This window comes from Sarcophilus harrisii, chromosome 2 (genome assembly GCF_902635505.1).
Source record: "Sarcophilus harrisii chromosome 2, mSarHar1.11, whole genome shotgun sequence".
Taxonomy (NCBI): domain Eukaryota; kingdom Metazoa; phylum Chordata; class Mammalia; order Dasyuromorphia; family Dasyuridae; genus Sarcophilus; species Sarcophilus harrisii.
The window spans coordinates 75,090,583-75,543,682 of NC_045427.1; the positions used below are offsets into that span (position 1 = coordinate 75,090,583).

Genomic DNA, 453,100 nt, shown 5'->3' on the forward strand with positions numbered 1-453,100 from the left:
TTGAAAACTGTATCTGTCTAGGATTTATAGTATAAAAAGGCAAGTACTGTCTCTCACAATATCATGATTTTTCAGCCAAAGGAAATACTGATGTCATGCCCAGGATTTCTTAAAAAGATCCCCATAATCTACCAGAGACAATGGGAGGAAAGTGTAGGGACTACAGAGCAGTCACAGCTATGGGGAGGAGAGCTCTCTAGCCTTACCTGGATTTTGGAAACTGGGTCAGAAAGTACTGGAGAAATAGGGCCAACAACCGGAAAGAGAAACTAAAAGGGAGGCCTGATTTGGAGTTCTATGAGAAAGGGAACACGTGTGTTTGTGAAGTTGTGTGAAAGACCCTCATTTTCTGAATCAGAGTTGGGGACATAGCTGTTATTGATCTCGGGACAGAATCACCATTTCTTTGTATCCAAGTCTCAAAGCTTGCAGTCCAGCTATGTTAAGCCAGAAAAGAGTGAGCAGGTTGGCAAGGGAATTAGAAACTGTTGATACTGAGATGAGATGAGGAAACTGGTAATATTCAGCCTGCCCTTGAGAATATGAGAGGATGCCATGTAGAAGTAAAAATAAGCTTGTTCTAGGTGGGCTCAGAAAATACAATGGGGAGGTAGATCCAGCTCTATGTAAAGAAAACTTCCCCAAAATGAACTGTCCAACCATTGAATTGTCTGTCTTGGGTTTTAATGGGTTCCCCATGATCAGAGGTCTTTGAACCAATACCAGGAAACCAGTTGTTGGAGACTGAACTACATGGCCTCCAAAGCTCCTTCCAGCCCTGAGATTCTGGGATTCTGTGGTTCTATACAAGACGTTCCCTAAGGAATGAATGCTGAAAAAACATTTACTAGAAAGCACTGGGGATATAAATAGAAAAATCAAAACTGTCCCTGCTATCAAGTTCACATTCCCACTGGGGGACAGAACAAATAAAAAGAAGAGCTTCAGTACAGATGGAAAATCCCAGAAGTCCTAACGGTCTTTGGCAAGATGTATATGAAGGGCTAGTTTTCCTTAGGTTACATCAGTGGATCAGATGCCAGGGTTTGCGAGATATAAATAAGTGTAGAGTAGATGGTAAAACCTGGAGACCCAGAGGAGTCATGGAAAGCGGGGTCGATGCCCCTGATGGTCTTCCATCTATCTCATGGGAAAGAATCTATCTCATCCAGGTGATGTGAGCAGGTGACACAAATGGAATCTGGGCAGGAAAAGGCAGAGGATAAGGGTTAGGCAAGTTAGGAGGGAGAGAGAGAGAGAAAGAGAAAGAGAGAGAGACAGAGAGAGAGACAGAGAGAGAGAGAGAGAGATAAGGGTATACATGGAAGGGTCTTCCCTTGCCCTTCTGCCATCTTGAATAGGATTGGGGAAACCAAGGGAGAGAGGGAGTTAGAAGGGGGTAGAAATGTTCTCCTGGTGTGGTGGGTCTTGCCACTTCCCAGGGGTCTCAGATTGATTTTGGGGACATTTGTAATACAAGGGATTTTGACAGACACAGCCCAGCAAATGGCCAGATTTACCAGGGCTGCATATCTGTCAAGACAAGATCCCTTGCCCTTATTCCTTAGAACTTATCCTTCTCTACAGCTACAACTTCATAGCCCTGAGCTACCTACGGGCTGCTTCAGGGCAGGAGGAAGCTTTTACCTTCAGATCATGGGTAGAAGCTGCTGCCTTCCTAAACCTACTGCATAAAGCAGAAGGTCGGCTGCAGTGAGAATAATTTTTGCAGTTATAGAAAGGTGAAAAAGGACCGTATGAAGATCAAACTCAACCATAGACTCATTAACCCCATGCTCCACTTACAACATCTAATCAACCTACAGGAAAGTTCTCATGGTGATGGGTGGGTGGAGATTCGTACTCCAGCCTCAAAGGTTTGCCACTCAACACTTTGGCTAGCAATGCTTGTTTCCTGTGGAAAAACACCTGGATTTAACCCGTTGTGATGTTGTGAGGTGACTTATGAGCAGAGCAGAGGCAGCCCCGATAGCAGAGGTGACAAAAACTAGAGTTCTGGGCCCCAAGCAGCAGAAATGAGGCTGGGCTTGACACCTTGGCGGTCTCCATCCCCCGTCTCTCTCCTCCATCCTATCAGCAGTCTGCCATCTTTCAGAGTTTCTGTCTTAGTCAGCCTGCTTTGACCACCACTTCCTTTAGCCCAAAGTGAGGGGGATGTCACTGGCTGCAGTGGTTTCTGAGCCTTTTTTTCAGAAGTTTCAGGAAAACCCCTAACCATAACCCAACTCTTCTAAGCAAACTTTAGATGTAACTCCCCTGACATAGAGAAATTCAATGGAGGAATCAGATGAGGTCTGAGTCTTCTATTCTTTTATTTTTTTTTAATGGGAGTTAATGGCTTGCCCAGGGAAGAATATAGGGAAGAATTATAAGTAGCATTAATATATCAAACAGGCAAAAGGCATTGAGGGAAATAAAGTTTATAGCAATTTTGGGGAGAGATTAAAATAAAACATCTTCAGAAGAATACTCAATAATACAACTGAATAGACAACTGAAGTAATAATAATAATAAATCCATGGAGAGTTCTATGCAAAACTTTCTCCTCTATCAATTATGGTAGAATTACCACATTTGGATTCTAACCTCACAGTCCTAATACTCATGAGAAAAATAGAAAAATAATTTTAAAAACTATTTATCTATCCGCATATGAGTCAATTAGCACTGATTAAGCATTTACTAAGTGTTTGACATTGTAAAAGCATCCAGCACAATGGCAGTATGGACTGTTTTCTTATGAGGAACTGAATTAGAACAACATGGCTGGACCACAAAGTGAGTAGAAGGGATGTAATATGTAATAAGACTAGAAATAAGATAACAAGGGATCAGGCTGAAAAAAAAGCTTTAAATGATAAATAAGAGTGTATATTTTATCCTAGTGATCATGGGGACATATGAGAGTTAATGGGGATGAGGATAATCTGATCAAATTTATACTTTAGGAAATCTCTTTGGCAGTTGCGTGGAGGATGGTTTGGAATGGGGAAAGAATTGAGGCAGAGACTAATGGAGAGGTTATTGCATAAGGGAGCAGGTAGGTGATACAATGGATAGAATTCTGGGTCTCCAGCCAAGAAGACTTATCTTTCTGAGTTAAAACTTGGCCTCAGACATTTACATCTGTGTGACCCTGGACAAGTTACTTCACCCAGTTTACTTCAGTTTCCTCATCTGTAAAATGATCTGGAGAAAGAAATGGAAAACTACTCTAGTGTCTTTGCCAAGAAAATCCCAAAGAGTCAGACATAATTTTAAAATGACTGAAATTCAATTAGAAACAAAGATGGTCTGAATTAGGGTGTTAATTTTGTGAATAAAGGAGTAGTATCTGAAAGACATGGAAAAAGAAATGACTAGATCTAGCGACTCAATGGATATGTAGGGTGAATATGGGGAATCTAAGATGGCTCAGAGGTTGTGAAACTCAGGAACTAGAATGTTGGTGGGTTTTTTTTTTTTTTTAACAATAATTGAGAGGTTCTGAAGATGGGTATACTTGATGGGAAAGAAAGCAAATTCTTTTTGGATATCTTGAGATTTGAATAGTATTTCAGGATCAAAATAGTCGTTGCTACAGGAATCAAACTCTGGAGAGAGATCAGGATTATATACATAGATCTGGAAGTCATCTGCATGGAGATAATCACTGAACCCATGAGAGCTGAGGAGATCTTTATCAGTCCACATTCCTTCTTTTTTAATCACTATGAAATCCTCATGAAAAAAATCTTCACACACACAAATGAATAGAGGGAATCCTTAATGAGTGCATGAAAAGAGAACAGGCAAGCTTTTGAATGATGTTTCCTGTAAGAGACCACTCCTTATAATTTTATAATTGAGCATAAGATGCAAAGAATATATTTTTAAAGAAAATAATTTGATTTATTAGAGAAAAAAATGTCATCACAAAGAATTTCCTCCAACTAGATGCCTCTCTTTCATATGTTAAAACTATCCCAGATTCTTTGAGAGATATAACATTGTCCCATGATTCTTTATTAGTTCCATATGACATTCTATTACTCCAGTTCCATGATTTCATCTTGGCTGTCCCCCAACCCTGGATAGCTTTGTTGCCTTTAAATTAATGTCATTATTTTGGACTTTACCCCTACTCCTTTCCATTTCACTCTGCATCAGTTCAAACAAATCTCAGAGTTCTTTTCTCATTTTTTTTTTTTACTGTGCAATGATATCCAATTATATTCATATATTATTGGGGGGTGGGCATTGTGGACTAGTGCTGGTCTCCATGGGAAAGAGACTGAGGAGCTGGCTTCTAGAAAGGCATGATGGCGTGTAATAGAAGTATCTTGCTTCCCAATCTAGAACATATTCAGATGTTTGGTAGTTGGTTCTGGTCTGCTAACCACATGATGAGGAAACACATTGCTGATTGACTCCATAACCAGAACTGAGCTATATTTTAAAGGCACTCGGCTCTAACTTTTTCTTGTCTGATATGTTGTGTGTAGCCCTTGTCTGTGAGGAAACAAGGGCTAAGATTTTTGGGATGAAAGGCAAGAGATTTTATGTCCCCAGGAGAGTTTCCATGATGTGACCCATGAGCACATGGCTCTGATACTTTTATAATTTTGTCTATTCTTTCTTCTTTTAGGTGGAGGATGTTATAGATGGCTATGACACTGTAAGCTTTAAAAGGTCAGGATTACAAGTTAACAAGATCTAGATTTGCCAGAGACCTGACAGTGAGAAGAAGTCCTTGCTTGATCCAGACCTGTGTTAACTGAAACAAAGACTCAGCCAGTAGCATGCTGCATTTGAAAGTTTACTTGTTTGAATCAAGGCGATGTATAAAAGGTATTAGGTTTGAACTTATTTTCTCCATATGCCATGGTTATATAGGAGATAAAGTGCTCCAAAGTGCTGAGGGAAATTTTTCTTCTTGCTATATCTTCTCAATAAATATCTTTTAAAAAACTAATTAATGTTAATTGTTTAAATAAGTGGTATTACTTACTAGCTGCTCACAGTGAGGAGAAACACAATTCAATAAGACCTCAAGCCAAAAACATGAGAAAAAAATTATAATTCCACAAGTATACCTCTATCCCTAAGGAGAAAAAGTACCTGACTTGCCTGTGAAAGCATAAATGCAGCCATTAGTATACTGTAATATGTTTAGCCATTCATTCTATGTTATAAGAAGTTCTGCTATAAAAAAGATTTTTTACATATTGGGTCCTTTCTTTTACTTCACAGAAGCATAATTCCTATTAGTAGTTTTGTTTAAAAAATCAAAAGATAGACATAGAGATTTTTTTTGATATAGATAGAAATTGCTTTAAAAAAATGACTGTACCAATTCATGTTTTCCTTCCTCCAGCCTCCAATAATTGTCATTTTTCCTTTTTCTTCATTTTTGCTAACCTGATGGATGTGTGATGGAATCTCAAATTTGTTCTAATTTATTATTATTATTACCGATTTAGTGTGGTTTATTTACATGTTGATAGTTTACTTTTCTTCTTTTTTTAGACCATTTATTGGGAATGGCTCTTGTTCTTACATATTTGAATCTTATACATCTTCTGTGTCAGAATTTTGTCAGATGAATTTACATTAATTTTTCCCCAAGGTTAGCTATTTCATATTTAACTATTAATTTTGCATGTACAAAAGTTTTTAAATTTTATATGATTCAATTATACATTTTATTTTCTATGATTCTTTCTGTCACTCAATTGATCAATAACTTTCTTAATCCATGGTTATGAAAAGTATCTCTTTTCTGTTTTTTTTTTTGGTTTGTTTGTGATGCTATCTTTTTGTATCTAGGCCACATTCAAATGAAGCCTGTTGTGGCATATGGCTTGAGATGTTAGTTTAAACCTAATTTCTGTCAGACTGTTTTCCAGTTTTACCAAAAGTTTTTGATGAAAAGTGAAGTCCTTATCCTAGTAGCTGGCATTTTGGGTTTATTGAAAATTATTACACTATATTCATTTACTTCTGGATTTTGTGTTCCTAAGCTAGCCAGCTTTTCTATTTTTTTAATCAGTTACCAAATAATTTTGATAATTACTATATATATATATGTATACATACATACATGTACATATGCACACACACATATATCCATTCATACCTACACACCTATATGTATATCAATATACACATATACATAGACCTACATGCATACCTACTCACATATACTTGTATATCATATGCATTTACCCATATGGAAAAATGCATCTAAAATAATATGAATGTGGATGACATATAATAATAGAGATTTTTCTCTTGATTGAATCTTTAAGTTTGACTTTGTCTAAGATCAATGATTACTAGCCTGACTTTTTTTTTAAATTCTACTCCTGATCCTTGTTGCAGTGTTTGTAGATATCTCTTATTTTCTATCTCTGCTGACTCATTGCTTTAATTCTGCTCCTTAACTTGCCTTACTTAACCTTCTCCCCCCACCCACCCACCCCATGGAATCCTCCTTTATCTTTTCCCCCACTCTTTCCTTTCCTTTTTTTCTTATTCCATATACCTTATCTCACTCCTACTAAACATGCCCTCTCTTTATCCTATATTATCCTTTTCCTCCCTCTAGATCCCTTTCCCATTTCTACATACTTTGACCCACTACTATTATTCTACACACCCTTCTATATGTCTTATCTTTTATCTCCAGCCCATTAATTTACACACCTTGTCCCACTGCCATAAAACTACACATCCTTCTATACTCTACCTTATTCTATTCCTTCCCCCCTTATATTTCTTTATAGATTTGAAGGTATGAATATATCCTTCGTGGTATATTGTAGTGTTGCTTATTTAACTCATTCCTGATGTGAGTAGGTTTTTGAAAGAGTTTTGCTTTTTAGAGTCAGATCACATTCAACTCTGCCCCAATCTTTCTTTTGAGCTACCCAATTACTGATATAAATATATGGTATACAGTTCCATGTAAAAAACAAAACAATTTGTCCATATTAACTTCCTTGAAATAAGTCTTTGATATTGACTCTCATATGTTAAATTTTCTATTAAGTTGGTTGAGAGAAAAGCCTAAAAATCTGCAAGTTTGGTGAAGGTCCATTTTTCTTTTTCACTCAGTATTATGGATAATTTTTCTGGTTATATTTTTGGCCATAAATCTAGTTCTTTTACTTGCTGGTATATATGATTCCAGGACCTGAAGTCTTTTATTGTGACTGCTGATACATCTTGTACAGTTCTAATTATAGCTCCAGAATATTTGAATTGTTTTCTTCTTGTTTCTTGCAAAATTTTTTCTTTGATCTGGGGGTTGTGAAATTTGGTGATAATCTTCCTATGTGTTTCCACAAAAGATCTCTTTAAAGTAATGATGGGTGGGTTTTCTTTTCTTATTTCTCCTTTCCCTTCATGTTCTATCACTCCAGAACAATTTTCTTGGATTATTTCTTGCATTATGGTATCAAGAGTCTAATTTTGGTCACAGCTTTCAGGTAGTACAGTTATTTTTATATATTCTTTTCTTGATCTGTTCTCCATATCTGTTGTTTTTCTTAAAAGATGTTTAACATTCTGTTCTATTTTTTCATTCCTTATAATCTGTTTTATTATTTCTTGGTCTCTTATAGCTTCAGTGACCTCCCCTTGCCCAATTCTAATTTTCAAGTCAAAAGACTCTGTATCTCATTTTCTAGCTGGTTAACTGTTTTTCATAATCTTGTTTTTCTAGGGTGGCCTTTCTTTCTTTATTTATTTATTTTAGTTTTTACTCAATGTCTTTCATTAGATTTTTTTTTTTGAGTTTTTCTATAAATTCTTTCTGGGCAGGGAGCCATTTAACATCATTCTTTGTAAGTTTTTATGGTTGGGTTCTTTTTCGTTCATTTTTTTCAAAAATAACAGGTATTAGTGTAAGCTCCTCTAATGGGGGGGGGAGAAGATAGTGCCTCTGGCTTGACTTCAGCTCTCCCCTTTAACTTGGAACCCCAAACTAAGAGCTCTCCCCTCCTGCAAGTGCCAGCAGCCAGCAGCATCCCTACCCCACTGTTATGCACTCACCTGGTGCTGGTTCCCTCTTGCCCAGACTGCATTTCTGCAGCACAGCTGGGCCAGGGGTCTTAATCAATCAAGGTTTTTTCTGTCTTTCCAAACTCAGACTCCTGACTGCCCACACACTCCAGGAAGTGAAAGTGGCTGAGGCTCCAGCCACATCCAGTTCGCCCCAAGGGGTCCCCACTTGATGTTTCTGTGGAGCTAGCCTACAGGTATCCGCACTTCAGACAGCTTAATCCGTGGCCTGGGTTTTTATTCAGGTCTTCTTGGGTTGTACTTCTTGTCCTACTTAAAGTTTTTTTGACTTTTCACCAGTCAATGCCCTCCCTGAGGTGTAAATTTGTTCTGTTTGTGGGGAAAATCTGAATGTACTGACCTGCTCCATCATCCCTAGAATCCTCCTGGCTATATATTTTACACAGATACTTGTATTCTGTGCTTTTTATTGCTTTTAACAGTAAAAAAGTTGCATTTTATCAAATGTCTTGACATCTCCTGATATATTTTTTGTTTTGTTGTTAATAAATTGGGTTTATATTTTTTCATAATTTGGAACCAACTATGTATTCAATCCAACTTTGTCATACCACATAGTCTTTCTAACATATTACTGTAGTTTCTTTGATGTTATTTTATTCATTATGATTGTACTTATATTAATTAGAAATGCATGAGTCTCATCTCATAAGATAATTAATGTGAAACATATTAAGAAGAGAAAATATGAAAATAGACTAACTGAAAGTTACTATCAAAAGAAAACCTTGATGCAATAATATAAGAATTAGTTAAAGAAAATTATCCTGCAGTGCTAGAATAAGGGGGGAAAATAGAAACACCACCTAAAAGAAATCCTACAAGGAAAAACTAAAAGAACAACATAGCCCAATTCCAAATGCCCCAAATTGAAGAGAAAATATTATGAGCAACAAGAAAAAAAAAACAATTCAAATATGATGAAGCCTTATTTAGAGTGCAAGACCTCACAGCAGGCACATTAAAAGACCACAGATCTTGGAATACTATATATCAAATATGAAAAGAACTGGGGGTGTGGTCAAAAATATCATACCCAGCAAAGTTAAGCAAAATTCTGAATGAAAAAAGGACATTCAATGAATTGTCAGACTTTCAGGATGTTGTTGTAATAAAAACCTGATCTTAGTAGAAAATTTGACAAGATGCAAGATAAATAAAAGGTAAATTACATCAAAGACGAATTACAAGAGACTCAATAAGGGGGGAATTATGTTTTATGTGTGAAAATGAAAACTGTATTCTAAGGTTCTTATTACTAATTGGGTAGTTCGAAAGAAAGATTATGGTAAAACTGAATTTGATGTAATTTTAAAAAGCAATGTGTATATATATATATATATATATATATATATATATATATATATATATGAAATACAGAGGAATTAGGGGAGAAGAGCTGGTAGTTTTTGAAACCTATTCTCATTAGGAATGGATTAAAGAGGGAAAAATAAATATATAACTAGAAGGATATAAAGGTTTTCTTAATTCAGAAAGAGAATAAATTATATTTAGAAGAGAATAAAAAATTAACTTTATAAAGAAATAAGAGAATGAGGTAATAGGATAAAGTGGGATCCATAGAACAGTGTGCAAATTAACAGGAATGAAATAGGGGTGAAGGAGAGGATAGGGGAAGAATTCTTGGAGAAGGTAAGTTAAATAACAGGAGGGCAAGGTGGTGGGCAAATGTAAAGCAGAAGAATCAGGAATGATAGGAAATGAGAGATATTAAAACAATAATATAAATTTAATAATAAATATAAAAAACAATAATAAGCTCAAAAGTACAATTTATTAGGTTAAAAAAATCAGGGGTAGTGATCATAATTTCAGAAAAAAGTTAAAATAGATTTAATCAAAAGGGAAAAAATAGAGAAACTACAGCATATGTCAATTGTATTCATCAATCTTGTTTTAACAAAATACAGAAAAATTTGGACTTATAAGGAAAGATGTTATCCGCCTTCAGAGAAATAGAGAACAAACATAGTAAAGTCTTACATAGATGTCTATGAATACACATGCATGTATATATGTATGATTATAGATATTCATGCATATGGATATAAAGATATTGATATATATGTATATACACATCCATATGTACATCCATATAAATATATACATATATGTGTGTATATACATACATATTGATAAGTATGTACATATGTTTGTACATAATCTCCACAATTAATTGTAGCCTTCTAGAGGAAAGGGGAAGAGAATAAACTAAAACATGCACAGCAGAAGACAAAAGAAAATCTACAAGGAAGCAAAGAAAAGATGGATAGTTCTGAATAAAATGTGTAACATTTATTATATAGGCTTTCTTGAAATGAAAATTTTTTGCTTTCTATTTTGAATCCTTTCATGCTCTGTTTTAAACATAACAATTTTTTTCTTTTTCTATTTTGCATTTAAATTTTAAATTAAATAAATAAAACCTTACATTAATGTTTTTTTAATTTAAAAAAAATTTACAGTTTTTTTACTACATTATGTGCCATTCCGATCTCTAGGGAATACTTTATATTGATAATGTATCATAAAAAGTATTTGTTTAGATCCCTTCCTCTTTTTTTTAAACAGTCTTTATAATATTGGAACTCATTTTTCTTTGAATAATTAACAGAATTTACTTATACATCCATCTGTTCCTGGTTTCACACATCACACACACACACACATACACACACACATACACACACACACACGCACTTTGTGAATACACTTATAACTTGTTCACCTTCTTTTTCTGAAATTGGATTATTTAAATTTTCCATTTTTTTATTTTATAAATCTGTACATTTCATAATTTTGTAAACACCTATTTTATTTTTTAAAATTTCATCAGCACGTAATTGGAAAAATAGTTTCTAATAATTTATTTCCTCTTCATTTGTTGTAATTTTTTTTTACTTGGATAAAACCCATTTTATAATACCATTGTGCTTACTGTGATATTTTATAACTATAAAGTATTGACTATCACAGTCAATCAATATATCAGCAATATTTTACTAAGCCTAGATGATGTTATAGGCACTGTGCTATGTACTAGGGAAACAAAGAAAAAACAAAAGAAGCTCTTATTCTTAAGCTTAAATTCTAGTTAGGAGAGTCATCATGCACAATTTTATATATGTTCAAGAAAAATACAAGGTCCATATAAAGTGCCCTTGGAGAGGAGATCTGTTTTCTTTCACAATATGATTTTTATGGAAATGTTTTGCATAATATCACATGTGCTTTTCAATGGATGGGTAGGGGAGAGAGGGAGGGAAAGAATCTGAAACTCAACGTTTTAAAATCAAATGTTAAAAATTATTTTACATGTAACTGGGGGGGGAGTAAAAATATTAAATAAAAAAACAAAGCAAGAACAACAACAAAGTCCCCTTAGAGAGGAAAAAAAGTAGCTGCTGATGGAACCCAGAAAGGCCTCCTATCAAAGGGTGGCTGAGTCTAGAGGAAAAGAAGGAGTTCTAAGAGGAGGAAGAAGATTTCAGGAAAGAGGAACAAACAGTGCCAAAGCACAAAGACAGAAGATGGATTGTCGTCTGCAATTAATCATCAGGTTTGTTGAATACAGTTAAAGATTAAAACTTCATGTCACTCACAGTACAAAGAGCGGCATATCATACGTGCAATTAGTCTCTAGCATATTATCATCCAAGACTCATCTAGAGAAAACATCCTAAAGAATATTAATAGAGAAATATGGCTATTAAAGGAGGTAGGCCAGTCATGTAATGAGAATGGATGCCTGTCCACTGGCTCTACACAGTGTCAACAGATATAGACAAAGGTACCTGTCTTATTAAGTAGATCTATGTGTAAAGTTTCTAGAAGGATCCAGAAGAGGGTTGTGGAAGATAAGAAAACATAAACCAGTTGACATTTGTATCATTTAAAGGAGCCCTTTGTCAACTAGCTAGATGGCACAGTGAATAGAGCACAAAGCTTAGAGGGAGGAAGACCCTCGTTCCTGACTTCAAATATAGACTTAGATACTCATTAGCTGGGTAATCCTGGGCAAGTTACTTAACTCTTTTTTGCCTCAGTTTCCTCATTGGTAAAATGAACTAGAGGAGGAAATGGCACCATTCTAGTATTTTTGCTAAGAAAACCCTAAATAGGATTATGAAGAGTTGGATACAACTGAAGTGATTGAAAAACAACAACAATAAGCAATCCTAATATGGAGATTATCAGAGCATAAACAAAGCATAGGATCTTGAGACTGATAAAGTTGATAACTTTCCTTCCCTTACCTTTTTTAATAGTTTCCTCTTCTACAAAATGAGAGTTTTTGGCTGGTGAAAGGAATGTTGGAGAGGTTATAGAAAGATAGTCACACTAATATTTCATTGGTGGAATGGTAAATTAGTCCAATTTGGAAATATATTAAATGTTTAAAATGTTCATATCTGTTAACTCATTGCAAGGCATAAACCCCAAGGATGTCATAGGTAGAAAGAAAGGTCTTATATATATCAAAATATCTATAGCAGTAATTTTGTGGTAACAAAGTACAGAAAATGAAGTAGATCCCCATTGTAAGGGACTAATTCATAATAAATGCTAAACATGTAGAAGAATGAGAAGACTTATGTGAAATGAATAGAACTATGGGGAAATTATACATAATGGCTACAATAATGTAAATGAAAAAAATGAAATTGAATACTGTTTAGTCATAATGACTGAATATGGCTCCATAGAAAGAATAAAATGCATCTTTTTTCACTTTTTTGTCAAGATAGGATATGATCAACCTTGGCTGATGTGTGGATTATTTTTACTGAAATAAATTCCTCCCCTTACTGATTATGTTTCTATTCTTCATTAGATATGGGAAAGGGAAAGAAATAAAGTACTATAATAGCTGAAGTGTGTAGTATATTTTACTATGTACCAGACACTATACTAAGTACAATTTATACTAAGTACTATATATACTAAAAAGTACAGGATTGGATTAGATGATTTAAGACTTATTATAGTTCTAAAGTTCCTTGGTTTCTGGGGATGAGACTACTTCACCTCCGGGTTGTTCTTCCCAATTTATTCTGTTTACTTTGGCCCATCTCCTTCTGTTTACCATGGTATTTCTAAAAGAACATTTTCTTCTCTGTTTGCTGAAGTTGTGGACTTTATGAATCACCTTGACTCTACCCCAACCTAGCTCCAGTTTAATCTTTCTCTTTTGAAAATTTCACAGCTTGAAAATCAGAATAATTTGACTGTTTTTCTTGGCTTAACTTTCCATTTTTCCTGGGCAGAAACTTGACAGACATTCTGCTAGTCATTCTTGTGGCCTTGCTAGGTCCCTGAAAAGAGATCATATTCCAGTCTTGGATACAATTTGGATGTGACATTTATATCAAAGACTACTTACCTTGTTTTAGAATAATGTCCTGATGTACCTGAGACACTTTTGGCCCATTGTAACTTAGATGTTCATCCTGATCCATGGACTTGGTAATAGCCCCAGTGTCCAGCTATAGTTTTTAAGAGTCATTGCAAATGACAGCCCTGTTCAGAAGTCACCCTCCACATATTGAGACCATATTGATGATGGTTTTGCAGATCCTTCCCCCAATAGCACAACGCACAGCTAGCACAGTGAGGGACTTTGCCTGAATCAAGGGTTATCAGGACTTCATCCAGACAAAAGCCATGGAATCCCAAATATGGGAAGGGACCCCTCTTAAAAGGGAATGTTCCATTAGTAATGACAACCACTCTGTTGTTGGACAGCTATAATTGGCCAAAAGCCCTTCCTTATGATGAATTTGTTCATACTTTTTCCTATCCTCTTATCCAGATAATTCTGATTGCTCCACACCCCACTTCTCTGTATTAGCAAGAACTGGGGGCAAAGGAGGGGCAGGACACACATAGATACACACATATATGCACAGGTGTACAAGCTTGCTGTTATCAGTGCCTCCCCTCCAAAATTACCCTGCATAATTTGTAAATACTTTTATCTGTGTATATTCTCTCACCAGATAGAGTACAAGCTCTTAGAGGACAGGAACCATTTCACTTCTGTATTTGTATTCCCAGTATCTAAGAGAAGTAGTGAGTTGGGAGATAGGAGAGATAGGAGAGACAGAGAGAGAGAGAGAGAGAGAGAGAGAGAGAGAGAGAGAGAGAGAGAGAGAGAGAGAGAGAGGGAGAGAACGCAGGGGGTTTAGAAGAGAAGGAAAAGAGTGGATAGAGAAATAGGCACGGAGACACACAGAGAGAAAATACTTCAAAACTGGGAATAATAGACTTCAAGTTCAAATAGATCCCAGCTTTGTGACTCTAGGCTAGTCAATCTCTCAGTAGCTTGTCCACTACTAATTCCAGAACGAAAGTTGGTAAGGCACTTCCCCATGCTCAAAGCTGCCTCAGTGTTTGGCTCATAAGAGGTGCATAATAAATGTTTGTTGATTGATTAATGATAATCACTACTGGAATCATCATGCTCTGCTGGAAAATTGATTCCTTATGTTAATGAGCTTATTTAATCATTCTGAAGGTGCATAATAAATGTGTCATTTAGATTAATGATTGATTACTGCCTAGGAATATCAGCTAAGACTAGGGAATAAATATGAGATTCCTAGTTCAATCAATGATGATTAACATTTGAATCATTCAACATCTAATAGGTTCTAAGCCATACAAATCAAGTCATTTAGATTATGTTTCCTATGGCCTCAAAGGAGTTTATATATCTAAGACTGGAGGAATGAAACACATTAAAAAATAGCTCAAAAGGTTGAAGGGATTAGACTATGACATCTATCAAAATCTAAGTTAAGAATAAAATCTAAATTATAGTTCCTGTCCTCATGGAGTTTATATTCGATGAGAAGATAACATTAAAATAGCTCAAAAGTTGAAGGTAGATGAAACAGATAGTGAATGTTAATGGTTGGGTACCTCAAATGAAGGTTCTGGAAGATGCATAGATGCAAGATAATGCCCAAAGGCATTGTCAGGGTGAGAAGGCCACTGGCACAGAATTGAAATAAATTATCTGAGGTATCTTGGGCTAAAGAGGCATTTCCATAACATCAGCAAGTGGCCATCCAAAATCTGTAGAGAGGACATGGATCCCTTCAGAGACAACCCATCCCATTTTTGTCAAGCTAAAATTGTGAGGAAATTTCTCTTGCTTTCCCTCTAACGTTGAGCTAAAATTTTCCTTTAAGAATTTTCTTCCAATTATTCTTGGTTTTACCCTGTGGTGAAACAAGGCAAACCAAATCTAAATCTTCCTTACAATAAAACTTCAAATATTTGAAGACAACTATTCTATTTACACAATCAATTCTCCTCTGAAAAGCAAAATAAAACAAAACAAACAAATAATTTGTTCAGCTTCCTTCAGGAGTTCATTTGTTCTTCTTGTAGTCTTGGGAAAGATTCCTGGTAGTAAATTTAATTTATTTTGGTACTTTTAAATTAAATGTTGTCATAGCCAGAAAAGTTACCTGATAATAATTAATAGCTCCAAAATGGAGTGCATTGTTGGCCACATTTACTAAATCATAATATTCACTTTGCAGTTCCAAATTAAGAAAAGTTTTTGTTGAAATTAGGTTAACAAATTTCTATTATAAATTAGTATTATAATTTATTATTATAAATTTCTATTTTCTGATATTGGCAATTTATTTCAATGAACTAACCATTTTGCTGCATTTTTTATTTTATTTTATATGTTTCTAATGAATGGGTTCAAAAGTCACTGAAACTCTTCACTTGCAGGAATTTAAAACAGGTTTCAAAATTCTGGTCCAAGTTTTTTTTCTTTTTAAGTGTGCAAATATGAATCTTTACAGATGATACACTAACTTGTTTTTGGCAATAAAATCATATCATGATGGAAACATTTTCAAACATCTGTTTTTAAAATACTCCCTATATAGTATATTTCTTTCCAAATGAAGTTACTTACTCATTTTGCAAATGTCATCTTTTTCTAGCAGTCAAGATAATTTTTGAATTAATATGAATATATAACAACAAACTACTTCCCAAAAGATGTAGTCAAAGATTATTTCTTAAAAGAATTGCAAATTATTAATAAGCATATGACATAAGAGAAATGTAAATAAAAACAACTCCAAGGTTTCAATTTACATCCTTTAAATTGGAAAATATGGCAAAAGATGAAGATGGTCAATATAAAAGGCATCATGGAAAAACAAAGTACACATTAGTGCATTGGTAGAGTTATGTATGAGATAGTATAAGAAATTTGGGAAAGAAAGAAAAAAAGGAAGGAAGGAAAGAAAAGAAAGGAAAGGAAAGAAAGAAAGGAAGAAAGGAAAGGAAGGAAGGAAAGGAGGGAAGGAAAGGAAGGAAGGAAGGAAAGAAGGAAGGAAGAAAGGAAGGAAGGAAGGAAGGAAAGAAAAAAGGAAAAAGAAAGAAAGAGAAAGAGGAAGGGAGGGAGGGAAGAAGAAAGGAACAAAGAAAGGAAGAAGGAAGGAAAGAAGGAAGGAAGGAAGGAAGGTAGGAAGGAAGGAAGGAAGGAAGGAAGGAAGGAAGGAAGGAAGAAAGAAAGAAAGAAAGAAAGAAAGAAAGAAAGGAAGGAAGGGAAAGAAACAAAGAAATTCTGAGACAGAGGTTGTTTGTCCTTCCTTGGAAGGAGACTAATGTATTACAGGGTGATATCTTGTGAATTAGAATAAGTGAGTCAGAGTTGCACAAAGTGGTCACCCTCACTTCATCTTCCAGTTATCCAAGTCCAGTGGCAGAACAAAAGTCAAGACGACTGTCAATGGCCTGAGATGCAGTGGATGACCCTGGAATCTTTAATTCTACTTACATCTTTAACTTCTTATTTATTATGTTGTTTGATTTATCTAGTTCTGAGAGTGCAAGGTTGAGATCTCCCACTATTATAGTTTTGCTGTTTATTTCTTCTTGCAGCTCTTTTAACTTCTCCTTTAGGAATTTAGATGCTACACCACTTGGTGCATATATGTTTAATACTGATATTGCTTCATTGTCTATGCTACCCTTTACCACGATATAGTTTCCTTCCTCATCTCTTTTAATTAGATCAATTTTTGCTTCTGCTTGATTAGAGATAAGGATGGCTACCCTTGATTTTTTTTATTTACCTGAAGCATAATAGATTCTGCTCCAGTCTTTTACCTTTACTCTGTGTTTATGAGCCTGCTTTAAATGTGTTTCCTGTCAACAACTATTGTAAGGTCCTGGCTTTTAATCCAATCTGCTATTCACTTCCACTTTAGGGGAGAGTTCACCCCATTCACATTTATAGTTAAAATTACTAATTCTGTATTTCCTGACATATTATTCCCAGATTATACTTTTCTCTTTCCTTTCCCCTTTACCCCTCTCCCCAATATTTCACTTATGGGCACCATTTGCCTCAAGCAGCCCTCCCTCTTTAGAATCCCTCTCTCCCCCTTAGAGTGCCTTCCCCTTTCTTAAATGTTTCCCCTACTATTTCTGTTTTCCCTTCTATTTAGCCTAACCTTTCCCTTTTCTCCTTTCCTCTCCCAGTTTTCAATAAGGTGATAGAAACAAATTAGTTTCTTTGTAATCCAAATATGTCTAATATTTTCTCTTTGAGACAAATCTGATGAGAGTAAGATTCACACAATGTTCATCTCCCTCCTTTTTTTCCCTCAGATACAATAGGTTTCTTTTGCCTCTTCATGAAATGTATTTTCCCTCTTTTTACCTCCACTTTTCCCTTTTTCTAATACAGTAAAATCAAATTATAAATGCACTCTCTATGTATACTCATAACAGAAATACAATTCTCAAGAGTTCTTTTTACTTTTTTTTTATGCTTCTCTTGAGTCCTATATTTGGAGGTCAAACTTTTTGTTTAGTTCTGGTTTTTTCATCAAAAATAAATGGATTTCACCTGTTTCATTGAATGCCCCCATCTTCTTCCCTGGAAGAAAATGCTCAGTTAGCAGGGTAGTTTATTCTTGGCTGCATACCAAGTTCCCTTGCCTTTCGGAATATCAAATTCCAGGCTCTTCAATCCTTTAATGTGGAAGCTGTTAGATTCTGAGTAATCCTTATTGTGGTTCCTTGGTATTTGAATTGTTTTTTTTCTGGCTGCTTGTAATATTTTTTCCTTGGTCTGATAGTTCTGGAATTTAGCTACAATTTTCCTTAGTTTTAATTTTTGGGATCTCTTTTAGGAGGTGTTTGGGGAATTCTTTCAATGGCTATTTTACCTTCTGATTCTATGACATCTGGGTAATTCTCTTTGATTTCCTGAAAAATAGTGTCTAGGTTCTTTTTTTTTCATCAAGATTTTCAGGGAGTCCAATAATCCTTAGATTATGTCACCTAGATCTATTTTCCAGGTCTGTTGTTTTCCCAAGCAGGTATTTAATGTTTTTTTTCCTATTTTTTTCTTTTTTTTTTTTGGTTTTATTTGACTGATTCTTGATGTCTCATTGAATCATTCATTTCCATTTGTTCAGTTCTGATTTTTAATGAATTATTTTCTTTATTTTTTTTTAACTTCTTTTTGTATTTGTTCAATTGAGTTTTTAAATGAGTTGTTTTGTTCTACGGAATTTTTTTTCCATTTCACAAAAAAATCAAGAAATTATTTACATTTTCCAATTTACAAATTCTGTTTTCCTGGGAGTTTTTTTATCTTTTTCATTTCACAAATTATGTTTTTCAGGGAGTTGTTTTCTTTTTCCACTTTATCAAATCTATCTTTTAATGAGTTATATACCTTTTCCAGACCCTCTTGTGAGTTTTCCTTTCCTTTCCCCATTTTTCTTCTAGCTCTCTTTTAAGATTCTTTTTAATTTCTTCTAGAAGAGCCTTGTGTGATGGGGAGCAGTTATACAACCTTTTGGTACTTCATCTGGCCACAATCTGCCTTTAGTCTCCTCAGGGTTTGAAATCTGTTCTCTTTAACATAGAAGCTGCCTATAGTTAGAGTTTGCTTTGCTTTTTATTCATTTTTTTTAAAATTTGGATCTGCTTTTAGGTCAAGGAGGATCCAAGCTTCCTCTACAACAGGAAGTGGCAATGGCTGTGCTGGGATCATGCTAAGTTGCCCCTGGTGCTGGGTGGGCGTGACCAGGTCCCGTGAGACTCTGGTACTTTGGGGTTCACACATTACCTTTTGTGTTTGAGTTGGATGATTTATACCTTCTCTACTGATCTACTGGCTTGCAACCAGGGCAGAGTAGAGCCCTGTGGTAGAGTCCTCAATGTAGATTCTCTGCTCCATGGAGACCACACCCTGCCCTTGGTCTGCTCAGCATTCACTGGCCTCCATGCTTTGCCTCTGTGTCTGTGCCTGGCCTCCTCCTGTGCCTGTGCCCAACTAAAACAGACCTTTTTTGGCAATCTTCGAAATTATCTTCTACTGATAATTTTCTGCACTCCCAATATTCATGGATTCTGGTCATCCAGCACTATTTCAGAGGCTGAATTTTGTAATTGGTATGAGGGTAGAAGGAGAGCTCAGAAAGAAGGCATATATTTTTTAATATATTCCATGAAGTAATTAATTTTTCTTGAGTATGCATATTTGTAATTAAGGTTTTCTTTTTCTTATTTTTTTCTTTCCTGTTAGTCTTTTTTTTTTCTTTTGGTTAAATTAAGGGCTGAGAAACAGGAGGGAAAGAACATAAAGAATTGTTCATTGGAAAAAAATTAAATTACATTAAAATATGAATAGAAGATCTTAGGACATTTTGTAAATCACATTTAAATATTATGGATGCAATTGCAAATAATGTGAAGAACAAAGTTATTTTTAAAATTAGTTCTGCAGAATTATGTGGATCAATGTTATTTTTTGATGTTTATAAACAGCAATGTTTCTGTGTTAGTATTCTAGTTTCAGTAAAGTTTATTTGTTGATTTCTTAAGAATATTTTGGGGTTTATATTTTTGCATTTGTAATAGGAAGATTTATCATGTGCTAACCAGAAAGTATAGCAAGTTTCTGGTGTAAAATTCTGGCTACCAGATCAGGTCCCTCTAGATAAAAAATGTTGCAACCTTCAGAGAAATGGGACATGGTTTCTACAATTCCCCTAGATGATTTATATCAGTTAATAGTCTGGCTATGTTAGCTGAGTTTAACTCCTTTGTTATTTTTGGTAGCAGTGGCTTGGTGTTACATCATTATCATGAACCTCTGTAAATAAATTGGCATGATTCAACAATTTGTTCAGTGTTGGTTCTTCAATATTCTGTTAAGTTGATGTGTTGGCTTTAGGGAGATTTTTTTTTTATTCTCAGCTGTTTCATAAGCTACTCAAAAGTAAACTATATTGATTACATTTGATAAACCCAGTGGCAAATGCCAGTTGACAGTTTTTACTCTTGTTGTATAATGGATTATTTATACAAGAAGTATTTTTGTATTTTTTTTATGTTTATCATGTTATTTGAAAATTTTTATCAGTCTTCTTCCTCTTTTTTTGGTTAAGTGGCAATCTTTCTATGGCTGCTTAGGCTGAATGGGCCATTTGCTTTATTATGATTATTTTATTTTCATTGTAGTGATGAGTCATGTTTTATCATCATCATCATCAATAATAGGGGCAGTCAGATGACACAGTGGATAGAGCATGAGACTTAGAATTCAAATCCAGCCTCAGTAACTTATTAGCTGTGTGACTTTGGACAAAGTCACTTAACCCTGTTTGCCTCAGTTTCCTCTTTTGTAAAATGTGCTGTGCAAGGAAACCACTCTACTATCTTTTCCAAGAAAATCCCAAATGGAAACACAAAGAGTCTGACAACTGAAATTAATGAACAACAATGACAACATCAATAATATTTATATGAAGCCTTAAGGTTTGAAAAGCACTTTATAAATATTATTTGATCCTCACTATAATGTTGGTAAGTAGTGCTATTATTATCTCCATTTTACAAATAAGGAAACCGAGGCAAACTGAGATTACAGTATTTTTCCAGAGACACTCAACTGGTAAAAAGCTGAGGTCAATTTTGAACTCAAGTCTTCTCTTCCTAATTCCAATTTTAGGACTCTATGCACTAAGCCACCTAGCTACCTCAATTAATAAATAATAATAAAATTAAATTAAAATAATATTTAAAATAAAATAAAATAAATAATAAAAGGTTTTTGTTGGACTATTTTGTAAATCCTTGGTTATTCATTTCAGTGCTCTAAGAGTGCCCAGCAGGAGTGGCATTGTGGAGGCTTTCACTGCTCTGGATACACTGAGTACTCATTGAATGCTTACAGAGTACAGCATCTTCTCAGAAGAGGGCACACCATGCTGGGTGGTCCTACGCCAGGATCCTGTCATGCAATCAGTGCTAAAGTTCTTAAGAGCACAATGCATAAAATACTATGCAAATTTCGGTTTATTATTACTATTAAAGCTTTTAGCACAGTGCCCAGGACATGGTAGGCAGTAAATAAATATTTGTTCTCTTCTCTAGTTAGGCGTTGTGGGGACCATACTCTATTAGTCCAAGGAGCACTCCTGCTCAGGAAATAACAGATTTGTAAAGTAAGGAGAAAGGAGATGCTTCATTATTTCCTAACTCATATTAGGGGCATCTGTATATGTTCTAATATATAAATCCCTCATGGGCAGAGTCAACTTGTTTTTTTCCTTTCTATGTTCTTTGCTCTAGCTTATCTCCTCCCTAAAATCAACTCCCCCCTACCCCCCCACTGGAATCTCAGTTTACAATAAGAAAAGTGTGATCATGTACAAAAATGTTTATGTTAGTCCTTTTTGTAGTGGCAAAAAACTGGAAACTGAGTGGATGCTCAATAGTTGGAGAATGGCTGAATAAATTGTGATATATGAATGTTATGGAATATTATTGTTCTGTAAGGAAGATTTTAGAGAGAACTGAAGAGACTTACATGAACATATGCTGAGTGAAATGAGCACGGCAACAAGAAGATTATATGATGATCAATTCTGATGCATGTGACTCTTTTCAACAATGAGATTATTCAGACCAGTTCCAATTGTTCAGTGATGAAAAGAGCCATCTACACCCAGAGAGAACCATGGGAACTGAGTATGGACCACAACATAACATCTTCATTCTTTTTGTTCTTGTTCACTTGCATTTTGTTTTTTTTCCCATTTTTGTCTTGTTTGATCTGATTTTTCTTGTGCAGCAAGACAATTATATAAATATGTTTACATATATTGGATTTAACATAAAAAAGAAAGGTGTGATCTCTTTGTCTCTCTGTCTCTCCATCTCTATCTCTGTCTCTCTGTGCCTCTCTCACTCTGCCTCTCCGTCTGTCTTTCTCTGTCTCTCTTTGTCTCTGTCCCTCTGTCTCTGCCTCTGTCTCTCTCCATCTCTCTATTTCTTTCTCTCTCTCTCTCTCTCTCTCTCTCTCTCTCTCTCTCTCTGTCTTTCTCTGTCTCTGTTTGTCTCTGTCCCTCTGTCTCTTTTCTCCCTCTTTGTGTCTCTCTCTCTCTCTCTCTCTCTCTCTCTCTGTCTCTCTCTCCTCTCTCTCTCTCTCTCTCTCTCTCTCTCTCTCTCTCTCTGTCTTTCTCTGTCTCTGTTTGTCTCTGTCCCTCTGTCTCTTTTCTCCCTCTTAGTCTCTCTCTCTCTCTCTCTCTCTCTCTCTCTCTCTCTCTCTCTCTGTCCTCTCTCCTCTCTCTCTATCTCTCTCTCTCTCTCTCTCTCTCTCTCTCTCTCTCTGTCTCTCACACACACATACACACTTTAGGATCCCCATGTTTTGGGCAGCTTGAGTTGGTCATTTTACCAGTCACCATTCATGAACTCCATCTTCTGCCTCCTGTTGTCACAGGCTTGGGGTCCCAGGGTAACAGCCAGGACTCCTGAATGATTAGCACCATATACCCCCATATCTAACAGGTGCTGAAGTGGAGTATAACTCTTGCAAAAGGGAAAGTGTGTTCCCAAGGAATAAACCCCATGAACCTTGACCATATTGCAACCACAAACCATTTTTAGTGCTTGTTAATCCCAGAGGCTATTGAATTACCTTGTGAAATTCTCCCCATGGATCACCATCTGGCGGTCTGCTCCAGGACTGTACAAATTAGGCAGGGCTTTGGGGCACTTCTCAATTTACAGCAGCCTGGCTGTCGGATCCAAAGGGACAGTCATTGAGATTCACCCCAGCCTCGTGGCTGTCTTCTCCCGGTACCTGCTCATCAGTTTTCTGTTGCATTGAAATATTAAGCCCATGTGGCTTATTCCTGATAAGGGTTCCCACATTCTTCTGTCTCTGGTGGCTGCCTCTGGGGACTTAGATGGAACCCTCCAGTCCCATGTTATCTGGCATTTGAATAATTATCTGAGCACAGAACTCAGGAAGAATCTTTCAGAAACCATCCAGTTCACCTCCAATTCTCTTGTTTTGCATTGCTGAAAGTGGAGGCTCTGAAAGATATGACTAGGTTATAGGGGTAGGAAGTAGCAGAACCATACTTTGCATCCAGACCTGAATCCAGAGGGTTATGTTTTTTGTTTGTGTTTTTTTTCCTGCTTTATTACTGGTCCCAAAGCTCATGTTCTTCATGGGCCGCTGGAACACTGGTAGACAAACAGGTTGGACCTCAGATTGAAACCTTAGTTTCAGGAAAGGATAAATAAGTATGATGAGGATTTCTTATCCAGAGTTGCATCTGGAATTTTAATGTGAGAGTGGGATAGAAACTCTTGGTGGTGGGAAACTGAAATCTTGGGAAATCATATGGTTGCTGCTCAGGAAATGGCCTCCCCTTCAACCCTGCTCCCATCTGGTGGCCTTCTATTTTAAGTAACTATTCTTGATAATCAGATACAATTGCTTATTCAGTAAACTCTGCTGCCTTCCTATTACCTGTAGGGACAAATGTAAAATTCACCATTTTTTAAAATTCACCATTCTTTTAAAGACTTTTCTACCTTTTCAGAATCCTTATATCTTATTACTCTCTTTGGATTCTGTGACCCAAGGACACTGGTCTTGGTATTTTTTCAAATGTGTTACCTCATCTCCCAATTCAGAACATTTTCATCGGATGTCCCCCTGAATATTCTCTCCTTTCATCTCTGTCTTCTGGCTTCTCTGGCTCCAATTAAATTGCCACTTTCTATAAGAAGTCTTCCTCAGTCTTCTTCAATTTTCTTTCCAGGGACAATTTCCAATTTACCCCATATATATTTTGCTTGTACATTGCTGTATGTTTCTCCTTCATCACCTCCTTAAGAAAAAAGACTAATTTTTCCTTTCCTTGTATCTCCATCACATACCAGAGTGCCTGGAACATAGTACATCCTTAATAAATGCTTATTGATTTAACTTGACTTCACACTTGGAGTCTAAGAAGCCTGATTACTTACCAGTTTAGTTAGATTAGATGCTTTGGGGAACAGGGCTGATAGAAAACCTAATTACAATTTCCTCCAAATGCTTCATTTGACCTTAGGTCTTTTTCCAGAAATATTTTTCAACTAATGAACATTTATTTTTTTCTCCCTTTCACTCTACTCATTAAAGAAAACAAACAAAATCCTTGTGACAAAATACAAGTTCATTGTGTCTTAAAGTATATGTCTCTTTCTGAGTTATCACCTTCTACTAGATGGGTAAAATACAAATAGCTACCATCTTTTATTTGGCTTATTATAAGCCCTTCTGAGTACTTTCTCTGCCTTAAATCTCATCCCACTCTACTCTGATTCTGCCATCCTTATTACCTCCAAGATCAAGCATAACATCATCTGGTTGGCTTTTAAAGCCCTTCACACCTGATATCTTAACTTTTCAGTTTTTTTTCCTTTACTCTGCAATTCGCTGATTCTGGCCTCCTTACTGTTTCTCAGATATAAAATTCTATCTCTTTACTCTAAATTTTTCTAATTTAGAATTGTCCCCTTTCCCTCCTCCACTTTCTGGCTTCTCATGCTTCCTTCAAGACTTTGCTCAAATCCCACCTACTACAGGAAGTTTTTTCTCATTTCCCTCCATTGTTTGTGCCTTCCCTCTGACATTCCCCTCCACTTACACTGTATATATAAAATAAATAAATATATACATATATGTCCTTAGGTATATAGTAATAGCTTCACATTTATATAGCACCTACTATGTGCCAGGCCCTGTGTGATCCTCACAACTCTGGGAGGGGGATGTTCTTATTATCACCTTTTTTACTTAGTGACTTTTTACTTACTTGTGATTTATTCAGGGTCAGTGCTAGTAGGTGTCTGGGAGAAAATTCTTTAATAAAGGTCTCCGCATTAGTGAATTTCTCCTGAGATCTCCATTTTATGGAAGGGACTCTGATGTCCTGCCTTCATTCTTGTCCCAGTCCAGTTCCAGAATTTTTAGATTTCAAAACCAATTATCTTCTTCCCTTCACATTCACTGTTTGCTAGTTCCTGTACTAGTTTAGCCCTATTAAAATGTAAGCTCATTGAGGGTAGGAATTGTCTACTTTTTTGCTCATATCTGTATTATTCCCAGTGCTTAGCACAGTATCTGGCACATAGTTTCCTTCCTAAGGAGACCCTTTCTACTTTTGGACAATTTTAATGTTGAATAAAAACAACAATAATTATAATAATAACTAGCATTTCTATAGCAATTTAAGGTTAATAAGACACTTTACAAATAATAATAATGAAAATAATAACTAGTATTTATATATCACTTTAAGGCTTACAAAATATTTTACAAATAATAATAATAGTAATAATAATAGCTGTCATTTATATATCACTTGATATGTATTAGTTTTGATCTTCATGAAAACCCTGGGAAGTAGGTGCTATTATTATTTTCATTTTTACAGGGGAGAAATTGAAGCAGGTATAATTTAAGTGATTTGTCTTGAGTCACACATTTAATAATGTCTGAGGACAATTTGAAGTCAGGTCTTCTTGACTTCAGGCTCAGTATTCTATTTTATCTGAGCTGCCTGAAGATTTTCCTTAACAATTAAAAAAGGGGGTTAATGACAAATTGTGGAAGATCATAAATGTCAGACTAAGGAGTTTATATTTTATTGACTATAGGAATCTACTATAATTATCTGAGTAGGAGTATGATATAGTCAGAATGGTGCATTAGGAGAGGTATTCTGGATTGGGTTTGATATGTAAACTAGAGAACAAAGAAATTATAGGCAAAAAGGTCAGTGTAGAAGATATGAAACTTTGTAGTCTTCCCCATCATTCTATATTCAATCAATTGCTAAGCTCTATCAATTCTGCCTCCAATGGACTGCTATTTCCCCAAATTTCTGTATTTTGCCATTTCAATGCATTTATATGATTCATTCCACTTATGGGAAATACATTCCCACTTTAGCAGTACCTGCTGAAATCCTTCTCTTCTAAGGATTAAGTTTTTCCTTATTCCCTCTCCCACTAATCAGTCAACTAGAAGCAACATTTCCCTCTCAGAGTCTTGTGTCACTCTAGACTTCTTTTGTGACTTATCACAAAACTTGTATTAGATTTAATTCTGTATTTTTTCTCTTTCTTCTAATAGGACAGAAGCTCCCTGAGAAGAAAGGAAATTTATACCTTTTTTCACTTCTTTAACAATATGAAATCTTTATTTCCCCAAGCTCTAACCACAGTGTCTCCTACATAATAGTCAATAAATAAATGCTGATTGAACTGAGTCAATAGAAAAGAGAATGCAACAATAAGAGAAGAGAATTTCAGGCTTTTGAATTTTTGCCACTGAGCAATTTTATTTGAAGTGAGTTCTAAGGTGTAAGTTTGGGGCAGTATAGTAGAAGCAGAGTAAGAATAAGGTTATAGGGGTTGAGGAATTCAAAAATTGAAAGTAAACATGTCAGAAGGATAACCATGATTGAAATAGTGGAATTTTGGGCCACTTAGGAGTACAGTTCTATCTAGCTCATCCAACACCCTCCTTTTACGATTGGGAAAACAGACTCAATTCATCCAAGTTAAGACAGCTTGTAAGGACTGGACCCAGAATTCAACTTGCATCCTTTGGCCATAAATGAAGTGTTCTTTCCTACTACATCATAGTGCCTTTTGTTTATGTTGAAATAAACAAGGATGATATCAAATAGTATAATGGATAAGAAGATTATAAGTCAAATGGTGAGATGTTCTGAGAGGCAGATGTCACTCATAAGGATTGGAGGTGATTACTTGAAATAAAAAAAAAAAGAGATCTATTTCATACATATTTATTCCATCTATACTTAATTATGTGGGAAAGTGATCAGTGATCTCATAATTATAGAATCATCTAAAGGTCTTTTATTTTTAAAATATTTTAAATTAAATTTTACTACCACTTAGTAAAAAATCTTCTTTCTCTCCTTCCCACTACACCCCTTCTTCCTCCCACCAATTGAAGATGAAAAAAAATCCTGTTACAAATATGTAAAATCAAGCAAAAAAAATCTCTGTGTTGACAATGTCCAAAAGGATAATTTATATCCATGTAGGAAAATATACACACAAATATACATGTGCATATATACACTCATACTATACACACATACATACTTACACCTATATGTCTCATAATGCAACCTGAGCCTTTCACTTCGCTATGTGCGGGTAACATGTTTCATCATTACTCTTTTGGAATCAGAGTTCCTAATTTTTTGAAAGTTGTTTGTCTTTCCTATATTATATAACTTGATCTCCTGGGTTCTGCTTGCTTCATTCTGTATTAGTTCTTGGAAATCTTTCTATGTTTCTCTGAAAAAATCTCCATCATTTTCACAGCACAATAGTATTCCACCACTTCTGTGTGCCATAACTTGTTCAGTCATTCCCCAGTTGTTGGATACTGCCTCAGATTCCCATCCCTTCACCACCTCAAAAAGATATAAATATGTTTGTACCTCTGTTTTGTTTAGGACTAATTCCTCCTTTAATCTACCCTCTAATTCTCTCTTCTCTCCTTCCTTCTATTTCCCTGTTAAATAAAATATATTTCTGTATCTACTGTATTTGTATTTATATTCCTTTCTCTTTTAACCAGTTAGGATGAAACTGAAATGTCATCTTCTCCCCCATCCCTTCCTCCTTATTTGTATAAACATCTACTTGATACAACAAAAATTTTTCCTAATTTTCCTTTCCTACCTTTCTACCCAATGTTTTTCTCTTCCCTTCCTTTTCCATTTTCTTTAAAAATTATTAAAATATAAGTGTTGTTTTCCCATATTAGAATACAAGCAGTTGTGTTTATGTTTTTAATGTTTCTAATTAATTCCTGTGTTTGAACCTCAGTGTTTATTTATCTCTGATCATTTCAATAGGAATGTTTGGAAGTTCTATATTTCATTAAAGGTCTATTTCCCCCTCACCCCCTCCAGAGCTTTAGACTCAGTTTTGCTGGGTAAGTTATTCTTGGTTTTAAATTTTTTTTTATCTTCTGAAACATCACATTGCAATCTCTCCAATATTTTGCAGTAATCCTGACTTTCGTGCTTTTTTGTAGTAGTACATTTTAAAATTAATTTTATTTTTTCAATCAGCAAAAATCCATCTTCTCACTTCCTCCTCCATCCAGAAAATGAAAATAATACAAAAAAATCTATGTTACAAGCATGTATGTTCAAGCAAAACAAAAGTCCACTTTGGCTATACACACATACATATATGTATGGAAATATATATATTTTCATAGACACATGTTTTATGTCACACAAATACATATATATGCCACATATCCATACATGTATACACTTGTGTGTATGATGTTTGATCATTTCACCCAATCTGACTTGAGCCTAGGCTAGGACTGCAAGATTCCATTGATCTTAAAGTGATTTCATCCAGGGCAAAGTCTGATTACTGCTTTCATTGTCTGAGCTCAGTCTGTCCTTTCAGAGCGACAGAACTGCAGGTACCCTTTGCTCTGAGATTCATGTCCTGATTATTTCTCTGCAGAAAACAACAGACTGGACTAGAAGTTGGAACTGAGACTCTGTTCTGTCCTTACGGTTCAAGGCTGCCATTTGATTCTGAACTGGCTTCCCTCTCAGTTCACCACCAAAGTCTGTTGATACATGCATGCAGACCCTAACATACATCGCTTTTTTAAAATATCTAATTATTTTCCTATTCGTTATAATCATCCTTGTCTCCACAAACAACCTATTCCAACTTTTCATCGGATGAGAAGGTGGATTGTTCTTTACCCTGGAGAGTCTCCAGATCTCCAGGTGTCTATCGGACATTTCAAACTCAGTATTTCATTTCATATTCAACATTTCTCAAGGATAACTCTTTGACTTTTTTTTTGGACTTGTATGATCTGATGAAGAGTGATGTAAGGAGAATTAGAACAAAGTTATATATTAATAACATCACCATAAAGGCAAACAACTTTGAAAGACTTAAGGATTCTAATCAACACAATGACTAATGCATATACATACATATAGATGTAGCTATCTATAAAAAGATAGATATCTATATACGTATGTATAGATACACACCTATTTTTATATGTTGACATACATTCATAGTGTATATATGTAAATATAGATTAGATTGATTTGTATTCATGTATGTGTGTATATATATACACACACAAATATACACATGTATGTATATTGGGCTAATGTGGGATTTTATTTTTCTTGATTAGGTATATTTGTTATAAGGGTTTTTCTTTCTTTTTAAACAATGGGCAAAAGAGGAAATAGGTATAATTCATTGACTTTTTCCTAAGACTAACCTTTCTTCTAAAATCTCTTACATTTTTAGAGTTCCCCTCCATCCTTGCAGCTACTCATTTCCCAATATCAGATTTAACTCCCTAACTCCTCGTTCTGCATCATACCATTTGTTTCTCATTGCTATTTTTACATCTCTTGCATCCCATTAGTCCTTTTTAGCTCGGTCCACAAAACAATCATCGAGTTCATCCTTCATCACTTTCATTACTTCTTACCTGGATTGTGACAATGGTCTCAAAGTTGCTCCCGCCTTTTTCAAATCTTCCCATCCCAAACCACCAGCAACCAAAGGGATTTTCCTAAAGTAGAGGTCTGGTCATTCTCCCCCCACTCTTTATTTTTGGAAAGAAAAGAAAATTTGTGAAAAACTCTGAGAGGAAAGGGATGATCAATTGGACAAGAATTGTGGGTAGCTGCGGTCCAGTGGAAGGGTAGGTACATAGCACCAGAAAAACCCGTATAGATTGTTGTATTCCTGACGTGGAAAGTGATATTACTGGGAGTAAATGGCGTGCTCGCTTTTAAGCCTTTCCACTACAATATGCTATTTGAACAACTGCTTGATTTCGGAAAAAGTTTCCCAAAGGAAACGATGGTCTTTTATTTTGCTCTGCATCCCCTTATTTTGTACCCCAGTATCTTGGAATGAATGAGTATGAGCTGAGCACATTGGAGTTTCCTAAGGACAGGCTGTGCCTTAAGTAAAGGAATCAGGATGGCGTCCGGGTAGAAGGGAGAACTTCTAGGAAGAAATCATCCAGTCAATAAGCATTTATTAAGCACCTATTACATGCCAAGAACCTATTACAAGCACTAGGGCCACAGAAAAATGAGAAGGATAGTCCTAGTGCTAGAAGAGTTCCCAATAATGGGGAAGACAACATGCAAATCGATATGTGCAGAATAAATTAAAAATAATCAACAGAGGAAAGGCCCTGGAATTAATGTGAATCAGGAAAGGCTTTTCTGTAGAAGGTGGGATTTTGGGTTGGTATTTGAGGGGATTCAGGGAAGCTAGAAGGTGGAATAGAGGAATAAGTATTCTAAGTAGGGAACAAGGAGGGGGGCAACAGATAGTTGGGTGAACATGCCTGGAGTAGAGAGAGGGAAGGTTTGTCTGAGGAACTGTAAGGAGGCTAATGTAAGGGCGTTGAAGTGTACTTTTGCATGAGGGTTGGGATTTGATTCTGGAGGTGACATAGGACCACTGGGATTTATGGAGTAGGGGCAGTGGAAGGGGATTGTGTGACATGGTCAGAACTTTACATTTTTTGGTGGCTGAATGGAGGACGGACAAGTACAATGGGCTTCTATCAGGCAGACGAATGAGCAGGTTTATATCACAGGATAGAAGGGGGGTTTATTCAAGAAATGTTGTAAAGGTAAATTGGCAACAGATTGGGGGGGGGCAGTTAGATATGAGAGACACCAGAGTTGAAGATTATTTTTAGAAAGAGGGTATGTATAATTGTATATACATTTACATATATTCACAATATGTTGCAAAGGTGAATTGGCAACAGACTGGGGGACAGTTACATAGGAAGACACTGGAATTGAAGATTATTCTCAGGAAGAGTATATATGTATATGTATATATATATATATACATATATATGTGATTATTCTCAGGAAAAGTATATATATATATATATATATATATATATATATATATATATATATATACTTGTATGCATATATTCCTTGATTTAGTATTTATATTGGAGTTGAAGATTATTCTCGGGAAGAGCATATATATAATATAATATATATATATATATATATTTGTATATGTGTATGTGTGTATATTCCTTGGTCTAGTATCTATATTTCAACCCTTAGCATGGGAATGGAGAAAGAAGTTTGCCTCTCATCCCTAGTTGGGGACCCACCCAGGCAACCAAGGTAACTGAGTTTCATGGGTAACAGGTGATTGGGATAACTCTAAAGACAGTAGGAGGTCCCCACATGCCCTCAGGGGGCCAGGGCAGAGCCCAGAATCCCCAGCCCCAAGCACCCTCTAATCCCAGGCGAGAGGAGGTGGGAGAGGGAATAAGAGCAGACATCTCAAATTACAGAGAGCCGGGAGACCACAACAGCTGCTGCTGAGTTTGAGCACAGCCTTTTTTAAAGTTAGAAGGAATCACCTTTTCTAGACCTGCCTGCCCCATTCCAGTATCACAGACTGGAACCCGAGCCCAAGAGGAGAGGAAGGAAGGAACTCTCCTTTTCTGTTGTTAACAATCTGATGACACCCCACAGAGACCAACAGCAAGGAAGTTTTGACCTTTTTATTCAAAGCAGCTTCTCACAATGTATAAATACTGCATATTAACACACATGAAAAATACAACTTCTAAGGCACCCAGAAATGTGTCCATACACTAGTTACAGGACCATTCACAAAGAGAATTTGATCTAGACAATCAATATTTGTTATAGCAGAAGATACAAGTCCCTCAGGACTGCGCCCATTCTCGGGAAATATTTACAGCAGGAAGAGAAAGGGCTCTGCACCTGGGATTGTGGGATATTGAATATTCATAATGACAAATATCAGAAACTAGTTGAAGTCTCTCCTATGATCATCTGGCAAAATAAGTTAAACGCCTCAATTTGCAAAGTTGTTCATTTGATTTTGGTGTGTGTACATGAGATACACAGGGAGCCACAAACCCCCCAAAGGGTTGGGTGAATAATGGTGGCCTGCTCCATCCCAGAGCGCTGGCAGCAAACCTTCCTACTAGACAGCTTGGTGTAGCTTCACTGCCCATGCTGCTCAATGGGTCGGTGGGTGGGGGTTTCTGTACTGTTTTCAGGACGTGGGAACGGACCTGTTGTTTGCCACGGGATGGGAATGAAGACCGTGCTCCCTCCAAATGTCCTGTGGTTGTTCTAAGTGGGTCTACATAAGACAAAGTGAGGGGGAAATCTGGTCATCCTTGGGCTGACTCAGACAGCAGAGATGGAGCAACAAATCTACATCGGAGACTGCTTTTGCAGTTCAGAAATGGCCGATTGAATTAGCCTGGGGATCACCAGAACTCTGCTTACTGGGGGAGGCTGGTTTCCATCGCAGGGACAGCTTCGTCCTATCCCAGCCAAAGTGAGTGTGGGGCCACTTCTGTACAAATTGGAATATCGGTGGGACTGAGCAGATGTCATTGAGCTGTGGTCTCATCTGTCTGTCTCGGATACTCACAGCCGTGATCTCTATGTAACTAATGGTTTGAGGGGGAGAAATGTAATTCTTTGGTCCTTGGTTTCTAAGAAAGGCAAATTTTTCACAATCCTGTGAACATGGAGATAAGTTGGTGGATGACAATAAGACTGGGTCTAAATAGATAGAGAGCGAATCAGACACAGCGCCATAAATTCTAGCCCCTCCTCTCTTCCTAGGGCCATCTTGAGGGTGCCCATGCAAGCATTTTCATCTCACTGGATTTGGTCATGTCTGTGTATACATTTTAGCCAGAATCAGCTAGGGCAAAAACGTCAGTGAAATAGCCTACTACAACATCTGTTCTTGTTAGTCAAAAGGATGAGGTCACCACAAAAGATGAAATCATTTATCCACATTTTGAACGTTCGCTGGATATTAATTTATCTGGAGTTAACTATCCCATAGACTCAATCTATTAAATCTTGGGCTAACCAGATAGAACCAAACTATTGGTTCCATCCAGTTTTCTTGGCCATCCCGTGGGGGGTAAATTACAGAGTGAGCCCAGGCTTACAAATCTCACACCAAAGTTTGCCACTAAGATGACCCTGGATGACTGGCACAGCCTTACGGTAAGTATTGTGTCTAATTCGCCCATGCCCTACAGACCCAGGCTTAATATGGCTTAACATACATAGTTAATTGGATTGACACAGAGAACACAGCCAGGATGCTGATTGCTTAGCTGAAAGATAATTAAGATTGTCTACACAGTAAGTCTCTTACATAAACATCGTTAATGTTTTCTAAGGAACGCTGGTCTTGGCTAGACTGGACTTCGCAGACAGCCGCCCCGAGTCGATGATGGCCAGGAGCAGGATGCAGGTACAGTTTACTCAAACAAAACCCAGCCTGATAGTATTCACGTCGGCTGCATTGGTTAAAACAACCAGACGGCGACCCCTTGACTCGGTTCTTTTGCAGGCCAGATAGAATGGCCACAGGTAATTCTCATCCACCTGGTCAACCAGCACAGGATGGACTGTGAACCCGACCCACAACATCAGACCCTCCGTCACACTGTTTTGTCACAACCCGTGTTAATTGGTTTAAACAACCCGTATTCACATTTTTGCAACAAACTTAAGGCTCGGTTTTCAGCCACCATCAATCGCATTTCTTCAGGGAAGTTTTTTTTTTAGCACTACATATGTAGTTACAAAGGTTGAAACATGGAACCCAATGGTAAGACCTCTTCAAGAATTGATACTTTTTCAAATTCTACTTCAAGCTTAATTATTTCAAGAGAAAGAAAAAAGAGAGAGAGAGAAACGTGTCCTCTAACATTTAAGAGCATTAGATTCTAATGCAGAACTATTGGCACCAAACCAGTATGCTATTGGTTGAAAGAACAGTTACTAATTGTGTAAAAGATTGCCTAAAACGCATATATCCAGCTCTAACACAGAAATAGAAAATTTTAGAATTTCAAAATATATACTGTATTCAAGTCTGAAAGCATTTAACCCAAGATCTGTCAAAGAGACCAAGCAACACTTATCTACAACAAAAATATACATGCAAGATGACCCTCCCCTCCCCAACCCTCCCCCAACTGTTTCCCTTAAATATTGACAAAGGCAAAGTGGAGAATTTGGAAGGTTCTATAAAACAAAATACAGAGAATAAAATAAAATACTGAAAAAGAAAATTCCATTTGTAATCTCAAATACTGTAAATCTTTGTGATGATATTCAGACTGATAGGTACAACAAGAATGTCACCCTGAACACCAAATGGATACAGGAATTCAGGTGAGAGTAAACTCTGGGTCTCCTATGGGCAATCCAGAGAAAGATTGGAAAAAAGTTGCCATTTATTTTCTTTAAAAAAAAAAAAAAACTTTCACAGAAACAAGGTTGTAAAATTGCATGAACATCAATCAGATGCTTTTGTTTTTAAAAACTGGAAGAACTTGTGTATGTGTGTCTGTGTCTTTGTGTGTGCATGTTTTTACTAAAAAATCAATTATGAAAAATGGAATTCTATTTTTCCTTTGTAAAAGGATAGGGTTTTTTTTTTAAAATCTAAATGTTTAGGACTATGGTAGCAAGATTATGAGATCAGATATGCTATTTCTTTTTTCCACTCTAGATCTTCTATGGATAAAACACAGCTTCATATTAGTGTCTTAGATCAATCAGCAAGAACAAGCATGTACTTTAAATCAGTGTCCTAGCACCTTATATTGTTTTAGTGTTATACACAGAGTGTGTGACTTTGCTAGAATCTATGTAAAGGTATCCTTCCCTTGCTGGGAGGACAGACTGGCTCGCCTTGGGGTGGAAACTGCAGTCATTTCTTAGTGGTCAACCTGCCTCTTTGAAACTCCTTTGTATCAGGAGTTTTATGTTTAGCCAGAAATGGTTTCTAGCTTCAACAGAGCATCCTTCAAAGATGACTGAAGATTCACTCTTTTGTGGGCAACTATTCATTGGTCATGGTGTTTAGGCCTGGCTGAGAAGCCATGGCAGAGAAGACCATGATTTTTTGGGGGGGTCAGAGGATTGAGGAAGCTGAGGGACAGAGACCACTGGACAAAGAGGGTCTCAAATGGTAATAACTGCAGAACTTTTTAAAAGGTCCTATTCTCAAAGGGACAGTTTCCTACATGAGAAGTTCTTTGACCAAGAATTTCTGAAGGTTTATACAGAGTATAGATATAGAGCTTAAGGAACTTCAGAAGGCCACTTCATCTAACCATATCTTTTTACAGGTGAAGAGACTGAAACCTAGGAAGTTTTAGAGCTGGCAAAATTTGAACTCAGGCACTCTTGCCACTGTAGCACAAAAGACTCAGTCACTTCATGTCCAAAGCAGAGACCTATAGCCCCATTCTAAAATTATCCAATGAGAAACTTCAGGGAGCTGGCCATTGCTCCTGACTGGCACATATCCTCCTGTATCCAGAGGCATGGATCTTATTGGATAATAACACAGACCCTAGGGAGGAACAGGAGGAAAGAGACAATAAAACAGGGAGGCATGGAATAGGTATATATATGCTAACCTGTAAGGTAAGAATATCTTTGTATACTTGTAAGAAAATTATTGTTAATACAGCCCCAGAACACTCAGAGTTCTCAATCTCAGTTAATTTCTCCAGTAGTTCTACAGGTTGTGGTTATATGACACTAAACACTAAAATATAATTTAAAAAATAAAAAATTCGGTTTGTCGCTTAATAGTACCTGACACCTAACTGATTTGATTAACTTTCATCAAATTAACTGCATTGATGGTGTTTTTTCCTGAAATTATTTTATGTAAATTATAGTCACAGACAGCACCTATTTTTTAAATTGGTTTATCAACATGACTCTTCTAAAATACCCAGAGAATGAATGAAGTCATTCTCACCTTGAACAAATATAAGATATTACAGATGTTATTTCAGATTGTGTTGAATGAATACTTAGGGATTCCCATACTGAGGGGCTGGATGGACTCTATGACCTCAAAGGCTACTGACAAAATGATAATCTTTTAAGCATAGAACCCATATGTTTCTTTTAGTACTATCAGTTTTGGAATACTTATTTCTATTTGATAAAATGAACCCCTTTCCACCCTGTTTTTGTAAACAGTAGATTTTCTTCTCTCTAGGAAAATGTCACAGAGAACCCAATGGATGTTCTGGGTGTTCACAAAGAAGAGGTATTAGTTCTTGGGCCATCTGTTCCACAATAAGAAGGTACTTGAGCCAAGATGGATAAAATTCATTTGTTGGTCCTTCCAAAAGAAGCACTTTTTGCAAAGCTGAGTCTGCAACAAGGACTCAATGGGTCAATATTTCCTTATGTTGTGACGGGCAGGAGGAAGGCAAAATTTTCTTTGCTATATCCTTTCTATTCTCTAGACTATATGGAGCTCCTATGAATCCCTCAATCATGTTTTTCCTGTTCTGCCATCGGTTTTCTGGCTTTGGATATCTGATGGTACTGCTTCTAAGGAAGCATGGCCCAATAATGACTAAGATCATGACTAAGAAAATGGGTATGAGGGCCTTCCCTTGAGCTCAGGGGAAGCCCAGGTCTTAGCAGGCACATGGGTCACCAATGTTTGGTCAAGAAGCCGGAGGCTAGGTTTTATGAGAAGTCCTCTCTTTTCGAATCAAGCTGAGCAATCTTCTAGAAAATCACACTATGGAAAGAATTATAGCAATAATTGTAGCTGGGGCTCTTTGCAAACAGCCCTTCTTGGACATGCCCAGTTTTGATTGGTCTTTTTTTCCTGCAGGCTATAAAAAACTGTATGCTGATGGAGGAGGGAGGAATGTGAATAGGTCTGAGAAGTTAGAAGAAAGCAAGTCAGACAAGTGGAGAAATAGGGAAGAGGGCCCTCATTCGCTTTCTTAGAGTGAGTGTCTGCCTACTTTTTGCACTAATTTCTATATGGATTTTTCACCTTTGTGAGCTCTTCTTGATTTTCCCCTTACAAATGAGGAAAAATCTCTTCTGGTGGCTAATTCTAGATTTTTTTAAAGGTCAATCCAAAGCTGGCATCTTAGAACTCAAACAGATTTAATAGTAGGATAAGTATTTATTGCTCCCTTCTTTAACTCTAGGACTCTGGAAAAAAAGTTTCTAGAGGACCAACTTTTATTTTTTATTTTATTGTATTTATTAATACCTTCAGGGACTCTTCTACCCATATAACCCATCAAAGCTGAGACTTTCCCTATGGTTCTCAAAGGCCCAATGGACAGTATGTTGTAGGAGATTCAGCAAGAGCTGTTAGGAAGACTAGGGACTGAATTCTGCCTCAGATACTTATTAGTTGCCTCAGTAAATCACTTAACCTCTCTAGGACTCAGTTTATTTATCTGTAAAATGAGAGAGTTAGATTCAATAACCACAAAGGTCCCTTTCAGCTCTATATCTCTACTCCTTTGCTTTCCCAAGACGTTCAAGAGACATATGGAACAAACACTCATTCATCCCACGCTAATGTGTTCTAGGCCGGAGAAGAGATATTTCACAAAATGGTGCTGCCTCCACCTGGTGCTCAGTCAGGTTACTGTGAACTGAGGATGCTTAGACAAGATATTGGCTGGAAAGCACAATTCTCCCCAAAAAGACAATCAGCAAAGAGAAACATTTCCCACCATCATTCTTTTTGATGAGTCTACAGTAAAAAAGCAAACAGATAACAGCTTGAAACAGTTTCCTATTGAGGAGCAGTTCAGAAGGATTCATTTGTTATCTGGAAAAATTCTATGTTGCTTTTCTATTAGAATTTTCTCTCATTGTGGCTTATTACTAAGATGCGCTGCCTAGCACAAGCCTTGAATTTGGTCCAGGGCAGTATGAAAATAACATCTTTGTGAATAACAGACAGTTGAATATAAACACAAATAAATAAGTTAAATAAGTTTAATTAAAGGGAAAAAAAACATTTTTCCTGGTAGTTTTTGCCAAAAAACAAAAAAACAAAAAAAACACAACCCAACTAATTTTACATATAATACACATAAATTATTAGAATCACCACTTACAGTGTTGAAAAATATATATTTAACAAAACGTTTCTAAATTTATAATATCTGGGTTTGTAAATGACTTCTGTTAAGATTTTCAGACTAAGCCCTAGAGGTCACACAGATCCTTGTGGCAACAGGAAGGAAACTGAGGCAGGGTCTATGTGATTGACTGGGCTGGTCTTGCCTGAGGATGACAGACTGGAATCAATCATGCTGGATCTAGTCCTTGGATTGGCATTCGAGCATAGTAACAGCTGGTCAAAAGCTGGTGCTCTCCAAAGAGCGGTCCCCTCATTGACACAGCCTGAGTCAAAAAGACAGAGAAAACTGGAAGAAACGGGGCTGCCTCACTGGATCGTGGCCACGCCATCCAGAACCAAGGTCGCTGCCTGCTGAGAGCTCCCTCCGGGAAGAGGCAGCCCCTTGGGGGAACCCTTGAGCAAGGTGGGCCGGCTGAGACCGCCGAGCCCCACAGTGACACACAAAATCAAACCAACGCAGAAAAAACCCAGTAACATCCCAGAATGATCACGAGGAAAACTGACACGGGCCTAGGTATGGAGAGACATTCACAAGCTCCTTTCCAGAACACTGGGCTCCAATGTTTCGAACACAGGGAAGAGCCACAAGTCAGGATCATTACTCTGGGCACAGAGTGGGGGTGCAAAAACCAGAGCAGAGCCTTTCAGACTTCATAAATTTTTTCTTGCAGGTAGCTGAATAATGAATCCAAGCCTTTGGAAGAACTCCATAGCTGCCTTAGCATCTGGCATTCTTTCTCATTCACGTCCTCAAGGACTGATTTCAGGAAGCTCCGAACGAGACATTTAGATTCTTCTAACACCTGAGGAGGAAAAAGAACCCAATCAGACCAGCTGGCCAGTCCCCAAGTACGCTCCGCCAGGGGCATGTTCTTGGGCCATCCAGCAGGAAGACAGGTGACAATGGATGGCAAAATGTCAGGTTTCTGCTGACCGTGTCTTCCCCTGGCTACCTCCTGAATAGTCTTGCTTAGCCTGCTGTCGGGACAGGTTCCTTGTCATGTCCTTTCCAAGCTCTTTCCAACAGAGGAAAGCAGATCAAAGAAGCAAAGGCTCAACTGTCAGGGCCAAAAAGTACATTGTATACGTGTGTGATGGATTCCTTTGGGAATTGGTAAAAAGCCCATGGACCCTTTTCTTCAGAATAATGCCTCATATTCATAGAATAAAATATATAGGATTACCAAAAAACCAGAAGCAATCATGTTGAAAGAGCTATTCATATATATTGAAATATAAAATATACTGAATATATCCATATGTCATATATTCAAATATTTTAGTATTCAATATATCAGTTTTAATTATCTTAATTAAAATTTTATTTATTTATTTGTTATTATTTTACTAATTTTCTCATTTTTATTATTATATATTATGTAATTATATTATAATAAATATAATTCTAATGTTGTTATATTAATTATAATTCTTGATTATAAAATTTAAATATTCAAAATACATTTTTTAAAAAGTTCTCACACCCCAGGTTTAGAATTCCTGATCTAGACTAACCTTTTTATTTAGAGAAGATGAAACTGAGCCCCAGAGAAATTAAGGAATATACAGTTACTATCAGAATTGTGATTCAAAATCAGATCCTCTAACTCCAAATGAGTATTATTATTATTTTTTAATGTCTCCTGTTTAAGTAAAGTATGGATGGGCTTACAACCTCATTCCTTTATTTTGGACCAAGTATGAATTCCAGGAAAGGGAAATAATGTGCTCTCCTGGGCCACTGTACACTTAGATCATTCAACAATTTAATAAACCTTGTGCCAGCCCTCTGGTTCCAAGCATGAAGCCTTAGATATAATCAACATTTAATGAATGTTTCCCAAGTTGTTATGGCCTCGAAGGCTTTTGTGGAAGAGTGGCTATCTTCTTTTTCCCCTAAGAAGCACCTCTGAGATCAACCCATTGCTTTATGATAACTTTTTTGGGTGCCTATTAATATAAGTGATATGTTATCTTGAGGCTACCAGATTCCTTCATTCTGACCTCAGACTGCAAAGGTCTGCCCACTTATTGCCGCACTTTCCCAATCCCTCCCTTTTTCCAACAGCAAGTCTCATAATATCCACAGGATTTAGAACTACAAGAGACTTGAGAGTTCATCTAGTTCAGAGTTTCTTATCTTCAAGTCTGTGAACTTAAAAATAATGAAAACTGTATTTCAGTATACTGGCTTTCTTTGTAGTTCCCGTGCATTTAATTTCTTGCCTTAAAATGTGATTCTGAGAAGAGATTCATACATAGTCTTTCTGAGACTAATGGTCCAAGTTGTCCAGGATGCACAAAAAAGCGAAATCTTACAGACTAAAAAGAACAATGGTTTTGAAGTTAATGAAAACCCAGTTTTATATCTATCCTTTGACCTTGGATGAGTAAATCATTTCAACCTCCATGAGCCTCAGCTAGAGCTGACTTCTTTTTCTCTGCATTTTCCAGCACCTAGCATAGTTTCTAGTACTTAGGGAAAGACTGTTAAATGCAGATAATATCTATTATAGGAATCAGGGGAAATGATTCGTGTTTGTCAGCCCTGAAGCACTATATAAATATCAATGACCATTATTATTTTACAATTCAAGACATGACAGAAAGAATGCTAGGTCTAGAAATGTTCCTTCCTTTCTCCTCTCCTTTTCTCCCCTCTGCCTTTCCTCTCTCCATCCCTCCCTTCTTTCTTTCCTTCCTCTTTTTTTCCTTTCTTCTCCCTTGCTTTCTTTTCTTCTTCCATCCCTTCCTTCATTCCTTCCTTCTTCACTGTCTTCCCTCTTTTCTTTACTTCCTTTCTTCCTTCCTTCCATTCCTCCCTCCCTTTCTTCCTTCCTCTCTCTTTTCTTCCTTCCTTTTTCTCTCCTTTTCTTTCTTCCTTCCTTCTTTCCGCTCTCTTTTCTTTCTTCCTTCCTTCTTCTCTCCCTTCCTTTCTTCATTCTTCCCTTCCAGTGCTTCCAGTGAAGCAATGGACCCCCTGAGGGATGAAGCACTTGCTAGTCAAGAACCCCATTCTTCCTCCCTAGGAAAGTCTGGGGCAGTCAGGCAGTACAGCAGATAAAGTACTGGGATTAGAATCAGGAAACTCATTTTGGTGAGTTTAATTCTGACTTACTAGCTGTGTGAATCTTGGCAAGTCACTTAATCCTGTTTGTCTCAGTTTCCTCATCTGTAAAATGAGCTGAAGAAAAAAAGTGCATTGTCCAGAAAATCCCAAATGAGGTCATGGAGAGTCAGACAAAAATAAAATGACTGAACAATCATGGATAGGACAGAGACCAGAAGGCTGATCTTCCAATTTCATTTCTTAGGCTCTGATGCATCTCGGTGGCTACATGACTGACTTTTTTTCCTTACTGCTTAAACAGGATATTACTTTCTGGGCTTGGAGTGACTTCTAGGAGATACAATCTACACTTAATTACAAGCTGGTACTTGGACTGAATCTCTCCAGAACAAAGCTTAGGAGTCAAATGGGGATGTTAGGCTGGGCCAAGAACCCACACACCAGGATGAGGTGGATACAAGTCAACGCTCTCAGAGGAAAGAGCTGCCAACTCCTGCCTGGCTTCCTCCTAAGTCCCACTGTTAAAGCTTGATGTGTACTTGGCGTGGTCATTAGTACATTCAGTTTCTCTTAGTGTGACCCATAGCTACATTAACCAAAGCAGAGAGCCCAGAAAAAGGCCATATGTTGGCCCCATCATCCCTTGACCCAGACAGGCCATAACTGGAAAGCTGTAGCGTGTTATTTTTAGAAATACATTAATTAATTGGAGAGTATCCAGACAAGGGTAAACAATATTGGGAAAGGACTGGAGACTGGGCCATAAAGAGGATTCATCAAAGGAATTGAAGACATTAATTTAGAGAAGAAAAGACTCAAAAAGTCCTTGCTATCAGTCTTCCACTGGAAGAAGGATTAAATATGTTCTCCTAGGCTCCCAAGGACAAATCTAGGATTGAAGGATCAAGGTTATAGCATCCATAAACTTCCTCTATAAAGAGAAAGAGCAGATTGGGCGTCAAAGGAAGGAAACCCTTTCTAATGCTTAAAGCAATTCTAAAGTAGAATGGTGCCTTGGTGAGTTAGTGAATAAATCTATCACTAGATGTCTTTAAACAGAGGTTGGATGACCACCTATTGGAGAGATTATATTAAATCTGAATAACTTGAGCAATGAAGTGTTGGTTTGAGTTTGGGTTGAGTATAGAAGTTGTATTAGGTTACCCCCCCCAAAAAAAAAATCCAAAATTTCAACTGAATGGAATCAATTAGGTTCTTTCCATTTCCAAGTAAATGACAAATTTAAAGAGGAAATGAGTTTTTGAGGAAAAAAAAACTAAATAAACCAAAAACAACAAAACGTTGGACTTGCAATCAGAAGACCTAAGATCTAGTCTTGATTTTGTTTGAAATGTCGCTCTATGAGTTGGCCATGACATCACTGGGGCTTAATTCTCCTCTCTGTAAAGTGATGGGGTTAGATTAAGTGAACTTTAACATCCACTGCATTTCTAGAATTCTATTTATGCCACTCCTATTCTAGATATAGCATTTGGGGATCTATATATTGTAGATACTCTGAATTTTAACATTTTATGGATTGTACTCTAAAATTCTTCCCAGCTCTGATTATTTTCTAAGATATTTTTCTACATTCTAAGGCCCCATTATCACTTTTACAATAAATATTTCAATAGCCATGCCAGCTCTAAAATTCTATTATTTATCCTCTACTCAGCTCTCCTGTGTTCTAAAAGTCTTTCTAGCTTTAGGTTTCCAAGAAAGACATGCAACTTTCCATCCGTTTTTCCTACGCTAATCTGATGGCCTTTACTCTTTATTCCTTTCAAAATCATATACATATCTTGAAACAAATCTTTGAAATCCTACTTGTACAGAAAGTCTGATTTTCTTCTGATCTTTGATCTGATGAGCAGGGGGGAGAAAGTTACTCTTTTTAAAAAGAAGTGTGGGGGGGGAGCATCACCATGTTCCAAAGGCAGAGGGGCAGAATGTCTCTGGATCCTGGAGATTTCTCCTGCAGAAGGAAGGTCCAGTACTTACTACGGCACTGCAGGCAGCCATCTCTTTGACACGCAACATGACTTCTTGGCTGAAGGTGGTTGGCCAGAAGACTTGGGACACGAGCCCTCGGCTGCAAGCTTCCTGAGCTGTGAGTTTTCTTCCACAGAATAGCATTTCATTGGCCTGCAAAGGACAAATACAAGAACATACTGAGCAATCAAGACATCTCAAAGCTGGAAGAGACCTCGGAGAGAAGAGAGCCTCATCCATTCCTGATCCTGCAGGATTCCCTCTGCAACAGCCCCAACAAATCATACACACAGAGTAAATAACTATTAAGATTCAAACCCGAGGCCTTTGACTTCCAGCTATCTCACTTTCTGAAGTGATTCCGACATGAGGCAACTCCTCTATCCCAATTATTGGCACTAAATATAGCATTTGCCTGAATATACCTCTTAGAGACAGGTAGAGAATAGGAAAGTGGGTCATAGATTGTTAAATCTTAAAGGGACTTAAAGAATGGCAAACTGAAAGGAATGCTGGTTTTGTATCTAGAAGTGGAGATCTCGGGCTCAGACCTTGGCTATGCTGCTTAAAAGATGATTCAATTTATTTAACAAACATTTGTTAAGCATCTAATCTGGACAAGACATTGAGCGAGGTGTCAGGGATACAACAACAAAAAGAACACAATCCTAGCCTGCAAGCAACTTACATTATACTAGACAGAAACAACACCTTGACAGAAACTAAATACAAAATGGATATAAATGAATTTCAGGTTTTCAAGGAAATGAGGGAATCTGAGAGGCAGAAATGAGTGAGAAGCACAAGAAATAGACTATGAAAGGCTCATTAGTGGGGAATGGAATGGAATGAATGGAGATCAGCAAATCAGTCAGCTGGGCTGGTATCAAGAGTGGATGAAGGGGGTCATGTGCAATAAGCCTGTAGAGGTAAACTGAAGGGTTTTAATGATGAAAGTATTGTGTGTTTTATCATAAAAGTAACAAGAAGCCACTAGAGCTTCTTGGTCTAATGTGTACTTTAGGAACTTCATTTGTCAGCTAATTAGAGGAGGCAAACCTAGATGGAGGAATGGAAGCCAATCACAAGCCTAACCTCAGTAACCTAGGCAATAGGCACTGGTTGCATGGACTAAAGTGGGGTCCAGAAGTGGACTGTGGCAAGCTCATATCAGCTCTGGAGAAGCAATTGTTAAATTGTTAGAGAGAGAATTTATACCTCAGAAAATCTCCAAGTACCACAAATCAAGGCTTGATTTATTATTTTGTTGATTGCCTAGACTTAAGAAAGTGATGGAGAACATGTTAATAATACTGAATAAAATTAAAAGCATGGCAGGAGAACATTTTTCAGATTTCCCCTGGAAAACCAGACTTACTTACAAGCACACTCCATGTGAATGGAAAGAAGGGAATGAATAACAAAAATATTTTTGGAAATAGAATAGACAAGACTCAACAAATGATTAGATATCAAGAGAGGGAGAGAGGGAAACAGTGAAGAATCAAAGATAAATGACTCCAATGTTGTAAACTTGGGTGAGTGAAAGGATAGCTATAACCTCATCAGAAATAAGAAAGTCCATAAAGGGTGGGGTGGAGAGGTGGAAATGGGATAGGAAATTAGCTCTGTTTTGGACATGTAGAACTTGAGGAGCATATGGGGCATCCAGATGGAAATATTCAGCAATAATTGGTGATCTGGGATTAGAACAAAAGAAAGATGAGATCTGTCCTTAGAGATTTGGAAGTCACCCCCAGAATTGACAATTAAGCCCATGGGAACTGATGAGGTCAACAAGAGAGCACATACAGAGACAAGAGTAGAGTGCCCAGGCCAGAGCCATGAGCTACATGCATCTATGCAAGAGACTGAGAAGGAGCAGTTAAATGGGAAGGAAGAGAACCAAGAGTACCACAGAATCATGAGGAAGTGAAAGTATCCAGCAGGAGGAAGGGTTGGTCAATAATCTCAACAATGCAGAGAGATCAAGAAGGACCAAAAGATGACGAGATCACAGAATCACAGACTGAGAAATGGATGGGACCTCTGCCTTAGTAAAGTCTGACCACATTGTGCCAGACCAGGGAGGTGAGATCAAGAAGACATAGCTAGATATAGATATAGATATGAATATAAATGTAGATATAGATGTAGATGATACAGAAATAGATACAGAAACATATATTTATAATAAATACATATAGACATAGCCACATACACATACATATTAAGCAATGACATAAATGTGTGCATATACATACATATAACATATATAGATCAGTATCTATACATAAGATCAAGAAGTCATAGAGATAGATATAGAGATAGACACATCCATATATCTATATACATAGCCATACACATATATGCATATTAAGTTATAGTATATATATGTATGTATAAACACAGATGTGTACATATATATATATATATACACACAGGGATATACATGTACAATACACACATACACACACACAAATATATAACATAAATAGATCAGTATTAATACATATGAGATTCTAGATATAGAGATAGAGGGATAAACTTATATACAAGTTTATCTATGTATATCTATATACATATACATATCCATACACACATATATGGACATATTAAGCTGTAATATGTATGTGTATACACACACATACATACATACATATATATATATATATATATAATATATATAAAATATAGAGAACAGTAGCTATACATATGAGATCAAGAAGTCATAGCTAGCTATCTAGATGTAAATATACATACACATATACACAGCCAGTAGCACATACACATTAAGTTATGACATGTGTATATATTTATCATATTTATGATTATACATACATATATACAAAATAATAAATACAGGTGAATCTCTCTATATATGTAATCAATGTAAGTCACAAATGTGTTTTTTTCTATGTATCTACTTATACCTATATAAATAGCCATAGTCTATAGCACATGTGTGTGTATATCTATATATCTACATCCATGAGATCAAAAAGTCATAGATCAATATATGTGTGTGTGTGTGTGTACAATGTTATACACATTATATGCTTCCTAAGCCCCACTTGGTCATTTTAAGCCCTGCCTGGCTCAGAGTAAATGTAAATAGCAATTGTTTTTTGTTTGTTTTAGCCAGAAACCCTGAGGGTTCTCCCCTCCCAGATTGACCTTTTTTTTTCCTGGACAGGTAAAAGAAGCCATTCTCTCCTTCATTTTTTACCTAGCCTGAATCACTTGTAAAAGACCCCCTCAGCTTAAAGAAGCCAAGGTCTCCCATTGCATCCAGGGCCATCTTCAGTCATCCTGGCCTATATCGGGCCACTGGACCCTGAGGGCTTAGGAGGAAGTCAGGCTGGTGACCTTGCCCAGCCCTCTGTCATTTAAATTCAGTTCACCTGCATATCATGGCATCACCTTTCTCATGTCATGGTCCTCTTCAAGAATGAAGGACAAAGAGCAACTACAAAAACTATCTACACATATTATATATTTTTAAAGTAAATGCTCACAATCTTGCTGTTTACATTTTTAAAGTCTAGATGGTCACTTTAAGGCCATTATTGCAATCTATGCAAATTCTATTAATGGTGAAAGCAATTAACTAAACACATCATTTCTGCTGGAGTGCAGGCCAGATCATTATGTTGGTAGAAATTACCTAATGTTTCTTTATATGGGACAGGTTCTCAACTGCAATCAATGAACTCTGTTAAGGACAAAATAAGGGGATCATCCATTCCTTTTTCTGTGGCTGTAGACTTTGGTCAAGAGGCTTTGAAATACATTCTCGAATAAAATCAGATCTCCTTGGGGTAAGGAACTGAGAGATGATGGGAAAGTGAGGAAGTGGAGGCAATGAATGCAGATGACTTTCTCCAGGAGTTTGGCTGTGAAATGAAGAAGAGATTTGGAACAATTGCCTAAGGGGATGACAGTTCCAAGTGAAAGGTTTTTTGTTTTTTGTGTTTGTTTTTTTTTTAAGGATGAGGGAGATCTGGGTACATTTGTAGGTAAGCAAGAAAAGAAACCAACAGGAAAAAAAAAGTCATCCTGAATTTGAGTAAGATGATTGAAAAGATAACTTACAATAAGAGGTGGAAGGGGATGGGATGGAACAAAAATAAGGGTTTGTCTTAAGTAACGAGAAAATTCTTAGGGACTAGAACAATAAAGAAGAGAATGGAGGATGATATATTTAATAAATTCGTTTTTTGTGGTCAAGATTACTAGCAAGGTAGACCAATTTAACATGTATTGGACTACCTGCCATCTGGGGGAGAGGGTGTGGGAAAGGAGGGGAAAATTTGGGACAGAAGGTTTTGCAATATTGAAAAATTACCCATGCATATGTTTTGTAAATAAAAAGCTTTAATAAAATTTTAAAAAAGATAGACCAGAGAAACATTGAAGCTCCATTTCAACTAGATTTAAGTGAAGTATTTGATAACATATCTCAAGTTATTCTTATGGAAAACATGAGCAACTGGGTAATTAGGAGGATCTATTATTAATTCAATGACTGGATGCAAGGGTCAGTATCAACATTCTGCTAGTTCTTACCTCTTTCAAATTACCTTTAAATAGTGTGTGTGTGTGTGTGTGTGTGTGTGTGTGTGTGTGTGTAAATCTTCCTTTATAGGATATTAATTCCTTGAGGAAGAGAAGCATAAAGCTGGAGAGAAGACAGAGTTTTAAAATAGATAGATAGATAGATACATAGATAGCTGGATGCATGGATAGAAAATGTTCTCATTTTCTCTGTCTTCTCCTGAAAGGGAGAGGGGAAGTATCATAAAGAAGGAAGGGGAAATTGAGGAAAAGTTTGTGGGACGTTAAAAAGACAGCCCATTACACATAAGTAGAATTGTTATGCAGCAGTGAGGGCTCAGGTGAGATTATATAACACAAATTCATAGTCAGAATTTATGTTATATAACATATTATATATTGTGTAAATTCTGTGATAATCAACAGTACAGAAGCACAGAAAAGGCAGGTTTTAAAAAGATGAATAGTCTTAAAGGACAGGGGAGTCTAGGGCAGGGTTTAAGATTGAATTCTAGAGATAGACAACTCTAGGGTCAAGATTGGAAAAGGAGGAAAGAGAGACCAGATCGGAAGATTAAGAAAGAAAAATAAGAGGTTATGTTATAAGAGGAATTTCAGAGTTTAATTTCATGGAAGTCCCTCAATCCTATTCTGGCTTCATAACTTTCCAGTAGAATCCACTCTGCTTGAATGTCATTCCCCTTCAAAACAGAGGACTCAAAAACAGTCCACAAACTGTGGGCTAGTGAACTTGACTTGGTTGCTAGATTCTAAAATCTATTGTTAAACATCTCCCTTTCTCAAGTCTCTCCCTTCTATAATCTACTATCTACCAGTTATTTTTCTAAAAAAATCATGTCACCATATTATACTCTTACTCAATATACTCCAAGGGTTCCCATTTGCCTCTAGAATGAAATATAAAGCATTACTTTTATTATTTTTATGCTTGACATTTAAAGCTCTTCATAATTTAACTCCACCTTCTTTAAGTAACATTATTACATGTGACTCCCATCCAAGCACTCTGAAGTCCACACAAACTGGTCTTCCTCCATGACTTTTCAACTCTGGTCTTTGGGCCTTTAAAAAAAAACGTGGCTCAAAACTGGAGGATGTTCCTTCCTCACCTCTGCCTCTCACATTTTCTGGTTTCCTTTTTCTATTCAAGTATCATCTTCCCCTGTTGAAGGAACTTTATATGTACTTTTTAATGTATTATTTTATATTTTTGCTATTAAAATGAATACTAATTATTACATTTTATTCTTTAAATATAAAACTATTATTATTATTAAAATATATTTGTATTTTATATGTACTATTTACTTTTACATGTAATATGTCATCTCGCCTGATAGGATGTTAACTCCTTGAGGAAAGGGACATTTTGGTTGTTGCATCTCCATGCAAACTGTGGGTACACTTTGGGGTCAAGATAACTAAATTACTAGGCCAGAGAAATAGTGAAGCTCCATTTCACTTAGATTTAAGTGAAGCATATGATAAAAATATATCAAGTTATCCTCATAGAAAACATGACACTCAGTAGCTCTATCATTGGTGGATTCACAACTAGCTTAATTTTAAGGCTGGACCTAGGGGTCATCTCTTGTGCAGTACCCAAAGATCCATCTTGGTAATTTTTCACATTTTTATCAATGACATAGATAAAGGCCCAGATGGAAGAGTTTTCAAATCTGTAGAGGATAAAAGGATTGTGAACACCCTCAATGACCGATCTGGGATTGAGAAAAGCTCTTGACAGTTAGTTAGCATATCAGGATGAAGCAAATGAGAGAAAATTGATTGAAAACAATGGATTAAAGACATTAATTTCACAAATACAAAACTAGAGAATACATAAGGGAGGACAGTAATTTCTTAGTCTACAGTGACCTGCCCCCCAACTTGGTTGCAGTGGATGAGATTCAAAAGAGAGTAGAAGGCTGATTATTTGGACCATATTTGCTGGGGGATTGCTCATTTTCTAGATGGAAAAACAGAGGCCCAGAGAACTCAAGTGCCTTTACTTAAGTTTTTCAAGAGGACCAAAATGACATGGCTGAGCCAGGATCAAGGTACAGTGTGTTTGACTGTGACTGATCAGATTAAAATGAGCTTGGAAGGCTCCTCCACACATTGGGCACAAGTAATCCAAGTGAACATTTATAGTGGAAATGTCTCATATTTCCTTTGAGCTCCTGCAATTATTAAATTTCCTAAGGTTATGCAACAAGTAGGAGAGTCAGGAATCGAGGGGTCCTCTGCCCCCCAATTCAGTGCTCTTTCCCAGTGTGTATTCCCTAGGCTCAACAACGTTAAGTATTCCTCCTACTACTCTGTGTAAGCCACAGAAAAATTATATTTCTATAAAAATGTCAAAGAAGAGAGTTCTTTCTAACAAATAACAGCCCAGCACATGGAAGGGTCCACTTCAATATATCAGGGCACGGCATAATGCAGGTAGTCCTGAGTGATGGACAGGAGGGCCTGACTGCCCATCAAGCAGCTGAACATTCTCAGAAAATGTCAGTTTTACTTCCCTTGCGCAGGCTCTCTTTTAGTATACAGAACTTAAACTGAGGGAGCTGCAGACTTCAGACAGAATGGAGAAACTCGCTCTTTGTCCACCCTAGCCTGAGTTGAAATAAGGCTATCATAAAGCATGCTAAAGCACCATAGGGGAGAGGGTCCAGATTTGTTACATCTGGGTCCCATCTCTAGAATGGGGTTACAAGACTCCTACAGTACTTTCCTGAGTGCCATCTACAAGACATATTTATTAGGGAATCACAAGACGGTCCCCAATAATAAGGCATGCAGTGAGCCTGGGTACCCCATCTCAAAGAGAGGTTTGAAGAGGTCCAAACCCCTGAAAGGGGTCTGGAGGAAGGCTCAGAACAGGACGGCTAACTGAGGGTTGGCTGCCAATCGGAGAAGGTGGAGAAGTGCTGGAAGGATTGTGGGGGGACAGCTTAGCCCAGGGACCAGCTCCAGCAGAGTAGGAGACAAGTAAAGGAGCTGTGTGGGCTGGGAGAGTCAGGAGATTATTTGGGTATCTGTAAGCATTAAACCCTATGTCTTGGATGATAGGTTCTTCTGGCAAACCATGGGAAGACCAAAAAGGGTCTTTTTTCAATATAACTTTATAGCCAAAAGAAATAGAGTAGTGGGTCAACGGAATAGGTTAGATTCATAAGACACAATAATCAATGACTAGAGTAATTGAACGTTTGATAAACCAAAGATTCCAGTTTCTTGGATAAGAATTCACCATTTGGGGGCAGCTAGGTGGTGCAGTGAATAGAGCGCTAGCCCTGAAGTCAGGAGGACCTGAGTTCAAATATGGCTTTAGACTCTTAATACTTCCTAGCTGTGTGGCCCTGGCAAATCACTTAACTCTAATTGTCTCAGGGGAAAAAAGAATTCACCATTTAATAAAAATCTCTGAGAAAACTGAAAAAAATAGGCATTGATCAACATCTAATATCTTCTACCAAGATAAGTTTGAAATGGATTCATGATTTAGATATAAAGAATGATACTATAAGCAAATTAGGAGAACAAGGAATAGTCTACCTTTCAGATCTGTAAAGAAGGGAGGAATTTATGGCCAAGGAAAACTAGAGGACATTATGAAATTCAGAGTAGATAATTCTGATTCTAAATTAAATTAAAGTTTCAGACAAACAAAACTAATGCAGCCAAAATTAGAAGAAAAGCAGAAAACTGTGATACAATTTTTACAGTCATTGTTTCTGATAAAGGCCTCGTTTCTAAAATACATAGAGAATTGAATCAAATTTATAAGAATACAAGGCATTTCCAACTGATAAATGACTAAAGAATATGAACAATTTTCAGACAAAGAAAGTCGTTTCTAGTCACATGAAAAAATTCTTTAAATCATTATTGATTAGAGATATGCAAATTAAGACAACTCTGAGGTACCATCTTTCAGATGGCTAAGATGGCAACAAAAGATAACAACAAATGTTGGAGGGGATGTGGGAAAACTGGGACACTGATACATTGCTGGTGGAGTTGTGAACTGATCCAACCATTCTGGAGTACAATGTGGAACTACACCCAAAGGGCTATCACATTGCGCATACCCTTTGACCCAGCAGTGTTTCTACTGAGCCTGTATCCCAAAGAGATCTTAAAAAAGGGAAAAGGACCCACATGTGCAAAAATGTTTGTGGCAGACCTTTTTATAGTGGCAAGGAACTGGAAACTAATGAGCATGTGGATGCTCAATAGTTGGAGAATGACTGAATAAGTTATGGTATATGAATGTTATGGAATATTATTATTCTATAAGAAATGATGACTAGGCTGATTTCAGAAAAGCCTGAAAAGACTCACATTAACTGATGATAAGTGAAGTGAGTAGAACCATGTGAAAATTGTACACAGCAACAAGATTATGTGATGATCAACTGTGATGGACTTGGCTCTTTTCAACAATGAGTTGAGTCAAGGCAATTCCAACAGACTTGTGATGGAAAGAGCTATCCACATCTACAGAAAAAACTATGGAGACTGAATGTAGATCAAAGCACAACTTTTCACCCTTTGTTGTTTGTTTGCTTTTTTTTCTTTCTTGTTTTTTTTTTCCCTTTTAATCTGATTTTTTTTTTTGCATAGTATGATAAATATGGAAATATGCTTAGAATTACACGGTTAACCTATATCATGTTGCTTGTTGTCCTGGGCAGATAAGAGAGGGAGAGAGAGGGAGAAAATTTTGGAACACAAGGTTTTGCAAAGGTGAATGTTGAAAACTATCTTTGCATGTATTTGGAAAATAAAATACTATCAAACATTAAAAAGATTAATTTAAAGGAAAAAAAAAACTTCATAGCCAAGAACAATGTAGTCAGAGGCTTATTTGAACCCTGAATAAGAAAAATTTGAATATGGTGGAGAATATAGTTGACTTCAGATCAGGTGTCCTAGATCTGTGTGATACAGGGTCAGCACAAAGAGGTCATTCTGTCCTCTCTCAACTTTGGCTGACTAGACTGTAAAATTAGGTTAGCATTACTCAAACTACCTACCTGCCACAATCATGGGCATTCTCAGAATTCTGAGCATTCTCTGAGCTCAGCCATTCTCTGTAAAATTATAAAATGTTATAGAATATTTAGAAGAATTGCATACATTTAACCTGTATTGGACTATTTGCTGTCTGGTGGGGGGAGAGGAGGGAGAAAAACTTGGAACATAAGGTTTTGCAAGGATGAATGTTGAAAACTATCTTTGCATATATTTTGAAAAACAAAAAGCTATTAGTATAAAAATATATTATGAAAATAGGAGTTTTATCTATCATTTCAACATCTGCAAAACACTTTACACATGTCTCATGTGAGTTTCTCACAACAATGCTGGGATGTAGGTACTGTTTTTTTATTCCCATTTTACAGGTGGAGAAACTGAGGCTGAGAGATGCTAAGGGACCTGCCCACTGTCACATATCTATTCAGTGTCTGCAGGAGGATCTGAATTCAGTCCTTCCTGATGCCATGTCTAACAGTTGACCAATATCAATCAATCAATAATGAACAGGGATTTTTAAAAAACAATCAGGGAAGTCAAAGATCATGAAAACAATTTAAAAAAACCCAAAACAACAAGTATTCTTACCAGAGCAACACCGAGGATTTGTGGGAATGTATATGAGGAGCATCCGGCAGGGGTGAGACGTATGGTTGCATACGGTGTTTGAAACCAGGCCTTCTCACTGGCCCAAACGATGTCGCAGAGCGGCAGGATGGATGCGCCCAGCCCCAGGGCAGGCCCATTAATAGCAACCACAATTGGCTTCTTAAACTGGATAAAAGCTCTCACAAAATCCCTAAAATAAAAAAAAAATTTTTAAAAGATGATAATCTTAGAGAGATGAAATTTGACTGTGACCTACTTCTACCTGTGGTAGGTACCCCTGCCACCTATAATTAAACGAGAATACTGCAGGATCCTCGGCTTTCTCTAGGACTCCTGAGGGGATGGAAGCCCTCAGGAGAGAGAGAATGAAAGATCTGGGGCTTTTACTGAGCTATGAACTATCTGTACCCCTTTTCAGCAGCATTAACAGAACCAGAGTGAGGGAAGCAACAGTCCCACTGTCCTCCGCTCTGTCTGAAGTCAGACACTGATGAGCCAGAACAGGCCCACAGGACAGTTGGGGTAGGGAAGGAACTCAAACTATGCTATAAAAAGACTGGCGAATGATCTGAGATATGTGACTTAGAAGAAAAGACCTTGGGGGGACGTAATAGTTGTTTTTGACTTGTTCTGCTTGGCCTCAGAGGGCAGAACTCTGGAAAGGAGTCACAGAAACGCACATTCTCCTTCAAAAATTTCTTAACAGTTAAGACACTTAACTTTATAATTTTCTTAATTGTGGGTGGGGACAAAGGAGAGAATCTAGAACTCAAAATTTTAAAAATAAATGTAAATTTTTTGTTTTGTTTTGAAGGTAACAGGAAAATTATTAAATAAATAAAGTTAAGACACTCAAGGTCAATAGTTCCTTCTTTCTATCTTCAAACACAGCATAATACCTTGTACATAATTTGCTGCTATTTAGTAATTTTTTTGGCTCTAAAAATGTGGATTTTTTTCTCTGCTATTTAGTTGTTTTGGTCTGGGGTTTTCTTGGCAAAAACACTAGAGTTGATTATCATTTCCTTCTCCAGCTCATTTTATAGATGAGGATACTGAGGCAAGTAGGGCTAAGTGACTTGCCCAGGGTCACACAGCTAGCATCTAAAGTCACATTTAAATTGGATCTTCTTGATTCCAGACCCAGCACTTTATTTACTTATCTCCTAGCTGCCTTCAGCACATAACAGATGCTTAATATATGCTTGTGGACTGGTCCATCTATCAGTTGACTGATGTGCCCTAGACCAAAATGAGCTTCTTTAATATGTAAGTAGCATCCAATTAGTTGAAGAATTTGAGCAGAGGCTAGATGACTTTGTTAGAGAGATCTATGAATTGGACAGAAGCCTAGGCTAAATGACCTCCAAAAATCCTTCCAATGATAAAATTCTTTGATGACTTAATTTCCAAAGGGATGTTTATTTGATTTCCCAGTTCATAGTGTCATTAAAAAGCAATTTGTAGAAACACTTTTTTAGTGAGCAAGTGATTATCATTATGTAAATGTCTCAGAAGGAAAAAAAAAACAAGCATTCACTATTCCTCAGTCATGCTGTGTTTGATTCCATATTTTTGTGTATTAAGCAGAGAATCATGGTGCACCAGAATCAGAAGAAACCTTAGAGATTATTCCTAATCTCCACTCCTATACCAGGATCTCCTATACCAATTATATGCCAAATCAGCTAATCTTTACTTGATAATTTTAATTAGGCTTGCCTGGCATTGTATTCCATTGCTAGCTCAGTCAAATCTTGAGAAAATTCTTCCTTGCATTGAGTCAAACTCCTCATTTTGGCAATTTCTATTTATTACTGTAGCCCCATTCCCTGAGGTCAAGCAGAATGGAGTTAATCTCTCTTACATAAACTAGCTCTTCATCTATTTAAAAATCCTAAAAAGTTATTTTTTAGGTCAAGCATCCCCAGTCTCTTCAATTCCTATACTGCCAGGGTCTCTAACTCATTCACCAGCCTCTCCAGTTTAATAATGTATTTCCTAAAATGAGTTGCAAACAACTATATTTTATGACATGGACCACAATCTGGGGCCTGTACCTAGTATCTGTAGGTATGTATACACCGAGAGAACTTTGGATATGTTAGCACCCATATGGTCACACTGGCTAGATTTTTTTGTGTACATGATTTGGGGAATGATAAAGAAATCAAGGGAATAAATTTTTGAGTGAGATTCTGTCAATAAAACTGTTTAGTGTCTAAGATTCCTAGAATAGGGGTTAAAAGTAAATAATAGCAGATACACTAAGACACTAAAAAGAGAAAACTAGTTAAAAGAGTGGAAATCAATGAAAATGATGGAACCCACTGGGCTGATAAATAGTGTAGAGTAGCCACTGAGTAGTTTAAGGACACAGAAAATCACAAAGCTCAACATTTTGCTTAACAATACTGTCTTCCCCCCCTTCCCCGGTTGAGAAAATGGCTCTGCCCTGGGCCAAAGACCTCTGTCTCTGAGTGTAACACACACACATACACAGAGCACATGGCGTCATTTTAAAGAATGGGGATGACACTAAATAGGGTGCAGACTATAGCCACAAAGATGGGTACACTCCATCATATCTAGGGGCTTTTGACCAATTCTCATAGGTCCTTCAGTTATATACAAATAAGTGTTATTAAAATTGTTAGCAGGCTGTTAATAAAAGTCTATTTCTTTTCAGTAATATTTCCAACCATTTCAATTCCATTCAACAATATAGAAACCAACCTGTGGTTTGGACCACTACCACTCGATGCACCATTCACTTGTGTGCAGAACATCCCATTTTCTTCTTTCATTGCAAGCAGCAGATTAAAGCACACACACATATATAGATATATAAAAAATTAGGCTGCTGAGAATATAAAAGATAAAGGAAAAAAGTCACAATACTGCATTAGGAAAAAAAAAATCACTGCGGCTACATTGATGGCCAGGTGGGCCAGGATGTTCTGTGACACACTTGGCTTGTATTCTATACATACAAAGAGTAATCCTCACCCTGACATTAACTATGGCCCACATTGTCACAGACCTGCCTGATGCCACAGGATTAATCTTTGACACCATCAAGCACACCTTTTTTCTATTTAGCCTTTGTTTTGGGTTCTATCCAGGTAGAATTCTGAGGAAGGCTGACCTGCCTGGAAAGAGAACTCTTTGGACCAGGTTTTTAGAGCTTGGAAGGAAAGTTTCAAAAGCGTAAGGAAGTATTATTTTTGAATGAGGCAGGTCTCTGAACCTCAGCTCGTAGACAGAGGACTCCTGTTTGGACATAGCACTGGCTCTAGGAAGGGACTCAGTTCTGATTTAACACCTGGCACATATTCTTGCCTTTCCCTCTAACACTATAGACCTGACATTAGGAAATGCCTCCTGGGTGGAGCACATTCTAAAAGCCTGATGGTTAAACCCTAAAAATAAGGCTTTTCTACTGATAGACATGCTTCTGAAGCTGGTTGCTTCAAAAATCCAGATGTAGTTGATGTGGAAAATATCTCCACCAATGCAAATCACTCCTCCTCCTTTACCTAATAATGTTCACTAGGAATTGTGACCAAAAATTTAATCCTCTGGGAGATAACCATGTGGCAAGGAGCCTCTCCATATTTAGCTAAGCTGTTCTTCCAACAGCCGACACATAATCCATCACTGGACTGCACTTGAAGCACGTCCAGCTTAACAAGGTCTGCCAGAGCTCAAGTTCTGCTGGCAAAGAGTCTGAGAACCCAAGGTTACCTTCACACCATGATAAGGCATCAAAGAAAGACTGTAACATTGTAAAAGGCCACATTGAATCAAGACCATTAAAAAAGGCTAGGCCTTGGATCAAGGACTCATAGAACGTCAAAGTTGGAAGAGAATGGAAAGAGTTCATTTGGTCCAATGTCTGCTGCTGTCTCTTCCCCATAATGTGCTGTCTCTCTTCTCGCCATAACCCCTATCTTCCTCTAGTCAGAATGTTATACTCTGTTCATGAAATGCCGGGCTCTGTTAAGTGACTTTTTCCCTTTTTCTGACCAAAATTAAATCTCCATACATTTCATGGCCATCTCCATTCTAAATTGTTATTTATATTTCCTCCCCTTCCAACTGTCTTTCCTTCCTAAGTATGTAAATTCCTTGAAGGCAGGGGTTGTCCTGATTGTTTGAATTTGTTTTTTCAGCTATTAGCATATTGCCTGGCACACAATATTCAACAAGCACCTGTCTATGTATCTATGTATGTGTCTGTCTGTCTGTCTATCTATCTATCTATCTATCTATCCATTCATCCACTCATCCATCCATCCAAAAACCTGTGGTTTTTATTTCAAATGAATCAGAATCTCCAATTTTCTGAGAAGTATGATAATCTAAGAATCTGGAATTATGCTCAAAGAGGCATCCATCCATCTATCTATCTCATCTATCTGTCTGTCTGTTTGTCTATCTATGTAATTATTTATTCCATCCATTCATCTACCTATCATCTGTCTATCTACCTACCTATCACTGTCTATCTATCCATCCATCTACCTTTCTGTGTGCTTCTTTTCATATCCCTTCCTTTCCTCACTCTTAAATCATGTGCTCATAAATCATGGAAATCCTAAACTTCCAGACACGTCTCTCTATTTCCTGGTCTTAAAAGACCAGTTTTTAATACTCAGCTTTCCCAAAGCAAGCAGAATATGTCATCTATAAACCTCAGCATGTCACAATTGGATGACTTTTTTTTTTCACCAACTCTTCTTCATTGCCCAAACCCTAAGTCACCCACATGTTTTCCTCTTGATATACCAGAATGAAATCAAGGTTCCTTTTTGGCAATGAAAATCTCACATTCCAGAAACAAGCTGGACCGTGGGAAGTCTTAGCCCGAAAGGGAGACATAGAGAGAGGACTAAATCCAGGTAGAAGCACTTGGTTATGTGGGGAAACTTTCTACAACTTGGCTATTTTGGGGCCTATTATGCCATGAGCACCAACAGCACTAACCTGGGAATGATAAAAGGAAGCTGCATGCTCATAAGGAAGTGGCCTGAGGAATTATTCAAAAAGAGAAAAAAATCAAAGCCAACTCAACATTTTGCTCTAATATGGACTACTAGGCTCTGACCTATTGGTCCCAAAGCAAGTGATGGAGCCAGAGCAACTCAATCTTTCGGTAAGGCCCATTATAAATGATGAACTGATGCTAAGTGAAGTGAGTGGAACCAAGATAACACTGTACACAGCCTCAGCAAGATTACATGATGATCAACGGTTATGGACGTGACTTTTTTCAATAATGAGGTGATTTTAAGGCAATTCCAATAGACTTGTTATGGGGTGAGCCATCTGCGTCCAGACAAAGGACTACAGGGACTGAATATGGATCTAAGAATAGTGTTTTAACCTTTATTATTGTTGTTGTTTGTTTGCTTGTTTTTTCCCCTCATTTTTCCCCTTTTGACTTGTGCAACATGATAAATGTGGAATATTTTTAGAAGAATTGCACATGTTTAATCTATATTGGATTACTTGCTGTCTAGGGGAGAGAGGGAGGGAGAAAAAATTTTGAACACAAGATTTTACAAGAGTAAATGTTGAAAACTTTCCTTGTACATGTTTTGAAAATAAAAAGCTATAATTATTTTTTAAATGTAGACTAGCTAATCCAACAAATATTAACAGCTGGCTTTTATATAGTTCTTCTGAGATTTGCAAAGGTCTCATTTGATCTTCACTGTAACTCTAGGAAGTCAATTATTCCCAATTTACAGTTGAAGAAAATGTGGTAGATGAGGGTTGAGTAATTTGCCTAGAGTCTCATAGCTAGTAAGTTTCTGAGACCAAGGCTAATGTGGGGTATCTTTGAAATCAGCAAGGGTGGTCCTCAGCTCAGAAAAACACAGTCTTTCACCAGGCTCATCTTTAAAGCCTTTCTAACTTAACTGGACCTTCCAAAAATTGAACCTTCTGAAATAAACTTTGAGAACCCAAAGTCTCTGTACCATAGTAAGGCAACAAAGTAGAACTTAGAGAAAATAAATACCTGTGGTTTTTGTTTCAAATGAATCAGAATCCCCAATTTTCTGAGAAGTATGATAATCTAACAATCTGGAATTATGCCCAAAGAGTCATAAAACTTTGTATATACCCTTAGATCTAGCAGTACTGTTATTAGATATGTTTCCCAAGATGACCAGGGAAAAAGGAAATGAACCTATATACTCTAAAATATTTATGGTAAAGAATAGGAAATTGAGAGGATGCCCATAAAATAGGGAATGGCTAAACAAGTTGTAATATAAGATTGTGATGGAATACTACTGTGCTATAAGAAATGATGAACTAATTGGTTTTAGAAAAACATGAAGAGATTTGAATGAAATCATGAATAGTGAAATGACCAGAACCAAGAGAACATTGTATACAAAAACAGCAATGTTGTTTGAAGAATAATTGTGAATGAACAAGTTATTATAGCATTATAAATACTCAAATCAAGTACAAAAGATCTATGAAAGAAGATAACATCCACCTTCAGAGAAAGAACTGATAAAGAAAAGTATGCATAATATAGTTTTACATATATTTATAAATCTGTGTCAAATGGTGGCTTTCTAAATGCGAGGTAGGGAGAGATGAAGGGAGACAGTCCATACCCTAAAATGTAACCAAGAATAAGTTAAATTTAAAAAAGAAATTAGTTTCATCATAAGTGACCATAGATGCACTACTTTTGGACTCTTAACACTTCTGACTCTGGTATAGAAAAGATATTGAAAAGATTACGAAGATTAGAACAGCTGGGACACATAAAGTAAACACTGAAGAAATCCATGCTATAAACAATATAATTTTGAAAGCTTTGCAAGATAGATGTTCAAGATATTTGAAAGAAGGGAAGATATTTAATGACTAAAGAAAATCCTAATTTACTACTTAAAAAATAATGACCAAAGGAACACTAATAACATATTTACTTTGTCACCTCTAAAAGTTTGATGAGAATGAGCTATCCAAGTATTGAGGTTATATTCAATGACAACATGAGAAGGGAAATCTTTTATCTTCCTGGTTGTACAATCGGCTACAATGTGTAGAAAATATACGATTCCTACTGTTTATTTTTGTTGATAATATAAAAATGATATCATATAGAAACATATATATATTTACAGTTGCAATTGGGAAAGGGTATGGGTTGGTGCAATAATGACAACAAGAAGTAACAGATCAATAGTCCAAGAGTCATTCTTATAGTAATGGAATATATTAGGAAAATACATGGAGTTGTGTTGAATAGATCATCTATGGAAGATTTATGTTGCTAAAGCAACATCTTACTAAAGGTTCTTCTATAAAACTGTGTTTCCCATAAACATATATGCTATGATAATACAAGATTTCTTGGTAGATGCAACCATATTGCTATTTGTTCCTCTGATTATCAACATTAAACAAAACATAAAATAGAGAAAATTGTACTTGACAAAGAAGTGACACAACACTCACTGAGGAAATGAGAGATAAAATTTACCATAGATGATAGTAAGTTGCTTCAGATACTTCTATTTATAAAAAATATTGTATAAATAATATTCTTATACACATTCTTTGTGAGTTCTACAATCTCTCAATGCACATGGGGAAAAAAAAATTAGTGAAGAATGCCTACTGTCCAGGCTGTGTCATAACGTTGGAAGGGTACTCCATTGAACTAGTCCATCTATACATATGAATTAGATAAGCAAATAGACAATAACTTAAGCTCAAAAGAAAGTAGATTAGAATGTATTTGGAAAATCACATTACATGATCCTTCACTAAAGCAAAAACATATTTTTTTTTTATTATCAATCATGTTCTGTTAATTTTCTGTATCTATGAGCCATGGAACATTCACTCTGAAGAATAAAAATTATAGATGGTACAAAGAGCAATGGATAGACATTTGGCAGATTTAAGTAGATTGTATTATATTATTATGTGAATGCAAGTCATGATATAAAAGATATCATATAGAAATATATATATTTATATATATATTTCCAGTTGCAATCGGGAAAAGGTACGGGCTGGTACAATAATGACAACAAGAAGTAACAGATCAATAGCCCAAGAGACATTCTTATAGTAATGGAATATATTAGAAAAATAGATGGAGGCTTCCATTGTGTTGAATAGATCATCTATGGAAGATTTATGAAAAGACATGGGGTGAAATGTAGAGGATGAGAAAACAAAAATTGATTGCAACCTGCACCAATGGAGAAAGTGTATACATCAGTGCATTTAACCTTATACCACATTCTTCTCTTCTGTTCCTTCTATGCTCTATCCCAATTGGCCAATTTTGTGTTCTGTGAACTCATTGTTTTATATGCACTCCTTCCTTAACACTTCCTCTTGAAATCTTTTTGTTTCTTCACGGTTAACTCAGTACTATCTCCCATGAGTAGCCTTTCCAATTAGTACTTTCTCTCCAAATCATCATGCACTTAACTATCTGCGACTATATTAGAAGGGAGCTTCTTGAGGGCAGGGGCTAGGTGTGAATTTCATTTTTGTCCTCCCGGTGCTTTATATATGGTAGGCAATTAGTGAATGTCAGTATAAATTGTGGATTCATTGAATTATACATATTATTCTGTCTTTATACCTGATTTGTTCAATATCTACTGTTCAATATCAATATATCAATCAATATAATAGTAATGTGATCAATAGAGAAAATGATCACAATGTTACCTGTAGTTTGTTGTGCTGATTAGGTCACTTTCTAAGGATAGTTTACAAAAGAGTACCCTAAGGTAAAGGAGATCTCAAAAAACTAAATATACCTGGCTATTTCTCTTCAGGTGTCAAGAACATTTGGTTAAAAGAATAACACTTTTCTGAATAGGGTCTTATCTCAGCTATTCCACAAATAAAATCTTATTTCAACTTTCCTAGTGAGAGAATCCTGATATCCACACACCTAAAAAGAAATCTGACCTACATTTTATGCTAACAGAACTCTATTCTATACACTTTACCTATAAAGCCCTATACTGTCCCCTTACTAACAAAGCCCTTTCTTACCCGTCCTGATAAAGCCTCCTCCTACCTATCCAATTAACAAAGTGCTAGCCCATCCCTCCTAACAGAGCCCTATCCTATCCATATTACTAATAAAGTCTTATTCTACCCATCCTACTAACAAAGTCCTAGTGTAGTCATCCTACTAAAAGAAAATTACCTACTTACTCTATTACTAAAATCCAATTCTGTATACAATTGTGACATCTAATGTTGTGATTAAACTAATTTAAATCCTGGATGACAAGGATGGCAGGGAGATTGAAGAACATGCAACTATTTGAATAACTGAAAAAACTGAAGATATTTATCCTTGATAAGAAGATACTTAGTAAAAACATAACAGATGTTTTTTAAGTGTTTGAAATATCATCATGTGGAAGAGAAATTATCATTTTTCTGCTTGGACCTAGAAAGGGAGAATTATGAGAAATGAGTGGAAGTTGTAAAGTTGTAGCTTTAGTTCATTATAAGAAAAAATATCTTAGCAATTAGGGCTATCTGACTTCTGTATGGCTTCTAGTAAGATGATTCATTCTAAGCTTAGTTACCTTCCATCACCTCAAAATAGCAAAAAACTTTGCCCAACTAAAGTAAACTAATTTCAACAAACAACAAAAGATCAGGGGAAAAAGAACATAAGAGAAAACTGCCTAGAAAAATAAACAAATAGACTAAAAAAAAACAAAGAACTAAGGAGAAGATGCAATAAAATTAGGAAATAATATAGAGTAAAAGGAAATGATGCCAAAATCCCAAAAGACAGGGAAAATAAAGTCACAAGAAAGGGCTTCAAGAGCTTATATAGAATGATTTAGAACATGAAAGAAGAGATAAGGATGAAAATTGGCTCTTTTGAAGAAAAAATATCAAAAGGACAAACAAAAACTAGGAAATTTAGAATAAATAATAAAGAAATGCTCAAACTGAATCTCTTGAAAAAAAATTTTGAGTTCTTGATTGGAATTCAAAAATGCAGATATGAAAGAAAATACAAGAAAACAAATAGGAAAGAAAATAAAATTGGAATTGCTTCAGATTTCTTTAAGCTAAAGTAGTTCATCTTTAAGACAGAATCCAGCAAAATAATCCAAAATTTATTAGTTCCCTAGAAAAATTTAATGAAATTAAAAAGTCAAATAACATATTTTAGTAAATCATACTAGATAACTGCCAAGAAGCACTAGAGGAGAGAATAAAGTATAAACATGAATAATCCTACATCTCTGTCATAGAAACCCCAAATTCATAGAACTGCATAAATTCAGAGATCATTTCTCAATCTTCTCATTTTACAGATGAAGATCAAGGATTAATAAGGTTGAAGTTGCTTAAGGTCACATAGGAATAAATGACTCACCTAGAAATATTGTAGTGAAGCTCTAGAACCTCAACATTACATCAATTGCAGAAAGCCAAAAGGGCTATCATCCTCTGAATTAAAAAAAAGAACAGTCTGAGAAATGCAAGATTATTTCCAGTCCACAGAAAATAAAAGGAAAGGTTGAAATGATATTTCAAAAATCAAAGGAATTGCCCCTTTGTTTAATAACCTGTCTTTTAAATAATCTTTACACTATAAAATATCCTGCAAATTTAAGTTAATTCATCAGGTAAAGAAGATTTATTTCAGCAAAAGGAATTAATATGAATCATTTCTACTGAAAAGAGGCAGAGGTGACATGCAAATTCATAAAAAATAAATTTAAGAAAAGTAAACAAATATGCAAAGCATAAAAAGATTAAAGATATGAATTGGTGTTAACACATTTCAAGAACAAGACTAATATTTATTTTTTTTTTAACTCTCACTTTGAGGAATATTTTGGAAACAAAGAGAAAGTATGTGTAGATGGATAAATCACAAAAATTAAGGACAAGAAAGAGGGGATAAGAAAGTGAAAGGGAGAACTGAAAATATTTCCTAGAATAGAACATCACAGACAAAGGTTATTTAAATAAGTGGTGAAATTGTGGGAACAAGATAGGGAGGAATTCCGAAGTATACTATATCCTCATGAACAAAGGAAAAGACAAACAATTTCTAATTAGAAATCTCATTTTATTTAGATATTCAAAACAAAACAGAATGGAAATAACCTAGGAAGCTAAAAGTTGAATGGAGTGGAGAATAGAAGTTAAAAGATTCATGTACATATTAAAGAAGGCCCCTTGGAGATTTTCTGCTAAAGCTTTTTAATAATACTTTTTGGATAGGGGAGGGAGTTTCATAGGGGGATAGTGTTTCATGGGGATAGAATGGCAGGGAGTGGAGACGATTGAGTGGCAAAATCTAGACTCCATTTGGATCCTAACTACAAATCCTGTGTCTATTCTATCATACCACATTCTACTCTCCCCACTCCTCTTTTTGAATAAGTATTCTAGAAATGAATCTAAAGAGACAATTTTTTTTCAAAGAGATAGGGAAGGGACTTGGGGAGTCTGAGGTGGGAATCACACTTCTTCTAGACTGGGAAAGGAGACAGCAAGCTCCAGCCTTCTAAAAGTCTCACCTTGTGAAAAAGTATTTATATGCAAAGCTCATGAATAGGTGATTGAAATCTAGTGTTATAGAAGGGCAAGGAGTACAGAAGAGTACAAATCTGAATTAGTACTTCTTGAAAGGGGAAATAACAAATGAATGTCATTCAGATTAAGAGACAGGGTGATGTTGTGGGGGAAAAACAGGAAGCAGAACCCAGATATTGGGGATCAAATGTATTATGTCGCCGATGATTTCAGAAAAGCAGAAGTTTTAATCATAGTTTGAGATAAGGTAATAGCAGGGAAATTATCTTATGCTTAAAGGCACCACAGATAAATAAACAACATGAATATGTAAGGGAACAATCATTACTAAATAGATATATATATATAATAATTAAAATGAAAGATTAACTCAAATACAAAAATACCTTGATAGAAGCTAATTGTGGGTGACTTTAGTTTTCTTCTTTAAAAGTTCAATAAATCTAATATAGAAAGGTATATAAGAAGGAAAGAAGGAACATTTAAAAATTAGATTTGAGGGACCCATTATAATTTCTGAATAAGATTATTTGAAAGTATTCTTATTTTTCAGCATTGATATCACTGTCAAAAACAAAACAAAACAAAACAAAAACTAACGGTAACTAAGAAATCCCAAATAAATGCATAAAGAGAAAAATACTGAATCCTCTGAAGACCACAATAGAGTAAAAATAGTCTACATTTTCCACAAAGGGAAAATGAACAAAAGGCATAAAACTTAATGAAGAATAAGTAATAACATCCAAAATAATGAGTGGGTCAGAGAACAAGTCACGGAACAAATAATTATTTTTAAAAGAATGATAGCAGTGGGACAACATACCAAAATATATGGGATGCAGCTAAAGTGTCTTAGAGGAAAATTAATCTCTCTGAAAAGATAGTTTAACAAAAGAGAAGATTAATAAATTGCTTGTGTGAGTTAAAAACTAGAAAGTACCAAATTAACTTTAAAACAAGGACAAAAAAAAGAAAATTTGAAAATCAAACTTAAAACAAAATTTTTGAATTAGGAAATAAAACTGAACTGTTTTTAACAGTATCAAAATTGATAAACCATTAGTTAATTTGAAAAATGAATGTAATAAGTCCAAACAGACTAGAGAAAAGAGAAAGTTATTAAACGTTATTATACTTAATTATATGTCAGCAAAATTGAAGACTTAGGGGAAATGGATGACTAGCTTCAAAATATATAATATCCAAATTAAGAAAACATTAGAGAGATATTCTAAACAACTCAAACTTACAAGAGGAAATTCATAAAGAAAAGAACCACCAAATGAACCACCAAAAAGGAAAATATTCCTGGTTCAAACAGATCCATAGGTGAGTTCCATTAATCATATAAAGAGCATTTAATCCCTATGATACATAAATTGTTCTGAATAACAGAAAAAGAAGGCATTCTACCACCCTCCTCTGATGAGACAAATGTAGTTCAGGTACCCAAATCAGGGAGCTATAAAGTGGAAAAGAAAATAATGGACTGATTTCACTAATGAATATGTATTCAGAACTTTTGAATAAAATTTTAGTAAAGATACTCTGGGAATAAATCTAAAAATAATTAATTATGAACAATTTAGATTCATATGAAGAATGCAGCAATTGTTCACCAGGAGGAAGAAAACTAGAGTTATCATAAAAATAACAAAAAACAGCAAAAAAAGACAAGATTTTATCAATGAAAGAAGAAAAAACTTTTGATAAAATACAATACCCATTTATATGAAGAATTATAAAAAGCATAGATGTGATAGGACAAGGATTCTTAGTATGATACAAAGCAATTACCTAAAACTTAAAAGCATTAGTATTTGAAATAAAGCAAAACTGGAAGCTCTTCCAATATTCTCAAAGTGAAGCAGTAATAGTCACTATTATTTGGCATAGGACTAGAAATATTAGCTATAATAGTAGAGAAGTTAAAGAACAAACGTTGGCAAAGAGGAGGAAAAGTTATTTAAACTCTAGAGAATCAATCAAGAAAACAATTTGAGATTATTAATAGCATGAATAAAGTAATGGGATACAAAATAAATCCATCAAAATCATCACATTTCTGTACATAACAAGAAAATAAACAAAAACCCAGAAGAAAAAATTGTCTAGTATCTCCCTTGGGATGACTTTCCCAACTCCCATTCTTTGACGTTATGTTCCCCAGGGGGAAGACTGTCTGCTTTCAGCAAGCATCCCAAGAGGTTCCTAGTGCTATCATTCATGAGCCCCAACTGATGTGATTCCCATCCATGAATGGAATAGACTGGTTTTTTGTTTTGCTTGTTTTGTTTATTTTTTGTTTTGTTTTTAGTTTGTGTTTGTGATTTTGTTTTTTAGCAAAGGGCATTTACCAAGATGACAATTAGAACTTAGAATTTACAAACATCCTTTTAAAAATACTATTATACATATGTAAATGGGAGAGTAGTCTCTAATTATAGAGAATATATGTAGGTCAAAAGATAAATTCTCAATTCCTTGTTCAAAGAAATCCATTTTTGGATTCAAAGCTGGGATTCCTCTCTTGTTTGAGGGGTTATGTCCCTTAAAATACCTTCCCCATTGGGGTGTCTATATTTCTGTATTCATTTGTATCTCTCTTTTTCCTCAGTGTGTCTTAATCTGCTCCCTGCTGGATCTACTGTCTACTACTGGTCTAATTTCTTGAATAACATGGTCCCCATAGAGGGAATGAAGCAGTCCCTCTCAGCTCACTTCCCACATCTCTCCCATCTCTGTTCTCCACTTTTCTGCTTTTTGTTGTCCCTTGCTACAGATGCAAATCTCTGTCTCCTTAAGAGCCTGTTTCGCTGCTGGAGGAAGAAACTGCTGAAATTCCTTGATATTTGGTGAGCTTAATCATGTTTCTTGCCTTCGCTAAAAATTTGACCCGATGTTCATGCCTCATAAAGGGATCATTCATATATTTAAAACTTTACCAAGTTTATCAATTTGTATAATTATAATGACAACAAATGAAGATATAGAACTCCATATCTTATAAGAGGAAGAGAATTTCTAATGAAAATAACTATAAAATAAATTATCCACAATTTAACTTACCAAGCTGGTCACAAATTACAAAATATACAACTACCAAAATGTCTTCATCCTCATCTGTAAAATGGGAATAAAAAATAGTACCTACCAGGATTATTGGGAAGATCAAATAAAATAATATTTGTGCAGTGTCTAGCATATAATAGGTGCTATACAAATGTTACCTATTATGATTATTATTATTACTATTGTTATTATACTAAGGAAGACACAAATATTGATGACTGGTTCACCAATATGATTTTAAAATGATAGCTTTATAATTCAGGCATAGATTTGTCTTTATAATAATCAAACTTTCAAAAGAATAGTCTATAGAATTAGATAAAAATTTTTAAAATTCATTAGAAAAGTTTTCAAAAAGGTCAAAGATTTCTTGTAAAATCATAAAAATTCAGAATGAAGAGTCTTTACATTATCAGAATTCAAATTATATTATAAAATAGTAACTATAAAAATATTTTGTTTGAAAAAATATAAAAGTAGGTCAATGGAAGCAAGGCCCAGAAACAAATACAATTGCCCAGTGTTCAATAAACTCGATAGGAAATACTAGATAAGTAAATTTCTATTTGAGAAGAACTACTAAAAAACTGGAAAGCAGTCTGGAAGAAAATAAGGCTCACCCATTGAGAATAAATTCCCAATGGATAAATGACATAAAGAGTCATGTTAATTTTTTTTTTAAATAATGAGAGGCAGAATGGAATAATGGATAGAGTGCTGAATTTTAAAATCAGGAAAGCCTGGCTACCAATTTCTCCTCTGCAACTTAATAATGTGTTCCCTTGCCAAGGCATTTCATCTCTTTCTACATGCCTCAAGTGAATTCCTAGGACTTACCTATTAAGTCAATGATAATATGAATTTATAGGGGCTTCTACACCATAAATTCCCCTTGTTAACAAGATTATAACTCCTTTGTGTATTCATATGTTTCAAAAATAAACAATAAGAAAAGGTTATAGCTTTCATAACTATCATTAGATAAAAACAAATAGAGAAGGGATTTTAAAAATTATAAATGACAAAATAGATAATTTAGATTATGGTAATTTTAGATTATGAAAAAGGTTTTGTGTGAAGAAAATGCATCTAGATTAAAAAAGAAATTACAGTTGGAGCAATATCTTTTTATCAAACATCTCTGATGAAAAGTCTGACATCCAAATATATGTGTGTATAAAATATATAATAATAATAATAATAATAATAGCAGGACCTATGTGGAATACTTCACAAATATCTCATTTGATTCTCACAACAACCCTAAGAGGCAGGTGCTATTTTTATACCCATTGTGTAGCTAAGGAAACTGTCACAAACAAATTAAGTGACTTATGCAGGAACACACAGCTAGTGTTTGAATCTAGATCTCAACTCATGTTTTCCTTATGTACACAGAATTGTCACAAATTGATGAGAATTCACCAGTAGTTAAGAGATATGAATAAATAATTAAGGGAAATACTCAAATGGACCTGTTATCTCATTGATTTGAACATACCCTTCAATAATTCTTACAGCAACTTACCCATAACTTTCCACCCCATGTAAATTGTACATTTCTTGACATAAGTTCACCACATGAGATCCACTCCATATGGTAGGTGGATTTTTAATTTCTCCTCACAGCACAAGGATATCAATATAGGATGAGAATTTTCCACTTATTATCTCTCATTCTTTTCCCTTAATTAACACATCTTTTTATTCCTTACAATTCAAATGACAGTAAACAGGAATAATAATAGCACCCCCCAGCATTGTGAGGATAAAACATTTGTAAAGCTTTGCCAACCTGAAGGTAAACACTAACTTTTATTATTATCTATCAACAACTCTACTGGGCTTATATACAAAAAATATGAAGAAAAAGGAACAAATAAATAAATGTATTCTACATTTATTAAAAAATATTCATAGCAGATCTTATAAAGGCAAAGGACTGGAAACTAATGAGATGCCCATCAATTGGGAATGACTGAAATAATTATGGCATATTAGAATACTATGGTACTATAAACAATGACGAATGGACTGTTAACAAAGAAATCAGAGAAGATTCTTGCAAAGAGTGTAGTGATTCTTTGCTTGTGATATCTTTTCTTTGGCTGTAACTTCCTTATTCTTTTGGATTCACTTACAATGATGACGTAAAGATTGATGTGATTCTGTTCTTCCATTTATCTGCACAATTGTTGGTCATTGAACACATTTAGAGTAATAATAGTCAAAGTGAAGTTTGGAGGAAGTATACAAATGGTGATTCTTAGCACTTTCAACCCCATTTTAGGTCACCCTGTCACTGGAGAATCAGAATGGGGCACATAGCTGAGAGTCATTTTGTATTTTTTTGTTTCACAAGCTGCTGTGGCAGCACCAAGTGACCACTCTGCTGCTGAAAAGAAGCTCTGTACTTAACCTAGGCTCAATATTATTAAGATAACTCATTTGAAGAGATAAATAAATTATTAATAATTATATGAAAAAATGCTCAAAACACTCATAATTAGAGAAATTAAAATTGAAACAACTTTGGGATATCACTTTATAGTATCAAATTTGGCAAAAATGACAAAAGATGGAAATTCCCAATTATGGAGGGAATTTGAGACTATAGAGATATTAATTCAACCATTCTGGAAAAGAATGTATACAATGCCATGTAATAAAAGTTACTAATCTATAAATACATTTGGACATGTCTCCTCCATCTTTTGATCCATATCAGCTATTAACCTACATCTCTCTTCCTTTTCATAATTACACTCCTTAAGAAAGCCATCAACTGACAACATTTCCTTTCTTTACACTATTATCTGAATCCTATGAGATCTAATTTCTGACCTCATCCTTCAACTGAAACTGCCTCACTCTAAAGGTACCAAAGATCTCTTGCCAAAAGTACTGGCTTTTTCTCATTCCTCATCTTTCTTTCTTTAGCATTTTTCATCATCCTCTTTAAGATACTCTCTGTTCCCAAGGTTTTCATGACATTTCTCTCTTCTAGGTCCCCTCCCATGTGCCTGATTATTACTTCTCATAATTATAGTCAAGAAACGTGTTTTGAGTGCCTGCAACGTACTAGACACTGCAAAGCATCAGTAATACAAACAAGAAAAAGAAAGATAATCCCTACCCTCAAGAAGCTTTCAATCCCACAGGAAAAACAGAGCTTAAAAGGAAGAGGGATGGGAAGTGGCCCAGCTACCAGAGAGTACCAGATGATATTTGCCGAGCAAAGCAATTGGTGGAAAGTAAAGAGTTTAGCTGGAAAGTTCTGAGCCCTCTATAATGGAAGGCTTTGCTCTCCAGCCCTGACATCAGAGGAGAGAAGCGGCTGAGAGGGCCAAAAAAAAAAAGGTGTCTCATATCAAATTGGAGCAATCTCAATTTCTTCTTGAGTCCAAGTCACACCCTACCCCAAGCATTAGTGCAGGGAACTCTCCTCTCCCTTTATATGAGAGTGTTGAAATCCTTACAAACTGTTAAGTCATTAGAGTTGATAGAGACAATAATTATCTAATTTAGCACGGTTCAGTATGATTGATCTGATCCTACAAAGAGATGTTATGGGCCAGAACTTGAACAAGGTACTAAGTGGAATTGTGTGCTTAGGTTGGCACCTTTAAGAGTTTGCACATTAGAGCTCACACATTGGAGTTCACAAGTACAGGAGATACACGAAGTTAACTTTGTACCTTTGGGAATTCACACCTCCCATAATCCCACTCTCAGAGAAGGAGTCAACCTTTTACACCGAGCATAAAAAGAGCTTCAGTCAGTCAGTCAGAGTCAGTTCAGAAGAAGCCACATGTCAGAGTTGAGCTAGAGCCAGAATCACTTTGGAAGACTGACAGAGTGAGTGGGGAGATTGAGAAGCTAATCTGCAGTTTGAGAACCAAGATTCAGAGAGAGGCTGAAGCTAGCAACAAGAGCTCTTGGAACCAAGAAAACTAACTGGGCTATTTTGGAAGAAACAATAAAGAACTACTTTAACAGCTGGCTACGTTCGAAGTGATTATTACTTTAAATTGAAACTAAGGCTGCCTCCAGAAACCTCCCCAAGAAACCTGCTTCCCAGAGAGAACGATCATATATTTTAGAAAAGAACAGAACACTACATGAGAGTCTCTTCACTTTCTGAGGATTCATTTATCATAACCATGTACATACTTTTCAGAACTCATTTATCTGGCCCTAACTTTTCTCCTGACCTCCCAGTCTCAACCAACTGCCTATTCAACATCTCAAAGTGGATGTCTTGTAGACATCTCAAACTATGCATGTCTAAAACAGAACTCATTATTCCCTAAAAATCTTCTTTTCCTAATTTCTCTATCACCATTAAAGGCACCAAAATCCTCCCCAGTCACCCAGGCTTACAACTTGAGTTTCATTCTTGGCGGTTTTTTTGACTTTACCTTATATAATACTCTTATTAATCTTAAGATCTCCTAAATACATCTACTTTTCCCCACTTATAGTCACCACTTTGGTTTAAGTCCTCACTACCTGACACCTGGACTCCAGGTCTAAGGGGCTAAATATTGTGCCCAGGGTTACATGGGAAGTAAGTCAGAGAATAGGATTTAAACCAAAGTGACCTTTACTTAAATCTGTTATTACTCAATATACCAAATTATAAGAGGGTCATTGACAACCTAGAGTCTATGTCATACAAAGACTAAGAAACTAAGGATGTTTAGTCTGAGAAAGAAAAAAAAAAAAAAAAAGGAGCACATGATAGTTATCAATCAATCAGCAAAAATTTTTAACTAGGGGCTAGGAAATAAAAAATAAAAAATTTGATGACTCTCATGTATTACCAAGAATTGATTTGTTTTGTTCACTTCTTTGGATGAACTATGAATAGAAATTACAGAAAGATTCATATTAAGGGATAATCTTCTAGAAATAGACAGAAATGGACTCTAGGGGTTAGATAACAAAATGTCCAGGTTTCAGGATGGGCTTGGTTTAGATACCAGATTATTAAAGTGTGTTTTTTTATTGCATATGGAATATTGTAACTGTATGTGGGAATCACAAAATTATGATTTATTATTAGTATTTGATTTGTATACCTATTTTATATATCTATATATCCCGGAGTCACAAAAAACTTCTCAGGGAAAAAGGGGTCACAAATGGAAAAAGTTTAAGAAGCACTGGTCTAGATAATCATTAAGATATTTTGCAACTTGAAGTTTACAAATCATTTCTTCCTTCCCATCATCATCTCTTTTCGCCTAGTTGAAGAAACAAAAAAGTTTCCATTTTATCCTCTTTTAGCTCTATGGAAATTCCCTCCAGTAGAAGGTTAGAATGGGTATAGTGAGAATATGTCAGGTGAGAATATTTCAGAATCACTTCTCTAAAACAGGTAATGGATTTTCAGTTATTGGACATGGAGATCCAACCTTCAAAGGCAGGAAACACTGGGGGAATCTCACAATCACCAGAATTTCCCTGTCTCTCCTGAGTTTTACAGAGAACCTGATGCTCTCCCTCCCCTAACTGTGGGGGAAAACCGGTGGACTTGCCTATACAATGTGTACAGGACTGACCTTGACCAAACAGTCTTTATTTAGCATATCACATCATAATTTCACTGATGATTCAGAGACCATAAGTTGGCGCTGATAGTACTGAACTGTTTTATAATGCAGATGTAGATATAATTCTTAGCTCCCAGTTAGGATAAACAGCTTCCCATTGTCTTTCTGTACACACAGCAACTGGCCCCTACTCATAACTCACTCATTCTGGTTTCACTGGAGGCAGAAAGGACTGTTCTATGAGCAGTAGAACAGGTTCTTCCAGGTCCCTGCCCTTCCCAGGGCCAAGCAGACTATGAATCAGAACTCCCAAATCTTTTGGGCATCTCCAATTAACAAAACACACAAGGGAAGTTCAATGAGGTCCCTCAGGGAATAAAAGTCACCATCAACTTGAGAATCTAATTAATTAATTAAAAGCATAGGCTTTTTATTTTCATCTGAAAATGAAGAATTGTAAATGGATGAGCAGAGGGACTGGAATAGATACACAAATGAGCATTTCACTCTGGGAATGAACTGGTATTTATACAGGGAAAACAAAAAACAAAAGCAAGTCACCAAGCCCCCCTCCTATGGCATCCCCTTAAACCATCACCTGAATGCATTGTTCAGGTGCCCCCGAGCCCCGGTCCTCAGGCCCAGGGCAGACAGAGCGCAGGGTCAGTGTGGGTCACCTTATAGCTTCTGCAATCCTGGTACTCTCCTTTCTTCTGTCGGTGGACAACCTGCCAAGTAAGTAGGAATAATCTAAGCCGCTACAGAACACACTTCCGACCGCGCTGAGAAGCAAGAGTTTGCTGTCGTCCGTGGACGCGTTGCACAACGCTCTCCGCACTTCCTTCATAATCTGTGTACAGAGAAGAGTAAACAATGGGACATGCTTAGCACGGCTGCAACCCATCTCACAAAGGGAGGAATTAGGCCTGGTGCTTTATGATTGATTCTCTGCCCTGCTGGTCAAGACCTTTGGGCCTTTAGGGACTGCTCTGCATTTGTTTCAACAATTAATTTAATTCCATTTAATTCGACAGGCATGGATTAGTCATCTCCTCTGTGCCAGGTACTGTGCTTTGGGTCTGGGGATCCAAAAGCAAAAACTAAACTGTTCCTGCCCTCCGGGAGCTTACATTCTACTCATGGAAACACCGCCTATGTAGACCATTAAATACGAAGTATGTACAAATTAAACAGAGTTACTTTGGATGCGTGAGAAGACTCAGGACTGGGGGAAGGGCGGGGAAATCTCTTGAAGAGGTTGGCACTTGAGTTCAAATTTCAAGTTTCAAGAAGTGAAGGTAAGACGGAGAGTATGGAAGGCAATGTGTGCAAAGGCATGGAAATGGGATGCGGGGAAATAACATGTAATCAATAAACCTAGAAGTATGGACCGGGGACATATGTCTGAAAGGCTTTAAATATCAGAAAAAAGTCAGTCTTGTAGGCCACAGACTACCAATATAGGGTATTTGAAGGTAACTAACCGGGGACAGGAAAGGTATATGTAGCAGAATGGCCATATATTGAGTCAAGCTGCCCTGTGTTCCTCAGGTCTTCCATGTTCTGAGCTGTATTATCTCATTGGAAGTCATCCATAGATCAAAGGTCTCTTCCTCAGTATAAACTCTCTAGTGAGACAAAGATTGCCTTGTAGGAGAATTTATCATTCAGGGGAATACAACTAAGTGAATTTATAAACATCGTCAAAGTGGTCGTTAATTGATAAGTTCATTTACTTATTGAACTAGGTGTAATGAAAGGGATAGAAAAATGTACCTACATAAAAACAATTCATGATTGGCTCAAATTATTGTAGCTAATATTCAAAATCCACACAAATATTAATTGATTACTTGTTATGTACAGGATTCCTAGCTATAAGACATTTAAATTATAATAATTAAAATTGTGCAAAGTAGGGTTGAGTATCTCTAGAAATAGAAAGTTTTCCATCATTCCATCCAATAAGGGCTGGATGAACACACATTGGGGAGACCTGACTTACTATAGAATGATCCTTACTCAACACATTGTGGGTAAAGGGGAGAAAACAACCATCTAAATCAAAAGTTCTCTCCTGGATTAGAACTTCTCATTTAGGTGAAGAAGAGGACTACTGATCTGCAGCTTCCTTTTCAAACTTCCAAAGCTATGGGGAGGAGAGAGACAAGAGGGAAGAGAATTAGAATGACAGTTTTTTTGGTTTTGTTTTTCTGAACCCTGGCATTATTTAGCCATTCTGCCATGGAAAATTGGAATTTCAGGCATGTGCCAGTGATTTTCACTAGGCCAGGATGACAAATCTATGAAATTCTCTCTCCTCAAAGATTATGCATAGGACTATGAATATACATTATTCCATTTTTCCTTAGATCAAATGGGAAGTCTTTACATAATTGAAATCTTCACGTGGAATGGGATAGCTGACTTTTCTGTTTGTAGACATCCATCCTGAAGTCAGATGAGATGAAGTCTTTGCTCAAACCTTCTACACAGGGCTCAGAGGAGTCTAGAGGCAAATGAGAAAGCCCCAAGACTCTACCAGTATGAGGAGAGAAGAGAACTTTGGGGTAGGAAACTCACATTCACCCTCTCTTCTGACAAAAGTGAGAGATTAAGAGTTAGTTGCTTTTTTTTGGTTTATTTTTTTTAATCAATCTAGCAAGAAGTTTGAATTGTGAAGAAACAAATTACATATACCATACCTATCTCATTGACCTTACTGGCAGAGAATACCTACCTAAGGAGAAAGGAAAGGAGGAATTTCTTTTCTCATCTTGGGCCAAGAAAAACTTGCTTTTTGTACCGTCATGAACTTAAACAAGAAAACCAGACTCATTCATGACCACTTTTTTTTTTTTTTAACTGACTTCCATGGAATTCTGAGCTGGCTGCAAACCAGAGCTTGCAAACCATAGAGTCAGTGTATGAACTCAAAGTTGTGCTGCTGTTATCATTCAGCCATGCTGTAACCGGCCAGTGATTCAAGCTAACGAAAATATGGCCCATAAAAAGTTTGGGGGAAACGTGACATGATTTTTTTTGAACATTTCCATGTGGTTAATATGCTTCTGAAAGAGAGTCAGGAAGGGATGAGCCCTAATGAATATAGACGAAAAAAAGATTCTGCCTCCCCAGCGCTGCACCATCTGCTCCACAGTCTGCCTAGAAATTGCTTGCTGGATGGTGGGGACAGGAGGCTGGCCAGCTTCACAAATCTGGGCTATGGGAAGCCAGTGTCCTGCTAAGGGGCCCGGGGGGCAGGCCAGGGTCTACAGCTAAGGAAAACACATCCTGAGGCCAGCTGGCCCAGTTCCAGCAACTGAAGATTTCCTTGAGCTATCCTTCCACACACGATTTCAGTTTCCAGTTGGAGGGAATTTCAGACAGGAAGGGAGACGAAACCCTCTGAGTGTGAAAGTCCTCCTTCTTTGCTAATGTCTCATCGTCCCTTATCTTTTGACCCATCCTCCATGGATGGCTACAGCAAACACAGCCATAAGTATGTCAACACCAGGTCTAGGCAGGGTGCTTGGAAAGTCTTAAAGTAATTTTAGGTTATTAAAACTTAATAAAGCTCTTAAAGACTTTCTGGATACTATGTTTTACTGAAAGAAAATGATTCCTTTGTGTCGCCAGTTCTGAGAACAGGGTTAGCATATGGCATGTTTTTAATAAATTTCTGTTGAATTCAAGGCAACTGAATAATTCCACAGACCACTTAGCTTTCGATGGGTTCATACTGTTTCCTGGGGAAGGTGAAAATAAACAAATATTGTACTTTACAAGTGAGAAAACTCACACTTGGCACTTTTTTAGCCATGCTGGCTTCATTTCTCAGCTGAAACATTTTCCATGACTTCCTACCGCCTCCCAAATAGTCCAAACTTCTTTTACCTGGCATCCAAGTCACTCCACAATCTGGCATCAGAGGCCTTTCAGCACTGGTATCATCATATTAGCTCCCCCACATCCAGCAAGGTGATAGAGTAGATGGAGCACTAGGTCTGGAGCCAGGAAAACCTGAGTTCAAATCTGGCTTCAGACACTTACTAGCTGTGTGCCGGACAAGTCAATTTAACTTCTGCTTGCCTCAGTTTCTTCAAGTGTAAAAACAATGGGGATAAAGGCACCACTTACCTCATAGGGTAAATGAGGAACAAACGAGATAAAAGTACTCAGCCCAGTGGTGGGCCCAAAGCAGGGACTGTCTGAATGCTGAGGCCCTCCCCCCTTCTCTTTAGACAAACTGAATAAATCTCGGCCCTTTAATACCCACTGTGAGCTCTCCTTCCACCATCTCCTTCAAGAAGCCTTCCTTGATGGTGCTTTCCCCTGCACACTCCATATCTTCCTTTGTTTGGCCACTCTTTCTTTAACCGCGGGAGGTGAGGCTGTTTGCTCCTCTGTAAGAGACTTGCCCTAGCAATAAGCAATAATAATAGTGCACACGCTGGAAGGTTGTGCTTTGGATGTACTGGTTCATTCGGTCTTCTCCATAAGCTTGTGAAGGAAGTGCTTATTTTGTAAATGAGGAGGAACTGAGGCAAACAGAGGTAACTGCCTTGCTCAGGATCACCCAGTTAGTAAGTGTCTGAGGCTGGATTTGGGCCCAAGAGTTTCTGATTCCTAAATCCAGTGGTTTACTCACGTACCCCTCTACCTGGTAGCAAATAGCAGAACTTCCAGTTATCTGACCCCCCTCTCCCCAAAACAAAGTCTTTCCATTCCACTAAGGCTATCTCTTATTGAACTGAGCCAAACTGAACTGAATTGCTGATTAAGATCCAGAATGTCAGCACTGGAAGGTACCTGGAAAACATGTAGCTCATTGTTCTTGTTTGACTAATGAGATAATAACAAGAAGTGAAGCAATTTTCTAAGGTCATAGAGCCTCCCTATCATCCCAACAAACACCTAAGGCGGGGCTACACTAAATGGGTGGTACTCAAGTAAGAGACTCATTGGTCATGAAGGGAAAACAGGTGTATAGGCAAAATTCCTTTAGGTCTTAAAGGCCATTAGTCACTTAAGCTGGGAAAAATGAGATGGATTGGTCCTTTAAATAAACTCCATTGATGCAACCTTATTCACCTGTGGGCGACTGAGTGAACTGGAGCGCCAACAAATTTCTCCTGAGACCCTCAGGCCACCTGGCTAACTGGGTATCAAGAGCTGTAGGTGAGTGGAGAGCATTGGAAGCAGGGGACTGAGCTGAGAGAGAAGCACAATTCTGATTCGTTCAAAATTATGTATTCTCCCCAAAAACCTTACTTTGGCTGGAAGGCAAAAATTTGTTAGATCCATTCCACAAAGGTAACCAGACACCTAGCTACAACAAATGCAACCTTAAAATAGCTTAGCGTCTTTAATTAGTGAATCTAAAAATGGAAGCCAAGAGAGCCTGGAATGTGCTGTGGAGGAGGGGTGAAGAAGGCACAGGGATGCACTTTGGGATGAGGGCGACAATTGTCAGGAACTGGATTAAATTAATAAATCTATAGTTTTATGAAGAACAACACAGAGAAGCTCTGCCAAATGTTGCGGACTCTAATACTGAGTTCCATGTTCCATCTGCTGGAAGCGAGGCACCATAGTGGCTGGCCTAAAGGGAGAAGCTCTCTTGGCCTGGGAGGTCTTGATTAGGCATTGGAATGTCAGAGGAATAAGAGAGGTTCCAGGTGATCCCTCCCCCCACATTTTATCTTTCCAACATAACAAAGAAACAGTTCTGTGGAAAATCAAGGTCACCCATTCCAAGAGCAGAACTGAGCCAAGAGATGGAGGAGTTCTCTCTTTTAATCTTTTCTTAAAAACAAAAAAAACAAAAAACAAAAATCAAAAACAGAAAAATTGATTCAGGCTGTAAGATTGATTACAGGGAAAATTGGTAAGGGTCACAAAGTCAAAGAGAGCTTCATATTGGTACTATTATAAACTAGTATCACTCCTAAGAGAATTTAAAGAAGAGTTAAACAAAACAAACCTCAGCTTTGGTGGGAAGATCTTTTATAATAGAAACAGAATTATGGAATGTTAAAACTGGAAGGAAATTGAGAAACTACCCATTCTAACCTTTTTTTTTTTTTTTAAATTGAGGAGAGAACTGAAGATTGGGAAATGGAAATAACACCATTTCTGGTTTCTTTCTGCTATTTGAAGTTTCTTCTCTATTAAACTGTGCTTCCAGGATGGGGTATTGAAAAATACTTGAGGTCTTCACTTGCCCACAGGAAAGGATGAATCTCAGCTCTTTAAAGAGGCATATCCTGGGATGCAGTAGGAGTTGGCCTGAGTGAAATCATTGCCAAATAAATCCCTGGAGTATTTTTCAGTAGCAATCAAGCCAGAAGACCCTGAGAAATTTTCCCTTTCTCCCCCCACCACTTTAGAGAGGGAATATTTGGAAGAAGGGATATCAAAAGGTAGATTTTCTCCCTGTACATAGAAGAGAAAAGAATCCAAAAGGAAATTGGGATCAGGGACTTAGAAAACATAGAAACTTGTCAATGTTAATGAAGAGGGAAGGAAGGAGGTCTCTGTAGATCTCGACAGGCTCACCTTTGCCATGTTCAAAAAATAATTTTGATGAAGGCATGTTTGTCAAATTTACAGATGGCAGGAAACTTGGAGGGATAGCTAAGGATACTGGATGATGGAGCAGGATCCAAAAAGATTTTGACAATCTAGAGTGTCAGACCAAATCTAATAAGATTACTGATCATATTAACTAGGACAAATGTAAAGTAATAGAAAGTCCTAAATGAGTATAAAATATAATTGCACATGTCCAAGAAGGCGGGGGAAAGGGAGATGGCCAGACAAAGTATGTAACTTCCAGCTCAATGAGAGTCAACAGGTAATGAGAGGTTGCTAGAAGGCTGAGGGGGTCTCAGATTTCATTTGGAGATGTATTGTGTTCAGAATGAACTAAGCAGTACCAAATTCAGTTCAGCCACATCTTCTTTTCAGAAGACTTTCAGCTGGAGGAAAAATGAAGACAATCTATAGAAGGAAAATCAGGATTGGGAAAGACCTTAGTCATGACACGTAAGAATCATCTGAAGGAACAGTTTGAACCTTGGGACTATGAAATGTGTCTTCAAGATACTTAATGGATGTCAATGGAAGAAAGACCTAGTCTGTCCACAGAGGTGCTAGCATCAGGAAATAAAAGGTAAGTTTTGGTTTGATGTAAGGAAAAACTTCTTAACAATCAGAGCCACCCAGAAGTGGAATGTACCACCTCAGAAGGTAATGGGTTTGCCATTTCTAGAGGTCTTCAAAAGCTGGATGTCTCCTAGTTGTTTATTCCAATTTATCCTGTACACATGCTATATGTATATAGCTATTTACATGTGTCTCCACCATTAGACAAAGCTTCTTGGGAACTGGGAGTATTGCTTGCTTTTATTTTATTCCTTAAACTCACCATCATGCCTGTCATATAAATAGGCACTTAATAAATGCCAGGGTGGAGAGAGACTGGAGATCACTTTCAAGTAAGAATCAATTTGAAGAAACTGGGGATGGTCAGCCTTAAGAGAGAAGGATTTAGGGAGGAATGCGATTGCCATTTTCAAGTACTTTAAGAGCTGTCATAGGGAAGACAGAATAGATTAATTTTACTTGGCTCTAGGAGAGGAATGTGAGGATAATGGGTAAAAGAGGCCAAGAGACTATGAGCTTCTGGAGAAGAGAAATGAGCACTTTATTTGTTTTACTTTGTATCCCCAACATTTAGCATAGTTCCTGGCACATAGTAGGTGCTTAAATGCTTCTAGATTTGACTTGTGAGGGAGATTTAGGCTTCATATAAGGGGAACAGATGGAGACAAACTTCTTAGTAGAACCATTAAAGAAAGACAATGGTGAATTCCTCCTCACTGGAGTCTTCACAGGAAGGCTGGATGATCACTTGTTGGAAATGTTACAGAAGGATTTCCTAATCAGTTTTGGGTTTGTCTAGACCTCCGAGGTCCCATTTCAGCTCTAATTTTGTGGGAAGAAACAAAACAAAACACAATCTTTTCATAGTTTTGATTTTTTTTTCCCCACTAGTCAATTGTCTTACCCTTATGAAAACTACTCTTTGTGTAGCTAAGAAAAAAATAATTATATTAAATATCTTGATCGAAGTGTCAAGGCCACCAAGCCTAGTCCATAACCCCTTGGAGCTTTCTCTCTTACCTCGGGTGTCAGGGCATTATTGTCAGAAGTCTGGCTGGACAGCAGAATGTGTGTGAATCCTTCTTCCTTCCGCACCACAATGTCTCGAAACCGACAGTTGCTCTCATTTTGACGGACGCTATATCTGAGTCTCTTATCAAAGACGTAATCTTTGTCCCCTTCAATTTTCCTCTTCACAGGATTATGCAAGTGTAGACCTCCGTTGGTCAGAGTAGAACCTTTCAAATTTAAAACAAAATATGATATGGAAATACAGAACAGCCAGTGTTTAAGAGCAGGCTTTCTTAACCTCCATGAACTTTTTTTAAAGTATGACCATACAGATAACTGTATTGTAATATAATTGGACTCCTACACATTTCATTTTATGCATTTAAAACCAACATTCTAAGAAGGGGATCACAGACTTCATTAGACCACTTAAGGGATTTACAAATATATAAAAAAGATAGCATTCTGGTCTACAGACAAGAAACCTAGCTAATTGTTATTTCTATTAGTTATTAGATGTTACTTTAATCCTTTTCTAGGATTAGATATACCTATGCATTAGCTCTAAACTACAGGTGGAATCTCTATCTTTATACTATTGGTGCAGGGTCCCCTGAGGTCAATACAACCAGGGGCTTTTTAGATATAAAGTCTCAGGAGTGGAAAAAGTGTATCCTGGTGCACTAAAGAAAATACTATTATGATGTTTCCCCCCATGACATTTGTGCTCCTCTCTGAACTTTTGTGTGACTCCCTAAATTCAGATTCTTCACCTAAGAAGGGACAGTTATGAAAACTTCCCTCAAGAATGTTCTCTGAAATCCAGAGAGCCCTATTCTCCTTCTCCAGAGTGTAGAAAGCCACAGCCCTGCTCCCCTCTCAACTCTGTTCAGGTTGTAGATGAGGATGATCCACATGGTACCTCCAACTTCTGACAATGGAAGGGAGCAGGTATCACTACAGCAAGGTTCCAGCCAATTTATACAGACCTGCATCCATGCATCTGAGCATGGTGATATTTAATTACCCTCACTGGGGAAGGCAATGGACTTCTGCTCCTGGGTATGCATCCTGTATATGAGGAGGTAAGGAGAGTGCCAGGGATAGAATAGCTGGTGAGAATCATCCAATTGCTGATGTTTACTGAAGCCCTGGTTGGTCTCAGAGACAGAAAAAACAACTTCTCTGGCTGGCTCACATCTTTGAGAAGATATGCAGGTAAAAATTGTTTACTTGCCCAAAAAATTGTCTACATTCATAAGGGAAAAGTAGTGGTGGAAATCTACAAAAGGAGTGGAAAGTGGAGATGGAATCTTAAATTGTGATTCCTGTTAGGCACTTACTTATTGATCTTATCTAACTCCTTCATTGTTCAAAGGGACAAACTGAGTCCAGAGTGAGGGAAAAAAAACCTTCACCTCAGAAGAGAAAAATACCAACCAGGCAGAACAAAGATGGGAGAGAATTCCAAATAGGCTGAGCTGTTTTTTCACATTAAAATATAAATAAATATAGATATGTAGATAAAATATTGAAATATAGAAAAAAATAAAGCAAGAAAGGCACTTCTGTATTTAGAATTCATGTTGAGTGTTACTTTGATCTGATAAATACTCAGGTGTCTCTATCCTAAGTAGTATTATCACTTCTGCTCAAATCAGATGGGACTGAAGTTTTGGTATGAGTCATCTAGGATACTACCCTGAAGTCTCCTTAAGACTCTGCTTCTGCCAACTGCAGATGGTGATTGCCAGGTGGGGAGAGGAGAAAGGGAATAGGGAACCAGCAGTCTATACTGAGAACAGAACAATTGCATCCAATGGGAACCATCCCCATGGGAAATTGATACTTCCTTCATTTCTTATTAAAGGGATTATCTTTTTTAAAATTAAGGGCTGGATGCAAAGAGGTAATTGGTAAATGGTAGTGGTGGTAGAAGAAGAAGTAGAAACAATAATAATAATAATGAAAAAAAAAAAGTAGATCAGCAATTTGGATTTCTACAACACTTAAAGGTTTGCAAACTGCTTTCCTAATAACAATTCTAGCAGTAAGTAGTGCAAACATCACCTCCTTTCTACATATAAAGTAAGTGAGACTCAGAAAAGATTAAATGGCCTGTCCAGGTTAAAGAGATAAATGGTAAAAACAGATTACAATTTTTCTGTAAAAAAAAGAAACAAAGAAACAAAAAGCAAATATCTCTTAAAACTTGGCCAATTCCGCTAGAAGTCAATGCAAAAAAATCTGTAACACTTACTTTGCCAAAGGTAACATTGTCTGTGTTTAGGCAATAGAGCAAAGAAAACAGCAGAAAACTCCCCCCAGCTGCACAGAAGGTAAATAGATATATCATCCAATTTTTACCTTCTTCCTTATCCTTCTAAATTAATCATTCTCTACCTGTAAAATTTTCACAACTGGTTTGGAATATGATAGAAGTCTAAAGCAACTTTTTTCACTCAAGACCCCCTTTTACCTGAGAATTTTTTACATTATCCCAGGTATATAAAATAAGTTTACAAATCAAATATTTACTGTAAATAAATCATAAAAATTATTTAAAAACAACTCTTTGGTATACAAAAAATTTACCATTTATTAAAGATGAAAGCAAATTTGCATACTAATGGGATGGATAGGCTTATTTATTTTTATATAAAGAAATATATCTTGGTAGAATATTTGACACTGTAGGATGTAGAACTTTTAGAAACCCTTTATTGTTGCCAAGGGTTGTGACCCACAGTTTTAGAAGCTTTAATCTATAGGACCCTCAGAGTGAAGTTGGTCCATTTTTAGAACTCGTTTAGACAATAAGCCTTTATGAACCTTTCCCTGAAGGAATAAACTAGATTCTTTGCAGAACATTTTGTATTAATCATCTTTACCAGGTAGTAGTAGTCACTGCCTTCTCGGGACTCAACCTGTCAATTCAAGCAGAAGTTTGGGAATACTATTATTGTTTTTTTTTTTTTTCCTTCTTTTTATTTATATTAATTAAAAAAAACTGGGGCAATTTATTTTTTGTCTAATGTGATTTTAATTTTTGATTTCTTGAAATGTAGCTCAGAAAAAACAAGTTTTTAAAAACTCATTGTGTTTTAAATGGAGCTACTTGACTCCACCTTAAAATCCAAATTAATCTAGTCTTCATTGGTGAATAAAAGCCCCAACTCAAGCTTTAGTAACTCATTGTTTAGCTTTGATGGCTTAGAAAGAATATAAATAGCAATTATTTTCTGTTCTAGCCAGAAATTTTAGATGGTCTTCCACTCCCATACAGTTATCTTTGTGATTATAAATTGAAGCATCTTTTATCTCAATTCTTTCCCCATCCCTTAGTCATTGTATTGATGAGACCTCAGATAAACTGAGATCTGGGAAAGATCTTAATTTAGCCCACTGCATCCTGAGCCATTACCAGTCATCTTGATCTTTGTCTTGCCTCTGGAGAACTCTGGAGGAAAGAGTGAAGCTGATGACTTTGTGTAACTCTGACCCACTCTTCTCCAATTTATAAGCAAGTCAAGACATCACCCTCAACATGTAATTAGCCTTCTTCAAGAAGGAAGGATGAGCAACAACAATAATTGATGGGGTGGAACAATTCCTAGTTTGAAATATGAGGCACAAGGCATCAGCTACTTGTGAAGAATTCATAATGCGTTCTCTTTGCCATTTGCCTTTATTTACAAGAAGAGATTATGGACAAAATGAACAGGTAAAAGAGACACCAGGAATGGTAAATATGAAATAGATTCAGGAGAACAATAGAAAGAATATTATAGTTAGCAAGAAAAGGGGTTTAACAATTAACAGTAGAAAAGACAAGTTCCCTAGTGGAATTCAGTTATCCAGGAGAAAGGCAGTAAATGGTAACAATGCCATTGACTGGCAGGGTAAATCCATCCAGTTTACCAGACTGTTCCCAAAAGGGATAGCAAGGGAAGGGGATCACACCATTGACTAATAGGCTAATTGTAAAAGGGATTCAGCATCCTACGAGAATTACTTAAGCTATAACAAGGAAAAAGACAAAAAGACACCATAAAGCAGGACTCCTTGGTGCACTAAAAAGTTATTTTAGCAAAGATAGTGTAGATTGTAGGCATATTTATAAGGGAAATTTAACCTGGGAGGTTTGACATCATAACTTGGTTTTCTGATTGGATAGAATAAGGTAGAATATCCAAAGACCTTTACTTTTGAAATTCCACTTGAACAAAGGTCCTATTGAAAAGCAAAAGGCTTACTTAAGGCTGAGATGATCCTATCAAAGCCCTTCCCTGCTTGTTTATGGGAGTATTATAATCTTATCAATGCTTCAGGATTTCTCTGCCAATGCCCACCTTGATACCCAGGACTTTATCACCAACAACAATTCTTCCCAGACTTTTCAGTGCATAGTGATCTGCCTCTTCACTGAGAATTTAAGAGTTAGGATCACATAGTTTGAGTCTCTATTGTTTTTCTGTGAATCCTATCTTCTTTCTTAAACTCTGAGATCCTTAAAGGCAGGCACACTTCTTTTTATCCCCATTGGCATCCAAAACAGGATTACTCATAATTTAACAAATTGTATTTGCTTAGATCTACATTAAGTTCTTTGTTTTCAAGGACTTTCCCTAGGTGCTCCTGATACAAAGATAAAAGGAGTTTACATTTTACTGAAGGATGGGACCTGGAGACAGATATATCATACACCAGATAAATAGGAAATATAAGGTAAGTAGTTATGAGACAAAACAGTGACACTGCCCTATGGTGTCATTCATCTCAACATGTACATTTATGTAGTGGGGGGAAAAGGTGGTGGTGGTATAGTGAGTAAGGGCTGAGGGTGGTATTGATCAGGGGATCCCTGATTAATTGATTTCATCCAGCCCATCTGGTGAAATAAGAAGATGTTAGGGACAGATAACAGAGACAATGAGATGTGAGATGTTGTAATTTTAAAAGAGTTATAATGATGTTTATACTTTTATTTTTACCCCTTTAGGATGTATGAAAGATTTCTTCAATTAAACTAGATGGAATTATATGGTAAGTAACCATTGTTTTGCAAAAGGATCACCCAAGTTAACCCTTTAAAAGCAAAATATACTCTCTAGGGAGTCTGTTGAGGAAGGAGATGGCTTTGGGAAGAAAAAATTCTCATTCTCAAAATGAAATTATTCATTATTTCTCAGAAAGTAGAAAAAATTACTTTTTGTCTCTCCCCCACATTGGGTATGGTATCTTGTGGGAGGCCAGCACTGAGCTAGGGACAAAGGTCACATTCTCACCCAGGGCAAACCAGCCTGTTGGGCACCACATAAACTTCATCCTGGAACAATTTATGTCACAAAGACATTCTACGGCTAAACGGCTTCGTTCTACTCCTCTCCATATGTACCCGCACACATCCGCCACTTCCTTACAACCTACTACAAATACTTGTCTTTTACCCATAATAAACGAGACTTGATCAGAAAGCCTGTCTTGTCTGCATTCTTTGCATCTCTTGTCCCCTGTTCCCTCTTCTTTTCTTTCAGGATCCGCGCTCTTGTCCCACGGATCGGGACAACATCTTACAGTGGAGCTACTCACCTGGGAAGAGATGCTATAGTAAGCAGAAAATGGGTCCAAGGATTGGCAAGCCAAACAGTGATGTGCCATTAGGAAATAGCATAAAGATATCACGAGAGGAGAAAGGACATTCATCAAGGTATTAGAATATCCACACATGTTCCCTAAATGCATGTCTCTCTGCTAGTATACTCTACATGAGTATTTACTCTTTCCCCTGATTCTAGATGTGTTTATGGGAAAGTATATCAAGTTTAAAGGGATAGAGATGTTTTTAGCTACTCCTATTATCTCATTAATGTCTATTTTGAACTAACTATGGCAACTGGTTGGCTGTTAAAGATAAATACAATGGAAGAGGGTTTAGGAGAATAAATATCCCAAGGTACACTTGAACCTGTCCCTTAAAGGCACTCAATCCACGTGTATGAGTTGTGAAGCACCTCAGGAGCACTACATCTGTTAGCAGACCAAAATGACCCACTCAAAAATAAAATTCTTAGGGGTTTGATACTCCATTCCCAAGTGGGCCACTGCCTTGCCCTGATTTCTGTGGAACGACTAAGCTTCTGAATTAGAAGGCTAAAGTCAGGGGATGGAAAATATTCACCAAGAGGTCCTCTTTTATGTAGGTTCTGCCAGAGAGATGAAACCTACAACCCAAAGAATGACAGAGCTAAAAGGATACCTATGTCTCATATTCCAGCCTTCTCCCTTTACAAATAGGGAAAACTGAGGTTCAAAGAGATGTGACGTGTCCAAGTTCACACTAAGTCCAGCAGGCCCCAGTGACCAAAAAGAGGACGTTCATTTCTTCCAAAGGGAACATAAGGTACATCCTCATTCACTTGCCTCATTGGTCAATCTCCCAGTTTCACAGACCCATTATCACTTTAACGACAGTAAATATTGATGTAACTCATCGGAAATAAACGACTCTCCTAAAATTATGTAAAATAATCCAGCTCTTTCCAAGTTACGACCACAAATAACTTGGGGAAGAAGCAAAGCATGGTGGGGGGAAGGCATCCTTTGGGAGTCCGGAAGCCTTGGATTGAGGTCCTACTTCAGACACATACTGAGTTATCCAGAGGTTGAATGATTTGCTCATTGTCAAACAGCTAGCAAGCTTCAAAGACAGAATTTGAATTGGAGTCTTTATGAATTCACATCTAACATTTAGAGGTAGAATCTGAACCCAGGTTTTCCCAATGCCAAGTCTAGCATGCTATCTTTTGCATCAGGCTGCCTCTCTAAAGGAAACACAATTGTTTAATTAAAAGGCTTTGAGTGATTGCAGTCAATTCATTACGGTTAACCTCCAGCTTCAGCCTGGGAGAAGAGATTCCTAATGTGAGTCTCATTCGCCTGCACATTCTGTCTGGATTTTATGTTCTTGCTTGTATACAGCTCATCAAATTAGGAGATTAGCTCTCAAATGACTACTTTCTCTGAGAGAAAGGCAGACAGGGAGAGCCTAGGAGCATTAACTCCTTCAGAGCACCACACAGCAGTTCCAGGCCATATTCCTAGGGCTTAAAAGAGCTAAGATGCCTCCCTAAGTATCTAATTTGATTACTGGCTATTGGAATCAGAATTCTCTGAATCATTCTGGACAGTGACAATCGTTACAGACCTACATAGTATTGGTGGGGTGGGCTAGAGCCCCTTGGGGGCTCCCATTAGCCTTTGCCCTTTTCCCTTTGGTTATTGCAAATGTACCCCACTCCTGACACTCTGTACAGGCTTCTGATCCCTCCCTGCCCTCTCCTTGATATTCTTTTCCTTTAACTTCTATGACTGTTCTTTGTCCACTGGTGGAATTCCTGCCAAGGCTTCCTTTTGGGAGTGAAGAGGGAGCGTGCCAAACAACCTTGTTTCTTCTCTTGGATCTACTTCTGACCACCCAGAGTTCAACACCACACCTTAGCTACTGTCCCATTCTGGACACTCAAGCCCTTCTCATGCTGCAACATTCACCTTTACCTTTAGTCTTAACTCACTAGAACATCCTTCTGCCATACCATCCTTCTTCTCCCATTGGTGAATCATATTCTAAGGCCACTATTTTGGGGAGGGCTCCAATTCAATCAACCTTGATTGCCCTCCTGTCCTGCTTCTTGAATTCATCACCCTAGCACCTTCCTACAGTTTTTTATCTTTCTTTTGTGTATTATCTTCCCTCATCAGAAGATAAGCTCCTCCAGCAGAGGAACCCTCTTTCTTTTGGTTCCAATTTGGATCCCTGATGCCTGACACATAATAACTCTTAATAAATGCTTCTTGCCTTGCTTTCATGGCATCCTGTAATGTCTTTAGATGATTTTACTCAATCTCAGAGTTGGAAACAAGCTCTGAGACTATCTCGTCCAAGCCATCATGGTCAAGACCATTCTCAACATCTCCCAAAAGGGGTCATACATTGCTGCTGTTCCTTCTTTCAACATCTCCTTAAGTGTGGGTTTCCCTTTGGGGTCCCTTCTCTTATTTTTCTAGATTCTACTCTTTGTGATCTTATTTAAGGAGACCAGGGAAAATCAATCTTCTTTGTCTTATTTTATATTAGTCAGTTAACAAGCATTTATTAATCACTAGCCATATCCAGGAACTGTAATAAGTGCTGATCGTGCAAAGAAAGGCAAGTAAGCACATGATCTGTGCTCACAAATATAACTCTTTTGTACCTTATAGCATGCAGAGTGCCGCCAAACTGGAGCCTTTACTTTCTTTGTTGTCATACCTCCTGATATTCACACAAGTTATCTTTCATAACTAGAATAGATTTTTCATCCATTCCCTCTCTTTTGTTCAAGAGGTACCTCCTCCAGAAGTCTTCCCTGATCTCCCATCCCTCAAGGCTGGGCACTAAAGCACTGGGCCTAGAGTCAAGCCTTGGATCAAAGTCAATCTTAGACCCTTACTAGCTGTGTGACTCTGGGTAAGAGTTTTAATTACTATCTTTTCTCAGTTTCCTCAACTATAAAAGGACATAAAATATAGATAATTTTCAACTGTGCTGAGGCAAGGAAGAATACTGGACTTGAGGACAGAGTTGAGTTCACATTCTGGCTCCACCACTTAGTACATATACAACATTAGGAAAGTCACTCCATTTCTCTGATCTCCTATTCCTTATCTGTGAAACCAGAAGGATGGTCCCTTAAAGTCCCTTCCAGCTCTTAACTTAAAATTTTATAAAAACCTTCAAATTGCACATGACCTGGTGACTAATAAATGCTTGCTGAACTAAATGAAATAGAACTGGGAAGAATCTGGTGAAATTAGTGCTGTGATATAATGAAACAGTAACAGTTCACACTTCTCTCTAGTTCTTTAACTTTCAAAAATAATTTCATCATAGTAACTGGGTATATAGGGGTATATAGAAAAAGGATTTTGTTTCCTTTTTATTTTTGATTTTGATCTTTGATATTCATCACTGTGAGAATCTTCAAGTGTGGAAATTCCTTTCACCAATAACAAAAACCAACTTCCTTCTACTGTATAATAATCCTAGAGAGTTGCCCAGGGCACTAAGGAGTTAAATGATCTGCTTAAAATAATCTAGTAGATGCATGCCAGAAACAAGGTTTCAACTCCAAGGGCAACCCTTTCTATTCATTATAGCCCACTGCCTAAAAGAGTAGGTTCCTATTTTATACTGGAGGGAACTAAAACTCAAGATAGAGGAAGGGATTAAAATTCAGGTCTCCTTGATAGCAGGAGTGCTGCCAAACTGGAGCCTTTACTTTCTTTGATATCATATCTCCTATATTCTCACAAGTTACCATTCATAGATAGAATAGAATTTTTCATCCATTTCCTCCCTTTTGTTCAAGAGGTACCTCATCAAGAAGCCTTCCCTACATCTCTCACTCCTTGATAGATAATTCTACCACACTGCCTTTCAGAGATAGTTCAGCTTAAAAAATATAAACAGGCTTGATCCTATTTTAGACAAATCCATGGATGACAGATGCCTTACAGCTGATTAATGAGAGAATGTGTGAGGGCTGAGTCTTACAAGAATGTGTGAGGTTTCTTCTATTCAGAGATAGGCAGACCAGCTCTCAAGAGCCAATAGTTAAATTTTCAAGGTAAGAATTTAGGCCTTGGAAATCAATCAGGGTTTGATTTATTGTTTTGTTGTTTGGCTAAAATTGAATAAAATGTCAATAATGTACATTAACTTAAAGTTATGTCATGTATATTTTTTCCTCCTTGGAAAGTTGGTTGTAAATATTTACTAACATACCACTGTTTTAATTCCATTACCACAGACCTACTTTCATCAAACAACAACTCAATTTCAATTCAATAAATATCTATTAAGTAAGAATTATGTGCCAGGCACTCACTGTACAAATGTCCAATCTTTCACACAATTCACTATCAGAGAATCTCTCTATAGATGACCCTGCTCACCTCCCTCCAAAATAACAAAATTTAAAAAAAACCCAAAACTTTAATTTACCACAGAAGAATGTCCAACTTAAAATGCTATAGTTCTTTTCACTGTGCTATCTTGGGGTTAGCTGGAGATGTTTTTTAAGATCTTTTTAAATCTTGGGAGTTCAGATGAGATGAAAGTTCCTGAGGAACAAAACATTAATGATACTTTCCAAAGCCATCTCTTTCCCTAAAAGACAGAAGAATTCAACCTTGTTGATTAGTCAAGCACTACCTAGAAGGGTAACATGAGGATGGATAGAGCACTGAATGAGAGTCAGCTCTGGCTTCAAACCTCCCACTTAGCTCTATGGTCCAGAGATAGCAACTGTGATAAGATGTGGGGAAGTCAGGAAGACCTGAGTTCAAAACTACATTTAGGCATTAATTAGCTATGTGATGCTAAGAAGTTCAGCTCTGTCTGCCTCAGCTTCCCCTAATGTAAAACGGAGATAATAAATAATACCTACTTGCCAAGTTTCTTTTAAGACTCAAATGAGATAATATTTGTAAAGCACCTGGCACATAATAAGCATTTAATAAATATTTGTTTCTTTCCCTGGGCAGGTCACTTAATTTGTATGAGTTCCATTTAATTTTCTGTAAAATAGATGCAGTAACAGAACCTTCTTTGCATGTTTATTGTATGCTCAAATGCTTATTAGGGGCTTATTGTTTGTAGCAGCCACTGGACATCCCTGGCTAAAAATGAGCTAAATTCAGATTCTCTCTAGACCTGAGCCCTCGGTAGAGGAAAATATGAGTGACACAGATGATTATCAGAGAGAAGGCTTCAAGATTGGACCCAGTCCTCTGGGTGAGCACTACACCAGAGGAGGGATGAAATGCCAAACCAGAGAAGAACAGATGGAAGGCACAACTTGCTTCACAAAGTCCTATCAAAAAGACAACTTAAAAGGAATTTATTTTTTCAGTGTCGTCAACCAACTTGACAAAACAATCCCTCTCAATTACAATATCACCCAGAAAGCAGACAGTAACAGCCTGAGTGCTGAAAATAAGAAAGAACAGAAGTCCTGTGCATTTTCTGTGTATGAAGCCTTAGCAGATGTTGAGAAAATTTACAGACAGGATAAGGGAGAGGGAGACATTGTAGGTATGACCAAGCGGGCAGGTCACCTGTGAAATGAATGCAGGCATACAACAGGACTACTTAGGATGTTTTCGTACATGACAAAGGGGGAAAAAAATGAGGGCAAAGCTGGAACATATCTAGCATTTCCTGTTAGTAATTCGGAGTGGTTTTTCTTCAGAAGGAGGCTAGCATCTTGGCCGTGGTATTTGTTTCTGGGAGGCTGGGCTAGGGCGGAAAGGAATCACAGCAACTTGGTGAAAAAAAGGGAGCTCAGAAGGTATCAATCTCCCCTCCAATGGTCAGAGATCTTGTCCACAGTATCCCAAACAACTTAAAACATTAGGGCTAGAACTTTAAGATCAATAGCCTGGCTGAATCATTTTACAAGGAAATAAACTGAGGTCCAGAAAGTGGCCCAACATTAGAGAAGTTAATGGCAGAGTAAAGTCTATTTGCCCAATGTCTGCATGAATATTTCTACTGATTGATGTTGAATGAGTAGCTTACTGCTTTCCAGAGCAGTCCATTTGCCAGTAGTCAAACTCTGATTAAAAAGATTATCTTTAAAACCTCTTACAGCTCTATGATTTTATAATCCCTGATCTGGCCTAATTTCTCTTCCTTCACAATTAGCCAGTTAGCTCTACAATGCACTGGCTTCCACTCCTGATTTCCTTGCTCCTTATTCTATCACTATTTAAGCCAATAGTCTTCAGCACTGGGTCACCCCCACCATCTGCTTCTCTCCTACTTCCAAGTGCTTGAACACTATAAAAGAAAATCAGGAAAGCATGTTGACTAGGTCCCCTATAATATTCTATAAATTAAAACAGGTACATTATCATCAAGAAAATTACAGATTGCAGACTTAAAATCAAAAAGATTCAAGTCATACTCCTCAGAAGAAGGGTTCTGGGTTTTGTCTTCTCCCAAATTCCACCCCTACTTTCACCCATCTCTATAAGTGACTCTGACTCCTGTCTTACTAAGAAAATTGAAGCAATCCCTCCCAGGTTCCCTTCTCTCCTCTCCTCTCCACACTGCAAAACATTTTTACTCATTTTCTACATCTTTGTTCCAACCTCCTAGGATTAGGTAGCCTTGCTCCTCATTATAGTTAACTTCTCTATTTGGGCTCTTACCTCCATTCCCCTTGCATATACTCTGGGACCCTGATACCCAATATCACTAACTCTCTAATGCCTAGAAACATCTTTAAGTTCTCTCGTGCTTAAAAAACAAAACAAAGCAAAACAACAACAACAAAAAAATGTTGATATTGCCATTCCCTTAAGTTACTGCCTAATTCTTCCTGTCATTTAAATGATAGCCAAACTCTCAGTATAAGTAGTTTACTGTTAACTGCTTCTAATTCAGCAGAGGTTCACTTATTCAGAGGGTAAATATTGCCCTCTTAAATCTGGCTTCTGACCCTGTTGCTTAACAAAAACTGCTCTCCAAATCACTAATGATCTCTCTCTCTCTCTCTCTCTCTCTCTCTCTCTCTCTCTCTCTCTCTCTCTCTCTTTCTACACATACATATACATACACACACAAACACACACATATTTTTCCTCAAATACATGTAAATAATTTTTTTTTAACTTTTACTTTTCAAATTCTGAGTTCCATTTTTTCCCTACCCTCTCTCCCCTCTTCTTGAGAAAGCAAGCAATTTGATATAGATTAAACATGTGCAGTCATGCAAAACATTTCCAAATTAGACATGTTGCAAAAGAAAATGTAGACCAAAAAAAAAAAAAAAACCCAAGAATTATAAAGTTTAAAAGGTATGCTTCAATCTGAATTCAGTCTCCATCAGTTACTTCTCTGGAGGTAGATAGTGTTTTCATTGTAAATCCTTTGGGAACACTAATGACCACTTAATTGCTAAATTTTAATTCTCATCCACCTTTACCTTTCTGTAATATTTGACATGGATAACCATCCCTTCCTTCTGAATACGTTCCCCTCCCTCAGTTTTTTTTTTTTTGTATTTATGAAAACGTGTTCTTTTATTCCACTTGTGTCTTTATCTCATCTCCTCCCATATTCTCCAAAATTTTTAACTTTTTCCTATCTACCAGTTCCTTTCCTATTGCCTTTAAACACACCCAATCTTCTCCATACTTAAAGAACCTTCACAAGACTCCACTTGGATTAGTATCCTCTCTAACCTCCTTACCTTCTCAGCTAAATTCCTAGAAAAAGAACCTACCCTCTCTCTCTTCACTTCTTTCCTTCTGGAATTCCTCCTTGTCATTCAACAGAAACTGCTCTCTCCCATGTTATCAATGACATTTTAATGGAAAAATCTGATGGTCTTTTCCCCAGTTCTCATACTTTCTCCTCCTATATGCAGCGTTCAGCCTGACTAGTTAGCCTTTTCCTCCTAGATATTCTCTCATCTCTGGGTTTTTGTAACATTACTGTCTCCTGCTTCTCCTTCTACCTGTTTCACAGCTCTCTCTTCACCTCCTTTGCTTGAATCATTGTATATAAACACACACACAGAGATACTCACACATGTGTATTTTTATGTATATATACACATATGTATATATGTATATCTGCAAAAATATACACATACATCTCTCTCTTTCTTTCTCTTCCTCTTTCTCTCTGCCTCTCTCTGTCTCTCTGTCACTGTCCCTATCTCTGTCTGTTCCTCTTTCTTTCCCTCCTGTCTCTTTCTGTCTCTGTCTCTCTCTCTTTCTGTCGTTCCTCCTCTCAATCTCTCTAAACATGTTCCCTAAATAGGAGTATATTCCAAGGTCCTCTAAGCTCTCTTGTCTCTCTACAGTCTCTTTCTTGGTAACTGCGTCAGCTCCAGAGGATTTACCAATCAATCATCTCTAAGCAGATGATTCAAATCTATATAGTTCATAGATCTACATGTCTCCTCTGAGCTTTAATCCAATTTCTATTAGACATTGTAAATTGGATGTCCCAGAGACATCTCAAAATCACCATATCCAAAAGAGAAGCACTGAATTCTCCCCAAATCCTCCCCTCTTCCAGATTTCCCTCTTTCTGTTTGAAAGCACTGACATCCTTCTAATTTCTCAGCTTCCTAAACAAGTCATGTGTCCCATGAAAATGCAAGCTTCTTGCATTTTACTAATTATAAATGGCCAAGTCATTCCCCTACCTCAATCAACTCCTCTGCCTCCCTACTGCCTCTAGGATAAAATATAAACCACCCTGTTGTTAGACTTTAAAATTCTTTACAACCTGAGTGCAGCCTATCTTTGTGGCTTTATTATTGCCTTTTCCCAACTCTGAAATCCAGGTAAACTGCTTTCCCCTCTGATCCTTATATACAATACTCTAAATCCTTTGCAGTGGCCATCTTACAAGTCTACAATATCCTCCTGCCTTATCTCCACAAGACAGCATCCTTTCTCTTCTTTCAAGATACAGTTTCAAGCACCATCTTGAATACAAATCATTGCCTGATTCCCTGCAAGTGCACATGCCCTTTCTCCAAAACTACCTTGTATTTACATAACTGGTATTTATTAATTTTATATTTATTCTATGTATACTCATTCATGTACTTATGAATTCCCTCATTATAGCATACATGTCTTGTGAGTAGGGATTGATTCTTTCCTTGTATCTGTATCCCTAATTCCTAGCACACAGTAGGTATGTTATTATTGCTTGATGACTAATTGACCAATAATCTGTTCCTTTTCTATGTATTTGTAGGATCACAGAGACACAAATATGGAGCTGGAAGGGAGTTTAGAAGCCATCTAATTATACTCCTTCATTGTATAAATGTAGAAATCAATAACCAGAGAAATTGTCATCTGCCCAAAGTCAACCAGGTAATGTCAGTGGCAGAATTTGAATCCATGTCCTCTGACTCCAGACTAGTGCCCTTGTGTCTACCTGATGCCTGATTCATCCATCTGGGCAGGGACCATCTTTAGCTTCTTTTTTCATTTCCCATACTCAGTACAGTACATGCCATATGATAGATATTTAACAAATATCTGCTGATTACTGATTATCTGTCTATCTCCCATGTGTGAATATTCTTTCCTCAAGACTATCTTAGGCACAGTTCTCATACTATACCCAGTCTAGTTGCCAATTTCTATTTATCTATATTATTATTAAGTGAAAATCAAACAAACTACTCCAAGTGATGTCAGGGAAGATCAGAGCACAGGTCATTAATTCAAGAATTCATTAAAAAGCCCCCCATCCCTCTTCCTGGCTTCCAAATTACTATCACAGGTTCCACCTTCTTCCCAGTACCCACTTCCATGTCACTCTACCTCTCAAGCTCACTTGCCTCACATATCTATTGTCAAATTCTTTGAAATGTCTCTCACATGCATCTTTTCTCTATCCACAGTTACCATGTTAGCTCAGTCAGTAACGCTTCCCCCCAGAATATCGCAACAGCCAGTATTTGTCTGATGTCTCTCCTTGTTCTAATCACAGCCACCAAAGTGCAGGTTTATAGCTCAAGAAGAGCCAGTGGTTCCCTTTTACTTCCAAAATCCCCATAAGTTGTCTTCTGTTTGGCATTTAGAGTCCCTCTCTACCTGTTTCCTTCTAATTTTCCAATCTTTTTACACCCTTCACACATACCAGTTACACTAACTTATTCTTCCAATATGGCGATCCATTTTCCATCTCTATGCTCTTGTACAAGCTGCCTCCCTTGCCAGGTTTTCTTTGAGACTCAGCTCCAGTTTCAATATATAGATGAAGCCTTTCCCAGTCCCCCCACCTATTAGAGCCTTCTCTTTTTAAAGTTAGCCTGTACATATTCTTCAGCCCAGGGTCTCAGTGGACAGAGTCCTAGCCATAGAGTAAAGAAGATTAGAGCTCTAATCCAGCCTCAGACACTTACTGGCTATATAACCTTTGCAAGTCATTTAACTTTTATGTGCCTCAGTTTCTTTATCTGAAAAATGGGTATAATGATAGCCCCTATTTCCTAGCATTATTGTGAGGATAAAATGAGATGTTATTTTAAAGTTCTCTGCAAACCTTAAAGTATAGAAATGCTAGCTATTATTCCATATTTATGCATCTTTTATATACCTATTACTGTATATGTTCTGTATCTCTTTTAGGCTGTAAGCACTTTGAGGACAGGAACTAGTTTCATTTTTTATTTATATCACCAGAAGTTAGCATACTGCCTAGGACTGAGGCAGTAAATATTAAATAAATGCTTAATAATTGTTTAATGACTGATTAATTGAACATTGGGTCTGGAGCCAAATGATCTGCATTTAAATCCCACCTCTGATGCTGACCATCTGTGTGACTCTGTACAAGTCACTTAATAAAATCACCATCTATAAGATGAAAGGATTGAGAGCTAGATGGCTACTGAAGTTGCTTCTAACTCTAGTTATGAAAGCAGCTAGATGGCATTATGGATAGATAATTGGACCTAGCATCAAGATTCCACCTCAGCCACTGGCTGTATGGCTGCATTTAATCATTATTTACCTCAGTTTCTTCAACTGTAAAATGGAGGTAATGATAGCACCTAACCCAGAGAGTTGTTAAAAGAATCAACTGAGATAATAACTGTAATGTGCATAATACAGTACCTGGTATGCAGCAGGTACTTAATGAATGCTTCCCCCCCCTTCCTTCTTCCCTAGATCTATGATTATTCATGTTATCATAAGTATAACTTCTCTACTTTTAATTATTTCATTTTACTTCTGGCCCCTCTATCCATCAGTGCCTTCCTGAAGCCATCAATCCTGCTCTAATCTCATTTTCCCCTCTTTCCAATCTTGACCAATTCATGGTAGATTCTTTGTCTTCTTGAATCCCTTACCCCTCAACCTACTGTTGATCACACTTTGTCAGAACCCAACTATAAATGCTGTCATTCACTTCTCCCACATCTAATCACATCCTACTGAATGGCACTAGAGAAAGTCACACAACAGCTGCCTCAGTCCACTACTAATGTATCTAATTTTATTTAATGGCATCTGGGTCTTTCATTCTAGCAAGGCTATAACTGAAAATGATCTAAGTACTTTTTAATATATGACACATCCATAGAATATGCATTTTCTTGCAGTGTGGATAAGTATTTTTATCTTGTATAGATTGTTTTATATATGTGTTTATAAGTTTACACACATATATGAACATCATATATGTGTATACGTGTATGTATATACATATTCATATCTATGCACAAAAACCACACACACTTTTGTGTCTAAACATATATATGAACATATATATATATATATGAATAAATGATCATTTCACTAGTAACTGATTTACAGTTTTGCTATCTCAAATGAATGAAAATTCCCAAATGGATGAAACATTCTCAAACTTGTCTTCTTGGTTTCTTTCTGACTCATACAGACAGAAGTGTTCAGGGGGAAATAAATTATTTTAAAACACACATACACACATATACTTGCCAAAGTGACTGCCCTATAATGCAAGTTTATCCACATCACTCCCCTTCTCAAGAAGTTCCATCGACTCCCATTTGCCTCTAGGATAAAATACAGATTCCTCTGTTTGGCACTTAAGAGATCTTTATGACAAGTCCAGATTGGTCTAAAAATCTGTTCCAGATTTAAATACATACTTCCCTTCTAGGGAAGGTTCTAGTCAAACAGGCCTACCTTCCATTTCTTATACATAACACGACATCTCCTTTCTCTACAACCTTGGCCAGGTCATCCACCATGCTTGGAATATACTCTTTCCTCGCTTCCTCATTTCTACCACTTAAAATCTTTCAAAGTTTACCTCTATCATGAAGACTTTGCTGAATCCCCTCTCACTAGATACTAGTGTGCCCCAAAATTATTTATTAAGCTCCACCAAGAAGCATTTATCAGGTACTTAATGTATATGTAAGGCAGTATGTTATACAATGGCGGTACAAAGAAAGGCAAATGGTCTTTAAGGAGCTTACATACCAAATGAAGAAATAAATGGATACAAGATACAGAAAGAGGAGACAGGAGATAAACTTCATGGAGTATCCTAGAGCTGGGGAGACCTACAGAAGGGCTCCTGCACAATGTGGCAGTAGACTTGAGTCTGGCAGCAAATCAGAATTTAAGTCAAGTTAAAGAGGAAGAGCATCCCAGACAGGGGACAGCCAGTGGAAGGAGTAAGGAGCAACAAACAGATCACTATGGCTGGATCAGTGAGCTGTTTCAGGGGAGTAACGTCTGAATTAGAGCTCAGGTGATGTATTTGAGAAGAAGGGGCCATATGCAAAAACCTGTCTGTGAAGGCAGAAATTTGACAAAAAATTGGACTATGGAGATGATGACGATAAGGATCAGGAACAACTTCCAAGCCTGGGTGACTGGCAGGGATGGTGATGCTCTCAAAGGGAAGGGAAGTTTAGAAGCGGGGAGGACTTTGGAGGAAAGATGAGGCTTTCTCTTTTGGATATGCCTGTGGGATATGTGATTCAAGAAGCATCGGTGATGCAAGAATGGTCTTATTTTTTTAAGTCACTTTAGTTGATTTATATTTCAGAACTTTTCTTTGATGTGGTTAAAGTGATGTGTAGAGCATTTATTTATACATTATTAAAGATAAGTTCACCACAATTTTGTGCAATTTAACATTTTACAATTTGTAATGCTCCTATTGAATGAAGTCAGATTTTCAGAAAATTATTCAGAGAAAAATCTGCATGGAGCAGCAGATGGTACAATAGATAGAGGACTTGGTCTGAAGTAATGAAAACGCAAGTTCAAATCTGACCTTGGATAATAACTGTGTGACCCTGAGGCAAATCACTTATCCTGCCTGCAGCCTCAGTTTTCTCACTTGTAAAATGAGGATAATAATAGCATGGTCTTCCCAGAATGTTGTGAGGATCCAAAAAGACTATATTTATAAAGTGCTCCATATAATTCCTGATACATAGTAAGCACTATATAAATGCTAGCTAATCTTCTAGAGATGATCACTAAATTAGAAGAACTGGGGAAAATCACTAATAAATTTGCAAAGAGGCAAAAGAAGAAAGGGCCTAGAGCATAGCCTTGGGGGACACCCATAATTAGTGGGCATGATATGAATATACAGTAAATAAAACTAAGAAGGCACAATCAGATGATCATTAGGAGAACTAGGAAAGGCACTATCATAAAGACTGAGAGAAGAGAAATTATTGAAGAGAAGAAGGTGATGGGCAGTGTCAAAGCCTGCAGAAAGATTGAGAAGAATGAGAATTGATAAAAGGTCATTGGATTTGAAATTATCGAAGGTGAGGGACAATGTCAAGGCCTGCAGAAAGACTGAGAAAAATAAGAAATAAGAAAATGTCATTGGATTTGAAGGTGAAGAGATCACTGATAACCTTGTAGAGAGCAGATTCAGTTGAATGGTGGCATTGGAAACCAGTCTACAGAATGTTTAGAAGAGAGGGAGAGGAAAGGAAGCTGAAATGAGGATTGTAGAAAGTTTTTTGGGGTGGTCAAACATGAAAGGGAAGAGAGACATTGGATGATTGTTGGGAGGGATGATCAGATGAAGAGATTTTTAAGGATGGAGTGGAAATAATCAAGGGCACATAAACTGTGCCATAGTGATCAGAACACTGGGCTTGGAATGAGCCATCATCATGAATTCAAGTTTGGATTCAGATGCTTACTAGCAGCATGATCTTGGGGCAAGTCACTTAACCCTATTTGTCTCTGTTTTCTCATCTGTAAAATGTAAAATGAGAATGAATGGTAAACAACTCCAAGAAAACTCCAGTCAGACAAAACTGAAAAACCAACCAAGAGAGATGAGCCTGCTTGTAGAAGGCAGGGAAGCAGCCAGTAAGTAGACAGTAGAAAAAGACTAGAGAGAATGATAAGAATTTTAGTGGGGACATTCTAATATGGTAAGAAGGGCTCCAATCAAGGGAATGTGTAGAGGGATTAACTCTGAAAAGGAAAGGAGCCACATCTTCATTAGGTACCAGAGTGAAAGAGAAGATGATGGTGAAAACAGATGTCTAAGCAAAATGAGACAAGAAGGGAAGAAGATCTTGGCTTATGGCCTGCATTTTTTCTACACTTATGAGGAATTGAGAGGATGAAAGGAGGAGGACACTGTGGGAGGTTTGAGAAGAGCTGAGAAGGTTTATGCAACCACTGTGGAGAGGAATAAGGAAAAGGATTTCCTTGCTACAAGGGCCATGCTGAGAACAGATAACATAAATCTGTAGTTCCATCTATCAAGTTATCTCCTACAATCTTAGTATATGCATAGGAGGCACCTCCTAAGGCTACTTTTAAGGGGTACTGGATGCAGCACAGGCCCAAAGTCCAGAAAGCTCTTCTTCCTGAGTTCAATTCTGGCCTCAGACACTTATTAGCAATGTGACTCCTGTTTGCTCCAGTATTCTATCTCTAAAATGAACTGGAGAAGAAAATGACAAACGATTGTAGTATTTTGCCAATAAAACCCCAAATAGGGTCACAAAGAGTGAAACACGATTGAAGTGACTGAACAACAAAGGCTGCTTTGTTACACTAGGATAAAAGCTAATTTATAATCAACAGATAATACATATAGTAAGATCTTGGAGTCTTTAAATATCTCTGACAACTGGGACTATAAAATAATATATGAAACTCTTCTCATGTTTTCTTTAAGAATAAATCACATGTTTAACTGTGATAGACATGGCTCTATTCAACAATGTGGTGATTCAAGCCAATTCCAATAGACTTGTGATGGAGAAAGCCGTCTGAATCCAAAGAGAGGACTATGGAGACTGAATGTGGATCACAACATAATAATTTCATCTTTTGTTGTTGTTTGCTTGCTTGTTTTTTCTTTCTCATTTTCCCCTTTTGATCTGATTTTTCTTGTGCAGCATGAGAAATGTGGAAATATGTTTAGAATAACTGCACATGTTTAGTCTCTATTGGATTACTTGCTGTCTAGGGAAGGAAGGAGGAAGAAAGAGGGAGGAAGGGAGTAAAATATGGAACACAAGGTTTTGCAGGGGTAAATACTGAAAACTATCTTTACATGCATTCAGAAAAATAAAAATCTATTATAAAAGAAGAATAAATCACAAAGATTTTATATAAATGAAAAAAAAAACCCTGTTTTGATAATTATTGTTAGTTTTCAGGTAGACTTTTTTTTTTAAGTAGGAAAAGGGTGAATAATAATAATACCCACTCACTCATCTCCATTATTTTATAATTTGTCCCTCTTTGATATAAATTCAAAATAGTAATTCAGGAATTCCTTTAAAATTATGTTACTTCTAACATGTATTTCTGATCCAACTACTCTTTTCTGACTTCATCTTCTTAAGCATTATTTCCATTTGTTGAGCTGTTAGGATTCCACTGTCAGTGATGGTAAGAATATATCATCTTAGAAACAATGACAGATGTATTCTATTGCACATCTATTAGTTGTCTTTCTTCCCATTTCATCTGTAAATGGTATAGGGATGATTTCATTTAACAAGGTTTCATATCAACTTTCTACAATATCATTTCCCTCACCATTTTTTCACAGTTTTATAAGGCAACACTTTATAGTCTTCCATCCTCCTCTTCTATGTCACTGGAACATACAAATTTGTAAATAAGCTTACATTTCAAAGTGATACTGTTTTTGGACATCACAGCTCTTACTTGACAAGAATCATTTTTTGGCTAGTTGATGCAATTACTAAGTGAAACTTTAGTTAAACTTCTTTATAATGAGAGGCAGGAGGAAGACCTGAATTCAAATCTGACTTCACACATTTACTAGCTGGGTGATCCTGGGCAAGTTATTTTGCCAATGGTCTTCATAAAAGAAAGAAGAAAAGAAAAGAAATGAAGATGACGGGAGCCCATATCATTACTTTTATCATATTTTTATCATCAATTGCTTGCATGAGTATTAGGTTGGAGTTGTAATTGCACACAGTGCCCTCTTATCTTTGTTACTTTCTTCTAATTTGATATTAATGTTGACCTTTTTTCCAACCAGCTGATAATCTAGCTGCATACAAATGAATGATTCTGAAATGACTCATGCCAATAGCTAGCTGCTTCCTGTCTGATAATTATTAGTAATGTCATTTTTATGGCATTATTCATTGCTTGGGAGATCCAGAACTCTCCTAGAAGAAAATATTAATGATGCACAGGTGTGAAAAGTTTCTGAGTAGGCAACAAGCCTTGCATTTCTTTAATTTCTTGAATCAGAACCATATCTCCCAACAAATTGTTGTCATCCTCTTCCCATGCAAATTTTCTCATTGAAGTCATATTATATCAAGGTGTTGACTTTGACAAGTTCCTCCTAGAATTTCTTTCTCTCGTTTGGCAATTGTTAATGCTGTAAAGTTACCCATGCATATAACCTGTAAATAAAAGGCTATTAAATAAAAAAAAAAAAAAAAAGAATTTCTTTCTCTCTTCTTCATCTCTTCAGCAACAAATGCTTACACATAAGCTCTAATTATCTTTGTGGTGGTCTTTGGTTATGTTATAGCCTCCAGTGAGGTACCTGACTTGAAAGACAGAAAATTGTGTGGGAAAAGAGAAAGGAAAATTCATAAAAAGGGACAGTCATAAATAGACACAATCTAGTGGAGTCAGGGCATTCTCCTGATCCTATTCATCAGTGGAGAAAGTTGTGTTTTAGGGAGTCAATTCTGAGTGTGTGAAGAGAAAAGTCATCAAATTCTGGTATAAGAATAAGAGATAATGATTGGAGATGTAAGCTTCTCCAATAGGATGTAAATTCCTTGAAGGAAAAATGAAGAACAGCTTTTACTTTGGGTTTTTTTTTTTGCATCCTTAACCATAAAAGTTCTTGTGGAATGAAATGGAATTGAAAGATAAGGAAGAAGCGTAGAGAGTAAAGAGCCAGTTTGAATAACTGGGGAGTCTGGAGCAAGGTTTTTGAGATTAGGATGCCCTGAAAATTTAAGATTACATTTCAGGTAGGAGATTCCTTATTTGTGTATAATTTATCTCAGATATGTCTAACCAGAGTTGAATAAATCTTGAATAAAGAGTGAAATTTAGGTCACTATAAGGCAGCAAGTGTCCTCAGCCTATAAACCTGAGATCCACATCAATAATGAAGAGTTACACACAATGGAGGAACTGGTTTAAGAGTACAGAAGCTAAGAGCTTGGGTCAGGAAGTTTTTGCAACTTGTTGGGGCATCTTATACAGAAGAACATTTGTCCAGGGCAGATTGTATAAAAAAATCTCCCCCACTGGTAAACTGGGAGAAAGGCAAGGCTTGATGTCACTGGGAGCCACATGACAACGACTGGCATCTTAGGTCTGGCACTAAGGAACCTAAGATGGAGCATCTAGTTCATTTAGTGCTTTGGGGGCTGGACTCCACCTTAGTACATGATCCTGATCCCCATGGAGTTATTTCAGATCTTGGGAGTAACAGAAAAGCCCTGGTAGCAATGAGATATATGAACAGAATGGCCAGGAATCTCCATCTGAGGAAAGACCACCTAGATGGGAGCAAAGCATTGTGAGGATGCAGCAGATTCAGAGCCAGAGCATCATGGTGTGAAAAGGTTTGCGACAACTTCAGCACTGCGATGCAAACAGACTATATGTCTCAAAAAATGTCTCTTCTTGTCTTCTGGCAAACAATGAAATCAACTTAACAAATGCTTTTATTTGTCTCTCCTAGAAGAACCTCTGAGACAGGTTTTTTTCCATTTTCTTGCAATTTATTTATGTATTCCAGTTTCATTTTTAGCAAGGATGTGAATATGGATGAGATTCAAGTCTTCCAGTAGTGTAATCTCTTGTTGAATCATCAGACAAAGGCCACATATTCAAAATACCAACAGTTGAGTTATTATTTATCTGGGGCAGGGATTCCTAACCTTGTTTGTATTATGGCCTCCTTTAGCAATCTAGTGAAGCTCTTGTGAGTGCCTCCTTTAGCAATCTAGTGAAGCTCTTGTGAGCTCTTCCAGAAATAAGATTTTAAATAATTAAAAGAAATGCTAAATTTCAGTTAGAGGCTGATAAAAATAAAGATGTATTTTTTCACTCAAATTCACATATTCTACCCTCCTCAATCCACCAAGGGTCCACAGATCCCTGGTCAAGAGCTATGGAGATGATCTGTGATCTTAAGAATTGGCTAATCCCCTATCTTTGTCAAGAAACCTGGCTTTTTCTTTCTAAAAATAAATAAAATATGAATGATCCCATAATACTCTTTACATAGTAAAAGTAATAAACATGATGATAGTTTCTTTAAACTGCAATTCTGGTATAAGAATAAGAGATAGTGACTGGAAATGTAAGCTTCTCCAATAGGATGTAAATTCCTTGAAGGAAAAAAGAACAGCTTTTACTTTGTTTCTTTGCATCCTTAACCATAAAAGTTCTTGTGGAATGGAATTGTTTCCTTTCCTCCACTCTCAATTATCATCATGAAATTAAAAGAGAACATGAAAAATTGAAAGCTATCTTATATTTTTGTCTGTTTAATTGGTAACCTAACTTCTTCAATACATGGCAAATATTTCTCCATATTGAACTGACATATTATTCACTAGATAATAGTTTTTAAGGAAAAACTAATAAAGGTTATTACTCTCTATGAGATAAATTCCTTAAGGCTTTCTTCAGGGAATTAGATAGGAATATTTAGAAGCTGAAAGTCTTTAGCATGGGTTATAACTAAGAGGAAGCCAGCAAACAGCTGAAGAATCTCCATAGATGGTAGGAAGAATGTCACATGATACCCTGCTGCCCAAAAATGGCCAATAAGGGGGCCAGTGATTATCCCATTAACACAGCTTCACCAATGCATTCCCCCAGCCCTTTGAGAGCATCAGGAAGAGCAAAGGCCACAATGAGTGTCATAAAGACATACTGCCCTTATATATCACCTTCTGGCAATGGAGGCTGGTATGTTTTAGATCTAATTCTATTCAGTAAACATGTGAAGGAAAAACATTATTTATCTATGCCTCAATGGAAGAGCTGGTAATCTCTCCCTTCATCCCTATCAGGGGAGAAGTTAGGTGGTTGCAGTGGAACAAGTCGGGAAGAGTTGAGGTCATAAGTGGCTTCAGACACTTACTAGATGCATGACTAGATGCAAGTTCCTTCACTTCTGTAAAATGAGCTGGAGAAGGAAATGACAAACTACTCCAATGTCTTTTTCAAGAAAATCCCAAATTGATCACAAAGAGTTAAAATGACTGAAAAACAAAAGTTACTTTTAGGAGAAAATATTTGTAAATTATAAAAGTTTATTTAAATCATAAATTGCAAAGAACCATTGGAGCAATAACTATTGTCATGTTTATTACTTTTACTATGTGAAGAGTATTATGGAGTCATTCATATTTTATTTATTTTTAGAAAGAAAAAACCAGGGACCTTGAGAAAGTTAGGAGCTTAGCCAAAAAAGGGAGATAGGAAGCAAATTTTAAGCTCAGTTCTGATTCCAATCTCATCTTCTTTTCACTATGGCATATAGAGCATAAGAGGAGAATAACTGAAATGCGTAATTTTCTAAGATGATCAGCAATCAGCATAAAAGTAATTAACATTTGCATAGCACTTTAATGTTTCTGAGGCACAATCTTGTGCTGACCTTGTAATATTAGCCCAAAGTGGGCTGGGGCAAATGTGGCAGGAGATTTAATGGATATGCCTTGCCCAGGACCACCATGACACTTTGGTATAGAGCAGGGGGAAAGAATGCTAGCTAATGCCATTAAAAAAATAACATCTAAAACTTTAGAGAAACAATTTGAATGGAAGAGTCACTTCCCTGGGACTCCATATAAATTGCCTCTTGACAGGTTAAAGACTTACTAGTTAAGTCTCTCTATTCCTACAAGTGGTTATCCTATTTGGCTCAGGCCTTAGATTTCAGGGTTTCAGTCCTGACTCTGCCTAGATGTGACACTCGGATGCCAAACATGGCATCAGAAAAGAAAGATGATGGGAGAATAAGTGATGTATCTCCTTCCACAACATTTAATCTGTCCCTTCCCATGTTATGACTTGGATCTGATTGCCATTATTCTCAGTACTGATTAGTAATTGTTCAATTCTTATTGCACACATTTTATAGAAGAGGAAATTTCCTTGTGATTGGACTACTAGTGAGTGAGATGTAGTTTGTGAAAAAAATCACTACTCTGGGAACCAAGAGAACAGGGTTCTGGTCCATTGCCTACCACTGATGGATGCCTTTTCTGAATCATGGGAAGCTGGTGACCACGCCGCTGCTTCCTAGAGGCTATTTCTTTCTTGGGGATTTGGGATATTGCTGTCTTCTGGCTCTCCTTCTGCCAGAGTGTTTCTTCTCATGTTCTTGTTGCAGAATCATCGTTCCTGTGCCATCCCATGTCTGTGAATATACTTCAGATCTTGTCCCATGCCTTCTCTTTTTTCTCCACCAGGAAACCCAACAGCTCTGATGAATTCAATTATCCTACCTATGCAGATGACTCCCAAGTCTACCAATCTAACTCCTTTATCACTCTAAGCTCTGTACTGCCATCTCTAAGACCCTGATGGGTGTCTCTAGGGTATTTCAAGCTTCTCCAAACTTCCCCGTTTCTGATGAGGGTAGCACTAGCCTTCCATTTATGCAGGCTTGTAACATCAGACTCATTCTTGAGTCTTGATTAGTCTTCATTCAGTCAGCTGCTAAACCTTGTTAGTTCTACTTCATCAATACCTCCTGCATCCATTCCCTTCTCTCTACTTACACGACTTTTACTCCAGTATAAGCCTTTATCATCTATACTACTGAAGCAGCACATAATTGGGATCCCCAACACCAGGACTTTCCTCTCTCTATAGATGCCAAACTGAAATTCCTAAAATTTAGCTTAATCATATTCCCCTACTCAGGAAGCTTCAGATTCCCCCTATTGTCTCCAGGGAAATCTGCAAATTCCTATATTTGTTCTCTAAAACCCTTCATAATCTGTCTTCAACCCATCCAATATGATTCATATCACTGCATTTTGTGCTTTTATGTCCCAGTCAAACTAGCCTAGTTGTAATTTTCATTTATGACATCCCTTTGGCTCCATCTTCCCTGTTTCAGGAGAATGCTACCCTCCTGAAAGTCACCTCCTGGAATCTGTAATTTCTTCCAAGACTCAGCTCAGGTGACATCTAATTTATGAGGTCTTTTCTTATCCTCCCATTGTTAATGCCTCCCTAACAATTATTTTGCATTCTCTCTTTCTCTCTCTTGATTATATATATATATATATATATACATATATATATATGTATATATATACACACATATATGTATATATATATATACTATTTACATATAACAAATGCAAAATAATTGTTATTTTAAAGTTGATTATTTTGCACTTACTATTTATTTACTCAAATACCCATACACATACATATGTATATTTATTATATACATCTATACATACATATATTCATACATATATATTCCTACAATTGGTAATCCTATTTGGCTCAGGCCCCAGATTTCAGGGTTTCAGTACTGATTCTGCCTAGATGTGATACCTGGGTGCCAAACATGGCACCAGAAAAATATACAAATTTTATATAAAAACTTTAAAATAAGAATTATTTTGCATTTGTTATATATAAATAACAATTATTTTGTTATTTTTCATTTAGATATATAAATAACATTATATATAATTTTGCATTTATTACATATTATTTCATATAATGTACTATATAATATATAATATAGTTATATATTTGTTATATATAAATAATTTTTGCATTTGTTATTTATACATCTATAACATATGTATATAACCTATTTATACATATATAACAAAATAATTGACATTTTAAAATTTATTATGTCCTATGTACATGGTAAATACAAAATAGTTTTTGATATAAATATATCAGATATAAGTGCATAATATACAGCATACATATTTCCCAATAACAGTAATGATATAATAACATTAACTAACATTCAGTAGAATCTGTACCCAGGTACTGTGCTAAGAGCTTTTTAATTATCTCATTTGATACTCACAACAACCCTGAAAGGCAGATGTTGCTATTATCCCTAGATGAGGGAACTAAAGCAGACAGAAGCCTAGTGACTTGCCTAACTTGCCTAGGGTCACAAAACTAGCAAAAGTCTGAAAATGCATATAAATTCAGGTCTTCCTGACTCTAGATCCACTGTGCTATCTAATTGCCTCAATGAGTAAGCCTCTTGAAAGCAGAGACTGTTTAGTTTTTGTTTTTATTTCTGCAAAACCTAAGATAACACCTGCCACACATATTTAATCAATGTTTACTGAATTGAAATGAATTGAGTTTTATCAGAAGTTGCCATCACAGCAGAGAAGCAGAAAAATCATTATTACAAAAAACCAAAGGGCTTAACATCTCAGCTGGAGAATAAATCATTTGCCCCCAGGATGCATCCAGAGTCATTTTGCTAGTCCATTCCCACCTGGGATATCCATCCCCTGTTCAATGATGGATTCCACTCCTCCCCTTTCCACCTAGACCTCCAGATCACAGAACAGGAGCAGGTAAAAGGTAGTCCGTCTCAAGGGTGGGGATCTGGTTCATTGGGGGACAGTCAGATTTTCTTTCCTGTTCCCGCAGAGCTGAAGTTATTACTAAGTCAGTGCAGACTTCCAAAGCTTCATGATCTCCTCTGCAGGTGATGATTCCTCCACCAACACTGATCCTGAGCCACTCCACACTTCAGCAGACAATACAAATGACTTTCTAGAGCAGAACCAATCCCTCTCCTGGTGCTTAACCTCCAGAAGGCAGCTCTGGGCCAGGTTGGACTCTGGGTGACAGATATTGCTGGGTTTGTCAGAGAGCATGATGCCTTAGGATGGCGACTAGACTAGAAATCAAAACACCTGGAATCAATTTCTCTCTCCCTTCCTGAGACAAATTGATTAACTACTGTGGACCTCAGATTCCTCATATGTAAAAAGACAGGGACTACATGATCCATGAGGTCCACTCCAGCTCCAAATCAAAAACCCTGTTTTAAGGATCTCTACCCTCCTAGTAACAGGACAACCTCAACTCACAAATACAAGCCAAGCGCAAACTCTCCTTTCTATATATTAATAATTCAAGACTGGATGTAGAAATTTTAAATAACAACAATAATAAAAATAATTAAATTAAAACTTCCTGAAAGTGAGCAGTTGTGAAGCAGTAATAGACGCTTATTGAGGTTTACTGTTTAGAAAAATCTTGTGCTTCGACAAGCATGTATGAAATGTCTCCTCTCTTCCAGATACTCCTCATAGGGTTGAGTGTGCAGATACCACTCCCAAGGGCCCACCTGCCGGGACTTGGACCCCTCTGGCACAGAACCTACAACCCCTAGCATGGTAGTAAGTCATGGAGGTCCCAGCAGAGAAGGACATCAGCAGAGGGAGCCCCATGGATCCTTGTGGGCCGAACCATCAGAATCCTACCCAGACATAGTAGCAGCTTAGCATTTGTTCTCACAATATGGCTCAGGGGAGTCCGCCTCAATGAGTAAGATGTGTTATGTAAGCCGCTTTTCAGTAGGCTCTGCATTTATCAAAGAGAACCTAAAATAATACAGAAAAGCAACAGCCCACCTCCAAAACACATGCTCCCTTAGAGCAGCCTGGCATTTCCTAAATCCCCCGATCATCATTCTGGGTACTGGAAAAGAGAAAGAAGCATCTTCCTTCTTTCTCCCTCCCTCCCTTTCTTCTTCTTTCCTTCCTTCCTCCCTTCCTCCTTTCCTTCCTTCTTGTTTTGCTCTCTTCCCTCCCTTTCTTTCCTTCCATCTTTCCTACTTTTCTACCTTTCTTCCTTCTTTTCTCTCCTTTTCTTCTCTCTTCTTCCTTTCTTTTTTCTTTCCTTCTTTTCCCTCTTCCTTCCTTCCCTTTCTGTCTCCCTATTTTTCTTTCTCTATTTATTTCTTCCTTCTTTCCTTCTTTTCTTCTTTCTTTTTTCTCTTTCTTTCTTTCTTTTCTTCCTTCCTTCCTTCCTTTCATGTTTTTTAATAGAAAGTAAATAGAAACTATTAGCAGAAATCTTCCCAAAGGCCCCCATTCCTTAAAAAAAATTTTTACTCCCACTGGACAAAAGCACACATTTCAAGCAGTTTCATGGGATATGTATGAGTTTCCTTTTGCTTTTGAGACTAGGAGGAAAGTCTTAGCTATTTAACCTCCTAGCACTAGTAAAACAAATATATATATATATATATATATATATATATATATTTGTTTATGTATATAATATATTATATGTGTAATATAATATATTATGTATATATTATATAATAACCACCTTATAACAACCATATATGGATGGATGGTATTTGATAGCTTACAAAGCAGTTTCAATTCAGTAAGACCAACTGATATATATATCAGTTAACATGTTAAGCATATATATATCAGATAACATGTTAAGCAAAAAGGCTTGGGTTCAAATCCAGCTCGGGTATTTACTAGATAGGTTAATCTGAGCAAGTCACCTAACTTTTTCTCTGTACCCCTGTTTCTTCATCTGTAAACTTTAGAAGTTTGGTCTGACTGCCTCTGAGTTTCTAATCCATGACCCTATCAAAGACAATAATGAAATGTCCCTATTTTTCTTATTTCCCTAGATTTTCAAAATCTAGATAGGAGTTGGTATTTTTATTTCCATTTTATGGAAGTAGAAAAAAGACTAAATGATTTTTCCAAGGGTCACACAGGAATTTCCTGGCCAACTAAAACCTGAATCCAGGCTCTCGTTATTCTTGATCCAATCTACTTTAAATCCTTTTAGTCACAACAATATTGTGCGGTAGAAAGACTGTTGGATTCATAGTTGGGGAACTGAGTTCAAATCAAATCTTTCTCCTTAATTATGTTAGTTTAGGCAAGTCACTTAATTTCTCTAACCCTCATCAGCTTCTTCTACAAAATAAGGAAATGATCTTTCAAGTCACTTTCTCTAACCATGATTGGCTCTTTCTCCTATAAAATAAGGAGATGACTGCATGCATTCTCTCCAATTCTGAATCCACCTTTGAGGGGGAAGAGGATAACTATATATGCCAGGTAGGATACTAAGTGATTCTTGTAAGTAAAATCTCATCTAAGGATTACAATAATCCCATGAGGTAGGTGTTTTTATTATCTTCATTTTATGGTTGAGGAAACTAAGGCATAAAGAAGTGAAGGGAATTCCGAGGATCCCATAGCTAGTAAGTAAGGTAAAATTTGAACTCAGGTCTTCCTGACCTGGCATCTTATCCACTTCATCACCTAGCTGCCTAAAACAATTATTAAGCATCTGCTGTGGGCCAGATACTGTACTAAGTGATGGGAAAATATAGCTTAGAACTCCCACCCATCTGATCTTCAGTAGGTAAACAAGGAAGAGGACAAAGATCTTGTTGGGTCCTAACTTACTGGGACTCCTTTTCTGGTTTCCCTGCATACAAAGAGAGAGAGCAAGATTTCCATAGGGATCATCAGCTGTTGGGAAAAGGCATCATTAAAACTGGCCCCTGCTACATACAGGTCCACATGGCAATCATACCAGCTTCCCTTCCCAAGAACAAAGCTAATGATTCTTTTAAACAAGCAGATCTTACATATGTTAGTCAGTCTCAGTTAACCCATCCTGTGTTTCTCTGGCAGAAGGTACAGGGTTCTTTCTTGAAATAGAAACACCAATGAAGCTAGGATGCTTGCATGTGGGAATCACTAAAATAATACCCACTTTTACTTCAATACATCAAAAGGCCAGGGTTTTAATCACAGAGAATCCCTCTCTGCCTTATGAAACAGTCACAAACTCTTAGTCCTAGAAGGAGCCTTAGAAATCATCCAGTTGTGGGACCAAAGGTTTTTGGATTTGGTGCTGGAGGGGAAATTGGAAGCCAATTAGTCCAACCTCATTTTAAGACAACTGTGACTTAGTAGAGCTGGGATTTGAATTCATGTCATCTACATCTGTGCCTAAAGACCCTTTTCCACTAATTCAAATTAGCTTTCCCAGACCATCATCATGATGGTTTGTGAACAACAAAAGAATTCACCCACCTGAAGGTAAATTGTTGATGATTTGATCCTGGGAACTTAGTCCTTGAAACTATAGGCAAAGACTTTCAAGTTTGAGAGAATTTCCAGAACTTAGGTTCCACTCTCCTAGCTCTCAAGCGTTCAGGGTCCCCTCTGTGCTATGATTAATTGTCTTTATGAAGACTCAAGTCTAAAAATAGTTCTCCTCAGGTAGATCTTTTATAAAGAAAGAGAGAGAATCCCTGACCTCAGAGAGCTAACTTCCAGTTTAATGGGAAAGATAAATCCCCTCTTGAGAAAATTCCTATTCTGAAATGGAGAATTGCCTCTAAATATTCACTGAAATATTATGGAGGAAAATGAAGGTTAATATGTGGTTGGGAACAAGAGCTAAAGCCTTTGATCCCCTAGAAACTCAGAATAGTTTCTAGGTGACCTCCATTGACTGGAGGAGGCTCAGGATTCAACAGTAGCCAGAATGTAATTTTGGTAGGGGAAATATTGTTTGAATAAACAGGATCTTCAGTCTGGAAAAGAAAAAGCTTCAAGGTCTTCAAATATTTAAAGAGTTGTCAATCAGAAGAACTCATGTCTTCTTGGCCCAAGGTCTGATGTGCCTTACATTGCTCCACTTGGCTGCTTAGATGGCCACTAATATGGCCTCCATTTCTGAGATGCAAAGTTTCACTAATCATCTACCAGACAAAGAGAAATCTGAATACGGGGCTAATTCTTGGAACCTCCAGTGAGAGTTTCCTTAATGCTCAAGGATGTTCGGTAGGATGATAGTCTCACTGGTCTTTTTGATGTTCCTCCAACAAAGAACTTCATCTCTTGCTCTGGCCATCTCTCTAACTGGCTACTCTGCCTTATCTCCACCCACTTATTGGCTCTGACTTCTTTCACATCCAGCTAAAATCCTGCCTTAATAGAATTCCTTTCCAATCCATTTTAATTCTAGCGCCTTCCTTCCATTAATTGTTTCATATTCATCCTGATTTTACTCTGGTTAGACACAGGTGTTTGCTTATCGTCTCCCCTATTAGACTGTCAGCTCCTTGAGAGCAGGTACCTTCTTGATTTTTGGTATCCCCAGTGCTGGCCACAGTGCCCGGCATGAACAGTGCTTACCAAATGCTTATGGACTTCCCTAACATTGACTTTATCTGGAGATGTCCCCCTCCCTTCCTGCCACCCCTTCTAGCCCAGCCTCATCCTTCATGATGCCCTGACTCACCCTGCCCTGACCCACCTCCTCCTCACCTGCCTTCCCACTTAGGGCATCTCGATTGCACAGTTCTGCTCTATATGGACCATTCCGTCCCACAGAGGGCTTTCCTGACTGCCTAATATTTAAAAATCTGGCAATGAAACCTAAAACTCTCTCAATGCAGGCAGAAGCAATCCCACAGAAATGAAGGAGGAAGGAAGGGACTAAGTATTTATAGAGCACCCACTATTTGCCAAGCACTTTAAAATTTTTTTTTTGGGGGGGGGAGGGAGGCAATGGGGTTAAGTGACTTTCCCAGAGTCACACAGCCAGGAAGTGTTAAGTGTCTGAGGCCAAATTTGAACTCAGGTCTTCCTGACTTCAAGGCTGGGGAAAGCACTTTTTTTACAAATATTTCATCTTTACAACACTGAGGATGAAGAGGCCATCATTATCCCCATCTTATAGTGGTGGCAAACCTAGGTAGGGTAAATGACTTGCCCAGAGTCACACAGCTTGTGGTGGAGGCCGGGTTTGAGCTTCAGGTCTTCCTGACCCCAGGCCCAGCACTTTACCAACAGCATCACCAGCTAAGTGTGCAGGACCTGAGGCAAGGATTGCAGGCCTGCGACCCTGCAGAGGATACAAAGGGGCTGCTGCGGCCGGAGCTGGTTCAGACCTGCACTCTCTAGCCTCTCTGTACCCTCAGAGCAGTCGTCGTGGGAATTCAGGCATCCCTACCAAGGAGCCAGCTGTCTGAAACCCAAGGGAGATGTGAGCCGGCTGGAGAAGCATTCCACAAAGTAGGCCTTAGCACCCCCTCCACCAAAGTATTCTAGGAAAGGCCAGGGAGAAGACAAATGATCCTGTATATGAGGGTAGCTCTGAAAAATACACAGAAATCCTGGAGAAGAATGAGTCTAAATTCCCATAGACCTAGTTATAGATCCATATATAGAGTTATATATAACATATGCATATATATTATATATATATAAGAGAGAGAGAGAGAGAGAGATAAGTACACACAGGTGTGTACACACATACACACATTTGCACAGTTTCCATGGAGCCATAGACACCAGGGAAATGATGAGAAGAGGGGTAGGGACTTCAAGTTGAATATTTTCCAAGGAGAACTCCTTCTTGTCATGGTACATACAAGCCCCTTGCGGCCATTGTGAATGAGGGGCTTTGGAAAAGACCCCACAAAACATTACTATGAAGGTGTTACCATGGCCTTGGCTCCCTTGAAGTGCAGTCAGGAATTTCAGTTTCATTGTACATTGTGGCTGGTGACCAGACATGTGCTTCAAAGGTTTGACCTCCCCACATGCATACATGTCTATAACTATTGTGGGCCCATGACCAAGTCCATATGACCCTGGGTGAGAAAGATGAAGGGAGAATTACCAGATGTCCGCCCCCATCTAAAGGCTTTGCTTTTTCCCCCACCAGGCTACAGAGGCAGCAGGACAATAATGGCTCCCCAGTGAATGGCACTCTGTCTGCCGTGGGCACAAGAAAACCCAAGAGAAGGTATTTAAGCAGTTAATTCACATACCGATTCCATTCGCAACCACTGAGTCGTGGCTAACTGGACATTCGTTAGCCATATCGGGCTCTCCCTCGGGCTCATTCAAATCCAAGCCGGGCGGGTGGGAGCCATCCCCAAAGTGTCCCACGTCCTTTTCGTGACTGGCATCTCCATTCACTATCCCACTGGGTGCCTTTTTTAATGGCATGATTTGCAAGCCACTGGGTGTAGTTCGGTAAGAAACAGTCTTGGCAGCCCTGTCCCCTCCTGACTGGGGTTTTGAGGTATACCCCTTTTTTGGTTTTTGGAGGGAAGGGTTCATCCGCTTTCGTTTGTGAGAACTCCCTTTGCTCTTCCCTGATTCAGGTCTATGAGACAGTTTCTCGATAGGAGCTCCTCGGCTTTCTCTTAGGAACTTGGGGGTGTTGGTTTGCTTCCCAGACTTAATCTTCTTCTCTCTTGACACATGGAGCCCATTAAACTCATCAATAAACTCCTCGCAGTGCAGTAAATGATGCTCCGGTTCCCATGTGTCCTCATTGCTGCCATAACCTTTCCATCGGATGAGATATTCCCATTTTCCTTTCTTGTTCTTCCTTTTGTCTACGATCCTCTCAACCTGAGATGGAAAGAGACAGAAAATCAGAGTATAAAATCAATGTCCAAAAAAACTCCTCCAAAAAGTAAGTCATTGACAGAAAAGGCAAGTGCCCTTAATGAAAATGAACCTATTTACTTCATTCTAGGTGGGGACATCTAATCTTCAAAGTAGGAACTATCAGTAGTATTCAAGAAGGAAGATTTTATTTTAGGTCATTATTTAACTGAACAAAATCCCACTGTTTTTTACCTTTGGGAGCCTGAAGATCTTGCCAAGCTTGTCCCTATCATCCTCACTGGGAAAGTGATGAAATTAAACTAAGTCAGTCCTGAAGAAATTATCCAGCCCTGGCTTTCCATGAGCTAAGAAGACATTTACCAATTTTGAACCATCTTCCCCAAAGCCAAAGTACTCAAAGATGCTGTCTCTATCTACAGCTTTCATGAAATAGATGCTTTGTGTTTTAAGTCACAGTTCCTTTAAAAAAAAGTAATTGGGTTTTAACCTGGATGTACAATTGTTACCAACTAGAAAGATAAGTGAATAAATGGATGCTGCCCACTGCCCAATTCTTGACAGATAGGTAATGGACTCAAGGTCTAGAATGAGACACACGTTTTTGGACATAGTCAATGTAAGAATTGTCTTATTTTATGATGTACATTTCTTATTTTTAAATTTTTTAATAATAGCTTTTTATTTTCAAAATACATTCAAAGATCGTTTTCAAATTGATGCCTGCAAAACTTTGTGTGCCAAATTTTTCTCCTTCCCTCCCCCCCACTCCCCTAGACAACAAGTAATCCAATATAGGTTATACATGTGCAATTCTTCTAAAAAAATTTCCACATTTATCATAATGCACAAGAAAAATCGGATAAAGGGGGGAGGAATAAGAAAAAAAGCAAGCAAACAACAATAGAAAAAGTTAAAATACTATATTGTGCTCTACATTCAGTCCCCATAGTCCTCTCTTTAGATGCAGAAGATTCTCTCCATCATGTCTATTGAAATTGTCCTAAATCACCTTACTGTTGAAAAGAGACAAGTCCATCACAGTTGATCATCACATAATCTTGTTGTTGCTGTATACAATGTTCTCTTGGTTCTACTTGCTTCAGTTAGTATCAGTTTGTATTAAGTCTCTTCTGGCCTCTCTGAAAATCATCTTGCTGATTGTTCCCACAACATTCATATACCATATTCAGCCATTCTCCAAATGATGGGCATCCTCTCAGTTTCCAATTCCTTGCCACTAAAAAAGTTTTTGCCACAAACATTCTTGTATAAGTGGGTCCTTTTCCCTTTTTAAATGATCTCTTTAGGAGACAAACCCAATGGAGACACTGCTGGATCAAAGGGTATGCACAGTTTGATAGCCCTTTTGGCATATTTCCAAATGATGCATATTTCTTACAAAGACTTCATTTATTTTCTTTTTTTTTTCTGCTAGTGAGGGGATAAAGGGAAGGTAAGGGGAAAAAAAAAGAAAAGAGAAAAGGAAAAAAGGGGACATGCCGAGAAGAAAAAAGGAGATCCAGAAAGAACTACAGATAAGCAGGGCAGTTTTGAAAGTTCCATGTTGGTCTGATATTTTTAAACAGAAAAGTCAGCTGTACTTACTAGAGGTCTGTTGTTTTCCCATCTTACTATGTATATGGAGATGTCTATTTTAATTTGGCATTTGTTAAGAAAAGAATAAAAATAAGTTGTAAAAAATAAAAATTAGATGGATGCTGAGACACAATTTGGTATTTATAAACCCAAAGGTTTCTTTACCCACCTTTCCCTCTCTGGCTACCAACTGGGAAATGGGTAGAAATGCATATAATTTAGAGAAAGAAATAAAAATCAAAAGATGGCAGGATCTCTATGCATTTCATAATGCATCATATAAAATTACAAAAACTCCAGCCTTGCCTCTATTCATTTTTCCTTCCCTTCTCATGGTTAGAATGGGCCCAAATGAAATCTATCTCTATCTGGTGTCCAGCTAATAAAAATACATGGTGTTTATTATATATTGCTTACTGTTAAGTGCTTCATAATTATTATCACATTTAATGATAATAATAATGGGTTATTCAGTTATTCCAAGCATATCTAACTCTTAGTATGTACTCAGTAGTGCTTAGTATATACCAGGAATTGTGTTAAACACTTTACAATTATTATCACATTTAATAACAATAATAATGGGCTATTCAGTTATTCCAAGCATGTCTAACTCTCTGTGGTTCTATTTAAGATTTGTTGGAGGGATTTGTCCTTTCCTTCTTCACCTCATTTTACAGATAAGGAAACTGAGGCAAACATGATTAAGTGACTTGCCCAGAGACACAAAGCTAATAAGTGGCTGAGGCTATATTTGAACTCTTCCTGATTCCAGGGTAGGAATTCTAAAGAAGCTATGTTCTCCTTCTCAAAAACCATGTTTGTAAAGGTATACAATAAAATGTATAGGCTTACTGAGGGAACCCCATTTATACTAAAAAAAAGTGAGGGATTTTTGAGCCTTGTTGCTCAGTGTTTTCTCCCCAAAAAACAAAAATGACAGGAATTCTCCCCAGACCTGGTTATCTTAGCTGCCCAGATATCTAATGATTTTTCTTCTCCCTTTGAAGCCCAAAAGGCTCATCAATGTGACTTTCTGCAGAGAGAAAAAAGAGATGGATTTCTTTCTTCCTCCTTCCTCCCTCTCTCTCCATCCTCTGTTCAAGCTACATTCATAGTGGACTGAAATGCAGCTGGTCCTAGTGTCACCTGCAGCATCTTGTGTTACCTTACTATTTAACCTGCCCAGCTGAAAAGGAACTGGAGAGTCATATAAGGGGGTCAGGACTCTAGCAACCCAAATCCCCTGACCAGAAATATAGAGCCACTTCACCATACCAAGAAAATAGTCATTCTCTTCCTTAGGATATAAAATAAATTCCTGAAATTTGTTACTTGAAATACATTAGAAATGTAATAGCAATTAAAAAAAATTCCAACTAACACAGGTATAATGGGAAAAGGACTGATCAAAAGAGCAAAGTTTCATTTTCAGTTAGGACATTTATTCTACTTATATGACCATGCACAAGTCATAAATTCTCCTAAGCCTAAATTTCCCCATAGTAAAATGAGAAGGTTGGGCACTTTCAGGTCAAGAGGACAAGATGAAAGACCTTGGGAGAGCCCAATTCTCCCATAAACACCCCAACAAAGATATATAAAGGAGCCAAATAAAGTCAACAATCATTTATTAAATGCTTGCTGTAAGGCAGGCACTGTGCTAAGCAATGGAAATTTTTTTAAAAGGCAAGAACCAGCCCTTATTCTCAAGGAGTTCCAGGGAAACAGGTTATTTGTACAGAAGATAAAAACGGGATAAACTGGAGATAATCTCTGAAGGAAGGTGCTAACACTAAGCAGGACTAGAAAAGGCTTCCTGCAGAAGGACTATAGCAAAGACCCTTAGAAAGCCAAGAGGCAGAGAGAATAAAGGAAAGCATTACATAATCTGGAAACAGTCAGTAAACATCTGCTTGGGAGAGGAAGTATTGGGAAAAAGCAACAAGAAAACTAATGTCACTGGAGGACAAAGGATGAGAAGGGGGTGAGGTATGAGAAAGATTGGAAAAGTAGGAAGGGGCCGGCTTGTGGATGGTTTTATAAGGGAACCACTCAAGTCTATTAGAGGGATCTATCAATAGATAGAGTGCTGTGCCTGAAGTCAGGAAGAACTGAGTTCAGAGGGTCTTGGACACTTATTATCTCTATGACCTTGGGCAACCTTGACTTGATCCACTGGAAAAAGAAATGGAAAACCACTCTAGTACTTTTGCCATGGAGAGGGTCACAAAGAATAAGATTCAATGGAACAATTGAACAACAATGAAGCTTATTAAGTAGAGAGGGAAAGGTTGATGTGTTCAGATTTGAGCACTAGAGAAATCACCTTGACAGGTGAGTGGGAGAAGTACTGGAGAAAGGAGATCTGCAGAGGGTACACCAGAAGGTTAATCCAATGATCCAGGGAGAGGTGATAGGGATGTGCACCAGGTGGTGAGTTCAGTTTTGGACATGTAGAGTTTAAGGTATCCATGTGACATTCAGTTGGATATGTACAATGGACAGTTGGGAATGCAAAATTCAAAGACATAAAAGAAGGATTTGATTAATAGATCGAGAATCCTCTAAAAAGAGATCTATGTCCTGTTCAAACTGTAATCAAGGAGAATAATGAGCCAGCCTTGGACTGCATAAGAAAGTGGCCAGAAGTCTATGCATCTTCACAGAGGCCCTATGCCAAGGGAAGTGGAAGCCAAATCAAACTGTAATAAATCTTACTGGGATCTTGGGTATAGGCTGTTAGAGCAGGTAAGAAGGAGCAGAGCCAGCTCCTAATAGATTCAGGGATTGCTCAGGGCATCCAAAGCCATAGCAAGAGAATCACAGTGAGTGCAGCATGAGGCTGCCCTTTAAGGGAAAGAAACCAGTGTTCTTGGATCTTTCTAAAGACTATGAAGTAACTGTTGCTTTTTTTTGTTTTGGTTATTATTTTATGTCACTTGAAAGAGACAGGTCAAATTACGTTTTGGTGGCAAAGCCATGCCAGGAGCCCTGCAGGGGAGCTCAGACCAGCATATCATCCATATCCAGTCCACCCTCATCCTTACAGCTACAGCAGAAGCAAGGACCAACACTTACCCTGGAAATAACAAATAAAAGAAAGTCAAATTTAAGTTTCAGATTGTGTCCCACAAAGATTTTATTCAAGGTAGAAAAAGAAAGTAAAAAATCTATGAGGAGGATCTGGACTAGGTAAAGTCAAGGCAAGAAAACAGAATTAGAACATTTTCATTTTAGATAACTAATGTAAAAGAGATTTTTTTTTTATCCACTCACTTAATTGTAGATTCTTTCTCCATTTAACTTATTTGTAAATAAGGAGAAAGAAAAAAAGGGGGGAAATATAAGAAATTATGATGGAGGGAAATATACAAAATTAACTGAACTGTTATGAATTGCAACAATTAAACATGAATGGTGTAAACACACTCATAAAATGGAAATGAATAGTAGAATATATCAGAAAGCAGAATCCAAAAATATGCTGTTTATAAGAAATACACCTGAAACATTCATAACCATTTGTAGTAAAAATGAGGGGATACAAATGAAGGGATGCCCACCAATTGGAGAATGGATGAATAAATTGTGGTATGTGAATGTTATGGAATATTATTCTTCTGTAAGAAATGACCAGCAGGATGAATACAGAGAGGCTTGGAGAGACATACATGAACCGAGGCTGAATAAAATGAGCAGAACTAGGAGATCATTGTACACTTCAACAACAATACTACATGATGACCAATTCTGATGGACGTGGGTCTCTTCAACAATGAGAGGATTCAAATCAGTTGCAACTGATCTGTAATGAAGAGAACCAGCTACACCGAGTGAAAGAACACCGGGAAATGAGTGTGGACCACAACATAGCATTGCCATTCTTTCTGTTGTTGTTTGCTTACATTTTTGTTTTTTTCTTCTTAGCTTTGCTTTTTTACCTTCCTTCTAAATCCAATCTTTCCTGTACAATAAGATAACTGTATAAATATGTATACATATATTGTATTTAACATATATTTTATTTTAACATATTTAACATGTATGGGACTACCTACTATCTAGGGGAGGGGGTTGGGGGAAGGAGGGGAAAAGTTGGAACAGAAGTTTTTGCAAGGGTCAATGCTGAAAAATTACCTATGCATATGTTTTGTATATAAAAAGATATAATAAAAAATAAAATTAAAAAAATGAGGGGGTAAAGCATAATTTATCATGCTTTAGATGAATTCAGTCAAGCCATGATCACAAAGTTATTGTAAAAACAAATATGGCAAAAAAGAAATGTGTAGGGTACCTGTTTAAAGATAGTATAGAAAAAAATCATATCTATATCTATGTATATATCTATATCTATCTATATATATCTATATCTCTGCACCAAATGTATATGCACAATATCCCAGTACATCTCCGTATTCAAAGGAAAAGCAAACTGAACTAAAGAGATTCAGCAAAACTAAATATTAGAAAATATTTTAAGTGTTAGAATATTAGAAATATTCAACAAATATTATAATAACAAACAAGGCCTGAATAGAATTTCAGAAAAATTGAATGTGAGAGATCTCTGGCAGCCACTGAATGAGAATTTATAAATATTTCTCAGTTATTTCTGGTACTTTTTAAAAAATTGGCCATATGCTAGGGCATAAATAGTTCATAACCAAATGTGGGAAAGCAGAAATATTAAACATATCATTTACTAACCACAAGGCAATAAAAATTATGATCAATAAAGGGCATTTGAATAAAGAATTCAAACTTAAATGGATAATAAATAATATAATTCTAAAGACTATGTGGGTCAAAGAAAAATTATAAAAACATTAAATAATTTCATAATGAGACAAGCCATCACATTTGAGATGCAGCCAAAGCAAATTATTAGAGGGAAATGCATTTTCATCAACAAAAAATAGAACAAATCAATGAATTGGGCATACAACCAAAAAAAAAAAAAAAGGCAGAAAATCTATACTTATTTTAGTTTTTTTTCAAACGGATAGGCCATTTTTTTAATGCTTCAATCTGTATTCAGATACAATCTGTTCTTTCTCTGGATATGGATAGTATTTTTTTTTCATCATAAGTCCTTCAGAGTAGTCCTGAATCATTGTATTGTTAAGAATAGCAAACTTATTCATAATTGATCATCCCAGAACATTGCTATTACTTTGTACACAGTACATTTCACTTTGCTTGAGTTTACTGAGGACTTTCCAGGTTTTTCAGAGAGTATCCTGTTCATCATTTTCTACAGAAAAATAATATTCCATTATAACCACATACTACAATTTATTCAGCCATTCCCCTATTGATGGGTTTCTCTCCTCTCACTTTCTAGTCTTTTGTCCTGAGAAGGGAATTGCTATAAATATTTTTGTACATGTAAGTTCTTTTCATTTTTTAAAAAAAATTCTCTTTTGGGATTCACACCTAGTAGTGGTATGGTTAAGTCAAAGGATATGCATGATATAGCCCCATGGTCGTTATTTGTACCTTTTGATCATTTATCATTATACCTTTGTGAGCCTTGTTCATATTTGTAGAGAGCCGCAAATAGTGGGGGAACTCTGGGTAAGGCATAAGACCCTTCAGCCTAGAGGGAACCTGCTGACAAAGTCTTGTTCAGCTCCTCATCTCCCCTAAGGGCTCTCAGCTTTCCTGAGAAGTCAAGGATGGCGTGACCACCTGTGTCCTACTTGAATCAAGGAATACTTACAGTAAAGAGGCACTTACATATCAATAGCAGGATACTTATAGTTAGCACTTGCTCAATATGATGTAATGATGTAATGGTTCTCTAGTTAGCACATGCTTAGTGTGTTGTAATGATAAAATCATACTAAGGTATTTAAGGGCTGAGAGGACTTGAAATAAAAGACCTGTGTGAGGCAAGTGGTGCCCATAAGTTTAATACTGGGGAGAGGGGTAAGGGGGAAAAGAAAGAGAAAATATAATCTGGGGATGATAAGATGGCAGGAAATATAGAATTAGTAGTTTTAATCATAAATGTGAATGGGATGAACTCTCCCATACAGCAGAGGCAGATTCCAGATTGGATCAAAAGCCAGAATTCTATAATATATTGTTTGCAGGAAACACATTTAAAGCAGGGCAATACATATAGAGTAAAGGTAAAGGCTAGAGCAGAATTTATTATGCATCAGGTGAAGTAAAAAAAAAAAAAAAAAGCAGGGGTAGACATCCTTATCTCAGATCAAGCAAAAGCAAAAATTGATCTAATTAAAAGAGATAAGGAAGGAAACTATATCTTGCTAAAGGTTACCAAGGATAATGAAGCAGTATCAATACTAAACATATATTTACCAAGTGGTATAGCATCTAAATTCCTAAAGGAGAAGTTAAAAGAACTGCAAGAAGAAATAGACAACAAAACCATAATACTGGGAGATCTCAACCTTGCACTCTCAGAATTAGATAAATCAAACCATAAAACAAAACAAATAAAAAGGTAAATAGAATATTAAAAAAGGTAGATTTTTGGAGAAAACTGAATGGATACAGAAAGGAGTATACTTTCTTCTCAGCAGTTCATGGAACCTATACAAAAATTGACCATATAGTAGGGCATAAAGACCTCAAAATTAAATACAGTAAGGCAGAAATAGTAAATGCAGTCTTTTTAGATCACGATGCAATAAAAACTACATTCAACAAAAAGCTGGGGGTAAATAGACCAAAAAGTATTGGAAACTAAATAATCTCATCCTAAAGAATGAATGGGTGAAACAGAAAATCATAGACACAATTAATAATTTCACTCAAGAGAATGACAACATGAGACAACATACCAAAATTTGTGGGATGCAGCCAAATTTTCCCATAAAGGGAAATTGTATATCTCTGGAGAGTTATTTGAATAAAATAGAGAAAGAGAAGATCAATGAACTGGGCTTGCAACTTAAAAAGCTAAAGAGTAAATTAACCCCCCCACCCCATCAAATACCAAACTTGAAATTCTAAAATTAAAAGGAGAAATTAATAAAATTGAAAGTAAAAAAAAATCTATTGAATTAATAACTAAAACTAAGAGTTGGTTTTAAAAACAACAAAATAGATAAACCTTTGGTAAATTTGATTAGAAAAAGGAAAGTGGAAAATCAAATTGTTAGTCTTAAAAATGAAAAGGAAGAACTTTCCACCAATGAACAGGAAATTATAGCAATAATTAGGAGTTAATTTGCCCAACTTTATGCCAATAAATTTGATAATCTAAGTGAAATGGATGACTACCTTCAAAAATATAGCTTGCCCAGATTAACAGAGAAAGAAATAAATTGCTTAAATAGTCACATTTTAGAAAAAAGAAATATAACAAGCTATTAATCAACTCCCTAAGAAAAAATCCCCAGGATCAGATGGATTTACATGTGAATTCTATCAAACATTTAAAAGACAATTAACTCCAATGTTATATAAACTATTTGAAAAAATAGGGAATGAAGGACTCCTACCAAATTCCTTTTATGACACAGACATGGTACTGATGCCTAAACCAGGTAGGTTGAAAACAGAGAAAGAAAATTATAGACCAATCTCCCTTATGAATATTGATGCTAAAATCTTAAATAAAATATTAGCAAAAAGACTACAGAAAATCATCCCCAGGATAATACACCATGATGTGTGTATTATGGTGTGATGTGGTGTATGACCAAGTATGATTTATACCAGAAATACAGGGCTGGTTTACTATTATGAAAACTATTAGCATAATTGACTATATCAATAACCAAATTAACAAAAACTATATGATCATCTCAATGATGCAGAAAAAGCATTTGATAAAATCCAACACCCATTCCTATTAAATACATTTGAGAGTATAGGAATAAATGAGCTTTTCCTTACAATAGCCAGGAGCATCTCTTTAAAACCATCAGTAAGCATCATATGTAATGGGAATAAACTGGAACCATTCTCAACAAGATCAGGAATGAAACAAGGTTGCCCACTATCACCATTACTATTTAATATTGTATTAGAAATGCTAGCTTCGGCAATAAAGGTTGAGAAAGAGATGAAAGGAATTAGAGTAGTTAATGAGGAAACCAAATTATCACTCTTTGCAGATGATATGATGGTATACTTAGAGAACCCAAGAGATTCTTTTTTTTTTTTAATTATACCTTTTTATTTACAAGATGTATGCATGGGTAATTTTTCAGCATTGACAATTGCAAAACCTTTTGTTCCAACTTTTCCCCTCCTTCCCTCCATCCCTTCCCCCAGATGGCAGGTTGACCAATATATGTTAAATATGTTAAAGTATAAATTAAATACAATATATGTATACATGTCCAAACAGTTATTTTGCTGTACAAAAAGAATCGGACTTTGAAATATTGTACAATTAGCCTGTGAAGAAAATCAAAAATGCAGGTGGGCAAAAATAGAGGGATTGGGAATTCTATGTAGTGGTTCATAGTCATCTTCCAGAGTTCTTTCGCTGGGTATAGTTGGTTCAATTCATTACTGCTCTATTGGAACTGATTTGGTTAATCTCTTTGTTGAAGATGGCCATGTCCATCAGAATTGATCATCATATGGTATTGTTGTTGAAGTATATAATGATCTCCTGGTCCTGCTCATTTCACTCAGCATCAGTTCATGTAAGTCTCTCCAGGCATTTCTGAAATCATCCTGCTGGTCATTTCTTACAGAACAATAATATTCCATAATATTCATATATCACAATATTCAGCCATTCTCCAATTGATGGGCATCCACCCAGTTTCCAGTTTCTGGCCACTACAAAAAGGGCTGCCACAAACATTCTTACAGGTCCCTTTCCCTTCTTTAAAATCTCTTTGGAACCCAAGAGATTCTACTAAAAAGCTATTAGAAATAATCCACAACTAGCAAAATTGCAGGATACAAAATAAATCCACATAAATCACCAGCTTTCTTATATATCACTAACAAGAGCTATAGATAAAGAGACATTCCATTTTAAATAACTGTCAATAGCATAAAATATTTGGGAATCTATCTGCCAAGGGAAAGTCAGGAAGTATATGAGCAAAACTACAAAACACTTTCCACATAAATAAAGTCTGATCTAAGTAATTGGAAAAATATTAAGTTCTCTTGGATAGGTCGAGCAAATGACAATACTACCTAATCTATTTATTTAGTGCTATACCAATCAGACTCCCAAAAACTGTTTTAATGACCTAGAAAAAATAACAACAAAATTCATCTGGAAGAACAAAAGAGAACTAATGAAAAAAAAAAATCAAATGAAGATGGTCTAATTGTACCAGATCTAAAACTATATTATAAAGCAGTGATCACCAAAAACATTTGGTATTGGCTAAGAAATAGAGTGGTTGATCAGTGGAATAGGTTAGGTTCACAGGACAAAATCGTCAATAACTATAATAATCTAGTGTTTGACAAACCCAAAGACCCCAACTTTTGGGATAAGAATTCACTGTTTGATAAAAACTGCTGGGAAAATTGGAAATTAGTATGGCAGAAACTAAGCATTGACACCATATACCAAGATAAGGTCAAAATGGGTTCATGATCTAGGCACAAAGAATGAGATTATAAATAAATTAGAAGAACATAGGATAGTTTACCTCTCAGACCTGTAGAGGAGGAAGAAATTTGTGACCAAAGAAGAATTAGAGATTATTATCGATCACAAAATTGAAATTTTTGATTATATCAAGTTAAAAAATGTTTGTAGAAACAAAACTAATGCAGACAAGATTAGAAGGGAAGCAAGAAACTGAGAAAATGTTTTTACAGTCAAAGGTTCTGATAAAATCCTCATTTTCAAAATATATAGAGAATTGACTCTAATTTGTAGCAAATCAAGCTATTCTCCAATTGATAAATGGTCAAAGGATATGAATAGACAATTTTCTGATGAAGAAATGGAAATTATTTCTAGTCACATGAAAAGATGCTCCAAATCATTATTGATCAGAGAAATGTAAATTAAGACAACACTGAGATACTACTACATATCTCTTAGATTGGCTAGGATGACAGTAAAAGATAATGATGAATGTTGGAGGGGATGTGGGAAAACTGGAACACTGAAACATTGTTGGTGGAATTGTGAATGCATCCAACCATTCTTGAGAGCAATTTGGAACTATGCTCAAAAAATTATCAAACTGTGCATATCCTTTGATCCATCAGTGTTATTACTGGGCTTATATCCCAAAGAGATCTGAAAGAAGAGAAAGGGACTCGTATGTGCAAAAATATTTGTGGTAGTCCTTTTTGCAGTGGCTAGAAACTGGAAATTGAATGGATATCCATTAATTGGAGAATGACTGAATAATGTGGTATATGAATATTATGGAATATTATTGTTCGGTAAGAAATGATCAGCAGGATGATTTCAGAAAGGTCTGGAGAGACTTACATAAACTGATGCTGAGTGAAATGAGCAGAAGCAGGAGATCATTGTACATTTCAACAACAATATTATATGATGATCAAATCTGATGGAAGTTGCTCTCTTCAACAATGAGATGACCCAAATCAGTTCTAACTGTTTAATAATGAAGAAAACCAGCTACACCCAGCGAAACAACTATGAAAAATAAGTGTGGACCACAACATAGCATTTCTACTCCTTCTGTTTTTGTCCGCTTGCATTTTTGCTTTCTTTTTCAGGTTATTTTTATCTTATTTCTAAATCCGATTTTTCTTGTGCAGCAAAATAACTATGGACATGTATACATATATTGTGTTTAACATGTACTTTAACATATTTAACATGTATTGCTCTACCTGCCATCTATGGGAGGGGGTGGGGGGAAAAGAGAGGGAAAAATTGGAACAGAAGGTTTTGCAAGAGTCAACGCTGAAAAATTACCCATGCATATATGTTATAAATAAAAAACTATAATAAAAAATAAATAATTTTTTTAAAAAAGAAAACATGAAGGATTTATCATCATGCCCTAGAAAGCATCTTCATTTTTTTCCCATCAGAACCTTGGACTCTTTCCTCTCAGATCCTAGACCCTAAGAGGTGTTTATATCTCATCTTATTCTGGAAGCAGGCCTCTAAAAAACTCTGGCCATCTCTAAGCCTCTTCTCCCATTCCCTCATATTTTTTACCTTTCCTTTATGTGCTGTCCTTCCCCATCCCAACCATTTCCCCCCTTCAGAATGTAATTTTCTTTATAGCATGAATTGTCTTATTTTCAGCCTTTGAAAAAAATCACCATTTAATATGGTACTAGGTAAAATCTTACTACATGCTTTCCATTTATTAATCCATCCATCTGTCCATCTATCTACCTATCTATCCATCTTTTTCTCCTTTTCTATCTACCTTTTTATCTACCAATCTCTCTCATTTTCTATCTGTCCATCTATCTATATACCTACCTTTCTGCCTATCCATCTCTTTTTCTTTCTATTTACCTTTTTATCTACCAACCTCTCTCCTTATCTATCTGTGAGAAAGAACGTTAGACAAAGTAGAATTCTTATCTGAATGATCTCTTAACTCCCTTATCTTTGGTTAATTGTCCTCCAAGAAAAAGCTATTACTACAAATTTCTAAGAGGTAATAATAGCAATTTCTCATGTTCTTTATGGTATTCAAAGAACTTTATATACTTTATCTCACGTGATTGTTAAGGGGACAAAAGTCAATGATGTTATTATCCAAACTTTTACTGATATGGAAACTGAGGTTCAGCGCTTAAGTAAAAAAGTATCATACTGATTTTCTAAGCAGTATTAACTGTAATAGCAATAGTACATATTCATACAGTGCTAAGGCTGTCAAAGTATTTTATAAACATTATCTCATTATTTCACAACAACCTTGGTTGGTAGGTGCTTTTATTATCCCTCTTTTACAGATGAGGAAATTGAGGCAGCCAAAGGTTAAACCTAAAGTCACATAGCTGCCGAGTGTCCAAGGCCAGAAATACTCAGGTCTTCTTGACTCCAGGAATAGTAATTTAGCCATTGTACCATCTAACTGCCTTTAAGCAGGTGCTAGAGCTACAGGTGAGCACCTGTGGTCAGTTACATGCCCATTCATTTGCTTCTATCCCCATCTACAGTTTTTCAACAGACTTCTACCTCTCCCTCCTGAACGCCACATTCTGGACTGCAACGTCAGGGTGGCAAGTCCCTTTAATGTTTACTGATATCTCACAATTAACAAGTTGACCCTCAGCACTGAGTATTTGGAGTTGTATGGTTGCATTAGCACAGGGGACTCATGTCTTAGAGGAGCAGTCCACAATGATTTATTATTAAAGAACTTTTGAGCTATTAAAGCCCTTTCATAGTCCTAATAGTAGGTAAAAACTGACAATTAAAGGTAGGGTCTTCCTAACTCATCTTTAAGGACAATTTGGATTATTAGAAACTTATGTTTGCATACAATCATCTGCCAGTCTGCTGCCTTCATAAACAATCTCAGGAATTTTTTCTCCAAGATCTAGCTCTATCTGGCATTCTACCTTCCAGAAAAGATTAATTTTAACTACTGCAAACTAGTAAGTTTTGCTGGGCATTCACTTTCTAGATCATTTGTAAAAAAAATGATATTCTAGAGATACAAAACAATTTGAAAAAGTCAAACTTGGAAAGGCTAGGTTCAGTCATTGATGTTCAGTCATCCTATGACCCCATATGGCTTTTTTTCAGCAAAGATAATAGAGCAGTTTTCCATACCCTTATCCAGTAGATTAAGGGAAACAGAGGCAAAATGACTTGCTTGGGAATATACAGCTATTGATCATTTAAGCCAAATTTGAACACAGATCTTCCTGACTCCAGGATTAGTAGTACTCTATCCATGGAGCCACCTAGCAGCCTCCATAGAAAGATAGGCAGATTGATACACTGTTGGTGAAACCATAAATTGATCTGACTATTCTAGAAAGTAATTGGAATTTAAAGAGGTAAAATAAGAAGTATAAATAAAATAAGACTTAAAATGTAAGATAATATTAGTCCTTGAGTCTATTATTTATATTTCTACATCTAGAGAGGTCTTCCTGATCTATATTTTGCTATTTGACCCAGATGGCTCGGGAAAGAAAAGTGAGACAGGTAACCTCTCAGAGCCTTCCCTCATTTCAATCCAATTCACTTGCATGTGAATCACCTCCCTGATATCATGGTCCACATAGAAAACAAAGAATTACATCCAGAAAGGCCATTATTTATCCCCACTTTATTTTCCCACCATCACAATAATAAAGTACTTAAAAACATGAAAAGTGTTTTTATTTTTATTTTTATTTTATGAAGTAGAGAAGGCAAATATTATTTCCATTTTACAGATAAGGAAACTTAGAGAAAGTAATACATTAAATTATGATCACACAACTTGTAAGTGACAGAGGTTCCTTTAATTTCATGCAATTTCATTTTTTTAAACAACCTTTGATAAGGAAATATCATTTTAAAATCTAAATAAATCAAAATAAATAATTCCATTTTATAGATATTGTCAGTTAATTTTCTCAAAGAATCCTGGTGAGCTTATGAATCACTATTTATTCCTACTTTTTCCTCATTCCCAACATTCTTTAAAGAAATTGCCAACTTGCTCATAATCATGTCTACCATGGAAGTGAGTTTCATGGTTCCCTCTAGAGTTGCTTTCATGCATGGAAGTCAAGGTAGCCATATGCCAGGCCCCCATCTGGGAACTTCAGGGTTTGCTCATATATTCAGACTAATTTCCACAGTACCATCATTGATTCTTTCTATAACCAAATGCCCAAAGATTCAAGTTTCACATTTCCGCAGACCAGGCTCAATCCTAGAAATTACCCTAAAAAAATCATAATAAGAGGTTTTCTCCCCTTATTATGATCCTAATAGGTTTACTCTAGAAAAAATTTCAAAATAAAATTGACGTCTAGGTTTGCACACATAAAAGTAATGAGATTCCCAGGGCACGTGTAAGCACTGAAGGAAACAATACTTTAATTGGATACAGACCAGTCTTTATTCTATTCCACAGAAAATACAAAAAGTTCAGAGAAAGAAGCACATAAATAAATGCATAAAACACAGGAAGGATTCACAATAGCCTATAAACAATTAAAACAATGCTCTTCCCTCTTTTCTGAGTCCTATTTTTTCATCTAAATTCCTGCATTTCCTGGAAAGGAAGTAAATTTGAGGTTATTACATATTCAGTACACAGGCATCCCAAGGAGTCTCTTTCACCCCACAAATACCCCAACAGTATCTATCATATTACTCTGAGGGTTCCTGGACTCATAGAAGGAAAGTGTATTTGGGATTCTTAAGTATTTTCCCATTTCCTTCTCTTTTCGAGAGACACACTGCTTAAACCTTCTTTTTCTTGACATGTCTCCAACATGGGGTGACATATAGTAACTTTTGTGGCAGAAGTTACTCAGAAATTCCCCTTTTCTGCTAGAATGCCAGATTCTAGAACTGTTCCACCTAGGAAACTCCTCCACCAGGATTAAAAAAAAAACAACAACAAAAAAAACAAAAACTTGTCCTAAAACCTTCAAACTTGGAGATGCTAGAAAAGCAGCCCTCAAGAGCTCTCTCAATTAAGTGATGTGGTTCTTTCTCCATATCTGCCAAGTAGTTAAGAGTTTACACCATTGCTTCTCCAATCCAGGAACTTGCTAGAAACTTTCCTCTTGGCCCACAGGATCAAGCATATGCAACTCCCTATGGGTTTTTGCCTTTCAGCAATCACAAAATGCTCTTGGGAATGGGGGAGTTCCTACCAGAGATGTACTCTGCTGCGGATCATTCCAAAAGAGAGATAAAGAAGGCAAAAAGGAAGGTCAAAAAAGTTGTTAAGTTTCCTTTCAAAGGAAGTGCCTTGGGAAGCTTCCCAGGACAATGGAAGTCAACCAATTCTTCCCCATCTGAGAAGCCCATCCTCCTCAAGATAATTAGGGATATAGCCATACATTCCATACAGAAATGAAATTCTTGGGCTTGTACTATAGACTAGATGATCTCTAAGGGGTATCTGTAAAAAGCTCTGAATCCTCAAGGTAAGAACTCAGACCTAGGGCACAGAGAAGGACTTGATCCTCCCCATATGAGAGCATACCTTCACTCATACCATTTGCTCTACAAAAGGAATTACATCAAGAAATCTGTGCATTAAAATATCAATTATTATTTCTCAGGTGACCCAACAATATCATTTCCTGACCCAAGGTGATGGGATCTTAAATTCTAAAGGAAGCATATTCATGGGGATGTTTAAATCTCACAGCCCCCAAGTACCACATGACAGTATAAAAAAGATTTAAAATGAAAGAATTCTATGGCCTTCCTCCTCTTGAAGGAGGCTGGGCTAAATGAGATCCTAGTTTCAGGTTAAAATTTTTTGATCCTTCTGGCAATCTATCGACCGTGTAATTTTCATTTATTGCCAAGTATAGTAATGTGATTTTTTTAGGAGGATATTACAGACTTATGACTTCACTGGCATGGAGAGCTCCTATTGTCAAATTTCTTTCCATAACCACAGACTGACAATATATCTCAACTTGGAGGTTAAAAGACTTACCCACAGTAACACAGATAATATGTGTCTGAGGCAGGATGTGTTTACCATACCATGCTGCCCCATGGTAATATGGTCATATATGAACAAATCACTCATTCAAGGTCCATTGGCTTTCACTTGTTTCAGATTTAAAAAACAAAGCACTATCAAAGTTTTGAAAAATATTGATTTCTGGTTTTGCTTTTAAAATTGAAATAACTTTCGCAGTATATCATGCAAACTAGTAACATGAGTTATTTCAGGATGAGAAGGAAGCACATAATTTGATATTTTAGCTCAATGAAAAATGCATATTTTTCTAACAGCACACATCTAGATACTAACCAACAGCCGGCTTCCAACAGATTCTTGAGCCAAATGTACAGAGTTGGAAGCAACCCTATAAATAAGGAAGCAATAATGATTTTACTAAGTGCCTCCCAATTTCTGATGTTTTGCTAAACCTGTGATTTCATCAATGTGGACATTTTTTTCCACCAGTGCAGATTGAAACCCCACCACACTTTCTATTCACATGTAATTCTTATCCACATCCTTCCATAGATCATTTATTAATTTCTAAAGGCTCTATTGTTTTTTAAGCTTTTTTTTTTTTTTTTTTTTACTTTCTATTAGTACTAGTGATACACTTGGGTTGTTCATCTTTAATTATTTTTCCTGATTACATCTTGCCAATCATACATTTCTTGTATAATGTCTTTTATATCAGTTCTTTAGCAGAAAGCTTCCCTATTAATATGCTGTGTTCTATTGACACCCACTCTGTGCCTTGCCACTGACATTTGGATCACTAGCATGCAATATACAACTCACATATCTATAGAAACTTTAAAAATGAGGGTTTTAATTCATTCTCAAGGAAGTCAAAAATGTTTTCCAGTCTCATAAACAAAGAAATGAACAGGCTCTTGACAAGTAGTCTTATTACTATGAAGTCAACTTATTTTAAACACACTCGCAATTGGACAACTAAGAGGCAGATGTGAGAGCTGAATTCAGCATAAAGGAAAGGTTTTGTTAAAAAAAAAAAAATTAGTTACAGGAGGCAGCTAGTTGGTGCAGTGGATAGAGCACCAGTCTTGAAGTAAGAAGGACCTGAGTTCAAATCTTGCCTCAGACACTTAATACTTCCTGGATGTGTGACCCTAGGCAAGTCACTTAAACTCAATTTCCTCAGCAAAAATAAATAAATAAATAAAAATTTAGGATTACAATTTGCAACCCTATGCCATGTCTATATTTTTCAGATAGTCATTCCAGTCCTATTTAACTCGAACAATCTCTAAGTTCTGACTTCATTTGTAAAAGTTTTCCCCTTCTGGCACGTCACTTTTACTATACAGAAACACAACTATAAAAACGATGACATTTAAATATAGCATCCATTAGGGCTCTCTCCTTATTACTCCTAAACACTGATGTTGCTATGTGGAATTAGTCTGAGTTACATACAATCTCAGGATTAAAGACAAAAGCAGTATGGCAGAGCCTTTACCTTACTACGTATACAGATTGCCCTCCTGACAATGTAATTTTCTTATGAATAGATATTGTTTCATCCTCTGTACTATCTTCCTCAGAGCAGGACATGATACCTTACATACAGTAGATAAATACTTATTAACTAATTGATTCCTATTTTTTCATGCTCCCATAATTCAGGATCACATAAGCCAGTGGAATTCCAACATATGCTCAATCTCTTATACCCACATAACTGCCAAGGCTGCCCACCTGGATACCTCCTCTTCATATATCCTAATTCACTTTCTGAAACTATTATCTCTCTCCCTTGGAATCAATCCACTAATCTCTGTATCAGTTACATTATAACCACTATCCTAAGTCTCCATTCACATTTCATTCTCTTCACATTCCCTGTTTTATATTTTGGGGTCATATCTAGTGTTTCATAAAACAAATCACTGAAACTAAGAGGGAGGTGCTTTGATTTCTCTTTGTAACACAAAAAGATTGCAGATTCATCCTACAGATCCCCTAGCTAGTCAAGCAAGGATGGGTTGTTCAGAGCAGCTCTCCAGAAGAAAGACCACAAATACACACACTCACACACGCGGAAAAATAATCTAAAAGGTGCCCAAGACACAAACCCAAAGAAAAAGAATAATTCCAAAACACCTACAAAGACTTTTTCTTCTCCCCCCCCACCACAAAAAAATAAATTTTCTTACAGCATTAAATTAGAATTCCTAGAAAACTGACATGAGTTAAAAAGTGAGTTTTAAAGGATAGTATTATAAGTGAAAGGGGCAAAAGAAGAAATAACTGTTAAAGATATGAAAATGTGGAAAAAGAATTAGAAATTAATAACTTATAACAAGAGATTTAGAATTTTATACAAGATTTAGAATTTAATACTCTCCTTGAAAACTAAGAAGAACTAAACAGAATTTAATGACTGCTTTTAAAATCCAAGTTGAAAAAGTAAAATATAAGGCATCTTAAGCCAAACAATTGACCTAGAAAACAGATCAAGAAAAGGTAATTTAGAATTACTGGACTACTTGAAATCATAGCTGCCCCCTCAAAAAATAGCAAAAAACAAATACCCATAAATAATAAAAATAAATAGAATTTTTAAAACCCTCAGTTTATAATTCTTTAGAGAAGGCAAAGTGAAAACATAAAAAATCCACCTGTCACCCCCCAAAAAATGCCAAAATGCAAATTATCAGGAATTCAATGTACAAATTTTGGAGTTTTAAGATCAAAGAAAATATCTACAAACATCCAGAAAGAAAAATTAAAGTACTGAGATGCCAAATTCAGAATCATACAAGATTTATCAGCTAAGATTGTGAAGAAATGGAGAAGTGAAATACCATATGTCAAAAGACAAAATATTTATAAAGGTAAGAAGGCTTATAGAAATATATTTTCAAACTTATCCAGCAAAAGCAATATAATTACACAGATGTGAAAAGGGATTTTTAATAACTCAGTGATTTACAATTATTTCTGATTAAAAGAATAAAGATGAATAATAACTTGGAAATATAAATACAAAAATAAAAAGAAACATAAAAAGGTAAATGTAAATAAGCAATCAGAACAGATTTTATATGGATGGAGTATTTGAATTCTAAAGGAGAGAGAGGAGATGTTATAAATGTATAAGAGCAATGATGTCAATAGGAATCAGAGAAGTAGTCAAATAAGATAGAAAGCCTGGGGGTAATTTTTATGTTTTCATGATAGTAAAAGAAAGGAAAGATAGAGGATTAAGTAACAAAAGTTAAGAAATAGTGGGAGAATTTAGCTCACATCTCACATGAGGGGGTGAGCAGCACATGTTGAAAGCTATACAAATGTGATGAAATAAGTAGAACCTGAAAGATAATTTAAACTAAAACAGCAACATTACAAAAATGAAAAAAAACCTGAAAGACTTAAATATGAAAAATTCAATGACAAACAATAATTCTAGGGGACTGATCCTTTAGAATTCTGATCCTACTTTCTGACAGAAAGGTAATAGACTAGATATGCAGAGTGAGGCATGCATTTTTGGACATGGATATAAGAATATGTTTTGCTTGACAGTATTTTTTGCTAGAGGTTTTGTTTTTCATATTCTGGGAGTTTTTTGTTGTTAGTGCTGCTATTGCTGTTTGAAGGTGGGTGGAGAGGAGAGGCAGAAGGGACAAAGCACTGATGGTTGTTAATTGGAAAAAATAAAATTTTAAATTAAAAATTATAAGAAAAAACATATAAAAGAAAATAATGGTAAAACAATATAACCAAATTTCTAGGATGCAACTAAAGTGGTCCTGAGGGAGGAAACTAATTTCCAAAATATACTACAGCAAAATTAGAAAATAAGAGTATTAATATGTATTTTTAATTAGAAACCCAACGAAGAAACACAAAAGAGGAGATATTAAAAATTAGAGGAGAAATAGATTAATTAGAAACAAAGAAACTAGAGAAATTAAAAGCTGACTGAAAAGATTACCATAATTGTTGAAACTTTAGTAATCTCATTACTAGAAAGAGGGCAGAGAATCCAATAAATAGAATAGAAAATAAACAAGGCAAAAATCACAACAAAACCAGAAGAAACAAAATGATTTATCAGAAATTACTATATAGAATTAGGCATGTACACTTAAGTAATCCTAGGGAAAGAAACTGCAAAGATATTAATTGAGACAATTCCACAAAGTTTCAGGCAAAAGAATAAATAAAAAAATAACAGTATTTCTATATAACAATTTTTGAAATCCAACAGGCAACAGTAGAAGGAAAAATAACATTCAAAATAATACAAATTACATCAAATATTTTAGAGTCAATGGACTAAGACACATTCAACATTTATATAGATTTTGGAATGTTCCTTTAAAAATAAAGAACAAAAGCTAGAGCTAGAAGAATAGATCCAGGAATAGCTAGAGGAATAATGTGTTCTTGACTAAGACATTCCAATATAAGAAAAATGATAATATTAGTGACTTTAATTTATAATTTAAATGCCATACCAATCAAACTATTGATGCAGTATTTTACGAAACTCAATAAAACTGTAAAAATATTCATTTGGATGAAGAAATAACCTGAAATATTAAGAGAAATAATGGGAAAAAAGTTAGGCATGAAGAGGGAAATAGCACTTCCAGATATCAATAAAGACATCAAATTGATTTTATATATATTTAAAATTGAGAAGTAGATTGATCAATGGATAAGACTAGACAAGAAATAATCAGAAATAATAGAACTCTGTAACTTGGTGTTTGATAAACCCCAAAACATAAATTACTCAGGAAAGAACTTCTTATATGATAAGGACTTCTGGGAAAACTGGAATGCAGTCTGGCACAAATTAGGCTTAGAACAGCTCATATTTTACCACAAATTCACTCAAGATATGTGTCCTGAATATTAATGTCAAACCATAAAAATATTAGAAGAGATGCAGAGACCCATCAGTTTTACATTGGATATGTGTTCACTGAATAATAAGAATCTGAAGGCTTGCAAAGCATTTTACAGGTATTATTTCACTTTATCCTAAAACAACCCTGAGAACTAGGTGCTGTTATGATCTCAATGTGCTGATGAGGAAACTGAGGTCAAATGACTTTCAGCGTCACACAGTTGTTATATGAGGCTGGATATGGACATGGATCCTTTGGACTCCAAGTCCAGTACTCTATCCAGTGCATCATCTAGTTTCCTCTAACATACCAGCGTTAGAGGCAATTGCAAATGATTAAATAAGTAATTTCAAACACAAGAAATTGATTTTTTTTGCAAAAGCAAATGTAAGATAAGAATGGAAGTTTTCAGCGGGGGGGGGGGGCAGAATTTTTATCAAATTTCTCAGAGAAGAGTTTAATATCCAAGATATGTAGACAACAAACATTGTATTAGACCAAAAGTAATTGCTCAATAGATAAGTAGCTTATTGAAAGAATTGTAAACTATTGAAATCATGTGTAAAGGACTCCAAATTACCAATAATAAAAAGAAACATACATCAAAACATCACTATTATTCCACCTCACACTTGGCAAATTGGATAAGAGACAAGGAAGAAAAACTAGTATGAAACGAATTAGTTTTTAAGATAATAGGCACATACGCATTGTTGTGGACACTTAAAATTAGTCCAACAATTTGGAAAGTGAGTTGGAATTTATGCAAATAAAGTGACTAAAGCATCCATGCCTTCTGACCTAGAGATTGCACTACTAGGTATATACACAAAGGAGGCAATTGATTTAAAAAAAAAAAAAAGTCCCCATCTACACTTAAATATCTGTAGCAGACCTTTTCTGTATCAGAGAGCTGGAAGAAAATTGGATGTTCATCAATTAGGGAATGTCTAAGCAAATTGTGATATATAAGTGTAAAGGAATATTATCATGCTTCAAAAAAATTCAAATATCATGAGTACAGAAAAGCAGGGAAACATATGAACTAATAGAGAGTGAAATGATTAAAGCCAAGAAAATGAAATAAATAATAACTACAACAATATAAATAAAAAGGACCACCACAAAACAATCCAGAGTAAACACTGCAAAATTACAAGGAAAAGTCATAGACCCTAACAATAAATATGAAAAGACACCTTCCCTGACACCTTTACAGAGGTGCAAATACACAGGGATAGAATGTTGTTTGTATTTCTTATTTTTGCAATTTATTTATCACTTCTGCTTATTTTTTCCCTTCTTCTTTTCACTTTTTTTGCTTTTGGAAAAATCTTTGAAAATAAAATGTGAGCTGGTTCTAGGAATCTAGGGAAAGGCAGTGGATAGAGTACTTGGCCTGGAGTCAGAGAGATCTGAGTTAAAATTCAGACTCACATACATTTAACCATGAGATCCTGACTAAGTCACAAATTCTGAGTGTTTCCTCAACTATAAGTATGGATGATAACAGCACCTACTTCCTTGGATGGTATGAATGAAGTGAAATAATTCAATGAAATTAAATTTAAATCAAATAATCTTTGTAAAGGTTCTTGTTTTCTTCCTTCCACTAACATCTTATTCTGACACTTCCTTATGGTATAGAGGTGAAGTAGATTATTAAAGACCAGGCCAGTGGAGTATAAGCTTTAGTAGAATCCTACCAAGGAGGAAAAATTACAGTACAGTCTTGGAAATATCTGTTTTCCAAAGACTAATCTAGCTAAGTCTCAGCCTGAGAGACTTTCAAAGACTACCTGCTAAGACAGAGAGAGGTCACAGTCTGTGCCACTGCTAAGATAGAGAGAGGTCACAGTCTGTGCCAGGGGATGAAGTACTTTGACCAAACCATTATTTCACTTTTTTTTTCTTTCAGGCTGTAAATGGACAGCAGGATTTTCTAATGTGTTTTCTTTTCAGGTCAGAGCAGCTACTATAAATAACCAGTACATGATCATTGGTAAAATGCATTGAAGTGTTTTGTTTATTAACACTATTGAATTGCTGGGGTAGAGTATGACTGCAAATTAAGCTTAGAAGCTACCTTGGCTATTCAGGTGCTCAGTTTGGTTTTCTTTTAGGGGAATTGATTCTCTTAGGGATTTATGTGAATTGTATGAAAGAGCGATACATTCTAGGATTCCCAAAAAGGCAACTGCTAATGTTACCATTTGGGAGTTATTTAGAAAATCCCTTTACAATGAGGATGACCAGGAATTAATGAGAATGTCTGCAGCTTTCCTATGGAAAGGAATGATGGAAGACAAAGGGAAAAGTGTGCTAGAAGGCAAATTAATGTATGAAGCAACTCACATAACATTTCAATAGATCATGTACAGTGATGCCAGCAATTTCAGATGTATACAGGATAGAGAACAGAATACAAACTTTTATCCTAATTTTCAATTTTCCATCAGCAACTACTTGGTTTCTATTCCAAAGAATACCATTATTTTGTTCAAACTGATAAATTGATCTCATCATTATCATGACTGATTTAGCTTTTTATTTTAAACACCTTCTCAATTTTCCTTCTCTGATTGAAGGATTGAGGATAGAAAAATAAATTCCTCCCCAAACTTTCCATCATTAGAGGGCTGTGATCTTAACTTTCCAGGTAACTCCATTTTTCAACAAGATCTCTCCTTCTACTTCATGGAGCATCATGATCCCATCAAGTAATTCTCCTCTCACCCCCATCACCTTTTCAGCTTCTTTTTGTATGTTGTCTTCCCTCATTAGATTTTTAAGTTCCTTGAGGGAAGGGACTTTTTTTTCTCATTTGCATCCTTAGCACTTAGTACAATAGCTGTCACATTGTGGATACTTAACAAATGTTTACTAAATTAACTGAATTGAATCATATTAAACTATGATAATTATTATTATTAATTCCAATAATAGCAACTAACACTGATAGAGCATTTTTAAATTTGCAAAATGATAATATAGTATTTCTATATATACATATGTGGATACATAATATATACACACATATATAATGTAGTAAATGTGGTAATATGTGTATATACATATATGTACATGTATATATGTGAATATATACACAGATGTGATACAGGAAGCTGAGGTAGAGAAATGTAGATCATTATTACACATTATAATGTACATTCATTTAAAATGCAAAGATCCTCTCTAATTATGCAATACTTGAATGCCTGAGTTTGATATGGCAAGTTTTGCCAATACAGAGGGTGTTGATGATAATTATATGAACCTTCTAAGTTACTTCCAGCAGGGATCATGACTAATGATTACTTCTACCTGGTATGTACAAGCAAATCCAACCAGTAACTATACAGATACTATAGTTGATAAGGTATCATGGGAGCAGCATTTCTTTGTGTATGACTTCCATTCTTGGATCCATTCTGGCCATAAAAGAAAGTTGTAAAGTGCAAGGGTAAGGAATTGATTAAATTAATCAATCAAGCCACCACACTCCATTAAAAATAAGTGATAAAATATTATGTCCTGGTACTTTAACCAGCTGGGAACCAAAGACATTCCAACTAACTGTGAAAAGGCCTTGATCAATTAGATATTTGATGAGTTAGATAAACTAGAAATGATGTCAGAAAGTAAGGGGGTTCATATTGATTGGTAAAGCTTTAGTAATGCCTTGGGAGACTTGTAAAAAAAAAAAAAAAAAGCAGGGGGCTGGAGGGAAGGAGAGCTGAGCTAGTTCCAAATACAAGAAAGTTGGATTCCAGTAAGCAGCAAAAGAGGAGAAAGGATACACTTAAATCCCTTGGGAAAGCAGAATTTCTCCTCCTCCAGCTCATAACCTTCGGCTGTTGGATGTTTTGTAAGTTTTAAAGAGCCCTAGATTTTTCACCTTCCCATCAGCATCCTAGAACCCTTACTGCCTTTCTACTCCCTCCATCAGGCCAGTAAAACTTACTAGGTGCCAGGAATAGGGGACACAAGTAGAAAGAATGAAATAATTCTTATTCACAAAGTATTCACATCCTAACTGGAGAGACAAGCACTTATATAAATATACATGGAACAAATATAAATATGGCTACATCTAAAATAGGAAAAGACAAGTTAATTTGTTAGGGAGGGCCTTTGTAGCTGGGAGCATCAGCAAAGGTTTCAAATTGGTGGTGGTTGAACAGTGTCTTGAAGGAAAATAAGGAATCTATGAGGTGGAAATGAGGAGGGAATGATTCTAAATATGGTGAATGGCTCATGTAAAGGCAGGGAGATAGAGATAAGAGTCTTGTGTATGAGAAACAGATCAGTTTGGTTAAATCAAAGAGATTGGGAAAAGTAATAATGTCCAATGATTTTTAAATCATGTTGTAGACATGATTTGTAGACAAAATGCACACTATCTGTGCCTTCATTCAAGTCATCAACAAAATTTTAAATACCAAAACAAAACAAGGATTCTTTGGTCAGGAGACTATGAGAAAAATCAGAAGAGCCTAATGTCACAAAAACACTAAAAAGATAATATCTAAGATACTTTTCCTTCTGGTAGATATTGTCTTCCCCATTAGATTTTAAGTTCTTTGAGGGCAGGGACTGATTTTGTCTTCATTTCCTCTTAGCCCAGTGACTGGTACATAGTAGGAACTCAATAAATTCTTGTTAATTTGACTTTCTTTCTTCAGGATTACTCTCAAAGCTTCCTCCAACTCAAACAGAAGGAAAAAGTAAACCCAAAAAGATATAATCTATTTGCCACTCAGAACAAAATCTATAAAAATGAAAAAAAAAAAAGATAGAAGTGGAAGGAAATGTTTGTTCCAATCATAAGAAAATACTGAGATTAAAGGCAGAAGGCAGATATTATCACTGGAAAGCAGAATAATTAAATGAAAAGATTTAAAAAATTAGCCCCAAATTCAAACTCATACAAGTACAACTATCCTTCATTTCTGATTAGTGATCATTGGAAAAGAATGCCAAAAAAAAAAAAATGTTGCCCCAGAATATCTCATCCAATCTGGTCAATCTTATGTAAAATCATAGACTACAGAAAGGAAGAAACAACCAGATAAAACAACCATATAAAATATAAAAATTCCAAAAGTTAATAATATTGAAAACACACCTGCCTAAATCCATTCATCATATTTAATGTTCTCAAATAGTTCAAACAACCAATCAATATGCATAACACCTATGAGGACAAACTGCATTTCTGTCACAAACTCAGAACTGTGTCGATGGATCTCATCCAAGAAATTCCAGATTTACAATCTCAGATGGAAGGTTTCCCAGGACTAAGGATCTAATCCTCAAAGGAAACAGGACTAAGAAACAGAAATTCATAGCTTTTTCAAGGAAAGGGAAAATTACTATGTGGATAAACTTAGTCAAGAATATAATGTCAATAGATCTAGAATACTAAACGTAACTTTCCTCTGGTCTTTAAAATAAGCCTTTATTCTTTAATGACACAAATGACCAAGTAAATGAATCAAATGGGGCAACAGGTCCATGGCCACAGGTAAATCCTTAATCCTTGGCTCAAAATGTTAGAGGCCACAGGGCATGAATTATGGTAAAATATGAAAAGCATAAGTGGTATGCACTTTACGCCCCACTCCAAATGACTCCTGCTTTTCAATATGTTACCAAGAACGACATAAAACATCATTTAAGATGCATGCTCATGGCACACTTCAGGGTAATCGTTACCTAGTTTCTTCTGGAAGTTTTGCTTTTATTAATGAAATTTAAAATCAGAGAGAAAGAATAGGGATTTGTTTGTTCATTAAAAATTAAAATGCTTAAATTAAAAGTTATTACTTTTTTTAAAAAAGGAAAATTGCCCCACTGTTCCTCTTTAGAATCACATTGTGGTTATATTTTCACATTACTATTAGGCTCATTTCTCTTGTGGGATTTTAGATCATGGAATCCTAATTATTCTTTCTTTGACTTTTTTCTAATGTACTCTTCAAAAAAAATAAAAAAAAAATCTAAGCTATGTATCCGATTATATTCATTTTTCCCTTCTTTAGAAGTGTCGATCTCTAAGATGAAATGGTCAGTTTCTCCCAAAATTCTCAGAATTTCTATGTATATAATTAGTCCCTCTTTGCTGATCAGAATTGGTTCCAGAAAGGCAATTTCCCCCGTCACTTGCTCCACATTTGGAGAATGAAATTATCTTAAAGGCAAGTCAAGAGTTTATTAGCAGTTCTGCTTTTGGCAGAAATAGGATTCCAGAAAACATTCAAGTAATTAGTTTTCCCCATCACTACTCTATCAGTCCTCAGTGCCAGGTTTCTGATCTGTTTTCCAAATTCATAATCTGTTTTCTCCTTTCCAAGTGGTGTGTAGCATACAACAATATTGCTTCTGTTTTGCTTCCCAGAGTTCCTCACCCAAATGTCCTCCACCAGCCTTCCCTCATTCAGTTTTTGGAATTGTTTTAGTTTATCTTCTGAATGCATAGATATATCCCTCTGCCCTTTTTAATCCCATGTTTGCTTATCATGCTCTTTCATTTAAATAATATGTGACAACCCTATTCATTCATATTTAACTTCAGCAAGGATTTGAGCAGTTTTATGGGCAAAGTCATTGGAATCAAAAATAAAAATTGAAATAATGTCTGTCCTCAAGAAGCTTACATTCCATTAGAGGATACAACATGTACACAGAAGATACAGCATATACACAGACAACATCATTGAGCATCAAGTATGATGGGATTAAAGGAGAGAGTCAGATTTCAAAAAATAATAATAAACTAGAAAATGTGAGAAGAGAGAGAACACTTTAAACAGGATGAATCAAGAAGGCCTTACAGAAGAAATGACATCAGAACTGAGCCTGTAAGAAAGGAGATTTCTAAAAGGGAGAGAGAAATAAGAAGTACAGAGTAATCTAAGCATGGAATGATGATACATACAAATCCATTGGGGCAAGAAATGACATTTCAAGTGAGAATAACAGTTGGAAGTATAGTTTGTTAGAATTTTAAAAATATCATAAGAGGCTGAAAAAATCGGGGTTCATCCAGACTGTGGGGAGTTACATAAGGCATTTTTTTTATTTTAGTAAATAGTCACTGATGGTTTTTGATCAGGGGAATGTCATGGCCAGACCTGTGCATTATAGAGATAATTTTGGTTATTGTGTGAAAAATGGATTGAAAGAGAAAATACTGGAGGCAAAGAGATCACTATAGGATCCCCACAATCTCAAAGATGATTCATCTAGGCTATTCTCTAATCCTCAATCACCCTGTTGCTGCTTTCTCTTCATCTCTTCCTCTGGAGAGTTTTCAAATTGATACTGTCATTACTGATGGAAAGAATGAACTGTTTGATTATGGTTCCTCCCAGTATGTCTGAAACTTTCCATTCCAAAACATCCGTGTCCAGCTATCTCATCCCTATATGTGTCTTGTCTCTCATAGGAATATGTATGTTTTATTTGATGGGCAGGAACTGTCTCTTGTGCCCCCAGAGCTCAGCACAGTGCCTGAAACAAAGTGAGTAAAGTCTTGAGAAATATTTTACATTTCATATTACATTCATCTAGGCAGAAATAATGAAAGTCAGAAAGGCCTGGAGAGACTTACACAAACTGATGCTGAGTGAAATGAGCAGGACCAGGAGATCATTATATACTTCAACAACAATACTATATGATGACCAGTTCTGATGGACCTGGCCATCCTCAGCAACAAGATCAACCAAATCATTTCCAATAGAGCAGTAATGAACTGAACCAGCTATGCCCAGAGAAAGAACTCTGGGAGATGACTAAAAACCATTACATTGAATTCCCAATCCCTATATTTATGCCCACCTGCATTTTTTATTTCCTTCACAAGCTAATTGTACAATATTTCAGAGTCTGATTCTTTTTGTACAGCAAAATAACATTTTGGTCATATAAAACAAAAACAAAAACAAACAAACAAAAAAAAGAAATAATGAAAGCCTGATCTAAGGAGATGGTTCTGTAATCAAAGTGAGGTGATGTTTGGCAAAGAACTGAAAAATAAGCAGATGCCCATCAATTGGGGAATGACTGAACAAGTTATGGTACATGAATGTAATGCAATATTACTGTTCTAAAAAAAATTATGAACAAGCTGATTATAAAAAGGCCTGGAAAGATTTACATGAACTGATACTGAGCAAAACAGGCAGAATCAGAAATATATTATACACAGCAAAAATGTGAAAGACTTGGTTCTTCTCAGTAGTTCAATGATCCAAAGCAATCCCAATAGACTTTGGACAGCAAATGCCATCTGCATCCAGAAAAAAATGTAAGAGACTGAATGTAAATCAACACATGCTATGTTCATTTCTTTTTTCTGTTTGTCTCTCCCATGCTTTTCCCTTTTGCTCTGATTTTTTCTCTCCCAACATGATTCATAAAGCAATGTGTGTTAAAAATAAAATTAAAAAAAATTAAAAAAAAAGAAGTAATGTTTGGCCTCCCATACGGAGGGAGAGATTCAGGAGATATTATAGTGATAGAACCAGTAGGATTTGAGAAGTAGTTGACTTTAGAAGGGTAAGGATAGGAGAAGGATCACAGACTGACTATAAGGTTTTGAGTCTCAGTGACTCTCAGACATGTAGTGTCATCAATAGAAATAGAGGAAGCAATTATGGAGAAAACAGTGAATTCTGTTTTGGACATGATGACTTTGAAGTACCTGAGTGACATTCTGGTAGAAATGTTTAGCAGACAATTGGAAGTGTGACATGGGCCTTCAGGAACTTCAGTGAAGAGATTATGGCTGATTTAATACAAATATTGGACAATAATATCTATAGAGATGATCACTGAACCCACCAAGCAAAGAAGATTACCAAGGAAGAAAAAGTAGAGAAGAGGTCTTAGGTAGATCCTTGGGGATCTCTATTAGAAGAAAAAAATTAGTCTGTCAGCAAAGGAGAAGGAAAAGTCAGAGGTAGAGATCCAGGAGAAACTGGTGTCAAAGAAGCTGAGAAAAAAACCTTCAAGTGGAGGAATATACATAAATATATGTGTGTGTGTATATACATTTATTTTATATATATATGTATATATGTAGCATATACATTTACATACATCTATACATGCATATCTACATATAAAATCCACACATATACATACACATATGACATTTTCTTTTATATATTTACAGACACAATATGCAGGTATATATATATATATATATATATATATATATATATATATATATGTATATACACTATCCACATATATGTGTGTATATATCTTATGCATATCTATATCTGTATATACATGTATTCAATATACACATATGTATGTTGCATGTGGTATGTGTGGCATATGTATAGCATATATGTGATATACATTGTATATGCATGTGTTTTTTCTTCAATTCCATTTCTCTTTCCAAGAAAACTCCCTCTTGACCAAATTTTAAGTCTTCTTCATTAGGTATACTCCCATTGGTCCCAATAGGCCAAAAGCCCATATTTTAAGCTTTTATCATTCCCAGATCTCTACCAGGAATTCCTAACCAGGAATTCAGTCACTTCTCAAATCTAATTTTTTCTTCTACATTGCTTACCAATCTTTAGTTGAGAACAGTAATAAAGTATAGAAGTCTATGTATTTTCTAACTTCAGTTTCTTGTTCTGGTTTTCATAATCCTTAGTAATGCTTTCTAGATCCTTTCTGACTATGGCATCGGGTCTGATAATTCTTAAGAAACCCACCATCACATTCTGGATAAATGCTATCATTTCTTGAAACATGAGAAGCTATTACTTCCTTAAGAGTTTTCGTTCCCCTTTCTATAGATATAATACCTATCATTTATATAGTGCTTTAAGATCTGCAAGAACTATCAAACCTGATGACCACTTATCTATTTCCTATGTTTTAAGAAATGATGAAGATCTACAGTTTCCACCAAAAGAGAGGTCATCTATTACTGGTCAGAGGAAATTGCTAACAGTGGTTGGAGACTCCCTGAGGAGAGGTACTTAGCCATATGTCAACTTATACTGAGAATAAAAATATTTGCTTCTTGTAGTATTTATCTGTGATGATCAGCTTCCTGAGAATTACCACCAATTAACAAGGTGTCTATGAGGGAAGAAGGGGAGACAAGGTAGAAATAGCACTAGACAAAAGCACTGGGCCTAGAGGCAGAAAGACCCCTCTTCCTGAGTCCAAACTGGTCTCACATACTTACTAGCTATGTGACCCTGAACAAGTCATTTAATCCTATTTGCCTCTGTTTCCTTATCAGTACAATGATTTGGAAAAGGAAATGGAATATCACTGAAGTATCTTTGCCAAGAAAACTCCAAATGCAATCATAAAGAGTTGAAAACAACTAAAAAACAAAATAATAATTATATATATATGTAGTTACAGACACATGTGTATATATGTATTATAATGAAAATAATATAAATGGAAATGAAAGTTAATTTAAACATAAATAGAAGAACATAAATAAATATGTGGTGTACATTGTATATGCATGTGTATTTTCTTTCATTATATTTCTATTTCTTAGAAAACTCCCTCTTGACCAAATTTTAAGTCTTCTTCTTCATGAGGTACACTCCCATTGATCCCAGTGAGCCAAAAGCCCATATTTTAAGTCTTAATCATTCCCAGATCCCTATCAAAGTTCCTAACCAGGAATTCAGTCATTTCTCAAATCTATTTTTCTACATCTCTTACCAATCTTTTGTCCTTTTTAAAAGTGTTTGTTTATATTTATGAGTGTTCAGTTCAGGGTAGATGGAAAGATCAAGAAATCCTAAAGCTTCAAGTTGGCAGTGCCCTGAAGTCCACAGAGCATAGTACAAAGGCACATAGTAGCCCTGGAAAGTTTCTATCTTATCAATAAATTTGAAGTTGGTGAATCTCAGCTCATCTATTTCATATGAACAGTATGTCCACTCTAAAGAATAGGGAATAGGGAAGGGGGATTAAAGGGATCCTGCCCATAAACACCAGGAAGGAAGAAGTGAGCCAAAGGATCAGAGTGGAAAGGAGATTATGAGTGTATTCCTGCAGGAGTGGGCAATATGAGAGTCAAGTGTCTGTCAAGAAAAAGGAAAGGGGAATTGGATATTGGTCAGAAAGTTAGAAAAGGGCACTGTTTGCTCCACAAGATTCTTCATTACCTAAAGGGTAAATGTGCAGCCTGAAGAAGAGGATCACAGAACCACTTCTGGGGGGTAGGAAGAGAATCTCTTCTACCATATTCCTGGCAAGTATGCATCCAGTCTCCTATTCAAAGACCTCAAGTGATAGGTAATTTAGAGTCTCTTGAGATGGATAGTTTTAATTTTCAACAGTTCCAAATATTAAGATATACTAACTTCTATAAACTTTAGTCTATATTATTTCAACTTTTACATGAGAGATATACTTAAATGATAATGGATTTAGAGGTGAAAGATGTAAGGATCAAATGAGATATTGATAAAGTACTTTGCAAAGTGCCAGCATAGAGTAAATAATTTAAATTCTTGATTTGTTCCTTCCTTCCTTCTTTCCTTCCTCTCTTCCTCCGTCCTTCCCTCCCTCCCTCCCTTCCTTCTTATAGGGTATTGAGTTTAGAGATGGAAGTTACCTTACGGACATTTAATGAATCTCATTTTTCATACAAGAAAACAGCTCCCACATAAATTAGCTGACTCTATAAGGACACAGAGGTATAAAAAACTTGCTTTTTAAAAGTATCATCCACAAACTATAAAAAAATGGGAACTTGTATTCTCTGTCCTAGAGATGATAAAAATGCAATCCACAAAACCCTCAAAACATTAAAATGTAATTGGGAAATATTTGACAAAATAAAGAAAAATAGAATAGAATATAGACAATGTTAATATGTGGTTTTCTAAGTCAATATGTGGCTCACAGAAATCCTTATATATAGGTTAGTGACCTTCACTTTATTTTGAGTTTGACACCACTGCTTTAGACCACTCAATCAACTATTCAACTGTAAAAACCATAAATCAATAAAATTCACAGATATACATGGGGAAGAACCGTATACTTCAAACTCTAAGACATTAAATGCTACATTTAACAATTTCAATTATGTATAACTTTATAAGCAGTCAAGAGAAAAACGTTCAGATAAAAAAAGAAATATAACTTGAATAATGCGAGATCATACCATAGCCATGAGGAAATGGAATAGAATGCCTCAAAACACAAATATGCTCCAAAATGACATAGCCTAGAAATCTTAGCCTTATTATCAACAACTGAAAGAAAAGGGAAGGGACATACAATGACAGGCATTTTGAATTATTTCAGGGTGGAAAAGAAGAAAACAGATTATTTGATATTTTCACCATCATCATTATGACAAACATGTATATGTTATCTATATGGCCCAGGCACTATTCTAAGTACTTTATAAATATTATATTGCTTGACCCTCACAACCACCCTCGGATATGACTCGGATATCTGCCTTTTACAGTTGAAGAAATTGAACAAGAAGAGACTGTCCAAGATCGTACGGCTGGTGAGGATTTGGGGGCAGATTTTAACTCATATTCTCCTGGCTCCAGACCCAGCTCTTTATACACTGCACAGCCTACCTATCTCACAAATAACTAAAACAATTTGCAAACAATTCAAAGAACAACATTACAAAAATGAAGAGTATTATCAAGGAGAAATTACATAATGGAATTATTTCATGTTTGTATATCATTGTTTTTAAAGGATGTAAAGATTGATATAGAAAGTTTTAAAAGAACAAAGAGATAAAGGATATATAAGGAGCTAACTAAGAGAAAATCTAAAGAATCAGAATAAATAGAGATCAAAGAGAGGATAGAGAATAAATTCACAACTCATGTCTTCTGTTTGAGTAAACAGGAGACTTGGAAGGTTCCTACATGAGGGAAAAGATTGGGGGGAAAGCACAAGGGGAAAAAACCCCTCCCAAGTTCATGGATAAACAATGTAGAATGGTTAATCTTATATGGAATGCGACAGGGGTAGCATTAGTAAGGAACTGATATTGGACAAGGAGCTCATGGAGAGCATTCCCATGGAAACAGAGGAATGAATCTGCAGGGTTTTATGACGGGTTTTGGCTGGGATCAGTTTGTACATTTGGAGGTTACTTCCTCTGAGACAATACTGTACCTCTGTGGGCAGCATGTTATTCCTGGGAAAGGAATGCATGAGTTATTAGAAGCAGCTAGCACCAAATGGAGTTGAGAAAGGGGTAAGTGAGGACAGACTCAGTGATCAATGACATGGACTTTGAAATGAAAACTGATCATGGTGAGATTAGGAGGACAGAATAATACATCATGTTTGTAGACAGAGATAATTCCTAACATGTGGAATAGCTTCTGTATGAAATTATTCCCTCAGAAACAGATAATTCTTAAAAAAAAAAAAAATTAGGCATGGCTGGGAAAAGAAAGGAGGTTGAGGAAAATTTTCAATAGCAATACTGTAGAAATTGGAGACTGGGTTCATGAAGAACACAGAAAGAGTAAAAAAGGGGGGGGGAACAAGGGGAAAAAGAGATAGAGACAAAGGTAAAACTATAGTTACAGTTAGAACATTATGTTCGGAATAGACTGGAAGAGAAAAGAGAAAATGAAAAGGACAAAGAAGAGGAAATCTACTTGGAAAAGTAATTTAGTTACCAAAAAAAAAAAAAAAATCTGAAAAACAACTGACAAAATTAATTAAATTAAAAACATGTCTCAAATGATTAATAAAGTACAATGCATCCTGATACTTAAAAGAAAAAACAACTACAAAATATAGGCCCAGGAGGAATATAGCATATTTTTAATATGCTATAAATATAGATATGTGTCTATATATGTGTGGAAAAAAAAAGAGGGGAAAAGGGAAGAAAGATTTTGCACTCCACAAAGTGACAAAAGAGGACTAAAATGCATAAATAAAAGAAAAATTAGAAATTTACATCAACTCAAAGGATTAGGTAGCAGCAGGAGACTGGGGAAGGAAAATGACCACAGACCAGAATTATTAATGACTAACTCTATGGACAATGTACTGACTTGAAGGAGGAAGAGGACAGAAAGTTCTATTTAAAAAATAGAAGAAAACATGAGTCTAACAATCATAAATTTAAGTGAAAAGAGATTAAAAAAATTGATCATGTAACATAATAACAAGAACATAAAAACAAAATCTAACAATTTGTTGTACACAAGAAAAACATCTGAAAAGTACAGATAAACAGAAGGAAAGCAAAATGCTAGCACCAAATTTACTATACATCAAGTAAATACAAAAAATCAAAAGTTGCAATCATCTCCACATGAAGAAAAAAGAAATGTTTACAAAATTAATATGAAGAGAAAAACTATATTATGGTTGAAGGAACCATGCAAAATAAAAACCAACATCAGAATTAAACATACAAAATATACACGTCATAGCACTTAAATTCAAAGGAAAAGTTAAATTAATTGCAAAGGACAGGTAGTAACCCAATAATTGTAGAAGACTTTGATGTTCCTTTCAGACCTAGACAAATCTTACCAAAAATGTAAACAAAAAAGAAATAAGGCAGAGAGCAAATGTTTTAATGATTACTTTCTTTTAAAAAAAAAAAAAAACTAATAAAAATGATATATCTTAACCTGATCAATAAGAGTAAGAAAAATCAAATTACCCAAATAAAAAAATTTGAGCATAGTGAGATCACAACAAAAAGAAGAAATAAAATAAATAATCAGAATAGATTGTGAGAATTACATGTAAGCAAAACTAGAAATTAAAAGAAATGGGAGGTTATTTAAGAATTATATACTAAAATGCTTAAATTAGAAGAATATGAAATATAGATCTTAAATCAATGTCACAAAGAAATTTTTTAACTAAATTAAAGAAACTACCCATTTTTTTTAAAGTCCTGGACTAGAGGAATTTAGAATTAAACCTGATGTAATCTTACAAAAATAAATAAATAATGCCTACAATCTTAGTTTTTAAATTAAACAGGAAATATTATGATAAACTTCTTTTATGAGACAAATGTCACCAATATTGAGATATATTTATTAAAGAAAATAGCAAATACACAAATTTTAACAATATAGCAATATATGCTAATAATCATTTAAAATTATAAATAATATAACACCATATACAAATAGTCTATAATAAAGTTGCTTTTATAGTAGGTATACAAATAAGGTTCAACATTTGAAAAACAACTGACAAAATTAATTAAATTAAAAACATGTCTCAAATGATTAACAAAGTGCAATGCATCCTGATACTTAAGAAAAACCTACAAAATATAGGCTCAGGAGGAATATAGCATATTTTTAATATGCCATAAATATAGATGTGTGTCTATATGTGGGTATGCATGTATAGATGTACATATAATGCATATGTATACAAATCCATAAAGTAACATTGTGTGCCTTGAGAACACAGTAGATGTTTGCTCAACAAATATAAGAAAAAAGTAATGAATTATTATCTTTCTACACTATGTGAGAGATAGCAATAAAATAGAAAAAAAGAAATTGAAGGCATAAACATGGCCAGAAAGAAAACAAAGCTCTCTCCCTTTGCTTATAATATAATGCTTTCTTCAGAAAACTCTGGAAAATCAGAAAAGAAGGCAATTAACACAATAGTTTCAGTGAAGTAATAGGATGCAAAATAAATCCACAAAAAGGCAATAGCATAGCAAAAATCAAGAAGAAATAATATAAAGTTTCCTTTCAAAATAGATATAAAATGTATAAAATACCCGGGAGCCAATCTAATTATGTTTACTAAAAATATAACCCAGCTCCATCTCTAGGGTTACTTCCCCAACTCCCACTCCAGTTAGAGGGCTAGATTCCCAGAAGGCATCTACCTGGGATTTTGGAGATAACTCTAAAGGGATGTGTAGATATCTAGTGCTGTCATTCATGACCATTGTGCTCCCCTACTGATTATCTGCCAGAGTTAATTAGCTGAATATTAAATGATACAGTAGAAAACATTAAAAGGGAAAAAGATCAGATAACTTACCCAGTTGTATTTAGAAGGGAATATTATTAATAAAAAAAAAAAGCAGTCACCAAAGATAAAATAGATAACTTTGATCAAGAAATTAAAAACCTTTTTGCTGAACAAAGCTCAATGCAACTCAAATGAGAGGGAAGTTTTTCACTGGGAACAAACCTTTCCATCAAATATCTCTGATAAGGGTCTCATCTCCAATATATATAGAGAGAAATAATACAAATATCTAAAGCCAAAAACCATGTCCCAGTGACTCAGTGGTAAAATATGAACAAATAGTTGTCAAAAGAATTGTGTCCTACTAATAATCATACTTTAGGTTGTTCTAAGTCATCAAAAAACAAAATAAATGAAAACCAAAGAAACCGCTAAGTTTTTAACCTCACATCAAGAAAATTGGTAAAAATCACAAAAGATGAAAATGGACAATATTGGAGGGGGTCATGAAAAGATGGGCATACAAAATTACCAAAACAAAACAAAATGACAAAGGGGAAAACTCATAATGAAACCAGAGAAAATAAGGAAAATTTTCAGGCACTATAATACCCAATTGTACACCCATCACATTAAAAACAGAAATGAATTGTGATATAAAATATAAATAAACCAGAATACAGAACAGGAAAGAGACCAGATAAATAGCTTCACCATGGAAAGATAAATTGAACATATCATAAATGAATGCCAAAAGGAAAAAAAGCCTAAGTGGATTTGGACTATTTAAATGACAATCTGTGGTAAAGAATCTGTTTGAAAAAACAAAGGAATATTCCTTGTGAACTCTATGTTTGAGATAAATATGATGGTCTTGATATGTAAAAAACAGAGAGATAAAGGGGAGAAAAAAGAACATCGACAAGTACCACTAATGAATAGTTCTATGCATTTGTGGACACTAATTCAAAATACTGAATGAAACATAGAGAGTCTACTATATCCAAAAAATATTTCTTAAGAGCAATCTTGATATATAAAAAGATGATTCAGCACCAGGAAAACTACAAACTTAATAAAATGAATTAATAACAAAAGTAATAAAAATTTGTATTAACAACAAAAGTAGAAAAAGTCCCTGACAAAATATAACATTACTTTGTTTTAGAAATGCTTTAAAAAAAAAAAAAAAAAAGAATAAAAGGCCCTTTCCTTAATATGATCAAATCTAAATGCTAGCATTTTTTGCAAAAAGCATTTCCAGGCACTTTCCTAGAAAGATCAGGGATAAAGCAAAGATATTCACTACTTCCACCACTGTTTAAAAAAAAAAAATTATAGAAGGAAAAATTATAAAAATGAGATAAGAAAAGATATTATAGATATATTTTCTATAGCAATATTTTCTATATGCAGATGATAGAATGGTTTGCTTAGAAACATCCTTATATTCAACAAAATACTTAAATAAAACAAATTATATAATAATTTCAGAAAATCAGTAGGATACAAAATAGATCTACAAAATAATCAGCGTTTTAATAAAACCTAGCACAAAGATATTTTTAAAATAACATTCAAAATATACATAGAATTATTTGGGAGGTCATAAGCCAAGATATACCCAGTCTTACATAAATATTTACCAAATTAATGAATACAGACAAGTAAAGATAAAATTGTTAATGCTAGAGTCATACAAATATAATAAATGACAATGTACTTATATCAATGTATAGATTTAATGATATAGCAATCAAATTACCAAGATGTTATTTTACATATCAAGCTAAATAACAAAATTGATTTGGATGAACAAAATATCAAAAATCTTGAGTTATAATAAATAAGAAAAAGTAGGAATGAGAAAATCCTAATATTAGACAAATTTTAAACTGTATTACAAAGCAATAATCATTAAAAATATCTGGTTCTGGTTAAGAAATAGCAAAGAAGATCAGTAGAATAATGTAGATGAGCAAGATCCAGATGCAAAAGAGTTGATCAATTCATCAAAAACTACTTATTAAGTCCCAGTTAATGTGTATCTGACCCTTAATCTAGTGTTAGAAAAACCCAAGATGGAAATTACTTAGGAACGATTCCTTATTCAGTAAGAAATGGTCAAAAAACTGGAAAGCAGTTGAGCAAAAATATGATTTGGATCAATACAACATAATATAATTATCTTCATACAGATGCATTAATTAAATATTAACTGATACATAATTCAAAGGAACTAGCAGAGAATGGAAGAAAGTACAGAGATCTACATTTGTGGGGAGACAGAAGTCATAAATAATGAGGAATAGAGAAAAATCACAAAAGACAAAGTTATATAAAATCAGAAATATTTCACACAAAATTGAAATTACAAGTCATTGGGAAAACTTTATATCAAAAAATTTTAATATATGTCTGATATCCAATCTACTTAGAAAATTGATATAAGTATATGACAAAAATGATTCTCAAAAAGATGTGATTGAAATATAAGTAGTTTTTAGGACCAGAAATGCAAATCATTAACCATATGTAAAGAAAATCAAGATTTGGTGGGAGGGGCAGAGAAAGTAAAGATACAAGAAATGAAGATAGGGGATTTTGCTGTTATCAGCTGGTTGACCAAAGGTTAGAGCAGTAGGTCTGAAATAAGGAATATTTGAGGCCATATTCTGAAACTCATTAGCTCTGTGATCTTGAACAAGTCAGCTAAGCTCAACTGTAAAATGGGGATAATGATAGCACCTACCTCTCAAATGAGATCAAATGAGATAATATATTTATAAAAAATTCCTAGCATTGTGTCTGGTAAGGATGGCTGTCAAGGTCTCAGAGTCCTTAGGTTATCTCTGTAGATTATATGAAAGTGCCAGATTGTGCTGGAGGCAGCTTTAAATAGCTTTAAATAACTTAAATTTTCAGTGTAAACTTTTGCACCTCAGAAAACTGGCAAATATTAGAAACCAGGACTTGACTTATTGTTTTGTGGATTTCTGGACTCAAGAAAGTAAAGAAAATGTTAATGACAAATTATTAAAAGTGTTTATGCATTTTTTCCTTGGAGATCTGGTTGTTAAACATTTATTCACATACCAGAAGTGTCAGGAAAATAGAAGGTATGAAGGTAGAGGAGACAGTTTTCTATCTAATAAGAAGGAAGGCCTGAACAAATTTTGGTATATGATTATAATGCAATGTTAGATGCAATGTTACTGTAAGAAATGATGAGCTCAATGATTTTAGGAAAACATGGAAAGACTTGCATGAAATAATGAAGAGTAAAATAAGCAGAGCCAAGAGAACACTGTATACAGTAACAGCAATGTGGCTTTAAGAATAATTTTTTAGTGAATAAGTCATTTTGACTATAATAAATACACAAAATAACTATTAAGGATATATGAAGAAAAAACTATCTATATCCAGAGAAAGAAATGATAAATAGAAGCATGGATAGAATATTGCATACATACATGTGTATATACATATAGACATGCATATACATATATATACACATATATGCATACATACATTTATGTGTGTGTATCTAATGGCAGCTTATTTTAGGTCAGGGGAGAAGAAAAGGAATTTACATGATAACTTTGTTGTATATTTAATTCGGATGCATTCTGAAAAGCACCTGCCAGGGTTGAAGGAAGGCAACAGAGGAGGATACTCTAAGTAATGGAATGTTTTTTCGACTACTTGACCACATTGAATGCATTTTGGGACAACTAGGGATTAAGGGAGAAAAGGGAAGAAAAACGGATAAGGATGTCCTTTTTGTTGGCATCTATTTGTTATGACTTAAATGCATTTTCATAAATTGTATAGGATTTTGTGAATTTCTCATCCTAAGTCACAAAATTGTTTGGAAAAAAAAAAAAAGATTAGGGAAAGAATAGAGTATCAGGAATAGAGCACACAGGATTATTAGCACAAGGAATAAAGATTAAAAAGAAAAGATTTAATTCTGTCTTGAAGGCATTCTACCTGGGCAAGGCCCCTTCTTCTTAGTTTTATATACTATTTGTCATTTTGATAAAAGGGCTGTTTATTCTTGTTTTATTTTCTTCTTACCTTTTTAACAGAGATGGATATTTCATTTTGTCAAAGAACTTCTGAATCTATTAATATAATGATGATTTTCATTAATTTTGTCATTAGTGTAGTTAAGATTATAGTTTTTCTTATATTAAACCAATCCTGAACTTTTGGTATATAGATGGGCAAAATATTTTGCTCATTTTTATGACTTTTACTTTTTCTCTTTTCATTTTCAATAATTCAGCTTTTTTTCTTTTTAATCAAAATAGCTGACATTTATTAGATTTTTAAAAACAATTGTTAGTTTTATTTTTTTTTCAAATTTTAAAATATTTTCTTTGACTTCCAGGATTTCTAACTTGGTATTTTATATATATATATATAAAATTTTGAAAGTTCTTAATGTTTAGTTGTCTTCCCAATTCATAGATATTTTTCTTTTTGAAAGTGATTAGATACTCTGGATACATACAAAAAATTTTTGTATGTTGTCTTATTGTTATTGTTTTTTATGAAAATATTTATTGTTTCTATGATTTTTTCTTTGTTCCATCAATTCTTTAGGGTTATTTCATGTTCAGTTGATTTTAAATGATTTTTTCAGTAGTAATTTATTTTTATATAAAATAATATGTATATAAATAATATAAAACATTAGTTTTTTAAAATTGTAATCACTAAAGAATATGCATAATGTTCCTACTTTTTAGTATTAGTTTGTGAAGTACATATGTCCTAGAAATTTTAATAAAGGTTCTAGACAAAGTTGAAATATGCATATATTATTTTTTATTTCCCTTCAATAATTATCAGAGGTACATCTAAATTTTCAAAAATTCTTTTCATATCCTAACTTCTTTATTGCTTTTTTTTTTTTTGGTTAGCTTTATCTAAAGTTAATAGTAAATTAAGATTCTCAACTACTTTGATTTTGTTATCTATTTTTTCCTATCATTGATCTGGATTTTCCTTAAAATATTTTGAAACTATGCCATTCAATGCATATATATTTAGTACCAAAATCAATTAATTCTGTTACATTTCAGTAAAATATAGTTTCATTTATTAAATGCTCTTTTAAAGATGTACCGTTGTCTTATCTGAAATTATAATTGCTGCTCTTAACTTTTTGTGTATAATAGAGATATATAATAGATTTTGCTCCAACCTCTTATTTTAAATTCTGTGTGAAATTTTCTGTTCCAAATGCATCTCTTACAAATAACACAATGCTGAATTTTCTTCTGGTAACTTCTTTAATTTCATGGATAAATTAATCCCATTTACATTCCCAGTTATGATAATTAATTGTTTGTTTTCTTCCATCCTATTCTGTTATACTTTTTTCTCCCTATACTCTTTCATCTCTGTTTATTTCAAGTTGTCACCCTTGTCCTTTTTTTGTCCTTTTAACTTTCTCTTCACTATCATCTTTCTAAACTTAAGGTTTCGTTTACTTATGAGTGATCTTCAAGAATCTACCCTTCTTCTTTCCAAATGAAATCTCATAATTATTATAATATGCACTTCCCTTGTTACTAATTAAAACAATTACAAAGGTATTGACTTTGCAAAAATCCTCTCCCCATCCTGTTTTATGCATAGAATCCAAAGAAAAGTCCAAATTTCTCTCTGGGTCTGCATATACTCCTAATGACAGTTTATGAATCACCTACCAATGTGTTTACTTTTAGTAGTCAATTGGAGACATAAAGAAAAGGTTTTTAACTGTAATCAGTAAAGGCGGTACATAATGTTCCTGCTTTTTAGTATTTGTTTATGTGGTACATTCCTTCTAAGACAGGATGAATTTTAATAAAGGCTTGAGGCAAAGTTGAAATACATGTATATTATTTTTTATTTCCTGTTGAGTTGAAGGTCTTCCAAAACAAACTCTATGTTGTGTCTTGCCTGCTTTTGATCAGTTTAGAAAAAGATTTCAAGCAATATTTGTTGCCACCACTCTTTCATGTTTATTATATTTATATTTTCTATTGAATGTAAACAAGTTTCCCATTTTTCCTCTCATTTTCGTCTAATGTATCCTTTTCCCCATATTTCTTCCCCCTTATAAGATCCATACATAGCAAAACTATTTATAAGTCTCCTGTCTCAAATGACTATTTTTTTGATTCCTAGTGATATTAAGATTTTGAAAAAAATCCTTAACAATTCTCCTCCATTAGAATGTAAATAGTTCATCTTTATAAAGCCTCTTCTGATTATTTCTTCATGCTTACATTCTTATTTTTCTCTTGATTTCTGATTCATATTTCAAAGTTGCTTTTTAGCTTCAGGTTTTTTTCCCCAATAAGAATGTTTAACAGATCTCTATTTCACTGAGGATCCATTTCTTCCCCTTAGAGGATTATACTCAACTTTGATAAGTTATTCTTGGTCATTTATCTTTATTGTTTTCCTTTTGGAATATCTCATTCCATCCTCTCCACTTCTTTGAAGTGATAGCTGCTAAGTCATATATAGTCATTACTGTAGTTCCTCTATGGTTGAATATTTTTATTTCTGACTAATTGTCCTATTTTTTTTTTTCTTTAGTCTGGAAACTTGAGATTTTGTCAATAGCATTCTTAAGAATTTTCATTTTAGGGTTTCTTTCAGTGCATTGCTGGTAGATTCTTTTCATTTTCAAAGTACCCTGTTATAAAATGTTTGAAAATTTTTCTTTAGTGATTTCTTGACATATGATAACCAGGTTTTTGTTTCTTAGAAGGTTTGGCTATGAATTTCAGGTAATTCAATGATTTTTAAGTAACTTCTCCTTAATTTGTTTTTCAGGTCCAGTGGGGTTTTTGGTTTTGTTTTTTTAATATGAGCTATCTTATATTTTCCTCTATTTTCTCTTTTTTTGTTTTGTTTTAAGAATTCTTGTCTTTGGGAGAAACTGATATCTATTTGATCCATTTTGATCTTCTTCTGTTAGGATATTGCCCCTTTTTTCCCCAAACCTTTTCTTTGTGTCCTCTAACTGACTACTAAAAGTAGACCATAAATAGGGGGTTCATAATCTATCATTATACTCTTTGGGTATCTTGAATTTGAACCTTTTTTTTTTTGCATCCAGTACACAAAACAGGGTAGGGAGAGGATATAATCAAAGTTTTTAACTACTCCAAATTAGTAACAAAGAAGTTCATACAACAATTATGAGATTTCACTTCATACTCATCAATTGTCAAAGACAACACAATACAGAAAGTCAATGTTGGAGGAGTTACGGGAAGATCCCCACTCTAATAGTGCCTTGTGGTTTATATGGCATATGTTTGTTGAATGATTTATTGATTAATATGACATTGATGTAGCTGTGAATTTATCCAAATATTCTGAGAAATGATTTGGGATTCTCCTAGAAAAATGAGCAACTATTCATGGCTTTTGACATTGTACTATTGGGCATTCTATCCCAATGAGGTCAGAGAGCTAGGGAAAGATTGTGTATATACCGAAACCTTTGTAGCAAATTATTTCATAGCAGCAAAGAAATAGAAACAAATTGGTTGTCCTTAATTAGGGTCTATGAAAATGCAATATAATATTATTACCCTGTTAGAGATAGCAACTATGAAGAATTCAGAGAAATTCTGAATTACATGAACAAATGCAAATAAACCAAAGATAACAGCATACAAAAACAATAATGACATAAAGGTAAATAATACTAAAAGACATCAGAAAGGAAATCCATGTACTAATTAACTTGGTTCAAGAAAACTGATGAGGGAAAAATAGAGGATAGAGAGGTGGTTAGACTAAAAGTACTGGAAAAGGCATACACTGCTAGACATGGTCAATGTTATTTGTTTTGTTTAACTACTTCCTCTTTACCAGAAAAAGTTCTATTGGGAAGGATGGGTAAAAAAGAGAATTAATAACAACATAATAAAAAACTTTAAATTAAAAGTGTCAATAACACATTTGAATTAAATTTTATCTTTTTCAATGAACAAAAACCTATCTTTTTTCTTTCTCATCTCCAACCTCCAAAGAATAAAGAAAGGAAAATAAAACTTTTGAAAATTTGTCACTGACCATATCAAAAAAAATCTTAATTTGTATTCTGAGTCCATCATTCCTCTGTCAGGAGATTGGTAGAATAATTATTTTTGGTCACTTTAAAGAAACCATTTTCCTTAAAAAGAAAAATATCTCCATGATTTTATCTGTTATGAAATCTAACAAATTCATTAGGAGACAACCTTAATGGAGAAAACCTTTAAGAGTTCATTAATCCAATCTACTTACTCAATTCTTGTCTTTTCTTTATATGATAAATTTTATATAATATATAATATATGTGACATATATATCATATATAATATATAATATATAGTAAGTAAATAGTAAACATAGAAAGATAGTGAATTTTCTATACCTCTCAGTCAGTTGTATGAATAAAAAAATTGCATACAATTCCCTTCTCAGATTTACTTCAAAGATGCATTCAGTGTATGCATAGGTAGGTCATTGTCAAAGATTTTGTAGAAATGAGAAAATAGACATAAGGGATGGTATTTCTCTGTCAATTTTTTGGAGGCAATATCATCATATATAACCTTTTCTAACCTTTTATATTCTTCTCTTCTTTGACATATCTTGAAGATAAATCCTTGAACGGCTTCAAGATTTCATCTTATTGAATACCACTTCCTAACAAAGATCAGATACTAAGAGCAGAGAATTCAAATTTTGTAGCTCCATGAACACCATTGATAAATAAAATGCCCTTATAAAAATACATTTATATCCTACTATGTTTTTGCTATTTTAATTGAATTGAATAAACCTTCATTAAATATCTATGACTAAGGATTCTGAGTACACAAAAGATTTTAAAAAAAGATATATTTCATCATCTCATACTTATCCTTCAGTGGACTTACGTTATCATTAGTGTGAAAACCCTGCTCATGGGTGTCATGGGAGGCTTGATGAAAGAAGAGAAGCTAAAGAACACCTAATGTGATAAGAGAGATGGAGGATCAATTAGGAAGGAATAAAATTAATTGTTTTGCTGCAGTAAGAGCTCAGTTAGGATAACATAACAGGAAGTTGTATTGGATCCAATCAGTAGCTCTGGAGTACATGTTCCAGCTCTGGTTAGCTGAAAAGGGTGGGATTAGCAAGTTGAGTGATGTGAAATGAGACTGAACAATTCAAAGTAAAGATTTGAACTGGTTCACAAAGGGCTCAAGATTGGGAATGGAGAATTGATAATTAATATAGAGGTGATGGTCTGGAAAAGTAATAAGGATTTGAGCTATAATATTGCTGAGATTTTTCATTTGGAGATTTCTTTCAGGTTTTGATTACTGGTTTCTTTCAATTTCTACTTTGCCCACAGATTCTAAAATCTGAGAAGTTTTGTTTATAATTTCTTGAAATATGATATCTAGCCTCTTTTTTGTTTATGATTTCCAGGGAGTTCAATAACTATTAAATTAATCTCTCCTTGATCAATTTTCCAGGTCAGTAGGTTTTATTTATGAGATATTTCACCTTTTATTTTTTTTCTAACTGTTGACTTTGTTTTGTTGTTTTTTGATGTCTTGAAAGAAATTTAACTTCCATTTAGCCAATTTTAGTTTTTAAGAAGTTTATTTTAATCTCTGACATTGTGAATCTCTATTACCACTTGGCCAACTCTGATTTTTAAAAGTTATTTAATTTCAGTATTTTTGTGCCTCTTTTACCAAGCTGTCATTTTCCTAATTTTTTTCTTGCATAGCTCTGAATTTTTCCTCTACTGCTCTTATTTTTTTAGTCACTTTTTGCTATTTTGTTTTTACAAAATCTTTTATTAACTCTTCTGAGAATTCTTGTTAATCTTGTGTCCAATATATATATATATATTTTTCCTTTGAGGTTTTGCTTGTAGCTTTTTTCAAGGCACTATCTTCTTCTGTGTTTGTGTTTTGAGCTTCCCTATTAGTATAATTGCTTTTTTCCCCCTCTTTTTAGGTCAGGTTCTTTTTTTGTGGTTTGCTAATTATTTCAGCCTATTTTTTTTTTTTTACTTTGGACTTCATGTTAGTGTTGGGCTCTGCTTGTTTCTGGTGAGGATGTCTGGCCTGATTTTTCTTTTTTTTCTTTTCCCTTCCTTTTTCCTCTCCTTACTCCTCTCTTCTCCTCTCCTCTACTTTCCCTTCCTTTTTACCTTTCTTTTCCTTTCCTCTTCTTTCTTTTTTTTTCCTGAGGCAATCAGGATTAAGTGACTTGCCCAGGGTCACACAACTAGAAAGTGTTAAGTGACTGAGGATAGATTTGAACTCAGGTCCTCCTGACTTCAGGATTGGTGCTCTATCCATTGCATCACCAAGCTGCCCCTCTTTCTTTTTTTTTTTTTTATTAAAGTTTTTTTTATTTTCAAAACATATGCAAAGATAAATTTTTCAACATTGACCCTTGAAAAATCTTGTGTTTCAATTCTCCCCTCACCCCCTCCTCTAGATGGTATGTAATTCAACATATGTTAAATATGGTAAAAATAAATGTTAAATCCAATATAGACATGCATATTTACACATTATCTTGCTGCACAAGAAAAATCAGATCAAAAAGGAAAAAAATGAGAAAGGAAGTAAAAATTCAAGCAAACCACAATAAAAAGAGGGAAAATGCTATGTTGTGATCCACCCTCTGTTCCCACAGTCCTTCTTTAGATGTAGAGATGCTGGCCTGATTTTTTTTAATGTCCTTCTGTTTTCACATCTCTGTCTGTGGAGGCAGGCTTTTCTGACTCTTCCCAAGTGGTATGATCCAGAAAATGAGCAGTTCCCCATACTCCTGGTTTGAAGTTCTGCAAATTTCTGAGCTTGCTGAGTCTGTTGGCTTGAATGTGATTGAGTTGCAGTACATTATTGTTAGCCCTGTGCAAGGTTTCACAGATCCAGAGTGACTGAACTTTTGGATCCTCCTTGGCTTTGGTCTCCATTACTGGTTTGTTCCATTGCTGAATAAAGAGTAGAATTCAATCCCCATTCTGTTCTTGGGCTCAGAGCCATAAAGCTATGGTTCTGAGACTTACACAGATAGAGCTCCTTATTCCTCATATATCATGACTGCAACCTTGACTATTTCTCTTCACCTGGGGATAGTGACCTAGAACTGCAAAATGGTCAAGAGACCTGCCCAATGGCACTCATTTCTGCTCCCAGTACTAGCACAAGGGTCCTTTGAGTTCTCTCATTTTGATGGTTCGTAGCCAGAAACGTATATACAGGACAGACTTCACCAAAGCAATGAAGGCAACAACTATTGTGGAAGAGTTTATCTTTCTCCCATTGGCATCAAGTTATGAAACCACAGGCAAAATGGGAACTCAGGTCAAACCCTTCTCTCCACTATACTAAAAGAGGAACAATGGTAATGAAGTTCTTAAAGAACTTCCTTCATTTATTATCTTCTTCATGCATTTCCTTCGTGAGGTGTTATAGACACCCTTGGATCTGACAGAAGAAAGTATTCTATTTCCACCCCAGATCCTCAGTCATCTTGCCCACTCTCCACTCCAAATTTCACTAAAATAATAAAAGACCTCAGCTCACATCCAATGAAGAGTGTGAAAATTAGTTTCAATTTATTATGACAACCAAGTTGGTCCTTAAGGTTTCCTCTCTAAATGTTCTCAAAATGATTTAGTTTGGCCAGTTTTCACAGCAAACATTCTAATAGTTCTTTCTCCTTTTATGAGTCCAAGTCCTTTGTAATCTTCCCCTTGTAGTAAAAACATTAAATTAATGAATATGTGATGACTTGGAATATCACATCTGAAAGGCTTTTGATACTTGGCACTGGTGACCGACTGGCATCACCACCATTTATAAAGACTGGGATCTTGATTCTTTTGCTCCATTTTAGCTTTAGGGAACACAGAAACACACTTGGTGACATTTTCTCCACATGCCACATTATACTAATGTGAGTCTTTAATCTTTCCAAAGTGAAGTGACAATTACTCACTCTTATTTGCTCCTAAAAATTCCAATAGCTAAATGTCCCTTAGATTTTATCTAATCTTCTTCCATTATGTTTGGATGAGTCACTGAATAGCAGAGACACTAATTCTAAGTAAAGGAATCATTCAGTAAGCACTTAACAACATTTTAAACCAATGATGCACAATGACCTGTCTTGTTTTGAAAGCATGGGCTATACGCATTGACAGTTTTGTGGAATGAAAGAGTAATACTGACAAACTGAAGAATTTATAGAGGAGGATAACAAGTATGATGAGCATCTTAGAATTCACATGATATGACTAACGGCTAAAAGAACAGAAATATTTAGCTCAGATGAGAGGAATCTCAGTGGAGACCTAAACTAATAATTATGCCTAGCATTTATATAGCACTTTAAAATTCACAGAGTTTCACAGATGGTAAATCATTTCTTCCTTATGATGACCCTATGAGGTAAATGCTATAGTTATCCCCATTTTACAAATGAGCAAACTGAACCAAACAGAAGGTACATGAGTAGTCCAATATCACACAGCTAATAACTGTCTAAAGTTAGCTGCCTATGTGATATGATCACTGTCTTCCAAAATTTGAAAGACCATTATGTGAAAGAGCCGTTGTTTTGCCTGGCTCCACAAAAAACAGCAGAACTCATGAAAACAGGTGAGAGAAAAGCAGTCATCAGATCTTTATCAAGTACAACTTTCTTACTATTAGTCTGAGCTGTCACTTTTGATACTTAGATATTCAAGGGAAGGCTGGATGGCCATTTGCTAGTAATGCTATAAAGGTACATTTGAAATGGCATTGATCTGGGAATCAGGAGCCTTGGGTTTTAGTTCTATTTTGTAATTTTCCATGTGATCTTAAGTAAATTTTATATTTAAAATAATTCTATATGTATAATCTGTATCAAGTTGTTTTCTGTCTTGGGGAGAGGCAAGGGAAGTCAGGAAGAGAAAAAAATTTGGAATGCGAAACCTTATGGAAATGAATACTTAAAAACTATCTTTACATATAATTAGAAAAAAATATTATTAAGCTGACCTTAAATAAATTAAGGTCTTGGTATATTTTTTTCATTTAAACAATTAAACATCTATGTTTTCTTTCTTCTGGAACATCCTATGATTTTGTGAATTACATTTTTAAAATCCTCCAAATGTTTTTGTTTATTTTTAACCATTTTTTGTGTCATGGACTTCTTTGGCAGCCTAGTCAAGAACCCTTTTTTTTAGAATAATGGTTTTATGTATAAAATGAAATTCAGAGGACTATGACAAACCATTTATATTGAAATACAATTATCATTTTTAAAAAACAAGATCATGGATCCCAAGTGAAAAATCCCTGCTGTGGACCTATTTTGATATGTAAAAATCTCTCTCATTGGTTCAAAGTTGAAAGGGACAGAGAAAAGAAGTTATGTCAAGGCTGAATATCAGCCATAGGATTCTGTATTCTATGATTATGAAGTATCTGTTTGTTAGAATAACAACAACCAAAGAAAAATAATTGATAATTGTTTTATATTTATTACTCAAGTGGATGTCACATCTTAATCTTCAAAGGCATTAATACTGAGGGTGACTACCATGTGTGCCTGCAATTGTGATTGAAAAAGCAAGAACCTTCTCAGAGAAATGTATTCTTGAAATAGTATCTTTTCCAAGGGACAAGTGCTAGTCAGTCAATTGATAAACATTTGTTATGTACCTACTATGTGCCAGATACTATGCTAAGCACTGAGGATATAAAAAGAGGCAAATATCTGTTTCTGCTCACAAATAGCTCTCTCTGCAAATAGCTCACAATCTAATAGGGTGGTACTTGAAAGGTGTTTCTAAAATTGCACTTTCTAATAGGGCACATTCATGAAAAGGTATTTTTTGGAACGAAATAACTGCTACCAAACTTCAAACTTCTTGGCTTCCAAAAAAATACATAATTTTTGATACTCAGGCAGGTCTGGGGGATGAGGGAAGATCTTAGTGGATTCTGAAAGTACTTGCTCTGCTCTCACCAAGTCAACTGCTAGCTCACTCCAACTCACTATATTAACAGCTACTTCTTAACATACACATAATCCAGTTAAATAATATTACAATGAGTACTGCTTCAAGGCTGGTAGAACTATTGTTAAGTGGAGCTCATGCAGGAAGAATAATAGGCTTTTCACATAAACCCAAATTGTACTAGGCTGTCCATGCTAAAAATTAAAGATGAGGCTGAAAAGTTTTTAAATAAAAACCTGGAGGAAAACTGATAGAAACATAAAATTCAGACCAAGAACCTGCTGCTATGGTTAAGGACTAAAGAAGAAAGTCAGTGGTAACAACCATTGATTTGATTTCTTGACAACAAGGGAGACTAGCATTCAATTCAATTCAATTACCACCTACTGTAAAAGCCAAAAAGACTCATACAGTACAAAGAAAATATAGTAAGCATTTTCCATGAGGAAGTCATGGAGGATAACATACACTGTCCACCTGGTCTCAAAGAGCTTACAATCTAGCCACCACTGAAGGAGCCCTTCTTCCCTAATGCTCTCCCCTTAGCTCCAGGGAGTCTCAGGGCCTCTTGGGCCTCCTTAAGAGATCACACAGATTGGACAAGTCAAGCTTTATTATTTCTGTGAGAAGGAAAATCACTAAATCTTCATTTGTACTAACTACATTCTGTCACCCGATTTAATTATGTAGTCTGAGGACCCTGCACCTTGCCATTTTCCTTAGGAGTTCTAAGCCTTCCTAATTTTCTTTTATTTATTTTCTTTTATGTATAATATCTAATTTTCTTTCTTATTTGTAACTTCCAAGTTAGAAAGTGGGTTTCATGAATTGGAGCTGCCTTACTTTTTTAAATTTGTATTCATAGCCCATACTCACCATAGTAAATAATTTTTTTCATTCATTTCATTCCATTCATTCATTTCATAAGATGAAAAAATATATGCAAAATTACAATATAAAAATAAATGAAATTCTTCCCAAAAAAGACAGACAAAAGACTATGAGAAATCTGAGAAGGAAAAGCTTGTTATAAATTAAAGATTTGGGAAAGAGGAAGGAGATATCTTCAGGGCCCTGGGTCTGGAAGGGTATTTCATGGCAGATACTTCACAGGCAGGGCTGGGAAGAAAGAATGAGTATTCCAGGAATGGGAAAATAGGTGAATAAAGACACAAAGACAACAAAAATAAGTCAAGAATGAAGGATATGTGGGTATCCAGAAGCATGGGCAAGCACAGAGCATCACTTTGGGGTGCCCAGGAAAGCCGGAATAACTTGGAATAAGCATTGCCATTGGTTCTTTCTCTTAACCTCAAGGGAAATGTCTCAGGTAATGCTCCCCTCCAGAATGTACCCCCAAACCAGGCTCAATCTATGTACACTCACTTTTTCTTGAGCCTAGCACTGGAGAATTTAGAGTCGATCCAGAGACTTTGTGTAAGGAGGATGACCAAAATGGAATTATGGATATGAGGCTATCTCAACTCTACAGGATAGATAGGCCTGATGGACGTGAGGGGTAGCATTTTGAGGGAGTCACAAACATCAAACACTGACAGTATAACAATCTTACTAGAGAACCTGAGTGTAATTCTACACTTAATAAAAATTCAGTAGCATGGGCCCACTCTATTCTAGCTGACTGAGATAATGAAGCTGAGCTGGTAATGTTAAGTGAGATTAAGAAAGCTACAAAATTAGGCCAGGGAGTAATAATGGTGAACTTCAATTAACCAAATATAGATAGGAAGACTGCCCCACTGGGACAAAATGTGGTAATAAAGATTTTTGTATGGGATATTCATTGATGCACACAACAAATGAGGGAATATAGTGACAAAGAGAGTAGAGTGAAAAGAGCATTGAGTTTACAGGCAACTAATCTGGTTCTGAGCAGAGAGGTGGGCTTGGAATCAGGAAAACTCATCCTCCTGAGCTCAAATCTGGCCCCAGATACTTACTAGCTGTGTGGCTCTGTTTGTCTCAGTTTTCTTTTCTGTATAACAAACTAAAGAAGGAAATAGCACACCACTCTAGTATCTTTGACAAGAAATCCCTAAGTGAGATCAAAAGAATCAGATCCCATTGAAAAATGACTGGAAAAAAGAAAAAACTAGGTTCAATTCTCAGCTTCATCACTTATTAGACACTGCCTACACAAGTTGCTTGAGCTTAAAATTGCTCTTCTGTAAAATGGGGATAATGGCCCCTGTGGTACCTACTACCAAGGGTTATTGTGAAAATCTGTGGAAGGAATTGGTATTAACTTAGAGACAAGGAAATTTGGAGCTTCAAGCTAGCTCTCTTTTGAGTATTTAAATAACAGTCATGTGCAAGAGGGTTTGGGAACTGTTCCTACTTGATGTCCTAGATTGAAGAGCTGGAATAAGTGGGTAACAATGGTGAAGAAGCAAACTGAGGCTTCCAATGACCAATATAGGGTTATACCACTGGAAAAATTCAATTATACCATCATTGAAGTTCTCACAACTGATAAAGTCAGAACATAGAATACCAATTGGAGTCACCCCAGATTATAAGAATCTACTCTTCAATTATATCCAACACATGGTCCCCTAGCCTTCATTTGAAGATATCTAGTGGAAAAAAGACCACACTGTCAGAGGTAATTAGGCACAGTTGATCGATCCACTGCTGGGACTAGAATTAGGAAGAACCTGAGTCCAAATCCAGCGTCAGACACTTACCAGCTGTATAATCCTAGGCAAGGCACTCGACCTCTGTCTGCCTCAACGGGGATATTAATAGCACTTATCTCTTAAAATTGTTGGGAGGAACAAATGAGATACATATAGTAGGTGTTATGTAAATGCTTATTCCCATTAACTTTTGTATTACTCTAAATATGAATATGTTTCCTTTCTAACTAAAGGCACAACAAAATTGCAACTAAACAGAAATATGAATCTCAGATTCTCCTCAAAGAAGTAAACAAAAGAGTCAAAGAAGTTGATTTGATCAAGCAAAATCAAATACCACATCACAAGCCATGCAGTATCTCACATTGCAGGATTCACAACAAGCATAAACAAATAGAACTTTCAGCTTGTGCACCATATCTCTTGCAGGGCATAAAGTACAAAAATTCTAGGAAGAACTTAACAAGATCCTCCTAAGTCAATATGTCCTTTGAAAATAATATCTGGTTTTACATACATTATTTCTCTTAGGCCTCACACCAATACTGCAAAATAAGCACTCTAGGTATTAGTATCCCCAATTTACAGATGATAAAACTGAGGCTTAGAAATGTTAAGTGTCTTGCCCATAGTCACACAGATAGCATGAGTTGTTTTCAGAACTATACTCATTATACATACACACTACTTTCCTAATACTTGGTAAAATCAGAAATGGACAGAAGGGATAATGGTGAAAAAATGTGCTAGGATTTGGAAGAATCTTAATATGCTCTTTTCAGACACAGATAAATGACTTGTTAGATAAATCAAACTAAAAAATAAGCAATGAAAAAAATCAAGGACCTAAAACCACAATTTAGAAAATTTACACACACACACACACACACACACACACACACACACACACACGAGTCAATATATGCACTGAATGTACATACAATGTACTGAATGAGAATTGAAAAAAGTATACATAATTTTCATATGTTCATGGGAGCTTTACAAAAATTGATTAGGTTCTGAAGCATACAAACTCTTTAAACAAATACAGAAAAGCATAAATACTAAACATAAACTTCACTGACCCTCACATAAGAAAAAACATAGTCAATAAAAAGTATCTGAAGAAAAGGATTCTAGCCTAAATGGAAGCAAACTAATATACTTCCAAAGGCTATGTGAGTGAAAGAACCCATAGAAATAAGAGATAATTGTATCAAAGGAAAATACAACAATAAGACAACATACCCAAAATTTGGGAATACACCCAAAGTTTTCATTAGGGGACAATTTATATATTGAAACTCTTTCATAAAGAGAGAAAGAACAGAACAACAAACTGAGTATGCAACTAAGAAAATGGATTGACAGCCATTAAAATAAAAAATTAAACATAAAATGGAATGTCTGAAAAAATCAAAGAAGAGATATACAAAATAGAAAAACCACAGAAGTAATTTAAAAAGTAGAATCTGTCTCAAAAAATAAAACAAACTATCAAATAACTTTCTTTTTTGTTGTTTTAGAAAATGGGGATCCCAGAGAACAAATGTCTCATCCCTCACTGCAGTGAGGTGAGAGACTACTGAGATAGAATGTTGTGCACACTGTCAGATGCAATTGGATGTTTTTTGCATAACTGTGTTTCTTTGTCACAAATAAAGGTTCAGTCTGGAAAAATGTGCTGAAATATTTGTATGTAAAGAAAGTAGACATCAATAAAATATATTTAATACAATGAATATGGGGTCAATTCTGTGTCACAATGATCATTGTTAACATATGTACAAATCAAATGTGTACAAATGGCAATGTATATTTTTAAAAAGAGATATTGTGTAGCTTTTTAAAAAGTAGATATGTTTATGAATTATTTAGAAGCCTTTAAGAAAAAGGTCAGAAAGTGCTAAATATAATGAGATATGAACAGCAAGTCTCCCTATTCCAGTGCATACTCCATTCATTCATTAAGGTGATTTTCCTAAAGCACAGGTTTGACCATGTCACCCTCCTATTCCAGGAGATGCCTATTACTTCCAGGGTCAAATACAGAATGCTCCATTTGGCATTATGGCTCCATTCAGTACATATATTGACTCCTGTATGTATATACATAATACATAATTACATACATAATAATAAATACTACTACTAATAATAAATAAATACATAATACATAATTTGTATGTATATACATAATAATATATACATATTTGGCAAAACCCTGTACAAATCTAGACCCCCGCTTACCTTTTCAGTCTCCTTACACTTTACCCCGTGACATGTACTCTGATCCAGTAACAATGGCCTCTTGGCTACTCCACAAACAAGACTCTACATTTCTCAGCTCTGAGCATTTTCTCTGGCTATCTCCTATACCTGAAATGTTTTTTTCCCCTTTCCTCTCCTCCTCCTGACCTCCCTTTAATTTTCCTTTAAATTTTCTTTAAACTCTAATCAACATTCCTTCTTTTACTGCAAGACTTTCCAATCTGTTAATTCTAATGTTTTCTATTTATCCTGTACATAGTTTGTTTTACATATATTTGTTTGCATGTATTTCCCCCATTAAATGATAAGTTTTTTTAAGGAAAGACCATCTTTTATCTCTTAGTACTGCTTAGTACAGCATAGATTGATTACTGAATGTATGTTTATTGATTGACCACAAAATAAAAAATAAAACTTTCTTAAGAAGTAGGAAACAATGGTTTCCAATGTAGGAGTCATTTCTGAATCTTCTTTCTGTAAGCGGTGATATTATGAATTAGCTCATCCATAAACATTTCTTAAGAAGTTATGAATAACATCCAGCCATTCTGGAGAGTAATTTGGAACTATGCTCAAAAAGTTATCAAACTGTGCATACCCTTCGATCCAGCAGTGTTACTACTGGGCTTATACCCCAAAGAGATTTTGAAGAAGGGAAAGGGACCCACATGTGCAGGAATGTTTGTAGCAGCCTTCTTTGTAGTGGCCAGAAACTGGAAACTGAGTGGATGCCCGTCAATTGGAGCATAGCTGAATAAATTGTGTTATATGAATGTTATGGAATATTATTCTATAAGAAGTGATCAGCAGGGTGATTTCAGAAAGGCCTGGACTGAGGCTGAGTGAAATGAGCAGGAGCAGGGGATCATTATATACTTCAACAACAATACTATATGATGATCAATTCTGCTGGACGTGGCCCTCTTCAACAATGAGATGAACCAAATCAACTACAATAGAGCAGTAATGAATTGAACCAGCTACACTCAGGGAAAGAACTTTGGAAGATGACTATGAACCACTACATACAATTCCTAATCCCTCTACCCTTGTCTGCCTGCATGTTTGATTTCCTTCACAAGCTAACAGCACACTATTCCAAAGTCCGATTCTTTTTGAACAGCAAAATAACTGTTAGGACATGTATACTAATATTGTATTTAATTTATACTTAAACATATTTAACATGTATTGGTCAGCCTGCTATCTGGGGGAGGGGAGAGGGAGAAGGAGGGGGAAAAATTGGAACAAAAGGTTTGGCAATTGTCAATGCTGTAAAATTACCCATGCATATAACTTATAAATAAAAAGCTATAATAAATAAAAAAGAAGTTATGTATAAGATATTGTTCTAGGTATTGGAAATATTTTTTTCAAGTTGAAAGAGTCCCTGCCCTCAACGAGTCTATATTCTACCAACTGCTTAAAGGAAAAATCAGTATCTACTAGTTAGACAAAAGGATAATTGTGTGATATTCAATATAATTCCTTAACTTTTAAAAGTTTCTCAACTTTTTAAAACATACTTTACACTCCAAAAAATGAGAAGTAAACAAATGTAAAATCACTGCTTTTATCATTTCTTAGAGCCATTCAACTGATATAAATAGTGGGCAATATCAAAATATACAAGAAAACAACCCATGTTCAAATGCTTAATCACACTATATATGGTATAAGTTCTACTGCAAATTATTGTGAAATATAGCAGCAGATTTTGTTCAGTATTAACATCACAATGCAGAATATCAGGCTGAAAAAAAAATGAGCCATCAGAGAGGTTCATGTGAGAGCTAGCTAAGCGAGATCACTTAAGCACATGGTAAATGTAACTGCTAATATATACAAGAGATGTGCTGGCATTTCTCTGACAATTTATTACCATTATTGATGACACTGAAACTGTCATATTTAGGCTTTTACTCTACAAGATCCAATGTCTGTATATGAAAATAGCAGTGATAACCAAATAGGCAAAGAAGAAAATTTGGCTGCAATTTCTGTAGTTTTAAAGGAATTTGGAGATTTCTCCTCCCCCCACCGCGATAATTCAAAAAGGAAAGGATTCCAAAAAGTTGAGATTAGAAATTATCATGAATTACCTTCAAAAACTGACCAAGAAAGGCATTAGAACCTAACAAGCAGTATATCTGCTTTCTTGGCTCCATAAAATCTCTATGATAATGGTCTTTACATACATATAGGGCATCTTTGGTGAAAATATAAGGAAGGAATGGAAAAATCTTCACAGGTGATTTTTTTCTACAATTGTTTTTATCTTTTCAGTCAAAAAATGCAGAAGCATGAAAAATAGAAGATTTCAAAGTACCTACTGCTTATTCATTACAAAATGAATGATTAGTTAAACAAGAGACAGACTTAAAGGCTCCCTTAAAAAAGAAAAACAAAGAGCCTTATAACATCTGTTAAGATCATGCAAAATTCCATGATTGTTGTAATCAGAGATAATTTCATTCAGTGATCTACTAATTATCCACATCAAATGCTGCATCTAAGAGAAGGATATGCTACTGATAAGTGTCATGGAAGATGTCCTATGTATTTTTAAAAGAATTTAATTGAACCAATATTTATAAACTGCCTACTATGTATTAAGTGAAGATGAGAATATCTGTACATGTAATTTTCTATCCAACATTGTTGGGAAGTTTAAAAGTATATATGCACATATACTTTATATATCATAATATAGACTATATATTTTCTATCTTTAATAATATAGACTACATACTATCATTATATATTATACATATAAATATATAATATATATATTATTAATGTATATATCCAGATAATATATACTAGATAATTACATATTAGATAATTAAAATAAAAAAGAGTGAAATCACAGATAAAAATCCTATCAATTATAAGAAGTCCTTTCTCAAATGCTCTTAATTCTTAATTTTCTCTGTTGATTCCTTCTTATATATCCTTCACTAAACTTGTTTATACATAGTTATTTGCATTACTGCATAATGAATATATACATTTTATATAATGCAATATATACATAACACATAATGCATACTGAAAAATAAATGTATGTATAATCCAATTAATTATGAGATTCTCAAAAGCAGGGATTGTCTTTTCCATTCTTTGTATTCCTAGCATTTAGCATGTTGTTGTTGCTGCCATTATTATTATTTAGCCGTATTTTACTCTTTGTGATATGACAAAACTTTCCACTGGGTTTTCCTGGTAAAGATAAGGGAATGGTTTGCCATTTCCTTCTCCAGCAGACCAAGGCAAAGTTTAAGTGACTTGCCCAAAGTCATACACTAGTACATAAAGCTGAATTTGAACTCATGAAGATGAACCTTCCCAAACCCAGAGCTCCATCCACTTCACCCCTAACTGCCCCATTTAGAACATAGTAATTAGTTAATGCTTACTGACTTAGTGTGTAATAAAGGAAACCAGGGGAAACAGGAGAAGGAGCTTTTACAGAGGAGAGCACCTGTGCGGAGCCTTGAGGGATTCTGAAAGGTAAAGCTGAGAACACCACACAGACTTGGCAAAGTCTGCACAAAGCCCCTGAAAGCAAGAGTTTAGGGAACAAGAAAGAGTTCTGTTTAATAGAAGAAAAAAATGAGGTAGATGTTAGCCAAACTATGGAAAGCTTAACATTTCAAGATAAAGCATGGGTACTTTAATCCTCACTGCAATCACAAGTCTCTGAAGGAAGATTAGCAAGAGAGAGAGAGAGATGGTCAGGATCTCAGGATGGACCTGAGAAATATAGCTTCAGCAGTAATGGGAAGGATGTCTCAGAAAGAGACTGGGGTAGGTACATATCATACCAAGGTATTACAAGAGTCCAAGGGAAACATATTTAGGAGCCCAAATTCAGATGACAGTTGTGTGATTGAAGAGGAGGGGGGATTCTATGGAAATAGAATAATCAAGACTGGATAACTTAATAAATGTTGAATAAAATGTTGAATAAATAAATTAAAAATAATAAAATAAATGCTAAATTAAAAAAAAAAAACTTAATAATTGTCTGTTAAAAAAGCATTTGCTAAGCTCCTATATGTGCCAGGCACTGTGCTACATGCTTGGGATGCAAAGGCAAAAGATCTGATTAGTTATGTTGTGGTTGAAGAACCAGGAAAAGTCAAGGATGATTTGGAGGTAGCAAACATGGGTGACTAGGAAGGTGGTGGTTCTTTATCAGAAACAGGAGTGTGGAGGAAGGAAGAGGAGCTTTGTGGAGAAGATGACTTTGGTTTAGGACATGGTGACCTTGAGGTGCTAATGGGACCTTCTGGGTTAAGCAGTTCCATAAGCAGTTATACATATAGAATAGTGTCAAAAACTGGAGAGAGGTCTAGGAGACTGAAAAAAAAAAAAAAAAAACAATTTGTTTTAGAAATTGAGAAATTATTTGGCAACCTTTGAGAAAGCAGTTCCATTACAGTAGGAGGATAATAAGAATAAAAGCAGCTAAAATTTACATAGTGCCACCTATGTGCCAAGCACTGTGTTATGCATTTTACAACTATTATCTCATTTTATAAGAAACAATTACAAGAATATGAAAGACAAGTACAGGCTTAAACAGAAACAACTCATGTAGATGACTCTAAGGTATTTAGTAATGAAAAGCAGGAGAGATATAGGATGATAGCTTGAGGGGATGGTCATATCAAGTGAAGGGTTTTGTTTTATTTTGTGTTGTTTTTTTAAAAATTATTATACCTTTTTATTTAGAAGTTATATGCATGGGTAATTTTACAGCATGACAATTGCCAAACCTTTTGTTCCAATTTTCCCCCTCCTACCCTCCTATCCTCCCCCAGATGGCAGGTTGACCAATACATGTTAAATATGTTAAAATATGAATTAAATGCAATATAAGTATACATGTCCTAAAAGTTATTTTGCTGTACAAAAAGAATCAGACTTTGAAATAGTGTACAATTAGCCTGTGAAGGAAATCAAAAATGCAGGCAGACAAAAAGAGAGGGATTGGGAATTCTATGTAATAGTTCATAGTCATCTCCCAGAATTCTTTCCCTGGGTGTAGCTGGTTCAGTTCATTACTGCTCCACTGGAACTGATTTGGTTGATCTCATTGCTGAGGATTGCCAGGTCCATCAGAATTGATCATCATATAAAGGCCTCATTTCCAAAATATATAGAGAATTAACTCTAATTTATAAAAAAATCAAGCCATTCTCCAATTGAAAAATGGTCAAAGGATATGAACAGACAATTCTCAGATGAAGAAATTGAAACTATTTCTAGTCATATGAAAAGATGCTCCAAGTCATTATTAATCAGAGAAATGCAAATTAAGACAACTCTAAGATACCACTACACACCTGTCAGATTGGCTAAGATGACAGGAAAAAATAATGATGATTGTTGGAGGGGATGCGGGAAAACTGGGACATTGATGCATTGTTGGTGGAGTTGTGAACGAATCCAACCATTTTGGAGAGTAGTTTGGAACTATGCTCAAAAAGTTATCAAACTGTGCATACCCTTTGATCCAGCAGTGTTACTACTGGGATTATATCCCAAAGAGATTATAAAGAAGGGAAAGGGACCTGTATGTGCACGAATGTTTGTGGCAGCCCTTTTTGTAGTGGCTAGAAACTGGAAACTGAATGGATGTCCATCAGTTGGAGAATGGCTGAATAAATTGTGGTATATGAATATTATGGAATATTACTGTTCTGTAAGAAATGACCAACAGGATGATTTCAGAAAGGCCTGGAGAGACTTACACGAACTGATGCTGAGTGAAATGAGCAGGACCAGGAGATCATTATATACTTCAACAACAATACTAGATGATGACCAGTTCTGATGGATCAGGCCATCCTCAGCAACGAGATCAACCAAATCATTTCTAATGGAGCAGTACTGAATTGAACTAGCTATGCCCAGAAAAAGAACTCTGGGAGATGACTAAAAACCATTACATTGAATTTCCAATCCCTATATTTATGCACACTTGCATTTTTGATTTCCTTCACAAGCTAATTGTACAATATTTCAGAGTCTGATTCTTTTTGTACAGCAAAATAACATTTTGGTCATGTATACTTATTGTGTATATAATTTATATTTTAATATATTTAACATCTACTGGTCATCCTGCCATCTGGGGGAGGGGTGGGGGGGGGGTAAGAGGTGAAAAATTGGAACAAGAGGTTTGGCAACTGTTAATGCTGTAAAGTTACCCATGCATATATCCTGTAAATAAAAGGCTATTAAATTAAAAAAAAAAAAAAAGAATTGATCATCATATAGTATTGTTGTTGAAGTATATAATGATCTCCTGGTCCTGCTCATTTCACTCAGCATCAGTTCATGTCTCTCCAGGCCCTTCTGAAATCATCCTGCTGGTTATTTCTTACAGAACAATAATATTCCATGACATTCATATACCACAATTTATTCAGCCATTCTCCAACTGATGGGCATCCACTCAGTTTCCAGTTTCTAGGCACTACAAAAAGGGCTGCCACAAACATTCTTGTACATACAGGTCCCTTTCCCTTCTTTAAGATGTTTTTGGGAAATAATTGTGTTGTTTTTTTAAGAACTGAGAATTTCATTCAATTGTGGACTGCAAGGAAAAGACTGCTAGATGAAAGATATTGAAAATTAAGAAAGGATAAGGTGCCTTACTGGGACAAAAACCCTTGAAGGAATGAAGCTCAATGTCATCAAAGGCACAAGTTACAAGGTCCCAAGGCTAACAATTGTAACCTCATTTTCTGGGATTGTCACAGAACCAAAGAAAACCGGCAATAGTGCACAGAAGTTTTAAGGCATTATTTTTAAAAAGGAAAGCAAAGGCACTCATAACAGACAACCTCAATTTTCTCAGCAAAGAAGTTATGTGCTAAAAAAAAAGGGAATGAAAACAATATCAGGGATTTAAGGAAATAGTTTTCAAAATCTGTTGCAAGGATTGTGACATAATAAATATGGAAGAATAAAAGGATTGTTATGAAGGTCCAATTAAAACTCCTTGGCATTAATTTGTAACAGACTAATCAGGCATAGGGGCATACATCTGTCATCCTATTACAGGGAAGAATGAGTCTCATGGCTTACCTTTGTTGGGGAATTTTGAAGTGACTGAATATCCATGGTAATTTTAATAAAAGTAAAGAAAAAAGGAAAGTAAAAGAAAGGAAGAAAATAAAAGAAAGGAAGAAAATAAAGAAGGAAGGAAGGAAGGAAGGAAGGAAGGAAGGAAGGAAGGAAGGAAGGAAGGAAGGAAGGAAAAGAAAATAGAAATATACCCAATCAACATTGTTTGAAGACTTTTTCCAGAAGCATTCAGCATCTAGAAATCAAAAGCAGGGGGATAAGAGTGATCCACTTTGGGGAAACAAAAAAAAAAAATGTGAAGAGTAATAACACGAAGAAACAAGGACTGATAACTGTATAAATTAGTCAATTTATTAGTCAATAAATTAGCCAATGAGAGATTCAGAACTATGAAGGGAAAAGTGAAGCAAGAAAAGATGTGATGGATTAAAAGAAAAGAGAAGTGCAAAGGGATTAGAGATTGAGGTAAAAATACAGAATATGTTTTTCGGAAGGATAGTGGAAGAAATTAAAAGATAGCAAACTAGTGTGCAAAGGGAATTTCTGCCTTCAAAATCATGGAGCTGGCATAATCTGGGTGACAGTGAAGAGATTCAATTACTTCTGTGCAGAGTGATGATATAAATAATGAGAGCTGATGAATAGGCAAATTATCTGACGGGACATCACTGTGAATACTGAAGTCCACAATGATTAGGGCAGGATTCGGGATTGAAAGAACTAATACAGTTAGGTCTTAACATGAGAAACAAGTTAAAATGCATTGAAGGCCAATGAAACTCAACCAGGAGACAGATACAGATAAAGTGAATTCTCAACTGAAGAAGTTGCAGAGTAATGAAGGGATGCATTCCTCCATTTAACCATGCACATGTCTTTCATGTCCTTGTAATAATTTCTTATAAAATGAGGTAATAATTGTAAATAGCTTAGCACAGTGTTTGGCAGATAATAGGCCCTATATGAATGTTAGCTGCTATTATTATTATTATTATTATTGCAGTAAATAGCTTAGCACAGTGTTTGGCAGATAGTAGGTCCTATATGAATGTTAGCTCCTTTTATTATTATTATTATAAAATGAGATAATGAGTTTAAGTAGCTTAGTACACTGCTTGGCAGATAGTAGGACCTATATGAATGTTAGCTACTTTTATTATTATTATTATTATTATTGTAAATTGCTTAACACAGTGCTTGGCAGATAGAAGGCTCTATATGAAAGTTAACTGCTATTATTATTATTATTATTATAAATAGTTTAGTTTAGCACAGTGCTTGGCAGATAGTAGGTCCTATATGAATTTTAGCTGCTTTTGTTGTTGTTATTCCACCATTATAATGAAACTTTTGCTTTCTCAAAGGTTACCTTATCCTTTGGATTCAAGGAGTATTTCTCCTGGCTTAATGTGTCAAGATACATGAGTGACAAAGCAATCAGAAATGAAGAGGATGGCAAAGGATGTAGTTTCTCCTAGCATGAGGAAAATTTTTATGAGAATGAGAAGATAGACAGAAAGTCACAGGAAATAATCTAGAATAAGAGGTATCTTCCATTTGGGAAGATAGAAAAGTAGGTCAGAAAATTTTCAGCTCTCCAAATTTTCTCAAAAAAAAAAAAAAAGAAAAGAAAAGAAAAGAAAAGAAAAAGAAAGACAGAACATTACCTCAGAGGGAAGGCAGAGTGGCAGAAATAGCCAAAAGTCAGTTTTCCTCCCAAAAGGACTTCAGAAGACACCAGAAAGATCCTACTTTCAGGGGCAGAGGTTCAGCCTGAGTGAAGCACAAATGTCCTAGTCTGGGACCACTGGAGTGTGAGGCAGCCCCAGCTTCAGAAACTTTCACCTCATACTGTGTAGTGATCAGATTGCTAAACAGGAGATGGAAGGCCCTTCCAATGACAAGGGACACCAGGCCCAGCTGTGCTGACAAGTCCTGGGCTGCAGGGAGAAGGAGTTTGTAATTGTAGAAGCAACTGGAAGGGCCATAAAATGTTTTGGGAGACCTTAACTGTGCCTTAGGAATGGAGAAGTGAGCTCATGCTTGAACCCTGGGACGGACTTTAGAAAATAATAGTAAAGACCGGAGGTCCCACACCTAAGGTCTAGAACTTGATTATATTAATAGAAAAAAAATAAAACAAAATAAAAATAAAAATGAGTAGGGGAAGAAGAAATAAATCAATCACTATGGAAATAGTGAATCCTGATTCATGTTTGGAGAAAGAAATTGGGTCTATAAAACTGACACTTTTTTCAATAAGAAATGTTGGATGGTCCCAAGTATGAAAAGAACTTTTGGAGGAATTTAAAAATAAGTTGAAAAATAAAATAAGAAAGATTGAGGGAAAATAAGGGGGAAAGAATATGAGCTATCCAAGAAAATTATGAACAGAAAAGCAACCAACTTGAAATAAAGAGTCAAAAACTTAAGGATGAAAATGATTACTTGAGAACCAGAATTGAGCAAGGGGAAGCTAAGGACATTACAAGACAGCAAGAAATTATAAAATGTTATCAAATGAGTGAAAAAATAGAGAATGTGAAACATGTCATCAGAAAAACAACTAATCTAGAACAGGCTTTCTTAAATGTTTTCCACTTAGGACCCCTTTTGACAAAGAACTTTTTATGTAACTCCATCTTGAATCTGAGCTGAGGTGCTTCTGACAGCATCCATGCATATATGGTGCAAAGTGCACATGTTGTGTGTTCAGAACCATGGCTGCAGTGTAGTCACATAATGTACCATGGGCAAGCACTTCCAGAAACACCTCCTGTGATGCTTTGAATTAATTTTTTTTTGTTATTGAGTTCAGAAATCTTTTACTGTTACCAATTTTTCCCTAATCCCCATATTTAGTAAGGCAACTCCCTATGGGGTCATAACCCACAGTTTAAAAAAGTTTAATCTAGAGAACAGATTGAGGAGAAATAATTTTAAAATAGTAGGACTACCTGAAAAAATACAATTAAAAAAAAGAATATTGATGTAACGTTACAAGAAATTATCAAGGAAAATTGCCTTAAATTCCTAGAATAAAAAGGCAAAGAAGAAATAGGGAAAAATAATCCACCAATCACCAACTGAAAGAGATCTAAGAAAGAAGTATAGAAATACCACAATCAAATCTCAAAGCTGCCAAATTAAGGAGAAAACATTGAAGGCAACAAGAAAAAAATAACAATATTACAGATACAATAAGAATTACACAAGTCCCAGAAGCTAATACATTGAAGGACCACATGTCTTGGAATACTATATTTCACAGATCAAAAGATATGGTAGAAAATGGCTATTTAATGTATTAAAAGACTTTCAGGTATTTGTGACAAAAACCATATAAATATGAAGATCAACTATAAGTGATTCATCAAGGTGAAATTGTTTACTTCTTATACGGGAAAATGTTATCAGCACTCATGATCATCATCATTATTTGGATACTTTAAAAGAAAGACTTGGGCTACGCTGTACATGATGGAGTGATTTTATATAAAAAATATATACTGAATAGGAAGAGATACAAAAAAGGAATTATCTCATACAAATGAAGCATGAAATGAAGAATTAATTCACAAGAAGGAAGTGGTTAGAGGGAGCTGATAATGCTGGAACCTGACTCTCTTTAGGAATGAGTCAAAGAAGAATAACATATATATCTAAATTAAAATATAAATAAGAGGATAGGTTGGGAAGAGAGGATAAATGAAGGACTTTTAGAGGGCTGGGTAGGATAAGGAAAAAGAGAATAAGGCAAATGGTAGAAGTAGATGAGTGAGGAGAAACAGGATAAATAGAATGAGAATTATTGTGAGGAAAATAGGAAGGATGGAAATATACAAGTACATATAGCTTAGAATGTGAATGGGATGAATTTACCCATAAAATGAAACTGGATAACAGATTAAAAATTTCAATCTGACAATTTGTTGCTTTCAGGGAACAAAAATGAGAAAGACACATAAAGATAAAACAAAGGGATGGAGTAGAATTTATCATGTAAAAAAAGAGGATGGTAATCATAATCTCAGAAAAAATTAAAGCTGAAATCAAAAGAAAAATAAGGAAACTATACTATGTTAACAACATTATTTAATATTGTTTTAGACCATTTAAAATAACAAAGCAGTATAAAATACCTGAGAGTACACCTGCCAAAGCAAACACAAAAACTATATGAACATAAAAATAAAACACTTTTTATACAAATACAGTCAAATTTAAATAATCTGAGTAATATTTATTGTTCCTGGACAAGTAAAGCCAATGTAATAAAACCATAAAATGAAAATGGAAATTTTTACCTAAATAATCTATTTATTTGATGTCATTCCAATGACTAAATTGGTAAAAATTATAAGTTCATTTGGAAGAACAAAAGTTCAGGAATTTCAAAGAAACCAGGGGAAAAAACAAAAAAGGAAAAAGATTCATCAGTATAAGACCTCAAATTATATTATAAGGTAAGAGCATTGTTGAAGCATAAAATGGGTAATTTTCAATTATTTTAAATTAAAATTTCTTGCATAAATAAAACCAATGTAGTCAAGAGCAGATGGAATGCAGAAAATTATGGGAAAACTTTCATGGACAATATTTCAGATAGGATATAATTGTGGTGGAATACAGCTGTGATGCTGAGTTGGTTGATTAAGAAAAAACATATAAATACTTGGAAAGAAAATGCTATTTACTTTCAGAGAAAGAGACAAGTGGAAATATGCATAGTTATGGTCTTACATATAACTGTATGTATATGTTTACATATACATATGTATATGTATGTTTACATATACATATGTATGTAAGTTACAGTCTTTTGCTGGGGGAGGTGGGAGGGAAGGAAAGAAATAAACTAAAAAGTGCCCACAACACTGAACAGAAGAAAACCTATAAGGAAGGAAAGAAAAGTTTGGTAGCTCTGTAAACAATGTATAATGTTTATTATGTCAATTTTCTTGATATGGAAATCTTTTGTTTTATATTGAATCCTCTCTTGAATACCTTCTAAACAGAGTACTCAATAAGAATAAAGATTAGCAAGAAAAATAATAACAGCATTGTCAACTGTAAAAGTTATATACTAAAGACCACTAATTCCTAGGCAGTACACATGATGAGTCATTTGATTCTTTTATTCCTTCCATTCATCAATGAAAAATAGATATTCTCTATCAACAATGAAGATTTTCCAGATGCTCCCTTTTTAAGCTAACATTGTGCTGATTGCATCAAATCCTGGGATATGACAGGGTGATCTCAAAAAAATGTCAAGAACGAATTGAAAGTGATTGGAAGTGACACACAAAAATCCAAAAGCCAAAAGTATGCATTTTCCAGATTACCACAAGCATTTAGATAATTCTAAAGTACATGTATCTTGGATATGCATAACAAATGGAAAATTATCTGGGCCCAGAGGAAGGAAAAAAGAAGAAACTGGTTTGGACAACTCTTGGGAAATTGCAGAGTATTTTCAATGATTCTGAGTTATGCTTTGCCTCAAAGGCTGTTCTAAAACTACTATTTTTTCCAAGGATGATCCATGTAAAGGCACAATATCAGAAACATAACTGCATGTCACACAAAGAATAAAGGGAAAATGCATGGTAGGGGGAAACTAACTTCATATGGTATAAACCCTAAGACTTTCTTCTTCTTATATGTCTGCCTCTGGGCATCTCAGCTTAGCAATTCCTTCCTAAAATGTGGCACTCAAATCTGCATGTGATACTTATGGTCTGACTAGGGCAGGCAGAGGGTGGAAGGAGGATTACCTGCCCAAGCCTGAATGCTATATTTCTTTTCACATCAGTCTTCAGCTTCCATGATATCCCTCCCCCCCTTCTGATTATTCCCTGAGAAGTGGTGAGACACCATAGTGCAGAGAACGCTACATACTTTGAACTGGAAAGACCTGAATTCAATTTATGTCTCTATCTAAGCTCCTCCAAACTTCCCTCAAACCAAAAGCAGATTAAGCCTCTGAAATGGTTTTGGAGTGACAGAACCCACAAATACTGGGAGTACAACAAAATTCCAGAAGAAGATACTGTGGAAAAACTTCAGAAAAGGTCTGTTTCAATCAGGCAGGAGAGAGGCTACCACGCCCACATCACAGCATAGGGAGCCTGGGGTAAGGAGCTGGTTGAGAATCTACTGCAAAGCTCTTCGTTGCAAGCTGGTGGTTCAGCAGATTTGCTGTAAGACACCCAAAAGCAAATACAAAAGGCAAATTATGAGTCTCTGAGCCCCAGATGAATGAGGGAACTGGCCATGCTTACCCAGCCCCGGAAGTCAGTTACCAAAACTGCTTCAGGGTAAACTAAAGTGGTTGTAGCCCCTTTGCCTTAAGAGCACACATCTACCTTTTAAAAAATGAGCAAAAAAAGCAAAAAGAACTCTGACCATAGAGAGCTTTTATGGAGAAAGAGAAGAACTGGCCTCAAACTCTGAGGACCCTAAAGGCAAATTAACTTCAGATGAAGCTCCAAAGGGTGACATGAGTTAGTCCCCATTTCACAAGGCTCTATTTCAAGAATTCAAAAAGTATTTTAAAAAGAGTTAAAGGAAAAATTGAGAGAGGAAATGAGATCTTTGCAAAAGGGTATGAAAAAGGAAAATCAGAAATTATATGAAGAAAACCCCTTAAAAATAGACTTGATGAAATGGAAAAGGCATATAATTCCTTACAAAATACATGTGAAAAAAGAAATCAATTGATTGAAAAATCTATGAAAAGGAAAAAAAATGCAATGAACAAAACACTTTATATAAAAGTTCAATTGGCCAAATGTAAAAGGAGACTGGCAACCCAGAAGTCAGGAGGACCTAAGTTCAAATCTGGTCTCAGACACTGAACACTTCCTAGCTGTGTGATCCTGGGCAAGTCACTTAACCCCAATTCCCTCCACAAATGAAAAGGAAGATTAAAAAAAAAAAATTAAGTAAAGAAAATAATTCACTAAAAATTAGAATTGAACAAATGGAAGTAAAGACTGACTCAACGAGACTTCAAAAATCAGTCATAAAAAAAAAAATGAAAAAATTGAAGAAAATGAAAACTGCCTCATTGCAAAATAAACTAAACTGGAAAACAGATCTAGGAAAGACAATCTAAGAATTATTGGACTTCTGGAAAACCATGTTGAAAAAAAGAGCCTAGATATCATCTTTCAGGAAATCAAGGAAAACAGCCCAGATGTCCTAGAGCCAGAAGATAAAGTAACTATGGAAAGAATTCACCAAACACCTCCTGAAAGAGACCCCAAAATGAAAACTCCAATGAAAATTGTAGATAAATTTCAGAATTATCAAATCAAGGAGAAAATATTGCAAGCAGCCAGAAGGAAACAATTCAAATACTGAGGACCTACACTCAGGATTACCCAAGACCTGGCAGCTTCCACTTTAAAAGATCACAGGGTATGGCATATGATATTTGCAAAAGGCAAAGAAACTTAGATTACAGCCAAGAATCAATTATCCAGCAAAATTGAGCATCATCTTGCAGGGGAAAAGATGGACAGTCAATGAAACAGGTGAATTTCATCTATTTCTGATGAAAAGGCCTGCACCAAATAGAAAATATAATCTTCAAATACAGAACTCAGGAGAAGAATAAAAAGTTAAAAAGGAAAGAAAAAATAACTTTCTTTTAAAACTTAAAAAGATTATATCCCTATAGGGAAAGGTGATATGTTTAACTCTTGAGATCTGTATCTCTGTTATGGGTATACTTGGAGGATGCAGGTATAATTTAATTTTATTGTGATGATTTCAAAAAAAAAGAAACTAGAGGGAAAAAGCTGATTCTTTGGGAAGAAGAGGAAAATGGAATTAAAATGGGATAAATTACATCTCATGAAAAGAAAAAAATACCTATTAAAATTGAGGGAAAAAACAGAGGAGGATGAGCATTGTATGATTCTTATTCTCATCAGATTTAGCTCAAAGAGAAAATTTCTGACATATTTAAATTCACAGAGAAACTTGTTTCATCCTATAGAGAAGTAGGAGGGGAAGGGAAAAGGAAAGAAAAAGCTAATAGAAGGGAAAAAAGAAGTTGAAGGGAAAAGATGTAAAAAATGGTGAGAGTTGTAAAAGGGGAAGGATATTTGAGGGAGGGGGTGGTGAGAAGGAAAATACTGGGAAGGAGAGAAAGGGGAAAGGAAAAATAAAAGTATAACTTGGGTAAAACAACATAGTGAGAAATACATAGTGAGTAATTTTAACTGAATGTGAATGGTATGAACTCTCCCATAAAATGGAAGCAGATAGCATATTGGATTAAAAACCAGACTCCTGGAGGCAGGAGGTGGCACAATAGATAGAGCACCAGCCCTGAAGTCAGGAGGACCTAAGTTCAAATCTGGTCTCAGACACTTAATACTTCCTCGCTGTGTGATGCTGGGCAAGTCACTTAACCCCAATTACCTCAGCAAAAAAAGCCAGAATCCAACATTTGTTGTTTACAAGAAGCACATTTAAAGCAGAGTTATACATTCAGGGTAAAGGTAAAAGGCTGGAGCAGAATTAATTATGCTTCAAGTGAGGTTAAAAAAAAAAAAAAAAAAAAAAAAAAAAAAAGCAGGGGTAGCCATCCTGATCTCAGATCAAGCAAAAGCAAAATAGATCTAAATAATAGACATAAGAAAGGAAACTACATCCTACTTAAAGATACCATAGATAATGAAGCAATATCAATATAAACATATGTGCATCAAGTGTTATAGCATCCAAATTACTAGAGGAGAAGTTAAGAGAAATGCAAGAAGAAATAGACAGCAAAACTATACTACTAGCAGATCTCAACCTTGCTCTCTCAAAACAACATAAATGAAACCACAAAATAAATAAGATATAAGGGGGTAAACGGAATCCTAGAAAATTTAGGCATGTCAGATCTTTGGAGAAAACTGAATAAGGAAAGGAGTATACTTTTTTTTTTCGGCAACCTCAAACCTCAAAATCAAATACAGAAAGGCAGAAATAGTAAATGCATCTTTCTCAGATCATGATGCAATAAGAATTATATGTAATAAAGGGAAAGGAAAAATAGACCAAAAATGAATTGGAAATTAAATAATCTAATCCTAAAGAAAGAATTATAGATGCAATCAATAATTTTATCCAAGAAAATGACAAAAATAAGACCAAATACCAAAATTTGTGGGATGCAGCCAAAACATTTATTAGGGATAATTTTATATCTCTAGATGCTTACTTGCATAAAATAGAAAAAGAGAAGATCAATGAATTTTGTTTGCAATTTAAAAAGCTGGAAAAAGAACAAATTTTAAAACCTCAATTAAATACCAAATTTGAAATTCTGAAAACAAAAGGGAAGATTAATAAAACTGAAAGCAAGAAAATTATTGAATTAATAAATAAAACTAAGAGTTGGTTTTATGAAAAAATAATAAAATAGAAAAACTTTTAGTTAATTTGATTAGAAAAAGGAAAGAAGAAAATTAAATTGTTAGTCTCAAAAATGAAAAGGGAGAATTCTCCACTAATGAAGAGGAAATTAAAGCAATTATTAGGAGGTATTTTACCCAAGTATATGTCAATAAATCTGATAACATAAATGAAATGGAGGAATAAGTACAAAAATATACATTACCCAGATTAACAGAAGAGGAAATAAATTACTTAAGTAGTCCCATTTTAGAAAAATAAATAAAACAAGCTATTAATCAACTACCTAAGAAAAAATCTCCAGGGCCAGAGAGATTTACATGTGAATTCTACCAAACATTTAAAGAATAATTAATTCTAATATTATGCAAACTATTTGAAAAAAATAGGGAAAGAAGGACTCCTACCAAATTTCTTTTATGGCACAGATATGGTGCTGATACCAAAACCAGGATCAAAACAGAGAAAGAAAATTATAGACCAATTTCATTAATGAATACTGATGCAAAAATCTTAAATAAAATATTAGCAAAAAGATTACATCAAGTCATCCCCAGGATAATACACTATGACCAAGTAGGATTTCTATCAGGAATGTGTGCACTGGTTCAATATTAGGAAAATTATTAGCATAATTGACTACCAATAACAAAACTAATAAAAATCACATGATCATCTCAATAGATGCAGAAAAAGCACTGAATAAAATCTAACACCCATTCCTTTTTAAAAGCACTAGACAGTATAGGAATAAATGGAGTTTTCCTAAACTGCAAACATTCCTAATAAGATCAGGAGTAAAACAAGGTTGCCCACTATCAACTGTTACTATTCAACATTGTATTAGAAATGTTAGCTTTGGCAATAAGAGTTGAGAAAGAGATTAAAGGAATTAGAGTAGGCAATGAGGAAACCAAATTATCACTCTTTGCTGATGATATGATGGTATACTTAGAGAACCCCAGAGATTCTACTAAAAAGTTATTAGAAATAATCCACAACTTTAGCAAAGTTGCAGGATACAAAATAAACCCACATAAATGATCAGCATTCTTATATATCACTAACAAAATCCAGCAGAGTTACAAAGAGAAATTCCATTTAAAGTAACTACTGATAGTATAAATGGTCAAAGGATATGAACAGACAATACTCAGATGAAGAAATTGAAACTATTTCTAACCATATGAAAAGATGTTCCAAGACATTATTAATCAGAGAAATGCAAATTAAGACAACTCTGAGATACCACTACACACTTGTCAGACTGGCTAGAATGGCAGGGAAAGATAATGCGGAATGTTGGAGGGGATGTGGGAAAACAGGGACACCAATACATTGTTGGTAGAATTGTGAATACATGCAACCATTCTGGAGAGCAATTTGGAACTATGCTCAAAAAGTTATCAAACTGTACATACCCTTTGATCCAGCAGTGTTACTACTGGGCTTATATCCCAAAGAGATCATAAAGAAGGCAAAGGGATCTGTATGTGCACGAATGTTTGTGGCAGCCCCCTTTGTAGTGGCCAGAAACTGGAAACTTAGTAGATGCCCATCAATTGGAGAATGGCTGAATAAATTGTGGTATACGAGTACTATGGAATATTATTATTCGGTAAGAAATGACCAACAGATGATTTCAGAAAGGCCTGGAGAGACTTACACGAACTGATGCTGAGTGAAATGAGCAGGGCCAGGAGATCATTATATACTTCAACAACAATACTATACGATGATCAATTCTGATGAATGTGGCCATCTTCAGCAATGAGATGAACCAAATCAGTTCCAATGGAGCAGTAATGAACTGAACCAGGTATACCCAGCGAAAGAACTCTGGGAGATGACTAAGACCATTATATTGAATTCCCAGTCCCTATATTTTTGCCCACCTGCATTGTGGATTTCCTTCACAGGCTAATTGTACAATATTTCAGAGTCTGATTCTTTTTGTACAGCAAAATAATGGTTTGGTCATGTATACTTATTGTGTATCTAATTTATACTTTAATATATTTAACATCTACTGGTCATCCTGCCATCTAGGGTAGGGGGTTGGGGGAAGGAGGGGAAAAATTTGAACAAAAGGTCTGGCAATTGTCAATGCTGTAAAATTACCCATACATATAACTTGTAAATAAAAATCTATTAAAATAAATAAATAAATAAAAGTTTGTTGAAAATACCAACAACAACAACAAAAAAATAAAATAAAATAAATGGAGTTCTCCTTAAAATGATTAGTAGCATCTATTTAAAACAATCAGCAAGCATCTGGGACAACCTAGAATCATTCTGAATAACAAGATTGCCCACTATCACCATTACTATGATATTTTATTAGGAATGTTAACTTTGGCAATAAGAGAAGAAAAAGATTATAAGAATTAGAATAGCTAATGAGGAAACCAAATTACCATTTTTTGCAGATATGATGTTATACTTAGAGAACCCTAGAGAATCAACTTAAAAAAGTACTAGAAAAAATTCACAACTTTAGCAAAGTTGCAGGATACAAAATAAATCCACATAAATCATCAGCGTTTTTAGACATCGCTAACAAAATCCAACAACAAAAGATACAAAGAGGAATTCCATTTAAAAAAGCTGTCAATAACATAAAATATCTGGGAGTCTATCTACTAAGGCAAAGTCAAGAACTATATGAACACAACTACAAAACACTTTCCACACAAATAGAGTCAGATCTAATCAACTGGAAAAATATCAAGTGCTCATGGATAGGCCAAGTGAATATAATAAAAATGATAATACTACCTAAATTAATCTACTTATGAAATGCCATACCAATCAAACTCCTAAGAAATTATTTGACAGATTTAGAAAAAATAATAACAAAGTTCATCTGGCAGAACAAATAGTCAAGAACTTCAAGGGAATTATGAAAAAAATGTAAATGAAGGTGGCTTAGCTGTGCCAGACCTAAAAATATATTACAAAACAGCAGTCATCAAAACCATTTGGTATTGGCTAAGAAATAAAGTAGTCAATCAGTGGAATAGGTTAAGATCACAGGACAAAATAGTCAATGACTATAACAATCTAGTGTTTGACCTACACAAAGAACCCAGCTTTTGGGATAAGAACTCACTATCTGACAAAAACTGCTGAGAAAATTGGAAACTAGTAAGGAAGAAACTAGGCACTGACCCACATCTAACATCATATATCAAGATAAGGTCAAAATGGGTTCATGATTTAAACACAGAGTGATATTGTAAGCAAATTAGAAGAACATAGGATAGTTTACTTCTCAGACCTGTGGAGGAGGAAGGATTTGTGACCAAAGAAGAACTAGATCGTTACTGATGACAAAATAGATAATTTTTATTATATTAAGTTAAAAAGTTTTTGTACGAACAAAACTAATGCAGACAAGATTAGAAGGGAAGCAATAAACTGAGAAAACATTTTTATATTCAAAGGTTCTGACAAAGGTCTCATTTCCAAAATATATAGAGAATTGAGTCAGATTTATAGGAACTCAAGCCATTCTCCAATTGATAAATGGTCAAAGGATATGAACAGACAATTTTCAGATGAAGAAATTAAAACCATTTCTAGTCATATGAAAAAGTGTTCTAAATCACTATTGATCAGAGAAATACAAATTAAGACAACTGTAAGGTACCACTACATACCTCTTACATTGGCTAAAATGACAGGAAAAAATAATGACAAATGGAGAGGATATGTAAAAACTGGGACACTAATAACATTGTTGGTGGAGTTGTGAACTGATCCAACCATTCTGGAAAGCAATTCGGGAACTATGCCCAAAGGGCTATCAAACTGTGTATACTCTTTCATGTAGCAGTGTTTCTACTGAGCTTGTATCTCAAAGAGAGGAGGGAAAGGGACCCACATGTGCAAAAATGTTTGTGGCAGGTCTTTTTGTAGTGGCAAGAAACTTGAAATTGAATAGATGCCCATCAACAGGAGAATGCCTAAATAAATTATGGTATATGAATGCTATGAAATATAATATTGTTCTGTAAGAAATGATCAGCAGGATGATTTCAGAGATGCCTAGAGAGACTTAAATGAACTTATGCTAAGTGAAATGAGCAGAACCAGGAGATCATTATACACGGCAACAACAAGATTATACAATGATCAATTCTGATGGGCATGGCTTTTTCCAACAATGAGAGGATTCAGACAAGTTCCAATGATATTGTAATGAAGAGAGCCAAATACATCCAAAGAAAGGACTGTGGGAACTGAGTGTGGATTACAACATAGTATTTTCACTCTTTTTATTGTTGCTTCCTTGCATTTTATTTTTTCTCATTTTTTCCTTTTTGATTTGATTTTTTTGTGCAGAAAGATAATTGTATAAATACGTATGCATATGTTGTATTTAACATATTTTTTTTTTTAGCATTTTTAACATATATTGGATTACTTACCATCTAGGGGAAGGGTTGGGGGAAAAGCGAGGAAAAATTGGAACACAAGGATTTGCAAGGGTTAATATTGAAAAATTATCCAAGCATATGTTTTGAAAATTAAAAAGTTTTAATAATAAAAAAAGAAAAGACCTGAATTCAAATTTTGCTTCAGACACTTACTGGCTGGATGACTTTGTGATGGAATATATGGGAAAGCTATTGGAATACACAAAAGCCACCTGACAGTGGATGTTGGAGATCCAACCCAGAATGGATCTCCTCATGTGAGAGGATGATTCAAGAAGACTAAGAGGAAGTTGCTGTTTTCTGACCTCTCTAACTGAGAGGCCATTGCATTGTCTGACAGCTCTCCTCTGTATCAGCAAAGGCTGTCTTGAACCTCTTTCAGATGTTATGATCCACAGGTGTGGAGGTTCTTGGAGAATTAACCTGTCCCTTAACAACTTTGGACAAGTTATTTTATCTATTTGCCTCAGTTTTCTCATCTGTAAAACCGATCTGTAAAACTCTAAATCCATAGTCCTATGAACTGTGATAAAATAGAAAGGGTGCTGGCTCAGGACTTAAAAGATCTGAATTCATATCTTATCTCTAAATAACAAACTCATTCATGTCATCTAGATGTTTTCCTACAAACTTCCTATTTATCTTGGTTATCAACTCTTTATTTGCCATTTTTTGTTGTATCCTTTTCATTTCAAAGATAACTCTCTGTGGCAGAGAAAAAAGAAGATAAGAAAAAAAAGATAAAATTCTCTATCTTCTCTTCCTCTTGCCATACTGGTAATTTGTTCCATTCATCCCAAGCAACAATTTTACCCCTTCTCTGACTTTCTTTTCTCTGATAAAGCTTTAAAAAGGACTTTTTCTGTATTTTTCAGTTGTCTTTATGAGACTAACTTCATCCTAAACTTTAATACTCCATATTATTCTTATAGAATCATTTTATTATTTTTTATTCAATCCTTTACCCACCTTTTTTTTTTTAATTGAAGTTGGTATAAGCAAGACCCAAAAGGAAGAAAGGGAAAATATTAAGTAGATATTATATACTAGACTCTTTATAACAACCCTGTGAAGCAAGTGCAATTATTACCCCCTTTTTACAGTTAAGGAAATAGGAAAGATGATGTGCTCAGATTTACATGGCTGGTAAGTGTCTGGCCACATTAGAAGTCAAGTTTTCCTGACTCAAGACCAACTTCTCTATATACTATTGACATAGTAATTTATAAACTCAAGAACACAAAACTACTAAAGGAAGTATCTGCAATTTGATAAGAACTATTGAGAAAACTGGAAATCAATCTAATAGAAATCATGTTTACACTGGCATTTTACATCACATATCACAATAAACTTTTTTGCATAAGTGAGCTAAATATAAAGGGTCACAACATTTTAAAAATTAGAGTAAAATGGAATAAGGAGATCATATGGCTAGAGGAAAAATCCTTAATAAAAGAAAAAAGAGCTGATTTCAATTATATAAATTTTAGTGTTGATATGAACACAATCGATGAATCTAGACTAAAAAGAAATGAAGAAAAATCTTTCTACCAATTATCTATGAAAACAAGTTCAACATCCAAAATATAGAAGAAAATAACAAGAGCTATTTCTAAATAGACCAGAATTATAAATGTGAACAACCACATTAAAAATTATCTAATTGGGCTAGAGCCAAGATGGCAGAGAAGGCACATATGACTTTCTAAGCTCCTCTCATGCCTTCAAAACCAACTATTAAATTCAGCCTCGAAAACAGCACTTGACTGGTAAAATCCACAAAGTTTAGAAGCACAACAACTTACTAATCTGGAAGACTGCCAGGAAAAGCTTGTCCTGAGGGGCCAGGAACAGACTAGTGCAGGTACGGAGAGACTAACTTCCGGAGCAGACCAGGGGCAGGGTGACCTCTGTGACTAGAGACGACTGTCCCATAGGCTAACTGCTCTGCCGTAATTATAAAGCAGTAAAACAGCAGAGAAATGAAAACCAAATAAAAAACGCCAGAACCTAACAAGATCTGACTATAACCACCCAAAATCAGAAGTTACTCAGCACAGACCACAACACAGCCCTGAAGCCACATACTGCAGTATGGGGCTTTTGCAGGGGCAGTTACAAATCTGCATGGCAGGAGGCACAACCCGGGGCAGTCTCTAATCTGCACAGTGGGGAACTCGGCCTGGGGCAATAAAACTTTTGCAGCAGACCATACTTCCCTTGGCAGGGACACTTCCAGTCCCTGCGGGACTATTCACTGGTCAGCAGCTAATACCCACAGCCCCATGGGAGGCTTTGGCCTGGAGTAGTGTCCCTTTCACTGCTCAGCGTCTAGCCCCAGGGCAATCGTTAATCCGCACAGTATGGTTCTTTGCAGGGTGCTTTTCCAGCTCAGCCCTGCAGGCCTGAGTTACTTCCAGGGGGAACTCTTTCCCAGAGCACTCCCGTACCTCCTGCTCTTTGTAGCCAGTTTGCAGGACAGCTACCCATCCATACACCTATCCATGCTCTGTAGAGGAAGCTGGTAACTTCCTGGCCCTGAAGGCAGACTCTACAGGCTTTAATAAAATGAGTAAAAAAATCAAAAGGACAATCAATAGCTTCTATACAGAAAGAGAGCAGGTTTTCAATCTCGAAGAGACTAATAGCAGACAGTCTCCAGACAATTGTTGGCCCCCAACACAACAGGCTCTCCTAGAAGAAACTATTAAAAATCTTAAAAGAGAACTAGAAGAAAAATGGGGAAAGGAAAGAGAAGCTATGCAAGAGAGCAACAATTTCCTGAAATGTGAATTGGAAAATGTAAAAAACTCTCAAGAAGTGCAGGAAAACAGAATTTATGAACTGGAAAAGGTAAAGAATTCCCAGGAAAGTAGAATTTGTGATTGGACTAAAAAAAATTAGTGCAATGAAAAAAAAATTCCAGAGAGCAAAACAACTCATTTAAAAACTCAATTGGATATATACAAAAAGAAGTAAAAAGAGCTAATGAAGAAAATAACTCACTAAATATTAGAACTGAACAAACAGAAATGACTGATTCATTGAGACATCAAGAATCAATCAAGCAAAACTAAAAAAAATGAAAGATTAGAAAAAAATGTCAAATATTTACTTGGAAAAACAACAGACCTGGAAAATAGATCCAGGAGAGATAACCTGAGGATCATTGGACTTCCCAAAAATTATGATGAAAAAAAGGGCCTAGATACTATTTTACAGGAAATCATCAAAGAGAACTGCCCAGAAGTAATAGAACCAGAAGGTAAAATAGACGTTGAAAGAATGCATCGAGCACCTTCTGAAAAAGACCCTAAAATAAAAACTCCGAGGAATATTGTGGCCAAATTTCAGAACTATCAGACTAAAGAAAAAATATTACAAGCAGCCAGGAAAAAAACAGTTCAAATACTGAGGTGCCACAATAAGGGTCACTCAAGATCTGGCTGCCTCAACATTAAAGGATTGAAGGGCCTAGAATCTGATATTCTAAAAGGCAAAAGAATTTGGAATGCAGTCAAGAATAAACTACCCAGCTAAGCTGAGCATTTTCTTCCATGCAAGAAGATGAACATTTAATGAAACAGAGGAATTCCATTTGTTTCTAAGGAAAAAGCCAGATCCAAACAAAAAATTTGATCTCCAACAATAGGACTCAAAAAAAGCAGAAAGAGGTAAAAGGAACTCTTGAGAACTGTATTTCTGTTGTGGATATGTATAAAAACCATATGTATGATTTGATTTTACTGATATAACATAAAAAAGGGAAGTAGAAATGGAAAGGGGATAGTGTCAGAAAAAAGGAAAAGGGGAGATAAAAAGAGGGAAACTAGGCCCCTGATGAGGCAAATGAAACCTATCATATCTGAGGGAACTTAGAGAGGAGGAGGAATATTGTGTGAATCTTACTCTCATCAGAGCTGGCTCAAAGAGAAAATAATTGACATATCTGTTTTACAGAGAATCTTCTCTCACCTCATTAAAAAGTGGGAGGGTAAAAGGAAAAAGAGGTGAATAAGAAATGCCTTCTTATTAGTAAGTTCATTTCAAACCATTTCAAGAATGTGACTCTCTCTATGGGAACTTAACCTTTCTTTAACCCTATGAGACCAGGAACGTGCCACATGTGTTTGACTTCACTTCTACAATCCCAGGAACTAGCCACTGCTTGGGATGCAATGGATGTCAGTGCGGGTTAGCCCCCTCCCTAATATCTACATTAATCAAGTTATATCTTGGAAGCCCATCTGGAACTTCCTTCTCTTATATGTAACATTCTATATGTAAGCAAGTTGGCTCTGTGCCTTCTTTGTTTTCAAGCCCTATAAAAACAGTTCAGTTTTAATCATCTTTGGGGCTTCACCCATGGAGATAATAACCTGCCTGGGAGAAGACTTTTCCTGATCAACTTTGAAGGCTAAAGAACGGGGCCTCCAGACACTTTTCAGTAGGTGCTCCCTTGAATCGGTGATGTTTTTTCTTTCATTTTCTTCTATTTTAAACATAATTCTCATTATTCTTTGTCTTTTATGTATTATTTACTGTATTGGTTGTTATTGTAGGCAATCTATTCCATGTATTGTATAATTAAATTTTACTTTCACTTTAATTGAGTCAGAGAGCATCTATTTATAGAAGCAAATCTGAACTTTTCTCTAAAATCATATATCATAAGAGAAGGGTACAAGAAAGGGGAAGGGATTCAAAGGGAAGAGGGAGGGAGGGATCCTAAAGAGGGAGAGCTGTGTGACAAAAGTGGGGCCCATAAGTTTAATATCAGGGAAAGGGGTAAGAAGAGGCAAGGAAAAAAAAAAAAGAATCTGGGGATATGATGATGGCAGGAAATACAGAATTAGTCATTTTAACCGTAAATGTGAATGGGATGAAATCTCCCCTAAAGTGGAGGAGGATAGCAGACAGGATCAAAAGTCAGAACCCTCCAATATGTTGTTTACAGGACACACATTTAAAGCAGGGAGATACATACGGAGTAAAGGTAAAAGGCTAGAGCAGAATCTATTATGCTTCAGATAAAGTCAAAAAAGCAGGGGTAGCCATCCTTATCTCAGATCAAGAATAAGCAAAAATTGATCTAATCAAAAGAGACAAGGAAAGAAACTATATCTTGCTAAAGGGTAGATAATGAAGCAATATCAATACTAAACATATATGTACCAAGTGAGTATAATGTGAAGGTTTTCCTGGAAGCAGCCTTAGTTTAAGGTACAATCAATAACTGCTCCAAAATCGCAGCCAGTTGGTAAAAATGTAAACGTTTATTTCTCCTTCCAAAATAGCCCGGTTAGTTGAGGCCTAACTCTCTGCCTGGCTCTTGCAGCTTTGTCCTTGGCTTCTGCCTCTGCTTTCTTCAGCCTCCAGCCAGCACCAAGTTGGAAGATACAATGAATCTCTCTGTACCTCCAGTCAGTTCCACCAGAAGAAGTAACTTCCAAGTTTCAAAAGCTCCCTATATTTATGTGATCTCCCGAAGGTTAACTCCACCTTCTGGAGGGAGAGGCATTCTGGGTTATCTCCCAGAGTGCTCTCTGGCCCTAAGAACTTCAAGGGAAGTGTGAATTCGGACTAAGCCCTACAGGTGTGCACTCCATTGAGTACTTAAATACTTATGAGCTCTCTAAAGGTGTGAACACAAGCATTGTTTCCATCAGTTGTATTTAGTACCTAGTTCAAGTTCTGGCCCAAAATAACTCTTTCTAAGATTAAATCAACTCCAATGGCTTAACACTTTGTAAAGATTCCAACAGTGTAGCATCTGAATTCCTAAAGGAGAAGTTAAGAGAGTTGCAAGAAGAAATAGACAGCAAAACTATAATAGTGGGAGATCTCAATCTTGTACTCTCAGAATTAGATAAATCAAACCACAAAACAAATAAGAAAGAAATTAAAGAGGTAAATAGAATATTAGAAAAATTAGATATGATAGATCTTTGGAGAAAACTGAATGGTGACAGAAAGGAGTATATTTTCTTCTCAGCAGTTCATGCAATCTACACAAAAACTGACCATATATTAGGACATAAAGACCTCAAAATTAAATGCAGGAAGGCAGAAATAGTAAATGCATCTTTCTTTTTAGATCACAGTGCAATAAAAACTACATTCAATAAAAAGTTAGGGGTAAATAGACCAAAAAGTAATTGGAAACTAGATAATCTCATCTTAAAGAATGATTGGGTGAAACAGAAAATTATAGACAAAATTAATAATTTCACTCAAGATAATGACAACAATGAGATGTTATACCAAAATTTGTGGGATAAGGGGATATTTTATATCTTTAGAGGCTTACCTGAATAAAATGTAGAAAGAGAAGATCAATGAATTGGGCTTGCCACTTAAAAAGCTAGGAAAAGACCAAATTAAAAACCCCCAATCAAATACTAAAATTGAAATTCAAAAATTAAAAGGAGAAATTAGTACTATTGAAAATTAAAAAACCATTGAATTAATAAATAAAAATAAGAGTTGTTTTTATGAAAAAAAAAACAATAAAATAAATAAACTTTTGGTAAATCTTATTAGAAAAAGGAAAGAAGAAAATTAAATTGTTAGTCTTAAAAATGAAAAAAGGGGAACATTCCATCAATGAAGAGGAAATTAGAGCAATAATAAGGAGTTACTTTGTCCAACTTTATGCTAATAAATTTGATAACTTAAGTGAAATGGATGACTACCTCCAAAAATATAGGCTTCCCAGATTAACAGAGGAGGAAGTAAATTGCTTAAATAGTCCCATTTCAGAAAAAGAAATAGAACAAGTTATTAATCAGCTCCCTAAGAAAAAAATCCCCAGATGGATTTACATGTGAATTCTACCAAACATTTAAAGAACAATTAGCCCCAATGCTATATAAACTATTTGAAAAAAATAGGGATTGAAGGAGTCCTACCAAATTCCTTTTATGACACAGACATGGTACTGATACCTAAATCAGGTAAGTTGAAAACATTGAAAGAAAATTATAGACCAATCTCCCCCCTAATGAATATTGATGCTAAAATCTTAAACAAGATATTAACAAAAAGACTACAGAAAATCATCCCCAGGATAATACACCACAACCAAGTAGGATTTATACCAGGAATGCAGGGCTGGTTCAATATTAGGAAAACTATTAGTATAATTGACCATATTAATAACCAAATTAACAAAAACTATATGATCATCTCAATAGATACAAAAAAGCATTTGATAAAATCCAACATCCATTCCTACTAAAAACACTTGAGAGTATAGGAATAAATGGTCTTTTCCTTAAAATAATCAGTATCATCTATTTAAAACCATCAGTAAGCATCATATGTAATGGGGATAAACTAGAACCATTCCCAATAAGATCAGGAGTAAAACAAGATTGCCCTCTATCACCATTACTATTCAATATTGTATTAGAAATGCTAAGTTTGGCAATAAGAGCTGAGAAAGAAATGAAAGGAATTAGAGTACGTAATGAGGAAACTAAATTATCACTCTTTGCTGATGATATGATAGTATACTTAGAGAACCCCAGAGATTCTACTAAAAAGCTATTAGAAATAATGCACAACTTTAGGAAAGTTGCAGGATACAAAATAAACCCACATAAGTCATCAGCATTCTTATATATCACTAACAAAATCCAACAGTTTACAAAGAGAAATTCCATTTAAAGTAACTACTGATAGTATAAAATATTTAGGAATCTATCTGCCAAGAGAAAATCTGAAACTATATGAGCAAAACTACAAAACTTTCCATACAAATAAAGTCAGATCTAACCAACTGGAAAAATATTAAATGCTCTTGGATTGGGCGAGCAAATATAATAAAGATGACAATACTACCTAAATTAATCTATTTATTTAACGCTATACCAATCAGACTCCCAAAAAAACTATTTTAATGACCTAGAAAAAATAACAACAAAATTCATATGGAAAAACAAAGGGTCAAGAATTTTAAGGGAATTAATGAAAAAAAAAAAAAAAATCAAATGAAGGTGGCCTAGCTGTACCAGATCTAAAGTTATATTATAAAACAGCGGTTACCAAAACCATTTGGTATTGGCTAAGAAACAGACTAGTTGATCAGTGGAACAGGTTAGGTTCAAAGAACGAAACAGCCAATAACTTTAATAATCTAGTGTTTGATACTACCCAAAGACCCCAGCTTTTGGAATAAGAACTTACTGTTTGACAAAAATTTCTGGGAAAATTGGAAATTAGTATGGCGGAAACCAGGCATTGACCCACACTTAACATCATACACCAAGATAAGGTCAAAATGGGTTCATGAACTAGGCATAAAGAATGAGATTATAAATAAATTGGAAGAGCACATAGCATAGTTTACCTCTCAGACCTATGGAAGAAGAAGAAGCAATTTATGACCAAAGAAGAACAAGAAATCATTATTGATCACGAAATATAAAAATATGATTATATCAAATTGAAATGTTTTTGTATAAACAAAACTAATGCAAACAAGATTAGAAGGGAAGCAATAAACTGGAAAAACATTTTTACAGTCAAAGGTTCTGATAAAGGCCTTATCTCCAAAATATATAGAGAATTGACTCTAATTTATAAGAAATCAAGCCATTCTCCAACTGATAAATGATCAAAGGATATGAACAGACAATTCTCAGATGAAGAAATTGAAACTATTTCTAGCCATATGAAAAGATGCTCCAAGTCATTATTAATCAGAAAAATGCAAATTAAGACACCTCTGAGATACCACTACATACCTGTCAGATTGGCTAGAATGACAAGGAAAGATAATGTGGAATGGTGGAGGGGATGTGGGAAAACTGGGACACATTGTTATTGGAACTATGAATACATCCAGCCATTCTAGAAAGCAATTTGGAACTATGATCAAAAAGCTATCAAACTGTGCATACCCTTTGACCTAGCAATGTTACTATTGGGCTTATATCACAATGAGATTTTAAAGCAGGGAAAAGGGCCTGTATGTGCAAAAATGTTTGTGGCAGCCCTCTTTGTAGTGGCCAGAAACTGGAAACTGAGTGGATGCCCATCAATTGGAGAATGGCTGAATAAATTGTGAATATGTGAATTCATAAAATATGAATATTATGGAATATTATTGTTTGTAAGAAATGACCAGCAGGATGACTTCAGAAAGGCCTAGAGAGACTTACATGAACAGATGCTGAGTGAAATGAGCAGGACCAGAAGATCATTATATATACTTCAACAACAGTACTATATGATGATCAAATCTGATGGACGTGGCCCTCTTCAACAACGAAGATGAACCAAATCAGTTCCAATAGAGCAATAATGAACTGAACCAGCTACACCTAGGGAAAGAACTCTGGGAGATGACTATGAACCATTACATAGAATTCCCAATCCCTCTATTTTTGTCTGCCTGCATTTTTTATTTCCTTCACAGGCTAACTGTACAGTATTTCAAAGCCTGACTCTTTTTATACAGCAAAATAACTGTTTGGACATGTATACATATTATACTTCAACATATTTAACATGTATTGGTCAATCTGACATCTGGGGGAAGGGTGAGGGGAAGGAGGGAAAAAGTTGGAACAAAAGGATTTGCAACTGTCAATACTGAAAAATTACCTATGCATATATCTTATAAATAAAAAGCTATAAAAATTATCTAATCACTAGTAAGACAAATTCAAATTTTTAAAAATCTTTCATTTTATTTCACATCCAAAAAACTGGTAAATCCACAAATACTTATTAAGCATACACTGGGTAAGGGCTAAGTGGAAGATTATGGATACATATGGAAACAATGGAAAAAAAAATAGAAGTAAGTCAAATACATAATTGTTTTGAATGAATACAATCAGTTAATTAAATTAGGAAAAAAAAACTTTAAGTATGTGTTCCTTGAAGGAAATTTCTTGTATGTATTGTTTTCCCCTTAAGAATATAAGCTTATTTTTGATAGGGATTGTTTCATTCTTTATACTCCCAGTGCCTAGCACACTGCCTGACAGACAGTAAACATTTGATAAATGGTTTTTGATTAAGTGAGTGCTTTCCAGGCATAGAAGCCATGCAACACAAAAGCATGATATCATACAGAATATTCTGTATGAGGAAAAGAGAAAGCTCCTGAGGATGCTTGAACATATAAAGTTCAGCAAGAACAATATAAAAATAATTTGGAAATATGGTTTAGGACCAGATTTTAGAGGGTTTTTAAAATCAATTGAGGAAATTTAAGATTTATTTTGGTATTATTATAATAAAAAATTATTTAAGAAATAATTAAGAGCCATACAAATTTATTGAATTTAAGACAGACATGCTCAGATGTATGTTTAAGGAAGGAAGAACTGCAGGTGGGATAGACTTGAGACAGAAGATCAATTAAGGAGACCCTACAATACAGTCCAGGTGAGAGGAGATAAATTTCTAGGATAGTGGCAGTGAGTATAGAGTCAGATTCAAGAAATGTCTTTGAGGTAAAAGAAGCAGGATTTGGAAATTCACTGGATCTGTAGGGAGAGGAATAGTGATAAGTAGAGAACAATGTTAAGATTACAAAGCTAAAAGAGAAGATGTATGGTGGTGCCCATGAGAGAGAGAGAGGAAAATTCAGGAAAGGAATGATTTTTGAGGGATAAGTAATGAGTTATTTTTTTATACATGTTCTGTTTGAGATCTCTCCAGCCATCCATTTTGAAATGTCCAATAGACAAAAAGTGATAGCACTAGAACTCAGAAGAGAAGAAACAAATTTTTAAAGATGAAAATAATCAATGTTGAAGAGATTGTGGGAAGACAGGATACTTGGTGAAGGTGCAAAGTTGTCCAATATTCATGAAAACAAGAAAAGTCCCCAAACTTTTCATTACCACTGAGCATATACCCTAAAGAAATCAAAGATAGAAAAAAATAGCCCCAGTTGTCAAAACATTCCTAACAAAATTTTTTGTAGTAACAGAAAGCTGGGGGAGAAAAAAAAGTTATGTCAATCAAATGGCAAATTACTAGGCCAATTCTATGAAATTTATCCCTTTGGCAATCTGGTGAAATCTACAAACACTTTTGCAGAATGTTAATGCATGAATAAAATAGGATTATACAGGAAAGCAATTATACTGAAATACAGTTACCAAGATTAAAAATAAAGTAGTTCATAGACCCCAGGTAAGAATCTGACATGTAGATGAACATAATGGAGAACTACTCAGCTATAAGAAATGACAAGTTTGAGGAATTCAAAGAATCATGACATCTGCAAGCAAAGTTAGGAGAACAATATACATAATAACTACAGGAAAAAAAATATGAAAGGCAGTCAGATGCATCCAACCATAGTGGAAGACAATTTGCAATTCTACAAAGTAACCAAGATGACCGCATGACCACATCCTTTGACCCAGAGAATCCACTAGTAAGCATATACTTTATCAAAATCAAGGTAGAAAGTTCTCATACGACACAATTTACAATATCAAATAACTGGAAACACAGCAGATAATCATCAACTGGGAAATGGCAAAAATAAGCTGTGATGCATGAATAGAAAGGATAATTACTATAGTAGAAGGATGAATATAAAGATTACAGAAAACCATGGGAAGAATATAATGAATTGATATAAGCACAATCAGAATAATATGAATTAATGTACAACAATATAAAATTGAAAGAATAAAAAAAAATTACCAACTTTGCCTCCAAAGAAAATACCAGAAAATGTACTATTTTCCCTTTTATACAGATGTAAAAGAGAACGTTGGGTGTAGAGCTAAAATGTTTAATTTACTGAACTACTTTGTTTTTTTCCTCTTCTTACTATCCTTTGGTTTAGGGACAAAAAGTGGAGATTCTAAAGTGAAGATAACATAACAAAACATATCAATAAGAAAATTTTAAATGTTAAAAAAGACAGCTGAACTCTACTTTGCTAATGACTAATTTTGTCTTCAGAAAATAGAAAAATACATTTAACTAAGTAGAGAATGGGAAACTACAGAAGTAGAATGTTGCACAAGCAGAAAAATGTGTTTTATTTTTGTTTTTTTGTTTTAACTGTTTTATTGTTGTTTGTTTTGATGGTTTTATTTGTTTAACTAGTCTTTTATATGGATAAGAGAAATTTTGATATGGAGATGACAGTAATATTAGGAAATGACAAATATAAAAAATTACTAATAAAAATTATATAAAAATGTAAAGCATCAATAAGACTTTAAAATACAAAATAAAGTACAAGTTGAATGATGGTTTCTGGATAGCTACTTTGGATTCCTAAGACAACTCTTTCTCTTCTTATTTAAAAGAACTGATTTCAGTTTGGGTCTTCATCATTTCCTTCCTGAAAGCTTCCTATTCCACCAGGGCTATCTCTCTAGAATTTTAGTTCAGGGAATCATAACCAAATATTCTTTTAACTCTTTTATCTTTGATATGGGCAAAATATGACAAGATTACTGCTGCCTCCCATCAACAATATGTTATGTCTCTCTGCTGGACTTGTAAATTATTTTTTGAACTCTTCATCTATTTCCTCTTTCTGTCCAAGTGGTCTGGGGCATATTCTGATCACAATACAGCTTCTCTTTTTTGTCTCCTTTGATCTTAATCCAAATGCTCTATACCAATAGCTCCCACTTAGTGGTTTATGAATTTAAAATTCCCCTAAGGAGATTTACAATAATTGGCCAAGGGGTTTGTGCTCAAAATTTTTCAATAGCACTTTAAACCGTAAATAATTGCCAAGTTGTAATATAAGTATTTTTTCATCCATTAACAGGAAGCTGTTTAAACACTATAGACTTATTTTTGCAGCAATTCAAAACCATCATGATCATAAGCACAATGACCTTAAGTGTTCATGCAGCAATTACATCAAGTTGTTTACAAATTGCTCCTGGGGTTCAATATTAACCTCCTAGAAGGGACCACTCTGAATAATACTATACTAGTACAAACTGATCCTGAGTATATGGATTAGGTTGTCCAAATGTGTCGGCCAGGGATAGACCTTCCTCGCACAGATTGTATCTGCCAAGACTAGCTTAGATAAGCAGTCCAAGGTAAAGCACTCTCTCTGTACCAGGCCAGCTGCTCTTGAAATTCTTGAAGAACATAGTGCTCATTACACAGAAAGCAAATAACATAGACCAGGACTAAAGAAGGTCTCACAATTCCTTCTAGAACTGTTCATAGCCTGACCTCATATAAAGTCCCATTTCAGGAAATAAGGCTACAGAAATGACCAAACAAGAGAAAATATCAATAATAAAGTCATATTATGGACTCAGGGATGCTAAAAATGCAAATTCAAAAGAAGAAAAACTTGAAATCCACTATAAGAAAAGGCAAGCTGGTTGACACAGTAGATTGAGCACTGGAATTGGAATGAGTTCAAATTCATCTTCAGACACTATCTATATGACTCTGGGTAAGTCATTTAACCCTGTTTGCCTCAGTTCCTTGTCTGAAAATGAGCTGGAAAAAGAAATGACAAACAAATCTAGTGTCTTTGCCAAAAAAAATCTCCAAAATGAAATATAGTTAGTTACAACTAAAATGACTGAATAACAAAATATTAAAGAAAAAAGAAAACAACCTTAAAAAAGTCACAGATTTGTAGTCAGATCTATTAGAATCTCAGAAAGAAACAGTTAGATTTTTAAAAAATATATAGTTTTAATTAAATAAGACTCTAGAGGAAAGAATTAGTAGAGAATAAATATCTTAGTCCTATGACTCCAATAACAAACTCCTTGATAATTAGATAAGATGAGACAGAGATCAGTGATGCCATGAGACAACAAAAAATATTAGAACAAAATCAAAGATTGAAAAAAATCAGAAAATGTAAGGCATATCTTATTTTTTAAAAAATTACTTGGAAAACAAGGCAAGGAAAGAAAATGTAACACAATCATTAGACTAGCTGAAACCTTCAATCATATATGTCCTACAAACTCTATTTCAAGAAATCATAAATAGAAGCTGCCCAGATCCTATAGCAGAGCAAAATGAATCATAAGAAGAACCACTGGTCATCTCCTGAAAAAAAGTTCAAGATGAAAATTCAAAACCAAAATGAGAGCTTCCGGGTAAAGAAATATAAATTTACTTTCAGTTTTCCCCCAAAGTATCAAGGAATCACAATCTGAATAATATTTTTTGAGCAAGATGGCAGCACTTCATTTGTTTTTTTAAAATTTCTCCATTATATCAAATTTAGTGTCTTTGCCAAGATAACTCCAAAATAAAGATAGATATAAAGAGTAAGATACAATTAAAATGACTGAATAATGAAATATTTTTTAAAAACTAAAAGAAAGTCACATATTTGCAATCAGATCTGTTAGAATTTGAGAAATCTCATCATACTACAAGATTGAATTAGCCTTGATACTCATACCTCAAGAATACCTGGGGTGAAGCCAAGACGGTAGAGAGGACCATGCTTCTTTCTGACCTTCACTCACAACCCTCACACTAATAGAAAATCCAGCCTCTGCATTATTTCTGGATGGCAGAATCCACAAATATCAGGAGGGCAACAAATTACCGACAGAAGATAATTTCAAAGATTGACAGAAAAGGTCTGTTTCAATCGGGGACCAAGGGAGGCAGGCCAAGCACAAGCAGACCGAGCATAGACACCAAGCTCAGAGCAGAGTCCCCTGATGGTGGGAGTTCCTTACAGTCAAAAACCTATGGGGAAGAATCTACTGGAATCTACAGCAGTGTTGGCCACTCTGCCCTGGCTGCAGACCAGCAGATCAGCAGAGAAGTTATAAAACATCCAACACAAACAAAGAAGGTAAAGAGTGAACCCCAAAACACCAGAATCTCAGGGGACCTGGCCACACCCACGAGCACTGGGAGTGAATCAGCCTTGAGCCAGGACAGCCACAGCTGCTTGTAGAGGAAGCCTAGGAAAACCTCTCCTGTCCTAAAAACAGAATTCAACCTTTTTTTAAAAAAATGAGTAAAAAAGGAAAAAGAACTCTGACCATAGACAGTTTTTATAAAGAGAAGAACAGATTTCAAACCCTAAGGAGAGTAAAAACAGATTGTCTCCAGATGAAGCCCCAAAGGGACATATAGCCTGGTCCCCACCACACGAGGCTCTCCTAGAAGAAATTTAAAAGGATCTTAAAAGAGAGCTAGAAGAAAAATGGGGAAAGGAAATGTAAGCTTTGCAAGAGGGCTTGGAAAAGGCATATAACTCATTAAAAGATATATTTGATAAAATGAAAAAAGAAAACAACTCCCAGAAAAACAGAATTTTGAAATGGAAAAAGAAAATAACTCGTTAAAAACAGAGTTTGGAAATAGAAAAAAAAAAAATTCCATAGAACAAAACAAGTCATTTAAAAACTCAATTGGACAAATACAAAAAGAAGTTTAGAAAAGTAAATGAAGAAAATAATTCACTAAAATTCAGAACTGAACAAATGGAAATGAATGAGTTGATGAGACAATAAGAATCAGTCAAGCAAAAGCAAAAAAGGAAAAAAAAAAAAAAAAAAAGGGAAAAAAATGTAAAATACCTAATTGGGAAAATAACTGAACTGGAAAATAGATCTAGGAGAAACAATATAAGCATTGTTGGACTCCCTGAAAACCAGGATAAAAAAAGAGCTTAGACACTATTTTTCAGGAAATCATCAAAGAGAACTACCCAAATGTCGTAAAATCAGAAGGCAAAATAGCAATTGAAAGAATTCACCAAACATCTCTTGAAAGAGACCCCAAAATTAAACTTCCAGGGAATATTGTGGCTAAATTTCAGAGCTATCAAACCAAGGAAAAAATATTACAAGCAGCCACAAAGAAACAATTCAAATACCGAGGAGCCACAATAAGGATTCCCCAGGACCTAGCAACTTCCACTTTAAAGGATCACAGGGCTGGAAATCTGATATTCTGAAAGGTGAAGGAACTTTGAATGCAGCAAACAATAAATTACACAGCTAAACTGAGCATTTATTTTCAGGGAAGAAGATGGGCATTCAATGAAACAAGTGAATTTCATTTATTTTTGATGAAAAGATCAGAGCTAAGCAAAAAATTTGACCTCCAAATAAAGGACTCAAGAGAAGCACAAAAAAAAAAAAAAAAAAAAAGGCCTCTTAAGAATTATGTTTCTGTTATGGACATACATAGAGAGTGCATGTATAATTTGATTTTACTGTAATAATATAAAAAAGAAACTAGAGGTGGAAAGGGGATTGTAAAAAGGGAAAAGTGAAGGTTAAAAGAGGGAAATTACATCTCAAGAAAAGGCAAAGGAAACCTATTATATCTGAGGGAAAGAACAGAGTGGGATAAACATTGGGTAACTCTTACTCTCATCAGATTTGGCTCAAAGAGAAAATATTAGATATATTTGGTTTATAGAGAAACTTCTCCCACCTTATTTAAAAGTAGAAAGGGAAAGGCAAAAAGGGAAGGGGTAGGCTAAATAGAAGGGAAAACAAATAGTAGAAGAAAGGTATAAGAAAGGGAGAAGGGACTCTAAGGAGGAGAGAGGGATTCTAAAGGGGGAGGGCTGCTTGAGGTAAGTGAGGCTCTTAAGTAAAATACTGGGGGGAAGGGAAAGGGGAAAAGGAAAGAGAAAAGTATAATCTGGGATTAATAAAATGGCAGGAAATGCAGAAGTAGTAGTTTTAACTGTAAATGTGAATGGGGTGAATTCTCCCATAAAACAGAAGTGAATAGCAGACTGGATTAAAAGCCAGAATCCTACAATATGTTGTTTACAGGAAATACATTTAAAGCAGAATGATACATACAGAATAAAGGTAAAAGGCTGGAGCAGAATCTATTATGCTTCAGGTGAAGTAAAAAAAAAAAGCAGGGGTAGCCATCCTGATCTCAGATCAAGCAAAAACAAAAATTGATCCAATCAAAAGAGATAAGGAAAGAAACTATATCTTGCTAAAGGGTACCATAGATAATGAAGCAATATCAATACTAAACATATATATATATCAAGTGGTATAGCATCTAAATTCTTAAAAAGAAGTTAAGAGAGCTACAAGAAGAAATAGACAGCAAAACTATAATATTGGGAGATCTCAACCTTGCTCTCACTGAACTAAATAAATCAAACCACAAAATAAATAAGAAAGAAGTTAAAGAGATAAATAGAATATTAGAAAAATTAGGTATGATAGATCTTAGAAAACTGAATAGAGTCAGAAAGGAATACACTTTCTTCTCAGCAGTTCATGGAACCTATATAAAAAATGACCATATAGTAGGACATAAGGACCTCAAAATCAAATGCAGAAAGCCAGAAATAGCAAATACATTTTTTTTCAGATCAAGATACAATAAAAATTACATTCAATAAAAGGCCAAAAAGTAATTGGAAACTAAATAATCTCATTCTAAAGAGTGAATGGGTGAAAAAGCAAATCATAGACACAATAATTTCATCCAAGAGAATGAGAATAATGAGACAACATATCAAAATTTGTGGGATGCAGCCAAAGTGGTAATAAAGGGAAATTTTATATCTCTAGGTACTTACTTGCATGAAACAGAGAGAGAGAATATCGATGAATTGGGCTTGTAACTGAAAAGGCTAGAAAAAGAACAAATTAAAAAACCCCAATCAAATAACAAACTTGAAATTCTAAAAGGAGAGATTAATAAAATTGAAAGTAAAAAAACTGTTGAATTAAAAAATAAAACTAAGAGTTAGTTTTATGAAAAAATTAACAAAACAGAGAAACCTTTTACTTAATTTGATTAGAAAAAGGAAAGAGGAAATTCAAATTGTTAGTCTCAAAAATGAAAAGGGAGCACTGTCTACAAATGAAGAGTAAATTAGAGCAATAATTAGGCATTACTTTGTTCAACTTTATGCCAATAAATTTGATAAGCTAAGTGAAATGGAGGAATACTTCGAAAAAATATAGATTGCCCAGATTAACAGAAGAGGAAATAAATTACTTAAATAATCCCATTTTATAAAAAGAAATATAACAAGCTATTAATCAACTCATTAAGAAAAAATCCCCAAGATCAGATGGATTTACATGTAAATTCTACCAAACATTTAAAGAACAATTAATCTAATTTTCCAATGCTATATAAACTATTTGAAAAAATAGGGAATGAAAGACTCCTACCAAATTTCTTTTATGACACAGTCATGGTACTGATACCTAAACCAGGTAGAACAAAAACAGAGAAAGATAATTATAGACCAATTTCCCTAATGAATATTGATGCAAAAATCTTAAATAAAATATTAGCAAAGAGATGACAGAAAATCATCCCCAGGATAATATACCATGACCAAATAGGATTTATACCAGGAACGCAGGGGTGGTTCAATATTAGGAAAACTAATAGTGTAATAGACTATATCAATAACCAAATTAGCAAAAAACATATGATTATTTCAATAGATGCAGAAAAAGCATTTGATAAAATCCAACACCCATTCCTATTAAAAACCCTAAAGAGTATAGGAATAAATGGCCTTCGGAAAGACCTGGAGAGACTTACACGAACTGATGCTGAGTGAAACGAGGAAGACCAGGAGATCATTATATACTTCAACAACAATACTATATGGTGATCAATTCTGATGGACCTGGCCATCTTCAGCAATGAGATGAACCAAATCAGTTCCAATGGAGCAGTAATGAACTGAACCAGCTATACCCAGGGAAAGAACTCTGGGAGATGACTAAGAACCATTACATTGAATTCCCAATCCCTATATTTTTGCTGCCTGCATTTTGGATTTCCTCCACAGGCTAACTGTACAATATTTCAGAGTCCGATTCTTTTTATTCAGCAAAATAACGGTTTGATCATGTATACTTATTTTGTATTTAATTTATACTTTAATATATTTAACATCTACTGGTCATCCTGTCATCTAGGGGAGGGGATGGGGGGAAGGAGGGGAAAAATTGGAACAAAAGGTTTAGCAATTGTCAATGCTGTAAAATTGCCCATGCATATAACTAATAAAAAGCTATTATTTAAAAAGATAATAAAAAAGGAATAAATAGCCTTTTCCTTAAAATAGTCAGTAGCATCTATTTAAAACCATCAGCAAGCATCATATGTAATATTGACAAACTAGAACTATTTCCAAAGAGATCAAGGGTGAAACAAGATTTCCCACTATCCATACTATTCAATATTGTATTTGAAATGTAAGCTTTGACAATGAGATGAAAAAGAGATTAAAGGAATTGGAATAGGTAATGAGAAAACCAAATTGTCACTCTTTGCATATGATATGATGGTATACTTAGAGAACCTCAGAGAATCAACTAAAAAGCTATTAGAAATAATTACTTTAGCAAAATTGCAGGATGCAAAATAAATCCACATAAATCATCAGCATTTTTATATATCATTAACAAAATCCAACAGCAAGAGATACAAAGAGAAATTCCATTTAAAATAACTGTCTATGGTATAAAATATTTGGGAATCTATCTGCCAAGGGGAAGTCAGGAACTATATGAGCAAAACTACAAAATACTTTCCACATAAATATAGTCAGATATAAACAATTGGAAAAATATCAAGCGCTCTTGGATAGGTCGAGCAAATATAATAAAGATGACAATACTACCTAAACTAATTTATTTAGTGCTATACCAATCAAACTCCCAAGAAACAATTTTACTGACCTAGAAAAAAATAACAACAAAATTCATCTGGAAGAACAAAAGGTCAAGAATTTCAAGGAAATTAATGAAAAGAAAAGTAAATGAAGATGGCCTAGTTGTATCAGATCTAAAACTATATCATAAAGCACCACTCATAAAAGCATTTGGTACTAGTTTAGAAATAGACTAGATGATCATGGAATAAGTTAGTTTCACAGAACAAAACAGTCAATAACTATAGCAATTTAGTGTTTGAAAAACCTAAAGACCCCAGTTTTGGAGAAAAGAATTCACTATTTGACAAAAACTGCTGGGAAAATTGGAAACTAGTATGGCAGAAACTAGCCACTGACTCACACCTAACACCATATACTAAGATAAGGTCAAAATGGCTTCATGATCTAGAAATAAAGAATATTATAAACAAATTAGAACAACTTAGAACTGTTTACCTCTCATATCTATGGAAGAGGAAGGAATTTGTGACCAACAAAGGCAGACACACTCTTTCATTCTTGCATTCGTATTTCTATCCCTAGTTGTCACATAGTAGGGGCTTAAATTTTTTGTTGTTGTTGAGTGACCTGGCAGCCATCTCTGCCATATAAGAGTTTAGAATATAATATTACAGAAGACAAATGATAAAGGTTTACAAACAAGAATAACTTCTCAAACAAGGCTGAATACACACACACACACATATAGCACATATGCACATATACATATACATACACACACTTATAGAGGAAAATTTAATCTTTAATCAAATAGATGACTTTCCAAATAATCTTGATAAAGATACCAGAACTAAGAGAAAATTTTAAAATGAAAATCCAATTATCAAGAGAAACACAGGAAGAAAAATGCATTTAAACAATTAGCGACTATATGATGATGAAGTGGGCTTATATGCTAATAGAGAGAAAAGAAATAAGTTTCCCCCTCAGAACCTTAATGTCTTCAACAATCATAAATAAAGCAGAGAACATGGGAAAAGTTTTTGATATTTTGATGAACTTAAGAGGAAAATACAGAGGGACAGAAAAAAGAATATGCTAAGGAAGAAAAGAGGGAAGATAGGAATAAGACTTACTATCTCACATAATCAGAGTACATGAAAAGATGACACTTAATTCTCATTTTTATATAAATCAAAAAAAGGAAGGTTAAATACACTCCACATATGTACATACATACACAAACACAAAACACCTCAATTGTTTGATATGGAAATACATTGAACTTAATAATGAATCAAATGGAAATGGAAAGAGGAAATAGAGGTATTGAGAGGGAATGGTTTTATGGAATAATTAATCACAATAAGTTATGTCTTCAGAGAATGGAGGTCAAGGTTAGGGAGAATAAAAGTAAAGAAAGAAATGGTGATAACCTGCAATAAGCAACTGGGTGAGGAGTAGAGAAGAGAAGTAGTAGAATGGATCCAGGCTGCATCAAATATAGTATTGAGTATATTCCTCTCCAAACACTTTCTTCTTAGTAAAAAGAGGATCTGGGTAGAAAAAAAGGACAAAGTATAATATTCTTTAATGGGAAGAAGTACACAATTACAATCATAACTATAAATGTGATGGAATTAACTCAGCCAAAGAAAAGGAGTACAAAAAGGGTAGTACAATAAGAGTAAAAGGAATAACAGAACAATAAGTTACTTACAAGAAATATACTTGAAATAGAAAGAAAATCTAATTATAAGAAGAAATAAATGGTAAAAACATAATTTCTTTGAGATCTTAATACACTCCTATCAAAACTGAACAAATCTAATCAAAACAATCAAGAAGCAAAATAAAGAGAATTTTAGAAATTATATGTAATACAGCTCTAGTAATTATTGAACAGGAATAGAAGGGATTGTACATATTTCTCTCTTTTACATAGTGCATTTCAAAAACTGGTGCCACACAAGACCAATTTAAATTTCTTTTTTTTTTAATTATTATAGCTTTTTATTTACAAGATATATGTATGGGTAATTTTTCAGCATTGACGATTGCAAAATCTTTTGTTCCAACTTTTCCCCTCCTTGCCCCTATCCCCTCCCCCAGATGGCAGGTTGACCAATACATGTTAAATATTAAAGTATAAATTAAATACAATATATGTATACATGTCCAAACAGTTATTTTGCTGTACAAAGAGAATCGGACTTTGAAACAGTATACAATTAGCCTGAAGGAAATCAAAAATGCAGGCGGATAAAAATAGAGGGATTGGGAATTCTATGTAGTGGTTCATAGTCATCTCCCAGATTTCTTTTGCTGGGTGTAGCTGGTTCAATTCATTGCTGCTCTATTGGAACTGATTTGGTTCATCTCATTGTTGAAGATGGCCATGTCCATCAGAATTGATCACCATATAGTATTGTTGTTGAAGTATATAATGATCTCCTGGTCCTGCTCATTTCACTCAGCATGCAAGTTCATGCAAGTCTCTCCAGATCTTTCTGAAATCATCCTGCTGGTCATTTCTTATAGAACAATAATATTCCATAATATTCATATACCATAATTTATTTAGCCATTCTCCAATTGATGGGCATCCACTCAGTTTCCAGTTTTGGGCCACTACAAAGAGGGCTGCCACAAACATTCTTGCACATACAGGTCCCTTTCCCTTATTGACCAGTCTAAATTTCAACAAAGAAGGAACAAACAAAAGAAACAAGCATTTATCAAGCACATACTATGTGCCAGCCATTATACTAACTGCTTTACAAATTTTTCTCACAAAAATTCTGAAAGATACATGCCCTTACTATCTTCCTTTTTAGAGTTGAAGAATATTCAGACAGAAGTTATCACACAGATAGTTATTCTCTGAAACTGGATTTGAAATCAGGTCTTCCTGACTCCAGGCTCACCTCTATCCACTACGCTACCTAGGTACTTTAAAAATGAGACAAATCCCAGAATTTTTAAGATACAGCCACAAAATCCTGTAAGGACTAAATAGGTCCATAAACAACAACAAGAAAAATACAAGAAAAAGATCAACAAATTGGACATAATTCTAAAAAATCAACAAACTTTGAATGTCAACTAAACACTTAAATGAATAATGAAAATTAAAAAATAGTTTAAAATAGAAAAGAAAAAAATTAATAAGTAACACTAAGATCTGGGCTTTTCTACGAAACTAAACAATACAACTCAAAATGACTAGTTAATTTCATTTACAAAAGAGAAAGAAAAACTAAAGTGTAGTACCAAAAGTGAAAAAGAAAAAAAATCACCAAAAAATGACTTAAAAATACTGGAAATTATCTGGGAACTGTCACTCAGATATAAAATAGATAAAATACACAAATATAAAATACCCAGATTAACAAAATAAGAAATACAGAATTTAAAAACTAAATTCAGAAAAAGGAATTAAAAATCATAAACTCAAAAAGAAAAAAAATGTAATTATTAGTGAATTTGATGAGTCATTAAAGGAACAATTAATTCCAATATTAAATAAAGCATTTGCAAAAATAAGAAGAGATCAAATTCCTTCTTTAGTACAATTATTGTTTTGATGCCTAACACAGGGAGAGACAAATCAGAGAAAGAAAATAAACCTAATATATACTAATACAAAAATTTTAAATTAAATATTAGCAAAACAGAAACACATTAAAAAGATTATACATTATGACAAGATAGCATCTATATAAGTTTGGCTCAATTTTACACAATCTATAAACATAATAGCCTGCATTATTAACAAAACATTCAAAAACACATTAGCATTGTATCAGTTTTATCAATAGATATAAAATATAGATATAAATAGATATAAAACATAAAATAGGCTTTTGGTAAAAATACTTATGTAGAAAAACTGAAAACCACTAAAAATAAATGTATCTCTATTTAAAATATTAAATAGTAGCTTTCTAATGTTGTATTTGCTTACAAAGTTGTAAAAGTTGTATTTGTTCATAAATACAAAGTTGTATTTGCTTATAAAGTTGTATTTGCTTACAAATACATATACATCTACATATATGTATCCATATATAAATAATCAAAATAAATTAGAAGTTTTTCTAATAAAATCCATGATAAAGTGAAATTGATTATTATTTATTATAATGCTAGAAGTGCTAGGTAAAGCATTAAGACAAGAAAAATAAGCTAAGTGAATAAGCATTCACCCTTTCCAACATCTCTAACCCCTTCTCTCCACTTCCTTAGTTTAGATCCTCATCATCTCTCTCATTATTAAGGCAACAGCTTAAGAATTGTTTCCCTGACCTGTATGTGCACGAATGTTTGTGGCAGCCCTTTTTGTAGTAGCTAGAAACTGGAAACTGAATGGATGTCCACCATCCAAAAGGCTATTAAATAAATTAAAAAAAAAAAAAGAATTGTTTCCCTATTTATATATTACTTAGTGTGTGTGTGTGTGTATGTGTATGTGTGTATAACACACACACACATATATGTTCTTTTTTTTTAATAGCCTTTTATTTACAGGTTATATGCATGGGTAACTTTACAGCATTAACAATTGCCAAATCTCTTGTTCCAATTTTTCACCTCTTACCCCCCACCCCCTCCCCCAGATGGCAGGATGACCAGTAGATGTTAAATATATTAAAATATAAATTAGATACACAATAAGTATACATGACCAAACCATTATTTTGTTGTACAAAAAGAATCAGACTCTGAAATACTGTACAATTAGCTTGTGAAGGAAATCAAAAATGCAGGTGGGCATAAATATAGGGATTGGGAATTCAATGTAATGGTTTTTAGTCATCACCCAGAATTCTTTCTCTGGGCGTAGCTGGTTCAGTTCATTACTGCTCCATTGGAAATGATTTGGTTAATCTCGTTGCTGAGGTTGGCCAGGTCCATCAGAACTGGTCATCATATAGTATTGTTGTTGAAGTATATAATGATCTCATGGTCCTGCTCATTTTACTCATCATCAGTTCGTGTAAGTCTCTCCAGGCCTTTCTGAAATCATCCTGTTGGTCATTTCTTACAGAATAATAATATTCCATAATATTCATATACCACAATTTCACATATATATTCTTAAAGGACCATGACATCACTTGTCATTACGTTCAAGTGAATTGGATTTAAGTGAGGGTTGTGTAGTCCCCAGACTGACTTTCTCCTCCAGAGCCATGTCGATTCAATGACAAGATATCAGGATAGAGATGATGCAGTGGGAGACTTCATCCTTTTTAAGGTAGGGCCTTTCCCAGGTCTCAGTTTGAGTGAGGTAACTCCCATTAAGTGATTAAGGCTAGGTAAAAAATAGAGCAGAGAATAGTCTCTATTACCTAGTCCTGAAGCAATGGAACATACAATGGAAAGATCAGGGAGTCAGAGGTTTGGGCTAGACAGTCAGAGGTCCCTTTCAGCTCAGTTTCCATGATTTCATGGTGCTGAAGTTGCTTACAGTTATGAGCAGAAAAAGAAAAGAAAAAGTTTGAGAACCTCGGACCCACATTGATGAAATCACCAATCCTTGAAGATATAATATTTTGTATGTGTGTGTATATATGTATGTATGTACACACATGTGTATGTACATATATATGAATAATTATTAGTGAGAGATGAGGTAGGGAACCAATTAAGATGATACATCCATTAATATGTAACATGTATGCATACCATATGTACATATGTATGTGTACATGCACACATATGAAATTAGGAAGGAATGCAGATTTGAAATATCAGTAATTTGATACTAAAAAAAGAGAAAATTAGGTCAAACAGATTAGGTATACAATATTCAAAAACAAACAATGATAGTGTTTGATAAACCCAAATACTACAACTACTTTGGCAAAAAGTTCATTATTACTTAAATATTGCTGAGCAAACTGGAAATCTGGCAGAATTCAGGCAAAGTCAAACATTCAACATTGTAGACCACAGCATGATCTAGCAGATGTCCCTACATGCTTATGTACCATTATGTCTCTTGGACATCAATTCAAGATCTTCCTGAATCCCTTGGTTCTTAAAGGCAAGATTTTGCCTTATTGCTAAGACTGTTCCATTCAACTTATCAGGTCACTTCGCATCTTGTTTTCTCTCCAAGTCCACATTTATCCCCTCCACCTGTTCTATGCTAAGTTGGATGTATCCCAGTCCCTTTTCCAGGTCCCCTTTATATATTGTCTTCCCATATGAGAATGTATTTATTTTCCAGGCAGTAATACAATTACTATAGATTCATAATTAGAAAGATAGATATGTAGATAGACAGACAAATCAATAGGTAGGTAGGTAGGTAGATAGATGAATGGTGGATGAATGGATGCAGGATAGATGGATAGACACTAAGACAGACAAACGGATGGACAGGTAGGTAGGTAAGTAGGTAGGTAGGTAGGTAGGTAAGTGGATGGATGAATGGATAATGGATGGATGGATGGATAGATAGACAGACAGACAGATGGAGATGGGATGGAGGAAGGGTAAGAGAAAGTAAGGGGGTGCTTATATTTTAAGTAAATTAGAGGCAAGGAAGAAAATCCTCAACTATGGTCAAACAGAAGATCAAAACAGATCAAAGAAATGGTTTTTATAACATAAAGTTGAAAAGCCAAACCAAAAATAAAATCAATGCAGTTAAAATTAGAAAGGAAACGATTAACTCGGGTGGGAGGAATTTTTGAAGCAAATTTCTTTGATAAGGTATGGTAACCAAGTTATCTCACACACACACACACACACACACACACACACACACACACAATTGGGAAGGAATTGGCAGCAAGAAAAAACTAGCCATGTTACATGTTACCTGCCTCTACCCCTGGAAAAAATAAGAAAAATCAAATTTAATAAATTCTTGATAAGTAAAAATTCATGAAGCACCTAATGTGTGCCTAGCAGTACCCTAGACATCAGGGTAACAATCAGATTTGTTAAGAATAAAATAATCCTTACTCTCAGAGAGTTTACAAAGATTACTGAAGCTTTTTTTTTTTAATAAAAAGAGAAGTTCAAAAGGAAACACAGCCAAGTACAGAAATTTTGAAAGTAACCTATTTAATTTATTATATAGTTTTCTTTAAAATTATCCATATACCGATATGCCATTTTACACATTTTTTTCAGTTCTACTTTGCATATGGAACTGTTCTTTTTTAGATCTCAAGTCTAATGTCCTTTTGTTCAGAGAAGATAGAGATATAATATGTATTAGTTTATTCCTAATTCTCGCACTACTTTAGTTTTTTAGGTCATCATTAAGAAATACATATATACATATATAAATTATTCTTTAAATCTGCATATTTTTATTTGAATCACTGAGGAATTGAGAGAATTATTTCATTTTTTTCAGGAAATTAAATGTGTCAGGCAAGAAAGGGTAGCATTATAACACAACTTTTCTCTGTCTAGTGAAGGGTTCCCATGTTTTTCAAGGCTCATTGACAGACTAGTAAGTAGCACTGACTAGTAATGACTGTTTACATTGAGCCATCCCACACTCTCTCTATGCATCTGAGCACCAAAAAGTCCCCCAGTGGCATGAACAAATAGTGTATTTAACTTACTGCAGAACATATTTAATGACTTCTTCCCTGTACCATGAAAAGGATGAGAGGAGGTGAAAGAAAGGGGAAACAACTTAAGATAACAGATCATATGGACTTGGAAATAACTTAGAAGTCATTTTTCCTGAGTTCATTTAATAGCCAAGAATCTGGCAAAAGATCATTCATTGATCCATAATAGTACAGAGCTGTACTTGAATTCTTGAAGGCCAGTAAGTCACAAACTCTGATAGATTCTGCCATGCTAGAAATACTTCAAGCACGGTCCCAGTAATAATCTGTGTCTACTTCCTAAGTACTAAGCTAATTAAATACAGAAAGAATCAACACTAATAGCTGAAGTTGATCAGGATCCAAAGGGATTTTGATTGATTGGAGCACTGGGATAAATCCAATAAAATGAAGATAAGGACTTGCCCTTAGATACAAAAAAAAAAACCTTCAAAAACATAAAATGGAAGAGGCATTTGCTCTGAAAATGATCTGGAGGTTTAATGAGTTGTGAGTTCCACATAAGTTGAGCTTATTATTATTATTATTATTATTATTATTATTATTATTATTATTGTTATTGTTATTTTTAGGCAGACAGAAAACTGAATAAAACCTGGGTCTATATTAAGAGGTTCACAGCTTCCAGGAACTGAGGCTGATAACTTTACTATATTCTGATCTTATAGGACTTTATTTGGAGGTGGTGTTCAGGACTAGATGCCACAATTTAAGAATGACATTGAGCAGCTAGTGTCCAGAGAATAGCAATTTAGGATACCTAAGGACTTTGATTTCCAGACACATGAAAATTGATTGGAGAAAAAGAGTATGTTTAGCCATGGGAAAACATGGCACTTGTCTTCAATTATATAAAAGGTAGACATTTTGGAAGACTAAAAATTTGGCCCCAGAAAGCAGAACGAAGAGGAAGAGTTGTAAAGAGTCCCATTTAGATCTGATGTGAGAAAAACAAAAACAATAAACTTCCTAAATTAAAATTTTTAAAAAGTTGAAAGGGATGACTTAAAGGGTTTCTCCTCCTAAATTGAAACTAAATGGGAAATACATCATAGATTCCCTCTAGAAAGAAAAATCAAGGAGCTGGTAGAGTTTCTATTACCATACATCCAAGGATAATAAGAATTATAGTTTCATGGGACATCTGGCCATTCTATGATTCATTGCTTATGGTAAGTATTTGTTAAAAAGACCACCATGAAAATTACTGCAGTTTATATACAAATATTGCAGAGAATTATTCATTATGGACATTCTAAAAGAACTTGATAAAAATAATAATTATAATCATTATTAAAAAGAATTATAGCAATAACTATAATTTGTATAGTATTTTCAGGTTTGCAAAGCACTCTATATATATTATCTCATTCTACTTTCACAACAGCTAGAGTGAAATAGATCCTATTATTATTCCAATTTTACCGATAAGAAACTAAGGCAGTGTTAGTTAACTAACCTAATTAGCCAAGGTCTCAGAGTTGGTAAGTACCTGAGATATAATCTAAACTCATATCTTCCTATGTCTATATATGATATTCTATTCACCTAGCTACTCTTTATATTAGCTCAGCATAAACTTTGAACAACAGGTAGGAACAGACAAGGATGGCAACAAATATGTTGAAAAAATGCCTGAAGTAAGGCATGTAAGAGTCCTAGAGATATGTACACAATCCAGAAGACTCATACCTATACATGACAAATATGTTCTTTGAAAATTCAACAACAATAGAGATGGCAAGGAACAAATAAAAATCACCAAAATTTACAGTAATTATGTTTAATAGTCAGAAAATGATTCATTACTGACTTGAGAGTCATTCTGAAGCAATGTCCTATATATAGTAAGAATGCCAACCTTGTTAGGGCAAAGATCAGACAACACAAAATGAAAATAAGAAAGAAGATACTTAGTGCTATTAAAATAACTCCTATCTAACTACTAAAATAAATTATTGATACCAAAAAATGGGAAATAAAGGAAGGAAAAGACATCAACATCAATTATAACAATTTCATAGCTATTTAACTGATATCAATCAACAACCTTCATGGCAAGACCAAATGATTGCCCCACGGCACCTTAGTCAGAAAACTTTATAGATTTGCCAACTAGAAAGATATGGCAGTCAAAGTTTTAAAATATAAACTCATTTTTTAAATCCCACAGAGAAGTATGATGGAAAATTATGAGCAATATTGTCTCATAAAACAGTGAGAAATGACAAAAGGAAAGATAAACTAAATGAAAGCTTGGCAAAAAATCCAACTAAGTAAAATAATACAGAAAATTTGAGAATGAAGTTGATGAAAAATGAAAGAGATTGACAAAAAAAATTTATAATAAAATCTTTTCACCATCAAGGACAATAAAGCCACCCATATGTACTCTAATAAGATGTGTCCTGAATTTTATTATTGAACCAAAGAAACAAAACTTATCTATTTGATTGAGTATAACAAAGAAGGATTCTATACTAAGAGCAACACAATTTCGAGAGTTTGGGGGATTTATTTTAGAGATATTTGAAGAAAGGAAAGATAACTTTTAAAAGGTTAAAAAAAATCATTCTCAAAAAATTAAAAGAACATTAATAACTGTTAATCCATTTGCCTATTTTCCCATCTATTAAAAAATTTATGAGCTCATAAATTAGCTCATAAATTAAGAACATAGTTGACAGGGGCATTACAAAGGCTTTTAAAAGTAACATTCATTTATTACTACTCATTTGACTAAAAGGTATAGACAGTACAAGATCCCTTTGTGCTTATTGTTTTATGACTAAAAATATTTGATTTGGTAGAACAAAATGTCACTTTACAGACTTTTCTTCAATCAAGATATTTCCCATGTACATGCCAAAATTATGCAACATTTCTTGAAACAAAACAGCAGAAGTAATGTTGTTTAATGACTTTTTGGTTATTTATATTTCTCAAGGTGCGAAGCAGGTAGACATATGCTTACCAAAGGAATTCACATCTTTCACAGAGGAGTCATAGGGCAGAGTCTAAGGCAAAAAGGGATATTCCATAGAAATTAGATCCTCCAGGGACTCTTGTTCATAGATAGCATTATGCTAATTGCATCTAGCACTAAAATATTGTACAACCTACTAAATTAGATCCTTGATCAATAATCAGTTCAAAAGAGTTTGACTTAACTACCCACACAGGAAAACCAAGTGGCTGATGAACACTTATTGCCCAGACCCTGATACAGTTAATGGATATCCTATACTAATCCATTAGACAACAAATAGACAAGGAGAAAGGAGGAAAAGAAGGAGTGGAATGGAGGGGACATCCAGAAAGGGGGGGGGATTAGGGAAGAGAAAGAAAAAAGAGGGAGGGAAAAGGAGAAAAAGGGGAGGGAAGGAGGAAGAGAAAAAGGGGAAGAGGGAGAAGAGAGAGTGAAAGAGAAAAACAGAGACAGAGAGAGGGAGAAGAAAGACAGAGGGATGAACAGAAGAGGAAAGAGAGAAGGAAGGAGAGAAAAGAAAAGAGAGAAAGGGAGAAAAAAGAAAGGGGAAAAAAGAGAAAAGGAAGAACCAGACAGACAGAGCACAGTAGAAAGGCATCCCAGTGGACAAGATCCATCTGTAAAATATTATAGACATACATGCACACACACACACACACACACACACACACATTACACAGGAAGAGCCGTATAAAGCATGTTGTCAAAGAAATGAAGAATGAAAAAGACAGGCTAATCATAAGCAAGAATGAAACATAACATGTTCTATCAGTTAGATCAATCAATTAATCAACAAATACTTTCTATGCGCCCAGTTTTGGGGATACCAATAAAGGATGAAGGCAGCCCCTACAAAGGGCTACAGTACCCTCACACAGTCAAGGCTGACTGTGATGCCCTCTAGCAAACTTATGGGAAAACATGTACAAAAGTCACCCAGGATAGGCAAACCTTAAGGAGGAGCTGCAATCTGCATGACATAGAAAAAATACAGTTCCTTTATCAATGAGAACACGGAGTCCCTGGAGTTTTGGAGTATGAAATGTATTGATTATCATTCAAACTTTCACTTTTGGAATAAAGTGTCTGGCACAAAGTGGGTATTTAACAGATGCTGACTGACTTATTTATGTAAAGGGAAGAATTATAATTATTCATATCTAATTTAGTATCCAATTCATACCCAATACCAAGAATACAAAAACAAAAATTAAAACAGGCCATATATCATATTTATTCATGAATAAATACAATACAAGATGGGATCTGATTAGGAGAGAACTAGGCAAAATAAATTTTAAAAATATGGTAAGAAAGAGTATTTGCAGCTGGAAGGCTCAGAGAACACTTTATAGAGAGGGTAACACTTGAGATGGATGTTATTAGAAGAACAAGATCCACTATATAGAAATGAGGAGAGAGTGCATTCCAAGCAGCTTAGGAGGAGGAAAAGCTCCCTAAAGGTAGATGATGGAGAGCACAACTTGTGCCCTGGTTTGAATGGAGCATAGAGAATGTGAAAGAGAATAACTAAAGCTGGAAAGATAAACCGACACTGAAGTGCAGAAAATTATGCTAAGGGTATGTTTTACTTTATCCCATAACTTTTACTTATCCCATAAACAAAAGGAAGCCATTAAAAGTTCTTAAGTATGTTAAGACCTGAACCTTCAGAGAATTATTTTAATGACTGTGTATAAAATGGATTGAAGAGGGGAAAAGAAAGAATGGTCATCTACATCTATTTGTCTTTGGGGAACCTTCAATTCAATTGTTCTTAAACTGAAGCAATCATTTCTTCTGATAAGCCAATTTGAAGGCTATAGAAACAGTTCTTTTTTTCAACCTTAAAATTTTGAATTTTAATCCTTTTCTAATACCCAACTACTTCTATACCAACTCAGAATCTTTTTTTTTACAAAATCATATTTTTGCTTGCAGAATTAATGTTATAAATGACTATTCTCCTAGAAAAGTAAAACCTGAAATTCTCATCACCAGAACTTTATGACACAATTCCCCAACATGTGGCAATTTCTCCCCACCCCTGATTTTGTTAATTAAAAGACCATATCCAATGCACAGTCTACTGAGACTGAAATGGGAAGCTGTATATAGCAACAGTTCTTAAAGGAGTAAGGAAAATCTGAACTAAGGGAAAGGAGAGGGCAAGTTAGTGAGAAGGGGACAAAATGTAACACATTCAACAAGACTTGACAACTCATTATACAGTGTCCCCAAAGTCTTAGGGCAGTTTAAATCATGTTTAAAATTCACTAAAACTCTGGAAACTTTATTTTAAACATCAATAGTTTAAAACTGTCCAAAGATCGGTGATCCCATATATATGTAGGGGATGAGAGAGGGGGAGAAATTAACTCCAAAGTCTTAAATCTCAGTGACTGGGAAAATAATGGGGGAAAAATAGTAAAGTTTGGAGGAAGGTCAATGAACTGAAAATTCCCCAAAGACATCTGGATAGGGATGACCAGCAAGCAGTTGGATGTGTGGGAACAGAGTTCAGGGGGAAGAACAGGTCTGGATATATGGATTTAGGAGACATCTGTAGAAAGATAATAATTGCATCCAGGAGAATGGATATGATTACTGAGGAAATAGTGGAAAGAGGACAGAAGAGGCCTAGAACAGAGCCTAGGGGGACAGCTACACTCAGGGGAGCCAGCAAATGAATTGTCTTTTAATAATTAATGATTAACTTTTAAAAAGCTGTCAGTCTGGATAAGTTTCCAGTTTTCAAAACCTCAAGGGGATGGAGGGCTGGAGGGAAGCACTCTGCAGTCAGGTTCAACAATTAAACTGTTTACTACAACCAAGAAAAACATTGTCAGAGAGAGAGAGAGAGAGAGTGTATTTAGTCCCATTCTACTCCTGATATCTGCCAAGAAGGCTGTATACATGGCCCAAGAGTCTTACTGCTGTAACAATTTCTTACCTTTGCAACAGGGATGACAATAACCCATTGAATTCAATTCAACCAGCACCAATTAAGCAAACTTTTGCTGTGTGCAAAACATTTCTCCAGATTTAAGGTTTTCTGGCTTTCAAGAGACAGTCTTTCTTTCATTGAATATTTCTGAAGCAATTACTATGTACAGATCACTATGCTCAGACTAGGAAAAATACAAAACTTATATAACTACATATATACATATATATATATATATATATAAAACTTTGTATATATGTATATGTGTATAATTACTCATATCTAATTCAATGTACAATTCATACCCAATACCAGGGATACAAAAACAAAAATTAAAAACAGACCATATGATGTATTTATTCATAAATAAATACGATACAAGATGGATATGATGGTAATGATGTTGTCATTTATCATCGAGGTGATCTTAGGCAAAACATAATTTCTCTGAATCTACCTTCCATATATAAGTGAAATGAAGGTCTCTCCACTTGGTAGAGAGGCCAGGGATTGTGGGTTCAGGATGCTACATACATGATCAGACTTGATCAAAACTGCAGAGCTTCTTAACCTTTTTAGGGTGATGGTCTCCTTTGTCAGACTAAAGACTAAAAGAAACCTATATATCCCTTCTTGGAATAAGGATTTTTTTAACTGAATAAAATGATATGTAGGACTGCAAAAGAAACAAACTAAATGGAAGATGCCATTTTTCTGACCTAGGTTCATGGATCCTTCCTCAAGGAACCATGGACCCAAGTGAAAAACCTCTACTCTACCAACAGTTTTTGCTTGTTTGTTTTGTTTTGTTTTGTTTTGTTTTCCCAGAATGAATTCGATTCTAAGAGTTATGAGGAAGTACTTTCAGGATTGAAAGTGATATAAAAATAATAGCCACCAATAAATCTTATAACAAATGGGCCAGACTGCTTGATCTCTAAGCCTTTTCCAGAAAGAAATCTTAGAAACCCCAATCTCACAATATTCAGAGTCTATTTGGGTGAAAAAGTAGAAAGATAACAATAAATACAATATTACTTAAATGCATGAGAGAGGCACAAATTAAGTACTTAATGAAGTACAAAGCACAAGACCATTCTGATCAGGGAGAATGACATGATCCCTTGGAGGAGGCAGCATCAAGCTGGGTTTTAGAAGATGGGGAACAATTGAATGTGGCTGGGGAAGGAAATTGCATGTGCAGAGGCAGGAAAGGTGAGGGTACCCCGACCTAATATGTGCTTAAGAAATGTTGACTGTTAGAACACCTGAGATGTCACCGAAGAGAGCACAAAAGGGAGTAAAAATCAAGAAGACTGGAGAGGTGGAAAGGGGGCAAGTTGAAGAGGCCAGATCTGAGCTTCCTTCCATTCCTTGGCCCCAAGATTCCTCCCACCACCTTTGGTCTTTGCCTTACACCTCAAGGAAGTCTGAAAAACACCAGCAGGCAGTCCCTCCCAAGTCCCAGGCTGAGGCTTTGTTCTGAATTTGTTTTCTGTAGAAGGTCAAAGCATCATCAGGAGTGTTCTCCCCCTCCTGTTCTCCTGAATTTCATTTGCACACAGGGAAGAATACCTCTCCCCCACCTCACCCTCTATAGAGAAGACATATTTCTCATTGTGACTATGCCCTCAGACCAGAAAGCAATTTGGACCATTGCATGTACTGGGGAAGATTACCTCTTCCCTCCATACACAAAAAGCACCCAGAAACAAACAGAACCCTAATCTATTTAAGGAAATCTTCCTTTGTGTCCTAGGTACACAAAAGGCCTTCCTCACTGTGACCATGTCCTGCTAAACATCTGCAGACAAGAAATAGGAAATCAGATGGGGACCCCCATTCCACTTAGGAAAGATTATCTCTCCTAGGTACACAAAAGGCCCTCCTAACTGTGACTGTGCCCTCTTAGGTATGCATGAAACAGGGCCTTCACAAAGGCGGTGTGGGGGCAATAAGCAGAGCATATTGATCCAGAGCAATTGGCCCTCCAGAAACAACGTTCTCAGAGGGTCACTGTACATTCACTTTCAGTTTGGCCCCTTTCCCAGGAAGGGAATCTCCCACACTCAACGAACATCACACTTTTTGCCCAGACAGAGGTGGGGGTTGGGGGTGGGGAGCTTGTCACAGCAGGAGAGTGAAGGACACCACCCAGGAGGGATAAATCAAGGGATTACACAAACCCCCTGGGACCTACATCATTTATGTCCCCACTGCTTCCCTCCCCCATCCCATAACCACCACCCCCAGGCTGACTCATCACATTACAAGTGAGGCTTTCATAATGATACCTTTGCTACACAACACCTGCAACTCTCAGGGCTCAGCTGCCTCCAAGAGCAGCAGGGAAAGGAGAACCAGGCTCATTAGGGTGGCAGGTGTCGGGCTTGGACATCCACAGGGCATGCCTCTGAGAGCCGGCCTCTCTGCCTTGGCTGGGATGACTTTCCCAAGTGACCTCTTCTTTGTCCTTGTCTCTAAATAGTTGGGACATATCTATTTATTTAAAGGAGAAATAATAAGAAAAATTAGGAAGAAGGGCAGAACTGGAAGGACTCTCCGTGGTCAAGTTCCAACCTTCTCATTCGTCAAAGGCCAAAAGAGCCCCCTGCCCTCCAAAAAAGGAAGCACATGTAAGTCACAGCTTGTTTCAGCATTCAGTGTGTCAGTAACTGTCACAACAAATAGAAGCTTCTGTCCTTTCCTTCTTCTCAGTGTCCCACAGCCCACTCCAGTGCCAGAGGATACACGGTGAGAGATGGGGGGCAGAAAGCCTTGGAGATGGACCGCCTCGGGCTCCCACTTCTGCCTCCTTGTCTGCCCCAGCACCGCCCTTTATTCTCCCCCATAGCTGCAGGGGACAGAAAGTAACAGATATGACTCAAAAATATGAACAGAAAGGATAGGCATCGAGAAACAGGGAAGAGAAAGAAGCAGCTCAAGTAGGGTTCCCAGAGCCCCATTTGCAGCTAGGAATTTCTGCTCTAACATGTGTTCACAGACCTCCTTAATTCTACTGTCTTCTGTCTGAAGTTATTTCTAACTTGTTGATTTAAATCCCTACTCTTTGGGCACGTAAATACTGGAACAATCAATTGGGAGGAGAACTGCCTCTCTTTGGGCACATAAATACTGGAATATTAGCCCAGTTGGGAGGAGGGCTTCCTAACTGGGAAAGAGGATAACAGAGTGGGCTTTGTTCTTTCACTTAGGAATCAGGTGCAAATTTTGATACTAGTGAAGATCTCTGAAAAAGGTTAACAAGTAATATAATTAATATTAGTAATATAATTATTAACTTCTCATTCAAGTAGTATAGTTCTCAGATAAGGAGAGTCTCACGGATTGCACTTTTACCCTTGGCTCACAGCGCAAAGATCGGTGCCAGGAATCCTGTCTACAAGAGTTCAATGGCAAAAAATTGTACACACACACACGCATACAAAATAGTTAAAATTAGAAGGGAAACAGATAGATGGGAAATGATCGCTGTAGCAAATTTCTCTACTAAAATTCTCATATCCAAGATACAAAAGACAACAGTAGCTAACACTTACATAAAATTTCCTAAGACGCTGTACTAAGCACTTTAAAATTATCTTACTGGATCCTTACAACAACCCTAAGAGGTAGGTGCTATTATTGCCCCATTTTACAGATAAGGAAACTAAGACAAGTAGAGATTAAGTGATTTGCCAGAGTTACATAGCTACTAAGTATCTAAGGCAGGAAATGAATTCAGATTTTTTTTCCCTTACTTTGGTCACAGCATTAGTTAGCTGCCTCACAGAAAGAAGTAATTCTAATGAATAAGAACTATTCCCCAAGAGATAAATGGCCAAAGGATATAATTAGTTCTCAAATAAAGAAATCTAAATTATCAACAAACATCCAAAAAATATCACAAGTCACTATTAATTGGAAAAATGAAAATTAAAACAATTCCAAATTTATACCTCCCACCCATTAGATTGGCAAAAATGACTGCAAAAAAAAGAGAAAATGTAAAAGCTGATGCAAAATAAGCACACTAATAGCATGTTGGTAAAATTGTGAATTGGTTGAGTCATTCTAGAAAGCAATTTGAAATTGTGCCCAGAAAGTCACTAAACTATTCATACTTTTTGACCCAGAAATATAGTATATACTAAGGAAATTTTTTAAAAAGGAAAAAAAACTCATATGCATGAAAATATCTCTCATGGTTTTTTTTTAATAATAACAAAGAACTGAAACTAAGAGAATGCCTTTCAACTGGGGAACAATTAAACAAACTGAAGTGTATGAATGTAATGGATATTATTGTGTTATAATAAATTATAAAAGGTAGGATTTCAGAGAAACCTGAAAAGACTCCTATGAATTGATGTAGTAAAGTGAAACAGAAACAAAAGAACTATGGGCACAATAACTACATTTTAAATAAAAGTTACTTTAAAAAAAAGTAACTGTGAAAAACTTGATATCCCTTGTCAATGAAAATACCAACCACAATTTCAGAGGATAGATGATGATGCTATCTCCCTCTTGACATAAAGGTGACGTATTCAAGATTAAAAAATGAGATATATATTTTTGCACAGGGAAAAATGAGATTATTTATTTTGGTTAACTATATATTTATTAGAAGGATTTATTTTTCTTTATTTTTTTCTACTTGAGGGAGAGAAAGTATTAGAAGAGGAGAGAATAAGAATAATTTAGAAAAAAAAGGAAAGAACATCTAGATATCTTTTTTTTAACTGCACAGAACAGAAAAACATAAGAAAAGCCACAAGAAATTACAGATAAGGAGAACAACTTTGAAAGCTATTGAAAGACACAGGTTGAATGTGTTATTCAATTAAAAAGAAAAGTAAGCTATACATAGTAGAGATCTGACTTTTCATATACATTCCTTCTGTTTATAACATTATATATATAATACCTAGTAATTAATAACTATTACTATTAAGAATCATAATTAATGTATGACTATTAATAAATTAATAGTTTATAATTCCTTAATTTCCAAATGGGCGCTTTCTCAGCAATAAATAAATGATTTTCACTTTGCATCATAATCTCCTTGACATCTCAAAATATAGAACCAAGGACTGAACAGTCCTCCAGATGTTGTACAATATGGATACAGGACAAGGCCTTTCTTGTTCATGACATTAGGCCTCAAGGAAGTCTAAGATCATGTTGGTTTGGGGGGGACTCTAATTGTGACAAGGTTGAGCTTGCTATTTCTGAATTCTAAGCTCTTTCTCACATCTTGCCAAGTTGTTCCTCCATTTTACTTTTTCTGTGGTCAATTTTTTAATCTAAGTGCCTGGTTCCCTTTATATTATTCAATTATATGACCTCACTTTTATTTTCGGGTATATCCCTTTTCAGATGACTGAACCTCAAACCTAAAAGTCCAACACATACTTGACCAAGAATCCACTCTATCAAATAATGAACAAGTCATCATTCCATTCTGTGAATGGAGACTCCTGTTGAAGGGGAAGCCAATATTTCTTAAGGCATCTTATTCCATTTATCTTCTCCTCTCAACGTTAGAAAGTTTTCTTACATCAGCCAAAATCTGTCTATTTGTCACTTCCAGAAAGTGAAAGTAGTTCTAGTCAGTAGGGTCTAACAAAATAAAGTTAATCTTCTTCCACATGAAAATCTCAAATGCTTGAGTCAATAATAAGGCATCTAGACTATAGGGTATATACTGTATAGTGTGCTGGGCCTGGAATCAGGCCTGAGTTCAATCTAACCATAGACACTAGCTGTTTGACCTTGGGGTTAGCCTGTTTTTAACCTCAGGTTCCATAACTATAAAATGGGGATAGTCATAGCACCTAATTCATAGGACTAATGTAGGGATCATAAGTGCAAATGATATCCACAAATGATGGACATCGTCTCAATTTCCAATTCTTTTCCTTTGCCACAAAGGAAAAAAAAAGCTGCTATAAATATTTTTGTACATATAGGTCCACTTCCTTTTTCTCTGATCTCTTCGGGACACACACTTAGTAATGGTATTGCTAGGACTAAGAATATATGTAGTTTGATAGCCCTTTGGGCTTAGTTCCAAACTGCTGTCCAGAATAGAGGGACCAGCTCACAACTCCACCACCAGTACAGCAGACTTACAATTTTTCCAGGCCTGCTTCAACATTTGTCATTTCTGATAATTGTGAGGTGGTTCCTTAGAGTTGGTTTTAATTTGCCTTTCTCTAATCAACAGTAATTTTCAGCATTTTTTCATATGACTTTAGATTTCTTTTGCAGAAAAAGTTCTGATCATATATATCCTTTGACCATTTATCAATTGAGGAATGGCTCTACTTTTTATAAATTTGAGAAATGGGGCCTTATTTTTTCCCTAGTTTCCAACTTTTGTTCTAATCTTGGCTGAACTAAACTTGTCTGTGCAAAACCTTTTTTGTTGTGAGCTATTGGTCTATATCTAGTTTCTGCCAAACTACTTTCCACTTTTCCCATCAATTTTTGTTAATTGAATTCTTGTCCTTTTCAATGTTTCTTGATCCTAACTTTCTCCATCATTCCTTCCAAGCTTTGTGCATCTACAAATCTGATAAGCTTCTATGCAACTCATTGATAAAAATGCCAAATACCATAAGGACAAGAACAAATTCCCGAAAAACTCCACTGAAAACCTACCTCTGACTTAAGATGAACCTATTAATAGGTACTCATATGATTTAGTCAATGAATCAAGTTAAAATGAAGTTCTAGAAGAATAGGAGCTTTTTCTTGGTTTTATTTTGGCCCAGAACTCTTTATAATATTTATGAGGATAACATTACTTTTGCAAATATTTTGTTAGTATCTAGATACAATATATCAATAGTATGCCCTAATATGCTAACATAATGACCATTAAAAATAAAAGAGAAAATTAAGTTACTCAATATGACCTTATTGAAGACATACTGATTCAGATCATGACATGTTTCCTAGATTTTAGGAGAGCAGACTTTTAAAAATTTAAGAAAAGGATAGATGGAGTTACATGCATCAAAATTCATTAGGGAAAGTCAGCACTGGAGTAATAGGAAAGTGACAAGGACAAAATCCTGAATACCCAAAGGGGAAAAGTTCTAAAAAATGAACAAGCGGCTTAAAGAAAACAATGTGAAAGAAAAAACAACACATATTTTTAAAATTTACACACAAAGTGTAGAAGAACAGATGATAATTTAGGATGAATAAAAAATATGGCAAGAACCTATAAAAACATTGTTAAGAAAGGAAGAGCTTAATTGAATTGAGGTTGGTCTGGAAATCTAAGGACCTAGAAAAGATCGATTTTGTTTTGTTTTATTTTGTTTAGCTATAAAGAAGTGAGGAAGAAAGGAAGATCAATGAAAGGACACAGACCACTGATGGGGATAGACAATGTAATGATCTAAATGGTGGGGAAATGATCCTGTCTTCACAATATTTCTTTTTCTCTGTCAAGAAAAAGGATCAAAACCCAAAGTAAGTGGGAACATATAAAAGGAGCATTTTGAATGTGTTCGTCATGAGAACCAGATGACTGAAACCCAAAGATATTGAAAGAACTAATAGATGAGATTAATGAGCCCCTATAACCATCTCCAAAAGTTCAAAGAGCACAAGAAAGAAATAGCAGGATTTGAAGAGGTCAATAGTGTTAAGATTCTCAAAAAAGGGAAGGGTTTAGAGGCAGCAAACAATAGGCCGTGAGCTTGAACATCAAGCCCAGGTAAAATTCTAGAATGTATTGATAAGGAGAAATTGGTGAACATCTTCCTGTCTCCAGACCCAGTGATCTATCCATTGCCCCATCTAGCAGTCTCTTATGTAGAAAATGGAGATGCGACCTAGATAATAATTCAGTATATTGATTTAAGGACTGATGAAAAGGTTGCAAAGGTTATTAATAATTCAAGGTCAACTTGGAAGGACCTCTCTAGTAGAATGTCTCAAGGGCTGTGCTTGGCCCTGTGCTGTTGAACATTTTTATCAATGACTTGAATAAAGGCATAAAAAGGCTAGCTTTTCAGATCTACAAATGACACAGTTGAGAGAGAAAGTCAACATATTCCACGAGAATCAGGATCCCAAAAGATCTTCATGAGCTAGAACATTGCACTCTAACCATGTGAAATTTAATACATGTAATATCTTACCCTTGGCTTTGAGAAATTATCTTTACAATACAAAATGGGGGAAATGGGAGTAGAAATAAGGTTTCCATTAAAAAATATCTCAGATTTTTAGCAGACTATTTCAGTGCAAGTCAATAATGTGATTTATCAGTCAAAAAGATTTAATGTAATCACAGACCACATTAAGAGGAGCACAGTATCCAGAACTAGGGAGGAGGTAGTCTTACTGCATTCTGCTTTAGGCCACATCTGGAGTTTTGTGTACAATTGTCAGGACCACATTTTCCAAAGGAAATTGAATAACAATAATAATAATATTCATGTAGAGCTTTAAGTTGTGCAATTATTTCATCCTCAGTCTAATCCATCCTCTAATCAATCACAATTTTTCTAAAGAGCAAGTCTGACCATGTCATTCCCCTACTCCATAAACTCTAGTGGTTTCATTGACTGCAGGATTAAATACAGAATGCTTTCTTTATCATTCAAGTCCTTCGAAACCTAGTTCCCTCCTAAGCCTTCAATCTTCTTGCACCTTATTTCCTGACATACTCTTCAATCCAGTGACATTAGTTGTTCCATGAACAATACACTCCATCTTTCAGCTCCAGACATTTTTTTTTCTGACTGTCCTCCATAGTTGGGATGTTTTTCCTCTACAACTCCACCTACTTACTTCCCAGGCTTTAAGTCCCAATTAAAATTCTATTTTTTTGCAAGAAATCTTTCTTAACCCTTAAATCTACTACCTCTTCTCAGTTTTTTCCTATTTATCTCAGAATTTTTTTTTTTACATATTTGTTTATCCATTATCTCCCCCCATTAGATTGTAAGTTCCTTGACTCTCTTTTGCCTTTTGGTATCCCCAGTTCTTAGCAGATTAAATACTTAATATATATTGATTGACTGTTGTCCTCATAACAACCCTGGGAGGTAGTTATTTTTTTATTATCTCCATTTTACTGATGAAAAAACAAAGGTAGATAAGTCTCCCTGACTCCAGGTGCAATACTCTATCTTAGCTTCTGAAATTGGTTAAGTTGGGATTCAGAGGAAATCCACTAGAACGACCAAGAATTTAACAACCAAGTCATATGAGGATCAGCTGAATGAAAGAAGAATACAATGAGAACATCAGCATCCTTAAATATTTAGAAGGCTGTCAAATGAAAAAGGCATTTGTCTAGTTTTGCTTAACACTGTCTTATCCACACCCATTGTTCTACTTGAGTGGGCCTGTGAGTTTACCAGTACAGGGAATTCCTGAAGGAGGACATACCCTCCTCCCATGAAGGATAATAGGGCTCTGCAATTTAGAGTCTTAGAGTCTAGATTCTAGAGAAGCAGCTTTCAAATGCTTTGATCACGTCTCAATCAGTAATTTTGAGTGCATATCTCTAATATGTATATTTGCTTGTTTATAAGTTGTTATATGCTAATAATTATTATATTATTAATAAATTATAAGATTATTATATAATTGTTGTTTAATACACAAATGTGTATTAAAAACACATAAAATAGAGATTTTTTAAAAGATGAGATAAAGATGAAATGTTATTTGATCCTGGAGCCAGTGAATTCATTGAATTGTGACCTAGTCAGAGCTACACTTTAGAAAAATCCTATTGGCAGCCTTGTGGTAGTTGGACTGGAATAAAGATAAATGCGGCAGGAAAGCAATTAGGACCCTACTATTCGAATAATTGAGGTCCAAGTGACGAGGGTCTAAACTGGGATGGTGATTTTATAAAAGGGAACACATGGGAGATGCAGAAGCAGAAATGATCTGACACAACCAATACAAAGATGTGGGGTGAGGGAAAGTGAGGAATTGACAACGACACAATTTAGGAGACCCTGGGTGGTTGTAAAGATGGCGATAGCCACAGCAGGAATGGGAAAAACTGGAAGACGGGAGAGTCTGAGAAGTTAGGGGGACAGTTAATTGAATATCTTCAGTCCAGATCACATTCCATCAATGTTTATTTATTCTGTATGATTCATTCAGTCCCACTCAAAATGAAAAGAGAATAGTAACTACTGCTCTTACTCGCCAGCCACTGCCCCAAGATTCCACCTCCAAAAGGCACCTGCCATGGCTACAAGGTGACTGGGGACAAGTGGCTAAGGTGGAATTCTTCCAGAGGCATCTGGGCAATCCCTGAGTTTACGCAGCTCAAGGAGAGGGGAGTATTGGGGCATGAAAATAAGTGTGGTTGAGCTGGAAATGCATCTTCTGTACATCCTTCAGGGTCAAGCTACATTCCTCTGGGAACCCTGCCATCCCCACCTGGCTTTGGACACTGCAGGACTAGCCTCAAGCATGGGATCTCAGTCATATCACCAGAAATAGAACCTGCATCCGAATCTTTGTGACTTTGAGGCTATATCCTCTGTCCAGGTGTCTCTGTTCAGCTCCAACTCACATGCAATCCATGAATTCTAAGAGTTTTACTTTTCCGTATCCATCATCTTTAAGGAAATACAAATGGGATTCAAATTTCTCAAGAGCTCAGGAAGCTGGCAGAGTTTGACCAGTAACTCTATCCAAGAAACTCAGAGCTCTTGAAAAATACTATCATCCAATCTGCCTGGCTCTCAGAGGGCAGTCATTCACTATCACATATTTCTGTATTAGACACCTACTCGAGGGCTGGCTATGCTTGAAATAAGAAGAAACTGTTCTCTACTTCTGTTTAAATTTTTTAATTAAGTATTTCCCAAAAGGTATTAATCCAAAAGTGTCTATTAAGTATTTACTAGATAGGAAGCCAGCATCAAAGACATTAAGACCACTGAGAAGTCCTGATTCTGAAGTTAGCCATGGGGTTCTGAGGAAGCCATTTAACTTCTCTTAATTTGTAAAGTTTATTTACATACATACATACATACATACATATATACTATACACATATATATAATAATAAATAGGTGATGTCTGCTACTCTTTTTTACAACTCTATCTATGACCTTATGAGATCCTACCTATGTGGATAGAGCACTGGATATGGAGACAGGAAAATCTGAGTTCAAATCCAACCTCAGGTACTAACTCTATGAACTTGGGACCAGACATTAACCTCTGTAACCTAGCCATGGGATCCTGAGGAAGCCATTTAACTTCTCTTTATTTGTAAAACAAATAAGTGATGGTTGCTACTCTCCCTAACAGCTCTATGATCTTATGAGATCCTATCTATGTGGATAGAGCCCTGGGCATAGAGACAGGAAAACCTGAGTTCAAATCCAGGTTCAGATACTAACTCTGTGAACTTGGGCCAGAGATTAACTTCTGTTTGCTTCAGTTTTCTCAACTGTAAAATAAAGAAAACAATAACAGCTATATCCTACCGTTTTGGGGAAGCTCAAAAATGAGTTAAAATTTGTAATACAGTGCCTGGCACATAGTAGGTGTTATATAAATACAAGTTATTATTATTATGTGACCCTGAAAAGGTCATAGTCTTTTAATGATCTAGTTAACTCTTTAAAAATCTAAGTTGCAGAGAAGTTGCTGACCTGCATAGGAGAGAGTTTCCTCTCCTGGAAGTTCCCTCAATCATTATTCAGTTGTTTCAGTTATAGTTAACTCTCCACGACCTCATTTTAGGATTTTCTTGGCAAAGATATAGGAGTGGTTTGCCATTTGAGGTTTAAGTAACTTGCCCAGGATCACAGAGCTAGAAAGTGTCTGAGGTCACATTTGAACTCATGAAAATCAGTCTTATTTACTTCAGGCCGGATGCTGTGTGCACTGCAGTGCCACCTAGCGCCCTTTATGGCGCGAGGAAGTTGCCCCTACTAATAGTTCAGTTCCTATAACATGTGATATAACAGAATATGACTCAGATTTACAAATTTCAAGCTTGTCGCTCTCTCTCTCTCTCTCTCTGTGGCTACCTTCAGTAGAAAAGGAAATTGGATAAACAATAATAGAAGACTTTTACCTAAAATGACTTTTTTAAAATAAAATTTGAATTTTGATATAAACTCTGTGTCAGATATGAGATAAGCTCAGCCCAGAACTCAGAAAGAGTTGGATTAAAGTCAACTTTGATGCGTCCTGCCAGTGCCATCCTAATCTCTCTGTGCTTCTGATGCTCTAAGGCTGTAAGCATTTGAGCAATGGAGAGTCTCCACTGGTGGAAGGTGTTCCTCATTCAAAGTTCTCTAGGCCCTGAAATCACAGGCTCAGACCCAAACAAAACAATGATGATGATGATGGAGGTGGGAGGAAGAAGCTCTTAATTACAACCATCAAAAAAGTGAAGGTCCTGCCTCATCAGGAGACAGCTCCTGTCGATAATAATTGCTAGAATCTTGTCAGGAATCACAAGCTCAGCGGCCTAAACCTCAAGGATTCCACCACCAGTCTTTTTTCGGGAAACGAAGACATTTGCCCTTCGGCAAGCATGCACAATGTATCCTGTTCTCCACAATTCTTACAAAGGTGACTGACAGTGACTCAGCGATCACATCCTCCCATGCTTTCCTTTGCCTGCCTGGTGACTTGAATTTATTAAGGAGAACTCAATTCTCTCTTATTATCTTCCCACTAATCTTGGGTTTCAACACTTTATCAGTCATTTTGGCTCTCTTGTTCTTTTTCCAAAGAGCACTCTCCTTGGCAGATGAAATAGAAACGAGATGAGAATAGAAAGCTCCAACATTTGTCAATCATTGATCATCACTGTCCCATCCACCCTCCTCTTTTCACCACTACAATTTTAAAAAAATCTTTACTGTCTTTAGCTTTGCTCACAAATTTCAGCTTATTCTGCATTTCAGTACTCTTGATGCTACTCTTAATATGGCATAGTTCTGTGTTCACTCTTCATTACTTGCCCTAGCATCCACCTTCCATAGAAATGATTGATTTAATTCCCTGGGTGACCATATTTATCTCTAGCCAGCCTTTTTCTCCTGCCAGATGTGTTTCTTTTAACTGTCTTCAGAATTTTACTTTTGAATTTCTCACAGACTTATTCTGACTTCTTTTGTAAAACTTTAGCTCATGGGATCCTTCCTACTTTTTCCTTAGACCAATGAAATTTATTCTCAAAAATTTTAGAGTGCATGAAAAATTATGTCCAGCTTTCCATCCTTTTATCCAAGATGGAATGGTCACTTTTAAAAATTATTTTCAAAATATATTCATGATATATTGTATTTAACATATATTTCTACCATGTCTAACATATATTGGATTACTTGACATCTAAGGGAGGGAGTGGGGGAAGAGGGAGAAATTGGAACACAAACTTTTGCAAGGATGAATATTGAAAAATTATCCATACATATGTTTTGAAAATAAAAAGCTTTAATTTAAAAAAAGAAAAATATATATGCATGGATAATTTTCTTTTTTTATTATAACTTTTTATTGTTTGTTTTGGATTTTGGTGGAAGAATTCTAGATATATCATTCTCAGTAAGAAAGTTTTGTCTACTAATGCAAATTGTTTTCTTTTAGTCTTAAAATGGTGCATGCCCAGGGTCACACAATCAATATGTATCGCGCTGAAACCAATCTGTGCTTAGACTTTGTTAGGTTTGGAAGTCGTTAGAAACAAGAACCTGTATTGTTAACAACCATTTCTATACTTTAGCTTTTCCCTTTTTCCTCTGCTTCTGTTCCTCCAGTTATATCACTTTTTTTGCTCAAGACCCTTCAATGGTCCTTGTTACTCACTGAAAGAAGTTCCAACTTCTCATACTGGAATTCACCAGCCTCCAAAATCTGGCGTCCCTTTGCCTTTGCAGATGTCTTCCTTCCACACCCTCTATGTCCCAAGTAAACTGTACTATTCAATGCCCTCTGTACACTCCCTGGACTGACCTGTCCCCATGTCGATACCCTATATTAGGAATGTCCTTTACTTCTTCCATGTACTACATCTCCACCAATCCTTTGAGACATAATCCACCTGTCCCGGGAAATCTTGCAAGATTCCAAACATTAATAATGACTTTTCTCCTTTAAGTTCACAAAGTACAGGTCTTTAGTGCTATCGTTATTTATTATTATACATTTTATAATATATATATGTCACATATAACTGCTAGATTACAAACAGCATAATAGCAATTACTGTGTCTTATTTAAATTTTGTGACTCCTGAAATACCTATTACAATGTTCTATATACAGTAATATCATAAACCTATAATATTTGTAACTGGAGAAACCTTAGAGAGCACTTAATAAATGTTTATTGAATGGATAAGTGAGTGAATGAGTTATTGAATATTACTTTTAAAAAATTCCAACTTTGTCACAATTGAAATAGGAATTTGAAGGGATATGCATACACTTCAGCCAAAGCAAGGTAGAGAGGTTCAATCATCATGATTGGGATTATGTCTGCTTCCAAGTTCTGGGACAGTGCTGGGGAAGTCTGAGGTAAACAGATAGTGAAGATTTGGGAGGGAAAAAGCAGGGGCCAGCTGCGATTACTGAAATCTTCCTGCCAGGGGTTTTCCCTCAAAAGCACCCACTGGTTTCCTGGTCTCTCTTACTCTGGACTTCCCCCTGTGTTTCACTTCATTAGGGTTTAATCAGAGACCATCTTGTGAAATGTTCTGAACCCAGAATAGAATTCCACATTAAATACAACTGAGGCAGAAAGGGAACAGGACAGCCAAAAGCTAAAGAGAAAATAGGCTTTAAAAGTCAGTTTAAATATTTTCAGGATGATCTTAAGCAAACTCACAATTAGTTAGAGCAGAGATCCTGGACTGGGTTCCAAATTCAGGGACATCTAGGACAATGAGAGGTCATTTAGTCTTGGGGGGAAAGCCCGTCCCCACTATCCATCAATGTACTTTGCACGTACTCCCAGGGATTTGAGATGACAACTATATACAGTACAGAATATCTTCCATTTACATCTAGTCCTTGAAATGTGAATAAAGACATCCCTCTCTTGGATGCCTACATCCCAGAGCTATTGGGAACACAAAGCGAAAAGAGAATAAAGAAGTAAGGTGGTATGGTAGAGGAAAAAAAAAAACAAAACTCTGGCTTTAGAATCAGAGGACACAGGTTGAATTCCCACTCTTGATTAGCACTTAGTTCAGTAAATATTTATTCGCTGAATGAATAATAATTATTATATGACTTATTAAATCACTTAAGCACTCTGAGCCTTGATTTACTCATCTGTAAAGTGACAGGTCTGATTAAATGGTCTCTGATGATCCTATTAAAGGAAAAATAAATGATGTGGATGGAGATCCCTTTAATCCAGCCAAATACATCAATATATTCTAACACTCTTCAAAGAACATTCTTGACATTTACGTGGAGAGGCCAAATGTCCCTATTTCTGCTTACAAAGAAGAAAATCATCATAACTACTTTGTTTCAGCCAACCAATCCACAAGCATTAAGTGCTTTTTTAATGTATGTGCCAGACACTCAAAGCACGAAGCAAGTTTTGTTTTGTGGGGTTTTTTCCCCCCATTCCTTGCTTTTGAAGATAGACAACATGTAAATTACTATGTGTGCACAAGAAAAGGACAGAGAAATGGAAGGTAATTTCAGAGGGGAAGTCATTAGCATAGAGGACCATTAGGAAAGGTCTTCTATAAGAGGTGAGATTGAGCTGGGTCCTGAAAAAAGCCAGAAAAAGCATCGCAGGAGGAGGAGAAGGCAGCCAACAAAAAACGCCCAGAGGCAAGAGTCCGACTGTTAGGTAAGAGGGCAAGGTTACAGAATGCTCGGAGTGTGCAAAAGTGTAAAATGACTGAAAAGGAAGTAGAGCTCAGTGATGAAAAAACTTGAATCTGAAGGGAACAGAGAGACACTGGTGTTTGTTGAGTGGGAATCACACAGTCAGACCTAAATCAGTCAACATCTGCAAGGAAAATAGATTGGAATAGAGACTTGAGACATCCATTTAGGAAGTTATTCCAATAGCCGAGTGAAAGTCAAGGAAGGCTTGTATCTGGCTGGCAGTTTGAAGAGTAAGAAGGGGACTTTCAAGTAGAAACGTCAATATTTGATGATGGATTGGATTTGGGGAGTGAGAGTAGGAAATCGGGGAGATACCACGGTCATAAGCTTGGATGGCTGGGAGGATGGTAAGTGCCATCAATAGTCACAGCAAAGTTCAGAAGAGTTGGGGAGGAATAGAGAGAACGAATTCCGTTTGGGAATGTTGCGTTTGAAACACGGACAAGATCTCCAATTCTCGAGATCCAAAAGACAATTAGCAACTGGAGCACAAGCCCTCAACGCAATTGAGTCCATTTGCAACAGCCTGGGCCTTTTTATGGAGAACATAAATTTCACTAAACTGCATCAGGAGAAAAGGCTGCTATCTCAAAGGAGGACCAAGGTTTTCATTTTCCATAGTGCCTTTCCTATGCAAGGAATGACTCAGTGGGTGTGTAAGCAGAAACAGTGAGAATACACGTCCCCCTCAACATCTCCACAGACTCTGCATGGAGGGGAATGGGCTTCCAGCCCAGAAAACTTTCTCTTTTATTTCTGATAGGATCAAAGGAACTGCTGCTCCTGGCTCTCCTCAAAAGACATCTATGTTGATTGAGGAAAGTACATTTATTGTGTTACTACTATTCTCTGAGTCTCTATCTTTTGTTATGCTAATCTCCTTTAGTTCTTCTCTACACAAAACAAGTAAGTTAAGGACAAAAGCTGTAAAGATGGACTTGATCTGGGCCGAGAGCTTTTAGTGCCAAAGGTCAACTTTCATTGGGACACAGGATTTAGAATTGGAAAGGATTTTCAATATCTTCTGGCCCATCTCCCCGGTTTAACAGAACAGAAAAGTGAGGCCTTCATGGAAATCAGTAGTAAAGCCAACATTTGAACCATTTCTTCGGACTCCAAATTTTTAGGTTTCTGAGGCAATAAGGTAGCACAATAGATAAAACTCTGCAGTTGTATTTTGGATAACCTGAGTTCAAGTCAAGCCTCAGATTTGCCTTTTCCTCAGCTTTAAAATGGGGATAATAATACATCTAAGTTAAAGGATTATTGAAAGAACAAAATAAGGTTGCAAAGCATTTTGCAAAAGCACTACATAAATCTATTCTATTTTATTGTTATATAACTATATATATATTACAATATATGAATATATAATAAATTACATGTAGATCTGTTACAATATATAACTTAAATAAATATATAATGTATTTGTTATGTAATATTATATAATATGTTATATTACTTTAAAAATAAACTTGAGTAGTCCAGAGTACTAGGATATTCCGAAACATCATTCTCTGGCACTGAAAGATAATGATATACCTCTGGCCACACTTCCATGGAGCCGGGTTTACAGCTGGTACAACTAAGGCTCTGGAATCAACTATGGCTAAGTTTCTGCTATTGATGCTACAGGTATGAAGTGGCCCAGGAGGACAGCCACCCCAAAGCAAGAACACTCTGTGTCATTTTTCTGCTCCCTCCTTAACACCCCTCTATCTGAGAAGTCAAACCACTGGAAGTCTAGAAAGGGGGGAATGGAAAGGGTGAATGATGAAGGTGGGGAAAATGCAAATAGCATTCCTTTATAGTAGAGATTCTTAACCAAGACTTTATAAATTTAAAAACATACATGTTTACATATATGTATGTAGGCATATAGAGATAACATCTATTATATAATAATATATAATGTAATACATAACATATTGTACATATAATAATAACAGATAGATAACTATTTCAGTAGAATTGGTTTTCTTTGTAATCCTATGTATTTTATGTTTAAAAATACTAGCTTGAAAAGGAGCTCACGAATTCTACCTGAGTCTATGACCCACAAAGTGATTAAGGAGCCCAGCTAAAGAGGATGCCTTCCCCTGGTCCTGTGGTGCCCTCTCTACCCCCTCTCTGTTCTGGCTCTTTCTAAGGGTTTTGAAAGGTTTCCCTCTTTTTTATCCCATCCTCCTTTCTTGAACATGTCTATCGGAAATAAAATGTCAACTAGTCACAGCTGCTAGTGGGAAACTATGTTTCCACCTTCATTATTCTTATCAGAGCTATCATTCAGCTGAAAGCATCCCCTCAGAAGGAGCTTGATCCACGAGAATCCATGACAAACTTAGGCTCGAAAAGCCTGCTGCTAAGAAAGCCTTAATTAGCCCTTCCCTAGACCACTCATGTACACTCATGGGGGCATCAGTCTTTGATGTCAGCATACTCTGTTTGTCTACTGGCCTGCCTGGAAAGGAGGGGGACCAGCCACAAGGGGTTCGTGGTTCAGCTCCTTCCTGACGCTGCTCTTCTCCCCCATCCAAGCCCCAAATCTATAGCTCAGAAACCCCAAGAACAGAAAACTACTGGGGAGCAGGTCCCTCTGCTTTCAATCTGCACCCTCTTCAGTCCTTCTTCACAATGCCCATCACATCATTCCGCCAGTACCCCTTCAAAAACATTCAGTGCAAACAACCTGAAAAGACTTAATTCCAACAAAGGCAATGTCCAACCATAAATCCAAAGCATTGATGATGAAGGAAGCTACTCACTGCCTGACCACGAGCTGACGGAATCAGAATGTAGAATATTACATTCATGGGTAGATATGGCTAGGATTTATTTTAATGCTTATTAATTGAAAAGCAAAATAATATTTAATTCGAAAATATTCCCATTTACCTTAAAGATAAAACATGAACTTCTTCTTATCAAGACCCTCCATAAATTGGCTTCAATATACCATTTTACTTCCTTTCATAGAACCCAGCTAAACTGGATTGCTGGTCAACCCTAATCTTGTTCTTCCTTCAAACTTTTCTGCATTTGTGGACACTTCCCCACATCAGAAATGGGCCCCTTCCACATACCCAACTCGTTGGGAATTCTTCCTGGTTTAGATTGGTTACAACTTTTTAATCACAAGAACTTCCCTGATTCCCAACTAAAACTGCCTTTCTTCCCAAATTTCTCAACTCTACTCAACCTTTTCTTAGCAAAACATGTGCTCCAACTTAACTTAATTACATGATTTATCTTAATCTACCCTCCATCCCCACATTAGATGATAAACACCTTGATTACATAGACTGAGCTCTTTATCATCTCTGTATGCATGATGCTGAGCACAAAACCCTTATACATCACAGTATTAAATAAATATTGAATTGTGGTATAAGGAATTTCTTGGATCAATGGCCGAGAATCTCAATCCATTACTGCACTGTCCATACAGGAACATTGTCCTTCTGGTTCAAAGACTCTTTTTTTTGCCATCCAGTAATTGCTATTGTCTTACCTTAGTCCAAGGTACAACTCATTTGATCATCTGGTCCCTAAGCCACTAGATACTTTTTGTGGAAGGGGCAGGGGAAATCAGAGATTGTCACACCTGCTCCCTGATTACCTGGCCCTTCTGCTGCTGCCATTGTAACTGGGCACTCACAAACTAATTCTGACACCTGTTTTCCCTTTCCCCACAAAAATCCCAGGGCAACTATTTTCTACAGTTTTTTTTTTTCACAAGAGAAAAGAATAACAACACATCAAGAATAGCATGGCAAGTAACTCAAAAATCATCTAAAAGATTCTACCTAGATAAACTTCATCAGGGAGACCCATATGTCCTAGTAATCTCTAGGATCAAGTCTGATACATGTCATGATTCCTAAGTCCTTAGATCTAATCTCAGCCATCCAACCCTGTTCTGGCATTCTCAGTGTGGGCTTTGGCCTATAAACTGGCAGGTAGGTTCTGAGGAAGGATTCTCTGAACAAGCCTACAAGAGTACAGCCAAACTGGATCAGACTTGGCTCCTCTTGATTCACTTGGGCATCCCATGAGTAAATTCTAAATAATCAACCTGTTAAACTCAATGAAAAAGTAAGATTTGCTAGTCATGATCCTGTTCCCTAGGTACATCTAGCCCCAAGTATGCCTGTAATTAGATCTGAGACAATAAGTTACCTTAAGTAATTTTAAGTAATTGAAATAGCTTAAGTTACTTAAAGCTACTTTAATCCTTTTAAAATGTGTAGCTTCATCCACATGAATACTATGGCTGCCTCATGTCTGCCTTTGTTTTCTTAGCACCTATTATAGCTAAATTTTTAAAATTCATTTCCTGACAGCTAATCCTATATTAGTAATCTCTCTAAACCAACATGGTTGCTGGTTAGGCAAAAGAAAGACAACATATCAGCTTCCCAGATTGTACACTTGGTTTTGGAGAACTGTGACCCTAACATATATCATCATCATATTTTAAGGTTTGAAATGCACTTTACAAATATCTTATTTCATTCTCACAGAAACTCTGAAAAACATATGTCATTATAATCTCCATTTTAAAGATAAGAAATCCGAAGTAGAGGAGGTTCAATTACTTGTCCAGAATCACACAGCTAGAAAATATCTAAGGTGGTTTTTGAACTCAGTCTGCCTTATTATAGGTCCAGGGCTTATAGACTGCCCCACCTGGATTCACCATTTTAGGAGAATTGATTGGAAGTCTTTGGACTTTATGATAGATTAATAGAAATCATTAGTGTTCCTCTCAATTCACTCTTTGACATCTTTAACATTAAATCTAGAATAAAGCTGCTCTAGGGCAGGAAAGAGTCCATGAATTCCTTTGTGGCCCTCCACTTCCCCCACAAACCTGCTGCCATGCAAGGGACATAGATCCTTCTAAATGAGCTGATATATTTAAAGCTCTTTGCAAATCTCAAGTGTTATATAAATGTTAACTATAATTAAACAGCTTGCTCAGTGAATGAATTATAGTACCTAAAGACCAGGCAACCACTGATGGGAGGGGATAATGTGTGCAGACCATTATTTGATATGTTCAAAACAGAGAGAGGTACCTAATGATAAAAAATAGTGAACATTCATAGCACTTTCGGATGTTAACTCATTTAACCTAAAGAAATAAGTGGGACTATTCAAGGAACTGTTAGATAACCTTAGATTCTAAACTAGTAGATAGAGAGAGAGGAGAAAGAGAGAATGAGAGAGAGCTGACATATATGTCTATTATTATAGACATATATTTGTATACTATATATATACATAAAGAAATGTGTACATATACATATTTGTATATAAAACGTATACCTACACACATATATAATATATAAAGTCTGTTCTAAAATTTGGCAATGGTTATACAAAATCCTAATAGCCACAAGTTTCCAGAATTTGCCCTTTCTGAAAATCAAGAAGTCATTTATTTTTAGACTTTCAGTACCTGGGGTGCCTAGGATGAATGTTGTCAAGAAATAAAACAAGGTAAGGTTTATGAAAATGTTGCAGCCAATTAATGCTTTTTTTCAAAGCAAGAACAAGGGAGGAACCATTCTGGAGAGCTATTTGGAACTACGCCCAAAGATCTATAAAACAGTACATACCCTTTGATCCAGCAATACCACTGCTAGGTCAATATCTCAAATAGATCAAAAAAGGGCAGCAGGGAAAAAAGGAGCTATTTGTACAAAAATTATTTATAGCAGCTCTATTTGTGGTGCCTGATTAGAAATCAAAGGGATGCCCATCAATTGGGAAATGGCTAAGTAAGCTGTAGTCATTGATTATGATGGAGTATTATTGTGCTGTAGAAGAAATGAGAAACAGGATGATTTTAGAAAAACCTGGAAAGGCTTAGATGAACTGAGAGTACTGTTTATTAGATTTTTAGATGAACACCCATATCAGAGACTGCTTGCTAATCAATTTTTCTGTACTAACCATCACTTTATCCACCTCACTACTTTAATCAATATTTTGAATTAAATATCTATATATCTATATAGGTATAGATAGATTTTTCTATACATGGATAAAGCTATTTATAGATTTATAGCTATAGATATGTAAGTATAGAGATAGATATTGATCTACCTTTAGATAGATATACATATCTAGAGATAGACAAATAGACTGATTGATAGATATAGATACATATAAAGAGAGATATATATAAATATAAATATAGATATTGCACACATTCCAGATTTATTAACAGTACAAAGGTGGAAGGGATACTTTAAAAAATAGATGATAAAGCAAAAGGACCTTAAAAGATTGACAAAATGGAGCTGAAACACACAAAATGAAACACAAAAGAGATATAAATGTCCAATTTTGAATTAAGGCTAAAAAAAATCAATAATTGAATGAGTATAGGACAGGGGAGATCTAGCTTGACAATTCATGTGGAAAAAACATCTAGAGGTTTAAGTGAACTCTATATCTAACAGGAACCTTAACTTTTTGTTATCTATGAACTTTTTGGCAATCTGGTTATATCTATGGACCCCTTCTGAGAATTTATTTTTAAAAAATAATTGAAATAAATGTGAAATTCCATTTAGAAATTAAGGAAAATAAGGATATTGGTTTGGCTTAGGTTAAGAAGCTCTGCTCCAGAGCTACTGACATTATATGAGTAGGTAGCATGAGGGCTATCCATTTTTTATATCATTTCTATTACATCATGATTAGTTTCTACTTCTTTAATTGTTTCTTACATCACTTTTAATGGACAATTCTTTGTTGTAAATAGGGATAATGGATGAATATTTAAGAGAAGCAGCTTTAGAGTTAAAGAAGTAAGGAACATTTTTCCTAGTAGCAATCGCTAAAGTTCAAATAAGTAGTGGGTTCCCTGTTATGCAAGGTCTTTAGGCAAAGGTTGGATGACCATCTGGAAAGCCGTAGAAGAGATTTTGCTCCAGAAGATTGAAATAGATGATCTTTAAAGTTCTTTCTGCCTCTAAGATTCTATGATAACATCGTTAGAAATTAATTTGGTTAATTTGAAGAAAATACAAAGCATCTGGACAGCACAGAATTTAAAAATCACCACATTACAAAATCTAGTCCAATCTATATTTGAACAAGACTCTTCAATTAAATATAGGTAATAAACAAAACTAATGCAGACAAAATTAGAAGGGAAACAATAAACTGGAAAAACATTTTTACAGTCAAAGGTTCTGATAAAGGCCTCATTTCCAAAATACATAGAGAATTGATTCTAATTTATAAGAAATCAAGCCATTCTCCAATTGATAAATGGTCAAAGGATATGAACAGACAATTCTCAGACGAAGAAATTGAAACTATTTCTAGCCATATGAAAAGATGCTCCAAGTCATTATTAATCAGAGAAATGCAAATTAAGACAACTCTGAGATACCACTACACACCTGTCAGATTGGCTAAGATGACAGGAAAAAATAATGATGATTGTTGGAGGGGATGTGGGAAAACTGGGACATTGATGCATTGTTGGTGGAATTGTGAATATATCCAGCCATTCTGGAGAGCAATTTGGACTATGCTCAAAAAGTTATCAAACTGTGCATACCCTTTGATCCAGCTGTGTTTCTACTGGGCTTATAACTCAAAGAGATACTAAAAAAGGGAAAGGGACCTGTACGTGCCAAAATGTTTGTGGCAGCCCTGTTTGTAGTGGCTAGAAGCTGGAAAATGAATGGATGCCCATCAATTGGAGAATGGCTGAATAAATTGTGGTATATGAATGTTATGGAATATTATTGTTCTGTAAGAAATGACCAGCAGGATGAATACAGAGAGGCTTGGCAAGACTTACATGAACTGATGCTGAGTGAAATGAGCAGAACCAGGAGATCATTATAAACTTCAACAACGATACTGTATGAGGATGTATTCTGATGGAAGTGGGTTTCTTCCACAAAGAGAAGATCTAACTCAGTTTCAATTGATCAAGCATGGACAGAAGCAGCTACACCCAAAGAAAGAACACTGGGAAATAATGTAAACTGCTTGCATTTTTGTTTTTCTTCCCAGGTTATTTTTACCTTCTGAATCCAATTCTTCCTGTGCAACAAGAGAACTGTTCAGTTCTGCGCACATATATTGTATCTAGGATATACTGTGACATATTTAACTTGTATAGGACTGCTTGCCATCTGGGAAGGGGATAAAGGGAGGGAGGGGAAAAGTCAAAACAGAAGTGAGTGCAAGGGATAATGTTGTAAAAAAATTACCCAGGCATGGGCTCTTTCAATAAAAAGTTATAAAAAAAAAAAAAAGAAAAAAAGAAATATAGGTAATAAAGGATCAATATCTAGTTTCTTCATCTAGAAAATAAAGAGGTTAAATAATCTATCAGGGTCCTTCTACCTCCATATCTATGATCTTATGACCTAATGAGGCATGGTATTTGACTTTTGAATAGCTATTAATATAAAAGGATTTTCTTCTTTCATCCACTGTTCCTTATTCTACCATCTATATACAAATTTATTCTCTCTTTCACAAAAGTGTCCTCCAGATACTTGGTGACATCTAATATGTCTTCCCTAACTTTTTCCCCCCAAAAAAATTCCCAGGTCCTTCATCATCCTGACTAACTTTCTCTGGACACTCCAGTTTATCACTGTCCTTCCTAAAATGTCATTTGTGAATTGTCTGAACAGGGAAGATTAGACTATTACCTCCCACTCCTAAACATTATGCTTCACTTAAAGCAAAGTCCTCAGGTCTTTTTCAGAATCATGAAGTTGATTTTTTTTTAATTCTATGTTAGACAATTTTTTTTAATTAAATTTCATCTTTTTGGATTCAACCCAACTTTCTAGCCTTGTAAAAAACCATTCTGGATCCTGGCTGTCATATCTTTCCTGGATTGATACCATATGCAAAGGTAATAAGTATTCCAGATCCCTGGTTTCCTTCAATAGAGGCACTGAACCTTTAACTACTGCACTTTGGATTGGGACATACAACCAATTCCAAACCCCCCCAACTGCACTAAAGTCTAAATTTTCCTTGTCCACAGGTGTAGGAAGAGAATTTGCAAATTATTCTAAATTATACTTGGTGAATTCCCCTGGAACCACCTACATAGTAACTATCAAAATAGGAAATGGGTTTCATCGGAATGATTATTCTCAATGAAGCCATCTTTGTAACTGTTATTCCTATTTCTATATGTTTACTACTCTTATCTTTCATAATAAATTCTAAAATTTTGTCAGTAATAGAAGTCAAGCTCACTGACTTTTAGTTCATAGGCTCTATCTCCTTCCCTTTTTGAAAATCAAGATATATGACCTTTCTCTATATATCTTAAGCATTTATTACTATATACTATTCATTGTACTGACAATACTAAAAAAAAAAGAAAGAAAAAGAAAAAGAAAATAGTTCCTGCTCTCAATGAACTTACATTCTTATCCTGCCCTGACATCTCTTTTAATAGTCACAGTTTTTCAAAGATTACTGACAATGAATCATCAATCATATCTACCAATTCTCTTCATACTCTAGTGTATAGTTTGCTGGATTTTTGATTTATCAAGGATGAGTTTGTGCTTTCTTATCATCCCTCTGCTTCTTTTTGGGACTTACGGCCATAGTAAATTCTTCTGTCACATTCTAAAGATCATTCTCCTTGACAGAGGAAAAATAAAGTAAAACAAGAATTAAGCAGTTCTTCCTTCTCTCTGTCAATCATAACCAACCAGTCAATCAACAAGTATCGATTAAGTGCCTTCTGGGGCATTGGGGACCCAAGAACAATGAATGAAACACTTTTACTACTCAATGATCTTCCCCTCCACCTTGAGCAGAGATTTTCTCTCTTGAGTTTACTCCTTTCCCTATGATAATTTAAAAATAAATAAAAGTACCACTCTGACACCAGCCTCAGTTCATTGGAACCTTTAACATTTTTGATTGGTTTTCCCCAGGGTATGTGACACTTTCCTATTAATGCTCCATTTACCTGTCCTTTGCTTCAACTTTCTGCCCTTTTTTCTTTTCTTTGAATTCCTTGTGTATCCAGTCTCTTTGGCCATTTTCTCTCCATCAGAGTTGTTTCTCTTGCTGCCCCAAAACTGCTAAATACCTTAATTTACCTGGAAGAAACCCAATATTCTCTTTCAGGTAAAAGAACCATGAGAAAAGTAGGTTAATGAATCTTAAGGGATTTAAAATCTTCACCTAGACTCTAATAAAACATACATCTACAAATGAATATATTTTTGGAGCTCTTTGGATCTTATTCAAAATATTATATTCTTTTTTGAAACAACACTTATTTTGGTAGTGGTAGATTATACTTTATTAATTTAATCACATTATCTTTTTTACAGAAAAGTCCAATGTGGAATCATTGGCCTTCTCACTGTTCCTCACCAATATTCCATCTCTCTGCATTATGCCATTGCTGTGGCCATTCCCCACATGCCTGGGTATACTTTCTCTTGGCCTCCCACCTGGCAGAAGCCTTTCCTTCAAAACTTAGATCAGCTACCACTTCTAACATAATTTTTTTTTTCTGGATTCCCAAGCTACTAATGACCTCTGTTCTCAAACTACATTGTATTTTTTATATACTCAGTATTTGATTCCCATGGGTACATGTTGCCTCCCCTGAAAGAATGTAAACTTCTTGAAATTAAGGGATTGTTTCATTTCTGTCTTTGTAGCCACAGAATCTACCAAAGAGTCGGCACATTTTAAGTAGTTTCAGTCATGTCTGATTTTTCATGACGCCATTTGGGGTTTTCTTGGGAAAGATACTAGAGTGATTTGCTGTTTCCTTCTTTAGCTAATTTTACAAATGGGGAAACTAAGGCAAGAGAGTTAAATAACCAGGGCTAGGAAGTCTGAGTCCAGCTTTAAAATCTGATTTCTTCCTGCCTCTAGGCCCAGTAGTCTATCCATTGTGTCATCTAACTGCTCTGGAGCTGCCACAGAGGAATCATTATAGAGATGCTAATTGATTGACTGATGAAGCTATAATCTGACATCCCATTCACCATACCTCTTGGTTATATGTGACCCACAGCATCTAATTTCCACTTGGTGGCACATTATGCACAACAATGACATAAAGAACAGCTGGCTATGCAAAGCCAACGCCATCGTGCAAAGAACAAAAAAACAACCTTTTTTATTATTCATCTCTAGATCTGTTTCTTCATCTATAAATTGATGGAACTAAGCAGATGCTCTCTAAGATCCTTATGACCTGCACTGACATGTGCTGACTAAGAAAATAAGATAAATTAAAAATTCCACATCAAAGTATTCCTAATGGGCATAAAAGAGATTCTTCAAAATAGAAAGAATTAATCCTTCAATAGAGTAAAAGCTTACATAGTCATAACCATCACCCTCTCCTACGCATACACACAAATTAGTGCAGACTCCTAAGAAAATGTTAAGGTTTCAGGGAAATTGCCATAATCACCATTTTCAGGATGAAAGGTGATAAAACTGATGGAGGCTAATATCTACCGATGCTGACCAATACAGTTAATTCTGTCATAAATCCAGTCATCTATCTAAATTTTCATCCAGATTAACTAGATGTCTTGGAATTAGAGGGGTATAGTTGTAGGAAACACTAGAATTTCTTTCTGCTTTGCAATTAAGACAAAATTCTTTCTCTTAAATGTACTCCTGCCAACTACAGTGAGCAACTACATTCTGCAATTCAATGTGGCTGTGGGCCTAGCATGAAGAAATGAATTGGAGAAAAATAATAGAAAGGAAAGAGCATCCAATCCCTCCATTCATGACTCACTAATTGAACAAAGGGGTAGGCCCCTGGTCAACACCCATCCTAAATTCTGACAGCTACCAGACAAGTGTAAGTATCCAAGAGTTCAAGATCCTTCAAGTCTTCCACGACAGCCTTTTCCATATTGTCTTAGACCTTGACATTGTCTGCAATGGTCTCTCATGATTAACAAAGTCAAGCCTGATTGAATAAAATATTTAAGATCCCTGCATCTCCTTTACCAGATCCTGTTCAGAGAGACAACAAGGTATCTAGAAGTTGATAGCAGAATTTATTCTGTCATCTGAGGAAACTCTCAGCTATGGGCAACAGGCATTAACAAGCCCTAAAAACAGTCATCTGCGATCTAGCTTGATGCCTCGGGCTTATGTTTAAGCTCACAAGCAGATCCAAGAGTACACAGAAACTGCTTCTGAGTGTTAGCAAATATCACTATGAAAAAAAGGTAAGGCATTTAGCACACACCCAAGAAAGCTACATTGCCAAATTGTTCTAACATCATTTTCGTCATCATTATCATCGTCATCATCTTCCTCATCATCATCATCATTAGTTCTATTTAGCACTTTACAGTTTACAAGGCATTCCAAATTTACTACTTCATTCAATCTTCACAGGTACCTGAGAAGTAAATAATGCACAAAATACAAACATTTTATGAAAGGGAAAACTGAGGTTCAGAAAGGTAAAATGATTAACCAACACATCAGAAAGGTAAAATAATTAAACAACATGTGTAGTATAATTAATCAATAAGTTTTTATTAAGTGCCCACTAGGTATGAGGATCTATGCTCAGCCCATTTTCTCATGGAGTTCATAATTGAGTGGGAGAGACACTACACAAAAAATTATGTACAAACAAGATAGAGGCAGTAAAAACTGAAGATATCCAAAAGAAGCTAAGCATTAACTAGACTTTATTGGCATAGGAAATATTTGAACACAATTCTTTCAATGTCAATACCAGCACTTTCCCCACAGTATCACCTTGCATTTACTATTGAATGCTAAATACTGTCTCTAAAAAAATGGTGCTGACTCAGAGGAAGTAGAAAATCACATCCAGATGTCAGCATGACCTTTAGAAGTCTCAAAGATGGAGTCTTCCAAGAAGCTTCACATCTTGCTGGTCTATGTAATAATCTTCACCATAAGGGTGAAGAACTCTTCTATAGGGATGCAATATCTGGATATGCAAAAAATTGTATATTTTGCCTCAAATTCTTCCATTAGATCTAGAGGGATCCTGGATTAAACATGTCTGCAAGACAGAAATACAAATAATGTGGACCCAAAACGCAATCATTCTGCAACATGTCCACAACAAAACTCGTTACCTGTTACCCACAAGCCATCCCTCTTCCAAACTTCGCTATTTCATCATGGGCACCCCCATCCATCTAGTCTGGAGGATTAACACCTTCAATATTAGCCTGACTCCTTACTCTTGCTCATTCCACATCTCCAATCTTGCTGTTTCTACCTCCCCACCATGTCTACCATTGTCCCCTTCTCTTTGCTTACACAGTCACCACTTTTCTTCTTCTTTTTCATATTTCATACCCAAACTATCCCAATGAGCTCCATGTTTCAACCTGACCTTATTCTAATTCAACTTCCACAAAATTACTAACATAATTTTCCTGAAGCCCAGATTTGACTATATCAATCCCCGTCTTGAAGTTCATTGGCTTGTTCTTGCTTGTAGAATCAAATATAAATTTCTCCGTGCTTTTTAAAATCCCAACCAGCCTTTTCAAACCTATCATATATCAGTGCCTCCCTTCAAACATTTTATAGCATTGCCAAAATGCTACTTCTGCTGATATTCATACAACACTCTACCTTCTATCTCTGGGCCTTTGCACATTCTAGGTCCCATCCCTATAATGAATTCCCAACTCGATCCCACCTTTTTTCCTTTAAAACTCAGGTCAAGCACCATGTTCTACAGGAAGCTTTTCCTCATCATCCTCAGGATGTTCCCCCACTCTCCAAAAAATAATCTATATTTGCTTATATAAGTATATAAAGAATATAAACTCCTTATGGACAGAGATGATTTTGTTTCTGTCTTTGTATCTCTGGAACAAGTACATAATAAATACTTAAATGCTTGTTGGTTTACTGATTTATTAAGATGAGAATCTCTGAGTAGCGACTATGTAATGAGGTCCTGATTTTTTGTCTTTCCATTGTCTGTCCTACATGGCAAGAAAGCTCTTCTTCCCCCTCTTCACTTTGGCTAAAATCCCACCTTCTGCAAGAAGCCTTTCCTGATTCCCCTTAAATCTAATGCATTCTTTGTGTTTATTACCGATTTTCTTTTGTTCTTTGTGTGGGGGTCTTGGAGTTGTCTCTCTCTATTTCTGTTTCTCTCTCCTTTACTCTCTCTGTTTTTCTCACATGTAGTTAAATAGATACATATACATATATATATATATATATATACTTATATGTATTGTATTTGTACACAGTTCTTTGCATGCTGTCTGCCCTCAAATGTATTATGAGCTTCTTGAGGGTTCTTTTTTCTCTACCCTGTTTGATCTTTCTTTGTATATCCTGTTCCATATTAAATACTTAATAAACGCTTGTTGACTTGAGTTGACTCAACAGCTTCAAAAGGTCTAAATGAATCTGCTAAGGATTCAGGGCAGTGGCCAAAGATAAGTCATCTTGGAGATAGAGGACAAAGAGTGGTGTCTCTGTTGTCCAAGGGGCCAACAGGTGATTCCAGATGTAGAAACTGGAGCAACAGGTAGATGAGGCAGAAAGGCAGACATAGGCCTTATGGAAAAAATTCCTAATAAGTGTCCCCCCCAATTGTAGATGGGACTCATGGAGAAATACTGAGAGAAGGTAGCAAGGGGGGGTCTTCAAGCAGAAGCTGGATGTCCACTGGGTCAGGAACGTGGTATAAAGGATTTCTGCTCAGGAAGGGGGCCTGATAAATGAACTATTTTTATTAGAAGACTAAGATTGGTTTTGTTGTTGCTGTAATTGTGTAGTCCTTGCAGTCCAGTCTGACTCTTCGTATCCACATTTGGGTTTTCTGGACAGAGATGCTAATGTAGTTTGCCATTTCCTTCTTCAGCTCATTTTACAGATGAGGAAACTGAGGCAAACAGAGTTAGTTCAAGGTCACAAATCAAGGTCAGAGCTGGGATTTGAACTCAGAAAAATCCTCCTGAAGCCAGTACTCTATGCTCTGTGGCATCATCTAGTGGTCCAAGCTAGGATTACAGAGGTCATCTTAAATAGCTTCCTTTGGACTTGAACATAAGGGAAAGAAGCAAGAGGGCAGCAATGTTCAAAGTCCCTCCCATAGAAGGGAAGCTCCTTAAAGGCAGGGAATTGTCATTTCAGTCTTTAATTTCCCCAATATCTGGGGCAGGACTCAACACAAAGCCACCATTTAATAAATGCTTCTTTAATTAAATAGAACTGAATTAATAGAATTGGATGATTCAGGCAAGAGCTGAACTAAATAACTTCCAAATTCCTTCTACATCTAAGAGTTTAAAGTTCTAGAAGGCTGCTCCAGATGGGTATGAATTTTATATTAACTTAGTAATTTAAAACTCTCTTTAGAGTAAAAGTTATAAATAATAGTCTGGCATCCTCGATGCTGCTCAGACTTCTACTGAAGAGGGAAGCCTGTCTAGAGTGATTCCAAACTCTCTATATTATTAGACAATTCCAAGAGGGCAAGGGACTTCCATCTTGCCTAAACTTCTATGCACACAGTAGGTGCATAAGAAATGTTTTTCAGAATGAAATTCTAATATGGGATTTGAATGATAACCATCTGGCCCCCAACTTTAGAATCCTACCTCTGTTCTACATTTTATATGAATTTAATTTCATATAAATTGCCTTAAATTTTTCAAAGAAAAATAATACATTAAAATAGGTCTAAAGTGATAGAAGAGAACTTAATTGATCTCTAGATACTTTGCCTGCAGGGCAGTTAAGGTATTATTATTATTATTGCTACTCTACAGATTAAGCAACTCAAGCAAAAACAATTTAAATGGCTTATCCTTAACCTCTAGGTGAAAAATAGAAAAAGCAGAGCCTAAATCCCATGCTTCCCAATGCCAGGAGGCTTTCCTACTATGCCATAGTTCCTCTCACAATAACGTTCATTATTATAATAGTTTAATAAACATACTGTCTTGAAGTGGATTTGACATCCTGGCTCTCTTATTTGCTGCATCTATGAGCTTGGGAAAAATCTTAAATCTCTGGAGACCTCATTTGCTTCATTTGTAACATGAGACATGAATAACAGACTCTAAGGTACCTTCTAAATCTAAATCTATGGCCCACTAATTAAATGATCTCTAAGGGGAATTCCGTTTCTAAAACCTATGATGCTTTAAGTCCCACAGGAAAGCGAAAAGCAAAAACTACATATTTGACAAAGTTTCAACTGAAGTTCTTCTCTTATAAATACTTCATTATAGTATGGTGTTAACCCTGGGTTCTCAAAAAAAAAAAAAATTGATAGTAGAACGGAAGTTCTAAACACATCTCACTGAGTTGGAAAGGCTTCAGATACAAGCACTGCCATGGTTCATGTTTCTTTGGATGTGTCTCCATGTACCCTGAGGTTATTTTAGATAGAGTCGTCAGCAGAAAATTGGCCACCAGAGAAGGAATTTTCCTGGCCATAGCAATTCATAAAACTGTCTAAGAAAATGTACACAGAGGGACAGAGCCAAGATGGCGGAGAGGACCCATGTTTCTTTCTGAGCTCTCCTTCTACCCTCACACTAAATACAAAATTCAGCCTTTGAAATAGTGCTGGACTGACAGAATTCACGAAAATTGGGAGTGCAGGAAATTACCAGCAGAAGATAATTTCCAAAATCACCAGAAAAGGTCTGTGTTGATTGGTGCGGGCACAGAAGGAGGCCAGGCACAGACACAGAGGCCAGTGCCTGCTGAGCAGACCGAGGGTGGAATGCAGTCTCCAAGGGGCAGAGAATCGACAGGGAGGACTCTACCACAGAGTTGGTCACTCTGCCTGGTTGCAAGCCAGTATATCAGCAGAGAAGTTATAAAACATTCAACACAAACGCAAAAGGTAAAGTGTGAACCCCAAAGTGCTGGAGTCTCAGGGGACCTGGCCATGCCCACCCAGCACTGGAAGTGACTCAGCATGATCCCAGCACAGCCGCTGATCCCAGAGCAGCCATGGTTGCTTCCTGGTCTGTAGAGGAAACTTGGAACCCCTTTGCACTAAAAAGAGATCCCATTTTTTTTAAATGAGTAAAAAAGGCAAAGTAAGCTCTAACTATAAACAGTTTCTATAGTGAAAGAAGAGATTTCAAACTCTGAGGAGACTAAAAGCAGATTGTCTCCAGATGGAGCCCCAAAGGGTGATATGACCTGATCCCCACCCCACAAGGCTCTCCTAGAAAAAAAATTTAAAGGATCTTAAAAGAAAGCTAGAAGAAAAATGGGGAAAGGAAAGGAAAACTCTACAATAGGATCTGGAAAAGGTATACAGCTCATTAAAAGAAAGATTTGATAAAGGGAAAAAAGAAAACAACTCCCTGAAATGTGAAATGGAAAAAGTAAAGGACTCCCAGGAAAACAGAAAACAAAAAAATTCCATAGAACAAAACAACTCATTTAAAAATTCAATTGGATAATTTAAAAAGAAACAAAAAAGTAAATGAAGAAAATAATTCATTAAAAATCAGAATTGAACAAATGGAAATGAATGTCTTGATGTGATATCAAGAATCAATCAAGCAAAACCAAAAATAAATTAATTAATTAATTAAAAAACAGGGGGAAATGTTAAATAACTGCTTGGGAAAACAACAGACCTGGAGAATAGATCTAGGAGAGATAATCTAAGGATGATTGGATTCCCTGAAAATCATGATGAAAAAAAGAGCCTAGACACTATTTGTCAGGAAATCATCAAAGAGAATTGCCCAGATGTCATAAAATCAGAAGGTAAAATAGCCGTTGAAAGAATTCATCAAACACCTGCTGAAACAGACCTCAAAAATAAAACTCCAAGGAATATTGTGGCTAAATCTCAGAACTATTGGATCAAGGGAAAAAATGTTACAAGCAGCCAGAAAGAAACAATTCAAATACCGAGGAGCCACAATAAGAATTATTCAGGATCTAGCAGCTTCTACCTTAAAGGATTAGAAGGGCCTGGAATCTGATATTCCAAAAGGCAAAGGAAATTGGAATGGGGCCAAGAATAAACTACCCAGCCAAACTGAGCATTTTCTTCCAGGGAAGAAACTGGTGAATTCCATTTATTTCTGATGAAAAAAACAGAGCAAAACAAAACAAAACAAAAAAAATGTTCTCCAAATATAGGACTCAAGAGAAGCATAAAAAAAGTAAAAAGAACTTGTGAGAATTGTATTTCTTTTATGGGCATACATAGAGAGTGCATGTATAATTTGATTTTACTGTTATAATATAAAAAAAGGAACTAGAGGTGGAAAGGGGATGGTAACAGAAAAAAGAAGAAAGGAGATAAAAAGAGGGAGATTACATCTCACAAAGAGGCAAAGAAAACCTATTGTATCTGAGGGAAAGAAGAGAGGGGGGTGAACACTGTGTGACTCTTACTTTCATCAGATTTGGCTCAAAAAGAAAATATTAGACATATTTGGTTTACAGAGAAACTTCTCCCACCTTATTGAAAAGTGAGAAGGGAAAAGCAAAAAGGGAAGGAGTAAGCTAAATAGAAGGGAATACAGAAATAGTAGAGGAAAGGTATGAGAAAGGGGGAAGGTTCTATAAGGGGGAGAGAAGGATTCTAAAGAGAGAGGGCTGCTTGAGGCAAGTGGTGCTCGTAAGTTAAATACTGGGGAAGGGGGAAAGGGGTAAAAAAAAAAAAGGGAAAAGTATAATCTGGGGATAATAAGATGGCAGGAAATACAGAATTAGTCATTTTAGCCGTAAATGTGAATGGGGTGAACTCTCCCATAAAATGTAAGTGGATAGCAGACTGGATTAAAAGCCAGAATCCTCCAATATGTTGTTTATAGGAAACACATTTAAAGCAGAGTGATGCATACAGAATAAAGATAAAAGGCTGGAGTAGAATCTATTATGCTTCAGGTGAAGTAAAAAAAGCAGGGGTACCATCCTGATCTCAGACCAAGCAAAAGCAAAACTTGATCTAATTAAAAGAGATAAGGAAGGAAATGATATCTCGTTAAAAGATAGCACAGACAATGAAGCAATATCAATACTAAACATAAATGCACCAAGCAGTGTAGCATTTAAATTCCTAAAGGAAAAGTTAAGAGATCTGCAAGAAGAAATAGACAGCAAAATTATAATACTAGGAGATCCCAAACTTGCACTCTCAGAACTAGATAAATAAAACTACAAAATAAATGAGAAAGAAGTTAAAGAGGTAAATAGAATAGTATAAACACTAGATATGGTAGATCTATGGAGAAAACTGAATGGAGACAGAAAGGAATATACTTTCTTCTCAGCACTTCATGGAACCTATATAAAAATTGGCCATATATTAAGACCTCAAAATCAAATCCAAAAAGGCAGAAATAGTAAATGTATTCTTTTCAGATCATGATGCAATAAAAACTACATGCAATAAAAAGCCAGAGGAAAATAGACCAAAAAGCAATTGGAAACTAAATAATCTCATCCTAAATAACGAATGGGCGAAACAGCAAATCATAGACACAATTAATAATTTCATCCAAGGAATGACAATAATGAGACAACACACCAAAATTTGTGGGATGCAGCCAAAGCAGTAATTAAGGGAAATTTTATATCTCTAGGTGCTTACTTTCACAAAATAGAGAAAGAGAAGATCAATGAATTGGGCTTTCAACTAAAAAAGCTAGAAAAAGAGCAAATTAAAAACCCCCAATCAAATACTAAATTTGAAATTCTAAAACTAAAAGGAGAAATAATAAAATTGAAAGTAAAAAAACTATTGAATTAATAAATAAAACTAAAAATTGGTTTTATGAAAAAAACAACAAAACAGATAAACCTTTGTAAATTTAATTAAAAAAAGGAAAAGGGAGAACTTTCCACCAATGAAGAGGAAATTAGAGCAATAATTAGGAGTTACTTTGCCCAACTTTATGCCAATAAATCCGATAAACGATGTGAAATGGATGAATACCTACAAAAATATAGGCTGCCCAGATTAAGAGAGGAGGAAATAAATTGCTTAAATAATCTCCTCTTAGAAAAAGAAATAGAACAAGCTATTTAATCAACTCCTTAAAAAAAAATCCCCAGGACCAGATGGATTGACATATGAATTCTACCAAACATTTAAAGAACAATTAACCTGAATATTATACAAATTATTTGAAAAATAGGGAATGAAGCAGTCCTACAAAATTCCTTTTATGACCAGACATGATACTGATACCTAAACCAAGTAGGATGAAAACAGAGAAGGAAAATTATAGACCAATCTCTCTAATAAATATTGATGCAAAACTCTTAAATTAAATATTAGCAAAGAGATTACAGAAAATCATCTCGAGGATAATATACCATGACCAAGTAGGATTTATACCAAGAATGCAGGGTTGGTTCAATATTAGGAAAATTATTAGCATAATTAATAACCAAACAGAAATTATATGATTATCTCAATATATGAGAAAAAGCATTTGATAAAATCCAACACCCATTCCTATTAAAAAACATTAGAGAGTATCAGAATAAATAAATTTTCCTTAAAATAATCAGTAGCATCTATTTAAAGCCATCAGTAAGCATCATATGTAATGGGAATAAACTGGAACCATTCACATTAAGATCAAGGGTGAAATAAGGTTGCCCACTATCACCATTACTATTCAATATTGTATTAAAAACGCTGGCTTTGGCAATAAGACATGAAAAAAGGAATAAAGGAATTAGAGGTATTGAGGAAACCAAATTATCACTCTTTGCATATGATATGATGGTATACTTAGAAAACTCCAGAGATTCTACTAAAAAGCTATTAGAAATAATCCACAACTTTAGGAAAGTTGCAGGATACAAAATAAATCTACATAATCTACAATGATCAATTCTGATGGATGTGGCTCTCTTCAACAATGAGATTAATTGGGCCAGTTACAATTGTTCAGTGATGAGAGAATCAGCTACACCCAGAGAGAGAACTATAAGAAATGAGTGTGGACCACAACATGGCATTTTCACTCTTTCTATTATTGTTTGCTTGCATTTTTGTTTTTCTTCTCAGATTTCTTTCTTTCTTTCTAGATCCAATTTTCCTCATGCAGCAAGATAACTATAAATATATGTACATATATACATATATAAAGTATTTAACATATACTTTAACATATTTAACATGTATTGGACTATCTGCCATCTAAGGGATGGGGTGGAGGGAAAGAGGGGAAAAGTTGGAACAGAAGGCTTTGCAAGGGTCAATACTGAAAAATTACCCATGCATATGTTTTATAATAAAAAGCTATAATAATACTAATAATAATATGTACACAGTTCAAGATCTGCAGTGGTGAAAAGCATCCTGGAATATTCACACTAGGGAAGTCACAGGTTTAGGTTTTGAAATTCTGAATATTCAGCAATAGTTGTATTGATTACATACTCCAGATTTTTTTCTACCTCCAGATTATTAGCATTGGTTCTAAATGACTTAGGTTCATGGGTCGGCAAAAAACAACCTGATAAGATGTTTTGGGGCATATTTATGGTGAAGGGCTTTGGCTGATGATAGAGACACTTTTACCAGATTACTGGTCTCAAAGCAGCTTTATTGAATCCAAAACTTTCTACAAGAGGACATGAAAAGAATGATTTCTGTGGGGAAGGAGATAGGAAGGGAAGAGGATTAAATCTGGCCAGATTCTAATACTCTTTCGGAGATCTTTGTAGTGGCTCACAACTAAATTTATCTACATTCTCCAATACTTGAGTCATTCTCTGATCATTCTAAAATGCTCCCCTGGTAATAAATCAGGTGAGCATTTTAACTATTTCAAGGAATCATTTAGCCCACTGAAGAGGCAACAGAGTAGTGACTAGATTGGAAGAGAATCCATTTGAACAGTCAACTGTAGAGTAAATTACCCCCTCCTCAAAATAAAAAAGACTCAAACTAAATATAGCTTTCAACTCCAAATAAAAATGCATTTCTTTTTCTTTTTCTTTTTTTTTTTTTAATTTAATAGCCTTTTATTTACAGGATATATACATGGGTAACTTTACAGCATTAACAATTGCCAAACCTCTTGTTCCAATTTTTCACCTCTTACCCCCCCCACCCCCTCCCCTAGATGGCAGGATGACCAGTAGATGTTAAATATATTAAAATATAAATTAGATACACAAGCATTTCTTTTTCTTCACATAGATTACTCTAAAGTCTAAGGGAAAGAATTGAAAAATTATATCAAAAGTTCATCATCATTGTGAATTAGTTTTTATAGCAAACTGAATTTTGTCCATCACTTGAATCTGTACTCATTTCCTAAGTATCTATCGTTTCAGATATTCCATCCTTTGGAATGGACATAAAAACTACTTTTTGTACTAGCTTTTATTCAAATGTTAAAGATATAACTGACTCAGAAGAGCTTAAGAGGAGGCTTTGGAATTATTTTTTGAAGAACTCAACATTTACTTACAAACTGTGCAATATCCTATGTTAAGTACTAAGTATTAGGATACAAATATCAAAATAAAAATTACATAGGCCTGCCCTCAAAGAGCTTACAGTTTTACTAAGGAGATGGGATATAATACTACAAAATAAATATAATATTAGCTACTTATATATCTTATTTGAGCTATATCAGTGGTTTTATTATTTCAGGGAGCTTCCAAGGAAGAACTAGTATCTTCCAATGCAGATCAACAACTTGTGGTCTTAGAAAAAAGGGTAAATAAGTGACTTGCTCACAGTCACACCCTATGTGTCAAAAGACTGAAATTTGTCTTCCTGACTCTGATGTCGGTTCTTGTATTTACTCAGTGAGGCTGTTTTTGAGCATATTATCATAAAATTATCACCTCAATATGATGCCTCCCATTTAGGAGAAGTGTAATATTAAAACACTGCTTCCTTTTCTAGATGTTCACTAACACTTCCTTTAATATCACTTGTTAGAATTTTGCCAAGAATCTTCAATAGATCTCTTTTTCCTGTGGTTTCCAATAATCTAAAAAGTCTTTTCCAGGAATCTTCAATAGATCTCTTTTTACTGTGGTTTCCAATGATGCAGAAAGCCTTTGCCAGGAATCTTTAATAGATTTCTTTCTCCTGTGGTTTCCAATGATCTACAAAGCCTTTGCCAGGAATCTTCAATAGATCTTTTTTTTTTCCTGTGGTTTCCAATGATCTATAAAGACTTTGCCAGGAATCTTCAATAGATCTCCCTTTCCTGTGGTTTCCAATGTTCTAGAAAGTTTGCCACCTTAATTGGAATGATAGATGCCTAATGGGAGAGGGACAAAGCAGAATCCAAACAAAGCACTGGTAGCACAGCAGATAGAGTAGCTGATAGGTGACTTAGGGTTTAGAGTAAGAAAGAGTGGAGCTCAAAATCTGCCTCAAACACATACTAGTTTTTCAAGTCACTTAGTTGGTTTATGCTTCCTCATCTTTTAAAAGGGTCAGTAGAAGATCAATAACTCTAAAATTCTATGATCTCCCTAACAACTTCAAGTAAACTTAAGTTTAGACATACCAAGAAATATTGCCAACAATTTCAGAAGTAAATTTAAATGATTTTTTTTCTAGATTCCACTCCATAATATATGGCATTGCCTTTGAACCCATTTGCCCTGTTTGTCTCAGTTTCCTCATCTGTAAAATGATCTGGAGAAATAAATGGCAAACCACTCCATTAACTTTGCCAAGAAAATGCCAAATGGGACATGAATGAACAAGAAAGGATTAATGATCAAGATCGCCCAGACTGAGTCCAATCCAATGTAGGATCTTCATCAGAATGAAATACAGAAAATTCTAGCTCTCTGATGACTCAGGAATTAGCAATACTTCCAAGTAATACTAGTTGCAAAGTATGTCTCTTAATTTTTTTTGTCCAAAATCATCTGACTAATTCACCAACATAAAAATGGCAAGAAACCATTAGCCACTCCTTCAGTATCAAAAGTACAAGAGAGAGTTTGCCACAATCATGTTAAGAGACAACAATGGAGTCATTCTTTATTCACTCTAAATGCAACTTCTTAAGAAGCTATTTTTATTTAATTTTTTATTTCTATTTTAATTTTTTATAAATAACATTTTAATATTTCTAATTACAGTAAGATAATTTTCAACATTCATTTTTATAAGATTTTGAGCTTCAAAGTTTTTCTCTCTTACTACTTCCCATATCCCTCCTCCCAAGACAAAATGCAACCTAATATAGGCTACATATGTACAATCATGTAAACATATTTCTACATCAGTCATGTTATAAAAGAAGAAAAAGAACTAAAGAAGAAAGCCACAAAAAAAAAACAAACAAACAAACAAACAAACAAACAAACAAAGAGAGTGAAAATAATATGCTTCAATCTGCATTCAGATTCCATAGTTCTTTCTCAGGATGTGGATGGCATTTTCCATCATGAATCTTTTGGAATTGTCTTGGACCACTGTATAAATAAGGAGAACTAAGCCATCTTTGTTGATTATTGAACAATATCACTGTTAATGTGTACAATGTTCTCAAGGTTCTGCTCACTTCAATAAGCATCAGTTCATGTAAGTCTTTCCAGGTGTTTCTGAAATCTGCTTACTCATCATTTCTTATACAATATTTGTATTCCATTATATTCATATATTACAACTTGTTCAGCCCTTCCCTAATCAATGGGCATTCCTTCAGTTTCCAATTCTTTGCCACCATAAAAAGAGCTGCCAAAAAATATTTTTTGTACACATCAGTCCTTTTCTCGTGGACTTTATGATCCCTTTGGGAAACATATCTAGTAATAGTATTGCTGGATCAAGGGGTATGTATAGTTCAATTGCCCTTTGGGCATAGTTACAAATTGCTCTCCAGAATGGTTGGATCAGTTCAAAACTCCACCAATAATGCATTCCAAGTCCCAATTTTCCAACCTCTTTGAGAAGTCATTTCATGTTCACCTGAGTAAGACATTAAATTAATTCAGTTCTATCATTTAGAATGATCTTCATTTTATTTTAATTGCCTTTCAAGCACAATCAATGTACTGCAGCTCTAAAGATTTGTCTCTAAATCAGTATGATCTTAGTAAAAACTCAAATAAACACGTTATTCGATTTCACACTTGGAAATTTATATGCCAACAAATAGCTGGCAAAGCTTGATCATTCTTGATGATAAGTTTGGTCAACAAATTAATTTTTCCTTATACAACACATAATGTAAACCAAGACAATAAAAATGTTGAAGCAGGTCATGCTCCAGTCATGAAATTTAGACATTTTTATAATGACAAAATAAATACCTAGCACTGCAGGAAACCCATTATAAGCACTACCGATTTAGTACAATTGCCTTAAACCACAAAAGTGATTACTACTGGATCCTGTCCATTTTCTGAACTTCAGGATGAACTCTGAGGTACTTAACTAATCCCAAGGTACCTCTTAATAGTTCTATACAGTGACTCTAATTACAAAGGATAAGGAGGAGATAAGGTTGAACAGCAGTTTATCTTTAAAAGATCTGAGGGTTTTAGTGGACTGCAAGCTCTAGATGTGCCAAGAGAATGAGATAACCACACAAAAAAAATGCTAATGCTGTCTTTGACAATATTAAGAGAACTATAACTTTTAGGAATAAAGAAGTGACAGTCTCAATGTATTCTACCTCATGTACAATATTGGGTTCTCAGCACCATAATTTAGGTTGGAGAGCATCCAAGGAATAGCCACCAAGAAGGTGAAGGGACTTAGAAGTGATTAGAAGGAACAAGTAATATATACAAGGGATAAGAGACTTGTTCTGACTTGCCCCAAAGAGCAAAACAAAGACCAATGGATAGAATAATAAAAGACAAATTTGAATTTGATGTCAGGAGAAACCTCTAACAAAAAGAGATATTAATAAGTGGAGCGGGATGCTTTGAGAAGTTGTTCTTCACTGGAAGCATTCAAGTAGAAGCTAGATGATGACTTATTCAGAATAGCAATCTTTCTCTGGTTATATGCCTTTCAACTCCAGATCATGTTATCATCTGAAAAGGCATTAAAGTGTTGACAGTTCAGTTTCCAAATTTCAAAGGGAAAGGATATGAAACCTCTCAATCTATACTCCTGATGTCTTCAGATTTCATTTGTTTCTCATCAAGATTTGTAGGTCTTTGGATTCCCTGAGAGGGAGGAATGAGAGGAACAAAGCAGACATTCTACCTTCTAGTAGACAGAAAGCTTCTTCAGGGCAGAGAGCCTTGTTCCTGAGCTAAAGACTTACTTCAATGCCTTATTCATACATGGAGATGAACCTAAAAAGCTATGGTGTTATGGCATATGTGTATGAACATGCATTGCGTATATGTGTGTGTAGACATAAATATTTTGGCCACAGCAACTACTGAAGCCCAACTCTTAAGTCAGGGATTAGTGATCTGCTTTGATAGTTTCCCACAGTGATAAAATTACAACTTTTTATTACTGTATGAGGATACTAATTCAGCATTGCCAGCACTAGTACCTAGTAAGCATTTAATAAATGTTTGTCTTAATTGATAAAAGACAAGGTTCCCTCTTCCAAAAAACCCATTGAATTAATGTGCATCTTCACTGCTTATTATGAAATTTAGAATGGGAAGAATCTTATAAATAACTTAATCTAAAAATCTTCATTTTATAGATGAAGAAAGTGATTTGCAGAGCTGAGACTTGAACCTAAGACTCCAAGTTCTGTGTTCTTTCCACAGTACAATGCTGCCTCTCTTTCATTAGTTCACAAAATCGCAGAATCAGAGAGTTAGTGGAGACTAACTGGTCTAACCCACACCAAAACAAGAATATTCTGCAACACTTCAGGTTTTGCTTGAAGATCTCTAGTGAGGGGGAGCTCATTGTCTCCCAAGGCTGGCCATTCCATTCCACTTTTCAATAGTTCTTATTAAGATGATTTTTCTTGATATCAAGATCTCTCTGCAACTCTTTTCCTGTCACTGTTCCTGGTTCTGCTGTCTGAAGTCAAGCAAAAGTTGAACCCCCTTTTCCACATGTGGTTGTTGTTGCTTGGTCATTTCAGTCATGTTCAGCTCTTTGTGATCTCATGTAGGGTTTTCTTGGCAAAGATATCGGAGTGGTTGGTCATTTCCTTCTCCAGCTCATTTTACAGATGAGGAAACTGAGGCAGACAGGGTTAAGTGACATGCTCAGGGCCACACAGTTGGTAAGTGCTTTGAGCTCACATTTGAACTCAGGAAGATGAGTCTACCTAACACCAGGCCCAAAGCTATATACTGTATCATCTAGCCGCCTACCTCTTCCACATGAAAGTCCTTCAAATACTTGGTTATTCATCCCATGTTCCCCTTCAATATTATCTTCTCCACATTAAACATCCCCAGTTTATAGATCACGGTTTGGTAGCTAGAAGGGATCCTTAGAGGTCATTTGATCCATTCCATTTGCGGCATAAGGGCAGGGACTTCTTTTGCATCTCTAGCACTTTTGCATCTTCTGGAATGTGGTAGGCACTTAATAAAAAATTATTAAATTGAATTCAATTGAAGATTTTTAAAAATGAGATCTAGATATATCAGATGATTTGCCTAGGGCAGGAGTTCTCAAACTTTTGTTCTTACTATCTTTATAGTATTAAAAATTATTGAGGATCTGTCCAAGGAGTTTTTATTTATGTGGGTTATATTTATTGACAATTTACAATATTAGAAATAAAAATGAATTTTGAATTTAACCCTAACCCAAAGGGTCCTCTGAAAGGGTTTCAGAAACCCCAGAATTCTCTGGACCACACTTTGAGAACCACTGGCCTAGGGCCTTAAACACTGTCATAAATGGGATTCAAATGCAAGTCTTTCTTACTCCAAGTTCCACACTCTGTCCATCAAATTGTGCTGACTCTTCACCCAGTCTTCATATGTCTTGATCAGGAGGCCCTTTCCATTTAGTCTCTTCTGATTGTTCTATAGTTTATTAATGTCCTTCCTAAGATGTGGCACTCAGAAATGAACTCCACATACGGTCTGGTCAGGGCAATGGAGTACAACGGAACTATCACTTCTTTCCTAGAAGATACACCTCTTTCTTTGCTTTGTTGACTTATATTGAGTTTACAACCCATTAAAGCCAGATCATATTCATATGAATTACAATAAAACTATATGGATCACAGAGCAAGATTGAAAATTGGAAGGCTCTTCAGAAGTTATCCAGACCAACCTTCTCATTTCGCAGATGAGAAAATTGGGAGCAAGAGAGATTTAAATGAGTCATCCAAGGGCACATGAATAGTAAATACTAGAACCGAGATGTCAATTGAGTTCTACCAGAATTTCAAATTCTGTATTCTTTCCACTATGCCATGTCGTCTCCTTCATGATCCATCTTAAACTTTAAAGTTGATTTTTTAACCCAAATAGTAGACTTTACATTTATTCCCATTAGTCTGGAGTCAGCTCAACCTCCTTAAGAAGAATTTTAGATCTTGCCTCCATAACTTAAGTTGTTATCTACCCCTTTTTAGCTTTGGGTCTTCAGCAAATCTGATAAACATGCTTTCTCTGTTTTATCAAGTCAAGGATAAGTGTTCAGAAACATAGACCACAAGGATATTCTATTAGGTACCTACTTCCAAATTTGCATTGCATCATTAAAGACTCCTCTTTGGGCCCAGCTTTAGATAAGTTTATTTGTGTAACAGTCTGATCCACCTCTCTCCATCTTCTTTTAACAAAAAGAGCATGATTGACTTTCTTTGCCAAAATCTAGATAAAACATTTTTACAGCATTCCTTTGAATTATCCAATCTAATAACCTTGCCTACCAAGGGAAATGAGACTATTCTGATGTGATCTATTCTTGGAGCCATTATGGATCTTTGGGTGATCCCTGACTCATGGTCTAGTCACAATTTCTTCAATATAATCTAAAATTCTGCCAGGAATCCTCATCAAATCTCTGCTTTATCTGGCTCTTGATTCAACAGTAACTACCAGCATCTATCACCCCAAAACAAGACTAAGAAGACAACTGCTCTGCTACAATGTCCAGATCACTCCATCCCCTCAGTTCTTTGACATTTGAGACGAAAAGGAGGGAGACATTGCTGTTTCTTCTGGAAAACTTGGCTAAGCATCCATCTCACCTTCTCCCATTGTCAGGGACACCATGACTGGTTGCCTCAAACCCATCAGATGTCAAGGTCTTCCTACAAGGAAGCTAAATAATTCACCTTTTCCTATTGGTAGTTCTTTGTTAATACCAACCAGCCAAAGCATATCATGGAAAAGCTTCAGCTTTCTGAATAAGCCCAAGTCAATATGTAGGATGGCTGCATGCACCTTTAGCACAAAGACCTGAAGTTTATAAAGGCATCTGTGGCAATGCCTTTCTAATGAGACAGAAGTAGTTAGCCTGAGCCCTTCCCATGGCCGAGACCAGGTTTGGGACTTTGCTTAGAGATGGAAGATCAAGGAAGTGGTCTTCATATCTACTGACAATGAGGGATTCTCAAGAATATTTCACTAATTATCAACAGAACTTCAGATTGAAAATCCCAGCTAACGGCTTCCACAGATCTAACCAGCAACCTCCTGCCTGAGAGATAATCTCTTGTAGGAGATAGAATGCTGATCAGGAAGCTCTGGGTTCAAATACTCTCTGGACACATCCTGGGGACAATTGTTCAAATCGTTTGCCTTTTTACTGCTCTAGCCAAATCTCTATGATGTCCTTCTGTATTGTCCTGGGAGTTCCCTGTGCCACAAGTCCAATTCCCGATTCTAGTTCTAGTCTCCCACTAAAGGAGAAAGCAAAGGAGAAGGAGGGCATTTGGGTAAGGGTCAAGGGATGAAACTCTTGCTTTTTTGTTTGTTTGTTTTTATATTAACACAACCTTGAAAGAGTACAAGTCCAGAACCAGTTCCCAGCCAGCTCTCCAGGGGTTACTGGGTTCCCTTTGGAATCCAACAAGATGTCAAGACCAATGTCTCTATAAAGACTAAAAACTTCTTCAGACGTTTGAAAACTTTGCCAGGCCGCCCATCACCTGTCTCTCTACCAGAAGCCAAGGGAGGAGGCCCTAGGGGGGACCTCTGTGAAGCAGGTCTTCCAGGGGTGACTTTCCAGGTTCTCTTCCCTGCCCCAAGTGCCCCTGCCCATCCCCCTCCCCTGGCTCATCATTGGGTGTGGCATCTAAAGCACACCTTAAGTCCCTAGGAGACTCCAGGCCTTGCCGAGGCAGCAGGTGGGAGGAGGTGAGAGACCCAGGTCTGCCTGGTCTTGGACCGCATCCCGCACGGTGTCTCTCAAGCCCCTCTCGCACCTCAGACTGGACGGGCAACCCGGCCGGGGTGGATGTGCCGCCGGTGCCAAGCCCGTCCGGAGCGGGAGCTCACTCCCGCTCCCCTCCAAAGGCGGAGGGAAGCACCGAATTCGCCTCACACCCACGTCGCCCTACCCCCCACCCGCGGCCACTGGCCAGTCCTAATCTGCAAATCCGGCACGTCCAGAGCCGACTTTACCTGGACTTTCTCCACTCTCCGTGCTGCCGCGGCTGCTCGCCGTAGTAACACCTCCCACAGAACCGCTAACTCTGCCCCTGGCCCGCCTCGCCTCCCCCCTCCTCTTCCTCCTCCTCCTCCTCCTCTTTCCTTTTCCTTTCTCCTCTTCCTCCTCCCCTTTCCTTCTCCTCTTTCTTTCTCCTTTTCCTCCTCCTCCTCTTTCCTTTTCCTCTTTCTCCTCTTCCTCTTCTCTCCCTCCTCCCAGCTCCTCCCTCCTCCTCCTCCTCTTCTTCCTCCTCTTTTTTCTCCTCCTCTTCTCTTCCTCTTCCTCCTTCTCCTTCTACTCCTTCTTCTCTTCCTCCTCCTCCTTTCCTCTTTCCCCTTCTAAGGCCTTGGGCCGGCGCAAAGTAGCCGGAGTTGGAGAGTGGGGAAGAGAAAGAGGGAGCAAGAGAAGGAGAGGGAGGGAGAGAAGCGGGGAGGAGGAGGAGGAGGAGGAGGAAGGGGAGGAGGGGGGGGAGAGAGCTCCATCCCTCGCGCCCCCTCCCCGCCCCTGGTCCAGCCCGGGGCCGGGAGAACTCCGGAGGGTCCCCGCGCGCCGCCCCCCGCCCGCGGCCGGCCGTGCCCGCGACTCTGGGCTCGCGGGCTGAGCCGTAGCGTACCTCGTAAAGGTCCCCCGAAGCCATGCTGGGCTGCGGAACTTGGCCGGCTCTCGGCGCGGTGCCTGGGGCTCCCCGCGCCCTGCGCCCGCTCTCGGAGGCGCCCGGAGTGTGAGGGAGTGTGCGTGCGCGCGCGAGGGTGCGAGGGTGAGTGTGCGAGTGTGTGCGAGTGTGTGTGGTGAGTAAACTGTGTTTTTGCAGAATGACAGGCTCCGGGGCTGCCTGTGCGCAGAATCAGAGCGAGAGGCGGCGAGGCTGGCGTAACAGCAGAGGCGGCAGCGGCGGCGGCGGCGGCGGCGGCAGCTGCAGGAGCAGCACCAGCAGCAGCAGCAGCAGCAGCAGCAGCAGCCCCCTCCCGCCCCCGCCCCCGGGAGCTCAGCCTTGCCCCGCCGGCGCTGCCCGGCCGCCCTGGCGGCGGCGGCGGCGGCGGCAGGGGCGCGCTCCGCCACCAGCCCGCAGCGGCTCGGAGACACGCGCCCCCACGGGCAGGGGGAGGAAGGAAAAGAGGAGGGAGCGCAGCCCCGCCCTGCTCCGGGCCTCCTCTTCCCCTCTCTCCCCTCCCCCACGCGGGCCACCCCCCCCCCCCCCCCGGGGACCGGCCGGGGCCGCCTGGCCCGGAGACCTGGGTTGGAGTCCCGCTCCTCCGCCCCGGGCTGGCCCTGTGACCTTGGGAACGTCACTTTCGCTCCCGCTTACTGACTCCGAGTCAGGGGGTGACCTCTAAGAAGCCCCTGCGCCCCGGCGCCTGAGGTTGGCCGGGCCTTTTCAGCAACGCTATTTCCCTGTTGCGAGGTCCCTCGGAACTCTCCCGCCGTCCGCGTTCTGAGATGCCTTTCACTTTCCCACCCTCGGGGTCCGCAGATCGCGGGCTGGCGCTGGCCCTGAGGGCACTCCGTACCCCGGGGGGCCTCTCTTCTAAGGCTCCTTCCCGTCGGATAGCTCCCGTCCCGGGTCCTCGCTCGGGACCGCGACCACGCAGCGCGGATGGACCCGAGGGGGGGCAGGCGGCCCAGCCGCGGCTGGGCCGCCGAGAAGGGCTTCAGCCCTGCTCTCCCTTAGCGCCCCCAGTGCAGAAAGGCGAGACCGGAGGAGGGTCTCCCTGCGCAGACAAATGCCCGGAGAACTTCTGACGACCCTCAAGGATCCACACCAGTTAGAGAGCTGGTCCTTCAGTTAGACACACCAGGAGGGAGATGACGGGCGGGCAAGAGCGCTGGACTCTGGCAGGGGGGCAGCTTAACGTTCTTGCCCTGCCGCTATTAGCTACGTGGCCTGCAAAGCACTTCCTGTGGTGGAACTTCACTTTCCTGACCTAGAGTCTAAGAGGGCTTCAAAGAGGGATGGGACCATCCAAAGCTCTTCTTGGCTCTGTGGAAGAATTTGGAAACAGATATGGGGTACCAGCCACACCGGAGCCCACTTCCAGAATCCAGGTCGGACCACACTGCTCCGAGGTGGGATTGGGCTCCAGGAGAGTGCTTCTTGGGGAAGGTTTCTTCCGCAGGATGCTGTGGAGGCCACAGGGCAATGAAAGACAAAGGATCCACTTTTTCATCACCGCTACCATCCTTAGTCTTTAAATTCAACAGATGAATTAGTGAGAAAGTTCCGATCCTGAACCTTTGAAGGTCTGAAGTCATGGACTGAGCAGTTATAATAAAATTTCTCTTTCTGTCCCTTTGTGCCAAGTTATGAACCTGGAATGGAAGGGATGTAAAAGGAAAGGGGGAGGGATTACGGTTCCTACACTCAGCAAACTATCTATTAAAGAAGAGAGGCTAACAAACAAGTTAAATTAAAATTGAGGATCATAATAATGAGTTATCACAGAACAGCGTTCCACCTTCTGCAAGAAGCATTTCCTGATCCCCTTTCATTCTAATGCTTTCACTCTATTTTAACTAATCCTGTAAATATCTTGTCCTTCCACAGCTGTTTTCATGTTGTCTACCCCAGTAGATGGGGAGCAAGGACTGTCTTTTGGGTTTTGTTGTATCTTCAATACTCAGTAGAACACTTGATTCATAGTAGCCATATATTGACTGAGCAACTAATTCAAGGAAGTTGTAAGAATGTAGAAGAAAATAGCTATATTGAAAGTCAAAGGATTTTGAAAAATGAATCCCATACTTGGAATCTTAGGTAAGTTATCTGACCAGTGATGGCTTAAATTTCGCCTTGAGCAAAAAGAGTTAGACTACATGTTCTCCAAGATCATGGCTAAATGTAGATTTTCTAAGTGTCCTATGAGGACTATAAGTAAAAGACAAATTTTTGAGAATCATAGAAACTTATTTTAAAATATCTATAGAAGCTTAATAGCTCTAAAGTTTCAATGATACATATGGCTATATGGTAAATAATTTTTCACAATCTCAAAATATTTTGGAGAGAATGGAGAGAGTTAATGATAAAAAAAAATAATAAGTACAGTAAAAATAGAATACTTATATAGAGATTCCCCTCCATCATTAAAGTTCCCTCCAAATGCATCACTGAGTGATGGGTTCTCAAAGTCCATTTAGGAGGAGCAAAAGTTCTGCCAGTTGATACCAAACGGAAAGGCTTCCCAGGTCCAGTGACAAGACATCTGCTCAAGGACCAGTCTAGTCAAGTGCAAGGAGTTACAGCAACAGACTGAATATAGGTTGATGAACTCTTCAGGAACAAAACTTCTAGAAAACCACCCCCTATATCATAGAGTTTATAATCTGAGTTAATGACAAAATTCCTATGCTGAAGAAATCACAGATCCCTGAACAACTGAAGTCATGGACTGAGTGGTTATAATAAAATTTCTCTTTACATTATGGGTTGTTCCTTTTCCTTCAAAGTAACCCCACCTACCTCTCAAAAAGTAAAATATTGACATTTGGGAGGCAATTATACAATTCAATGTTGTCATTAATAGTTTGCAGTTCTTTTGAGAGTTAGATGTTGTGACCTTTTGGCCACTTATCCATTGAGGAACAGCTCTCAATTATATATACTTAGGTTAATTCCTTATTAATCTTGAAAATCAAAAGCTTAATAGATGAATCTGATGCAGAGAGCTTTTTTTCTTTTTTTAAGTCAATGGTTTCTTATTCTGGCTGCATTAATTTTGTTTATGCAAAAGCATTTCAAGTATTTATAATCAAAATTATTTACCTTTAGTGACTATGTCAATCCTTTTTTTTTGCAGGTAAAAATTCTTCTAGCTATAGATTTAAAATATATCTGATCTTATTTTTTCTAATTATCTTGTTATGACCTTTTATATTCATATATCACATTTGAGGTTTTTAGGGTACATGGCATAAGATGTGTGAGCTCCATGAGGACAAGAACTATCTTTTGTCTTTCTTTGTATCCTTAGTGCTTACTTAACACAATGCTTAACAAATGCTTATTGACTGTCTATATGTATATATATATATACATATATATATGTATGTATATATATGTATATATATGTGTGTGTATGTATATATATGTATACGTATACATACATATATGTATACATATATACACACATCTGTATATGTATACATATGTTTAGGTATGCTTATGTTCTTGGCTTTATTAAACACTGAATAGTTGAGTTTGATTATTTCAGGTCCTTCCATATCTATTTCACTGATCTAACTATTTCTTAGTCAATACTAAAGAGTTTAATTGGTTACAACTTTATATTATAATTTGAGGGGTAGACATGCCATTTAACCTTCATTTATATATTTTTATTATTCTTCTTGAGATTCTAGACTTTTTATTCCTCCAAATGATTTTTGATATTTTTTATACTTCTATAGTCTCCTAATAGTTGGATGGATGTAAAACTAAGTCTACAAATTGATGCACCATCACAGGCAAACAAGACAATAACTTTCAAGGACAACCAGAAATTTGTCAGAGACATGTATAGCCTTCAGAACTTTGAATCTGGAGCAAGCAAGAATGGAGGCAACATAACCTTGAAGTCAGAAAGACCCAAAGTGGGGGTCTTGGAAAACCTCAGAAATGAAAGTGGCCAGAGTTCCATTCTAGCAATCAGAAAGGACAGCCCAAGCTCAGGTGCTTCAAGGTCATTCTAGTACATCTACTGAGATTCCAGCGAGGACACTGAATATCTAACACTCTGAAGCTCAAATATCTAGGGAGTCTAAAGCTAGAAGTAGATGTCAGAAGAGAAACCCAAAAGATGCAGGCAGAGAGAGGAACCTAGTCCTGGAAAAAAGTCCCGAGTTAAAGAATATGTGTATGTATGTATGTATGTATGTATGTATCTATATAGGTGTGTGCATGTGTCTTAAGAGAGAGAGAGCGAGAGAGAGCAAGTAATCCAACAAATAAAAGCAATGCTCAAATGAATTGACTTTGCACAACTACATAAATATCTTTAAAAAATTAAAAGATTAAAAAATAAAATAACACTTTTGAAAAAAATAAAACCTCACCCAAGAGACAGAATCCCTTAAAACCATAATGGACGAAAGAGAAATCAATGTCTTCATAATAAGCAAGAAACATTAAACAAAATCAAGACAATGAATAAAATAAAATAAGACATAAGGTATATTATAACAAAAATCAACTTTCCTGAAAAACAAATCAAGGAGAGATAATTTAATAATCATTTGACTCCTAGAGAATTATAACTCCCCCAAAAGGACACTATATTTCAAGAAACCACAAATAAAATCTCCCCAAATCTATTAGATTAGAGGGAAAAGTACAGATATTAAATTTAAGAAATAAAAATTACCATCATGTCCTAAAAAAAAGAAAGAAAAAGAAAAAGTCTCAGAAATGTCATGTCAAAGAAAAAATTGCTATAAGCAACTAGAAATAAAAACACGTTAAGGGGAGAGATTAAAAAATAGAGATGACACACAAAAGAAAGCCATCAAAATATTTTTTTAATTCATAAAAGAGAACAGAAAAAATGAAAAAAAGCACAAACAGGACAGTTTTTAAATCAACAGGAAAATGTTGATAGATTTTATTTTTTAAATAATCAGTATCCTATATATACACAAATATTTATAGCAGCTCATCAATTGGAGAGTGGCTAAACAAGTTCTGATATATAATTGTGATAGAATATTACTGTGCTATAAGAACTGAACATCAGGAAACTTTCAGAAAAACCTGGAGAAACTTACATGAACTGATACAAAATGAAATGAGCAGAACAAAGAAAACATTGTACACAATTAGAGCAACACAGAAATGTATTCTCAGAAATATTATTATCTAAGACAATTATAAGGACTTAACAAAAAATGCTTTTCACCTCCAGAGAAAGAAATGATGGAATCTCAATTAATATCAATAGCATACCATTTTAAAAACTTTTTTTCTTTCTTTTTGGTCTGTATTTTCTTTTACATGGTTAGTATGGAAGCATTTTTTTTTTTTGCATGACCCCACTTGTATAATTTATAATAAATTACAGGCCTTCTCAATAAGAGAGAAGAAGAGGAAAGGAGAGAGAGGGTTTGGAAATCAAAGTTTTTTTTAAAAAAATATTAAAAGCTGTTTTTATATGTAATTCAGAAAATTCACAACCATACTTTCAATTCATGTGATGCCCAACTCAGTCTGCCCCAGTGGCAGCTCTAAAGAGTTACTAATAGAATTTTCCCATCTAGGGATCTAAGCAGTTTAACCTTTAAATAATACATATTTTCCCCAGTTACCTTTCTATGCTTCTGTTGAGTCCTCTGATTACAGATTAAATTTCCTGGTTACTTCTGGTTTTTTCAATGGAAATGATTGAAAATCTCTTACTTCATTGAATCTCCATTGCCTCCCCTGAAAGATGATGCTGAATCTTTCTGGGTTGTGACTCCAGGTCCTTTGCCTTCTAAAATATGGTATTCCAGGCTCTTTATTGTAGAGGCTGCCAGATCCTGGGTAATCCTGACTTTTTCTCCTTGATATATGAATTGTTTTTGTCTGGCAGCTTGCAGTATTTTTTCCTTGAGATTCTACTTTTAAAGTTTTGCAACAATGTTCCTTGGGGTTTTCCTTGTGGGATCTCTTCCAAAGATAATTGATGAATTCTTTCAATGAGTAATTCCCCCTCTGTTTCTAGAATACTGAGGCAGTTTTCCTTAATGATCTCTTCTAGAATGTTATCTAGACTCTTATTTTGGTCATGGCCTTCAGGTAGGCCAATAATTTTCAGATTGCCTCTTCTGGATCTATTTTCCAGGTCAGTTGTTTAGCTCACATTTTCTTCAAATTTTCCTTATTTTCAGTTGGTTTGACTGATTCTTGCTGTCTCACAAAATCACTAGCTTCCATTTTCCCTGTTCTAGTTTTTAATGTGTGATTTTCATATAGAGAATTGACTCTAATTTATATGAAATCAAGCCATTCTCCATTTGATAAATGGTCAAAGGATATGAACAGACAATTCTCAGATAAAGAAATTGAAACTATTTCTAGCTATATGAAAAGATGCTCCAAGTCATTATTAATCAGAGAAATGCAAATTAAGACAACTCTGAGATACCACTACACAACTGTCAGATTTGCTAGAATGACAGGGAAAGATGATGTGAAATGCTGGAGGGGATGTGGGAAAACTCGGACACTGATACATTGTTGGTGGAATTGTGAATACATCCAGCGATTCTGGAGAGCAATTTGGAACTATGCTCAAAAAGCAATCAAACTGTGCATACTCTTTGATCCAGCAGTGTTACTACTGGGCTTATATCCCAAAGAGATCATAAAGAAGGGAAAGGGACCTGTATGTGCAAGAATGTTTGTGGCAGCCCTCTTTGTAGTGGCCAGAAACTGGAAACTGAGTGGATGCCCATCAATTGGAAAATGGCTGAATAAATTGTGGAATATGAATATTATGGAATATTATTGTTCTGTAAGAAATGACCAGCAGGAGTGAAACAAGCAGGGCCAAGAGATCATTATATACTTCAACAACAATACTATATGATGATCAACTCTGATGGACCTGGCCATGCGAGATCAACCAAATCAGTTCCAATGGAGCAGTAATGAACTGAACCAGCTACGCCCAGAGAAAGAATTCTGGGAGATGACTAAAAATCAATACATTGAATTCCCAATCCCTGTATTTTTGCCCACCTGCATTTTGGATTTCCTTCACAAGCTAATTGTACAATATTTCAGAGTCCGATTCTTTTTATACAGCAAAATAATGGTTTGGTCATGTATACTTATTGTGTATCTAATTTATATTTTAATATTTTAAAAACCTCCTGGTCATCTGGCAATCGGGGGGGGGGGGGGGGGGGAAAGAGGGGAAAAATTGGAACAAGAGGTTTGGCAATTGTCAATGCTGTAAAGTTATCCATACATGTAACCTGTAAATAAAAGGCTATTAAATTTTTAAAAAAATAATAAAAATTAAAAAAATAAAAATAAAAAGAGATGGTAATAAAAAAAAAGAAAGAAAGAAATGACCAGCACCAGCAGGATGATTTCAGAAAGGCCTGGAGAGACTTACATGAACTGATGCTGAGTGAAATGAGCAGGACCAGAAGATCATTATATATTTCAACAACAATACTATATGATGATCAATTCTGATGGACGTGGACCTCTTCAGCAATGAGATGAACCAAATCAGTTCCAACAGAGCAGTAATGAACTGAACCAGCTACACTCAGGGAAAGAACTCTGGGAGATGACTATGAACCACTACATAGAATTCCCAATCCCTCTATTTTTGTCCGCCTGCATTTTTTATTTCCTTCACAGGCTAATTGTACACTGTTTCAAAGTCCGACTCTTTTATATAGCAAAATAACTGTTTGGACATGTATACATATTATACTTTAACATATTTAACATGTATTGGTCAACCTGCCATCTGGGGGAAGGAGGGAAAAAGTTAGAACAAAAGGATTTGCAACTGTCAATGCTGAAAAATTACCTATCTATATATCTTATAAATAAAAAGCTATAGATGTTGTGGACAAAAGAAAATAAAGTGATAATACTGTCCAAAAAAAATAATGTGTGATTTTCTTCAGATATTATACTTTTTTCTATTTGGTTAATTCTATTGTTTAATGGGTTGCTTTCTTCAGATAAATTTTATTTAATTTTTAAATAAATAAGTGGCATCAGATGGAGGGTCAGTATTCTATATATCCTTTCCATATATCCTCTTTTGTGTACTGCTGTGTATAGGGAAATGACCTTTTTTTGGTGTTTTAAGTTCAGAATTTTATAAAATAAAACGTAAAGAAGAGAAAAAAGGGAAAGGAAAGAAAATGAGGTATTTGGGGATTGTATTTTTTAATTCATTCTCCTACCCTCTTATGTTTTTATGGGTGAATTTCTCCCATTCACATTCATAGTTATGGTTTTTAATTATGCATTTACCTCATGCTATCCTTTTGTATTTTTCCCTTCCTTTGCTCCCTCTTATCTCCTTGGTATAAATATTGGTATTAAAAAAAGAGCAAAAGATAATTTTCCTGACACTTGATAGGTATAAAAGAAACAAAATTTCCCTATTGTACTGGTCCTCTTTTTTCCTTGCTCTATCCTAACTCCATGATTCTAATTTTTTTTTTATTTATCTTACCTTTTTCCTTCCTTCCTTCCTTCCTTCCTTCCTTCCTTCCTTCCTATGCCATATCCTTTTTCTTTTGCCTTCAATCTTTCCCAATATCAGGGTCTTTTCCAATGAGTTTTATTTTCTCATTATGTGATCAAAGTATGTAAGGTTCTGCTTTAGTATTTGACCCTCCAATAAATAGCCTGAATTAATTTCTTTAAGTTTTGATTGATCGGATCTCCTTGCTGTTCAAGGCACTCTCAAAATTCTTCTCTAGCAACACAATTTGAAAGCTTTGATTCTGCGGCACCCCACTTTTCGTATAGTTCATCTCTCATAGCCACATATTACTACCAGAAATATAGATATTTGACTATCAGATCTTATTCAATATTACGATGTCTACTTTTTAGAGTACTGTTCAGATTTGTCATAGATTTCCTTCCAAATAGCAAATGTCTTTTAATATCATGGCTGCAGTTACCATCTGGAGTGATCTTTGAGCCCAAGAATATAAAATGATTCCTTTTCTTCTCCCTCTATTTGCCAGAAAATGATGAGACCAGTTACCATGATCTTAGGTTGTTTTGTGGTGGTGGTGTTTTTATGTTAAGCTTCAAGCCACCTTTTATGCTCTTCTCTTTCACCCTCATGGAGAGATTTCTTAATCCCTTTTCACTTTATGCTTTCACAGTAGTATTATCTGCTAATCTGAGATTATTTAAAATTTCCCTGGGAAACTTAATTCCAGTTTTTAATTTATCTAGTCTGGCATTTTACATGTTGTACTCTGCATATAAATTAAATAAATAAGGTAACAATATGTAGCCTTATTATACTTTTTTTCAGTCTCAAACCAATCAGTTGTTCCATGTTCAGTTCTAATTATTGCTTCTTGACCCACATACAGGCCCCTTAGGAGACAAATAAGATGATCTGGTACTCCTATCTCTTTAAATACTTACTATATTTTGTTGTGTTTTTCACAGTCAAAGGCTTTAATATAATCAATTAAGCAGAAGTGGGTGTATTTTTTTTCCCTGAAACTTTCTTGCTTTCTCCATAATCCAGAGAATGTTGTCCTCCCTTTTAAGTTCCCTTCTTGCTTTCCCCTATCCCTGGCTATATCTTTTTGCCTTTTGAATTTATTGTATTTCTATACTGTGATATATTACAATCTTTGTGAGTGTGTACATGTGTATGTAATTGGGTTCAAATTTCCTCCATGAAATTCAGATGAAGTGATATTCATGGGATGCTCTTCCTCTTCCTCTGCATTTAAATACTCCTCATAGCTTGTACGAGTATTATAAAGAGCAATTCCTCTATCCTCCTTCCCCCTTTACTCACCAGAATCCCTACCAAATATGCCTTTTCCTGAGACCATAAAAACCAGGACAAACTTACCCTAAGGGTCTCTATCATGGCTCCTTAAGATACAAGAGTTCAAGGAAGATCTGTATTTCTTATCTCCCTATGAGTAAGTAAGGAATTAATCTCCAAGTAGCTCCTTTCCATTGAACAAAAATGTGTTATTTTTCTCTTGATTCTGGCATTTATATTTCAAAATGTCTATTCAGTTCAAGCCTTTTTTATCGGGAATTCCTAGAAATTTTCTATTTAAAGGACCATTTTCTCAAAAGTATGATTGCACTGTTTTCCCATCAGTTATTTTTTGTTATAAATCAAAATTTTTTACCTTTGGATGTCCCTAGCTCTTCTCTTTTTCAGTGTTCTGGTTCGGCTCAGTTCATTTTGCTTCAGTTCATTTAAGACTTTTCAGATTTTTCTGAAATCATTCTGCTTGTCATTTTTATAGCACAATAATATTCCATCACAATCATATACCACAACTTGTTTCGCCATTTCATAATTAATGGGCATCCCTTCAATTTCCAATTATATGCCACCACAAAAAAAGAGTTGCTACAAATATTTTTGCATATACAGTTCCTTTTCCATTTTCTTTGATCTCTTTGAGATCTAAACTTAATTGTCATTTTACAGTTTTATAGCCATTAGGGCACAGTTCCAAATTACTCTCCAAAATGATTGGATCGGTTCACAACTCCATCAACCTATTTTCCCATATCCATTCAAACATCTATTGTTTTCTTTTTCTGTCATATTAGCCAATCTCCTAAGTGTGATGTGGTACCTCAGAGTTGTTTTAATTTACATTTCTTTAATTAATAATAATTTAGAGTATTTTTTCATATAGCTTTTTTTTCACCCAAAAATTGTTTTTATCCTTTGACATTTACTAATGAGGAATGTATTCTTATAAATTTGATTTAGTTCTCTATATATTTGAGGAATGAGATATTATGTCAGAGAAACTTGCTATAGATTTATGTAAAAACTTTTTAGTTTAATGTAGTCAAAATTATTTCTTTTACATCTTGTACTTCTTTCTATTTCTTATTTGATCATAAAGTCTTTCCTCATTCATTGATCTGAGAGATTAAGTATTCTATGTTCTCTTAACCGGCTTGTGGTATTATCTTTTGTATCTAAATCATGTAATAATTTTGACCTTAATTTAATATATGGTGTGAGATGTTGATCTATACTTTCTTTCTGCCAAATCCCTTTCCAGTTTTCTCAGCAATTTTTGTCAAATAATAAACTCATATCCCAGTAGCTTGGTTATTTGTGTTTACAAAACACTAAATTACTATGATCTTTTATTCCTATATACTGTTTCCCTAATCTATTCCATTGATCCACCATTCTATAGTTTTGATGTTGAGATCTGGTACTGTTACCACCTTTCCTCACTGTTTTTTTTTCATTGATTCTCTTTATTTACTTGATATTTGACTATTTCCAATTAATGCTATTATTATTATTTCTAGTTTTATAAAATAATTTTTGATGATTTGATTGGTATGGCATTGAATTAATTTAAGTTAATTTGCTCATTAAATTAATCAATGTAGAACTGATAATGTATTAATGAATGAATTTGCTAATTATTCAATGTAGTAATTATTTATATAGATATATATATATAATATATTTATAAATGAATGAATTTCTGCATTTTTATGGTATTGACTTGGCCTACCTTCCACTTATGTAGATCTGACTCTATTTATGTGCAAAAGTGTTTTGTAATTGTGTTCACACAGTTCCTGGATTTGTCATGGTAGGTAGACAGACTCCTAAGTATTTTATATTGCCTACAATTATTTTATTTTAGGGATTATACATGTATGTTTATTTTTTTATATATTTCCATATGAGTCATGTTGGAAGATAAAAATCAGAACAAAAGAAGAAAATCACAAAAAAATAAACAAGAGGAAAAAAGTGAAAATACTATGTTTCAATTTCAATTTCAAAGTCTCCATAGTTCTCTCTCTTGATGCAGATAGAATTTTTCATTCAAAACTTATTGGAATTGCTGTGGATCACTAAATTGCTAACAGCCAAGTCTGTTATAGTTGATCATCAGATAACCTTGCTGTTGCTGTGTACAATGTTTTCCTGGTTCTACTTGCTTCACCAAGCATCAGTTCATGTATATCTTTCTGGTCTTTTCTAAAATCAGCCTGTTTGTCATTTCTCATAGAATAATGATATTTCATTAGTTTCATATAAACTTATTCAGCCATTCCTCAACTGATGAGCATCCACTCATTTTCCAGTTCTTTGCCACCACAAAAAAGAACTGCTACAAAGATTTTTGTATATGTGGGTCCTTTTCTCTCTAATTCCTTCAATTTCTATTTTTTATCTTATTGTTTATTGCTTTACCTCTTCCTGCTTTAAGTATCAGCACCATATTTGTGTCATAAAAGGAATTTGGCAGGACTCCTTCTTTGCTTGTTTTTTCAAATAATTGCTGGAATTAACTGTTCCTCAGATGTCTGATAGAATTCACTTGTAAATCCATTCGACCTTGGGGATTTTTTCTTAGTGTGTTCATTGATGGCTTGTTCAATTTCTTTTTCTAAAATGGAATTATTAAAGCATTTTATTTCTTCTTTTGTTAACCTGGTCAATATGTATTTGTGTAAATATTCACCCATTTCAATTACATTTTTAAACTTGTTGGCATACAGTTGGACAAAATAGCTCTGAATTATTCCTTTAATTTCTTCTTCATTGGTAGTAAATTCATTTTTAATTTTTGATACTGATGACTTTTTTTCCTTTTATTTTTCAAATCACATTAACCAAAGGTTTATCTATTTTGTTGATTTTTCCATAAAATCAACTCTTAGTTTTATTTTATTAGCTCAATAGTTTTCTTACTTTCCATTTTATTAATCTTTCCTTGGGTTTTCAGAATTTCTAATTTGGTATTCAACTGGGGGGAATTAATTTGTTCTTTTTCTAGCTTTTCTAGTTGCATGCCCAATTTATTGACCTCCTCTTTCTCTTTTTTATTCATGTAAAAACATCTATATGTAGAGGGCCGCAGATAGTGGGGAAACTCTTAAGACTCTAAGAGACATCATTCACATTTGTGGCTTTTCACTGGAGTACAATTTGTTATTGCAAGTTTCAAGTTATAATTAGGGTATAGGTGGAGACCACAGTCTTATGAGAGGTCTTTACTCAGTTTGTTCCACTCGCTAAGATGTTAATTTTTTTCTTGTTTATTTTGTGATTAGATTTATCTAATTCTGAGAGGAGGAATGTGATGTCTCCCACTAGTATAGTTTTGCTGTCTATTTCTTCTTAGCTTTTTTAAGAATTTGGATGCTGTACCATTTGGTACATATATTTAGTATTGATATCATTTCATTGTCTATGGCACCTTATCAAGATGTAATCTTTTAATTATATCTATTTTTGCTTTTGTTGTATCTGAAATCAGAATTGATATCTCTACTTTCTTTGCTTCAGGTGAAGCCTAATATATTACTCTGTATACATCTCTCTGTTTCAAATGTGTTTCTTATAAACAATAGATTGTAGGATTCTGGTTTTTAATCCAATCAGCTATCCACTTCTGTTTTATGGGAGAGTTTTTCCCATTCACATTCACAGTTATGCTTACCAGCTATGTATTTCCCTCCATCTTGTTTTCTTCCCTATATATTCTTTTTTTCTCCCTTTCCATCCAACTCCTCCTTACCTGTGTTACATTTCTGATCAGCTTCTCCCTCAGTCTATTCTCTATTCTATCACCCCTCCTCCCTTCTCTTTCAACTTTTTCTTACTGTTTCCTTCCTCCCTTCTATCCAACCCCTCTCTTTTCTTTCCCTTTTCTCCTTCTATTTTCCTTAGGGTAAGATAAATTTCTATACCCAACTGAATGTGTATGTTATTCCCTCTTTGAGCCCAAATTGATGAAAGTAAGCTTCAGACAATGCTCATACCCCTCCCTTCTTTTCCTCTACTATAATATGTCTTTTGTGTTTCTTCAGAGAAATTAGATGTGCAAAATTTGAGAAGCCACCCCAATTGTTCATAGGGACACTTTGTGTCTGACCTGTGACAGAGCATTCTGAGCTCATATTGATCTTATCAGCCACAGTTGGATACACTGTAATTCAACTCTAACATAATGATGTCATTTTGGTCCTCTTTGAGTATGAAGGACACCAACCAACCAACCAATTTTTTTTTCTCACAATACAATCCTTTTTCTGATCTTTAATGTCATTTTAAAATTTTCATCACATCAAAGGTAACATATCCATATTCTCTATCTATGTATACCCCCTTCTAACTGTCCTAATAAAAATACAGTGCACAAGTTACAAGTATCAATTTACCATTTGGGATGTAAACAGTTTAATCTTTAGATATTTTTTTCCTTTCCTGTTTACTTTCTTATACTTCTCTTGAGTCTTGTATCTGTAGATCAAATTTTCTGTTAAATTCTGGTCTTTTCAATAGAAATGGTTGAAAATTCCCTACTGTCTTGAAGGTCCATCTCCTCCTTTTAAAGATGATGCTCACTCTTGTTGGGTAGTTGGTTCTTGATTGTAATTCAAGATCCTTTGCCTTCTGAAATATGGAATTCTAGGCCTTCTGATTCTTTATTGTAAAAGTTGCCAAATCCTGGGGAATCCTAATTCTGATTCTTTGATACTTGATACTTTTTTTTCCCCTGGCAACTTGTAGCATTTTTTCCTTGACTTTATACTTCTGAAATTTTGCAACAACATTTTTTGAAGTTTTTCTTGTGGGAACTCTTTCAGGAGGTGATCAATGGATTCTTTTTAATGACTATTTTCCCTTCTGGTTCTAGTATATTAGGGCAGTTTTCTTTGATGTCTTCAAGATTGCTATTCAGGATCTTTTTTTGGTCATGACTTTTAGACATTACAATAATTTTTAAATCATCTCTCCTAGATGTATTTTCCAGGCTTGTTGTTTTTACATTTTCATCTTTAAAAAAAATTCTTTTTAGTTTGTTTGACTAAGTCTTGATGTCTTATAAAGTCATTAGCTTCTAATTGCCTAGTTCTAGTTTTTAATATATGATTTTCTTCAGTTAGCTTTTGTATCTCCTGTTCTATTTGATTAATTTTACTTTTAAAGATATTGTTTTCTTCTTCTTCTTCTTCTTCTTCTTCTTCTTCTTCTTCTTCTTCTTCTTTTAGCATTTGTTCAATTGTATTTCTTAAGGAATTGTTTCTTCCATCAGTCTTTTTGTCCTGCTTTTTATAGGCTGTTGACTCTCTTTTGCATACTTCTTGTTTCTTTTCCAATTTTTTTCTGCTATCCCTCTTATTTGACTTTTAAAATCCTTTATAAGAGGGTGCAGCCAAGATGGTAGAGAGGAGATGAATCTTTATCTAAGTTCTTCCTGATGTTCTTCAGATCAACACCAAATCCAGCCTCTGAATTGTCTTTGGAGTAACAGAGTCCACAAATATTTGGAATGTAACAAATTCCCAGAGAAGATGTTCTGGAATAACTTCAGAAAAGGTCTGTTTCAATTGTGTGTGTATGGCGGGGTATGTATGGGGTGGGAGGGGTGGGGAGGAGTGGCAGCTGAGTGCAGCCTAGTGCAGTGTAGAGGGCTGGAACTATGAAAAGGTGTACTTGAATCCAAGACAGCATAGTACTTAAGGCTAAGTACCTACTCAATGTGATAAAATGGTTCTGTAAACATATACTTAGATGATATGGTGATTTAATGACTCTCCTCATGATTGGTGCCTGGTGAATATGGTATGGTGAGGTAATCGTAGGGAAGGATTGGAGGGCTGGAGAAGAGAGTCAGAGTCTCTCTGCGACAGCATTATCAGCAGGGAAGACTTCAGACTCCAGACCCTAGAATCCAGCATCCATCTTTGACAAACCATGTGACAGCTTGCCTGCTTCTTCACTTCTCCTCCTAAAGACCAAGGACTTTGGCTTATGCTGACTGACTGATCTTGAGGCCCTTCAGAGAGCTAGCCCAGACATTACATTTTGGTGCCCAACATGGACTAAGGACCTGCCCCTCAACTGACGTAATCGCAAGTTCAGTGGAGAAGTCTCCATGAACCGAAAATAGGATGAGTATAAAAATAGACAAGCAGGAAACTTTATTAAGGGCTAAACTAGTAACGTTTGTTTCTTAGCTGAAATGGGACAAATACCAAGAAAAGAGTCTCCTTCACCCCGAGGGAAATGTGAAGAAAGCATAGTTAGGTTAATGAAGAGCCAAGATTTGTTGGTAACTCAGGATCAGATACTTGGACTTTTAGAAACATTAGCGTACACGTCCCCTTGGTTCTCAAAGGAAAAAAAGGATTAGAACCAGACAAGTGGAAATTAGTGGGAGAGCAATTATTTGAATATTATGAAAAATAATTGTCCTGATTCAATTCCTGAAGAAACATTCTATATATACAATATAATACAATTGGCTTTGAGGAATTACATAAGTTTTAGAATAAGGAAAAAGAAGAAAGAGCAGGAAAGAGAGGTATTGATAAAGCAGCTGAAAGGTATGGAGAATTAGATCTTGAGCACCATAAGCACAGCCAGACTATGAAATGTGAGGAGAAAGAGGAAGGGGGATGGGACTGACAACACAGCTGGAGGGCATGGCCAGTCAGACCAAGTTGAGTACCATGTCCCACCCCTGCCTCTCAGGGGAAGCCTTCACAAAAATAGCACAAAGTACAAATGAACCCTTTGCTGATTTTGTGGGACTTCTGCAGACAGCTGTCATATAAACTATTGGTGAAAATGTAACAACAGAAATTATGATAAGACAACTTGCTAAAGAAATCCTAATGAGATTTGTAAAAGAATTATACTAGGACTATGTTATGGGCCAGAACTCTGAACTTGAAACAAAGGATTCTTACAAGGTATTAAGTCAGTGGAATTGATAGAGACAATAGTTATCTAATTTAGCATGGTTCAGTATGATTGATTTAATCCTATAAAGAGATGTAAGGAGAACTTGAAACAAGGTACTAAGTGGAATTGAGGAGACAATAGTTAAATCTAGTCTAGCATTGATCTAATCCTACAACTAATAATGGTTTCCTAGTGATATAATAATATATTTGTATACTCAGTGTATATTCAGCGTGGAACATGTAAGCTAGAAGCTCTCAGGGCCAGAAGAGACAAGTACACTAGAAGCTCTCAGAGGCTGAGACAGATTCATTCTACCTTTGTAGGGGTTGGAGGCTGAAGCACAAACCTTTGGATTCAGAGAGATTCAGAGGGCAGAGAAGGATCAGGAGCTTAAGCTCTCAGAGCCAAGGGGAGAAATTCAATTCGATCTCCAATCTTCCTGATGGCTGGCCTGAACTCCTGAACTTCCCCCACTAAGACCAAGGCCAGACTGAAGGCTCTCCAGAAAGTTACCTAGTCCCTGGAAGGAGATAATAGAGGATCTGGACTATAAGAAAGTTGAGACCCTAGGAAAGGAGACAAGACTTGGAAAGAGATAATAAAGGATTTGGACTTTAATCCCTGGCTGCATTTGCGGTGATTACTGAACTGAATGGAAGGCTGCTCCCAGAGACCCCAAGGAAACCAAAACAGAGAATATTACAGGACTACACAAAGATGCTCCTTTAGATGAGATCATAAAACAAATGCCTTTTATACCCAGGCTATGATGCAGACTTCTCAAGATCTGAACATGAGAAGACAGGGTCCCTTTTGCCAAGGGACTTCCAGAGAGACTCATCAATGCTTTCAGTGTGGTAAATAAAGTAGGGCATTTGAAAGCTCAATGTTGGCATAAAGACAGAGTGAGAAAACACGGTGGGAGAACAAGACCCAAAATCCCATGTCCAAAATGCAACAGAGGCTTCCATACATGATCAATCAGTGGAGAAGCAATCTGATGGGAGAAAGGGATTACAATTTGGAGGAATAGAGTTGTATGCAGCTGGGACTACTGAGATGTCCCCTGGAGAGGTAAAATCTGTTCCTCTTTGGGATATAGATCCTTTGCCTCCAGGTACAGTAGGCTTGACCATTTCCCTTCCTGAGAGTACCTACAAAACAGTGTCCATACATACACTGATTTGGAAAACTGGGGAATGTGGAGATAATATCCCAGTCACTCATACAGGTAGACAATGTGTGACTTATCAACCAGGAGAAGTAGTAGCATCAGGTATACTGATACAAACTCCTGATAGGCAATCTGATGATAGTTGCCCAGATTCTGATTCCCAACAGCAGAATGGAGGAATATTCTGGACTGCAACAGTTACAGCTGACCATCATATGGTCATTATCTATATAAATGCCATACCATTAGGAGGCTTGGTAGACACAGGTGCAGATCATACAGTCATTAGAGGTACCAGCTGGTCCAGTCACTGGCCAAAGATTAAGGCAGACACCTATGTGTCTGGGGTAGGAGGATCAATAGCAGCTGAAGTTAGTGCTATCCCTTTGAGATGGATATTTGAAGGTGAAACAGGAGTTTTTACTTCTTTTGTAGTTGAAAAAAATCCCCATCAATCTGTGGGGAAGAGACATCTTACAACAGTAAGGATTACAAATAAATACTTCAGTTTCTTAGGCAGGGCTGCTATTGAAGGCCTGCCAGCATCCTAATCTATTGCTATTGGATAGAAAACTGATACACCAGTGTGGATAGAACAGTGGCTCTTAGGTAGCAATAAAATTCAAGCCTTGTTAGATATAGTACAGGAGCAACTTGACCAAGGACACTTACAACCTTCTCTAAGTCCTTGGAATTCCCCAGTATTGTTGTAAAAAAGAAATCTGGAAAATGGAGAATGTTGACTGATTCAAGAAAAGTAAATGAACAGATGGAAACTATGGGAACTTTTCAGCCTGGACTTCCATCTCCTACTCAGTTGCCTAGAGAATGGCACTTTGGGTTATAGGCATTAAGGATTGTTTCTATTCTATCCCTGGATAGATATAGATATGGAAGATATGAAAAGATTTGCTTTTTCAGTGCCCAGCTTTAACTTAGCTGAGCCTTATAAAAGATATGAATGGACAGTATTGTCACAGGGAATGAATAATAGACCTACTATGTGTCAATTGTATGTTGCTGCTGCATTTCCAGTAAGAAAAGCATTTCCAAAAGTTATGTTATTACATTACATGGATGATATATTGGGATGTGCACCTGAGGAGCAAATGTGAGAAGCATGTCTACAAAAGACCATAAAAACACTAAGGAACTACAAATTGCATTTAGCTCCAGAAAAAATTCAAAGACAAGCTCCTTTTCAATAGTTAGGATATGAAGCATACTCTAAGGTGCTTACAATACAAATTTTTTTTTTTAAGAACAGAGAAGTTGAACACCTTAAATGATTTTCAAAAATTAATAGGAGATATGAAATGGATGCATCCAGTGTTAGGCTTGACTACCTATCAACTTAGGTAACCATTGCATTATATGACATTTTAAAGGGAGACCCTACTTTAAACTCACCATGCCAGCTTACAAAAGAAGTTCAAGAGGCTTTGAGAGAGCCCTTCTTCATTTCTCCTCCTAAAGACCAAGGACTTTGACTGACCCTAACTCTGAATGATCCTGAGGCCCTCTAGCGAGCTAGCCTCAGCATTACAGTGCAGAGATCTAGGGCAGTGGGGGGTTCACACCCTAGGGAAGGTATCAGGAAGCTTTTAGTCAAAATACAGCAGCACCAACTACTCTGTCCTGCTTACAAGCCAGTGGATCAACAGATTATCTGTGAGATATTCAATGCAAATACAAGAGACAAATAGTGAATCTCTGAACCCCAGAAAAATGCAGGACTTGGCCACGTCCACCCATCACCAGAAGTCAGCAGCACTGGCTCAGGGCAGCCACTGTTTCCTGTAGAGGAAGCTTGGGACAATCTTCCCTTTGCCCTAAGAGCAGACTTCAAACTCTTTCTTTTTAATGAGCAAAAAAGTAAAAAGAACTCTGACCATAAATAGTTTTTTATGGAGAAAGAGAAGAACCCTCAAACCCTGAGGCCACTAAAAGCAAATCATGTCCAGATGAAGCCCAAAGGGTGATATGAGTTGGTTCCCATCTCACAAGGCTCTCTTGGAAGAATTCAAAAAGCATCTTAAAAGAGAGTTAGAAGAAAAATGGGGAAAGGAAATGAGAATATTGCAGGAGAATTTGGAAAAGAAAACATTAAATTACCTAAATAAAACTCCTTACAAAATAGATTTAGTAAAATGGAAAAAGCATGTAACTCCTTACAAAATAGATTTGACAAAATGGAAAAAAGAAAACAACTGCTTGAAAAACAGAGTTTGTGAAATAGGAAAAATCCTTCCAACAAAACAACTCATTTAAAAATTAAACTGGCCAAGTGCAAAAAAAATAGCTCACTAAAGAAAATAATTCAGTGAAAATTAGAATTGAATAAATGGAAATTAATGACTCAATGAGACATCACGAATCAATCAAACAAAACCAAAAAATGAAAAATAGAAGAAAATGTAAAATAACACCATTGGGAAAAAAAAACACAACTCATCCAGAAAATAAATCTAGAAGAGACAATCTAAGAATTATTGGACTTCCTGAAAACCATGATGGAAAAAATCACAGACATCATCTTTCAGGAAATCATCATAGAAAAATGCCCTAATGTCCTAGAACTAGATGGTAAAACAGCCATTGAAAGAATTCACTAATCACCTTCTGAAAGAAACTCCAAAATGAAAACTCCAAGGAACACTGTAGCTATATTTCAGAATTATTGGAAAATATTGCAAGCAGCCACAAAGAAACAATTCAAATATCAAGGAGCCACAATCAGGAATACCCAGGACCTAACAATTTCCACTATAAAGGATCCAAGGACTTGTAATCTGATACTCTGAAAGGCAAAAGAACTTTTTTTTTTTCATTCTTTTGATGTTTTATTATTTCTTGATATCTCAAGGAGTCATTAACTTTCATTTGTCCATTTCTACATTTTAAAGATTTGTGTCAATGAATTTTTGTGCCTCCTTTTCCATTTGGCCAATTCTGCTTTTTAAGGAATTCTTTTCTTCAGTAAATTTTTTTGCCTCTTTTTACCATTTGGATTATTCTGTTTTTTTAAGGTGGGTTTTTTTCCTTCAATATTTTTGTACCTCTTTTGCCAAGCTGTTGACTTTTTTTGTGATTTCCTTGCATTATTCTTGTTTTTCTTCCCCAATTTTTTTTCTTCCCATCAGTACCAAGTCATTTTATTGGGTATTGGGATTTAAATGGTGACAGTTTTTTGGTAAAAATTATGAAAGGGACAGATAACCAAAATATACATGCCCTGAAAGACAATAATAATCCATAATTCCCAGGTGTGGGGGAAGCCAGATGTCGCTTAGCTCTTATTGCCACTGTCTCCAAGAGTGTGCTTGTCAAAAAGATATTCTGCCATGCCAGAATTGGGGCCCTCCTTTTTGCTAGTTGGTTATGTGATCCATAGTTGTTTGATGGATTTTATCTGTTCACCCAGGTAGAGGATTTTGATGAAATCACCTAAATTGGGGGTTGTTTTCATCAGTTGCTAGCTTGTGCAATTCCAGAAACAACTGATTGACAGTTTTTCCATGTGCAGAGCACACTCCACTGAGTTCAGCCCACTCTCCCAGTCACCACGATCTGGTTTCTTGGTGTCTTCCAGGAAGATTCTGCCACCATACTTGTTTTAGAGTTTCATCAGCTTCTCAGAACTTTCCCTCTCCTCATAAGATTGGGGTAGGAAATACTTTGCAAAGTTCTTCAGTACCACGTCATCTTAATTGAAGTAGTAAGACGCCAAGTAGATATAGGAGGTGTGGACTTCCAGGTGATCTGCTGGTTAATGGCAGCCTTTAAGTCCTGCTAGTTCTTTCAGACATGAGAGGCAAATGAGGTCATCATGGTTGCAGAGATGAAAGCAGCTAAGAGGAGAAACAGGACGAATAGGAAGAAGAAGGGGAGGAGGATGAGGAAGAAGAAGGGGAGGAGGATGAGGAAGAAAAGAAGAAGAAGGAAGAGGGGAAGAAGAGTAAGATGGGAAGTGGAGGAAGAGGAGATAGAGGAAGAGGAGCAGAAGAAGGAAAAGGAGGAGGAGGAGAGACAGAGGAGGAAAATGAGGAGGAGGAAGAGAAGAAAGAGGAGTAGGAAGAAGAAGAGGAAGAAGGGGAGAAAGAGGAAGAGGAAGAGGAGGAAGAGGGAAGATGCAGCTCCCCAGTGGCTTGGGTGGGGTGGAGGAAGCAACCATGGCCAGGGGTAGCTGAGGCATGCAGCTGCTGCTCGAAAGGAGGCTAAGATGGAGAGGTGGCTAAGGATAGCTCCATCCATGAATCAAGCAGTGGGTTCTGTTGCAAGCACTGTTGGAGCAAGAAACCATAGAAACTCTCTTCCCTTGTGCTTCTGGCCCCCAATTTTTTCCTACTTCTCTTATTTGATTTTTAAAATCATTTTTGGCTCTTCTGTGATCTGAAAATAATTCATATTTTCCTTTGAGGCTTTGGGTATAGCAATTTTGACTTTGTTGTCTTCTGAGTGTATGTGTTTTGCTCTTCTCTGACTTCACAAATTTCTATAATCAGCATCTTTTTTTTTACTGTTTACTCATTTTCCAAACTCTTTCACGATTTACTAGAGTAAATCCAAAGTAAGGCTCTACTTCTAGAGTATCAAATATCTAAGGTTCAGAGTTTTTTGTGTAGGTATTTTTAAGTTTTTGGGCTCTGATTTGTGAATAATTGCAAACACTCTTCCACCTGAGAGCTATGATCAGGAAATTGGCTTTCTGGCCACAACCTCTGGTATGCTAGTACTCCTCTTGCCCCTGGGAGTGAAACCCAGGACTGTGAGCCAGATCCTAGTCGGGGGAATGCTATGGACTCCTGCACTCAGTGCTAGCAGAGGGACTCCTGAAATCTTCTGACCAGCTGTCTGACACTTTGCATCTGTGGCTGAGAGGTTTGGAAACTGCCACTGTTGCCCATGATTCAGTCACATACCACATTCTACCCCCCACCTCCCAGGGCCTAATGCTGGTTTTGGGGGGTTATGTCCAGCACTGAACTGTAATCCAGTCTTACCCAGGTAGAACAGAGCTTTATCTGCTGAACTTGTAAGTTGTCTTGAGCTGGTAAATTGTTGCATCCCATCCTTTTGAAGATTTTGTTACTTACTCCAGAATTTGAAGGCATTATTTAAAGCTGTTTGGAGAGGTTTGGGGGAGAGCTCAGGAGAATCCCTGCCTTTTCTTCATCATCTTGGCTCTGTTCTCTTCTCACCTATACCATTTCAAAAATCTCCTTCACCTGCATATCCCCAACACTCTCTCCCTTCTAATCCCAATTCCACACACCTGGAAATGTGATTTTCCTAAAGCACAGGTTCCCCACTCAAATTCAGTGGTTTCTCTTTAGTGTCCTCTAAGTTTAACTGTAAAATTCTGTGTGGCATTTAAAGATCTTTAAACCTGCTTCCTTCTTATATTAATGGTATTACATGATCTTTCCACTCAATGAATTCTGCAAACCATCCATGTTGTATTTACCATTCCTCATCTTTATCTTCTCTCTGATTTCTTTCATAATTCAGCTCATTCTTTCTTTGCATCTTTCCTTGTGTAGCTTTCTGGTAACCTCTTACCATATTGCCATGATTTCATAGCCACCTAAAAGCATAACTTGGTCTAGTTATTTGGAATTAGGACCATTCATATTTAGAAGATATCCTAAGATTCCACTGAAATCAATGTGCTCTGTCCCAGAAGAGGTTGTGAGGGGTAAAGAAAGAAGGGAATTCCAAGCTACTCCAATATCTCTATTGCATATACTTTCTAAGCTATGGATAAATAAACTTCTTTTTGTTAACTACTGAATGGCTCATAAGTGTTTATTTAATTCTAATACAAAACCTAAACTATCAACTAGTGGCCTGAGTCAAGCACATCCTTAATCTAGAGTGTTTTGTTGTTTGTTTGCTATTCTTAGAGATATATAAAAGCATTAAATTATGTCTGTATACTTTGTCCTGTGTTCTTTTGCCATTATTGGTTTTTCCTCTTCTGCCAAATGTTCTTCTATTTCAGTTTTTATCTTCTAAATATGTTCTTTCTCAGAGTTTCCACATATGAGAGTCTTTATGTTATATAAATTCAGGTTTTCCTATTCTAGCCTTTGTGTTTTTATCATATATTAAGAATCATTCTTTCTGATATACATTCACTCCTACTTTCTTCTCCATTATCACTAAAAATTCCTTCTTGTTTGATGATGTTTCTTTAGATAATTTTGTTTTATTTTCCATCATGATATAAAAAATGTTGGCTTCTGGATACATTTTCCCCTTTATGTACATATTTTTAAATTTTATTGTGTTTTTATTTTGTCTGTCTATGTTTGTTGCTTCTAGACATTTTTAAAATTTTGTTTAGATTTATGTTAGTTTTTTATTCAGACTTTCTTAAACTATCCATCTTTCTGTTGTGTTCTTAATTACTGGCTTATGGCTTAATTTCTCACTCTTTTGTTCCTTCCCTTCCACTGTTGTGCCCAACTACCCACCACTACCTCCATTCTTCCTCCTCTCCCAGACTGGATATGTTGATTCTTCTCAACTTTCTTCTACTGGAATATATTGGAATATGGAGGTTCTTTTGAGCTAGAATCCTTGACCAAAATAAACTCCGATGGGAAAAGATTTAGTCCTAGTTTATGTCAACTTCTTAGGCACTAATGTTGCTTTTCATCCTAGCTGGCTCTACATTATGATTTGGCTACCTATTTCTTCAGCACCCTCCCCCCAATTTCACTATTTCCCTCACTAGTCACTTTCTCTTTCCTTGGTTTGACTAAATTGAATCAAAATCTGCTGCCTCTTGTGAAGGCAGACCTTGAATACCAAGATCCTGAATCACAAGCTTTTTTAAAGAAAAAAAGACTTATGGCATTGGCAAGATGCTAAGTTGTTGTTTTGAGCTAACTTCAACAAGACAGAAATTTCAGTTTAATCAACAAATTAAGAAGATGAGAAAATAAAAGAATTAAACAGAGTAAAAGAATTTACAGAACAATGGCATAGAACTACTTTACATGGAATATACAGTGTTTTAATTCCCAATTCATCAAGTAGAGTAGGTGCAGAGAGATTAAGCTTGTGATTCAGGACATATAGGTGGTTTTCCTTTATATTTGATGTCTTTGGGATGCAGACCTAGTGGTTGTATTACTGAATCAAAGACTATGTATAGTTTTTTATCCCTTTGTTGATAACAATGCAGATTGTTCTCAAAAATGGTTGGATCAGATTTCACTTCCAGGAGCCAAGATGGGAAAGGAATCAGTGAATTGCCATAACTCCTACCTTCTCACCTCTGGGCAGTCATAAAATAGGACTCTAAGATAGGTCCTAGCATGGCAGAACCATCAAAGAGATAGTTGAAATAATCTTTTATCCCAGGAAACTTGGAGGATCAGAATGAGGGATTTTTCTCACATCTGTAGAGGGTGAGGGGATTAGTCCAAGACAGGAAGTTCCCCAGTGATCTGGCAGCAAGCCCTACCTCAGCAAATCACTGGTAGATCCTGAGCCTCAGGGGGGTAGAGGACCCCCCACATGCCTGGATAAAGCTGGAGAGGTATGCAGACTCCAGCTCTGGGAATCACCTATTTCTGCTCAAGGTAGTCCTGAGCAATTAAGGGATCCTCCAGTAGCCAGACCTTCAGTAATATCAGCATAACCCCAGGTAATTCAGAACCTTCAATTGGCCAGACCAAGGCTTAGCATGGGGGGAAATAAGCAAACACTCTACCTGGCCTCAGCACTCAGCAGACATTACCACTGAAACCCCAGTGGTGTTTCAAAAGCCAGGTAAGCTGCCAGATGCCTCCAGCCTGCAGCAGAGATAACCACACCCCAGCCCAGCCCGTCAGTCAGTAAAAGACATGAAGTTTTCCCCTTGGGCTTCAGGACAACATCAGTGCAGCACCAGATAAACAGTTAAGGCCTGTAGCTATTAAACTGTAGCACAAGAAGCCAGAGATAGTACTCCTTCCATCTGGAAAGCAGTGCTCAAAGTTAACAAGAAGAAGAAGAAGAAGAACAACAACAACAACAAAAAGAACAACAACAACAAGAAGAACAAGAACAAGTACAAGAAGAAGAACAAGAAGAAGAACAAGAAGAAGAATAACAACAAGAAGAACAAGAACAAGAAGAATAACAACAACAAGAACAACAACAACAACAACAAGAAGAACAAGAACAAGAAAAAACAAGAAGAAGAAGAAGAAGAAGAAGAAAAATAACAAGAAGAAGAAGAACAAGTACAAGAACAAGAAGAACAAGAACAAGAAAACTAAGAACAAAAACAACAAGAATAACAAGAAGAAGAAGAACAAGAACAACAACAACAACAACAACAACAATAAGAGCAAGAATCTGACGACAGAAGGTCAAGTAACAGGGAAGATCAAGCCACAAACTTAAAAGAGGACAACAATATTAAAACACCTATGGGCAAAGCCCCACAAATAAACAGGAAGTGGTTTCAAGCCCAGAAAGAATTAATGGAAGAGTTCAAAAAGGAATTTAAAAAAATCACATAAGAGATGTAGGAGAAAGACTGGAGAAAGAAATGACAGTGATGCAAAATAATCATGAAAAAAAAAAGAGTTAGCAGCTTCAAAACATTGCTTAAAAATGTAGAATTGGCTAAATGGAAAAGGAGATACCAAAATTTGCTGAAGACAAAAAAAACACTAAAAAGGTACAATTGGCCAAATGGAAAGAAAGTACAAACACTAATTGAGGAAAACTATACCTTAAAAACTAGAATTCAGCAAGTCAAAGCTAATGACTCTATATGATATTAAGACTCAGTCAAACAAATTGAAAAAATGGAAGAAAATGAAAAATAGCTCATGGGAAAAACAATCAACCTAGAAAATATGCCAAGGAGAAAAAAATATACCGAGAGACAAGAGTTAATTTAACTACCTGAAAAGCCTTAGTCAAAAGGAGGACATAGATGATATTTTCCAAGAAATTATTAAGAATAACTGCCCTGACATCCTTAAACTAGAAGACAAAATAGGCATGAAAAGAATCCACTAACTACCTCAGAAAAGAGATTCCCAAAGACTCCAAGGAACATAATAGTCAAATTTTAGACTATTAGGTCAAGGAAAAAATATTACAAATGGCTACAAAGAAACAATTCAAATATTGTGAGGTCGCAATCAAGATTCCACAGGACCTAGCAGCTATAAAACTAAAGGACCAGAAGTAATGGGACATGACATTCTAGAAAGTAAAGGAACTAGGATTACAACCAAGCACTACCTACCCACAAAATTAAGCATCATTTAACAAAATAGATCATTTAACAAACTAGAAGAATTTCAAAATTTCTTAAATAAAAAATCAAAATTAAATTAAAAAAATTTGGCTTCCAATATGAAGACCCAAGAAAAACATAAACAAATAAAAAGGAAAAGGAAAAATCAAGAATTCAATAGAGCTAAATTTATATTATTGCACAGGGAAATGATACTTGTCATTTTTATTAGTTGTATCACTATTAATACAACTAGAAGAATTATATATAAACAGCAGTATAGTTATAAGATAAATTTAAGGAAATGACAAAAATTAAATGATGAGAAAGAGTAGTACACTGGGTACAGAAGGAAGAAGTAGAATGGTGTAATTTATTTCACATGAAAAGGTGCAAAAAACCTATTACAGTGGAGAGGAAGATGGGAGGGTGGGCAATGAATATTACTTGAACTTTATTCTCACCTGTATTGGCCCAAAGAGAGAATAATATACACAGTTGAATATAGAAATTTCTTACTCACAAAGGAAAATGCTATCCATAACCAGATAAAGAACTGATAGACTCTGAGTTCAGATCAAAACATTTTTTACTTGCTTTATTCTTTCTCATTTTTTTCCTTTTGATTGGTTTCCTCTTTCACAAATGTGAAGAATATGCAAATATATTTTGTATGATAGCATAGGTATAAACTAAATCTTACTGCCTACTTTCTTCAAAAGAGGCAGAGGAAAAGGAAGGAGAGAGAAAACTTTGGAAAGCAAAATCTTATAAAAATTAATGCTAAAATTTTTCTTGGAGAATAATATAATACTATAATATTTTTAAAATTGGTTGGATAAATTTATACTAGCAGTTCATTAGGGTTCCTGTATTTCCCTCATGTCCTCCAATATTTCTCATTTCTGATAGTTGTGAGTCACTGTTTCAGAGTTGTTTCAATTTACATTTGTATAATCAATACTGATTTAGAGCATATTTTTTTCATGTGATTACAGATAACTTTAATTTCTTCTTATGAAAATTGCCTATTTATATCCTTTGAATTGTTATCATTTTGTAAATGGTTTTGTTTTTATAAATTTGACTCCGATTTTTACTCAATGTATATTTGGGAAATGAGGCCTTTATCAGAAAATTGTATAAAAACCTTGAGATAAGTTCGTTGACAATGACACTTTTTAGCAAAATGTAGTTTCCCTGATTCTCCCTTTTAGTTAGATCTGTTTTGTTCTGGGGAAGCTAGATGGTGCAGTGGATAGAGTATTGGGCCTGGAGTCCAAATGAACTGAGTTTAAATCTGGTCTCAGATACTAACTATTTGTGCAAATCTGAGCACGTAATTTAAACCTGTTTGCCTCAATTCTTCATCTGTAAATTGAGTTGGAGAAGGAAATGGCAAACTACTTTAATATTTTTTCTAAGAAAACCTGAAAAGTAGTTGTGAAGTGTTGGACACAATTAAAACTGACTAAAGAACAACAATTAATTTTACTTTTGCTTTGTCTGATGTCATGATTGCTTGTCCCTGTTTTTTTTTTTTAATTCGGCTAAAACATTATTAGATTCTGTTCCAGCTCTTAATTTTAATTCTAATATCATTCTGTTTCAAGTATGTCTCTTGCAAACAACATTTTGTTAGATTCTGTTTCCTAATACATTCTGCTATCTGCTTTTATTTATAGGTAAGCTTATCCCATTTGCATTCACAGTTATGATTACTCTGCATTTCCTTCTATCTCATTTTTTTCCATTTTCTTCTTCTCTTTCTCTAAGCCATCCCTTTTCAAAATTCTATTTTCCCTTTAACCACTGCCTCCTTTAATCTGTCCTCCTTTTTATCATTCTCCACCTGTCCCCCACCCCTCATTTTATGCCTTCCTTCTATGATTTCCCTACTGGGTAAGCTATGTTTCTTTACACAACTGTATATGTAGATAGATAGATAGATAGATATTCTACCTTCTTTGGATCAATTACAAAGAAAGTAAGGTTCAAAACATTTCCTGCCACTCTCCCCTATTTTCCTCTCCACTGTAAAAGCTTTTTCTTGTACTTTTTTTAGGAGATAATTTCTCCCATTCTTCCATTCACTTCTTTATTTTCATAGTGCATTCCTCTTTCTTATTCCTTAATTTTATTTTTTGGAAATCATCCTGTCATAGCTGAGTAACTCAGTCTGTATAGAGTCCTTCTATCTGTCCTAATAATGACAAGATTCTTATGTAATATATATATATATATATATATATATATATATTTAAACACACACACACACACACACACATATATATATATATATATATATAAAATGTTCCCACATAGAAATGAAAACAGTTTGACATTATTAAATACTATATGACTTCTCTTTCATGTTACTTTTTTATGCTACTTTTGAGTTTTGCATTTGAAAGTCAAATATTCTATTTAGCTCTGGACTTTTCGTCAAGAATGCTTGAAAGTCCTCCATTTCATTAAAAATCCATTTTCTCATGACCAGCAGAATGAATACAGAGAGGCTTGGAGAGACTTACATGAACTGATGCTGAGTGAAATGAGCAGAACCAGGAGATCATAATATACTTCAACAACGATACTGTATGAGGATGTATTCTGATGAAAGTGGATTTCTTTGACAAAGAGACCTAATTCAGTTTCAATTGATCAATAATGGACAGAAGCAGCTACACCCAGAGAAAGAACACTGGGAAATGAATGTAAACTGTTTGGATTTTTGTTTTTCTTCCCTCGTTATTTCTACCTTCTGAACCTAATTCTCCCTGTGCAACAAGAGAATGGTTCGGTTCTGCACACATATATTGTATCTAGGATATACTGCGACATATTTAACATATATAGGACTGCTTGCCATCTAGGGGAGGGAGTGGAGGGAGAGAGGGAAAAAATCGGAACAGAAGTGAGTGCAAGGGATAATGTTGTAAAAAAAAAAAATTACCCTGGCATGGTTTATGTCAATAAAAAGTTATTATAATTTTTAAAAATCCATTTTCTCCTGAAGGATTATACTCTGTTTTGCTGGATAGGTTATTTTTGGTTTTAATCTTAGCTCTTTTGCTTTCCAGAATATCATATTCCAAACCCTCCACTTCTTTAACGTAGAAGCTACTAAATTTTGTGTGATCTTGACTGTAGCTCCACAAACACTGAATTATTCCTTTTTGGCTAATGAGGTGTTTGCTTTATGACTAGGAAGCTCTGAAATTTGGCTATAGTATTACTTAAAAGTTTTTATTTGGGGATCTTTTTCACAAGATGATCAGTGTATTTCTTAAATTTCCATTTTACCCTCTGAATCTAAGATATCAGGGAAATTTTTCTTGATAATTTCAATAGATATTATGTCTAGGTCATTTTTTTAAAATATGGCTTTCATATAGTTCAATAATTCTTAAATTATCTCTCCTAGATCTACTTTCAAGGTCATTTGTTTGTTTTTTTCTTATTTTAAAAAAAATTTCAAACTTAAATGCAAATAAGAACAAAACAGAAAAAAGAAAGACAGAAAAAGAAAACATAAAACCATTATCATGTACCCAGCAGAACATCAGGGAGGATTCAAAATATGTAACAATAAATTTCCATTTCAAGAAAGCATAATAATAGAAGCCATTGTATTCATAACTTTTCATCTTTGCTTAGAGGTTTTCTTTTGTTCTCTGCTGTGCACTTTTTACTTCATTCTTTTTTCCCCTTTATTCTGAGTGCTCCCTCCCCCAAGCAGACTGCAGTTAAGCACTAATATATTTATGTATACATATATATGTGTTTTATATATACATATGCATACACACACATGTCCATGCACGTGCACACACATACATCTATTTATCTATATAGCTACAAATATATATATAGTAGGGGGTCCTCACACTATGGCCTGCAGGCCAGATGCAGAAGCTGAAGACAATTATCCCCCTCACCCAGGCCTATAAAGTTTCTTTATTTAAAGGCTCACAAAACAAAATTTTTGTTTTACTATAGTCCGGCCCTCCCTCCAACAGTCTGACGGACAGTGAACTGGCCCCCTATTTAAAAAGTTTGAGGACCCCTGATATATAGTTTTACACACACACACACACACACACACACATATATATATATATATGCAACACACACATCTAAAATAATATGACTGACATTTAATGTAGATTCCTCTATTGATTGAATCTTTTTAAACTTTAACTTTGTTTGAAATCAATTATTTCTACCTCTACTTTTTTTTACCTAACAAATTCTACTCCTGATCATTATTATATTGTTTGTGTATATTTCGTATTTCTTATCCCTAACTCTTCCACTTCACTTCTACCATTAAAAAAAATTGAATTAAATACAAATAAAAGACAGAATAGGAAAATAAAAAACAAAACAAAACACTGTCATATGCTGAGCAGAACATGAGGGAGGATTCAAAAAATATGACAATAAAGTTCCTTTTCAAGAGAGCACATATATGTATATATATATACACACACACACATATATATATACACATATATGTATATATATATATACATTTATTTATATGTATATATATACACACACACATACAAAGATAGTTTTCAATATTCTCCCTTGCAAATTCATGTGTTCCAAATTTTTTCCCTTCCTTTTCTCCATATCCTCCAATAAATGAGAAAGAAAACAAAATGTAAGCAAAAAACAACAAAAAAAGTGAAATTGCCATGTTGCAATCCATACTCAGTTTCCACAGTCCTCTCTCTGGGTGTACATGCCTTTCTTCATCACAAGACCATTGGAATTGGCCTAAATTATCTCGTTGTTGGAAAGAGCCATGTCCATTAGAATCGATTGTTGTATAATTTTGCTGTTACTATGTACAATGATCTCCTAGTTCTGGTCATTTCACTCATCATCAGTTCATGTAAGTCTTTCCAGCCCTTTCTGAAGTCATCCTGCTGGTCATTTCTTACAGAACAATAATATTCCATAACATTCATATACCATAATTCAGCCATTCTCCAATTGATGGGCATCCATTTAATTTCAAGTTTCTGGCCACTACAAAAAGGGCTGCCACAACATTCTTGCACATACAGGTCCCTTTCCCTTCTTTAAGATCTATTTGGGATATAAACCCAATAGTAGCACTGCTGGATCAAAGAGTATGCACAGATTGATAACTTTTTGAGCATAGTTCCAGATTGCTCTCCAGAATGGTTGGATTTGTTCAGTTCCATCAACAATGTATCAGTGTTTGAGTTTTCCCACATCCCCTCCAACATTTGTCGTTATCTTTTCCTGTCATATTAGCTAATCAGAGAGGTGTGCAGTAGTATCTCAAAGTTGTCTGAATTTGCATTTCTCTGATCAACAATGATTTAGAGCAACTTTTCATATGAGTAGAAATAGTTACAATTTCTTCATCTGAAAATTGTCTGTTCATATCCTTTGACCATTTATCAATTGAAGAATGTCTTGAATTCTTATAAATTTGAGTCAATTCTCTACATAGTTTAGAAATGAGGCCTTTATCAGAACCCTTGAATGTAAATTATCTATTTTGTGTTCAATAATGATCTCATGTTCTCCTTTGGCCACAAGTTATCATTCATGTCTAAATCATGACTGCATTTTAACTTTATCTTGGTATATGATATTAGGTGTGGGTCATGTCTAGTTTCTGCCATATTAGTTCCAATTTTCCCAACAGTTTTTGTCAAATATTGAGTTCTTATCCCAAAAGTTGGGATCTTTTGGTTTGTTAAGATTATTATAGTCATTAACTATTTTGTCCTGTGAACCTAACCTATTCTACTGATCAACTTCTCTATTTCTTAGCCAGTACCAAATGGTTTTGATGACTGCTGCTTTATAATGTAGTTTTAGATCTGACATACCTAGGCCACTTTCATTTGTATTTTTTTCATTAATTCCCTTGAAATTTTTGAGTTTTTGTTCTTACAGATAAACTTTATTATTTTTTTTAGATCTGTAAAATAATTTCTTAGGAGTTTGATTGGTATGGCACTGAATAAGTAGGTTAATTTAGGTAGCATTGTCATTTTTATATTAGCTCGACCTATTCATGAGCACTTGATATTTTTCCAATTGATTAGATATGACTTTATTTGTGTGGAAAGTATTTTGTAGTTGTGTTCATATAGTTCCTAACTTTGCATTGGCAGGTAGACTCCCAAATATTTTATATTATTGACAATTATTCTAAATGGAATTTCTCTTTGTATTTTTTGCTGGTGGACTCTGTTGGTAATATATAAAAATGCTAATGATTTATATATCCTGCAATTTTGATAAAATTGTGAATTATTTCTAGTAGCTTTTTATTTGATTCCCTAGGATTCACTAAGAATACTATCATATCTGCATAAAATAATAATTTTATTTCCTTATTACCTACTTTAATTCCTCTAATCTCTTTTTCATCTCTTATTGCCAAAGCTAATGTTTCTAATACAATATTGAATAGTAATAGTGATAGAGGACAACCTTGTTTCATCCCTGATCTTACTGGGAATGATTCTAATTTGTCCCCATTGTATATGAGGTTTGCTGATGGTTTTAAATAGATGCTTCTGATCATTTTAAGGAAAACTCCATTTATTCCTATATTCTCTAGTGTTTTTAATAGAATGGATGTTGGATTTTGTCAAATGCTTTTTCTGCATTTTTTGAGATAATCATATGATTTTGTTTTTAGTTTGGTTATTGATATAGTCAATTATACTAATACTTTTCCTAATCTTGAACTAGCCCTGCATTCCTGATATAAATCCTACTTGGTCATGGTGCATTATCCTGGGGATAACTTGCTGTAATCTCTTTGCTAACATTATATTTAAGATTTTCACATCAATATTCATTAGGGAAATTGGTCTATAAATTTTTTTCTTTGTTTTGACCCTACCTGGTTTAGGTAGCAGCATCATGTCTATGTCATAAAAGGAATTTGGTAGGACTTCTTTCCCTATTTTTCCAAATAGTTTGTTTGCATAATATTGGAATTAGTTGTTCTTTAAATGTTTGGTAGAATTCACTTGGCTCTGGAGATTTTTTCTTAGGGAATTGATTAATAGTGTGTTCAATTTCTTTTTCTAAAATGGGACTGTTAAAGTAATCAATTTCCTCCTCTGTTAATCTGGGCTAGATACAGATCTCAAGAGTTAAACATATCATCTTCCCCTATAGCGATGTGAGCTTTTTAACTTTCAAAAGAAAGTTATTGTTTTCTTTCTTTTTTACCTGTTTGTGCTTCTCGAGTTCTGTATTTGAAGATTACATTTTCTGTTTAGCTTTGTCTTTTCATCAGAAAATAAATGAAACTCTCCTGTTTCATGGAATGTCCATCTTAATCCCTGAAAGATAATGCTTAATTTTGCTGGATAGTTGATTCTTGGGTGCAATACAAGTTCCTTTGCCTTTCAGAATATAATATTCCATCCAGGCCCTTTGATCCTTTAAAGTGGAAGTTGCTAGGTCCTGGATAATCCTGATTGTGGCTCCTCAATATTTTAATTGTTTCTTTCTGGGTGCTTGCAATATTTTTTCCTTGATCTGATAATTCTGAAATTTAGCTCTGATGTTCCTAGGAGTTTTCATTTTGGGATCTCTTTGAGTAATTGATTGGTGAATTCTTTCAGTGGCTATTCTACTCTTTGGTTCTAGAACATCAGAGCAGTTTTCCTTAATGATTTAGTGAAAGATGTTCTTGAGGTTCTTTTTTCATCATGTTTTTCAGGAAGTCCAGTAATTCTTAGATTATCTCTCCTAGATCTATTGTCCAGGTCAGTTGTTTTTCTAATGAGGTATTTTACATTTTCTTCTACTTTTTTTTTTTTTTTGGTTTTGTTTGATTGATTATTGATGTCTCATTGAGTCATTCATCTCCTCTTGCTGTTGGATTTTGTTGGTGATGTATAAAAATGCTGAGTATGGGGATGATTTTCTGTAATCTTTTTGCTAATATTTTATTTAAGATTTGAGCATCAATATTCATTAGGGAGATTGGTATATAATTTCTTTCTCTGTTTTTAACCTACATGGTTTAGGTATCAGTACTATGTTTGTGCCATAAAAGGAATTTGGTAGGATTCCTTCATATCCTATTTTTTCAAATAGCTTATATAGCATTGGGGCTAATTGTTCTTTAAATGTTTGTAGAATTCACATGTAAATCCATCTAGTTTTGGGGATTTTTTCTTAGGGAGTTGATTAATAGCTCGTTCTATTTCTTTTTCTGAAATGGGATTGTTCAAGCAATTTACTTCCTCCTCTGTTAATCTGGGAAGCTTATATTTTTGGAGGTAGTCATCCATTTTACTTAGGTTATCAAATTTATTGGCATAAAGTTGGGAAAAGTAACTATTATTATTGCTCTAATTTCTTCTTCATTGGTGGAAAGTTCCCCCTTTTCATTTTTAAGACTAACAATTTGGTTTTCCTCTTTCCTTTTTCTAATCAGATTTACCAAGGGTTTATCTATTTTATTGATTTTTTCATAAAACTAACTCTTAGTTTTATTTATTAATTCAATAGTTTTTTTTTTTACTTTCAATATTATTAATTTCTCCTTTTAATTTTAGAATTTCAAGATTAGTATTTGGGGATTTTTAATTTGGTCTTTTTCTAGCTTTTTAAGTTGCAAGCACAGTTCATTGATCTTCTCTTTCTCTATTTTATTGAAGTAAGCCTCTAAAGATATAAAATTTCCCCTTATTACAGCTTTGGCTGCATCCCACAAATTTTGGTATGATGTCTCATCATTATCATTATCTTCAGTGAAATTATTAATTGTGTCTATAATTTGCTGTTTCACCCAATCATTCTTTAAGATGAGATTATTTAGTTTCCAATTACTTTTTTGGTCTATTTACCCCTAACTTTTTGTTGAATGTAGTTTTTATTCTGAAAAAAAAATTTTACTATTTCTGCCTTCCTGCATTTAATTTTGAGGTCTTTATGTCCTAATATATGGTCAATTTTTGTATAGGTTCCATGAACTGCTGAGAAGAAAGTATACTCCTTTCTGTCACCATTCAGTTTTCTCCAAAGATCTATCATATCTAATTTTTCTAATATTCTATTTACCTCTTTAATTTCTTTCTTATTTGTTTTGTGGTTTGATTTGTCTAATTCTGAGAGTGCAAGACTGAGATCTCCCACTATTATAGTTTTACTGTCTATTTCTTCTTGCAACTCTCTTAACTTCTTTAGGAAGTTAGATGCTATACCACTTAGTGCATATATGTTTCATAATGATATAGCTTCATTGTCTATAGTACCCTTTAGCAACATATAGTTTCCTTCCTATCTCTTTTAATTAGATCAACTTTTGCTTTTGCTTGATCTGAGATAAGTATGGCTACCCCTGCTTTTTTGACTTCACCTGAAGCATAATAGATTCTACTCCAGCCTTTTACCTTTACTCTGTATGTATCTCCCTGCTTTAAATGTGTTTCCTGTACACAACATATTGTAGGATTCTGACTTTTGATCCAGTCTGCTATCCATCTCCACTTTAGTGGAGATTTTATCCCATTCACATTTATAGTTAAAATTACTAATTCTCTATTTCCTGCCATCATAATATCCCCATATTATGCTTTTTTTTCTTAACCCCCCCCTTACCCTCTTCCCTAGTATTAAACTTATGGGTCCCACTTGCATCACACAGCTCTCCCTCTTTAGGATCCCTCCCTCCTCCCTTTGAGTCTCTTCCCCTTTCTTGTACCCTTTCCTTATTACTCTTTTTCCTTTTCCTCTCCTACTTTTTAATGAGGTGAGAGAAGATTCTCTGTAAAACAAATATGTCAATTGTTTCTTCTTTGAGCCAACTCTGATGAGAGTAAGATTCACACAATGTTCCTCCCCCTCTCTAAGTTCCCTCAGATATGATAGGTTTCCTTTGACTCATCGTGGGATATTTCCCTCTTTTTGTCTCCCCTTTTCCCTTTTTCTGACAACACTTCCATTTCTACTTCCATTTTTTATATCAGTAAAATCAAATTATACATGTGGTTTTTATGTATATCCACAACAGAAATACAGTTCTCAAGAGTTCCTTTTTACCTTTTTCTACTTCTCTTGAGTACTATGGTTGGAGATCAATTTTTTTGTTTAAATCCGTTTTTTTTTTCTTAGAAACAAATGGAATTCCTCTGTTTCATTAAATGTCCATCTTCTTCCATGGGAAAAAAAATGCTCAGTTTATCTGGGTAGTTTAATTTTGGTTGCAATCCAAGTTCTTTTGCCTTTTGGAATATCAGATTCCAGGCCCTTTGATCCTTTAATGTTGAGGCAGCCAGATCTTGAGTGACCCTTATTGTGGCACCTCAGTATTTGAACTGTTTTTTTCCTGGCTGCTTGTAATATTTTTTTTTAGTCTGAAAATTCTGAAATTTGGTCACAATATTCCTTGGAGTTTTTATTTTAAGGTCTTTTTTCAGAAGGTGTTCAATGAATTCTTTCAACATCTATTTTATCTTCCAGTTCTATTACTTCTGGGCAGTTCTCTTTGATGATTCCCTGTAAAATAGTATCTAGGTTCTTTTTTTCATCAAAATTTTCAGGTAGTCCAATGATCCTCAGGTTATTTCTCCTAGATCCATTTTCCAAGTCTGTTGTTTTTCCAAGTAAATAGATTTTGCTTGACTGATTCTTGATGTCTCAATGAATCAGTCATTTCTATTTGTTCAGTTATGATTTTTAGTGAATTATTTTCTTCAATAGCTTTTTTAAAACTTCTTTTTGTATATGTCCAATTGAGTTTTTAAATGAGTTGTTTTGCTCTTTGGAATTTTTTTCCATTTCACTAATTTTTTTTTATTTTTATTTTTAGTGAGTTATTTTCTTTTTCCAATTCACAAATTCTGTTTCCCTTCACTTCTTGGAAGTTTTTTATCTTTTCCATAATTCACATTTCAGGAAGTTGTTGCTCTCTTGCATAGCTTCTTTTTCCTTTCCCCATTTTTCTTCTAGTTCTCTTTTAAGATTTTTAATAGTCTCTTCTAGGAGAGCCTTTTGTGTTGGGGACTAATAATTGTCTGGACACTATCTGCTATTAGTCTCCTCAGGGTTGAAAAGCTGCTCTCTTTCTGTATAGAAGTTATCGATCCTTCTTTTGATTTTTTTACTCATTTGTTAAAGCCTGTAGGGTCTGCCTTCAGGGCCAGGAGGTTACCAGCTTCCTCTGCAGAGCAGTGAAAGGTGTATGGTCGGGTAGCTGTCCTGCCAGCTGCTGCAAAAAGCAACCAGGTACTGGAGTGCTCTGGGAAATAGTTCCCCACCCAGAAGTAACTCAGGCCTGCTGGGCAGAGCTGGGGAAGTGCCCTGCAAAGAACTCCTGCTGTGTGGGATAGCAACTGCCCTGGGGCTAGACTCTGAGCAGTGAGAGCTTCACTACCCCAAGCCAAAGCCCGCCCTGGGGCTGTGGGTATTAGTGGCTGAGCAGTGAATAGCCCTGCAGGGAAGAAAGCACAGTCATGCTGGGGAAGTTCTGTTGCCCCAGGACGAGCCCCCCACTATGCAGATTAGAGACTGCCCTGGGCTGTTCCCCACTGCCACGCAGATTTTTACCTGCCCCAAAAAGCCCCGAACTGCAAGATGGGGCTGCAGGGCTGTGTTACCGGTCTACCTAAGTCACTTCCAGGTTAGGGTGATTACAGGCAGATCTTGTTAGGTTCTGGCGTTTTTTAGAGTAACCTCTGTTTTAGGTTTTAATTTCTCTGCCAGTTTACTGCTTTGTAATTAAAGCAGAGCAATTAGCCTATAGCAGAGTCATCTCTATAACTTCTCTATCCACAGAGATCACCCCCACCCCTGGTCTGCTCAGGACGCTAGCCTCTTGCTGCCTGAGCTAGTCTGTTCCTGGCCCCTCAGGACAAACCTTTCCTGGTGATCTTCCAGATTGACTTCAGCTGGTAAGTTGTTGTGCTTCTAAACTTCGTGGGTTTTACCAGTCAAGGGCTATTTTTGAGGCTGAATTTAATGTTGGTTGTGAGGGCATGAGAGGAGCTTAGAAAGTCTCATGTGCCTGTTCCACCATCTTGGCTCTGCCCCTTTTTTGCTTTTTTGGTCATTTTTTTAAAGGTTGAGGTCTTCTCTTAGGGCAAAAGTGTTATTTTTGCAAACTTTGTCTACAGGCAACAGTGGTTTTAGGCTGCCCTGGGATGGTGCTGCAGTTTCTTCTGTGCTGGATGAGAGTGGCCCAGTCCCACATTATTCTGGGGCTCAGAGGCTCACTGTTTGTCTTTTGTATTTGCATTGAATGTCCCACAATGGATTTGCTAAACTTCTGGTCTGTAGCCAGGACAGAATAGCCAACATTGGTGTACCTTGACCATGAGCCTCCTGGTCAATTTGGCGCTGGGTTGCCACACCACCTGGGCCCTGTGCTGCGCCTGTGCTTGGCCGCCTCTCCCTTGGCCAAATGGAACAGTCCTCTTCTGAAGTTCTTCCAAAGTATCTTCTGCTGGAAATTTGTTATGCTCCAAATATTTGTGGGTTCTGTAACTCCAAAAATATTTCAGAGACTTGATCTGGTGTTGATCTGGTAGATCTGTCTACTCTCCACCATCTTGACTCTGTCCTCCAGGACCCACTTCTTTTACCTCTTTAAACTTTTCTAACTTTAACTTTCTTTAACTCTTCCAGGATTTCTTTTGGGAATTGGGTCACATTAATCCTTTTCTTCAAGGCTTTGCAGCTGTTATGTGATTTGCCTTCTGAGTTTATATCTTGGTCTTTCTTGCCACTTTAGTGGATTTTTGTGGTCAATTTCTTTTATAATTTTTCCAGACTATTTCTTCACTTTGAACTTTATGTTAAAGGTAGACTCTGTTCCCTTGGGTTTGGAGAGGCACTGTCCCAAACTTTAAACTTTTTTGTTCTGCTGTTTGCAGGGCTAGTTCTAGAGGTTCTGCAACTTTTGGAGTTTTTTTAAAATGGTATGATCATGAGGGAAGTATGGTTACTACTCTCTTGCTCTGTCTGCCCTCTGATCTTCAACTAAGAAGGGCTTATAGGCCTTTGCGCCATGAACACTAGATCAGGACTTCTGCCCACTTCTGACCAACCTGCAGAGATCTTCTCTAACCTGGAACTGAGTTCCAGAATTGTGCCTTGGCAGTATGGTTGCCTGTCATTGCCAGCTGCACCCAGTGTCAGCAAAGAGTCTTGGTATCTCTTTTTTAGCAGTTGTCCAGCCTCCTTACCATGTCTGGGCAGCTCCCAAAGCTGTTGCTGCTGCTGCTGCAGGAGCCATTGTTGGTGCTGCCATGTGTGAGGGCTCCAGACAAGCTCCTTCCCCAGTGTCGGAGAGCTCTCCTACTGACCTCATTTCATTAGCCAAAAAACATCTCATTCATTTTGTTGGCTCTGTCACTGCAAAATTCAAGTTGATGCTTTATTTAAAATTTTTTTGGAGGGGAATGTGGCGAGATTTCAGGTGGGCTGCTTTAATCTGCCATCTTGGCTCTGCCCCCCACTACATTAATAGTTTTTTTTTTTTTCAAAAATTACTGACATAATCTAAACTCCGCATCTTTGATGTCCTTCAGAATTTGACCTTTCTATATGATGACATCAACTCTGAAACATACTTTTTCAGTATCCCCTGCCTCTAACTGAAGATGGTCAGGGATGGACATCAAAGAGCTCCTCCTCTTTTTACAAGGGACCAAGGACAGCCCCCTCATCATTTCATCTTCACCGCAGGACTCCTTTGGCTACCCTACCTCCCCTTTTAGGTTCTTTTTATATATTCTTTTTTCATTGGATTGTGAGATCCTTGATGGAAGGAACTATCTTAGGCCATTTATTTATATCCTCAGTGCTTAGCGCAGTTGTTGGCCCACTCTACCCACTTAATAAATATTTATTGACCCTAACTCTCTGACTCTGACTCTGACAGCACAGAAGAATCTGCTGGTTCTCCCAACCCCAGTGCCCAGCACAAGCTTTCCCTATATAAAAGGCTTGTTTATTTGAATATTTGTTTAATTGAATAGATGATCTAGAGAAGGAAAGGCAATTAATTCCTAACTGAGGAAGTAATGGAAAGCTTTATGGGGTAGTAAAAGCAAGGACATGAAAAGCAAAGCTGAAAATTTGGACTTTTAAGAAATGTTGAGGATGCTCAAATTCAGAATGAGGAAAAACTTGTGAAAAAATACTCTAGACAAGAAAGACTAATTTTTAAGAGTTTATATATATATATATAACATTTATATTATTATTCATTATAATGTTTATTATATTATTATAATTACATGCTATTTTATTTTATTATAATATCATAATATAATGCAATGTATTATATTATAATATTTATTACATTATATATATATATATATATATAACTTTTAAAGAGCAAGGAATTGAGTAGGAATAATACATAGTACATGGTATGTTTACAAAATTTGACCATGTATTAGAGCATAAAAGCTTTATACTTAAATTCAGAAAAATAGAAGTATTAAAAGCATCTTTTCAGATCATAATGCAGTAACATTATATTTAATAAGGGACCATGGAAACAGAGATTAAAACTTAATTAGAGACTAAATAACCTAATCTTATATAATGAGTGGGTTAAAGAAAGATCATGGAAATAATAAATAACATTGTTAAAAAAAGAGAGAATATAATAAAGAGAAAACATACTAAAACCTATGGGATGCAGCAAGAACAGTAACTGGAGAAAAAAATCTAAATGCCTACATCAATAAAATAAAGAGCAGATTAATGAAATGGGCATGCAATTTAAAAAATAGGAAGAGAAGACATTTAAAATCCCCAATTAAACACCAAATTAGAAATCCTAAAAATTAAAGGTGAGATTAAGAAAAACAGATTTTTAAAAAAAGTGTTAAATTAATAGAGAAAACTAAGTATTGGTTTTATGAAAAAAAGAAATAGATAAACCATTGGTTAATATGATTTTTAAAAGAAAGAAAATCAAATGAAAAGAATGAATATACCATCAGTGAAGTTGAAAACAAAGCAATTATTAGGATTTATTTTGCACAACTTATTTTGCCAATAAAAATTTAACAATTTAAGTGAAATGAAAAATACTTATAAAAATATAAAATATTTAGATGAATAGAAATAAAATAAAATATCTAAATAAATAGTAGTTGAATAGACCATTCTTTTAAAAACACTGGAAAACACAGGTCTAAGTAGATTTTTCCTTATAAAGATAAGAATATCTAGTTAAAATCATCAGAAAGCATTATTTGTAATAGGAATCAGCTAAAAACCTTTCCAATAAGATCAGGAGTGAAAGAAGGATGTCCATTATCACCAATAATATTAAGTATTATATATTAAGATGCTAACAATAGCAATAAGAGAAGAAAAAAATTGAAGAAATTAGGATTGGCCATATGATAATAAAACTATTCTTTTTTTTGCAGATGACAGGATGACATTCTTGGAAAATACTAGAAATTCAACTAAAAAGCAAGTTGATACAATTAATAATTTTAGCAATATAGCCAGACATAAAATAAACCAATATAAATCACCACCATTTCTATATAATACCAAAAAAACCCTTAAAGAAGAGATAATAAGAGATACTTCATTTAAAAGAATTGTAGCCTGCACAAAACATTGGGAACTGCCAAGACAACCTAGGAATTACAAAACCATAAATATAAAATACTTTTTATACAAATAAAGTCAGATTCAAATAATTGGAGAAATATAAATTTTTTTTGGGGGGGTGGGCAAAACCAATACAATAAAAATCACAATTTTACCTAAACTAATCTACTTATTGAATGCCATCCCAATTAAATTACTTTAAAATTTACTTTATTAGGCTAGGAAAAATAATTTTAAAAATCATTTGGAAGAATAAAAGGTCAAAAATGCCAAAGAAATTAATTAAAAATGCAAAGGAAAGAAGTTTAGTAGTACCAGATCTTAAACTACATTATAAGGCAGTAATTATTATTTTTTTTTCTTTTTTTTTTAATAGCCTTTTATTTACAGGATTTATACATGGGTAACTTTACAGCATTAACAATTGCCAAACCTCTTGTTCCAATTTTTCACCTCTTACCTCCCCCCACCCCCTCCCCTAGATGGCAGGATGACCAGTAGATGTTAAATATATTAAAATATAACTTAGATACACAATAAGTATACATGACCAAAACATTATTTTGCTGTACAAAAAGAATCAGACTCTGAATTATTGTACAATTAGCTTGTGAAGGAAATCAAAGATGCAGGTGTGCATAAATATAGGGATTGGGAATTCAATGTAATGGTTTTTAGTCATCTCCCAGAGTTCTTTTTCTGGGTATAGCTAGTTCAGTTCATTACTGCTCCATTAGAAATGATTTGGTTGATCTCGTTGCTGAGGATGGCCTGATCCATCAGAACTGGTCATCATCTAGTATTGTTGTTGAAGTATATAATGATCTCCCTGGTCCTGCTCATTTCACTCAGCATCAGTTCGTGTAAGTCTCTCCAGGCCTTTCTGAAATCATCCTGTTGGTCATTTCTTACAGAACAGTAATATTCCATAATTTTCATATACCACAATTTATTCAGCCATTCTCCAAATGATGGACATCCATTCAGTTTCCAGTTTCTAGCCACTACAAAAAGGGCTGCCACAAACATTCGTGCACATACAGGTCCCTTTCCATAAGGCAGTAATTATTAAATGATCTAATTATTAAATGATCTAATTATGGCTAAGGAAAAGAGGTGCATCAGTAGAAAAGAGTAGACATATAATACTCAATTATAAATGATTGTGATGACCTTGTGTCTCACAAATGTACAAATTTAAGATTTGGGGATAAATATTCAGTATTTGATAAAAATTGGTGGGAAAATTAGAATGTAGTTTGGCAGAAATTTGGTATAGACTAATATCTTATACTATTTACTAAGATAAGGTCAAGATAGTTGATGAATTAGATATAAAAAGAGATGTCACAAGTAAATTAGAAAAACATGGAACATATTACCTATACTTATGGATGGGAAAAGAATCTATAAGTAAATAATGCATAAAGAACATTTAAAATATGAAATGGATAGTTTTTATTTAATTAAATAAAAATATTGCACAAATAAAAATAATGTAGCTAAGATTTTTTTAAAAAGCAGAAAATTTGGGTGGAGGGAGGTTATAGACAGTTATATAACTCCAAAGAGTTATAAAACTGTTTGCCAAGTTGATCAGCCTAAAAGGAAAAGAACTTCATGTTTTAAAATATTTATAGCAGATCTCTTTGTAGTGACAAAGAACTAGAAATTGAAGGGATGTTCATCATTGGAGAATGGCTGAACAAGTTGTGGTATATGATTATGATAGTGCTATAAAAAATTATGAACTGGTTGATTTTGGAAAAAAAAAAACATGTGGAAAGACATGCATGAAGTAAAGAAGAGTGAAATGAACAGAGCCAAGAGATTGCACTGTCACAGTCACAGAAATATCATTCTAAGAACAATTTTGAATGATTAAATCATTTTAAATATTACAAATATTCAAATTAACTATAAAGGATCTATGAAGGAAGATGCTATACCTCCAGAGAATGAATTAATAAATAGAAGTATGCATAATATGGTTGTACACACACATTCATGTATATGTATATGTGTACATACTTAAATTCACATAATATACATATGTATATATATACATATACATACAGATATATTGGGGAAAGGGAAGAAGGAAGGCAGTTTAGAGCTTGAAATGGAATCACAGAATATTAAATTTGTGAAAAAAGAAATACTGTAATACCAAATTAAAAAAATAACAACAAGAAAAGGGATAATTTCCTGATTAGGGAAAAAGATGTAATACTTATCTGTAAAACAAGAGGATTGGAATGCTCAAATCTAAAGTTTTCCCAGCTCCAAACCCTATAAATTTCCAACAATTCCATTTCCCTTTTGAGGGAATAATGACATTTTCTTTCAAGAATAATGACATTCAAATGACAGACAGTAGAGCAGTGACAGTTGAGAAGAAAATGTAGATAAAGACAAAAGAGAAGTTTGGGGATGTAAAGCCTCTTTAAATGAACATATATAGAATTAGATAGATTATATTCCAGGATATTGAAAAAAAATAAATAAAAGCAACAGGACAGTTCTTATCAGAAGTCATTGGGAAACAAAAAGAATCAAAGATGATATGTTCCCAATTTTCAGAAAGTTAAATTTTAAGAACTATATGCTAATGCTCTAGATGTCATTTCCCAAGAATATTCTCGCATATGATATTATTAAGCAAATTGGTTGTAAGCACATCAAAAAATCTAGTGATCATTCCACTGGAAGCTACCACTGGTTCACTAAAACCAGGTTATCTTAAGCTTAACTGATTTCCTTTTACAGTAGGGAATATAGTATATGGCGAGTATACCTTTATATTGACAAAGTACCTATTAAGTTTTTTATATTTACTTTTAGATAAAATGGAAACATGTAGGCCAGATGATAATATAGATAAGCTGATTAATAGTCATATTCACAAAAATATTAACTAATGGATTATTGTTAGTCTTGAAGATGATCTACATGTCTTCCAATGCACTCTCTTTTTGGTCCTATAGATTCAATTTTAAAAAATTAAATGCCAACTGTATGCAAGGGACTATTTTAGGTACCAATGATACAAAAACAAAAATATAATAATCCCAGCCAGGTGATCATCAGAATCTTCTCTCTCTCTCTCTCTCTCTCTCTCTCTCTCTCTCTCTCTCTCTCTCTATATATATATATATATATATTAGGAATAAAACTTTAACATTTTATTTAGATAATTAAATAGTTTAAAATATTTAAGGGTTCAAATAATGTCTTTAAATGACAATTTTATTGTTAATAAATTTAGAATAAAATGTTTTAAGAATATAAACTTAGCAGTTATGCAGAGATGGATTATAGAGTAAAGAGACTGGATGCAGAGGAACCAATTAATAGAGTATTGCAATAAACCAGGTGAGAGATAAGAACCTGAGCTAAGAAAGAGGTTGTCTATCAATTGAGAAAAGAGAAAGACAGCATGCATACTATATTTTAGATTACGAGGTAAAATCAGGATTCAAAAGATCTCCATTGGCTGGAGCAATGGGCTGAAATTTACAAGATTAAAATTAAAAAGAACAAATGTAAAGTTCTGTGTATAAGAGATCAAACACATAACTATGGATATAGGAGACCTGCCTTAATAGCAGTTCCTGTGAGGAAAAAAAAAAAAAAGATCAGAGGTTTATTGGTTACTAAGTCAATCACCCTGTTGTAGCTACTCAAAGATCTTACACATTTTTATGACCAGAATGAGAACAGTAGTTAGAGAAAGCTGTTTCTGGATTGGAAGCTGAATTTAAAGAGTATATATAACTAGTAAAGTGATTGATCTTGGGTGTGAAGAGACTCCCACAGGACTAAGATAGTGTTTAGTAAAAATAATTCTGCATTTTGAGTGAGAACGTAATTCAAAACTTAGGCACCCAGTTTGTAGCTTAAAATTCAAATTTCTTCATTTCTAAAATGCTATTCTGCAAGTCTGGCAAAATTGTTGTTATAAAAGCATTCACTGGAATTTAAAACACTATAGGAATGAATTGTTTTGTTATTATTGTATTTGCTATCATTATAATCATTATTAGTATTATAATCATTAACAGTGAATACAGTATCAGGCCTGAAATCAGAAAGACTTGAAATCAACTACTTACTACCTACATGGGATTCTGGGAAAGTCATTAGATTTCTGTTCACCTCAGTTTCTTCATTTGTAAAATGAGGATAATAATGGCACACATCATCCAGGGGTGTGGTGAGTATCAAATGAGATTATAATTGTAAAATACTTAGTTCCTGGCACACAGTGGGACCTCTATAAAGTTAGCTATTGTTATCATTATCATTACAATCTTGCAGGAGCTGTGTATATTGGAAGTCGAATCAATCTAAATTCTCATTTTAAAAACCTACTTAAGTTTTCTATTTTCTAAATGTGGTCTGTGATTTTATAACAAAAACAACCCCAGATATGTTTTCATTTATGGAATGTAGAGCTAGAAGGAGTCTTAGAGATCAAATTCAGTTTTTTTTTTTCGTGTCAGAAGAGGAAGCTGAGATCCAGAGCAAATTATTGACTTGCCTCAGGTAGTCAGAAAACAGTCTGTATGAGACACAGGCTGGTTGCTAGAGACAGTTGCCAGGCAAGATATTATTGTGTTTAAATCCAAGCAGTTAGAAATGCCTATTGAGAGGGAGAAGGTGTCTTTCTTCATTAAGGAAAACATGAAAACAAGTACTTTGAAAAGAAAAAAAAAAGGTAGCTGACTTTTACATGGGAGTATAGACACGTCCCACTAAAACAGCAATTGCCTGATAATGGAGTTGTAAAATAGCTGGTTCAGGGGCAGCTAGATAGAGCAGCAACCCTGAAGTCAGGAGGATCTGAGTTCAGATATGGCCTCAGATATTTAACACTTAGAAAGGAAAGAAAGAAAATAGTGTAGTTGGTACGAGGGGAACCAGCACTGAATTTGCTTATTAGTATCTGTAGTCAAGCAATAGCTTAATAAATTCTTATTGATTGATTGACAAAAGATAAATTATACCATTTTGATTCCACAAAATTAAAATATTTTTGCAAGAATAAAAGAAATGAAATTAAGAAGAATTATTTCTGAGTGGGGGCAACAGTCTTTGCACCATGGATAAAGAAGTGGATAGAATACACAAAGTCCAACAAAAAAGCATAAATAAAATATTTTTTAAATGCACAGAAGTAACAAAAATAGTGTTTGAGGTCACAAAGAAACCAATTTTGTAATCACCCTATTAAACTACTATGTGTAATGGGTTAATCAGAATCAGAAGGACTCACAATGGCATGGGTTGCACGAGTCTCCAGGGGACCACTATAATTTCTCCCTTTTATTAAAGAAGTAAGGGACCCATATCACTGTTCCATTTTGCTTTTTCTAAGAGGGATATTGAATTAGATGTCTGTGTATGTGTGTGTATTTACATACATACATTTATATATACATATATAAGTTTAATTAACATATGTAAATTCAAATTCAAATAAATAAATGAATTCAATTAATAATTCACATATATTTAAATTCAAAATAAAGTCAAATTAAAATAAATTCACTTATATATAAGTACACGTTATGTATATATATACATATACATAACACACACATACATATATATATATATATATATACATATATATATATATATGTATGTGACTTGTGCTTGTATTGAAATCCACAGTGTTGTTCTTTTTATAAGGAAATATTTGTATTTCTTAATGATTGTTAAATTCACCAAAAAAATCTTTCTAAAGTCCAGGTTTTTCCATGTAGCCCATTCCTCTATTCAACAATCTCCAGTGGCTCCCAATCACTTCCAGGATCAAATATAAAATCCTCACATGAAAATTCCTTCACAATGTGTATCCACTTTCCATTCTTTTTAAGTCTTATAACTTTACCCTGCACACAAAACACACACACACACACACACACACACACACACACACACACTCTTTGATCTAATGATGCTGGCTTTCTCATTGGTCCTCATGAAAGAAAACTTAATTCTTGATCTTATACCCCAGTGCCTGAGATTATGTCCCCTTTCAACTCCATTTCTTGACTTCCCTGACTTCCTTCAAGTATCAGCTAAAAATCTCACCTTTCCTCCCCTTTCTTAGACTCCTTAATGCTAGTCCCTTTAAACTATTGATTACTCCCAATTTAACCTGCATATGGATTAATTGTTTACATATTTAATTTCCTATCAGATTGTGAGCTTTTCCAGGGAAAGAATCATCCTTTATCTTTCTTATGTTCCCAGTGATTATCACAGTGCTTATAGCATATAGTAGGCATAATGTTTATTGACTGACAAAAATAAATGCTAAAAATGTGGTTTTGTTTCAAGGGGAAGTTTGGGATGATATAAAAATCTGTCTAATCTCCCAAATGTAATCTAGCTTGTTCTCCTCCCCTACCTCAATTCTCCCTTCAGTTCACTATCTATTCTATAGGGTCTGTCCAAGATACTGTATATGTTCAGTTTTTTGAGGTCTACAAGACCATGTAACCATATATCTTCATCTTATATCTTCATCGTCTTACATATCTTCCTCTCTTTCATTTTTCCTCATTCAGTAATTAGGATGAAATCTTTTGAGTTCTTGTTGCTGTCATTTGGGAATGTTCTGAATCTTGACACAATCAGCACAATGTTAGCACAAATGGGACCATCTGGAGAAATTCACCATCTACAGGGAATCCCTTAGATTTAGACTCCACTTCACCTATTTCATAACAATGAAAATTGCCTCTGGCAAGCATAAAGCTGACTTAATCTAGCTTTAATTAAAATTAACATTATAATAGGAGGGTATCTAACAAAATTATCTTTATTGTTACATCTTTCAAGGAATCTTACATGATTTTCCCTTATGCATGGGATACAGCCCATGAAATAAATACCATTTTTTTTTTTTTTTGGCTGAGGCAATTAGGTTTAAGTGATTTGCCCAGGGTCACACAGCCAGGCAATGTTAAGTGTCTGAGGCTAGATTTGAAGTCAGGTCCTCCTGACTTCAGGGCTGGTGCTCTATCCACTGCACCATCTAGCATTAATCTGCCAAAGTTGGTTATGAAAATTCTGTCTTTTACCTTCTAGGGCTATATGCCTAGTAGTAGGATTGAGTCAAAAGATTATTTCATTATTCTCTCAAAATTCTATGTTGTTTTATAGAAGAGCTGGACAAATACACAAGAGTGCATTAGGGCATAGTTCCTTCATTATTAACTATTTCTAATCTTTTATCATCTTTACCAATTTAAAAACTCATGGCTATTTTCACTATATTTGGATTATTAATATATATTTTTTCATTATTATTGGTGGTGTAGAGAAATTTTCACATGGTTTTAATAACTTACATTTCTTATTTTGGAACTTTTTATATTCTTTCGCGCTTATCTACAAGAGAATGAATTTTTATATTTATCATATCCTGGGGTCAATTCCCTATGTATTCTGAATATCACAATCTATCCATGGTGCAAAGATTATTGCCTCCACTCAGAAGCTATTCTTCTTAATTTCATTTCTTTTATTCTTGCAAAAAACATTTTAATTTTATGGAATCAAAATGGTATACTTTATCTTTTATTAATCAATCAATAAGCATCTACAGGTACCATAATAAACATGGTGGATAAGCAAAAAAAGGCAAAAGACAACCTGACTCTAAGGAGTTTAAAATTTTACACAATAATTCACTCTATCTCTTATTCTATCCTCCCTTTGCTTAGTTGTAAATGATATAAACTTCTCTATCTCTGTCTTTCTGTCTCTGTCTCTCTTTCTGTGTCTGTCTCTCTGTCTCTGTCTCTCTGTGTCTGTCTGTCTCTTTCTTTTAAATAATAGGATGTTTTATATTGAAATAGTGTACCTATTGGGAACATTGATTATGTCTAGATCTATAATCAATAATATGTTTGATTAATTAGAATAACAATAAAATATATTAATGTACTTAGTATCATCATTATATTGTAAAGATGTAATTATACCATAAGCAATATTATCTTCCCAATTATATGCATTCTTTTTATTTCTATAAAATATTTGTTAGTTGGATTTACATAAATTCTGAGTTTGTCTTGATAGATAGACTCACAGATATTTTATGAATCCTACAGATATTTTTAATGACAATTCTCTTTCTTTTTCATTTCCTCCAGATTTTTATAGGTGATGTACAGAAATGATGATGGATGTTGTACATTATTTTGGATCCTACTGCTTTAGTGAAGTGAGACAATATAGTGTAGAAGATGGAGTCTCCCAGTCTCAAAGGTCTAGATTCATCCTGGGCAAATTACTCAACGTTTCAGTGTCTTAGGCAACTAAATTGCAGAAAAGCTACTGATCTTAGTTGTGAGGAAGTTTCTTTACTAGGAATTTCCTGTAGTATTGGAAACACAGGTCTAGAAATTGACCACTCCCTTCCCCCAAAGCTTTACTAAGGTTATTAAACATTTCATTTAGTTTTTTTTTCCCACTGATTCCTTGAGTCTCATTAAGTAAGTCATAATTTCATCTGGAAGCAGGGATAATTTTGTTTCCTCTTTTTTTCATTTTTTATTCCTTTAATTTGTGCCTCTTCTATTATAGCTGGCAATTCGATTATGTGAAATAACAGGAGAGATTGCATCCTTTATTTATTACTTTACTTGAGAAAGCTTTAAGTATTTCTGCAATAAAGCCAGTACAATAAATCAATTAATCAACATTTATTAAGTGCCCTACTATGTTCCACTTTACTAAGTGCTTGGGATACAAAAAGAGACAAAACAATCCTCAACAATCTTACAATCTAATAGGGAAGCTAAGATGCAAGTAAATATATACAAAACAAGCCAGATGCAGAATAAATAGGAAGTTTTTAACGGACACAAGAAATTGGAATTAAGAGGGGTTAAGAAAAGTTTTGATAATATTAAAAGTGAACTTTTCCTTATTCGTTACTTTTAAGTTTGTTTTTTTTTTTAACAAAAATGAGGGCAATATTTTGTAAAGACTATTTCTGCAAATTTTGATATAATTATATGTTTTTGTTGTATGTATGATTAATTATTTTATTTATTTACCAAGTGTTTAATTTTTTAACATCCTGGAACAAATCCAACCCAGTCCAAAATAAATTTTAAAATTAAAATTGACATAATTTCTTCACTAAAATTTTATTTTAAAACATCTCTATAGTTCTTTTTATCTATTTTATTCCTGCCTGTTTTGTAATTCAAAAATGAAATGACATTTGTGTAATGAATGTAACTTGCCTTCTTTCTCTATTAGTAAGAATAATTTTAAAGACTATATATGTTTTGTGTGCATGTGCTGCTCTATAAAAAAATTAAAGAATTCAATTGTGATTCATCCCAAGTTAATTTCCCCATCTGGGAGTTTATTTCTCTTTCTGAGCTTTGTTTGATGTCCCAAGCTTTTAGGCACAGTTTTATTAAAGATTCACTTTGCCTCAGACAAAGATACTTAACTTTACATACCAAATATGAGAAAAGAAAAAAAACGGAAGCAGCAAAGATATAACAAGCTATATGACCTGAAAGACAAAAATATACCCAGATCTCATGAAAGGATAGAATTCAAAAGATATAGATGTTAGGTTTCATTATGTTCAAGTCTAAAAGAAAAAAAAAGGAATTAGTGACCCAGCCAGGAGGCACCTTCCTGCCTTGGCCCTCAGTTATACCAGGCTCTCAGACTAAAAATAAAATAATAAAAACAAAAATACTTATTTTCTCTCTAGTACTGCCTGGTGCAGAATGCATCTCCCTTGTACTCTCACTCTGTCTGTCTCTGTGTCTGTCTGTCTCTTTCTTTCTTTCTCTCTCTCTCTCTCTCTTAAGTAACTTTTCTATGTATTACTTATTTCTCCAAATTTCCATGTGTTAGGGAAACAAAATTTTGCTTTTAATTTAGGCATAGTTTTAGTTGAATATATGAGTTTTAATTCACTGAATATTATCAATTCTTTTTCTTTTCTCTCAGTTCTTTAAAAAGGAGAGAAAGGTCCGGGAACATTTCAATATAAGCCAACTCCCAATCAAAGAAACAAGTAGTAAAATATTAAAAATAGGAAAAATGAACTTTTAAAAATGAAAATATCTAAACATAAAGAATAAAGATATCATATGGAATGGAAAATGACTTGAAAACAGGCCCCTAGAAATAACAGAACAAAACTAAGAATCTATAAATGATTTGAAAGAAAAAAATTTTAAAAATTAAAAGAATAATTTAAATAAGTTAAAAACCAGAGTTGCAGTTTAAAACATAACCACAGGCAAATATTACATGTAAAAGTAAATTAAATTGATTAATTTGAAGTAAAGATTAGAGAACTGAAGGAGATTTAATGGAACAGGCTATTATAGCACTGGAGGAACACATGAGATATATGTAATCCCTCCCCCCAAAAAATGGCTATGAATCTAGTTAAAGGATAGAAAAGCAAAATAATTTCTCCCAGGAAAAAATACAACGAAATAAAAACTCTGAATATCATACTTCATGAAATAGTCAAGAAAAATGCCCAGAAGTATTGAAAAAATAAGGCAAAATCAAAATCAAAAGAATCCAAAGATCTCAGATCAATCTTGAGATTAATGACCAAGAAAATTTTTTGATTTCTAATTTAAAATTCAAACATCTAATATTATATATGTGGCACTTCCTTGAGGCCACCATCCCAACTGGGTACTCAAAATAACTCACTAGTTCTATTCTCAGGGATTTTAGAGGGTACATAACCCTGATAATTTGTCCTTTTAGTAGTGCAGTTTCTGAGACTCCATTGGTGTGCTTCTCATTGATCAAGTTGACTGTTATTAACTTTTAGAAAAGAGACAGAGACAGAGACACACAGAGAGAAATATCTTAAAATTATCAAGAAAAATTAATACAAATAAGTCAGAGCCACTCTTGATGTATAAAAAAACCAAAGAAATGATTGAAATGCAATATTCTGAAAAGCAAAGAAGATAGGAATATAATCAAATAGGATATTCTATAAAGCTAAGTTTAATTACTAATGGAAAAAGAGATTTCAACTTTTCAACCAATGGCAAGTATTTGAGGATTCTATATGTGAGTATGATATTTGGTAAACAAATCTATTAAATAAGAGAAACACACACAGATAATTAATATACTTAAGAAAATGTTAATAAATGATAGCAATTCTATCATATTTATTGGGTAAAGTAAGATATTCTTAAACAAAAATAAAAATGTTCTTACATTAGCCAAAAGTCAAAGAAAGAACAAATAGTGAATTTATAGCTCAACAATTGTCTAAAAGGTCAAAGATTTAATGGTGTTAAAAGAACAAGTACAAAGCAAAGTAGAAGAATTGAATTAATATTCCACTGACCAAAACCCATGTTCTATAATAAATGAATGGATGTTTTGATATGATATGTGATACTATGTGACCTGGACAAGTCATGTAACTCTGCCTCAGTTTCCTCATTTGTAAAATAAGCTGGAAAAGGAAATGACAAATCACTCCAATATCTCTTGTCAAGAAAACCCCAAAAGGATTCATAAAGAGTCAGACGTGACTGAAATAATTCAACATAAGGCCTAGATGTGTACTCCTGAGAGTATAAAAAGTCATAAAAAGAGTTAAGGCTAATTCAGTAGCTGGAAACACCCATTCATTTAGCATTTCATAATGTTGTATAGTTCTCCTTTAATTATAAACTCCTTCCTTTTCCAAAGATCTGACAGGTAAAGTATCCCAGGCTCTCCTAATTTGCTTACAGTATCTAGAAACCAACTCATATTACACTTTGAGGCTTCATTTGGAGGCGTTTTGCCTTTAGGGTCCTCAGAGCTTGAGGTCTGTTCTTCCTTGTCTCCATAATAGTTAGATCTGGTCAGAGCTCCTTTTTCTTTTTTACTCATTTTTAAAGGTTGAGGTCTGCTCTTAGGGCAAAAGGGAGATTGTCCCAAGCTTCCTTTACAGGTGACAGGGCTTCCCGTTGCCCTGGGACCAGTGCTGCCGGCTTCCTTCCTGGGCTGGGTGGGCCTGGACAAGTTGGGGCTCACTATCTGCTTTGTTGTATTTTGGCTAAAAGCTTTCCACAAGATTCCTGGAGAGGGACCTTGCTGCCTTGGGCCTCCCTGTACTGGGCCATGTCTTCTCCCCTTCTTGTTTTTCTCCTCCTCCCCCTCCATTGAGACAGACCTTTTCTGAATTTCTTCCAAAGTATCTTCTGCTGGAAATTTGTTAAACTCCTAATATTTGTGGGTTCTTTCACTCTAAAGTCAGTTCAGAGGCTTGATCTGTTGTCAATTCTGAGGGAAGCCAGGAGGAACTCAGGCAAAATCCTGTCTACTTTCCACCATCTTGGCTCCCATCCTTCCAATGATTTTCTTATTTTCAATTTTATTAATCTCTCCTTTGATTTTCAAGACTCCAATCTGATGTTGAACTGGGAATTTTTAATTTGTTCTTTTTCTATTTTTTTTTTGTTGTTGTGTGCCTAATTCATAGATCTACCCTTTTTCTATTTTATTAATATAAGCAATTAGAGATTTAAACTTTCCCTGGAGTACTGCTTTAGCCTCATCCCATAAATTTTGGTATGTGAAATTTCTCTTTGGAAAAACAACTGACCTGGAAAATAGATCCAGGAAAGATAATTTAAGAATTATTGGACTATCATCCCCCACCAACTTCCTCTCCATTGTAATAGCTCTTTCATATACCTTTTCTGTGAGATAATTTACTCCAGTATATCTCTTCACTCTTTCCCAGTGTAATCTTTTTTCTCACTTCCTTGTTTCCTTTTATCTTTATATATTTCCCTTGAATCTTGCATTTGGAGATCAAATTTTTAATTCAGTTCTGATCTTTTAATTAAGAATATTAAAAGTCTTCTATTTTGTTAACTATTTCCTTTTCACCTGAATGATCATATTCAGTTTTTCTGTGTAGGTGGTTCTTGGTTGTGATCCTAACTCCTTTGCCTTCTGGAATATATTCTAAGTCCTCTAGTTGTAGTTGAAAGCTGTCAAATACTGTGAAATCCTAACTGTAGCTCCCCAACATTTGAATTGCTCCTTTTTGGCTACTGGCAGTACTTTCTCCTTAATCTGAGAGCTCTGAAATTTAGCTATGATGTTCCTGGGAGTTTTCATTTGGGAATCTCTTTTAGGAGGTGATTGGTAAATTCTTCCAGTTTCTATTTTGCTCTCTGGTTCTAGGATATCTTTGCCCTGGATAATTTTTGAAAGATATCCAACAGGTTTTTTGTTTTGTTTTGTTTTTGTTACCTTTTCATGGCTTTCCAGTAGTCCACTTATATTTAAATTATCTCTCCTGTATTTATTTTCCACTTATATTTAAATTATCTCTCTTGGATTTATTTTCCAAGTTAATTGTTTTTCCAATGAGAAATTTAATATTTCCTCTATTTTTATTTTGTTTTATTGTATCTTGATTTATCATGGAAGCATTATCTTCTACTTGTCCAATTCTAATTTTAAAGGAATTTTTATCTTCACTGATCCTTTGTATTCCCTTTAACATTTAGCCAATTCTATTTTAAGGAATCATTTTATATATTTTTTCATGCTGTTGACTTTTGTTTTTTGTGATTCTCTTATATTACTCACATTTCTTTTCTCAAGTTTTTTCCTGTTTCTCTAATTTGCTTTAAAAAATCCTTTTAAAGCTTTTTGGGGAATTCTTTTGGGGTCTGAGACCATCCTATATTTTCCTTTCAGTTTTCATATACAGCCATTTTAATAATGTTGTCCTCTTCTAAGTTTATGCCTTGATCCTCCTTATCACCATTGTCAAGTTTTATGGTCAGATTCTTTTTATTTCTAGTTTTGTTTTGTTCATTTTTTCTGCTTATTTTGCAATTTGCAATTTCATGTGTGAGTTTGAATCTAATATTTCACTGTCCCAAACTTCTAGTGCTGGGACTCAAGGTCTTACTGTTGGCTTTCACTGGACATCAGGACCTAGCTGCTGGCCTGCCCTAGGGGTACAGCCTTGCTGCTATTTTGCTATGGAAACATAGTCTCCATTGACTGGCCCTGGGAGGGAGAACTTGCTGTTGGCTAGCTTCAGGGACATGGTCTTGCTGCTGGGTTGGGGGTTCTGTGCTGCCCTGGGGTGGGTCCTCACTACTGGTCAGCTGTGGGGCTGAGACGGCCAGTTGGCCTGGGCTGGGGGGTACTGGGGGTCTTGTTGTGCTGCACATACTGCTGGCTTGCAGGAGAATAAGCCCTAATTGATGTATCGCTCTACGCCTGGAGCCTTGGTGCAGGCCCTGATATAAAGCTAGCTTCTGTGGCTCTCAGATCATGCTCCCCTTGTACTGTCATGAGATAAACCTTTCCTAATTTGTTGCTAGTTTCTCCTAAATCAGTTTTTAAGTTTTTGGAGGAGAATTTGGGAGGACTTCAATGAGTTCATTCCTTATGCTACTATGTGCCCTGAAAACTGTCTTCAAATTAGAAAAGAAGGTAGATAATAGTAAATAGTAAAAATAGAAAAACAGAATAATCAAAATTGGTGACAAAATTAAATAGAATAAATTCAAAAAATTGAAAAGTAGAAAAAATACAAAGGGGAAAGTAGTAAATACTATTTTTAAAAAATAAATTACCTGAGAAACAGAATGATTGAACTTACTGAAACCATCACCAAACACAAAACCTGGAAACTATATTTTAAAAAGCCAAACAAATGTATCTAGATCTAGTAGAACCAGAGAGCAAAGCAAAAATGAAAAGAATCTACTGATTGTCTACTAAAAGAAACTTTAATTTGAAAACACCTCAGAATTTCAAAAACAAAATCTAGAGCTTCAAGAAAAATCCAATTCTAGAATGAGTGCAAGCATCAAGGAACCAATCGAGATCACTGAAAACTAAGCTGTAATAACATGAACTAATACAAAATCATGGAATAAGATATTTCCAAAGAGAAATGATAAAAGCTTCAAGCCAAAAATGATATCCCTGAAAAATCCAGTATAATCCCACAAAGAGAAAAATAGATTTTTAATATAATGGAGAACTTTGAAACATTCCTGATGAAAAGATCAAAAAATAGGTGGAAATTTTGAAATGCAAATACAAGCATAAGGAGAAATCTAGAAAGGCAAATATATTTGAGCAATTAGAAAGGGCTAAATTATGATGATGTACTTATAAAAAAAAAGAAGAAAAGATTATTATTGTCCATTCATAATGTGACTCTATTTAAGATTTATAGCAAAGTAAAGAAAGACTAATATAGTGTTAAACATGATTCCATTCTTTTTTTGTTTGTTTGTTTCATTGTTTTATGTAGGAGAAAAGAGGAAAAAAGAAATATGCTGGGGAACAAATAAGAAAGGAAAGCAACTTTCTATTTAGTATAATGTGGTGTAAGTCAGAGACAGATCAAGAGTTTGTGGTTGTTCAGTCACTTCAGTGTTCTCTGACTCTCTGTGACCCTATTTGGAGTTTTCTTGGAAAAAAATACTGGAGAGATTTGCCATTTCCTTCTCCAGCTCGTTTTTATAGAAGAGGAAACTGAAGCAAACAGTGTGAAATGGCTTCCTAAGGGGCACATAGCTAGTAAATGTCTGAGGTCAAATTTGAACTCTAGAAGTTGAATCTTTCCCACTTCAGATCCAGTGCATTAGGCACTTTGCTACCTAGCTGCCCTAGAGACAGAGAGAATTTAGTGTAAAAAACATTAGAATAGGGGAATTGATAGGAGCTGAAATAAAGGAAATTTTAAAAGTAGAATAGCATCAGGGGAAGAGACAAAGGTCACAAATAAATGATTTTGAACTTCAACACGTTATAAAAAAGAGAAATTTAAAAGTGATAAAGCACAAAAGCCAAAAGTTTGGTGTCTAGACTTATTAAAGAAAGGGAGGGAATAGACTACTTCAAGTACAGATTATTAATGTTGATTAGACTCCTTTTTCCTCATTACCGTCTTCTTTGTAAAGAGTGGGTAAGCAAAAAAAAATATGAGACACTATGATGGGAAAAAAAAAGCTATTGATAAAGATAAATGTGAATTGAATGATCCCAACTAGTTCTTGAAAAGGATTAAAGCAATAGAATGGATTGGAATGAAGAAACCAGCAAAATGTTATTTACATGAAATTCCCATGAGACAGAAAGATTCATACAAAGTAAAAACAAAAGGCTAAAAGAAATATTTATTATTCTTCAAGTGATGTTAAAAAAAATAGGAAAAGCAACTATGATCTCAGAAAAAAATAAAAGTGATTTAAAAGTATAGAGAAAGCAATTAAATTATCCTTAAAATAAGTAAAATAATAAAATAATATCAATATTATACATGTGTATACATATAGTATGTATACATATACATATATACATACATATATAAATGGCATAACATCTAATTATGAAAAATTTAATCTAATTACAGGAAGAAATAGAAAGCAAAACTAAAATAGCTGAGACCTCAATATGCTTCTTCAAATCAAGAGAAGTTTAATAAAAGTATAAATGATAAAGTTAACGACCAGAACAGAATTTTAGAAAAGTTAGACATGACATGTCTCTTGTGATTACTGAATGAAGTTAAAAAAAAATAAATCCTCTTGTAAGAGCTGTAATGTCCAGGCTAGCTCTCTGGTGGGCCCCTACACTGAATCTGCACCAGCTGTGGGGAGAGCCATCACTACTAGCCTGAGTTATACTACTATGTGCTTGTGTAATACCTCCCATGCTGATGGAGTTACGCATACCTGTTTCAAGTACCCTTCAGCCCAGAGGAAACTGGCTAATATCTCGTTTGACTCCCCATTTTTTTTGGTGTTTTCACCTCCTTCCCTGAGAAGTCAGAGAGGGTGTGATGACTTTCTTTTTGGGATTCTCATCTCTCTTCCTGAGAAGTCATGGAGGGTGTGATCACCTGTATTCCAAAACAAAAGAAAGAGGGAGATGCAGAGGGCCTGAACTCTGAAAGGATGTACTTGAATCTAGGACAGTAGGGTGCTTATAGTTAAGTGAGATAGTGGTTCTCTAAGCACATACTTGATATGATGTAATGATGTGGTCAATCTAGTTGGTGTATATTTAGGGTAATGTGGTGATGTGATGTTCTACAGCTGCACATGCCCAGTGTTCTGTGGTGGTGTAGTCGTTCCAGTGAGAGAGAGGACTCTTTTGGCCATGGCGATCTCAGCCACAGAGAAGACTTCAGGCTCCAGACTTCAGAGTCCAGACTCCATTTGACCAGCCACGTGGTGTCTGCTCTCCTGCCTCTTTCACTTCACTCCCCCACTAAGCCCAAAGCCTCAGGCTGATCCCAAGGCCCACCAGAGAACTAGCCCGGACATTACACAGAGCTATCTATAGTTATATGAAAAAAATTTTCTAAATCCCTTTTGATTGGAGAAATCAAAATTAAAAAACTTTGAGGTACCACTTCACACTTAATAGATTGAATAATATGACAGAAAAATGATAAATATTATAGGGAAGTCGGGAAAAATGTTGGTAGTGTTGTAAACTTATCTAACTATTCTTTTTTATTTAAAAATAATAGCTTTTTATTTTTCAAAATACATTCAAGGATAGTTTTCAGCATTCACCCTTGCAAAACGTTGTTTTCTAAATTTTTTCTCCATCCCTTCTCACCACCTCCCTCCCCTAAACAGCAAGCTATCTAATATAGGTTAAACATATGCAATTCTTTGAAACATATTCCACATTTATCATAATGTACAAGAAAATCATGATCCAATTATCTTGAGAACAATTTGGAACTATAGCCAAGGGATGATAAAACTGAATATCTAATGATCCTGCAATGCCACTACTAGGTCTATATCCCCAAGAAAATTTTTTTTTAAAAAGAAAAGGAGTTACATGAAAATATAGTTCTTTTATATATATATGAAAATATAGTTCTTTTTGTGGTGGCAAAGGATTGGAAAACAAACAAAAGATTGTCCATCAATTGGGTGATGGATAAACATGTTGTGGTATATGATTGTGATGTGATTCTATGGTGGTATAGAAATGATAAGCAGGAAGCTTTCAGAAGAAAATGGAAAAACTTACATGAACTGATGCAAGGTGAAGAACGCAGAATCAGTCTTTGGGGCCATATCTTACAGAGGCAGGATTGAAGGAGAGCTTCAAGTGCTTTACCTCATGGCTCATTCCCAAAGTCATAGAGAGAGAGAAAGAGAAAGAGTTTTGGGGCTCACCTCATCAAGAATAGTCTCTAATACCAATGGAGTTCAATCAATCCCTGTGTTCATCCATACAACCATGTTCCAGAGACTATGTTAAGCACTTTAAAGGTAATATTTCATCTGACCTTCACATCAATCCTGTGAGGTGTGCTATTGTTTTATTTATTTTACAGGTGAGGAAACTGAGGCACAAAGATTTAAGAAACCTCCCCAAGATCACACAGATATTAAATATTTGAAGCTAGATTTGAATTTATTCTGGTTATCCTAGATTTATGTATTATTTGAAAAAGGGCTCCAACTCCATTTGACCTCCTGAGTATAAAAGGGTGGTCATCATAAAGGTTGGAATTATGAGGAAAACTGAGCAGAGTTGTTTTCCAAAAAGTGACATTTGTGCTGCTTTCTGTCTCTGAGCCCAGAAACATATAGAATTTATGGGGCCTAAAAAAACTCATTTGCACATGTATCTTTATATTCATTTTGTTTCTGTGTCTCACTTGTGATTTGAGTATTAAAAATAAAATCTGGAGTTATATTTTAAAAAAAAGAAAGCAGAATCAAGAGAACTTTGTACACAGGAACAATATTGTATGATGATCAACAATGAATATCCTAGATATTCTCTTTAATAAAAAATCCAAGACATTTCTGAAGAATTCATGATGAAAAATACTTTCCACTTCCAAAGAAAGAGTTGATAAAATATAAATGCAGATTGAAGCATACTGTTTTGTTTTTATTTGATTTTTGTTTGTTTTTTTCCACAACATGACTAATATGGAAATATGTTTTGTATGAATGCACATATATAATCTCTGTGCAATTGTTTTCCTTCTCATTGGTAAGGAAGAAGATGGAGAGTGGGGAAATTTTGGAACTCAAATTTATTTAAAAAATATTAAAGTTAAGGGGCAGAACCAAGATGGTGGAGAGGACACATGTCTTTTTTTGAGGTCTTCGCACAACCCTCACACTAACAGCAAATCCAGCCTCTGAATTAGTTTGGAGTGACAGAACCCAGAAATATTGAGAGTATAACAAATTACCAGCAGAAAATAATTTTGAAGCTCTCCAGAAAAGGTCTATTTCAATCAGCATGGAGGGAAGAGAGCCAAGTGCAAACAGGCTGACCACAGACACCAAGAAAAGGCAGTGCACAGTCCTGTAGCAGTGTGGACTCCAAGCCTGTGGGGATGACTCTACCACAGTGTTGGCCACTCTGCTCTGATTGCAAGCCAGTCGATCAGCAGAGCAGTTATAAAACATACAACACAAACACAAAAGGTAAAGAGTGAACCCCAAAGCACTGGAGTCTCACAGAGCCTGGGCAAGCCCACCCAGCACCGGGAGTAAATCAGCACGATCCCAGTGCAGGATGCTGCTTATAGAGGAAGCCACAGCTTGTAGAGGAAGCCTGGAAAACATCCCTCACCCTAAAATCAGATCTCAAATTTTAAAAAATGAGTAAAAATGTAAAGAGAACTTTGATTATAGATAGTTTGTATAGTGAAAGAAAAAAAACAGATTTCGAACTCTGAGGAGACTAAAAGTAGATTGTCTCCAGATGAAACCCCAAAAGGTGATATAACCTGATCCCCACCACACAAGGCTCTCCTAGAAGAAATTAAAAAGGATCTTAAAAGAGAGCCTAGAAGAAAAATGGGGTAAGAAAAGAAAAACTTCTCAAGAGAGTTTGGAAAAGGCAACACAGAAACTATCTGAAGAAAACTCGTTACAAAATAGATTTAGTGGAATGGAAAAACGCATATAACTTTTTTAGATTTGACAAAATGGAAAAAGAAAACAACTTCCTGAAAAACAGAATTTGTGAAATGGAAAAAAAAATCCACAGAACAAAACAACTCATTTAAAAATTCAATTGGCCAAATAAAAAAAGAACTAAAAAAGGTAACTGAAGAAAATAATTCACTAAAAATCAGAACTGAACAAATAGAAATGAATGAGTTAATGAGACATCAAGAATCAGTCAAGCAAAACAAAAAAAAAAAATTAAAAAATAGAGGCAAATGTAAAATACCTACTTGGAAAAACAACTGACCTGGAAAATAGATCTAAGAGAGACAATCCAAGGATTATTGGACTTCCTGAAAATTATGATTAACAAAAAGAGCCTAGACATTATCTTTCAGGAAATCATTACAGAAAACTGACTTTATATCCTAGAAAGAGAAGGTAAAATAGCCATTGAAAGAATTCACATGATCACCTTCTGAAAGAGACTCCCCAAATAAAATTCCAAGGAATATCGTGGCTAAATTTCAGAACTATCAGACCAAGGAAAAATACTGCAAGGAAAAAAAAAAAACAATTCATATACTGAGCACCCACAATAAGAATTACCCTGGACCTAGAAGCTTCTACCTTAAAGGATCAGATGGCTTGGAATCTGATATTCTGAAAGGCAAAGAAACTTGGAATGAAGCCAAGAATAAACTACCCAGCTAAGCTGAGCTTTTTCTTTCAGGGAAGAAGATGGACATTCAACCATACAAGTGAATTTCATTTAATTTGATGAAAAGAGCAGAGCTGAACAAAAAATTTGACCTCTAAATATAGAACTCAAGAGAAGCATAAAAAGGTAAAAAGAAAAGAGCTCTTGAGAATTATATCTCTGATATGGGTATACATAGGGAGTGATGGTATAATATGATTTTACTGTTATAATACAAAAAAAAATTAGAGGTGGAAAGGGATTGTACTTGACAAAGAGGAAAATGGAGGAAAAATGAAGGAAATTACATCTCATGAAGAGACAAAGAAAACCTATTATAATTGAGGGAAAGAAGGGAAGGGGATGAATATTGTGTGAATCTTACTCATATCAGATTTGGTTCAAAGTGAGAATATTAGACATATTTTGTTTCACAGAGAAACTTGTTTCACCTTATAGGAAAAAGAAAAGAAAAAGGGGGAGTCTAATAAAATAGAAGGGAAAACAGAACTAGTAGGGGAAAGGTATAAGAAAGTGGGAAGGGCTATAAAAGGGAGGGCTGCTTGAAGCAAGTGATAGTCAGAAGAAAAATACTGGGAGGCGAGAAAAGAGGAAAAGAAAAAGAAAAGCATAATTTGGGTGTAAATAAGATGGCAGGAAATACAGATTTAGTCATTTTAACTGTGAATGTGAATGGAGTGAACTGTCCCATAAAATGGAAGTGAACAACAGACTGGATTAAAAGCCAGAATCATACAATATGTTGTTTACAAGAAACACGTTTAAAACAGAGTGATACATACAGAGTAAAGATAAAAGACTGGAGCAGAATATATTATGCTTCAGGTGAAGTAAAAAAAAAAAGACGGGATCTGAGGTCCTGAACTCAGACTAAGCAAAAGAAAAAATAAATCTAATTAAAAGAGATAAGGGAGGAAACTATATCTTGCTAACAGTTCCATAGATAATGAAGCAATATCAAGACTAAATATATATGCACCCGATGGCATAGCATCTAAATTCCTAAAGGAGAAGTTAAGAAGGTTCAAGAAGAAATAGACAGAAAAACTAAAATAGTGGGGGAAATCTCAATCTTGCTCTCTCAGAACAAGATAAGTAAAGTCACAAAATAAATAAGAAAGAAGTTAAGGAGGTAAATAGAATATTAGAAAAATTAGGTATGATAGCTCTTTGGAGAAAATTGAATAGATACAGAAAGAAGTATACTTTTTCCTTGGTGGTTCATGGAACCCTTACAAAAATTGATCATATATTGGGGCATAAATCAAATACAGGAAGGCAGAAATCGTAAATGTATTCTTTTCAGATCATGATGCAATAAAAAATATATTCAATAAAAAGTCAGGGGAAAATAGATCAAAAATTAATTGGAAACTAAATAATCTAATCCTAAAAAATGAATGAGTGAAACAGCAAATCATAGACACAACCAACAAGTTCATCCAAGGGAATGACAATAATGAGGCAATATGCCATAATTTGTGGGATGCAGCCAAAATAGTAATAAGGGGAAATTTTATATCTTTAAATACTTAGTTGCCTAAAATAAAGAAAGAGAAGATCAATGAATTGGGCTTGCAACTTAAAAGCTAGAAAAAGAACAAATTAACTCCCCCCCACCACCAATTAAACATCAAACTTGAAATTCTTAAAATAAAAGGGGAGATTAATAAAATTGAAAGTACAACAACTATTGAATTAATAAATAAAACTAAGAGTTGGTTTTATGAAAAAACCAACAAAATCAATAAATCTTTAGTTAATTTGATTAGAAAAAGGAAAGAGGAAAATCAAATTGTAAGTCTCAAAAATGAAAAGGGAGAACTTTCCACCAAAGAAGAGGAAATTAGAGCAAATAATTAGGAATTATTTTGCCCAACTTTATGTCAATAAATTTGATAATCTAAGTGAAATGGATGAATACCTATAAAAATATAGATTGTCCAGATTAACAAAAGATGGAATAAATTAGTTAAATAGTCCATTTTAGAAAAAGAAATAGAACAAACTACTAATTAACTCCCTAAGAAAATATCTCCAGGGCCATTTGGATTTACATGTGAATACCATATCTTTAAAAAACAATTAACTCCAATACAATATAAACTATTTGAAAAAACAGGGAAAGAAAGACTCCTACCAAATTTCTTTTATGACACAGATATAGTACTGATACCTAAACCAAATAGGATGAAAACAGAGAAAGAAAATTATAGACCAATGAATCTTGGTCTATGACCTAGAATGAATATTGATGCAAAAATCTTAAATAAAATATTAGCAAAGAGATTACAGAAAATCATACCCAGGATAATACACCATGACCAAGTAGGATTTATACCAGGAGTGCAGGGCTGGTTCAATGTTAGGAAAACTATTAGCATAATTGACCATATCAATAACCAAACAGAAATTATATGATTATCTCATTAGATGCAGAAAAAACATTTGATAAAATCCAACACCCATTCCTATTAAAAACACTTGAGAGTATAGGAATAATTGCAGTTTTCCTTAAAATGATCAGTAGCATCTATATAAAACCATCAGTAAGCATCATATGTAATGGGAACAAACAAGAACCATCACTGTCAACATTATTGTTCGATATTGTATTAGAAATGTTAGTTTTGACAATAAGAGAAGAAAAAGAGATTAAAGGAATTAGAATAGGTAATGAGGAAACCAAATTATCACTCTTTGCAGAAGATAGGACGGTATACTTAGAGAACCCTAGAAAATCAACTAAAAACTACTAGAAACAACCCACAACTTTAGCAGAATTGCAGGATACACAATAAATCCACATAAATCATCAGCATTTTATATCATCACCAAGAAAGTCTAGCAGCAAAAGACACAAGGAGAAATTCCATTTAAAATAAATGTTCATAATATAAAATATTTGGGAGTCTACCTGTCAAGTCAAAGTCAGGAAATATATCAACACAACTACAAAACACTTTCAACACAAATAAAGTCAGATCTAAACAATTAGAAAAATGTCAAGTGCTCTTGGAAAGACTGAATATAATAAAGAAGATAATATTATCCAAACTAATTTATTTATTTAGTGCTATACCAATCCTACTCCCAAGAAATTATTTTACTGACTTAGGAAAAAATAACAACAAAATTCATCTGGAAGAACAAAAGGTCAATAATTTCAAGGGAATTAATGAAAAAAAAAGCAAATGAAGGTGGCCTAATTGTATCAGATCTATATTACAAAGCAGTGGTCATCAAAATCATTTGGTAGTGGTTAAGAAATAGAGTAGTCAATAAATAAAATAGGTTAGGTTCACAGGACAAAATAGTCAATGATTATGATAATCTAGTATTTGACAAACATTAACACCCTAGCTTTTGAAATAAGAATTCATTATTTAACAAAAACTACTGGGAAAATTGGAAACTAATATGGCAGAAATTAGGCATTGTCCCACACTTAACACCATATACCAAGATAAGGTTGAAAAGGATTCATGATCTAGACATAAAGAGTGATAGTATAAACAAATTAGAAAAACATAGGCTAGTTTACCACTCAGACATGTGGAGAAGGAAGGAATTTGTGACCACAGAAGAACTGGAGATCATTATTGATCATAAAATAGGTAATTTGGATTATATTAAGTTAAAAAGTTTTTGTACAAACAAAACTAATGCAGACAAGATTAGAAGGAAAGCAATAAACTGGGAAAACATTTTTATATTCAAGAGTTCTGATAAAGCCCTCATTTCTAGAATGTATAGAGAATTCACTCAAATCCATAAGAATTCAAGCCATTCGCCAATTGATAAATGGTCAGAGGATATGAAGAGACAATTTTCAGATGAAAAAATTGAAACCATTTCTAGTCACATGAAAAGTTAGTTACTCTAAATCATTATTGATCAGAAAAATGCAAATTAAGACAACTGTGAGATACCACTATAAACCTGTCAGATTGGCTAAGATGACAGGAAAAGATAATGACCAATGTTGGAGGGGATGTGGGAAAACTTGGACACTGATACATGGTTGGTGTGACTGTGAATACATCCAGCCATTCTGCAGAGCGCATTTGGAACTATGCCCAAAAGGCATACCCTTTGATCAGCAGTGCTACTACTGTGTTGCGACCACCTTTTAAGAGCTTCTGGCATATAAGCCCTTTGATCTCAAAGGTGAAATGATTGAGGCTGGAGAGTCATAGAGTGTGAAAACAGGTCCAGTTTATTATGAAGTGCAGCCTTGTTATGTGTTTTTGCAAGCATGATCAGCACAGTAGCAAACCTCAATCGCCATTCTGAGAAGCAGCTCGTGGGCTTTGTGTATGCATGGTGCCTGCCAATGGGAGGAGAGCCGATCCAGTGATTCAGCAGCTCACTCACAGGAAGAGGACCTGTTCAGGCATCCTTGTTCACAAAGCAGCTGGCTGTGACCCTAGGCTTACAACGAGTGCATTTCTGCAATGTGGCAGAAAACTTATTGTGCACAAAAGGTCTTGGTACTCCCTCTCAGCAGAGTCCCATACCCTTGCACTACTGGCCTGCCCAAAGAGATCTTAAAGGAGGGAAAGGGACCCACCTGTGCAAAAATGTTTGTGGCAGCCCTGTTATAAACTATAAGTGACAAGAAGGTGGAAACTGAGTGGATGCCCATCAGGTAGGGAATTGATGAGGTGTGAGAATTGAGAATTTAAATCCCCTAACAGCAATGGGATCTGCTTTGGCCTGTGGCAGGCAGGTTTTTCAAAAGAATTTGCAAATCCCAATAAATACAGGTCCGGGGTTTATGGCAAGAATAGGTTTATTTAAGCTAAGAAGACAACCTTCTTAGGGGGCAAACTTCTGATTAGGCATTTAGCCAAGATGGGTTTATACTGAGAAGAAAATATTTTCATCAATGGTCTAAGTCCAGAAGGGCATTTAGCAAAGATGGGTTGACAAACCCTTGGTTGTTTTGGATTAGTCTTGGCCTGGAGCTAGGGAGCAGTTTGAGTGACTATACCCCATGCTGTCATTTCCAACTGAGTGAGATTTCTTATCTGGGAATTGTCTGGGAAGGGTGTACCCCTCCCAGAGGCCAGGAGGGTTTGAGATTGAGGAGCACCCTTCCCCGCAAAAGGGACAGAGTTTACCACAGGGCCCCTCTCCCCCCAAAGATTAAAGGCAGCACAATTTACACCAGAATGGCTGAATAAGTTATGGTATATGAATGTTATGGAATATTATTGTTCTGTAAGTAATGATCAGCAGGATGATTTCAAAAAGGGTTGGAGAGACTTACATGAACTGATACTGAGTGAAATGAGCAGAACCAGGAGATCATTGTACCTGGCAACAACAACACTATCTGAAGATCAATTCTAATGGATGTGGCTCTTTCCAATAATGAGATGATTCAAACCTGTTCCACTTGTGCAGTGATGGAGAGAGCCATCTACAGCCAGAGAGAGGACTGTGGGAGCAGAGTGTGAACCACAGCATACCATTCTCACTCTGTCTGTTGTTATTTGCTTGCATCTTATTTTGTTTCTCATTATTTTTTCTGGTTTGATTTGATTTTTCTTGTGCAGCAAGACTTGTGGAAATATGTATGCCTATATTGTATTTAACATATACCGCTACCATGTTTAATAAATATTGGACTATTTGCCATCTAGGAAAAGGAGTGGGAGAAGGAAGGAGAAATTAGTACACAAGGTTTTGCAAGGATTAATGTCAAAGAATTATTCATGCATATGTTTTGAAAAATAAGCAGCTTTAATAAAAAAATAAAAAGAAATATTAAAGACAAATAGAGTGATTATCAAACTTAACACAAAAATTTAATGGTGAATGGATTAAATGATTTAATAAAAAATAATGTCACACTAAAAAAAATTAAAGTTAATATTGTTTTTACATATAATTAGAAAAATAAAATGCATTTTTTTAAGTTTAAAAAAGAATTATTTTCTGAGTTGTAAATAGCACCTTTGTTTAAAAAAAAAAAAGAATGCTTGACATTTCTAGGGAATAAAAACCTTCTGAACAAAAACAGAAGAGCTTAAGACACATCTTTTAATATGAATGATAATTTTTAAATGTCATGAAAAGAATAACTCAAAGGAAGAAACCAAATTTAAACTAAAAATTTAATCTTAATATGTGAAACAAAGAACAAATCATAAAAATAATAGACAATTTAATCAAATAAAAAGGCAATAAAGGGACAGCATATCAACTCTTTTTTAATGAATTCAACATAATTCTTAGGGGAAATTTTATACCTCTAAATTCATTTAACAACAAAAGAAGAAAAAAAAGAAGAAGCCAGTGGGTATGTAATTAAAAAAAAAACTTGAGATTTACAAATCAAAAATGCTAGCTAAATTTTAAATTTCTGAAAATAAAACAATTAAAATTGTAGAGTAACCTTGCACTGATTAAATTAAGAATTCTTTTCAAAAGATAAAACCACATAGACTGTTAATAAGTGGAGATAATAGAATTCTAGATGAGCTATTTTAAATCCTAAAAGATAATGCAGTTAAAGTACTACATTTAATATGCCATCAGATTTGTAAACTCAGTGGTTACTACTAGGTTGGAAAAGATTAGTCTATGTCTTAATCCAAAGGAACAATGCCAAGCAATGTTTAGATTACTAACAATCATTTCACAGGATAGCAAAGTTATGTTTAAGATTCTGCAAGCAATATGTGAACCAAGAATTACTAGCCTCATTATCAAAGAGGCAGAGGAAATAGAGACCAAATTTCTAAATTTGTGAGATCATGAAAAAAACAAGAAAAAAATAGAAAAAAATAAATCTACTTCTTCATTGCCTTCATCAAGTCTTTGATCGTGTGAATCAGATAAATGTGAAAAGTTTTCAAAAAGATGGGAGTACAAGATCATCCTTTGATCTTTTGAGAAAACTGGCCAAGAAAAAACAGAATTGAATGACTGATTTAAGATTAGGAAAGGAGTATGATGAGATTTAACTCATCATGAGAAATTCCAGGCTGGATGAGTCAAAAGCTGGGATTAAAATTGCTAGGAGAAATATCAATAATCTTGGCTATGAATTGATACCACTCTGATGGCCAAGAGGAATTAAGAAGTCTCTTGATAATGGAAAAAGAAAGTGTAAACATTAGTTTGAAGTTTTAGATGAAAAACCTAAAATCTTGGCAACTATTTTTACCATTTTCTGGAAAATGGAGGGAAAAGAAATGGAAGCAGTTCCTATAGTTATATTCTTGTGCTTAAAGATCACCACAGATGGTAATTGCAGCTCCTTGGAAGGAAAGCTATGAGAAATATAGAAAGCATACTAAAAAGCAGAGACATCACCTTGCCAACTAAGGTCTGTATAATTGTTGGTTTTTCTTTAGTATTGATCTATGGCTGTGAAAGTTTAACTATAAGGAAAGCTGAGAGTTGTAGAATTGACACATTCAAATTGTGGTATGGGAGAAGACTTTTGAGAATCCTTTGTGCAGCAAGGAGTTCAAATTAATCAATAGAGAAAATAATTCGAGTTATTCACTGTAAGATCAAATACTGAAGCTGAAGCTTAAATACTTGACCACATGATGAGAACACAGAATTCCTTGGAGAAAAACCCTTGATGTTGGGAGAGATTAAAGGCAAAATAAAAATGGCAGAGAATGCCATTGATAGAATCAAGAACACAATGAATGTGAACTTGGGCAAACTTAGAGAGTGGAGGATAGAAGGGCCTGGCATGCGATGGTCCATGAGGTTGTGAAGAGGTGAACATGGCTAAACAACTGAACAACAATAACAAATCTGCTTTCCTAAAAAGAGAGAAGATGACTAAATCACATATAAAAATTAAAATGGAGAATTTATATAAAATGAAGAAGAAATAAAGGAAATTTTTAGATTTTTTTTGCCCAATTGTGTGCCAATAACCTGAAAATCTAAATGAAATAAATGAATATTTACAAAAATATAGAATACATTGATAAGAAGAATTACATCATCTAAATAAACTAGACATAAAAATAAACCAGCCAAAAAGAAACTCAATTAAATAAAACAGATTAGAAGATGGATAAGATGGTAATGACCAAAACTGCCTTATGATTCATTCATGTTATTTCCAAAAAGTTGGAATTTCAATTATGCTTTCAGATAAAAAACAATAAAATTAGCAAAGACAGTATTTCAAAGCATTATAGACAATGAAATAATATAATTAATTATTAAATATTGTTAGTATAACAGGGTCATATTAAGAGTTTCATCTTCAGATCATGTTGCACCTAATCCAGACCATATGGATGAAGCTGGAGAGCCTACTTCTAGAAAAATGTCTTAATATATAATAAAAGGGCCTACTCACTGATTCAGAATGAATTCAGGTATTCTGTTCTGGTAGGTCCCCTTGCAAATAAAGAGGACCCTTTCAATTGGTTGCTGAGCCAGAACTTAGAATATGTTTAAAAGGCAACAAATATCAAAATTGTTCTCTCTTTTCTGAATGGCTGTATTGAGGCTAGGATTGCTATGAGTTTCTGGGTCATCATGTCCCCAAGCCAACATGAAACTGAAGCACCTGGCTGTTGATAGGAAGACTCCTGCCTCTGATTGCTTATTTTGACCACTGAACCATGATGAACCATAAATACAGCTTCAGTTCTTTCCTTTAGGGGATCGGCTTTTTCCTGGTTTTAGGTGAAGGAAAACTGAAGATATCTAAGACCTTCTGAACTTTGAAAACTCAGAACAAAAAGTGCCATCCTAAGATTTCCTAAAAGCCAAGAATAGTGAGGCAATAGAGGCTTGGAAGAAATATCTGCTTGCCCCCAGCCCAGCAGTAACTGAAATACAATACGTGAACTCAATGGGGTAGAAGCTTCCAGTTCAAATTCATTTTCCCTAAGGACTGAGAGGTTATAGGGAAAAGTGTGTCTAATGTTTGTACATCTATTCTTGCTCTATATTTTCCTTTTGCAAAAGCTAATTGATTTTGATTGGTTAAATTAAACTGGAACATTAATTTCTGGTTGTTAACACTGAGGAATGGGAGCTCCAGTCAATGGCATTAGATTAATACCCTCTGTGTCCTAAGGGAAATGTACAGCCTTGCTCAGAGATTAATTCACCAATGTGAGCTTGGACAAGATTATCTGGATTATATGAGTATGCCCCAAACAGCATTGCATTAAAATTTATAAAATAAATGTAATTGAATTATAAGAAGACATGTAAGAAGATAATAAGTGTGGGAGATTTTATTCCTTTTATAGAAATGGGTAAATATAAAAAAAGATAAAAGAAAAATAGAACTGGTTAAACTATTGGTATTATTAAAAATGAACATATTTCTCAGCATCCTAAGATATCTTTATCAAAATTCATCTTCTAGATCACACCGACACCATAAATAATTGTAAAAGACAGATTTGGTAACTGCATCTTTATGTATCACAATGTATTAAAATAGTAATGAATACTGGGAAGACAGAGAAAAGATTCATGCTTAAATGAAAACTATGTAATCACATGCTAAATAATGAGTGGGCCAAAGAACTAATCATAGAAACAGTTCTAGAAAATCACAACAGTGAGAAAATATAACAAATTTTGGGAGAAATAGTTAAAAACAATTCTCAGAATAAAAACAAAATTGATAACTGAATAATTTAAGAATAAGTCATAAGAATAGATAATTGTATTAGAGATGACATGAAAAATTGAAGACAACATATCAAAATTTTGGCAATAGAACCAAAGTTATCCTTATATGAAACTTTATCTCTCTAAATAACTTAATCATCAAAAGAGAAAGCCTGGATCAACGAATAGGGCATGTAACTAAAAAGCTCTAGGAAACCAATAAAATTTAAAAAATTAAATATTACAATTAGAAATCCTGAAAAACAAGCATGAATTTAACAAAATTTAAAGCAAAAAAAAATTCTAGATACATTAATAATTAAAACTAAGGCTTCATTTTTTAAAATATAGATAAAATTTTAACAAATCTGATTTTTTTTTAAATTGAATTGAATACAGTGAAATTACCAAAAATGAAGAAGTAAAAGTGATATTATTAAAAACTGCTACCTAATTTTATGCAAATAAAACTATCTAAATTAAATTGACGAATATTTTGCAAAAATACAAAATTCTCAAATTGACAGAACAATAAATAGACTAGTGTCAGAAAATGACATCGAACAAGCAATAAATGAGCCCTCAAAGGAAAAAAAATCCAAGGAATAAGATGAATTTATAAACAAATTCTATCAAACAATTAAGACACAATTCATGCAAACATTATATAAGTTGCTTGAAAAAATTAGGAAAAAAATTAGAAAAAGTCATGTCAGAGAAAGAAAACTATAAATTAATATTATTGATTCATATTAAGGTAACATTTTGAAAATATTAGCAAGGAGACTACACCAAAAATCACAAAGATTATATAATATGACCAGGTTTGATATGTTCCAGGAAGATGGAGCTGGATCAATGTTGAGAAAATTATCAATATATTTTTGCTATTGTTCAGTCATTTTCATGATCTTTGTGATCCCATTTTGGAGTATTCCTGGCAGAAATACTGAAGTGGTTTGCCATTTTTTGTCTTCAGTTCATTTTATAGATAAGGAAACTGAGGCAAACAAGGTTAAGTTACTTGGCAAGGGTCACACAGCAGGTAAGTGTCTGCAGCCAGATTTGAACTCAGGAAGATGAGTCTTCTATCCATTGCATCAATGGATGCTGCTCCACCAATATATTAGAACATATTTTTATTCTTTTAAAAAAAAGGTTATTGGATTTCAAATTTTATTTTTATTTCCATTATTGTCTCCCTCCCTTCTTGTGTTCTCCCCCTCCAAAGACAGCAATCAATCTGGTTATATGAATAATAACATTAAACATATATTAAACATATTTTCACATAAGTCATGTTGTGAAAGAAGAATCAGAACAAATGGGAAACTATGAGAAGAAAAAACAAAAAAGGGAAAACACTATGCTTCAATTTACTATCAGATTCCATAGTTCTTTCTCTGGATGTGGATAGCATTTTCCATCATGAGTCTTTTGGAATTATTTTAGATTATTAAAAGTTTATCATTCGCACAATGTTGCTGTTACTGTGTACAATGTTCTCTTGGTTCTACTCACTTCACCCGGAATCACTTCATGTAAGACTTTCAAGGTTTTTTTGAAATCATCCTGCTCAACAATTATATTCCATTACCACAATTTGTTCAGCTTTTCTCCAATTGATGGACATCCCCTCAATTTCCAATTCTTTGCTACTATAAAAAAAGCTGCCATAAATATTCTTGTATATTTGGATTATTTTCCATTTTTTATGATCACTTTGGAATACTGACCTAGTAGTGATATTGCTGGGCCAAAGAGTATATATAGTTTTATAACTCTTTAGGCATAGTTTCAAATTGCTCTCTAGAATGATTGGATCAGTTCACAATTCCACCAACAATACATTAGTATTCCAGTTGCCCCACATCCTGTTCAACATTTATCATTTTCCTTTTCTGTTATATTAACCAGTCTTATAAATGTCAAGTGGTACCTTGAAGTTGTTTTTAATTTGGATTTCTCTAAGTAACAGTGATTTAGAGAATTTTTTCATAGGATGATAGAAGCTCTAATTTTTTCATCTGAAAATTGCCTTTCACATCCTGTGACCATTTAATAATTGGGGAATGACTTGAATGCTTTATAAGTTTAAATCAATTATCTCTATATATTTATCAGAAATACTGGCTGTAAAAATTGTTTCCCAACTTTCTGCTTCCCTTCTAATCTTGGCTGCATTGGTTTTGCTTATGCAAAAACTTTTTAATTTAATATAATCAAAATTATTCATTTTGAAACTTGTGATGTTCTGTATATCCTGTTTGGTCATAAATATTTCCCTTCTCCATAGATCTGACAGGCAAACTATCCCTTACTCTTCTAAATTGCTTATAGTACTACTGAGTCACATACTGATTTTGACCTTATCTTGGTATATGATGTGAGATGTTGATCACTGCTTGGTTTCTGCTATGCTATTTTTTAGTTTTCCCAGAAGTTTTTGTCAAAGAGTGAGCTTTTTTTTTATCTTAGAAGCTGGAGTCTTTGGATTTATCAAACAATAAATTACTATAATTTTGGACTATTAATAGTGTCTTGTATACCTAACCTATTTTACTGAGCTACCATTCTATTTCTTTGCCAATACCAAATAGTTTTGATCATTGCTCCTTTATAATATAATTCTAGCTGTGTATTACTAGGCCACTTTCCTTTGTATTTTTTAATTACTTCCCTTGATATTCTTAATTTTTTGTTCTTCCAGGTGAATTTTGTTATGATTTTTTCTAGCTCAAAAATAACTTTCAACTATATATTAGTCATACAAAGCATAATCATATCCAAAATGTCTCAATCCAATCAATTTGTTAGGCAAAAATAATTTTCCACATTCAACCTTACAAAACCTTGTATTCCAAATTTTTCTTCCTCCCCCCACCACTCTCCTCTAGACAGCAAGTAATTCAATATAGGTTAAACATGTGCAATTCTATACATATTTCCACATTTATTATGCTGCACAAGAAAAATCAGATCAAAAAGGAAAAAAATGAGAAAGAAAAAAAGCCAGCAAACAACAAAATAGGTGAAAATATTATGGTTTGATCCACATTCAGTCCCCATATTGTCTCTTTTTATATATATATTTTTAGTATGTGAGGTTCATCCTGAGTTCTCAGTAATTGTAGCTGGCTTTTGCATTTAGTCTTTCAAAATGGATTGTTTTTACAATAATATTGTGATTGTATGAATGGTTGTCTATTTTATATTTACTTCACTCTGTAGCAGTTCATAGAAGTTTTCCCAAATTTCTCTGAAACTATCTCCTTCATCATTTCTTATAGGATAATGGTAATGCATTACATTCATGTGTAATAATTTGATCAGCCATTCCCCAATCTATGGATGGGGGAATGGCTGACCAAATTAGTTTCCAAAGTGGAACTACTATAAATATTTTTTTATATATGGGCTATTTTCCTCCTTTTATTTTGTTTTACTGGGTCAAAGAGGGTACCTGATTTGATAACATTTTGAGCAAATATATCTAGGTAGTGCAATGGACAGAGCACTGGGCCAGGAATCAGGAAGACAGAAATATTGAGTATGAAAAATTGAGAAAAATATAGGAAGATTTGAATGCACTGATACATAGTGAAGTAAATGGAACATAAAAAAACAATATGTAAATGAGAACATTCACATGAAGGCAAACTTTGTATGATTTTTCCTAGAAAAGAAAAATTAACATATTTCTCTACTTTAGGTAGAAAGGCAGGAGATTGCAGATGTAGAATGTTGCATAAACTTTAAGATATTGTCACTGTGTTAACTTTGTTACAAATGAGTGTTCAAATATTTAAATGAAATCGAGAGTGACTTATATGGAAACAGCTATCATATAAAATAAAAAAATCAATATAACTTTTTAAAAAAGAAATTCTATCAAAAATAATTTAAGTACTAAGTGAGTTCTGTTATTTATGTTTTACATATATTTATTTAAATATGTTTTACACATATTTATTTAAATATAAATTCAATTCATTCTTAATAGAATCAAGGAAGACAAAAACCATTCAAAATATTTATTGTTAAAGATCAGACTATGCCAGTGTAATAGCAATTTTAATAAGGTCAAAAATCTAAAGCTGGAAAGGACCCTATTTTGCAGAAGGTAAACAGAGGCCAAGGGAGGTTGCAAGCTTGCCTAAACTGATACAGAGAGAAAACATCAGAAAAGGGTTCTTGGCCACATCCTTTATTTCTTGAGCCACTATTGTTTCTATCATACCATATGGCCTCATTATAGTGGAAATTAATTTGTACATTTAATGCTACTACAGGAAATAATAACAAAATTCATTTAGAGGAACAATTTGTCTAGCATCTTAAGAGTAATGATGAAAAGCACATCATTAGACCTCAAACTCTATAAGGCAACAATTATCAAAACTGTTTGGTACTGGTTAGAATCTTTGTTTTAAATAGATCTGTAGAATAGGCTATAAAACTATGACCAAGAAGCAACACAACAGCCCAATGTTTGATAAATGTAAGATCACAAACTGACATATTGATTAGGAAAACCTTCCTATTCCCCAGTGATATCCCTTATCATTGATACATGTGTAATTGAAAATTTTATAGAGATGAGATATTAGGCACATATTTTGGGACTATTGTTGTGCATGTTTTCCCTGTCACCTTTTTCATATTAATAAGTATCTAGATCTTCCCCAGATTTTTGGTTTCTTTCCCTACTTCACATACCTTATACATCTATTCAGAGACATGTTAGTAACTGTCTAACAATCTGTTCTCTGGGAAAAAATTACATTTAACATGTACATTAATAAATAATTAATAAATAAAGACTATAAAACTTATTGTCTTATTGATTGTATGGATGCCAATTAAATTTAATAGCCTTTATTAATTTTTATCAATTTAAGAGACCTAAATGCTCACATTGAAAACAGCAATAACTCATTTCATCTCTTTTCTCCTCTCTTCTTTTTTCCCACCTCTTTAACATTGTTTCCTTCCCTCTTCATTCTCTCTCTTTCTCCACACATACATGATGTATACTTAAATATACATACATACACACAAACATACAATTAATACAGAGTGAAATGGAACCAAGAAAACAATATACACTGTAACTACAACAATGTAAATGAATATAAATGTAAATGACATACCAAAAGAAAAAATAAATATAACAAAAGTATATAAAGACCAAGTAGAACTTGAATGGAAAAATATTAAAAGAGGTCTACCCCTTCCTGGAAGTGGGAGATCCACAGGTATTACACTTTGCTTATGTTTTTAGACTTTTTCAATGTATCAGTCAGTTATGCTGATTTTTTTCCCTCTCTAAAAATACTTTGTCTTATGGGATGCCCTTTGGAGAAGGGAAAAGGGAGGGGGAGGATAGTAAAAATTTATGTAAAAAAATAAAGTTCAAGCAATTTTCACTTCTCATCCTACCCCCACTTCTTCATTTTTATTTATTTGGATTTTATTTATGAACTCATCATGTGAGATGTGTCCTTAGTATAATTTTTCCCATTTACTTTCTTAAGAATATGAAAAACATGACAAAGCTATTTTTTTACTTTCTGTCTAATTTTACTCCCTCTATGAATGCTGAGGACTTTAAGGTTCTGAGCACAGAGTCCTTTCTTTTATTCCTATTTGAATACAAACCCTTCATTCTTGTATTGCATGAAAACATGATGGAGAAAAGAGTTGAATAGAGACCAAAAGGAGATGAAGGAATAAACATGGCTGGATTTGGCACTTTCCTTAAAATGGAGCTTCTAGGAGGAGCTGAACAATCAGATGACTGGCCTAGAAGGCTGAACTGATCACCCAAAATGAGAAAGCTGTTGGGTTTTCATGGAGAAAGAATTCTAGAGAGTTGAGAATGGAGTTCAGAGGAACTGAAAATTGGATTTTTAGATTTTTATAAATTTGACCTAGTCCTATTGCTTTCCTTCTATTATTTTTAATCTTGATTCTTTTTTTTTCAAATTACATCTTGTCTCATTGAATCATTAATTTCTCTAATAGTTAATAAGAAGTTTATTTAGCTCAGGCATAAAAAGATTATCCAACAAGGATATAATATTCAGCTCAAACAGAGATGTTTTTCCCCTTAGTTCCCCCATGTCTGATCAGCAGGGAAGTTACGTGGAGACTTACTTTAAAAATGTTTTTTTAACATTTTTATTTAAAGTTTTGAGTTCCAAGTTCTATTACTCTCTCCCACTATCTTCACTATGCATCAGTTTATATAAGTCTTTGTAGGTTTTTCTGAAATCATCTTGTCATTTTTTACAACATGATAATATTCAATTACAAACATATGCCACTACTTGTTTAGGCATTCCCCAATTGATGGGCATCCCTTTGATTTCCAATTCCTAACCACCACAAAAAGAGTTGTAAATGGGAGCAGCTAGATGGTGTAGTGGATAGAGCACCAGCCCTGAAGTCAGGAGGACCTGAGTTCAAATGTGGCCTCAGACACTTAATAGCTGATGACCCTGGGCAAGTCACTTAACCCCAATTGCCTTAGGGAAAAAAAAAAAAAGATTTGTAAACATTGTGGTACAAATAGGTCCTTTTTGACCCACATGTACAAAAATGTTTGTGGCAGCCCTTTTTGTAGTGCCAAGAAATTGGAAACTGAGTGGATGCCCATCAGTTGGAGAATGGCTCAATAGGTTATGCTATATGAATGTTATGGAATATTATTGTTCCATAAAACGATACAGCAAGATGATTTCAGAAAGGCCTGGAGAGACTTATAGGAACTGATGCTGAGTGAAATGAGCAGAACCAGGAAATCATTGTACATGGCAACAGCAAGATTATATGATGATCAATTCTGATGGACATGGCTCTCTTCAACAACATTCAGGCCAATTCCAATAGACTTGTGATGGAGAGAATCGTATGCCCCCAGAGAGAGGATTGTGGGAATTGAGTGTGGATCAAAACAGTATTTTCACCTTTTGTTGTTGTTGTTGTTGCTTCCTTTTTTCTAATTTTTTTTCCTTTTTTGATCTGATTTTTCTTGTGTAGCATGATAAATGTAGAAATAAGTCTAGAAGAATTATATATGTTTACTTTAACATATTTAACATGTATGGGACTACCTGTCATCTAGGGGAGGGTGTGGAGGGAAGGAGGGAAAAGTTGGAACAGAAGTTTTTGCAAGGGTCAATGTTGAAAAATTACCTATACATATGTTTTGTTTATTAAAACACTATAATAAAAGTGTAAAAAAAACTTTAAAAGAGAATTACATATGTTTTACCTATATTGGATTATTTGCTCTCTAGGGGAGGGTGTGGGGGAAGGGAGGAAGAAAAATTTGGAACAAAGGTTTTGCAAGGGTGAATGCTGAAAACTATTTTTGTCTGTATTTTGAAAATAAAAAGTTATTAATAAAAAAAACCCAAAAACCCAAACAGGTCCTTTTCCATTTTTTGGATGTCTTTAAGATATAGTGGATAACAAATAGAGATAACAGTGGATCAAAGTGGATCAAATAGAGATAACAGTAGATCACAGTTTTATAACCCTTTGAGCATAATTCCAAATTGCTCTCCAGAATGATTGAATCATTTCACATCTCCACCAACAAGTCATTCATGTCCTCGTTTTTGTTGTGGAGACTTTCAAGGGACAATTGCCACATCTGAAAGTTTTTGAAGTCATATAGATGAGCCTCTATTTACACACATTTTCCAAAGTGAGCTTGGGACTTAAGGTCTTTGACGCCTCTTCCAAGTATATTTCTATGATGTGTAATCTATGATAAATCAAATATTTAAAACAAACAAAACAAATTAAAATATCCAATAGGGAGCGCTTCAAGTTTCTATATTGGATAACAAAGAGAAAGAACAAACATGGTTATTAATACTCTGGGGCTGCAAGTCTGATAGGGATGGATTTCAGAAATACAGGATTTATTGCAACATTCCTTGGGCTTGATTGTCTCAAGAAACTTTGTTTTCATGATCCAGACTCTTTTCTTTGTGATACCTTTCTCTACCTGAACTCCTGCTCTCCTGAATCCATTCAGTTTCTTATGAATTATTCTTTTCCCTCTGTATCTGTCTTCTACACATCTTGTCAGAAGCTGGATTCCTCTTCAAGCCTGATTTTTAAGTGGATTCCTTTGAAGATTAGCTTTGGGAAAGACCTATCATTGTTCACTGAAAGGACTTTTTTTCAACCTGAGAAAAGGACAACTTCATGTGGTAATTTCATTATTAGCCTCCTTTCTGGAATTAATTAGAGTTTTCAAGGATTAATTCACATATACTCTTCCTGGCTTTGGAAAATCAATAATCATATGATTTGGTAATTTTGCCAATGGTCTTAAATTCTAGATAGCTTTTTGAGTAACTACAAGTCAAAACTTTTTTGTAGGACATATTACATGCACATATCACAAGAGTACATGCAAAACTATAAAAACAATATGCATGGGGCAGCTGAGTGGCGCAGTGGATAGAGCACCAACTCTAAAGTCAGGAGGACCGAGTTCAAATTGGGCCTCAGACACTTAACACTTCCCAGCTGTGTGACCCTGGGCAAGTCACTTAACCCCAATTGCCTCAGGGGAAAAAACCAGTATGCATAATATGGATGGTAATCAATCAGGTATTTATTAAGCACTTACCACGATTTTTTCTGTACTATGTGCTAGAGATAAAAGTACTAAGAATACCAAAAAATCCCTAGTTACAAGGAGGTGATGGGCTACTGTGGGATACAACAAGTATATATATATTAGTATATCAAATATAATGTTATTAAATTTAAATATGGGCAAAGTAATTTTTAAATGTTGTTTAGAGGAGTTGTTTTAGCAATTGGGAAGTTAACATAAGGGTCCTTGAGCTGTGGACTCTCAGGCATTCTTGATACATGGGCTGGCCAGTGTCAAGGCACAGGTAGAGTAGTATGTGTGAGAAGCAGAGAGAAGGTCACTTTGACTAGGCCATAGGGCACAATGTGATGATAATACCACTAAATTGGAATAATAACAACACACACAATCGTACAATGTGGCTTATCTCTCTATAAAAACTGTTTCCCCAAAATTTCTAATGATCTCTTAGTGGCCAAATCCAGTGGCCTTTTCTCAAGCCTCATCCTCCATGATCTCTGTGCAGCCTTTGACACAACTGATCATTTCTCTGTTATAATCTCTTCCCTCTGTCCTCAGAACATCAATATCTTCTGGTTTTTCTACCTATCTGACATTTTTGGGGTGTTCTTTGATAGTGTCTGTCCTTCAGATAGTATCCTCCAAACACAGGTGGCCCTTAGGATTCTGTTTTGGACCTTCTCATCTCCCTGTCTACTACTTCCCTTGGTAATTTCATCAGCTCCCATGAATTTAGAAATTCTATGCTAATTCTCAGATTTACCCGTTCTTCGCCAACTCTCAGCTGATTTCCATCTTTTGGGGTAAAGGAGTGTTTTTTTTTTTTTACTCAGCTCTCCTTTCTCCCCCAAATAACCATAGTATCTAACAGGAGACAACCCACCCATCATTTGGAGAGTCAGTTTTTATTTCAGACAACAAATTAAGATATAAGGAAAATTACTAGAAACTATTTTATGTAAACAATAAAAATGACAATTTAAAATAAATGGATGAATCACTAAAAATGTAAAACACACAGATTAACAGAATTAGAAACACAGAATTTCAATATCCCAGCCACAAAAAAAGAAATGTCAACAGATGGTTTACAAAATCAAAAAAGGCAGCAATAAAAATAAACTCGATTAGAAGGGATAAACACAGAAACTAAGTTATGTTTAAAGACATTATAGATAATGAATTAATATGAATACTTAAATTCATTAAATGATTAAAGAAAAGTTACAAATCTCAATATATCCCCTCTCATTCTTAGACAATTAACCAAAAATATATATTTTATAGGGACTTGAATAGAATTTTAGAAATTTTAGAAAGGTAGATTCCTGGCAATTACTAAATAGAAATAGAAAAAGAATACACATATTCCTCAGTAGTCCATAGCATCTCTACAAAAATCAGTTACACATCAGGGCTTAAAAATTCTCTTAAACTCAGGAAAAAAAAACAGAAATATTGAAGACATTATTAATTGACCATAATATATTTAAAACTATATTCAATAAAGGTTTCTTGAAAAAGAGGATTAAAATTAACAGCAATATAACTTAATCCTAAAGAATGGGGAGAGGGGTCAAAGAAAAAGCACATCATTGAAAGAATAGATAATTTCATCAAAGAACATAAATTCAATGAAAAAATATACCTCCAAAAATTGATATGGAGCTAAAGCAGTTATTAGGGGGAAAATATGTCTTTAATTTCTTTTATCAACAAAAGAAAAAGAAAAGAAATGAGGAAATAATTGAAAAGCTTAAAAAGTATAACACCAAAAAAGAAACAAACATCAGAATGGAAATATTGAAAACTTAAAAAAGAAATTAACAAAATTGAAAAATTTAAAAATAGAATTAATAAAAATAATCAAGGCTTGGCATCATGAAGAAAAGATAAATATATAATTAGTTAATATACTTTGAAAAAATTAACATGAAACAATTGCTAGTTTTAAAAATGAAAAGGAGAAATCATAACAAATTAAGAAATAAGGGAAATTATTAGAAACTATTTTTCCAGTTATATGACAATTGACAATTTTAAAAATGATGAATAAAATTTTAAAATATACAGATTAACAAAATAAGACACTGAGAATTTAAATATCCTAATCTCAGAGAAAAATTAAACAAATTACCAGATGGGTTTACAAAGTTTTTATTTCATATTCAAAGAACAATTAATTACAATTTTACATAGTCTTCAAAAATAGGAAAAAATACTACCTAACTGCTTTATTTAGGTCATAACAGTGACTATGACAATAACAATGTTGATAGTGATGATGATAATGATACTGATACTTAACATTTATGTTACACTTACTATGTGTCAGGTATTGTGCTAAATACTTTACTATTATTATTCCCATTTGATAGATGAGGAAACAAACAAAAATATTTAAAAGAGAAAGACATACTCCCAAACATCCAGGTTCACAAACTCAGTCATTTTCATATGTTCTTTTTTCTCCTCTCATATAGTTATCATCCTGGTGGGGGCTTTTATTAATTCATTCCTAAATTATTATAATAGCCTACTGGTTGGTCTTTCAGTTTAAGTCTCTCCATTCTCCCCATATCCTTCACTCCGCTATCAAAATGCTTTTCCTAAACAACACTTTTTTACCACATCACCTTCATCTCATTTCAAGGAATTCCAGTAGTTTTAAATTGCCAATACCAAATATAAAATCCTTTGACATTTAAATAGCCTAACTTCCCAGTGTTTGCATACTTTCTGGTCTTTTTGCTGTTATTTATATATGGTACTCCATTGTTTCACTTGCTGTTATCCATACCTGAAATGTATCAAAAATGTTATTCCAGCACATCAAAGGCATTACATACTATGTATAAAAACATACGATTGGTCAATATTAGAAGAACTATGTGGATAACAAACCTTTTCCCAATAAGAATAATAAAAATTACATGAATATAACAATAGATATAGAAAAACCTTTAAAGCATTAAGTACATTTTTCTATTAAAAACACTAATAACTTTGAAATATATAACCTTTTAGTTTAGTAAAGAGTAAGCCAACATATGTGATTAATAAAATATTTTCTAATAATATCAGGTATAAGGTAAGGATATGTTATATCAACAAAATTATTTGATGCAGTGCTAGAAAATCTAGGTATAGCAATAAGAAAAATAAAGTGGATTAAGCATAAGAAAAATGCAACAAAATGATTACTTTTGTAGATGATATGGTTTATCTAAGGAATGTAAAAGTTACCTAAAATTGATTGAAACAATAACTTCAGCAAATAAGCAGGATATAAAATAGACCCATGAAAATCATCTAATCTTCAGCATATTTCCAACAAAATCCAGCAGGAAGATATAGAAAGAAAAGTATGATTTAAAATAACTACAACATATAAAATATTTAGGAATCTACCTATTAAAGTTAATAAAGGAAATAGATGAATAAAATTACAAAATAATCTTTTTATAAAATAGATAGACCCAAATAATGAAAAATTACTTATGTATAGGCAAGACCAAAAATGACAATATTAAAATAAATAAGCAAATTGACTTATTTAGAGCATATCAATTAAATTATGAAAGAATAACAATATAGGGGTAGAAAAAGTAATAACAAAATTCATTTGGAAGAACAAAAAGTCAAGAATTTTAAGGTAAACAATGAAAAAAGTTGGTGTTGATATTGCTGTTGAACAGTTTTGATGTTTTAAATAGGGGCACAGCAGTACTATATCTCAAAATATAAATAGTGATTATCAAAGAGAAATTAAAAAAAGGAATTGTTGAAAAGATGTTCAGTATTCACACCTGGACCTTACCAATTTAGTAAAAATGATAATATAACTCAAATTATTCTCTAGATTTATTACTATGTCAATCAGGTTATGAAATAGACATAAATTAAATTCATTTGTATTAATAAATAGATGATTATACCATAAGATAGTTTTCTTACTAAAGAAAGAGAGGGAGCAAATATAATAAAAAAGACAATACTATCCAAACTAATCTATTTATTTAGAGCTATACCAATTCAACTCTCAAGAAATTATTTTACCGATCTAGAAAAAAATAACAAAATTCATCTGGAAGAACAAAAGGTCAAAAATTTCAAGGAAATTAATGAAAAAAAAAAGCAAATGAAGGTGGCTTAGCTGTACTAGATCTAAAACTATATTACAAAGCAGCTGTCACTATAAGCATTTGGTATTGGCTAAGAAATAGGCTAGTTGATCAATGGAATAGATTTAGGTTCACAGGACAAAATAGTCAATGACTCTATAGTCACATAATCTAGTGTTTGACAAATCTAAAGATCCCAGCTTTTGGGATAAGAACCCACTATTTGACAAAAACTGCTGGGAAAACTGGAAATTAGTATGACAGAAAGTAGGCATAAACCCACACCTAACATTGTATACCAAGATAAGGTCAAAATGGGTTCATGGTCTAGACATAAAAGAATGAGATTATAAACAAATTAGAAGAACATAAAAAGTTTATCTCTCAGACCTGTGGAAGAGGAGGGAATTTGTGACCAAAGAAGAACTAGAGATCATTATTGATCACAAAATAGATCATTTTGATTATATTAAGTTAAAAAGGTTTTGTACAAACAAAACTAATGTAGACAAGATTAGAAGGGAAGCAATAAGCTGGAAAAACATTTTTACATTCAAAGATTCTGATAAAGACATCATTTCCAAAATATATAGAGAACTGACTCTAATTTATAAAAACTCAAGCCATTCTCCAACTGATAAATGGTCAAAGGATATTAACAGACAATTTTTAAGAAGATGAAAAAATTGAAACTATTTCTAGTTACATGAAAAGAAGTCCCAAGTGACTATTGATCAGAGAAATGCAAATTAAGACAACTCTGAGATACCACTACACACCTGTCAGATTGGCTAAGATGACAGGAAAAAATAATGACGAATGTTGGAGGGGATATAGGAAAACAGGGGCACTGATACATTGTTGGTGGAATTGTGAACACATCCAATCATTCTGGAGAGCAATTTGGAACTATGCTCAAAAAGTTATCAAACTGTGCATACCCTTTGATCCAGCAGTGCTACTACTGGGCTTATACCCCAAAGAGATACTAAAGAAGGGAAAGGGACCTGTATGTGCCAAAATGTTTGTGGCAGCCCTGTTTGTAGTGGCCAGAAGCTGGAAATTGAATGGACATCCATCAATTGGAGAATGGGTGAATAAATTGCGGTATATGAATGTTATGGAATATTATTGTTTGGTAAGAAATGACCAACAGGATGATTTCAGAAAGGTCTGGAGAGACTTACACGAACTGATGCTGAGTGAAATGAGCAGAAGCAGGAGATCATTATACACGGCAACAACAATACTATATGATTATCAATTCTGATAGATGTGGTTCTCTTCAACAATGAGATGATTCAAACCAGTTCCAATTGTTTAGTGATGAAGAGAGTCAGCTACACCCAGAGAGAGAACTATGGGAACTGAGTATGTACCACAAGATTGCCTTCTCACTCTCTCTGTTATTGTTTGCATTTTGTTTTCTTTCTCAGGTTTTTTTTTCTTGATCCGATTTTTCTTGTTCAGCAAGATAACTGCATATACATATATTGGATTTAACCTGCCATCTAGGAGAGAGGGTGGGGGAAGGAGGGAAAAGTTTGGAACAGAAGGGTCAATATTGAAAAATTACCCATGCATATGTTTTGTAAATAAAAAGCTTTAATAAAATAAAAAAGAGAGGGACTATGAATAACTTAATCAAGATTATCCAAATTAAATTAATAAATCCTTTATTACTCCCTAACATCAATGCCAAGGTGTACATATAGTTCATGAATAAAAATGTTAAAAGGCCTAAATTTTTTAAGCTACATAGAAGCTTTATATATTTATTATTATTATCACTGCTAACATTTATATGGTGCATTAAGGTTTGCAAAACACTTTACAAATATTATCTCATTTTATCCCACACCTGGGAGGAAAGTGCTATTATGTTTCTTTTACACATGAAGATAGTGAGACAGAAGTTTTTATTTGTTTGTTTTGGTTTTCTGTTTTGTTTTGCTCATCACTTTGTCTATCATCATGCAACTAGAAAATTTAATTTGAACTCAGGTCTTCTTGACTCTGAGTCCAATACCCTACATCAAAGTGCTGGATGTACAAAGTATTGGATATAAAAATTAAATAACATTACAAATGTTTTATTTTTTTTATTATATTTTATACAGACAAGAAACATCATCTTTAGGGGAAAGACATTCCATTCCATCATGCACATCTTATAAATACTTCTCCCACTTTACATTATTCTATTTCAAAGCTGTCTACCCTTCCACTTTTTTTCCCTCTGGAATTCTTGCTCCATAGGTACAAAAACTTGCATTCAGCATAAGTGTTTTCCTATTCCTTCCATCTTCTGGCTCTCATGAGACCTGATTCCCTCCTAAGATCCCCAAGCTTTTGAGGTGGAAGAGTTGGAACACTTCTTGCTTCCCATTTCCACTTCCAGGTTTTCTCTCTGCCACCATTACTCAATAGCCTTTCCTCTTTTGATATTTATTCAATCCATATCACCCAATCAGAAATACGGTAGCTGTTGTGCACTGATTTTCTGGATATTCTCCTTTTTTAATGAGTTTTGCATCCCCACACCCTATTTTTCATCTTCCAATGTCTGAACCTCTCAGTTCTTGTCTCTTTCTTTTGAGGCAATTGTGCCCAGGTCACACAGCTAGGAAGTGTTAAGTGTCTGAGATCAGATTTGAATTCAGTTTCTCCTGACTTCAGGATTGCTGTTCTATCCATTGTATCATCAAGCTGACCCTCAACCTCAGTTCTTTCTCAGGTAATCACCCCCACACTGATTACATTTTCCTCCCTTCCCCTTTATAAGCCCCTAATGAACCAATTCAATACTACCTCCTTTTCCTAGTTCAGATCTTGGCTACCAGGTCTCAGTCTCAGGTTTCAACTGTATCTTCACTGAGTCAAGGCAATCCTTTTATGCCTCCTCAATTCATTCACTTTATAAGTAACAACAAGCTCTTATAGATGTTTTCATCTCTTCTCAAATCATTTTACAGCTCTTTCTACTCCTACACTTACTCTCAAATTCACTAAAAAAAAATCTCCATTTCTTTCCACTTATTCTTTCTTATCTGACTTTCTGACTATACCATTCCACTAATCAACTGTTCTCTTTAAAGTCATCAATGATCTCTTAGTAGATAAATGTAATGATCTTTTTTTTTTTGTTTTTAAATTTTACATTCTTTTTTTAAATGTTAAGTTTTAAATTCTCTTCCTCCCTCAAGTACCACCCACCTCCACTGAGAAAACAAGCAAAATAATATCAGTTTATGTATAAAATTATGAGAAACATATTTCCATATTAGCCATGTACAAAAAAGAAAAAAAAATCAAGAAATAAAAAAAAAACTTTAATTTATACTCAAGCATTCATGAGTTCTCTCTCTGGAGAAGGATAGCATTTTTTCATCATGACTCTTGTAATTGTTCTGGATAACTATTGATCAGAGTAACAAAGTCTTTCAGAGTTGATTAATATTACAATATTGTTGTTATTGTATATATTGATTTCCTATTTCTGTTCACTTTACATCAATTCATATAGGTCATCTTGGGTTTTTTCTAAATTATTATTTAAAACTAGTCATCATTTATTTTAATGGAATATTCTATCACAATTATATATCCACAACTTGTCCAGTCATTTCTCAATTGATGGGGGATTTCCCCTCAATTTTTAATTCTTTGCCATCACAAAAAAGAGCTATTATAAAAATATTTGTATATATAAATCCCTTTTTAAAATCTTGTTGGACACTGGCCTTAGGCCAAGTCAAAGAGCAGGCACAGTTTTATAACTCTTTGGGAAAAGCTCTAATTTTTTTTCCTCCAGAATAGTTGTACTAATTCACAATTCCAACCATAATGTATTAGTGTCTGGATTTTTCCACATCCTCTCCAGTATTTGTCATTTCCCTTTTCTGTCAGCTTAGCCAATCTGATAGGTATGAGGTGATACCCCAAAGTTGTTCATTTATATTTCTCAAATCAATAGTTACTTAGAACATTTTCTTTCATATGACTATTGATTGCTTTGATTTCTTCTTCTGAAAACTGGCTGTTAATATCAGCTAAACATTTATTAATTGGGGAATGATTCTTGTTTTTGACTCAATCCCCTATATCTTTCAAAAGCAAGGGCTTTATTAGTTAAACTTGCTCTATTTTTTTGATGTTTTTTTCATTGTCTATGGTACCTTTTAGTAAAATAAAATTTCCCTGCTTATCTCTTTTAATTAGGCTTATTTCTGATTTTATTACTTTTAAAATCATAATTGATATTTCTATCTTCTTTTTACTTTAGCTGAAGCATAATAGATTCTGTTCCAGCTCCTTATTTGAACTCTGTGTGTGTTTCTGTTTCAAGTGTGTTTCTTGTAAACAATTTATTTTTGAATTCTGGTTTCTAATCCATTCGGCTACTCATTTCCAGCTCTTTATTTGAACTCCATGTGTGTCTTTCTGTTTCAAGTGTGCTTCTTGTAAACAACATATTTTTGAATTCTGTTTTCTAATCAATTCTGCAACCTACTTCCATCTTACAGAAAAGTTTACTCCATTCACATTCACAGTTATGATTACTAGCTATGTATTCCCGCTCCCATTCTATTTTCTTCTTTCTTTTTTCTCTTTACCCTATCTACTTCTGACTACTGCTTCCCCTTATCCATTTTCCTTTTTATCACTCTCTTATCACTTTTCCCTCTTCCATATTGAGTAAAATAGATCATATTTAACTGAGTAGATAGATAAAGATACAAAGAGAGATATGTATGTATGTATGTATGTATATGCATATATACATACACACACATATATTTTTTACTTTTTTAACCAATTTCATTGAGATTGAGGTTCAAGTGTTTCATCACCCCAATTTTTCCCTTCCCTTCTAAATTTCTTCCTTGGATCCCTCTTTTATGTGAGATAATTTTCCCCATTCTACCTTTCTCTCTCCCTTTATCTAATGCATCCCTCTTTTTCACATATCCATTATTTTTTTAAGATGATCCCAACATAATTGAGTCATCTCCTTTTTCTAGTGGAGCCTTTTTAACTGTACTTCTAACTATATCATTTAATAATGATAACGGTTATAGTAGTTAAATGAGTCATTTTCACATATAGGAATATAAAGTTTAACCTTATTGAGTTCCTTATGATTTCCCTTTCATGTTTATTTTTTTATGTTTCTCCTGAATCCTGTGTTTGAATGTCAGATTTTTCGAATCAGTTCTGGTCATTTTTATCAGGAATGCTTGAAACCCATCTATTTCATTAAATATCCATTTTCCCCTGAAGGATTATACTCAGGTAGGTTATTTTTGGTTGTAATCTTAGCGCTTTTGTCCTTTGGAATATTATATTGCAAATGCTCTGTTTCTTTAAAGTAGAAGTTTCCAAACCTTGTTAATCCTTACTGAGGCTCCACAATATCTGATTTGTTTCATTCTGGCTGAAATATTTTTTTCTTGACCTGGTAACTCTAAAATTTGGACTATAATATTCCTAGAAGTCTTCATTTGGGGATCTCTTTCAGGAGATGAGAAGTGGATTCTTACAATTTCTACTTTACTTTCTGGATCAAAAATATTAAGGCAGTTTTCCATTATAATTATTTGAAACACAATGCCTAGGTTTTTTTTAATTATAGCTTTCAGGTAATCTAAAAATTCTTACATGATCATATTCAATTTTTCTTAAGGCAGTTGTTTTGATGATTAGATATTTCACACTTTATTATATTTTTTCATTCTTTTAAGTTTTGTTTTATGGCTTTTTAGTATTTCATGGAATCATTTATTTTCACTTACTCAATTCTAATTTTTAAGATGTTATTTTCTTCAGTGAGATTTTGTATCTTTCTTCTGCTTTTAAGTTCTTTTCTATGATTCTAACTATATACATAATGGTGAATTGCCATTTAGCTAATTCTGTTTTTCAAGTTATTTTCCTCAGTATTTTTGTGCCTTTTTTACCAAGCTGTTGAATCTCTTTTCACAATTTTATTGCATTACTCTTATTTCTTTTCCTAATTTTTCTTCTAGTGCTCATCTCTTTCTTCACTTCTTCCAGGAATTCTTCTTAGACTTGTATCCATTTTATTTTTTTCCCTTTGAGACTTTGCTTGTAGGTGTTTCATGTTGTTGTCTTTGGATTTGTTCTGGATTTGTTACTTGATCTTCCCTGTCACCATAGTAGTTCTATGATCAGATTCTCTCTTTTTGTTTGTTTGCTCATTTTCCAAACACACTTCTTGACTTTAAACTTTGTATTAAAATTGGGATCTGCTCACTTGGGGATGGGGAGATATCATCCCAAGTTTCAGGATTTTTTGAGCTGATGTTCTTATAGCTAGTTCTGGGAGACTACAAGTGTTCAGGACTTCTAAAGTGTTAACCTGGAAGAGGTTGGTCAATGCTCTCCTAATCTATGCTTTTGCCTTTATATAGGAAGGACCTTTGTTCCCTTATACCCGCAAGCACCAGTGCTCCTCTCTGTCTTGGAACCATGACCAAGACTGTCACTCCTTTGTGACTGACTACAAGCACTATACGCCACCCTTGAACTGTGATTCAGAATTGCAGTTGGACAATGGAGTTGCCAGACAGCACACTTGCACCCAGATTCAGCTCCAGGTCCCTTGTAATTTCTTTTTGAATAGTTATTCAAGTCCCATACCATCTCTTAGCTGAGAGGTCCAACTGAGCTCTGGGTCTGTCCTCACCTTAGTGTAACAAAACTCTCCTCCTCGTCACCTAAATTTGCTTGGGAAGAAAAATATCTCACTTCAACCCTTAGTTGTCTATGCCATTCTATAATTTGATTTGACAAGTAGTTTTAAACTTATTTAGAGGGTAATATTGGGAAAGTTCAGCTGCCTTTCCTCCATCATCTTGGCTCAAAAGGTCCTTTCTCCATTTTCATTGTTCAGAACATCTCTGCAGTCTTTGACACTTTCAATAACCTTCTACTCCTTGATACTTGTCTCTCTAAATTTTTATGACACTACTTGTTCTCCTCCTACCTCTCTGATTACTTCTTGTCAGTCTCCTTTTCTAAATTTTTGTCCAGGTCATAGCTTCTAATCATGAGTTGCTTCTAGGACTCTGACCTGATTCCTCTTCTCTTCTACTTCTATATCATTCTATTTGTTGATTTTAGCAGCTACACTGGATTTAATTATCATTGCTCTGCTGATGATTCTCAAATCCATTTATCCAGTCTCCTTCCTAACTTCTAGACTCAAAATTTAAACTGTCTATTGAATATTTTTATTTGGATGTCCTGTAGATATCTGAAATTCAACAAATATGCCCGAAGCTAGACTCGTCATTTCCCCAACAATCTCCCCTCTTCCAAATTCTCCTATTACTTTAAGAGTACAGCCATCCTCCCAGTTACCCAGGATCACACGTAAGTATCATTCTTTACTCTTCACTCCTACATCCCATACCTAGTTTGTTGCCAAGTCCTGTTGATTTTACTTTCATAATACATCTTGTGTAAGCTTATTTCCCTATTTTGACACTGCTAATTACCATGCTGCAGATGTTCATTACCTCATTTTTGGATTGCTATCTTGCACATCTCTGCCTTAGATCTTTTCCAAAGTAATTCCATCTTTGACTCAGCTGGAAAAGAGATTTTTCTAAAACAGAACTGACCATGTCTTTATCCTCCCCTACTTAAATTCTAGTGATTTCCAATCACTCTATAATCAAACATAAAATCTTCTGTTTGGGGTTCAAAGCCCTTAATTATATGGCTCTCTCCTCTTCTCATATAAAATGTGTATTTGTGGAAGTGAATATCTTTTATTTCACCCCAAGGAAAATGCAGGAGGCACAAAGGATTCTGAGGAGCCCATAAACAGATACATAAAAACTTAAAGTAATAACAAAAGCCCATGAGCAATCAAGACAATCTTATTCCCTTTTTGATGATTCCCACTTTTTCATCAGGGTCCTAGAAATTATTTAACTGGGTTATACCTCATGGTTTTTACTTCTGTTGGAAAGAAAATATACTTTGATTTGCCAGCATGTCAATATTTTGACATTTCCACGAATCCATAGGGCTCCATCAGAGTGCTACATAGTCCCTCATAGATTCAAACTGCCACAATGTGATTTGGACTCCTCTCAGAAGACAAGCAAACTTTGGAGTTCCTGGGCTCATAATCACCTTCTCTTTGGATACACAGTATGTCAACCAATCATCAATTCACAGGCCATCTATTCAGTGTCAGGTACTAGTGTGTATCAGGGACTGATCTAGGCCTTGGGAATGCAAAAACAAAAATGATATAGCCTCTGTCTTCCAGGAACTTACACCATTTGAATATCTCACAGAAACAGTGAGGCGTAAAGTATAGTTCTTTTGTTCTCCCATATTGTGATTTTGGTCCCTTACCAATTCTCTAATTCCAAGTGTCCATGTGGATAAATGTCTTGTCTCACCAGAAAGAAAAATGCTCATAAACTTTTTTTTATATCTCTGATAGAATAGATCTCCAAACCCTTAAGTTCAGACATTCACAAAGTATGATGAGAACAATACCCATTTCATTTAAACCAAACAAGTTTCGCTTAAAGGGAGTAAGGAAGCTATTCTTGGGCTCATTATTGGTTTGGCTTCCATACCACTTGAGATGCCTGAAACATAAGTAGTTGTGGAAGAAAAATTTTAATTCCTACACTTAATTCCTATAATTCCCATTACATGCAGGGAAGGGCTTTTTGGTCTATATGTTTGGTGAATGTATTTATTTTATTTTAATTAATATATTTTTAAAAAACAGTTATTTTCCCTTGAGTATGAACTTAACATCTACAAACATGATCATTTTTATATACAAAAAAAAAGAAAAATCGAATTATACATGAAATCATGTCACTTATGCATAACTAGGTTTTTAAAGTATATAATAAATTTAATTCAATAATTCCTATATTATTCTCTTTGTCTCTTCCTGAACTCCTTTCTGCTATCATTTATACATTTTATCATATAAAGTTTCAATTACACTTTAATTTCTTCTCTTTATGTTGCTGTTACTATCTCTTCTCCATAAAGAAACAAAATTTTAATTTTAATTATTAAAATGCCCACCCTTGTAACAAATAAATATAAAGAAGCAAGACTCCACTTATTGGCCAAGACAAGAAATATATATCTCATTTTATATCTTTAATTCTTCAATGCTCTTTCAAAAAGTGAGAAATATGATTCATCATTGATGAACTGTTATTTTTTCAAACTCAGTAATTATATCTTTTTCATCCTATATTAGTAGTAAAGTAATTTTATTGCACTTTATGGTCCTCAAGTGACTCATTACATTGTGACCCCCAAGTCTGAATCTCTATTCTGGTATAAGATTGGTCTAATATTTACTGTAGTTTCCAAGGGAATTTTACAATGATTTGATGGTAAATTCATTCTTGATATGGGGGAAGGGTGAAAAGGAAGAAAGCCGGCTTTGGCTGAGAAGATAGTAATGTATAGTGAATATCTGGTGGCTAAAGCTCTCTTTTAATGGAAAAAGAAGGCTATTCTTGTTAACCCTGTAAGGTTAGAATACTGGATGCTTAAGGAGTTTGACAGGGAAAGTAGAAAAAAAGCAAAATCAAATATCCCTTGGCTTTCATTGTTAGCTTTAGAAAAGCTGGATTATTGTGTGATAAAAATGAAGATAAATTGCCCTGATATTTCAGGCAATTAGAGGCAGAGATGAAGTTTTACTATCTTTAAGAAGTGGGTCTTTAGGGCAGAGACTTTAGTACAGTGTGAATGGGCTGTGTTAATGGGGATAGAGACCAACAGAATAGAAAATATGTTCTCTGACCTGGATGTTTTTCTTTAGACTATGTTAAACCTTGATGATATTAAGTTCATAAGGTCAGTGAATAGGAGCAGAAGTGATGGATGAAGACTGGGAACTTTAATAGCTGGTAAAAAAAAATGTATTGAGACTTGGGGAAAAAAATTGAGATTATCGTATTACTACTCCCCATCCCCACCTCTATCTACCCAAGGAATGATTGATTCCTTCATAGGAAAGGCTAAGGGTGAGCAGGGATTCACTATCAGGAAACTTCAGAAGTGGCACAAGAATAGTAAATAGCAAATTGTTTATTGGTTTATTATAATATAAACTATTGAATGCAAGTCAGAATATATCTTAGTTGCAGGATTCCATGGACTTAAAGAACTTATAAAAGACTTGTTTTTGCAGTCAACTGAAAGAGGTGGAAGAACCTTGATTCCACAAGGAAAGAGAATAAGGGACAGAGTAAAATTTTTAAAAGAGATGGATTTGGTGGCCTGGAATTATGTCTCCTCTCCATTCATTCTTACTAGCCTGTTTGAATATGATTAAATTCAACTTTTGTGGGGGAAAGTCCTATTCAAAAGGCCTCAAACTTAAAGTATTTCCATAGAACATCAGTTGTTTAAGTCTGAATGGGAGATGGTGGCAGTCTCAAAAGCTGCCTAGATAAATAAAAACATCCACACAAATAGATGCTCTGGGTATGATGAGAGGAAGTACAGAGTTTAACAATATGTCAGGTATGTGGATGATAATAACATTCTCTCTCATAAAGAGAATTGGATATAGTTTGGAAACATGGAACTGCTAAGATGATGGATGGACTCAGGACTAGGGTTGCAAAGGGCTTTCTACTCAGCTAAAATTTACAATATCCACATTGTTCAGAGCCATCTAAATATTTTTTAAATTCAACTGACTTCCCTTAGGGCAAAAGGCAAGATTCTCCTAAGAGTTAAATTGTTCTTTCTTCTGGACTGAAGGAGCACTAAATGCCATTTATCTCAGCCACTGTTACTGTTGAGAGAAAATGGTACCACAAATATAAAGGTATTTACTAAGTACTAGTGCCCAGGTTATTATTATTCAGGACAACCTCAATGAATCCATAGGGATGCCCCAGTTTCCATCATGGATTTTAAGGGAAATGACACTGAAGAAAGTCTGTATGTCTGTCTATGTGTGTGTGTGTGTGTGTGTGTGTACATATTTACTTTTTTTTCTTCTTTTCTTTTCACATAGGGTATCAGATCTGTACCTACAGGTACTGTTCCTAAAGGAATATAAATTTTGACAGCTGAAACCTTGCAAGATGTCTTTTGGTTTATAGGCTAGATTTCCTTCTTAAAGGCCATGCCTTAAACCCAAATCACACTGACTCTCAACAATAGATCTCAGACCAAGTCCCACATGGTCATTCTTTGAACCCTGGCTGGCTTAGAGTGACTATACATAACTATTGTTTCTGTTTTGAACAGAAGCCTTGGACTTCTTCTCTTCCAGACTGATTTTTAGGTCATCCACTGCCTCATTTTTTACTTAACCTTAATCACTGATTGGGTATTATATCAGTCAGACTAAGATCTCTTAAAGCCTTTAGCCCTACACTGTATCCAGGGTTATTTCCAGCCATCCTGATCTATATCTGGCCACTGAGCCCAGATGGCTTTGGAGAAGAAAATGAAGTTGGTGACCTGACCCAGCCCTCCCTCATTTAAATCCAATTCATTTTGCATGTCATGATATCACCTCCTTGATATCATAATCTTGTTCAAGAACCAAAGATAAACAACAATAATAGTGCAACAGTTTTGTGTGCGAAGACCTGAAAAAACGCTCAGCTTCCTGAAGGAATTGATATAAATCGCTTAATGATGATGTCTTCACTGAGCTGAAAGAGGTCCTAATGCAGAGGCCCTAGATGGTAGAGTGGCTCATATGAGTGACAAGGAGGGAAAAATCACTTTAAAAATTTTTATTAAGGCTTTTTATTTTCAAAATATAAGCACAGTTTACAAATTTCACTCTTTCAAAACTTTTTGTTCCATTTTTTTCCCTCCCTTCACCCAAACCCCTCCCCTAGACACAAGTAATAGAATATGTGTTAAACATGCAGTTCTTTTTTTTTTATTTTTTCATGAAGCTTTTAATTTTAAAAACATATGCAAGGATAATTTTTCACCATTGACCCTTGCAAAACCTTGTGTTTCAATTACCCCCCCCCTTCCCATTACTTTGGATAGCAAAGTAATTCAATATATGTTAAATATGTCAAAATATGTGTAAATCCAATATAGATATATGCATTTATACAATTATCGTGCTGCACAAGAAGAATCAGATCAAAAAGGAAAAAATGAGAAAGAAAATAATATTCAAGCAAACAACAACAAAAGAACTGAAAATACTATGTTATGATCCACATTCAATTCCCATAGTCTTTCTCTTAGTGCAAATGGTTCTCTTCATCACAAGATCATTGGAACTGGCCTGAATCATCTTATTGTTGAGAAGAACCATGTCATCAGAATTGATTGTTGTATAGTATTGTTGTTGCCGTGTACAATGATCTCCAGGTTCTGCTCATTTAATACAGCATCAGTTCATGTAAATTACTCCAAGCCTTTCTGAAATCACCCAGCTGGTCATTTCTTACAGAACAATAATATTCCATAATATTCATATACCACAACTTATTCAGCCATTCTCCAATTGAAGGGCATCCATTCATTTTCCAGTTTCTGGCCACTACAAACAGGGCTGCCACAAACATTTTGGCACAAACAGGTCCCTTTCCTTTCTTTAGTATCTCTTTGGGGTATAAGCCCAGTAAAACACTGCTGAATCAAAGGGTATGCACAGTTTGATAACTTTTTGAGCATAGTTCCAAATTGCTCTCCAGAATGGCTAGATCTGTTCACAACTCCATCAATAATGTATCAGTGTCCCTCCTGTCATCTTAGCCATTCTGATTTAGAGCACCTTTTCATATGACTAGAAATGGTTTCAATTTCTTCATTTGAAAGTTGTCAGTTCAAAGAACTGAAAAGGGTCCTTTGACCATTTGTCAATTGGACAATGGCTTGAATTCTTATAAATCTTAGTCAATTCCCTGTATGTTTTAGAAATGAGGCCTTTATCATTTCCAAAATATATAGAGAATTAACTAATTTATAAAAAATCAAGCCATTCTCCAATTGAAAAATGGTCAAAGGATATGAACAGACAATTCTCAGATGAAGAAATTAAAACTATTTCTAGTCATATGAAAAGATGCTCCAAGTCATTATTAATCAGAGAAATGCAAATTAAGACAATTTTAAGATACCACTACACACCTGTCAGATTGGCTAAGATGACAGGAAAAAATAATGATGATTGTTGGAGGGGATGCAGGAAAACTGGGACATTGATATATTGTTGGTGGAGTTGTGAACAAATCCAACCATTCTGGAGAGTAGTTTGGAACTATGCTCAAAAAGTTATCAAACTGTGCATACCCTTTGATCCAGCAGTGTTACTACTGGGCTTATATCCCAAAGAGATACTAAAGAAGGGAAAGGGACCTGTATGTGCACGAATGTTTGTGGCAGCCCTCTTTGTAGTGGCTAGAAACTAGAAACTGAGTGGATGCCCATCAGTTGGAGAATGGCTGAATAAATTGTGGTATATGAATATTATGGAATATTATTGTTCTGTAAGAAATGACCAACAGGATGATTTCAGAAAGGCCTGGAGAGACTTACACGAACTGATGCTGAGTGAAATGAACAGGACCAGGAGATCATTATATACTTCAACAACAATACTATATGATGACCAGTTCTGATGGACCTGGCCATCCTCAGCAATGAGTCAACCAAATCATTTCCAATGGAGCAGTAATGAACTGAACCAGCTACGCCCAGAGAAAGAACTCTGGGAGATGACTAGAAACCATTACATTGAATTCCCAATCCCTATATTTATGCCCACCTGCATTTTTGATTTCCTTCACAAGCTAATTGTACAATATTTCAGAGTCTGATTCTTTTTGTACAGCAAAATAACAGTTTGGTCATGTATACTTATTATGTATCTAATTTATATTTTAATGTACTTAACATCTACTGCTCATCCTGCCATCTGGGGGAGGGGGTGGAGGGCAAGAGGTGAAAAATTGGAATAAGAGGTTTGGCAATTGTTAATGCTGTAAAGTTACCCATACATATAACCTGTAAATAAAAGGCTATTAAATTAAAAAAAAAAAAAAAAAAAAGAAATGAGGCCTTTATCAGAAACCTTAAATGTAAAAAAATTTTCCCACTTTGTTGCTTTCTTTTTAATCTTGTCTGAATTAGTTTTGTTTGTATAAAAACTTTGAAACTTAATATAATCAAAATTATCTATTTGGTGTTCAATAATGAGTTCCAGTTCTTCTTTGGTCACAAATACCTTTTTTTCTCCAGAGATCTGACAGGTAAACTATCCTATGTTCTTCTAATTTGCTTATGATATCATTCTTTATGTCTAAATCATGAACCCATTTTGATCTTATCTTGTTATAAGGTATTAGGTATGGGTCAATGCCTAGTTTCTGACATACTAATTTCCAATTTTACCAGCAGTTTTTGTCAAATAGTGAGTTCTTATCCCAAAAGCTGCAGTCTTTTGGTTTGCCAAACATTAGATTATTATAGTCATTGACTATTTTGTCCTATAAATCTAACCTATTCCACTGATTGAATAATGTTTCTTAGAGAGTACCAAACACTTTTGATGACTAATATGCTTTATAATATAGTTTTAGGCCTACTACAGTTAAGCCACCTTCATTTTGCATTTTTCACTAATTCATTACCTTGAAATTCTTGACCTTTTGCTTTTTTCAGATGAACTTTGTTATTATTTTTTCTAGCTCTGCAAAATAATTTCTTGGGAGTTTGATTGATATGGCACCAAATAAGATTAATTAGGTAATATTGTCATTTTTATTATGTTAGCTCCGCCTACCCATAAGCATTTGATGTTTTTTCCAATTGATTAGCTCTTACTTTATTTGTTTGGAAAGTGATTTGTAACTGTGTTCATACAGTTCCTGACTCTGCCTTGGCAGGTAGACTCCCAAATATTTTATATTGTCTACAGTTATTTTAAATGGAATTTTTCTTTGTATCTATTGCTGCTAGACTTTATTGGTAATATATAAAAATTCTGATGATTTATGTGGATTTATTTTGTATCCTGTTACTTTGCTAACATTGTGAATTGTTTCTTGTAGTTTTTTTAGTTGATTCTCTAGGGTTCTCTAAGCATACCATCATATTTTCTGCAAAGACTGATAATTTGACTTCCTCATTATCTACTCTCATTCCTTTTATCTCTTTTTCTTCCTTTATTGCCAAAGCTAACATTTCTAATACAATATTGAATAGTAATGATTATAGTAGGCAACCTTATTTCACCCTTGATCTTACTGGGAATGATTTTAGTTTATCCCCATTACATGATGCTTGTTGATGGTTATAAATAGATGCTACTTATCATTTTAAGGAAAACTCCATTTATTTTTATATCTCTAGTTTTTTTTTTTAATAGGAATGAATGTTGGATCTTGTCAAATGCTTTTTCTGCATCTATTGAGATAATCATATGATTTTGTTACTTTGATTATTGATATAGTCAATTATGCTAATAGTTTTCCTAATATTGAACCAGCCCTACATTCCTGGTATAAATCCTACTTGGTCATGGTGAATTGTTCTGGGGACAATTTGCTGTAATGGCTTTGCTAATATTTTATTTAAGATTTTTGCATCAATATTCATTATGGTAATTGGTCTGTAATTTTCTTCCTCTATTTTGACCCTACCTGATTTAGGTATCAACACCATATTTGTATCATAAAAGGAATTTGTTAGGACTCCTTCTTTCTGTATTTTCCCCAATAATTTGCACAGTATTGGAATTGTTCTTCAAATGTTTAGTAGAATCCACAGGTAAATCCATCTGGCCCTGGAGATTTTTTCTTAGAGAGTTGATTAATAGCTTGTTGTATTTCTTTTTTCTAAAATGGGACTATTTCAGGAATTTATTTTCTCTTCGATTAATCTGGACAATCTATATGTTTGTAGGTATTCCTCCATTTCACTTAAGTTATCAAATTTATTGGCATAAAGCTGGGCAAAATAATTCCTAATTGGGCAGGTAGGTGGCGCAGTAGATAGAGCACCAGCCCTGAAGTCAGGAAATCTGGGTTCAAATCTGGCCTCAGACACTTAACACTTCCTAATTGTGTGACTCTGGGCAAGTCACTTAACCCCAATTTCTTCAGCCAAACCAAAAAAAAAAAAAACCTAATTATTGCTCTAATTTCCTCTTCATTGGGGGAAAATTCTCCTTTTCATTTTTGAGACTAACAATTTTATTTTCTTTCTTTTTTCTAATCAGATTAACTAAAGGTTTATTTTGTTGGTTTTTTATTAAAATCAACTCAGTTTTATTTATTAATTCAGTAATTTTCTTATTTTCAATTTTATTAATCTCCCATTTTATTTTCAGAATTTCTAATTTGGTATTTAATTGGGCATTTTTAATTTGTTCCTTTTCTAGCTTTTTTAGTTGCATGACCAATTCATTGATTTCTTTCTGTATTTTATGCAAGTGTGCATCTAGAGTTATAAAACTTCACCTAAGAACTAATTTGGCTGCACCCTATAAATATGGGTATGTTGGTTCATTATTGTCATTCTCTTGGATGAAATTATCTATCGTGTCTATGATTTGTTGTTTCACCTTCTCATTTTTAGGATTAGATTATTTAGTTTCTAGTTAATATTTGTTCTATTTTCATCTAGCCTTTTATTGCATGTAATTTTTATTGCATCATAATCTGAAAAAAGTTCATTGACTATATCTACCTTTCTGCATTTGATTTTGAAAGTTTTATGCCCTAATACATGGTCAATTTTTGTATAGGTTTCATGTACTGTAAAGAAAAAAAGAATATTCTTTTCTGTCTCCATTCAATTTTCTCCAAAGGTCTATCACACCTAACTTTTCTAGAATCTATTTACCTCCTTAACTTCTTTCTTATTTATTCTGTGGTTTGATTTATCTGGTTCTGAGAGAGCAAGTTTGAGATCCCCCAGTGGTGTAGTTTTGCTGCCTATTTATCCTTGCAACTCTCTTAATTTTTCTTCTAGGAATTTGGATGCTATATCACTTGGTGCATATATGTTTAGTATTGATATTACTTCATTATCTATGGTACCCTTTAACAAAATAGAGTTTCCTTCCTTATCTCTTTTACTTACATCTATTCCAGCTTTTGCTTGATCTGGGATCAGGATCGCTATTTCTGCTTTTTTTTTTTTTTTTTTTTTTTTTTAACTTCAGCTAAAGCAGAAAATTCTTCTCCAGCCTTTATTATGAATGTATCACTCTGCTTTAAATGTGTTTCTTGTAAACAACATATTATAGGATTCTGGCTTTTATTCCAGTCTGCTATCTACTTCCATTTTATAGGAAAGTTCATTCCATTCACATTCACAATTAAAATTATTAACTCTGTATTTCCCGCCATCTTGTTTTCCCCAAGTTATACTTTTCTCTTTCCTTTCTCCTTTTCCCTCCTCCCCAGTATTTTCCTTCTGCTACTATCTCCCTCAAACAGCCCTCCTCTTTTACAGCCCTTCTCCCTTCTTTATACCTCTTCCCTTCTACTTTTATTCTCCCTTTTATTGGCTTCCTTCTTTTCTTTCCGCTTTCCCCTCCTATTTTCTTATGGAGTGAGACAAGTTTCTCTGTGAGCTAAATAAGTCTGATATTCTCTCTTCCAGTCAAATTCAATGAAAGTAAGGTTAACAGAATGCTACAATGCTCATCCCCCTCCCTTTTTCCCTCACTTGTAATAGATCTTTTTTGACTCTTCATGACTTGTAATTTACCCCATTTTAATTCCATTTTCCTCTTCTTTCAGTGGAATTCTCTTTCTTTCCCTAATTTCTTTATATATATATATATATAAATATATATATATATATATATATCATCACAATGAAAACAAATTGTGCCTGCACTTTCTAAGTATACCCATAACAGGGATACAAATCTCAAGAATTAAACATATCATCTTCCTATATAGGGATGAAGTCTTTTAACTTTTAAAAGGAAGTTATTTTTTCTTTCCCTTTTATATTTTTATGCTACCCTTGAGTTATGCATTTGAAGATCATTTTTTTTGTTCAGCTCCAGTCTTTCATCATAAAAAAATGAAATTCACCTGTTTCATTGAATGTCCATCTTTTGCCCTGAAAGATAATGCTTAATTTTGCTGCATAGTTTATTCTTGGCTGCAACCCAAGTTTTACTGTCCTTTGAAATATCAGATTCCAAGCCCTTTGTTCCTTAATGTGGAAGCTGCTAGGTCCTTGGTAATCCTGATTACTGCTCCTTGATATTTGAATTGTTTCTTTCTGGCTGCCTACAATATTTTTTCCATGATCTGATAATTCTGAAATTTAACTATGATGTTCCCTGGGTTTTACATTTTGAGGTCTCTTTCAGGAGGTGATGGTGAATTCTTTCAATGGATAATTTATTCTCTGGTTCTAGGACATCAGAACAGTTTTCCTTGATTATTTCCTGAAATATGATGTCTAGGCTTGTTAAGGACCATGCCTAAGTGTGAAGAGACAGATCAGTTCTCCAGAAAGCCCCCACAGTTGTGAATTATAACATACGTGAATGAATTGCAAGGTAGCCTTTACTGATGTAGATGTTGCTTGTGAACTGGGAATGAGATAAATTAGAGGCAAGAGGGAAGAGGAGAAAGGTCAGAGAATGCAACTTCATCTCAGTCTCCTTGTATCATTATCATCCTTTCACATTCTGCTGGTCAGAATTAGATCCCAGCATCCACTAGCAGGTGGTTCCCATAACACCCAGCAGCCACTAGCAAGTTGAGTCCATAACATAGGCTTTTTTTTTCCATCATGGTTTTCAACAATAATTCTTAGATTGTCTCTCCATCTATTTCCAGATTAATTATTTTTCCAACGAGATATTTTTCATTTTCTTCCATTTTTTTTGTTTTGTTTGATTGATTCTTGAAGTCTCATTGAATCATTCACTTCCATTTGTTCAATTCTAATTTTTAATGAATTATTTTCTTCAGTTAGTTTTTTATCAACTTTTTCATTTGGCCAATTGAACTTTTAAATAAAATGCTTTATTCATGGCATTTTTTTCCATTTCAAAAATTGTATTTTTCAATGAATTGATTTATTTTTCAAATCTGTTTTGTAAAGCAGTTATATTCCTTTTCCATTCCATCAGATCAATTTTATAAAGAGTTATTTGCTTTTTTCCATTTTGTTAAAATTATTTCATAAGGATTTACATGATTTTTCCATTTCACTAAATCTATTTTTAAGGAATTTTCTTCTGATAATTTGTTTCCCTTTTCAAACTCTATTGCAAAGTTCTCATTTCCTTTCCCCATTTTTCTTCTAACTCTCTTTATAGATCCTTTTTGAATTCTTCCAAGAGATCCTTCTGAAATGGGGACTAGCTCATCTCAGCCTTTGGGGCTTCATCTGGAGATGATTTGCCTTTGGTACCCACAGGGTTTGAAGTCTGTTCTCTGTCTCCATAGAACTATTTATGGTCAGAGCTCTTTTTGCATTTTTGCTCATTTTTAAAGGTTGAAGTCTCTTCTTAGGGTAAGCTTTCTCTATAGATCACAGAGAATTCAAATCCTGCCTCAGACAATTACTAACTGTGTGTCCCTGGAGAAGTTATTTACTTAGACTCTGATACCTCATTTTGCTCATCTGTAAAATAGGATAATCTTAGTTAATATATGTAAAGCATCTTAGGAGCACCTAGATAGCACAGTGAATAGAGCTCTAGGATTGGAATCAGAAAAATTCATCTTCAGGAATTCAAAACTAGCCTCAGATATAAGCTGTGGGACCCTGAACAAGTAATTTAACCTTGTTTGCCTCAGTTTCTTCATCTGTACAATAAGTTAAAGAAGGAAACAGCAAACTATTACAGTGTCTTTGCTAAGAAAATTCCAAATGGGGTCATGGAGAAGTGGTCATGACTGGACCAACTCAACAACAAAGCATCTTGTGAAACAGTATGTTTCACAGTAAGCAGTAAACATAAGCAGTAAACATAAATGCATGTATATGTATAAATATGTGTGAACATATATAATATATAAACATATTTTTGGTATTATTACATTAAACATTTTGGCTGTCATAATTGAAATTGTAACAATAGATGGGATATTTTGTACTATTACAACTATTCATGATGTCAATTTTACCTCAAAGAAGGTCTGAGATTGGGTTCACCACCATCACATTTGTGGTTTTTCCCATCAATCCTCCTGTTTTGTTTATTATTTGTACTAAGCTACTTCTTTAGAGCTATTTTCAAGGATTATGTTTTAAGATTATATTAATGGTGGAAGAGTGACCTAGAAAATTTTTGAGAAGTAGCCAATAAGGGGTAGGTTATGGTAGGAGTGACACTTGTTTTCTATAGGTAGGTCTGGTTTCCTGTTAACAATATTGGGAAGCTGCTCTTAGGATCATCATTGGTTTGGCTTTCTTACTGCACAAAAGATCCAGTCTATAGGGAACTGGTGTCAGACATTTTAGCAGAATTCCCTCTCCCTTGCAGATAATGCATTTCTGATCTAGAATGGACAGTTGCTGTGGTGACTGTTGAGGCATAGAGAAATACTGTTTTATCTGTGGCAATATTCTTTTTATTTTTAGATATCATAGTCTTTTAATCTCTTATCAGTAAAGTTATTTTAATTATATTATATAGTGAATGTGAAGGGGGAAGGGATACAGTCATTTTATTTGAGTTGCCATATTTTTAACCTTAGGAATTATGTTCTGTTTATCCTTTGTTACAGGTAAAGTTATTTTTATTGCATTTTATGATCCATGAGTGTTTTATTGTATTCTGACCTAAATCACTGAGTTAGATATGGTCCTGAATATAAGGTAATTGCAGAGAAAACACTGCCCAATAAATCTCTTTTTTTCTTTTTAGAATGCTAGATTCTGGTATGGCACTTTCTGGGAAATAGTTTCTGCCTCCGTGCCCCTAAATAGGAGGCAGGAGTTCAAGAATGACATTGTCCATGAACTCTTCTCAACCATGTCATCAGCACATGAAGCTTTCCTGTGCTTTTCCATCTATCAAAAAAAATGAGTAAGCATTTATTATATACCAGATGCTGTGGTAAATGCTGGGAATACAAGAAAGGTAAAAACATAGCCCTGCCTTCCAGATTTATATTCTAATAGGGAAGACCACATGCAAACAACTATGTATACAAGACAGAGGTAATCTTAAAGAGAAGGTTTTAGCAGTTGGAAGGACAAGAAAAAGTACTCTTGTAAATCGTAGGGGTGAGTAGGAAAACCATTCCAAGAGTGGACAATAAGCAGTGAAAAGCCATGGAATCTAGAAATGGATGAATGTGCAAGAAAGTCAATGAGCTAGCTGGACTTTCATGGAGAAGAGTAAGGTATAAGATTGGGAAGTGAAAAGGAGTTAGGTTTTGAAGGTCTTCCAATAGTAAACCAATAATTTTACATTTGATTCTAAAGGTAATAGAGTTTACTGAATGAAGGAAGACCATGTCAGCTGTGCTTTATGAAGATCACTTTTGCAACTGAGTGGAGGATGGATGCAGTAAGGAGGGAATGAGAGCAGGTAAATCTATTGCAATAGATCAAATCTGAGGTAATATGAGTCTGCATTAAGGTGGCAGATGTGTAAGGGGTGAAAAGGTGATGTATATTGCCTACATGGGGCAAATGAGAGAAATGAATTGAAGGTGATGATGAGGCAAGAGGAAGATGCTCTTGACAGGAATAAAGAAGTTTGGAAGAAGAGAAAATTTCAGGGAAAGATAATGAGCTCAGATTTGGACATGTTGAATTTAAAATATCTACAGGGCATCCAGTTTGAGATGTTTAATAGGCAGTTGCTTCACAAGACTAGAGAACAGAAGAGAGATTAATAATAAATAAATAGATCTGAAAATCATTTGCATAGAAATAGTAAGTGATCACAAATGTTGACGAGATCAAGTGAGATAAGAAAGAAAGAATAGAAATGGTATTAATAATTAATGAATGCAATTTAGAGGAAGTTTCAGCAAAGGACACTGATAAGGAATGGTGAGACAAGTAGGGGAAGAATCGGCAGAGAGCAGCATCATAAAAATCTAGAAAGGAGAGAGTATCCAAGAAAAATCCATGACTAACAATGTCAAAGACTACAGAGACGTTAAAAAGGATGAAGGCTGAATTGATGTGGTTAGAATTCACACTACAGAGGGTATAGAAGGTGGTGAGAGCAAAGGACACAAAAAAATAAGGTAATGGATAGAAGGAACAGTCGAATCAAATGAGAATTTTGTTTTTAAGGAAGGGAGATTATTTTTAGACAGCAGGGAAGCAGCCAGTAGATATGGAGATGGAAAATAAATGAGAGAGCAGAGATAAGAGAATGAGCAATCTGCTGGAAAGAGGTGATAGAGTGGAATTATGTATCCATGTATTATAGTTTGGCTTGGCAAGAAGAAATGTCACTGTTTCATGTGAGACAGGGATGAAGGAAGAAATTGTGGGGAAAGAGATGAATGATGTGAGATGAAGAGGAGGTGAAAAGATATGGTTCTTGGAAAATAAGCATAATTCATTTTTCTAAGTATGAGGAAAGGTTCCCTCAGTTGAGAGGTTGGGAAAAGATTCCATGATAGGCTAAAGGATAAATAAAAATGCCTATGATCATGTTTCCAGGATACTCCATTACTATCCATCTAGATCCATCTCTTGGACTGAGGAAATCCACTCCCATGGGCTCTTCTTATGGGCTGTGGTCAAACACATGCAATTTGCATATTTTTCTACTTTAAGAGAATGATTAATAATTTATGGGAAGGAGGGGGAATTGCTGCACTCTACAAAAAATACAAAAGGAAAAATGTGAAAAGGAGCTCAAGAAAGATAAAAGACCATGTCATCTCATTTTTAAAGACCAAAAGGTAACTCCTCTCACAAAAGTCCAGCATTCTACACAAGAGTCCCAACCACATAAAGCTGAGGGGTTAATAAATCACGAAAACTTAACCTGAATTTTTGCCTTTTATCTTTGTAACAAGATTGCAATAATATTTTCACCCTCTATAGAGAATTAATTGAATTAAAGAAGTACAAGCAAAGTTCATTTCTAAACAAAATCTAACCTCCCAGGAAGTTTATCAGATTGGTAAAGGAAGTTGTCCAATCATCCCTTCCCTTTCTTCCCCAATCTTTATATCCAAATACCCAAAAGAAAAGTGTAACAAATAATTTGAAGAAAATGATAGCTCTTATTAGTATGAAAAAATGCAACCAGGATATATCAGTAAATAATAAAGTAAATGACTACTTTCCCATTAAAGATTTGTATGAAATCTGAAATCATTATAAGAATAATCTGCATATACATTAAGGATCTCGTTGATGAAGGTATAAGAAGGGAATTGTCAGCTGTGAGAAATAATTTATTTGGACTCTTACTCTGTTCTAATAAGTACTAATAAGTTTGATATTTTACCTAAGTCTTATAAGGATGTTTAGATAAGATAGGTTCTTATACTAGACCTTTATAAAAGCTTCAAACTTTCACATAATGTTCACCACTTGTTTGCTGAGTATGAAAATCACTTGCACAACCACAAAAATGTTGAAAAAGATATCTCCATCCTATTTTACTCAAATTCCATGTCCAATGGGTAGAATACCTTGATTCTTTGGAAAGACCCCCAACTTATTTCTGTACTTCTGAATCACTCTTTCTTATCCAACATGAGCAAGTGACTATTTTATGACCCCTTCACCCAACCTGTGACACATCTCTCATGATACACTATTTTTGACCCTTAAGAGCAAGATCTATCAACCAATGTGAATCTGTATTATGTACCTTTTGCATATTTGGGTATCATATCCAAGGACCAAAACAAGGTCCTGAGGATCAGGGGTATCTCAGATCACCAGGAAAATCCTAGGGTCTACTTCATTAGAGGGGACCATAGGCATTGACCCACACTTAACACTGTATGCCAAGATAAGGTCAAAATGGGTTTAGCATTTAGACATAAAAAGTGTTATTATAGGAAAATTAGAAGAACAAAGAATAGCTTACCTCTCCACCTCTGTGGAGAAGGAAGAAATATGTGACCAAAGAAAAACTGAAACTCATTATTGAACACCAAATAGATAATTTTGATTATATTAAATTAAAAAGTTTTGCACCAAAAATTTAATGCAGGCAAGATTAGAAGGGAAGCAATAAATTAGGAAAACATTTTTACATTTAAGGATTCTGATAAAGGCCTCATTTCTAAAATACATAGAGAATTGATTCAAATTTATAAGAATTCAAGCCATTCTCCAATTAATAAATGGTCAAAGGATATGAACAAACAATTTTCAGATGAAGAAATTGAAATAATTTCTAGTCATATGAAAAGGTGCTCTAAATCACTGTGGATTGGTGAAATGGAAATTAAGACAGCTCTGAGATATCACTACACACCTCTCAGATTGGCTAAGAGGACAGAAAAAGATAATGAGGAATATTGGAGGGGATGCAGGAAAACTGGGACACTGATACATTGGTGGTGGAACTGTGAACGAATCCAACCATTCTGGAGAGTAGTTTGGAACTATGCCCAAAGGGCTATCAAAATGTGTGTACTCTTTGATCCAACAGTGATTCTACTTGTTCTGTATCCCAAAGAAATCTTAAAGGAGGGGAAAAGACCCACATGTGCACAAATGTTTCTGGCAGTACTTTTTGTAGTGGCAAGAAACTGAAAACTAGGAGAATGACCATCAGTTGGAGAATGGCTGAATAAATTATGACATATGAATGTTATGAAATATTATTGTTCTGTAAGAAATGTCCAAAGGATGATTTCAGAGAGGCCTGGAGAGACTTATATGAACTGATGCTAAGTAAAATGAGTAGAACCAGGAGATCATGGTACATGGCAACAAGAAGATTATACGATGATTAACTCTGATGGATGTGGCTCTTTCCAACAATGAAATGATTCAGGCCAGTTCCAAGACTTTGTGAAGAAGAAAACCATCTACACCAGAGAGAGGACTGTGGGCACTGAGGGTGGATCACAACATAGTATTTTCATTCTTTTTGTTGTTGTTTGCTTGCATTTTGTTTTCTTTCTCATTTTTTCCCTTTTTGATCTGATTCTTCTTGTGCACCATAATTGTAGAAGTATGTATAAAAGATTTGCACATGTTTAACATGTTTTGGATTACTTGCCACCTCAGGGAGAGGATCAGGAAAGGGAGGGAAAAAATTTGGAACACAAGATTTGCAAAGGTGAATGATTCAAATCATCTATGCATATGTTTTGAAAATAAACAGCTTTAATAAAAAACTTTTTAAATAAAGATTCTCCTTCAATAACATGTTTCACTTGCATAATTTAAAATCATATAATAATCTTTGAGAGATAAAACAACATGTTACTTTCTCGGTTTTGGACAAATCTGCAAAAATATAGACAAAATATAAAATTTAATAACATTCTATAGAAACTAGAGTTTTAAAATATTATGGTATCTTTTAAAGGGAATTACTAAAGAATATATGTATTCTGAGCACCTTGTAGAATTTTTTTATAAAATATGCCATGCAGTAGGCCATACATATCACAAATAAATATAAAAGGGCAGATACTATAAATGTATACTTTATAAACAATGAATACAATAAAAATATTAATCAGTTCATGGAACCTAAATAAAAGACATAGTCACATGAAATCCTAATAATGAATATGTCAAAGAATAACTCAGAAGCAAATAAGAATTTGGTGAAAAAAATTACAAATGATAAAACAACAAACCAAAAATGTCTGGGATACAGCTAAAGTAGTTCAGTGATAGAAAATTATATCTCTAAAAATATATTTTAGCAAAATAGAAAAGGAGAAGATTAATGAAACTGAATATGACTTTTTAAAATTAGAAAGTCAAAAAAACATAATAAGCACAAAAGATGAGACATTAAAAATTAAAAGAGAAATAAATAAACCGGAAACAAACTATAGAAATGAAGAATAAAATTTAAAATTGTCTTTTTGAAAAGACTCTCAAATTAATAAAAGTTTGTCAATCTTTACTTTAAGAAAGGACTGACAATCAAATTAACAAAATAGCAAATTAGCAAAGTGAAATCCCCCCCAAAATTAGAAGTTTTTAAAATCATCAGAACCTACTATGCACACTTTTAAGCCACAAAACTTGAGAACACAAAAGAAATGAAGGACAAACTTCAAGAACAGAAAATACCGGAAATAACTGAAAGCTGTATTTACAGAGAAAACATTACTAATAACCCTCTGGGGTGAAGTGAGGCATAAAACAGGGAGCTATATCCAGGTGGACCTGGAGTCAGATAGACTCATCTTTGTGAGTTCAAATGTACCTTCAGACACTTACTAGTTGTGTGAAGGTGAGCAAACCAGCTAGCCTTGCTTGCCTTGGTTCCCTTATCTGTAAAATGAGCTGGAGAAGGAGATGGTAAAGCACTCCAGTACTTTTGCCAAGAAAATCTCACATGGAACATGACTGTGCAACAACAATATGGAGACAACAGGTAGGCAACAAAGCATTTATTTATAAAATGCTTACTTTGTGTCAGGCACTGTGTATGTCTAAGCTCACAAAAAGCATTCCTTTTCTGTTGTCAGAAAGGAGAATCACCACAAAATCCAAGTCAAGGAGAGGATTCCTTGTGATAATAAGGACTCCAGGTATTCTTATTTGTGGATGACATTGTGCTGATTGGATCAATTTCTGGATTGTAACAGAACATCCTAAATGAGGTCCATCATCACTCGATAGAGTTCAGCTTAACTACTTCCACAGTAAAAATTAAATAAATCAAGAGTATCTATTGTTCAGATTATATTTTACAGTTGGATGGGTAACCTATAGAGCTAGTATACATATAGACATGTAGATATTTATATACATATCTACTTTATATGTAATTATATGATATATTACATAATTTATAAGATATTTTATATATGATAATTTTATTTCACATAATTATTGATTGCTTCTGTGAATTGTTTTTTGACACTCATAAATATACATATTTATATAGACATATACAAATAGTAAATGCGTAATGAGCTGTCTAGAATTAAATAGGAGAAAATTGGATCTGACTCTCTTTAGGAAATTATGTAGTATTTTTTAATGACTTCAACACTTCTGCCTTTTAAAAAAAGACCATTTTTAACACCATCGTTCTTTTGGTGATATTGTAGGACCGAGAGTCACAGAATTCGTCTCTAAAGGATTACCTAAAATTTAGGTCTCCTGAAGAATGATAGAGAAATGCATGTAGAGAGACTTCCATATATTACCAATTACCCATAAAAAAGTGAAGAGGGAAAAGGGAAAAATTTCATTAAAGAAATGTCTGATCAGATTTTCATAGAGGGGAATTTAAGAGGCATCAATGTTATTCAAGCATTTTATCAAGAGTTTTAGAAGATCTTCAGAATACTGGTGGGGGGGATGGGGGAGTTGGGAGTGGGAAAGGAGGAGAGAAGGAAATAAGTATTTATAAAGCACCTACCATGTGTCAAGTGCTGCCCTAAGTGCTTTATAAATATTATCTCATTTGTTCTCACATATCTCTGGGTCAGGGGTTAGGGAGAGAGAGAAGAAAAAAAAGTGGGAAAGGAATTTCACATAATTTTGTTCTATATTTGGAAGGAACAGCAAATTGTACGAGAGATGTGCAATTTCATGTACAAGAATCTATTTTATTGTACTGTTATGGAAATGCTTGTTTTGCAAAAAAGATAGATAGATAGATAGATAGATAGATGAACACACATACAGAAAGACAGATAGACAGATGGATTGATAGATGCATAGATAAAACAATATCCCTGTGAGGTAAGTGCTATTTTTGTTCCCATTTATAGTTGAGGAAACTGAGACAGGCAGGCAGAAGCTAAGTGACTGCTCAGGTCCCACAGCTAGAAAATATCTACTGAAAATATCAGTACCCTTACAAGAGGTCATGGAGACCAGTCTCAGAATATATGCAAGTCATGACTGGGTCAGGATCTGTACCAATAAACGGGATATTCACTCCCTTGGAGTATAGAAGAGCAGACATGGAAACTGGAATTTAACAAACTGAAAGTGACTCGTTCAAAGTCCAAAGTCAAATTGTGGTGTGGGGTCAAGCTGGGATTTGAACTCAAGTCTTCAGTCCCCTGATCTTTGCAGACTTCATCTGTGATAAAAGTTAAGGCAACCACTGATGCCATATCTCCTATTTATGCTCCATGAGGGGGAATACTGGAACAGAACCAACTGTTCCACAGTTGGTGAACCACAGGTTTGTAGCATTTGGCAGATGTCTTTGAGATGAATTAACAAAAGAGATCCCCAGCATTCAGATGTACCCGTTGGGCCAGCCACCCCTTGACAAGAAATCCTGGTCTGGCTGGCAGGAACCTTCCACAAATATGTACCCTCTTCAATAGAGCTGTTCAAATCTTTTAAAAAATTTTGTAAATACTCCTAAAACCCATTCAGAGTTTCTCACACAGATGGATGCTCCAGGGCATACGCGTGCTTACAGTTGACACTCGGGCCTACATGAAACTGGCCAAATTGTTTAGCATCATTAAACGCAGCATGGGCAACCAGGAGGACAATTTTATGGAACAAATAGCAAGTTACATTTAACCCATGATGAACAGAATAGACATTCAGACAAATAAAGAAACAAAAAAGCCATTGAATAGAATCTGGCAGAGGCTTTGGAGGAAAGGAAACCTGATGGAGGGCACAGAGGTTTTTAAATTTTGATTCCCCTGCTTGCTAGTGGACTCTGGATGGACCCTTTGGCCTCTCTAAAACCTCAATTTTTTCATGTGTAAAATGTGTGCAATAATTATGATCCTACCAATCCTTCAGGGGTTGTTATGAGGATGAAGAAAAATGGAATTTGTGAAAGTGTTTTTAAAAAATTAACAAGGGTATACAAAGGTGAATTGTTTTTAAGTAGAATTGTAAAATATTGAACATTGGAGACTCTTACTCTGATTCTAGTGAAAGGCAGAGGTTATTCCCCTTTGACTGATGAAGAATATAGGTCCTCAAGAACCAGGTTAAAGATGGGGTGATTATGGCTTTCTTCCAAGACAGGAAATTTGAAAAACCAAGAGAGCAATTTTTAACTCTAAGGAAGAAAGAAGAGAGAGAACCATTGATAAGATGGTCAAAGTTCAAGTACTGTTAACTGAGTGGGATGAGGTCCCAGTGGCAGAGGCCTTAGACTGAACAGTGGTTCAAATGAGAGACAATGGGATGGGAAATTACTCCCAAGAAAATTTGAGATTTAATTTACTCCGTTAAGTGTCTTCTGAATGAGCGGCTAGACTGTAGCTTCATCTCAAAAGATGCTTCAGGGACAGAGAAGGGACATAGCAACTTAATCCTTGATAGGGAGGTATGCTTTCCTGGAGACCAATTTGCCTTCCCAGTCCCAGAAAACTTAGTGGGAAGAAAAGGGATAGACCTTGGCTGATGATTCCTGACTCCACTCCGGAGGAGGAGGCGGAGGCCTTGGCCAAGTAAGCTGGTTATTTTAGTGCCAATTAAGAGTACCTCTTCAGAGATCAGTCATAAGTGTTTGCCCTAGGGGAAGGGGGCAGCCTACTGAGAAGATACCTGAGAATCTATCAAGATAAGAGGTGAATCCTTACCCCACAACCTAGAAGCTCTACCCCCAAGATGGTCCACAGAGAGGGGCTCCCTTAAATCAGCAAAAGCAGAGGAAGAGACCCTCCCTGCTGGAGGACCATAGCTTCCCAGGAACACCTTGGTTTTCCCATCCTAGGAAACCTATTCTTTCCCTTGAAATTTTACTTCTGAGTTTTCTCATTTCCTCTTCCTAATGGGGGGATTGGTGGTGTGGTGGGAACAATCTCCTAACCCCTTTTTTCCATTCAAACTAACCTAGTCTTTCCCTTAAAAGGTATTGAAACCAACTGGAAGGCTTGATTATATCAGAAAAATAACTGGCAGAGGCTACTGACCTTCTATCTTGGTCATCTGAAAATAAAACAGCCACAAGGAAGTTCACAGACCCGTGATTGGTTAGTGAATTTGAAGCTTGGCAGACCACAGTGAATATTCAAGAAACATGGAAACTTGACTCTGCACTTACTTTAGACTTACTGGCACATAGTAGGCACTTAACAAATGTTTATTAACGATGTAGATGGATTAATTTGGGATGTCCTCCGAGCATATCTCTGTTTAATATCAAATCAAATCAAAAGATCAAAAGACATCGTATTTGTAAAATGCTTACCACAATGCCTGACTCGGGAGACATGCTTGGTAAATGTTTATTCCTTTCTTCTGCTATGCTTAGGTTATTCTTCCTTTTCTGTGAATGATCTAAAAATGTTTCATTTTTAACAGAACTATTGGTCTAAGGCAATCCTAGCATATGACAGTGGACTCTCAACAAACTAAAACAGGGGAATATCAGGAGAGAGGGTCAGGAATGACCCAAGATGATGGATAAGGGTTCTCAGCTACTTACAAGCAAAGTCCATGTGAGTGAGGAATGTGCATCCCTCAGGGGGAACAAGGTCAAAGAAAAGAGAAATGGGTCTTTCCCTGATGGAAAACCACTTTCCTGTGGAAGCCTCTCCTATTCCTGGGTACTTTTCCCAGAGGAGTACGTCAGAAATTTCCAGGTTCTCCAGATTTCCTCCATGAACAGACAGAAAATCACCATGAAATAAACAAAATAAAGGAGTAAAGTGGTTTTCCCTCTAAGAAAACTTAAGAGGACCTTCAGGGAATGTTCTGCTGCCTTTTGAACTACTAGAGTTCAGGAACAAGGATGAGAGGTTAAAAGGAAGATGTCTAAGACTAATCCTGATCAACTGTGATGGACTTGGCTCTTTTCAACAATGAGGTGGTGATTCAAAGCAATTTCAATATATTTGTGATAGAAATTTCTTACATTCAGAGAAAAAGCTATGGAGACTACAGTATAGGAGTTTCACCTTTTTTGCTGTTTTCATTAGCTTGTTTTTTTTTCCCTTTCTAATTTTTTCCCTTTTAATCTGATTTTGCTTGCATAGCATGATGAATATAGAAATATGGTTAGAAGGATTGCATATATTTAACCTAGATCAGATTGCTTGCTGTTTTGGGATCAGAGGAAAGGGTGAAAGAGGGAGAAAAATTTAGAATACAAGATTTTGCAAGGGTGAATGTTGAAAACTATCTTTGGATGTATTTTGAAAAATAAGAAGCTTTTATTATTTAAAGAAGAGGAGGAAGGAGGAGGAGGAGGAGGAGGAAGGGAAGGAAGAGGAGAAGGAAGAAGAGGAGGAAAAAGAGGAAGAGGAGGAGAAGGAAGAGGACTACATTGACAAGACTAATTTGCACTTCAGGCACCTAGGTGGCTCAATGGATAGAGTGCTGGGCCTAGAGTCTGGAAGATCCAGGGTTCAAATCCATCCTTAAATCCTCACTAGCTATGTCCTTCTGGGCAAGTTGTCCAACCACTCCAATAGCTTTGTCAAGAAAACCCATATAAAATCATAAAGAGTCAGACACGACTGAACAACAATACAACTACTTGTTCTAGGTCATAAGACCAGGGACCAATATGCTTGAGGAGCCAGTGCTGGTAAGGAACTGGACTAAATGGTTCTTTAGGTGTATCATAGGTCTAACATAATACTTTGAGACTGAGGATGGGAGGAGGAAAGTATAGTCTTGATTCTTCTTGTAGTCCCTTTTCCTAAAGCTATACATTGCAGGAGTATACAATTTTATACAATTGCAGGATCAGCAATCAAGTTCCTTATATAAATCCATAAATGATAAATAGTCTTGGGTTTTTATCCCTAGTGCATAGTATTGCAGGGTCCCTGATCCATGTATGGTGGTATCTACCTTCCAATCTCTTCCATAAAAACTTCTTCAGCCAAAGTGAGTAGAATCAAGTACATAAAAACAATAAAACTATGTGATCAGCAACTGTGATAGACTTGGCTCTTTTCAACAATGAGGAGATTCAAAGGCAATCTGAATAGAATTGTGATAGAAAGTGCCATCCACATTCAGAGAGAAGACTATGGAGACTGAATGTAGTGTATTTTCACCTTTTTTGTTGTTTGTTTGCTTGCTTTTTTTCTTTCTCATTTTCCCCATTTTGATCTGATTTTTCTTGCACAGCATGATAAATGTGAAATATGTTTAGAATTGCACATGTTTAAACTGTATTGTATTACTTGCTGTTTGTGGGGGAGAGAAGGAGAGAGAAAAATTTGGAATACAAGATTTTGCAGGAGTGAATGTCAAAAAATACCTTTGCATGTATTTTGAAAAATAAAAAAAAACCTATTATTATTTTTAAAAGACAGAAAGAAAACTTTCTCAGTCACAATTTACTCCATTTGCCTGAGGGGTAAACTCTGCTCATTATACTACTGCTGAATGCTGCAGGTAAGTGAGGGCAACCAATAGGCCCAAGGGAAGGAGGGAAACAGGATGTCTCCATCAGGATGAGAGAGTGAGCAACATGCCTGCCGGATGAAGTCAGTGATCATGGAGAGACCAAATGTGAAGGATAAAGTGGTATATAGAAAATGGGGAGGTTCAGGCAGTAGTTCTGAGGCTGAGTCATCGGCACAAAGTTGAGAGAGCTGACAACACAGGAAATCAGTAAATACGCAGATGTCTACTCTATACTCCTTTCCTGTTCCAGACATAATTCTTCCTGCCTCTCCTACTGCATCAGTGGCTGACTAGTGTGGTAATGGTGCCCTATCAGACTATGTGCTGCTACATCAAGAGGTGACTCAGAGAACTGAGTCTTGAACTCAGGGAAACCTGGGTGCAGATACTGCCTCACACATTGCATAAGCTTGGGCAATTGTTTAACTTCTCTTTGCTTCTCCTGATCATCTGTTAAAAAAATGAGAATAATAATTGTATCCAGATTGTGAGGTCAAAATGAGATAAGAATTATAAAATGTTTTACAAATTTAAGGCATTATAAAAATGCTAAGTTATTATATTATTATTACCAGAGTAGAAATACTAACTTGGATTCCAAAGTCCTGGATTCAATTTCTTGCTTCACAAACATCTTATGTGATCTTATCTGAACTTCAATTGCCTTGTGTATTAAATGGGGAACAAGCAGGAGAGGTAAATATTACATAGGCTAACTTTTTTCAAGAGTCCTTTTAAAGGGTAATATTTTTATTAGCCATCAGGTTTGAACAAAAGGAAAAACTGTTTTATTTCATCTTTATAATTTCCAGTAGCCCTAAATAGTCATTCTTCCATTCATTTAACATATTTCAAATACCTATTTTATATATAACCCCATGCTCAGCATGGAGGAGACACACTATTTAATAAAAATTTGGCCCCTTTCTCATGGAGCTCATCATCAAATATCTGGACCCAGTTGTTGTTTTACACATTGTCTATGGGGGAAAAATTCCTCATGTGGACCCAACATACAAGTTAGGATTTGCCTTTGCATCTTCTCTGGTTCCTTTGTTTTTATCTATATTGTGATATCTAATTACAGTTAGGTACTAATGAGTAATAATGAATCCTGTTAAGCAGTTGTGTTATTCAAATTTACTGAGTTAGAACCAAATACCATATTTCATCTAGAGGTGAATAGGATGGTAAAATCTAAAGTACACTTCAACAATGACAGCTGGGGATAAAGAATGGAATGGAGCTTTGAGAAGACGCTACATAACAAAATTTTGATTACTGAAAAGTTTGTCCTTAATATTTTAGTTCACTGCAGTTCCCCAAAACTTCCAATTCCCTGCTTGCTTCCAGACCTTTTTCCCCATTACAACAGAGGAGGACGCTGAAATTAAAGCATATTTATATACCTCAAAAGAATCAAAGAAAAAGGAAAGGGGGCCATATATTTTAAAAAATTATCACAGGATTTTTTTGTAATGGCAAAACACTAAGGGTATAATTACTAATTTGGGAATGTTTAAACAAATTATGGTAATTGAATGTAATATAATACTATTTGCTATAATTAATAAGGAGACTATTTCAAAGAACCCTGGAAAACTTTATATAAAATAATTAAGTGAACAGAACCAGGAAAATTTGTTGTTCATACATGTCTGACTCTTTGTGATCTCATAGATCATATTGTCCATAGGGTTTTCTTGGCAAAGAAACTAAAGTGATTTGTCATTTCCTTCTCCAGTGAGTTAAAGCAAATAAGAGATAAATGACTTGGCTGGAGTCATATAACTGGCAAGTATTTGAATTCTGATCTTCCTAACTCTGGACTCAGGGCTCTATTCACTGAGCCATTTAGCTGCCATGAGGAAAATCATTTGAACAATCACAACATTGTAAAGACAAACTTGGACAGCTAGGTGAAACAGTGGATAGAGTGCTGGACATGGAGTCAGGAAGACTCATCTTCTTGAGTTCAGCTCTGGCCTCAGACACTAACCAGTTCTGTGATCCTGGACAAGTCACTTAACCCTGTCTCAGTTTCCTCATTTGTAAAACAAGCCAGAGAAGGAAATGGCATCTTTATAAAAAAAATCCCAAGTGAAGATTTGGACAGCACTGAACAACAACAAAAAGACAAATTTAAAGGACTTAAGAATTGTAATTAACACAATGACCAATCTCAACTCCAGAGGACTTGTAATAATAGATACTCATCACCTCCTGACAGTGAGGTAATGAATTCAATATGTAGACTGAGATATTTCTGACCAAGGTCAAAGAGGGAATTTCTTTTCTTGGACTATGTATTTGATACAAAGGATTTGCTTTGTTTCATTTTTCAATGCAAGGAAAGAAAAAATACTAAATATTATATATAATATGCATATTATGTTCAATTATTCATTAATTGACTGAAAAGAAATTAAGTGATTAAAAAAGAAAATACATTAATTCTATTTTTAGATCCTCCCCCCCATATTTGCATTTTGAACTCATCTATATTATGGAAATGAGAGAAGTCCTTCTAGGATACCTCATCATGAGATGGAAGTGACTGAAAGGTTCATGCCTACAGAGCACAAGCTTCAATAGATTCTCCTAACTAAGAAAGGTTTTCAGTATGGAGAAGATAAAACTGTACCTGAAGGGTGGCCATGAGATGATGGATTGTTCCCCCATAGGAACCCTGAAAAAGGGAAAGAGAGAGAAAGAAACAGATAAAGAAAGAGAGAGAGAAAAAGAGAGAGATAAAGAGACACAGAGACAGAGAGAAAGAAAGACAGAAAAGAAAAGAGAAAGGAGAGAAGAGGCGAGGAAAGGAAAAGAGAGGAGAGGAGAGGAAACCTTCATCCAGTATGGCTTCCATTCACTTTTGCAATGACAGTCACAAAATAGTGAAAGGGTACAAAAGTTACACAGAATCAGAAATTTGGCTTATCTAGAAAAAATAATTAATTTCAACTTTTGTCATTACAAATGTGAGGTATTTGTTGACTGACACAGAGCTGGCAAATTAATAGAGGAGCTGACCCACATCAATATTTATACTCCAAGTAAAATCAGAAGACATAAAAAAGATGCAGCCAAATGGAAGAAAGACCTAAGGGAAATGGTGGAATCAATTTTATCTTACATCTAAGGCAACAAGAAACATAACTTCCTGAGGTACTGGATCAGCTCACCTAGTAGTGCTCACAATGAGCACATGACAAAATGAGTATCATAAAAATGATTGCAGCATAAGCACTAGCATCTACTGCAGGGAGTGAGAAGTAAAGAAAAATCTCTTAAGTATTTGACTGGATCCTTTAAAACAAGTCAAGATCTACCTTGGTCCTTAATAACTTAAATGTAAAGCTATGCTTCAGTAAAGATCACAAAACAATATGGTGGAAAATAAGACTTTGAATTAAAAACAAGAAGAGACGGGAAGGCATTGCACAGAGAAAACAAAAAGAACAATAAAATCACACACAAAAAGAAACTGACCTTTTAATTTCTAAATAAAGCATTACATGTTCAATAAATTGTAATAGTTTTGTAATTCTCTTTGCCTTATGTTTTGCCTTTAATTTCTTTCTCTTCTTACTACTATTGCTAGTATTTCTCCTTCCTTCCTTCCTTCCTTCTTCCTCCTTTCCTTCCTTCCTTCCTCTTTCCTTTCTTTCTTCCTTCCTTCCTTCTTTCCTTCTTTCCTTCCTTGCTTCCTTCCTTCCTTCCTTGCTTACTTCCTTCCTTCTTTCCTTCCTTCCTTCCTTTTTTTCCTCTCTCTCTTTCTTTCACTGTTTTTCTGTCTCTTTCTGTATATATCTGTGTCTTTTTGCCTGTCTCTTTCTCTGTCTCTGTCTCTTGGTTTAGAAGTTCTAATTAGCATCATTTTCATCCTGGATCTTTATAAGGATAATTGGGTCATCCACAGTCCAGAATTACTCTGGGCATAAAATGAGACTATCAAACATTTTACAAACCTCAAGGAGCTACAAAAATTATAACTATTATTATTAATATTAGGCTGAACCTTTTCCTTTAATATAGAAAAAAGTTTAATAATCTTTTTGATTATCAACAGCAATTAAAGTGTTCAACAAGAAGATATATTTGCCAATATCATTCTCTAATCTCTCAAAGAAGACATCTTCTTCAAGTTCAAAAAAATGGATTCTGTAATATAATGGAATGGCCCCATGGATATGAAGTCAACTGATCTATAAATGTTTAAATCCTCTCTGCTGCTTACTAATCTGTATGCTTTGGGGCAAATCACTTGATCATTGGGGCCTCAGTTTCCCCACTTGTAAAATAAGACATGTGGGACTATGTCTAAGGTCCTTCCAGCTCCCACTCTATAATTCTGCATGTGTCTGGAGTGGTGGGCAGTGGAGTGATGACAGAATTCCAACCTGACAAACTTACAGAGTAGTAAGCATTTATCCAAGGCTTTTGAAAGCATGTCTCCCTAGCAAATATATTCATAGACATCTTTCTGAGATGATGAAAACAACTCTTGATTAGGTTTCAGAGACTGAGGTTATCCCCAATATAAAATAGATGGTTTGAAGTTGCCCTTGGCCCGCTTCCTAAATAATTTAATTGAGTCACTGGGGCTGCCCCAACACAATAACAGCTAGTATTTATATAGAAGTATGCAAATTCCTTTTACACTATTTCATCTTATTCTTGTAATAATCCTGGGAGCCACACAATCTCACAAATATTTCATATTATCATCTTATCTTTGCAATAATCCATATAGTTTAGTAGGTAAAGGACATTTTACAGATGAGGAAATTGGAACAGAGAAAGGTTAAATGGCTGTAACCTACCTAATAGTATCTGAGGGTGAATTTGAACTCGGGTCTTAATTACTTCAGTTTCAACACTATATCCATTGTACCTTTAGCTGTGTTTAGTTTGTTTTGGGTTTAGTAGAACTGTTGAGAAATGGAGTCACTCCTCTGGGCTGTCCTATAAAAGAAATCCATTCTTTTTTGTCTCTTTTTCCTCACACCAAAGGACACCAGAGGCAGGGAGAGGATTATTTCCTTCCCCCTGTTGGACACACGGATTAGCACTCTGGGGAAGAAGCTCATTTCAGAGGAAAACAGAATAAGATTTGCTTAGTCGCAGCATGAGAAGGATATTCAACAAGGGTAGGCATTGAGAATACTTCAAGCTAATTTAGCCAAGTGAATCTCTTTTGCCTAAGGCATCCATCATCTTCCATCAGCTAAGAATCAAAGATTTCCTGGAGCTCTTGGTAACTGTTTTGTACACAGGTAACTAGGAAATGATGCCATCAACCTGACCCTTTAGTCCCCCAAGCACATCAAGTTTTGTATGCTCTTAATAGCTTTTGAGGAAAAACTAGCCTAATTTACACTCCTGCCATAAATAGCTTTGATACCTTATAAATCTCATAAAGATTTTATACAAATGAGAAAGAAGAAATTTAAGAGTTGTTCATGTTTTCTCAGTTGCCTTTTTTAGTATTAAAAAGCTTTGCGACTTTTCCAAGTTTTTGCTATTTGTCTCTTTTAGAGATATCTTATGAATTGATTCCTCAATGCCCTCACAATTGTATCACCTTCAACACAAATTTCTTCTGTGTGTATTTGGTCCAAATTGGATGCTTCTTTATTATTGTTCTCATTAGTGCTATTTCTCCCTTTTTCTAGAAGCATATCTGAGGCTATGATGCAAGAGTTCAAACAAAATAATTTTACTATCCTTGATTGTAAAAAAAAAATTGCTATTTTAAAAAATTCTGTAGATATTTTTCATATTTATTTTTTAATTTTTATATTTATATTTTCACATATATATATATATATATATATTTCATTATCAAAATTACTCAGAATGACTTTGTCTAATTGACTATTACCAAGCTTTTTTTAGACTGGTTTTATCCATTCCTATTTGTCTCTGCTCTGTGAAGCAATATTGTTAATAATTATCCATTGTCCTTCTTCATAAGATTTACAAATGAATTTATAGTCTAATTGGCATTTTCTTTGGATGTCATCTCTACCTACTTGGCAAATAAGTCATTTTTCTGCTGACTAAGGCTATTTTAGGCTTTTATGGTCTCTTCTTTGTGACAATTGATTTACACTGGTTAAACTTTTCTATAAAATTATTATAATTGGTTTTGATGTCATTTCTGCTGTCCTTTACTTATTTTTCATTAAAAATTGCTGGTTTAAATAGTTTATGTTTAAACTGTTATAAATCTATGCTTACATGAACCATAAACAATATGTCAATTTTAATATTAAAGTTTCATATTTCAAATAGCACAATAAATCCTTCATAAACATAAATTTCATAAACTAAAAATTCATAAATATTAACTAAATAAAAAAAGAGATACCATAATAGTATGATATTTTTATGTTCTTTTACAGAGCTGGATAATCTACCAGAAAAATAAACAAAAGAGAAAAATAGAGAATTTAACAAAATCTTGAAATATTTAGAGCTAAAAGATTTATGGAACTCCTGTTAGTAGGAGAGGGGGAAGAATAAGGACTTAAATAATTTTTATTATCTATCCACTTGTTGTTGTCCTTCATTTTCAAAGAGACAAAATGACATCACTGTGCTAGAATAGAGTTGCAGTGGCTGATCAGACCTTTACAAGTTCTGGGTCAGACACAAATAGTCCATATGAACATTTGGAATAGTTTCTCTAATTCTGCGTATTTTGTATTTCCTTTGGGCTAATTCAGTTCTGCCCCTTATGACACATTTATAAAAACTGACCACTTTCAGAAAATTTATAGATACATATAAAAGCATAGAAAAAATAAAACTTTAGAGACCATAATTTAACAAAAATATTTAACAAATCAAAAAAACACAGGACTAAGTGGATAATAAATAATAAATGGGATTAAAAAACAAATCATAGAGGAAATAAATTTTTATGTAAGAAACAATGATGATAGAAAAATACAACAACATTTCTGAGCTACAACTAAACAGATTTCAAAATAAAATTATATCCCTAAGGCATACATCAGCAAATGAAGAAAAAAAAAGAATTAATGAACTGAATACCTTTTTTTTTTTAGTTTAGAGATCTAACCTATAAACAAAATCAAAAGAAATTTTAAAAAGTCTTTGAAATTAGAAGAAAAAATAGATAAATTGGAAACTTCCAAAATATATAGAACTGATACAAAAAACTCAAGATGTTTTGAAATGGCCAAAAAATTTGAAATCTGTTTGAAAAGGGCAAGAAGTTAAATCAATAAAATAAAAAATTAAAAGTCCAACAATCTTTTAAAGGATAACACTTATTCTACCAAATAATTCCCAAAAATTGAGAAGCAAAATACTCTACCAATACTTCTTCCTCTCTCCCTATATATTTTGTATTGTTTATTAGTTTAAAATTTTTCATTTTCTGTCTTTTTCTTTTTTCTTTTTTCCTTTTCTGTCTTTTTCTAAAATGCTTTTCTTCAATATTATTTTCCTTTTCTGCTTATCCTAGATTTAAATTCTTTTATTCATGACCCTTGAATATTCCTAATAGAATTAATTTTTTTGAGATAGCTTTTGAGGGTTCTCTATTCCAGACATTCTTTCTTATTGCCTTATTGCACTTGCAACCTGGTCTCCTTTTTTCACTTATGTCATCATATCCTCACAAGTAATATCAATTTGTAATCTCCCTTTATAGTCTATCAGTGGTACCCTCTTCTTAATACTAAAATAAAGTCAATCCATTTCTTTCTCCCTTTGTCAACACCTTTTTGAAAAAGCATTTTATTATTTATGATGAAATATTCATAATAAAGATATTTTATTATTTACAATAAAATATTTCATTACATTTACATATGACAATTTTTCAGCCATTTCTCAATTGATGGTCATATCTCCTTAGTTTCTGAAAAGAAGAGATTCTACTAAATTCCCTCTACAATACAAACATGATCTTGATGCAGGGAAAGTCAAAACAGATAAAGAAAACTTTAGACCAATAATCATGATGAATATTGATGTAACATTTGTAAATAAAATATTAGCAAAAAGGCTCAAAGAACATATCACAAAAATGAAACAAAATCACCACTCTGGATTTATGCCAAGAATGATTTGATACACTGATAGTTAATTTGATGTTAAGAAAACTATAAACCTAATCAACCATATTAGCACCAAAAATAAAAATCATACACTTACATCAATAGGTGAAGAAAAGACTTTTGACAAAATAGAGCATCAATTTCTGTTTTAAAAAATTACAATACTAGAAACCACAGAAACAATCAGACCTTTCCTCAAAATTATAAATAATATGATATGTATATAGTATATATATAAAAACTAGGATTTCAGTTTATTCTGTTACATATATTTGTGATTTATAGTGTTTATATATATATCATATATGTGTATATAAAACCAATAGTTAGTACTATATGCAAATATATGTGTGTATAGATATAAATATAGATATAAAATAATATATAACAGAAAAAAAACTAGAATCCTTTCCAATAAAATCAGGAATGAAGCAAAGATTTCCATTGTCACCACTTTTTTTGACTTAGTATAGTAACTGAAGCTATAGTATTAAGATAAGAAAAAGGAATGGAAGAAATTAACATAGGTAAAGAAAAATCCCTTAATTAACACTTTTTGCAGATAATATGATGATGTATTTAAAGAATTCTAGAAAGTCAACTAAAATAATTTAGAATTATAAATAATTTCAACAAAGTTGCATCATATAAAATTAATCCAAAATTATTAGCATTTTCATATACTACTAATATCAAGTAGGAGGAAATTAAAAAATCTATTTAAAATAACTATAGACTCTATAAAATATAGAGTCTACTCTCAAGTAGGGAGTCTACTCATCAAGATCTATCTATCTATAGAGTGATAGAATAAAAAAACTCTTTAAATATAACTATAAATCACTGTTCATATAAATATGAACCTAGATAATTTAAATATATTAATTTTTCATGGATAGGAAAAAGTGATACAACAAAAGTAACAATATAATCAAAAAATAATTTACTTATTCTGATTTAAATTGGGATGGGTGTGGCTCCTTTCAAATAATAGTATGAAATATCAGTTCTGAGTTCTTGCCCAGATGGATTGGCTGATCTTAGCTCAAGCACTGGTGAACAGAATCACTTCCTTCCTTTCCTTGCTTAACTTTTTCTGGCTTCTCTGCTTCTATTCTCTGCTCTATTTCTTTGATCATTGCCTCTCCTGGTTCAGAGTAGTATCTTTTTTGAAGTGATTCACCCCTATGTTAAATTGAAAAACCAGTACTCAAATTTCTGTCATTCATTCTGTCACAAATGGACAAAATGCAACTAATCCCGAGTCACCAAAAGATTATACTTGAGTTTCCCCTCTACCAGCCTCAAACTTTCTCTAATAGTCATACATAAATTAACTCTAAGAAATAAGACCCTTTGGCCAACTTTGCATTCAGAAAGTACTTTCCTCTGAGAGGCTACTTTCTTTGAGATTCTCTGAGAGCTGCTCATTTTTTTTTCTGTACTTTTCCAAAAATAAAATTGTCCAAATCTCAAAGGAATAGCAATTCACATATATGTGTGGCAAATCAAGTCAAATCAAGTCAACTTAGGATTGATTAAGTGCTTTGCTGGCACACAGCCACACACACGCTCTTGCTCTTGCTCTCTTTCTCTCTCTCTCTCTCCCCCTCTCTCTCTATATGCATATATATAAAAACACACATTTAATGCACACAAACATGCATATATATGTACATATATGTTTGTGTATGTATATATGTATATGAAAAATATATACATACACATTTGTCTACAAATGTGTATATCTATTTCCCCACACTGACTTCTTGTCTTCATCTCAGTTGGAACTCCTCTTCATAACTGCTCTTGATACCATGTGCCCATCTGATGATGTAATGTTATCCCCTTTGGGGCTACTTTCCCTGATGGGCTAAAGGCTGGCAGCAGTTTCTGGTCATCTCTCTTGCACTGCCATCTGCTGTTTAAATTCTGTAATCTGTTCATTTGCTAGGTTGTCACCATCTAGTTTTCCACTGAATTACAGATGCTATGTGGACTTTTTGCCCCAAAGGAAGGTATTCTTTTCAATTTTTATCCATTTTTATTACATTTGTAAGGCTTCAGGCTTCACACTGAAAGAAATGTAAGGGAACAAATTGCATAGATAGATAGATAGAAATGATAGGTATAATATATATGTGTATATAAATACACATATATACATATATGTTACATCTAAGTAGATTATGTATACACACATATGCATGCACATAAAGCTAGATGCCATACAAAGTAGTAATCCCCAATAGCAGTAAGAATGACAAGTCATTCTCATGACAAGAAAGGAGCCAGTAAAAAAAAAAAAATCATGGCCCCAAACAGTGATACACAAAAATAATGCGTGACACTGAAGATGAACTAGAGATCCCATTGCAAAGAGACAAATTCAGTCACCTCCAGTGTCTGCTTATTACTTCTAGGACCAAATAAAAACCCTTTTGTTAAGCTTAAAAGTTATTCACAACTTTGCTCTTAAATTATTTCTAGTCTTATGTACATTATTCTCATTACCACACTATTCAACTCAGCCAAACTTGTTTCTCTCCTCATGTACAATACTCCTTTCTTAGAATATCCTACCTACTCATTTCACTTCATAAAATAAATTTGTGTTTTTCTTCAATATGCAGCTCAAACATGATTTTTTACATGAAGTCTTTTATACTTTCATAACTCATGATGCCCTCTCTCCCAAATTATTTTATATTTCTTTTATAGTTATTCTGTGCATTTGCATAATGAATACTTGTTGATTATTTGATTGTTGATGAAACTCAGCATTAGAAGATGAATCTAGAAAGGGATGTGCTTTATTCAAAAAGAAAGAAAAATATAGGAAGAATAGAGTAGAATAACTTACTGTGGAAAAAAAATCTAAGGGCCAGATCTGAGAAGTTTGATGGAAAATATCTAGATGAGTAGGGTTCTGAGAGGAAAAAAAAGAAATTATATTATCAAGGGATAATACTACAAATCTACTGAATAGGAGAAAGAAATAGGTTCAGGGACAAAAATTGGCATGGAAGCATAATATGACAATTTGATGGCGCGCTCTCTTTGATGAAAAAAAAAAGAATAGTTATATCTTATTTAGCCTTAATAATAATTTTGTTCTTCCAAAGATAATGCTATCTAGAATTGATTCTGATCAGTAATGAAGAGCTTATGGCTAAAGCAGACATGATGGTAATTAGGGGATAAGTGACCCCTCTATTTTAGTAGCTCTGGTACTAAGAACAAGAAAAGCTTTGTGTAGTCAGATGCAACCTAGATTTAGTGAGAGTTGGTTCAAAGGATTAAGGGGGGAAAATATGGACTAAAATTCAATAGAGAAAGTAAAACCAAAAGATTTGGGAATTTTTCAACTGTTAAATTCTGAAGATTCACACAGAGACATTTCTACTTAGAAATAAAAATTTGAACAGCCAAAAGAAAGTAATAGGAATGCAGAGAACTCATGGCCTTGTGAAAGACCATGTGTAAGGCAACTAGGGGAGTTCCCCAAATAATTCCACTTTCTTTTTCATAGGCTTTATTAGTTTTTTAAAATTTTGATTGTAAATGCAAGATGATCAAAGGAGGCAAAGAAAAGTTGCTGAAGTTTGGGTAAAAATTTGATATTAGATAGGAACTGGTAGAAAACAGAATTTTTCAACTTTAAATTTGTTTTTTTTTCCCCCTCTGGCATTGATTATGATCTTTGGACTAAAAAGCACAGAACAAAAATGAGGGATAAAAGGCTATAATTCAAGATAAGCAATGAGACTACAATATAGCCCAAATCTCTCTTAATTGTGAGCAGCTAAAATCTAAACCCAGGTTCAAGGAATGCATGCTTACTCAAAATCACAGTTCCTGAGTCCACACTTAAGTTACTCTCTTACCAGACTAAACCAGAAGACATGAATTCAGAGCAAAAGAACATTTGATTAAATAGAATATAAGGTAAATAACAAGGAAACGATCCCCCCATCCATATTCACATACAATCACTAGAATTATATATTACATATGGCCAAGATAATTTGTGTCTTAAACAGAGCCCCTTTATACTTCATATGGCTGGGAATATTACTGACACTCTCATAGTTTGATCTCATTTATTGGGCTATTATATCTTTCAAACTACTTTTTTAAACTAAATTGAAAATTGCTGATGCCATCTACTGGGTCACTTTCTCTACTGAACCACCATCTTTTGGTTCCACTGAATTACACATACTATGTGGCTTTTTCTCCACATAGGAAATAACTAGTTCATAGTGTCAGATCTATTTCATCTCTTTTTTTAAGTCAGAATAGTAGCCATACTCTGCTGATTAGTTTTAAAAAATAATCTTTTTGTTAAGCCTGCCTTTTGAATTGTCTTGCTTCTAGTTCAGCAACTACTTCCCAATCCCTACCTAATATTTCAGTTTGGATGAAAAAAAAATTCCTTTCCATGACCAATATCCTCCTTGCTACTCACTAGTGAAAGATACATGGAAATTACCCTAAGATTTTACTTATCAAAAAGTGTAAATGTAGATTTTTGAATTATATTACCACCACCCTCATATCTGTACTCCTCATTGAAATAGAACAATTATTTTCTCTCCATGAGATCAGCAGACCCAGAGGTACTGAAAGACAGCAGAAATGATTACTGAGCCACTATCAGTGATGTTTGATAGTTCATGGAGAACCAAAAACATGACATAGTAGTGATGTAGGACAAATTTTGTTGTAACAGCTTAAAATGGAAAGAGAATGGAAATCTGAAAACTAGAGACCTATAAACTTGGCTGCAAATAATGACAAAGGTCTATATTATATTATTAAAGATATGGATAGAAAAAAAATAAGAGTAATCATTATCAGGGCTCAATCAATAATAAGTCACTCAAGATTATTCCATTAAAAATATTTTTCTTAATTAGGAAAAAATCTACTTTCTCTCTTTCTTACTCTCAATCCCATCCTCTTACACCTCACTCTCCATTCCTTTCCCATAACTGAGAACAAAAAAAGATCAAAATTCTTTTACACCCATGTATAATCAAGCAAAATTCATTGCCATTGTCATTGCCATTGCCATTGGCCATGTCAAAAAATATATATGTCTTATTCTACACTCTGCTGGAAGCAGTTAACCTATTTCGTCATTAACCTGCAGTTGGTCATTATTCTGATCAGAGTTCCTAATTCTTTGAAAGTTGCTCCTTTTTATCATATTGTTGTCATTGTATAACTTGTTCTCCTGGTTCTGTTCACTTTACTCTGCATTAATTTGTAAGTCTTCCAAAATTTCTCTAAAACCATCTCCTATATCATTTCTTATAGTACAATAGTTTTTTTATCACACTTATGTACTGCAACTTATTCAACTATTCCCCAATTTATGGGTATTCCTTCATATTCCCATTCTCTGCTGCCTCAAAAAACAAAAGTTATAAATATTTTATTTAGAGTTTCTTTTGTTTAGGACTAACTCTTCCCTTAATCTACTTTTCCTCTAATCTCCCCTTATCAATTCTCCTGATTTCCATTGCATTTTCCCATTGAATGAAAGGTTTTTATATACCCAACTATCTGTATATTTCTGTATTGCATTGGTAGAAGGAATTTAGTAAGATCTCTTCTTTTCAGAAATTAATATTAATTAATAATTAATTTTATTATTAATTATATTTAATTTTATTATTAATCAGCAGAGTGTCTGAAACATGCTTAAATGTTTATTGAATTATACAGAGGGCACATGTATCATCTCATATTAAAATGTTAACAGTTTATCCTTGCTTAGTTCCTTATAATTATTTGCTCACATTTACCTTTTCGTGTTTCTCTTGATTCCTGTATTTGAATTTCAGAGTTGCTATATAGGCATACTTGGAAGTCTTCTATTTCATTAAAAATCTATTTTTTCCCCAGTAGGATTATATTCAGTTTTATTGTTATTCTTTGAAAGAAAACTTATAATTTTTGCCTCTACATTTTCTTAAAAGTCTCTCCATTCCTAGTGTATTGACTTCCACTTGATTGTGGGGCTTACTAAATTATTTGTGAATGTGACTGGGGCTGCTCAAAATTTTAATTCTTTCTTCTTGGATGTGTTTAGTATTGTTTTTTTCTTTTGATATGCAAGCTCTGGATTTAGGTTACATTGTTTTGGGGAATTTTCATTTGGTAATTACTTTCAGAAGATGACTGTTGTATTCTATTTTTACTTTTCTCTCTGTTTCCAAGATATCCAAGCAGTTTTATGATTTCTTTAAATAAGATGCCTAGGATCTTTTTTCCCCCCATGGTGTCTAGGTAATCCAATGAATCTTACATTTTTTTCCTCTTCAATCTATTTTCAGGTTGTTTGTTTCTGTTATGAGATACCTAACAGTTTCTTTAGGTTTTTTTTAGCATTTTGATTTTATTTTAATATTCCTTATTGTCTTATGGAGTCATTGGTTTCTATTTAGTCCATTTTAATTTTCAGTGAGTTTGTTACTTGGACAAGGTTTTATGCCATTTTTGCCAAGCTATTAATTCTCTTTCCAGTTTTTTTCCTTCCCATAACTCATTTCTCTTCCATTTTTTCCCTGCTATCATTGTCAGTTCTTTGACAAAACATTTTAATTCTTAAAAAAAAAAAAACTCTAGCTTCATCTCTTCCAGGAATTATAATTGAATTTTTGTTCAAGTTGTGTTTTTCTTTGAACCTTCATTTGTACATATTTGTGAGTAATACTCTTCTAGTTTTAATTCTTGAACTTCCCAGTTAACATAATAGTGCCTTTTTTCCCCTCTGGGATTCTTCTTTGCTTGCTCATTCTTCTAGCCTACTTCCTGACTTGGATCTGATGTTAGGGCCAAGCTCTGCATACTTCTGGAGGGAAAGTCTGGGCTAGTCCTGTTGCTGTGGTATTGAGTACTTTGTTATTCCAGTATCTCACGGACAGAATGGGGACCCACAAGCCATTAGTGCTCACAGAGTAGTCCGATCCAGGGCAAAGTTTGGAACCCCAAACTGAGCACTATAAACTTATGAGCTGGGTTTGGGTCTGAGCAACAATAGGTTGCTATTGAAATCAGACACCTTCAGTCAGTTGACAAGATCCGCTGATTCAGTGACAGATCTCTAGGCTCTGAGATTCCTGTCCTGGTTATTCTCCAGCCTTCAGAACCAGCTAGAAACTAGAACTCTGCTCCTGGGATCAGAGCCATAATGTAGCTTCCTGCTTCTGAAATTACTTTTCCTCTTTTCCTGAAATGTCACTCCCAAGCTCAGATACTCTCCTCAAAACAGCAGGATCTGGATGTGGAAGTGAGCAGTAGGAGACAAATCTACCAGTTGGCACCTGTTTCCTGTTATTGCTCTATTAGGAGTCTGGGACTCGCTTCTGCCATAGTTCACAGCTCCTCCTTTGCTTTACAGTGCTCCAAGATTAATTCCTGCCCAGGTCCCTTCCCCAGTGTTCACACTGAGAAAATGTCTCACTATGACTTTTTTCTTGAATTTCCCCTTAAATATTTAGGCTGTCATATTTTCTAAATCTATTTAGAAGGTATTGTGCTATCATTATTAAATTAAAATTATTATTGATATGTTTTATATTTACATCAAATAAATTTCCTCTGTATCCCTCCTTTTGTTCTTTTGAAAGAACCATTCCATACATCAAAGAATATTTTCAGAAGATAAAAAGAAAAAGAAGGGGAAATTCAGCAAAATTGTTCTCTAGAGTTCCTCCTTTCCCTTCAACTTCTTCTACTTGTTAGTTTTTTTGTTTTATTTTGTTTTTCATTTTCTAAGTCTTTTTTCTTTTTTAATATTTATTTTGTTTTTAAAAACAGAATAAGAAAAAAGAAAAACAGCAAAGAAATACAAAAGAAAACATTGTCGTGTACTCAACAGAACATAAATGAAGATTAAAAATATATAATGACAAATTACCAGTTCAAGAAAGTATATATTATGTGTGTATGTACATATATATGTGTATATATATGTAGAAGAAATTATATTTATGAGTGTCCATCTTTTCTTTCCTTCTTGTAAATTATTCTTTTGTTCTCGGCTATATACCTTTTTTACTTTATTCTTTTTTCCCTTTTTTTCCTCCCCACCACCCCCAAGCAGGCTATAATTAAGAAAGGATATATATATTTATATATACAGATGTAGATATGTACATACTATACTTAAACAAACACACACATACATAATACATATTTTTCCTATCCCTGCTGACTCTTTGCTTTAATTCTGCTCCTAACTTGCTTTATTATTACTTAACTCCTAACCCTCCCTTATCTTCTTCCCTAATCCTTTGTTTCCCTGTCCACCCATCCAGTCCTCCTTTTTTCTTTCCTTCTTTTTTTTTTTTTTTGCTGAGGTAATTGGAATTAAGTGACTTGTCAAGGGTCACACAGCTAAGAAGTGTTAAGTGTCTGAGGCCAGATTTGAACTCAGGTCCTTCTGACTTCAAGACTGGTGCTCTATCTCCTATGCTACCTAGCTGCCCCCCCTCCTTATTTCTTTATAGATTTTGGAGAGTGCTATACCCTTCTTGGTATATTTGTAGTGTTGCCTATTTGACCTATTCCTGATGTGAGTAGGCTTTCAGAACTACAAGCCCTCCTCTTCCTACCCCTTCACCCCCATCAATGCCATTGTGTCTATTCCTTCTTTACACCTCATTTGTATAACAAAATTACTATTTTTTACCCTTACTCTGCCCCAATCTTTCTTTTGAGCTTCCCTATTGTTGATGTCAGTCTTAAACAAATGCTATACATTTCCCATGTAAAAAAAAAATAAACAATTTGTCCACCGTGAGTTCTTTGAAATTGATCATTGATATTGGCTGTTGTAAGTTAAATTTTTTATTAAGTTCAGGTTTGGTTGATAGAAAGTCCTGAAAATCTGCAAGCTCATTGAATGTTCATTTTTTCTCATTCAAAATTATAAATAATTTTGCTACATGTGATATTTTTGGCAACAGACCTAGTTCTTTTGATTGTGAGTAGATATGATTCCTGCACAGGAATCTTTTATTATGGATGCTGATAAGTCCTGTACAATTCTATTGTAGCTCCAGTGCATTTGAATCGTTTTTTTCTTGTTTTTTGCAAAATTTTCTCTTTGATCTGGAGGTTTCGAAATTTGGCAATAACATTCCTATATGTTTCCACAAAGGTTCTTGTTGACATGGTGATTCAAAGATTTTCTAATTCTACTTTCCCCTAATATTCTATCACTCCAGGACAATTTTCTTTTGTATTATTTCTTGCATTATTGAGTTAAGATTTTTTTTTTTTGGCCACAACTTTCAGGCTGTTAAATTATTCTTATATTTTCTCCTTTTGATCTATTTTATCTATCATTTTTATTATAAGATGTTTCACATTCTGTTCTATTTTTTCATTCTTTAGGAGCTTTTTTTTTATTATTTACTGGTTCTCATAGCTTCACTGAGTTCCCTTTGTCCAATTCTAATTTTCAAAGAGTTATTTTCATTTTTGAGACCCTATCTCCTTTTCTAGTTGGTTAACTTTTTTTTTTCATAATCTTCTTGTTTTTTTTCTTGGATGGTTATTTTTTAGTTTTTCTTTAATTTTCTCAGCTGATTTTTAAATCCTTTTTTTTTTTCTTTTAGTTTTTCTATAAATTGTCTCTGGGCAGGGAGCCAATTTACATTGCTCTTTGGGATAGAAGCTTTTTTAATTTTAGTGTCATCCTCTGAGGATGAATCTTGGTTTTCCCTATTCCCACAGTAAATTTCTATGGTTGAATTCTTTCTTCTTTGCTGGGTCTTTTTAAAAAAATAAGGTGTATTAGTGTAAGCAGAGGGTGTGGGGAATGGCGCCTCTAATTTCATTTCAACTCTCCCCTCTGACCTCAAACCCCAAACCAAAAGTTCCCCCATTCTGTAAGTGTCTACAGCCAGCAGCATCCCAGTCCTGCTGTCTTTGCACTCACCCAGCGCTGGTTCCTTCTCACCATCTCAGGGCCATATTTCTGCCGCACAGCTGGGCTTAGTGTTCCTAATCAGATGAGATTCCCTCAATCTTTCCAGACTCAGAGCTCAACTCTTCATGTTGTCTGGGAGGTGAAAGTCTTTGTGGTTCCTGCTGAGCCTCCAGACACACCCACTTAGCCTCAGGGCTCCCCCCTTGATTTTTCTGTGGAGCTAACCCTGAGATATTTGCACTTCACAGTGGTTAATCCCAGATTGGGGGTTTCATATCTTCTTGGGTTGTATCTGAAGGATCTTTGTTCTGCCCCAAGCCTTCTTGATTTTTTAAGCAGTCTATGTTTTCCCCCGAAGCACAAATTTGTTCTATTTGTGGGGGAAATCAGGAGAGCTTGAAATTTTATCAACCTACTACACCAGCTTCCCCAAATCCTCCTTTTCTAAACCTTTTTCTAAAAAGGATTTATTTTATTCTCAATGCTTAACATGGTGCCTGTTATATAGTAGGGGCTTAATCAGTGCTTTGGGGCTTTATTTCATAATGAAGTCAGATAACCAACAAGCATTTATCAAAAGCTTACTATGTGCCAGCCACTGTGCTAAAATACAAAGAAGATACAAAGAAAGGCAAAAGAAAGCCCTTGAGCTGTTATACCTCACCATCTAATGTAGGAGACAACATGTAAAAAAAAAGCAAAGAACAAGTAGGCTGGATAAATTGAAAAAACAACAGAGCATTAAAAGGAATAAAGAAAAAACTGCAAAAGATTCAATGTAAGCTGCAACTTGAAGGAAATCAGAGAAGCTAAGATACAAAGATGAGGAGGAAGAGAGTTCTGAACTTGGAGGAAAGTCAATGAAAATGTCTAGAGGAGGAAGATGGAACATCTAGTTCAAGAAATAGCAAAGACGATGATTCTGGATCAAAGAGTATGTGAATTGGGTATAAAGTTTAAACTGGAAAGGTAAGAAAGAACCAAATTTTGGACCTTTTGAATCTAAGTATATTGATAAACTTTCAATGAAAACTAACAACCACCTGATCTCATTGTAGAATTCTTTCAGAAACTCCTCCTTTTTGATGTATCTTTTCATGATACACTTCTGATACATTTAAACACCATCTGCCTGTGTGGATCAACCCCTTTTTACACATTGTCTTCTTCCATTCTAATGTAAATTTCTTAAGGACAGGGATTGTCTTTTTGCTTGTGCTTGTATTATGATCCTAGAACAGTGTCTGGCACATTTAATAAATGCATTTTAAGTTGATTCTTCATTCTCTTTTCATTTTGCTTATTCTGAACTTTTCTTCTTTGATTCATACTCTTTATATTTATTTATTCCTTCTTTAGTGTCTTAGTGTTCCTAGTGGAATCAAAGCTTCTAAAGTACCAATTTTAAATTCCCTCTTCTAAATAATTTCTTTGTAGTTGTCTTCCAGCTCTTGACACTTCCCCCATTTTTCCTAATATGCTTCACTCTTACAAGTACCAATTACTGTGAAAAATAGTAAAGACATAAGTATTATCCCATCTTAGAAATGTCTGTTATTTCTGTTTTTTAACCCTATACTCATCTTTCTCTTCCAGTCTGATTTTTTTTTTTTTTAACTTTTAGTAGTCTCTAGATATGGGGTAATTTATTTTGTTATTTATGCTTTCTTTAGCAGTCGTATTTATTTACCATTGTAACGTTACTATTGTTTGAGGTGCTTGCAAGTTGAATAATTTGCTCATCTCTTTTCTGTTTGTATAAATGATTCAAGTAACATTTTTATTTAATGCCTATTTTTTTTTTTTTACTTGCAGGATGTGTCATTTTGAATTGCATTTTGAGCTCCTTTGTTTTAAGGATATATAATTCCATTCCTTTTGGGGCTTCTAGTTGGTGTAGAACAGTCTTGTGCTACTTATATTTCCTTGGCTTTATAGTTAAAAATCTGGTCACTTGCAGGATTTGCTATTACTGGAATTGTTCAATGTAACTACTACATGCCTAGATATGGTGGCCTTTTGTTTTGCTTGGTTTTTGATTATTTATTTTCTCAAGGTGATCTGTGTTTGATTGGTGTTCTCTTTTTCCTAGGAAGGTTATGATCCCTAAGTTGTTGCAAGACATTCTGCCTTAAAACCAAAGTGTTTTGTTTTTGTAAATATCAAGTATGTTTTTAATGTTGCTTTTTTAAAACCTCTTTTCCAGATTTTTCTTTACTTAAATATATTCAAATTCCTAATCAGTTACTCTACTTTCACTTCTTTGGAGAGATTTAACCATCATAGAATTAAGCTTTTTCTATTCTGTTAATTATTTCAGTTGAACAGGCCCCAAAATTATGCATTTGTTTCATGTTAACTTTTTTATTCAAGGGTTTATTTCTCTCTTGAACAATTTAGGTATGCCCTGTTTTAAGAATATACAGGATATTATGTTTCATCAGATTCAATTTTCTTTGCTTTACAATATTTATTGGAAATGCTTGTAGCTATTTATGTATTTTGGTAGATACTTTCCCTTCTGTTTTAATATTTTATCTGTTAATTTATCTACATGTGCTCTAGGTTTTTAACTGAATTTTATTCCTCTTGAGTTTTTCAGTGGTTTTAATCTTCTTTCCCTTCCTCTATCCCAAGTGACCTTTAAGCAGACATATATAGGAGGCCTCCCTTCAGGCCTAGAGATAGCTTCACTCTCATGTTCTCTTGAGCCCTGCTCAAATACTCTCTATTCTTTACTTCTTTGGATGATCAGTGTCATTCCATCTTGGGTACAATGTGCTGCCACTCCAAGAAGAGCATGATTGAATTTTCTTATACTACCCCCTGAACCACAAGAGGTGGAAAGAATTGAGGTCTGTTGCATTTGCCACAGAAAAGTGGCAACAGGAAACATGAGTATGCTGAGTGGGTAAGCTAGGGATTGGTGATATCTACTGTCAATTCCTAAAATGGTTACCTTGTCAGGTTTCTTGGGATCTTAGCCTGTAGGGGCTTTTCTCTTCCTATAATGTATAATTTCTCTTGTGGAGAGTTTTTGAAAATTAGTGAGGACTAAATAAAATCCCCTATCCCAAGGGTTTTATTTCTCTCTTGAACAAATTAGGTATATTCTGTTTGGTCACATACTCTTTTAAGAATATACAGGGTATTGTGTTTCATCAGATTCAATTTTCTTTGCTTTACAATATTTATTGGAAAAGCTTGTAGCTATTTATGTATTTCAATAGCCACTTTCCCTTCTTCTGATAAGGAATCCATGTTTAAAACAATGTCCACATGCAACTAAGGAAATTGCTTCCTATCTTTCCCCTTTTAAACCAATAGCGTTTTTCTAGCTACCTAAATAGGAGAATTGTTTATATTAACAAAACTACATTGGAAATCTACTGTGAAGACAGTTACCAACACAAAAAAATCCTAGATTGACCACTTTAAGAACTGGTCTTTTAGTTCTTAATAAAAGATATGCGAGATGCCTATAACCATGTGATCCAGTGGTCCAAATTACTAGTAATTAGTGAAATTTAACTGTGAGGTCTCAACTTATACTCATCAGATTGACAAAGTTGATAAAAAATGAAAAATGTCAGAGAAGCTGGAGGAAACTAAAGATAATAATGCGCTGTTGATCCAGACATTCTGAAAATTTATTTGGAACTATGTCCACAAAGCTATTAAACTGTATATACTCTTTGACTTTAACAATACCACTATATCCCAAAAAAGAGTAAAGAAAGAGGGAAAAGTCCTCTATGTGCAAAATATTCACATCAACTTTTTTTTATAAGGGTAAAAAACTGGAACCAAAGGAAATTCCTATCAACTGAGGAGTGATAGAACAAATTATGTACATAAATGGGATAAATTACTATTGAGTTACAAGAAATAATGGAATTGTTTCAGTGGAATATGGGAAGAGATGTGAAATGATACAGATTGAAATGAGCAGAACTAGGAGAACAATTTATATTGTAACAACAATATTGTTAAGGTGAACAATTTTGAATCAAGAACTTTGATCAATACAGTGATTAATCATGATTCCAGAGGATCAATGATGAACACTGCCCATTTCATAACAGAAAGATGATGGAGTACTACACAGACTGAGACATATTTTTTGGAAATAGTCAATATAGGAATTTGTTTTGCTAGATTATGCATATTTCTTACCATTTTTTTGTTTTTAATGGTGCTGAGGAGGAAGTGGGAAGAAGGAAAAAGGCTCAATAATTAAAGAAAATAAAATTTAATTTAAAAAATAAAGGAAAATTTTACAAATTTTTCTAAATACAAAATGGTCCAATCTCTTCATACTATTTAATTCTGGGATTAGTTTACTTTCCATCATGAGTCCCCCACTCCCAAAATATTTAATGATTCTCTAACAGGCCAACTAGATATAGATAATTAGGTAGATAGATAAATGGATGGATGGAGAGACAGACAGACAGATGTTAGAAGCTGGGTAAAAAGCATTCTTCATTTATTCAGTTTTTCTTGAGCAGTTGTTAAATAGAATTTTTTTGGCGTGGCCATAGATATCACTGAAAATCAGTGATCAGCATTTTATCCATTTTATTCATAGCACCAAGGAGAACATCTATAGGAAGCACTGCTCCCATTTGAACTCTGTGCAAGTATGGAGGAATTATTTTCATAAGAATTTTGGTAGAAACAAAAAATACTTATACAGGTCAGTTGTGGCTAATTACCTGTACACTATCTTTTAGGGGATGTCATTTAACATGGCTCTCTTTTGGGTGCACAGACTGATCCAATCTTTTCCCAATTTCATCTTACTAAGTACCTTTTCTACTTCATCATATATAGTGCAGTTCATAATAAGATATTAGAAGTCAAATGTAATGGTTTCACTGTGATCAGTATGAGAATAGATTGCTATAGAAATGCCAAGAAGTCTGTTTCATTTTTCATCTATTTGTTGTCTTCCTTCCAATTTTATCTAAGTATTCTTTGAATGATCTGGCTTAATTGGGTGCCAGACCAAGTTTTCTTCAGACTTAGTTTCCTGCTTCACTAATTTTCCTTGCCCTGTAAGGTCATATTACTCATAATATTCCTTCAGTTTCCAAAATATTTTATAAATGAGACTGTACTTTAAATTGGAGTTGCTCTTGACTGACACTTCTTCCTACTTGGGAAAGAGATAATATTATTTATTACTGGAATTATGCCTGGGCTTTTAGATCCCTTCATTGTAATGACTGCTTTACATTGGCAGATTTCTGTAAGATGATAATTAGAATTAATAGGTCAAAATCAGAGAAATTTGATCAAATCAATGATCTAAGACAATTTCAAAGGACCTATGATGAAAAATGTTGTCTCCAGAGAGAACTGATGAACTGAGTACAGACTGAAAAATACTTTTTTCTAAATTTTATTTTTCTTGGGGATCTTATGTATTTGTGTTTTCTTTTGCAACATGGCTAATAAAGAAATTTGTTTTGCATAACTGCATATTTATGTATATAATTGATATCATATTGCTTGCTTTCTCAGTGGGCTGGAGAGAGGCAGGAGGAAGGTGAGAATTTAGAACTTAAAATTTAAAACAAATTAATGTTAAAAATTTTACATTTAATTGACAAATATTTAACAAAATAAATAAAATACATTTAAAAAGAAAAAAATCAATAATGATTATGAATTGCAGGAAATAAGGGAAAGTCATTTAATCAGAAAAGGTAGCTAGGCAAATCAAAATTATTGAGTTAAGTAGCAACATTATTGAGAGTCACATCAAATACCTTCCATATTTCAAAATGGCTCTAAACTGCTTTTCAATTAATGTGTTAACCCCAAATGGCATCATGATGGACACAACTAATTGATTCAACAGCAACAGCAACAAAACCTAACAGAAGCATTATCTAGCCAATCAGACTTAAGGTATAGGAGTTACAAATATTATATGTATAAGGATTGAAGGCAGGCTCTCTTTCTTTACCATCTGAGCCAACTTTGCAGACTGGGACTTATCCACATTACCTCATGACTATATCTCTGTCAATTATACATTCTAAGTGCTAAGTCCATCTTACTTAATAAACTGCAATAGATTCCTTATTACCTTCAAGGTCAAATACCAAACCCGCCTTTCTTTGGTATTTAAAGCCATTGACAATCCTGTCTGCTTTTGTTCTTCCCAAGCTTTTATTCCCCTTGACATGCTTGACAATCTAGCTTCACTTTCTTACTTATTGCTCCTCCTACAAGGAAGACATTTCATTTTCCCACCCTTCCATGGTTGTTGTAAATAATAAGCTGATATTGAAATGTTGTAACAAAATAAATAAGATAATATTTGCAAGCCTTAAAAGCACTACATAAATGCTAGTTGTTTTCATTGTTGTTGCTACTGTTATTAGTGCCTCTTGTGGTACAATTTTCCCCTTTTCATTTATACTTCCCATGGGAATAGAATGAATTATACCCTGGTTCTATTGCAACTTTTAGGAACCCTGGTTCCAAGATTTTCCCTCAAAAAGTGAAATTAGGGATAAAAGGAAAGGAAACTTTCTGTGGGTTTGTCCCTGTATATCTTTAACCTTTCCTTTTCTAGCATCAATGGTTTGTTTGAGTGGACCAGATTACCACTGTAATAGCATGTTCTGGTTTTTCTCATCTTCATCCTTCTTCTTGTTTAGTGATGATTTTCATCTTGTTCTAACTAGCTCATGACATGACTACATTCGGACATTTGATGCAGTAATCAGTCATTTGTTCTCTTTTAAGATGGCCCTTGTGGGTTGTGGTTTGGAATGTTATTCAGCACTTTCCTGTTATTGTTATTCATGTTAATAATATATTTAATATATTTATTTATTATATTAATAATAATAAAATATATTACAATAATATATTTAACATAATTAATAATAATAATAGCATGAATAAGATGTTAATGTTATTCAGCCTTTGGAGTCTTTTAAAGAATGCATGATAAACAGTTTTAAAGTTTCTGAATAGACTTAAGCAAGCCTTCAACCTATTTCATTTTAACAAGAAACGTTATTCGTGGGATATTTAATCATGATGTTCTGCAATATAAATGATTAAGAATTTGCAAAAATACTGCCATAAATATAATTACAGCTTGTACACCAAGTAAGCTCTTTTAACTCTTATTCAGAAAGCTGGATTCTGGATCTGAGCATGAATTTGGCATCATTCAGGAAAGCCCCCTTATCTAGCAAGAAGTTTAGCTAGATTCAAAAATAGGGATTCTCAATTTGTTTTCCTGTCATAGAGTCCTTGGTGATCTGGGAAAGGTTATGGACTTTTCAGAATAATTTCTTTAAATGCATAAAAATATACAGGATTACAAGGGAAATAAGTTATTTTAAAATAAAGTTATTAAATATATTTTAAAAATAGAAGTTCATGAACTTCTGGTGCTATGTAAATGCTAATTATTATTTTAGGTGGTATTGGTGTTATCATCAAATTATTATTATCATTATCTTCACCATCATTATTATTAGAAAGTTAGGTGGCACAATGGAAAGAGCACTAGGCTTAGAATCAGGAAGACTCTTAGGGAGTTCAAATCCAACAAAAAACACTCAATTAGCAAATTATTTAACTCCATTTGCCTCACTTCCTCATATGTAAAATGAAATAGAGAAAGAGATGACAAACCACCCTGACATCTTTGCCAGGAAGATCCCAAATGAGGTCATCAAAAGTCATACACAAGTGAACAACAGCAAAATTATTATTTTGGCAATACTCTTGGGGAAAGGGAGATGAAAGATGTAAAGTCCCAAAGAAAGAATGGGATTGGTGGGGATCATAATATAATGGGAGTTTTACAGAATATAGGTAGATATTGAAATGTGTGTGTCTATGAGAGATTTGGGGTTGCTTCTGGTCATGTGGCAATCAATTGCTGAAATGAGTTGGCATTGTATTATGATTTGGCATTGAATTATGATTTGGAAATTTCTGAGTGATTTCTTGGTCTTCTCCCAATCCTATGACAAAAAAAAAAATCCCCCCAAAATTTAGGAAAAGTGCTACATCTGTTAAGAAAAGAAGCAGCTTCAAGCTTAGATCTCTAGACTGCAGCACTCTATTGTGACTAGTGAAAGATGAAGAAAAACAAGGTTCTTCTCTATCCTGGTTACGTGGAAGTTCAAAATTCCTGAGTTTTTGCCTAGGTCTCTGGAAGCCTCTACCTCTTTTGTTTTTTCTTCCTTAAGTAGGTGACCTTGGAAGTTCTACATATCTGCAGGATTAGCAGCAGGGAATATTTCTGCACTGGAAGAGGTGGCCTCCATAAAAAAAACATTGACCCAATTTCTCTGTTTGATGGGAAAGTGCCCAGAGAAGATGAAATGTAAATTGCCTGATTAGCAGTATTGCAAAACTCTTTTATATTCTGAATAGGCTTAATCATTAGCCTCCCAACCAATTGTAGCCATGCTTAAAAATTAAGTTACTGCATTATGATAACAAACAGAGACTGAGATTCTTTATGTTTCACATTCTTTTATGTGGGTAGGAATAAATTACCTGTTCTACACACGGTTCACAAATACATTAAGTAATGGAACCTCTTAGAATTTGTGAGCCATAAGTTAATTTACAATAATGATCATAACCCCCAGGAAGAGAGTCAAGTGTAAGAAAAGGGAGCCCTTTTTCATTAGAGGCCAATTTCCACAGGGTTGAACCAGGTCCACAAACAGAAAAGAAATGAGTCCCTCAGCCATTTGGGACTTAGCTGAATGATCATCTCAAGGCAAGGATAGGTTCACATCTAGAGTTAGAAGAGATTTTAGAGGTTGTCTTTTTTATACAAAGCTCCCATCCATATGTTTGAGTTCAGTGAGTTCCCAGCCCTGATCTGGAGTTAAATTGTGGGGGCAGAGAGAGATTACTAACTAACAATGGCCAGAAAGATATAGCCACAAAGCCATGCAGACCAACCAGACCAACACAGAAGACTCACCATAGAATCACTGACAGATTGGGTTCTTCTGAGAGAGGGAGAGAATGTCCTCCCAAGGAGATGGCTTCTTCCATAGTTGAAAAGAGCTTATCCCAGAGCACTAGGTCTGGGAACATCATGCTGCAGTAGTGAAGTATCATACCTTTGGGAATGGATGTCAAAGCTATTTACTGCTACAAGGATACGACATTAGTCCTCTACCACAAGCCTCCATGTCAGGTTGACCCTTGCATGGTTACAATTTAATTTAAGGCCCCATGGAGCTACCTGTGGCAACATTAGCCAGATCTTCTAATTCTAGGGTTTGGATCACAACTTGCTATGGACACGTCTTCCATTTTCTTAGTCACCTTTTGGGCTCTTGGGGCAAGCTATCTCATTGCTAGTCTCTCATTGCATATCTCTTCTTCTCCAAGACACTGACCCTAAGGGGATAGGGTCATTCCTACTGGTTCTCTTCTACCCAGATCAATGTAGCTCCCCTTCTTCCCCAGCCCCCTAAATGAAGGAGGGCATCTGCATTTGCCCCCCAAATCTTCAACTATTGTAGATATTGCTTCAGAGCAGAAGCAGTAGTTACAATGGTACAGTGGATAGAACTCAGGATCTAGAGTAGGAAGAACTAAATTTTGTCCTCAGATACTTACTAGCTGTGTGTCCCTGGCCAATCCACCTACCTAGTATCTGCCTCAGTTTCCTCATCTGTAAATGGGGATCATAATAGCATTTGCCTCTTAGGGCTGCTGTGAGGATTGAATGAGATATTTGTAAGAGCCTTGGAAATCTTAAAGTGCTATGTAAATACTAATTATTATTATTATTGTTGTTGTTACATGGTAGTGAAGAAAAAGGAAAAGGACTTCTTCAGTAACTGCTAATGAAAAAGAAAAATTCTAGCCAAACTCCCAACTCAGGTTGGCGCTCAGTGAATGTGGCAAATGTGTCATAGGAAAGATCTACTCACTCCCCAGAACCCAAGAACTTCTGACTGAGGCAAAGCCCCAGGAGGAATTTTTAGGAGAGTTCAAATGCTTAGCATCTATAAGTCAGATAGTGGCCCCTGCAGCTGGAACCAGGGCTTCTCTGAGGACAGCTGCTTAGGAACACAATCTAAAATGGGTGGTAACCATAATATATAAAAATTATATATATATATATATATATATATATATAATTTTATATCATATACAATATATATTTATATATAAATATAATTTTACATCATATATTATATATATAAAGTTAAATCCTGGAGATGGATAGTTAGAAAATATCACAAGAGAAAATTGAAAAAAAAGTTAAGAGAATTGAATAAGCTATTAAATCATTAAGAGGTAATTCTGAACTACCTGCCAAGAGACTTCAATCTGGAGGGTCCTAGCTACTATGCCTGTTTCTCAGGGAATCTCCTCCCCAACCCATATACAGGAGAGTGATCACTCCAAAATAAATGTCAGTATTTCTTCAGAGGGCCTGTGGTTGGAGGTGGAAGTCTAGTCTCCCTCTTCCACTGCCATTCAGCAACTGTCTTTGTACCCCAAATTGAGGAAGATAACCAGGTTGGGCTTTATCCAAATAGTGATGCATGTGTATGGAGTGCACTCTCTGGTAACAGGCTAGCCTTTCCTTTGTAGTAACTAGCTCCTAGCGAGCAGACACCCTTCAGTTGTGAAATAAAACAATACTTCTTATAGCATAGTAGTATTCCATCAGAATGATATACCATAATTTGTTCAGCTATTTCCCAATCAATGGGCAATCCTATAATATCCACTTCTTTGCCACAACAGAAAGATACTATAAAAGTTTTAGAATATATGTGTTCTTTCCCTTTTTTCCTAATTATTTCTGGAAATTGACCCAGTAGTTGTATTTTTGGGTAAATGAGTATGGCAATTTAATAAATTTGGGGGCATAATTCCAGATTATGCTACCAAATGTTGGATTAAAATTTCACATTTTCAACAACAATAAATTAGTATCCCAATTTTTAAAATTTATTGTACTTTAAGTATTTAATAGAATTCACTTGTAAAATGATTTGGCCCTAGAGATTTTTTTCTTAGAGAGTTAATTAAAGGCTTGTTCAAATTCTATTTTCTAAAATGGAATTATTTAAGTATTTTATTTCCTCTTCTATTAATATGGTTTATACTTCTGCAAATATTCATCCATTTCAATTAGGTTGTCAGCTTTATTTGCATAGCATTGAGCAAAATAGCTTCTAACTAATACTTTAATTTCCTCTTTATTGGCAGTAAATTCACCCTTTATATTTTTGATAGAAGTAATTTAGTTTTCTTATTTTCTCCTAATCAAATTAGTAAAAGGTTTATTTATTTTATTGTTTTTTTCAAAAAACTAACTTAATTTTATTTATTAGTTCAATAGTTTTCTTAATTTCAATTTTATTAATCTATCCTTTCTAATTTGGCATGTAATTGAGGGCTTTAAATTTGTCCTTTTTCTAGCTTTTTTAGTTGCACACCCAATTCATTGATCTCCTCTTTCTCTATTTTACTCAGTTAAACATTTAGAGATATAAAATTTCCCCTAAGAGCTGCTTTGGCTACATCCCATAAATTTTGGAATGTTGGCTCATTATTATCATTCTCTTGGATGGAATTATTTTTTCTATGATTTGTTGTTTGACCTACTCATTCTTTTGTATCAAATTGTTTAATTTCCAATTTGTTTTTGGTCTAGCTTTCTGTTACATATAATTCTTTTTGCATCATGATCTGAAAAGGATACATTTAATATTTTGGTCTTTTTTAAAGTTATTTTTCAGGTTATGCATGTATGTTAATTTTTAAATGTAGATTTCTTTATGAATTATGTTGAGAGAGAAAAATCAGAACAAAAGGGAAAAACCATGAAAAAAAAAAAAGAAAAAAGTAAACACAGAATGTGTTGGCTTAAATTCAATCTCCATAGTTGTCTCGCTGGATGCAGATGGCTTTTTCTACCAAAGTTTATTGTAATTGCCTTGTGTCACTGAACCACTGAGAAAAACCACATCTTTCATAAGTGATCATCACACAATCTTGGTGGTTACTGGGTACAATGTATTTCTGCTCCTACTTATTTTGCTTAACATCAGTTCGTGTAAATCTTTCCAAGCCTTTCTAAAATCAGCTTGTTCATCATTTTTATAGAACAATAATATTCCATTACTTTCATATCTCACAACTTATTCAGCTATTCCCCAATTGATAGGCATCTACTTATTTTCCAATTCTTTGTCACCACAAAAAGAGCTGCTACAAACATTTTTGCATATGTGGGTCCTTTTCTCTTATTTATGATTTCCTTGTGATACAGACCTAATAATAACACCATTAGGTCAAAGGGGAGACACATTTTTATAGCTCTATAGGTTTTGGTATGCTGTCTCATTATTGTTATTCTCTTGGATGAAATTAGCAATTGTTTCTATGATTTGCTGTTTGACCCATCCATTCTTTAGAATTATATTATTTAATTTCCAATTGAATTTTAGTTTATCTTTCCCTGACCTTTTATTGAATATAATTTTGTTGTATCATGGTCTGAAAAGGAAGCATTTACTATTTCTGCCTTTCTGCATTTGACTGTGAGGTTTTTGTGCCCTGGTACATGGTCAGTTTTTGTATAGATGCCATGTATTACTAATAAAAATTGTATTCCTTCCTATTATCATGTCTAAATTTTCTATGATTCTATTAGCCTTTTTAGTTTCTTTCTTATTTATTTTTTGGTTATATTTATCTAATTATGAGAAGGGGAGGTGAAGGTTCCCCACTAAAATTGTTTTGCTGTCTATTTCTTTTTGGAACTGGCTTAACTTCTCTAAGAATTTGGAAGTTCTACATTTTGGTGCATATACATTTAGTATTGATACTACTTCATTGTACCCTTTAACAAGATATATCTTTCCTTTCTTATCTCTTTTAATGAGATATAGTTTTACTTTTGTTTTATATGAGATCAGAATTGCTACCCCTGCTTTTTTGCTTCAACTGAAGCATAATTAAATTGTTCTCTAGCCTTTTACTCTTATTCTATATGTATCTCTCTGTCTCAGATGTGTTTCTTGTAAACAGCATATTATAAGATTCTATTTTTCAATCCACTTTACCATCAGCTTCTATTTTATGGGAGAGTTCATCCCATTCAAATTCACAGTTATGATTACCAACTCTGTTTTTCCTTCCATCCTATTTTCTCCCCTATATTCTCCATCCCCTATTTTCTACACTTTCATTCTCTCTTTCCACTTAGTCCTTCTTTAGTAGTGTTTTGTTTTGTTTCTAACCCACCTTACCCTCTTCCTGCCCTCTCTTCTATCACCCCTCCTCCCTTTTCTTATCTTTCTCCTAGTGTTTCTGCCCTTCTTTCTATTCAGCCCCTCTCTTTTCTTTTCTCTTTCTCTTCCTACTTTCTTATAGAGTAAGATTTCTATACCCAATTAAGTGATTATGTTATTCCCTCTTTGAGCCAAAACTGATAAGATCAAGATTCAGACAATACTCATCTTCCTCTCTTCTTTCCTTTTACTGTAATTGATCTTCTAATTTGTCCCATTTTACCTCCTTTTTCCTCTTCTCCCAATACAATTCTTTTTCCACCCCTTAATGTCATTTTCTTTGATATCAACATCAGGGTGTTAACATGAAACTTTGAACATTCTAATTTTTAATGTGTGATTGTCTTCATTAGCTTTTGTATCTCTTTTTCCATTTGATTAATTCTACTTTTCAAGGTGTTGTTTTCTTCAGTGGATTTTTTTTTTTCATTTGGCATATAGTGTTTTTTAAGGAAATGCTTTCTTCAGTGAATTTTTTTTTTTTTACATTGGGTCAATTGTATTTTTTACAGAATTGGTAGTCCCACCTTCTCTTTCCAGGAAACAGCCTGGTTTTCCAGAATTTGCCTTTTGAGCTGGAACTGGAGGTTACCCAACTGATCTGTTCCACTACTGACACAGGACTGAGGCTCTTCGTTGTTGATCTGCTGTCATTAAGACCTTCTCACAGGCTTTTCCAGACTCACTCTGAGTTTGGCTGAACACTTCATCACAGTGAGGCTGACTTTTCTTGACTTCTAATTTATCTTGGATTGAAGAGTGGTTTCATTCCATCAGATTCTGTTCAGAAGTTTGGTTTCACGTGGTTTTCTATTTCTGCCTTTTTGCTTTTGATTGTGAGTTTTATGTCCTATTTTTGTGTATATGTCATGTCAATTTTTGTGTATGATATGTACCACTGAGAAATATATATCCCTTTCCATTCCCATTCAGATGTCTACAAGTCTATCACATCTAAATTTTCTAAGGTTCAATTCACATCCTTAACTTTTTTCTTGTTTATTTTGGTGGTGGCAAGGAATTTGAAATTGAGGAAATGTTCATCAAGTGAGAAATGATTGAACAAGTTGTGACATATGATTGCAATGGAGTACTATTGTGCTACAAGAAATAATGAGGGGTTGGTTTTGGAAAAACAAGGAAAGATCCATATGAACCCAAAGCGAAATAAGCAGAACCAGGATATCATTATATTAAGACACAGCAATATAAATGATAAACAACTGTGAAAGACAATTAAATATTCTTATTAAATGATCCTAGATAATTCTAAAGGATTCATGATCTCTGTTCCAGAGAGAGAATTGATGAATTTTGAGTACAAAATGAAGTATAATTTTCTCACTTTATTTTTCTTGCTTTTGTGTGATCTGGCTAATATGAAAAAATGTTTTGGATGATTTCACATGCATAGTTGATATATTGCTTATTTGTTCAGTGGATGAAGGAAGCATGGAAGAGAAGAAAAGAATTTGGAATTCAAAATAAAAACAAAATGTTAAAAAAAAATAAATAATGAATAGGATATTAGAGTAGTGATATATTTGCTACTGAAACCAAATGGAATTGAATGGATCTAAAATATGTACAAGGAAGTAAAAACTCTAACTGCATTCTCAGGATGATAATAATAATAATAATAACTAACATTTATATAATACTAAGCATGTGCCAGTCACTCCACATACCTCTACTACCAGAAGCCTATCAGAGAGCTAATATACAGAAATAATAACTGTAGAGGGCATGTATCTAAACTTCAGGTCCCAGATCAGAGAACAGAAGACCATAGAGACAAATTTGGGAAAATATTAGCCTAACTTTCATGACTTCAAATGTTAATGGATTAAACAGTCCAATAAAGTGAAAAAGAATGACTAATTAAATAAAAAACAAACAAACCAAAAACATGCAATCTATTGCTTACAAGACACATATTTTTAAAAAACAAAGGGATATGCAAAATAAAACCAAGGGGATGGGAAAATTCAATTGCATGTCAAGTAATTTTTTTAAAAAGTAATTTAAAAAATTTTAATGCAATCATACTATATGGCAAAGCAAAAACAAATATTCAAAAAATAAAAAAAGATAAACAAAGAAACTACATTATGTCAAAAGGAACCAAAGACAGCAAGGTGCTCCAAATATCTTAGTTCCAAATTAACAAGAGAAACGTTAACTGAGCTATGAGAAAACATAGAGAGTGATACAACAGAGACAGAAAACTTCAATATTCCTCTCTTTGTTTTAGATAACTCTAAAAATAAGCAAAAGGGAAAATATAAAATTGAATAAATTGCTGGAGAAACTAGAACTAAAAAACTTATGGCAACTTCTAAGGGGGACTGCAAAAAAATATAGATATTTCTCTATACTCCATGGATCCTTTACCAGAAAAATGATCATGTATTATGAGGATACAGAGATATTTTAAAAAACTCATACAAAGAAAGAAATAGTTGATCCTTTACAAACATAAAGAGATTAAAAAGTCCTTGATTTAAGGACCACAAACAAAAGACAAATACTCAAGTAGATCTTTAACAATGAAACCTTACATAATGAGTGGGTCAAGGAACAAATCATAGAAACAATTAAAAATTATGTGAAAATTATATTAATTAAATACCATTCCAAATTTTCTGAAATACTGCTAATGCTGTCTTCAAAGGAAAAATCTAATTATTACAAACATATATTAAAAATAGAAAAAAATTAAAGAACTAATATGCATTTTTAAATTAGAAAATAAACAAATAAATAAATATAAAACACAAAAGAGGGAATATTAAAAGTAGAAGGAAAGTAGGTAAATTAGAAACAAAAAAAAATAAGCTCAATCTTTGAAAAGACTAATATAATTGAAATTTTAATTGATTAAAATTAAGAGAACAGAAAATCAGATACATAAAATAGCAAATTAACTATGTGAAATCACAACAAAATTAGAAGAAATGAAAAATAACAATCAAAACAGAAATGCACAGTTATAGGCTAATAAAACTGAGAATATAAAAGATATAGAGGCATACTTCAAAAATATAAAATATCTAAACTATCACAAGACCAGATAGAAATTTGAAATAATCCAGTCTTGGAAAAAGATATAGCAGCAAAAGAATTATTAAAGGAAAAAAAAAGGCCTGATTTTGATAGAATCATAGGAGAATTCTATCAAACTTATGCAGAAGTAGAGCAAGGTTGACCACTCTCCCCATTATTATTTGATATAATTCTGGAAATGCTAGCAACAACTATCAGAGAAGGAAATTAAAAGACGTAAAGATAAGCAAAGAGAGGGTAAAACTATCTATATTTGCTGATCATATGATGATTTACTTGGAAAATCTTAGAGAATCACCATAATAACTGAAAAAAATTAATGCCTTCAACAAAGTTGTAGACTACAAAATAAATCTTCAAAAATTCAACAGAATTTCTATACAATAATAAAACACATGAAGCCAAAATAGAAAGAGAAATCTCATTTCAAATAACTATAAAATGCATAAAACATCTGGATATCACTACCAAAGCACACAGAAGTCTGTATATATTTAATTATTTAATTATAAAATATTCCATTAAAACAAAACAAAACAAAACAAAGAACAATGTAAATAGCTGGGAATGTTCAAAGCTCTTGGCTAGGTTATCTCAATATAATAAAAAAATGACAATACTTTCAAATTTAATTTACACTTTTAGTGTTTTCCAATCAAAATTTCAAGACATTGCTTTATAGAATTTGGTAAAATAGTAACAAAATTAATTTGGATAAACAAAAGATCTAGAGATCAAAAGAAATGATTAAAGATAAATAGGCCTTACTACTAAACCATAAAGTATAGTTATCAAAAACATCTAGTACCAGATAAAATAGACATACTAGACAAGGAGAATCAGAAAGAAAAAAAAAATGAAAGAAACTCAAATACCTAGTGTTTTTATGCAAAATGGAAAATAAATTACATAGGAAAAAAATCTTCATTTGAAAAAATCTGCTGAAAAATATTGGAAAGCATTCTTAGGCTTAGACAACACCTTACACTATATTTCATAATGCATTTTAAATTGATATGTAACTTTACTATTAAAGCTATAAAATAAAATTTTAAAAATAAGATTATATTCTAAAAGCATTTAGAAGAGAAGCAGCTACAGAAAGAGATGAATTCTTAATCAAAGTAGAGGTAGAGGCAATTACAGAGATAAAGTAAATTACTTTGATTATATGAATTTGAAAAGCACAGAAGAAATTAATATATTGAAGATAAGAAAGGAAGTGGTTGAATAGGAAGAAAATCTTTGCATCTAATTTCTCTGATAAGGGTTTGATATGCAAAATATATAAACAATAAATATATATGATAATAGCCAGTACCCAGTAGAAAACTTGTCCAAGTATATGAACAATCTTCTCAAAAGAAGAACTGAAAAACTAAACATATGAAAGAATGCTCCAGATTTCTAAAAATGAGAAAAATTAACATCAAAACAATCCTGAGATTTTATCTCACACCCTGCATATTAGCAAAGATGACAAATAATGGCAATCATCCATGCTGGAGGGATTGCAAAATGGTAGAAACATTAATACTTTTTTAATAGAGCTCTAAAATTGTGCAAACATTTTGGAAAGCAATTTGGAATTATGCAAATAGTTGACAAAAATATCTTTACCTTTGAAGAGACTATTATTGATTTTATATAGTAAGGAAACCAATGATAAGAAGAAAGCTCTCATATATATATCAAAATATTTATAGCAGCATTTTATTTTTTATAACAAAGAATGGGAAACAAAGTATACCCACTGACTGGGAAATGGTTAAACAAATTGTGGTACATATTTACCGATTCAGAGTAGAGTAAGCAGAGCCAAGAAAACAATATAACCACAAAATGTTAATAGGAAGAATAACCACACACCAAAAAAGAGGCATATAATAAAATTATAAATATCAAACATCACTCAAATGAAGAAATATGAAAGAACATTTCCAAGCCAGAGTTTCATAGAAGTGTGAGTTACACAGGTATTACGTATTGCATGTTTTCATAATTTTTCAATATATTGATCAATAGTACTACCTTTCCCCCCCTTCAAAAATAAAATATGCTATATGTGTTGGCTTTTTGAGAGTAGAAGAAGGAAAGACATATGAAATAACTATAATACTGTTAAAATTGTAAAAAACAAAACAAAAAAACCAGAAAATAACAATGAAAATTTTAAAGAAAAGAATAAATATGGCAAATTTATAATGAACAAACAAGGCCCCAAAGAAAAGGAATGAGAACATATTTCTTCCCCCTACTCTCACTTCTTTACTGAGAAACGTGGAATTTTGTATATAAACTGATTTTTTTGTTCACCATATTGACTGAATTTTCTGAAACTTTTCTCTTCTTTTTAGAATATTTTGTTCTAAGGGATGTCTCTCTGGAAATGGGGAGTATCTGGAAGTGGGGAGGAGAAGATCATGGGAGGAAATGGAAACATTGTAAAAAACAGCAAAAACAATGTAACTCATTTACATGTATTTTAAATAGATTTCTCATATCACTCAGTGCAGCACATTTCATAGAATTTCATATCCTATAACAAGTTATTTCCTGTCATGAATTCATCTGTTAGAAATATATTGCAAAATATCATGCCTGGCAGGAAATAATTCTACTTAGATATTTTCTAGTTAGACAAATTAGTTCCCTAGAGAATGTCTTTGTTTCCCTAATTATTTACATACCATCCAATTGAGCTGTTGGATATTTCCAAACATAAGAAAGTCCTTTATTATTATAAATTACTATAATTTCAGAGATTTTTTTTCTCAACACATATTTGCTAGATCTACTTCAGCTGGAAAAAGGAAACAGTATCAAACATGGTTACATATTCCAGCATATGGAAAAAGGGAAAATGCCAACTTGATACTAAAAAGTAATTTATTATCCTGATTAAAGATCACCTTCTAATTTAAATTTTCCCTCTCCCAAATAAATATTTAAAACTAATTCCAGCATTTAAGTCAAAACCTATTGAACCTCATTTCTATAATACTCCCTAATTACTTTTTTCTTTCTTTCTTTCTTTTTTTTTTTTTTTTTTGGTGAGGCAATTGGGTTGAGTGATTTGCTCAGGATTACACAGCTAGGAAGTGTTAAGTGTCCAAGGTCACATTTGAACTCAGGTCTTCCTGACTTCAGGGCTGGTGCTCTATCCACTGTCACCTAGCTGCTCCCCAGCCCCTAATTATCTTTGACAGATGATCTATCCATTGGGCACAAGTCTGGGATGGGATGCTGTGTCCACCTTCAATACACAGTGGAGGAGAGGTTAGAGTTGCTGAAATCATGGTCTATGAACACATCAATTAATTCATAAGGTAATAGGTATTGTTGGAAGAAACTTGGTAAGTGATGAGTAACATAATCAGTCAATCAATAAACATTTATTAGATATCTGCTATGTTCCAGGAACAATGATAAGTGCTGCAGTCTAATAAGGAAGACATTATGCAAATAATTGCACAAACAAGCCCCATTCAGGATAAATTGTATGTAATCAACACTAGATTTAATATGGGTTGTAGAAGGTAGAGTTTTTGCTGGAACTTGAAGAAAGCCAAGGAAGCTTGCATTTGGAGAAGAATAGTTCATCTATGGGGGACAATCAATGAAAAATATCTGGAATCAAGGGAGGAGCTGTTTTGTTAGAGAAATGGCAAGGAATCCCATGCCATGATACTGGTGTGTGTGTGTGTGTGTGTGTGTGTGTGTGTGTGTGTGTGTTTGGGGTGAGGGAAGGTGTGTATGTAAGATGTATGAAGATTAGAAAAGTAGAGGGGGACTCTACTTTTAAGTTTCAGGTAGTAAATTGAAGGATTTTACAAAAGATAGTTTTATCTTTGTTTCAGCTGAAGATCATGACTTTGGAAAATAAGGGATGTAGAAAATAAACAGGTGACTGCATAGATGCTATCCAAAAAAATTGGGGAGGGGAGATTTCCTTTCATAGACCCTGACTTAAGACAATATAATGATGGGCTTTATGTCATAAGTATGAGGAAGAAATTATTTGGAAGAATATCAAAAATAAAAATTTGAAATTTGAAGGAGTTGGAAAAAAAAAAAAGCAGCTTCCAGGAAAAGCAATAGGTGTGATTTTTTATGGCATCTGAAATTCCACTAGGATAGAGTTTCTATTGGTAAACTCTCTCCACCCATGCAAGTCGACACTTTCTCTGCAATGTACAACCTTAGAATCATCTGAGACACTAAGGTCAGGAAATTGCAGAACTCTAAACAAGGGGACAGTGATTAGATTTTGTCCTGGATCATACTACTTTGGGGATATCGAAACTTTAGTTTCCCCAAATGAACTGTCCTTGAAATCCTAGAATAACACTACATTTGATACTCCATGAAAGTAAAAGCAGGATATTCCATTCAGAAGTACACAGATCCTGACCCTAACATAAAGTCCAAAATCTACAGATAGGTTAGAAGAATGAACAAACAAAAACAGCACAGCACCATCAAGAGATATTATGATGACAGGAATGTTCAAGACACAATTTTAAAAACAGGGGAAAGCCTCTAAGACATCTACCAGAAAAGATCCAAAGAAAACAGTGTGGGTGCAAGTTCAACTAGAATGAAATGTATGAAGCAAAACTTAAAAAAAAAAAAAAAAAAGAATTTTTCTTCATAAATGAAATGCATGCTCAAGAAATTTGTTTTAAAGAATTAAGAATTTTTGAAGAAAGAATTAGAGATAGGGTTTCCTCTAGGAATGATGGAACCCTCAGGAACAGCTTTCACTTCCACGGGTAGATGGCCGTAGTATTTCTCAAGGATATAAGTCCATCCCTTTTTATTAAAGACGTCAACCTGAAAATGCTCTCTGTAGACCTAAATTAAATTAGCAGCTTCAAAAGAGAAGTATAAAAACATATCCAAGTAAAAATTACCTAAAAATTTGGATGTCATTGTTATCATCATCATCATCACAAACATTTATGAAGAGCTTAAAGGTTGCCATTATTTTAAATATATTTTATTTTGTTAAATAATAACTAATTACATCTAAAATTTTCTAACATTCATTTTTTAAACTGAATTCCAAAGTCTCTCCTTCCCTCCTCCCTCTCTCCATTCCTTGAGAAATCAAACAACAGGATATCAATTATAGATGTTGTCATGCAAAACATTTCTATGTAAGCCATGTTGCAAAAGAAAACATACCAAAAAAAAAAAAAAAAAAAAAAAAAGCCCAACGACAACAAAAAGAAAGTTTAAAAGTATGTTTCATCAGCATTCCAATTTCCTAAGTTCTCTCTCCAAAAGTGGATAACATTTTTCAACATGAGTCCTTTGAAATTGTCTCAGATCATTGCATTGATTAGAGTAGGTAAGTATTTCACAGCCGATCAGCATTGCAATATTGCTGCCACTGTATATGGTATTCTCCTGTTTCTGCTCACTTCACTTTGTATCAATTCATACAAGATTTCCCAGGTTTTTCTGAGCACAATAGTATTCCATCACAATCATCTATCTATCCAATCCATCACAACTTGTCCAGCCATTCCCAATTAATGGTCAACCACTCATTTTTCAATCTTTGCCTTGAGATATTATTATGCCAATTTTATACAGTAGAAAACTGAGGCTAAAAGACTTTAAATAATTTTCCGAGTCACACAGCTAAGAGATTGAACTCCAATTTTCCCAACTCTAAGTCCAACACCCTTATGCATTATGTACCTATCTTCCTCAAATAGAAGTTAATGATTTAACAAGACCACAAATAACCAAAATCAAAATACTGAAATGTAGGAGAAAATATCTCACGATATAAAAAACTAACTTAGAAAATAGGTTGAAAAGAGACATTTAACATTCACACAACTACCTGAAAGACATGACTAAAAAAAAAAAAAAAGACAAGACATCATATTTCAAGAAATCTTTAAAAAAAAAAAAAAAAAAGACTGCCTTGATTTCATAGAACCAAAGGGCAAAATAAGATACACCACAGTCATGTCCTGAAATAAACCCAAATGAAAACTTCTGGGAATATTGTTGCCAAAATCTAGAGCTTTCAGATTAAAGAAAAAATACTGCAAGCAATCAAAAAGAAAGGATTCAAGTACCAAAGAGCTACAGACAAGTTCACATATAATTTTGCAGCCACCACTATAAAGGAACAGAAAACTTTGAATACAATCTTATGAAAAGCAAAGGAAATAGGCTTATAGCCAAGAATAACTTACCCAGGATAATTGAATATAATCCCGCAGCCAGAAAAATGGAGGGTCTCTCAAGAAATAGAGGACATCCAAGTATTTCTGATGAAAATATAAGAACTGCATAACCGTGAAATGCACAGGAATCAAGAGAAACAAACAAAAAAAAAAAGGGTAAAATATGAATGAGCTGTTATAAGGGAATAAGTGAGAATAAACTGTCTACATTTTTATTTCCCTTCAGGTCTCTATCATCATTAATTGTCCTGAATGAAATTAGACAGAGGGCCTAGGAGCAATTCTATTATGTTTTATTTTATTTTTAATGTATAGAATAAAACAAGCATTTCTATAACTTAGTACAATAAAAATGATTGTATATTAAACTTCAAATTCTACTATGCACAATTTGCTATTCTTTTCAAACATACAACAAATATTGGTCAAAGGAAGATAAAATATGCTATTTATCTTCAGAATGAGATTCAGTAGACTTAGAATACAAACCAAGACTTTTTTTTTTAGCATGGTCAATGTATAAATTTTTTTTTTTATGACTACACATGTTTGTGATATATATATGTGTGTGTATATATATATATAATATATATATATACTTTTTTTTTTGCTTTCTCAAACTGATGAGTCAGTTTAATAAGGGTTCCGTTTATCATAGAAATCAGTATTTTGTTCATTGAAAAAAATTAATTTAAAAAAATTGACTTTGACCCCGCTATGTCACTACTAGATCTATCCCACAAAGAAAGCAAAAAAAAAAAAGAAGAAAAGAGCCTATGTGTACAAAAATATGTATAGCAACTCTTTTTGTGATAGCAAAGAACTAGAAACTAAGGTGATGATTATCAGTTGGGGAATAACTGAACAAATTTGGTATGTGAATGTAATGGAATATTATTGCATGAGAAATGAGGGAAAATATTATTTCAAAGCAACATGAAAATAACTGTATGAACTGAGACTCCATGAAGTGAACAGAACCAGAACAATTTATAGTCAACAGAAAGTTAATTAACATTTATTAAGTAGCTATTGTGTGCCAGGTACTATTCTAAGCATTGGGCACACACACAAAAAGAAAGATAATCTTTCCTCCAGGAGCCTACAATCTAACAGGAAAAGACTACACAATAAAAGAAAGCTGCAAAGGGTGGGAGAAAGAGAAAGTGATCCACTTAGGAGTGTGGCAAAGAATTCAGTGAAAAAAAGCCTCAAGTAGTGCAGCCAATTGAAAAATGAGATGTTCTGAACTGAGTTCTCTCCTTATAAATGGAGTTTGAGATTTGACATTTATACTATAACATTAAGAAAATACAAATGAACAATTTTGAAGACTTGTATGAACTGATGAAGAATGAATTGATCAAAACCAGGAGAATAATTTACATAATAAATGACACTTTAAGAATAAAGGACTTTGAAAGCTTCAAGAACTATGGTTGTGAATATAATTAGTATCCATGATTCTTGCATGCTATTCTATCTTTTGATAGATCCAGGGTGCAGAATGAAACATATATTTTTGGATATGACCAATAAGGGAATTTATCTTGCCTATTTACCAGTATTTATTATAAATATTTATTACAAGGATTTTTGGGTTTGGTTTTGTTTTCCCTTTTTCTATTGGGGTTGGGAAGAGATAGAATACTGTTCATTTTAAGACTTTTTTTTTTTGAAGATGGCTTTTTGCTTCAAGGAGAAGCAGAAGCACAAAAGCAGACCATAATCCAGTTCATTTTCTTCCTATTCACTTCTGGGCCCAGTTTACTCTTTATCTATAGAGCCTGTTTTAGATATATTTATTGATAGGCCAGTTCTATAAGTGCTCCCTTCATCCACAAATCATGGTCTAAACCATAAGCATTCTTTATTTAGTTGTTTTCTTTTTTGTGGCTAGATCTCATTGTGACAATGCCAACTGAACAATGGCATTCAGAAACATTAGTATTTGGAGTTCCTCACTATCTTTTGAAATTCCTTTTCCTTTTGGACCATGAATCAGAAATGCTCCCTGCAAGTCGCAAGCATCTTTGGAGAGTGTATATTTTCCTCTTTTATGCCTGGCTTGATATTAGTAATCAGAGCATGATAGAAAAAAAAAAAAAAAACAAAAAACTTGTTTTTGAATCTTTCCCGGGATCTTGTATGAATAATCATTAATATACATAGGACATACCCTTTTGTAGAATCTTTTGTTTTATTGAGTCAAATGCTTTTTATAGTACTCTTCAAAAGTTAAAAAAAAATTATATCCTTTCATCCAATAATTCCATTTTTTGGAAGACAAAGCTATAAAAAAAAAAAAAAAAAAGGAAAGGGCTTTTTATTCAGATACTTATGCCAACATCATTTGTATTTGGGAAAAAAACTGAAACAACCCTAAATATTCAACAACTGGAAAATTGCTCAATAAATTATGGTATATTTAATGGAATGGAATACTGCAATGAAACTGAGATGGATGAATAGGAAGAATATAAAGAAATTTGGAGAAATTCTCATAGAAGAATACAAAAGCTAAAGCAACAAAAAAAAAAAAAAAACAAAGTTTATGATTGCATAAAAGGCAAAGTGAACAGGAAGGAACACAAAAGGAAAGGAAACTGGTGGAGGCTTGAAGGCATTGACTAAGAAGTCATGATTGTCATAAATGTTTTATTTCAATGATTTTAAAATTTTACTTATTTGAATATTTTTTCTATTGGTTCACCTACCCACCATCTCATCCTATTTAATTCTTATGCTATTTTCCCATAAATCCTCCAAAGGAAAATATGTTTGATATTATAGTCTGTATGATCTTTGTAATTTTGTAGACACTGCTGGTACATTTGAACTATCTTATCTATTATCTCTCTAAATAGTCATATGACTGACCAGATAAGATGCTATTACAAGAATCCATGTGAGAGACCTGAAAGCCTAAGAGAGTGGTGGCAGATTGAATGGAAAGGGGATGTTTAAAAAACATTTATTATGAAAGAAAAATCAGCAGAATTTTTATGTGGGAACAAAAGACTGGGAGGAATCAAAATCATTCCAGAGTTTTAAGCTTGGATAACTAGGAATCATAGAATGGAGCTCAATTAAAAAAAAAAAAATCTTACTTAAACACTCCAGAAAGGATCATTTATAAAAACAAAAAATGAAAAAGACTGCTTATGAAATATGAATCTCCAATTCATATTGCTTGTTTTTAAGTATATATTAAATTTCACACATTACTTTCAACATTTTTTGCTTATCTATGCTTCTGAACATATTTCTATTTTCTTAAGTAATATATTTTTTAAATGTTTCAATGATCCTCTTTTTTCTTGTATAAGTGACTCTATTACCTTTCTTATTTCTATTAGAGTTGAAACTTCTTAAGGGCAGGAGATGTTCTTGCCTTTCTGTATATCCACAGTACTTGGCACAGAGCCTGGTATATAGTAAGCACTTAATAAATATTTGTTGACTGATTCCTTAACCTCTCTTCCTCATGCTTCAATTAAAAAAAAAAAACCACTTATAACACACAAGATTAATCAAGTCAAATAAATCAAAAGAGCTGACAGGAACAAAAATGCATGTCTCTTTCTGTACTTCGTTTGCATAAACTTTCTCTCAAGAGGTGGGCAGGACATTTTTCATCATAAGTCCTTTGAAGACATAATTGATCATTATATTGATCAGAGTCCTTAAGTTTTGTGGTTGTATAACTTGTTCTTCTGATTTAACCCTAAATCACTCTTACAATTAATTCTGCCCTGGATTCCCTACATATCATTTATTTTCTTATGATGTAATAATATTCCAGTGTATTTATATACTGTAATATTTATATACTGTAATTTGTTTAGACTTTCCTCAAATGATAGGCATCCAACAGAATTCATTTTATAGATGAGGAAACACATCTTGAGAGATTAAATGACTCAGGTAAAGTAAGTCTCAGGTTTCTTCAAAATGTTAATTCTCTTCCTATAGATGCTCTCCAATTTGTCTACAACTGCTCTTTGATCTAACCTTCCTTCTGCCTGGCAAACGCTGAAATACTAATTTTCAAACACTACTGTGATTGTTTTCCTTGAGAACCAGAATTCTAGCTCTAGCTTGATACCAACTATGTGACCTTGGAACTAGAACCCAGATCTCCTAACTTCTAACCAAATGGTTTTTCTGGGATGATGGTACCATGTATCCTCAGTCTATCAGACTTACAATCAAGGTGTCATTCTCACCTTCTCATTCTCTCTCACTCTTCATCTCCACCTCTATCCAATCTCTTACCCCTGCCTGTCAATTTGCTTTCATAACATCTTTTGTATAAATCTCCTTCTTGTCTCTGACAGACTACTACAATAATATGCTGAATGAACTCTTTGCCATAAGTCTTTTCTCCCTGCAGCCCATGCTCCACTTATTGGCCAAAATGATCTGACCACATCACTACCCCTACTTAATAAAGTATAGTTGCCCCCTATCATATTCAGAAATAATACATAATCTTTCTTCTTTTCAAAGCCTTTCATAACCTGTCCTTTCTGATCTTCTCACAATTTACAGACCAACACTATAACCATGATTTATTCTTTGATGCAATAAAACTGACCTCCATGCTTTTCTCTTGTAACTTCAGGTATCTTTTTTTTAAGTTTTAAGTTTTTATGCGTTTTACACTATATATAAAAATAATTTTGACATTCTTTTTTTTTTAATTTTAAGATCCCCCTCATCTCCCTCATCTTCTGCTCCCTTCTTTTTGAAGAGACAAAATGATTTTATGGAGCTTATACAGTTATGTAAAACATATTTCTATATTAATCATGTGAAAAAAACAGACCAAATAAAAGAAAAAATAAAAATAAATAAAGTTTTTTAAAAAGCATAATTTCATCTGGATTCAGATTCCAGGGCTCTTTATGTGGAGGGGAGTAGCATTCTTCATGGTAAGTCCTTTGGTTTTGTTTTGGATTATTGCATTGCCAAGATGTCATTCAGTTTTTCATTGTGCAATATTGCTGTTACTATGTCCCATGTTCTCATTCAGCTCATTTCATCATACATCAGTTCATATAAGTCTTCCCAGGCTTTCCTGAGAGCATCCTGCTTGTCATTTCTTTCAGAATAACAGTATTTCATTATAATTATGTACCACAGCTTGTTCAGCCTTTCCCAATTGATGAGGATACTTTCAATTACCAATTCTTTACCACCACAAAGAGTTGCTACAAACATTTCTGTATCAATAGATTTGTTTTCCTTTAAAAATAAAAAGAATTCTTTAATTTTTCTAGGTCCAAGAGCATGTACAGTTTTATAGTTCTTTGGACATGATTCCAATCATTCTCCAAAGTGTTTGAATCAGTTCACAATTCTACCAACAATGCATTAGTTTCCTAATTTTTTCACACCTCTTCCAACACTTGCCATTTCCCTTTTCTGTCACATTAACCAATCTGAGGTTGTACTTCAGAGCTGTTTTAATTTGCATTTTTCTAATCAATTCTTTATGACTCTTCATAGCTTTGATTTCTTCATCTGAAAACTGCCTGTTTATATCCTTTAATTATTTATCACGTGGGAAATAGCTCTTATTTTTATAGATTTGGCTTTGTTCTCATATATTTGAGAAATGAAGTCTCTAAAAGGGAATTTGTTGGAAAACTTTCCCCCATGTTTCTGCTTTTCTTCTAATCTTGGATGCATTGGTTTTGTTTGTGCAAAATGTTTTTAATTTGACATAATGAAAATTATCTATTTTATATTATATTTAATGCTCTCCATCTCTTGTTTGGTCATATATTCTTCCCATATCCATATATCTGACAGATAACCAATTCCATGTTCCTCTAATTTGCTTATGATATTCTCTATGTCTAAAGCATGACTATTTTGACATTATCTTGGTTTATACAGTGTGAGAAATTAGTCTATACCTACTTTCTTCCTAATTGTTTTCCAGTTTTCCCAGCAATTTTTATCAGATAGTGAATTCTTGTTCCCAAAATTTAGATCTTTGCCTTTATCAAACACTAGATTACTGTGCTCATTTATTACTATGTTATTATGTACATAATCTATTCCACTGATCTACCACTCTATTTCTTGGCCAATATTGGATTGTTCTGATGATTACCAGTTGTTATTCAATGAAATCTACTACTGCTAGGCTCCCTTCCTATACATTTTTTTTTCCATTGATTTCCTTGATATTCTTCACCTTCTGTTCTTCTAGATTAATCTTGTTATAATTTTCTTCTAGATAATCTTGTTATAATCATTATAAAAATAATATAATAAAATTTTGGTCATTTGATTGGCCTAGTACTGAATAAATAAATTTTAAAATGAATAAATAAATAAGCAAATAAATGAATGGCTAAATAAATAAATGAAGTTCATTTTTATTATATTAGCTCAGCCTACTCATGAGCAATGAATATTTCTTCAATTCAACCTCAGGCATTTTTGCTAAATGACCTCTGTACTTAGAAAGTTTTCTTTCTCATTTCCCCCTCCTAATTTTCCTGGCTTCCTTCAAGTCCTAGCTAAAATCCAGTCTTCTATAGGAAGCTTTTCCCAATCTTCCTTAATTGTAGTACTTTTCTTCTATCAATTATCTCCAATTTATCTTATAGTTTGTTTTTATGTAGTTAGGTTTTTTAAATTTTTTTTAAAAAATTTTGTCTTTTCCATTACATTGTGAGTTCCTTGAGAGTTGGCTCTTTTGTTTTTCTTTTTATCTCTTATACATAGCTCAGTGTCTAACACATAATAGGTGTTTAATAAATGTTTATTGACCGACTATCCCAATGGATCACAAGTCTAGTTCCTATATATGTTTATGCATAGACAAAGAAATACATACCATGTATATGTGGGCATAAATGTGTGTATGTACATTATAGATATATAAATTTGATTTTATCTACACCTCCCTACTCCCTTACATGTATTTTCTTTCCCTAATAGAATATTAAACTCCTATGTTCAGCACTTAGAATAATGCCTGGCATAGAATAAGTACTTAATAAAAATCTTTTCATTTATTCATTCAATATTTATTCAGTTAGTCATGTGGGCTTTGTTAATAACTCTTTTGGCTCCAGCACAAGTACCAGAATGATTACTTGGTTCTGATGGAAAAATGAATACTTTATTTTTAAAGTGCCAAGGGGCTTCTTACTTTCATCAAGCGAACTTTTTAATGTCTAGTATCACAAAAAATATTTGCACCTGATCTTGTATGAAGGTGCAAGGCTACTTTTACATGCTATGATGGATTCTTGGAGTCAAAAAATAATTGTGTTGAAATTCTGCTTCTAATGCCTATTTGCTTAGTTGACCCTAAACAAGTAACATAAACTCTCAGTCTTCTAGGCAGCTTTCTAAGACTATTGCAGAGAAGGTATCATATGTATTGGAGGAATAAATTCCTTATTGGGAACTTTTTCTAAAACTCTGGTTTAAAAAATTCACGTTGGCATATGGGGGCCAACTCATACTGCTTCTTGAAAATGTGGCAATATATCTTTAATATGATTAATAGCTATGAGTTAGAATTACTTGCAATAAATACTGAAATCTTTCTCAATAATGTCAGACATGAAACAAATATGTCCTCATGCTCATAATTATATGGCACAGGATAGCTAATATTATAGTTTTATCAGCATGGAGTGATAAGGTTAGAAATAAGAATTTGAAGGGGATTGAGAGAATAGGTAGTGGTACAGTCAGTGAAAAGAAGAAAATTATGACCAATTCTAGAGAAATAACAGGATCCAGAAGAGGTTTTTCTGGGTCACAAGAATTGCATATGTATGTGGCCAGAGGAACAGAATCCAGGGGAAGGGAATGAATCAAAGATATTGAGCAGAGAGGGGAAAATTTAGGGGATTGTCTTTGATGAATTCTGGGACTGCAAAGAAAAGCTATCTAATTAAACAAGGATAGTCCAAAAGGAGGAAGGAAGGCAGCAAGCTTCTTGGCCTCCTGGCATTCTCCATCCCTGTCAAGATCCTGGCTAGCATCCTCTTGGCCAGGCTCCAGACGAGTACTATCAGCTGGCCACTACTAGACACAGTGAAACTCCGGGCAGTAGGCTGGCAGGGGAGTCACATGGAACTGATCCAGCATGCAGATATCTGTGGAATGCTGCTTGCCCATCTCAAATGGTGGCTTTGACTCCACCCACAGGCCTCAGGCTACGGGATAAAGTCCATGGGCTAGAAAGCTCTAAGTCTCTTCTCAGTGCCAAAGGAGTAAATTTGTTTTTTGTTTTTGCTTTTCCTGTTTTTTATATTTCTTTCCAGGAACTATGCTTAGGAAAGCAGATGTTAGAATATAAGCCCAACTCTCTAGAGGAAATTTCAGGCTTATATTCTAACATCTGCTTTCCTAAGCATACTTCCTGTAAAGAAACATAAAAAACAAGAAAAACAAAAATGAAAAACTTCTTAAGACGACTAATTCTAAACTTATCAATTTAAAACACGTTCTTGATAATGAGGTATAGGTAATGGAGAGAAAAAATAGATACAGATTATTATAATTCCATACAGAAGTTTAAAGGATATTAATGAACATAACTAATATTTTCATAATGAGCCCCAAAAGTCTCAGAAATTGCTGTCAGTAAATATTTGCATATATATCTTGGTCAGAGAGAGATGATAGTGAAAGGCAATACTGGTTAAAGCATAACCTTATTTGTGAAGTCTTACCCAAGGCGACAATTGAGGATTATGTATTTCTACAGAGATATTCATTAATGATAGCCTCTGCCCTTCAAAATACGGACATCATTCCTTGTTCTCATCTCCTTTACTCCAATATTTGGTGATGACATGACTCTTCTTACTAAGCTCAATCTCTCATCAAACATCCTTCATAGGATCCCTCCTATTTTCTCCAGAAAATGGTTCTCAACAATTGCTCCCTCTAACTTTAAATCTGTAATTACAAATGTACTGAAATCTGCCTAATAACTGAAAAATTTGTCTCTACATCTTACTATTTTCTCAGTTGATCCCATGTCTTTTATCCTTTTCACAGTTAAATTCCTATTTAAAAAAAAAAAAAAAAAAAAAAAAAAAACCTTCAACACTAGTTACCTCCACTTGCTTTCTTCTCAATCATATCATAATCTTTTGCAATATGGACCTCATCCTCATCTCCAATACATATGAATGATCTTCTCATCTCAAAAGTATGAACCTACCTCCTGTATTCCTGAAAAGTCAGTTGTTTTATCATTCCCAGGAAGGAAAAGGCCCGTTGAGTGAAATAAGATAAACTGTTACCCTCCTTCACTTCCATCCTGGGGCCAATGGACCAGCTACTCAGGGATGCATGCAAGCAAATACATACATATGCAAATCTATATACATGTAATGTGCAATTTTGCATACACAATAATATGCATGTATATTTAAGATGCATAAATCTAACATATGTAACATTACACACATGTTAATGTTCATTGCATTGTATTATATGTTTATTATATATATTACAAATATAACTATATATGTTTATATTTTCTTTCTCTCTCAGGACTTTGTTTCTGGCCCAGTGCTTTTTCCAATATGCCAGCTAGCTGCCTCAATGTTTTATTGATGTTATTTTTTGATGACATTTGAGATATAGGTCAAAACAATTTCGGTAGATCTGAGAATGGGTATCACCAAGAGAGAAAAATGGTGGGTGTGAGCAAGTTGCAACGGATCTCAAATGGAGAACTTAGAGAATCTGGAGTAAATGATGCCACAAAGCAGATATATTATTGAAAATAAGATGGGTGAGACGTGTATTGAGGACAAAGCATAAGACGTAGTTAGTCTTAACAATCTTGGGATATCTGTGGGCAGTGGGAAATGAAAGGCCCTTCCCATGGTTTGGTGCAAATTTATGCATGTGAGAAGTAGGCACCTAGAATGAGAACATCGTGATCTGTGGTAGTGGAGGGAACAAATAAATTTATGACATCAGAGGATCATGTGACTATTCCACTATAGCAATGTTACCCCCCAAAATTAATTCAACACAAGGGAGTTGGACTCAGGTCAGGGATGATTCAACTTTAGATAAAAAAAAAAATCAGCATCATTAAAGAGGAGTATAGAGTGCCATAGTGGATAAAGTCCCTGGTCTGGAATCAGGAAGACCTGAGTTTAAATCCAACTTCGGGTATTTCCAGTTGTGGGATCTGGGCAAGGCACTTAACTTCTATTTACTTCATAGGTCAGTGACAAAAGGGGGATTCACTGGAGAAGGAAATGGCAAAACTCTCTAGTATCTTTCCCAAGAAAACCCAACAAAGATAAACAACCACAGGGTCACGAAGAATCAGACACAACTGAATGGACTAACTAAAATAATCATATAAATGACAAAAATAATAAATTCTATGTGATTACCACAAAGGAGAGAAAATGCATTCAACACAATAGTGTCCTCATTTCTGTTAAAAATGCCAAAAGACATAGGCATGGAAGGGAAGGGTATTTCTTTAATATGGTCAGAAATATTTATCTCTGGCTGAATACTATTTGCAATGGAGGAACACTAAAATCTTACCCAGGAAGTTTAGGGGTGCAGCAAACATGCCCTCAGGTTCAATTATTTGGAATGGAGCTAGAAATGGCAGCTAAGGCATGGTATGAAACAAAGAAATTAAAGGAATAAAAATAAGGAAAGGGAAAAAATTATCCTTATTTGTAGATAATGTAGATATTCTTATTTGCATGAACAAAATGCAGTGAGGCTAAAAGAAAAGCTTTCTCCAAAAAAATAGAGAAGAAACTACTCAATTTTCTAAGAGGAGAGAGGTGACATCATGGACAGAGCACTAGGCCTTGAGTCAAGAAGACCTGAATTTAATTGTAGGCTCAGACACTAGATCAAAGGCAGCTGTAAAATGGGAATTATTTGCCAAGACTGTTACAAGGATCAAATGAGACAATATTTTTTAAATGCTTACCACATTGTAGTTGGCCTAAGGCTAGCTTTTGCTAATATTATCAAGATGATTAATAATTTTGATAAAGAAATGAAATTTTTAAAATGAACCAACATCTCTATGCAATACTAATAAAATCTAGGATCGCATATTGGAAATATCAATTCAAAATAACTACAGAAAATATAAAGTATAAGTTAACTTCCCAAAATATATCAGATTTATATAAATAAAATTAAAATATTTAATAAAGAAAATCAGAAAATAGACATTGTTCATGAATGGACTTTGCCAATACAATAAAAAATAACAATACTACATAAATTAATGTACAGACTTAGTGTGACATTCATCCAACACCAATGAGGTTAATTTATAGAAATAAGCAAAATAATAAACTTTATTTGAAAGATGAGATCAAGAATTGCATGGGATGTAATTTAAAAAAAAAAAAAAAAAAGAATAAAGGCAGACTAACATTGCCAGATTTCAAAGTACATGAAACAGTCATCATGGATATTATTTAGTATTGGTTAAAAAAAATAATAATCGATCAGTGAAAGAAATTACATAAATGAGATAGGAAACAAAGGAACACAGTTGTCCAGTTGTCAATAACATTTAAAACAGATTAATCTGTGAAAATGCTGGGAAAATTTAAAAAACAATTTAAGGGAAAATGGATTTAGGTAAGCACCTTACAGCACAAACCACAAAAAGATTAAAATAAATAGATGATCTAATGATAAAAACAAAAAATAAGAGAAAAGTTAGTTTTCATCATTAAAGTTGAAGAATACTAAATGAAAAAAAAGTGATTACAAGGGTTACAAAAGACAGAACAATTTCTAAGAATAACTTAATCAACAAGCACTTATTAAACTCCTACTCTGTGAGAGGCATTATGCTAGGTACTAAGGGATTCTAAGAAAAAAATGAAACGGCATTGCCCTCAAGAAACTTGTGCATGAACAAAAAAAAGGTAAAAACAAGAAAAGTTATCATTTTGGGAAAAGGAGAAAGCTTTGCAGCAAGCAGCTGATAAACATGAATTTATTAAAAATACATAAAAGAACTGACTCTAATTTGTAAGATCAAGAGTTATTTTTCAATATAAAAGGGACCAAAGTATATGAAATTTTCAAAGGAAGAAAAACAAGAATCATAGAGAAAAACGTTCTATATTGTTAATAAAAAGAGAATTGACAAAAATATACATTATATATATACATATAATAAATATACATAAATAAATCTGAAGAATAACAAAAGGAAAAAAATTAATGTGGAGAGTATTTTGGAAGATGAAGAGAATAAACATTTATATAGAGCCTACTAATTTCTAGACACTGTGCAAAGAGCTTTCCAAATATTAACTTATTTGAACCTCCAAAAACTTGAAAGGTAGGTGCTATTATTACCCTAATTTTACAGCTGAGAAAATTGAGATAGGTTAAGTGGCTTTGCCAGGGTCTCACAGCTACTAAGTACCTAAGGCTAGATTTGAACTCAGACCTTCCTGATTCTGGGTCCAGTTGGGTGGTCTACCCACTGTTGTGCCATTTGCCTACATACTAACCTACTGCTGCACTACTTAACATGTTGGATGACAGCACTGACTTCCAGAAAACAGTTCTAAATTCATGATTCCATGCTTTTAATAGATCAAATATAATATGGAATTCAACAGGAATATATGTAAATCCTACAATTGGTTACAGAAATGTCAACTTTATAGTACAACAGATTTTTAGGAACTCCAAACTTAACCAAAACCATCTGCAAACAAGTTAATCCCTTCTAGGTTACATTCATTGAGCACTTTGAGAGCTGTAGAGCTTAAAAAAGAGTATGGATTTTGGGGGGGATACCCTTTTATACTCAATACTGACTTTTCTACTTAAGTTCCATGAACAAGAGAGCCTAAAACCTTGTGGTTCCTTGAACAAGACATTATTTGCTCCAGGATTTTCCACTGAATGTCTCTCCCATGCCTGGAATGCTCATCTCCACCTTTTGGCTTCCCTAATTTAGTCTCAGCTAAAATCCCATCTTCCACAAAAAGCCTTTCCCAATCCCTCTTAATTCTAATGCCTTCCCTCTTTGATTATTTCCAGTGTATATTCCTTGTTTTGACTTTCTTTCTATACTCAGTGCTTCACACAGGTGCCCAGTCCATAATAAGCACTCAGCAAATTTGACATCTCCTAAGACTTATAATTCCACATTCATTTTTTACTTTTAAAACAAAGAAATGGAAGTGAGCTTGAATACAAAGTGTCTCTTCTCTAACAAGACTCAGTACCTAATGGTTGCATGCAGGATGTTTCCTAGGTCAGGGATTCTTAACCTCAGGCAGTTAGGTATAGCACAGTAGAGTTAAGCACATGATAGAGTAAGATTTACCATTGAGTGCCATCTCAGACACCTACTATCCGTGTGAATCTAGTCTAGTTTCATCTACCTCAGTTTCTTCAAGTGTAAAGTGGGGTTCTTAGTAGTATCTGCCTTTTAAGGTTGTTATAAGGGAAAAAAGCACTGTGTAAACTTTAAAGTACTATATAAATGCTTGATGTTGTTAACAGGATTATGACTTTTAAAAATTATTCTGCTAACTTTCCATCTGATTTCTTTTATAATCCTACATTTTACATATAATTTAAAATTTTAAATATATTTAGAGAAAGAGTTCATAGGTTCATAGCCCATATTGCCAAAAGGGCTCAAGAACAACAACAAAAAAATTAAGGATCTTCTTGTTTAGGCAATGGGAAACCACGGAATGTCTTTTAGCAGAGAAGGAATGTGTATTGTACCCAGTTGAGATGACATCTAGACTAAAGCATTCAGTTCTAAGCACTCATTACATTTTAGGAAGGACGCTGACGAGATGAAATCTAGAGAGGACTACAGACGGAGAAGTGAGGGAAAATACTTGCTATTTTTCATAATTAGAGGGTATATATAATCTATTAAAATACTTGCTTCCACAAAGAGCAGGAGGAAGGGAAGGAATTTGGAACTAAATTTTTTTAAGTGAATATTAAAAATTGCTTTTATGTATAATCGAAATAATATAAAAGAAAATAATTTAAGTGCTTGAGAAGATTAAACAAACATGGAAGGAGTTTGTGTGTGTGGAGAAGACTAGACATCAGATGAATCTTACTTGTTTAAAACAAGAGTGTATGAAACACCCACCATTGTTGTATTAATACATCAGACTCAAGAGTGAGACAAGTGGGGATGGGGAGAGGTAATTAAGAAGGAAGATAAATACTAGGAAAGGATAGTAGTCTAAAGGAGTACTCATATGCAAAGCAAATTTTCCAAACCTGAAAAGGGAATTTTAAATGAGGATTTTTGGGGTGGAGGGAGAAGAGAAAGAGAGCAAAGAACTAGATTCTCCATTAAATAGAGAATGGCTAGACAGATTGTGGTTAATGAATGTAATTTACAGTGATATACTATAAAAAATAGAGATGATTTCAGTTACAAATTACCAAAAAATTATTTTACTGAATTAGAAAAAATAATAAAATTCATGTAGAACAAAAAAGTCACTATCAGAGAATTAATAAGAAAATATAAAGAAAAGTGGTTTAGAAGTACCTGAGCTTAAGCTAGATAGCAGTGAATTCTCAAAACTATTGGACTAAGAAATAGAAAGGTAGAACAGTGGAATAGAGTAGACATATAATTTACAGCAGCAAATATAGTAACTTTATCTGACAAATGTAAAAACTCAAAATTTTGGGGATAAGAATTCTGGAATGCAGTGTCAGAAATAGGGCATAAAGCAGTATCTTACACCATTTACCAAGATAAGGTCAAAATGGATATATGACCTAGATATAAAAGAAAATATCCTAAGTAACTTAAAGAACATGGAATATGTGAACGTATCATTTATCAGATTGATGAGACTTGGAAGCATTTAGGATAATTTATGAATAAACAAGAGAAAGAAAACAGTATGAGGCATAAAATGGATAATTTCGATTATATTAAATTAAAATTAAATTTAAAAGGGTTTGTATAAATAAGACAAATGTAGTCAGCATCAGAAGCAATGAAAAAAAATCGGAAAATTTAGTTTCTCCAATAATCATATCTCAAACATGAAAAACTTTATCAGACCTCTAAGAACATTCCCTAATTGATAAATGATCAAAGAATGTGAACAGGAAGTATTCCCATGAAGAAATAAAAACAATTCAGTCATATGGAAGAATGCCCTAAATAATTTTTGATTGGAGAAATCCAAATTAAAACAACTTTGGGTCAACATTTTACACTTATTACATTGGCAAAAACGATTACAGGGGAAAGCAACAAATGCTGGAAGGGACAGGGGGAAATTGTGAGACCAACTGACTGTTGGTGGAACTGTGAACAGATTCATTTTGGAAAGCAATATGGAATTATGCTCAGTTATTAAACTGCCTATACCCTTTGACCCAGCAAAACCACTACTAGGTCTTATTTTCAAAAATTAGGGAAAAAAGAAAAGGAACCTATATGTTCTAAAATATTTTTATGCTGGCATTTAATAACAAGTCTTTAATTATTTTTTCAAATTTATTTTATTAAATAATATTTATTTTGTGGTGGCAAAGAAATGAAAATTGTGGAGACGCCCATCAAAGTAGCTGAACAAGCTGTGATATATGATAGTGATGGAGCTCAATGATTTTAGAAAAACAGAGTTGCACAAGGAAGAGCAAAATGAGCCCAAGAGAACATTTTATACAGTAACAGTAATATTGTTTTAAAAACGACTTTGAGCAACTAAGATATTTTAACTATTATAAATACTCAAATTAACTACAAAGAACCTAGGAAGGAAGATACTATCCTCATCTGGAGAAAGAACTGATAAATGAAAATGTTCTAGAATGATTTTACATGTGAGTGTGTATATAAAATACATACATATTACATACACATTATCTATATCTAATAGGAGCCATCTCTAAGGTGTAGGGATAAGAAAAGGTTACATGATAACTTTATTATGTATTTAAAAGGAATAACAAGTTGTACATAATAGATCTGAAATTTCATGTGCAATCATCTTTAAAAATTCTGTTATAAAAATTTTTTTTTTTTTACTTCATAAATTTTTTAAAAGGTGATTCCTGACTATCATGGGCAGTATGTACAGAGCAGAGTCAAAGGAATCTATACAATTAACACAGTAAAAAACAAAATTACATCCATCTCTAAATGACTTCAGAACTGTAATATATCAACCCCACTTTTCAAAGGACCTATAATGAAGCATGTTAGCCATCTCCTGACAGAGGCGATGTACTCAAGGTGCAGAAAAATAAACATTTTTGGATTTGGCAACTATGGGGATTTGTATATTTGTTTTCTTTTTTAAAAAAAGGTTTTTGTTTTTAATTGGGGTAATAGGGAGGTGCAGGGTGACAATCATGATGCTGAAAAAGCGCTTTGTAGAAACTTCTTTAAAAATTCACAATAGAGTAAAAATAAATTTTATTTATTAGGAGGAGGCACAGATAGGCAATTTTGAAAGTAATGTGAAATTCATTGTGTGTTTTAGAGTATGAAATAAAGATTGAGTTTCATATATAATCCTCTATGTTTTGTGCTCTGTACAGAAAAGCTCATGGTTGGGGAGGGGAGGCCAGAATTGTAAAAACCTTATTTTAAAATATTATTGAGCCTTTAAGATAGATACATGTTAACTTTAACAAAGGTATTGTGGCACCACATATTTGAAAATGGCCTTTCCTTTCCCAGACTTGAAATGGCAGTTTCATAGATTCTCTTTAGTACCTAAAATTATTTTTATATTACTATAAACTGTAATGCAGATTCCTCTTTTGAAGGATTCACAGATAACCTTTGTAAAATATCTGTACTTAACTGCTGAATTGAAAAGAATTTGTCCCTCATTGATGCATTGTTGGTGGAGTTGTGAACGGGTCCAACCATTTTGGAGAGTAGTTTGGAACTATGCTCAAAAAGTTATCAAACTGTGCATACCCTTTGATCCAGCAGTGTTACTACTGGGATTATATCCCAAAGAGATTATAAAGAAGGGAAAGGGACCTGTATGTGCACGAATGTTTGTGGCAGCCCTTTTTGTAGTGGCTAGAAACTGGAAACTGAATGGATGTCCATCAGTTGGAGAATGGCTGAATAAATTGTGGTATATGAAAATTATGGAATATTACTGTTCTGTAAGAAATGACCAACAGGATGATTTCAGAAGGGCCTGGAGAGACTTACACGAACTGATGCTGAGTGAAATGAGCAGGACCAGGAGATCATTATATACTTCAACAACAATACTAGATGATGACCAGTTCTGATGGATCAGGCCATCCTCAGCAACGAGATCAACCAAATCATTTCTAATGGAGCAGTAATGAACTGAGCTAGCTAGCCAGAAAAATAACTCTGGGAGATGACTAAAAACCATTACATTAAATTCCCAATCCCTATATTTATGCACACATGCATTTTTGATTTCCTTCATAAGCTAATTGTACAATAATTCAGAGTCTGATTCTTTTTGTACAGCAAAATAATGTTTTGGTCATGTATACTTATTGTGTATCTAAGTTATATTTTAATATATTTAACATCTACTGGTCATCCTGCCATCTAGGGAGGGTGGAGGGGGTAAGAGGTGAAAAATTGGAACAAGAGGTTTGGCAATTGTTAATGCTGTAAAGTTACCCATGTATAAATCCTGTAAATAAAAGGCTATTAAATAAAAAATAAATAAATAAATAAAAATAAATAAATAAATAAAAAAAAGAAAAGAATTTGTCCCTCAACCTTCTAAAAAATGAAACCTCTTCCCTAAGAAGGAAATAAAAATGTAGATTGTTCAAGAAACTTTTCCCTGGGTTATAACAAAAAGGTGATGGTATGTAGTGTTTTATAAACCCTTAAAGAGCCCCATAACCAAACATTATTACAATACTTTAAACTCTCTAGTCAAAGGCATTCTCCAACAAATGAATTTAAAAGGTAATATATTTCAGCCAAAGAGAAGCTTTGGAATTTAGAACATACTCTATACAGAAAGCATGTTACAAAGGGCCTGAGAAAAGAGAAATCATCCCCTAGTATACATATACTGGACTAACAAACCATAGCAATGCTTTTCAGCTCATTATGTG

At 34.9% G+C, this 453,100-nt stretch overlaps 1 protein-coding gene and 1 pseudogene across 1 annotated transcript; both read right to left on the reverse strand.

Moving 5' to 3' along the window:
* Nucleotides 1-34,981: 34,981 nt before the first annotated feature.
* Nucleotides 34,982-276,110, reverse strand: CDYL2 (chromodomain Y like 2). Its single transcript, XM_031950348.1, has 7 exons — nt 275,920-276,110; nt 117,171-117,762; nt 82,256-82,473; nt 74,743-74,915; nt 53,820-54,030; nt 43,617-43,760; nt 34,982-39,345 (listed from the first exon to the last, which is right to left on the reverse strand). The coding sequence occupies exons 1-7, from the start codon at nt 275,941-275,943 to the stop codon at nt 39,187-39,189; spliced, it is 1,521 nt and encodes a 506-aa protein (XP_031806208.1). The 5' UTR covers nt 275,944-276,110; the 3' UTR covers nt 34,982-39,186.
* A 21,070-nt stretch (nt 276,111-297,180) lies between these two features.
* LOC100926355 lies at nt 297,181-297,737 on the reverse strand (annotated as a pseudogene).
* Between the last annotated feature and the right edge of the window lie 155,363 nt (nt 297,738-453,100).

What these genes read in the sequence shown, in the direction of transcription:
- CDYL2 (XM_031950348.1), bottom strand. Translation starts at nt 275,943, where the DNA reads ATGGCTTCGGGGGACCTTTACGAG. An exon ending in AGTGGTTGCGAATGGAATCG is followed by an intron (nt 82,474 to 117,170) that starts GTATGTGAATTA and finishes TAAATTTGAAAG; the next exon opens with GTTCTACTCTGACCAACGGA. An exon ending in AAATCCTCGGTGTTGCTCTG is followed by an intron (nt 43,761 to 53,819) that starts GTAAGAATACTT and finishes TGTCCTTTGCAG; the next exon opens with GCCAATGAAATGCTATTCTG.